This window comes from Hypanus sabinus, chromosome 4 (genome assembly GCF_030144855.1).
Source record: "Hypanus sabinus isolate sHypSab1 chromosome 4, sHypSab1.hap1, whole genome shotgun sequence".
NCBI lineage: Eukaryota > Metazoa > Chordata > Chondrichthyes > Myliobatiformes > Dasyatidae > Hypanus > Hypanus sabinus.
The window spans coordinates 165,891,562-166,468,277 of NC_082709.1; the positions used below are offsets into that span (position 1 = coordinate 165,891,562).

General features: G+C 41.0%; 7 protein-coding genes and 1 long non-coding RNA gene across 22 annotated transcripts; 4 read left to right on the forward strand and 4 right to left on the reverse strand.

Moving 5' to 3' along the window:
* Nucleotides 1–20,492: 20,492 nt before the first annotated feature.
* LOC132392187 (interferon alpha/beta receptor 1-like) lies at nucleotides 20,493–74,780 on the forward strand. The gene is made up of 15 exons (XM_059966031.1): nucleotides 20,493–20,623; nucleotides 29,652–29,775; nucleotides 33,527–33,711; nucleotides 33,801–33,964; nucleotides 37,571–37,715; nucleotides 38,857–39,014; nucleotides 43,316–43,572; nucleotides 45,987–46,153; nucleotides 47,545–47,565; nucleotides 55,763–55,886; nucleotides 61,434–61,609; nucleotides 66,103–66,266; nucleotides 68,774–68,909; nucleotides 69,563–69,720; nucleotides 71,053–74,780. Exons 1-15 carry the CDS (start codon nucleotides 20,566–20,568, stop codon nucleotides 71,317–71,319), a joined length of 2,304 nt encoding a protein of 767 aa, XP_059822014.1. The 5' UTR covers nucleotides 20,493–20,565; the 3' UTR covers nucleotides 71,320–74,780.
* Nucleotides 74,781–97,987: 23,207 nt separating this feature from the next.
* Nucleotides 97,988–116,389, reverse strand: LOC132393456 (uncharacterized). The gene is made up of 3 exons (XR_009511870.1): nucleotides 116,281–116,389; nucleotides 110,906–111,005; nucleotides 97,988–101,367 (listed from the first exon to the last, which is right to left on the reverse strand). It is a non-coding gene; the product is annotated as an uncharacterized LOC132393456 (long non-coding RNA).
* A 713-nt stretch (nucleotides 116,390–117,102) lies between these two features.
* Nucleotides 117,103–197,241, forward strand: LOC132393454 (interleukin-10 receptor subunit beta-like). Of its 2 annotated transcripts, XM_059968704.1 has the most exons (10): nucleotides 117,103–118,098; nucleotides 152,518–152,635; nucleotides 159,871–160,031; nucleotides 161,869–161,980; nucleotides 165,768–165,955; nucleotides 172,415–172,578; nucleotides 177,845–177,992; nucleotides 181,314–181,471; nucleotides 185,136–185,421; nucleotides 195,915–197,241. In XM_059968704.1, the coding sequence occupies exons 1-10, from the start codon at nucleotides 118,044–118,046 to the stop codon at nucleotides 195,968–195,970; spliced, it is 1,446 nt and encodes a 481-aa protein (XP_059824687.1). In that variant the 5' UTR covers nucleotides 117,103–118,043; the 3' UTR covers nucleotides 195,971–197,241. The 2 variants fall into 2 exon arrangements, with proteins under 2 accessions (XP_059824687.1, XP_059824689.1); XM_059968706.1 differs by lacking the exon at nucleotides 195,915–197,241 and having other exon boundaries at nucleotides 117,109–118,098; nucleotides 185,136–185,547.
* LOC132393455 (transmembrane protein 50B) lies at nucleotides 196,494–276,263 on the reverse strand. The gene is made up of 7 exons (XM_059968707.1): nucleotides 276,160–276,263; nucleotides 255,352–255,524; nucleotides 213,030–213,142; nucleotides 212,307–212,374; nucleotides 203,103–203,195; nucleotides 199,366–199,423; nucleotides 196,494–197,242 (listed from the first exon to the last, which is right to left on the reverse strand). Exons 2-7 carry the CDS (start codon nucleotides 255,448–255,450, stop codon nucleotides 197,197–197,199), a joined length of 477 nt encoding a protein of 158 aa, XP_059824690.1. The 5' UTR covers nucleotides 255,451–255,524; nucleotides 276,160–276,263; the 3' UTR covers nucleotides 196,494–197,196.
* A 3,014-nt stretch (nucleotides 276,264–279,277) lies between these two features.
* dnajc28 (DnaJ (Hsp40) homolog, subfamily C, member 28) lies at nucleotides 279,278–281,387 on the reverse strand. The gene has a single exon (XM_059968714.1). It carries the CDS (start codon nucleotides 281,105–281,107, stop codon nucleotides 280,022–280,024), a length of 1,086 nt encoding a protein of 361 aa, XP_059824697.1. The 5' UTR covers nucleotides 281,108–281,387; the 3' UTR covers nucleotides 279,278–280,021.
* A 168-nt stretch (nucleotides 281,388–281,555) lies between these two features.
* On the forward strand, nucleotides 281,556–344,836 carry gart (phosphoribosylglycinamide formyltransferase). Of its 6 annotated transcripts, XM_059968713.1 has the most exons (23): nucleotides 286,081–286,115; nucleotides 289,444–289,491; nucleotides 291,431–291,579; nucleotides 293,493–293,588; nucleotides 301,431–301,605; nucleotides 302,417–302,528; nucleotides 304,786–304,854; nucleotides 307,391–307,516; nucleotides 311,583–311,670; nucleotides 315,007–315,092; nucleotides 315,198–315,366; nucleotides 317,281–317,512; nucleotides 320,208–320,302; nucleotides 322,327–322,436; nucleotides 322,551–322,749; nucleotides 323,379–323,630; nucleotides 325,149–325,301; nucleotides 326,081–326,284; nucleotides 328,820–328,963; nucleotides 331,502–331,632; nucleotides 333,139–333,280; nucleotides 337,087–337,202; nucleotides 344,240–344,836. In XM_059968713.1, the coding sequence occupies exons 3-23, from the start codon at nucleotides 291,435–291,437 to the stop codon at nucleotides 344,435–344,437; spliced, it is 3,042 nt and encodes a 1,013-aa protein (XP_059824696.1). In that variant the 5' UTR covers nucleotides 286,081–286,115; nucleotides 289,444–289,491; nucleotides 291,431–291,434; the 3' UTR covers nucleotides 344,438–344,836. The 6 variants fall into 6 exon arrangements, with proteins under 6 accessions (XP_059824695.1, XP_059824692.1, XP_059824694.1 ...); XM_059968712.1 differs by lacking the exons at nucleotides 286,081–286,115; nucleotides 289,444–289,491 and adding an exon at nucleotides 281,556–282,044; XM_059968709.1 differs by lacking the exons at nucleotides 286,081–286,115; nucleotides 289,444–289,491 and adding an exon at nucleotides 281,556–282,040.
* Nucleotides 344,837–359,197: 14,361 nt separating this feature from the next.
* Nucleotides 359,198–409,717, forward strand: LOC132393460 (protein SON-like). Of its 7 annotated transcripts, none has more exons than XM_059968715.1 (12): nucleotides 359,198–359,323; nucleotides 366,204–366,358; nucleotides 367,661–368,971; nucleotides 376,578–376,735; nucleotides 379,084–379,218; nucleotides 393,111–393,290; nucleotides 399,741–399,851; nucleotides 401,720–401,836; nucleotides 407,102–407,249; nucleotides 408,334–408,402; nucleotides 408,689–408,804; nucleotides 409,475–409,717. In XM_059968715.1, exons 1-12 carry the CDS (start codon nucleotides 359,244–359,246, stop codon nucleotides 409,637–409,639), a joined length of 2,745 nt encoding a protein of 914 aa, XP_059824698.1. In that variant the 5' UTR covers nucleotides 359,198–359,243; the 3' UTR covers nucleotides 409,640–409,717. The 7 variants fall into 7 exon arrangements, 6 of the variants coding, with proteins under 6 accessions (XP_059824698.1, XP_059824699.1, XP_059824700.1 ...); XM_059968716.1 differs by having other exon boundaries at nucleotides 393,114–393,290; XR_009511871.1 differs by lacking the exons at nucleotides 408,334–408,402; nucleotides 408,689–408,804; nucleotides 409,475–409,717 and adding exons at nucleotides 403,986–404,104; nucleotides 404,926–405,039 and having other exon boundaries at nucleotides 407,102–407,217.
* LOC132393461 (protein downstream neighbor of son homolog) lies at nucleotides 409,716–430,408 on the reverse strand. Of its 3 annotated transcripts, XM_059968723.1 has the most exons (11): nucleotides 429,996–430,408; nucleotides 425,302–425,382; nucleotides 423,856–424,044; nucleotides 423,219–423,397; nucleotides 422,415–422,593; nucleotides 421,936–422,062; nucleotides 421,188–421,301; nucleotides 419,454–419,652; nucleotides 415,657–415,869; nucleotides 413,067–413,185; nucleotides 409,716–411,595 (listed from the first exon to the last, which is right to left on the reverse strand). In XM_059968723.1, the coding sequence occupies exons 1-11, from the start codon at nucleotides 430,293–430,295 to the stop codon at nucleotides 411,586–411,588; spliced, it is 1,710 nt and encodes a 569-aa protein (XP_059824706.1). In that variant the 5' UTR covers nucleotides 430,296–430,408; the 3' UTR covers nucleotides 409,716–411,585. The 3 variants fall into 3 exon arrangements, with proteins under 3 accessions (XP_059824706.1, XP_059824705.1, XP_059824707.1); XM_059968722.1 differs by having other exon boundaries at nucleotides 409,718–413,185; XM_059968724.1 differs by lacking the exon at nucleotides 415,657–415,869 and having other exon boundaries at nucleotides 409,816–413,185.
* Between the last annotated feature and the right edge of the window lie 146,308 nt (nucleotides 430,409–576,716).

A 576,716-nucleotide genomic window follows, 5' to 3' on the forward strand; every position in this document is an offset into this window, starting at 1 on the left:
CCAGTATTGGGGAAGGAGGGAGCTGTACCATTGGGAGGGGCTCCACCTGAACCGCGATGGGATCTGGATCCTAGCGAATCACATTACTAGGGCTGTGGATAGGGCTTTAAATGAAATATTGCGGGGGGGGGGTGTTCAACAGATTGAAGAAATATGGATAAAGTAAAAAAGAAATGTGTACATCAAGATAAAGAAAAAACAAAAGAGAAAAGAGTGGAGTGAAGAAAAGTCAAGTGCAAATGATAACAAGATTTTAAAAGCACAGTGAGTGTAAGGGCACTTTCTTTCAATGTTTGTAGTATTCAAAACAAGGTCAGTGAATTTGTGGTGTTACGTATCCCGTAACTGGATAACTTACCAGCAAAGATAGAGACGTCTGTTGAAGTCTGTTGTCACTATTTTCAAACATTTTTATTTATAAAGGGACACAAAAGTAGGGTTAACACATACGTTCAGATAGTGCACATCGTCAACATTCAATCTAAAGCGCGGGTATAGTAATAACCATCATTAAGAAGTGAGCTCTGCTGGTGTCTAGGGGTTAATAGATTGTCCGTTGGAAATATAAAAGTTACTCTGAAAGTCTGCAGGCCTCAGCCCTTTGAAAATCGCTGGGTTTTGCGTGGGGGCGACCAAGAGAGAGACTGGGAGAGAAGAGAAAGAACTTGCCGAGTCTCGATGAATCTTCAGTGAAATCGGGGGAGTGTTGGTTTCCTCTCCCCGATGTTAGTTAAAAGCGGTTTTCTGTGATTCCAGCCACAAATTCCAATCCCGGAATCTAATGCACGTGGCTTCCTTCAGAATGGCTTCCCGCTGCTGCGGGACCACTCTCTCGTGTCTTCTGGGTGCATCTGAAGGGCTGTCCCCCTGAGACTCTCCTTTATACTTCCTCACGGGGTCGCAGGTGTCAATCAGGTTGGGATGATGCAATCTCTCTCTCAACCAGCCCACCTCGCCCGAGGGCTTTTCACGTGGTCTCCATGAGACAATAGTCGCTGTTGTCTTTATTCTGTATCCCTGGCTTAGGACCTGCAATTTGGCACGATTTTCTCTCTCTCTCTCTCCTACTGTGTCTACTGACCCCCCCCCCCCCTTTCGACGGGTGGTCTTGCGATTCTCACAAAGGAGGGGGCTGGGATCATAACAGTGGAATAAATCTGTACAAAGAGGTATGATTTAGTGGAACACACAAAATACTGGTGGAATGCAGCAGGCCAGGCAGCATCTATAGGAAGAAGCACAGTCGATGTTTCGGGCCGAGACCCTTCATCAGGACCCTTTGCCTGTCCTGACGAAGGGTCTCAGCCCAAAACATCGACTGTGCTTCTCCCTATAGATGCTGCCTGGCCTGCTGCGTTCCACCAGCGTTTTGTGGGTGTTGCTTGAATTTCCAGCATCTGCAGATTTCCTCTTGTTTGATTTAGTGGAACAGCAGTTATCATGGGGGACTTTCACTTACACATAGATTGAGTGAATCAGGTTGGTCTATGCATTCTTAAGGAGGACTTCATAGAATGCATCTGTGATGGCTTCCTTGAACACCATGTTACTGAACCTAAAAGGGAACGTGCTATCTTAGATCTGGTCCTGTGCAATGAGACAGGTAAGATTAGTGATCTTGTAGTTCAGGATCCTCTTGGAAAGAGTGATCACAGTATGATTGAATTTCTCTTACAAATGTTATGAGAAATGTTATGCAATAGTTCAATCTAAAAGCAGTGTTTTATGCCTAAACAATGGGGACTACAATAGGATGAGGGAGGGTTTGGCTAGTGTAGACTGGGAGCACAGGCTCTATGGTGGGACAGCTGAGGAACAGTGGAAGACTTTCAAAGAGATTTTTCATGGTGCTCAATAAAAGTATATTCCAGTTAAAAGCAAGGACAAAGGGTGGGGAGAGCCTGCCTTGAATAACTAAGGAAATAAAAGAAGACATCAAACTAAAAGCTCATGCATTCAAAGAGTAGTGGGAAACAGGAAGATTGGGAAAACTTTAAAAAGCAACAAAGAACCACTAAGCAAGCAATAAAGAAAGGGAAGCTAGATTATGAAAATAAAGTAGCACAAAATATAAAAACGGATAGTAAAAGTTTTTATAATTATATCAAGCAGAAAAGGGTGGCTAAAGTCGATGTTGGTCTCTCGGAGGACAAGAAGGAAGAAATGATATTGGGTCATGAGGAAATGGCCAAGGCTTTAAATGACTATTTTGTGTTGGTATTCATGGTGGATGTGGTGAACTATGTGCCTGTCGGGACACGCCCCTGCTGACTGCTCCTGTGGCTCCTCCCACAGGCCCCTGTATAAAGGAGATCTGCGGCCTGACGCTCGGCCTCAGTCTCCAAGACATTGTATGATAGACACTCACTCCTGGTTCCTTCTTCCAGTCAATAAAAGCCGATATCTCGCCTTACGTCTCAGTGTGAGTTATTGATGGTGCATCAGTGGAAGACACATCTAACATGCCAAAGAGAGATGTTATGGATGCAATTGGAAGTGAGGACCTCAGTACAATAGCTATCACTGAAGAGGAGGTGCTCAGCAAACTTGTGGGCCTGAAGATAGATAAGTCTCCTGGTCCTGGTTGAATGCATCCCAAGATACCAAAAGAAATGGCAGAAGTTATAGTAGAGGATTTGGTGATAATTTACCAAAATTCTCTGGAGACTGGGCAGGTCCCGGCAGATTGGAAGACAGCAAATGTCAAGCTACTGTTCAAAAAAGAATGTAGGCAAAAGGCAGGTAACTATAGGCCAGTTAGTTTAATATTTGTAGTTGGGAAAATGCTTGAAGCTTTCATTAAAGAAGAAATAGCAAGGCATCTGGAAAGAAATGGATCCATCAGGGAGACACAGCAAGGATTCAGCAAAGGCAGGTCCTGTTTGACAAACTTACTGGAGTTAAGTTATAAGGAGTTATAAGTTATAAGGATATAAGGAGCACAGTGGATAGAGGGAAACAGGTGGGAATTATTTACTGGGATTTCCAGAAGGTATTCGATAAGCTGCCACATAAAAGTCTTATCCATGAGATAAGGATGCATGGATTTGGCGGTGATGTATTAGCATGGAAAGAGGATTGATTAACTAATAGAAAGCAGAGAGTTGGGATATATGGGTGTTACTCTGGTTGGCAATCAGTGGTGAGCGGTGTGCCATGGGAGTCAGTGCTGGGCCACAACTGTCCACAATATACATTATTGATCTGGAAGAGGGGACCAAATGTAGTGTATCTAAATTTGCTGACTAAATTAAGTGGAAAGCCAAATTGTGCAGAAGATATGGAGAGTCTGCAGAGAGGTATAGTGAGTGAGTGAGATATAGTTAAGTGAGTGGGCACCGGTCTGGTGGATGGGGTACAACGTTGGCAAATGTGAGGTCGTCCACTTTGGAAGGAAAATGAAAGAGCAGATTATCATTTAAATGGTAAAAAATCGCAGCATGCTGTTGTGCAGAGGGACTTGGGAGTGCTTGTGCATGAATCACAAAAGGTTGGTTTGCAGGTGCAGCAGGCTATCGAGAAGGCAAATGAAACGCTGGCCTTCATTGCTAGGGGGATTGAGTTTAAGAGCAGGGAGGTTATGCTGCAACTATACAGGGTACTGGTGAGGCCTCACCTGGAGTACTGCATACAATTCTGGTTTTCTTACTTGAAGAAAGATATCCTCACTTTGGAAGTGGTGCAGAGGAGGTTCACCAAGTTGATTCCAGAGATGAGGGGTTAGACAATGAGGAGAGACTGAGTAGCCTGGGACTCTACTCGCTGGAATTCGGAAGAGTGAGAGGAAATCTTATAGAAACATATAAAATTATGAAAGGGATAGATAGGATAGAGGCAAGAATGTTGTTTCTGCTGGTAGGTGAGACTAGAACTAGGGGACATAGCCTCAAGATTTGGAGGAGTAGATTTACATCAGAGATAAAGAGGAACTGATTTTCCCACAGAGTGGTGAATCTCTGATGCTCTCTGCCCAATGAAGCAGTGGAGGCTACATCAGTAACTATATCCAAGACAAGGCTGGCTAGATTTTTGCATAGTAGGAGAATTAAGGGTTATGGGGAAAAGGCAGATAGGTGGAGAAGAGTCCATGGCCAGATCAGCCATGATCTTAATGAATTATGGAGCGGGCTCAACCGGCCAGATGGCCTACTCCTGCGCCTATTTCTTATGTTCTTATGTAACAATCCACATGGTGGCACCTGCCATAAAACCATAGAACATTACAGTACAGAAACAGGCCTTTTGGCCCTTCTTGGCTGTACCGAACCATTTTTCTGCCTAGTCCCACTGACCTGCACCTGGGCCATATCCCTCCAAACCCCTCTCATCCATATACCTGTCCAAGTTTCTCTTAAATGTTAAAAGTGAGCCCGTATTCACCACTTCATCTGGCAGCTCATTCCACACTCTCACCACTCTCTGCGTGAAGAAGCCCCCCCTTAATGTTCCCTTTAAACTTTTCCCCCTTCACCTTTAACCCATGACCTCTGTTTTTTTTCTCCCCTAGCCTCAGTGGAAAAAGCCTGTTTGCATTCACTCTATCTATACCCATCATAGTTTTATACACCTCTGTCAAATCACCCCTCATTCTCCTACGCTCCAGGGAATAAAGTCCTAACCTATTCAACCTTTCTCTGTAACTCAGTTTCTCAAGTCCGGGCAACATCCTTGTAAACCTTCTCTGCACTCTTTCAACCTTTTTAATATCCTTCCTGTAATTAGGTGACCAAAACTGTACACAATACTCCAAATTCGGTCTCACCAATGTCTTATACAACCTCACCATTACATTCCAACTCTTATACTCAATACTTTGATTTATAAAGGCCAATGTACCAAAAGCTCTCTTTACGACCCTATCTACTTGTGACACCACTTTTAGGGAATTATGTATCTGTACTCCCAGATCCCTGTGTTCTACTGCACTCCTCAGTGTCCTACCATTTATCTTGTATGTTCTACCTTGGTTTGACCTTCCGAAGTGCAATACCTCACACTTGTCGGCATTAAACTCCATCTGCCATTTTTCAGCCCATTCCTCCAACTGGTCCAAATCCGTCTGCAGGCTTTGAAAACCTTCCTCACTGTCCACTACACCTCCAATCTTTGAATCACCAGCAAATTTGCTGATCCAACCTGCCACGTCGAGCGCGCACTTTAAAAGGCAGGACTTTTCAGAGCGGGCAGCGGAGTCCGTGGAAGCAGAGTCCTGGGCTTTGGCAAGCCTGTGTGATTGCTCGCTGAGGGGAGGAAGGTAAGGTCGCTCGGTGCTTTTTAGACTTATTCTATCAATCCAGTTCAGGTATGGGGGAGACAGTCAGAGCAGTGGTGTGCTCCGTATGCGGTATGTGGGAAGTCAGGGTCGACACAGTTGTCCCTGGTGACCACACCTGCAAAAGGTGCGTCCAGCTGCAGCTCCTATCAGACCGAGTTAGGGAGTTGGAGCAGGAGCTGGATGAACTACGGATCATTTGGGAGGTGGAGGCAGAGATAGATAGGAGTTATCAGGAGGTAGTCACACCAAAAAACCAAGAAGTAGGCAGATGGGTGACGGTCCAGAGAGGCAGGGGGAGCAGGCAGAGAGAGCAGAGCACCCCTGCGGCCATTCCCATTAACAATAAGTATACCGTACTGGATACTGTTGATGGGGATGACCTACCAGGAATGAGTTGTAGTGGTCCTGCCTCTGGCACAGAGGTTGAACCCTTAACTAGAAAGGGGAGGAGGGAAGAGAAGAGAGCGATAGTTTTAGGGGACTCTATAGTTAGGGGGGCAGATAGGAGATTTTGTGGGGCAGATAGGCGATTTTGTGGGGCAGATCGGGAGTCTCAGATGGTATGTTGCCTCCCTGGTGCCAGGGTCCGGGACATCTCAGATCGGGTGCAGGCTATTCTTGAGAGTGAGGGCATGAACCCAGATGTAGTGGTCCATGTAGGGACCAATGATGTAGGTAAGGTGAGTGAGGGGGTCCTGCTTAGAGAGTTCAGGGAGTTAGGAGTGAAGCTGAAAGGCAGGACCTCCAGGGTGACAATCTCGGGATTGCTACCTGTGCCACGTGCGAGTGAGGCGAAGAATAGAATGATTATGCACATTAATACGAGGCTGAGAGCATGGTGCAGGAAGGAAGGGTTCAGGTTTTTGGATAATTGGTCTTTGTTCCAGGGACATTGGGATCTGTTTCGAAGGGATGGTCTACATCTGAACCGGAGGGGTACTAACATTCTTGCAGGAGTATTTGCCAGTGCTGCTCGGGGGGGTTTAAACTAGATGTGCAGGGGGCAGGGATCCAGATCCAGAGGGTTGGTCAGAAGGTGCATGGGGTTAAATGTGTACAAGGTTTGGGTGATCTTGAGAAGGTCATCAAAATTCAGGGTGCAGTTTGCCCGATGGAAGTTCAAGGAGCTGGGTTAGGTACAGTAGACAGTGTTTTAAGCAAAGAGAGGAGGAATGGGCTAAGAATTCTATACTTGAATGCGCGTAGTGTCAGAAATAAGACAGATGAGCTTGAAGCTCAGATGAAAATGGGGAACTACGATATTGTTGGGATAACGGAGACATGGCTGCAAGGGGATCAGGCCTGGGAATTGAGTGTACCAGGGTATACGTGCTATCGTAGAGACAGAAATATGGGAAGAGGGGGTGGGGTGGCCCTGTTGGTGAGGAATGAGATTCAATCCTTAGCAAGAGGTGACTTGGGAACAGGGGAAGTAGAGTCTGTGTGGATTGAGCTGAGGAACAGTAAGGGTAAAAAGACCCTAATGGGTGTTGTGTACAGGCCCCCAAACAGTAGCGTGGATATTGGGTACAAGTTGATTAGGGAGTTAACATTGGCATGTGCTAAAGGTAATGCAGTCGTTATGGGAGATTTCAACATGCAGGTGGACTGGGAGAATCAGGTAGGTGCTGGACCCCAGGATAGGGAGTTTGTGGAGTGTCTAAGGGATGTATTTTTGGAACAGCTTGTGCTTGAGCCAACCAGGAACGAGGCTATTTTGGACCTGGTGATGTGTAATGAACAGGAATTGATAAGTGATCTTGAAGTAAAGGAGCCATTAGGAAGTAGTGATCATAACATGATAAGTTTTTATCTACAATTTGAGAGGGATAAGGGCAGATCAGAGGTGTCAGTGTTGCAATTAAATAAAGGAGACTATGGAGCCATGAGGGATGAGCTGGCCAAAGTTAAATGGGCAGATGCCCTGGCAGGAAAGACAGTGGATCAGCAGTGGCAGATATTCTTGGGCATAATACAAAAGATGCAAATGCAGTTCATTCCAATGAGAAGGAAGGATTCAAAGAGGGGGAAGGGGCCACAGTGGTTGACAAAGGAAGTCAGAGATTGTATAGCATTAAAGAAAAAGAAGTATGACAGGGCTAAGATGAGTGGGAATACAGATGATTGGGAAAGTTTTAAGGAACAGCAGATCTTAACTAAAAAAGCAATACGGAGAGAAAAAATCAGGTATGAGCCAAGTCTAGCCAGGAATATAAAAGGGGATAGCAAAAGCTTTTTTAGCTATGTGAAGAGAAAGAAGATAGTTAAGAACAATGTTGGCCCCTTGAAGAATGAATTGGGAGAAATTGTTATGGGAAACAAGGAAATGGCAACAGAATTTAATGCGTACTTTGGATCTGTCTTCACCAGGGAGGACACAAGCAATCTCCCAGATGTATGGATGGGCCAGGGTCATAAGATATCAGAGGAATTGAGACAGATTGACATTAGGAAAGAAACTGTGATGAGTAGACTGGTAGGACTGAAGGCTAATAAATCCCCGGGTCCAGATGGTCTGCATCCGAGGGTTCTAAAAGAGGTGGCTCAGGAAATTGCGGATGCATTGGTAATCATTTTCCAATGTTCCTTAGATTCAGGATCAGTTCCTGAAGATTGGAGAGTGGCTAATGTTGTCCCACTTTTCAAGAAGGGAGGGAAGGAGAAAACGGAGAACTATCGCCCTGTTAGCCTAACGTCAGTCGTGGGGAAGATGCTTGAGTCCATTATTAAGGACGAAATAGTGGCACATCTAGATGGCAGAAATAGGATTAGGCCGAGCCAGCATGGATTTACCAAGGGCAAATCATGCTTGACTAATCTGTTGGAGTTTTTTGAGGGTGTAACAAGGATGTTAGACGAGGGTAAGCCAGTAGATGTTGTGTACCTAGATTTTCAGAAGGCATTCGATAAGGTGCCACATAGGAGATTGGTGAGTAAAATCAGAGCTCATGGCATTGGGGGCAGGGTTTCAACATGGATAGAAAACTGGTTGGCTGATAGAAAGCAAAGGGCATCAGTGAATGGGTGTTTCTCAGACTGGCTGGAGGTGACTAGTGGGGTACCACAGGGCTCTGTATTGGGACCACAGCTCTTTATGATTTATGTCAATGATTTAGATGAGGGCATTGAAAACTATATCAGCAAGTTTGCTGACGATACTAAACTGGGTGGCAGTGTGACATGCGAAGAGGACGTTAGGAGAATACAGGGAGACTTGGATAGGCTGAGTGAGTGGGCAGATACTTGGCAGATGTCATTCAATGTGAATAAATGTGAAGTTATCCACTTTGGAAGCTGGAACAAGAGGGCAGAGTATTGTCTGAACGGTGTCGAGTTAGGTAAGGGAGAAATGCAAAGAGACCTAGGAGTCCTAGTTCACCAGTCAATGAAGGTGAATGAGCAAGTGCAACAGGCAGTGAAGAGGGCAAATGGAATGTTGGCCTTTGTTACAAGGGGAATTGAATACAAGAGCAAGGATGTTATTTTGCATTTGTACAGGGCCCTGGTGAGACCACACCTGGAATATTGTGTACAGTTTTGGTCTCCAGGTTTAAGGAAGGACATTCTGGCAATTGAGGAAGTGCAGCGTAGATTCACTAGGTTGATTCCTGGGATGGCAGGGCTGTCTTAGGCAGAGAGATTGGGCTTGTACACGCTGGAATTGAGGAGATTGAGAGGGGATCTGATTGAAACGTTTAAGATAATTAAAGGATTTGATAGGATTGAGGCAGGAAATATGTTCCAGATGTTGGGAGAGTCCAGTACCAGAGGGCATGGATTGAGAATAAGAGGTCAGTTATTGAAAACAGAGTTGAGGAAGAGCTTCTTCTCCCAGAGAGTTGTGGAGGTGTGGAATGCACTGCCTCGGAAGACGGTGGAGGCCAATTCTCTGGATGCTTTCATGAAGGAGCTGGATAGATATCTGATGGATAGGGGAATTAAGGGATATGGGAACAAGGCAGGGACTGGGTATTGATAGTGAATGATCAGCCATGATCTCAGAATGGCGGTGCAGACTCGAGTGGCCGAATGGTCTACTTCTGCACCTATTGTCTATTGTCTATTATCATCCAGATCATTGATATAGATGACAAATAACAATGGACCCAACACTGATACCTGTGGCACACCACTAGTCACAGGCCTCCACTCAGAGAAGCTATCCTCCACTACCACTCTTTGGCTTCTTCAATTGAGCCAATGTCTAATCCAATTTACTACCTCACCATGTATACCTAGTGACTGAATCTTCCTAACTAACCTCCCATGTGGGACCTTGTCAAAGGCCTTTCTGAAGTCCATGTATACAACATCCACTGCCTTCCCTTCATCCACTTTCCTGGTAACCTCCTCGAAAAACTCTAATAGATTGGTTACACATGACCTACCACACACAAAGCCATGCTGACTTTTTCTATTAAGTCTCTGTCTATCCAAATACTTGTAGATCCTATCTCTTAGTATTCCTTCCAATAATTTACCTACTACCGATGTCTAACTTACTGGCCTATAATTTCCCGGCTTACTTCTTGAGCCTTTTTTAAACAACAGAACTACATGAGCTATCCTCCAATCCTCCAGCAACTGACCCGTGGATATCGACATTTTAAATATTTCTGCCAGGGCCCCTACAATTTCAACACTAGTCTCCTTCAAGGTCTGAGGGAATACCCTGTCAGGTCCTGGGGATTTATCTACTCTGATTTGCCTCAAGACAGCAAGCACCTCCTCCTCTTTAATCTGTATAAGTTCCATGACCTCACTACTTGTTTGCCTTGTTTCCATAGACTCCATTCCAGTTTCCTTAGTAAATACAGATGCAAAAAACCCATTTAAGATCTCCCCCATTTCTTTTGGTTCCATACATAGCCGACCACTCTGATCTTCAAGAGGACCAATTTTATCCCTTACTAACCTTTTGCTCTTAATATACCTGTAGAAGCTCTTCAGATTATCCTTCACCCTGACTACCAAAGCAACCTCATGTCTTCTTTTAGCCCTCCTGATTTCTTTCTTAAGTATTTTCTTACTCTTTTTATACTCCTCAAGCATCTTATTTCCTCCCTGTTGCCTATTTATGTTATACATCTCTCTCTTCTTCTTTCTCTGAGTTCTAATATCCCTTGAGAGCCAAGGTTCCTTATTCTTATTCATGTTGCCTTTAACCCTGACGGAACATACAAACTCTGCACTCTCAAAACTTCTCCTTTGAAGGCCTCCCACTTACCAATCACATCCTTGCCAGAGACAACCTGTCCCAATATACGCTTTTTAGATCCTTTCTCATTTCTTCAAATTTGGCCTTTTTCCAGTTTAGAACTTCAACCCGAGAACCAGATCTATCTTTATCCATGATCAAGTTGAAACTAATGGTGTTGTGATCACTGGAAACAAAGTGTGCCCCTACACACACTTCCGTCACCTGCCCTAACTCATTTCCTAAAAGGAGATCTAATATTGCATCCTCCCTAGTTGGTACATATATACATTGATTTAGAAAACTTTCCTGAACACATTTCACAAATTCTAACCCATCTAGACCTTTAACAGTATGGGAGTCCCAATCAATGTGTGGAAAATTAAAATCCCCTACAATCACAACTTTCTGTCTCCTGCAGTTGTCTGTTATCTCTCTGCAGATTTGCTCCTCCAATTCTCGCTGACTATTAGATGGTCTATAATACAACCCTATTAATGTGGTCATACCTTTCCTGTTTCTCAGCTCCACCCATATGGCCTCGGTAGACAGGCCCTCCAATCTGTCCTGCTGAAGCACTGCTGTAATATTTTCCCTGACTAGCAAAACCACCGCCCCCCAACCTTCATCCCTCTGCCTCGATCACATCTGAAACATCGGAACCCTGGAACATTGAGCTGCCAGTCCTGCCCCTCCTGTAGCCAAGTTTCAGTAATGGCTATGATGTCATAATTTCATGTGTCAATCCAGGCCCTCAGCTCATCTGCCTTTCCCACAATACTCCTCACATTGAAATATACACACCTCAGAAGATTATTACCACCACACACAACCTTACTATTTGTGACTTTGCATGAACTACTAACATCATTTATTTTTACCCCCATTCCACTATCTACTCTGGCATTCTGGTTCCCATCCCCCTGCATATCTAGTTTAAACCCTCCCAAATAACACTAGCAAACCTCCCTGCAAGTATATTGGTCCCCCTGTAGTTCAGGTGTAACCTGTCTCTCTTGTACAGGTCCCACCTACCCTAGAAGAGGTTCCAATGATCCTGAAATCGGAAACCCTGCCCCCTACACCAGTTTCTCAGCCACGTCTTCATCTGCCAGAGCATCCTACTCTTACCCTCACTGGCACGTGGCACAGGCAGCAATCCGGAGATTACTACCCGCGAGGTCCTGTTTTTCAACTTCCTACCAAGCTCTCTGTACTCACTCTTCAGGACCTCCTGACTCTTTCTACCTATGTCATTGGTACTGATGTGTACCACGACATTTGGCTGATCATCCTGATCATTCAGGATCTGATGTGCACACAATCAGAGACATCCCTGATACTGGCATCTGGGAGGCAACAAACCATCCAGGAGTCTCTGTCACGACCTCAGAATCTTCTGTCTGTGCCCCTGACCATGGAGTCTCCTATCACTGCCACTCTCCTCTTCTTCCTCCTTCCCTCCTGCACTGCAGAACCAGACTCAGTGCCAGAGATATGGCTGCCACAGCTTGTCCCAAGTAAGCCATCCCCCCCCAACAGTATCCAAATCGATATACCTGTTTTGGAGGGGAATGGCCACAGGGGAACCCTGCACTACCTGCCATTTCCTCTTCCCTCACCTGACGGTAACCCAATTACCTTTGCCCCGTTCCTTAGGTGTAACTACCTCCCGGAAGCTAACGGTCTGTTAGGAGCTGCAGCTGGATGCACGTCTTGCAGATATCGTTGTCAGGGAGACCGGACTTCCCACATCCTGCAAGAGGAGCATTCCAACATTCCAACATGGACAAATATTGCCCATGAAAAACAGTTTGTTATTACTTTAACCAATAGGATCAAGAATCAACTTTTTCCACCTTGAATGTTTAAATGTATAAGATGAGGCCACCCTCAGGGTGGAGGAGCATCACCTTGTATTCTGTCTGTGTACCCTATAACCTGATGGAATGAACATCAATTTCTCCTTCTGGTAAACATAATTTTCCACTCCCCCCACCCCCCCCATTCCTCACACTGACCTTTTACTTCTCATATGCCTATTACTGGCTCCTGAAATCCCTCCTCCTTCCCTTTCTCCTATGGCACACTCTCCTCTACTTTCAGATTTCTTTTTCTCCAGATCTTGACCTTTCGCACCTACCTGGCTTCACCTATCACCTTCCAGCTAGCCGTTTTCCCCCTCCCGCCAACCTTTTTATTCTGGAATCTTCCCCCTTCCTTCCCAGTCCTGAAGAAGGGTTTCAGTCCAAAACATCAACTATCTATTCATATTCACGTTCATAGATGCTGCCCAACGTGCTGAGTTCCTCCATAATTTTATGTGTGGTGCTTTGGAATTACTGTGGTGTGTTGGTCAGGATGGAACAAGCAAAAATAAAGCCAATAGTTATAAATAAAGAATTATATAAAAATAATGTTAGATGTTAAAGTAAAAATGTGTAATAGAAAGTGCATAAATACTACATAAATACCATGAAGTATTTACAATTTAAACAGCATTATGGAAAGTGATTACAGTCTGCGCAGAGACTGAGATAATAGATAGAGGGGGATGGGGGTATTACTAGAATAATTGATCAGATCACACTAGATGCATTACAAAAACCATTTTGACACCAAATATGATCTAGTTATTTAAAAACATTGAGTGAAATGAGAATAGTGATTTATTAAATACACACAAAATGCTGATGGAATGCAGCAGGCCAGGCAGTATCTATAGGAAGAAGTACAGTCGACGTTTCGGGCCAAGACCCTTCGTCAGTGATTTAATATGCTGAGGAGTAGGTACAGAGGAGAGGTCAGGGTTAGTATGAACATGGTGAAGGATTACAGATACCTGGGGATACGAATTGACAATAAACTGGACTGGTCAAAGAACACTGAGACTGTCTACAAGAAGGGTCAGAGCCGTCTCTACTTCCTGAGGGGACTGAGGTCCTTTAACATCTGCCGGACGACGCTAAGGATGTTCTATGAGTCTATGGTGGCCAGTGCTATCACGTTTGCTGTTGTGTGCTGGGGCAGCAGGCTGAGGGTAGCAGACACCAACAGAATCAACAAACTCATTCGTAAGGCCAGTGATGTTGTGGGGGTGGAACTGGACTCTCTGGCGGTGGTGTCTGAAAAGAGGATGCTGTCCAAGTTGCATGCCATCTTGGACAATGACTCCCATCTACTCCATAATGTACTGGTTAGGCACAGGAGTACATTCAGCCAGAGACTCATTCCACCGAGATGCAACACTGAGCATCATAGGAAGTCATTCCTGCCTGTGGCCATCAAACTTTACAATTCCTCCCTCAGAGTGTCAGACACCCTGAGCCAATAGGCTGGTCCTGGACTTATTTCCACTTGGAATAATTCACTTATTATCATTTAATTATTTCTGGTTTTATTTTGCTATATTTCTACTAAACTAAATTTGCAGGAGGCGGGGATCCAGAATGTGAGAGAGGATAACGAGATGAAGAATAAAGGACAGGTGGGGACTACACGGTTCCGGAATATTAAGTGTGTAGTAGAGAAAGGTGAGGCGGAACAAGTGATAAGGAGGACACATGTACAGAGGGATGGTCTGACGGAACATGGAGTTAAATGTGCAGAAAGGATAAGTAAATTTAGGAAGGACAACAAAATTCTAGGGCTGTATAGCCCGATGGGAGTTCGGGGAGCTGGGTTAAGCACAATAGGCAGAGATTCAAACAGAGAGAGGAGAAATGGGCTAAAAATTCTATATCTGAATGCATGAAGTGTCAGAAAAAGCCAGATGAGGTTGAAGCTCAGGTGCAAATGGGCAACTATGATGTTGTGGGATAACGGAGACATGGCTGCAGGGAGATCAGACCTGGGAAATGAATGTACAAGGGTATACGTGCTATTGTAGGGACAGAAATGTGGGCAGAGGGGGTGGGGTGGCCCTGTTGGTGAGGAATGAGATTCAGTCCTTTGCAAGGGGGGGACATAGGATCAGGAGAAGTGGAGTCTGTGTGGATAGAATTGAGGAACAGTAAGGGCAAAAAGACCCTAATGCGTGTTGTCTATAGGCCACCAAATAGTAGTATGGATATTGGGTGCAAGTTGAATAGGGAGTTAACATTGGCAAAGGCAATGTCGCAGTAGTTATGGGGGATTTCAACATGCAGGTGAACTGGGAGAATCAGGTTGGTACTGGACCCCAGGATAGGGAGTTTGTAGAGTGCCTATGGGATGCATTCTTGGAACAGCTTGTATGAGAGCCGACCAGGGACAAGGCTATTCTGGATTTAGTGTTATGTAGTGAACAAGATTTGATAAGCGATCTTGAAGTAAAGGAGCCATTAGGAGGTAGTGACCATAATATGATAAGTTTTTATTTGCAATTTGAGAAGGATAAGGGCAGCTCGGAGGTGTCAGTGTTGCAGTTGAACAAAGGAGACTATGGAGCCATGAGGGAGGAGCTGGCCAAAGTTAACTGGACAGATATCCTAGCAGAAAAGACAATGGAACAGCAATGGCAGGTATTCTTGGGAATAATGCACAAGGTGCAAAATCAGTTCATCCCCCGGAGAAGGAAGGATTCAAATGGGGGAAAGGGGCCACAGTGGTTGACAAAGGAAGTCAGAGATTACATAGCATTAAAAAAAAGGAAGTATGACAGAGCTAAGGTGAGTGGGAGGACAGATGATTGGGAAATTTTTAAGGAACAACAGAACTTAACTAAAAAGGCAATACAGGGAGAAAAAATGAAGTACGAACACAAGCTAGCCAGGAATATAAAGGAGGATAGCAAAATCTTTTTTAGGTATGTGAAGAGAAAGAAGATAGTTAAGAACAACGTTGGGCCCTTGAAGAATGAATTGGGTGAAATTGTTATGGGAAACAGAGAACTGGCAGAAAAATTTAATAAGTACTTTAGATCTGTCTTCACTAAGGAAGACACAGGCAATCTCCCAGATGTATGGATGGGCCAAGGACATAGGGTAACAGAGGAAATGAAACAGATTGACATTAGGAAGGAAACAGTGATGAGTAGACTGATGGGACTGAAGGCTGACAAATCCCCAGGTCCAGATGGTCTTTATCCTAGGGTACTAAAGGAGGTGGCCCTGGAAATTGCAGATGCATTGGTAATCATCTTCCAATGTTCCTTAGATTCAGGATCAGTTCCTGAGGATTGGAGAATGGCTAATGTTATCCCACTTTTTAAGAAAGGAGGGAGGGAGAAAACAATCGTCCTGTCAGCCTAACATCAGTAGTGGGGAAGATGCTAGAGTCCATTATTAAAGATGAAATAGTGGCATATCTAGATAGCAGTGATAGGATTGGGCTGAGCCAGCATGGATTTACCAAGGGTAAATCATGCTTGACTAATCTATTGGAGTTTTTCGAGGATGTAACCAGAAAGTTAGACAAGGGAGATCCAGTGGATGTAGTGTAACTCGATTTTCAGAAGGCATTTGATAAGGTCCCACAGAGGAGATTGGTGGGTAAAATCAAAGCTCATGGCATTGATGGGAAGACATTGACATGGATAGAAAACTGGTTGGCAGATAGAAAGCAAAGGGTAGCGGTGAATGGGTGTTTCTTGGAATGGCAGGTGGTGACCAGTGGGGTGCCACAGGGCTCGGTATTGGGACCACAGCTGTTTATGATTTACATCAACGATTTAGATGAAGGCATTGAGAATAACATCAGCAAGTTTGCTGATGATACTAAGCTGGGTGGAAGTGTGACATGTGATGAGGATGTTAGGAGAATTCAGGGTGACTTGGATAGGCTGGGTGAGTGGGCAGATACTTGGCAGATGACGTTTAATGTGAATAAGTGTGAGGTTATCCACTTTGGGAGTAAGAACAGGAAAGCAGATTATTATCTGAATGGTGTAAAGTTAGGTAAGGGAGAAATACAAAGAGATCTAGGAGTCCTTGTTCATCAGTCACTGAAGGTGAATGAGCAAGTGTAGCAGGCAGTGAAGAAGGCTAATGGAATGTTAGCCTTTATTACAAAGGGAATTGAGTACAAGAGCAAGGAAATCCTCTTGCATTTGCACAGGGCCCTGGTGAGACCACACCTGGAGTATTGTGTACAGTTTTGTTCTCCAGGGTTAAGGAAGGATATCCTGGCTGTAGAGGAAGTGCAGCGTAGATTCACAAGGTTAATTCCTGGACTGTCTTACGCAGAGAGGTTAGAGAGACTGGGCTTGTACACGCTGGAATTAAGGAGATTGACAGGGGATCTGATTGCAACATATAAGATTATTAAGGGATTGGACAAGATAGAGGCAGGAAATATGTTCCAGATGCTAGGAGAGTCCAGTACCAGAGGGCATGGTTTGAGAATAAGGGGTAGGTCATTTAGGACAGAGTTAAGGAAAAACTTCTTCTCCCAGAGAGTTGTGGGGGTCTGGAATGCACTGCCTCAGAAGGCAGTAGAGGCCAATTCTCTGGATGCTTTCAAGAAGGAGCTAGATAGGTATCTTATGGATAGGGGAATCAAGGGATATGGGGACAAGGCAGGAACCGGGTATTGAAAGTAGATGATCAGCCATGATCTCAGAATGGCAGTGCAGGCTCGAAGGGCCGAATGGTCTACTTCTGCACCTATTGTCTATTGTCTACTCTATTCTTGATTGGCGCAACTGTAATGAAAGCCAATTTCCCTCCGGATCAATAAAGTATGTCTGTCTGTCTGTCTGTCTGTTAAGTTTTTTACTCAGAGAGTGGTGAGTGCGTGGAATGGGCTGCCAGCAACAGTAGTGGAGGCGGATCTTTTAAGAGACTTAGATAGGTACATGGAGCTTAGTAAAATAGAGGGCTATAGGTAACCCTAGTTATTTCCAAAGTAGGGACTTGTTCGGCACAGCTTTGTGGGCCGAAGGGCCTGTATTGTGCTGTAGGTTTTCTATGTTTCTATGTTCTAATATTATCATTCACAGAGGAAAATGGCCTCTCTCTGTAGGTGCACCTGACTGTCAATAATTCCACCTTTAAAAATTCAAGTCCCACCAATGGCACATCCCAAAGTTCATAACAGCTAATGAAGTAATATGTCGTAGCACAAACACAAGAAAAATCGGCGGATGCTGGAAATCCAAGCAACACACACACAAAATGCTGGAGGAACTCAGCAGGCCAGGCAGCATCAATGGGAAAGGGTAAACAGTTGATGTTTTGGACGAAGACCTTTCATCAGGATTGGAAAAAAAGGTGAGAAGTCAGAGGAAGAGAGGGAAGGAGGAAGCACAAGGTGCAAGGCGATAGCTGAAACCGGGAGAAGGGGGAGAGGTGAAGTAAAGAGCTGGGAAGCTGACTGGTGAAAGAGATAAAAGGGCTGGAGAAGGGGGAAATGTGATAAGAGAGGTTAGAAAACCATGGAAGAAAGGAAAGGGTGAAGAGCACCTTTGGGAGGTGATGAGCAAGTAACAAGATAACGTGAGAGAGGGAAACAGAAATGGGGGAATGGTGAAGGAAGGGAGGAGCTATCATCAGAAGTTCAGGAAATCAATATTCATGCCATCAGGTTGGAGGCTACTCAGACCAAAAATAAGGTGTTGTTCCTTCAGCCTGAGTGTGACCTCATCATGACAGTAGAGGAGGCCATGAACTGACATGTTGGAATGGGAATGGGAAGTGGAATTGAAACGGGTAGCCACTGGGAGATCCTATTTTTTTTCTGGCAGATGGAGTGTTGGAGCTCAGCAAACTGGTCTCCCAATCTACGACATGATATACAGGAGGCCACACCGGGAGCACCGGACACAGTAGCTGACCCCAATAGACTCACAGGTAAAGTGTCGCCTCACCTGGAAGGACTGGTTGGGGCCCTGAAGGGTAGTGAGTGAGGAGGTGTAGGGGCAAGTATGGCACTTGTTCTGCATATAAGAAAAAGTATCAGGAGGGAGATCAGTGGAGAGGGACAAATGGACAAAGGATCCCTGTAGAAAGTGGGGTTGAGGGAAAGATGTGCTTGGTGGTGGGATGACAGAAGTTACAGAGAATTATGTGCTGGATACAGAGGCTAGTGGGGTGTAGGTGAGAACAAGAGGAACCTTAAGATAGGTGAGAACAAGAGAATGGGATGAAGGCAGTCATGTGTGAAATAGAAGAGATGCAGGTGAGGGCAGCGTTGATGATGGAGGAAGGAAAGCCCCTTTCTTTGAAGAAGGATGACATCTCATTAGTTCTGGAATGAAAAGCCTCATCTTGAGAGCAGATGCGACGGAGAAGTGAGAATTGAGAAAAGGGAATGGCATTTTCACAATTGACAGGGTGGGAAGAGGCATAGTCCACATAGCTGTGACAGTCAGTGGGTTTATAAAATATATCAGTAGATAAGCTGTCTCCAGAGACAAAGAGATCAAGAAAAGGGAGGGAAGTGAAGGTAATATGTAGGTTGAATCAGTGATAATGAATAAAAATGCTATGTTAACATTCATTCCGAGGGGTCTAGAATATAAAATTAAGGATATAATGCTGAATCTGTATAAGGCATTGGTCAGATTGCAGTCAAAGCATTGTGAACAGTTTTGGGCCCTTTATCTAAGAAAAGATATGCTGGCATTTGGAGCAGGTCCAGAGGTGGTTCGTAAGAACACTACCAGGAATGAAAGGGCTAATATATGAGGAGAGTTTGATGGTGCTGGGCTGGTACTTTCTGCAGTTTAGAAGAATGCACTTTCTGGAATTTAGAAGAGTGAGGAAGGATCTCATTGAAACCTGGCAAATACTGAAAGGCCCAGACAGAGTGGATTGGAGAGGATGTTTGTTATAGAGGGGGAGCTTAGGACTTGTGGGCCCAGCCTCAGAATTGAGAGATGTCTGTTTAGAACAGACATGTATGGCCTCTAAGGATACAAAGGAACATGGTAGGAACATTAATTTGGAAAATTAGGAAACTTTCAATCACCAGCAAAGTGGTATTAAGGAAATTGTTGGAGCTGCAGGCCAAGAGAGTCTAGATGTTAAAATGAGTGAAATAGTTGATGCACTAGTTTTGGTTTTCCAACTTCCCTCAGCTTGGGGAAGGTTCCACTAAAGATATTAGGTAGGATAACCTTCTCCTTATTAATGTGAAGAAATTAATGCATTGAAAACAATTCAGAGAAAATATGACATAGTAACAACTGGAATGGGCAAGTGGCCTTAGGCAGGAAGATTGACAGGCTAGGCCAGAAAAGTGAGAAAGGATTCTTATTAAACATCCTGACAAGTCTTGACAGGTTTGATGTGAGCATGATGTCATCTTGCTCACATCTTGGAGAAATGTCAACAATTTACTTCCATCCAAAGATGCTGCCTGACCTTTTGAGTTCCTCCAGTATTTTAGAAACATAGAAGAAATATAGAAAACCTACAGCACAATACAGGCCCTTTGGCCCACAATGCTGTGCCGAACATGTACTTACATTAGAAATTACCTAGGGTTACAAATAGCCCTCTATTTTTCTATGCTCCATGTACCTATCCTGGAGTCTCTTAAAAGACCCTATGGTATCCGCCTCCACCATCGTTGCCGGCAGCCCATTCCACACACTCACCACTCTCTGCGTAAAAAAATTTACCCCTGACATCCCCTCTGTACCTGCTTCCAAGCACCTTAAAACTGTGCCCTCTCAGGATAGCCATTTCAGCCCTGGGGAAAAGCCTATGACTATCCAGACAATCAATGAATGCCTTTCATCATCGTACACACCTCTATCAGGTCACCTCTCATCCTCCGTGGCTCCAAGGAGAAAAGGCCAAGTTCACTTAACCTGTTCTGGTAAGGCATGCTCCCCAATCCAGGCAACATCCCTGTAAATCTATCTTGTTGCTCTTTTACGTGCTACCTGACGATCCTCATTGTAGCATCTCCTCCATTCACCATTGTAATGATCAGCATTTCAGTGGGTTTTTAAGAAACTTCTTGTTTTGCCAGCTGTACTGATTAACTAACAGAGACATTTGCCAGGCGGCGAACTCGCGCTTCTATTTCCTGATGAATACAATTGGAGGCTTTTCCAGGTAATCCCCGCCCAGTTGTAACCTTTATCACATAGTTTGAAGCCGATAGGGGAGAATGAGGAAATTTAGAGGCTACTGGTGATCGAGGCAGTCGAGCAGAGGGAGATATGACTGTGACCGAAATCTTGCTGTATTCCACGTTGGCAGCAGTCTTAACGCTCCCAGGTCAGTGTTATCAATTGTATCTCTATAAACCGATCGGAGTGCTGAGCAGCCTGGCACGTTGTCAACCGCCAGATTGGAACGACACCGAATCGCAAAACCTGGGAAATCCGGAACATTAGTATTACTTTCTACCATTTCTAGTTTTAAATTAGTTATATCATTTTACATATAGGCGTTAGCTAATGTATATAGCAATCTCTGCACACTTGACAACTGCTAAAGAATAGGAATGTTGAAACACTTCCTCTTTCCGAGTGCACTTTCTGTTCGGCGATTGACAGATTTTCACCAATTTATTTTAAAGCCACCTTGAAAGACTCTATTGATTCCGAAGGGTGGGGAAGCAATAATAAAAAAAGACTAGGAACATTGCCGAGAGTTACCGCTGACATTAATGATACAATGCAACCGGTCAGCGAAATCAACCTCCAGCCTTCGGCTTACTGTGTCTAAAATGCGAGGCTTCTTTACCGACAGGAGGATCAACACCTGCACATTTATTACTTCAAAAAACTTTCTATTCCACGATAATATTTGCAGGAATTTTAACAATCCCCATTCAAAGGATATTATTAAATTTACACTCTTTCGCGAGGGACGAGGACCCCTTACTCCAATTCTATAACATTCAGTATACGCCGCTTTGGGAAGCAGGGATCAGCAATTTGAAGAACCACACATCTTTAATGACACAAGTACAAAGAAATAAATGGGATCTTGTTTTCAATAATCTGTCTCTTTCGGGATCCTAGTTCTGCCAACTCCACATCTAGCAATAAATTCGAAGTGTTTCACATCTTTGGAAGTTATCATCCTTTGCGTAGAAAGCTGTTCCTAATCTAAATTGCACATCTTCCGGAAGCTGTGCCTAAAACAGTGTCATGACTTTTCAAAACTTTCACTAAAACCTTAATATATGAAAATGCAAACACGAGGAAATCTGCAGATGCTGGAAATTCAAACAACAACATAGACAAAATGCTGGTGGAACACAGCAGGCCAGGCAGCATCTATAAATAAAGTTTGATATGTCTATCCATGGCCTCCTCTACTGTCAAAATGAATCCACACTCAGGTTGGAGGAACAACACCTTATATACCGGCTGGGTAGCCTCCAACCTGATGGCATGAACATTGACTTCTCTAACTTCCGTTAATGTCCCTCCTCCCCTTCTTACCCCATCCCTGACATATTTAGTTGTTTGCCTGTTCTCCATCTCCCTCTGGTGCTCCCCCCTCTTTCTTTCTCCCAAGGCCTCCCGTCCCATGATCCTTTCCCTTCTCCAGCTCTGTATAACTTTCACCAATCACCTTTCCAGCTCTTAGCTTCATCCCACCCCCTCTGGTCTTCTCCTATCATTTTGCATTTCCCCCTCCCCCCACTACTTTCAAATCTTTTAGTATCTTTCCTTTCGGTTAGTCCTGACGAAGGGTCTCGGCCCGAAACGTCGACAGCGCTTCTCCCTATAGATGCTGCCCGGCCTGCTGTGTTCCACCAGCATTTTGTGTGTATTGTTATATGAAAATGCAGATTGAAATTAGCGCTTGCAATACATTAGTTCTCTAATGAATATGTTACAAAGGGTGCACAGGGAAAATATAGTTATGAGTGCAACAACTCCTCTTGGTGTGAGCAGTGTCATAGGAATTGATTAGCAAGAGGATTGGTTCAAGGATGTGCAGAAAAGGTTTCTTGAAGAATAAGTTTTCACTTTCCCACTTTCTCTTGACTCTCTGACCACTACAGCTCAGAGTAGAGAAGGGGCATTTGGGTAGAATATTCTGAGCAGTTTTGGGCCCCTTATCGAAGAAAGATGTACTGGCATTGGAGAGAGGGTCCAGAGGAGATTATTAGCACTTGTCTGTAGCCTTTCATATCCAGGCAATTCAAATACTCATCTACATATTTTTAAAATGTTATGGCAGCGCCTGTCTCCACTATCTTCACAGAGTGTGCACTCCAACTCAAAGCACACACAACCAGGGGAGAAGTGGGTCAGGCAGCATCCGTGGAACAAACAAAACCCGTCAACCTTTCGGGTCAGAACTGAAACATCCCAAAACATTGATTGTTTCTCTTTCCACGAATGCTGCCTGACCTGCTGAGTCTGAATAGGTTTTCTTTGCTTTTGTTCCAGATTTCCAGCATCTGCAGTAGTTTTGAGTTTAATTAGAAGTAAAGCATAAAGCTGGCCGGAGAACTTTATGTTCAGTATATGTATATAAACTAGCTGAGAATATTCAACTTTAACATGAAATTTAACTCTGAAATGTTGATCTTTTAAACTCACCTGGATTTGTATTAATATTAATGTTTTCTAGCATGTCAAGTATTCATTGTTTCCTCTTTATAAGAGTAGTTCTCTTTTTTTTTACAATTTTCTCAAAAAAAAGCACATCCTTAAACAGAACTTTGAAGTCTGGTTGTCAAATGATTGAATTTGAGCTTTATTTCAATTATTTTTTTCACTCTTTCAATTCAGCCCTTCTCCCAGTGTTTTTAATAAATTCACAATGATAAGGTAGTTTCCAAAGAGCACCCCTTCATCAAATAAGTACTCCATTATGCAAAAGAAACAACACATTGTAAATAATAATTGGTCCATTACTTAGAGAAACAATTCAATGCTTGCTATCACTGCCCACTCCAGTACACACATATTGCCTGTTACGTTGCTGTTCACCTGTATCACTGTTGAAATACATGCAAAGGATAATGAAACTCATTTTCTCAGTGATAAAGGCAAAAAAAATTGAACTTGATTGGAGTTTCTGTTCTATTGTCTTGACATAACAATGCTGTCCACCTTGCCTCCCAACTTCTACCTCCATATAAATAAATGTGTCCATTCCAAATGCTGCTCTCTGTCTCCTGAATTACCTAACACTAGCCTGCTGTGCTTGCTCACTTCACTGGCTTCCTCTCCAACTGAGCCATTGTCTGTAAGTTATCACTTTGCTTTTAAGTCTGTTCTGTCACTGTCTTTTTTACCCCTAGAATTGGTCAATCCAGTGGGTTTTCTCTATTTAGCTATTTAATTATTGAGATACAGCATGGAGTGGGCCAATTTACAATGACCTACTAACCAATAGGTCTTTGGACTGTGAGAAGAAACTGGTGCATCGGAGGGAACCCACGTGGTCACAGGGAGAACATAAAAACTCCTTCCAGGCAGCAGCAGGAAATGAACCCATGTCGCTGGTACTGTAAAGTGTTAGGCTAACCAGTACACTACCGTGCAAACCACAAGGTTCTGATAGGGTTACAATAAAAGAAAATGTCAAACTAGAAAACTATATATTAGGCTGCAATTGAGTAAACGTTAACAATGAACAAATCATTGTGAGGCATTCAAAGTGAAACTTTGTTTCTTTATAGATAGTGAAGATCCTGAAAGTTCCTTTCTCTTTATCTCTTTTCTGGGAATGATCACTTTTGCAAGAGTAAAGTTACTTGAGGTCATGTAATAACCAGAAAGCAAGGACAGCCCAAAGAGAGTGGTTCTCACTAATCATAGTTTCTTCTGAGACATTTAACTCAGTAACCCATCACAAGTCCCTCAAAAGTCCACATTCTCAAAAGGCATCTAACAGCAACTTGAAAACCATCTTGTTTATTAAATCGTGAACTATTTTTGTTAGAATTGAATTCTAATTGCTCGTATATGCAAGACATAACACTTTTATCTGTAACTCATCACAAGGGACATCATCCAGCAATTCAGGCCAATCATTTTTGTAATTCAAAAAGTGGATAGATCACTGTTTTTATTTTGAAAGACAACTAACCCAGTATTTCATAAATGCTACCATTTTGCCTTGCATTTATTGTTGAACTGTTTCCCTTATACTATATTCCTTTCCTTGTAATATTCTACCGATGTTCTCTATGCCGTATGGTTCTTGTTGCTGGCTGTCATTACTGATGCCATGCGTTTGACCTTGACTTCAAGAACCATATACATAAATTGAGTGTAATGTAGTCAAACGTTTTGATAGGATGATAAACTAATGCATGGTCTCTTTGGGTGGATATTAAAGTTACCAGTACTCTACACAAAGAAGGCAGATCCTTGACCATCCCAGCTATCTCAATGAGGTCCTCCAAAACAAATCATTTTCTATTTGAGGTGTGAAAACCTTCAGCTGTGCTTTCCCATATTACGTAAGGATTATTCTTTCATGTAATTTATCAGGAGCAATGTGTGTCACATACTTGATAAATAGAAATTATTTTTTCTTATCTGGTAACTACATTAATGATTATTGTTGCTAACTTATGAAAACTAATGACCTGTGTTACGTTTTGTTACTGAACTATTAAGTATACAACATGGTTGTTGTGACGCGTCTAGTGTGGTAGAGTAGTGGGTAGTCCTTGTCACTCTCACATTCAGTTTCTTGCTAAAAGGAGAGCCAAATGTGAACGCCTCTCCCTGCCAGTGCGTAGCCTCTTACAACAGCAAGCCTCATGCAGTGCCTCCTCACTGACGATACACAGAAACTCAACTCCTTTTGGACTCAGGCTGAACTACTGAGAACCGGTAGGAGATATGGCCCCTGGTGCTCGTGAACCAAATCCCCAGCTACGGGGAAATAGCCCCACTGTCTCGTGGGCAGCATTGGGAGAGACTAAGAAATAAATCCAGACAGCAAATCTTGAGTGAAGCCCCCAAGGCAGCTGGATGTCATTGAACAACTTTATGGCAGCTCCTGGAGCCAGGCTGGTGCCAACTCTAATAACCATATAGCCATATAACAATTACAGCATGGAAATAGGCCATCTCGGCCCTTCTAGTCCGTGCTGAATGCTTACACTCACCTAGTCCCACTGGCCTGCACTCAGCCCATAACCCTCCATTCCTTTCCTGTCCATATACCTATCCAATTTTACTTTAAATGACAATACCGAACCTGCCTCTACCACTTCTACTGGAAGCTCGTTCCACACAGCTACCTCTCTCTGAGTAAAGAAATTCCCCCTCATGTTACTCTTAAACTTTTGCCCCCTAACTCTCAACTCATGTCCTCTTGTTTGAATCTCCCCTACTCTCAATGGAAAAAGCCTATCCACATCAGCTCTATCCCCCCTCATAATTTTAATTACCTCTATCAAGTCCCTCCTCAAACTTCTACGCTCCGAAGAATAAAGGTCTAACTTGTTCAACCTTTCCCTGTAACTTGGGTGCTGAAACCCAGGTAACATTCTAGTAAATCTTCTCTGTACTCTCTCTATTTTGTTGACATCTTTCCTGTAATTTGGTGACCAGAACTGCACACAAAACTCCAAATTCGGCCTTACCAATGCCTTGTACAATTTTAACAATACATCCCAACTCCTACACTCAATGCTTTGATTTATAAAGGCCAGCATACCAAAAGCTTTCTTCACCATCCTATCCATATGAGATTCCACCTTCAGGGAACTATGTACCATTATTCCTGGATCACTCTGTTCTACTGCATTCTTCAATGCCCTAACATTTAGCATGTATGTACTATTTGGATTATTCCTACCAAAATGTAGCAATTCACACTTATCAGCATTAAACTCCATCTGCCATCTTTCATCCCACTCTTCTAACTGGCCTAAATCGCTCTGCAAGCTTTGAAAACCTACTTCATTATCCAGAACGCCATCTACCTTAGTATCATCTGCATACTTACTAATCCAATTTACCACCTCGTCAACAAGATCATTAATGTATATGACAAACAACATTGGACCCAGTACAGATCCCTGAGGCGCATCACTAATCACTGGCCTCCAACCTGACAAACAGTTATCCACCACTACTCTCTGGCATCTCCCATCCAGCCACTGTTGAATCCATTTTATTACTTCAATATTAATACCTAACGATTGAACCTTCCTAACTAACCTTCCATGCAGAACCTTGACAAAGCCCTTACTGAAGTCCATATAGACAACATCCGCTGCTTTACCCTCATCAACTTTCCTTGTAACCTCTTCAAAAAATTCAATAAAATTTGTCAAACATGACCTTCCACGCACAAATCCATGCTGACTATTCCTAATCAGACCCTGTCACTCCAGATAATTATATATACCATCTCTAAGAATACTTTCCATTAATTTAACACCACTGACGTTAAACTGAAGGGCCTTTAATTGCTAGGTTTACTCTTAGAACCCTTCTTAAACAATGGAACCACATGAACAATACGCCAATCCTCCGGCACCATCCCTGTTTCTAATGACATTTGAAATATTTCTGTCAGAGCCCCTACTATTTCTCCACTAACTTCCCTCAAGGTCCTAGGGAATATCCTGTCAGGACCCAGAGATTTATCTACTTTTATATTCCTTAAAAGTGCCGGTACTTCCTCCTTTTTAATCGTCATGGTTACCATAACTTCCCTACTTGTTTCCCTTAACTTACACAATTCAGTATCCTTCTCCTTAGTGAATACCGAAGAAAAGAAATTGTTCAAACTCTCCCCCATCTCTCTCGGCTCCACACATAGCTGTCCACTCTGATTCTCTAAGGGACCAATTTTATCCCTCACTATCCTTTTGCTATTGATATAACTGTAGAAACCCTTTGGATTTATTTTCACCTTACTTGCCAAAGCAAACTCGTATCTCCTTTTAGCTTTTCTAATTTCTTTCGTAAGATTCTTCTTACATTCTTTATATTCCTCGAGCACCTCATTTACTCCATGCTGCCTATATTTATTGTAGATATCTCTCTTTTTCCTAACCAAGTTTCCAATATCCCTTGAAAACCATGGTTCTCTCAAACTTTTAACCTTTCCTTTCAACTTAACAGGAACATAGATTCTGTACCCTCAAAATTTCACCTTTAAATGACCTCCATTTCTCTATTACATCCTTCCCATAAAACAAATTGTCCCAATCCACTCCTTCTAAATCCTTTCGCATCTCCTCAAAGTTAGCCTTTCTCCAATCAAAAATCTCAACCCTGGGTCCAGTCCTATCCTTCTCCATAATTATATTGAAACTAATGGCACTGTGATCACTGGACCCGAAATGCTCCCCAACACATACCTGCATCACCCTTCATTCCCTAACAGGAGATCCAACACTGCCCCTTCTCTATTCGGTACCTCTATGTATTGCTGCGAAAATCTATCCTGCCCACATTTCACAAACTCCAAACCATCCATCCCTTTTACAGTATGGGCTTTCCAGTCCATGTGTGGAAAATTAAAATCTCCAACAATCACAACCCTGTGCTTACTACAAATATCTGCTAACCCCTTGCAAATTTGATCCTCCAATTCTCACTCCCCATTAGGTGGTCTATAATAAACCCCTATAAGTGTTACTACACCTTTCCCATTCCTCAATTCCACCCAAACAGCCTTCCTGGACGAGCCCTCTAATCCATCCTGCTGGACCACCGCTGTAATACTTTCTCTGACAAGCAATGCAACACCTCCTCCTCTTGTCCCTCCAATTCTATCACACTTGAAGCAACGAAATCCAGGAATATTTAGTTGCCAATCACACCCCTCCTGCAACCATGTTTCACTAATAGCTACAACATCATATTTCCAAGTATCAATTCATGCTCTAAGCTCATCCACCTTTCTTACAATGCTCCTAGCATTTAAGAAATTCTCCCATCTCTTCCTCTGTTTAATGCTTCATAGGTTTTCCATTGGATTACACTGGTGAGGCCGAGAGGGGGATCTTCATGACTGAGCTTCTCAGGATCTCCATACTTTCTGCCCAGGCTTGTCATCATCACCCATGTCCTTTGAGACAGATGGAGGCCAGCTACAAATATACAACAACCTGTTGTATATAACAACCAGTTATTTATTATTCATTTATGAGACGTGGGATCACTGGAAAGTTATTTATTGCTAGTCCCTGCTGCTCTTGAAAAAATGGTGAAAAGCCACCTTCTTGAACCACAGCATTCCTTCTGGTGATGCTGGAACCACAGAGCGATTGGGTAGGGAGTTCAGAATGATTAAGCCAACAAAGAAAAATGAACAGCTAATTGTTTATGTCAGACTGGCATGTGACTTGGAAAGAAGTCTTCCATTCTTCCAGAAATCCCTAGAGAAACTGAATATGTTTAAACATGTTATTATGTGTTCAGTGATAGCTCTGCACACAATTTAAAAGCACGCAACGATTTATATCGAATTGTCATTTAAAAGTTTTAGGGATTAGCTGGGAAAATAGCTTTTCCCGTCATCAAAATCATTCCAAGTTAAATTCAAAGACATGCCAAATAAAATATCACTCTATATCTTGAACAACTAAACTGTAACAAAGCCAAAGCTCATTCTATTTCCTTACACCACCTCCCTAAATTCAATAATGAAACCAACTACATAAATAGCCTCAGGAAATACTTGAAACCACTCCACATTGTCATGAATAGTGTTTTGCAATAACATTAAGGAGGTGCTTAATGGGTGAACATTCATCATTGATATTGATTTGTCCGATTATATCTGGGGCATTTCCTGATTATTTTAACACTGAATGGAGCTCTTGTGCTCATATGCTTAATGATGGTAGACCAAAAAAAAGAAAGAATACAGTTTGGATATATAATTTCGCACATCCATAACAAAGCTCACCTAATCTTCCATGCATTAAACTAAGGATGAAAACTTTCATAGGGTTCGGCTAGGCATCCTAAACTAAAGTGCATTGAAGTATGAGGTTTAGAAGGCGTGTAAGAAGCAACCTTTGCACCCATGCTGTGCTTGAAATCTGAAACTGAATGAGTGATGGAGGTAAGTATTCTCACAACATTTAAGAAGAATCCAGAATACTTTAATTACCCAGGCATAGAAAGGTGTGATACAGGTCATCCTTATTTCCCCTCAGCAGAAGACCACACAAACCTTGGGGGGAAAAGATAAGTTCGTAAAAGACATTTCCTGTAGCAAAGTTGAAGTAAAAGTATGGCTGACTGCCAGGGTTTGATTGAATTTATAATTAGTGAAATAACAATATGAAAGATAATATTCCTCTTGGAAACATACAAATTAAACTATTATTTTTATTATACAGTTTTTGGAAAGCTATCTTCACCTCAGAATGTGAAAATGCATTCCATCAATTTTAAGAATGTACTCAAATGGAGCCCAGTTACTTATCGCAAAGGAAACGTTCATTATTCAGTGGAATATCAAACGTGAGTTCAATGGTTCAATTTAATGTCAGAGAACGTATACAGTATACAACTTGAAATTCTTACTCTTCACAGACATCCACAAAACTGAGTGGGAAAAAAACAAAGAATGAATGAATGTCAAAAAAATGTTGGAACCCAAGAGCCTCCCTCCCCCCATGCAAAGGAAGCAACAAGCATGAGAGAGACAGAGAGAGAGAGAGAGAGAGAGGAGGGGAAAGAGAGATGGGGGGATGAGAGAGGGGGGGAGAGAGAGAGGGTGAGAGAGAGGGGGAAAGAGAGAGGGGGGAGAGAGAGAAGGAGAGAGAGGGGGAGAGAGAGGGGTAGAGAGAGAGGGGAGAGAGAGAGGGGGAAAGAGAGAGGGGGAGAGAGAGGGGGAAAGAGAGGGGAGAGAGAGAGGGGAAAGAGGGGGGAAAGAGAGAGGGGGAGAGAGAGGGGGAAAGAGAGAGAGGGGAGAGAGAGGGGAAAGAGGGGGGAAAGAGAGGGGAGAGAGAGGGGGAAAGAGAGAGAGGGGAGAGAGAGGGAGAGAGGGGGAGAGAGACAGACAGACAGATGGAGACAGAGAGACAGAAAGATCACTTCTGCCACAGAATAAGGGAGGGCCATCAGCTTGCTGTTTTGATACAGGATTTCTATATCTTAATCACAGTAGTAATTGGTTACTCTTTTGAATATAATGTCATGGTTTTGAGAGACAAAGAGAGATCAAAAAGTGAAAAATAAGTAAGTAGAATGAAAAAGGTTCTTCAAATGCTTATTCATTTTTTTCTTAGAGAAACACGTAAGTCATTATTGAAGGAAAGCAGAGTCTTTGTCGATGATTTCTATTCAGTGTTAGAACTTCTACCTCAGAAGGCTGTGGGTTTAGAAACCGGAGTGCTGAGAAGGCACTGTATTGTTAATGGTGCCTGTTCTTCAAGGTGCTGTATTAAGCCAACACCCATTTATGCTCTTAGCTGAATATAAAAGGGATAAAAAAAGAATTCTTCCAAGAATTCTGCCAACATTTGCTCCTGAACTATGCTAGTGTTTGTAAGGTTTAATTTCAAACTGAGTTTGAGCAATGAGGGATACTGATCCAAAGCTGTACATCATTCAACACCAATGACCACTAACTCGAGAACTTATTTAGAGAAGCATGGTGAAGGAAGTACTTCCCATTTAGACCTGTCTCATTGTCTGTTCATCACCACTGGCCCAAACTTCTGGAGTAACCTAAAAATAGCACAGCTGGGGCATTATCTCATCAGCTGTTCAAAGGGAAAGCTCTCTTCCACCTTCTCAAACCAGCCAATGAAAAAAAATGATGCACCTGCTAAAGAGATATTTGCCTTATAATTATTTTATTAAAGCAAGGACTTTATTTATATTCAATATTTCATTTGGCTAGTTTATAAGAGCATTGGGCAGAGAAATTACCCTCAACTTGATATGATTAACAGCAAATTGTCACATATATCATGATATAGAAACATAGAAAGCCTACAGCACAATGCAGGCCCTTCGGCCCACAAAGTTGTGCCGAACATGTCCCTACCTTTAGACATTACTAGGCTTACCCATAGTCCTCTATTATACTAAGCTCCATGTACCTATCTAAAAGTTTCGTAAAAGACCCTATCGTATCCACCTCCACCACCATTGCTAGCAGTCCATTCCACGCACTCATCACTTTCTGAGTAAAAAACTTACCCCTGCCATCTCCTCTGTATCTACTCCCCAGCACCTTAAACCATTTGTCCTCTTGTAGCAACCATCTCAGCACTGGGAAAAAGCCTCTGACTATCCACATGATCAATGCCTCTCATCATTTTATGCACCTCTATCAGGTCACCTCTCATCCTCCGTTGCTCCAAAGAGAAAAGGCTGAGTTCACTCAACCTATTCTCATAAGGCATGTTCCCCAATCCGGGTAACATCCTTGTAAATCTCCTCTGCACCCTTTCTATGGCTTCCACATCCTTCCTGTCGTGAGGCGACCAGAACTGAGCACAGTATTCCAAGTGAGGTCTGACCAGGGTCTTATGTAGCTACAACTTTACTTCTTGGCTCCTAAATGCAATTCCACGATTGATGAAGGCCAATACACCATATACCTTCTTAACCACTTAACCACAGAGTTAACCTGCGCAGCTGCTTTGAGCATCCTATGGACTCAGACCCCAAGATCCCTTTGATCCTCCACACTGCCAAGAGTCTTACTATTAATACTATATTCTGCCATCACCTTTGACCTACCAAAATGAACCACTTCACACTTAAATGGTTGAACTCCATCTGCCACTTCTCAGCCCAGTTTTGCATCCTATCAATGTCCCGCTGTAACCTCTGACAGATGTCCACACTATCAACAACACTTCCAACCCTTGTGTCACCAGCAAACTTACTAACCCATCCCTCTACTTCCTCATCCAGGTCATTTATAAAAATCAAGAAGAGTAAGAGTCCCAGAACAGATCCCTGAGGCACTCTACTGGTGACCGACTTCCATGCAGAATATGACCCATCTACAAACACTCCTTGTCTTCTGTGGGCAAGCCAGTTCTGGATCCACAAAGCAATGTCCCCATGGATCCCATGCCTCTTTTCTTTCTCAATAAGCCTTGCATGGGGTACCTTAACACATGCCTTGCTGAAATCCATATACACTACATGTACTGCTCTTCCTTCATCAATGTGTTTAGTCACATCCTCAAATTCAATCAGGCTCGTAAGGCACGACCTGCCCTTGACAAAGCCATGCTGACCATTCCTAATCATGTTATACCTCTCCAAATGTTCATAAATCCTGCCTCTCAGGATCTTCTCCATCAACCTACCAACCACTGAGGTAAGATTTCCTGGGCTATCTCTACTCCCTTTCTTGAATAAGGGAACAACATTCACAACCCTCCAATCCTCCGGAACCTCTCACGCCCCCATTGATGATGCAAAGATCATTGCCAGAGGCTCAGCAATCTCCTCCCTCACCTCCCACAGTAGCCTGGGGTACATCTCATCTGGTCCTGGTGACTTATCCATCTTGATGCTTTCTGAAAGCTCCAGCACATCCTCTTTATTAATATCTACATGCTCAAGCTTTTCAGTCTGCTGAAAGTCATCACTACAATCACCAACATCCTTTTCCATGGTGAATACTGAAGTAAAGTATTGATTAAGTTCCTCTGCTATTTCCTCCGGTTCCATACACATTTTCCCACTGTCACACTTGATAGGTCCCATTCTTTCATGTCATATCCTCTTGCTCTTCATGTACTTGTAGAAATCCTTGGGGTTTTACTTAATCCTGCCCGTCAAAGCCATCTCATGGCTCCTTCTGGCTCTCCTAATTTCCTTCTTAAGTGTCCTCCTGTTGGCCTTATAATCTTCTAGATCTCTAACATTACCTAGCTCTCTGAACCTTTTGTAAGCTTTTCTTTTCTTCTTGACTAGATTTATTACAGCCTTTGTACACCACGGTCCCTGTACCCTACCATAACTTCCCTGTCTCATTGGAGCGTACCTATACAGAACTCCACACAAATATCCCCTAAATATTTGCCACATTTCTTCCGCACTTTTCCCTGAGAACATCTGTTTCCAATGTAATCCTCCAAATTCCTGCCTGATAGCCTCATAATTCCCCTTACTCCAATTAAACACTTTTCTATCTTGTCTGTTCCTATCTCTCTCCAATGCTGTTGTATCAATGTACATATCTATCAATGTACTGTATATTGTGGTGATGTAATTGTCTGAATCATTTTCTTTTTAGCTACTATGACAATAATTATAATCAAAAGCATTTTGAAAAAGGCTGTACAAACATCAGCGTCACAGAATGTGACTTGTCTAATGAACTGGCTTTCGGAGCTGGCTATTACCTGCGTGTAAGAGCTGAATACAAAGATGAGACATCTGACTGGACCAGTGCCATAGAGTTTGAACCTTCTCATGACAGTAAGATTAATTAGTTTTTGTTCCAGTTAATTCATCTTGAAATTTATATTTGTCCCCAAGTATTCCACTTCTGTTCCTTTGTAATACAGCTGTAATTGGAGCTCCTTTGGCAGTGATTGTGAAGCCAAGATTGGATATGCTCGACGTCCACATCTCTGAACCTGTCAATGAAAATAACAATAAATCTATGCATGAATATTTTCTGGACTTGGGTTATAATGTTTCTTACTGGGAAGATACAGAAGAAAGAAAGGTAAATTTCATTGACTAACAAACAAGTTAAATATTTTGTTTAAAGGGAGGGTTGTAAATTCTATTCAGTTAAAATGGTATAGTACCTGTCATTTTACCTCTTCCCTTTCCATCAACCAGAAACCCAAACAGTCCTTCCACATGATGTAGAAATTCGCTCGTACTTCTTCCATTATACTGTATTCAAGGTTGCTTAATATCATTTCCAGCACACACGTGTAAAGGAGAATGAAATAGCTGTTACTCCAGATCCAGTGCAGCACCAGAAGAAGCTCAATAAATAAAGAACACAGTAATAAAAAAACACCATAAATATAACTACACAAGGAGGCTTATTTACATAGATTGTTCTTATGTCTGCAAAGTGATGCCAGGTACAGAAGAGTCTGTACATAAGATGACTGACCGAAATGATAAAATAGTGGTGGTGGAGCGGGTTAGTTGGCTGAAGTGTTGATCAGCCTTACTGCTTGAGGAAAGTAACTGTTTTGAGTCTGGTGATCCTGGCATGGATGCTACGTAGCCTGCTCCCTGGTAGGAGTGGGACAAACAGTCTATGAGCGAAGTGGGTGGGTTAATTCGTAATGTTATTGGCCTTTTCCAACACCTCTCTGTATACACGTCCATGATGGTAGGTAGGCTGGTATCAGTGATGTGTTGGGTAGTTTTGACAATCTGCTACAGTGCATCGTGTAGGCTGCAGTGCGGTTTCTATACCATGCAATGATGCAGCATGTTAGGATACTCTCTACTACACATCTGTACAAGGATGCAAATGCACTCAGTGTTCATAATGTGGTCAGCTATACATTAGAAACACCACATACATGTAAGGTGACTGCCTTGTAGAATACCTCAGAATCAGATTTATTATCACTGACATATGTCGGGAAATTTGTTGTTTTGCAGTAACAGCACAGTGCTATATATATAAAAATCACTGTAAATTACTCCATTTAGTCTGCAAGTCAAATGTCACGTTTTTAGTTCATCCTTTTCCGACTCTGATCCCTCTGGAACATTTATGCTCCCTCACTTGTTTGCTAATATTTGTCTATTTTTCTAAAATTATCATTGATCTTTTTTCTTCCCTGATCATGCTTTATTTCAGAGTGTGCTGTTCTGTCCCTCAAGATGGCGGTTGTAGAGACAAGCCTCACACCAGAGACATTACCTGATCTGTACAGGCTGTTCTCGCTGTGATCTTGAGACAGTGATGCAGTCTTAGGCATGATGTCATTCAAATGACTCATGTTTTCTCATTTTTCCTTATGACATTGAAAAAAGCCTTAGGCCCACATTTTCCGTGAGGGTTCCCAGAGAAATATTAATTTTATTTCTTTGCAACACATTCTCTTTAACTTTCACATTAACACCCCCTGATTCTTCTAACACTTGCCTACATTCGGGGCAATTTACACTCCAGCAGGTCTTTGGAATGTGGAGGAAACCAAAAGATCCAAGAGCGAATGTGCAAACTCCACACACACAGTGCCAGAGGTCAGGACTGAACGAAGATCATTAGAAATATGTAGCTATCTAGCCTGGCCATAAACCCTCTCTGTGGATTTTCTTGTGTCCTGAATGATAATTTTCCCAGAAGATCCAGTCAGCAACGTTCCCCTTAATTTTATTTTTACAGCTGTATGGACCAATTATTGCTCAGAGCAGGAATTTTTTATTAGACTCAGCACTTTAACTGTTTTTTTTTGTAACACGTATACTATGAATATATAGAATGAAAATTGAAAAATCACATACTTTTGATTTTATTTATTAATTGAATGGTGTAATAAAATACAGTACAACAATGAAAATGTTTCACAAATAAACTCGCCTCGGGCTTCCAGCCGGGTACAGGCATTGATTATAACTGACATTTTGATGACAAACGCTGATGCCCTTTTTCAGGAATGATGCCTGGGCATATCTAGTCCAGTGGCATTTATACCCCAGTAGTTTGTCTCTCCTGATTGGTTAGTCTGCAAACAATCAGGTTTCTGCTCTGTTTGTGTTACCCAGAGAAATTGACAGTAGCAGAACACCGCATTCACAATGGCCGAAGGATTGACTTCCATAATACAAAATTACTGTGCCACACCAACGGCTTTTGGGACTGCCTGTTAAAGGAAGCCATTGAAATAAAACTAGGAAAAGAATCTTATCAATACATGTACCTGGCTGAAAGCCTGAGAAGAGTTTATTTGTCAAATACACCAGGAAAACACTAGATCCTTTTTCACAATCTTACATACTCGGTCAATTTTTCCTCATCCGTCTTTATTACAAACCCATTGCCTATTAACACTGTCCAGATTAATTTCACATCCAGATGAAAGACACATCTTAATCCTCATTACATCATCCAAGTATTCCACTTCTAGTCTATTTCAGGATTTACACTTGATTGAATTCATAAGACAGAATCCATGGGCACAGTCAGCACCAGCAGCTTGCAATGTTCCAAAGATATCAACAAGAATTTACAGTTCTTCAAATTCTTCATTTCTAAGCAATTTATCAGTGAACATCTTAATTGAACCAATCTTTACTTTCTCAGAACTTCCATTCTGCGTTTATTGTTACAATTTGTAACAGTGTTATAACTTGAAACACTGACAATATAGCTCTAAAGCATTTCAAAGGTTACCTTTATTATTTAGAAAATATATGGAATATATTCATTAACAGTTAATTAATAACAGAGTATTTCAAAATTATTTTTACATTATATAAAAGAAAATTCCAGCTACATGGCAACAAAGGAATGTGCGCGGGAGCATTTCAGTTACTGTATGACCACACAACTATGCAGCTTAGAGGGAACAATGCCAGTTAATTATTAGGTTATTGCAGCTTATGGGAACTCGTTTAATGCTGCCTTTTCCTTGCTACAGACATCATAGTGTAGAGTAAGTTGATGGGACTATGCGTAACAACTGGTTCATGGGTGGTTATTCTAGCTTTAGGGAGCTCCGATGCCAGTCTTTCTCTGCATGGAACTGATACTTCACACGTGTCAATTCGTGCTTAGTGAACAGACCAATAGCAGTGTTTTAGAACCTCTTAATGTACGCTTGTTCATGTGTTAGAGCAGTAATAGGGACATGGGAATAAGATAAGATTAACAAACATAATGCAAGGCAGTTCTTGCCAATATTTTCTTCCACTTGCTGAGAAAGGTAAAAATTCACAGGTACAGTGCATTTCAGATATTCCTAACCACTCTTTTCCTTGTCCTATTATTAAATTATGTTCCTATTAATATGAATTTTAAAATCAATGATTAAATGCAAACTTATGCATTGGGCTAATGTTTTGTAAAATTATTTCACATTAACACCAGCATGAAAGAAATTATAAGTTAAAGGAATTATATTGTGTTTTTTTCGCTAAATTGTTGAACCCATTGGAACACAATTTTCCGGGTACATCGGTCATTTTAGGAAGTTAATTGAGAACAATTACATATTTCTATTGTCAGTGTTTAAAAAGCTTCAGTGCTATTACTTCCCATCGAAACGGTCCATTTAACATGGTTGATTTAATCCTTCATGTGATTGTTATCTGACTAATGTAACTATCAGACTTATTGGATTCTACACAGATTGAAAGTACTTACATCCAGCAGAAGACGATAACCCTCACCAACCTGAAACCTTGGACCACCTACTGTTTGGAAGTTAAACCCTTTATGAATAACAGAAGCACTCAATCAAGTTCAGTTACCTGTGAAACTACAAAGGATGACGGTATGATTACATTTAGTCAATCTGTTCCTTCTAAAGAAGTATTATGAGATAAACAATACTTTATTGGTCACAAGTTTATTTTCTGCTTACAGGAGTTATAGTCCGCTCTGCTATTGCTAAGTCAGCTACTCACAAACCTTCCCATAACAATGTGTTATTGCAGTTCAGGTGAACCAAAAGAACTATACTGAAGTAAAAGGTCATATTTATGCCAACCAGATTTCATATTTAAACCAACCCTATCAGAATCAAATGAATGAAAAATCTTTACATTTGTTGCCTCTTGGACTTGCTGTGTGAAAAATAGACACAAATGAAAGAATAGGAGCAGTATTATGCCTTGTACTTTTTTTTAATTTAGAGATACAGCACAGTGACAGGCTCTTTTGGCCCAACAGGCCCGCACTGCTCAGGTACATTGTTGTGATCAAGTAGCTTACTAACCCATGTGTCTTTGTAGGTGTGGGAGGAACTAGAGCACTTGGAGGAAAGCCATGTGACCACAGGGAGAATGTACAAACTCATTATTGACAATAGCAGAATTGAATCCGGGTCGCTGTCTGTAGGGTAGACGTGGTACCGTAGCAGTTAACATAACACCTGACTTATAAGAACTGGATGTGCTCTGCTGAATGTAAGACAGGGTCATGGCATAAGTCCAAAAATCTGATGTTTTTTTAAATAAATTTTAACCTCTCCTACTGGGACTTCTCATGATTAGAATTACTTATTAATTTTTCTGTGAAATATTAGAAACTATAAGTAGAAGAATTAAGGAAGCTTTAATGGATACCTTTGGAGCCTAATCTTGTTAATTGTACAATACTTGTAACATTTCAGGAGCAATGCCAAATCAGCTAAAATTCTTTTCAAATGATGTCATCATGTGAAGTCATCCTCTTCCCCTTCCCTGGCTGTATTTTGAAACCTAGACCAGAAGCAGCATTGTGGTTACACAACTTTGCAATTCATGCACTGCAAAGCTACACCTGATGCCAACTGATATAATACATATCTGCAAGTCATTTTGTAAAATGAGGCTATGACCTCATAACATTTATATCCATCATTCTTTCTAAAGTTTTGTGCCCATCTGTCATTTTAGACTGACTGATTTTATTGCTGTTCTTTGCTCTGGCAGGTAGAGTTGCAGATTGGAAGATCGTTGTGGTTTTTCTTGCATCGTTGTGTGTTGTCTTTCTTGTGATCGTCGGTATTTTCTATGCATCACTTCATGGATACAGGATAATCAGATATATTTTCTTTCCTTCGTACAAACTTCCTGAACACATAAAACAGGTACGTGTTCCACCAAACATCAAATCTTATTTCTGCTTCGCAGTCCATCAAATGCAGTGTAAGTCATCTTTGTAAACATAAGCCAAATGCTGTTATCTTTTTCGAGGAGGTGACAACAATATTTGATGTGGGTAGGGCGGCAGATTTTCTATGCATGGACTTTAGTAAAGCTTTCAACAAGAACCCTCATCATAGGCTAATCCAAACGATAAAGGGTCAATGCATCCACAAATACTGAATTCAATATTGACTCGGTCATAGGAGACAGGGCAGTGGTGGATTCAAGTGATTTTCTGACTGGAGGTCATTCCTAAGGGATCTCTGTTGTTGATATCTATAAATGATCTGAATGAAAACGCAGGTGGGCTGATTACTAACTTTTCAAGTGACACAATAAATTGTCGGAGGATTCAGCACGGCGTAGACAAGTTGGAAATGTGGACAGAGAAGTGGCAAATGGGGCTTAATCCAGATAAGGGTGAGGTGTTACACTTTGGGAGGTCAAATTTTAAGGGGAAAGTATACAGTAAATGACAGGCTCTTGATCCTGGGCCAGGATATAGGGATTTTGAGGTGCAAGTCCATAGCTCCCTTAAAATGACAACACAAGTAGATAAGAAAAGATATCACAAACAAGAGAAAATCTGCAGATGCTGGAAATCCAAGTAACACACACAAAGTGCTGGAGGAACTCAGCAAGCCAGGCAGTATCTATCAAAAAAAGTACGGTCGACGTTTCGGCTGAGACCCTTCCTCCAAAACATCAACTTTTTTTCATAGATATGCTGCCTGGCTTGCTGAGTTCCCTCAGCATTTTGTATAAGAAAACATATAATCAGTTATGGTGTTGACTATGAAAGTCAGGAAGTCATGTTGCAGCTATAAAAAGTTTTGGTTAGGCCATATTTGGAGTATTGTGTGCATTAATGATTGCTGCCTTACAAGAAGGATATAGAGGCTTTGGAGAGCACGCAGGAGAGGTTCATCAGGATGTTGCCTAGATTAGAGAGTATTAGCGATAAGGACAAACTTGGATTGTTTTTTCTGGATTGTCAGAGGCTGATACAAGTATATAAAATTATGAGAGTCAGGTGGATAATAAGGACTTCCCCCCCCCAGGGTAAAAATGACCAACACTAAAAGGTGTAAATTTAAAGTGAGAGGGGGAAAGGTTAATGAGGCAGATTTTATTGACACACAGAGAGATAAATGTCTGAAATGCACTGAGAGGGGAAGCAGTGGATGCAGCGATGATAGCAAGGTTTAAGAGTAATTTAGACAGATCTACAAACCGGCGGGGAATGGAAAGATGTAGACAATATGCAGGCAGATTTGTAGTTTAAGCTGGCACTGTGGTTGGCACAAACAGTGTGGACTAAAGAGGCTGTTCCAGCACTGTGCTATTCAATGCTCTGCTTTTGAAGATGTGCTGCACTGAGGTTTATGGGTGAAGGTAACAGTACAGGGATATAAGCTGGTAGCACTGTGATATGGTCTGAGAGTTTATTCTGAGATTACCCTTACTCTACCCCAGCTATGACAGAAGCCCCATGTGTAACCTGCACATGCAAAAAAAAATCCAAAACTTCCATAAATTTATGGAAATTTCTACCCATAATTTATTTGATAGTTGCTGGAAAATTTTAAAAGCAGTGTGGCTGGAGAATGAAACTTGGCATTGTCGTTTCTTCAGACTGCCTTGACGCTTGCTGCTTCAGTACATAACTGCCAGAAGTAGGGTGTGGTGTAAAAAGTAGGACTTTATCTTATCAGCAGCACCAAACTCTGGAAAAGACTTTGCTCAGTTTGAGCCTAATGGTGGAAACTACTTGAGCTGAGTATGTAGGTTGGGTGCACTTGAAGCTCATACTCTCCCACAAGTTATGTGCTAACAATAAAGACAGTTTTCTTTTCCAGAGCAAGCAATGCATTGAGGCCACGTGAATCCGTCATGGAAAGCACTAAAAATGTGAATGTATCCGCTCTTGTGTGTCCATAAGACAGAGGAGCACAATTAGGCCATGCAGATCATCGAGTCTGCTCCGCCATTCCATCATGGCTGATTTATTATCCCTCTCAACCTTATTTTTTTCTGTCCTCTCCCCGTAATCTTTGACTCCCTCACTAATCAAGAACCTATCTGCCTTCATTTTAAATAGACTCAATACAGCCATCTATGGCAATGAATTCCAAAGGTTCATGTGTCAGTGGTTTCCCGTGAGTTCCATTTGTTTTTTTATTTTGTTCCTTAATTTCAAACAGAGCTTTCTAAACAGGAATAAATAAGTGACAGAAAATTTATAACTCAGAGTGTTAATTCGGCCCATATTGTCTGCGCTGGCTGTGAAAAGAGCTACTGGCTACTGATCCTGGCTCCTCATAAGTTTCTCAAGTTGCCTCAAGTTTCTCTTAGCATTTCTGTTCCAAAGAAAATATAACCCTAGGCTATCCCAGCTTTCTCATCCCTACAGTATTTTAGTCCTGGCATCATGTTCATACACACAGTGCCCACTTTATTAGGTACACCTGGCCACCTGCACGTTAATGCAAATACCTAGTCAGCCAATCATGTGGCAGCAATTCAATGCATAAAAGCATGCAGACATGGTCAAGTGGTTCAGTTCAAACATCAGAATGGGGAAGAAATGTGATCCAAGTGGAATGATTATTAGCGGCAGATGAGGTGGTTTGAGTATCTCAGAAACCATTGGTCTCCTGGGATTTTCACGCACAACAGTCCCGAGAGGTTTACAGAGAAAAACAAAAAAAAACACCCAGTGAGTGACAATTCTGTGGGTGAAAATGCCTTGTTAATGAGAGAGGTCATGTTAGGCCTACACATACAGGCTCCTCCCAGTCACCATCCAGCAAACAGGAGTCACTTGCCACTCATTTCTAACTCATCATCTACAGCCTATTTAATCCCAACTCTCATCCACAGTCCTTGTTCACTCATCAAACCTGCCAGACTCAACCAGTTACTTCTAGCCTTGTTACCTTGTTGTGTTTAGTATCCATTCTCCCTTATTTTGTGCCTCTCCCCCCCCCCCCCCCCCCCCCCCCCCGTAGCTTGTTATTTTGCAATTTATTATGAAGTTATTGCTCACTGCTGAATTGTCTCTGCTGCTCTGTTTTTCTCCTCTACATTTCTTGGCAGGTCAGAGGAGAATAGCCAGACCAGTTCAGGCTGACAGGAAGGTGACGGTAACTCAAATAACCACATATTCCAACAGTGGTGTGCATAATAGCATCTCTGAACACACATGTTGAGCATTGAAATGGATAGGCTACAGCAGCAGAAGACCACAAACAGACACTCAGCGGCCACTTTATTTGGTACAGGAGGTAGCCAATAAAGTGGTCACTGAGTGTAAATTTCCTTTGCATCTTTGCACCAATCACATCTTTCTTGTTATGTGAGAACAAATAAATAATTGTAAATTTCTCCAAAATGCAATGAAATCTCCAAAGACTTCACTTGAAATATGGTACTTTCATTGCCTTCTAGATTTCTGAATTTCAAAGTTCGAAGCAAACTTATTATATGTCACCATATAAACCCTGAGATTCATTTCTGTGACGGCATACTCAATAAATCTATAGAACAATTTCCATAAGAGAATCAGTGAAAGACTGCACCAACTTGGACGTTCAACCAGTGTGAAAAAGACAACTGCGCAAGTACAAAAAGAAAGAAATAATATTTAATGAATACGTAATAAATATTGAGAACAATGAGATGAAGAGTCCATAGGCTGTAGTACACAGAAAGTGCTGGAGGACCTCAGCAGGCCAGGCACCTTCCTGATGGAGTCTTGATGAAGGCTCTTGGCCCGAAATGTCGACTGTTTACTCTTTTCCATAAAAGCTGCCTGGCCCGCTGAGTTTCTCCAGCATTTTCTGTGCATTGCTTTGGATTTCCAGCATCTGCAGACTTTCTTGTGATTGCCATAGGTTCTAGGAATATTTCAATGATGGGACAAGTGAAGTTATCCCCTTTGGATCAGGAGCCTGATGGCTGAGGGATAATCACTGTTCCTGAACCTGTGGTGTGAGTGCTGACGCTCCCGTATCTGCTTCCTGATAGCAGCAGCAAAAAGAGACCATGCTGCTTCCCCAGGACAACATCTCATGTAGGGGTGCTTAATTTCACCTTAATAACATGAGTACTCATTTTTATCCCAGCAAAAAAAAAGTAAAGCATCTCTTAGGATAGATGAGAATGTTTTATGTAAGCTTTTTTGTTTACAGCTTAATTGGGAAAGACCTCTCTTAACGATTTTTTTCTTTTTAATGCACAGTTCCTGAAAGAACCTTGGCTGAATTCTCCATTTCTGCCACCTCAGACTAACAATCTGCCTGAAGAACCTTTTGACAAATTAATTTTTCTTTCTAATGTACAAGAATGCCTTGACAATACAGATATTGACATTCCTGCAGAACTGGATATGCTTCAGGTGCACACCTTAAAGAAAGAAAATGAAGATGAAGAAAAACAGGCACAATATAGTAACACCAATTTTTATGCAAGAACGCAAACACTACCAAAGAGTTCTGTGTGAGTAAGACAATGCCAGAGAGTTATCTGGAGGAGAGGGCACCAATATGTTGGTGTCTATTGCCAGCAATATCAGAAGTAGATAATATGATACTCCAATTCAAACAAAACCAGGGAGTGGTATTATTTTTAACAAGATTCTGAGAGGGTTTTTGGTGATTTTTTTTACAGCTGTTAAACTTCCCTCATTTATTAAGGGATATTTACTGTTATGAATATTAACTGGATTTAAATTTATTTTAATAAAGTAAGAAACTTTCTAAAGTCAAAAAGAAAAAAATATGAGCAAAGTTAATATATTGCAATTCTTTTAACTGTACAATGTTTCTATCAATTATTCCATTACAAGTTAAGTCTATTTAACATGATTCATGATGTAAACTTGACCTACTATAAGTATAAATACAAGAGATTCTGCAGATGCTGGACATCCAGAGCAACACACACAAAATGCTGGAGGAACTTAGCAAGTCCGGCAATATCTATGGAGAGAAGTAGAGTCGGCATTTCGGGTCAAGACCCTTCATCAGGACCTATAAATATCTTTTCAAACACTACAAGCCATAAAATGCATTGGCAGTGCAATAAGCTGATACAGGAAGTTTTACTTTATCAGATGTATGAGGCATAAATTTATAATGGAAAATTAGATTAAGAATAGATTAGGGATTTTAAATTCATAAAATAAGCACCCATGGGTTAAAATGCAGAAGGATTTCAGTCAAATTTGCCGTTTACCCCATTTGCTACTGTAAGTGAAGATTCTGGAGAACATTTATTTTCCTGGTTTTGCTATCCTTTTATTCAATTTTCTACAAACGTTTGTACATCCAATAATGCAAGCTGGCATATTAACTGTCTACCCCAGTAGATGAGTTCCATGTCTTTTCGCACAGGACAGTTTTTCCTGCTCTCTGAACTACTTTTGCCACTTTTTATCTTGTATCTACTTCACTTCCCTCACCTACTGGAAATTGTTTTTGCTCTTGCAAAGTAAAAATTGTCAGTTAAGTGTGCACCCTTGCCTAATTCCTTACAGCTGTAGGCTCACTAAAGGCTACATTTGCTGTTGAATTCCAGCGAACAACAGAACCTAGTGATATTATGTTGTAGTCATATGCAATTATTTGGAATGCAAAATAATATTATATTTGGAAAAAAATACGATTCACAATAAATTAGATACTTGGGTTTTATACATGAAACATAGAACATAGAAAATCTACAGCACATTACAGGCCCTTCAGCCCACATTGTTGTGCTGACCATGTAACCTACTCCAGAAGCTGCCTAGACTTTCCCTACCGCATAACACCCTATTTTTCTAAGCTCCATATACCTATCTAAGAGTCTCATAAAAGTCCCCTTTTAAATAATTTATCTAATTCTCAGTGACATTTGAACACAATTAACTGAAAGCGTGATTGAATACTGCAAGTTCTTGCAATTTTTTGAAGAGGTACATGGGAAGATGAGATTTTATTTTTTTTCCATTGCAGATTACTAAAATTCAGAATACACTGTGTGAAAGGTAATTGAAGCTCAGTAACTTAGGATCAAGATTTGGATAAACATATCAAGGGACAAAATTAAATAAGGATATGGGTAAAGAGCAGAACTTACACAAAAAATGGTAATTGGGCTGGTTTGCATCTGCTATTCAACATGCTGGAAATGACACTGAACACTTCATTACTAGCATACAACTCTGTGGCAAATTAAGGGGAATAACAATAAAACAAGTATCTTATCCTTACTGTGTTATTCTGCTCTGACGTTCCTGACTAACATGGAGCATAGACTCAGTGGCCATTTTATTTGGTACCGGAGTGGAACCCAGTGTGGCCCTCTGCTGCTGCAGCCCATTCACCACCAAGTTTGATGCTTTGTCCATTCAAAGATGCTCTTCAGCACACCACTGTTGTAACGTGGTTACATGAGTTACGGTTGTCTTCCCGTCAGCTTGAACCAATGTGGCTATTCGCCTCTGACCTCTCTCATGACACAGCGTTCTTGTCCACAGAAACGCTGTGTGTAAACTCCAGAGACTGTTGACAAACAACCAATGTGCAGAAGACAGACTATGCAAATATAAAAAGCAAATAATAAATAAAAACTGAGAACATGAGTTGTAGAGTCTTTGAAAGAGTATCCATAGATTGTGGAATCAATTCAGTGTTGAGGTTATGTGGCACAGGAGCCTGATGGTTGAAGAGTAATAATATAGTTGTCCTCCTGTGAATATACTTGGTGCATAGTTTTGTCACAATGAATCCACCATTTTGTCAAAGGTGCAAGTAATGGACCAGTCCTGGATAAGGCAATTGCACTTGTTGGATTATGTCAACACCTGTGCAAGAAATCATTAGGATGTCTGCATTACAGGTGCTAATATTACCGTTAATGTGCATTAGTATCAATAGAAACATGGAAGCTAAAGGACCAATGTTAAAGCACTCAAGAGCTCCCGAAGCCAGTTCATCTTGTACATTAGGGGGAACGAGCGCAGGAGGTGGCAGCCTTGACGTGCTTGTGATTTCCAGCACTAACAACGGCCCAATACTTGAAGCCCCACCACACTGTCAGCCAAGAATGAAATGAATTTACCAAAAATAAACAAACAGTGCTTGCTGAGAACACTTTGAAGGCCTACTGAACTTGATTGCACGGCACTCCCCGCAAGTTAAAATTCCAACAATAACACGTCGCTAGGGGAATGTGTCTTGCTGAAAGGGGCGGGACGACTCAGCTTGCGGGAGATGTAGATCCGCCCTCCTTTAAGCAGGGACGGTGTGGCTCAGTATGGTGGGGTGCTGTTCATGATCATCCTCCGGCTGACGGAGGGATTATCACTCTGTAATCCACCCTCCTATAGACAGGGGCGGGGCGCAGGACGCAGGACCGTCCTCTCCCCCTCCCCCACGTCGGGGCAGGACCGTCCTCTTCTCCCCCCCCCCCCCCACGTCGGGGCAGGACCGTCCTCTCTCCCCCCCCCCCCACGTCGGGGCAGGACCGTCCTCTCCCCCTCCCCCACGTCGGGGCAGGACCGCCCCCCCACGTCGGGGCAGGACCGCCCCCCCCCCACGTCGGGGGGCAGGACCGTCCTCTCCCCCTCCCCCACGTCGGGGCAGGACCGCCCCCCCCCACGTCGGGGCAGGACCGTCCTCTTCTCCCCCCCCCCCCCCCACGTCGGGGCAGGACCGTCCTCTCCCCCCCCCCCCCACGTCGGGGCAGGACCGTCCTCTTCTCCCCCCCCCCCCCCCACGTCGGGGCAGGACCGTCCTCTCTCCCCCCCCCCCCCACGTCGGGGCAGGACCGTCCTCTCCCCCTCCCCCACGTCGGGGCAGGACCGCCCCCCCACGTCGGGGCAGGACCGCCCCCCCCCCACGTCGGGGGGCAGGACCGTCCTCTCCCCCTCCCCCACGTCGGGGCAGGACCGCCCCCCCCCCCACGTCGGGGGGCAGGACCGTCCTCTTCCCTCCCCCACGTCGGGGCAGGACCGTCCTCTCCCCCCCCCCCCCCCACGTCGGGGCAGGACCGTCCTCTTCCCCCCCCCCCCCCCACGTCGGGGGGCAGGACCGTCCTCTCTCCCCCCCCCCCCACGTCGGGGCGCAGGACCGTCCTCTTCCCCCCCCCACGTCGGAGAGCAGGACCGTCCTCTCCCCACCCCACGTCGGGGCAGGACCGTCCTCTCCCCCCCCCCCCCCCACGTCGGGGCAGGACCGGCCTCCCCCCACGTCGGGGCGCAGGATCGCCCTCCCGCCGACGGGGGGCGGTGTCGGGCGGTGCCGGTCTGGTAGTTGCTATTATGCAGGGTGTTCTGTATTAGCGACTGCAATGCACTTGGTCCGCTGTCTGTTTCCTGTAAATCACATGGAAGTCGTGCTGAAGCTGTTTCTCGTGGTCGGGGAAGTGGAGAAGGGCAATAAGACGAGGGCAACATGGCGTTGCTGATGCTCTGGCTTTCTGTAGTGACTGCGGTGATCTCTGAAGGTAAGGCTGGGACTTGCAGTAGGAGCATTTTAATACTTGAGGTCAGGCATTGGGTGTGATCTCCCCAGCCTCTCCCAGTGAACTTAAACTTCACCTGAGTACGTAGTAATTTACCTGTGATTAAATATAGAAAATACGTGGTCTTTGCATCACGTGTCAGTTAAATGCAGTTATTTAAACTTACATTCGATTATAGCATGTCAGAAAGGCGCCATACTAAACAATTACATCCTTTTAAGCCCGTGCCGTTCCGATATAAGAACAGCCCAGCTGGTCCATCCCATCCTACGTGCTATTGTATTTGGCGATACATTCCAGATTTAAACCACTTACAGCGAGTAAAAACAAAATATTTATGTTACTACCTTATTTGGTAATCGCTGTCTTTCTACATATACACTGATTCTTAACTCTTCTGCCAATGGGGATAGTTCCGACCGCTCCTGAATTTTTAACTTTTACCAGAGCTACTTACACTTCTAGAGAACACTCCCTCATTCTTGAAACGATTTTTTCCCAGTAATTTTCCTCTTCACCTTTACATCTTTCAGGAGTAGTGCCCAGAACTGTATATGCCATTCCACTTGCAGCCAAGCAGTTACAAAATTTACCATGATATCCTGATCTTGTACTCTCTGACCACTTTGAAAGCGCAATATTCAGTAGACTTTCTCTTTAAATCCACTATATATGTCTTGCCATTTTCAACAAACTACCCATATAGAACACCCACCAGTTTTTATACACTGTTTAAAATTGTGCCTTCTAGTTTGTATTGTTTGTGAGCCTCCCTAACAAATTATAGCATTTCATGTTTTTCAACATTAAAATTTGTGCGTCACCTGTCCTCTATATCTCTGTGAACTATATTACTATCCTCCAGCTGGATGGCTTGTTAGAAATTCTACAAAGTATTGATGTATATTAAGAAAAGCACTGGTCCAACACTAACCCATGTAAACTTTCTGAAGTGGGTTTATCTTCACACATACTGTACATGGTTATACTCGTGAAGCTTTCCTCTGTACTTACAAAAATTTTCTTTTTTTTTAAGGTTATTTCTGATTCAGTGTTTCCAGTTAGTGTATTCTTGAAAGATTTGTGTCAAATGTAGGCGTTGAACTGTTAGGAAATATCTTGCCTGGCAGCTTTTGCTTTTTTTCCATTTCCATTTCTGCATCTGCCTGTGAAGGGTTGCCTCTTGCATAATGAACATGCTCTATGTTAGCCTTGCCTAGCTCCCTTTAATGAGGCTTGCAGATGAGGGCCCATATCAAAGTAAGTTTTTTAACAAAGTACATTTATGACACCATATTTTTGTAGGCCTCCGTTAGTCTCGATAGACCATGGACTTGTGCCTTGGAAAGTTTCCAGGGCGCAAGCCTGGGCAGGGTTGTATGGAAGACCGGCAGGTGCCCAGGTTGCAAGTCTCCCCTCTCCACGCCACCGATGTTGTCCAAGGGAAGGGCATTAGGCCGATACAGCTTGGCACCGGCGTCATCGCAGAGCAATGTGTGGTTAAGTGCCTTGCTCAATGACACACGTGCAGCCTCAGCCAAGGCTCGAACTAGCAACCTTCAGATCACTAGATGAACGCCTTAGCTACTTGGCCACGCACCAACATGAAATGAATCTCAAGATAGTTATGGTGATATTTACATAGATTGATCATAACTTTGTCTTGACTTTGATATGGACCCACAACTGCAAGTCACATTGTTGGGAGCTAGGCAGGGCTAACCTTTCCCCTTTCTAAAGGTTGCATTAGTTAGCTTTTGGTTATCATCTCAAACTAAAAGATTTAGCCTTGTGAGTTAATGAGTATGCAAGTCCAGTAGAGCAGCCAGGATCTTGATAAAAAGATGTAATCAAAGTCCTTCAGGAATAAGAAATAAATAGGAATAATAAGAGGAAAGCACACTTTAAAAAAATAGGAAAAGAAAGTGAAATAAAATGGGAAGTAAAATTGAATTTATGGAGGAAAACAATTACAATGGATTCCAGTTAATTTGACCATTGTTTAATTGGGGCAGCGGCTTATTTGCAACAACTCTTAAAGAACAAAAACTAATCAGGATAATAGCTGGGATTCCCTTCATTTATTTGGGGCACTATGCCATGTAATTGGGACAGGAAACTCGCCCAATAGTTTCTAACTAGCGTCAGTCACGTGCTCTGATGTGGCTGTTAGACGTTACACTGTGCTTAGAATGACCAGTTTCTAAATGGCATCAGTTATGTGTGTTTATGTCACTGTTAGTTGCTGAGAAATAAGCAGTAGGACAATTCGGAACTGGTTTGGTTACTGCACTTTCAAGTAATTGGGCTTGGAGGTGCCAGAAATGGACGGGAGTGAAAATGAAACTCTTTTACTCCAAGTTAGGAACTACAAAGAATTTGAAGGTATCAACCATCATCTTGAATGTTGCAATGAAAACGAAGCTTTAGGGGATGCAGTCATTAGAAGCATTGTAAGAAGGCAGTCCACTATCTGCATCTGTGTTTGTTTTGTTCACTTACAGTCGATCAAAAGAACATGGCAGTGAGCACTGAATTCCTTTGTTCATAACTTTTAGGAACTAATACACAGCTTTATAGTACTGTAATAGTATTGGCAGTGTTCTAATTTGTTCTATATTTCATTTAACTTGTTACTCGGCTAAATGTATTCTGTCTTTTTTTTTATACTTTTTAAAATATTTCTTGGCTAATTGGGGCAGTCGCTTAATTGGGCCAAATTTTACTTGTCCAGATATGTCGCAATTAACCAGAATCCAATGTATATTCTTTTAATATATCTAATTTACAATATGCAGGAATTCAACTCTAGCTTACAGCATTTCCGCTTACAATGGAGCAATTACTATGGGATTAATAATTATATTGTGAAAGTATATTGTTACGAACCCCGTAACTGGTTATCTTACCAGCAAAGATAGAGACATCCGTTGGAGTCTGGTGATACTATTTTTAACAGTATTTATTAGCAAAAATACACAAAAATAATATTAATGCAAATATACAGATAATATACGTCGTCAATACTAAACCTAAAAGTGCGGGTATAATAATAATCAATAAGAAACAAGCTCTATCGTTGTCTAGGGGATAATGAATTGTCCGATGGAAATCTAAAGTTCATTTCAGTTCATACAGGCTGCAGCCGTTGTTTGTTTGACACTGTGTTGCAATTGTTGGGGAGAGAGAGAGAGAAATAGAAAAATAACTTGCCGACTTTCCTTGGTACGATCTTGATCCGTATCCGTCCTTTAGCTACACCGTTCCATGGAGGACTCGCCACCCAAGCAAGGATGGACACACACACAAGCCCCCCACTGGTCTCGTACGTTTCTCCTGGTGTGTCTGAGGATGTGTTCCCCAGACCCCTCTTTTATTCTCACTCACGGGGTGTCAGATGTCAATCAGGTTGGGATGATGCAATCCCTCAACCAGACCACTCTGGTTGTCCCTGAGGGGTTTCAATGAACAGTACAGTACTCAATACACAATTCCTTCTCCAAGAGACAATAGTAATTCCGTTCCATTTCTGTTAGGAGACATTCCAGCTTGTGTATTCTGCGTTGTCTATAACAACTGCCTTTGCTGTGATCCTGCGTCTCTCTCTCTCTCTCGCATTTCCTGACATGCTGTGTCTCTCTCTCATTTCCTGGATCTCAGACCCGAAATAATAGCGATCTTGCGATTCTCAAAAAGGGTGGGGGGGCAGGCATTGGCGATTCTGGACCCTTCTGTACATCAGATTTGCTCCTCATTCGTAACAATATTTTAATGTCAAATCTCCGTCTGACTTTCTGTTTCAAATTTAACCTACAGATGCAGCGCAAGTTGTAAAATTATTAGAGCAGGTTGCACTATGTGTGTAGGAAATAATGGATCAGCATAAATTAAGGTGACTCATAACTCGTGGGGTGCCTCTCTTACACCCAAGTTTTCTGATCATTTAACAGCATTTTGCATTGTAAACCTACTTCTGCAGGCACTATCTACGAGCATGCACCTTCCACTCTTGGACTGTGATTACATGAGGACCCCGATACAAATTATATGTGTACTAATGTTGTTGGCGGTGACCTAGAATGGGGTGACTTGTAGAAAATAATCAAGTGATTTCCATAAAACATTTGACAGATACCTATGGGCAACTTGTAGTGTCAGTTCTTGCAGTTGATATGCAGGGATGTAGTCACCTTTGTAAACCCAAGTGATTCTACAGAAGCTGGAAATCCGGGAGTAGCAAATGCAAAATGCTGGAGGAACTCAACAGGTCGGGCAGCATCTAGAGCAGGGCTTCCCAACCTGGGGTCTGTGGACCCTTGTTTAATGGTTTATGGCAACAAAAGGTTGAGAACTCTGATTAGAGAATAAACAGCCCTGATGAATTGTTGACACTTTATGTCTCTCCATAGATGCTGCTTGACGTGCTTGCAGAGTTCCTCCATCATTTTGTGTGTGTGTGTGTGTGTGTAACATTCTTCAGTGAACATGTAGAAAGGTGAAATACAGTGTACAGCTTTCTATGAAACCCATTGGATTCAGGGATGCAAAAAGAAAGTTTACCTATTCCATTCCTCTTGGTATTTGAACTTTTGCATTGAAATTGCTATTAAATAGTGAAATAAAAGAATAGAATAACTTGTACACATTCCTGTATGTTAAATGCTCGAGTCCCATTTTGCTTTCGAGCAACTCGTAGGAAGTGTGGAAGGTAATGTTGTCGGACAGTTATAAAGCTAGGTGGGGGAGTTGTACCTGGGATGGCATTTGGATACTATTAAATACATTTACTAAAATATTTTAATTAGAGAATAGACTTAACAATTGTAAAGCACATGGCAGTTAAAGTTCTGGATGAATGGAAGAGTAGTTGGAGTTAACAATTGCAATTGCCATAACTTACCCCATCACAGTTGAGCATCAGTTAATAAAATTAATGTAATTCTGAGCCGTATAGTTAGCTAGGAGTAGGAGGTCATTGAGTGAGGCACAAAGGGATCATTAAAGCTGTTGTGTTTCAGTTGGCAGCAAGCACTTTAATTATCGGTGAAGTGAGCAGAAAATTTCAGCTTCCAAAGTAGGTAAATTGGAGGTTACTCTATAGGGTCTCTGCTCAAAATGTTGATTGTTTACTCTTTTTACATAGATACTGCCTGGTCTGCTGAATTTTTCCAGCATTTTGTGTGTGTGTTGCTTTGGATTTCCAGCATCTGCAGATTTTTTCAAGTTTGTGTCACAATAGGAATTGCAGGTTCAGGACATTGGTTAAAACGGCTGAAATGCTGATTGAGTTTGGTGTCGCAATTCAAAGAAACTTTCCACTTAGGAGGTTTAAGATTATATAAGATTGTGTTAAGGTGCAAATTACTTCTATCTGTCTTCTGATCAGTGTATCAGTAGCCATTTATTGAATGTCATTTGGTTGGTTTTTGAGCAGCTGCTAGATCAAACGTTGGAGCTTAAATGCCAGGAAGATACAAGAAGTTAATTTGATAAAAGGGCCTTTTAGGATGATATCCCTCATCAGAGTTTTGCTGGTAGGGTAGACTTAATGTTCCTTTGGTAATTGAGGGGATTGATTTGACACAGGCCAGTGCTGGTAGTGCTTGGTTATTGAAATACTAGATCTGTGATTTTTTTTTCTCCCTCTATTAAATATGGAAGGCTCTGACTTCCTGACTTGCCAACAGAGTTGGAATGTCAAATTGCTGAGTCCATCCTGCTATTGGACATGGAGAATTCCTTGTGCCAATTAATAAAACAAGTATCCCATGTCTTAACCAAGCCCAAGCACAGTAGGTTTTGCCTGTCATCTTGTGCTTCTCCCTCCACCTTTTAAATCTACTCCTCATCTTTTTTATTCTCTCCAGTCCGGCTGAAGTGTCTCGGCCTGAAATGTCAGCTGTACTCTCTTTCCTTACACACTGCCTGGCCTGCTGAGTTCCTCCAGCATTTTGTGTGTGTTACAGCAGGATTGAACTCGCCTACCTTACTTTTCATTTTAGAAGGGCTCCCTTAAACTGTAGTCAGATCTCTGTTCCTGCAGCATTTGAATTATAAATACTTACCAACTACTAAGCTATCTGGCACCAATGTTTACCCAAAGGTCAGGATCAGAATCAGGTTTAATATCATCGGCATATGCCATAAAATTTGTTAACGGCAGCAGTGCAGTGCAATACATGATAAATATAGAAAAAAATAAATTGTCCATACTCTAAGTATATATGTATGTTAAATAGTTAAATTTTTAGAAGGGCAAAAACAAAAAAAGTAGGGTAATGTTCATGGGTTCAATGTCCATTTAGAAATCGGTTGACAGAGGGTAAGAATCTCTTCCTAAATCACTGATTGTGTGCCTTAAGGCTTCTGTATCTACTCCCGTTTCCCTTATGGTCCACTCTCTTCTCCTAGCAGATTCCTTCCTCTCCAGCCCTTTACCTTTCCTTCCTACCTGGTTTCACCTATCACCTTCTAGCTATCCTCCTTCCTCTCCCCTCATGTTTTTACTCTGGCGTCTTCCCCTTTCCTTTCCAGTCCTGAAGAAAGTTCTCAGCCCGAAGCCGTTGCCTGTTTTATTCGTTTCCATAGAGTCTGCCTGACCTGTTGAGTTCCTTCAGCATTTTGTGTATTACTGTAAAAAGTCACTAGTTTAGGTCACTAAACTTGAAATGAAATAAAGTGCAGCCTATGATAAGAAGAAACTGTACATTAAGAATGGCTGTCAAAAAAGAACATTGACAACCCAAGGAGTAACATTGACATTGATGTACCTTGTCAAAAGTTTCAATAAAAGCAAGCTCTAATCTATAATATAGAGAGAGATTGAGAAGCTAGTAATAAAGTTTAGAGACATACAGTTTTGAGTTTCGCTGGATATGTTCACTAATACCTTGACTTGTAACCGTTTGTTCTATCAGAAAACTCTATTTGCTGTCTGAATGTCCTAGTGAATCTGGTAAAAATAATTAAGATTCAAGATTTATTTATTATCAAAGAATATATAAATTATGCAGCCTTGAGATTTGCTTGCTCACAAGTAGCCACAAAGCAAGAAACCCACTTAAAATTTAGAAAAAGAATAAAAGACCAACTCTAGATGCACAAGAGAAAGAAAAAAATACAAACCATGCAAACAATTGAAGCAAATGACAGCATTCTGAACAAAAATCAAGGTCTCAGATCTGAACCCCAGCGTAGCCCTGAGTAGGCCCAAAGCCTTGTTATCAGTTCATCGTATTGGCAAGCGCAGAGCACAGCAGCTGGGATAGTCTTCATAGCTTCAGCATCATAGAGGTGTCCATCGCAGGTATTATGTTCAGTAAGGGAACTGACTAGAACTTGTAATGAGAGTTGGGGGTTTTGCCCAGCTTCCTGACTTTGTCAAGAGTAGATGGTGAGAATCTTTTCAAAGAATCAATTAGTAAAATTGCAAACATATTTTCCTTGGTAATGACATTGCAAGTGTCTCCACTGCCTGCACGTCACCGCTTTCTTTCTCAATCTACTAGCATGTTTCTGAGACAGTTTTTGTACCTAGCATGTCATTTCCTACGCCCACTAATGTTGTTTGATGTGAATCAGCCTGTTATTTGTACTGCACCTATCTTCATTCCTGTCCACTTGTAAAGGTTATACAGATAGCGATTGTACCCATCTGCATTTTACTAGTAAGCATATTCTGACAAGGCAAATCGTGTTGATGCCACTGCAAACTGCAGCAAGCAGGATGTCATTTATTTCCCTTGTTTTCTCACTTATTCACCACTTACAATTCCCCCAACCCACCGAGTTATAGAAAGATAAATATTTGACCTTCAGTGTAAACTGCAGGTACTTTGTGCAATTAAATTTACTTTTATTCAACAAGTGTGTAAGGAGAAATAACTGAGATTATTAGTACCTAACATTATTTCTGCTAAAAACAGGCTTAATTGCCCTTTCTTTCAAAATCGCATGTTATGAAAATCTTGTTAACAAAATACCTTCTAAAAACAAAATATGCTGGAAATCTAAAATAAAAACGGAATATAATGGAAGTATTTACCAGGTAGATCAGCATCTGTGAAGTGAGAAACCAAAATAAAATTTTGGATCAGTAAAATTTTTATTAAAGGTGGTTAAAAAAATTGTTGAGGTATTTTTATATTGCTTCTGAGATTCATGAGGATTTCTTTTACAGTGCTTGGAGAAATAAAGCCTCCAACAAACATACGGATTCAGGCTTTTAATATGAAGTATGTTCTTAAGTGGGATGATGCCGAGAACAGTAATTACACTGTGAATTATACTGTAAATTATAAAAGGTAAGCCAATTTAACTGTTGGTTCTTTTATAGTTTATCATTGTTTTTAATGAGTGGGGTATCCCCTTTTTTAAATTTTAGAGTTGCTTGTTTTTAATTCAGTTCTAACTTGGATGTCATTTGAAAGAACTCAAAAAGTTATTTTAAATTTAGAAATACACTCAATGCTGGAGGAACTCAGCAGCATCTATGGAAAGGAGTAAACAGTCGATGTTTCAGGATGAGACCCTTCATCAGGGCTGGAAAAAAGAGATGAGTTAGAGTAGAAAGTGGGGCAGGGTTAGGAGAAGTACAAGGTAACAGATTGGTGAAAGAGATAAAGGGCTGGAGAAGGGGGAAATGATAGGAGAGGACAGAAGGCCATGGAAGGCAATTTTAGAAAGAAGTGCTTAAGTCAGATGTGTCAGTATTACAGTGGAGTAAAGCAAATTACAGTGGAATGAGAGAAGAGTTGGCTAGAATTGATTGGAAAACAATACTGGCAAGGATAACGGCAGAACGGCAATGGCTGGAATCTCTGGAAGCAATTTGGAAAAGCCAGGATATATACATCCCGAAGAGGAAGAAGTACTCTAAAGGCAAAGGCTAACAAGGGCAATCAAAGCCATCATAAAAAACTGAAGAGAGGGCATATAATAGAGGAAAAATTAGTGGGAAGTTTGAGGATTGGGAAGCTTTTTAAAAAGCAACTAAAAAATCATTAAGAAGGAAAAGATGGAATACAAAAGTATGCTAGCCAATAATATTAAAGAGGATACCAAAATATTCTTCAGATACATGAAGTCTAAAAGAGAGGCAAGAGTGGATATTGGACAGCTGGAAACCAGTGCTGGAGAGGTAGTAATGGGAGGTAAGGAAATGGATGAACTGAATAAGTAATTTGCATCGCTGTTCACTATGGAAGAGACTAGCAGTATGGTGGAAGTTCCAGGTGTCGGGGGACGTGAAGTGTGTGAAGTTACTCTTAATAGGGAGAAGATTCCTGGGAAACTGAAAGGTCTGAAGATAGATAAGTCATTGGGCAGTCTAGTGTACACCCCAGAGTTCTGAAAGAGGTGGCTGAAGAGATTGTGGAGGCACCAGTAATGATCTTTCAAGAATCACTAAATTCTGGAAGACTGGAAAATTGTAAATGTCACTCTGTTCTTCAAGAAGGGTGTCTTTTTAGAACGGAGATGAAGAGGAATTTCTTTAGCCAGAGGGGGTTAATCTGGAGTTCTTTGCCATGGGTGGCTGTGGAAGCCAAGCCTTTATTTATATTTAATGCAGAGGTAGATAGATTCTTGATTGATCTGGGCATGAAGGGATATGGGGGGGGGGGGGGTTGCTGTGTGGGGAAGGCAGGAGTGTGGAGTTGAGAGCAAAAATGGATGAAATGGTGGAGCAGACTTGATGGGCCAAATGGCCTAACTCTGCTCCTATAGCTTATGGACTTGTGGAAGAAAGGGAATGGGGAGGAGCACCAGAGCGAGCTGATGGGGCAGGTAAGGAGAGAAGCCGAGGGAGGGAAAGGGGAATGAGGAATGAAGGAATTACTGGAAGAAAGCAATGTTTGTGACATCAGGTTGGAGGCTACCCACATGGAATACAAGGTGTTGCTCCTCCAGTCTGTGTGTGGTTTTATTGCGGCATTAGTAGAAGCCATGGACTAACATGGCAGAATGGAAAGTAGAATTGAAATTGGTGGCCACCAGGAGAACCCACTTTTTCTGGCGCATGACTACTTTGATTTCTGCCATCGGCAGGTTTTCTCTCCTTTTTAATTATACTCATTGAGTTCTTAGTAATTGAATTGCCAGTATGCTGTTTTCCACTGAATGGAATAGCACTGCAATCTTGTCCTTAGTAATGACAATAAATCTCTAACTAATCCTTTACAGAAAGAGATCTTATAGTACTTTAAAGAAGAGATAAAATTGAGAGGGATGAGAAGGAGGAAGTGCAGAAAGGAGACACAAAAGGACATCAAGGAGAAGTGTTTCCAAAATGATCGTTGGGCAAAGGAAGCGTGTTTCATAAGTCACGAATGCAGTTGATGTCAGTAGCAAACTGCACAATGTATGAAATGGAGAGCAAGATGAGGACATCACTGGGATACTGTGAAGCAAGTCAAAGCAGAGATTAGAAAACAATTGAGAAAATCTTCCAATAAAGTTGTTAATTTACCAGAAAGAAGTTGGTGATAGTGGAGTTAAATGAAGGAAGTTTTCATTTGTATTGAGTGGAGATCAACGAGAGGAGATCAGAGCAGTCGGCTTGAGACGATGAAATCTGGTTTAAGTTTCAATGGCTGGGAGAAGGATAGTGATACTGTTGAATGTGTGTATTCCAAGATAAGAGATTTTCATTCTAAACTGTAAAGGATCTGTTTATTATATAGCACTGCAATTTGTCAGTAACACCCATACAGTCAGATTGCCAATGAGTCAAAGTTCAAAGTACTTACAGGCAGCCACAAAACAAAGAAACCCAACAGAACCAATAAAAAATCGTGTGCAGAGAGAAAAAGAATAAAAAAGTTGTGCAAACAATAAAGTAAGCAAATAGCATTCAGAACTGCAAGTTACAAAGTGAGTCCACACAGAGTCAGGCATCACAGCCTCAGTTCAGCAAGAAGCCAAGTAAACGTGAGCAGAACTGGCCTTTGTCTTCCCCCCCAGCCCCGACAACCTGGCCCAATGCTGACGATGTCCACACCTCAGGTTATTCCGTGCTCCCGGATCAGGGCCCTGATGCTTTGAGGAGCTCCCGAGCCAGTGTTCTGCTGCTTCAGTTCAGCTTGTACGTGACCCTTCGAACTCGGCGGGATGCTTAAATCAATCAAACCTTGGGTCCTTCCTCATTTTTGGACCTGGGCCCAGACCTTCCTTTGACTCTGCTTCATCTCTGCTCGCCTCACCTCAGTTCTGCCACATCGAATTGCCTCCCAAGTCTGCTCCAGCAGTGACCAAATATCAGTTCATTCCTCACTTCAGGGGCTGGGCCCACTGCCTCCATTTGGCCTGCCATGCCACAACCATACTGCCCCTTCAGGACTTCAGTTCACACCCTGGTCATTCAGGTGGTTCAAAAGCTGAACTCCAAAAAGCAAGTTACAGGCTATTGTTTGCAGGCTATCATTGACCAAACAAGTGTTATTAGTAAAGTATTTAGTTGCTGTCTTTGATTTGTTTGCCACTGATAATAAGTAGTTGCTGAGCTTCACCAGTGCCAATGAACTGAATGATTAGATAATTATTCAGAGTAGTTTAGAAAAGCCTAAAGTACACTTTTTAAAAAAAAACAATCATTACCAAATTACACAAACTCACAACTGAAATTGACAACTAAATCAAAGTTCAAAGTAAATTTATTATCGAAGTATATACACGTCACCACATAGAACCCTGAGATTCATTTTCATGCTGGCATTCACAGTAGATACAAAGAAACACGATAGAATCAATAAACAACCAATATGCAAATGGAAAATACAAAAGAGAAACAAAACAATTATAAATAAATAAGTAATGATAATACTTGAATTGTGGAGTCCTTGAAAGTGAGTCCATAGGCTGTAGAATCAGTTAGCATGAGTGAAGTTATCCACTCTGATTGAGGAGTAATAACAGTTCCTAAATCTGGTGCTGTGGGACCGTAAGGCTCCTTTAGTTCTCTCCCAGTGGCAGCAATGAGAAGAGAGCATCGCCTGGATGGTGAGGTTCCTTAATGGTGGATGCTGCTTTCCTGCAGCAACGCGCCTTGTAGATGTGCTCAGTGGTGCGGATGGCTTTACCTGTGACGGACTGAGCTGCGTTCACTACTTTTCCATTCAAAGGCATTGTTGTCTCCATGCCAGGCAGTGTTGCTGCCATTCGGTAAACTCTCACCACTGTGCATCGATGGAAGTCTGTCAAAGTTTTAAATGATGTACCAAACCTTTGCAAGTTCCTAAGGAAGTAGAGGTGCTGCTGTGCCTTCTTTGTGATGGCACTTGCATGCTGGGTCCAGGGCAGGTCCTCTGAAATGATAACCCCGAGGTATTTAGAGTGACCGGCCCTCTCCACCTCTGATCTTCTGATGAGGACTGGCTCGTGGAGCTCCAATTTCTTCATCCTGAAGTCAATGTTCAGATCATTTGGTTTTGCTAACGTCGATGAGAGGTGGTTGTGGCACCATTCAGCCAGATTTTCAGTCTCCTCCCTATTTGCTGATTTGTCACTCAGACATTGAGTTAGTGCCTGACCTCCAGTAGAATCTGTTTAACAAGTAAACATTGAGGGCAAGCTCCCTTGTCTGGTATTGGGAATCAACATACTGTCACAGAATCTGGTCAACTGTCAAATGGAAACAGATGAGAGTGTGGGGCACTGCAGTGATACAATAGAACATGCTGGTTTCACATTGCTAAACCTTTCCTTTAGTGTACTGATTGAAGAAGTCATTTGCTGCCATTTCCCTTCCCCGCTGATATCTATTCAAGAGAACATGGTTAAAACGTCTTTCTCTTAGAAACAACAACAATATGGGACTGGATAACTGTTATTTTAATTTGCATCCCTTTTTAACTCATTTTTATCTCTGCATTTGTATTTCTGCTCCCTAAATCAGATACAGTCCTCAAGCTTGTAGGTAAAGCTGCTGGTCTCAGTGATAATTCATTGGAGTGAGTGTTCAGTGCAGTCCTCTGGACATTCAACAACAAGTAAAAACAAAAATCAGTTGGTTCATACTGAAGTTAAAGCCTTTTACCAAATTGTCAATGAGCTGTGATTGTCATGCCCTGGTGTATTTCTATGTTAATTGCATGCCAATATTTAGTTTTGTAAAAGATTTTTGCTAATGTTCAGTAAATATTTCAGTCAATTTAAAATCTGACACTACCTTTCAAGCCTCAGCTGACACACAGGGTGGAGGTAGGGAACAAAAAAGCACATCAGAAACTGCTGGTGGGAGGGGAAGCATCATTATCTCAGTAAAATCTTTCTTTAATTTGTAGTGTATCAATGTTTGACACACACAGTTCATACTAAGTTTTGCAAGTCACTAATAATCGGTTATGGTATGGAGTTTGCAATGTTTCCTTTGTGACCACCTTTTCCTGACTGACTTAGAACATTGAACTCTGCAGCACAGTACAGTCCCTTTAAGTCCACCACGTTGTGCCAACCTCTTGGCCTTCTCCAAGATCATTCAACCTTTCCCTCCTATTTAGCCCCCTATATTTCTTTCAATCTTGTTTTACTTTAACTCTTCTGTTGAAAATCCACTTGCACTCGCTAGCTATTCATGTACTGGTCCAGAGCTGGATGTTTTTTTTTCTAACCTCAGTCACCACATTCACAGTTCCACCTATTGTGATTGGCTAATGCCGGTCATACTCCTGATTGTGCTTGACTGCAAGATCAGCATGGCAAGGCCATTAAATCATGTTGGAATTTTACTGATGTGGACATGGTTGTGTTGCATGCTTTTGATTGAAACTGCACCTGTTCAACAGTAAAGCCAGGCTTGGTCTACTCACTTCAGTGGATTGTCCTTTACATAGTGTTTGCTTGTTTCCTTTTAGTAGCGTCAGTGGCTGGAGGAAGGTGAAAGGATGTGAAAATATCATCCGTAGAGAGTGTGATTTCAGTTCACTAGACATTATATTTTCTGGAGAATACTTCCTACGGCTGCAAGCCCGTCATGGGAATCAGACGACAGCCTGGTTGTCCACAGATTCATTTATTCCTGACAAGAACAGTAAGTAACCATAACAAGTGAAATGTGCGGTGTCTTATTGGATCTGAATTTAAGTTTTGCAATGATTCAATATATTTACTTTTTTAACATGAATTTTCTGCTCACCTGATTTATCTCACTTCATTTAGATCATTTTAACTTGCTGTGTGCATTTGGAACATTAAATCTTGCTCTGTACTTTCTCGTTCTCAACATTATTCAATATTTCTCCTTTTATCCCACTATCAATTCTGTGACTTATCCAAGTTTGTTTGTTCAGTTAAGAATAATATAGGCCTATTTATATGTTCAGTCTCTTTTCATGTTAAACTCAAAGTATTGAACTGAGAGGAGGACTCTGTCTTTGCAAAATATGAGAATTAGCTTTATGGTGAAGGATCAGCTTGAACTGCAGCATTCCACTGGCTGTCTAGAGGAATGTCCAAGCACAATATTCCAAATAAGCTCTGCTTTTTAGTAAGATATATTCCCAGATACATCTTACCTGATTAACTAGGTAATTCGATTCAATTAGATATCTGTAATTGGATTCAGATTTTATTTTATTTCATATTTTCTGAAATGAACCTACTTTAGTTTTATTTATACTTTATCATACTTTGTAGTAAGATGTTGGCAGGGGGAAGGGAACTGGAGTGATAATGCTGAGGATTAAGTAGTTGGTTTACAAGCAAGGGCAATGTGTAGTGAAACTCCTAGCAAGGAGAGGTTGATGACAGGGCAAAATTGCAGTCAACAGGATGTGTTGCAATGAAAAACAGGTCCAAAAATGAAAAATGTGAATAAAGGGTTACATTTGAATGTGCGTAGATTACAGAATAGGGTAGATGAGCTTGTAGCACAGTTACAGGTTGGCATTACGATGTTGAGGGCGTTCACTGAATCATAGAGCTTAATGTCCAAAGGTACATTGTATCTAAAGGACAGGCAGAGGGGGTGGCATGGTTCTGTTGGTTTAAAAAAAAAAATCAAATCATTAGAAAGCAATGACATAGGGTCGGAAAGTGTTGAATTATTGTCGCTAGAGCTAAGGAACGGCAAGTATGGCCCTGATGGGAGTTATATACAGACCCCCAAACAGTAGTAAGGAAATGGTCTGCAAATTACAACAGGAGGTAGAAAATGCATGCCATAAAGACAATGTTACAATAGTCATGGGGGATTTCAATATGCAGGTAGAATGGGGAAAATCAGATTGGCACAAGATCATAAGAGGGGGATTTTCTAGAATGTTTACCAGATGACTTTTAAGAACAGTTTGTGTTGAGCCCACTAGGGGATAAGCTATTTTGGATTGGGTGTTATACAATGAGCCGAGTTCATTAGAGACCTAAAGGTAAAAGGACCTGGGGGTGGGGGGAGCAATTGATCATAATATGACTGAATTCACCCTTGAAATTTGAGGTTAAAGTCAGATGCATCAATATTGCAGTGGAGTAAAGGAAATTACAGACACATGAGTGAGGTTGGCTAGAATTGATTGGAGAAGAACACTAACAGGGATGTCGGCAGAGCAGCAATGGCTGGTACTTCTGGAATCAGTTTGGAATGCTCAGGATATATACATCCCAAAGAGGAAGAAGTACTCTAGGGCTAACAAGGGCAATCAAAGCCATCATAAAAAGCTGAAGAGAGGGCATATAATAGAGGAAAAATTCGTAGGAAGTTTGAGGATTAGGAAGCTTTTTAAAAAGCAACTAAAAATCATTAAGAAAGAAAAGATGGAATACAAAAGTATGCTAGCCAATAATATTAAAGAGGATACCAAAATATTCTTCAGATACATGAAGTCTAAAAGAGAGGCAAGAGTGGATATTGGACCACTGGAAACCAGTGCTGGAGAGGTAGTAATGGGAGGTAAGGAAATGGATGAACTGAATAAGTAATTTGCATCGCTGTTCACTATGGAAGAGACTAGCAGTATGGTGGAAGTTCCAGGTGTCGGGGGACGTGAAGTGTGTGAAGTTACTCTTCATAGGGAGAAGATTCCTGGGAAACTGAAAGGTCTGAAGATAGATAAGTCATTGGGCAGTCTAGTGTACACCCCAGAGTTCTGAAAGAGGTGGCTGAAGAGATTGTGGAGGCACCAGTAATGATCTTTCAAGAATCACTAAATTCTGGAAGACTGGAAAATTGCAAATGTCACTCTGTTCTTCAAGAAGTGAGAGAGGCTGAAGAAGGGTGTCTTTTTAGAATGGAGATGAGGAATTTTTTTGGCCGGAGAGGGTTACTCTGTGAAGTTCTTTGCCACTGGTGGCTGTGGAGGCCAAGCCTTTATTTATATATAAGGCAGAGGTTGATAGATTCTTGATTGGTCTGGGCACGAAGGGACGTGGAGAGATGACAGGAGATTGGAACTGAAAGCAAAAATGGACCAGCCATGATGAAATGTCAGAGCACACCCAGTGGGCCAAATGGCCTAATTCTGCTCCTGTATCTTATGGACTTGTGGAAGAAAGAGAATGGGGAGGAGCACCAGAGGGAGCTGATGGGCAGTAAGGTACTCTTCAAGAAGGGAGAGAGGCAGAAGAAAGGAAATTATAGGCTAATTAATATTCCCTGAGTGGTTGGGAAGATGTTGGAGTCGATTGTTAAGGATGTGGTTTTTGGGGTACTTGGAGCTGCATGATTAAAATAGGCTGCAGTCAACATGGCTTCCTTGAGGAAAAATCTTGCCTGACAAATCTGATGGAATTCTTTGAAGAAATAACAAGCAGGATAGACAAAGGAGGATCAGTTTATGTTGTATACTTAGATTTTAAGAAGACCTTTGATAAGGAGCCACACATGAGGCTGCTTAACAAGCTATGAGCCCATGGCATTACAGAAAAGATACTGGCATGGATAAAGCATTGGTTGATTGTCAGAGACGAAGAGTGAGAATGAAAGGAACCTTTTCTGGTTGGTTGGTGGTGACTAGTGGTGTTCCACAGGGGTCTGTGTTGGGGCCACTTTTTATATGTCAAGGATTGGATGATGGAATTGATGGCTGTGGTGCAAAGTTTGCAGACGAATGAAGATAGGTGGAGGGGCAGGTAATTTTGAGAAAGTAGGTTACAGAAGGGCTTAGATTAGGAGAATGGGCAAAGAAGTGTCATGTAGGGCGTGGTTATGCACTTTGGTAGAAGAAATAAAAGGGTAGACTATTTTCTAAATGGAGAGAAAATTCAAAAATCTAAGATGCAAATTGACTTGGGAGTCCTTGTGGAGAATTCCCAAAAGGTTAATTTACAGGCTGAGTCTGTGGTGAGGAAGGCAAATATGGTGTTAGCATTCATTTCAAGAGGACTAGAGTATAAAAGTAAGGATGTAATGTTGTTTCATTGTAAAGCATGGTGAGGTCTCACTTGGAGTACTGAGAGCAGTTTTGGCCCCCCTTAGAAAGGATGTGCAGACTCTGGAGAGAGTTCAAAGGTTCACAAAAATGATTGCCAAATTGAACGACTTGTCAAAGGAAGCGTGTTTAATGGCTGTGGGCCTGTATTCACTGGAATTCTAAAGAGTAAGGAGTGAACTAATTGAAACCTATCAAATGTCTAAAGTCCTCAGTCGAGTGGATATGTAAAGGTTATTTACTATGGTGGGAGATTCTAGGACCACAGGGGACAGCCTCAGAATAGAGAGGCATCCTTTTAGAATGGAGATGAGGTAGAATTTCTTTAGCCAGAGAGTGGTGAATCTGTGGAATTTGTTGTCACAGGCAGCTGTGGAGGCCAAGCCTTTATATTTAAGACAGAGGTTGATAGATTCTTGATTGGTCAGGGCATGAAGGGTAACAGGGAGAAGGCAGGAGGTTGGAGCTTAGAGGATATGGATCAGCCATGATTAAATGGCAGAGCACACTCGATAGGCCAAGTGGACTAATTCTTCTATATTTTAATGTCTTGTGTATTCCCAAATAGCTAGTAATGAGAAATAAATACTAAAAGGATGCAAGATTGTGAACCTGTTAGTGTGAAGTCTGTTGCAATAATAAAAATGTATTAAATGTTTGGGTGATCTTTAAAAAAGCACCCAGGCAGGCAGAATTTCACAGTGTATGGTGTAGGAAGAAAACTGGACCCATTTGTTTTTTCTGCCCTGGATGCCCAGCTGTTAAATCTTGTGTTTTCACCAAAGTTGCTTTATCTGATAAATTGTTAAATGTGAAACCATATGACCTCATTGAAAACTTGTGGGAGTATCTTAACGTAAACAGAAAATGTTGAAAATGTGTGCCATGTCAGAGAGTAGCTGTGGAAACAGTAAGTATTTCAGCTTAGTCCCTGTTATAAAAGCAATTCTGATTGTTGATATAATTTAAAAACTGCTATCTGAAATTATTTATCGGCCAAGATCAAGCATTAAATGGTAGGCTTATCTGATTAATTAGATAATTAGATTCAAATTTTAATTTTACTTCAAATTTTCTGAGACAAACCTACTTCATTTTTATATATACTGTTTCATATTCTGCATTTTGTCATTGAATTATAATTCATTTTAAATTACAGATGTAATTGGTCCTCCTTCAGTACATGTGGAATCAGGCAAGCAATCACTTACTATTGAAATTTCCGAGATGCTGATGTCAAATAACGCATCTATACGAACATTCTATAAAGATATACAGTACAGGGTGACCTACTGGAAAGAAAACTCTTATGAAAATGCACATGTAAGTAATATGAAACAAAGTTGCTCTCAAAGGAATAACCAACATCTGTTCTCTGCAATATAACATAAAACAATGCTTCTTATGTGTTATGTAAATGTCTTTTTAAATATATGGTAAAACCAAAACTGCAGTTATCATTCCCACGACGTAGGGAGGCTTCTGTTGGGAGAGTTTGATTTTGTGTGGCAGTGGAGGAGAACCAACGTAACAGGTCAGTGTGTGGAGGGGTCAGGTGAAGGTTAATGTTGGGTCGAGCAAGTCTGAAAGGAAGGACGGATGAGTCCAGCACGACATTTCCAGGATTTGGATATTTCAGATGTGATAGCGAGAGATGTAAATGAGGAGGGGTGTTGCACTACTGATGAGCAAGAAATCACAGCAACACCGAGAGAGGGGATCCTGGAGGGCTAATCCAGCAAAGCAATCTGAGTCAAACTCGGGAATAGGTAAGGTGCAGTCACCATAACGGGGTAATACTGTAGTGGGGAGATGGAGGAGCAGATATGTAAATAGGCAGATTTTGGGTTTGTTGTGGTGGGAGACTTCAGTTTGCAAATATTGCAAATAGGTTTATTGTCACAAGTACCAAGGTACAGTGAAAGATTTTATTTTTGTCTGCTATCCATATTGGTCACTTCATTACACCTATACAATGACGTGTCACAAGGGTAAACAATAACAGAATGCAGTATATTTGGGTGCAATGGTAGCGTAGTGGTTAGCACAGTGCACTTTTCAGCCCGGGGCATCGGAGTTCAAATCTGACATCATCGTGAGGAGTTTCTACGTCCTCCTGGATGGTGGGTTTTCACTGGGTGCTCCAGTTTTCTCCCACAGTCCAAAGACATACTGGTTGGTAGGCTAATTGGTCATCGTAAATTGTCCCATAGTAAGGCAAGTTGAATCAGGGATGTGGTTCAAAGGGCCTACTCCATGCTGCATCTCTAAATAAAATAAATAGTTTTACAGTTACAGAGAAAGTACAGGCAGACAGTAAGGTGCAAGGCCATAGCACAATAGATTGTGAGGTCAAGAGTCCGTCTATTGTACTAGGGGATTATTCAATAATCTAATAGCAGCAAGATAGAAGCTGTCCTTGAGCCTGGCGGTACCTGCTTCCAGGTATTTGCATCCCCTGGTTGAGGCTAGAGTGAATATAGAGAATGTCTATGACATTAGGGGCCATGATCCTGACAGCTGCTTTACCAAGGCAGTAAGAAGTGTAGTCAGGGTCCATGCAGGTATGGCTGATTTTCGCTTTTCTAAAATAAAAACACTTCACAACTATACATCAGTGATAATAAACCTGATTCTGATATTCTTTGTCTTTATAGTATTAGCATAGTTTCTGTTGACTAACCTTAGGTGCCTGTTGCTGTTTATTGAATGAATAATGGTAAAAAAAAAAATTCTGTTTCTGCTGTTAAAAGGTATGGGAATTAAGTGGATGAGTCTTGGTTTTATTGAATCATGATGAAAATGTTACCGTGCTCTGTTAAATTCCTATCATTTCTTGTTTTGGTGTCAGGTTTTCATATTCAATGGCTACATTAAGTCAAGTCAACTTTTATTGTCATTTCGACCACAACTGCTGGTACAGTACATAGTAAAAATGAGACAGAGTTTTTCTGGACCATGATGTTACATGACACAGTACAAAAATAGACTGAACTACGTTAAAAAAAAAACAACACAGAGAAAGCTGCACTAGACTACAGACCTACCCAGGACTGCATAAAGTGTACAGAACAGTGCAGGCATTACATTAAATAATAAACAAGACAATAGGCACAGCAGAGGGCAGTAGGTTGGTGTTGCATTCTGTCAGAATGCTCTCCACGGCACATCAGTAGAAGTTTTGGATATTTTAGTTGACAAACCAAGTCTTCTCAGTCTGTCAATGAAATATGGCCATGGTCTTGTGTTCTTTATCGTTGCATTGTTACATTGGGACCAGGTTAGATCCTCAAGAGGTCCTGACACGCAGGCACCTGGAATTGCTCACTCTTTCCACATCTGATCCTGCTATGAGGATTGGTTCTTTCCGACTCACCTGGCTTCACTTGTCACTTTCTAGTTATCCTCCTTTCCCTCCCCCAGACTTTTTATTCTGCCATCTTCCCCCTTCCTTTTCAGGCCTAAAGAAGGGTCTTAGCCCATGAAGTTGATTGTTTCTCTTTTCCGTAGATGCTGCCTGACCTGAGTTCCTCCAGAATTTTCTGTGTTGTTGCTTTGGATTCCCAACATCTGTATAATTTTTGTGTTTATACTTCCATGAAATGGACTTGTTAGAACCTTTCCATACTTTAAATCAATTTGTTATTATCTCTTACCACGTACCATGAAACGTAGACTGGAATGCCACAGTCAGCCTCTTTGAAATGGACTAAAATGCAGTATTCCTGGAAGTGAACTTAATTATACCTAACCAAATTAAATGTAGGTACCTGAATTTTGCATACTGCTGAACTGAATGCTTTATTCTGTTTTAATTTTTGAACTTGCAGGATAAAAATAGCACAGAGAGAGTTATAGTCTTGACGCTTGAACCTTGGACCACGTACTGTCTGCACGTTTTGGCTTTCAGCTCTGTTTTCAGCAGCGTAGGACTGAATAGTTCAGTTGTGTGCAAGAGGACTGGCGGTATGATTTTAATCTTTTTTTTTAATGTGGCATTGCTGTGTAATATTCTTTAACCTTTGGTATTCGGTGTCTTTCATTCTGTTGCTGCTTGTGCACCTGCACCATATGTCGTTTCCAGCCTGTAGGAGAGAACAGGCCACTGTCACATTTCCAGCACAATTTAATGACAAAACTTGGTTTTGCTTCCATTGGAGCTGTTTTTTTAATGGAAAAAAACATGGTATTTCTTATGGCAGCACAATTTTCTTTGATTGGAAATTTAGTCCGTGATTATCTGTAGCAGATATTGCTGGACTGGCAAAAGAAAAGAGATCCAGGAGCTCCAGCTATTCTATTTCAAAAGAAACATGATTCTGTTTAATATTTATTAGCTAAATTGTTAGTTGTAATATTAAAAAAGAATCTAAAAGAAAGTGTGAGGAATGCAGTTTTATCTGTCTTTAAATCATTCTTCATGCTAGCAGACTCTTTTGCTATCTCCATTCTGTTGCCTTCCAGTTCCTCTCTGGAGGAAGGTCTGTGGTGAAGAACAAACAATCTAAGTGGGATGTGACATTACTTATTGCTGTAAAATTGTTTTCATTAGCTAGTAGCCATAAACAGGAGAAAAGACACCACTAATCAATGTATCTGATTTTCTTTTTTCTCTCCAGGTGATACTCCCAAGTGGCTGATTGGTATATGCTTCCTCGTTTCGCTAGTGGTGTTTTTCATTGGAGCAGTAGGATGTATCTTGTGTGTATATTACATGTACAGATGTACAAAGTACGCCTTGTTTCCCCCACACACCCTGCCAGAACATTTACAAGAGGTAAGTAATCTCTTTCATATTTGGCTGGCCTTTACCCTGGTGATCTAAAAAGGAAAATAAAACTCAAAGGTCATATAGAGATTATGGAGGCTGTATGAACTGTACCCTTATGCCTCTCATCTATTATGAGTTATTTCCGTGCTTCTGCGTTTTTGAGGTGGACTCTATTGTGAGATAACTCTGGGCTTATCTGCTCTGAGTTCTATCATGATCAAAATCTAACTTTCTAGTGTGCCCATTAAATTACTAAAACTTATAGAAATTATTGTTCAGTACATTGGTTGCAAATGCATGGCAATGTTTTCACATAAAAATATTGTAAACTAAAGATATAAAGATATTTTCAGGCACCTTAGAGAAAATATATTCTAGTCAAATTTCAACTTATTTTGGATAATTTTTATCTATTTGGTGGTCATCTCCCAGCTAATGTCCAAAGGTACACAGCAAAACACTGAGTATATTGCCTGTAACATGTATTTCAAATAGCCAGAAAATGGTGAAAGGAGCAAGACCAAAGTTATTTGTAGAATCCCAGCTACCTTATGTCAAAACTTGATTTAGCTCAACTCTGAAATAGAAGCATGTAGGGTTTTAACTGTGCCAGAGACTTATCACTCTGGGCTAGACTAGCACCGATGTTTGTCACTGAGGAAATACTACTGTTGAACAAAATATTAACCTGAATTGCTGGCTACCTTCTCCAATGGGCATACAAGATCCTATAGTTCCATTCACAAGAAAGCAGGACAACTGCCTGTTGATCTGATAAAAGAGCAATGTATACTCCCTATCCAACATTGTTAAATATGATCATTAGTTGTGCAGTTATTGATATTTCAGAAAACTAAAATCAAAGCATTGCAAATGCTTGATTATGAAATAAACTGTGCATTGTCGGAAGTTTAAGCTTATTGTTGTCATGGCATAGATGCAAATGCCATGTAAATCAGCTTTTTACAGCAGCACGGTACTTTGCAAACATGACAAACAAGTTGACATGGTGGAAATAACATAAATTCTATAAACCTTCCATGTGCACAAAAACAAATTACAGATGAAACATTTACCAACACTAATGCAAAATTGAGAGAGAAAAATAAATATATTCTGAGTTAGTGTTTCATTCCTTTTCATTTGCTTTTAATTATAATTAGCTATATATGAGTTTAAGACTGGTTTCATAATTTGGTACAAATTTAAGACTAAACCTTAAGACTTCAAGACATATGTTGTAGATTCCGAACCATTTTGGGATGGTCTGGGATCAAGAAAGTCACAATTATGTCTCTGTGTGAAATAATGCATTCTGGTCTTGTGTTATTTTTGCAGTGTTTCAGTGAATCGTCTCAAAGAGCTCCATTCCACGTGCTGACATCAGTGGAAGATTCTGAGGAATGTTGTGATCCGCTCATTGTCATTACTGAAAACAACAACTTGAGCTCCTGGTCGAGTTCCTTTATTTCAAAAACTGAAAATGAACAGCAAAATCAAAGTAGTCAAACCAGTGCAGATTCTGGACGATTTTCAAATGCAGAAAGTTCCAGGAATGAAGATTTTAATGAAAGGACATTCACAGAACTTGATTTACAAACATAGACTTTGTTGTATTAAACTGAAACTTTTCCATTTGAGTGTCCCATCTTTGATTTTTAAGTATTTCCTCAAACTGCTATGTACCACTGGGTGGGTTTGCATGTATGTATGAGGTAAGTGCTACTATTAAGTTTATTTAATTTCAGTTGCGTCTAAATTTTAATGCAAATTTGTTTTAGACCTTGTCTCTCCTGCTCAGTTCTGTGAACTGAGATACCAATGTAGATTGAAATCACTTAGAATTTCTAAGACCATATGACATAAGAGCAGATTTGGGCCATTTTGCTCATTGAGTCTACTCCAGCATTTGATCATCTCTGATTTATTATCCTTCTCAACCCCATTCTCCCATCTTTTCCATAAAACCTTTGACACCCTTATTAATCAAGAGCCTATCAACCTTTGCTTTAAACATACCCAGTGACCCTGTCTCCGCAACCACTTGTGACAATGAATTTCACAGATTCACCACCATCTGGCTGAAGCAATTCCTCCTCCGTTCTAAAGGGACATCCTCCTATTCTGAGGTTGTACCCTGTGGTCCTAGATTCTTCCGCTGTTGGAAACATCCTCTCCATGTCCATTCTATCTAAGCCTTTCAGTATTCAGTAGCTTTCAATGAGATTCCTCCCTGCCCAATTCTTTACTCCAGCAAATACTGGCCCAGACCATCAAAAGCTCTTCCTCCCCCCTCCCCCATACATCAATCTTTTAACTCCCAAGGTCATTCCCATAAACCTCCTGGAGCCTCTCCAAAGCCAGCAATCCTTCCTTCGTTCTGGGGCTCGAAACTGCTCATAATACCCCAAATGCGGTCAACCCAGTGCTTTATAAAGCTTCTAGTTGAATAACAGACCTTTTTCATGGTTCAAGTAGACATGTAGGTAAAAATGTTTTTGCTCTAAGTAAAATCTGTGTTTTTATACCTTTTTTACACAGCTACTACAGTGCTACCTGCAATCCTGTTGACAAGCTGGTAGCATAAATAGGGTTGTAGGGTATGCCATTGCAATGCAATAATGCCATGTATTCAGTGTTAATGTAATTAAGATACTAAACATAGATCATAGAAATTTACAGTGCATTACAGGCCATTTGGCCCACAATGTTCTGCTAGCCATGTAACTTTAGAGATTGCCTAGAATTTCACTAGCGCATAGCCCTCTATCTTTCTAAGCTCCATGTACCTAACTAAGAGGCTCTTAAAAGACCCTATTGTATCTGCTGCTACCTTCGCCGCTGGCAGTGCATTCCATGCTCTCTGTGCGGAAAAGCTTGCCCCTGGCAACCCCTCCGTACCTAATTCCAAGCACCTTAAAGACTATGCCCCCTCATGTTAGCCATTTCAGCCCTGGGGAGAAAGCCTCTGACTATCCATACGATAAATGCCCCTCATCATCTTATACGCCTCTATCAGGTCACCTCTCATCCTCCGCTGCTCCAAGGAGAAATGGCCAAGATATTTTACATCTGCATTTCAATTAATTAAAGTATTTGTCTTTATGATCAGAAACGCACTGCCAGTAGGGTGATGGAAGTAGAATTATTTGTAGCATTTAGCCAGGTTTGAGCAGATCTTTTGGTGGTAGGAATAATTCACAGAATCTTTTACAGAAAGGTGAAGTGGGTTATCAGGATTTACTAGATAGCTCTGTTAAAGGATTGGTAGAGTGGTTGTTAGTTGAGTGGCCTCCTGTTCTGGGTTTTTCTGTGAATTCCGTTGCTGATTTCCTTCTGCGCGCTGTGATACTGATTTGCAGATACAGACAGGGTTGGACAATTTAATGACTAAAGAATTTTAAGTCCTTGATCTAAGGAATAAATATATTCCTGTTTATATTTTCAATTTTGGAGAACTTTTGAAGATAGCATCTGCTATGTTTTGAAGTTACAAAACATTATAACTAATTGAAAGCAAAACCAGGAGCCAGGAGTTAAATGTGTGTATTTCGTTTTTACGTTGTGTATGATGTGGTGTTATGACATGCCATTTACATAATTTTACATATAACTTGTAATGAACAAGAATGTGTAATCAAATAATATATTTACAATATTACTCAAGTATTACTGAAATGTTAAATACACACCTCTCTACTCAACGCCAATGCCAACTCTATATGGAATGCATCTCAACTTATATAATAAAGAATATACTATATACATAATACAACCACAATATACAGTAAGCACCCACAGCATAATAAATTTTAAGTGCTCCCTTTCTTGGAGGGATGTCCATATAGAACAAAGATGAGGAATTTCTTTAGCCGGAGAGAGGTGGTGAATCTGTGGAATTCTTTGTCACAGGCAGCTATGGAGGTCAGGTCACAGAGTGTATTTAAAGTGGAAGTTGGTAGATTTTTCATGTCCGGCATAAAAGGTTACAGAGGTAAGGCAGGAAAATGGAGTGGAAAGGAAAATGGATCGGCCATGCTTAAATGGTGGCACAGACTTGATGGGCCAAGTGTCCTAATTCTGCTCCAGTGTCTAATAGAATTGATATTGATACAGTCATTAGTGCATCAGTCAAGTAATGGGCCGAGATGTTCTTTTCATAGGACTCTGTAGTTGGTAGAATTTCTTCAAGCTGCATTTGCAGCTGCAAATCATGGAATTTATGATCATGTAATTTAAGTATGAGATTCATCTCTCCATTTAATGAGTTCTCCACACTCAATTTTTTTCTCATGAAGGAACAATAATTTTATTTTCTATTCTACTGAAAATAGTCTGGATCTAGTAGTAATAGTTCCATGAAAAAGGCTTTATCTTCAAAATTCTTGCTTATTGCTGTTCCTGATGCAGATGGATGCAATAATGAAGAATATTGTTGTTAATGTCATATATTTTTGTTACATTTGTTTGTTTTGCACTATATTTGTAACGTTATAATGCAGAGAGCAAAAAAATACTTGAAATTGGTATTTTTTTTAAAAAATGTTGTAATGAACAAACCTGAAACAGTCTCATTGAAAATTAAATATTGTGTTTTTATTAATACTAACTTCATTGAAACCTAGTTTTTTTTGGACTGAGCCTTCTGCATAGATCACTACTCTTGGATTCTATTAAATGATTAATTGCAGAGTTTAACTTATTAATACTACAGTTTCATGTGATTGGAAGTCTGTCCTCTTTAATATGAAATTTCCCACTTCTTATTGAGGTGTACTTTCACAAGTACCTATTTTTCCCATAAAATGACCAGAGGTTATGGATTTCCTGAGATCCCAAGACTGCTACAATTTTTTTCAAAGGGATAGTCAATCGCAACATCAGTGTTAACTCTAAAGCCCTTGTGCTACATAGTAGCTGTGGTATCCTCATCCCGTGGTATCTGCCTATGCTTTTGGGATTTCCTAATGTCGGGCTATAGTCCTTGAGGTCCACATGATGCATTAAGGACCAGTGTAGACCCAGACAGGTCTCTTTATGGCACAGGCACTAACTGCACTTTCACACTAGTCTATAAGATATATAATCTTTGCATTTCCTTTGAAATGCCCCCCCCCCCCCCACCACCACCTTAAATTCATGTCCTCTGGTATTAGACATTTCAACCCAGGGAATAGATACTGTCTGTCCAATCTATCGATATCTCCTATAATGTTATACACCTCTATCAGATCTCCCCCAGCATCTGCCACTCCCTAGAAAACAACCCAAGCTCTTGTTATAACACAAGCACTTTAATCCAGACAGCATCCTGGTAAACCTCTTCTGCAACTTCTCCAATGTCTTCATATCCTTCCTATAATGTGTTTGTGCCCTAACTCAGGTACATAAGATGATTCCCATTTAAAACCCACTGTACTTCTAAACAGAGGGGAGTGTCTGCTGCTGCGCCTGAAGAGTGTGCCCAGGTTTTTTCTGCAGTTTGGACAATAGACTATATATTTCAATCTTACAGTTTTTATATAATGTTTGTCTGATCTCGGTATTTTTTGAGCAGGGAGGGGGATTTGGAGGTTGATGTATCTGATTGGTTTTGTCAATTTTTTTTTCCTCTGCAGGAGGAGGGATTTGGAGGAGGTCAATGTGCCTGATCCATTTTATTTTGTTGTACGGGAGCAGGGCTTTGGGGGTGGGGTGATGGTCCTGATCTGTTTTGCTCAGTTTTTGTGCTTGAGGGAGGATTTGGGGGTTGATGTGCCTGTTCCGTTTTTATTCTTTTTTTTTTGCGAGGAGATGGGAATTGGGGGTTGATGATCGTGCTGCCTTTCTTTTCTTTCACAGCTACCCAGAGAATTGAAGAATTTCAGAGTTGTATACTTTAATAATAAGTGAATCTTTTGAACTTTTGGAAGCTTCTGTTACATGACAAGCCTTGTGTGCTTCATAAAGGAAGCTACACCTGCAGCTAAAACCCATGTGCAATGTCTCATTGTTGGAATAGAATGTTGGTAAACCACTATGATCTTCTGAATCATGCCAAATAGTAATTCCTTATTCCTGAGTTAAGGAAATTCAAAGTATGTATATGTCACCATATTCCATCTTGAAATTCATTTTCTTACAGGTGTTTACAGGAAAATTAAGAAATAGAACTTATGAAAAAAACGACTTAAGACTGAAAAACATCCTCTATGCAAAAGAGGGAAAAACTGTGCAAATAATAAACAAAAAAATACTAATACTGAGAACCTGAGTTGTTAAGTCCTTGAAAGTGAGTCTGTAAGTTGTGGAATCATAAGATATAGGAGTAGAAGTAAGCTATTCGGCCCATCAAGTCTGCTCCTCCAATCAGAGCTGATCCAATTCTTCCAGTCATCCCCACTCCTCTGCCTTCTCCCCATACCTGTTCATGCCCTGGCTAATCAAGAACCTATCTATCTCTGCCTTAAATGCACCCAATGACTTGGCCTCCAACACATATAAACAAGCTGGAGGAACTCAGCAGGTCAGGCAGCATCTGTTGAAACGAGCAGTCAATGTTTCGGGCCGAGACCCTTCGTCAAGACTGAAGAGGGAGGGGGCAGGGGCCCTATAAAGAAGGTGGGGGGAGGGTGAAAGGTGCCAGTTGAAAAACCAATCAGAGGAAAGATCGGGGTGGGGGAGGGGAAGCGGGGGGGGGGGAGATAGGCAGGAAAGGTGAAGAAGGAATGGAAGGGGAAAGCACTATGGGTAGTAGAAGAAGGCAGAATCATGAGACAGGTGATAGGCAGCTGGAAGAGGAGGTGGAGTGAAAGTGGGATGGGGGAAGTCTTGTCCTCCACAGCTGCTCATGGCAACAAATTCCACAGACTTACCACCCTCTGACTAAAGTAATTTCTCCACATCTGTTTGAAATGGACATCCTTCAACCCTGAAGTCGTACCCTCTTGTCCTGGATTCCCCTACATGGGAAATAACTTTGCCATATTAATATGTTAAAGCCTTTTAACATTTTGAATGATTTTATGACACCCCCCACCCATTCTCCTGAATTCCAGGGAATACAGCCCGAGAGCTGCCAAATGTTCCTCGTACAGTAACCCTTTCATTCCTGGAATCATTCTCATGAATCTTCTGAGCCCTCTCCAATGTCAGTATATCCTTTCTAAAATAAGGAGCCCAAAACTGTACACAATACTCCAAGTGTGGTCTCACAAGGGCCTTAGAGCACCTCAAGATCACACCCCTGCTCTTATATTCTATACTTGTAGAAATGAGTGCCAACATTGCACTTGCATTCTGCACCATCGACTCTACCTGGAGATTAACCTTCAGGGTATCCTGCATAAGGACTCCCAAGTCCCTTTGCATCTATGCATTTTAAATTCTCTCTCCATCTCAATAATAGTCTGCCTGTTTATTTAGTCCACCAAAGTGCATGACCATATACTTTCCTACATTGTATTTCATTTGCCACTTTTTTGCCCATTCCCCTAAACTATCTAAGTCTCTCTGCAGGCTCTCGGTTTCCTCAACACTACCCGCTCCTCCACATATTTTTGTTTCATCGAAGAATTTAGCCACAGATCTATTAATCCTATAGTCCAAATCATTAACATACATTGATTTAAAAAGCAGCGGTCCCAACACCGACCCCTGTGGAACTCCACTGGTATCTGGCAGCCAGCCGGAATAGGATCCCCTTATTCCCACTCTGTTTTCTGCCGATCAGCCAATGCTCCACCCTTTCTAGTTCCTCAGATATGGTAACACCAAGGAATTTCAAATTAATGATCCTCTCCATCTCTGATTCCCTGATGAGCACTGGCTCATGGGCCTCTGGCCTTTTCCTCCTGTAGTCAACAAGTAGCTCTTTGCTGATGTAGAGTGAGAGGTTGGTGTGGCATCGTTCAACTGGATTTTCTATCTCCTCCTATGCAACTAATCACAACTGAACTTCATATGTTACAGATGGTGGGAATTTTGATGCTTTTTCTTTCCTATTGGCAGAAACCTTGAAGCCTGAGGACCAATTATCACGGCAGGCTTGGGATCAAATCATCATATGTCCTGATATTTATGACCTAGTTCAGGCCTTCACTGGCTGAGTAATATGAGTGTTTTGTATCTGATCCCAGTACATGTATCTAGAGTGACATGTGTTACTGGGTCACTTACCAGCAAAGATAGAGAGGTCCGTTGAAGTCTGGTGGTACTATTTTTAACAGTATTTATTAGTAAAAATACACAAAAATAATATCAATACAAACATACAGATAAAATACATTGTCAATACTAAATCTAAAAGTGCGGGTATAATAATAATCAATAAGAAATAACACTATCGTTGTCTAGGGGATAACGTATTGTCCGATGGAAATATAAAAGTCATTCAGTTCATACAGGCTTCAGCCTTTGGGGACCACTGGGGTTTCAATTGTTGGAGAGAGAGAGAGATTTTAGAAACTTGCCAGCTTTTCCTTTATATGATGTCGATCCTTCGAGAGTTCCATTGGTGTAGCTGGTCCCGTATGGCCACTCCTTTTTGCTAAGCCGTTCTTCCGTGGTATGGCCCCAATTCCCAGGCAAGGGAAAAGGACGCACGCGAGCCCTCCACTGGCTGTCGCTATTAAACGCTGTCATGGGATTTCTAGTGTTTCTCCTGGTGCGTCTAAAGGGGTTGTTCCCCAGACCCTCTTTTATCCTTACTCACGGGGTCTCAGATGTCAATCAGGTTGGGATGATGCAATCCCTCAACCAGCCCACTCTGGTCATTCCCTGAGGGCTTCAATGAATAGTACAGTACTCAATACACAATTCTGTCTCCAAGAGACAATAGCCATTATCAATGGTTCCACCTTGCTGAGGCCGGGACACACATTCCAAACCCTTGTGGATTCTGCGTGTCTCTCTCTCATTTCCTGGGTCCCAGACCCGAATTAATAGCGATCTTGCGATTCTCAAAAAGGAGGGGGCTACTTTGTACCCTTCGGCCCCTCAGAGTTGTGGCACATTCGTAACACATGTCAATAGCTTTAGTTTTAAGATAAGATATAGGATAAGATTTAATAATACTGGATGAGGTTTCACAAATTTAAAACATAATACAATTAAGATTTGAGATATTTTTCCTCTAGCTATATTGTTTTTAATCTATTCCCTTTCACAAGTGCTTACTTTTAGTGAGCTGCTGTCACTATGAAACGTCTTTCATTCTGAGCGGAACAGGGCTAAAGTTACCCCAGCTGATGAAACTAGATTTACATAGTTTTATTAGACCGTCAAGATTACCCTTCTACATTTCAAATTTTCAACAATTGGAGCATTAAAAAGTGAATACATTAAAAGATGTATTCTATATTCATGAAACAGGATTTTGATTTGCATTCAACTATTAAGATTAGAACATAGAAACCTACAGCACATTACAGGCCCTTCAGCCCACAATGTTGTGCCGACTATGTAACCCACTCTAGAAACTGCCTAGAATTTCCCTAGCGCATGGCCCTCTAATTTTTCTAAACTCTATGTACCTATCTAAGAGGCTCTTAAAAGACCCTATTGTATCCGCTTCCACCGGCAGTGCATTCCACTCACCCACCACTCTCTGTGTGGAAAAGCTGACTCCTGACATCCCCTCAGTACCTATTTCCAAGCACCTTAAAATCTATGCCCCATCGTGTTAGCCATTTCAGCCCTGGGAAAAAGCCCCTGGCTATCCACGTTGACCCTCATCATCTTATATACCTCTATCAGGTCACCTCTCATCCTTTGTTGCTCCAAGGGGAAAAAGCCAAGTACACTCAAACTATTCTCATAAGGTAAGCCCTCCAATCCAGTCAACATCCTTCTAAATTTCCTCTGCATTCTTTCTATAGTATCCACATCCTTCCTGTAGTGAGGTAACCAGAAGTCAATGCAGTACTCCAAGTGGGGTTTGACCAAGGTCTTGTATAGCCGTAATAGATAATAGGTGCAGAAGTAGACCATTCAGCCCTTCGAGACCGCACCACCATTCTGAGATCATGGCTGATCATCTACTATCAATACCCGGTTCCTGCCTTGTCCCCATATCCCTTGATTCCCCTATCCATAAGATACCTAACTAGCTCCTTCTTGAAAGCATCCAGAGAATTGGCCTCCACTGCCTTCCGAGGCAGTGCATTCCAGACCCCCACAACTCTCTGGGAGAAGAAGTTTTTCCTTAACTCTATCCTAAATGACCTATCCCTTATTCTCAAACCATGCCCTCTGGTACTGGACTCTCCCAGCATCTGGAATATATTTCCTGCCTCTATCTCTATCAACATAATCTTATATGTTGCAATCAGATCCCCTCTCAATCTCCTTAATTCCAAGGTGTACGAGCCCAGTCTCTCTAACCTCTCTGTGTAAGACAGTCCAGACATCCCAAGAATTAATCTCGTGAATCTACGCTGCACTTCCTCTATAGCCAGGATGTCCTTCCTTAACCCTGGAGACCAAAACTGTACACAATACTCCAGGTGTGGTCTCACCAGGGCCCTGTACAAATGCAAAAGGATTTCCTTGTTCTTGTACTCTTATAATGTTACTCAGTTCCATGATTGATGAATGCCAACACACCATATGCCTGCGCAGCAGCTTTGAGAGACTTATTGACATGGAACCCAAGATATCTCAGATCCTCCACACTGCCAAGAGTCTTACCACTAATACTATATTCTGCCATCATGTTCGACCTAACAAAATGAACCACTTTACACTTATCTGGGTTGAACTCCATCTGCCACTTCTCAGCCCAGTCTTGCATCCTATCAATGTTCCGAATTAACCTCTGACAATGCTTCAGACTATCCACAACACCTCCAACCTTTGTGTCATTAGCAAACTTACTAACCCACCCTTCTACTGCTTCATCTGGGTGACTTACAAAAATTACAAAAGAGGTGGGGTCCCAGAATAGATCCGTGTGGAACACCACTGGTCACCAACCTACATGCAGAACATGACCCGTCTACAACCTTGCCTTTTGTGGGCAAGCCAGTTCTGGATCCACAAAGCAATGTCCCCTTGGATCCCATGCCTCCTTACTTGCTGAAGGAACCTTGCATGGGGAACTGTATCAAAAGCTTTACCAAAATCCATATATAACCCTCAGGCTCAGCCAGCATGTTTGTCTAGGGGAAGACCGCCTCTGGCCCAGCCAAACTGAGAAATCTCGTTTGTGTGGACGCTGTGTGATGTGTTGCCCAGTTACAAATCTGAACCGGAAAATATCGGACAGTACATCATATGCAATTAAACGATTGAACTTTATAAATCTTAATCTGACTATAGGGTTGGTAAAGAAAATAAAAAGAAAAAGGGCCCTAAAATGGGCCCTGAAAAAGTCAAATGTGCATGTTGGAGCTGACGGTTCTGTCCATTCGTTCTCCATCAACCTCCTCCGAGCGTCACAGACCCTTGGACCCTTGCTCCAATTTCACTCCATCTGGCGGTCTACCAACTCTTTCCACTCGCATCTTCTCACTTCATCTCTCGCCAACAAAAGACCACAAAATCCCTTCTCGCAGACCCACAAGAAAGAAACAATACGCCTCTCTTTGGATGGCACACATTCCAAAGCTCCCGTTATCTCTAGTCATAACCCAAACATTGCTGCTACAGAGAAACCATTACCTCAGCAGTGGAACATTACAGAGAAACCATTACATTAGCAGTGAAACATCACAGAGAGGCCATTACATTAGCAATGAAACATTACAGCACATTACACATATACACGAAGTGCTCTACCTTCATCAATGTGTTTCGTTACATCCTCAAATAATTCAATCAGGTTCATAAGGCACGACCTGCCCTTGTCAAAGCCACGCTGACTATTCCTAATCAGATAATGTCTCTCAAAATGCTCATAAATCCTGCCTCTCAAGATCTTCTCCAACAACTTGACCACCATTGAAATCAGACTCTCTGGTCTATAATTTCCTGGGTTTTCTTGACTCCCTTTCTTGAACAGGGGAACAACATTTGCAACCTTCCAATCCTGTGGTACTTCTCCCGTCCCTATTGATGATGCAAAGATCATTGCAAAAGGTTCAGCAATCTCCTCACTCACTTCCCACAGTATCCTGGGGTATATCTCATTGGGTCCCGTTGACTTATCTAACTTCATGCTTTTCAAAAGCTCCAACACATCCTCTTTCTTAATGTCCACATGCCCAAGCATTTCAGTCATCCCCACAATTGCCAAGGTATTTTTTCCTGGTGAATACTTAAGCAAAGTATTCATTAAGTACCTCTGCTACCTCCTCCGACTCCATGCACGCTATTCCACTATCGCACCTGATTGGTCCTATTCTCACATGGTTCATCCTCTTGCTCTTCACATACTTGTGGAATGCCTTGGGGTTTTCCTTAATCCTGCTCACCAAGGCCTTCTCATGGCCCCTTCTGGCTCTCCTGATTCTATTCTTAAGCTCCTTCCTAGCAACTTTGTAATTTTCTAGTGCTCTAACAATACCTAGTTTCTTGAAACTTCCATAAACTTTTCTTTTTTTCTTAAGTAGATTTTTTTACATAGTATGCACACCATGGTTCTTTAACTCTATCATCCTTTCCCTGCCTCAATGGAACCTTCCTATGCAGAACTCCATGCAAAAGGTCCCTGAACATTTACTACAATTCTGCTGTGCATTTCCCTGAGAACATCTGCTCCCAATTTATGCTCCCAAGTTCCTGCCTAACAGCATCATATTTCCCCCTACCTCAATTAAATGTCAGCACAATGGTGAAGGAGATAGAGTTGTGGTTACTTCCTCCAAAACGCTCTCCCACAGAGAGATCTGACACCTGACCAGGTTCATTTCCGAATTCCAGATCAAGTACAGCCTCTCCTCTGAGAGACTTATTTGCATCAGGAAACCTTCCTGAATGCACCTAACAAACTCCACCCCATCTAAACCTTTTGTGCTAAGGAGGTGCCAATCAATATTAGGAAAGTTAAAATCTCCCATCGCAACAACCCTACCATTATTACACCATTCCAGAATCTGCCTCCCTCTCTGATCCTTGATATCCCTGTTACTATTTGGAGAGGGGTGTCTATCAAAAACATTCAGTAGAGTTATTGCCCCTTTCCTGTCTCTGACTTCCACCCACACCGACTCAGTAGACCATCCCTCCATGACTTTCGCCTTTTCTACAGCCGTGACACTATCTCTAATTAACAATGCCATGCCCCCACCTCTTTTGCCTCCCTATCTGTTAGGATCAGCACACTGTCTCCCAAGTCCTACATTCTTTGCAATTAGAGGTTTGCTTTTTGCTTCCGGTATTTTGATATGACAGTACGTTTCTATGCCTCGTGCATTACTCCAGTCTTCCAGTAGATGGAACTGATTAACAGAGAAACGAGGTGCATATTAACTCAACAAGTTGATTATTTTTAAAAATATGCCTCACTGAATCAGAATGAGGTTTAGTATCACTGGCAAATGTTGTGATATTTCTTGTTACAATACATAAACTTTAAATTACAATATGTACTATATACATAAGTATTGCAAAAACCAGGGCAAAATAATGAGCTAATGTTCATTAGTTGGTTCATTATCCATTCAGAAATCTAAGTTTTATTTTGTAGGCTTTAAATTATGTAGCATTTTTCCGTGCTACAGAAGTAAGAAGGCACACCAAGGTATTAACAACTGGAATAGTCACTTTTACTTTGATTTCTCTTTCACAGTTATGTCTAATGGAATCTGTGACTATTTCAGAACAACCTCTAATAAACTTAGGCTAAGAATTATTCAGCAAAATCGCTTCAATACAAGTTTTACACCAGAAATCATTAGAGCATTAACATTTCCAAATGGTTGAAGATGGACCAAGATGTAGTGTAACCAAGGTCGCTATTTTTCTGTGGAAGTGTAACTCTGCTGGGCAGCCAGGTTACAGTGGCTCAGAGAAGAAAATGGACAAATACTATCCTTCAACTCACAGCCTGATTGAAAGCTTAAAGTTCCTTACACCAGGCTACAAGTTGAAGATTGTTCAATTGTCAGTCCCTATTGATATAGATGGCCACAAATGAAAGCAAGTGTTTTGATTGACCTTGCCTGCACTGGAGAATGACAGAGCAAAAAGAACAACAGCAGCAAGAGATGAAAAGCAGAAGGGAAGGGAGGAAAGTGCTAAAGTGAAGGGTGGATATCTGATAGAGGTGTGTAAGATGATGAGAGGCATTGATCGTGTGGATAGTCAGATGCTTTTTCCCAGGACTGAAATGGCTAGCACGAGAGGTCACAGTTTTAAGGTGCTTGGAAATAGGTACAGAGCAGATGTCAGGGGTGTTTTTTATGAGAGAGCAGTGACTGTGTGGAATGGGCTGCTGGCAACGGTGGTGGAGGTGGATACAATAGGGTCTTTTAAGAGATTTCTGGATAGGTATATGGAGTTTAGAAAATTAGAGGGCTATGGGTAACTCTAGGTAATTTCTAATGTAAGGACATGTTCAGCACAGCTTTGTGGGCTGAAGGGCCCGTATAGTGCTGTAGGTTTTCTGTGTTCCTATGACTATAGCTCAGCGTTTAATGCCATCACTCCTACAGTCCTGACTGATAAGGTACAGAACCTGGGCCTCTGTAACTGGATCTTCAGCTTCTTAACCAGAAGACCAGAATCTGTGCAGATTGGTAATATCTCCTCCTTGCTATCTGTGCATTTCACACATGTGTGCTTAGCCCACTGCTCTACTCTCTCTTTATCCATGACTGTGTGGCTAGGCATAATGCCATCTATAAATCTGTTGATGATACAACCATTGTTGACAGAATCTCAGGTGGAGATGAAAGGGCATACAGGAGCATGATATACCAGCTGGTTGATTGGTGTCACAACCCCAACCTTGGACTCAAAGTCAGTAAGATGAAAGAGCTGCTTGTGGACTTCAGGAAGGGTACGACGAGGGAACATAAACCAATCCTCAGGGATCAGATATGGAGAGAGAGGGCAATTTCAAGTTCCGGGGTGTCAGGGTCTCGAAGGATATAACCTGGTCCCAACATATCGATGCAGCTATAACGGAGGCAAGAGAGCAGCTATATTTCATTAGGAGTTTGAGGAAATCTGGGTTGTCACCTAAAATCCTCAAACTTCTACAGGTGTACTGTGGAGTGCATTCTGACAGGCTGCATCACTATCTAGTATGAGGAGGGTGCGGGGGGGGGGGGGAGGTGAAAACTGCACAGGACCAATTGAAACTGCAGAGAGTTGTAAAATTAGTCAGCTCTTTCTTGGGTACCAGCCTCTGTAGTATCCAAGACATCTTCAAGGAGTGGTGGCTCAGAAAAGCGGTGTCCTTTATTTAGGACCCCTATCACCCAGGAAATGCTCTCTTGTCATTGTTATTGTCGAGAAGTCTGAAGACACACACTCAGCAATTTAGGGACAGCTTCTTTCCCTCTGCCATCCGATTCCTAAATGGGCTTCGAACCCATGAACACTCCTCACTTTTTAAAAATTATTTCTGTTTTTGCACTATTTTTAATTCAACTATTTAAAATACATACATATATATGCTTACTGTAATTGATTTATCTTTCCAATACTATTCTATAATGCATCGTACTGCTGCTACTAAGTTAACAAATTTCACAGCATATGCTAGTCATGTTAAACCTGATTTTGATTCCAAGTCAGATTCTAATAGAAGTAGAGAAACAAAAAAAAGAGTCAAGTGCAAATGATATCAGCAGAATTATCACAACCACCTGCTGTCAAAGTGCAGACTGAGTGCTAGCTTTCAAGTTACAAGTCAAATATATTGTCCTTGTAATATATATCCCAATAACAATAATGTAAATGCCATGAAAGTCATAGTACAGCACATTACAAGCTTGAGAAACAAACAACTTAACATAAACTTAAATTAACGTTAACAAAAATTTGTGGAATACCTGTTTAATTCACCTCTGTTAGTCAATGTGTTTGTCCTCTGTTAGTCAATGCGTTCTACTTTCCATCTACTCATCTTTTATTCTTTCCTTTCCTCGCCTTTCTGCCAGCTTTGTTGTATATTGATAAGAAATGAAATCAGCGTCTTCACACAGAAAGCATACTTAGGTAAAGAAGTCATTGAAATTGATATTCGTCATTGAAGGTTGTAACATAAGTGTTACTGATGTCGTTCCAGTTTTCATTCAACTTTTTTGTAAGGAATTACATGAAATAGATGAAAGAGGGAAAAGAAAATACTGGACATCAATTACCTGTTCTAGAAATGTAACCATACCATTCTAATTTCCAAAAAAATCCTGCAGAAGTTATACATACTTTAATGTACATTAAAAATGACAAAAACTACTGTCCTTTACTCAAATCAGTTTAATCTGGGAATTCCTCAAGTTTACATACTTTTGCCTTTTATATCTGGGAGATTTGATAGGGATGAGACAATAATTCAAAGTATCTATCATACCTGGAAGAGCACTTCAAGAGAATTCTTGTTCATGTCAGCAGGAAACATGAAAGAAGGGAACTGCAATTATCAGGTGTAATATTTAAGTGTATATTGATCTGACTAATCAAATTAGCAAGGCTAATGTGGAAGGGGGATTTATAGCATGTGATTGGTATGATTGTGCCGTGACCAATATGTTACAGAACCTGCAGTACTGGGAACACTGGTGAGAAAGACGTCATGCTGGTCTTTATTGGAAGAGGACTGGAATTTAGAAAACAAGGAAGTGTTGTTACAGTTGTACAGAGTATTGCTGAGGCCACACCTGGAGTAATGAATAGTTTGGGTTACCATGTTTAAGAATTTGGAAACAGACCAAACAAGATTATCTGAGCTAATTCCTGGAACGACAGGGTTTGTGAATTGCCGGTAACTGAAGGAATTTATATCTAAATTTTCTGGAATTTTGAAGAATGAGAGTGAGCTTAAATATACAGTACTGTATAAAGGTCTTAGGCACATGTATATATCTGGGGTGCCTAAGACGTTTGCACAGTACATGAGTGATTTTATGTATTGCTCTGTACTGCTGCTGCAAAACAAACAAATATAAACTTGATTCTGATGTGGGTCTCTGTTGTGGACTGAGGCAAAGGGAGGGGAATCATGGTTGGGGAAAAGGGAAGGGAGAGGTGAGGGAATAGGAAACATCAGAGAGACTTTCTGTCATGATCAATAAACCAGTTTAGTTTATTTTGAATCAAATGACTTGTCTGGTGTCTTAGGACTGAGTCTATGAGCACTCGTGCCCCATCAACCCACCGTCCCTGGCAATCCTTCCCTACCATCTGTCCTCCGCCCTTCCTGTGGCACTCCACCCTCGCCAGTCCTAACATCCTTTTGCTCCCAACAGATTTACAAACTCACTCTCCGCTCCAAACTGACAAATGCAGTACTGTGCGAAAGTCCTAGGTACCCTAGCTATAAATATGTGCCTAAGGCTTTTGCACAGTGCTGTGTAAGAGGGTTTGACAGGTTAGATTTTGAGATGTTCCCAGTTGTAGAAGAGACGTGAATGTTACAAGATTAGGGGGTTGTAATTTAAAACTAACATGTATGGGTGCTTGCCCTTGCAGAGGATGGTGAAACTTTATAATTCAATACCCCAGAGGGTTGGATATATGTAGAGGAAGGAGGTGAGACTGCAGCCATATTCTTATTAGAATTACAGAGGTACAGCAGGCCCATGACCACCAACCACCTATTAACACTAATCATACATTAATCCCAATTTTTATAGCTTGAGGAGATGAAAGGCCTACTCCTAGTCTTGTTTTGTTCAGATTTTGAAGCATGCTCTTCTGGAGATGGGGATCTAAGCACACAAGTATTGGATGGCCCTCGATGAGTCAGGCACAATATTGACTTTGTCGGGAGCAAAGGATGTTGAGCATCATACAAACAGGAGTCAAGTCCTCTTGTGCTCAATGCCCCACTGTTGTCCTACTGGTCATCAGGGTAAATTAAATAATAGGGTATCCTGTCAAGAATTTGTGACTTATCTGGGATTTCCAAACTCAGGCCTACAGCTTTTGTTGAGTTTATAGAAAAAGAAACCAGCACAGTGCATTGCATCATAGAGGGCAACAAGTTTGCTTTCAGATACATGACTTGACTATTCCATGCCCAGTATCTCAAGCCAATGCCTTATCGCCTTTGGAAAGTATAACTCACTCAGTTCTTTGCAACAAGTTTCACTGTAGAGCCCAGAAACAGCAGGAAGTGGGGTCTAGGTCTACAGTGATTATCCAGCAGAGCTAGCATATGACACAGTACACTTCTTAAAATAGATTGCAAGCACCCCTCACTGAGTCTGCGCCAACCTCCAAGCACCCATTCACACTAATCCCATGTTATTTGCTCCACATTCCCATCATCTGTACCAGATTCTGCCACTTATCTCCAAAGGATAACTTAACCCACTAACCCACGTGTTGTTGGGATGCAGGAGAAAAATCAAGGGAGCTGGGAAAACCCAAGTGGTCAGGTTGGAAAGTGTGTGAACCCCATACTCAAAGCACTGGAGGTCAGGATTGGACCCAGGTCAATGGAGAAGAAGCAGCAATTCATTATGCTACCCTGGTCTCATTCTATTTTTTTTCCATTGGAATTGCTCGTAAATGTAGCATGAAGAAATTTCCCTTGGCACACCTTGTTTTAAAAGAAGAGCTTGCAGGAAGATGGTGAATGAAATAGTGTGGCCCAACACATCCCCATACCCCCTGCTGTAGAGTTCCAGTGCAGAGTGGAGAAGTATTGTAACCATGGTAATCTTCTTTACAGCTTACCAAAAGGTACTGCCTCATCAGACTCACAGACACTCTCATTCAACAGCTGATTCAAGCAAATTTCACATGTGAACTGTCACGCCATGAAAACAGAGTTCATGGAGTCCTGACGAAGGGTCTTGGCCCGAAACGTTGACAGTGCTTCTTCCTATAGATGCTGCCTGGCCTGCTGCGTTCCACCAGCATTTTGTGTGTGTTTCATGGAGCCAAGAGTAGGAGCATCTTAATAGTCACAGAATTCAAGAATATCAAAATTTGTAAGGAATGATGAGCAAATGGGAGAAACATTCAAGAACAAATCAAGCCCACAGTTTAAGGATAAGGCTGCTCTGTTTTACTTAGTACCATGCTGGGTTGGAGGGGACTGAGAGTTTCTGGGTCAGGAGATGCCAAAGACTGCAGATGCTAGAATCTGGAGCATAAAGCAAACTGCTGGAACAACTCAGCATGTCAAGCAGCATCTGTGAAGGCAAGGGGATGGTCAACAGTTCAGGTCTGACCAACTGCATTTGCTTTTGACCCGCTGACTTCTTCCAGTACTTTTTTTTTGTTTCTTAAAGTCACTGGGTGTTGTACATCATCTCAGCAAATAGTCTTAATATTTTAAAGAATAAAAGCACAGTGAAACCACCGTCAACATTCACTGCACTTGTCAGAGAAGCTACAACCATTATTCAAAATGCATGTACATTTGGGTATGTCAACAATGGTCTCTTCTCACAAATAAGTTCTGTAGAACTGTGTAAAAGTTAAAAGAAATATGGTATAATCGGAAAATTACTTTGGTAAAATCAACCTTGGAACATAAGCGCCATGATATTATTCTTGTTTTTGATGCCACACTAAGAAAGTTGTAGGTCAGTGTATGAGTACAAATGCATGTGGAGTGGGGAAGCACTTTTTTTTTAATTGGAGTGATTTTATGCTCTTAACTGCTGAATGTTCTCAAAATCTTAAAAATAGAAGGCTGGAAACTGGATATTGAATTAAAATTTAATTACTTTTGGAAGTTTATTACTATCATCTAATCAAAATATCATGAATGTGAAGATTCATAATACAGTATTTTAACTAGATGGCAGCAATAAGCATGCAGAAATAATTGCATTTTAATTCATTACATTACCCAGTATTTGGCCTTCATTTTTTCTGATAATAGCTGAAAGTAATTGTGGTTTTTATATTGTATTTTATTAATAATACAGAAATTTAAGAGGTCATTAGAGATTGAAAAACCCTCTTAGTTCTCAAATACTTGAATTCAACATAAGGCGTAGAATTAAATTACATAATTAATGTGTAATTTTCATCATGTCATTTATTGTTTATTTTAGGTTCATTGCCTGAGCCTATTTGGATTAATACATCTGTCAGAAAAAAAAACAATAACAATCCTAACAGCGTAGGAGCAATTTAAAACAGGTCCCTACTGACCAAATGGACTTAAAGATTGATGCCACTCCTTTCGGTATGGCACTTGGTGGCAGGCAAAGCACAAACAAATCTTTGTTATTTGGAAATATGTGCCGGGAGTAAGCTAACGAGTATGCCTGTTAATTCATCAACAGTGGTTCCCAAATAGTGCAATTTACATTTCTTTTAAGTTTCTTTTTTTTTCAATTGAAGTCTCTTTTAAAATTAAGTTTCATTTAACAGATTGAGATGTTCATTATGGTCAGTTAAAGAAAGGTGTTGTTTATCAACTCTATGATGGTTCCAATGAAAAAAAAATTCCTTTGCTGATAGTTTATTGACGGGATGCTATTTATCTTTGAAAATCATAATCTGCATTGTGGGGCTTATTTAAAGAGCAACCACAGAGTTGTAAAGCATAGAAAAAGGCTCTTTGGTCCATCTGTTTATTCTCATCATCATGTCAATGTAATACTAATCCCACATGTCTGCATTCATGCCATATCCCTCTGTTTTTTTTGCTCATTCGAGTACCTGTGCAGTTGCCTCATAGATTTTGTTACTGGTCCTGCCTCTGTCACCTCTTTTGGTATCTACAGTATTTCTAGGTACCAACTATTATTTGTGTGAAACTTTGACCCCTCACATCCCTTATAAACCTCTTCCCTTACACCTTAAACCTGTACCCTTGAGTCTTAAACACATCTACCATGGGAAACAGACCCGGGCTATTTATCCTGTAGTTTCCTTTCATAATGTTATATACTTCTATCATGTCACCAGTCTACCTGTTTCACTCCAGGTTAAAGCAAAAAGACCTTGCCAATCCAATCCCTCCTGATAACTCAAGTCCTTCACTTCAGGCAACATCTCTGAAAATCCATCTCAATCATTCCCTTCATAATGGATTAAATATAATACTGAAGTTGGAGGACATCTAATCTGGATTAATTTCCTCTCCCATATTTGTTAATCTGGTAATTTCATTACTGATCTAATAGAAAAGTGTTATCTCTCACTAAGTTTTTCCAATCACCTGCCAGTTTGTACTCCTTCCGCTACCCCCATCCTTTCCAGACCAGCTGAAAGTCTTGCCCTGAAGTGTCAACTGTTTATTCCCCTCCATAGATGCTGCCTGCCTTGCTGAGTTCTTCTAGCACCTAGTGTTGCTAACAGAGAGCTGACTGTTTATCTTTAAAATTTTCAGTACCCAAACGTTCATCCTAAATAAGCAGGGTCCTTTCTTCTCTTTGGTTTGACCTCTGCAATTTTAATTTGACATTAAAAATATAAGAGCTTTCAACTGAAATGTGATGTTTAGTAAAGATATTCTGAATTTAGCCTGAATTTCTATTTCCTTCCTATATCTTGCAGCCGCTTCTTCATGTTCCCAGTCCATTACATTGGTGGTACCGAACTGTATATACCCAGTGCATATTAAACAAAACCTCCCAAACTATAATTTCATGACATTTTATGTGTCACTAGCCTGGAAGTTACTTTTTGCAGTACTTAGACAAATGCATCTCCTTTCAGAATGAAATTAAATTCACCTACTTAAATATCACATCCACCGTTCTTATAAACACTCTTCAAACCTCTGGTTCACTTCTACTTTGAGGATTCAGCGAAGACACTTCAAAATCACTTCTTCTTACCATGGTTCTAGATCATACAGTAAACCTCTGGGAAGGTAAGAACTTCTATTGAATATGAGGTGAAGGGACCATTGTAAAAAGAGAAACAGAGATAACATTTCTGGTCATTGGTGAAGGGGCTTTGACCTGAACTATTGACTGTGTTTCACTATCTGTGGATGCTGACTTTCTTGTTGAGTGTTTCTGGTATTTCCTTGTTTCATTTCAATTTACAGCATCAGCTGACTTGTCAACAGATTGTTGAAGTAATGAAGGATTTTACAGAGGCCCTAGCACTTTTCCAAAAGCCTGCAGATTTAGACGTGGTGCCTGACGGCTAGAAAATCTTAACCATTGCAACTTTGCTTAAAAGAGTTGGGGATATTCCCAGTAAATATAGAGCAATTTGTTCAAATTCAGTGGTGGGAAATGTTTTGCTAACATAATCAAGAATCAAGTTAGCAATCATTTAAACCAAAGAAACCCTACAGGGGATTTGCTAAAGGTAAATTGTGTCTTAAGTTGATAAGATTTTTTGGATAAAGTAAGATCAATGAAAGCGATGTGGCTGATAAAGTGCCACATAACAGACGTCATTCAGGCTGAAGTGTTCAGATTAAAACGAGGTAGAGTAGTAGATAGAGTATTGGTTAAGCCATAGGAAAGTGAAGATGTTTATGGGGTTGGAGATGAGAGTGAATGGTAAAAAGAATGACACCTTGAGGAGTTAGAGACAGGATGGTGGAATGGGAGGACTGGTGCCAGATAAAACTTAGAAAACATAGGAAAACATAGCAAGCACAGGAAAACCTACAGCGCAATACAGGGCCTTTGGTCCAAAAAGCTGTGCCAAACACGTCCCTACCTTAGAACTACCTAGGCTTTACACATAGCCCTCTATGTTTCTAAGCTCCACGTAGCCATCCAGTGGGCTCTTAAAAGGCCCTTTTGTTCCTACCTCCACTGCTGACAGCCCATTCTACAGACTTACCAATCTCTGCCTAAAAAACTTACGCCTGACATCTCCCCAACATTTAATGCTGAGTAAATTGTGACATAAGAACATAAAAAAATAGGAGCAGGAGTAGGATGTCTGGCCTGCCAGGCCTGTTCTGCCCTTCATTAAGGTCATGGCTGATCTGGCCATTGATTCAACTCCATCCACCTGCCTTCCCCAAACACAACTTTTCATTCCCCTGCTATGCAAAAATCTGTCTAACTGCGCCTTAAATATATTTAGTGAGGTAATCTCCACTGCTTCCCTGGCAGAGAATTCCACAGATTGACTACTCTCTGGGGGGGAAAAACTGTTTCTCCTCATCTCTGCAGGCCAAGCAGCATCTATGGATGGAATAAGCAGTCAACATTTTGAGCTGAGAAACGTGGACTATTTATTCCCATCCATAGCAGCTGTCAAACCTGCTGAACTCCTACAGCACATTACGTGTATTGCTCTAGATTTGCAGCATCTGCAGTACCGCTTGAGTCTATGTTCTCCTCATCTCTGTCCTAAATCTATTCCCTTGAATCCTCAGATTCTTTTCCCCAGGCAATTTTCCTGCCTCTATCTTACAGATCACTTCCATAATTTTATGTTTCTATAAGATCTCTCATTCTCCTGAATTCCAGGGAGTATAGTTCAATCACAGGCTTTCCTCATAGGCTATAGTTTAGGAATCAACCTGGTGAACTGCCTCCAAAGCTAATACGAGGGGTGATTGATAAGTTCATGGCCTAAGGTAGAAGGAGTTAATTTTAGAAAACCTAGCACATTTATTTTTCCTATATTTACATACTTAGTCCAGTGGTCATGGAGCATACGGATCCCTTCTTTGTAGAAGTCGGCATCTTGGACCTCCAGAGGTGGTCCACAGCATGGGGTGATTGATAAGTTCATGGCCTAAGGTAAGAGATGAGTTATTAATTTAATACCTTCTGCATTTTCACTCACAAAGTTGAACTGCACGTGCATGTAATGAGAGCTGTATAACTCATCTCCTTCTACCTTAAACCATGAACTTATCAATCACCCCTGCTGTAGACCACCTGGAGGCCCAAGACACTCTCGTTCCATGCCCGTGCAGTTCAACTCTTTGAGTGATAATGCAGAAAGTTTGAAGTTAATAACTCATCTCCTTCTACCTTAGGCCATGAACTTATCTATCATCCATGCTGTGGACACTTTCTGGAGGTCCGTACGCTCCACGACCGCTGGACTAAGTGTGTAAATGTAGGAGGGGACTATGTTGAAAAATAAATGTGCTGGGTTTTCTAAAATTGACTCCTTCCACCCTAGGCCATGAACTCATCCCCTCGTATATCTTTCCTCAAGGAAGGAGACCAGAACAGCACCCAGTATTCCAAGTATGACCTCACCAGTACCCTGTACAGTTACAGTATTAGCTCCCTGCTCTTTAATTCAATCTCTTCAGCAATGAAGGCAAACATTCCATTTGCCTTCTTGATAACCTGTTGCACCTGCAAACCATTATTGTGCAATTCATGCACAAGCTTTCCCAAGTCACTCTGCATGATAGCATGCTGCAGCTTTCACCATTTGGACAGTAATATGATCTTCCACTTTTCCATCCAAAGTGGAAGACCTTGCATTAGGTAGCATTGTACTCCATCTGCCAGATCTCCATATCTGCAGACATGCCACATCCTCTGCACAATTTGCTTTTCCACTCAGTATAATACATCCTGATAGAACAAGAAGAGAGAAATTAAACTAGAAGGTATGATTGAAAAGGGAGTATCTGAGCAGACAGATCTAGGTATAATCACTATACACCTGTGTGCCAGACATGGATACAAGCAGCACTTGGGCCCATAAGGGACTGTATTGGCTCCCTTCTTGTTTACCCTGTATACCTTGGACTTTTGATACAACACTGAGTCATGTCATCTGCAGAAATTCTCTGATGACTCAGCAATACAATAGTTGGGTGTATAACGGGAGGGCGGGAGGATGAATACAGGGTCTTGAAGGAGGACTTGGTTAAATGATGCAAGCTGAATCATCGACAGCTCAACATCAGAAAGACAAAGGAGATAGTGATGGACTTCAGAAAGACTAAGCCTGTTGGTGAGGACCTACAAGTACCTGGGGTGCACTTGGATGACAGACTTGAGTGGAGCACCAAGACAGAGGCTGTGTACACGAAGGGCCAGAGTCTCCTCTACTTCCTGAGGAGACCTAAGTCCTTTGGGGTATGCAGGACTTTCCTTCACATGTTCTACCAGTCTGTTGTTGCCAGTACAATCTTTTATACAGTGGTGAGCTGGGGCAATGACGTCAACACAGGTGATGCCAACAAGTTCAATAAACTGATTAGAAAGGCTGGCTCTGTTATAGGAGTCAAACTGGACACACTGGAGGCTGTGGTAGAACAAAGGACCTTACAGAAAATCCTGACAATTCTGGACAATGTTTCTCACCCTCTGCATGCCACCTTGGCTGAACAGAGGAGCACTTTTGGTAATAGATAAAGACAAATGCACTGCTCCACTTACTCTCGGCCATTTAGCTCTATAACGAGTCAACCTATAACCCGGGGAAGTGATGATCCCCTCCTGTCAGACTGTTTGAGGTAACTTATTTTTAGTTTTTTCTTATTTTTAGTATTTGTATATTTGTACACTTGTAATGCTACTGTGACACTGTAATTTCCTTTAGGATCAATAAAGTATCCACCTATCTATCAATCTATCTATAAGTTACCAGAAAAATAGAGATTAGATAGATAGATGAGCAAAACAGTGCAATAGTGTTCTTGGATTTGCTTCCCTATTCTGTCATGTTTTATCTATCTACTCTGCCACAGCCATTCTTCCCCAACCCTGCCTTCTCTTTATTTCTTTTCTGGATTTGACACTGAATACCCAAATTCTTGCTCGTACATCCCCTCTTTCCAAATATTTTGATTTCCCAATCCATAAATCTTATTTGTCAGGGTCTCGGCCTGAAACATCGACTCTTTACATACAGCAAGTTTTCAGAGAAGGGCCAGTAACGTCAAAAAGGTTTCCACACATCATGCTCATTGACGACCTGTCCCACTCCCATCAGGGAAGAGGTGATGTAGTATCCATGCCAGGACTACCAGACTCAAAACCAGTTATTTTCCCCAAGTACTAAGGCTGATCAACACCTCCACCCACTAGCCCCATCACTACTTTATTATTTCCCATCAGTCTAGTATCACTTTATGGACATATGCTCAATCTATGTATATTAGCTACCTTGTGTATTTATATTTATTGTGTGTGTGTTTTAGTATTATTACTGAGTTCTTTGTTTATTTTGTGCTGCATCAGATAAAAAGTAACAATTACTTTGCTCTCCTTTCACTTGTGTACAGGAAATGACATTAAACAATCTTGAATCTTATTCCTATCCATAGATGCTGCCTGACCTGCTGAGTTCCTCCAGTATTGTGTGTATGTGTTACTCTGGATTTTCAGCATCTGACGAATCTCGTGTTTATCACGTACTAATTTACTTTTTAGAGTTTCCTGATATCAAAGTTGACTCACTCTGACACTATTAGTTTTCATTTCCTGTAACATTACTTACAAAAAATGGTACTACATGTGCATGGGAAAAACAGTGCACAGAGCTTGATTGCAGCTGATTTATGTTTATTATACTTTTGTTGAAGTGGTGGGACTGAAGACAGATAAAATGCTTTTTGGTCACTCTAAGGAAGATAATTGTTTTTGGCTACTCTGGCTAGTTAATTTGATGGTGCCTGATCTATATCTTAATTCTACTAATTATGTTTATTCTTCAGTTATTTAGTTCATTCTACAGCTATTAAATATATTCCAGTTTAATTAAATGGTGCCAGATCTATATTTTAATACAGTTTATTACTTTTCATGCTTTTTTACTGGACTTCCTAAAATAAACATCTTGTTGGGATAAGTAATTCTCCATTCTTGGCAATTTACTTGTAAAAGTTTCGTCATCACGCGAGGAGAGACCGTCGATGGGCTGTTGATTGTGGTGTCCTTTGAGTGCTTTGTCTTTGTATACTTTTCAGTTAGCTAATTGGATGTAATTTCGGAAACTCAATGTTTCCATTAACATCTTGTTTCCTGAAAAACAGTTAAGAAGTGAAAAAATATATATATTTTTTTAAATCCTTCACCTTGCAATTTTCCTTTAAACAAAAGAATAACGAACTTGCATAGATTGGATCAGTGCCTAGGCCTAAGTACTCCTCAATCTGGCCTATTTAATGTGGTTCTAAGGAAACTCAAGATCAAACTAAGATCATTTGTGTTCCAGGGAGTGTGATTCTGACTGAGGGATATGGTTTGGGGACCAGGCCAGTAAGTAACATTAGAATTAGGAGAAAGCCATTCAGCCCTTCATGTTTGTTCTGTCATTCAATTACATAACATTAGATTTTTTTTCCTCAGTCAGCTATCCTTCACTAAGCCCAAATCTAAAAATCTGTGTATTTTCTACTTGACTATGTTCAGTGACTGGTCAGTTGTGCTTCTGGAGCAAAGGGTTGGGGGATGGGGTGGTTTAAATGCATTTCAGAGTTCCACTATTCAGTAATCTCTAGGCTAAAAAAAAATCTTTTCCATATGTATTCTGAATGCCTAACCCTGTTCTTGAAGGCTGTGACCCTGAGTTCTGGAAAACCCAGGCATCGGAACAGGCTCATCAGGCAATTGAGGTTATGCTCAACTACCCATAAACACACATCACACTTCAGTCTCTCTACATTTCCATCATATCCCCCCGCGTCTGATTCCGGGACTTCACAGTGGCCAAAGGAAGAAAATGCCACAGGAAATTTAAATGGATAAAAGGTGATCTACTCAAGTTGTGTTCCCAGTGTCAGATGGGAAATCCCTTAAAGTTGCACAGAAACAGACTTAAGATATGACTAGAAAAACTCCTCCTACAGGAGAAGCCTCTGTAGTCCACATGCACTGCCATGAATTGTAGAAGTATTGTGGCTGGAGCCCTCCCTACATTAGCATATTATTAATATTCAAAGTTTTAAAAAACAATCGACATAGTCTCAAAAATCCAATTTCTTGACAAATCTACTTTGTTCTGATATTTAAGAACTGCAATAAAGTGACATTGGGTGGGCAATGGTTAAAAGATCTATAGTGTTACTCATTATAAAATCAAGTTAAAAATAACTTTCAGTATGAAACCATTGCTAGCTTAAGTCACAGTTCCTCAAAAGGTTACCATAAATCCCTTGAATTGTTATTTATTTTGAATCTAGCAAAAACCATTTACCTTCACAGCAGATGTCTCAGAGGCATTAATGTTGTTCATTTTGTGGCCGAAAGAGCAATTTGTGAAAATGAGAAGGATAAAATTAGAACAGAATAATGAGAGTCAATACAGAATTGAAACTATATATTTCCATTTCAAAGTTAAAAGCAGATTTATTATCAAAGTATGCATACATTATACAACATTGAGATTCAGCTCCTTACAGGCAAACGCAAAAGAACCCACAAGGACACCATCAAACCAAAAAAAAACAAATCGTGCAAATAATAAAAGTAAGCAAATAGCATTCAGAACAAAATGAGTCCATAGACACAAAGCCTGGTGCAGCTGGAGCAGGCCCCAGCCTCAGCTCAGATCTATGCAGAGCTGAGTAAAATTAATGCTATGCTCTATTTGGGGATACTCCTAAAGGCTCTTGTCTTTGACCTTCTGAGTGTAAACTCAACCAATGATTTTCCATCGATGTCTTAATCCATTCACCCACCTCCCCTTTGCTTGTTGACATGCACAGGCTCCAGTCATCTGGTCACTGTCTTTGCTGACCTCTTCAATCTCTCACTTCACCAGTCAACCATCGCCATCTGGTTCAACCGAACATTTAATTTCATTCCCCATGAAAGGTGTCTTGTCTCAATGACCAGTAGCTCTAACATAGAGCAACAATGAAGTGCTTTGAAAGACTAGTAAAGGCCCTCACCAGCACTTGTCTTCCAGATAAAGTTCCTGACTGGTGGACCCCAGTCAGTTAGAATTGACCATAATACTTCATCCTCCCTGTCCTTCAACACTAGAACACCTCAGGGTTGTGAGCCCAGTTCTCAGCTCTACTCCCTCTATATCTGTGACTGTGAACGTCAGGTATAACACAGCTCAACCTTTAAGTTCACAGATGATGCCACTGTTATCAGATGCATCAACAATAATGATGAGATGGAGTCCAGAAAAGAAATTGAAAACGTTGTGCCTATGTGTCAGAACATTGTTCAAGATCAGTGATCAAGAAGGGTGATTATCACATCTCAGGCATCTGAGAAGACTGAGCGTGTCTGCAAGGGCTCTCTCAAATTTCTACACTCGTGCAACAGAAATAATTCTGAGGGGTTGCATTACAACCTGCTAAGGTAACTGCTCTGCTCTGTTTGCCATCTGAACCTGCAGAGAGTGGTAAGCACACATTTCAGTCCATCACAGGCTCGTCATTCAGATTCAGATTCAGTTTGTTGTCATTTAGAAACCACAAATGCAATGCAGTTAAAAAATGAGACAATGTTCCCCCAGAATGATATCACAAAAGCACACGACAAAACAGACTAGGCCAGAAAATCCGCATAATGTTTGGCAATCCCCAAAACAGAGTCTGGAGAGGCTGCTGCATATTAATATCACGCTACCGTCTCAGTGCGTTCCCCGGAAAGGAGCTCCAATCCCACCAGACAAAACAAGACCAAAAACTAAAGCTACAAGACCTGCACAAAACCATAGTTACAACATATAATTACAACAGTGCTAACAATTGCATAATTGATTAAAAAAAACAGACCATGGGCACAGTAAAAATAGTCCAAAGATGTTAAAAGATCATAAGTTCAAAAGAAATCACCAGACAGTTTCCACAAGTCCTCAGGGTCCCAATAGACTCGTCATCCCACGCCGGCGGCAGAAGGGAATACCCCCGCTATGAACTTCCACAGCGCGGCCTGACTCCGCCTCGCAGACACAGCACACAATGAAAGCTCCATCAAACCCAGCCTCACAGACACAGCACTCAGTGAAAGCGCTCCGACCACAGCGGACTCCGAGTCCTTTGAACCTCCAAGCCTCCGACCATCCCCTCCGGCACAGCTTCTCCAAGCACCATCCTCTGCTGAGCGTATTAAGACGCCCCCGCCAACAGCCAATGGCAATGCAACCCCAAGGACTAGGGGCCTGTTCTTCCCAGCAGAGACCCGGACCTCATAGCAGCAGCAGCAACGAAGAAGATCTTCCTGGAGATTTCCAGATGTCCCAGATGTTCCTCCATGCTCCCATGTCCGTTTTTCATCCGATTATGATTGCACACGGCACCCTGTTTCACAAGTAACAGATAATCAGCTCCGGAGTGGCCGTTGCAAGCTGCATCACGCCACCATCTTGGATATGAGGATATCATTTCCTTTCATTCAGTCCATCCGGTAGGCTGGTGTATTGATAAGGGATGCTTGCCATCTTGGCCATTCCCTTTTATTTTGTCTGCCTTCTGGAAAAACATGAAGGATCTTCAACTCCTGGAAGTCCAAACCTAAGGAAGCTTCTTACTTAAACATTCTGTTTTTACACAAATTCAGACTGCACCACATTCTGCTATTTTGTTCTCTTTGTAATTATTTTTGTATTTATCATTACCATGCATACAGGGCCTGAGCTCACTGGAGTTTAGAAGAATGGTGGGGGGGGGGGGTGTCTCATTGAAACCAATCAAATATTGAAAGGCCTTGACAGCAGGAAAGGATGTCTCCTATAGTGCACGACCAGAAGAGCCTTAGAATAAAAGGACATCAATTTAAAACAGAGATTAAGAGGATTTTTTTTTAGACAGGGGGTGGTGAATCTGTAGAATTCATTGCCACAGATACCTGTGGAGGCTAGGTCATTGAGTATATTTAAAGTGGTTAATAGGTTCTTGATTAGTCAGGGTGTTAAAATGGGGTTGAGAGGGATAATAGATCAGTCATTATTGATGGGACAGTGGTGCAGGCTCAATGGGCCAAATGGCTTAATTCTGCTATGTCTTATGGTCTAAAGGTCTTACTATTTAAGCTGTAAGCTTCATGCGAACAAGAAGTTCACTTATATGCATAACAATAAACTTATTAATTCCTACTAATGGGAGAAAGATGCAGGCCATCTCCCCTATTCATGCCACCCATAATTTTATATTCCTCAATTACATCACCTCTCAGCTTCTTTCACTTCAGGGGAAAAAAAGATACAGCCTACCCAAACTCTCCTTATAACTCAAGTCCGCCATTCCCGGCAAATTCCCTGTGAATCCTTTTTATGCCCTCTCTAGCTTAATCACATCCTTCCTATAGTGTAGCAATTAGAACTGCACACAACATTCCAAGTAGAGCCTAACCACCGTTCTGTATGACTATAACTTGATATTAAACCTTGTACTTAATGCCTTTGCAATTAAGGCACACATGCTACGTGCCTTCCTCACCACTGGAAATCTGTTATGAAATGATATAAAGAAAAGGTTACAGTTTTTAAGGGATCATTCACTGGTATAATTCCAAAGCCAAAATTCTGAGTTTTCATTTTCCTTGTCAGATGCTTGAAGACCTCTCTCATGAGCTACTGTTCATTTGCTCTTGTACTGGAATATTCATGATTCATTTGGGTCTTGGCTGACACCCTGCCTCCATCAGTTTTGTGGGAACAAACCAGAATCCACTGCTGTTCTGTTCACTAATAGCCAAACAAGATGACTTCAGAGGCAAAATACTGTGTGAACACGGTGGATCTGAAACATGAACAGAAAATGCTGGAAATTCTCAGCAGTTCAAGCACTTTCTGTGGATAAAGAGAGAGAGAGAGAATTATAATTTCAGATTCATGAAGGAAGTTTATCAGCCTGAATCTGATTTTCAGACTCCATAGAGCAGAAAGTGCTGACAAAATTAATGATGATGCCTTAACCTAAAGATGAGCCCTGAAGTGCAAAATTCTTACTTTCCTTTATTATGGCCATTGAGAAATCATTTTGACTGGTTGGATTCAGGTTATTGCATTCCAAGGGATTCCTTATCTGAGAAATCTGCATATTTTTATTATTTGGATACGTATAATTTCTTATGAAAACCTCCAATGAGCTGAATGCAAATGATAATATCACAACACAATATTGCGACTTACAGTATCTTCATTTTAAGAAAATTTTAAACAAATTAAATATTGACATTAGTTGTGAAAACTGCTTAAAGTGAGCATCAACAGCAAACAGAGCTACGATTTTTAAAATTTTTCATTCAGCCAAAATTAAACAATTATAGATATAAAAATAATAAAGATTGAAACAGGAAAGAAAATGTTTACTTTGAGGATGTAATTTATCTCTGTTACCTTAATCACTATTATGTCAATTCTTTGCCCTCCTAAAATGCCATTCCCAGTTGAAAACACCCTTTTGTGTGGAATAAATAAATACAAGATTGTTGAATACTTTAATTAAAAAAGGGAAATGCAAGAGAGTTGACATTTCTGTTTGCGTGCAAATTAAGTCAGGCACCAAGAACTGCAACTTCCTATGTCCCTTCTCGGTACTTATTCACAAGCTGCACATGCCAATAGTCAGTTCCCCAATTACAAGGCCAGTGATTTCTTGTTAACAACTGTTTTTGCTTGACTTTGTGTTTGTATTCCGCTCCCGCTTCATCAGTGATATTAAATCATATTACAGTATCAAAGGTCCTCAGTATTTTTAACTCGATCAAGCTCGTCTCCGCTTGTTGATATTTGCTGTGGGTGCTTACAATGATGGGAATACCAAAACTACTGGAAAACAAAGTTAGTTTATATCTTGAGAAGCAAAAATAACTACAGATGCTGGAAATTCCCCACTCACCCTAATCTAATCCTCTTCAGAACTTGCAGCAAACCCACTAAGAACCAACCCTGATGTTATCAAACCTGGCAACAAGGGTGATGCCTCTTTCATCTGATTAGTTGACCTCTTTTCTTGGAAACTCTGGGTCAGCTCACCGATGTACCATCATACCTTTTTTGGATCATGATCTCACCAGCAAGCTTCTGTCCATTTTCTCCGACATGATAACAACCTCAGTTCCTCAGGAGATCTTGTCTCTACAGCTTCTAAACGTGTGCTCCAGCAATGCACTACTCTCCTCTCTCCTTTGCCTAAAGTTCACTTGACAAGCTCTCCATGTAGGCCTATTGACTCAGCCTGCTCTTGACCAACTGACCTCACTATAATCTTTCTCCCTTTGTCCATTCTTTTCTCCCTTACTTTCTCCCTTACATCACTGAAACTTCAGATGTCCTCTGCCACTTTGACCAATTTCCAATTTTCAGATCTTAACCAGTTCATCTTCACCATGAACGTCCAATCACTCTGCACCTCCATCTGACATCAAGATGGACCCATGTCCTTTTCCTTCTTCCTTTAACAATGGCTCAACCATCTTCACCAACACACCCATTCACCTACCATAAAGAGTCCTCACATTAAACAACTTCTACCACTCCACTCACTTTCTCCACATCACAGGTAGAGGTATGGCCACTTGCATAGGGTCTAGCTACACCTATTTTCTTGTGGAACAGCCTTTGTTTCAGTCCTGCTCAAGCCCACTCCCTCAGTGCTTTTTCTGGTACACCAACAAATGTACTGGTGCTGCTTCTTGCACTCATGCATAACTCAAAAATTACAGCCAATTTCTACCTTGCTCTCACCTCCACATTGTTTCTGTCTGACTCCTTCTGCACTTTCTAACCACCAATATCCACTACAAGCCCACACCTCCCATGGCGACCTTGATTTTCCTTCTTTCTTAATTGTGGCTTCCTCTCTACCCTAGTGGACAGAGCCTTGACTGCATATCAATCATTTTCTATGACTCCGCTCTCCCCCCTTCTCCTTCTAGACAAAATGAGAAGAGATCTTACTTTCCACCCCACCAGCCTCTACTTATATATCACCATCATATCAACAGATCATCCTTCATTATTTCTGACTCATAGTCCCCCCCCCCCTTTCATTAATTCAAATGGATCAACTCCATCATGTCTCCTTTGCCTTTTCTTCCATCCCCACTTATTACTAAGGGCGACATGGTAGAGTAGCATGGTGACACTTGCGGGCTGCCTCCAGCACAATCCCTGGACTGTGCTGGTCATTGACGAAAACAATGCATTTCATGGTGTGTTTCAGCGTACGTGTGGCAAATTAAGTTGACCTTTCTTTCTGTCTCCCCTGCGGGCACCACTTTTGTGTGCCATTACAAAAGGTGCAACACCTGTCCTTTAATCGCTTCCTTTGAGGTCTCTTCTACTTTGGAGAAACCAAATGCTAACTGAGTGATCACTCCATGATTGGGTGACCTGCAGTCAGTAACAATGACCCTAGGCTTCCAGTTGTCTCCCATTTTAATTCACCTGCATTCTGATCTCCTGCTCTTTTACGGTGAAACTCAATGTAAATTTAAGGAACAATACCTCATCTTCTGGCTGTGACCTTCTGCACTTAAAAATACATTTTCTACCTTTAGATTACATGTTTTCTCATCCTGTCTAGGATCAAAACCATTTTTGCTTGTCATCCCGTTTTTCCTCTCTTGTACAGTCTGTTCTGCTAAACCTGTAGCAGAATGCCAAACTCACTTCCACCACAAACCACAGAAACATACCTTCTTCCATCCGCTACATTAAATCACTCAGCAGAAAAATCCCCTTGATCTCACCCACATCTTGCTGTCAGTTGATTATTTCTCTTTTTCTCAGGTCCCTCATCTGTAATATTCTTTTCTTTTCCCATAAACACAAGAAATTCTGCAGCTGCTGGAAATCCAGAGCAGCACACACAAAATGCTAGAAGAACTCAGCAGGTCAGGTAGCATCTATGGAGAGGAATAAACAGTCAAAATTAAGGCCAGGACCCTTAATATTTTTCGACAGATGCTGCTTGCCTCCCTTGATTTTTCCAGCATTTTTCATTATCATTTTTTAAAATCCTACTTGTACCAGTCTAAACAGCTTAATGTGTTGATAACATTAACCCATTTCAACTGTTCTGTCCCATTCTGAGATATCAGACCATGGCCTCCACTGATGTGTTGAGGCTAAGCTCAGGCTGGAAGAGCAGCACCTCGTATTCCAAATGAGTAGCCTCCAACCTGATGGCTTAAACATCACTAAGTAAAGACAGTGTGCATTCAGGTTGTCAGGAAGGGCAAAGCAGGTGATGGGACTTAGTTGCAGCCAACCGGCTGAGTATCAAATTGTTAGGGATGCAGAATCAAAAAGGATAGCAAATACTGCACTCAACGTGTTGTATCTAAATGTGTGTAATATAAGAAATAAGGTGGATGATCTTGTTGCACTATTATAGGTTGCCAGGTATGCTGTTGTGGACATCACTGAATCGTGGCTGAAGGATGGTTGTAGTTGAGAACTGAATGTCCAAGGTTACACGTTATATCAGAGGGATAGGAAGATAGGCAGAGTGGGTGGGTTGGCTCTACTGGTAAAGAATGGCATCAAATCGGTAGAAAGATGTGACATAAGATCGGAAGACGTTGAATCCTTGTGGGTTGAGTTAAGAAAATGCAAGGGTAAAAGGATGCTGATGGCAATTATATAGAGGCCTCCCAACAGTGGCTGGGAGGTGGACCACAGATTACGCCAGGAAATAGAAAAGGCGTGTCAAAAGGGCAATGTTATGGTAGTCATGGGAGATTTTAACGTGTAAGCTAATTGGGAAAATCAGGTTGGTGATGGATCTCATGAGAGTGTCTTTGTTGAAAGCCCATGAGATAGCTTTGAGAGCAGTTTGTTGTTGAGCTTACTAGGGGATCAGCTACCTACTGGATTGGGTGTTACGTAATGAACTGGAGGTGATTAGGGAGCTTAAGGTAAAAGAACCCTTAGGAACTAGTGATCACATCATAATTGAGTTCAACCTGAAATTTGATAGGAAGAAAGTAAAGTCTGACGTAGCAATATTTCAGTGGAGTAAGGGAAATTACAGTGGTATGAGAGAGGAGTTGGCCAAAATAAATTGGAAGGAACTGCTGGCAGGGATGTCAGCAGAGCAGCAATGGTGTGTGTTTCTGGGAAAAATGAGGAAGGTGCAGGACATATGTATTCCAAAACTGAAGATATACTCAAATGGTAAAATGGTACAACCATTGCTGACAAGGGAAGTCAAAGCAATTGTAAAAGCAAAAGAAAGGGCATACAACAAAGCAAAAATTAGTGGGAAGGTAGAGGATTGGGAAATTTTTTAAAACCTACAGAGAGCAACTAAAAAAATCATTAGAAGGGAAAAGATGAAATATGAAAGTAAGCTAGCAAATAATAAAAGTGGATAGTAAAGTTTTTTCAAGTATGTTAAAAATAAAAGAGAAATGAGAGTGGATATAGGATTGCTAGAAAATGAGGCAGGAGAAAAAATAATGGGGGACAAGGAGACGGCTGATGAACCAAATGGGTATTTTGATTCAGTCTTCACTGTGGAAGACACTAGCAGTGTGCCTGATGTTGTAGTGTGTGAAGGAAGGGAAGTGGGTGTAGTTACTATTACAAGAGAGAAGGTGCTCAAAAAGCTGAAAGACCTAAAGGTACATAAGTCACCTGAACCAGATGAACTGCACCCTAAGGTTCTGAAAGGGGTAGCATTAGAGACTGTGGTGGCATTAGAAATAATCTTTCAAAAATCATGGTGCTAGAGGACTGGAAATTGCAAATGTCATTCCGCTCTTTAAGAAAGAACACTCCCTGCTTGTACATAGTTTTTTTTTTCCTTTTGTTTGTTTTTTTCTCTCCATTCTTTTCTATAATTGTATACCTCAGATAAATACTATGTGGAGATTTGTGACATATATGATTATATGATATATATGTACAATGTCTGAAATACATCTTATGGAAATGTTTGTTTGATGATGAACTTCAATAAAAAAATAAATTACAAAAAAAAAGGAGGAAGGCAGCAGAAAGGAAATTATAGACCAGTTAGCCTGACCTCAGTGTTTGAAAAGATGTTGGAGTCAATTGTTAAGGATGAGGTGATGGAGTACTTGGTAGCACAAGATAGTACAAAGTCAGTATAGTTTCCTTAAGGGAAAATCCTGCCTGACGAACCTGTTGGAATTCTTTGGAGACATTACAAGTAATATAGTTAAAGGGGATGCAGTGGATGTTGTATATTTGGACTTTCAGAAGGCCTTTGACAAGGTTGCACACATGAGGCTACTTAACAAGTTAAGAGCTCATGGTATTACAAGAAAGTTACTAACATGGTTAGAGCATTAGCTGATTGGTAGGAGGCAGTGAGTGGGAATAAAAAGACCCTTTTCTGGTTGGCTGCAAGTGACTAGTAGTGTTCCACGGGGGTCAGTGTTGGGACCACTTCTTTTTATGCTGTATATAAATTATTTAGATGATGGAATAGATGGCTTTGTTGTCAGGTTTGCAGACAATATGAAGATTTGCGAAGGGGCAGGTAGTGTTGAGGAAATAGGGTGGATGCAGAAGGATTTAGACAGATTAGGAGAAAGGGCAAGAAAGTTGCAAATGAAATACAATGTTGGAAAATGCATGGTCATGGACTTTGGTAGTAGAAATAGATGTGCGGACTATTTCCTAAATGGGGAGAAAATCCAGGAATCTGAGATGAAAAAGGACTTGGAAGTCCTTGTGCAGAATACTTCAAAGGTTAACTTGCAGGTTGGGTTGGTGGTGAGGAAGGCATATGTCATGTCAGCATTCATTTCAAGAGGTCTAGAATATAAGAGCAAGGATGTGATGCTGAGGCTTTAAAAGGCACTGGTGAGGCCTCATCTTGAGTATTGTGAACAGTTTTGGGCCCCTCATCTAAGAAAAGATGTGCTGGCTTTGCAGAGAGTCCAGAGGAGGTTCACAAGGATGATCCCAGGAATGAAAGGGTTATCACATGAGGAATGTTTGATGGCTCTGAGTCTGTACTCGCTGGAACTCAGAAGGATGAGGGGGGAACTTATTGAAACCTTTGGAATGTTGAAAGGCCTAGGTAGAGTAGATGTGGAATGGATGGTTCCCATGGTGGGAGAGTCTAGGACAAGAGGGCACAGCCTTGGGATAGAGGGGCACCCTTTCTAAACAGAGATGTGGAGAAATTTCTTTAGCTAAAGGGTGGTAAATTTGTGGAATTTGTTGCCACGTGCAGCTATGGAGGCCAGGTCACTGGGTGTATTTAAGGCAGAGATTGATAGGTTCTTGATTGGTCATGGTGTCAAAGATTATGGGTAAAAGGCTGGAAACTGGGGTTGAGGAGGGGGGGAAAGGATCGGCCATGATTGAATGTCAGAGCAGACTCGATAGGCCAGATGGCCTAATTCTGCTCCAATGTCTTATAGTCTTATGATCTTCCCCAACTTCCAGTAATTTCTTCCCCCACCCCAACTTCTTTCTTTTAATATTTCCCATTCTATTTACCCTCTCACTTCTTCTCTTCTCACCTGTCTACCACCTCCCCCTAGTTCCTTTCCTCCTTTCCTCTCTTCCGTGGTCCACTGTGCTCTCCTATTGGATTCTATCCTTTTCAGCCCATTATCTCTTCCACTATCCCCTCCCAGCTTCTTACTTCATCTTCCTACCCGAGGAAGCACCTTCCCCCTCACTTACCACTTGCCGGTTTGTACTCCTTCCCCTCCACACTTTCCTATTCTGGCTTCTGTTCTATCCGTTCCAGTCCTGCTGAAGGGTCTCAACCCAAAAATTTGACTGTTTATTCCCCTCCAGCGATGCTGAATTGTTCCAACTTTTTACGTGTGTGTTGTTCAAGACTTCTAGCATCTGCAGAAACTCTTGTGTTTATCTCAACTATCCATTTTGTTCCTCACCATTCTTACTGAAAACCTACCTGCATTTCTTTCTTACTCCATTCTGATGAGGAATCATAAGCCTAAAACATTAACCATTTCCCTGTCTAAATTTGCTGCCTCATTTGCTGACTTCGTCCTCCATTTTCTACAATTTGTATTTTTGGTTTTATTTGTTCTGATGATTAAGAATAACAAAGTTTGAGAACCAAGTGTTCCTCTTTTTTAACCTTTCATGACCTGTCACAAATGGAGTAGGGTAAAAGCAAAGTCCTTCCTAATACAAATATGTAAAGCTGTTGGGCATCAAGCAGAAAGAAGAAAATCGAGCATGAGGAGATGGCTTCCACTTGAAACTGGAACTCCCCGCCACCTCCCCCACAATGATTGTGCATGGTCATGTAATTAGGGCTTCCAAGAGTGATGCAATGCATTTTGTTAGCTAAGGGTATTTTTCCATGCATAGCTAAATGGAATCGAGTTATAAATCAATCTGAATGAGTAAATTAGAGACAGAATAGTTAAAAAAATATTGTTAAAAATGAAAATGACATCAATAGTAACATCCTAACTGGTTGGCTGGTAAATGTACTCCCAAGATAGGTATCAGCTTTAATTACCACTTTCTGCATTCACCTGTAACATTGTCAACCCTATTGATAGATTGATTAATTGCTCTATCCAGTATTTGGCACAATCCATTTTGAAGAGATTGATGATATAGGATAGGGAAGAGGATGAATTTCTTTATACAGAGAGGTGTTCTCCAGGAGCTGTGGATAATGAGACTTTTAGTATATGTAAGGGTGAGGTAGATAGATCCATAAATACAAAACAATCAAGGCTTCTGGGAATCAGAGTGGGAAACGGTGATCGTAATGAGTGAGAGAGTAGGTTCCAAAGATTTTGTGACTTGTTGCCACTCTTATCAAAATACTTTTCATGTCATATCACAGGTATTTACAACTGGTTTTGATATTAAAAGGTCTTGAGCTGAGTTGTGTGATAGCCAGGCAAGGAGTCTACAAGCAATTTCCTTTATACCCTCTGTCCAGGTACATTCCTGGAGAATAGTCACCCAGCTGGATATTTATTGCCTCTCAAAGCAGGGAACCAGACCTCCAGAAAAGGGGAGATTAACATCCAGAAGGAAAACAAGGAGGCACAGTCAGGCACCAGGAAATCTGCAGATGCTGGAAGTTCAAACAACACACACAAAATGCTGGTGGGACACAGCAGGCCGCGCAGCATCTATAGGGAGAAGTGCTGTCAACGTTTCGGGCCAAGACCCTTCATCAGGACTAACTGAAAGGAAAGATACTAAGAGATTTGAAAGTAGGAGGGGGAGGGGGAAATGCAAAATGATAGGAGAAGACCAGAGGGGGTGGGATGAAGCTAAGAGCTGGAAAGGTGATTGGCAAAAGTGATACAGAGCTGGAGAAGGGAAAGGATCATGGGACACAGTCACAGTCAGATATATTTCTGATGTTAAATGTCGTAATTAAACAGTGAGGCATGTAACTAAATCAATTAGAGCATATGCTTCTCTTCAGACTTTTCTCATACTGAATGGCACTGTGTCACAGAGAACCCTCTCCCTCATCCACTCACCTTCGCCTCCACCTGGTCTCACCAATCACCTGCCAGTTGGAACTTCTCCCTCTACCCCCCCCCCCCCCCCACACACCATGCGCATCATCATCAACTTCTTCTGGCTTCAGCCCCTTTCCATTCCTGTCCTGATGAAGGGTCTTGGCCCAAATCATCGATTGTTTATTCCTCTCCATGGACACTGCCTGTCTTGCTGAGTTCCTCCAGCATTTATGTATGTGTCTGCTCACTGCATGCTATCTATATGAGTGAACGAGTTGCAGTGATCTCCAGAGGTAAGTTTAAAAGAACCCACAATACATTACGTGCACATGCATGATAGCTGTGCGTTCACATCCCTTCATGGCCTCAGGTTCTTCTTTCCCTGGTATCTTTGTGGCTTTGACTTTACAAAAAGACTGCATCCTCCTCTTCCTTTGTAACACCAATGGTAGCTGTGCCTTTAGCTTACTGGGCCCCAAATTCTGAGAATCCTTCCCTGTTCAGGAAATTTAACCCCATCTCCAAAATACCTTCCTGTTTGTCTGATTATATTTCAGTAAATTTTGGCAGGTTTGACTACACTAAGGTTTCTATGCAAAGAGCTCACAGTTCTTGTGGATGCAAGTTCAGTTCCATTTTAGCTGTCATTCAGGAAATTCAGGTGCCAAACTTTGGTAAAAATTCTTCATAGAAATCTACAAAAATTACAGAGAGTAAAAATAACTGTTGAGTTACAAACACTTCCCTTACTGGTTTCCTTAGCATATGTTCCTAATCATTGATACATCACAAGTACAGTAATCAACAGATGCTACCACTCTATTCAAACAGAGGCACTAACACCAGTGTAATGGAGGAGGCTAACATGTACAGCATCTCAACCATCTTCGACAGATAGGTCATGACATCCAGGTGCCTACCTCATGTCTCTCCCAACAGTTTCTTTACTCCCAGTTGAAGAAAGTTCAACGAGCGTCTGGTCGGCAAAGGAAATGCTTCAAAGGTAACATCAACATCAGCCTGAAAAAATTGAACAATACTTCTGAAAATTGGGAAGACCTTGCACTCAATGGATGCACTTGGAAGAAACGTGTTCGGGTTGGTGGGGGGGGGGGGGGCGGTGGTGGTAGAAGCTGTGCAACATGAGATTGGAGAAGTATAGATAAATGAAAAAGTGTGAATAATGATAAAGAAAAAACAAAAGATAAAAAAGAGAAAGTAAGAGTGAAGAAAATTGAAGTGCAATAGAGTAAAAGACTACAAGATTTTAAAAGCACGATGAGTGTAAGGGCACTTTATTTGAATGCCCGTAGTATTCAAAACAAGGTCAGTGAACTTGTGGATCAAATCAGTACAAAGTGGTATGATTTAGTGGCCATCACAGAGATGTGGTTGCAGGGTGGAGAGGATTGGGAATTAAATATCCAAGGATATCAGGTAATATGGAAAGATAGGCAGGAAGGTAGGAAATATGCCACATCTTAGCACTTATTGGCCTATCTAAATTCTATTTGCTGTAAAGTGCACCATGCAAGTATGCAAGCTTATTTATTTATTGAGATACAGCGCAGAATAGGCTGTGAGCTGCACCGCCCGGCATTCCCCCGATTTAATCCTAGCCCAATCACGGGACAATTTGCAATACCCAATTAACCTACCAACTGGTACATCATTAGACTGCAGGAGGAAACCGAACACGTACAAACAAGTTGGATGAACTCAGCAGGTTGGGCAGCATCCGTCAAAAGGAGCAGTCAACGGATGCTGCCCAACCTGCTGAGTTCATCCAGCTTGTTTGTATGTGTTGATTTGACCACAGCATCTGCAGTGTACTTTGTGTTTAGGAGGAAACTGGAGCACCTGGAGGTAACCCACATGGTCACAGGGGGATCGTAAAGACTCCTTACAGGCAGCAGTGGGTATCGAACCCGGGTCACTGGTACTGTAAAGCGTTGTGCTAACCACTATGGTACCATGACACCCCAAATGCCCTTGGAAGGGCAAAGTTAAGATAAAATTAAATATCCAAGGATATCAGGTAATACGAAAGGATAGGCAGGAAGGTAAGGTGGGATAGCACTCTTAATTAAAGATGAGATCAGGGCGATAGTGAGAGATGATATTAGATCTAAGGAGCAGAATGTTGAATCCATCTGGGTGGAGATTAGGAAGAGTAAAGGGAAAAAAATCACTGGCGGGACTTGCCTATCAGCCACTGAATAATAACATTACAGGGGCACAGGCAATAAACAGAGAAATATCTGAGGCATTTAAGAATGGAACAACAGTTACCATGGGGGATTTTCACTTGCACATAGATTGGGTGAATCAAGTTGGTTGAGGCAGTCTTGAGGAGGACTTCATAGAATGCATTTGTGATGGCTTTGTTGAACAGCATGTTACTGAACCTACAAGGGAACGTGTTTCCACTGGTAGGGTGAGACTAAACTAGGCGACATAAGCTCAAGATTTGGGGGAGTAAATTTGGGATGGGGATGGGGAGGAACTGCTTTTCCCAAAGAGTGGTGAATCTGTGGAATTCTCTGCCCAATGAAACAATGGAGGCTACCTCAGTAAATATATTTAAGACAAGGTTGGATAGATTTTTGCACAGTAGGGGAATTAAGGGTTATGGGGAAAGGGTGGAGATGAGTCCATGACCAGATCAGCCATGACCTTATTGAATGGCAGAGCAAGCTCAATGGGACAAATGGCCGACTCCTACTCCTATTTTGTTATCTTTTTATATTCATATGAATGGTCTCCACTGTGCTGCATAGAACAAGTGGCCGCTATGAATGAAGAGACTGAACAACCAAAAGACCTAACTACTAATCACAGCTACAACTTACCCTTGCCCACATTGCACCAGAGTATGTAGATCTCTGATTGACCTCTACAGCCACCTGAGGACCCACCAATAGACAACCCTTGAGGAGAACATTATACTCAACTTGAGTGACAACACTAACCATACAAGCAGAATCTGAAATAAAATTTAGAATATTAGTCTATTGGTATTCGAGTGATGTTGCTGTAAAGGCACAATTTGCCATAAAATATGGTTGTTAAAAACATTTGTTTCCTCATCCTATTGCACTGTGGAGATATGATGAAACACAGCCTCAACATTAACAGGCAAGACGATAGGAGAGGTGTGGAGTTAAATGCATAAAATCTAGGAAATATGTCTCATCTTAGCACTTATTGGCCTAAATTCTACTTTGCTGTAAAGTGCACCATGCAAGTATGCAAGCTTATTTATTTATTGAGATACAGCGCAGAATAGGCTGTGAGCTGCACCGCCCAGCATTCCCCCGATTTAATCCTAGCCCAATCACGGGACAATTTGCAATACCCAATTAACCTACCAACTGGTACATCGTTAGACTGTAGGAGGAAACTGAACACGTACAAACAAGCTGGATGAACTCAGCAGGTCGGGCAGCATCCGTCAAAAGGAGCAGTCAACGGATGCTGCCCAACCTGCTGAGTTCATCCAGCTTGTTTGTATGTGTTGATTTGACCACAGCATCTGCAGTGTACTTTGTGTTTAGGAGGAAACTGAAGCACCTGGAGGAAACTCACACAGCCGCAGGGGGATCGTAAAGACTCCTTACAGGCAGCAGTGGGTATTGAACCTGGGTCACTGGTACTGTAAAGAGTTGTGCTAACCACTATGGTACCATGACACCCCAAATGCCCTTGGAAGGGCAAAGTTAAGCTCCCGCAGTGCAACCAGAAGGCATTCTTCCTGCAATCTTTGATTAAAGTGTTCATTCACCCTTCTGTCAATATTGGCTTCTCCTGTGATTACAGCCCAGTCCCTACTTGGCACCCTTCTAGGCTACGTCTGTAAGAATGTTTAACTGAACTGCCAGGAAACACTTCAAAGTCCACATAAATGATTTTTCTATTCCCCCATCACCCTATCAACTTAACTGTTCTGATGACCAGTGCCCAGACCTGAAATGTTAACTGTTTTTCTATGCACAGATACTGCCGAGTGTTTCCAGCATTTTGGTTTTTTTTAACTGACAAATGATTAATTTGATAGTCTGTTCATCTTGAATTATAGAGTACTAAAAATAATAATGAGGCCCTCCCGGAATTTACATGTGTTCATCTAGGGTTACCCTTCTCTGTTTTCTAAGAATTTAACTCCCTCCTCCAGCTACTTCTCATTGCTTATAGAGAAGTTACAGCTTAATGTCAATGTACTTCCTCACCTGCCCATGTTACTTGGCTACGAACAGGAAGGAACCTTCTCCACAAATATCATGACAAACAAATTCAACTCTATATTTCACCCCTTCTCACCACCCTTTTTATGTTGGCTCTTAGCTGAGTTGCAATTCATTGAGCAGAGAGCAGAGCCTCCAGTACATTGTACTCAGTATCCAATCTTTTTCACATTGACTGCTGACAAGCTGTTCAACTGAAGGCAAAATTTATCCCAACTCAACACTTCCAAGACCTAGATGGTACATAGAATTATTTTTACCACGGAATTACAGGACAGCCAGCATATCCTGATAGAGGTAAAACCCCTTTAAACTCTTGAAGTTGGGTCTTTGATCTCAGTCATAGCTTTATTTGTCATAAGTACATTGAAACATATAGTGAAATGCATCACTTTACATCAGATTAAATCAGTGAGGTTTGTGCTGGGCATTCCGCAAGTGTCTCCATGCTTTCTGTGCCAACAAAGCATGGCAACCACTCACTAACTCTAACCTTACATCTTTACAATGTTGGAGGAAACTGGAGCACCCAAAGGAAATCCACATGGTCACAGAAAGAATGTACAAGTTCCTTACGCACAGCAGCAGGAATCAAACCCTTACAGTTGGCTGGTGCTGTACAGCTTTGCACTAACTGCTACACTAATGTGTCACTCCAACGTTAGCAACAAGGTGCAGCTTAGTCGTTCAGAGTCAGATTCCTTGCCTGCCAAGAAGAAAGGTTTGGTGGATAACAGCAGCAGCTATTTGATATGGATCCTGGGATGCAGTGAAAATTGAACAGGGCAAGACCATAAATGCAGGAGGCACACTCCTTTATGAAGTAGCAAGTTCCAGAAAAAAAATATTGCTTGCCTTCAGGTCAAATTTAGAATAACGGGCTGATAGGAACAAGTGTGATGTTGTATTGCACAGTGCCAGCCAATTTCAGCAAACTATCTTCAGGCAGGCATTATAAACACAAGAGATTCTGCAGATGCTAGAAATCCAGATGCCAAAACTCATGAAGTGCTGATGAAGGGTCTTGGCATGAAAAGCCGACTCTTTATTCCTCTCCATAAATTCTGCCTGAGCTGCTGTATCCCTCCAATACTTTTTTTTTGTGTGTTATATCAGACCGGTATTAACTTCAAAAGCATGTTCAAGGGGCCTCCAATTGCACAAACAGGCCCAAATCCGAAGAATAACATGGCAGCAGATCTACTCTATTTTGGATGGCACAGGGTTACCCTTCAGATCACCTGATCAAAATAGCATCAAGTAAGTACTTATATCAGAAATACTGAGCAGTTTAAGCAAATGACTCTAATTCAGTGAAAATAATGCTGATCGTATCATATTCTCAGAATTTAAAAATTTGAGTTTATATTTAGTTTCTTACAGACTACTTTCCTTCTTATTCTTCCAATGGCTACTATCCAAACCAAGCAACACCCACAAAATGCTGGAGGAACTCAGAAGGCCAGGCGGCATCTATGGAAAAGAGTAAACAGTTGGCGTTTTGGGCTGAGACCCGTCATGAGTCCTGAAGGAGGGTCTTGGCCCGAAACGTTGACTGTTTACTCTTTTCCATAGATGCTACCAAGCCTTCAGAGTTCCTCCAGCATTTTGTGTGTGTTGCTTTGGATTTCCAGCATCTGTAGATTTTCTCATATTTGTGATACAACCCACACTATCTCTGCAAAATCCTCCAAGTTCATTGGAAGTTTAAATGAACTAACCTCAGTGTCCAGTCCAAGGCTAATATTCCTGGCCTTGAAGCACTATGACGTTGAGAAGGCTATATTGCTTATATTTCTGACCCCAAACTCCACAAATTCATATTCTGTCCAAATCTCTGCCACAGGCAACGAATACCACACAGAAAGACCAAAACATTCTAGGTTGTGCTTGAAGCTTCAGTGAAGGACTGTAACGTCCCCACTTTCTCATTCGTGTCTTTGGCCCAAGGTGGAGATAGTATTGAAAACTCGACTCCATGCATTGGGAGGACACGGCAGCCCTCTGTAAGTGTCATAAGGAGCACATCACCTCACAAACTATCCACTCACCTGTCTTTGTCAAGCACCTACTGTCTCATCAGCAGAAGAGATGGCATTTCCAAGAGCAGCATCATCAACTAGCTCATAACATGCAAAATCATGGTGGAAGCAAGTCATTCTCATTATCAAGGAGCTGCTTCAGGAGAGAAGAAGAATCAATCAGATCTCTGTACTATTAACTAATTGTATGAAATGTAGAACAATATCTATTCTAATAGAAGAAAATGTCCAAAGTATCTTCAGAATATTTTGATGAATCCATCTTACAGAGTACTAAGTGAAAACTGGTCTTTCTACACCACTAATAACCCTCATTTAAAAGGCAGGAAAGTGCAATTGAAAATCAGGGCACAGGGCAATAAATTATCTGTGCTTCTTTCTTTATACCTCAGTGTAGCACCCTGACTCAGAAAATCGGGAGTCCAGGTCCCATCCCAGAGAGTGGAGCACAAAACTGAGACTAATGCACCAGCAGAGTAATATTGAAGATGATACTTTAAATTGAAAGTGAAATGAAAATATCATATTGCACTATTTTTTAATACTCATTCAACTTCACAAAAATAAATTAACTGTTTATGCTATCTACTTGGCACAAATTTGCTGAGGGATTGAATGAATGCAGATTCTTTCAATATCCACCTGAAAAATTCAAAAGTTTCCTGATCCAGCAGTAATTTTACTTTTACATTTTTAGAGATACTGTACAGTTGCAGGCCCTTCTGGCCCAATGAATCTGTGTTGCCCAATTATACCTATGTGACCAAATAACCTACTAAAGTTCAAAGTAAAGTCAAAATTTATTTTCAGGGTACTTGTACATACATGTCACCACATATAACCCTGAGATTTTTTTTCCTGCGGACAGACTTAGCAAATCTGTAGAACAGCAACTGAAGACAGGGTCTGTAAACTGTGAGCATCAGGAACTGTAAACTGTAAACCAACAGTGCAATTGCAGGCATGTTGTTGGGTTACCGTCAGCTCATGGTGAATGAATAGTGTAGTTGTCCGTAGGGTTTTCATGGCAAGATACTGAAGCAGATTGCCAGGCCTTTCTTCAGTGCTGATACTGCCGCTGCCCAGGTTTGAACCTTATGCGTTGAAGTCCAGTGCTGATGCCACTACACCACCAGCAGGCCCATAAATAAATAAACAGCAAGTAGATTATAAATAAGACAATGAATAATAAGCATGAAGTAATAAGAGTCCTTAATTGTGTAGTTATCGGCTTTTGTTCAAGAGCCTGATGGTTGAACTTGGTGCTGAATCTCCGCAGAAGGAGGTATACATTATATTTACATGACAAAACAATGACAATACCGTTTTGAGATATTATCTGGACTGAAAGACGCAACGGTGCGCAAGGTTGCAAAAACCTAGTGCTTGTTACTTGCTTTAGTGAATAGAAACACTAAAGTCTATGGATGGAATATATTTCTGTCCTTAGTTTTTTTCGCCCTCTTCCATGTGTGTATATATATATAATGATAATATTGCACTTTTTAAACAGCGATCGAACGGTGTACTTTCTCACAGAAGGGGGTTGGGTAGCGGTGTGGGGGCGTTCCCACTGTGAAACAAACTGAAGCTGTTCTTTCTGTGCTGTAAAAAAAAACAGGGGAACTTGGGCCGATCTGCGTGATTTGGCTTCGTTCCTGCTTTTGAGCTGCGTTACTTTCGTAGAGGCGGAGGAAACATAGCTCGGTGTCGGCCCAGCCCGGTCGCTGGGACACTGAGGAAGTCAGGTTCAAGGAGCAGCAGCCGCAGACATGAGCGCAGTCAGGCACCGAGTTACTTTCTTGTTCGGCGTGTTGTGGGCCATCGGTGAGCATAGTTTTGCCTGACGGGCGGGCGACTGTTCGGCGGGGGAAGCGGCAGTGGTCGGGTTGACGTTAATATCGAGCCGGGTGGAAGTCATTAGCGAGACATTCCGGCTCGGCACCGGCTGGGGACGCTGCCCTTTGTATTAGGCCGACAGCGGGCAGACGCAGCCTGAGTCTTCTCCGTTGCGTGGGTGGAGAGTGTCTGCGCCAGATAAATTGAGCGCGGGGGTCCCCTCTATAGACCCGCAGAGCTCCGCCACCATTCTGATCGTGGCTCCCCTTTCTCCCGTTTGCCTTCTCAGTTTATCCCTGTCCGCCGCTGAAGGAATCGTTCCGATGTGCGTCTTAAACGATCCCCGATTCCCTATTTCCTTGGTTCTCACCCTAACCCATTCTCCTCGTGTCCCCTTTTCCGTTCCTTTCGCTCCACTTCGCATCGCCCTACACACAAGTGCTCCCTTCCCAGACCAACTGGACAACAAATGACATCTCTCAATTGTCATCCTCTGACTCAGCAGGGCTCCTGAATGACAATTTTCTGTGTTTGACAATTTTACAGTATGTGACGTGCTAGACACTGATTAATGTTTTTGTTTGTATCACTAAGTAGAAAGTTATAGATGACATTCACAACTATAATTCTGCAGTATGTTTAAGGCAGAATTATTCTTCAAGAAGACGAGGCCTTGCCCAGCGTCTGCAGAATTACTTGTGTTGTATTAATTGTGTTAATGACATTCTGGTAGCTTTTGGGCATCGCTTCCAATCTCTGTAAATGTGGCAAAAGTGGAATTATTGCTTTAATATGTATTTATGCCTATCTAAAGTATATGTGATGAGAAAACCTTGTGATTTTGCTAAGTGATGAATAATGTGTTAAATTGGAATGGTTTCAATTTATGGCAAAGTGGTTGAATCTCAGCCACTTTGGATTTAAGTTCCACATCTAATGTTTGATCAGGTGACAGGCATATCACTGCTGTTTTGAAGAATTGAAGTTTATCATATGTGGTTTTTCAGGTGGACAATGATTTCATGGCACAATTTTAAGGCAAAAACAGGGATTTTACTCTATATTTACCCAAATGTTATGTACCTTGTCTATAATGTAGGCAATCATGGTCTTTCCATGACCACAGTTGTACTTGGCAAATTTTTCTACAGAAGTAGTTTGTCATTGCCTTCTTCTGGGCAGTGTCTTTACAAGATGGGTGACTCCAGCCAATATCAATACTCTTCAGTGGTCACATAATCAGTACTTGTGATATGCACCAGCTGCTCATGTGACCAGGGAGCTAAGCAGGTGCTACGTCTTGCCCACAGGCTAGCGGAGAGAAGGAGCACCTTACACCTCCTTTGGTAGAGACTTAGCTCCACCCCACAACCCAAACCCTAATGACAGATTATCTGAAAATTATCATATCTGGAACTTGAAAGAATTTACTGTACATAAATTGACTCTCATCTGACCTGTGTCACCTGCTACACTTCCAAAAACACTCTTGGGCTAAAAGCCTCCTTCAAGCAGTCTGTGCTGTACTTTTCTGACTGTATGACTCATAAATGGTCTTGATTTATAAAACAAAGCTCAAGAATATGTAAATTATGATTATGGTATGTATTGGGAACTATGTTTGTGGGGATGTTTATCTAAAATCCATTCTTTTTCTTTTGTGTCCCTCACTTTAAGATATATCAAAGATCAGAAAAGCTGAGGAAGCTCCTTCCAAATCTATCCATAAAGAACCTTATTCTTTCCCAAATAATTACGGGTTTACACCATCATAGAGCCAGTTTCATAACTATAATTGTTTTCAAACATCATTTCTCATGACAATACATTACTCAACTTCTTGGCCTCCACCCGTATATTATGGACTGCTGGATTCTTGCTTTGTATGTATGTAAAGCTGATTAACTTGTTGAAAGTAGTTTTGAAGTAAGTACGCGTAAACAAAATCAGTTTGACTACTACATATCCGAGTGAACCAGCTCTTTGGTATGACGGACTGTAATTAGATTTAACTTTTAAGAGCCAGAAAAAGAGCTAAAAATAAATAGGTATCTCTTTCCAATTGGCATAGTTGAGAAGGTCAATCAAAGGTGCATTATGGTAGATTTTATTGGAGAGCCATAATTAGCTCAGCCATTAACTCCCACAAAAGATTTATTCTACAAACAATCATTGCTGTTTGTTATGTTGATGTGTAACAGGGCTGATGAGACCTAGAGTGCTGGAGAGCTGGAGTACAGCCAGAGTCTGAAAAATATATGGGTGTACTGGAGATTATGCCACTAGGTCTGTAGTCTAGTGTAGCTTTCTCTGTGTTGTTTTTTTTTATTATGTAGTTCAGTGTAGTTTTAGTACTGTGTCATGTAACACCATGGTCCTGAAAAATGTCGTCTCATTTTTACTATGCACTGTACCAGCAGTTATGGTCGAAATGACAATAAAAGTGACTTGACTTGACTATTAGTTTTAAGGTACAGCTACAGGGCAATATTTCTATCCTTTCCCACCCCAGGCTCCAAACTATGACTTTAATAATAATGGGTAGGAACATTTTGTCACTCTTGAGAAAGGAAAAGAAAATCAGAATCTGGTGGATTTAAGTTTTTAAAAAATACTTGTTTTCAATATTTGATTTAGGCAACACATGGTCAGCCGTCTACCCATGATCACTTGAGGGAGTGTTGGGTGGATGGTTCCTCGGCTGCTATCGCCCTGGCGATGATGGGTCAAAATACTGGATGTTAAATCCAATAGAGTTATGTGTGCCTTGCTGAATTTTGTGTTTCTGTAGCTATCCTGCTCTTGGTGGTAAAAGTCTCGGGACTGAGAGACGTAACCTCCTGATTTGCTGCTGCAGTGTTTATGGGAAGAATTCCATCTTGGCTAGTTCCACAACACTGATTTGAAGAGGCTTATAGGAAATTAATTACTCTTCACACAGTATCCTATCTTATTACACATTGAAACAGATAGTCAAGATTCAAATCAGTGGTGACCCTATGAAAGTTCATGATCTGGTTAGAGTAAATGGTAGTGTCTTGTTGAGCATGGTCCTTACATGATATAGTGTCATGATATGTAAGAATGGTCTTTTATGTGTACATCTAGAATTCTTCACTTATGCTTTTTTTACATTTTAATGTTCTTTAAAAATCAATATATATAGTTTTCTATGGAGTAGGATGCAACTTGGCATCAAAATATTGTTGCTATATTATTTTTAATACATTTTTTATTTGACATTAGGATTATACATGTATGTGCCAAATAATGAGCAAAAGGCAAAATCGTCATAAGGCACATTGATTAGGAAGGGGAAAATGGCGTTTTTCTTTTGGTGGAACAAGATCTTATGAATTGGTACTTTTAATATTGAGGATCTTAATTTGTGTTCAGTGAGATATTAAAACCTTATTAACAGGCTTTACTTTTAGTAATCAAGAAAGAGACTTTAGAAACCATAAATGGATATAAAGTGTATCATTTGTGAATCTTATTCAACTTTGCATGTTTTCTCTATCTTTGGTGGATTTAATTTGATTTTGCATGTGAGACTTCCACTTTAAATATAAACAGCGGAAACCTAAATTTTTTTCAACATCTGTCAAAAAGGCCAAGTATACAAATCTCCACAGTCTCTAGGGATTATATGGTTCAGATTTTTAAAAGTCTGAACACTCAACTCTTGAGACTCTAGTTTAAGTCTAGCTTGGCTTGATAGCACAAAAATGTTATTTTCTATTAGCGTTGGTTGATGTGAATTTGAGCAGTTCAAATCTCATTTCTTGAAAAAAGATGTGCATCCATATAATAGTTTTCATGATCTCAATCTGTAACCTGCAAAAATGCCAATCCCATTTCTCAGTTCCTTTGTCTCTGCCACATCTGTTCCCAGAATGAGGTTTTTCCTTTCCAGATCTTCAGAGATATCCTCCTTCTTCAAAGAACAGGGTTTCCATTACTCAGCCATTGATGTTGCCATCACCTGCATCTCATCCATTTCCCTTACCCCATCTTCAACACGGTCTTAACAAGAATGGAGTTCCTCTTGTCCTCACATAGTGTCTCATGAGCCTCCACATCCAACATATCATTCTCTGCATCTTCCACTGTCTTCAACGGGATCCCGTCTCCAAGCATATATTTATCTCACCATTAATCTCTGCTTGCCACAGGGATTGCGTTCTCAGTAATTCCCTTCTCCATTCATCCCTCCTCACTAACGTCCCTCCAAGCACTTATCCATGCAGGTGGAAGAAGTGCTACACTTTACCATTCAGCTCCTCCCTTACCTCCATACAGGACTCTAAACAGTCTTTCCTGGTGAGGCAACACATCTCCTGATGACCATATGGGGTCGTCTATTTTATCCAGTGCTCCTAATGTGGCTTCCCAACATTGATGAGACCCAGTGTGGATCGGGGGACAATTTGTCGAGCACCTTTGCTCCATCCGCATTTCAATTCCAAACCTGATTCCGATTCTGCCATGTTGGTCCATAGCCTCCTCTACCTGCCACAATGAGGCCTCTCTCAGGCTGGATGAGCAACACTGCACATTCGTTTGGGCAGCCTCCAACCTAATGGAATGAACATTGATTTTATTTACTTCCAATAATTTTATTCCTTCACTTCCATCTTTGTCAGTTCCCCACTCTGGGTCCCCTCTTACCTCTTCTTTTATAGACAATAGGTGCAGGGATAGGCCATTCAGCCCTTCGAGCCAGCACTGCTATTCAGTGTGATCATCCCCATATACCTTGACTCCGCTATCTTTAAGAGCTCTATCTAACTCTTTCTTGAAAGCATCCAGAGAATTGGCTTCCACTGCCTTCTGAGGCAGAGCATTCCATAGATCCACAACTCCCTGGGTGGAAAAGTTTTTCCTCAACTCTGTTCTAAATGGCCTACCACTTATTCTTAAACTGTGGCCTCTGGTTCTGGACTCCCCCAACATCAGGAACATGTTTCCTGCCTCTAGCGTGTCCAATCACTTAACAATCTTATATGTTTCATCAGATCCCCTCTCATCCTTCTAAATTCCAGTGTATACAAGCCCAGTCACTCCAATCTTTCAACATAGTCTTTCTTTCATGGTTCACTCATTCTATTAGAATTGATTAGAGAGCTTAAGGTAAAAAAACACTTAGGAGCAAGTGATCATAATATGCGTGAATTCACCCTGAACTTTGAGAGGGAGAAGCTAAAGTTAGATGTATCAGTGTTAGAGTGGAGTAAAAGGAATTACAGGGGCATGAGGGAGGGGCTGGCCAGAATAGATTGGAAAAGAACATTGACAGGGATGACGGCAGAGCAGCAATGGTTGGAATTTCTGGAAGCAATTCGGAAGGCTCAGGATATATACATAACAAAGAGGAAGAAATATTCTTAAGGAAAGATTACACAACCATTGCTAACAAGAGAAGTCAAAGGCAACATGTAAACCAAAGAGAGGGCATATAATAGAGCAAAGATTAATGGGAAGTCAGAGGGTTGGGAAGCTTTTAAAAGCTAACAGAAGGTAACTAAAAAGGTCATTAAGAAGGTAAAGATGGAATACAAAATTAAGCTAGCCAATAATATTACAGAGAATACCAAAAGTTTCTTCAGATACATAAAGTATCAAAGAAAGGCAAGAGTGGATATTGGACAGCTGGAAAACAACACTGGGAGAGGTAGTAATGGGAGACAAGGAAATAACGGATGAACTGAACAAGTATTTTGCATCGCTGTTCACTGTAGAAGATACTAGCAGTATGGTGGAAGTTCCAGGTGTCAGGGGACATGAAGTGTGTGAAGTTACCATAACCAGACAAAAGGTTCTTAGGAAACCGAAAGGTCTGAAGGTAGTTAAATCACCTGGACCAGATGGCATACACCTCAAAGTTCTGAAAGTGATGGCTGAAGAGATCGTGGAGGCATTAGAATGGTCTTTCAAGAATCACTAGATTCTGGAATGGAAGATTGGAAAGTTGCATATGTCACTCCACTTTCCAAGAAGGGAGAGAGGCAGAAGAAAGGAAACTATAGGCCAGTTAGTCTGACTTCTGCGGTTGGGAAGATGTTGGAGTCGGTTATTAAGGATGAGGACTTGGAATACTTGGAGGCACATGATAAAACAGGCTGTAGTCAGTATGGTTTCCTCAAGGGACAAATCTATTGGAATTCTTTGAAGAGGTAATAAGCAGAATGGACAAAATTGTGATTTTGGATTTTCAGAAGGCCTTTGACAAGGGGCCACCTACGAGGCTGCTTAACAAGCTACAATCCCTCAGGCTCCTATTACAGGAAATATTCTAACGCCACTGCCCCCAACACCCACACACCCACCACTCTGTGTGTATCATCTTGAAGCATGAAGTGAATATTTTTTTTGGAACAGTTGGATTCTTTGTATATTGAGGTCAACAAATCTGTTTGTAACATGGAGGAAGATGCTCATGCTTTTAACCTTTTAAGTGTCGATTTCCAGTTGATGACAAACTTTAAAAATTTAACAAATTATACAATTATATTTTACAGATATCTGTTAACAAAAGTATTTTCTTTAACAAAATGATTAAAACAGAATTTTTAACCAATATCTCATTCCCTAAGTGCTTGTCCAGCGTGATCCAATGTGTTTTCTAAAAGATAATAGAAAACAAATCCTAGGTAATTAGTTTGTTTTTTTTTTAAAAAAAGGAGAATATCTGGTCAGACTTTGAAATTTAGGGGCAGGAGAGTAGAAACCATTAAAATAAAGTCATCTGCCAATGTTGAACCATGTTAATTGGTTTATGATATGATCACTGGAGTCAAATGTGATGTTCTCCTAAGGGGTTGTCTATTGATGGGTCTTCAGGTGGCTGTTGAGGCCGATCCAGGATCCATGTATTCCGGTGCAGTATGGTAAGTGGTGGCTGTGGTTGGTATTTGGGTGTTCAGGTTTTTCAGTCTCCCCTTTTGTAGCTGCTGTCTGTTCTCTGTGGCACAGCGGACATTATTCTCATGTAACACGGCTCCCTCTGAAACAGATTTCCGTCAGGTATACCTATTAAGTTCACTGCCTTTCCAGTTTTTAAAAGCAATGTTGAATTTCGTCAGGCTGCTTTTGATGTTATCTTTCAAGCGCTTCCTTTGCCCACCAGGGGCACCCTCAACTTGGAGTAAAGTATGCTGGGGGAGATAGAATTTAGGCATCCGAATGACATGATAAGACCATAAAACTAAATGACGTAAGAGCAGAATTAGGCCATCTGGCCTATCGAGTCTGCCCCCCCCCCCCCATTCAATCATGGCTGATCCTTTTTTTCCCTCCTCAACCCCAGTTCCCAGCCTTCTTTGATGCCATGTCCAATCAAGGACCAATCAAATCTCTGCCTTAAATACACCCAACAACCTGGCCTCCACAGCTGCATGTGGCAACAACTTCCACAAATTCACCACCCATCCGTCGGAGTTGATAATGCTTTATCATGGTGGAGAAGCTGTACATGTCGGCCTCCTCCAGACTCTGGTGCATAACTATATGAAAGCAACTACTGATTGAGTTGATTCCATCGAGGTATGACTCTCATATTCTATGTTAATTTTCAGGAAATAAAAAAAGTACTGCTATTCACACAGGCTGTTATTTGTTCTGTTTTAATGACAGTCAGAGAAGCAGACGTTGTAACCCATTCAGACCGGAACGGAGTCTTATTGTCCCACCTTTAAAATGCTGTCATTATTATTAGGCAAGGATTATGCCCAGAGGCTCCATGCACCTGAGAGGAGTTTTGTGGCTTAAGGTTAAAAATGAGCAGGGAATCATCTTCTCATGATATTCCCTAAACACAAAAATCAGTATTACATTAATTAATAGGAAAGGGAGTAGGCACTGAGATGCTTGCGTAACACACAAAATGCTGGAGGAGCTCACCATGTAGGGTCTTAGTCCAAAACATTGGCTCTTTACTCCCCTCCATAAATGCTGCCTGACCTGCCAAGTTCCTCCAGCATTGTGTGTGTGTTACTCTGGATTTCCCCACATCTGCAGAATCTCTTGTGTTTATTCAGATACTTGAGCCTGCTCAGTCATGCAATAAGATCTTGGTGATCCAACTTTCCATAAATCCACTTTCCTTTCCTCTTCCTCATACCCTATTCTTACTGAGTAAAAATCTATCTATCTCTGCTTTAATATATTCAGGGATTCGGTTTCCAAACCTTCCTGTAACAAGGTGTTCCTAAGCCTCATAACCCTCTGAGAGAAGAAATATTTTCTCATCTCAGTCTTAAAGTAGTGCTCCCTTATTCTGAGAATCTACCTTTTAATTAAAGACATTCTCATGAGAGTAAAAACACTCCTAGCCTTTATGTTGCCAAGTTTCCAGAAAGATGTTATATTTCAATAAGATTGCCTGTCATTCCTCTGAGGAATACATTGTGTATAAAGCCAACCTGTTTGACCGTTCCTCTTAATCCCTATAATCCTGATCATAATTTTCTGAACTGTCTTCAGTGGTAATGTATCTTTTCTTAAGGGGATCAAAACTGTTCTACATGTGGTCTTACATGCATCATCACATTTGTAGAATGTGACCCTTCACACTGAACACCAGTTGTAATGAGGGAGGAAACTGGAGCACCCAAAGGAAACCAGAAGGCTCTTTGTGAGTTCTGATGTAAGCAGCTGAAAGACAGCAGCTGCAACTGTTCTAAATTAGGATTCAAGATTGTTCATTGTCAGTAGTCAGAACACAAGTGTAAAGGGGAACAAAATTATTATTACAGCATATAAAAAATCATAAAGAACATAAAAACCCCTAAAAACACAATAAATGGAAATAGAAAAGCAATCTTAAAATCTTAAAACCTCATCAACTTGTTTCAGCCTTGTCAATTCCATAATCCATGTACAAAATTCAATGTAAGTTTATTATCAAAGTATGTATATGTCACCATGTAGGTGTGCCACAGGGATCAGTGCTGAGTCCATGTTATTTGTCATCTATATCCATGATCTGGATGATAATATGGTAAATTGGATCAACAAATTTGCTGATGATACAAAGATTGGAGGTGTAGTGGACAGTGAGGAAGGTTTTCAAAACTTGCAGAGGGATTTGGATCAGCTGGAAAAATGGGCTCACAAATGGCAGATGGAGTTTAATGCAGACAAGTGTGAGGTATTGCACTTTGGAAGGTCAAACCAAGGTAGAACATACAAGGTAAATGGTAGGACACTGAGGAGTGTAGTAGAACAGAGGGATCTGGGAATACAGATACGTAATTCCCTAAAAGTGGCATCACAAGTAGATAGGGTCATAAAGAGAGCTTTTGGCACCTTGGCCTTTATAAATCAAAGTATAGAGTGTAAGAGTTGGAATGTTATGGTGAGGTTGTATAAGATATTGGTGAGGCCAAATTTGGAGTATTGTGGGCAGTTTTGTCACCTAATTACAGGAAGGATATTAATAAGGTTGAAAAAGTGCAGAGAAGGTTTACAAGGATGTTGCCGGGACTTGAGTTACCAAGAAAGGTTGAATAGGTTAGGACTTTATTCCCTGGAGCATAGAAGAATAAGAGGAGGTTTGATAGAAGTGTGTAAAATTATGATGGCTATAGATAGAGTGAATGCAAGCAGGCTTTTTCCACTGAGGCCAGGGGAGAAAAAAAACAGAGGACATTGGTTAAGGGTTAAAAGGGAAAAGTTTAAAGGGAACATTAGGGGAAGCTTCTTCACACAGAGCGTAGTGGGAATGTGGAATGAGCAGCCAGATGAAGTGCTGAATGCAGGCTCACTTTTAACATTTAAGAAAAACTTGGACAAGTACATGGATGAGACGGGTACGGAGGGATATGGTCCAGGTGCAGGTCAGTGGGACTAGGCAGAAAAATGATTCAGCACAGCTAAGGGCCAAAAGGCCTGTTTCTGTGCTGTAATGTTCTATGGTTCTATAACCTTGAGATTAATTTTCTGACAGGCATTCATGGTAGAACAATGAAATACAATAGAATCAATGATGAACTGATGAACAACCAATGTACAAAAGAAGACAAACTATACATATAAAAATAATAAATAAGTAAATAAATAATATTGAGAACATGAGTTGTTGACTCTCTGAAAGTGAGCTCACAGATTGTAGAATAAGTTCAGAGTTGAACTGAGTAAGTTATCCACATTGATTCAGGAGCCTGAAGGTTGAAGAGTAACAACTGTTCCTGAACCTGGTGGTGTGGGACCTAAGGCTTCTGTTCCTCCTTCCCAATGGCAGCAGCAAGAAGAGATAAGTACTTATTGCTCACAAATGTACCTGCTTATTAAGATTTGTGGTCTGTCTATTGGTCAGGATCTCACCTGTGCATGTTGACTCTCTAACCAGTTTTTTTAAAATGGTAAATTGATTATCAAAGTAAATTTATTATCGAAGTACATTTATGCCACCATATACAACCCTGAGATTCATTTTCTTATGGCAGACTTGATAAATCCATAATAAAATAATAATACATTTGACAAGAGGGTTATGTAGTATGCTTGCTGTGAATATTCAGTTTGCAGCAAGAAGGTGTGGTCTCACTGTATGAACAGGTGAAGTGTTTGCATTGCAAATAAATATATTTTGTCTTGGTGCCTTTGTGCAGACTCTAAAATTGACAGTGAGGATTGTATTTTCAAGGTTGTTCATGATACTGAATTTTACTTAGTGATCAGTAGTTTGTTGAAATAAGCTGATTGTATTTTTCTAATTCTCATTCCTATGGTTTCTATGTGTAATGACAGGAATGTATAGTGTGGTAGGCAACAGTGGCATTGATTGCATTGGATTGTTACATGAATGTCACCGTTGTTTTGCTGTTGAAGAATGCTTTAAAGAAGTGCAAGATCAGATCTGAGGAACTGGAGGATGTCGCTGCTGACCGTAACATTTGGAGACAGCTGTGTAGGGATGGGGCTCGTATTCTGGAGATGGAAAGAACAATCAGAAGACAGCAGAAGATAGCCAGGAGAATGCAGCCATGGTTACCATCACTACTACCATGTCCCACCTGCAATAGAGCTTGTGGTCCAGGATAGGACTGTGTAGTCATCAAAGATCTCACCGTTAAAGGAGTGGACATCATCATCGGACTCTGATGGACAACCGAAGAAGAAGAGAAGCTGTTGAATAAGAAAGCAACAATATAGGGGGAGGGGTGAATTAAAGAGTTGGGAAGTAGATTGGTGAAAGAGATAATGGGTTGGAGAATCTGATAGGAGAGGGTAGAAAACCATGGAAGAAAGGGAAGGGAGGAGCACCAGAGGGAGGTAATGGGCAGGTAAGGAGATATGGTGAGAGAAGGAAATGGGGATGGGGAATAGTGAAGGTGGGGGGGGGGACCAATTATCAGAAGTTGGAGATTAGTGTTATTTGTCACATGTACATCGAAACATACAGCTAAATGTGTCATTTGCGTCAATTAACAGAGCAGACCAAGGATTATGCTGGGGAAGCCCGCAAGTGTTGCCATGACTGTGGCACCAACATAGCATGCCCACAGCTTATTAACCCTCACTCGAACATCTTTTGGAAGGTGAAGGAAACCGGAACACCTGTGATCATGCAGTTACAGGGAGAACATATAAGCTCCTCAGAGACTGCGGCAGAATTGAACCCCAGATGACTTTAGAGCTGGCACGGAAAGCGTAATGCTAGCCACAGTACCTCCCTACTGCCTTTTGATTTTGTAAGAAGCTATTTCAGAGATGCATGAGGATAGTGAGGAGTTAAAGAAAAACAAGTGTATGGGGTTGTTCTGAGAAGTTTTTTTCCCTGGGTGTTCAAGTTGATGTCCTTGACCTGCAGCTAGTGAAGAAAGATGTGGCAAAGCCAAAATATAACAGAGCTGAGGCCATTCCAGGGACAGGTGCAGTAATACATGCAGTTGCTACCAGATATTGTGATACAGTTACAATGCTTATTGATAGAAAAAACATGGATTGAATGTGGGGCAGGAGGAAGTGATAACAAATGCTGGGAAAACTGCAGAAGAAGCTCTCATTGTTCATTATCATATTACAATAGAGGTTAAAGTTAACCAATGATATATGGTATTACCGTGTAGAGGAGCATCCAGAGGGTGGTGAATCTTTGCTATGAATGGCCTTAGAGGCCAAGCTGTTTCGCAGATTTAAAGTAGAGATTGATTGGTTCTTGATTAGTAAGGATATAAAAGGTTACATAGACAAGTCAGGAGAATGGGATTAAGAGAGAATATGTTCGAATGGTGAAGCAGATTTAATGGCTCTGAATAACTTTATCTTGCTCTTGTGTCTTGTGGCCTTATGAGCAATAAGTCTCATGATAGATATTGGCGGTTAGAAATACTTTCACTTTCTTTTGTGTCTTCATAAGGAGTGGGCACATTTAGGCACCAATCAAGAGGAAAACATTTAAAAATAGTTAATTGGAAAGGAATATTACTTTCAATTCTCACCAGACAAATCCTTTCCTCTGGTAAACAATTATGGGCCACAGCTAGTGAAATCTGTGATTGTTACCGTGGTGATTTTGAAGATACAAAGCTGGGAAGTCAGTGCTTAAGTCAAAGTATGAAAATGCAATGAAGGTCAGGAATTCCAAGCAGAACATCATACCAATACGTGAGAATTCTGATGCCATAGATGCAATGTTATCAATAACGACTTTTCCAGTGACTCTGTCTGAAATTGCAAGCAAGGTCTGGTGTTAGAACATAGAAATCTACAGCACATTACATGCCCTTCGGCCTACATTGTTGCGATATATCTACTCTAGAAACTGTCTAGAATTACCCAACTGCACAGCCCTCCATTTTTCTAAGCTCCGTGTACCTACCTAAAAGTCTCTTAAAAGACCCTATTGTATCTGCCTCCACTACCATTCTCTCTGTGAAAAACTTGCCTCTGGCATCCTCCTTGTGCCTACTTCCAAGCACCTTAAAACGACACCCTCTTGTGTTACCCATTTCAGTGGTGGGAAAAAGCCTCTAGCTATCTACACAATCAATGCTTCTCATCTTATACTCCTCCATCTGGTCACCTCACATCCTCTGTCGTTCCATGGAGAAAAGGCTAGATTCACACAACCTATTCTCATAAGGTATGCTCTCCATTCCTGGCAACATCCTTGTAATTCTCCTCTCACTCTCTCTATAGTATCCACATCCTTCCTGTAGTGAGATGACCAGAACTGAACACGGTACTCTAGGTGGAGTTCGACCAAGGTCTTACAAAGCTGTAACATTACCTCACAGCTCTTGAACTGAGTCCCATGGTTGATGCATGCCAACACACCATGCGCCTTTTTAACAACACTGTCAACCTGCACAGCAGCTTTGAGTGTTTCACTTTCGCTGGGCATTTACCACATTTCTGCTGTGCATTTCCCTGAGAACATTTGTTCCCAAGTTCTTGCCTAATAGCATCATATTTCCCCCTACCTCAATTAAATGTTTTTCCAAATTGTCTGCTCCTATCCCTCTCCAGCGCTGTGGTAAAGGAGATAGGTTGTGATAACTACCTCAAAAATGATCTCCCGCAGAGAGATCTGACACCTGACCAGGTTCATTTCCCAATACCAGATCAAGTACAGCATCTCCTCTTGTAGCCTTATCCATAAACTGTGTCAGGAAGTCTTTCTGAACACACCTAACAAGCTCCACCCCATCCAAACTCCTTGCTGTATAGAGATGCCAGTCAATACCAGGAAAGTTAAAATCTCCCATCATGACAACCCTGTTATTATTGCCCCATTCCAGATTCTGCCTTCCTACCTGTTCCTTGATGTCCCTGATACTATTGTGGGGATCTGTTAAAAACACCCAGTAAAATTATTTACCCCTTCCTGTTTCTGACGTCCACCCAGACCGAATCAGTAGACAATCCCTCCATGACTTCCTCCTTTTCTGCAGCTGTGACACTATCCCTGATTAGCAGTGCCACATCCCCACCTCTTTTGCCTCCCTCCCTAAACATCTAAAGCCTGGCACATTCAGCAGCCGTTCCTGCTCCTGAGACATCCAAGTCTTTGTAATGGCCTCTGTAATGCTTTAAATAGTTCCATGTACTGATCCCACGCTCATCTGCCTTATTTATGATAGTCCTTATATTAAAATAGCCACATCTTAAATCATCAGGTCGAGTGCATCTTTGCTCACCTGCCTATCCTTCCTCACAAATTCCCTACAAGCTGTCTCTACTTGTGTGCCAACCGCCCCATCCTCTGCCTCTTCACTTCATTTCCCAGCTCCCTGCAAGTCTATTTTAAACCCTCCCCAACAGCATCAGCAAACCTTCCCACCAGGATATTGTTGAAAAGGTTTATTATAAAGCCAAATAGAATCTGACCTGTGTGCAAGTGAGGACCTGAGAACTCCATATGGATTGCAAAAATTTGCCTTGTGAATAGGGTTACATTAAGCACAGCCATCGAATGAATGGTAAAGCCCACTGCCTTGAGATAAATTAATGTATTTGAATTTCATTCCAAACACACAAGAATAGTCAGTGTGAAAGCAGTTGTAAAAGGTTTAGTTTCTTGAATTAGTAATATGCTATTGCTATTGCATTATTTGCTAACATAGTTATAATAATATATATTATAATACTTTTGCCATCATAGTTATGACCAGCTGAACATTTTCACAGAATACAGTAAATATTGGAAAAAAGTTAGTTTAATGGTATTGATGAATATTCATTCAAGCTGAATTGAAGCCAAGCATATGGATTCATTTGCTACAGCTGAATGTATAGTGGATGAATTGAATTCTGTATGTGCATGTCATTCTTAAGGCCATCACTCTGACTGGGGTAAAGGCTGCCGACAGTAGCTCGCCACAGTCCTCTATCCTGGATTGATAGAAGGTTGTTTGGCTCTGTGCCTCCTGCTTTCAACACATGACTTCATATGTCTTCTAGGTGAAGACCCTCCCTCTCCCAAGGATGAGGTTTTTGGAGTTTCTATTGACATTTCTGTAGTTTTTAAATGGATGGATTTGCTAGCCCCATTCCCTACCTTCCTCCTTTCACAGCTGTGCTTGGGTCTGTCCATGGTGCATGTTATGGTATACGTGAGCATGTTTTTATAGACACTCCGAGTTTTGATATATACCATGTTTCTGATGTAATGGTGTCAAACATCTTTTATTAAAGCATCTGCTTCAAATCTGCTTAATAAAGAAAGTCTTAGGTAGCAAATATCATGTAGGGTATTCAAAACATGCCAATTTGTTATTTTCTTGCTGAAGTACAGAAAAACTAAGAATATACCTTCAGGCCCTTGATGGAGATGATTGAGAACATACAAAAGTCTTGAAAAAGGATCTAGTGCTTTCCTGGCGTATTTGACGAATAAACTCCTCTTGGGTTTTCAGGATTATGACCGACATTTCATGACAAACTGCCTTCTTCAGGGATGAAGAAGAATTCACCCCTGAAGAAGATGGCAGAGTTTATCATTGAAATGTTGGTTATAATCGATACCTATACCCAGCTGGAAGCTCAAGAAAAGTTTATACAAAAGCCTTATTTTACCAAAGTGAGCGGTGAGAGTTGAGCAAAAGCAATTGAGTCAAAAATGTCACCATTCACTAATCAAAATCAATGCAGTTTCCCAAGAACCAAACACATTAACACAAGAGAGTCTGTGGATGCTGGAGATCCAAATTAACACATTCAAAATTTTGGAGGAACTCAGCAGGCCAGACAGCATCAATGATTTCAGGTAGAGGTGTCGCCCTGCAGCCACTGGGCTTTTGGATGGACTTTACTCACATCAAGCTCAGTAGGTATGGATTCACTTCTGCAGTCTCACCATTTCATGTTCCCTGAGATTTGATTGGGGTGCTTCAGCACTGAACTGAAGTGACCATGTGGTTAATGGTATTTGTTTACTTTTTAATTGCTTGGGCGATCTGTCCTTCATTTCATACATTTGATGGTTTATCTTGTTGAGTGGGTTTTTCTTTTAACAGATTCTATTGTGTCTCCAAGATGACAAATTTCAAAGTTGTATACTGTACACATACTTTAATAATAAATGTTCTTTGAAATTTGAATAGAAGGAGTTCCTCCACACCTGACAGTGGCCTCATCATGACAGTATAGGAGGCCATGTCAGAATGGGAATGGTGATTAGGATTAAAATGGTTGGCCACTGGAAAATCTTGGTTGTTCTGGATGGAGGGAAGGTGCTTGACAAGGTGCTTCCCCAATTTATCTTGGGTTTCACTAATGTAGAGGAGGCTGCAACTGAAGCACCGGATACACCAACAGACTTCTGGGGGAGGTAAAGGTGTGTTTGGTGGTAGGGTTCCTTTGGAGATGGTGGAAGATGTTGAGAATGATATGCTGGATGTGGAGGCTCATGGGAAGGTACGTAATGCTATCCCTTTTAAAGCAGTGGAAGGATGGGGTGAGAGCAGATGTCTGGGAAATGGAGATGTGGCTGAAGGCAGCATCAATGGTGGAGGAAGAGAAACCCATTCTTTGAAGAAGAAGGACATCTCTGATGTTCTGGAAAGGAAAGGAAAGTTTCATCCTGGGAACAGCTGAGGTGGAGATGATGGAATGGAGAAAAGGGAATGGCATTTTTACAGGGTAGGAAGAAGTATAATCGAGATAGTTGTGAGAGTCGGTAAGTTTATAAAAGATGTCAGTAGACAGTTTGTCTCCAGAGATGGAGACAGAGAGATTCAGCAAGTAGAGAGAGGTGTCAGAAATAGATCAAGTGAATTTAAGGGAAGGGTGGAAGATAGGGACAAGGTTGATAAATTTGACGAGCTCAGCGTTGTGCATGAAGTAGCGCCAATGCAGTCATTAATGTGTGATGATGCTTGGTTTGCTGACAACGAAGTTCTAAACTCAAATGAACACTTTAAGCCCTATCAGATATAAATAGCCACAAGTACTTTCTCTAAAGGGAGATTATACTGTAACTACCCAATCTGCAAAGACTAATTCACTTCACTGTTCATTTTCCATGGTGTTTAACTGCAAATACCACTATTCGAGTGGTGGCTCCCTTTTCCTATCAAGAAGATACTTCCAGCAAACAAAGTTTATAAAACAGCTAATTTATTTTTAGTGATACCCATTTAAATCCACATGATATTAAAAACTCACAGAGGAAGAGGAGAGGTTTAAGGCCTTCTTGATGGGGGATAGAAGTGAAACAAGCACACTTGTGTTTTTGGTGCATCACTTCCCACACCACCACATGTCTCTGCCAACCATGGTGCTAATTTAACTAATTCCATCTGCCCACACATGGTCTACATCTCTCCATTGTGCTGCTGTTTAGGAGTCTAAATGACTCTTATATGTTGCTTCCACCATCTTTCATGACTTCTATTTGTAATCTTTGTATAAAAAAACTTTACTCATAAATCTCATAGAATATAGAAAATAGTACAACACAGGAACAGGCCATAATATTGTGCCAAGCTGATTAAATTAGTAACCAAGTGGTCAATTAAACTAATTCCCTTTACCCACACAATGTCTATATCCTTCCATTTTCCTCATGTTCATGTGCCTATCTAAAGGACCTGCCTCCACCACCACCCCAGGCAGAGCATTCCAGGCATCCACCATTCTCTGTGTTTAAAAAAAAGACTTGCCCCACACCTCCTTTGAAATTACCCCCTCTCACCTTTAATGTAAGCCCTCTGGTATTCAACATTTCAATCTTGGGGACGTAATGTTAAAATTGTAGAAGGCATTGGTGAGGCCAAATTTGGAGTATTGTGTACAGTTCTGGTCACCAAATTATAGGAAAGATGTCAACAAAATAGAGAGAGTACAGAGGAGATTTACTGGAATGTTACCTGGGTTTCAGCACCTAAGTTACAGAGAAAGGTTGAACAAAGGTCTTTATTCTTTGGAGCGTAGAAGGTTGAGGGGGGACTTGATAGAGGTATCTAAAATTATAAGGGGGATAGATAGAGTTGGCATGGATAGGCTTTTTCCATTGAGAGTAGGGGAGATTCAAACAAGAGGACATGAGTTGAGAGTTAAGGGGCAAAAGTTTAGGGGTAACACAAGGGGGAACTTCTTTACCCGGAGAGTGGTAGCTGTGTGAAACGAGCTTCCAGTAGAAGTGATAGAGGCAGGTTCGATTTTGTCATTTAAAAAAAAATTGGATAGGTATATGGACAGGAAAGGAATGGAGGGTTGTGGGCTGAGTGCAGGTAGGTGGGACTAGGTGAGAATAAGCGTTTGGCATGGACTAGAAGGGCCAAGATGGCCTGTTTCCGTGCTGTAATTATTATATGGTTATACGGAAAAATATACTGTCTGTCTTCTCTCTCTGTGCCTCTCATAATCTTATAAACCTCTATCAGGTCTCCCCTCAGCCCTGCCGCTTCAGAGAAAACAGCCCAAGTTTATTTAAGCTCTCGTGATAGCACATGCCCTCTAATCTCGGTAACATCCTGGTGAACCTCTTCTGCGCCCTCTGTAAAGCCCCGACATCCTTCCTATAATGGAGTGACCAAAACTGTATGCAAAACTCCAGATAACTAGCAATATGCCTTTTAATTTGTTCCCTTCTTATCTAAAATATGTCTATTAATATTTTAATCTATGCCTCTCATAATTTGATATACTTATATCAGGTTGCCCCTCAGTCCCTGACACCCCAGAGAAAGCAATCCAAGTTTGTCCTCTCCTCACAGGATTGGAGCGACTGGGCTTGTATACACTGGAATTTAGAAGGATGAGAGGGGATCTGATTGAAACAGATAAGATTATTAAGGGATTGGACACACTGGAGGCAGGAAGCATGTTCCCACTGATGGGTGAGTCCAGAACTAGAGGCCACAGTTTAAGGATAAGAGGTAGGCCATTTAGAACAGAGATGCAGAAAATCTTTTTCACCCAGAGAGTGGTGGATATGTGGAATGCTCTGCCCCAGAAGGCAGTGGAGGCCAAGTCTCTGGATGCATTCAAGAGAGAGTTAGATAGAGCTCTTATAGATAGCGGGGTCAAGGGATATGGGGAGAGAGCAGGAACAGGGTACTGATTGTGTATGATCAGCCATGATCACAGTGAATGGTGGTGCTGTCTAGAAGGGCCGAATGGCCTACTCCTGCACCTACTGTTTATTGTCTATAGCTAATACTATCAAATCCAATCATATCCTGGTGAGCCTCTTCTGCACTATAGAAACATAGAAAACCTGCAGCACAATACAGGCCCTTCGACCCACAAAGCTGTGCCGAACATGTCCTTATCTTAGAAATTACCTAGGGTTACCCATACATAGCCCCTCTATTATTCCGAGCTCCATGTACCTGTCCGGGACTCTCTTAAAAGACCCTATCGTATCCGACTCCACCACTGTGGCCAGCTGCCCATTCCACACACTCACCACTCTCTGCGTAAAAAAACTTACCCCTAACATCTCCTCTGTACCTACTTCCAAGCACCTTAAAACTGTACCCTCTCATGTTAGCCATTTCAGCCCTGGGAAAAAGCCTCGGACTATCCACACGATCAATGCCTCTCATCATCTTACACACCTCTATCAGGTCACCTCTCATCCTCTGTCACTCCAAGGACAAGGAGAAAAGACCGAGTTCACTCAACCTATTCTCATAAGGCATGCTCCCCAATCCAGGCAACATCCTTGTAAATCTCCTCTGCACCCTCTCCAAACTTGTGAACTTAAAACCATTTTGTGCTTTTACATGAGATTATGGAGAACTTTGCCTTCTATTAGCTAGTCATTTAAAAAAAATTATAGGGAAATTTTACAGAGTAACTTTGTTGGTGTTTGGGGAATACCATGGTCTTTTTGTGTAGGAAACTTGTGCAGAACAAATGTCAGAGCCCAGATATTTTGGGGAGGTTGCTGTGAATCTTCGTGGAAATTATTGGAAGTGGGTGGTGGGGGGGGGGGGGGGGGAGGGGGGAGGAGTCAGGGAAAGCATTTTTCATTTTATTTAGTGATACAGCCAAAGTAGGGCCTTTGAGCCTTTCAAGTTACGTCATCCAGTAACCCCCGACAAACCTGATTAACCCTAACCTGATCATGGACAATTTTGCATTGATCATTTAACCTAATTGGTACTCCTGTGGGAGAAAAGCGGAGGACCCGGAGAAAACCCATGGGTTTCAAGGAGAGAACGTGCAGAGATTCCTTACGGAATGGCACCAGAATTGAACTCTGAACTCTGGAACTGTAACACCCCGAGCTGTAATAGCATCATGTTTACTGCTACGTTACTGTGGCATTTGGTGGGGTGGGCATGCTAACACTTGGAAATGAAATGAATCTAAACCAAAAGGACTTCTAAATATGAGCTAAAATTCATGTGGCTTTGCCAATTGATTCCTCAATAGAGCAGATTAAACTACAATAAGAACTAAGAAGTTTACAGAAATTTATGATCAATACCTTAAGCTTTTAACATTGACGTTAATTAGGTTCAACACTTACCAAAATTGTCAGCAGAGAAAAGAGATTTGAAAATAATATGTGGATGTGGAGAAAGTGCTGATTAAGTAATATTCTACAGAGAGGGACCTCTGATTGCAAACCCTAATTAGGAAGAAGATGATATAATAATGGAAAAATAGCCATTAAGCTTGTTAGATCCTCCTCTACTAAGTGTCTACTACATTACTTTCATGTGCTACATAATTGCTGGTATTGGTATTCAATAGAAACAAGCACTTCTGTCCACCTCACCTAATACTAACCCTAACTACCACACACTTTTATCAATACTAGTCCCATTTAATTGAAATGATCTGTGGACTTCAAAGCCTTGGAATTAAAGTGCCTGTCTAGATATTTCTCAAATGTGTTGAGAATCACTGTGCCCACATCCTTCTCAGGGAGCATGATCCAGATTGTTATCACTCTGTGTGAGGAAAAAGTTTTTCCCCTTCACATCCCCTCTACACCACCTAGCCTCACATTGTATCTATGCCTCTTGTTTTGGATACCCCCTCCAAGGGAAAAAAGGATTCTCACCTTATGTACTTTATTTCACTGTGAAAGAAGTAGAATCTTTGTGTTGTAAACTTATTTAACCATATAACCATATAACAATATAACAGTACGGAAACAGGCCATCTCGGCCCTCCTAGTCCGTGCCGATGCTTATACTCACCTAGTCCCACCGACCTGCACTCAGCCCATAACCCTCCATTCCTTTCCTGTCCATATACCTATCCAATTTTACTTTAAATGACAATACTGAACCTGCCTCTACCACTTCTACTGGAAGCTCGTTCCACACAGCTACCACTCACTGAGTAAAGAAATTCGCCCTCATGTTACCCTTAAACTTTTGCTCCTTAACTTTCAGATCATGTCCTCTTGTTTTAATCTCCCCTACTCTCAATGGAAAAAGCCTATCCACGTCAACTCGATCTATCCCCCTCATTATTTTAAATACCTCTATCAAGTCCCCACTCAACCTTCTACGCTCCAAAGAATAAAGACCTAACTTGTTCAGTCTTTCCCTGTAACTTAGGTGCTGAAACCCAGGTAACATTCTAGTAAATCTTCTCTGTGATTTATTTAGAAAAATTTTGGGCATTTATTTTTTTCCCCTAATTTTCTGTGATTAGACATCTGAGAATCTGGTTATGCAGAACTTGTCTTACAGACACAATGAGATCTGTAGCTGCTGGATATTCAAGCAACACACACAAAATACTGGAGGGACTGAATAGGCCACGCAGCGTCTATGGAAAATCTGTGGAATTCTCTGACCAATGAAGCAGTGGAGGCTATCTCAGTAAATATATTTAAGACAAGGTTGGGTAGATTTCTGCATAGCTGGGGAATTAAGGGCTAAGGGGAAAAGGCTAAGGGGATGAGTCCATGGCCAGATCAACCATGATCCTATTGAATGGCAGAGCAGGCTCGACAGCCTAGATGGCTTAGTCCTGCTCCTATTTCTTGTGTTCTTACGAAAAGCGTAAACAGATGACATTTTGGGCCAAGACCCTGTGTGTGTTACTTTGTTTTAGAGAGATGTTTTGTGAATTAAGGATGGAAATGCACTTTGGGATGACAAACTAGGGCAGGTCTTACACAGTGAATGCTAGGCCACTGTGGAGTGCAATAGAACAGAGGGATCTGGGAATACAGATCCATAATTTGTTGAAAGTGGTGTCACAGATAGATAGGGTCGTAAAGAGAGATTTTGGTACATTGGCCTTCATAAATCACAGTACTGAGTACAGGAATTGGGATGTTATGTTGAAGTTGTTAGGATGTTGGTGAGGCCTAATTTGGAGCAGTTGTTATGTGCAGTTCAAGTCACACACATACGGGAAAGATATAAATAAGATTGAAAGAGTACAGAGGAAATTAAGAGGACTTGAGGACCTGAATTATAGGGAAATATTGATTAGATCAGGACATTATTGCCTGGCATTTAGGAGAATAAGGTAAAAATTGATAGAGGAGTACAGAATTGAGGGACGTAGATAGAGTAAATGCAAGCTGGCTTTTCCTGTTGAGATTGGGTGAGACTTAAACGAGAAATCATTAGTTAAGGGTGAAAGGTGAGAAGGCGAACCTCCCAAAAATATCTGGGCTCTGAGATTTGTTCTCAGAGTGGTGGCAGTGTGGAATGAGCTGCCATCGGAAGTGGTGGATGCAGATTTCATTTCATCCTGAGAGAGAAATTTGGATAGTTACATTGATGGGAGGGTATGGTCCACGTGCAGGTTGATGGGACTAGGCAGAATAGTGGTTCGGTATGGACCAAAGCACCTGTTTCTGTGCTGTAGTGTTCTATGACTCTATAAATTGTCAAGTTTTGTTGCTGTTTATCTGGAGCTATGCTAAGGGTGAACGAGGATTGGTGCTGACTTGTCTGAAGCTGGAAGCTGAGAATGAAAATGGGAAAGATCAGCAAGTGAAATGGAGGCAATCTGCAGAATGAGGGTGAGTTTTAGCCAGAGAGTATGTTATACTTTATAACTTCAAAACATTCAACTAATGCAAAGGAAGATACAGCAGTCTGAAATGTGAGTTTAACTTTAAGCGAGACACGCACGTATCAAATGGTAGTGTGATCCTGTATACTATTCATGTTTTTATCCAAATAACCTGTAATGAATTATTTAAATGAACACGAATGCTTCAATGACTTATATATACATATCCAAAATAACTCAAATATTACTTAAATATTATATACATAACAGAGTATGGTGAAATTCTGGTTTGGTGAGCCAAAGTTGCTTTAGGGGACAATAAGCCTTTCTGATATGTTCAGCCTCCACATAAAATGCAGCTCCATATTCTTCACAAACAAGAGAAAATCTGCAGATGCTGGAAATCTGAGCAGTACACAAAATGCTGGAGGAACTCAGCAGGACAGGCAGCATCTATGGAAAAGAGTACAGTCGACGTTTTGGGCCGAGACCCTTCAGCAGAACTGGAGAAGAAAAGCTGAGGAGTAGATTTAAAAGGTGGGGGGAGGGGAGAGGAGAGAGATGATAGATGAAACCTGAAGGGGGAAGGATGAAGTTAAGAGCTTGGAAGTTGACTAGTGAACAAGACGGAAGGCTATAAGCAAGAATGGGATTTCCCAGTGGCCACCCATTTTAATTCCACTTCCCATTCCCATTCCGATATGCCTATTCATGGCTTCCTCCACTGTTGTGATGAGGCCACACTTAGGTTGGAGGAACAAATATTCCATTTGAGTTGCCTCCAACCTGATGGCATGAACATCGATTTCTCTAACTTCTGGTAATGCCTCCATCACTGTTTCCCATCCCCTTTTCCCTTTCTTGCCTTAGTTCCTTGCCCACCCATTCCATCCGTATGGTGCTCCTCCCCACTTTTCTTTCTTCCGTCGCCTTTTGTCTCTTTTACCAATCCACTTCTTGGCTCTTTACTTCAGTCCTCCCCTTCCAAGTTTCATCTATCACCTGATGTTTCTCTCTCCCCTACTCCCACCTTTTAAACCTACTCCTTAGCTTTTCTTTTCTGGTTCCATGAAGAGTTTCAGCCTGAAATATCGACTGTACTCTTTTCCATAGATGCTGCCTGGCCTGCAAAGTTCCTGCAGCATTTTGTGTTTGTTGTCTGCATTCTTCATATAAGTCATATGTGCATACTCTTTGTCATACCTGCAATTACACTTTGTTCCCATTTCAAATCTGCAAATTCAAAGGATCTTTCTAATTCCACTTGAAAATTAGTTAAAATATTGTATTTGCTCAGCTTTTTAGATTTAGTATCCTGGAACCTGACAGAGTGAGTACTCTCATTTCCCATATAGATAATGGAAAGGCCTTAGAAAGGAAATGGAAATAATTTGCATGTACGAGGCTTAGCAAGAAACAATCTCTTTTCTTATTGAGCAACTCAGTGAAGGATCTTATTTTGCTCCATCAAAACCTCTCATCATTTTGAAATCCTTTTATATCAGTTTGTTTCTTGACCAGTTCTATCAAGAATTATGGTCCTAACTTTTCCAGTCTCCACACAATAGAAATCTCTCATCTATGGTCAATCCTGCTGAAGTGCTTTTGTATCCTTTCTAAGGTCTTGAAATTTTTCTGGAAGGACTGTGGCTAGAATTCTTACAATACTCCTGCTCAGGTAGTGCATAAACTCTTTAGATTTATATTCTAACCCCCTACTTTTAAACCGCAAGTAATCAATATCTCTGAAAGAGCCACCTGTCCTAAACCAGAACTGCTCTCCTTTGCTAACGTTGGTTGAAATCTGAAAATGTGTGTGTGTGTGTGTGTGTGTGTGTGTGTGACTATGACATGTTTTTCACATCTGTCCATATTCCCTTGTGTCCATGTTAACGTTTACTTTGTTACAAATTGTACACAGATGAAAAAGTGTCTTCAAACTAAAAAAAACTAGCATACTAGTTTGATGAAGCTGCTCAATGGATCAAATTAACGCTATTGCCTTTACAATAGTTTTCTTAATTCAATTCAAGTTTAATTGACATTCAACCATACACAAATGCCCATGAATACAGCCAACGAGATAGCGTTACTCTGGGGCCAGGGTGCAAAACACTTTACTAACAGCTACATAAACACACATAGCATGTACAAAATAGCCGGAACATAAAGGTATCTGTAAGGTACAGCCATGCAATAAAAGAGTCCAGACTCGAGCCATGAATGACACAGATGACCATGAAAGAGCTTGTTTTCTGCTGAGCAAACACTGGGGAACACTGACTCCAATGTGGACACCATGCACCATGCCACATCACCTCCAGTGGAACACACCGGCTCCCACTCTTCCCTTCCGCAGCCCAGGTACTACGGCACGCCACCCCTCTTGAGAAAACCAGCTCTGCCTCTTCTCCCTCCTGGTGGATGTACACAGGTGACACTGCGACTTGATGCTCTGAGTGCATTGAGTGTTGCATAACTCTGCAGTTGACCTCCGCAGAGCTTGACGTCCGCCAAGCGAACACTGGGGGTTGGGGCAGCACCGATTTCAACCTGGGCGCTGCACCACACTGACCTTGGTGGAGTGTAGTAGCTTTGACGCCTCAATCCTGGTGCCTGTAGACAGGCGTCAACGCAGCCTCAGGCCTAGTCCTCGCTGCGACCGAGGCCACACATCAATACTGAGCATATTGATATCACCAACTTTTCCAGTAAGATGGTTTGAGGCAGCAGCCACTCCGAATGCAAGGAAAGGTGTAATTGTTCATGCTTTATGTCTCTTTTATGATCACAAGACACTACTGGATGTTAACAACATTGGGTATTCCAGGACTCTCCCATTAGTGAATTGCTCGACAGCAAAGGAGCTGAACTTGTGACTATTGCCGTGTTGTTGCCTGGGCTTGCTGTGCCGAGGGGCTGCACGGTGATTGTTCTGCATCTTTTTATTGTGACTGCAAGGTCCTGTTGGACATTACCGATGTAAAATACTGTAAGTTCAGTCACTGGTTCGTTTGTTGAGACTGACAGCAGGAAAGCTGCGCTGCTTTAGTTGTGGCAAGGACCAGGCCCGCATGCCCCGCTGCCACCTGCTGTAGCCGTCCGGGAGAGGAGACATTGGTGTAGTGTGGTGTGGGAGAGAGCAGAGGCGTGCCAGGTATACTGGAGTTCATCCGGCTTGGGGGTTAGCCCTCCAGTGTTCACTCTATGGAAGATCAAGCTGGACCAGGACAACATCCCATGGACCATCATTCCACAGGCCATGCCATTCACGGACTTACTGTTTTTGTGACTGTATATTTTTGGTGTCCTATGTCCTGTTTGTAATGTGTCTTGCACCTTGGCCCCAGAGGAAAGCTGTTTTGTTTGGCTATATTTGTGTATGGTTGAATGATAATTAAACTTGAACTTGAACCCCACCCTGTCCTTAAGGAGTTTGTATCTTCTCCCCGTGACTGCCTGGGTTTCCTCCGGGTGCCCCGGTTTCCTCCCAGGGTCCAAAGATGTACCAGTTTGGAGGTTAATGGGTCATTGTAAATTGACTGGTGATAAATCGGGTTTGTTGGACGTCGTGGCTCAAAGGGCCGGATAGGCCTATTCGCTCGACGTTGTAAATAATTCGGTAAATTTAACATCTCATTTCTGAATCAGCAGTTCTCTGGCACTGGGAATGATTTGCTTCCAGTCCAGTTCTGCCAGTACCGGAGCCAAAGATTTTGCCTCAGTGATGAGTGGGTGGATGATTTCCACTCTGTCTGCAATTTATTCTGACCTCCCCTGTGCTTCCGATGGATGGACACAAGGTTCTCAATGCTACTGGTCCAGCCCTGCTCCACTTTGAACAATCTTGGCCCAGTAATTCCCATGAGTCAATGGGACGGCTAAACTTACTCAAGAAGGCTCTGAAAACTATTTTCTTCCATCTGCCTGTTAATTTCTTTCTCTGTTTGAACTTAAATAGAATGCTTTTCTTCACTCAAAAATTGTGTTCATGCACTGACGATTATCAGAACTTTGCCTTGACATTTGCCTTCACTGGTAGGTGGCTCCTGAAAAGCAGTTCATGTTTTCCAGTGTCTTGAAGTGGAGAGGTTTCTTGTTAGAGGATACTGATGTTCAGTGGGGCAGTTGGCTGGGAATCTTCCTTCTGCGTGTATTAAACCTAAAGCCTGTTATGTGCTTCATGGAATGAGTGGACAATCACTTGGAGGTTGGTCTCCAGTCATCATGTTTTCCCTCTGGCCAATAACAGAGGCTAGAGTGGCTTTGGTTTTGGAATAGTGATGATGTAGGTTCTGATTTTATCTTCCAGATTGACTCTACTCCAGCAGGAAGCTTATTAGATGTGAGGTGCAGAGCTGAGGTGAGAAGGATAGAGGGAAGTATCAGAGTGATGACACACCCTTACTTGACGTCAGCCTGCGCTGAGACTGGGTTAGTTACAGACTTGGTCACAATCACCGTCGAGAAGCAGACAAAAGAATAGAGCGAACCTCCGTGCCAGTGAAGTTTGGAAAGGGTGCTCCACAGTCCTCCTTGATTGGAAGAGTCAAAGGCTTTAGGGAAGTCATTAAGCGGACACAATAATGGTGTTCCCTGCATTTCTCTGTGAATTGATAGGCAGTGAATATCATTCCCGCTGGGCCTCTAGATGGAAGAAATCCCCACTGTGATTTGGTGGGGGCGGGGATTGTTTTAGAAACATAGAAAATAGGTGCAGGAGTAGGCCATTCGGCCCTTCGAGCCTGCACCGCCATTCAGTATGATCATGGCTGATCATCCAACTCAAAACCCTGTACCTGCTTTTTCTCCATACCCCCTGATCCCTTTAGCCACAAGGGCCATATCTAACTTCCTCTTAAATATGGCCAATGAACTGGCCTCAACTGTTTCCTGTGGCAGAGAATTCCACAGATTCACCACTCTCTGTGTGAAGAAGTTTTTCTTCATCTCGGTTCTAAAAGGCTTCCCCTTTATCCTTAAACTGTGACCCCTCGTTCTGGACTTCCCCAACATCAGAAACAATCTTCCTGCATCTAGCCTGTCCAATCCCTTTAGAATTTTATATGTTTCAATAAGATCCCCCCTCAATCTTCTAAATTCCAGTGAGTATAAGCCTAGTCGATCCAGTCTTCCTTCATATGAAAGTCCTGCCATCCCAGGAATCAATCTGGTGAACCTTCTCTGTACTCCCTCTATGGCAAGAATGTCTTTCCTCAGATTACGGGACCAAAACTGCACACAATACTCTAGGTGCAGTCTCACCAAGGCCTTGTATAACTGCAGTAGAACCTCCCAGCTCCTGTACTCAAATCCTTTTGCTATGAATGCCAACATACCATTTGCCTTTTTCACCGCCTGCTGTACCTGCATGCCCGCCTTCAATGACTGGTGTACAATGACAACCAGGTCTCGTTTGACCTGTAGGAGGAAACAGTTGAGAACGACTCAATCAGTGACACAGAACAGGGTCTCCTTTGTGCTTACTGCATTACTTTTTGTTAAAGGTGGTCAGGATTATGATATCTCTGAGGTTCCTCTTTGCAATAATGGCATTTGAGGATGTGAATTTATAACTGAAGATTCTGTCTGCCAGGGTTTCAGAACTTCAGCATGGATACAGCCTATGTTGAGGGCTTCTTGTTCCTCTGGAAATATCTCTCCCTCTCCCTCTCCATCCTTGATAAGTTCAGCTGTTCTTGTTTTCACTGTATTTGATCCTTCTGTTTTTGAGCCACGATCTGCCACAGTAATACTGAAAAGTCAGTGCTGATCATGGTTATCATTAAGATAACCAAAGTTCAAAAAGCGGTTAGGTGGTTGAGAAATGTATTAGGAAATGTCAGAGACATTAAAAACAAACCACTAAAATCAAATTTATTTTCTCTTCTGTTTTCTCCTTCCTATATATTTATTGTTCTTTATTATTCACTTTGTTTCAGCTCATCTCCACCGACTGTGTTCTCAAAATGTTTGCTTTTGCTGAATGGTTCATGATTTCCATGTTCAGGCAGTTACATTTTTTTGCAGAGTCGTATAAACGTGGAACACAGAGCACAGAACTACACAATACAAGACTTTCCCTTTAGTCCCTGATATTGTGCCAAACTAATAAAACCATTAAATCTTGATTAATCTAACCCCTCTTCCACTCAGATTCACCACATATCTCCCTTCTCTGAAGATCCATGTGCCTATCTAAGAGTTTCTGAAAAGCTCTGCCACTACCTGCATTCCAGGTCTCCACCACTCTGTGTGGAAAAAAAGACTTGCATATCTGCTTTGTACTTTTATCCCCTCATCTTAAATCAGGGCTTTCAAACCTGGGGTCCATGCTCCCCTCGGTTCATGGTAGGGAGCCCGTGCCTTAAATACATGCCTTCCAATATTAGACATTTCATTTCTATGAAAAAGATACAAACTTTTTATCAATCTATGCCTTGTATAATTTTATAGACTTCTATCAAATCTACCCTCAGCCTCCACAGTCTAGAGAAACAGGGCCTATTACCATACTGTACATCTAAGTAAATAGAAGTCGCCCCAGCTTGTCAGACTCTCCTCATACCACACGTCTTTCAAGCCAGGCAGCTTGTGGAAAGCCTCCTCTGCACCCGCTCCAGTCTACACATTCTTCTTGCACCAGAACTGAATACAACGCTCCAAGTGAAGAAGTTCCCTTTCATGCTTCTCTTAAACATTTCATCTTTCATCCTTTACCCATGACCTCTAGTTCTAGTCTCACTCAAACTCAGTGGAAGATAGCCTGCTTGCATTTACCCTATCTGTACCCTTCATAATTTTGTATAACCTTTATCAAATCTCCCTTCATTCTCCTATACTCCAGGGTATAAAGTCCTAATTTGTCCAACCTTTTCTCTCAGGTAAAAACCAAACAGGAAAAGCAAAAGATCATGAAAAAAATTACTATTATCAGAGCCCAATGTAACCGTCATTCAGTAACCAGATTGTGAAAATCTTCTATATTTACTAATACACTTATTGTAAAATATTCACTATCCACCCCTTTATTCTATCTTAATTAATTCACTATTGAAAAGTTACGTAACTTTTCAACACAACGCTTATTATTTGGTTTGAGCTTTCAAAGTATAAGCATGAGGAAAATTCTTTGGCTGAAATTATGGGTGTGCTCTCAGCTACAGTTTGCCATCTAGCATAATTTGAAAGGTGGTTACCATGGCAGAAAGGTGTTTAACTAAAGCGGAGCCTTCCTGATCTGTCGTTAAGAAGCAGCATCGACATCCTGTCAGAGCGCGCTGTGGCAGCCAGCCTTTTCTCCTCAGACAATCATTAACTGTCCAGAATGGGGCTTGTGATTAACTGATTATTGATCATGCAGTAAAATGCTTGTTAAAGAACTATGCCTAGAAAAAGAGGGTCATGAGAAGAGCTCTGTCTAGGATTCTGCCTGTACATCAGATGGTGCTTATCCTTAGGCTTGTACTATTGAGGTGCCCTGATAAGAAATGGAAGATTGAGGTCAATGTGCAAAATATGCTGTAGTTTCTGATGTATGCATGGGTCCGTGCTTCAGGTTTCACTATTTAGGGGATAGGTGTTTACTTAATTCTGGCAATGAACTAAATAAAAAGGTAAGGAAAACGCCGATCTGCTAAAGAGTGAAATCTGAAGCATGGGGTCTTTATGCAGCCTGATAATTTTAGCACTTAAATAAATAAAGTATCAGGCTGTATATACAAAATAATAAAGACTCCATACTTCAGATTTCACTGGTTAGGAGACAAAAATTTAAGATCTGAAGAGAAACACAGATGGGTAATCAACTGACACAAGAGATTCTTCAGATGCTGGAAATCTAGAATAACACAGAAAATGCTGGAGGAATGTGCCACGGCAGTGTGGAGTTGACGCAAATTTATTACAACTTGGGACGTCGGAGTTCGGAATTCAGTTCCACCACCAACTGTAGAGAGTTTGTACGGTATGTCCTCCCCAGTAATGAGTAGGTTTCCTCCGGGCATTCCAGTTTTCTCCCAAGGTCCAAAGACGTACTGGTTAGTAGGTTAATTGGTCATTGTACATTGTCTTGTGTTTAGGCCAGGGTTAAACCTGGGGTAGCTGGGCGGCACAGCTCGAAGAGCCAGAAAGACTTGTTCTGCACTGTATCACTATAAATAAACAAACAAATAAATAAATAAATAAATAAATTGATTGATTTATGGAGAGAAATAAATAGTCAACATTTCAGACAAAGGACTTCATCAGGATAGTTAAGTTCTGATAAAGAGTCTTGGTCCGAAATGTTGACTATTTATTCCTCTGCATGGAACTTCACCTGAATTTTGTTTTTAAAAGTTAGAATGCAAGAAGATTACCTGTTCTTAGGGAATGATTGTGCGGGGAGGTATTCTTGTGTGAATAAGGAACATATTAGCCAGTAATTGGTCTCTGCTTTTGTGCACCAAAATGTATGCAGGAACTTTGGACGAGCATGGAGGATAATTGCCTCCAAAGTACACTCAGATGTGAGAAATGTATCTACTCTTCAAAGCCTTCAGAGCTTGGGGTATTTATTTACTTAGCGATACAGTGGGGAATAGGCCCTCCCAGCCCATCAAGCAGACCTGCCCCAATGACCCCCGACAACACTGAATAATGTAACCTAATTCACAGGGCAATTTACAGTGACCAATTTACCCAGTGTGCCTTTGGACTGTGGGAGGAAACTGGAGCACCTGGCAAACACCCGCACATTCCACAAAGACGTCATACAGACTCTTTACAGAGGATGCCAGGACTGAACTCTGAACTCCAACGCCCCGAACTGTAATAATGTCATGCTAACTGCTACACTATTGTACAAAGACTTTCATTCATATAGGGTATTGCACAACCTTGGGATAGTCCAAAAGATTTTACTGCATTTAAGACTTTTAGAAGAAAGGTACCATTGCCACACGAGAAAACTTGGTAGAAAATGCCAGTAGACAAAAATCCCTCAAAGAACTGCATGACAGATGATCAGATCAACTACTGTAGTGAAACTGGTTCGAAAAATTCCCTTACTCTCCAAATAATGTTAGAGGTTCTGTTACATCTACTGAAGCAAAGGGAGGCTTTGTTATGTGTTCTAGCAAGAAAATCTGCTCTTAAGACAAAAGCACAAGAGATTTCCTCAAATGCTGGAAATAACACACACAAAATGCTGAAGGGACTCAGCAGGTCACGCAGCATTTCCGGGAAGGAATAGAGTTGACGTTTCAGGCTGAGACCGTTCATCAGTCCTGATGGAGTGTCTTGGCCCAAAACACCTTCTCTTTATTTCTCTTAAGACAAAGCAGTGTTCCCCTCATGCAGTATTGGAGTGACCATGTTGATCATATGTTCATTTCCTGGAAGTGGTGCTAAATCTTCTAGTTCAGTGGTGAGTACACAGACTGCTCTGTCACTGAGAAGGGAATTTTTAAATATTACACTACCTTACACTGGAAACTTACTGATTGTAACGCCAGAAAAAAAGGCAAGCATGGTACCATTACATCATCACTAATTGGGATAGTTTCACTTTAAAACAAGAGGTCAGATCCCACTCTCCATCCCTCTAAGCAGAAACCCTGGAATGCAGTGACCATTTGAAAATCAGTGGTCTCCATAAACAGTCAGGTTATTCATGGGCAGTGGTTTGGAGAGTGTCCCCATCTGTTTTTCATTGCTAAGGAATCAAGAGCAGACCTTCTATTGTCTTTTTAGCAACAGCATGAATTGAAAATCAGTTAAGATGTGATTTTTTGCTCTCCAGTGTCATTCATAGTAAGGCATTTCAATGTGAGGAGTAGTTTTTAGTACAAAGCTCAAAATAAAGTTCAAAGTAAATTTTCTTACCAGAGTACATATATGCCACCACATACAACCCTGACAGTCTTTTCATGCAAACAGACTTAACAAATTTATAGAGTAGAAACAGAATCAAGGAAAAATCAACCAGAAGACAATAACCTATGCAAGTGCAAATACAAATGAAAGGGCTTGATGGTAGTGAGTCGGTGAGGCCTCTGTCTGTCAGGGTTGACTGTGGATATTGCATCCTAGCTGTCCAGATACACAAGCTATCACCCAACTCCTCAGCACAAGACTTGTTAATACTGAGGCCAGTCGTAATTATCTGAGATAAGACACAAAAGATATTTTGATAAGAGTCACTAAACCCAAGGATCCTAGTCTCTTACTCATTAAGGTCATGGTTTCCCATCCTGATTCCCATAAGTCTTAATTGTTTGGCATTTATAGATCTGTCTGTTTGAGGCCTTCATCAGTCAGGGTCGAAATTGCATGTTGTGTCCTAAGATACGCAAGCCTAAGCAGGCTGTTACCCAGGTAGCAAGCTCCCTTCTTCACGCATCTGTTGAACCCAAAGGGATGGCAGAGACCAATACTGTTTGATACCAACAGTGTCATAGGAGTTGCCAGTCAACGTTGAACTCAATGTACGGCTGTCTTAGCAACTCCAGCTCCGGATTTTTCTTCAGGGTTTACTCCTGAAGCCTTCCCCGTGAGTGGGTATAACCGCAAGGTAGCGGAGGTTTGCGATTAGAGATTTTCTTTTCCTAGATGAGCTGCCAACCGTGGTTGATGAGTCCCATCTACCTGAAGCAACTACTTTTAAGGTGTCAGTAATCCGCTTTTGGCCCTTCTCCTGTCAGTAGAAACGGTTCTGCGGGGCTTAGTTGCTAAGCCACATGTGAAAGCCAGGAGCTGGACTTAGTTGTCAGAGGCTATCTGAGGTGCATGCCATTTGGAGCATTTAATAGGTAGTGGGAGCTACCTACTGAGGACTAGTAACTGTTCTTGAACCTGGTGGTGCCAATCCTGAGACCCTTCTACCTTCTCCCGGTGGCAGCGGCAAAAAGAGAGCATGGCCTTGGTGGTGAGGATCTTTGATGATGGATGCTGCTTTCCCACAACAGCGTATCGTGTAGATTCTAAGCCTAACTGTAAAAAAATAAAACGTGCAGTACACATCTCCACCCAATTCTAACTCCATCTAGTTGTCAACCTAAGAAGGCTTTTAGTTCTAACAACAGGTAAAGCTTTTCAGCTGTATACAACCATCTGACTTTTTCCACTGGAGATTTTGATCCTCAAGGTAGCACAAATAATGCAAATAGAAATGTGAGCGTGCTGTTGATATGGGATGATTAATAGACATCTTGTGACTTGCTCACATGTTCTGGAATCTAGGTATTTAGAAGCCTAAGTGAGTTTGTGATTAATCCCATGCCTCCAAGGCACATTCTTTGATCATGAATAATGTCATGTTTGCATTCCTAACGAGAACTGGGTGGATATGTAAAGTTAGCACTGGATCAAAATATGCACAATTAGGAATTTCTGTCTCTGAGTCTGATGGACCCATTGTTCAATAAATAGCTTTCTGTCTTAACCCTTTACTTTGTTCTGAATTTTAAAAAAGTTTTATTTTCTTTGAAATTAAGAATTCAATGTTGTTACTTTCTGTTTATACAGTGCTGGGAAAGGTCCCGGAACCAGAAAATGTAACTATTAGCCTGATCCAATCAAAGAGGTTACTCAGATGGAATCCTGTTCCTTTCCAAGATGGTCCACTGACATACTCTGTTCAAAAGTAAGAGATTAATTTTTAATGCCAAATAGCTTTCTTAAATTAGTTTAATGCAGGATTTACTACAGCTCTGAATCAGTCACATGTGATTATCATCTTGAAGGTTCCGATCAGGTAAGTGAGTCCATAACTGCAAAACTGTACAGCTGTAAATTGTTTAAAACAGATTAATGTTGAAGAAATTTGATTTTTAGAACTCGTATCTATTCAGTATATTTTTAAAATTATATCTTCATGAGTACACTGTACCATCTGCTATAGCATATAGTATATCACATTTAAAAGTTCAAAGTAAATTTTATTATCAAGATACATACATATCACTACATACAACACTGAGATTTTTCTTCCTGTGGGCAAACACAGCAAATTTATAGAGCAGTAACTGTAAACAGGATCAATGAATAACAAACAGTGCAAATGCAAATATAAATAAATAGCAATAAATAATGAGACCATGAATAACAAGATAGAGTCCTTAAAGTGAGAACGTTGGTTGTGGGAACATCTTAGTAGATGAGTGTAATTGTCCTCTTTTGTTCAAGAGCCTGATGGTTGAGAGGTAGTAATTGTACTTGAACCCGGTGGTGCGAGTCCTGAGGCACTTGTACCTTCTATATATTGGCAGCAGAGAGAAAAGAGCATGGCCTGAGTGGTGAGGATCTTTGATGATGGATGCTCCTTTCCTATGACAGTGTTTCATTTAGATGTGCTCAGTGGTTGGGAGGGCTTTACCCGTGAGGTACTGGGCCAGTTCTACTACCTTTTGTAGGTCTTTCCATCCAAATGCAATGGTGTTCCCATATCAGGCCATAATTCAGCCAGTCAATATACTTTCCACTACACATCTATAGAAGTTTTTCAAGGATTTTGATGCCTTGTTGAATTTCCACAGACTGCAAAGGAAGTAGAGGCACTGTCGTGCTTTCTTTTCAGTTGCACTTATGTGATAGGTCCAGGACAGGTCCTCTGAGATAGTAACACCCAGGAATTTAAAGTTACTGATCCTCTCCTCCTTTGATCCTCCGATAGTGTCTTTTTAGATTTAATTTGCGAAGTAATCTCTTTAGATAAAATCCTCTTCTACTTTTTGTTGATGTCTAGTTACAAGTACACGTAGAACTGCTTCCTCACCTACACCATCAGATTTCTGAATGGTCCATGAACCCAGGAATACCACCTCATCATTTGTCTTTTGCACTATTTATTTATTTTGTAACTTGGAATAATTTTATGTCTTGCACAGCAGAACAACAGATTTCACACTATATGATAATAAACCTGATTCTGATTCTGCATTGGGGTGATGCTTAATAAGTTGTTGTGGATGGCTTTACCTCTACAACAGCACATCAATGTGGAATGTGTTCCAGTAACATTTTGTGTAAGGAATTCAATTGATACAATCAAAGACAAGCTCAGGTAGTTGTATTGTGCCACTCAACATCAACAAAGTATATCCTAAATTAAGATTGTTTTAAGATTATCTTTATTTGTCGCATGTACTTTGAAACATACAACTGAAATGAGCCATTTGCGTCAATGACCAACACCACCCAAGGTTATGCTGTTGGCAGGCTGCAGTGTCGTCATGCTTCTGGCACCAGTGTAGCATGCCCACAGCTTACTAATCCTAACCTGTATGTATTTAGAATGTGGGAGGAAACTAGTGCAAGTGCAGGAAATCCATGTGGTCACAAAGTGAATGTACAAACTCTTTACAGACAGTGGCAATAATTGAACCTTCGTCACTGACATTGTAAAGTGTTTCGCTAACGTTATGCTACCGTGCAAGAGATCTGGTAATCTCTGTTTAACTGTTTTCCTAAATCATTGCCTATGAATACTATATACATATTCAGTACTGTGCAAAAGTCTTAGGCACATATATGTATACTTTTGCACAGTATTGTATTTGTCAACGTAGAACAGACAGCAAGTTTGTAAATCTGGCTGGAGAAAAGGATGTTGTGATGGCAAGGGTGGAAGGCTGTGGGACAGGTGACAGAGGAGTGTCAGGGGTGATGCAGGTACAGACACATCCAACACTGAGACACCAGGCAAGGTGATTTGAATACAAAAATCAGTTTATTGAAAATTGCAGAATGTCTCTCTGGTGTTTCCTGCTCCCCCACCTTTCCCTTCCTCTTTTTCCAGCCATGATTCCCCTCTCCCTGCCCCCTTCCCACTCTCAGACCACAATAGATATCTGTATCAGGCAAGCTTATCTTATGACCATATAACCATATAACAATTTCAGTACAGAAACAGGCCATCTTGGCCCTTCTAGTCTGTGCCGACACTTACTCTCACCTAGTACTACCTACCTGCACTCAGCCCATAACCCTCCATTCCTTTCCTGTCCATATACCTATCCAATTTTTTTAAAAATCACTCGCTTGTGCTGTGAAGTTTGTTTTTTTGTGGCAGCAGTACAGTGCAATAGATAAAATTACTACAGTACTATGCAAAAGTACTTTAGCTATATATACTGTATTATTTCTGTTCCTGCACTGTTTTTAATTTTACTGTTTAATATACATGCATACTTACTGTAATTGATTTCTTTATTATTAGGGGTTCTCTTGGGGTTTCCTTGTTTTGTGGCTGTCTGTAAGGAAATAAATCTCAAGGTTGTATAATGTATACATACTTTGATAATAAATGTGCCTTGAAGTTTGAACCTGGAGCTTATGTTTTTGGAGTAAGACGTCTTTATTTCTTGTGCACATGTCATCTTATAAAATGAGCCAGAATTCTGTTTTTCTTCCTAATTGCTTGCTGAACCTTCATGTTAATATTCTGAGACTGGTATACAGAGACATCTAGCTCCCTCTGAAACACATCAGTCTCTCACCATTTTAAGAACTACTCCTCCTTTCTACTCTTTTTTTTTGCATTGAAATGAATGACTTCTCATTTTTAGTTAGTTGGAACTATGGCCATGATTAGCAAGTCGAAGTATTTGTGGGAATCTTGCATGTTATTTTTTTCTGATCTCATGCCAAGGCTTACACAACCTTGTCTGTATGTGGTCTACAATTGTATTTCCCAGAACTTCATTTGCCTGGTTTGTTTGAGAAGCAAGCGTCAGTCAAGTGTAGGACTTTCTTGTTGGCAGTCCTCCAAGGTTCCTGTTGGGTAATCTATGCCAACTGCCAAAAGCTATAGCAGTAACAAATTGCTAGCTCCTCTAATATAACAAAAGTCTCAGACTCCTTCATAACAGCTTGATACTGAGAAAGACAGGGATGTCCAAAGCTTGTTAAGAGTGGTTTTAAGTGGAATCTTAAGGGAGTAAAGAGACCCAGAGCAGTTTAGGAAGGGAATTTTTGAGCGTAGGATCTTGGTCACTAAAGCTATATTCACTAATTTATTTTTGCTGTTTCTCACCAGGAGTGGTGTGCAGAGGTTATAGACATTGTTAGGGCCTGAGGACCTTGCGCAGATAAGGAAGAGAAAGGCTAAAGAGGAAGTTTGAAAACAAAAGTGTCTTAAAATCAGGACATTGCTTAACCACTTATCAAGTGCAAGTGAGGCCGGTGAATGGGAGTTGGTGCAAGTTAAGATTTTGGCAGCATAGTGCTGAATTAGCGTAAGTTTAAAGTGGAGAGAACGAGGGAAGTGTGTTCGGAGTGCATTGGACTTGTAAAAGTTCAAAGTAAAATTATTATCGAAGTACATACATGTCTCCATACACAACCTTTTATCAGTGTCCTTCTTCACCAGTGTGTGGAGAAAGATGTTGTTAAGCTGACATATAAAGTCAGGACTCAAATGGTCAAGCATAGTGGGACTAATGTTCTGAGCTGCAGAAGTAATGAAGGAAAGGTGGATGAGCTTAGGTAATGAATCAGCATGGAATTATGACATTGTAGCCATTAGTGGGACTTGGTTACAGGAGGAACAGGACTGGCTGTTCGATGTTTTGGGGTTCCGTTGGTCTAGACATGATAGAGTGGGAGGAATTAAAGGGGGATTGGCATTACTGGTCAGGAAAATGTCACAGCAGTGCCCAGACAGGACAGACTGGAGAGCTTGTCAAATGAGGCTTTATGGGTAGAACTGAGGAATAAAGAAGGTGAGACCACGTGAATGGGATTATATTATAGACCACTTGACAATCTGCGGGATTTAGAGGAGCAAATTTCTAGAGGGAACGCAGACTTTTGCAAGAAATATGAGGTTGTGGTAGTAGGTGATTTTAACTTTCCACATATTGACTGGGATTCCCCAACCTAGAAGGGATAGAGTTTGTCAAGTGATTTCAGGGAAGCTTACTTAATCAGTACATAGAAGTCCAGTGAGAGAGTATGCAATACTAGATCTCCTATAAGGGAATGAGACAGAGCAGGTGTCAGAAGTTTGAGTAGGGGAACACTTTGTATATCGTGACCATGATGCCATTTGTTTGAAGGTAATTATGGAAAAGGACAGGTCTGGTCCTTGGGTTGAGATTCTTAATTGGAGAAGGGCTAACTTTGACGGTATCAGAAAGGATCTGGCAAGTGTGGATTGGGACAGGCTGTTTTCCGACAAAGGTGTCATTGATAGCTGGGAGCCATTCAAAAGAGAATTTTTGAGAGGGCTGTGTTTGTATCTTCCTGTCGGAATAAAAGGCAAGGACAACAGGTTCAGGAAACCTTGCTTTTGAGAGATATTGAGGACCTGGAAAAAGAAGGAGAAGCATAGCAGGTATATGCAGGCAGGAACAAATGGAGTACTTGAGGAGTATAAGAAATGTAAGAGAACAAGAAAGAAATCGGGAGGGTTAAAAGAAGACATGAGGTTGCTCTAACAGACAAGGTGAAGGAGAATCCTAAGGGCTTCTACAGATATATTAAGAGCAAAAGGATTGCAAGGAACAAAATTGATCCTCTAGAAGATCAGAATGGTCATCTATGCATGGAGCTCAGCTGAAGGAGATGGGAGAGATCTTAAATGGATTTTTTTGCATTTGTATTTACTTGGGAGATGGATACAGAGTCTGCAGATGTGAGGAAATGCAGTAGTGAGTTCTTGGGCCCTGTACAGATTACAGAGGTGGAGGTGTTTGTATCCTATGGCAAATTGGGGTGGATAAATCCCCAGGGCGTGACAATGTGTTCCCTCTGACTTTGTGGGAGGTAAGTGCAAAAATTGCAGGGGCCCTAACAGAGATATTTAAAACATCCTTAGACATGGGTGAAGTGCAGAGGATTGGAGGATAGCTACTGTTGTTCCAATGTTTAACAAAGTCTTTAAGAATAGGCTGGTGAGGCTGACATCAGTAGTGGGAAAGTTATTAGAAGGTATTCTGAGACTGGATGTATAAGTATTTGGATAGACAGAGACTGATTAGGAAAAGCCAACATGGCTTCTTATGTGGTAAGTCGTGTTCAGCCAATCGTGGAGTTTTTCCAGGAAGTTATCAGGAATGTAGATGAAGTCAGTGCAAGTGGTGGATGCGGGGTCCATTTCAACACTTGAGCAAGTTGGATAGGGAGAGGGATGGGGGGTGCATGTATGAAGGCTATGGTCTGGATGCAAGTGGATGGGACTGGATTACTGGTCCAGCACAGACTAGATGACCCAAAGGGCCTATTTCTGTGCTGTAGTGTTCTACGACTCTGTCTCCATCCTTCAACTTTCCCTCAGTGTCCTTTGCTTCAAGAAGCATAGATCTAGCTTATTCAATGACTGGCATGTCTAATACCAGAGGGCATGCATTTAAGGTGAGAGGGAGAAGTTCAAAGGAGAAATGAGGGCCAAGTATTCTACACAGAGAGTGATGAATGGCTGGAATGTGGTGCCTAGATAGTGGTAGAGACAGATGTGTAGGGACTGTTAGGTGATATTTAAGTAGGCTCGTTAATGTGATGAAAATGGAAAGATATGGACATTGTGTCAGCAGAAGGGATTCATTTAGTTGGTCATTTGAATACTAATTTAATTGGTTTGGCACAAAATTGTCAGCTGAAGAGCCTGTTCCTATGCTGTACTGTTCTACATTTTGTGTAACCTCACATAACTGAAATGTTTTATCCCAATGTTCCCTCAGCAATCTTGCCAGTGTGATCATAATTTTTCCTTTAGTATGCCAACCAGAACCGTACAATACTTCAGGTGTGGCTTATACAGCATTTTATAAAGTTGTACCATATCCTCTCTTGTCCTTACATTTTGTGCCACAGCTCATGAAGACAAATACCTTGTGGGACTCCTACTGTAGGTGGGCTGCTGGTTGGCCCACTCATTGGACCTGTTCAATGTTGTATCTCTACAATAAATAGATTAGGTGGTCCTCACAGCTGTGACCAGCAAAGAGTTAAAGATCTTTGTTAGTATCTCAACTAGCGCAATCGCTTTTACAGCACCGGAGATCACCATTCAGGGTTTGATTCCTGATGCTCTCTGTACAGAGATTTTATGTTCGCCCTATGACCATATGGGTTTTTTCTGGGTGTTCCAGTTTCCTCCCACATTCTAAAAGACGTACAGTATAGTTAGGGTCAGTAAGCTGTGGGCGTGCTGGAAGCATTGTGACATTTGCAGGCTGCCCCCCAGCACAATCCCTGCTTAAGTCATTTGGTGCAAACAACACATTTCACTGTATGTTTGATGTACATATGACAAATAAAGCTTATCTCTATCTTTACCTTTGTATTGTATATATAAGAACAAAAAACATTTGAAACTTAAAGAAAAGAACGCTTGACACACAACGTGCTTCTATTTCTTTTCCACCCACTGACTATCAAGCACCAATTTACTCCAGTCCCACTTGCATCCACATTGTCCCGCACTCTACCAATACCACTATACATTAAGGTCAATTTACAGTGGCCATTTAACCTGGCAATCCACTTGATCTGGAATATTGGAGGAATCCAGAGCTGCCAATGTGACAATGAGGAAACCCCACGTAACCAACTACCCAAGGTCGGAATTGAACCTGGATCAGCAGAGCCATGAAGCTGCAGTTCTACTTGCTGTTCCCCTCAGGCCCAAGTTTCAGTGATTTTTTTTCTCTCTCTCTAGGTCCACTCTATGATCCTGATATCCTGCCTAAAGTAGAGCACATAGAACTATACTTTTGCCCTAACTAAATGGGATCTTATGCAGAATGATGTTGTAAACACTGCCTCTGAATAATTGTTTGGTCCAGCTGATAACTTCCTGTTTTGCACAAGTTTTGTCCTAATTTCAGAGTATCATTTATTTTAATTGCTGTTTTTTTGTTGCGATCTGTGCTTCAGGTCTTTAGAAAGAGGAGAGAACCGAATGTGGAGAGCTGCACAGAACTGCATGCAGATCATGGAGACAGAATGCAAGTTGGAGAGCCTCGCTCTCGATGCACCCTATGACCTAAGAGTGAGAGCAGAACATGGAAGTGAAACTTCAAACTGGGTTGAAGCAGGTAGGACAGATAAGCACATGACAAATTTTGTTTGCTAAGCTGTTTCCCAAGTGGTTTTGCTTTTTATACTCAACATGTAGAGAGGAATGTATCTTTTATTTAGTCAGGCCAGTATTCAAATGTTAAAATGTCATTGTGTTGCACGAGCACTCATTTCTATTCCTATCCCAGACACGACTGTTTAGTATTTTGTTACTGAATCTAATTACCACAGACTCAGACTTATAGAGCTTAATTCACAGCCTGACTACTGTAACTGAGACACTGGAACTAAATTGAGAAAGAAAACCTAGTACCTGAAATAGTGGATGGAAAAAAAAAGGAACATCTGGTTGACTTTGGGAAGGAAAGTTACATACGTAGCTGAATCTAAATCATGGATTATTGGCTGACCAAACGCAGCAGAAGGCAATAGATTAAAATTGGGTGGCAGCTTGGCACTGGATACAACAAAGGCAAAACTACAAAGTGGAACTGCAGCCTGATCACATTCCTCTGTAAGCAGGGTCCTCCTTGGCAAAAGAGATTCTGCAAATACTGGAAGGGCCTTGGCTTGAAACACTGACTCTGCATTCCCCTCCATAGGTGCTGCCTGATCTACAGAATTCCTCAAGCACTTTTTGCTAAAGTCCTCCTTAAGAGGTCTGGGAGTAGTTCAGAAAATGCAGCCACTTACTATAGTGTCTGTTGACAGGGGAAAAAGAAACCTCCAAATTTCCTAATCAGACTATCCTTCATTATTTTGAGGTCTTGTCCAAAATATCCTTAAGCTGTGGCAGAGCATCTGTTCATACAAAACCATTGAATGGATCTGTAATTCTATTGTAAATTACCATGTGCAAGAAATAAAAAGTAATTAAGCAGCAGCCATGTCACTTCCAGAGAATAGAAGGAATGCAGTTATTTTCCTTATAGAAATTCCATTTACACAGTTGCCTGAAGATGCTGCTGTGTTACTATTAGCTTAGCTTCACAATACAATAAAGTATCATCCAAATTGATTATAACACTTTCAGCTTAAGAATTTAGAACTTGGCAGCAGAGTACAGGCCCTTCAGTCCACAATGTTGTGCTGACCTTTCAACCTACTATAAGGTCAATCTAACTTTTTCCTCCTACATATCCTTCCATTTTTCTATCTAGCGCTCCTGATGTATCTGCCCCTACTACCACCCCTGGTTTCTGCTGGTGCAGATCTCAAGTATTTGCTGAGCGATGTCTTACATTGCTCCCATTGTACCCCTCTCCCACAGTGGACGTACAAACTGAAATTGTAGAAATAGAATCTACTGCTTGTCACTAGCACATAAGTTTGTTCCTCAAGTAACTGTTGTTTGCTTTTGTCTTATCCTTTAATCCCAAGCTTGTGTCTTGCAGGAGAATCAGTTTTTTTCTTATCAGTGGGAATGTGCATGACTAGACTAGGCCACAACCCTACATCCTTTACTGTGGATGCATGTGTGACTTGCGCCAGCCGTGTTAAATAATAAGTGGTTGCATGGATTCGTGAGGAGGCCCCAGTGCTGTAGACCTTCTACTTTCCAATTTACATTTCTAACCTAAATTATTTTGCATTGCAAATTGACTTTTTATTAAAATATATGGCTATATATTAAAATAAGATCGTCTTTGGTCTTATGCTCAATGCATGAAAGTGTTAGTTATTGATTGTATTCACAGTTCCATTGTCTTTTACTGAGATGAAGCATCTAACAATGGATGTGCTTATGTGAGTTCAAGGTTAACAACTAAAGAGAAATCACTTGCCATATTGGAAAAATAAAATATTTTTATTTTCTCTTCCTAATAACTTCTAATATTTGCTTTCTCTGTTTAGTATCGGCTCCAAGAAACATAAAGGTTGTTTCTTATAACTTAAAACATGTTATGACATGGGAGGCAGATGCTCTTCAACTCAGTCCGGTGACCTATTCTGTACAATTTCAAGGGTAAGGAAAGTAAAATGGTCTCTAGCTGGGGTATTGCTATTGAAACTATTTTTATTAGTGATAATAAACATACAGTAATGGTTAACAATACAGTGGGATGGTAAAGCAAACATCAGCACCCGTTTTCAAACCCTAAATCCATATTATTTACAGTTAATTAATGCGAGGTGCTTTCATCTGCCTCCTCTTTGCAGTTTATTACCAGGCACTGTTGAAAGACTGGATGTTCCCACTATCATGTTACCTAGCAGAGCATATAGGCTTTTCTGGTCGCTTCCTGCAGGCAGTTTTTCAGGATCAGAGTGAAGTGCTTTCACTCTGTTTTAACAGTGGTACCACCAATGGGGAACTGAGCTGCCTGGTGGCATCAGGAGATGATTTGGTAGATGATGCATTATATCTGATGTTTAAGCTAGTCTTCTGCACGTAGCCCAGACTAGAAGCCTCCAGGTTCTGAGTGCCGACATATAAGCTTCTTCTTTGCTGTGAGAACATACTTGGCTCTTTCTCTCTGTCCACCTTGTAACACTCAGAATAGAAGGTTAGGAAACTGATGCCAGGAATGTAGATGACATGGCTTGTCCAATGGAGCTGAATTCAATGCTGGCAATGTCGGCCTGGGAAAATACATTGATGTTGGTTAACTTAACTTCCTGTCACTTTGGAGGGTTTTGCAGTGGCAATAGATAGATTACCCTAGTGCCTTGCATCAGAAGCATATGGAAGGGTAGGAATCAATGCTGACCAATAGGACGTGAGGTTAAAATACAGGGAGTGCTCCTGTGAGTGTTCGGGCTGATGGCCCAAAAGAGCTATAATTATTCAGTGTCCTGCTGAACATGTGCTAAACCTGATGCTGGTGTGTCGTCTTTGCCTATTATAGAAACATATAGAAAACCTACAGCACCAATACAGGCCCTTCGGCCCACAGAGCTGTGCTGAACATGTCCCTAACTTAGAACTACCTAGGCTTTACCCATAGCCCTCTATTTTTCTAAACTCCATGTACATATCCAGGAGTCTCTTAAAAGACCCTGTCGTTTCCGCCACTGCCGGCAGCCCATTCCACACACTCACCACTCTGTGTAAAAAAAAAAATTACCCCTGACATCTCCTCTGTACCTACTTCCAAGTACTTTAAAACTATGCGCTCTCATGCTAGCCATTTTAGCCCTGGGGAAAAACCTCTGACTATCCACATGATCAATGTCTTTTGTTAACTTGAACACCTCTATCAGGTCACCTCTCATCCTCCGTCGCTCCAAGGAGAAAAGGCTGAGTTCACTCAACCTGTTTTCATAAGGCATGCTCCCCAATCCAGGCAACATCCTTGTAAATCTCCTCTGCACCCTTTCTATGGCTTCCAGTTTTGATCCCCATATCTTGGAAAGACTGTGATGTCATTAGAGAAAGTCAAGAGGAGGTTGACAAGGATGATTTCAGGAATTGTTTAACCAAAATTTATCATCTCTGATTGAATAAACAGATGTTATGATGTGCAAACATTCCATATTAAACATGTCAGTCCTGCTATGGAACCTGCTTGGAGTTCCAGGGATTTGATATTCAAACTCCTACAGAGTATCTGCAGGCATACATTGACTGTTGTTCCACTCCTGTTCCTTCACTCATTAACATGGGACTAAACTGAGAGATCACGGTCCTTGCACATACACACTGGGGGATTTCCACAGAGTTTTTCTCAAGGGAACTCAGTAGTTCAGTTCTAAGAAACCTGACAGCTGGCTCTCTACCAGTCTTCTGTGTGGTCAGTTTGGCCATTCAGTCAAGCTTCTGAGGAAAAGTCTACTTACCTTTTGACTACACCTGATGAGTCTTCTTGGCTGTGATGAAACACATGATCCCTTTCTTAAATGAATAATGACCTGTTATTCTTCCATTGAAAAAGGCAGACACTTATATTGTTCTTGATAAATTGCACACATACTAAATCTTTTAGATCAGGGTGTATAGTACAATTGTTTACAGTACACAACCACAATAAGTGAATGGTGAAACTAAAAAGTTCATAACATTTGAGGAACTTGTGATTTATATTTTGTGCTTGGCTCCATAGTAAACTAGTCCATTGGGGATTTTCTTGTGTATTTAATATTTTAATACATAGAGCAGTACAGCACAGGAACAGGCCATTCAGCCCACAAACCAGCTAGAAAGCAAATCAAAAATGCCCAAACATTAATCCCACCTATCTACAGCATGTCCATATCCCTCCATCTTCCGTACATCCATGTGCCTATCCAATGTATTTGCCAGTAATATATGGGAAATATTAGATATTGATTAAGTATTCTTTGTTTAAATAATTTATTACAGGTTGAATGTAAAAGTACATGAATGGCTTACGTCATCATGCCACCTCATTATAAGTACACGGCTCACTAAAGTAAAAACGAAACATATACATTTATTCCCAGCAACACGTACAACAAGCTGCAGGAACTCAGCAGGTCGGACAGCATCCGTGGAAACGAGCAGTCAATGTTTCAGGCCAACACCCTTCGTCAGGACTGAGGAGGGAGGGGGCAGGGGCCCTATAAAGAAGGTGGGGGGAGGGTGGGAAGGGGAAGGCAGGTGGGTGTCAGGTTAAAAACCAATCAGAGGAAAGATCAAGGGGTGGGGGAGGGGATGCAGGGAGGGGTTAGGCAGGAAAGGTGAAGAAGGAATGTAAGGTGAAAGCACTGTGTAGTAGAAGAAGGCAGAATCATGAGAGAGGGGATAGGCAGCCGGAGGAGGAGGCAGAGTGAAACTGGGATGGATGAAGTGAGAGGGAGGGAATTACTGGAAGTTGGAGAACTCGATGTTCAGACCAAGGGGCTGGAGACTACCCAGACGGTATATGAGGTGTTGCTCTTCCAACCTGAGTTTGGACATATCCGAATGGGAATGTGAAGCAGAGTTGAAGTGGGTGGCAACCGGGAGATCCTGTCTGTTGTGGCGGACGGAGTGGAGGTGCTCGACAAAGCGGTCCCCCAATCTGCTTTGGGTCTCGCTGATGTAGAGGAGGCCGCACCGGGAGCAATAGATTACCCCAACAGACTCACAAATGAAGTGTTGCCTCACCTGGAAGGACTGTTTGGGGCCCTGTTATTCCCGGCTCCATGTTTTTCCTTCAATTAGTTTTACGTTGTGGAGTTACAAAACATAACAGATTTTGCGAGGTGTTTCTCCCTTGAGTTTAGATCCTTGGCTCTGACAGAAAAGATGAGGAGTTGATTTTCAGGGGATGTCTGGAACCAGAGGTAACAGTCTGAAAGGAAAGGGTTAGCCATTCATGACTGAAATGAGAAACAAACTGCTTCATTTGGGAAGTACTTAAGAAAGTGTCTTCACTCTAGTCACCTGAATCAATACAGATCACTGTGTTTTCAGATGTTAAGGGATGTGAGGTTTTGCACAGGAAAGTGGTACTGACATAAAAGGTCAGCCATGATGGTATTAAATGATGAATTGTTTATCACATGTACATCAAAACATACAAAGAAAAACTTTCTTTCCATTAACAACCAGCAGCCCACAGATTTTGGTGCCAACATAGCATGCCCACAATGTTCAGCAGACCAACACCAGCAGCAAAACAAAACAAGCCCCCTTTCCTCCCTAACTCACAAACACACCCCTCTAGTCTCCAGTGAACTTGTGAGCTCACAGCCGCCTGGCCTCATTGGAAACACAATTCCTGATTTAGCTGTTTTTTATAAAATATTAAATTAAGGGAATATTGAGTTTGGACGTGATCTTATTGCAATGTTTTTACTTTTCTCAGGAGCTTTGAAAGAGCAACCAAGGACAATTGGACTGATGCATTGAACTGCACCCACACTCCCGTGACTGAATGCGATCTGCTGGATAATCTTGCTTTCTTTGCAAAGTATCATCTAAGAGTAAGAACGGAGCTAGAAGGTGCAACATCAGAATGGGTTGAAATAGAGCCCTTTTATCCATATAAAGACAGTAAGAGATTTATAAATATTAGTCATGCTCTCCTGACTCCATTACCCTGAAATTATTTTAAATCTTGTAGAATCTGGTGGTGTCTAAATGATATGGTGTAGCGGTGTGCTACACACAGCGCTAAATTTACGACACGGAGTCGGTAACTGCAGTCGAAGGAAAAAAACTTTATTCGAAAACTTCAGCCTCACTTTTAAGCCTCTGTCAACCGGCCCCCCATGGCGAAGAGGCTCCAAAGCTCTGTGCTCGCAAACCCCCATAGGCTATCTAATTGTGAGTCGGTTCGGATACGCTAGGAAATGAGTCGCCACATAACCCCCCCCCCCCCAGAACCGGCGATACACCCCCCAATGTCCACAGTCTGGGCCATAACCTGCTTGGGAGGTCGGCCTCTGCGCCGAGGCGCCGGAAACTCGGCCGGTTGCGCCAGGTCCACATGGGCCGGCTTGAGGCGGTCCACCGTGAAAACCTCCTCCTTCCCCCCAACGTCCAGCACGAACGTGGACCCGTTGTTCCGGAGCACCATAAACGGCCCCTCGTATGGCCGCTGCAGCGGTGGCCGATGCCCGCCCCTTCGTACAAACACAAACTTACAGTTCTGTAGGTCTTTGGGTACGCAGTTCGGGTGCCGCCCATGCTGTGAAGTGGGTATGGGGGCCAGGTTACCGAGCTTCTCGCGAAGTCTGCCCAGGACTGCTGCGGGTTCTTCCTCTTGCCCCCTTGGGGCTGGTAGGAACTCCCCGGGGACGACCAGGGGCGCGCCGTATACCAACTCGCCGACGAGGCGTGCAGGTCGTCCTTGGGCGCTATGCGGATGCCGAGTAGGATCCAGGGAAGCTCGTCCGCCCAGTTGGCTCCTCGCAGGCGGGCCATGAGGGCCGACTTCAGGTGACGCTCCACTAGCCCGTTCGACTGTGGGTGGTAGGCAGTTGTGTGGTGCAGCTGAGTCCCCAAAAGGCTGGCCATAGCTGACCACAGGCTGGAGGTGAACTGGGCGCCTCTGTCGGAGGTAATGTGGGCTGGTACACCAAAGCGAGATATCCAGGTGGCGATCAGGGCTCGGGCGCAAGATTCGGAGGTGGTGTCGGTGAGCGGGACCGCCTCTGGCCATCTTGTGAACCGGTCCACAAAAGTCAGGAGGTAACGCGCTCCGCGCGACACTGGCAGGGGGCCCACGATATCCACATGAATGTGGTCGAAACGCCGGTGGGCGGGATGGAACTGCTGCAGTGGGGCTTTGGTGTGCCGCTGCACCTTGGCCGTCTGGCAGTGCATTCACGTTTTGGCCCATTCACTGACCTGTTTGCGGAGTCCGTGCCAAACGAACCTGCTGGAAACCATCCGGACAATTGTCCGGATGGAGGGATGCGCCAAGTTATGAATGGAGTCGAAAACACGTCGCCGCCATGCTGTCGGGACGACGGGACGGGGCTGGCCGGTGGCGATGTCACAGAGTAGGGTCCTCTCACCTGGGCCCACGGGGAGGTCCTGGAGCTGCAGACCGGAGACTGCGGTCCTGTAACTTGGAATCTCCTCATCCGCCTGCTGTGCCTCTGCCAGTGCCTCAAAGTCTACCCCTTGGGAAAGGGCATGAACGGTAGGGCGAGAGAGCGCATCCGCCACGACATTGTCCTTACCCGAGACGTGCCGGACATCCGTTGTGTATTCAGAGATGTAGGACAGGTGGCGTTGCTGGCGGGACGACCAGGGGTCGGACGCTTTCGTAAACGGTAAGCGGTTTGTGGTCCGTGAACGCGGTGAAGGGCCGACCTTCTAGGAAGTACCTGAAATGCCGGATTGCCAGGTAGAGCGCCAACAGTTCCCGGTCGAAAGCACTGTACTTAAGCTCGGGTGGTCGCAGGTGTTTGCTGAAAAACGCCAGGGGTTGCCAGCAACCTGCGATGAGTTGCTCCAGCACCCCACCGTCTGCCGTGTTGGATGCGTCCACTGTGAGGGCGGTAGGGGCGTCCATTCTGGGATGTACTAGCATTGCGGCGTCCGCCAAAGCTTCCTTTGTTTGAACGAAAGCGGCGGCGGACTCCTCGTCCCACGTAATGTCCTTGCTCGGACCCGACATCAGGGCGAACAGGGGGCGCATGATCCGGGCAGCTGAAGGGAGGAAGCGGCGGTAGAAATTGACCATACCTACGAATTCCTGAAGGCCTTTGATCGTGGTGGGTCGGGGGAAGTGGCGGACCGCATCTACCTTAGCGGGCAGAGGGGTTGCCCTGTCTTTAGTAATTCTGTGGCCCAGGAAGTCAATGGTATCGAGTCCGAACTGGCATTTGGCAGGGTTGATTGTAAGACCGTACTCACTCAGTCGGGCGCAGAGTTGACGGAGGTGGGACAGATGCTCCTGACGACTGCCGCTGGCTATGAGGATGTCATCCAAATAGATGAACGCCAAGTCCAGGTCCCGTCCCACCGCGTCCATTTACCGCTGGAACGTCTGTGCGGCATTCTTCAGGCCGAACGGCATGCGGAGGAACTCAAAAAGGCCGAATGGGGTGATGAGAGCAGTTTTGGGGACGTCGTCAGGATGCATCGGGATTTGATGGTATCCCCGGACGAGATCTACCTTGGAGAAGATCCGTGCGCCGTGCAGGTTTGCCGCAAAGTCGTGAATGTGCGGCACAGGGTAGCGGTCCGGTGTGGTAGCCTCGTTCAGCCTGTGGTAGTCGCCGCATGGTCTCCAGCCTCCCGTCGCTTTGGGCACCGTGTGCAGGGGGGAGGCCCATGGGCTGTCGGACCGCCGGATGATCCCCAATTCCTCCATCCTCTGGAACTCCTCCTTCGCCAGTCGGAGCTTGTCCGGGGGAAGCCGCCGAGCACGGGCGTGGAGGGGTGGTCCCTGGGTCGGGATGTGGTGCTGTACGCCGTGCCTGGGCATGGCTGCTGTGAACTGCGGTGCCAGAACCGATGGGAACTCCGCCAGGACCCTGGTGAAGACGTTGTCGGACAGCGTGATGGAGCCGAGGTGAGGGGCCGGCAACTGGGCTGCACCCAGGGAGAACGTCTGAAAGGTCTCGGCGTGTACCAGTCTCTTCCTGGGCAGGTCGACCAGCAGGCTGTGAGCTCGCAAGAAATCCGCACCCAGAAGCAGTTGGGCTACGGCGGCCAGTGTGAAGTCCCACGTGAACTGGCTGAAGCCGAACTGTAGCTGCACCTGACGGGTGCCATAGGTCCTTACTGTGCTGCCGTTCACGGCCCTCGGGGGGGGGGGGGCCCCGGTGCCCTGCTGCGGGTGTCGTAACTCGTCGGAGGTAAAACGCTGATCTCGGCACCAGTATCGACCAAAAACCGGCGTCCCGACCTTCTATCCCACACATACAGGAGGCTATCCCGATGGCCAGCCGCTGTAGCCATCAGCGGCAGCTGGCCCTGGCGTTTCCCGGGAACTTGCAGGGCGGGCGACAAAGGCGGGCTTCTGCACCCCACCGCTGGTGGTAGAAGCACCAGTGTTCCTTGGGCCGGGGGTTGGCGGGCTCTGCGGCCGGGCCTGGACTGATTTGCTGCCGGGAGCGTGGCTGGGAGATCCGTGCGATGGACACCCCGCTCACCTTTTTGGCGTTCCACAGCAAGTCCGCCCGGGCTGCCACCTTCCGGGGGTCACTGAAATCCGCGTCGGACAGCAGCAGGCGTATGTCCTCGGGCAGCTGCTCCAAGAAAGCCTGCTCAAACATGAGGCAGGGTGTGTGTCCGTCGGCCAGAGACAACATCTCATTCATTAAAGCCGATGGAGGTCTGTCGCCCAAGCCATCCAGGTGCAGTAAATGGGCAGCCCGCTCGCGCCGTGAGAGTCCGAAAGTCCTGAGGAGCAGGGCTTTGAATTCCGTGTACTTGCCGTCTGCCGGGGGCGACTGTATGAACTCCGCGACCTGGGCCGCTGTGTCCTGGTCGAGGGAGCTCACCACGTAGTAGTAGCGGGTGTCTCCTGAGGTGATCCGGCGAACGTGGAATTGGGCTTCGGCTTGCTGGAACCATAGGTTCGGTCGCTGTGTCCAGAAACCTGGCAGTTTCAACGAAACCGCATGAACAGAGGCGGCGTCGGTCATTTCTGGTCCAAAAATCGTTTGGACCGTCGGGGTCACCAATTGTAGCTGTGTGCTACACGCAGCGCTAAAATTACGACACGGAGTCGGTAACTGCAGTCGAAGGAAAAAACTTTATTCGAAAACTTCAGCCTCACTTTTAAGCCTCTGTCAACCGGCCCCCCATGGCGAAGAGGCTCCAAAGCTCTGTGCTCGCAAACCCCCGTAGGCTATCTAATTGTGAGTCGGTTCGGATACGCTAGGAAATGAGTCGCCACAATGGCATCCTGAATGGAGCATTGTTTGGATCCGTAAATGAATTGTAGCTGCCATTGTTTAAAGATAGCTCTTATCGAAGGCCCTTCATGATTGCGTTTATAGTTGTATAGTGGCATCAGCACCGGACTTCGAGGTGAGAGGTCCCGGGTTCAAATCCGGCCAGCTCCTTGCATGCTTTCCATCTGTGCTGGTCTGAACATCAAGCTAACATCTCAGCCTTGTAAAAAAATGCTAAAGAAATGGCAAGGTTGTCGCCCGATGTGCCACAAGGTGCAGAGAGGAATATCCTAAGACCATAGGAGCAGAATTAGGCCATTCAACCCATCGAGTCTGTTCTGCCATTTCATCATGGCTGAACCATTTCCCTCTCAAACCCACAGTATTTTGATGTGTGGGTTCAGTTTAAGTGTGGAAAACAAGGCAACCAACTTGCAAGGAGCAAAGCACATGGAGCTATTCCCACTACTGTTGGGGAGAGAATTCCTGGATGTAGGCCCTGTGACAAGGGATGACCGGCAGTGTATTTTCAAATGAGAATGATGTGTGACTTGAAGGAGACCCTACCAGGGTGTGAGTTGCGATTAAAAGGTAGGGCAGACTTGTTGGGCTGAAATGCCTGTTTTGCTCCTCTGCCTTATGGCCTTATATGAAGCTTCCTAGAAAATCTGATTCCCTTTAAGAAAAGCACTTGGCAGGCTTCCTTTGCTGATTTTCAAGAAGAAACTAGGGGAACATTTGGTGTCATCTGAGGGAATGGATGATCCTTTTGTTTAACATCTCAAAACAAAATTATATCTGCATGAGTGTAAAATCCCCACAGTCCTGTCAGGGTGTCAGTTTCTGTCTCTGTGCTCAAGCCTCTAGAGAGGAACTTGAATCTACACTTTATTAATTAGATTAGATGAGACTAGTTTTATTTTTCACATGTATGTCAAATCAGCAAGGATTGTGCCAGGCAGACGTGTCTTCACACTTCCGTGCCAGCATCGCAAGGCCACAGCTTACTAGCCCCAACTGTACACTTTTGGAATGAGGGTGGAAGCTGGAACACCCGGAGGAAACCCACGCGGTCGCAGGGAGAATGTACAGACTCCTTACAGAGTGCGGCGGGAATCGAATCAAGCTGTAAAGCGATTCACTGATCACTGTGCTGCCGTGCCACCTCCCCAGCGCAGTGACTGAACATCTTTGAAATTGCCTAAGAAAAAAAAAACCAAAATGAGCTGTGACGCCTTTGAATTGCCGATTTTTTTTCACACTATAGAGGCAATGGTCATATCAATCTTCTTATTTCCCTAGTGTGCTCGGTTTTGCCATTGTCAGGATGAATGGTGTGCATACTCTGTAAACCTAGCAGCTCACGGCAGATATCACTGTGTTGCTGCCTGTTCTGTGTTGATCATTTGCAGTGCAATGTGAGATATGGCAAATTGGTAAATTGCTTTATCATTGTAACATGTGCTGAGGTCCAGTGAAAAACTTTTACTTTGCATGCCATCCATAAAGATCATTTCATAAAAGTGATTGGGAAAACAATAACTGAATGAAGAATCAGGTGTTACTGATAAGAGAAAGTGCAATGCAGGCAGACAATAAGGTGCAAGATAGATTGTGAGGTCAAGGGGACCATTTAATAGTATTATAGCAATGGGTTAGAAGCCTGGTGGTGTGTACTTTTCAGACTTTTTTATCTTCTGTCCAATGGGGTGGGGTGGGGGGGGGGAGAAAGAGTGTCTGAGTGAGGTCCACAGAAGGGAGGGAGGGGAAGCTGGCTTTTGTGGAAATCTGGCAGCGTTCGCAGTGCTCTGCAGTAACTTGCCGAGCTGCATAGTGTTGTAGCCTAAGATTCAGGCTCCAGATTGTTTTGCAATAGCTTCACCTGGATGATACACAGACAAAAAGCTCTGCCAAAATTGTTTTATGAACCTCACATGTGTAGAAAGTTGGCTTGGACACTTGGGACTGTAACCTCAGCATGAATTGCTATCTTCAGGGATGAATGGCAAAGTAAAGAGAAAATAGGAAGAAAAGTAGTTAAAACTAATAGCTGAGAGTTGAACATTTTTTTTTAGTACTATACAGTGAATGTTATTGAAGTCTACACTAAAATGTTCAAATTGTAAAAAAAATCTTCCTCTTCTTTTTCAAGCTGTGATTGGTCCTCCATCAGTTACAGTGCAGTCAGAGGCAGGCGTGTTACACGTCAGCATTAAAGATCCAGTCCGTGAGGATGAAAGATCCATTCGATTAAATTATCGGGATCTTATTTACAATGTATTTTATTGGGAGAAGACTGACGATGGAAATATAAATGTAAGTAATCATTAAAGAATTGATGCTTTGCTGCACGTTTGAGCACTCAGTGGAGGGTGCTGATGCTTCTTTTGCTGGTGGGGGTGAGGAGGGGGTCATTGCTTTGCTGCTGCTTGTGCTTGGGAGGGGGTCTTGGGGGGCTTTGGGGTTCTAACGCTTTAACTCATTCATTCTTTGCGGCACTCTTGTTTTCGTGGATGTCTGCGCAGAAAAAGAATTTCAGGATGTATATTGTATACATTTCTCTGGCATTGTGTATCTATTGAAACCTATTGAAGAATACTTAAGAAGGAGAGATGATGGTTCATAGAGTTAGTAGCAGTTTACAAAGAAAGAAGCCATTTGGCTTGAGATGCTTAAAAGTTTCTATTTTAGACAAGAGTCTTCTCATTTATTTCATGTCACCCTTTCAACATGACCTTCAACAATAACCTTAGGTTTATTTTCCATGGAACACAGGAAACTGAAGAGGTCAGGGGGAGTGGAGAACCTGATAGGAGTAAACAGGGCGTGGATAGAGTATTCGAAGGATCACTAAATATTGATATTGTCTATATCCATTGTTCAGAATCAGGTTTAATATCATCAGCATACTTGTATGTTGTGAAATTTGTTCACTTAGCGGCAGCAGTACAATGCATTAGATGATGAATATTGAAAAATACTGTTGATAGATTCTTGATTGGTCAGGGCATGAAGGGATTTGGGGAGAAGGCGGGAGGTTGGAGCTGAGAGTAAAATTGGATCAGTCATGATGAAATGGTGGAGCAGCCTCGATGGACCAAATGGCCTAATTCTGCTCATGTATCCTATGGTCTTATGGAATTACAGTAAGTATATATATATGTACACTATATTAATATTAAATAGTTAAATTAAATAGGTAGTGCAAAAACAGAAAAAAAAGTAGTGAGCCAATCACGAACAAGAGAAAATCTGCAAATGCTGGAAATCCAAGCATTACATTCAAAATGCTGGAGAAACTCAGCAGGCCAGGCAGCATCTATGGAAAAGAGTATAGTTGATATTTTGGGCTGAGACCCTTCAGCTGTAGTGAGGTAGTGCTCATGGATTAAATGTCCATTTGGAAATTGGATGGCAGAAGGGAAGAAGCTGTTTCTGAATTGCTGAGTGAAGAAGCCTTCAGGCTTCTGTACATCCTTCTGATGGTAACAATGTGAAGAGGGCATGTCCTGGGTGGTGGGGATCCTTAATGATGAGCGCTGCCTTCTTGAGGTACCGCTCCTTGAAGATGTCTTGGATGCTAGTACTGATGACAGAGCTGACTGATTTTACAACTCTCTGCAGTTTATTTCAATTTTGATGGGTAATTGTCCTTGTTTAAAACACAGTGTTTTCGAAACAGCTTCTTCTCCCTTTGCCATCAATTTCTGAACCGTTCATGGACCCAAGAACACCACCTCACTATTTATTTATTTTTGTAGTTTATAGATTTTTTAAATGTCTTTGTATTGCTGCTGTAAAATAACAAATTTCATGTCATAAGTTAGTTATAATAAATCTGATTCTAGATTCTGTAAGGCCTTTGATGATGTCATTTACATTCCATACAGAATTTTTTAGATGTAGGCACAGGTTTAATGTGGGAAGTATGGCACCAATTTAGAAAGAGCTCCCTAGATGATAAAATGGTTCCTATGGATTGAAAAATGAATAAAGTTATCCAACTAATGTGGATAAAGTGATGCAGAACTGTTTATAGAACGAATGAATGATCTTTATTGTCATTATACATAGATACAATGAAATTCTGTTTGGCTTCCTCTCAGGTAATTAAATAAAGTGGTAGATAAATTCAAGACAGTAATAGAAAAGCAGTATTAAATAGATAAGTAGCAGAAAATAAGTTGCAGCAGCACCAGAATATCACAATAATGCACAAAGTGCTGTTATTGTGAGTATTTGAGTCCTTGTGTGTGCATGTGTGTGCTCACAGTTTCAGTCATTGTTCTGTGGGAGTGGTGTGATGGAGGCCACAGCTCTGGGGTAGAAGCTGTTCCTCAGTCTATTTGTTCCGGCTTTTAGTGCTCTGAACCTTTTGCTGGATGGCAGCGGGTCAAAGAGGGAGTGGCCGGGGTGTGTGGTGTCTCTGGTTATGCTGATTGCTTTCCTCCTGAGTCTGCTGGAATAGATGGTGTCCAGTCCTGGGAGCTCCATCCTGACAATTAACTGGGTGAATATGTTGATACAGGAGACACAAACAATCATTGATCTTTTGAAGCAAAAATTTTGAGAGTGTAGATAGGAGTTACAACTGGACACATTTTGAAAATGCGTTTAATGGAAAAGCAGGTGCGAGATATTCACAGCATTAGGAACAGCAAATTCAAAGCATTGGTTAAAGGACAGAACTGGGAGAGCAGAAATAAATGGATTGAAAGTGTGAGTTGCCAAGAGAGTCCATGTTTGAGCCTCAGTCATTTACCATGTTTTCTGATTATTTACTTGGGGGGCTCAGTGATAAGGAGTCCACATTTGTTGGTGATCCAAAGCTAGGAGTGAAAATGAGTCATGTGGGAGATGTATAAAGTGATTAGGAAGATGATGGGTGGAATATAATTTGGGGAAATTAGAAAAAAATCCATTTTGAGTACTAAAAAAAAACAAATCTTCTAAAACTCAAGAGGCCAATAAATGTTGGTGTACAAATGTCTGTGATTGTCCTGGTACAAGAATCACAAAGCTACCAGCTGAGCAGGACAAACAGTTGAAATGGCAGATAGAAGCCAGGACGAATACAACGTACTTCGGCCCAAGTATACCACAGCCCAAATGACCATGGCAGTAATATTAAGGTGTAATATTTTGGCCCTGCTCATCTATGCAATAAAGCCAAGCAGCAATAATACGAGTTAGGCACAACTTGTCCATGGTGCCCACCAAGCTATTCCAATTTGCCTGCATTTGGCCAGATCCCTCTAAGCCAGGGGTTCCCAACGTGGAATCCACAGGGCCCTTGCTTAATGGAATTGGTCCATGGCATTAAAAAGGTCTCACCCATGTACTTACCCAAATGTCTTTTTAATACTGTTGTTGTATCAGCCTCAATCACTTCCTCTGTCAGCTCTTTCCAGATATGTGCCACCATCTGCATGAAGAAGTTGCTCTATAGTCCCTTTTCAAACTTTCATCTCTAAAGAATGTTGATCCTTATTATAAGGAGCTGGAGTAAGACTCGTCAAATCGTGGTCCCTGGTGTGTCCAGACCTCATACAAAGTCCAATTTTGACCTTCTCATCAGAGGATTGTTATGTCTGGATGTGAAGGGTGTTTATACAATTCTTTCTTTAGATGTGTTAAGAAGAACAATTGGAACAAGTAAGGCTACATTTTCTGAAGATAAGAAGAATGTGAGTGATCCCACCAGGCCATCACAGGGTGGATAATTTGTTTCCTTTGGCTTGAGCTGACAGCCATGGATTAAGGCTAGTCATTGACATGAGGACAATAAATCTGTGGATTTCTTGGCAACAAAGAACTGTGGAAGCCAGATATACAGTTTAATGAAGCTTGTTATTTGTTTTATTTGGGGAAAAGCGAGAAAGTGATATTGAAGTATGTCAGCTGGGATCTTTTTGAATGGTCAGAGCAGACTTGAAAGGCTCTGTTATTTTCCCAGTACGTGCTCCTATCTTCTCTATGAATGTATATGTATTTTGCTAATATTTTATTGTCACTTTGTGACAAAGGAGCTTTTTAAATGCTGGATCTTCCCAAATCTCCAGATTTTTGTCAGCTTTACTGTGACTAACTTTGACAACATTTTTGGATTTCTTAAGCTTTATTTTGAATTCTAAATTTTCAATATTTTAGTTATGTCAGATGAAACTGTCGGTGATGATTTTGGCTTAAGGACTCACTGATACAATTTGCTTGGAACATTATGGATTATAGAACAGTACAACAGTGTACAGACCATTCAGCCAGTGATGTTGTGCCAACCTTTTAACCTGCACTAAGATCAATCTAACGCTTCCTTCCCACATAGCCCTCCATTTTTCTTTCATTTATGTTCCTACTCAAGTGTCTTTTAAATGCCCCCAAAGTAGCTCCCTCTACCACCACCCCTGGCAACGTATTTCATGAATGTGCCCCTCCCTCTGTAAAAAAAACAATCTCTGACATCCCCCTTATTCTTTCCACCAATCACTCTAATGTTATGACCCCTCTTGTTATGGTTAGTAGTAATTCTCTGATTTAAAGACCTGCTTTCCTACAACCATCAGGTACTTGAATTGACCTGCATAATCATAACCCTACCTAAGCAATGGAAGACTATGGACCGCCTCTTGATCTACTATGAAGCTTTCACTGATTGTGTTATTTTTTTGTATTAATGTCTGTTATAATATAGTTATTTATGTTCTGTGTTGTCCTAACCTACATCCAGCGCTGCTGCTGCAAGCCCATTTTTCATTTGCACCTATACCTCACTGTACTTGTGCATGTGACAATAAACCTGATTTGACTTGTGCTTGATGCCTCAAAGATAGATAATCATTTCACTTAGATTCAAAATGATGAGTAAATAAATGAGCTCTAATGATAAAATACTCTCACACAAGTTGTGATCTCAAACCCTCGGTATGAAAGGATGGTTTCAGATTCAATACTAATTTCTACAAGGAAATGCATGGTGGGAAAAAGTTTACAATGCTGAGAATGGGCAAGAGCAACAGTTCTACAAAAGAGCCAGGCTAGGAGCAGTAAGAAAAGCATTTTTAAGAGCTTTATCAATCTTGCATTCTGTCTCAGAAAATAATGTGTGCAAGTTTTGATTTTGTTCTTTGTACCAGTCTAGACATTATTTTTCCATTACTTGCAGGAAGAGAACATGGGTTGTGAATAGTTTGGCGTGTGTATGGCTCGGGCTAACCATGGGGGGGCACACTGACCAAGGACTCTGTCTGTGCACAGCCTGCTATGTAGGTGACCTTGTACTGCGCCCATTCGCCAGCGGTTACAAATCCCCCTCAGCAAGGAGTGGAGGGGGGAGCTTGTTCGGGCTTCATCACTGCTGGGCTGCAATGGGATGGATGTGATGATCTAATGAGAGGCCCTAGCTGCACACACCTAGATAAATATAAAACTTACCCTTTGTCAATTAGTAAACTTTGAACTGATTTTACACCGATAGTATTACGTGTCTTTCTTTTATACGTATTGTATCCTTGAGCCTTGAGTCTAATGTTACTGAGAAACTTAAGGAAAGCCAGCCAATAATCATGCTCATATTTTATTTCAGGTACGTAATGTGACAACTGTTTCATCAACTTTGCTGCAAGATCTTCAGGCATGGACTACGTACTGCCTGAAAGTGCATGCCTTTGTACCTGATCTTTCAAAGGAAGGCTTGTCCAGCCCTGTGACTTGTTCTTCTGTCACTGCTAATGGTGAGACTTTTGCAGTCACTTAAATCATAAAATGTGAATTTATAATAATTAGTTATTATGTTATAATAGAGAGATGAAGGCACAATTGTATTCCTGCTGCTAGTGTCATTTCACTCCGTGAAAAGGAATGTCAGATTCTATTAAGTGATATGAATGGGCTAATCACAATTTTGTGGTATTTTTCTATGCTCTGGCAGTGCTTCTGTGGACTTTTAATCTTCCAGTTGGTCTCACTTGAAGCTGTGTTACAAATGTAACTTTCTACAAACATTTGCTCTGTGAATAAGAATTGACATTCCTCTAAAGCAGTGGTTCCCAACCTGGGATCCATGTACCCCTTGTTTAATGGTATTGGTCCATGACATAACAGAGGCTGAGAACCCTTGCTCGAAGGTTTTTTACAAGAGTGAAAAACCCAGATTGTGTCTTGTGTTCCCTCGTAAAACAGACGCCTTGCTCAGGGGAGACGCCACGACTGAATTATCACATTGTTAGAGATGAATGAAGCCTTTCAGATGAAGTTAAAGGGTCCGATGGTGCTATTTTAAAGGGGAGCTGCAGAGTTTTTCTTGTGTCCTTATCTTAAAACAATCCATTCTCACATATCTCTTAGAAAGTTTCAAGTAGCAGCAACATGACGTCCCAACATTTATTCTCAATATTTATTCTCTTTGTTGCGTGTAGTATTTAATTGATTCTATTGTGTTTCATTGTACTTACTGTGAATGCCCATAAGAAAATGAATCTCAGGATAGTATGTACTTTGATAATAAATTTACTTAGAATTTTGAACTTCGTTCCCAGGAGGCCTAGTTTTGAGAGTGTGGGACTAGAGACCCCGAGGCGGCCTGCCCTGGGTTTGGAAATCTGTGTGTATGAGGGGTTAGGTGGGTGAAAAATAGGCTGCTTTTGCTCAGCTCTTATTTTGTTCTGTTGTAACTGTTGCTGCTTATGTTGTGTGTTATTGCATTGAACATTATGGACATGCTATATTGGTACCAGAGTGCACAGTGACACTTGCAGGCTGCCCCTAATACATTCTTGGGTGTGCTGGTTATTAATGCAGATGACATATTTGACCATATGTTTCAGAGTACATGATAAGTCTGAAACTGAATATTCAGCACCCTGACTGATGAAAGCAAGCAATGCCAATTGCCTCGTTTATCACTTTATCTGCTTGTGTTGCCAATTTCAGGGAGCTGTAGACTTGTATAAGAACTATGTGCATTACTGCTCCTAAGGGCCACACCATTTACTGTACACTTTCCTCTTTTATTTGACTTCTCAATGTCCCTGTGAGCGAACCAAATTGGCAAATTCTATCTGCCATTTCTCTGTTCAAACATCCAACTGGTCTATAGCTGATCTGAATTCTGTAGGTTAACTACATATTTGATCAAGTTCAAAATTCAAAGTAAGTTTATTATCAAAGTACATATATGTCACCACATACAACCCTGAGATTAATTTTCTTGTGGGCATACTCAATAAATTGATAATAGAATAATAACCATAATATAATCAGTGAAAGAATATGCAAAAAAAGAATGATCCTAGAAATGTAAGAAAGTTACAATAGTTGGGTACCACGACGGTCGTTTACTGTTCTACTTCTACAATAATATTAGATGAATATCATTATAGATTTGAAGATTGTGTGTGAAAGTGATTGATTAAATTGTGTCTCCAATTGGTTTGATGACTCCATTGAACACTGGGCTACTTAATACCATATTCATGATCAAAATAGTTTTCCTTGCCCTGCTTTAATGCCATCCCAAACTCTTCAAATCTGTATAGCAGTAAATCATGCATTTAAAGATTTAAACCTCTCTTTTGGATTTCTCATGCCTTGGCCATTCCTCAGCCAAGTGGATTTACCTTAGATTCCTCTGATGGAAATGCACTCTGGCACATAGACTGAACTCTTGTTTTCATTCCTTACTTGTGAAGTTATGCTGTACATGGGATCAAATTACTACTGAAATGGACCCCTGGTGAAGGGTTCCGTTGAAAATCCTCAGTGCAATTATTTTGCTAATGCAGCAAAGTAATGAGAAGCTTTTGTGATTTACTACTCACCCTTAATATTTTTCCTGACACATTTCTGATCCTGATATTTCCATTGTGTTACTTGGCTAAATATTCAGCAAACAAGTGACATGTTCAACGTTCCGTTTGTTATCATAGAATGAAAGCAGTAAACAACCCGAATTACTTAGTCCTTGCAGACATCCACAAAAAATGCAAAAGAATGAACAACAGAACCCCAAAGCTCCCCGTCTCCCCCCTCCCCACCCATTTCAGCAAAAGCAGCCACACCCACCACCCACCAAGCCACAGCAAAAGCCCCCATAGAGAGATGAAGAGACCACAATCTGCAGTCATCAGAATCTACTGTTTAAAAGACAGTTCAATGTGCCACAGATCCTCTCTCTCCCTCTCCCCCCTCCCCACTCTCTCTCCCCATCTCCCTCTCTCTCTGCCCCTTTTTCTCTCCCCCCTCTCTCCCCCTCTCTCCCCCTCTCTCCCCCTCTCTCCCCCTCTCTCCCCCTCTCTCCCCCTCTCTCCCCCTCTCTCCCCCTCTCTCTCCCCTCTCTCTCCCCCTCTCTCTCCCCTCTCTCTCCCCCTCTGTCTCACCCCTCTCTCTCACCCCCTCTCTCTCTCCCCTCCCCTCTCTCTCACCCCTTCTCTCTCTCCCCCTCTGTCTCACCCCTCTCTCTCACCCCCTCTCTCTCTCCCCCTCTCCCCTCTCTCTCACCCCTCTGTCTCACCCGTCTCTCACCCCCTCTCTCTCTCCCCCTCTCCCCTCTCTCTCCCTCTGTCTCCCCCCTCTGTCTCACCCCTCTCTCTCACCCCCCTCTCTCTCCTCTCCCCCTCTCCCCTCTCTCTCACCCCTTCTCTCTCTCTCTCACTAACAAGGGACAAGGAGATGTCACCCATTTCACAGTGAATTGGGAGACTAACAATTGCTGTTCAATGTAACAGTCTGCCGCATCGCTTTTTATTCCATATTGCGTATGTAACTAAGGTGAATGCTTGATGAGCTGCCTTTCAGCCCTGCATGTGCTTGTTCTGCTCTCATGCCGGGTAATTGTGAATTAGTCATGTGCTCAGTTAGAGGTGAACTTGGGATAACATCAGATTGATACCAATGATGGAACAACTCTGAGCAAATACTAACTCTGATTTATCCCTGTGCTTAGGACTCTACCAGTTCTAAGTTCTGTTGCCAATCCTGGTGCGGTGTTGTAAAGAATGATGTCTTGGGTTGCATCTCAGCACCCCTATTAACGATGGTGCTTTTTTCACATATAGCTAAGAGAAGAGCAATCGAAGCAGCCCAGGTCCTATTCATCGCATTGTTTTCTGTTTTGCTGATAACACTGGGATGTTTTCTCTTTGTGATCTATGTACGCAGAACGGTCAAGCACCTAATGTACCCATCCTACAGCCTCCCGGTGCATATAAGAGAGGTATGACTCATCTTTTATTTCTGTTTAGCCAGAAAGCCTTCAGTTTGGCTGATTGATGGTAAATATCAACCAAACGTACAGTTTTATATTTAAAGATGCAGGATTACTCACAAGAAAATGTATGTCCTTAAATCTTACTCCAAGTCAAGTTACAGTGCTGTTGTCAAGCATGTTCAATGAGAAAACATTAAATTCTGGTTCAACCATGAAGAAATCCTGCACATTTAAATGTCTGCCAGCCTGACTAGAAATGCTGTTATACCTCAGGAATATCTATCTAGAGTAGAAAAATAAAATAAATCATAGTCAACACACACAAAATGCTGGTGGAACGCAGCAGGCCAGGCAGCATCTATAGGGAGAATCACTGTCGACGTTTCGGGCTGAGACCCTTCGTCAGGACTGAGTCAATTCTATTACTGCCTTGATTTTTAATTATTTTTAATTTAAATATTCAGTATACATATATATTGACATGTAATTGATTTACTTATTTATCTTTTTCTGTTATCATGTATAGCATTGTACTGCTGCCACTAAATTAACAAATTTCACCACATATGCCTGATTCTGATCAATTGGAATCATATATTTATTAGTATTTGCTACATTTGCTACAAATATTTATTAGTACTTAGCTGTTTGCTAAAAGCGAAGCTCTATTAAAAAGTTGCAGAAGTTTTAAAGTTCTGTCCATCTACCTACAGGAAAGATATCAATAAGATTGAAAGAGCGCAGAGAAAATTTACAAGGATGTTGCCAAATTTGAGGACCTGAATTATAGGGAAATGTTGAATAGATTAGGACTTTAGTCCCTGGAGTGCAGGAAATAAGGAGATATATAAAATTATGAGTGGCATGGATAGGGTAAATGCAAGCAGGCTTATTCTACTGAGGTTAGGTGAGACTAAAACAAAAACTCATGGGTTAAGGTGAAGGGTGAAATGTTTAAGGAGAACATGGTGGGAGCTTCTTCACTCAGAGAGGGTGGTGAGAGTGTAGAACTAGCTGCCAGTGGAAGTGATGGATGTGGGTTCCATTTCAACATGTAAGAGAAGTTTGAGTAAGTACCTGGATGGAAGGGTATGGAGGGCAGTGGTCCAGATGCAGGTCGATGGGAATAGGAAGAAAAATAAGTCAACACAGACTAGATGGGCTGAAGGGCCTGATAGTGAAGGCCGTTTTAGGAGGATTTGCATAAATAGTAGCTGGGTTTATATGTGAGAAGAAAATGAAGGACTAATTGGTTTGGTGCCAATAGTATCTCTGCTGGTGCTTAAAAACAAGATTGTGCTCCATTGAGGTACAGAAACACCAGAACTCAGAGTCATAGAGATATACAGGACAGAAACAGGCCCCTGGGCCCATTTCGTCACTGTTGACCAAGTTGCCTTCTGAGGCAGTCCTACTTGCCTCTGTTTGGTCCACATCACTAAACCACAGGAGGTGTAGTAATGTAGTGCTTAGCACATCACTTTACAGCAATCACCATTTGGGATTCATTTCCCACACTGCCTGTAAGGAGTTTGTGTGTTCTCTCCAAGACCATGCGGGTTTCCTCCAGGTGCTCGCATTTCCTTCCACATTCTGAAGACATGCCATTAGGGTTAGTGGGTTAGTAAGTTCTGGCTATGCTATGTTGGCACTGCAAGCGTTGCGACACTTACAGACTACCCAGCTCAATCCTCGGTGATTTGATTTGATGCAAATGCGGCATTTCGCTGTAGGTTTTGATATTTCAATGTACGTGTGACAAATAAGGCTAATCTTTAATCGTTTAACCCTTTCTGTTCACATGCCCATCCAAAGGCCTTTTAAATGTCAAATTGTACCTCCCTCTACTGTTTCCTCTGCATTACATTCCAGATACAGATTAAAAAGGTTGCCTCTCTGGTCACCTTTTAAATCTTTTCCCTCTCATTTTAAACCTATTTCCTGTATAGTTTTGGACTCTACCTGGGGAAAGATTTTGGCCATTCTTCTTATATCCGTCTTAAGGACTTTTTGCAGTCTCTTAGGTCCAGGGGAAAAATAAACTCCTAGCCTATACATTGTCACCTTATAACCCATGTCTTCCGATTTCAGTAATATCCTTAAATCTTTTTCGTGAGATCCTGGTTAGTTTCTGGTTAGTTAGCCAACCTGAAGTGAATGCCTTACTCCAAATATGGCCTTACCAATGTTTTGTAGAGCTGTAATGTGATATTTTATGATCTTACCCCAACTCCTGTACTCAAAATTCTTGTTGATGAAAGGCAAACATGCCAAAATCCTTCTTCACTATGCTGCCCACTTGTATCGCTCCATCCCGAGCTCTTCATGTTCTACCACTCACCATTCCTCAGTTCCTTGGCCCAATTGATCAAGATTTGATTATAATCTTAAATAACCTTCTACAACGTCCATCATACCACCAAATTTAGTATTATGCACCAAGATACTAACTATGGCACTCACCTTCCCATCCAAATTGTCAACATAAATGATGAACAACTGTGGATCAAGCAGCAATCCCTGTGGTACACCACTGGCCTAAAAGATAACCCTTCAGCAAATCCCCTACTTTGAAGCCAATTTTGTATCCAGTTGGCTCACTTGCCCTGGATCCTATGTGATCTAAGTTTCTGGTCTAGGCTGCCATGAGGTATCTTGTCAAAGGCTTTGCTAAGATCCATGTTGTTGTCTACCACACTCCTTTCACCTACCTTCTTGGTCAGCTCTTCAAAAATTTAATCAAAGTCATGAGACAACTCCCCATACACAAAGCTACATTGACTATCCCTAATCAGTCTTTGCCTTCCCAAAAGCATGTAGATTGGCTCTCTGTAAATCCCCTTCAATAACTTACCTAACACTAATGTCAGGCTTTTAGCTTTGTAGTTCTCAGGCTTTTTGTAGGTAAAGGCACACACTATTCATCCTCCAGTCTTATGGCACCTTACCTGTGGCTATCAATAATACAAATATCTCTGCAAGGAACCCTGCAATTTCTGCCCTAGCTTCCCACAAGAACTAGGCTACACTTGATCAAGGCTCCATCTGTTTTATCTGTGCTACGGACTTATCTACCTCAATGTGTATTAATTTATGTAAAAATAAGTTCTGAGGTATTTGATATGGATAAAACTATATTTTAGGAGCTAGAAAATTATAGAGAACAGAGAAAATACAAGATTTTTATTAGTTATATGCCATTCCTTGGAGGCAGGAAGTGGGTGGAATAAATGGGAAATTATAAACAGAAAAGGGAGTAAGCATTAGATCCTAATGCTCTCTCAATTATTGAATAAAATCATGGCTAGTATTTTACCTCAGTATTTATTTCCTGTATTTATTTATTTAGAGATGCATCATGTTAAAAGGCCCTTCAGGACCTTTGAGCCTGTGCAACCAACCAATTAACCCCTTATCCCCTGATTTCCTTAATATCCAAACATTTCTTTTGCTTGCCAGCAATGGAATATAACTTGGGAATCTACCCTGAGCCTTTTACTTGATGAAATGTTGTAGGGGTATGTTAAAACTCAAAAGTATAGGTGTATTGTTTAGGTTGGCAGCCAGTACCTGCAAATAAAATTTTTAGGCAGAAAATTAATTTGAAAACTCAACCAAACATAAAATTAATATTTATACTATACAATAACTAAATAATTTTTTTTTTCAGTATTTGACCGAATCATCCCAACAGCCTGTATTTCCGGCGGTGATTAAAGATAACCTCCAGGAGGATCACTGGGATAAACTCTCTATTGTGTCACGATCAGAGACTTCACCAGTGTCACTAAATCCAGATAAAGCCAATGAGAAGAAAATGAACCAAGAGACAAAGAAGTCTGACTTGAAAATTACTAATGAAGATGAAGACCTGGAAAGCAGTCAATCAAGTGTAGATTCTGGACATTATTCAAATAGTACACAAGATTCTTCCTCTAAAAATCCACAGAACATAGGTGATGCATCTAAAACATAGGATTAACAAATGTTTCATGAATTACCATGAGCATTACTTTTGCTTCCAGGTGTTGACTTTGTGGTGTACATATTGCATAAAGTTGCATTAAAGGAAATGGAACTGTTGAATTCTACAATACTTTTACTGCACAACAAATGTCATTTATGACTTAACATAAATACTTTAAGACTGCTAACATTTTGATTAGTTGGACTACTGAAGGAGATAGATAGCCAAGCCACCTGATACATTTTCCATCTAAGCATAATTGGAATATAAGACCATAAGATGTATAGTAATTGGAATATGAAAATATTTGGCTTTAAGACATTTTTTGCTACTGAGAAAAAACTTGACAGTTTTGTCAAGAGGTTGTTTTCAAATAGGAAATATTGCAAAAGACTGCCTCTGCTTAGGTGGTAATCTATCCTTTTTCAATGGATTTTTGAATGTAACAATGGAAACATGAACAGTGAAAGCCTATGATTCTGTATAACAATAAGAAAATTATTCAAGTTTTGATACCTTTTAATTGACTTTAAGGAGGTGGTGCTCAACCACAAGAGCCTGTTTGGTCTTTCTGTTCTGATATAGGCTTAAGGAGCATATTCATGAACCTTGACACTGTCAGCTACGAGTTCCTGACAATAAATGGATTCATGATTAGTCTTCTGATATAGATCGTGACAATGAGACTTTATCAATACTGCTAGTGTTCAAAGAACTTTAATTGAAATGGCTATTGCATTTCATAGTTATGTAATGGAGACAATAATGGATATAGTCAAGAATTTTGTCATGGCCACAGGAACGAGTGTATTTTGTTGTGCACTTGGCCTCGTTGTACATATCTCATTGTGAGCTACTAAATTTTCATTGGTACGAATTTTTGAAGTAATATTAATTCAGAGTAACCCCAGTCCAACAAAACGTCAAGCAGGAAATGGGCTACAAGTGGTTTTACTACTTAGTGCATATATGTCAAACTCAAGGCCCGTGGGCCAAATCCGGCCCATGGTGGAATTATCTTTGGCCCGCGAGATAATATCTAATTACTATTAAAGCTGGCCCCTGTAATCGAAGCGCCTATGGCGTATGATATGGCTAATGCTGAGTTTATTCAGGTACCAGGTTTTCAGGGTTTTTAGTGTTTATTCGGTTTCACTGGTTTATTTCCTGAATATCATTAATGAGTAAGTTTTTTCTCTATTAGAACTGGCCCGCCGGTATATTGCATGCACCACTAATTCTACAAATCCCACAATGCACTGCCAGTGCATTGCTCGCACTTGCCTTAAGTCTACACTTGTGTTTGCTAATGCTTGATTTCAAACGGTTTATTAATGGAAAAGGTATGGCTCCCAAAACAAAGCCGAAATAGCATATTTTCTTTCTCATTGCCTACTTTCTTGTAATCTATGTCTGTAAGTTAATACCAATCATAAAAAGAATGCTTGCTAGGCAATCTGCTTCATAAAAAACGAAATTCGTAAAGTGAAACAATTTTAGATATAGCAGAGACTGAGACACATGAGAGCAGGTTGAAAAAATGAAGGCAACGAAAGCTGTGGGAGCACGCACGCATGCATTCGCGCGTGCACAACTGATCCGGCCCGCTGAAGTCGCATTTTTCTCAATCCGGCCCGTGACCTAAAATGAGTTTGACACCCCTGACTTAGTGGAACATAATAGGTAATGTAGTGGTTAGCACAACACTTTACAGTATGAGTGACCCGGGTTCAATTCCCACCACTGTTTGTAAAGAGTTTGTACATTCTCCCTGTGAGTTTCCTCAGGGTATGCTCTGGTTTCCTCCTACAGTCCAAAGACCTACCAGCTGGAAGGTTAATTGGTCATTGTAAATAGTCCCGTCATTAGGCAAGGATTAAATGAGGTGTTTGCCGGGCAGCGTGGCTCAAAGTTTTGGAAGAGCCTCTTCCACGCTGTATGTCAATAAATAAAATATAGGGGTTGTACAAATTTTCCTATTGTTTACCATGAAAAGACTTGCACATTATAGATAAGCCAGGTAAAGATTAGCAGTTTGTTGTTGTGCAAACTAGCTTAACAATTTTTTGACGTATCAGTTAACATAGAAAATTTTTATGCAATTTTAAATGTTTTGTTTACAAGTTAATAAACAAACAAACATAAAAATATTAAATAACCTTTGACAAAGTTATCAGCCACTTACTAAGTGTCATTATTGCAGGAGGTCAAAATAGTTAACAGTCAGTGCTTCTGATGATTATCTGATGTATAGATTGATTTTAAGCTGATACTTACAAACAAGTGAAGCTTTAAGAATTTTGGTTTGATGCGTGAGCTGTGCAAAATGTAATCTCTTACCAGACCTGCCTTTCATCTTTTTATATAAATGTGAAATTAGCATTGAAATTGAAAATAAAATCTTTGTTATAGAAAACTTGGATCTTGTGTATTGGGCATGTTGGGTGGGATCCTACCTTAGTGACATATGTACAAAAGACCATAAGACATAAGAACAGAATTAGGCAATTCATCCCATTGAGTCTGCTCTGCCGCTCCATCATGGCTGATCCCGGATCCCACTCAGCCCCATACACCTGCCTTCTCGCCATATCCTTTGATATCCTGACCGATCAGGAAACTATTAACTTCCGTATTAAGTATACCCATGGGCTTGGCCTTCATCGCAGTCTGTGTTGGAGCATTCCACAGATTCACTACTCTCTGCTAAAAAAAATTCCTCCTTACCTCTGTTCTAAAAGATTGCCCCTCAATTTTAAGGCTGTGCCCTCTCGTTCTGGATACCTCCACCAGAGGAAGCATTCTCTCCACATCCTCCCTATCTAGTCCTTTAAACATTCAGTAGGTTCCAATGAGATCCCCATGCATTCTTCTAAATCCCAGTGAGTACAGGCATAAAGTTACAATATGCTCTTCATATTGGTATCATCCTCGTGAACCTGCTCTGGACTCTCTCCAGCTGGAACAGCATAATGGATAATGGCACTATTTCTATAACACTTTCTTGGTTTCCATTGTTTAAATGGTAGTTTAATACAGAATTATGAATCTTATGATTTATGTATATCATTCAAAATTGGCCCATTTATTTCTATTTTTTTCTACTTACCATCTCTTTCTCCATGTGGAAAAATACAAAATAGGATTTGTAACCATTGCGTTGAGATCTTAAGCAAAGTTGGTCAAACCTGTCCTTCATGTGATGAACTATGCTCAAAGCCAGTGGAAGGCAGTGAATTAAAGGCATGGGTGTCTCTGTTGTGTGTTGCAGTCTTTCGGAAGGATCACCAAGTTGCTGTTGGAATATTTGTCTGGATTATGAAGCTTACCAATGTTTACAGGGTTCTATCAGGGAAAAGGTTTATCTTGAGTTTTATATAGCAGCCATTCTCTATCTTCATCAGCTGTATAATAAATACAAGCCTAAGGAATCATAATTTTATAGGACAAATTAAAACCTATCAACATGACCTTAATGTTTACAAGAGTTGGTTCCCAAGTTTGTTCCCATTTCTGAAATATTGACCTGCATCGTATTTCCAGTACTTTGCTTTTAACCACTTTCCAATTTTCTCCCCAAAAACTTAATGATCCTAAAACATCATGGACAAAAGCAAAAAGTAAATAAATAAACAGATTGAGATTAGGCTGATCTGGCTGCAGACTGTCAGTTTTGTGGAGCGAGATGCAAAATGCACTGGAGACCTGAGAGGACAGATCGTGATATGGAGTGTTAATGGAACTTTCTAAAGGTTACAGACGTTATGAGACACATAGATAGGGTAGATAGCCAGAAATCCTTTTACCAGGGTAGAAATGTCAAATAAAAAAAGGGGGAGAAGTTTAAAGTGGATGTGCGGGACAAGTTTTTACACAGAGAATGGTAAATGCTTGGGACATGCTGCCAGAAGTAATAGTGGAAGCAAGGGGACATAGGATTGTTGAGAATTGTTTCTCAGGTCAGAGGCCTGTGTGTTCAATCAGTGCTGGAACCTTCTGTTTTTAATTTGTATAAATGAGTTGGATGTGAGTGTACAAGGCATGGTTAGAAAGTTTGCAGATGATACTAAAATAGGTTGTGTTGTAGATATTCTAGAAGTTTATGAAAAATTACAGGGGGATCTTGATAAGGTATGTGGGCTGAGGATTTGTAAATAGCTTTCCAATCCTGAGAAGTATGAGGTATTGCATTTTAGGAGAGCAAGCCAGGGTGGTGTACATAGGCACATGAATATTCAGTGAATGGAGAGAGATGGACCAGAAGGGATTAGAGTTATACAGCACGGAATCAGGACTCTCCATCCAACTTGTCCACCATGACTTTATTTCCCATGTGCCCACATTTGACCCAAAGCCTTCTTAACCTCTCCTAACCTTGTACTTAGCTAGATAGCTAATGTGCCCACCTCAACCACTATTCCTGGCAGCTCATTCCAAATATACATCACCGGTTGCATGAAGAAGCTGCCCTTGTGTCCCTTTTACCCCCTTCACCTCTTAAATCAAATCGATGACCCTTGTTTTTAGCATCCTCCCCCTTGTGTATAAGATACATACTTTCAGCCTGTCTATGATCTGATACCCCTCTATCAGGTCACCCCTCAAATCTTCTATGTTCTAGGAAATAAAGCTTTGGTCTATGCAACCTCTTTTTGTAACTCAGACCGCAAAGAGAGGCAACATCTTGGTAAATCTTTTCTGAACTATTTCTACTTTAATAACATTGTCCCTATAACAGGGTGATCAAAACTTACACAATACTCCAAGTGCGACATCACCAACATCTTATTTAACTGCATCAAAATATCCCAATTCCTATATTCAGTACACTTATTAATGAATGCCAGTGCATCAAGTACCTTCTCCACCATCCTATCTCCTTCAGAGAACTATACACTTACACTCCTAGGTCGCTCTTCCATAACGCTCTCCAGGGCCCTACCCTCCACTGTGTGTCTCACCCTGGCTTAATCTCGTAAAATGCAATTCCTCACAATTCTCTGGATTGGAAAGCCATTTGCAAAACCTCAGCTCACATACCTTATCAAGATCCCCCTGTAATTTTTCATAATCTTTTAGAATATCTACAACACAATCTATTTTAACACCATCTGCAAATTTTCTAACCATGCCTTGTACACTCACGTCCAAATCCTTTATACAAATTAAAAAGGTCCCAGCACCAATCAAATAAACATGCCTCCGGCCTGAGAAACAACCCTCAACCTCTGCTTCCTACCAAGCTAATTATGAATCCAATTCCCTCTGGAACACATGCAATCCTACCTTCCATGAGAGACCCTGTCAAAGGCCTTGCTAAAGTTCACATAGACAACCTCCACTACCCTAACCTCATGGAAGAACTCCAAGAGATTTTTCAAACATAAATTCCCAAGGACAACGCCGAGCTGACTGCCCTGAATCAGCCCCAGTCTCTGACACCAGGGCACAATTTATACCCCACTGATATCAGACTCACTGGCTTGTAGCTTCCTGGCTTGGTTTTGCTACCCTTTTTAAATAATGACCATTCTCCAGTCCTCATCTCACCTGTGACCAAAGATGAATAAAGGGCCTCTGCGATTTCTTCTCTAGCTTTCCCACAAGTCCTGAAAATGCACCAGGGGATTTATCCACTTTAATGATCTTAAAGCTTCCAATACCTTCTCTCTACTAATTTGTATGTGGTTCAAAACAACACTGATTTCTCACATTTTCTTAACTTTCCTATTTTTTCCAGTAAAAGCTGAAGAGAACTATTCATTGTAAAACTCATCCATTTCCTTTGGTTCTGCACTCATCTATATTGATCTTTAAGGGAACCTATTCTTTGACTATTTATATACCTGTTAAATCTTTTTGGGATTTTGCCTCGCCAGAAAGTCAGATTCTTCTCATATTGTCTGCTTGTCCTCCTAATTTCTCTCTTAGTAACTACAAGTATAGGCCTGCATTTAAGAGAGTCACTCGTTCCTAAGTGCTTATGCATAAATGCATGCCTCCCACCTTTTAACTAGAGCCTCAATATCTTTCATTAAACAGTGTTCCCTAAACCTGCTAGCCCTACCTTTCACCTGGACAGTAACGTGTGGGCTCGGAACTCTTGACATCATACTTTTAAAGCCTCCCACTTGCCAGACATTTTGTTCTCTGTAAACAACCTCATCCAATCGAAGATGGTTGCTCACCTCTTTGCAGACTGTAGATTTGCCAGGTGGGTGTGGACAAAGGTGCAAAGGTTCTGTGTCATGGCTCATCCAGTTCAGACATCAAGTGTTAGCGGCAGATCATTAGATCAGTGAAAGACGTCCTTTGGTCTGGCCGAAACGTGTTGGTTTCTCCTCACATTAAGATGTTTGTAGAGGAATGTTGCCAAATGGCACATTCCAGGCTACAGGAGTATGTGCTGAGAAATTGCACTGAAGCTTGGTGCTGCCACCACAGGAGCTCAGTGAGGAAGAACCACAGTATGCGGTTGTTCCACTACTGGAGAGTGAGGAAGTCCCTTAGTTGTTGTTGTAGTGTATTACCCCAGGGGCACTTGAAGTGGCAACAGTCCTATTGGTTTTAAGGAATTCAATATAATACTACTTTAAAAATTGTCTAAGAATGTAAGAATGAAAAGGCATTGCACGGTTTATTCTTGTAAATAACTTTTATTATGAATAAAGTTTATTTTGATATAAAAAATCAGCCATTGCAAGATCCTGCCAAAAGTAAGCTTAAACATAGCAATTTTGTACAAAGCCACTTGCACCTCCTTTCCTCATCAGTTCTATTGAGAAGATGTTTGACCCAAAACACTGACCATTTCTTTCACAGATGCTGCCTGACCTGCCAAGTTTTTCTGGTATTTTCTGATTTTGTCAGGATTATAGCATCTGCAGTCTTTTTCACTTATGGGAACATTCTCAGATTTGCCTTAACAACAGCACAATTATTTCACTGCATGCATTGATGTACATGCAATTAATAAATAAATCTCATCTAATTCTAATTTAAACTATTTTGTGTGGGACAGCCACTTGGAGTATGACTTAAAGGGTTGACCTCCAGACGGGCTATTTCCTGCCAATTAGCATGTCACCCCTTCCTGCCCTTTGAAAGAATGTGGAGTCAAGGTGCTAGTTTTGTACTTAAATAGCAAGGAGATGATACTCTTCTAAAAGATGAACAAAAACTCTTTTCACAAATCATATTTGTTACATGTGTGGAATTAGTGGAGATTCCAGAACTGTTCCTACACTTAAGGACATTTCAGATTGTTTCAGGACCTTATCAGCAGGCAGAATCAACATGATATACAGGGGTGCTGGAAAGTTTGTGAACCCTGTAGAATTTTCTCTGTTTCTGCATAAATATGACCTAAAATGTGATCAGATCTTCATGTGTCCCAAGAATATATAATGAGAGCTCAATTAAATAAATAACACAAAAATATTATACTTGTTAATGTACTTATTGAGAAAAATTCTCCAATATTACATATATTTGTTGGAAAAGTATGCGAGCCTTTGCTTTCAGTAACATGTGTGACCCCCTTGTACAGCAATAACTTAAACCAAACATTTCCGCTAATTATTGATCAATCCTGAATATTGGCTTGAAGGAATTTTAAGCCATTTCTCCTGACAAAACTGCTTCAACTCCGGGATGTTGGTGGGCTTCCCTGAATGACCTGCTTGCTTCAGGTCCTTGCACAACATTTCTATAGAACTAAGGTCAGGATTCTGACTCAGCCATTCCAAAACACAAATTTTCTTCTTTTTAAGCCACTCTATTGTTGATGTACTCTTGTCTGTCAGATCAATGTCTTATTGCATTATCCAACTTCTATTAAGCTTCAGATGATGAACTGCTACCCTGACATTCTCCTGTAGTATATTTTGACACAATTTTGAATTCATTGTTCCAACAACTGCAAACTGTCCAGGTCCTGAGGCAGCAAAGCAGCCCCAAACCATGATATTCCTTCCACCATACTTCACAGTTGGGATGATGTTGGCGTGTAGTGTCCTTTGTTCTGCAAAAAAAAGGCAATGTGCATTTCTGCCAAAAAGTTCAACTTCTGTTTCATCTGTATACACATTGTGCTACAGTCTTTATAGAACATCCAGGTGGTCTTTTGCAAACTTGAGACATGCAACAATGCTGTGTGTTTTTTTGGAGAGTAGTGAGTCCCTCTGTGGTGTCCTTCCATGAACACCATTCTTGTTCAGTGATTTTTCTTATAGTGGACACATCCAAAGTCTTCAGAAAGTTCTAGAGATTTCTACAGGTCTCTTGCTGTTACCCTTGGGTTCTTTTTCACCTCCTTCAGCATTACATGCTGTGCTCTTGATGTGATTTTTGCAGGATGCCCACTCCCAGGGAGAGCAGCAACAGTATTGAATTTCCTCCATTTGTAGACCAGTTCTCTTACTATGGACTGATGAACACTCAGGTCTTTAAAAATGCTTTTGTATACTTTTCCAGCTTCGTGCATCTCTACAATTCTTCTTCTGAGGTCTTCTGAAAGTTGTTTCCATTCATGGATGGTGCACATAAACAGACCTTTCTTGAGGAGAGCAGGCTCTGTCAGTAACCTGACTTCATGCAGGACATCTCTGCAACCCATTCTCACCCGACTCCAAATAGCTTTTGTAGAAGACATTACCCCAGAGGTTCACATACTTTTTCCAACAAATACATATAATATTGGATCATTTTTCTAAAATAAATGAACAAGTATAATATTTTCGTGTTACTTATTTAATTGGGCTCTCATTATATAGTCTGAGGACTTGTGTGAAGATCTGATCACATTTTAGGTCATACTTATGCAAAAATAGAGAATAGTCTCCAGGGTTCACAGACTTTCTAGCATCACTGTAGCAATCTACCTTAGGCAACTGCATTTCTCCAGTTTTGAAAATGGAAATCTGAAATAAAAGGGTCTTGTAAGTCTGCTATAATATACAACCACATTAGGACAGAGCTTCATAGAGAGAAAATTAAGTAGAAGGGGCCAGCCATCTGGTCTTTCGAGCCTGTTTCACTAATCTGCAAGATCATGCTGGCTCTCAATGTCTGCTACCAATATCTGTATTGATTTCAGTTCAGAATTCAGTAACAGTCTGCACCAAAGACCCAATCATAAACGAAAATTAATTGAAAGTGCAATGTGTTTATTGGTCCGAAACATTCCCTCAATGGTAAGTAGACCCTTTTATAGGTAATACTGTGAGCAATATTCCAAAGGCACTCTAAACAAGGCTCTATATAATTGCAGCAAGTGGCCTTTATTCTTTTTAGTCAAATTCTCTCATAATGGCAATCAATCCTATTTGCCTTCCTAATTGCTTGCTGCATCTTCCAGGTAAGTTTGTGACTTGTGCAAATAGAAAGTCCCTTTTAGCATACCATTTCCCAGCTGGTCCACCATTTTAAAAAACTACACCCCTTCTCTCTCCTGCACTAAAGTTGATGACTTTGCATTTGCCCTCCATATTATTATTCCGTCTGCAATGCTCTTGCCCTCACTTGGTCTGTATTCTCCAGCTCTCCAATCACAATAAGGCTTGTGACAAGTATATCACAGGCAAAGACTTTGAATTGAAGATAAAAATCCAAGAGTTAAGAAGGTAGTTACCTAAGCAGAAAGTATTCAAAGACAATTGCAAATGCAGGACAAATCTCTCCTTGTTGCTCATGAAAAGTCATATAAACGCTGGGAAAAAATAGATTCCCAGGAGAGCTACAAAACAAAGATGCCACAAGGAAGCATGCATGTGGAAACTCACAGGGATTAAAGGTTTCTGAAATCCAGAGCACGAGCTCAGATTTTCACCATGTAAACAAATAACATGTAGAAAACACAAGCTGAGCATTCACGTTGAGATGCTGACACTAATTTAGTAGCTTGGGTAGGAACAGGATGGTAAAAGGGTAGAAGACCATTTAAGTGTGTGAGTAAAGTTGAAGTGGGTGAATTTCAAAGTGGCAAATAGCAAGCACATCCATTTTTGATTTAAAAACCCATCTACAAATAATTGGATTTCTAAAGTGACCGAACAGTTGCAGCAACTTGATCAAACCTAATTTGGATTTTGTGATCATAATTGGGCACTGCACTGGAGAAGACATGCACGAAGCTAGGAGGGACGCCATGCAGAGTCAACAATTTAGTAATCATTTTAGGGATTATTGTGAAACAAAGTTGTATTTTCTCAAATGTTTAAGATAGATTTAACTATGAGACTTCAAATATAGAGAATGAGAACCATTCCTATGGCTGACATTCGAGCTAACGATTTAGCAATTTTAATCAAGAAACATTTTTTCATATAAAGTAATGAAAATCTAAGATTTGTGTACAATCAGCTCTGAATGCTGGATCAATAGAAATTTAATACGCCAACAAAAATAGATTGAGTTGAAGTGCAGATGATAGTGAATATTAACATCATTTTGTCCTGTTACTAAGTCGGTTCTTTTCTACAGATCATTACTACAGTTACAACCCTTCAGCCATCAAGCTCCTGCATCAGCATGGATAATTTCATTCACCTCAACACTGAACTGATTCTACAGCCTATGGACTCATTTTCAAGGATTCTATAACTTGCGTTCACAATACTGCTGACGACTTTTGGTATTTCCACAGTTAGTCTTCTTTTGCACTTTTTTGTCAATCTTTGAATACAGTTTTTCATTGATTTTCATTGCATTTTTATTCTATTGTGAATACCCGCAAGAAAATGAATCTCAGGATAGTATATGGTAACATATATGTATTTTGATAATAAATTTATTTTGAATTGTTTCGCTGTGGTTCAACAATTATTAATTTAGGACAACTTGCAGACTTTTTTTTTGCTATGGTGGAAATAAGAAATTTAAAATATTCATAGCAAAAGAACAACTGACCCAATTGAAAGGCAAATCCAAACAACGAGGGGAAAACAAAATCACACTAATAAAATCTGCCATTTGAAGACTTCAAAGAATCATTTTCTCCAGCATCACAAAGGAAACCTTCTTTCACAAGTTTTGTTAATAGAGAACTCAACAACAAGAAAATATAACACAAGGTTTATTTCATAAATATTCTCATGAGCAAATAAAAGTAAAGCTGATACTTAATAGTGGCATTCTCTCTTCAGACAGTAATAAAATTTGGAGCAAACATTCTGGATCAGTATTGCCTTTATGGCTGTTAAAATTTAAAACAATACAATAGGCATTCTTTTCTACAAATATTTAGTCTAAATCCAAAGTTTACAATGCTTAGGGGTGCAGATTTCTTTTTAAGACTGAAAAGCAGCAATAATAATAAAACATCCACGTTTTCTTCAATGGACTCAAGTAGCAGTCATATTACAGTTATCAGCTCAAACAGTGCATCATTCACTGTTAACATGACTCATTAAAAGTTTCAAACATGGTTATCAAACTACAAAATTAAGCACTAGAAATTTACACCCAACAAATATGTTGCATTGTAGCATCTCAGTATTGTATGATTTATTCCAATGGAGTGAACTTTGCCACATTACAATGCATTGGCTGTATGACTTTAGTGTTTAGCCCAGCAACAAGGGTGTGAATTTCTAAGCTTACATGTTGGTAAAATGCAATGAGTTTTTCCAAGAATTATTTTGTAGATATTACTAAGATTACTTAAATTACTGTTTGGCCAAAAAGTACAAAGCAATGTGTATTTGTAGGTTCTGTTTAAGTGCAGAACATCCTGAGTCATCTCAGTGCTGAAATGGAACAGCTTTTATGCCCAAAGTTCCTCTGTTCTCCCAAATTTATAGATCAGGCTGCTGCAAAAGTAGATAAGGCAAGATGCTTAATAACTTTCAATATTCATGATTTTGGTGTAAAAGGTTTACTCACATTTAACAAAAAAAGTTAAAATATCATTATCAGAGCATCAAACAATTCAAAGCAACACAAACTACTGGAGGAAGTCAGCAGCATCTATGGAGGGGAATGGACAGTTGATGTTTTGGATCCAGACCCTTCATCTAGACTGAAAGATAGAAGAGACCGCCAGTATAAAAGAAGTGAAGGAAAGGTATGGGGTTAGCAAGCAATTCGTGGATCCAGGTCAGAAGAGGTGATAGGTAAATGAGGATGGAAAAGTGGAAAGATGGAGGAGAAATTCTTTTTACAGAAATGAGGGGGGGAATTTCACTAGAGGATGGTGAATCTGTGGAATTCATTGCCATTGAGAGCCGTGGAGGCCAAGTCATTGGGTATATTTAAAGCAGAGATTGATAGGTCCTTGATTAGTACTGGTGTCAAAGATTACAGAGAGAAGACAGAAGGATCAAGTCATGATTAAATTGTGAAGCAGATTCAACAGACCTAATGGCCTAATTCTGTTCTTATGTCTTATGGAAATGACAACAAAAGCTGGAATATGACAGGTGGAGGTGACAGAGGGCTGAAGGTAATAGAATCCTATTGAGGAAGGTGGAGCATAGAATCAAGGGATGGAGGTGGGCAGAGTAGATGGTGTGGCTGGAGGGGGAAATAAACAAGAAGATGGGATCTGGGGCAAGTGCGGGTAGTTCTGGAGGAAAGCGAAGAGGGGGAGCAGTTTACCAGAAGTGACAGAATTCGAATTTTCATGTTCTCAATTATTAGCCATTTTAATTCTCCTCCCCATTCTCAAACTGGCATGTTTGGCCTCAGCCTTCCCTACTGTCATTGTGAGGCTAAATGCAACCTAGAGTAACAACGCCTTATATTCTGCCCGGGTAGTCTATAATCTGACACCAAATGACCCAATTATCAGTTTGAGCTTGTCCCATTCGCCTACCTTTAGCTCATATCCCTCTAGGCCTTTCCTTTCCATGTATTTGTTCAAACATTCAGATTCATCATCCCTCTACTACTGCACCTGCCAGCTTGCTCCATGTACCCACCAACCTCTGTGTGGAAAAACTTGTCCACTTCAACTGAAGCCCATGCCCTCTGGCTTTAGATTCCTCTTTCCTGGGAAAAAAGACTGTGACCATTCACCTTATCTATGTCCCTCATGATCTTCTAAAGATCCAAGGAGACCCCTCATTGCCTTCACTTATTTTGATCTTGGAAAAACAATACAGTCGGCGGGTTCCGCATGCCTGGATTCAACCATCTGCGGATCGGGAAAACCCAGAAGTTCTCTCTCCAGCACTCGTTGTTTGAGCATTGTTCACCTCGCATCTCGTTTGTTCGCTACTTTGTTTCTGTGAAAAAATGGCTCCTAAAAGGCAATTAAGTGGTCAAAGCAATTCCTCAAAGGCTAAGAGGGAATGTAAAGTGCTATCTCCTGCCCAGAAAGTAGAAATCTTAGATCTTTTGCAAAGTGGCATGTCGCTTGCCAAAGTGGTCCTCCTCCCTTAACCTCCACAGATCCTGACTTTAGTATTATTGAGCCTCCTCCAAAGCATCCTTATTCCCTAAACAAGACAGTGTAACAACTATTCACATAGCATTTCCATTGTATTAGGTATTATAAGTACTGTAATCTAGAGACGATTAAAAGTATTACTCATTGTTTGAGCATTGCTCACCTCACGTCTTGTTCGTTCGCCACTTGTGTTGTGAGCGAGAGGAAGGAGTTTAAAGCTAGTAAGGGATGGCTGGCTAGCTATGTAAAGTGCTACAGCCTCAAGAACTTAAAGATCACGGGAGAATCGGGATCGGCTGATGCCGAGGCGGCATCAGCGTTCCCAGAAGAGCTACGATGGTTGCGCCTGTACTGAACATGTACAGACTTTTTTTCTTGTCATTATTCCCTAAACAATACAGTACAACAACTATTTACATTGTATTAGGCATTATAAGTAATCTAGAGATGAGTTAAAGTATATGGGAGGATGTGTATAGAATTCTTAAACTTTCCAAGAATCTGCACAGTAGCTGCATTTGCCAAATGAAATGATTTGCTTACCTAAAAAATATTAGTGCATTCTGAAAGAAAACAGCCAGGCCTGGATAAACGTTAGCCTCTGTAACAAATGAACATGAAAATTAGCACAAAAATATATCAATTTAAATGGAAAAGTTAGATGGCACAGATTCTGATTAAACAATTCTAATAAATTACAGCAGGAATTGTTGCTTGTCTTGATGTCTGGTAAAGCAATTAACCACAAAAGCAAGTGATGCTGAAAATGCTCACTTGCATTTGAAGATTTCACTCAACCACTTGTAAGCACTTCCTGTTTATGTATAATTGAACAAAATCTTATCAAGTCATGCTGTGTACTTCCTCGGAAATGAAGATTTTACCTCAAGTGGGACAATTCACTTCAGATTTTCACCCAAGAATAAATGCTTCTTGGATAACACTTTCAAACTCACCACCTAGAAAAGTGACTGGTACAAATGAACCTCACATGCAAGTTCCCACCAGTTAACTAATATTATAAAGTGGAAATATTCACTTATTCTCACTGGATCCAAATCCTGAAACTCACTTTTAACCTTATATTACTCCATCTACCAAGTATTTTCCCCACCCATTCAACCTGTTCAAATTTTACATTCTTCCCTCAGTTCACACCTACTCCCATCTTTGAACTCTTAGCACATTTGGGAGATTCACATACAACACCCCCATTAAATCACTGACAGACATTGTGAATAGCACAGTTCTAGTATCGAACCCTGCAGCAATGCATCATTAGTCATTGCTTGCCATTCAGAAAGTGACCTCTTTCCTGTCCACAAACTAGTTCTCTGTCCTCATCCCACTACAAGTTTTAATTTTTCACTCCATTCCCTTAGGTTCAAACTTGTTAAAGCCCTCTGAAAGGCCAAATGTCTACAGATTTACCCTCATCCATTACAGTTTACTACACCCACAATTTTTTTAATAACAGACTTTGGCATTTCTCCACTACCAATGTTAGGCTAACCGACCAATACTAAGCTTCTCCATTTTTAAAAATGGAGAGTACATTTGCTAACTTCTGATTCATTGGAACTCATGTGATGTCCAAAAAAATGTTGGAAATGACCTATTAACACATCCTCAATTTTCTGGGGCTGTTTACATGTTCTAGGATGCACTCTATTGACTGGGGAGATTTACTGGTTTTCAATCCCATCAACTTTCCTAACATAACTTCACTGCTAAGACAGATTCACTTCAATTACTCCATTTCACGAGATTATAGATTCCCCAATAATTCTGGGTTAATTGTATACTCCTTTGTGGAGACTGAACCAAGGAATTTGTTCAACTGTGCTGCCACTCCTCTGTACCCCATAATTTCCCATTTCTGTGTGTAAGAAGTTTACATTTGTCTTTATATATGTACTCCGCTTACATATTAATAGGAACTTTTACAGTAAGTTATTAATGTTCCTTGCAAGTTTACCTTCAACTCACTTCCTCCCCCCCACTTTAAAATTAATCTCTTGGTTCTTCTTTTCCCAGTCCTTTGGTTTGCTGCTTTCTAGGCCACTTCATATAGCTCTTCCTTAGACCTAATAATTCTCCTTGTTAGCCACAGTTAAGCTAACCTTCCTGCTTTGTTTCGACACTAAACGAAAAAGAACAATTGTTATCCTTTATCCATCCGTTGAAGGCCACAAGAAGTTTGGAGATAAACTGCCAGTCCTATTATCTGAGGGAATTGGGCTCATACAAAATACTAAATGAGCGACATTGTTCTTCTCAATGTTTTTCACATGCAGTAAATCTGTTGAGATGCAATTTAAAGCACAATTATTAATGTAAATAAAACTGCAATGTTCAGCTAAACAATAGCAAAAGCAATACAGATTTAGCAACCCTTATCCAAAATCTTAAAAACTCCAAAACCCAAATTTTTTTTTTGAGCACTGGCAGGATGTCACAAATGGAAAATCCCACAGTGTGTGGGGAAAGTTCCTAGGCAATGCACAGATCTCTGTGCACCACAGTTTGGTGAAGTGACCTCATATATATTAGTTAACAGATAGTAGTTAATGAAGTATATAGAAACATTACATAAAATGAAAAATGAACATCTCAATCAGAACTGAAAGAGTGGATTCATCACTGGGGTGAACATACGCCGTTTAGTCATGAAACCAAGATCTATCACGGTTAACTGAAAATTGAAGGTAATTGTGAATATTCAGCAGGCTGATTGCAGAAATTTAAAAGACACAGCATTAAATTTCTAAATCTTTGTAGTAATAAAGTGTCTGCAGACCACAAAGCAGCAGACAAATTCATTGATGAGTTGGCCAAGATCATCACTAATGGAAATCTGACATGCTGCATCAGTACATATATGTGATGAACAAGTGTAAGATAATGACTGCTTACTGGTAACACATAAATTCAGAGTAGGGAAGGATGGCATTGCCAAACAGCCACTGGCTGTCCACCTGGGCGGCCAAAGTAGTGATAGCTTACCTTTCTGATGGTTTAATGCAGGCTTGGCTAACCTGTGGCACATGCGCCAGAAGTGGCGCATTGCACCCCAGTGATAATAATAAAAAAGTAAGCCTACTCATGCAAAAAGTATTAACCAAAAACCGATTTCTAGAAAAAAACCTGTAATAGGAATTCAAGTAGCTTAGAGCTACAAATGGGTTTTATTGAGAATAAATCTAAAACTTAACAATTATTTTTAGCGATTTTTTTATTTTGTGCACATCTTTTGGCGAAAGTTATCTTCTTCCACATTAATTTGTTTCCAATTTTAAAAAAACATTCAATGAGTCAAACTGGGAAAGAAGGACTTATATTCTGAAGTCGTTTCATAACTGTTCATACACATTTGATGCTTGTTTGCAGGTTTTTGCCAGTCAGTTTACAACTGACACTCATGCGCTACGGAGTTGTGCTTTGTTCGTCCTTTGTGAACATTTGCAGTTTTGTACTTTTTCGAAAATTAAGCCTTGTTTTTACATTCAGTTACCCATCACAGTACAAAAGAAAAGCAGGAAGTGATAGTAAGCGTGAATTCAATGAACTGTGGGGAAAATGAGTTCTTATTTATAGTGGGTCCGCCAGGAAAACCATTGTGCGTTGTTTATGAAAACACTTTCTCACATAATAGAAGACATGATCTTAATAGACACTATAAAACACAACATCAGACTGAAATAGGAGGAAAACTGAAGCTAGTGCTTGGGTCTGAGTTACGGAAAGAATATGTGATTAAGAAAAAGGAAGAAATCAAAATAAGACAAAATATATTTGTTAAAAGTATCATTAAGGTAAGTAATGTTTATCTTGTTTTTATATTAAATTAACATATGTAAAAATGCTAAATATGTCTATATTAACATATTTTTACAAGAATTGAGTGGGGGTACAAGAATTGAATGGGGTACAAGAGTTGTATGGCACATCTGAACTCGTGCATGAAAAAATTGACGCATGGAATGTAAAAGGTTGGCCACCCCTGGTTTAATGTATACATTATTGCTTCATGCAAAAAGTTATTGAAAATATTATACAAAACTACTTTCAGGGTATATGTACAAGCTGTACATGTAGTGTAAATGGATTTCATGTTTAGACTTGGGTCCCATCTCCAAGGTAGCTCATTATATAGATGCAAATAATTCAAATTTCAAAAAGATCTGGAACACTTGCGGCACCAAGCATCTTGGATAAGGGTTGCACAACCTCAACCTAAAAAGTTAATTATCAATTTATAGGACCAAAAAAAAACTTACTTGGTACAACGTATGCCCCAAATAGGATCCACATAGAAGCTATGAGAGATCCAAACATCAACATGAAGCCAATGAAAAGCCAGATTCTTGCACCTGTAGAAAAAAAATGTAAAAAATCAGTACAAAAATCATTTACAGGGCTGCATTTACTCTCACTGTTTGAACAAATTAGATTAGATTAAACTTTATTGTCATTGTGGCGAGTAAAGGCCACAAAGCCAATGAAATGAAGTTAGCATCTGACCAGAAATGCAAAGAATAGTGTTCTTTACAAAATAACTGTGAATATAAAGTGCTGCAGCACACAAATATAAAAGTATTGAGACAGTACAATATGGGTGTTATACTGCTTTGTGCTGTGATGTGAGGGTCAGCAGAGTCACAGCCTCAGGGAAGAAGCTCTTCCTGTGCCTGCTGGTGCGGGAGTGGAAGCTCCTGTAGCGCCTACCGGATGGGAGGAGAGTAAAAAGTCCATGGTTAGGGTGAAATTACCTATATAAACTTTCCCAAAGGCTGGAGAACATTTGGACAAAACTGGAATGGCTGAACAATGAAAAGACAGAATTTATTCAATCAATATATAGCTGTAGAGTTCTGGAGGTAGATTTGGGAGGGCAGCAGATAGTTGTGAATGCAGGAAGATAATGAAAAGGACAGATTCTAACAAAGGAATGTGAATGAAGTGAAAGAATCATCCACGGAACAGGTTTTGAAGGAAGGAGAGATACTGGTGACTTCCTAACTTAAGCCACAAACGTTTTGTCTCTATCTCAACAGGGAACATGTCACAGTGTATTTTAGCTGTGTCAATGGTGAATGGAAAGGTAGAATTCTTAGGGGGCTTTGGTGAAGAGAACACAAACGTTTGAAACTGACAGACAGTAACTAGAACAGAGTAAAAGGATCAGGCTAATTTAGTAACACAGCCCTCAAGAGCAATTTAACAGAGATCTTGTAGGATCAAGGCCAAGGGTAGAAAGGAAGCTCATTTCAGAAATGAATGGGCAGAGGAGGGAGCAAAATAGAATTGTGGAAAATTTAAAAAGTTAACAGTTACGGATGAAGAAGATACAGCTGGAAGTTAGAAGAGTGTTACAGCCTCGCAAGAAACTCAGATCAACACCAGAATAAACATCTTTATTTACTTCTCAAAGTTGTCTTCATTTAAACCAATGCACTGTTTAAAATGTAAATACACTTTCTAAAATGAAAGGCATTAAAAAATTGCCATCTGAACAAATTAATCAAAGTGATGTATATTTATTTAGATCACTTGCTTCATGCATCTTTCCAAATAGTTACTCTTCCATGAATGGGTACATCTGTACTCTGGGAAAGCACTTATCTGTTATCATTAAAACTGGTCTGTAAGCAGTGACAAATCTGTTGCTGCCATAAGCACATGCCATAAGTTTTTGAAAACCACATCCTTTTTGCCCCAGACAGCCACAGATTCATCTGCTCTCAAATCACATTAACGGTCAAATTCACAGTTCCATTCTTCTTTTAAAGATGCTCTAGCAGAAACCACAATAATTTATAATATGGATAATTTCACTGGCATGCTTGTCTGGTGAAGCAGTGAATGTTTCAAATGAATTAGAGGGGCTATTTTAATTTTAAAAAAGTCATTCTGGGATCTGGCCATTGTTTGCAAAGCCAGAATTTACTGCCCACCTTCAAATGCCCTCAGCCCATTCATAGGCACCACCACTGACAGCATCTAGAGGAAGTGTGGCCTCAAGGCACAATTTATCATTAAGGACCCCCATCATCCAGGCTGTGTTCTTTTTTGCTTTTGTCGTCAGGCAAAAGGTACACAAACATCTGAAGTTCTACCTACACACACAAAATGCTGGTGGAACACAGCAGGCCAGGCAGCATCTATAGGGAGAAGCACTGTCGATGTTTTCGGCCAAGACCCTTAGTTTCAGGAGCTACTACTTTCCTACAAGCATCAAGTTCTTGAATCGATCTGCACAACCCATATCCTACCTCAGCAACAAAGCACTATAAACTGCCTCTTGCACTACCATGGATTGTGTGTCTTTTCTTTTGCACTAATATCTTGTTATGCAGTCTTTTTTCCCCATTTTGTACAGCATCATTCAAACAGATAAATAGTATCAACTTTCTTGAAAGGCGTTGGGAACTGAAGAATATTCCCACACTTCTAATTGCAGACTTGCAGATGGAGGAAAAGGTCTTGGGATAGCAGAAGTTAGGATACCCAGACTCTGACTTAATCTTACAGCTATAGTGTTTTTGTGGCCAGTTCAGATTAATTTATCCAAATAGTTGGCTAGGTGCCAGTCTCTGTATATACTTTTTTAAAAATTATATTTCACTGACTATAATTTATGTATTTCTAGCATGATTTTTATGAATTTTTAATAATTATACACCATAACTTTTACAATTGAAAACAATTACAATAACAATTGAAAGGAGACAAGTGGCTTTTGTTTTGTTTGGGCTAGTTGTGGATAATCTACTTGGAAATTTGAGTCATATCCTGTTGCAAATTCCTAGAAATCAAATCCACCATCTACACCTAATGTAATCATTTCAATTCAAACACGAATATATACTGTGATGTGATATATCTGAGCTGCTTATAGTCCAGCATTCTTTAAATTTGCTCAGGAACAGAATAAAGATCAGGCCAAGTTAAAGAACATGAAGTCTGTGCAAATAGGACTTAAAAATTGATAGAACAATCAATGGAAGGCAAAAAGCTTTAAAACAGCAAAATGTAAGAAAACTGGAGGCCATTATCTACAGTGTGGAACTAGTAATTCTTGAAACAGATGAAACCAATGCCAAATTAAGAACAGCTACATATAACAACACCAGAAAGGCAGCACCAAATAAACACAATCAGCAGTTCCAATCCGGTTCAATATAATTTTTAGGGAAGGGAATCTGCAGTTATTAACCAATCTGTCTTAAGTGAAATACTGAACCCACATTAGATTTGACTCTCAGCTGTCCTCAGGAGTGGTCATTGTGAGAAGCACAGTTGCAAAGTGGAAGGGGCTGTGCTTGAGGTGTAAATACAAGACTTCAAGAGGCTTTAGTGCACTTCAGCATGCTTGTAATTCACTTCTGTAAAAGACATTACACAGTAACACTTCAGTGAACCAGTAAGTTTTTGAAAAGAACAATGTGGGAACTGGGAACGGGGAACTGGTATAGGAAATGTAGGATCAGCAATAGGATGATTAGGAAGGAGTGAAGGAGCAGGGGCCCAGGTGAGTGAAAATTACAATCATCACCATATAAGCCAGATGCTGAACCATCCAAACAATTGAACAGCAGATTGTCAAGAGTTGTACTGTAAATGCACAAGTATTTTTCCTCACCTCATTAGCAAAGTAGGAATTCTTCTATCTATTGAATGATGATAACATGTATATTTTGTGGTAACATTAAGGAAAACACTCAAATGCTTTCACTTCATATAATCAATGTCCATGTCACTAGCATTCATGGTGTACAGCTGAAACAAAGCAATCTTCAAATCAATGTAATACTAGTTGCAACATGAATTGCAAGAATTGGGTGTTAAAGGTGAAATTGAATGGACGTTGTGAACGTCTAACTCTTGATGAAAGTGGCAAATTCCTGGTGACTGCCTTCGTATTTGATGGTAGTTGCTATAGATTTCAAGAAAACAGGCCTGTGTAATGTTCAAAGTCTGAAGTTCATAGTAAATTTATTATCAAAGCACTGTATGTGTAAGTCACCATATACTACCTTGAGGTTCATTTTCTTGCAGACATTAGAACAAACAAATAAACATAGAATCAATGAAAAATGAAACAAAGACTGACAAGCAACCAATGTTGAAAAGAAGATAATCTGTGCAAATACAAAAATATAAAGAACATACGTATGGAGTCTTAAAAATTAAGTCCATAGGTTCAGTAATCTGACGGTTGAACAGTAATAATTAAATCTGGCAATTTAGGGGAGAAAAGTTAAATGCACATATTGTTACTGTCCCATACAAACATCAGTGATAGTTTATTTTAGGAGAAACATTATGTACATGGGTCATTCATACCACAGTAAAATACAGAGAAGCAGCTGGGGTACACAACCCAGTTGAAAAGAAGTTGCTTTAGGGTGTGATAAAAATATACATATTGGTCAACCTTTAAGAACAGAATGGCCCAAATCTCAAATGTAAACCAGTCATCACATTAAAACATTCCTCTTTCCAGATACTGACAGATTTGTATTTTAAAACATCTAACAAATAATGAGAACTTTTAGCCAAATAGTGGTGAATCTGTGGAATTCATTACAGATGGCAGCGGAGGTGATGAAGTTTTAAGGGAATCGAGGGACATAAGAAATGATACTTGGATTCTTGTAAATAACGGGTTAAAATTAAGTGCCAGCTTGTGTGTGGTCTGTTCTGGACAGTGTGAAGAGGTTGTCCTTTGCTAAGGAATCTGCCTTCAAATTGTTTCGATTAACAGCTCACAGCTGTCCCTTTGGGAACGACAATGAGGGCTGAGTCCACACACCATGTCTCACAGTTTCGCACCACTGAACTAAGCTCCCTCCTTGTTTCTAACGAAAGGGAGTAACTGACTCCCTTAGATAAGTGACTCTCTTATCTAAGTAAGTTTTGCTCCAACACACCTGGTGAAGAATCCCAGTTTCTCTAAGTGCTCTTTGCTTCCTAGTTCGATAAATTGTAACGTTTCTGCATGTTAGACAGAAGCTCATCACGAGCCGCCAGAGAGAGAGAGAGAGGGGTATTCTGTCTCCCTGATGCCTGGCTCCGAGCTTCTCGCTGGCTGAGTTCGAACAAATAAACTGGTGAGAGGATAAAGTAAAGAACTGTTTGTGGTGTGGTTATTTGGTCTGGCAAATTTAAGTTTACAGAGGCCAAGTCACTGGATATATTTAAATCAGAGGTTGATAGGTTCTTGATTTATAAGGATATCAAAGGTTACAAGGATAAGACAGAAGAATGTGGTTGAGAGGGGTAATAAATCAGCCATGATGGAACAGCTGAACATACTTGATGGACTGAATAACCTGAGTCTTATGGCCTAAAATCAATATTCTCCGAATCATCACTTGATGGTACTCTGGCTTTGATTTCAAAGTGGAATCAACTAAGTGCCGATCTGTACATTTTCTACTCACATTAATATTTGTTTGAATTCCTATTGCAAGTAAATACCTCTACAATAGGTGTGCCATCACTCTTCAATCGTGGAGCAGGGAAAATTATTTCAAGAGAGATGAATGACTAACAGGTAAAGCTATTATAATTCCCATCAGTGAAAATATTACACAATATAAGAGCAAAATTACCAGGAAGATTAAATTTTTGACCTGCTGTTTCACTTGTTGATTTTTAACCACAGGAACAGATGAAGTCACGTGTGATTGTTCTTACAGTAAATCTTGTTCAAAATTTACTTACATGTTTGTTATGCAAGAACAGGATCAAGCTAGTCTGTAAACTCTACCCTTTGCAAGGAAACACTCGGGAGTAAAAAAAGAAAAAGTAGTTTCTGGTTCCAGAAAACCAGCAGGGCACAGGGGTACAGAAAGTGATTTGTTCCTATGAGCTCCATCCAAACTAGTTACCTTCCCCGCACTTCAAACTCTAATCCCCTTTACACTTCTTTCTTTGATCAAGTCAAGTCAAGTCACTTTTTATTGTCATTTCGACCATAATTGCTGGTACAGTACATAGTAAAAATGAGACAACATTTTTCAGGACCATGGTGCTACATGAAACAGTACAAAAACTACACTGAACTACGTTAAAAAAAACACAGAAAAAAAACACTAGACTATAGACCTACCCAGAGCTGCATAAAGTGCACAAAACAGTGCAGGCATTACAATAAATAATAAACAATAGGCATGGTAGAGGGCAGTAAGTTGGTGTCAGCCCAGGCTCTGGGTATTGAGGAATCTGATGGCTTGGGGGAAGAAACTGTTACATAATCTGGTCATGAGAGCCTGAATGTTTCGCTGCCTTTTCCCAGATGGCAGGAGGGAGAAGAGTTTGTATGAGGAGTGCGTGGGGTCCTTCATCATGCTGTTTGCTTTGTGGATGCAGCATGTAGAGTAAATATCTGTAATGGTGGGAAGAGAGACCCTGATGATCTTCTCAGCTGATCTCACTATCCGCTGCAGGGTCTTGCGATCCGAGATGGTGCAATTTCCAAACCAGGCAGTGATGCAGCTACTCAGGATGCTCTCAATACAACCCCTGTAGAATGTGATGAGAATGGGGGGTGGGAGATGGACTTTCCTCAGTCTTTGCAGAAAGTAGAAACGCTGCTGGGCTTTTTTTGGTATGGAGCTGTTGAGGGACCAGGTGAGATTCTCCGTCAGGTGAACTCCAAGAAATTTGGTGCTCTTAACGATCTCTACCGAGGAGCCGACAATGTTCAGTGGGGAGTGGTCGCTCCGTGCCCTCCTGAAGTCAACAACCATCTCTTTTGTTTTGTTCACATTCAGAGACAGGTTGTTGGCTTTGCACCAGTCCATTAGCCGCTGCACCTCCTCTCTGTAAGCTGACTCGTCATTCTTGATGATGAGACCCACCACGGTCGTGTCATCGGCGAACTTGATGATGTGGTTCGAGCTGTGTGTTGCAGCACAGTCATGGGTCAGCAGAGTGAACAGCAGTGGACTGAGCATACAGCCCTGAGGGGCCCCCGTGCTCAATGTGATGGTGTTGGAGATGCTGCCTCTGATCCGGACTGACTGAGGTCTCCCATTCAGGAAGTCTAGGACCCAGTTGCAGAGGGAGGTGTTCAGGCCCAGTAGGCTCAGCTTTCCAATCAGTTTCTAAGGAATGATTGTGTTGAATGCTGAACTGAAGTCTATGAACAGCATTCGAACGTACGTGTCCTTTTTGTCTAGGTGGGTTAGGGACAGATGGAGGGTGATGGCAATGGCGTCATCTGTTGAGCGGTTGGGATGGTACGCAAACTGCAGGGGGCAGCAGGATCTTGATGTGCCTCATGACGAGCCTCTCGAAACACTTCATGATGATGGATGTGAGTGCAACGGGATGGTAGTCACTGAGGCAGGACACTGAAGACCTCTTCGGCACGAGGACGATGGTGGCGGCCTTGAAGCACGTTGGAAAGGTGGCGCTGCTCAGGGAGATGTTGAAGATGTCAGTAAGAACATCTGCTAACTGGTCTGCACATCCTCTGAGCACTCTACCAGGAATATTGGCTGTATTGATCTCCTACTTACCACAGTTTTTCAGTGCAACACATTGTGCTTAATGCATTGAAATGCAGGTTAGAGTTACTGAATTAGAAATCATTCAACATTGGTATCAGCTCCTACACATGGTTTGGAGGATTTGATGGGAAATTAACTTGCAAAATAACTTAGCAAAAGAAAACAAAAGCTGTGATTTTCTCAGAGGTTAACAAAAATAACTTACTTTCAATGTATCTTAAAATTGAGTACAGGAAAAATCTTAATTTTTAACCACTCACAAGTGATGTTATCATATGTTATAAGAGATAAATGTTCTACTTATCTGCCCAGAGGTGCAAGATCAATGCATCAAACTGCACTGTCTAGTTTCAGAATTGATGAGATGAACACTCTTTTTTCCCCTAAATATAGATGCACTGTTTTTAAGCTTCAGTCTCATTTCATGAGAACTGCTCACAAAAAAAAATTGAACCAGGTGCTGAAGTTATTTAAAAAAAATATTTTCAATCATTCTGCACCTATGCAAAATGCAAATAGTTTTCACTTTTTGATATATTTTTCTCTTTTTAGGATCTCGGTACTCTTTCCTCACAAACCATAAGAGCAGAATTAGGCTATTCAGCCCATCGAGTGTGCCCTATCATTCCATCATGGTTGATTTATTTTCTCTCTCAACACCATTCACCTGACTTCTCACCGTAACCTTTGATACCGTTACTAATTAAGTGAATACCAATCTCCACTTTAAATATACCCAACGAGTTGGCCTTCACAATCATCCGTGGCAGTGAATTCCAGAGATTCACCACCATCTGGCAAAAGGAATTCCTCCTCATCTCTGTTCTAAATACATTACTTTTTCCAGTTCACAAGTAATTTCTTTGGACATAATATTTTTAAACAGTTTTGAAAAATGTTAATCATTCATCACTCCCTTTCTCACCAATCCACTGGGAGAAACAAAAACATCACCTCAGTTTAGTATCTTCAGTGAACTGTAGAGCAAAACGGGCCATCTATGGAAGCAGATATATAATTCTTGATCTCTTGACTTTTCTTTTTATTCCCAAGTGAGATCAGGCTTTCAAATATACTTGTAAGGGGGTTTCTTCTCTTTCTTTGTTACTGCACATGTTAATCAAAATGGCTTCTTTGTTTTGTTAAAAGTAGGAATACTTCTTTGTTATGATAAGTGCTTTCTCTTGCAGTTTGTCTGGGTTTAGAATTTACTGATAACGAGAATTGTATTCATTTGTTAACCAATCGGGATTAATGTTATTTTCTCTCTTCTGAGTATGTAAGTTAGTGTTGGCGGGCTTTTAGGGAGTCGGCGTGAGGGGGTGAGAGAGAGAGGGCGCGATGCTGTAAGCTGGGCAACAGAATGGACCCGAGCGGGGTTCCGTGGCCTGGAGGTTCGGCGAGGATAGATGCGCTTGGTTGATCACTTCAGGTGGTCCTGAGCTGCGAGTTGAGGAGGTCTGAGGGAATTGAATGGTGGCCAGAAGACTTTGTTAATTGAGCTCCAATGGCTGTGCATGAAGTGGTTTGGACTTTGATAAGTTTGGCGCTTCTTCTTTATTTTCTTTTCCTTCATATATACTGTATCGTTATTAATCACTTAGTTTTAGTAATCTCTATAAAGTGCAACCATTTAATCGCATATTGTGTACTGTCGGTTACTTGGCAGGGTGGGGACATCACACAGCATCCACACAAGCTGTTTATCCAGTTTGGCGGGGCCGAAGTCTGCTCCCCTCAGACGGAAGCGAGCTGAGTGAGCCTGAGGCGACCCAGGGGCTACATACTATTGCCTTAACAGTTTCTTTGCAATAAAATTAGCTACGCAGCTTGTGTAATGAACCTGGTTACCCATTTGCAATGTAACAGGGATTCTGTTGCCATGTCACTGTGGGGTAATTTTATTTTTTAATGTTCAAGATACAGTAACCACTAAAATAAAGCGTTGAACAGCCATACCTGTCCTTCCCAAGCAGCCTTCACTGTATCCATCACCTCGGACCTGCCCATTAGACACAGCATTGATCCTAAATTGGGAACAAGTTTTATTATAAATGTGGAATGCAATGATAAATTGGAACATAGACATTTGCAATCTATATTGTCACAACTTAGGCAACCTGCATTACTAGATTGAGAGTTAAGACAGCAAAGTGATTAATCCAGGAGTATGAACCAATGGTCCAGAAATAAGCTCAGAATTTAAAGGTTACACTTGTAACACCAACATGGTAATGTGAACTTTTTGCACATTTCCTGGCGTGTGTTTTATACACATAAACTTCTGACTCTGAAGTGCCAGCATTGCTACAAGTCGCAACTGACACTAGTACAGTACTGTGGTCATAATATAATCTATATTTTCATTTATATTTATCATCTGTTATGAGCAGAGAGACAACATCTGCCAGAAGTAAATTCCTTGTATGTGTACAGGTACTTGGCGATTAAAGTCTGATTCTGATTCTGATAAACTTGAGATTCTGCAGACACTGGAAATCCACAGCAGTATGTTGTAGGAACCCAGCAGATCATGCAGCATCTATTGAGGGCAATAAACAGTAGATGTTTTGGGCCAAGACTCTTTATGATGACCTTAACCTATTAATAAACTTCATATAGCACATGTTGAAAGCTAAATCAACAATCAATCAAAAACAGAGTATTTCAACAGGAACTTACATGAAGAAAGCTATAGTTGACATAACGCCACATGTGTGAAAAGCATGGTTCATGTCTTTATTTGTTGGGTAAACAACTGCAGCATCTATGATTATCCACCAACCTGTGAAGAACTACAACAAAAAAGTGCATTAAGAGATCTGCACACATAAATTATACTCATTGTCCCAAGCCAGGTAGATGGCACCAATTGTAATCTTATCCCAGAACCTTTAACATTGTGTAAAATGGCAAGGGCAGTTTAAAGTTATTAGCCTAAATCTCAGTGGTAAATATAGTGTTCATATATATGTTCTGTTGTTGGGTTTGAAATATTTCCTCATGAACCATTTTGCCCATTAAATCTATGCTGGTTTACTGAATAAGGATCAACTTTATCAAAAACACGAGAAAATCTGCAGATGCTGGAAATTCAAGCAAAACACACAAAATGCTGGTGGAACACAGCAGGTCAGGCAGCATCTATAGGAAGAAGTACAGTCAACGTTTCGGGCCGAGACCCTTCATCAGGCCTGCTGTGTTCCAACAGCATTTTGTGTGTCAACTTTATCATAATCAGGTTTATTATCACTGAAATTTGTTAACTTAGCAGCAGCAGTTCAACATAATACATAATCTAGCAGAGAGAAAAAAAATCAAATAAAATAAATAATAAATAAACAAGTAAGTCAATTACTTATAATGAATAGATTTTTAAAAATGTGCAAAAACAGAAATACAGTATATTCAAAAATAAGTGAGGTAGTGTCCAAAGATTCAATGGCCATTCAGGAATCAGATGGTGGAGAGGAAGAAGCTGTTCCTGAATCGCTGAGTGTGTGCCTTCAGGCTTCTGTACCTCCTACCTGATGGCAACAGTGAGAAAAGGGCACACCCTGGGTGCTGGAGATCATTAATAACGGATGCTGCCTTTCTGAGGCACCGCTCCTTGAAGATGTCCTGGGTACTTTGTAGGCTAGTACCCAAGATGGTGCTGACTAGATTTACAACCTTCTGCTGCTTCTTTCAGTCCTGTGCAGTAGCCCCTCTGTACCAGATAGTGATGCATCCTATCAGAATGCTCTCCATGGTACAACTATAGAAGTTTTTGAGTGTATTTGTTGACATGCCAAATCTCTTCAAACTCCCAATAAGTATAGCTTCTGTCTTGCCTTCTTTATAACTACATCAATATGTTGAGACCAGGTTAGATCCTCAGAGATCCTGACACCCAGGAAGTTGAAGCTGCTCACTCTCCCCACTTCTGATCCCTCTATGAGGATTGGTATGTGTTCCTTCATCTTACCCTTCCTGAAGTCCACAATCAGCTCTTTCGTCTTACTGACATTGAGTGCCAGGTTGTTGCTGTGGCACCACTCCACTAGTTGGCATATCTGGTCAGCAAATTTATAGATGGTATTTGAGCTATGCCTAGCCACACAGTCATGTGTATATAGACAGTAGAGCAGTGGGCTGAGCACACACCCCTGAGGTGCACCAGTGTTGATTGTCAGAGAGGAGGATATATTATCAGCAATCTGTACAGATTGTGGTTTTCCAGTTAGGAAGCCGAGGATCCAATTGCAGATTGAGGTACAGAGGTCCAGGTTCTGCAACTTCTCACTCAGGGTTGTGGGACTGATGGTATTAAATGCTGAGCTATAGTCAATGAACAGCATCCTGACATAGGTGTTTGTGTTGTCCAGGTGGTCTAAAGCTGTGTGGAGCACATTGAGAATGCGTCTGCTGTTGACCTATTGTGGCGATAGGCAAATTGCAATGGGTCCAGGTCCTTGCTGAGGCAGGTGTTCAGTGTACTCATGACCAACCTCTCAAAGCATTTCATCACTGTTGATGTGAGGGCTACCAGGCAATAGTCATTAAGGCAGCCCATATTATTCTTCTTAGGCACTGGTATAAATATTGTCTTTTTGAAGCAAGTGGGCACTTCTGCCCATAGCAGTGAGAGGTTGAAAATGTCCTTGAATACTCCCACCAGTTGGTTGGAACAGGTTTTCAGAGCCTTACCAGATACTCCATCAGGACCTTCCACCTTGCGAGGGTTCCTTCTCTTTAAAGACAGCCTAACATTGGCCTCTGAGACGGAGATCACAGGGTCATCAGGTGCTGCAGGGATCTTCACAGCTGTAGTTGTATTCTCGCTTTCAAAGTGGGCATAGACATATACCCCATATATATGTATTAGGAATTTGCTGTGGTGTGTTAGCACCATATGTGGTGGTTCTGACATCTCCTGACACCTACCTTCTCCTTTGCTCAGCTTTTCTCTCTGGATCTATCTCGATCCTTGCTTCTGTCCCAGTCCTAGCTTCTCTCTCTCATTCCCACTCTTATTCTTCGTTCTAGTTTGTGCACCTTGATCTTGGGAAGGTGCATTTAGTTCACTGCTCCCTTTTCTATCTGATCTTTGCTTTTGGTTTCAGCATCTACAAAATCATCTGATGAACCCTGTTTTCATATCTCTATTGATTCCTTTCTTTTTTGGCCTTCCATTCATCCAGCTGGGTTTTGGTCTTTGCATCTACTTTTACAAGCAGCTTTTTGTCTCCCACTTGAAGTTCATGCAGCAACCTTAATGCACGCAGAGTAGATTCCACTTCTTTATGCTCACAAAAATTGGATGCTTGCAACTTTCCTGAGGCTTCTTGAACTCTTTGCCAGCTTAGAACCAAGCCACATTTCCTACAAAAGCTATTGTAGTCGGACAACTGCTTTTGTCACTTCCATGATTTCTCTGAGAAGCAAGATCCTTCCTTGGTCCAATATGCTTTCCAACCAGAGGTGTAGAAGTTGGCATCAACAGCTGTTTGCCCTCTGCTGGGCAACAGTTCATGGAGCCTGGCATGGAGACAGTTGTAACATCATCCAACATCCTTCTTGATTACCTTTAGAATGACTTTATTGTAAGGGATGTGGCATGCAAATGGTGGATGGATCTCCAATCAAGTTGTACTTGTCTCAGCCAATCATGCCCCACAATGCTGGCCATCCTGTTTTTAACCTGCTCAATGTGGCTTGTTGGTTGTTGGATTTCACTGACACGAAAATCATTCCCACGGGAGTTACGTTTTCTCCAACACAAGTTCTTAGTAAGGATATTTGCAGGCTTCAGTTTAGCACCTTTGCAATGTCGTTCAAACTCATTTTGTGGAATGACTGAAACAGCTGAACCAGTATCTAATTTCATTTTAATTAATTTGCCATTCAATTCTGATGCAAGACATATTGCTTTTCACACTGGAAATTTCAAGACTACATAGCTTTTCATCAGCAGCATGCAGATCAGTGCTCCTTTCGAAACTGTAACTTGACTTTTTAAAGCTTTCTTTTCCCTGTGCTGTCCATTTATTTTTTTGTCAGCCCAACATGCTCTTTGTATGTGCCCTACTTTGTTGCATTTACTGCAAGTTTCATCTTTAAATCTGCACAAACCAGCCACAACAGTAACACGATTTGTTCAGCATGTCTGGTTTCTATTCAGACATTGCAATTTTGTTCACATTCACTTTCAGTCCTGACTGCAACTCAGTTGTCTGCAGTTTCCATTGAAACAGTGATTTCAACTGGTGCTTCAACTGTGAGCTCTGCTTCAGTTGGGAACTGTTTGAATGCTTTCTTGAAAGATTCCACAAACTAAATGATCTCCTAGTGTATCAATAAGCCCATTATCAAAATGACAATGTTTAGACAATCGCTTCAATTCAGCGACATACACTGAAATGGACTCCTCATCCTTTTACTTCTACTTACAAAATCTAAAGCATTCTGCAATCAACAATGCCTTTGGTTCTGCACATTCCTACACTACTTTGACAATTTCAGCAAAGTTCATTTCTGCTGGTTTGGTGGGAGTAGTTAAACTTTGAAGCAAACTATATGCCTTTAAGCCCAATGACTTAGCAAAATTTGTACTCATTTTACTTCAGTTATTTCACTTGCTTCAAAGTATTGTTGAATTAGTTCATTATGATATATAAACAAATTTCTGTTATCTTCAGTGTAATCAAACATGTCAATTTTTCCAACACAGCCAGCCATTTTTGCATTACGATTATTATCATCCAGTACTCACTCTTTATGAACCTGTGAATTCCTCCATTTACTGCCTTTTTTAAAAAAAAACTTGACAGTCTGCACATGCTGGGGCTGTGTGTTTCTACTCAGCGGCTTTTTTGGTTCAAATGTCTCGCTGCGCTTCAAAAGGTCAATAGCTGTTCTGGGTTTGTTTTAAAAATACCTTGTTGCCAGTGTTATGTTTTGTAACTTCAAAACATTAAACAAACTCAGAGGAGGACACACGCAAAAGGATATCACATGGTCACAGAGAAAATAAACTTCTCATGTACAGCACTATTGAGATTGAAGTCAGAGTGCTGGTGCTGTGAGATAAATGGAGCAAAACAGCTGGAGGGATTTGGGCTCAGTCAATATTTTAAACTCTGACAATAACTGGGATCAACCCCTTAGTTCTCAGGTTGTGAGAAGAAATGAGAGAACTCATGGAATTATTGCTCACACTATTATCCAACAACCCCTAGCTTAAAAAAAATAATTCAGAAGAATGCATTTAGCTATTGTTATGAATGCACCACAGCTCTGAGAGGCCGAAGGGACGGGGGAGCCCCCTCCTTTGTGAGAATCGCAAGAGCATTATTGGGTTGGGTCAGAGGACCCAGGAAATGAGAGAGACATGGCCATTGTCTCCTGGAGACAATGTTTGTGGATTGGGGGACTATGCTACGTGCAAGCCCTCGGGCAAAGTGGGCTGGTTGAGAGAGGGATTGCATCATCCCAACCTGATTGACATCTGAGACCCTGTGAGGAAGTATAAAAGAGGGTCTGGGGGAACACCCCCTTTCAGACGCACCAGAAGAAACGCTCGCGATCCCGCAATACCGGGAAGCCATTTGAAGGAAGCCACGTCCGTTCAGTTCCCTGGCCTGGGGGCTGGTGGCTGGTACCGCGGAAAACGACTTGGAACTAACAACGGGGAACCAACTCCCCCCGACTCAAAGGATTGGCCTCATAAAAGTCCCGGGCAAGTTTAAAACCATCTCTCTTAAACCCAAAAGCTGCAACTTGAAAGGACAGTGACTTTTATCTTTCCATCAGACAATACAATATCCCCTAGACCGGGGGTCGGCAACCCGCGGCTCCGGAGCCACATGCGGCTCTTTTACCTCTGTGCTGCGGCTCCCTGTTGCTTTGGGAAATAATTGGTCTTTTGCAGCATCCGCGCCCATGGGGGCCAGGTTGAGGGAGGCTTAAAAGCAAGGCTGTTTAGTTCGAATAAAGTTATTCGACTGCAGTTTACTGACTGCGTGAGCACACCGCTACAACGTGTTTTTATCGCTATTAATATACGTCACCACTGCCAATACCTGACACCCGTCAGTGCGCGATTTCTTTAATTTTTCGATCCAAGGTAGGCCAACTATGGAGAATTCTAAAAAAAAGAAAAGTGACTGAAGAAAACAGAACGTTTAATGATACGTGGACAGATTCATTTGCTTTCACTGCTGACGAGACTGGTTTACCGGTATGCTTAATATGCAATGAGAAACTAGCAAACAACAAAAAGTCAAATGTTGCAAAGCATTTCTAGAATAAACACGCAGCCTTTGCTCAAAAATATCCGGATGGAGATGAGAGAAAAAAAGCCGTATCGGAACTGATGCGGAAGGTTGATCTGAGCAAAAATCATTTCAAGCAATGGATGAAGTCCGGAAAACCAACGACATACGCTAGTTATATTGCCGCTTAGGAAATAGTCAGGCACGGGAAGCAGTTTACAGATGGTGAATATATAAAAGAATCTTTCATTAAGATTTCAGAACATCTATTCACGGACTTTAAAAACAAGAGTGAAATTGTGCAGAAAATCAGGGATATGCCCCTCTCTGTAAAGACTGTCAAAGACAGAACCATAAAAATGGCAGAAGACATCACAAGACAGCAAATTAAAGACATCAATTCAGCTGTGGCCTACTCGATTGCCTGTGACGAGTCTAAAGACAAAGGTGATATTGAACAAATAGCGTTGTTCTGCCGGTATGTAAACTCTGCCGGGCCACGGGAAGAACTGATTGAGTTGATACCTCTAAAAGACCAAACACGGGGGGCGGACATCTGTGAGGCTGTCTTGAATTGTTTAAGAGCCAAAGGAATAAACCCACCTGGTGTCAGTAGCTACTGATGGGGGCACCGAATATGACGGGAACGCACAAGGGAATTATGGCTTTTCTGCAGAAGTCGCTGGACAGAAAGCTGCTGATTTTTCACTGCATCTTGCACCAAGAGGCACTGTGCACTCAAACATTTCCTCCGGAATGCACAGAAGTAATGGATGTTGTCATTCAGATTGTCAATAAAATAATGGCAAAAAGTTTAAATCACCGTCAATTCCGTTTGTTACTGGACGAGCTGGAAAGCGCATATTCTGATCTCCTGCTGCACAACAAAGTCCGGTGGCTGTCCAGAGGGGAGGTGCTGAAACGCTTTGTCGCGTGTCTGGAAGAAGTGAAAACTTTCCTGGGCAGCAAAGGGCTGGAAAAGCTACACTTCATGGTAGACACGACAGCGCACCTGAACACGCTGAACACAGCTCTTCAGGGGAAAGGACGTACAGCCCTACACATGTTGGAGGATGTTTTGGCATTCGAGCGCAAGTTGACAGTGCTTGCCAGAGATTGACAGAAAGGCACTTTGTCTCACTTCCCCAATTTGAGAGAGTTCAAACAAGGTCACGACATGATAAATTCGGAGTATTTACATTCTGCAATCATCGCAATGCAAACATCGTTTGGGAAACGCTTCTGTGAGTTCAGAGAGGAAAAAAAACACATTATCCTTCCCGGTCACTCCCCCAAGCATCGATTCATCTCTACTGAATACGACTGCATTGGCAGGTGTGAGTAAACCTGATCTTGAGATGGAACTGGCCGAAATAGCCGACAAAGACATATGGGTGTCCAAGTTTAGACGCTTGACAGCAGACCTTGAAGATGTTGCCCGTCAGAAGGCCGTTCTTGCTCAGAATCACAAATGGAGTGATAATGAAAACCTCCCTAAACCGGACAAACTTGTGTTCGAAACATGGAATGCTATCCCCGACATTTATGTAAACATTAAAAAGTATGCGCTTGGAGTCCTGTCGATCTTTGGATCCACATATGTATGTGAGCAGGTGTTCTCCAACATGAACTTTATTAAAAACAAACATCGTGCACACCTCACAGATGACAGCTTGCGATTCTGTGTAAAGATGAAGGTGATGTCATACAGCCCTGATGTGCAGATGCTGTGCGCTGAGGTCCAGGAGCAGAAATCCCATTAACCAAGTATGATACATATTTTAATTGCCTATTATTTTAGGAATATTCATATTTTTTCATTGTTTAGTGAAATAGTCCTTTTATTTTTCAGGTTGACAGCTGGCTGATGTTATTTTTGGTTTGCTGCTGGCGGAAAATTTAAGTTCAGCGTTTTTCATAAATACAAGAAGAACTCAAATAGACATTGAGTATTTTAGTTAAAAGTAACCTTCAACCCAATGTCTTTTTTTCGGAGTTCAAAATGTTTTTGTTGCATGCAGAAATGTAATTTCGTTTTCTCTGCAGGAGTTCATCAATTTCATAAATGCAACACATTATAGTTTGTTTATACATAGCATAAAGGCAAAAAAAACGTTGTATGCAGTGTTATTTCATTTTAAATGTCAAACGGGTTTTGCGGCTCCCAGTGTTTTCTTTTCTGTGGGAAACGGGTCCAAGTGGCTCTTTCAGTGGTAAAGGTTGCTGACCCCTGCCCTAGACAATCAATAGAGCTATTGCTTAATTGATGATTATTATTATACCCACGTTTTTTAGATTGAGTATTGACGACGTATTTTATCTGAATGCCTGTATTAATCTTATTTTTGTGCCCCTTTATAAATAAAGACTTTTAAAAATAGTACCATCAGACTTCAACGGGCCTCTCTATCTTTGCTGGTAAGTGACCCAGTTACGGGGTTCGTAACAACAATGGTAAAATTTCCACATGTTCAAATAATCTGCCAATATTCAACAGTAACCTCACATGGCTATTGTGAAGCTACTCCATGGATAATAAAACAATTTTAATCCATGTCTCAACGTGTGCACTTGTCACCATCTTCTGCCCAAACCAATTTTTCTCTGAAGAATTTCTTTTCTAGTTTTGTTTGAGCAGTATTTTGATACCCATGCCATGTACTAGTGAGGGCAGAAATAGGAAGGTTATACAGTTCAGCATGTGGTTAAGGAGGTGGTCCAAGAGGGAGCGCAGCAGATTTTTGGATTATTGGGCCCTCTTCCAGGGAAGGTGGGACCTGTACAGAAGGGCAACTTGCATCCTCAACACTGTGGAATGGTTGTGGAGTTGTGGGGACCAATGTTGTTAAAACCTCAAAGTCAGGAATCAAAAGGTTGAGCATAGTGTGACTAAGATCCTGAGCTGCAAGGGTGCAATGCAAGAAATACCGTAGGAAAAGCAGATGAGCTCAGAACATGGCTCAACACCTGGAATTATGATATTGAAGTCATTAGTGAGACATGGCTGCAGGAGGGGCATGGCTGTCAGCTCAATATTCTGGGGTTCCGTTGATTTGTACGCGGCAGAGCGGGAGGGATTATCGGCGTAGGAGTGGCGATACTAGTTAGAGAAAATATCACGACAGTGTTCAGTCAGGCAGACTGGAGGACCCATCTAGTGAGGCGTTATGAGTGGAACTAACGAATAAGAAAGGCATGACCACATTAATGGGGCAATATCACAGATCACCCAACACTCTGTGGGATTTAGAGGAGCAAATTTGCAGAGATCGCAGAGTGCTGCAAGAAACATTAGGTTGTGAAAGTAGGTGATTTTAACTTTCCACATATTGACTGGAACTCCCATATTGTAAAAAGACTAGATGGGGTAGATTTTGTCAAATGTCATCAGGAAAGCTTCCTTAATCAGAATGTAGAAGTATCAATGAGCGATACTTCATCTGCCATTAGGGAATGAGGCAGGGCAAGAAACACAAATTTGTGCTGGTGAACACTTTGCTTCTGGTAACCACAATGCCATTAGTTTCAAAGTAAATATGCAAAAAGGTATGCTTGATCTGTGAGCTGCGAGATTGTAAATTGGAGAAAGGCCAATTTTGATGGTATCAGGCAAGTGCGGATTGGGAAAAATTTGCCTGTTTTCAGGCAAAGGTGTACTTGGTAAGTGGGAGGTCTTTAAAAGTGAAATTTTTAGAGCGCAATGCTCGCGTGTGCCTGTCAGAATAAATGATGAAGATAAAAGGTTTAGAGAACCTTGGTTTTCAAGAGATATTGAGGCCCTGGTTACAAAAAAAAGAGGTGCCTAGCAGGAAAAGGCAGGTAGGAACAAATGAGCTGCTTATGGAGTACAAGAAATGCAAGAGAACACTTAAGAAAGCAATCAGGAGGGCTAAAAGAAGGCATGAGGTTGGCATAGCAGACAAGGGGAGGGAGAATCCCAAGGGATTCTACAGATACATTAAAAGCAAAAGGATGGCAAGGGACAAAATTGGTCCTCTGGAAAATCGGAATGTGGAACTGAAAGAGATGGGGGAGATCTTAAATGAATTTTTTGCATCTGTATTTGTTCAGGAGACAGATACGGTGAGGCAAAATGGCAGTAACTTCATGGACTCTACAGATTACAGAGGAGGGTGTGCTTGCTGTCCTGAGGCAAAATAGAGTGGATAAGTCCCCAGGGCACGTCAAGGTGTTACCTTAGACCTTGTGGGAGGCAAATACGGAAATAGCTAGGGCCCTTGCAGAGATATTTAAATCATCCTTAGTGACAGGAGAGGTAGAGGAGGATTGGAAGATAGACAATGTTGTTCCACTGTTTAAGAAAGGCTCTAAAAGTAAAGCAGGAAATTATAGTCCGGTGAGCCTGAAATCAGGAGTGGGAAAGTTATTGAACGGTATTTTAAGGGACCAGATTATGAGTATTTGGATAGACATGGACTGATTAGGAATAGTCAGCGTGGCTTTGTGCACGGTCGGCCATGTATACAAACCATATTGAATTTTGAGGAAATTATCAGGAAAGTGGATATTGTCTACACAGACTCTAGCAAGGCACGTGACAAGGTCCCACATGGGAAGTTGGTCAAGATGGTTCAGTTACAAGGAATCCAAGATGAGGTAGTAAATTGTGTTAGATATTGGCTTTGTGTGGGAGAAGCCAGAGAGTATAATAGATTGTTGCCTCTCTGACTGGAGGGCTAGTGGGCTGACTAGTGGAGTTCTGCAGGGATTGGTGCTGAGTCCTTTGTTGTTAGTCATCTATACCAATAATCTCAATGATAATGTGGTCAACTGGATCAATGAGTTTGCAGATGACATCAAGTTTGAGGGTATAGTGGACAGCAAGGAAGATCATCATGATTTGCTGTGGGATCTGGGACCAGCTGGAAAAAAATGGTCTAAAACAACAAACAAATAAATAATTTTTTTCTTAAATGGCAGATGGAATTTAATGCAGTCAAGTGTGAAGTGTTGCAATTTGGTGGAACCAACCATGATAGGTCTTACACAGTGAACGGTAGGGCACTGAAGAGTGCTGCAGAACAAAGGGATCTGGGAATACAGATCCATAATTCATTGAAAGTGGTGTCACAAGTAAATAGGGTCACAAAGAGAGATTTTGGTACACTGCATACATAAATCAAAGTATTGAGTACAGGAGATGGAAAGTTATGTAGAAGTTGTATATGATGTTGGTGAGCACTAAATTGGAGTATTATGTGCAGTTTTGATCATCCATCTACAGGAAAGATGTAAATAAGATTGAAACTATACAGAGAAAATTTACAACGATATTTCCAGGTCTCCAGGACCTGAGTTAAAAGGAGAGTTTGAATAAGTTAGAACTTTATTCCTTGGATCGTAGAAGATTGAGGGGAGATTTGACAGTGGTATACAAAATTATCAGGGGTATAGATGGGGTAAATGCAAGCAGGCTTTTTGCACTGAAGCTGGGTGGGACTACTACCAGAGGTAATGGGTTAAGTGTGAAAGGTGAAAAGTTTATGAGGAACATAGGGGAAAATTCTTCACTCAGAGGGTCGTGAGGGTGTGAAATGAGCCGCCAGTACAAATGGTGCACATAAGCTTGAGTTCAACGTTTAAGAGAAGTTTGGGTAGATACATGGAATGCAGGGGTATGGTGGACTATGGTGCTGGTGCAGGTCGATGGGTGTAGGCTGCTTAAATAGTTTGGCACAAACAGATGAGCCAAATGGCCTGTTTCTGTTTTGTCCTTCTTTATGACTATGTACTGGTGAACATAAAATGGGTGTTTGTAATCCAGGGAGGCCCTGAAATTCAAAATAATAAAGCACATTTATGATGAACTAAAACAAGTCCCCAGGCTAATTTGTAATACCCATTTAATTGTTTCAAAACTACTACCAGTGATTCCTGCATTACGGCCATTCAGCTTGTGGAAAATCTGCTCCTAACTGAGTTCAGAAATCACTAGCCAAAATCTGAGATATGGAATAAAATTCACTCTCATGGAACTTGTGTGGAATACCTGTAATAGTTTTTTTAAAATGAACTTGCATTTCTTGGTGCATGCACAGATAATACAGCTTCACATTACAGGAAACAGTAACACAAATTGTTTCCTAGGAATGCAGACCCTCACCCCCTTCCCCATTGCAGGGGTCACCTGAATTTAATGTTCATATCATACACATGAAACATGCCAAAACCCACCATGTTACCATCAATCTGAAAAAGTATATCATATTTTATAACAATAGAAACTCCCTTCATCAAACTCCCATCATGAATCCCCCAACTGACACTTTTCCCCTTAGCACATACATATTCCTCTTTTTCCATTATATCTAGTTCACTGCTCATATACCATCTTTCCTGGCCACAATTCAAACAGCAAGAAAAAACTGTAAAAAATACAAAACACCAAATCACAAAGACATTGAAAGAGTCCAAACACATTCAGTTCAGCTCAGTTCAATCCAACGCCACATCTCTCTCTACCTGCAGACCACAGCGCTAGTCTGCTCTGATCATTTTGCACAAAACAGCAGCAAAGAAAAAAATATGGAGTGCCCAGAAACCAGAAACACATATAGCAAATGAACAGATTAGCAAGATATGAAAACAGTGGGCAGTCACTGGGTGCAAAGAACTAGATCACTACCTCCCACATCACCTACACATTTACATGCAGACACCTCCTCTTGGGCATGCACCAACCTATATACAGTGCCTATAACACCCACCCCCCCCCACCCCCTTGGAAGTTTTCATGTTCCACTGTTTCACAATATTGAATCAGAGGACTTAATTTGGCTTTTTTGACACTGATCAAAGGAAGAAGACTCTTTTGTGTCAAAGTGAACACAGATCTCTACAATATTTACAGCTGATGTGGAACACTTAAAGTATGCATTTTTAAAGTATGGACTCTTGCCACTCAACCTCAGAGATTCACCATACAGTCGGCCCTCCTTATCCACGAGGGTTTGGTTCTGGGACCCCTCGCAGATACCAAAATTCGCGGATGCTCAAGTCCCTTATTCAACCTGTCTCAATGCAGTGGATCTTAGGACCCAGCGGAACCCTAGACCTTATTTAACCTGTATCTGTGCGGTGGACATTAGGACCCAGCAGCAGAAATCTGAATCCACTGTGTTTCTGTTCACAAAAATAATCACGATCACGATTGAAAATAAAGCAGAAATAATAAAGTGATCGAAAAGAGGTGAAATGCCATCGGTCGGTCATTGGAAAAGCGTTAGGCTACAGTCGGTCAACGATCTGAACAATTTTAATGCAGCATGTGAAAGGCCCTGCCCCAATGAAAGCGACAATTATTACTAAGAAATGCAGTGGTTTAATTATTGGGTTTTGGGTTTTTGAACCTCCACGTCAACCCGGCTGGTTGGAGAGCGCACTTGATAGCGGTCTGTCACTGGTTAGAACTCGGGAAGAAGTTCCCGAGCCCGGCGCTGAAACATACGTTCTTAAGTGTTTTATATGCAAAGAAAGGTAAAATATATACTATATACTAAGACAAACGTTTGACTAACTGACGCTAAATAATACCAGATGTACCTGTTCCGATTTACTGAGTAAGAGATCTTCCGATTTTTTTCGATCCCAATCCACTATAACCTACACACATCCTCCTGTATACTTCAAATCATCTCTAGATTACTTATAATACCTAATACAATGTAAATGCTATGTAAAATAGTTGTTATACTGCATTGTTTAGGGAATAATGACAAGAAAAAAAAGTCTGTACATGCTCAAACAAACAAGTGCTGGAAGAGCACTTCCGTGTTTTCGTGATTCGTGGTTGGTTGAATTCACGCATGTGGAATCTGCAGATAAGGAGGGCTGACTGTATGTACAATTCGCCTCTGGGCTAACTTTAATTTATAACATCTGAACTGGTGACAAGAACTGCAGATCAAGTAATGATACTTGAGTACTCTGGGGGCTTGGATTGACACATGGATTTGACATTGTAGCCATTAGAAAAACTTGGCTACAGGAAGGGCAGGACTGGCAGCTTAATGTTCCAGGGTTCCGATCTTCAGATATGATAGAGGCAGAGGGATGAAGGGTTGGGGGCGTGGCTTTGCTAGTCAGGGAAAATGTTACAGCAGTGCTCAGGCAGGACAGATTAGAGGGCTTGTCTACCGAGGCCATACAGGTGGAGCTGAGAAACAGGGAAGGTATGACCACATTAATAGGGTTGTATTATAGACCACCCAATAGTCAGCGAGAATTGGAGGAGCAAATCTGCGGAGAGATAACAGACAACTGCAGGAGACAGAAAGTTGTGATAGTAGGGGATTTTAGTTTTCCACATATTGATTGGGACTTCCATACCTTTAAAGGTCTTCTAGATGGGTTAAAGTTTGTAAAATGTGTCCAGGAAAGTTTTCTAAATCAATATATAGAGGTACCAACTAGAGAGGATGCAATATTAGATCTCTTATTAGGAAAAGAGTTAGGACAGGTGATGGAAGTGTGCGTAGGGGAACACTTTGGTTCCAGTGATCACAAAACCATGAGTTCCTCGGGTTGAGGTTCTAAACTGGTAAAAGGCCAAATTTGAAGAAATGATAAAGGATCTAAAAAGAAAACACAAAATGCTGGCAGGACTCAGCAGGCCAGACAGCATCTATGGGAGGAGGTAGTGATGACGTTTCGGGCCGAAACCCTTCATCAGGAGTGGATCTAAAAAGCGTGGATTGGGACAGGTTGTCTCTGGCAAGGATGTCGTTGGTAAGTGGGAGGCCTTCAAAGGAAAAATCTTGAGAGTGCAGAGTTTGTATGTTCCTGTCAGGATTAAAGGCAAAGTGAATAAAGATAAGGAACCTTGGTTCTCTGAACCACCTCACACTTATCTGGGTGGAACTCCATCTGCCACTTCTCAGCCCTATTTTGCATCCTATCAATGTCCTGCTGTAATCTCTGACGGCCCTCCAGACTATACACAACAGCCCCATCTTGTGTATAAGATGATGAGAGGCATTGATTGGATGGATAGTCAAAGGCTTTTCCCAAGGCTGAATTGGCTAATACGAAAGAACACAGTTCTAAGGTGCTTGGAAGTAGGTGTCAGGGGTAAGTTGTTTTTTTTTCTTTGTTTTTAAAAACGCAGACAGTGGTGAGTGCATGGAATGGGCTGCTGGCAATGGTGGCAGTGGAGGTGGATACAAAAGGGTCTTTTAGAGACTTTTGGATAGGAACATGCAGCTTAGAAAAATAGAGAGCTATGGGTAACCCAATGTAATTTCAAAAGTAAGTACATGTTCCACACAGCTCTGTGGGCCGAAGGGCCTGTATTGTGCTGTAGGTTTTCTATGCTTCATATTTGTTTGATTTGCAAAAATCAGAATGAAGAACAGGAAAAGGATGGTCACTGCCTTTCTGACAATGCCCAGAATTCTCATTGTGCTTCAGAGTACATTTATTATCAAAATACAGTGCCTATAAAAAGTATTCACCCCCACCCCCCCCCCAGAATTTACATGTTTTATTGTATTACAACATTGAATCACAGTGGATTTAATTTGGCTTTTTTGACACTGATCAACAGAAAAGAGAAAAGTCAAAGGGAAAACAGATCTCTACAAAGCAATCTAAATTAATTAGAAATATTAATTATTATTAATTAGAAAACACAAAATAATTGATTGCATATGTATTCTCCCCCTTCAAGTCAGTACTTATAGATGCACCTTTAGCAGCAATTACAGCCTTGAGCCTGTGTGGAATGCCTCTATCAACTTTGCACATCTGGATACTGCAATTTTTCCCCATTCTTCTTTACAAAACTGCTCAAGCTCTGTCAGATTGCATGGGGATCGTGAGTGAACAGCCCTTTTCAAGTACAACAACAAATTCTCAATTGGATTGAGGTCTGGACTCTGACTTGGCTACTTCAGGACATTAACTTTCTTGTTTTTAAATAATTCCTGTGCAGCTTTGGCTTTATACTTGGAGTCATTTTCTTGATGGAAAACAAATCTTCTCCCAAATCGCAGTTCTCGGTCAGACTGCATCAGGTTTTCCTCCAGGAATTCCCTGTACTTTGTTGCACTAATTTTACCATCTACCTTCACGAGCCTTCAGGGCCTAATGCAGTGAAGCATCCCCACAGCATAATGCAGCCACCACCATGCTCCATAGTAGGATGGTGTGTTTTTGATGACGTGCGGTGTTTGGCTTACACCAAACATAGCATTTAGTCTGATGGTCAAAAATGGTCAATTTTGGTTTCACAGACCATTGAACTTTCACCCAGCTGACTTCAGAGTCTCCCACATGTCTTCTGGCAAACTCCAGCTGAGATTTCATGCAAGTTTTTTCCCAGCAGTGGCTTTCTCTTTGCCACTCTCCCATAAAGCTGCGACTGGTGAAGCGCCTGGGCACCAGGTTGTACATGCAGTCTCTCCCACCTCAGCCACTGAAGCTTGCAACTCCTCCAGAGTCGTCATAGATCTCTTGGTGGCCTCCCTCACTAATTCCCTTCTTGTATAGTCACTCAGTTTTTGAGGGCAGCTTGTTCTAAGCAAATTTACAGCTGTGCCATATTCTTTCCATTTCTTGATGATTGACTTAACTGGACTCCAAGGGATATTCGGTGACTTGGAAATTTTCTTGTATCCATCTCCTGACTTGCAGTTTTCAACATCTTTTTTGTGGATTTGCTTGGAGTGTTCTTTTGTCTTCAGGAATTGAATTCAAGAGCAAGGAGGTCATGCTGCAACTATACATGGTACTGGTGAGGCCGCACCTGGAGTTCTGTGTGCAGTTCTGGTCTCCATACTTGAGGAAGGATATACTGGCTTTGGAGGCAGTGCAGAGGAGTTTTACCAGGTTCATTCCAGAGATGAGCGGGTTAACCTATGAGGAGAAATTGAGTCACCTGGGACTATACTCTCTGGAATTCAGAGGAATGAGAGGGGACCTTATAGAAACATACAAAATTTTGAAAGGGATAGTTAAGATAGAAGTAGGAAAGTTGTTTCCATTGGTAGGTGAGACTAGAACTTGAGGTGTTGCCTCAAGATTCAGTGTTTTTCCCAGAGAGTGGTAAATCTGTGGAATTCTCTCTCCAGGGAAGCAGTTGAGGCTTCTTCATGAAATATACTTAAGATACAGTTGGATAGATTTTTACATAATAGGGGAATTAAAGGTTATGGGTGTAACATGCTGTAATGGCTTCTCTGTAATGTTTCACTGCTGAGGTAACTGTTTCTCTGTAGCAACAATGTTTGGGTTAATGCTGGAGATAACTGGACTGTGGTATGCATGTTAGCCAGTCAGGATTCTGTTGCCCTGTCTTGTGAATCTGGAAGGAGTTTTTTTGCAGGCTTTTGCCGGGGACAGATGAGGAGAGAAGACAGGAATGGAGAGCTGTGGTAGACCGCTGGATGGGGTGGACTCAGAGCAAGGGTCCGAAGGGGAGCGACAATTGGAGGAGGTTGATGGTGAACGATTGGCGTATCCGTGAGCTCCAACTTTGCGCAACAGACTGTTTAATAAGATTGGGCCCTTTTTTTCTCTTTTATTTCATTTCTCTACTAACCATATAGTCAAGTAAGAAATATAAAGCTTAATCGTTTAATCATATATTGCGTACTGTTTGTTATTTCAGGGCATTGATTTATAACGGGGGAAAACATCACGCAGCATCCACCCAAACAAGAATTCTTAAGTTTGGCTGGGGCAGGGGTTATCACCCCCTATATTAAGTCGCTAGCTGAAGCACAAGTTACAATTGTGGGGGCTCATTCAGGATTAATTCCATTAGATGCTGTGTGATTACTCTGAGCAATGAACCAGTGGGGGCAAGACATTTGTACTCCGGCTGAATTGTTAATTCTACTGTTTAGTACTATTAAGTTGCGATTGTAGGCAGAGGGTTGATAAAATGGTGGGCACTGCTCTCGTTTTATTGCAGACCAGTGCTGAGGTAGCAGTAGCTGGGGGCGGAGATTTCAAAGACAGGGTTCTCTCGTTTCTGAGGAGTGAGGGGAAAGAATGGTCGGATTTGGAATGTCTAATTAGTCCACATTCCCTGGTGAAGAGTGAGAATTCTGAGTTAGTTCCCCCCTTACTTCTCTGGCAAATAAATGGAAAAATTGGATTCAAAGTCCCAGCTATGGCAGACTCCGCCTATTGTCTGGAATAATGCCCACCCCTAAAGAGGAGGAGGAATATGAGACTTGGGTGGAGTGGACCGCTCAATTGTTAGATGAGTGGCAATGCTCTGATGATGAAAAGTGATAGGGATTGGTTGAAAGTTTGAAAGGGCGGGCCATTGACATTGTGACAGGCGTCAGGGTAAAGTACCATGTAGTGACAGCTGTCAATTATCTGCAAGCACTGGACAATGCTTTTGGTCTGACTGGAAGCCCAATGGAGCTCGTGGTGGGGTTTCAGAACATGTGTCAGGAGAAGGGAGAGAAGCTTTCTGCTTTTATTTTTCAGCTAGAAAGGCAGCTAAATTGCTTGCAGCACAGAGGGATCATTCAGGCGGCTGAGGTGAATCAGTTAAGTGTGGACCAGATAGCCAGGGGTATCCAATCCCATGACCTGATTGCATGGGGTCTCCAACAGTTTTGTAAGACACACCCCATCTTTTGTTGAGCTGATCAGAGAGGTACAGGAAGAGGTGAACTCAGCAGAGGCATGGGAAGGCTCAGTCAGCAGGGTGCAGTCCTCAGTAGTATCCCCTGTGGTGGTGACCACAGATAGCCTACCTCGGGGAGCGGTAGAAGAGATTGTGGCAGTGTTGAGAACGGAGATATGTCGGCTGTTATCAGTGGGTGTGACCCCCCCCCCATATGATGCAGCTGATGGTGGGGGGTGGCAGATTCCCTAAGAGTGTGAACAATGCGGAGGGCTGCTGGCAGTAGTTTTCATGCCAGAAGGAGAGTGAGCCCCTGGGTACATCAGCAGGGAGAGTCGTTGGGAAAACTTAAGAGGAGACCCAATGATAGAACGGCCTGGTGTCTCTGGGGGAACACGTTCCCAGCAATGAACCAAGGAACCCCTGAAAGTGAAAGGCCCAGTTCCTGAAGGCTTAGTGGATCCGTGCTTTAGTGTGTCGCTATGAATAGAGGGTATTTATGCTAAAACCATACTTAACACCGTCCCGTTTGACTCCAGAGTAAAGGTTCCCGAGTTCGAATCCAAGTCAGGCTGAGTGTCGAGCTAGCAACTCGGCCTCGTAAGAACAAGAATAGCATGCTATGGAAACTAAGCCTGGGGGCTTAGTGCTGGTGATTATCCATACGACGGTTATTTGTCAGTGAAGTTGGAGTTCTCAGAGGCCGATGTGGGGGTGCCTGAGGTCCTTGATAAATTAGTGCTGGTTTGTCTGGACCCTGTTGAGAAGGGTGACGTTTCAATTCTGGTGGGGACCAACACCCTTCTTGTGAAGAGGCTCATGGGGGCCTGCAAGAAGGCTGGTGAGAGCTTTCTGGTAATACTGTCTGAGCACCCGGTGTTTAAAACTGCTTTTGAGGAAGTGCATGGCAACATTGGGGCAGATACCGAATTTAAACGAGGGATAGTGTGGTTCACCCAGTCGAAGCCAATGGTGGTACTGCCCGGGGAAGTAGTAAGAGTGATGGGGGCCCCCAAATTTCTCGGAGTGCCTGAGGGCGAAGCCCTCTTAGTGGACGCTCTGGAAGACCACGAGGGGGAGCCAGGATTTCCTGCTGGGGTACTGGTGAGGCCCGAATTGCAGAAGCCCTCTGTTGTACAGGAACGCAGGATGGCAGTGATTGTGAGGGACACTACGAAGAGGGAGGTCACCTTCAAGTGGAGGATGCCCCTGGCGCATTTGTACCTGGTGACGGTAAGATCTAGTGCCCCTGTGAGGCATGCCAGGGAGAAACTATTGGAAAGAGGGGGAAAGTTGACTGCTGAGTCATTCAACTTTGGGTCTTCCCAGTTCCTGTGGGTTGAAAGAGGAGGATGGTAGAGAAGATGTTGACGCAAAAAGGTGTCTTTTCCATTGACTAATTTGATGTGGGTTGTTCCAAGAACATGCGTCACATTATCCGGGTGACTGAGGGTACCCCGTTCAGAGAAAGGTCACGGCAACTGGCCCCTGCAGAGGTGGAGGACGCTCGGCAACATGTGTGTAAGTTGAAGGAAGCTGGGACCATCACCAAGTCCCGAATCCCCTATGCGTCCCCAATTGTAGTGGGCCAAAAGGAGAATGGGAAGGTACGGATGTGTGTGCACTAAAGGACTCTGACCAGGTGCACCATTCCTGACCAGTATACTGTCCCGAGGACTGAAGACACGCTGGCCTGCCTGAGTGTTGTGAAGTGGTTCAGTGTGCTGGATTTGAGGGTGGATATTACCAGATCCCCATGAGTGAGGCCGATAAAGAGAAAATGGCATTTATATGTCCTCTGGGATTTTTTCAGTTTGAAAGGATGCCCCAGGGCATCTCCAGAACTCCTGCAAACTTCCAATGGGTCATGGAGAAGACGGTGGGGGATATGAACTTGCTTGAGGCATCGGTATATGTGGATGACCTCAAAGCATTTTGATCCACCTTGGAAAAGTATGAAGCGAGGCTGCTGAAGGTGCTGGGCCGCCTGAAAGCTGAAGGGTTAAAACTTTCCCTGGACAAGTGCCAGTTCTGCCAAACGCCTGTTAGGTATGTTGGGTATATAGTCTCATGGGACGGGGTAGCTACAGATCCAACTAAAATAGAAGCAGTTATCACTTGGCCAAGACCACAGACCATGAGCGCTCTGTGCTCATTCCTCGGGTTCTGTGGTTGCTATCGGAGATTTGTGAAAGGCTATGCTAAAGGGAGTCACCCTTTGATTGAACTTCTGTGCAGTTACCCTCCCTTGGGTAAGAAAGTGAGGGGGAAACAAAGAACAGGAGGGTGGAGAGTACCTTAGTCCGTCAGAGCCCTTTGGACAGAGGTGGGATGCAAAATGTGAGGAGGCCTTTTAGTCGCTGAACTTGCTGCTGACCCAGGTGTCAGTGCTGGCCTTTGCAGACTGCCAATTACCGTATGTACTGCATATGGATGCCAGCCAAGAGGGTTTAGGGGGTGTCCTGTATCAGGATCAGGGCTCCGGGTTGAGGCCCGTTGCATTTGTCAGCCAGAGTCTGTCGCTCTCCGAGGAAAACTAAAACTAACCCATGCTCAAGTTGGAATTTCTGGCGTTAAAATGGGCGATGGTGGATAAGCTGAGCGACTACCTCTATGGGGCCAAGTTTGAGGTGAGGACGGACAATAACCCCCTAACTTATACCCTGACCTCGGTGAAACTGGATGCCACAGGCCATCGGTGGATGGCGGCGTTGTCTGCCTATGATTTCAGCCTGAAGTACGGCTGAGAAGCAGGAACATTGATGCTGATGCTTTGTCCAGATGGGCGCATGAGGAACTGGTCAGGGACGAGGAGTGGGAGAGCGTTCCTGCCTTGGAGGTGAAGGCCCTGTGTAAGTTTGCCATCACCGTGAAGGCTGAGGAAAAGGAGGGGCAGGACCAAGCGGTGGATCCACTGGAGGCTTCTGATGATGCCACCCCCCAAATTTACTGTAACCTGACTGCTCTGAAGACAGATCAGCTGCCAGAATTGAGTTCTGGAGAAGCGGCAGCTGCTCTGTGAGATGATCTGGACATTGGTACCATTTGGGCAGCGATCGAAAAGGGAGACGTGGCTCAGGTAGAGAAGATGACACATGCGTTGCTGCCTCCATTACTCCGAGAATGGCCTCGGTTGGAGTTGAAGAACCAGATCTTACACCGGGTCACGTCACCCCCAGACCGAACCCAGCATTACCAGCTAGTCCTGCCTGAGAAGTATCAGAGGATGGCATTGAAATCACTTCATGATGGTTCTGGACATTTGGGGGTGGAAAAGACCTATTGATTGCTCAGAGACCGGTTTTACTGGCCCCGAATGAAGTCGGAGGTCGAAGAATACTGCAAGTCGTGCATTCAACGCATACAGCAGAAGACACTGCCTACGCGGGCAGCTCCTTTGTCCCACTTTCAGAGTGCAGTGCCCCTGGACCTGGTGTGTATGGATTTCCTGTCAATAGAACCTGATGCCAGCAATACAGTGAAAGTCTTGGTCATCACGGACCACTACATCAGATATGCTCTTGCTTTTCCTACCAAGGACCAGAGGCCGTCTACATGGCAAAGGTGTGTCATAGGAGAGTACTTCATTTATTATGGCCTTCCCAGGTGGGTACATAGTGATCAGGAACTGGACTTCGAGAGCAGCGTCACCTGTGAGTTACTGGGCATGCTTGGAGTTGAGAAGTCAAGGTCCACACCCTATCACCCACAGGGTGATCCCCCATCAGGGAGGTTTAACTGGACCTTGCTAGATGTGCTCAGGACCCTGAAGATCAGCAAGAAGAGCAGGTGGAGTCAACATATTGGGCATCTGGTTCACAGTTATAATTGTACGCAAAATGAAGCTACCTGGTACTCGCCATATTATCTGATGTTTGGGCGCACTGCAAGGTTGGCCAATGGCATTTGTTTTGGGACTGACGAGGGTGATTTGCCACCGAAGACTTATCTGAAGTGTGTGTCTGACATGAGAAGAGTTGAAAAGGGCTTATGAATTAACTGGGGTCGCGGCTGCCCAGCAAAATCAAGAAAATAAGAGAAGGTATGATCAAAAGGGGAGGTTCTCCCAACTCCTGCCGGGAGACAGAGTCCTCCTAAGGAATCTGGGGCTACCTGGAAAGCATAAGTTGGCTGACCGCTGGGCGGCTACGCCCTACGTGATGGGGACTCAGATGCCAAAACTACCAGGTTTCCAGGTGAAACCAGAGGATGGGAATGGGACTGTCAACATTCTCCATTGGAACAACCAGTTGCCGCTGGGTCAAGAGGTACAGGTAGACCCAGAGCACGAATTGGAGCCTATACCTTGTAAGAGGACTCTTCAGAAATGCGGGGGGGGGGGGGGGGCTACAAGGCCCCCAACAGGCAAGGTTAGGCCAGTCCCCACCCCTGAGAAGGATACTGATTCGAAGGTTGAGGACCTGGATGCGTGGTACATGCCACCTTTCGCTAACTCCCCAGAGATTGAGGAAGAGCCTCCCAACCCTCCTCCTGCTGAGTCAGGTGAAGTGGGGGGGGGGGGGGGGCTATCTGTGGGCAGCTTGGGTTACAGCGAAAGAGAGGGAGCGGGGCCTGGCCACTGGACAGAGGGCTCAGAGTTGCGGGGGGCACGAGTGACAGGTCAGGGGAGGACTCGCCAGGTAGACCAGAAGCATCCCCAGTAGCGTCTGAGCCTGTAAAGTTAGGTGAGGAGGTACGAAGGTCTCAGAGAATTAGGAGACCACAATCATTGACTGCATACAGGTCTCCCTAAACAAGATCTCCATTTAACTAACCACAGGTTTCCCCCACAATCCGAAGGTAGAGCGTTCCTATGGGACCATTTGTTATTCGAAATGGTGTAAAGCGAAGAAGCAATTACCATTCATTTATAAGGGAAAATTTTTTGAGCATTCCCAGACCCAAAAAAATAACCTACCAAATCAAAGCAAATAACACATAAAACCTAAAATAACACTAACATATAGTAAAAGCAGAAATGATATAATAAATTTACACCCTATATAAAGTAGAAATATTGTAGGTACGGTGTAGTTTCACTTATCAAACTCGGGAAGGCAGCAAACCAAAATCGATTTGGAGAAAAAAAATCGGCACATATAGACATACATATGCACGTACACTCATGTGCAAACAACTGCCCACATGAGGCTTCACGGTCATTTAGTCTTTCTCGGAGTAAACACACATATAAAGTGAGTGTCTTTTTTTAGTAAAAGCAAAAATCTTCTTTGGTGATATTAAAGTGGGGGAGGGTGAATATTTATGCAATCAATTGTTTTGTGTTTTATTTTTAGATCACTTTGAAGAGATCTACTATCACTTTGATGAAGTCTGTTTTCACTGTGACATGGAGGAGTCTTTTTCTGTTGATCAGTGTCAAAAAAGCCAAATTAAATCCTCTGTGTGTTAATATTGTAAAACAATAAAACATGAGTGATAAAGTATGTAAAGGGTTAACACGGTCAGTTAAACAATAGCGGCTTGTTTTCTGCAAGAAACCTTAATGATCAACAGATGTGCTAATGTGCAGTCATGCACATAGATAAGACGGCTCCAGCCTGTTCTGTGTATGTGGCCATTATACCTATTCCGTAATTTGTCTCTCAATACTGTCATAGTCTGGCTCCAGCTTGGCATATGTTGGTGTATCTGAACAACAACATCTCTTCTGTAAGGGGAACTGTTTGTTAGTGGGTGGACTGAGCAGGAACAGTCATAGACTGTTCCTGTTTGAGCAACTAACTGAAGTGCCCCAGAGGCTTTGAAAAAAGAGTTTGCACTTATACAGTCTCTGAGTGGCTTCATCGGGATTTGACTTCCACATGAAAACTTCCGGGAGTGGGAGGGGGTGAATACTTATTATAGGCACTGTACCTCATAGGCCACCTCAGAACCCACAGAACCTGAGAGAAAGGAAATTATGCTCTAATTCAAGGCAACTCACACCTACAGTGATGAAATGCTCTGAGAGGTTGGTCATGATTCCTGAACAGAACTCCTGCCACAGCAAGGACATGGACCCATTACAATTTGCCACAATAGGTCAATGGCACTTGCAGTCTCAAAGGCTCTCCACAAGGCTTTATACCACTTGGACAACACAAACGCCTATGTTAGGGTGCTGTTCATCGACTATAGCTCAACATTTAATACCATCATTCCCACAATACTGACTGAGAAGTTACAGAACCTGGGCCTCTGTACCTCTCTCTGCAATTGGATCCTTGACTTCCTAACTGGAAGACCACAATCTGTGCAAATTGGTGATAACATCTCCTCCTTGCTGACAATCAAAACTGGTGCACATCAATGGTGTGTGCTTAGTCCACTGCTCTACTCTCTATATACACATGACTGTGTGGTTAGGCATAGCTCAAGTGCCATCTACAAATTTGCTGATGATACAACCATTGTTGGTAGAATCTCAGATGGAGATGAGGTGTGCCAACTAGTGGAGTGGTGTCACAGCAACAACCTTGCACTCAGCATAAAACAAAAGAGCTGATTGTGGACTTCTGGAAGGGTAAGACAACGGAACACATACCAATCCTCATAGAGGGATCAGAAGTGGAGAGAGGGAGCAATTTCAAGTTCCTGGGTGTCAAGAGCTCTGAGGATCTAACCTGGTTACTAGCCTACAAAATACCCAGGACATCTTCATGGAGTGATGTCTCAGAAAGGCAGCATCCATTATTAAGGACCCCCAAGGCCCTTTTCTCACTGTTACCATCAGGTAGGAGGTACAGAGCCTGACGGCACACATTGAGTAATTCAGGAACAGCTTCTTTCCCCTCTGCCATCCGATTCCTAAATGGACATTGAAGCCTTGGACACTACTTCACTTAAATTCTGCTTAAATCTGACACGATTTAGCAGCCAAAAACGAGCACTGTTTTGATAGGAGTAAATTGATTTTACTTCTATTGTTTCTGCAAGGAGGTTTCTCCTGGGATTAAAGCAAACACCTTAAGTGGGAGACAGTTCCAGTTTTTCCAGAAGCCCTTCATTTTCCCCATCTTTCATAGAAAACAAACCTTTCGCACAGTGTCCATCTGACCAGAAGCCTGCTCCAACTCTTTATAACAAGCACAATCACGAGATCAATAAATATTGTTTTCTGTATTGTTGGGATGAGTCAAATCATTTTATTTTATTGCACTTGTAAAGTGGAGAAAATGAAGTCCACCAGAATGGTAGACACAGTCCTCCCCACAATCCCCAGAATGAAACTAAATAAAACAGATGATCTGCTATTCATGGTCAGGATACTGGAATTTTTCGACATGTTTGTGTCAATGCAGAGAAACAGTCATAGCCTCTTATCACTTCCTCTGTGATGCACACAGCTATTAACCTACAGCTTCCTGCCTTGGGAGATTTGCAATACTACTGAGCTAATAATAATATCTTGACTAAGCAGTGGCATTCACACTTCAGGTCAGATATTTATGGGCATTTGTGTAAACCCCTCTATTCATAAGAATGCGCACAATTACAGTCAAATACAGTGGAAGTTTCAAAGTCTGATTGCAGGATACAACTCTGAGATTCGTCTTCCACAGACAGCTATGAAACAAATAAAACCATGGAACCAGTTTTTCTTTAAAAAGCATCAAACCCCCAATACACAGGGAAAAAAAGAACAAATCATGCAAACATCAAGAAGAAAAAATAACAAGCGAAAAACACAGAAATACAAAACACCAAATCACAAAGGCATCGAAAGACTCCAAGCTAGTCAGTTCAGTTTAATCCAGCACTGCATCTCTCGCTATCTGCAGGCCACAGCGCTAGTCTTCCATGATAAAAATTGTACAAAACAGCAACCTAATAAAAAGCTGGAAGCTAATTTTACCCAGTTCTGCCAAATTGCTGGAGATCACAGTGGGCAAGGTTATCATCACTTGATCGCTGAGAAACACTTTGGTGTATAGAAAATCTCATACATAGAATCTTTTTCATCCCTGATAACATTAGCACTTTCAGAAATGGAATAAACAAATAATTTTGTTCTTTGAATAAATATGCTAGTCTTCTAAGTAACAAATATGTGTGATCAGATAAATTCAGGATTTCCCCTAACTTTATTTATTTTGCATAACTTTAAGATACAGTACCTAGCCATGACTGTTTTGAGAAACGTTAGTCATTCTTCAAATGTAAAGACCCACTTACAGCTTTTTAAGGATTCTTTAGTCATTTCTAGTTATTTGTACATTAATGTTATTTCTTTCTACTTCCTTACAGTGATAGAAACATAGAAAACCTGCAGCACAATACAGGCCCTTCAGCCCACAAAACTGTGCCGAACATGTCCATACCTTAGAAATCACCTAAGGTTACCTATAGCCCTCTATTTTTCTGAGCTCCATGTATCTGTCTAGAGTCTCTTAAAAGACCCTATTGTATCTACCTCCATCACCGTTGCTGGCAGTCCATTCCATGTAAAACAAAATCAATGAATCAGGAGACAACACCATATAAGGGTTTCTCCGCTGCAACCCATTGAAGACTTTACATTTCCTAAACCTGCATTCTTCCTTTGAATCAACCTTGGAGAGAGATTACGAGTGGAGTACTGAAAAAAAATTAGGTGCTCTTGTGCATCAATTATTAAAGCTTAGCAAGCTGATGCAGCAAGTACAAAAAGGTTTAAGGTTCATTTTATTATCACAGTATGTCCGTAGAATTCGTCTTCTCCAGATAGTCATAAAATACAGAAAAATAAACAAGGAAGTTGTTGAGGGCCCCCTTCCACAACGAAAAAAAAAAAATAAATCCGGCAGACCCCAACTCCTCCAACCTCTCCCTCACACAAAAAAACAAACAGATCGCTCACCTGGACACGGCAGCTAAAACATCAAACCCCTAAACCCCCAAGCTCCTCCAACACAAAAAAAACCTGCCACAATAACATCATACACCCAACCCCTCTCTCACTCAGAAAAGTAACATATCGCCCACCTGCCAATAGGCAAAGAGGTTGCATCTGGAGCCTCCTGTACAATTTTGATCCCCTTATTTAATAAAAAAGATCTATTAACACCGGAAGTAGTCCAGGAGAAATTCACTGGGAGAATTCCTAGGATGAGTGGGTTGCCCCATCAAGCATGGCTAATATAGTTGAATCTGTAGTATTTGAAGTTTGGAACAGTGAAGGGTGATGTTGCTGTAACACAAGATCCCAAGGGGGCATAAAGGGTTGATGTTAAGATGTTTTCATGTGTGGGAGAGATGAGACAGTTACAAGGGGCAGTGTTAAAACTGAAGTAGTGAATCTCTGAGATTCTCTACCCCAGAAGGAGGTTAGATCGCTAGAGAATTTAAAGAGAAAGAGATACATTTTTGAAAGGTTGAGGGTTATGGAGAATTGGCACAGCAAAGGAGATGAGTCCGAGGCAGACAAGCCATAATTTTATTGGTTGGTAGGGTAGGTGCCCTTGTCCTGCTCCTATTTTTCATGTTCTATTCCTTTTACTGAAAACTCATATTCTCCACAATGGTACATTATATTTTAAGCTTCGATGCATAGGATTAATCTTGGATTTTTTGTGCCATCTTGTTTCACAGTAATAAGAATTATAAATTATATCAAAGTCAATTAAAAATATCAACAAAGCAGTCTTCAGCAGAATGTACATCCATATTTTTATTCACACTAACAGATCTTCCATAGTATTCTCCAGCAAGAACAAAAACGTTGCTTTTAAGGTCAGAGGATCAACTTTCTAGACATAAAGAAACAAAACAGCAATTAATTCAAATGCATACCTTATTTCTTTGCTGTGATTCTTCTCAATTCAAATAAATATAGAATCTGTTTTTGGTAATTCGTCAGGCCAGATCTAACTTTGCACAGACTTTTAAGTTGATTCCCTTACAAAAGCTCCAAGGTATTGTTGCAACTCCATGCTTTGTCACAGCCAGCAACTGAGTAAAATTTGGAAGTGCGACCAGCATAGATCAAGCATAATGCACACCCTTTAGCCATTATAATACACGTCTACTTACCACCCCATGAGCCTCCACATCCAATACATCATATTCTGCAACTTCTGCCATCTCCAAAGAGATCCTTCCTCCCCCCACCCGCTGCTTTCCACAGGAATCACTCCTTGACCATTCATCCCTCCCAGCACTTACTCCTGCAAGTGGACAAAGTGCTACACTTTCTCATTCACCTCCTTCCTCACCTCTGTTCAGGGCCCCAAACAGTCTTTCCAAGTGAGGCAACAGTTCACCTGTAAATCTGCTGGTATTGTCTATTGTGTCCAGTGCTCCTCCTTTACAATGGCAAGACTTGTCGTAAATTGGGGGACTGCATTGTCAAGCACTTCTGCTCCATCTGCCGAAAGTAGAACTCCCCAGTGGCCAAGCATTTTAATTCCCATTCCCAATATGACATGTCAGTCCATGGCCTCCTCTTGTGCCAGGATGAGGCCACCCTCAGGATGGAGGAGCAACACCTTATATTCCATCTGGGTAGCCTCCAACATGGTGACTTGAGTATCGATTCCCTCCCCTCTTCTACTATTCCCCACTCTGGACTCGTACCTCCTCATCTGCCTATCACCTCCCCCCGCCCCCAGGTCCTCTCCTCCTTCCCTTTCTCACAGTTAAAAGCAGACAGAGCACCCGAAAAGAACAAAGGCAACAGATCTGTTGCTACAGGCCCAGCCCATTTTACAATTGATCTTCACAAACATCTACACACTGAGTAAACAATTCCTACAGTCTGGTCCAGCAGCTTTCCTACATTATCATTTCACAGCTTGTGTGAATTCCTGACTACACCTTCTCCCACCAGCCCAACAGACCTGCCAGAGATAGCAGCCCTGTACCATATAGTCCCCAGTAACATCTCCAAATACAGCAGGACAAAGATTGACAATGAATCAAAAAGGAGGAAGCAGCTAGCAATTAAGAAAAAGCAGGAAGTGTAACCAGCATGGAGAGTACTTGCTTAGAAAAGTCCGACTTCAACACTCAAGAAGACGTAAAGAAAAAAATAACTACCACTCTAAGCATTCACACATATCCACTAATGTACCCATGGCTGCAATGTGCACTGCAGGTCCTAACCAAAATGCACTGAGCATTCTCAATAAAGCTACATCAATAGGACTTCAAGCCGTGACTCTGCTGTCTCTCACCTGCCCTCAAAACAACAGCACGGGCACAAGGACATTGCCATCAGCAGGTCCCTCTACAAGTTACACAACATGCTCACTGCTCCTTCACTGTCCGAGTTCTAGAAGTGGGGAGTGCCTTCAATCAGAAAGACTGTGGCAGTTCAAGGTGGCAACTCAACTGCACATCAAGGATGGTCAGGTAAATATTGGTCTTACCACCAATGCCACACACCCCACAAGCATTTTTTTTAAAAAGGTTAACTTATTGGTTATGGAATTTGTGTTTTCTAAATATGCTGTTAAGTTTAAAAAATCTTTTAGTTCTTCTGTTTTAATGGCCAGTTTTAAGAATCTTATTACTTTTAGTTAAACAAGGACTGGAGTGAGAATCATTTCCAAATGGTGAAATATATCTTTATAAAACAAATAAAATGGGAGGGGGGGTGCGAGTGGAAGTGGGGGGGGGGAGAGACTCTTGGTTATCCTGATGAGCAAATCATTAAATTCATCAAGAATTTAATGACTATTAAACAAGCTGTTCTTTAATACTCCTTGGTAATTAATAACATGAGGGAAATGCAAGTGAAGATTGGATGTCAGTGATGATACTGTACAATTTGAAAGCCAAGTCATATACAAAACAAACTAGGATAGGATTGTAAAAACTTAACTTGAAAGCAGGAATGCTCATAAAATATGAAATATAGTCCACCCAAAGTGACCATCGCATATTTTTGGTTTCTTAAAAAAAAACAAGGACTTGATTTTGGCACCTCACTTCTCTGCTGCACCCAAATACTTAGCCAAATCATGTTTATGAAGAATTTCTTAACTGAAATTGAGTAGAAGAGGGTATTAGTAAAATAAAAACGCAAACACGAGGAAATCTGCAGATGCTGGAAATTCAAGTTAAAATTATTAGTAAAGTTATTAGTAAAATAAAACTCGGTTTCACTTGCATAATCTCATGTTCTAGCAGAATGGAAATGCTGAATCAATTTGGACTCTGGAAATAAAGAAAAAGTGTGCTTTGTATTTATGGCTAAAACTATATTCTGATTGTACCTTTAATATTTTAAAATACTTCCAAATATATTCAAAGAGAAATTTAGGGAAAACCTGAACCTATAGCCATGACTTAGTAGGACTAAAATAAGGCAGAGCAAAACCTCAAACAGTTGTTTAACCAGAAACTAAAACAAAACACAATTTCATGGTAGCGTAGCAGTTAGAATGACACTATTACAGCTTGGGTGGAGCTCAGAGTTCAAATCTGTAAGGAGTCTACACTTCATTCCCTTGGAATGCACTGGTTTTTACTGGGTTCTCCGGTTTCCTTTCACGGTCCAAAGATGTACCAATTGGTAGGTTAATTGGTTATCATAAATTGTCCTGTGATTAGGCTAGGATTAAATCGGGGGCTGCTGGGTGGCACAGCTCGAAAGGCCGGAAGGGCCTATTCCGTGCTGTATCTCTAGATCAGGGGTCGGCAACCCGCGGCTCCGGAGCCGCATGCTGCTCTTTCATCTCTGTGCTGCGGCTCCCCGTGGTTTGTTAGTTTTTGAAATGTAATTCGAAATTTGAAGATTATGGTGATCTTGTACAATCTAAAAATGTTGTGGAGACCCCATTTCCTGGCACATCCGAACCGGCTCACAATTAGCCACCGTTCCGGCTAAGGGAGATAGCCTACAGGGGTTTGTGAGTACGTGTCTTTTGGAGCATCCGCGCCCATGGGGACGGGTTGAGGGAGGCTTTAAAGCAAGGCTGTTTAGTCCGAATAAAGTTACCTTTGACTGCAGTGTCTTTATTTTAGCGCTGTGTGTAGCACACCGCTACAACGTGTTTTTTATCGCTAGTAATATACATCACCACTGCCAATGCCTGACACCCGCCAGTGCGCGCTTTCTTTTAATTCTTCGATCCAAGGTAGGCTAACTATGGAGTAACCTTCAACCCAACGTCTTTTTTTCGGAGTTCAAAATGTTTTTGTTGCATGCAGAAATGTAATTTTGTTTTCTCTGCAGGAGTTCATCAATTTCATAAATGCAACACATTATAGTTTGTTTATACATAGCATAAAGGCAAAAAAAACCGTTGTATGCAGTGTTATTTCATTTTAAATGTCAAACGGGTTTTATGGCTCCCAGTGTTTTCTTTTCTGTGGGAAATGGGTCCATATTGGCTCTTTCAGTGGTAAACGTTGCCGACCCCTGCTCTAGATAATTAAACAAACAATTCATTCAAAGCACTGTCATAGATTGAAATTACTTGAGAGTCTATTAGCTCCATCTATTGGCCATTTGTAGCTAGAGATGTTGGTTATCTACTTCAAACTCAAATCACCTGTAAACAAATAAATTAGACAAACTAAAGCCATTTCTTTCAAAACTGTTTATAACATGGAAGACAGGTTCTCATTCAGCTATGCAAGACCACCTTTGGGTTGACAATGAACTGTTGATTCCTCAGAGTGAGTATTTGGGAAGCAAAGCCCTAATTGAAAATCATTTAAACTAATGTGAAACGTCACTTGGAGACAATTGTATATTTTTGCAATTTTCTGCCTCGGTAAATTGTGGATGCTCAGTCATTCAAAAAAAAAATCCTTAACAACTTCAACATCTTCACCGGCAGGTAAAGTGACCATTAGCATCCCCCACCTGCTTTAAAAAAAAGCAGGTTTTAATGAGGTCAGTGAACGCTGACAGGATGGCCATGTGGCTGCCAAGCCAAACACCAGATGTAAAAGAGGACCCTCTCTTCTAAGCTCTCCCACAGCAAGAAATTACCCATTGAGTAAAGGAAAAGATTAAAGTTTGTTCTGAACAAGTTGGAGAAAACCTTGTGCAACACCCCCACTGATTCAAACTTCAAGTTCAAAGTGCATTTATTATCAAAGAATGTATAAATTATACAACCTTAAGATTTGTTTGTTTACAGGAAACCACAAAGCAAGAAACCCAAAACAACCCAATTAAGAAAAATAAAGACAAATACACAATGCACGGGGGGGGGGGGGGGGGGGGGGTAGAAGCACGTCAATCGTGCAAACAGTAAAAGTGAGTAACAACATTCAGAACCAAAATGAGTCCTTTGATCCGAATCCCAGAGCAGGCCCAAAGCCGCAGTATCAGCCCCTCCAATTCGCTTTGCCTTTGCTCGCCTCTTCATTGCTTGCAGTGATAATTTAGGAACATAGAAAACCTACAACACAACACAGGCCCTTTGGCCCACAATGCTGTGCCAAACATGCACTTACTTTAGAAATTAACGAGTTACCCATAGTACTCTATTTTTCTAAGCTCCGTGTATCTATCCAGAAATCCTTTAAAAGACCCTATTATATCTGTCTCCATCACTGTCGCCGGCAGTCCATTCCACGTTCTCACCTCTGCGTTAAAAAAAACTTACCCCTGACATCTCCTCTGTACCTACTACAAAGCACCTTAAAACTGTGCCCTCTTGTGTTAGCCATTTCAACTCTGCGATAAAGCCTCTGACTATCCACACGTTCAGTGCCTCTCATCATACTATACACTAGGAAAGAGTGTATTATACACCTTAACTTAGTACAATTTACCTCAGAAAAGGCATTATTAGTAATATCTTTAGACTATGGCCTTCTTTCAGACACAACTCAGTCATGACCGCAACATCATTCTGACCAATCTCTAACTGCACCACAAAACTTATTTCAAATGTTACATGTATTTAAATACAGCACTTTCAGTCCTGAATTCTTTGCCCTTTTTGAACTTTGCTTCCGTGGTACAATTTAACTTTTTGCTGTCTGCATTTGTACCCAGTCATTGGCTTGCCCTTCCTTACATTCATATTACACCCATCATCTTGTAAACCTGCTGGCTCATCCTTAGCTCTATCATCTTTATTCCCATCCCCCTCCCATATTAGTTTAAACCATTCCCATCAGCTCCAGTAAATCTGCCTGCAAGAATATTGGACCCCTTGGATTCAAGTGCAACATGTCCCTTTTGTACAGGTCCCACTTGCCCCAGAAGAGGTCCCAGTTATCGATGAATCCAAATCCTTGTCCCCACTCCAATTCTTCATCTATGCATTTATTGTCCACCTCATTCTTTTCCCCATCTTAAACTGGAAGTTCCTGGAAATTCTTAGCCCATGGCAGCCCAAAATTGGAGGCACATTCAGGTAACAGACAGAACAGAATCCATTCACCAGGAGCACACAGAAAAGGTCAATGTAATTGTGAAAGGACTGATCAACCTCCCAAACTGTTCACCCGTCAGGTATGTTCTGTCTCACTGCTGGCACAGTCTGTGGGTCTTTCATCATCTTCGTCAGTTACCTTAAAACTCAAAGTGGAGTACAAATAAGACGTCCTCATCCCCGAGGGAGGGAGGGAAGGAAGAAAAAGAGAGAAAGGAAAACAATAACATTCAAGACTGAGGTGGTTTGATTTTTGAGTATAAAGGGATCAATGAATATAGCGATCGGGTGGTAAATTGCATAGTGACCAAGTACTCTACAGATGTACTGTGGAGACTATTATGACTGGTATGTGTACTTCAATGTGCAGGCTGCAAGTAGACCACAGAAGTTTGTAGAGTTTGCCAGCTCCATACTACGGGCACAACTCTCTCCAATATCGAAGATAACATGAAGAGCTGGTGTTTTGCGAAGACAGCAACCATCGGAGCATGCCCTCTTCTGGTTACTATCATTGGGGCTGGTACTGAAGACCTGCACTCATCATTTTAGGAAAAACTTCTTCCCCTGTCATCAGATTTTGGAAGGGTCCATGAACCAATAAACACTACCACATATTCCCGTTTTGCACCGTTTATGTATTTTTTAAGGTGTTGTTCCACCAACCTGAGTGTGTCTTCATCTTGACTGTACAGGAGGCCATGGAACAACTTATATTTCGTCTGGGTAGCCTCCAACCTGATTGCATGAACACTGATTTCTCTAACTTCTGTTAATGCCCCTCTCCCCTTCTTACCCCATCCCTTATTTATTTATTTATTCCCCCCCCCAATCTCTCTGCCCCTTTCACAATCACTCCTTGCCTGTTCTCCATCTCCCTCTAGTGCTCCCCTCCCCCTTTCTTTCTCCCTAGGCCTCCCGTCCCATGATCCTTTCCCTTCTCCAGCTCTGTATCCCTTTTGCCAATCACCTTTCCAGCTCTCAACTTCACCCCACCCCCTCCTGTCTTCTCCTATCATTTCAGATTTCCCCCTCCCCCTCCTATGTTCAAATCCCTTACTATCTTTTCTTTCAGTTAGTCCTGACAAAAGGTCTCGGCCCGAAACATTGACTGTACATCTTCCTATAGATGCTGCCTGGCCTGCTGCGCTCCATGAAAATTTTGTGTGTTGTTTGAATTTCCAGCACCTGCAGATCTCCTCGTGTTTGTGTTTTTAAAACTTTAACATCATTGCTATAAGCAGCACAATTTTCTAGTTGCTGTATTCAGACAAGTGCTTAACCTTCCAAAAAACAAAAAAAAGCTATATAGAGTAAAAGAGATATAGGGCAAGTTCATAACAATACCAGTAGTTTTAGTTTGGAATAAGTTACCCATGTACCTCACAATCGATCAACAGATGATGCAATAGCCACAGCTCTATACACCGTCCTTACACATCTGGAGAGGGATGCTTATGTGAGAATGCAGTTCTTCGGCTACGGTTCAGCATTCAACACCATAATTCCCTCCAGGCTAGACAAGAAGCTCAGAGACATCAGCCTTCACCCTGCCTTGTGTAGCTGGATCCTGGACTTCCTGTCAGATCACCAGCAGGTGGTAAGAGTGGGCTCCCTTAGTTCTGCCCTCTGACCCTCAACACAGGTGCCCTCCTTTACTCTCTGTATATCCTTGACTGTGTCGCCACCCACAGCTCCAATCTGCTAATTAAATTTGCTGGTGACATTACACTGATTGACCTAATCTCAAGTAATAATGAGGCAACTTACAGAGAAGCAGTCATCACCCTGACACAGTGGTGTCAAGAAAACAACCTCTCCCTCAATGTAGCAAAAACAAAGGAGCTGGTTGTGGACTACAGCAGGAATGGAGACAGGCTAAACCCTATTGACATCAATGGATCTGGATTGGAGAGGATGAACCGCTTTAAGTTCCTTTGCATAAACATCACCGAGGATCTCACGTGGTCTGTAAATACTGGCTGTGTGGTGAAAAAGGTACAACAGCATCTTTCACCTTAGACGGTTGAAGTTTGGTACGGGCCCCCAAATTCTAAGACCTTTCTACAGAGGCACAATTGAGAGCATCCAGACTGGCTGCATCACTGCCTGGTATGGGAACTGTACCTCCCTTAATCGCAGGACTCTGCAGAGATTGGTGCGGACAGCCCAGCGCATCTGTGGATGTGAACTTCACAGTATTCAGGACATTTACAAAGACAAGTGTGTAAAAAGGGCCGAAAGGATCTCTGGGGACCCATGTCACCCCAACCACAAACTGTTCCAGCTGCTACCATCCAAGAAACAGTACCACAGCATAAAAGCCAGGACCAAAAGGCTCCGGGACAGCTTCTTTCACCAGGCCATCAGGCTAATTAATTCATGCTGACACAACTGTATTTCAATGTTATATTGATTATCCTATTGCACATACTATTTATTATAAAATTGCACACTGCATTTAGACAGAGATGCAATATAAAGATTTTTACTCATCTGTATGAAGGATGTAAGTAATAAAGTCAACTCAATTTTTTTTGACTTCACATATTTTTATTATGGTAATTATATCCAATTGTTTTCTTCATTTTTTAATAAAGTACTATTTTACTTTAATTTCTTTCTCCATTGTTACATTTAGACTCCGTACCTTACAGTTAATGAAGAAAATCTGTCTTTGGCACTAAGTACAGGCTGGTATAATGTCAACCATAAATATTAGTGTAAAGCCATACAAGCCATTTGTTGATTCTGTTGTCCAAGTTTATTGGAAGGAAAATAGCAACAGTCTGTCCTAACTATAAATGGAAAGAATCCCCCAAGATATCATTTGCTATTTTGATAGATCTATATTTGATCTGCAAGGAAAGTAAGAATTTCAATAATGACCGAACAATTAACTGAGTCACATTTGATGCCCAGGAAATTACACCTGAAATTTATTGCTTAACCTTTTGTAATACTTTAAAGGTGGTTCAGAATGTTCAATCTTTTTCACCATTTCATATGTGTACACACAGCTATTTGGATTCTTCATTTTACAGTGGACCTGAAGAAACCCTTGAGATAGCAATTCAATTCCCACGTGCTTTCCAAGTCCAACTTTTCAACATTGAAAGACAAACCTCTATGCAGATATGGGTGAATGCTGTCTCTAACATGAACACCCCATCAAAAAACAAGTCAGAATACCAGACCAGTATCAGTGTAAGAACTGAGATACCACCTCAATTTGGCAGGGACAAGCAGTGTCAGCTGATGACTTTGAAAAGCAGAGGATAAAGTAATATAGTACAGAACCAGGCCTTTCAGCCCAACTTATCCATCTCACCAGGATACATATTTTGACAAATAGGTCGAGAACGATAAAAAAAAAGCCAATTATACAAAATACTGCATTGTGTTTGAATTTTATTGGCAACCATTAAATTTAAAATGCATTTCCTTGGCTTTCATAGACCAAAATGGCCACAAAACAATACAGAAGTCAAAGTTATCAAATGTGCTTTAATGAAAAACCAGGTCACATTACAAACCCCATATAAACCATGGTTTGGCAAAACATCTTAAAGCCATGAACCAACTTTAGTACTTATAACTGCTGGCATGAATATTTTGCATGTAGGTCTACCTGTTTTGACAATTTAAAATTTTGGTGTTTGACCAAGTTGAGATTCTATTTCCACAGGTCTACAGGATCGGAAAAAGCAGCAGAAAGTTGTAAGCTCAGCCAGCTCCATCAGGGACATCCTGCATCCAGAACACTTTCAAAAGGTGATGTGTCAAAAAGTAGCATCCATCATTAAGGACCCCTATCACCCAGAACATGTCCTCTTCTCATTGATACCAATGAGGGAAGGGAGCCTGAAAACACACACTCAACGTTTCAGGAACAGTTTCATCTCCTCTGGCTATATATTTATTATATTTTAGTTTATTATGTATTGCAGTGCACTGCTCCCGCAAAACAAATGTCACGATGTACGCCAGTGATATTAAACACGATTTTGATGTACATTTCCGTCAACTCACCGTCTTTCAGCTTCATTTCACCCTAGAATCTTTAAATTAAACTATCCTGTAACATTTAGAGTCATAGTCATAGAACACTACAGCAAAGAAACAAGCCCTTCAGCCCATCAAGTCTGTGCCAAACCATCAACCAGCCTGGTCCGATAGACCTGCAAACCTGTACCTGTCCAAATTTCTCTTAAATTTGAAAGACTATGCATCCACCACTTGTGTTGGCAGCTCATTTCACACTCTCACCAGCAAGTGAAGTTCCCTCTCATGCTTCCCTTAAACATTTCAGCTTTCATCCTTAACCCATAACCTCTTGTTGTAGTCTTACCCAACCTCAGTGGAAAAAGCCTACATGCATTTACCCCATCTATACCCCTCATAATTTTGTATGCTTCTATCAAATCCTGCCTGAATTTTCCACATTCTAGGGAATAAGATCCTAACCTATTCAACCTTCCCCTACTTTTCCCAAAAACTCAGGTCCTCAGGTCCTGGCAACATCCAGCAAAATTTTCTCTGTATTCTTTCAATCTTATTTATATCCTTCCTGTAGGTAGATGACCAAAAATGCACACAATTATCCAAATTAGGCCTGACCAACACCTTAAACAATTTTAACATAACATCCAACTCCTGTAACACTAACACATACAAAAATGCTGGAGAAACTCAGCAGGTTAGGCAGCATCTAGGAAAAAAGTACAGTCGACGTTTTGGACTGAAACTCTTCAGCAGGGCTGGAGAAAAAAAAACAGGAGTAGATTTGAAAGGTGGGGGAGAGGAGAGAGAAACACAAGGTGATAAATGAAAGCTGGAGGGGGGGAAGGATGAGGTAAAGAGCTGGGAAGTTGATTGGTGAAAGAGACAGAAGGCCATGGAAGAAAGGGGGGGGGGGGGAGAGAAGAGAAAAGAGGACCACCAGAGCAATTCAATACATCGATTTATGAAGGCAATGTGCCAAAAGCTTTCTTTATGACCCTATTGACTTCTGATGCTGCTTCCAAGGAACTATGGATCTGTATTCACAGATTCCTCTTTTCTACTGCACTCTTCAGTACCCTACAGCTCACTGTGCAACAACTATCCCTAATGGTCCTCCCAAATTGCAATACCTCACACTGGTCTGCATTAAATTCCATCTGCCACCTTTCAGCCCACTTATCCAGGTGGTCCAGGTCCCACTGTAAGCTTTGCTAATCTTTCTCACAAAGCCCCCATTCTTGGTGTCATCCACAAATCTACTGATCTAGTTTACTGCATTATCGTCCAAATCATTGACACAGATGACAAACAACGGACCCAGCACCGATCCCTGTGGCACACCACTGGTGACAGGCCTCCAGTCAGAGGCAAACGTCGGGCCTCTCCTGCAAAGCAATGTTTAACTCAATTTGCTACATCACCTTGAATGTCATGTGACTGAACCTCCTTAACCAACCCCCATGTGGGACTTGGTCAAATGCCTTGCTAAAGTCCATGTAGACATCACCCATTGCCTTGCCTTCATCAACTTTCCTGGTATCTTGGCATGAAGCCATGATGATGATTCCTAATTAATCCCTATTTATCCAAATACTTATATATCCGGTCCCTGAGAATATCTTCCAATAACTTTCCACTACTGATGTCAGGCTCACCAGCTTACAATTTCCTGGCTTATTCTTAGAGTCTTTCTTAAACAATAGAACAACATCCTATAATCTTCCTGCACCTGACTCATGGTTAAGGATGTTTTAAGTATCTCTGCTAGGGCCCCTGCAATTTCTGCACTTGCCTCCCATAGGGTCCGAGGGAATACCTTGCCAGGGGCTGGGGTTTTATTCAACCTAATTTGCCTCAAGACAGCAAACATCTCCTCCTCTGTAATCTGTGTAGGGTCTGTTACCTCGCTGCTGCATTGCCTCACATCTATAGATTCTGTGTCCATCTTCCCCCAGTAAAAACAAATACAAAAACTCCAATTAAAATCTCCTCCATCTCTTTCTGTTCCACACATAGATTACCACTCTGATCTTCCCATGGACCAATTGGGTCCCGTGCTCTTAATCTATCTGTCGAAGTCCTTAGAATTCTCCTTCACACTGTCTGCTAGACCAATCTCATGCCTTCCTTTAGCCCTCCTGATTTCCTTCTTAAGTGTTCTCTTGTATTTCTTATACTCAAGTACCCCATTTGTTCCTGCCTGCCTATACCTGCCAAGCACCTCCTTTTTCTTAACCAGGGCCTGAACATCTGTTAAAAATAAAGGTTCCCTGAATCTGTTACCCTTGCCTTTTATTCTGACAGGAACATAAAAACTACTCACAAATTCACTTTTAAAAACTTCTCATTTACAAAGTACACATTTGCCAGAAAACAAGCAATCCCAATCCACACCTGCCAGAACCAACAAAATTGCCCTTTCTCCAAGTAAGAATCTCAACCAGGGGACCAGACCTATCCTTTTCCATAATTACCTTGAAACTAATGGCATTGTGATCACTAGTTGCAAAGTGTTCCCCTACACAAACTTGTCATCTGCCCTGTCTCATTCCCTTATCTAGTATCACTGTCTCTGTAGCTGGGACTTCCATGTACTGATGAAGGAAACTTTCCTGAACACATTTGACAGACTCTTTTCCATTCAGCCCTTTTACAGCATGGGAATCCCAGTCAACATGTGGAAAGTTAAAATCACCTACTACCACAACCTTGTGTTTCTTGCATCAGTCTGCAATTTTTCTACAAATTTGCTCCTCTAAATTGCATGGACTGTTGGGTGGTCTATAACATAAACCCATTAATGTGGTCATACCTTTCTCTTTCCTCAGTTCTACCCATAAAGCCTCACTAGACGAATTCTCCAGTCTGTCCTAACTGATCACCACCATGACATTTTGCCTGACTAGTAATGCCACCCATAACCCTTTCATCCCTCCCGCTCTATCCCTTCCAAAACAATGGAATCCCAGAATATTGAGCTGCCAGTCCTGCCCCTCCTGCAATCATGTCTCACTAATGGCTATCTATAATGTTATAATTCCACATGCTGATCCATCCCCAAGCTCATCTGCCTTTCCTTCAATACTTGCTCTGCAGTATATGCAGCTCAGAACATCAGTCACACCATGCTCAGCCTTTAATTCCTGAACTAATGGGTAGGCTTAACAACATCTCCATAACCACTCAACTATCTGTTCTGCTTGCTCTGGCTCCCATCTCCCTGCAACCAGTTTAAAGAACCAACCCCTGTGCAGCAATAGAAAACCTTCCCACTAAGATATTATCCTCCCACCTCCAGTTCTGGTGCTATTGAGGCCACCACCCTTCCAGTTCCCAAAAACTAATACTTTACAAAAAGTCAGTTCACCTTTATACCTGTAATCCTATACTCTCCCAACTACACTGACATTGAGTACAGTAACACTAGTTTTAAAATCAACATCAACTTCCTCCAATATATGCAGAGACATTTTCTATCCACAGCACTAAATTTTCTTTGCTGAGTGGTTTGCAACCTTGCTTTGTCCTAAACTATCCACCCATCCACAATCTCCATTCTCAGACTTTAACCTATTTCACCATTTATTTCTTCTCACCTTTAAAAGGGGCTGTTAGTAGTATTAAGTGGCACTTACTCACTAAGCCTATTTAGTGTTTCACTAGGAACACCAGATGCAAGGTGATAAAGATTTTTCTTGCCATTACCAAAACAGCTCTTTGCCTTAAAGTCAATGGGTATCAGGAGGAATATAAACACCAGTGGTAGGTCACAAATTGAACAGAAAATGACTGGAATTTTTGGATGCCAATTATCCAGGCACCAGGGCATCATTATAGAAGTTGCTCAGGGCAAAGCCCTTGGCCCAACAATCTTCAGCTGCTTCATCATAACCTTCCTTCTCTAACTAGGTCAGAAGTGGGGATGACTATACAGAAGTTGTGACATTTGCAGTTTCGCAATAAATGACTGCATAAAGCAAGACCCAGACAACATATGGGCAAGAGGTGAAAAGAGAGCAGAGTAACTGGAAAGATCTAGACAATGATCAAATATCCAATGTGAAAACGTATCCACCTACCCTTGCAATCAAAAGGCATTATCATTGTTGTGTCTGTCACCTTCATCATACTGGGACTTGCCATTTAGCAGAAATTCAATTGAAAAATTAGCGAGCTGTATAACACCGTCTGTCCCTGGGAATAACACTGCATTTCATGGAGGTGGCTCACCACCACCAACTTCTCAATTGCTATTAAGGATAGTTGACAAATTTGGTCTTCCAGCAATGCCTGTGTACAAAATAAAATGTTTTTGCACGCTGGGGCTCAGATACAGGACTGTTTCAATAAACTTCCCTGCTTCTCTAGTTTTCTCATCCTTTTTAAAAACAGTCAAAACTGATCTCTGTTCTAATATTCCCAACCAGCCTAATGTTAAGTTTTAACACTCCTGTTCACATCTCACCAATTGAAAGGGCTACGTAAAATCAAATAGTTTACATGGTCCTGTTTATAACTCATGAAGCTGTCATTACAAAATGTGCTTCATGATAAATTCATCTCACTGGTAAAAATAACAGGCAACCGTGAACTGCATTTGACAAATACATACTGTAACAGGACAAGTGAAAAGGATTGTGGTTTCTTGCTTATATGCTGAAATTGCTGACATCTTGATTTCACTTTCATGAATAACGCCAACAAAATTTTCATTTTGTTCTTCCTGTATGATAAATTGCTGGCATCTAACTATACATAGCAAGCACTAAAGAATTCATAAGTTTACAATTTAGTTTATTAATGAAGCTTACCAACACTCCAGCAACTATAGATGCAATGGTATTTCTGCTTTCTCCCCAATCAATACATTCAAATTCCGGCCAGCGAAAATTGTCCAGGAACCCTGCCATTTTAAAGAGATGTTGAGACCTTCCACCAAATATTCAACCAAAGGTGTCTTCAGCAGTCAAAATCACTTCAGAATCTAAGTGGACGAAAAAAAACACAATTATTTATTTTCCAATAGTCTCTCTCTCACTCCATTCTCTAGGAATTGCTCCATTCTAGCAAATAATGTATACAACATTCCCTCTTTTAAAAGTGCACAATATATGAATGCTAAAACAAAAGGTGCTTCATTTTATTTTTAGGGACTGCATTTGACATTAATAAGTGATGTTTACAGTCAAATCAAAAAAAACGCAGAAGCTGGAAAACCTGAAATAGAAACAGAAAATGCAGAAAACGTTAACAAGGTGAAGCTTTATCTGTGCAAAGTGAAACAGAATTAATGTTTGACTTGAAATATTAACTGATCCCCTTTCCAAAAGCATTTTCAGTATTTTCTGCAACTAAATGCATGCTTCAAAGATGTAATGTTGAGGCTTCATTAAGGACTGGTGAGGCCTCACTTGGGGTATTGTTAGCAGTTTGGGGCCCTTTATCTAAGAAAGGATAACAAGACTATGAGACATAGGAGCAGAATTAGGCCATTTGGCCCATCGAGTCTGCTCAAAATGTAGACCAATCAGGTTCACATTTTTGTGGGCAAACCATTGCTCAGGGACCTCAAAAGGTGCCGATAATGCCTGAAAAGTGATGGTTAATTTTCGACCGCTGACATTCAACTCAAGCTGCACTCCAGTTTTGCATGCCCTTCCTAAGAGCGTGCCACACAAACTTTAAAGCAACCAGATTCTGTGAAGCCGTCCTGCCCAGATGAAAGAGGCAATGAATGGAGTTCAAACAGTACGCCTCTAGTTTGCAGGCACTACGGAGCAAGGGTGACTGGATGAGACATCACAGAGGAGTTAAACTCCTGCACCCTCAGTCTTGGTGCCAGCCAACTGCAGGCTCACGACTGCTGGGTTGGTAGCTCGGTCAGCTGTCATGCCGGCATAGTCAGCCCCGATGTGTACGTGGGCCAGAGGTAATCAGCCACAGCATCATTTTTCCCTTTGACATGCTGAATATCAGTCATAGATTCCGAAATGTAGGCCAGATGGCAGGGTTTGACGCTTTGACCATGAGGAGTCTATGGTGAATGAATGCTGTGAAATGCCGACCCTCCAGTAGGAAACAAAAATGGCAGACAGCCAGCTAGTAGAGACAGAGAAGAGCGCGGTCAAACATGCTGTACTTCCTTTTGGGGGGTGGGAGGGAGAGAGGTGTGAAACTGTCAGCTGAAGGCGGGTGGCTGCAACAGGCCTCTGTTTGTGCTCTGCACCCACAGCATAGTCTGAGTTATCAGTAGGGTCGCATTCTCAAGAACTCACTTCTATCGTCAAATGCTCTGATCATTTCCGCTGACAACTCAAATGCACAATAAGGGGAACGGCCTTTAACGGCACTATACCAGGCAGTCATAAGTTCAGCAGCAAATGGAATGAAACAGTGGTAGAAATTCACCATATCTAAAAACTCCTGCAGTGCTTTGAAGTGCGAGGCAATGGTAAGTCCATAATAGTGGTGACTTTGATGACAGGGATGTTATACCTTCTGCAAAGATGTGGTGGCAGACAAAGTCAACGGTAGACAACCCGAACTGCCCACGTTGGCTTAAGCACTTGAAGAGTCAATGGAAATGTGACAAACGTTCGGTTTTGAATGCGCTGGTGACAAGTCTGTCATTCGGGTAAACAAAAACAAAATCTAAGTCTTTTAACAGTATCCATTAGTCGCTAAAAAGTCTGAACTTTTTTTTTAGCCCAAATGGCATTCACAGAAATTCAAAAAGGCCAAACAGGGTTATAACAGCAGTTTTGGGAACGTCCTCAATGTACACAAGTAGCCCAACACCAAGTCCACTTCAGCAAAAAAATATTTTTCCAGCTAAACGTGCCAAGAAATATGTGGGACCGGGAGTGGTGACCACATTAAGCTGCTAGTAATCATTGCATGGATGGCAATCACTATTGGACTTAGGCACTATGTGCAGGGGTGATGAGCTAGTCAACCTGTATACAATGCTAAACATTTCCATGTTTACAAAGTCTGGCTTCACACAGGGCAGCATTTCTGAGTCCAGTCTACGTGTACAGGCATGGACTGGCGGTCCAGTTATGGGAATGTGACGCTCGACCCCATGTTTTGTGGCTGTAGTGGAGAATGCGGACGTGGTGTGGACTGGGAATACGCCCAGCAGGCGGGTGAATTCCCACATGGTGATGCACGAGCTTGACAGAGTCATCGTGGGGAACTTACTGGGGGGAGCAGAGAAATGACTCAAAGTCCTTTGCATCCACAGATGAGATCTAACTTTGGCAAACAGTACTTTGGTGCAAAGGAAACCTGCACTGAGCAGGGGTCTAGCAACATTAGCCAATACAAAATCCCATATATAACATTGTCCACTGAAGCAAAGCCTCACGAGTCATGTCCTGTAAGTCTGGATCCTGCTACCGCTGGTGGTTTCCTGTGAGGGTCCATCGCTCTTTGCCATATAATCAATGGGCGATGCTGGCAGCACGCTCACAAGAGCACCCGTGACATAGGGGAAGCAGTGCCCTGAAAAGGGTGTACACAACAAACAACAGGTGACAGCTGGAACCCACCATCAAGGCTGCATGGTGGTCCACACTTCTTGGCTTTTTAACCAAAGCATGCATGGTAAAAACATAGCCCAGCATTGTCTAGTGTCTGCAGCTCTGAACAAGTCTGTTGGAGGCTCTGGTGACAGGACTTGTTGAGACAGGTAAAGGAGGAGCAAGGCATCTCTGACTGAGTGTAGACTACTGGCCACTTCAGCAAGCTCCCCATAGCCCTTCACGGTTGTATTAGCAAGGGCCCTGTGAACTTGATCAGGCAGTCTTTAAAAATAAAAGAAGGATGGTGATTGCCCAAGAGAGATGGCATGTGGTCCATTAGTTCTGAAGTCCCAGTGTCACCCTGGCCAGGCAAGGAGGGCAACTGTTTGGTGTACTCAGACCCACAGTCCAGAAGTCTGTATTAGGTGAGTTTTCAGAGTGACATATTTTTCAGATCTTTCAGTAGACTTGCCACTCTGGCTGCAGAGGAACTCCTCAGTGGTGCTACAATGTAGTAAAATTCAGTTTTGTCCATGGTGATGATTTCTTGCTGCATGAACCTGTGCAAACCATGAGGCAGTGCGTTGCTCCAAGACAAATGCAACTTCATACTCACTGTGTTGGTCTACGTCATTAAGGAACACTGAAATCGTCCAAGTGCTTTAGGGTCACCAATGTAGGATTTTGAGAATAAAACATGCAAGAGTCGTTTTATGTGCTTAACAAAAGCCGCAGCCCTCTACTTCCATTACGAACAAACTAAAAGACTGTTTGCCTTACGCTGATGTCATCACATCAGACACAAACTCTTAAAGTGAACACAACAACTCAATGACAGTCTATGTGAATTATGTAGAACTGTTTCTATTATGAACAATGTGTCATTGTTCACCCATTATGTTATCCTTACGTAATTCAGATAATGTTGCCCATGTTGTACGAACGGTTCCAAACTGGGAAATAGTTCAAAATACAGGTTTGGTGACTGTACAAGGTGGAGCAGACACAAGGTGCCAAATGGCCTACCACCATTTTTATTTCTTATTTTTAATGATATGCTGAAGAATTGGTGTATGGGCAGAGTGTCCTATTTGTCCATCTTTGGGATCTCTTCTGGGGAAGGCAGAGGCTGTAGAGTACAGATAGAGTACAACAGAACTCGAGGGACCAGCGTTCTTGAGGGCAGGTTTGCTAGAGCTGCTAGGGAGGGTATAGATTAGGTTGTCAGGGGGATGGGAACCAGAGTGAAAGGTCAGATGATAGGAGCAATTGATGTAAAGGTAAATGCACTGTGCAGAGACACGGTGAAGAAGGGCAGGCAGTAAGGCAAAAATGCAATTAGTTGGGAGGTTTGAAATGTGTCTAATTTAACGCAAGAATCAGGAACATGGGCGATGAACTTAAAAGCATGGATCAGTACTTGGAACTACTATGTTGTGGTCATTGATGCTCTAATGCAAGAACTTGGGAGCACAAATTGGGAACAGATGTGCTTAGGGAAATGTAGAATGGAAATGTGGACATTGTATAGGGAACACTTAAACTGGGTTCTGCATAGGTTTGTCCCACTGAAGTATGGGAAGGATAGCAAGGTGAAGGAACCATGGGTGACAAGAGAGGTAGAACATTTAGCCAAGAGGAAGAAAGAGTTTAAGAGGAATTTAGGACAGCTAGAAGGGGACATGAGAAGACATTGGCAAGCAGGATTAGAGAATAGCCTGAGGCAACTGAAGAACAGCAGGATGAGTACAGAGAAGGTAGAACTATTCAGGGATTTAAAAAAAGGAAACATGCCTAGAGTCAGATAAGGGGGATCCTTAATGAATACTTTGCTTCAGTATTAACCAGTGAGAGGGACCTTGATGAACATGAAGTCAGTGTAGAGCAGGCTAATGTGCTGGAACATGTACAGTTTAAGAAAGAGGCTATGCTGGAACTTTTGAAAAACATTGAGATAGATAAATCCCTGGGGCCGAATGAGATGAACCTTAAATTACTATGGGAAATGAGGGTACAAATTGCTGCACTGTTGGTATTGACTGTTGTGACCTCACTGGCCACAGGAACAGTACCAGACAATTAGAGGATGGCAAATTTATTCCTTTGTTCAAGGAAGGAAATAGGGATAATCCTGGGAATCATAGACCAGTGAGTCTCTATCAGCAGTGGGCAAAGTCCTGGAGAGGATCTTAAGAGTCAGGATTTACAAGCATTTAGAGAAGCATAGTTGGATTTGAGTTAGGGACAAATTGTGCCTCACGAGCCTAAGTGACATTTTGAGAAAGTGACAAAACAAATTGATGAAGGTAGAGCGGTGGATATAATGCATATGAATTTTAGTGAGATGTATGACAAATTGCAGGCTCATTCAGAAAGTCTGGAGGCATGGGATCCAGGGAAACTTGGCTGTGTGGACTTGGAATTGGCTTGCTCACAGAAGGCAGATGGTGATAATAGACAATAGGTGCAGGAGTAGGCCATTTGGCCCTTCTAGCCAGCACCACCATTCACTGTGATTATGGCTGATCATACACAATCAGTACCCCGTTCCTGCCCTCTCCCCATATCCCTTGACCCCACTATCTATAAGAGCTCTATCTAACTCTCTCTTGAATGCATCCAGAGACTTGGCCTCCACTGCCTTCTGGGGCAGAGCATTCCACATATCCACCACTCTCTGGGTGAAAAATTTTTTCTGCATCTCTGTTCTAAATGGCCTACCCCTTATCCTTAAACTGTGGCCTCTAGTTCTGGACTCACCCATCAGTGGGAACAAGCTTCCTGCCTTCAGTGTGTCCAATCCCTTAATAATCTTATATGTTTCAATCAGATCCCCTCTCATCCTTCTAAATTCCAGTGTATACAAGCCTAGTCGCTCCAATCTTTCAACATATGACAGTCCCGCCATTCTGGGAATTAACCTTGTGAACCTATGCTGCACTCCCATAATAGCAAGAATGTCCTTCCTCAAATTTGGAGACCAAAACTGCACACAATACACCAGGTGGGGTCTCACCAGGGCCCTGTACAGCTGCAGAAGGACCTCTTTACTCCTATACTCAATTCCCCTTGTTATAAAAGCCAGCATGCCATTAGCTTTCTTCACTGCCTGCTGTACCTGCATGCTTGCTTTCATTGACTGATGTACAAGAACACCTAGATCTCGTTGTACTTCCCCTTTTCCTAACTTGACTCCATTTAGATAGTAATCTGCCTTCCTGTTCTTGCCACCAAAGTGGATAACCTCACATTTATCCACATTAAACTGCATCTGCCATACATTTGCCCACTCACCCTGCATTCTCATAACATCCTCCTGACATTTCACACTGCCACTCAGCTTTGTGTCATCAGCAAATTTGCTAATGTTACTTTTAATCCCTTCATCTAAATCATTAATGTATATTGTAAACAGCTGCGGTCCCAGCACCGAACCTTGCAGTACCCCACTGGTCACAGCCTGCCATTCCGAAAGGGACCCGTTAATCACTACTCTTTGTTTCCTGTCAGCCAGTCAATTTTCAATCCATGTCAGTACTCTGCCCCCAATACCATGTGCCCTAATTTTGCCCACTAATCTCCTACGTGGGACTTTATCAAAAGTCCACTGGCTCTCCCTTGTCCATTTTCATAGTTACATCCTCAAAAAACTCCAGAAGATTAGTCAAGCATGATTTTCCCTTCATAAATCCATGCTGACTCGGACTGATCCTTCTACTGCCATCCAAATGCGTCGTAATTTCCTCTTTTATAATTGACTCCAGCATCTTTCCCACCACTGACGTCAGGCTAATCGGTCTATAATTCCCTGTTTTCTCTCTCCCTCCTTTCTTGAAAAGTGGGACAACATTAGCCACCCGCCAATCAGCAGGAACTGTTCCTGAATCTATAGAACATTGGAAAATGATTACCAATGCGTCCACGATTTCTAGAGCCACCTCTTTAAGTACCCTGGGATGCAGACCATCAGGTCCCGGGGACTTATCAGCCTTCAGACTCAATAGTTTATCCAACACCATTTCTTGCCTAATATAAATTTCCTTCAGTTCATCCTTTACCCTCGTTCCTTTGGCCACTATTACATCTTGGAGATTGTTTGTGTCTTCCCTAGCAAAGACAGATCCAAAGTACCTGTTCAACTCATCTGCCATTTCCTTGTTCCCTATAATAAATTCACCCGTTTCTGTCTTCAATGGCCCAATTTTGGTCTAACTATTTTTTTGCTATTCACATACCTAAAGAAACTTTTACCATCCTCCTTTATATTCTTGGCTAGTTTACCTTTGTACCTCATTTTTTCTTGGCGTATTGCCTTTTTAGTTATCTTCTGTCGCTCTTTAAAAGCTTCCCAGTCCTCCGGTTTCCTGCTCATCTTTGCTATGTTATACTACTTCTCTTTTATTTTTATACTGCCCTTTACTTCCCTTGTCAGCCACGGCCACCCCTTACTCCCCTTAGGATCTTTCTTCCTCTTTGGAATGAACCGATCCTGCACCTTCTGCATTATTCCCAGAAATACCTGCCATTTTTGTTCCAGTGTCTTCCCTGCTAGGGTATTGTTCCATTGAACTTTAGCCAGCTGCTCCCTCATAGCTCCATAGTTCCCTTTGTTCAAATGTAATACTGACACATCCGATTTTCCCTTCTCCTTCTCAAATTGTAGGTTAAAACATATCATATTATGGTCACTACCTCCTATTGGTTCCTTTACCTCGAGGTCCCTGATCAAATCCAGTTCATTGCACAACACTAAATCTAGAATTGCCTTCTCCCTGGTAGGCTCCAGTACAAGCTGTTCTAAGAATCCATCTCGGAGGCACTCCACAAACTCCCTTTCTTGGGGTCCAGTACCATTCTGATTCTCCCGGTCTACCTGCATGTTGAAATCCCCCTTGACAACTGTATCATTACCTTTGCGACTTGCCAATTTTAACTCTTCATTCAACTTACACCCTACATCCAGACTGCTGTTTGGGGGCCTGAAGATAACTCCCATTAGGGTCTTTCTACCCTTAGAATTTCTCAGTTCTATCCATACTGACTCTACATCCCCTGATTCTATGTCCCCCCTCGCAAGGGACTGAATATCATTCTTCACCAACAGAGCCAACCCACCCCCTCTGCCAGTCAGCCTGTCCTTTTGATAAGATGTATATCCTTGAATATTCATTTCCCAGGTCCTGTCCACTTGAAGCCATGTCTCAGTTATTCCCCATACATTGTACTTGCCAATTTCCAACTGAGCCTCCTGCTCATCTACTTTCCTTATACTTCGTGCATTCATATATAATACTTTTAATTCGGTACTCCCCTCTCCTTTCATATCAATTCCTATTTCACTTGGCCATACTGTATGATCTCTTCTTGAGCTTTCTACTCCATTGATTCTGTTGTCCTTTTTAACTTTTCTTATTTTCACTTTCCCTTTAACTCCATCCTTATATTTCCAGTTCATCCCCTCCCTCCCACTACTTAGTTTAAACACATCCATGTTGCAGTGGCAAACCTGTCTGCCAGAATGCTGGTCCCCCGCCTATTAAGGTGCAACCCGTCCCTTTTGTAAAATTCATCCCTACCCCAAAACAGATCCCAGTGGTCCAAGAATGTAAATCCTTGCTTCCTGCACCAGTTCCTCAGCCACACATTCAGATCCATTATCTCCCTGTTCCTGCCTTCTCCAGCACAAGGAACTGGAAGCAAACCAGAGATAACCACCCTGGAAGTCCTGCTTTTTAGCCTTCTTCCGAGTTCTCTGAAGTCCCGCTGCAGAATGTCCTTCCTCTTCTTCCCGATGTCATTTGTGCCGACATGCACTACCACTTCCGGCTGTTCACCTTCACCCTTTAGGATTCCCTGCAATCGGTCCTGGATCCTAGCACCAAGGAGGCAACACATCATCCTTAAATCTCACCTGTTGCCGCAGAAACCCCTTTCCGTACCTCTTACTATGGAGTCCCCTACTACCATGGCTCTTCCAGATGTCTGACTCCTCGGCTCTGCTTCTGCACCAATTTTTGGCTCGCAGACCTGTCTGCCTCTCAGACTGGCAGTATCTTCTGTCCTGACAGCTTCCAAGAAGGTGAACCTGCTTCCAAGAGGTACATCCCCTGGGGTCTCCTGTACTTCAAGCATCCTTTCCTTCCTCATCGTCGCCCCCCTTCTCTCTTCTGGTATCCTCAAGTGGAAAATTTCAGGCATCACCAAAACATTTTCTCAAAATACAAACAGTGTTCCAAAATGTACTGCAAAACATTTTAGTATATATTGTGTTTTGAACCAAAATGCCAAATGAAAAAGGAATCAACTATTACATTATATATTCTAGAGCTAGCATGCAACTTACTATACCTTTATAATATAATCTTCCCAATGGCCTAACAGATAAACAAATGCAAACAGTGTGCATGACCTAAAGCTGAAGCTCTAACATTTCAAAATCAAACACAACTGAGCTGACTATAACAACACACGCAAAATGCTAGAATTCAGCAGGTCGGGTAGCATCTATGGAAAAAAGTACAGTTGACGTTTCGGGCCTGTGGTAAACTATGTGTATACCTGTCTGAACATGCCCCTCTGCTGACTGCTCCTGTGGCTCCTCCCACAAACCCCTTATAAAGGCGATTGGAGGCACTGCTCCTCCCTCAGTCTCCAGGATGTTGTGGTCACGTTTGCAGCTAATAAAAGCCTATCTTTTGCCTCCCGTCTCCAAGAGTTATTGATGGTGCATCAGGGCCAAGACCCTTTGGCAAGATTGGAGAAAAATAGATGAGTAGATTTAAAAGGTGGGAGAAGGGGAGAGAGAAACACAAGGTGATAGGTGAACCCAGGAGGGGGAAGGGGGAAGTAAAGAGCTGGGAAGTTGATTGATGAAAGAGATATAGGGCTGGAGAAGGGGGAAATCTAGTAGAAGACAGAAAGTCATGGAAGAAAAACAAGGGAGGGGGGAGGAGCACCAAGAGGCAAAGGGCAGGCAAAGAGATAAGGTGAGAGGGAAGAAGGGATGGGGAATGGTGGTGGGAGGGGGGGGGGGGGGGTTGGTATTACCACAAGTTCCAGAAATCAATGTTCATACAAACAGGTTGGTGGCTGCCCAGAGAGAATACAAGGAGTTTTTCTCCAACCTGAGTATGGCTTTATCTCAACGGTAGAGAAGGCCATGGATGGGCATATCGGAATAGAAAGTGGAATTAAAATGGGTGGCCACTGGGAGATTCTGTTCCTTCTGGTAGACGGAGATTAGGTGCTTGATGAAGTGGTCTCCCAATCTATGTTTGGTCCCCATAATATACAGGAAGCCACACTGGATGACCCCAACTGACTCACAGGTGAAGTATAGCCTATCCTGGAAGGACTGTTTGGGGCCCTGAATGGTAGTACGGGAGGAGGTGTAGGGGCAGGTGCAGCACTTGTTCTGCTTGCAAGGATAAGTGCCCAGGAGCAAGATAGTGGGGAAGGAAAAACGAACAAGGGAGATGCGTAGGGAGTGATGCCTGCAGAAAGCAGGGGGGAGGAGAAGATGTGCTTGGTGATGGGATCCTGTTGGAGATGGTGAAAGCTCCAGAGAATTATGTTCTGGACATAGAGGCTGGTGGGGTGGTAGGTGAGGACAAGAGAGACCCTATCCCTGGCAGGGTGGCGGGAGGATGGGATAAGGGCAAATGTGCATGAAATGAAAGCATAGTGATTGAGGGCAGCATTGATGGTGGAGGAAGAGAAACTCCCATCTTTGAAAAAGGAGGACATCTCCTTCGTTCTAGAACGGGGTGGCCAAACCGCAGCTCGCGAGCCACAAGCGGCTCTTTGGCATTCAATGTGCGGCTCATGGAAATAGGTTGGTTGACCTCCTTTTTACCAAGTGCTGCCATTGCGTAGAAATGAATGGAAAAGCATTTTGGCGATAAATAGAACCGTGGGAAATCCCTTGAGACTTCATTCCATCGCTCAAGAGTTGGTGAGAATCACTACGTGGTGCTGAAGACAGCTTGAAGACAGAGGTGTGAGTTTCAAAATACACAACATATTTCTACGTCGCTGGGCGCTGAAAGCAAAAGTAGCGCAGACGTAGATCTACCTTGTTTGGCACTCAGTGTTAGTGAGTCTAGGCCTGACCTCACTCACATCACATACATTAACACAGTGTAACACAGGACACTGAATTGTGCAGACCTAGTTGGTACACTGCAGATACAAGTTTTGTTTACAAGTGTCTGTGAAAATTTTGTGAAGGAAGATGGCGTCAAATTGTAAGAAACGAAAATATGAAGATGAAAACAGACATTTTAAGCTACAGTGGAAGATTTTGCATTCACCATTAAAGGAGGTAAACCTTTGTGTCTTATCTGCAATGTGTCACTCAGTTATTTCAAAGCCAGTAATTTGAAACGCCACTATGAAACAAATCACAAAAACCCACGGAAATCCGAATTACGGAAAAACAAATTAACTGTGTTAAAATCATCTCTAAATAGCCAAATATTATCTAAATATTATAAGACTGTAATTTTGTAAGGTTGTATCTGATTAAAATATCCATTTTTATTGGTTTGCGTTTTTTTTACATATTTTCCTCCACGTTTTGACCAGATATTTACTTAGACAAATAAATATCATTAGAAATATCTCAGTTTTTTTCCCCTTTTATTTTTATTTTTGGCAGTCTAATCTTATGTTACTGAAATCAAATACACATATTTTTTTTAGATGCTCCGGTAGTTCATTACCATATTAAACACACTCAATATAGTTAAAACAATCATCAGTCAAGATTTTGAAAACATTTGGTATATGTACATTATGATTACTGAAACTAATACAAATTAACAGTTTAAAAAACTACATGCATTAATAAATATTATTGCGTACATGTATTTCTTAACATTTTTTGTAATAAAATGTGTGTGTAACAATAAAAACGTGTGTATAAATTTTGTTCATGTCTTGCGGCTCTCAAACATCTGAAGTTAATCATATGTGGCTCTTACACTAAGTAAGTTTGGCCACCCCTGGTCTAGAATGAAAAGCCTCATCCTGAGAGCAAATGCGGTGGAGACAGAGGAATTGAGATGGCCTTTTTACAAGTAACAGGGTGGGACGAGGTCTTGTCCAGGCAGTTTTGATAGTATGTGGGTTTATAATAGACATCAGTAGATAAGCTGTCTCCAGAGATGGAGGCAGTGAGATCAAGAAAGGGGAGGGAGGTGTTGGAAAAAGGCAGGGTGGAAATTGGAGGCAGTTGATGAGCTCCGCATGGGTGCAGGAGGCTGCACCAATGTAGACACCGATGTAGTGTAGGAAAAGTGGGGGATGCAGGCTTGGAACATACACTACTCTGTGTAGCATGCAAAAAGACAGGCGTAGCTGGGACCCATGTGATTGCCCATGGCTACCCCTTCTGTTTGAAGGAAGTGGGAGGAGCCAAAGGAGAAATTATTCTGAGTGAGGACAAGTTTTGTTAGAGGGAGGAGAGTAATGTTGGAGGGCTACTGGTGCCATCTGGTGTCCAGAAAGAAACAGAGAGCTTTGAGGCCTTCTGGGTGGAAGGATAGAAGTGTATAGGGACTGGACATCCGTAGTTAAAATAAGATGGGGGCCAGGGAAACTTGAAATCATTGAAAAGATCCAGAACAGCAGTTGTGTTATTTAGTAATGTCCTAAATGTTCAGATGGAAGACAAATGTTTTCCTTCCTTTTTAATATAAATTGATTTAAAATACTGAATTAGATGTATTTAATTAAATGATTGCTTTCAGAGGAAATCAAATTAAATTTTAAAATCATTTGCATAGCTCCTACATACTGTAAATATTCTGTTCTTGATACAGTACTGTGCAACAGTCTTAGGCACATGTAAAAAAATCTGTAAAGCTAAGGTGCTTTCAAAAATAATGAGGTTTCTAAGTAACAGAAAATGTACTATAAAGAGCAGTAAAAAAAAACCCTAAATATCAATATTCAGTATGACCATTTACCTTTAAAACTGCATTAATTCTCTTAGGAAGGCATTAGTAATGATCTTTCAAGCATCACTAGATTCTAGAATGATTCCGCAGGACTGGAAAACTTCAAATGTCACTCCACTCTTCAAGAAGGGAAGGACGCAGAAGAAAGGAAATTATAAGCCAGTAGTCTGACCTCAGTAGTTGGGAAGATATTGGAGTCAATTATTAAGGATGAAGTCTCCAGATACTTGGGAGGCATATGATAAAATGGACCTTAGACAGTATGGTTTCCTCAACGGAAAATCCTGCCTGACAAATCAGTTGGAATTATTTGAAGAAATAACAAGCAAAGTAGACAATGGAGAATTGGTGGAAATTTTGTACTTGGATTTTCAGAAGGCCTTTGACAAGGTGCCACACATGAGGGGGCTTAACAAGACAAGTGCCCATGGAAAGATACTAGCATGGATGGAGCATTGGTTGATGGGCATAAGACAAAGAGCGGGAATAAAAGGAGCTTTTCTGATTGGCTGCCAGTAACTAGCGGTGTTCTGCAGGAGTTGGTGTTGGAACTGCTTCTTTTTACATTGCATATTAATGATTTCAATGACAGCACTGATGGCTTTGTGGGCAAGTTTGTGGACGATACAAAGATAGGTGGAGGGACAGCTGGTGTTGAGGAAGCAAGGAAGCTGCAGAAGGAATTGGACAGACTAGGAAAATGGACAAAGAAGTGACAAATGGAATACAGTTTTGGGAAGTGTATGGTCATGCACTTTGACAGAAGAAATAAAAGCACAGACTATTTTCTAAATGGGGGAAAAAAATTCAAAGCTCCAAGGTGCAAAGTTACTTGGGAGTTCTTGTGCAGGATTCCCTAAAAGTTAATTTGCAGGTTAAGTTAGTGGTGAGAAAGGCAAATGTAATGTTAGCACTAATTTGGAAAAGACTAGAATATAAAAGCAAGGAAATAATGCTGAGGCTTTATAAGTACTGGTGAAGCCTCATTTGGAATATTGTTAGCAATTCTGGGCCTCATTTAAGAAAGGATGTGCTGAAATTGGAGAGGGTTCAGAGGTTCACAAGATTGATTCTACAAATGAAAGGCTTATCGTATGAGGAGAAACTGGCGGCTCTCAGCCTTTACTTGCCAGAATTTAATAGAATGATGGGGTGGGTGGGGGGGTATTTCATTGAAACCTATCAAATGCTGAAAGGCCTAGATAGAGTGGATGTGGAGAGGATGTGTCCTATGGTGGAGAGTCTAGGACCAGAGGGCACAGCCTCAGAATAGAGGAACATTCATTTAGAACGAAGATGAGGAGGAATTTCTTGAAACAGGAGGGAGGTGAATCTGTGGAACTCACTGCTACAGGTGGCTGTGGAGGCTGTGTCATTGGGTGTATTTAAGGCAGAGGTTAATAAGCTCTTGATTAGTCAGGGCATGAAAGGTTACATGGGGAAGGCAGGAGAATGGGTTGAGGGGGAAATGGATCCACCATGATGAAATGGCGGAGCAAATTTGAAGGTTTGAATGCCCTAATTCTGCTCCTATGTCTTCAGGTCTTAGGTACACTTTCATGCAATTTTATAAGAAAATTGGCTGGTTGGTTGTTCTAAGCATCTTGGAGAATTTGCCACAGTTCTTCAGAAGACTTTTGGCTAACTCACTTAATTCTGTCTCTCCAGGTAATCCCAAACCTCGATGTTGAGATCAGGGCTTTGTAGAGGACATACCATTTCAAATCATATTTAAAAATCTGGCGTGCCTAAGAGTTTTGCACCATAGCATTTGAAAAAGTGTGGAAAAAGATTGTTTTGAAAAAAAATGTACAGGACAATTTTTTTTAAATATTGAGAATAATTCAGTGGGGGCAGAAGGAAGAGATAGAGCAGAATACCAACACTTAGGTAATAATTCCAGTCACATTTTAAAAACACGATTGCATCTTTCCTCATGTATCTTGTCATGAATGCCCAATGACCATCTATAATGCAGTCTATTGAACCAGTTCTGGAAGATGTTCAAGTTACTATTCAGCACGAGGAAAGTATGAATAATCACAACAAGTAGTAACAAAGGGCAGGGTGTGTGCAGAAATCTCTACTTCCTGTTCAGACCTGCGACTTTTAGAGTTATATTGTTTCTTATTCAACAGCATTTTAGATCATTCATTCAGATCAGAAAGAGGCAGAACTGTAAACTTTGTACTGATAAGGAGATTCATGTACATTATCAAGGTTTGTAAATAGTTCCAGGGAAGCAACAACATATACATTAATGTTAAGTGCAGACAATCTGGCATGTTTTTCCTGCCGCAACATTTCATAAAAATCAAAGTATTTGAATAATCCCTTATCTCGATGGTCCCCTAAGGCTAAATTCTATCTCAGCCTTGAACACAACAGAAGTCTGGATATCTGCATTCTGACTCCTGCGTAAAAGAAATTTCTTTGTTCAGCTCACAATGGCCAATGCTTTTTCTCCAGCCATAACTACTTTTAACATTCTCAACACAGGTTGGGGAAGATGAAGAATCAACATTATGTGCAAGACAAATAAAACAATTTTTAAAAATGTGCCTTTAACGTAGATATATTTATGAGTACGTAAATCCTGACTCCAAGCATTGGAAACTTAAGTTTTCTGAACAGAAACTGTGAGTCAACAGTCCTACAGTCACCTGGCTCCATTATCTATCTGGCAGTAGTGACAGAAATATCTGCAATTAACCTCTTCCAATGTTTACATCCAATTGCCCTTCAAGAAAACCACTTGACTCCCTTCCCATTTCTCAGCTGCATACCACCCCATAGCAACATGGGAACAGTTGCATTTTCTAACTGCTTGCTGATGATGCCCAGCTCTTTTTAACCATCACCTTTCCACTCTCCCACCGTCAATGTACGTCAGACAAGCAACTTAACAGCAGCAAACTGATCTTCAACTTAAAAGCCAAAAAAAAGAGCAAATGAACCCGCGAGTTTCCTGCGCTATTTGATGGAGATCGTGGGTGATTAATTGCAAGTTGAATACCACAATTTCATTTTATGCGAATAGCCATATATCCCCTTGCTTACCAAGACGATATCAACCTTTCTGTTAAAATATGGAAAGATTCTCTTCCTAAAATAAAGGAATGAAAGTAAAATTCCAAAGACTCACTACCTCAATGAAACAACATGGACAACTCATTAGGATCACAAACAAGAGAAAATTTGCAGATGCTGGAATTCCAGGCAACACACACAAAATGCTGGAGGAACTCAACAGGCCAGGCAGCACCTATGGGAAAAAGTACAGTTGTTTTGGGCCGAGACCCTTCAGTAGGACAGATCACAGATCCCTCGTTCTGATCACAGGATCTTGGTTTCAATCAATTCCCACCTCTCCCCAAAATCTAGTAGATGGAATATGGAGTCTACTTTCCTCACAAGACAGTCCATCCAATTCCAAGTATTAGCCTAGAAAAGGGAAAAATATGTCTTTTTCCATAAGCCCGGTCTCTATCTGACAGTGTGAAGCGATTTGGTGTATTTACTCATACAATAAAACTTCAGCCCATATACTTGGTGCCAATGAAAGACCACTTACTTCCACAGTTGTTACATCATATTTGTACCTGGTCAGCTCATCTGCTGTTAAAATGCTTGTCTGTATTTGCTACCTCTACCTTTTACTACTGTATTCCAATGCATTCCCAATCCCTCGTCATTCTACCCTCTGTAAACTTGTTCTAAAGTCTGCTGCAAATGTCAAACTCCATTCACCTATTACCTTCAATACAGATTAATTCTGACGCTCAATTTTGAAAATCACTCGCCTATCTTTAAATCCTTTTGGACAGTTATTAAAATCTCTAATCTCCTCTAGTTGCATTACAGTTAACCTCAAGGGGCCAAATGACATCTTCATTCCCCCATCTAACTAATTACTCTACCTCCTCTTTCCTGAAGAGGGCTCAGAACTAGGATGCTAGAGATTCTACAGATGTTGGGAAATGCCAAGCAACACACACAAAATGCTAGAGGAACTCAGTAGGTCTGACAGCACCTATGGAGAGGTTTTCAGGATGAGGCCCTACATCAGGTCTCAAGACTAACCAGTTTGAAATATCCGCCTTTTTTATTGATATTTTTTGACAATGCTCCTTCCCTTCAGGTTTGAGTGAAGAGTACATGCCAAGTTAATCTTACTAACGGACAATACTTTCTTCTGTTACTCCTAAAGTCACCAGAAGACCATGAACCAATACTCATTGGAGGATCAGAGGAGGAAAGGGTCAGTAACTTTAAATTCCTGGGTGACTATATCACAGAGGACCTGTCCTGGACCCGTCAAATTAACGTAATTGCAAAGAAACCACAACAGCACCTCCACTTCTTTAGGCATCTGCAGAGTTTCGGCATGTAATCAAAATCCTTAACAAACATCTATAGATGTGTCTTGGAAAGTACATTGCCTGGCTGCATTATGGCCTGGTATGGGAACACCAATGCCTTTGCGTGGAAAGTCCTACAAAAGGTAATGGATTTGGCCCAGAACATCACGGTAAAGCCCTCCCAACCATTGAGCACATCTACATGAAACACTGCCAATAGGACAGCAGTATCCATCAAAGATGGATCAAAGATCTTCACTACCCAAGCCATACTCTTTTCTCGCTGCTGGTACAAATGCCCCAGGACTTATACCACCAGGTTCAAAAACAGTTACTACCCCTCAACCATCAAGCTCTTGAATAAAAGAAAATTACACTCATCTATTGACATATTCCCACAACCAATGATCTCACTTGAGCACTCTATCTTGTTATTCCATGTTCTTTTTATTTATTGCTATTTATTTATATTAACATTTGCAGTTTGTCACCTTCTTGCTCTTTCATTGATCCTGTTTACAGTTACTGTTCTATAGATTTGCTGAGTATTCCTGCAAGAAAAAGAATCTCAGGGTTGTATGTGGTGACGTGTATGTAGTCTGATAATAAAATTTACTTTGAACTTGAACTTTTAAAAAAAACTTATTCTTCAAAATATGTAGACATGCAAAAATGAACATCAAATTTAAAATTAATTTTTGTCCATTTGTTTCTTCATAGATGATTATAATTAAGATAAAATATGAATACCTTTTCAGAATTCATTTTCATAATGCTGCCTGACCTGCTGAGTTTCTCCAGCATTTTGTGTGAGAATACCTCTTGCATGAACACTAAGTTCCATACGGTTACACAGTACACACAAGGAGAGTAAATTTTTCACTGATTCTTGCCAGCAGATATTTGGATGCTGTTAAATAGCATTTCACCAATTCACTAATGTGTGATTAAATATGCCTTCAAGTGCCAATTAAAATCCCAAGATTTATCAAAGGGGTATCTTGGCTCTTTGACAGATGGAAACACAAGTCTCTGAGCATTCTTAATGAAAACAGAACGCTATCCCTTGACATTTGGTTCTGGGTGTTAAGCCTCTTCTCACTAATCCATTCCAAAAATACACATAAAAATTGAAAACATTTTTTTTGGTATCAAAAATTGCTTCCTTATCCACGCTCTGTTTAGAAATCCATATTGCCCAGTGTAGGAATTCTCCAAAAATCCTAAGATAGATTCAACACAAACTGGCTTCTTCTAACCTTCCAGATCAACACAAGTATTTTCTCCACTGTATCCAATTTAGCATTAGACAGAGCTATGTCACACCTCATTTGAATGATCATGGATTCAATTGTTCAACTGTTATTCAGTATTGCAGAACATCAACAAAGTTTATGTATTTTAGCCACAGTTTGGAATACATAATTTTTACCTTCTAATGTAGAAACATAGGTGTTACCAACTTAGCCAAACACATGGTTACAGCTTTTGCACATGCCAATTTTTCTCCACCTTCCACAATATAAAAGGGCAGGTGGAAGTCTTTTAAAGGACACCATTGTCATGAAATAGAGAAGACAGCACAAATGAGGCATTAAAACAAAGTTGAATGCATTTTTGAAGCTTTCCCCAAACAATAAGGCTAATCAAAACCTCCACCCACTAACCCACCCCTCCACATCCACAACCACTACTATTTTATCATTTCCTGGTAGTCTCCTTACGTACAGAGATTCCTGTGCCTAGCGTCACTTTACGGATATACAATCTATGCATATAAGCCATCTTATGTATTTACATTTATTTTGTCATTTTATATTATTGTGTTCCTTATCATACTGGCTTCTATTTGTGTTGCATTGGAGCCAGACTAACAATTATTTTGCTCTTCTTTACAATTGTGTACTGGGAATTACAGTAAATAATCTTAAATCTAGAACCTTGGAGGGAAACATTTGAGGGATGAGTAGTAAAGCACGGGATTTTCTTACAAACGAGATTGCCCAGCTGTCTGCCCAAAATTTTCCTTCGGCTTTAACTGAACTCGAGATGCTGTAATATTTGGTTTTATACTTAACTGCAAAGTGAGCTCATAACAGGCCACAGAGAAGCAGCAGCAAGCTTCAGAAAATATTGGATAGGAGTTATTTTTTCTTAAATAAACTGCAACTGATTCTACAGTATTTTTCTAATGAAGGAAACATCTCAAAACTCAATTTTAAAACTTCGGACTGAAGGCTGAAGACGAATCTCAGGGTTGTACGCTACGTACATACTTTGATAATAAATACACTTTTAACCTTTGCAACTACAAAAGGCACTTCTCCATGTTAGTTTCACATTACTGATGGAGCAAAACTTTCATATTGTTCATTCATAGTGAGAAGGCATGCCATAAAATTGAGGAACTGCAGTATACTTGTTCTATCCCCTTCCACACTCTTCAAGATGTCACATTCTAAATTCTGGATCAAACTTGTTTGAAGAACAAAGTTAAGGAACAATACCACACTAAGGCCAAGAAGTTTGAAACTATCTTCTATATTCTTTGCGTTAGCCACACTCTTCAGCGGTACTGCTTTCATACCATTTCTTCTGAAGCAGCCCTTAGTATTGAGAGTGACTTGAATAGATTCCACTCATATGAAAGAGCTATAATTTGTTCCATACATAGTACAGAAGACATCTTTAGTATCACTGGAAGTTCTACATTAGGATAGTTAGCTTGTACACCTTTGCTTTGCAAAGGCTGAATACAAGATTCAAAATCGTTTAATGTAATTTCCAGAACACAAGTGTAAAAGAGAACAAGATAATTGTTACTCCAGATCCAATACAGCATCCTAAAAATATGAAGAACACAATTAAAAAAACACAATAAATACAAATACGCAAGATAGTTTATATGCATAAACTGTGTGTGTCCATAAAATGACACTACACACAGGAGTGTCTGTCAACAAAGCCTCATGCTTTATTGAACAAGCCAATAAGTTGAAGCTTCACCTCCAGAAACTGTGTCTGTGTCCTTCTGCATACCTCAATGCCAGATGAAAAACAGGCAGGTAAACAGACTAATTTTTCATCCCAAAGATATTCTCTTAACTGAAACACACTCCCTCAGCAAAGCAATACAGTACTTATGCTGCAAGGATAGCAGCAAGTCAAACATTGGCTATTTATTACTGCACTTCTCTTATTACAGTTACAGGCATTCCCGTTGATGCAGAAGATAAACCAACCACAATCTGCAGACCAGAGTAAGGAAAGAAGCCGCAAAATAAAAACATCTCCAGAAATTGTGCTAAGTACAGTATCGTGCTAATTGATTAGTTTAAAAGCAACAATACTTTTTTTTTTGTTTTTATACAATTTACTGATGGGCATTAAAAAGGAACTTGCCAATCAGATCTTTTTCTACAACATCACCCCACCTCCATAATCTTAAAAAATGATAATGAGCGATGAGGCATTATTGCCATTGGGCCAGTTACATGGAACTGCGGTGTCCAACATCAGTCATTCACCTTTCCATCCAATGACGAAGACAAATGAAATAAAGACACATTTGCATCTATGGTTGTAACACCGATGGATGCATCCATCGGGTTATGGAATGGACACAGGGTTACTGCAGCTTCCCAGACAAACCACCAACCACACATACAGCTCACACTCGGCATCCTTCTCCTCAGACTTCGGAAAGCGACCATAAGAAATCCATTACAAGCATTTAAAGACAGATTATTGCTTAAGATAACCATACGAACCTGATCTCGGCCTCCTCGAGGCAAAGCCTATATCTCAGAAACCTCTTCAGCACCTCCCTGTCCACCTTACGTTCAGCCTCCGCATGCCACTGCCAAGCCCAACCCACCGGAGTGACAGGCGTCCGCTTCGACCAATAGAAATAGAATAGCTCTGGACCCACCAATCCACTTCCAGCTGTTTCATTTATTTGCATGAACGGGAACAGAAGCGGGACTCGCCTTCCGATATGTCAATCATCGGGAAGTCGGAGAATGGTTGGGCTATGTCCGCAATTTGATGCGCACACCGTGGGTTCAGGCAAATGGCAAAATGAGATGAATACACGCTATGATGTGCGGAAATTTGAGCGCTACAGAACTAAAACAACATTTTCACCCATTTCTATACCAAATGCACCATTTCGTCCTTAGCATTCTATGTCTCGGCGATCAAGGTTCTCGTCCGGATACTTTTTAAATGTGAGAGTTTCTGTCTCTACCACATACTCTCGAAGTGTTTTCCATATTCGACTATTCGAAAAAAAGTTCTTCCTCGGATCCTCAGCGAAGATCTTCAGGGTTTCGTCATCTCTGTTATGGGGATAAGTGTCTTACCTTTGAATCTGTGGGATTCATTGCCTCAAACGGTTGTGGAGGCAAAATCATTAGATCTACAGTATTTAAAGTAGAGATTGATAGGTTCTTGATCAATTAAGGAGGTCAAAGATTCCGGGGAGAAGGCAGAAGAAAGTATAATAAATCAGCCATGATCAAATGGTGGAGCAGATTCAATGGACTGAATGAACCAATCCTGCTTCCATGAGTTATGGTATACTTTATACCATGCCCCATTCCAAAGCCTCCTCCACTCCACGGAAAACAAACTAATCCTTGTATTGCAACAAACAATCTGTGGAGGAAGGTAGCTGGTAGAGCAGTAGGTGAAAGCCATAGAGAAGTACAGCACAGAAACAACCCTTCAGCCCATCTAGTCCATGCTGAAAACGTTTAATCTGCCTACTCCCATCGACCTGCACCGGGACCATTGCCTTCCATATCCCTACTATCCATGTAACTATCCAAAATTCTCTTAAACATTGAAATTGAGCCAGCAAGCGCTACTTTGTGCTGGCAGCTCATTCTACATTCAATCCTTTGAGTGAACTTAAACTTCTCACCTTTCACCCATGACCTCTGGTTTTAGTCCCACCAACCACAGCGGAAAATGCCTGGTTGCAGTCATACCCCTCAATTTTCAAAGGCACATTTAATGTCAGAGAAATGTATACAATATACATCCTGAAATTGTTTGAATACCTCTATCAAATCTCCTCTCAAACTCTACGCTCTACAGAAAACAGTCCTAACCTATTCAATCTATGAGAATGATTAGTGCATCAAAAGGAATGGATGGCGGCAATTGACATTTTGAGTCAAAGCCATGAAAACACCCCATTATAGCAAGTTGCTGGTGAAGTTCCTCTGCACCTTCACAATTGCAATTACATCCAATATCCCAACTGTGGCTTAACCAATATTTTATAATGTTATACCATAATGCGGCCGTTTTTAAGTTCTGTCACCCAGTTAGGTCAGGCAAGTAAATCTCATGTCTTCTTCTCAATGCTGCCTATGATCCTTGGTCTTATACACCATTTCCTCTGTTCCTCAGTACTTCCTAGGCATTGTGTATGTCCTACTCATACTGGTCTCCCCAAAGTGCATTACTTCACACTTCAGGATTAAAATTCCATCTGCCACTGCCCAGGTCATCTTGCTAAGAGAACCATTGTCAATATTATCTTCTATCCTGCAACTATCCTGTCGTCAGCACAACAAAGTTTTGTGCCCTCTGGAAACTTACTAATATATCCTATATCATTAACGTATGTAAAATAAAGAACTGATCCCAGCTTTCATGGCTGTGAGAAAACCACTGGTCACAAACTATCTTGAATCCCACCATAGCTATCTGCCTGCTCTAATTCCCATGTGGGATCTTGTCAAAGACCACGGTGAAGTCCAGTAGATAATATAATATGCACTGCCCTCATCAATAAATTATCTCTTCAATAATACAATCAAATTGGTCGGATTGAATCTCCCCCTATCACAGCCATGTTGGCTATCTTAGACTAATCCTCACCTTTCCAAGCATACATTATTCCTCCCCTTCTGGTTTTGACTTTTTCATCTCAACAGCGTACTAGATCTGAAACGTACAGTATGTGCCCTGCTCACAGATTATGACTTTGGAAGTATAACTAATTAGAACCAGTGAAATTGCCATCTAATTATCAAAATAATCAGTGTAAAGCAAAATAAGTCAATAAAATAGTAATTACTGTGACTTCCCAGCACAACTTCATTGCCGATCAAAGTCAAGAAGTTGGTAATGATGTAGAACTCAATTTCAATTATGTGACGAGGATGTGCATGGAACTAGAAAAATGTCCACAAAGTTTAAAGGTAAGTTGGGATAAGAGAAGAATCCAAAAGAGTTGAGGCCACATTCGAAGCTAATTTCAGGGTAACAATCACAGATGACATCATGGAAACCAGCCTTCCTTCTATGGACTCTGTATACTTCTCACTGCCTGGGTAAAGTAGTCAGTGTAATCAAAGACCACATTTGCCAGGAATATTCTCTCTTCTCTCCTCTTCTATTGGGGAGAAGATACAAAAGCCTGAAGGCACATACCTCCAAGCTCAAGGACAGCTTCCAAACTATCTAGTACAATAAGATGGAATCTTGACCTCACAACTTAACTTGCAATGAACTTGCATCTTATCGTTTACCTGCACTGCATTTTATCTGTAGCCGTTACACATTATTCTGCATTGTTATTGTTTATCTTGTACTACTTTAATGGATAGTGTAATGATTTGATCTGTATGGACAGAATGCAAAATACTGTACCAGTACATGTGACGATAGTATTATTTATTTTTATTCTTTCTTACTTCTATTCTAACATTTGTATATCTGCGCACTTGTAATGCTTTGTGACACCGGAATTTTCTTTGGGATCAATGAAGTATCTATCTATCTAATAAACCGATTCAAATGAGAAATGCAGAGGCACTCTGCCAATCAAGAAAACTACATTAATAATTTTGATTAAATACATCAGCAAAAAAACATACACAGACTTTAATTGTTGAGAATTACAAAAAACAATTTCAGAAGTGAACAAGTTCCAGAAAGAAGTGTTTATACATAGTACTATTCGTACAGCATAATGAATTCTAACTATTTCAGTATTTTGTGGTATAATGTACTTTATGCCACAAAAATTAAGGTTTTGTTAAGCCTTTACTTAACAAAACAGTAGAGGCTTCGATTTAATGATCATTACAATAAGCAAACAGCTCTTATTAAATTGACCAACATATTTTTTCGTTACATGCAGTATACTTCAGGATGGAATTATTGCACTTTAAACAACACAACAAAGAGAATTTATTGATGTGAACTTACTTGCTGAATACAGTAAACATTCCTTGGTTTGGCAGATGGAAGAAGGATTTGAGTATGAGATAAATATGATAAAGGAAGGAAATGCTGAAACACATTTCCAGGTAAAATTTCAGATTTAGCATAGAGCAGTACAGCACAGTACAGGCCCTTTGGCCCACAGTACTGTGCTGACCTTTCTGTGATCCTCTTTCTGCTCAAAAGGATAATTTGAAGTACCAAGATTAAAAGTGATAGATTTTAGACAGGGTAAAGGCATAATGTGACATGGATAAAGTGGAATTAAACTAAAAATATGCCATAATCTGTGTGAATGGCCTTCTCCAAGTAATGTGCTTCTATGCTGCTAATTTAAAAAAAATAATTAAATGAATAAATTAACATTCCAATCACTACCGGCTTTCACTACTTCCTCTGATTATATTTCAGCAAATGTTTGATCCAATTCAATAAGGTGTTTTTTGTACTATTTTCCTCAGTTGATTTTCCAATAATCTCTGCAGTGGCTTTGTTTGCTTCCGTTAACATATCGTAGTTTTTCAATATGACAGCAATCTCTTTATCTGGATTAAAGTGCAGCATCTGCCTGTTCAGTAGAGGTACAATTAAATTGAATTTATCTATCGTTTTATTAAGCTGCTTAATATCATTTCTGAATTGCTCACAGATTAGGTTCCAATGCTTTTGAGTGTGGACAGTCAGGGGCTCACCAAGCTTTTTCCTGTAACTCATCATGTCACTTCTGAGTTTCTCTATAGTTTGCTTGATTTCTTTATGCAAAGCAATCCACTCTGGTTGATACCCATTTTCTATGAGAATCCTGTTCAGATTGTGTGTCATGGGATCGATGTATGGATATTGTGCAAACTTCTGCAGTGGCTTCCCTTTACCGCTAAGGTTATCAAAGTCACCTTTGGCCATTGACTCCTGGATGAGATCTTCCACCAACCGTTCCACTGCTTGGGTTATTTTTGTTTTTTTGCCATGTCGAATATCCATCACCATCATAGTATTTTCCAAATCCTGAGCTTGTAGTTTCTGTTTTCTGTAATCCAACACCTGGTCACTTGCACGGCCGACTCTGAACTTCCTGTACTGTTTCTCCCTCTGACTAGGTGTACCAGTACCAATGCCTTCAAAGCTCAGATACTGTCTGTGCTGAGGTGCCAGGCACTTGAATCGTTCTTCTTCTTCATCCATTCTTTGATCAGACTCTGCCTTCCTTTTCTCTGCTAAATGCTTGACAATAGCCTTGTAGGCTTCTTCGACTTGCATGAACTTTTGAGGATCAGCGCCGTCAGAGCCACTATCTGGATGATATAATTTGGCAAGTTTGACATAGGCTTCCTTCGCTTCATCGTGGTTGCAGTTTTCCTGTATATTAAGCAAACTGTAACAGTCTTGGAGGTGTTTGCTCAATGTTCGGTGACCCGAGAGCATCCTAGCACCGCGAAGGCAAGTCATAACCCAGTTTTTCTTTGCTGTTAACATGCTCTCCCTGGAGTGACGCCTTCGATGGGAAATACAATCACTGACAGATGTACAATCACATGCACGTTTTAATAAAACCTTTGGTAGTTAAAAAAAATCTCATTTTCTGAGGAACAGCGCGGAGTAGTGTAACATCTGGCAAAGGAGGTGAATCGACTTGTCTTTACGTGCATTGTCTTGAGGCTGTTGGATTCTTTCTGCCGTCAGCACCAAAATTAAAGTACCGTGCTCGGGACATGATATTAACAGAGCGGAACTGCAACCGGAAACCACAGGTCGAGAGGTCATCAGGACGGAAGCAAGGTTTGCCTCCTGGGAGCTGTAGTCCCGACAAACTTCTCTCCACCCTTCGCGGCCCAGCGCGCTCAATGTGGCTGACGACGCAATGCCCCCGTGACAGAAGGGAATTACAACATTTAATTTTCAAATCCTTTCGTCAAACGTTAGGCCGCAAATTCTCCTTTAGTATTGGACTAAAAGAATTAATATTATATATGTACACACTAAGGGAGTAACAATCATTTCGTTCTCCTTTACACTTGTGCATTGACGAGTAACAATACAGAATCTTGAATCTTGAAAAAAATTTGCCGCAGAATAAACACAGAGATTTGTAATTTGGACCATAAAACACTTCAAATAGTACCAAAATATTTTTCTCCTGGAAGAGGCAAGACTCAATAGCAAAACGATTATTTCCAATGCACTGCAGTGCAATCTGGTTTAAAAAGAAGATTTGGCACCGATGCCCCATCAATAACTCTCAGAAACGTGAGGCAAGATATAGGGTTTTATTGGCTGGAAGAAAGAACAAGCAGCAAGTGACCACCACACAACATCCTGGAGAGTGAGGCCAGGGCTGTGCTCCACTCGCCGTTATACCGGGGTCTTTGGGAGGAGCCACAGGAGCAGTCAGCGGACGAGCATGTCCAGGCAGGTATATGTAGTTCACCACAGGCACTTAGCAGGAGAGATCAGACTTGAAGTGCAAGAGAACATGTAACAAATGCCCTTTACATCAAATATGACAATCATGTAGCACGGGGCAGTGGATACCCATTTGATTCACCATGCTTATGCTAACTTCTAGAAAGAGCTGTCTAATTTGTATCATGCTGCCTCCAAGAAGTTTATTTCTGGAGAGAGGATATTGGGCATCAACGCAAAGCAGATGCTTATTACTTTTGGTCATGGTACTCCCACAATGGTTTTGGGTTCGGGAGTTCCAGCACTTAGTCCTCATGACAAGATAGGGTGGATGTGGAAAGGATATTTCCTATCCAGAGCTAGAGGGCACAGCCTCCAAACTGAGGGGTGACCCTTTAGAACAGAGGTAAGGAGGTTTTTTTTTGGGTGGAGAGTAGTAAATCTGCAGAATTCTCTGCCACGGACTGCAGTGGAGGCCTAGTCCGTGCATATATTTGAAGCGGAGGGTGGTAATTTCCTGATCGTCAGGGCATCCAAGGATATGGCGAGAGGGCAGGTGTATGGTGTTGAGTGGGATCCAGGATCCGACATGGTGGAATTGCAGAGCAGACACAATGGGCTGAATGGCCTAATTCTGTTCCTATGTCTTATGGACAGTGAAAAAATAATGAGTGGCTCCAGCATCTTGAGTGTTACTCCACAATGATACATTTCCATGGCAGGATGGTGTGTAACTTAGAGAGCAAAGACAGGACACAAAGAAAACATGCAAAATGCTGGAGGAACTCAGTAGGCCAGGCAGCATTTATGAAGGGCAGTCCTAATGAAGGGTCTCGGTCCGAAACATTAACTGTACTCTTTTCCATAGATGCTACCTGCTGAGTTCCTCCAGCATTGTGTGTGTGTTGCTTGGACTTCCAGCATCTGCAGATTTTCTCTTGTTTGTGAGAAACAACAGGAGATTTGTTTTCCCTTTGTTAAAGCTCTTGACCTTCTCACTTGCAGAGATGATGGGTTAGAAGATGCTGCTAGAATAGCCTGGGCAAGTAGCTGTGGTGATCTACACCTTTTCACCCAGTGGCTGGCCATGAAGTTTAGGACAGTGACTGGGGTGCAAATTAAGTAGATTGCTTTGTGCTGGTTGGCATCAAATTTGAGTGAAGATGGAACAATATTCAAAGAAGCAATTGGAGATTATTCCATTGTATTTCTGGCCTGTGTTCTGTTGATGACTGGATAACCGACAGGCATTGTGAAGGGGAGAGGCAGTCACCACATGATAACCAGAACCCGACTTGCACTTCTAACTGGTATTTATGCAGCTGGTCCAACTGAATTTATGGCATTGCCATCATAGAGTACCAGCCAGCAATCTTTACCTGGTTGAAGGCAGAGGATTTGGGAATAGTAACATTTCACCTTCCAGCTAGCCCCATTTCCCCTTCCCCACCTGTTTTTATTCTGGCATCTTCTCCCTTCGTTCACAGTCCTGAATAAGCATATCGGCCTGTAATGTCGACTGTTTATTCATTTCCGTAGATGCAGTCTGACCCGCTGAGTTCACAGCAACAGGTCCACTGCAGATGCCGACTCATTGGCTCTTCACACAACCCTGGAACATCTGGACAGCAAACAACAGGATGCTCTTTATTGATTACAGCTCAGCATTTAATACCATCACCCCCCCCCCAAAACTAATCAGCAAACTCCAAGACCTGGGGTTCAATTGGATCCTCGAGTTCCTCACTGGCAGACTCCAGTCTGTTCTGATTGGCAAAACATCTCCTCCACAGGATGTGTGCTTAGCCCCCTGCTTTATTTGCTTTACGCCAATGACTGCGTGGCTAAATACAGCTCCAACACTATATACAGGTTTGCTGATGACACCACAGTTGTGGGCCACAACAAAGGTGGTGATGAATCAGCATACTGGAGGGAAATTGAAAATCTGGCTGAGTGGTGTAATAACAACAACCTCACACTCAATGTCACTAAGACCAAGGAACTGATTGTAGACTTCAGGAGAGGGAAACCAGAGGTTCAGGAGCCAGTAGTCATCAGAGAATCAGAGGTGGAGATGGTCGGTAACTTCAAATTCCTGGGTGTCACTATCTCAGAGGACCTATCCTGGACCCATCATATAAATGTACTTGCAAAGAAAGCATGACAGTGCCTCTATTTCTTCAGAAGCCTGCGGAGATTCGGCATGTCATCAAAAACCGTGGCAAACTTCTACAGACGTGGTGGAAGATGTACTGACAGGCTGTATTACTGTCTGGTATGGTTACACCAACACTACTGAGAGGAAAATCCTACAAAAGGTGGTAGTTTCAGCTCAGTACATTGGTAAAGCCTTCCCTACCACTGAGCACATCTACATGAACTCACCACCCAGCCCATGCTCTCTTCTTGCTGCTGCCATCAGGTAGAAGGTACAAGTGCCTCAGGACTCGCACTAGCAGGTCCTGGAACAGTTACTACCCTTCAACCACCACGCTCTTGAACAAAAGGGGATAACTACACTCATTCTATCTCTGGTGTTCCCACAACCAACGGGATCACTTCAAGGACTCTTTACCTTGTTTCATGGTCTCGTTATTTATTTATATTTGCATTTACACAGATTGTTGTTTATTGATCCTGCTTAGTTATTGTTCTATATACTTGCTAAGTATGTCCACAGAAAAAAAATCTCAGCCTTGTACACAGTGACATACGTTCAATCTGATAGTACATTTTACTTTGAACTTTTGAGTTCTTCCAGCATTTTGTGTGTGTTGATAGTGGTTAGACATTCTTTTGTTGGTGATGGTCAGTGGCATTGGGTTATTATCATCAGATACCAAGATACAGTGAAAAACTTGTCTCGCATACTCCTTATACAAATCAAATAATCACAAGGTGTGTTGAAGTAGAATAAGATACAACAGTAACAATGCAGAATAAAGTGTAAAAGCTCCAGTGGAGGTTAACAATAAGTGGAAGATATTAAGATAGATTGTAAGGTCAAGAGTCCATTTTATCATAGAAGAGGTCCTTTCAAGAGGGATAGAGTGGGTCAGAATATCCTTAAAGCTTATGCTACTAGCCTTCAGTCTTTTGTATCTTCTACCTGATGGGAGAAGAATAGGAGAGAAAGCCTGCGGTCAATGGGGTCTTTAATTATGTTGGCTGCTTTGCTGAGGTGGTCTGGCTTACCTGTAGTTTAAATCCCATTTATCTAACAATAATATTTCAACAATTTCAAACATATTTATACATTCATAGCAGAATTAACACCAATAATGGGGAGATGACCAAAGAGATAGATTTTAAACAACGTTACGAGAGTAGAGGAAGAGAGACACACAGTTCTGTGGGAACTCAGATATAAACAGTCGATGTTTCGGCCCCTGGCCCTTCATCCCGCTCTGATGAAGTGTTTGGCCGACTTAAGTTCCTGAAGCGTTTCATGTGTGTTAATAAAGACTTCTAGGATAGAGAGTAAAGAGAGAGACGGTGGGGGGGGGGGGGGAAGAGATATTTAGGGAGGTAAAGCTAAAACCTTGGCAATTTAAGTCACCAATAGTGAAATCAGTTAAATTTGGCGATGAACAAGATGTTATAATGTGGTGAGAACTTCACGCCATGGAGACCCGAAACTCAAGACCCTCATTTTAGGATCAACACGTCCCTTTAACGTTTGCAGGACAAAATCTGTAATTTTAGCTGGGCCTGAGCCCCGTCCTTTGTTGCAAAACAAATAAAAATAGGAACTACACACACCACGATTTCTTCCATTCACAACTTGTTGATAAAAAAAATCAAATTTATATTTTAAATATGAATGGCAGAAAATCATGCCCCTTTAGTTATTTCATTTAACAGATGTTCGACGGCAAGATCTCCTATTGCTCAGTCGAGTTACTGGCGCTTACACAGTACAGACTTGTAGATTGAAGTATTTGTGATTGGCTGCGGTTTGAGTAACTTCGCCAGGGCGGAGTTTTGGCTTTGCAGCGCCATTTGAGCGTAAAGAGCCTTTATTCGTCCTGGTTCCTGTTGCAGCACGTGTTTGTGTCTGGGTTTCAAAGATCCGTAGGTGAGGTTGCAGACTTCTGCTATTACTTTAAATCGTTTTAAGGCATTTTTTTCCCCTCGTCTTTCATCGATTTGAATTGTAAGCGATAGTGTAGTCTGTAAGAGAACGCATGTGCTGCAGTTAGAGCTCAGATAATAGTTATCACTTGACTTTTTTCCAAATAGTAATATAACTGTGGCCTCGTCTGGATTATCTTCTAGTAGTGAAAGCAATTGGAGTGTTGCAACGTGGATTCGGTGATTGTTACCAGAAATGAGAAGTATCAAGGAGATATTGATAACTTAAACGTTTTCAACTTCAGTGATGTGATTGTGACATCTGATTCTGCTTATTTTTTTTGTTTGGATCAAGGCGTTTCTGCTCATTAATGATGTGAGTAAAAATGTTCAAAGTGCTCTTAAAACAAATTCGGCAATTAAGATATGAAATTCACCTCAGGCGGAAAAAAAAAGAGCCCCCAGGTTGTCTTTGCAAAAGCAATCGATACTTTCTTTCACTTGGGTGACTGGTGATTGAAAATGGGGAAAAATGCGGATGCTGACCTTCTGAACCAAAACAAGAAAATGCTGGGAGAAACTGGGCAGGTCAGCAGTGTTTGTAAACGGAGTTCTCAATGCTTCTCAGAGGAGGAAGAATCAGGTACTTTAAGTGTTAACTCTTTCCACAATTACTACCTGGCCTGTTGTGTGTTTCCAGTCATTTCTGTTTTTATTTAAACCAAGGCTACCTATTGTCTCGCTGTGAGCAAGACCAGGGTTTAGAGTTTAACTCATAACTCTTTTTTTTAAATGGTATTTATAAAAATCTATTGTTTTTTGAAATAAAACTCAGTATGCAAAAATCTCTGACTTTGATTTCCTGATCTTTGTTTGCAACAACTACAGTTACCCTAAAAAAATAAGTTTATTTATGCTGATAATCTTTACAGAAAAATTCCACAGTGGTTCTCATTCTTATTAGGGTAGGCAAAGCAACTTTACCTGGAGTGAAATCAAATATTCTGGCATCTTTATGATAAATGCATAAATTCAGATTTTACATCTGCTCCCAACATATATTAAATATAAATTTCATATGTGTGTCCTTCTATGACCTCCCATTTCTAGCTCTCTAAATACATCTAGCCATTCCACTCCTCCAGTTTTCAGTTCCAATGCTTCCCTGATTTCCCTCATTCTTACACTGGTGGCTGAGTCTAACTACCTAGGCCCTAAACTGTGAAAGTCACTATGTAAACTGTTTTTGCCCATTAAAATGATCTTCCTAATTAAACATTTGTCCAGTATCACATTGTATTTTTAGTGATGTTCCAGTAATGTGATTTTGAATGTTTTGCTTCATAAGTTGTTATGTAAATGCAAATAATTAATATTTTAACTTTAAAATTTACAAATAATGTATTTTATTGGTAATCTTTGCATGACAGGTTGCAAGAATTAAAATGAGTAATTCTGAAGATAAATGTAGGAATTAAAGCTCATCCATAGATGAGAGTTTTGGAGTGGGATTGGAGGGATCGTTATTTAGGGAGTATCGTAATGGGACATACGGTTGGCTAAAAATTCTGAAAAATCTGGTCAATTTTCAGATCTTGACCTGTTTTGAAGGTGAAGCTTCATTGTTAGTTGAAGACTAGTCAAGTATAGACTGCAAATTTAGTACTGGCTTCATCAGTGATGGCAATCGTAATGTTACAAGCCCATTGGGTGTAGAGGGCCTGCAGTGTGGAGCAAGAATTGGCTTCAGGTACTCTTTTGACAGTAACTTTACACTTATAACCAGTAGGAATGAAGTGAGAAACAGAGAAATTGAGCTGATACCCCATCTACACCCTTACCTGCCTACAGACAAACACTGTGTTATCTGCCCAGTGTTATCAGACTAAATAGCCAAACATTCAAACTTGGAAAGTATTCAGTAAAGATTTGCTGAAAATATACTATAAATGCTTAAGCTGGTCTTGCCTTTAAACCTCCTTTTATTTATGCATTCATGGAAAGCAGGTTGCTGGCTTTTAAACTCCATCTCTGAGCTAAGCAGGAGTTTTTAAAGTTGACTACATTTGGACAATCTTCCACCACACTTCGGCTGGATGAATGAGGATGACAGGCTTCATTTTCTGAAGGATGTTAGTGAATCACATGGGACTTTTTTATTATGACAATCCTGCTTGCTATTACTGGATGAGCTTTAGTTCCAGATTCATTTCATGACTTGAATTTAAATACCCCACGTTCCATAGTGAGACTCAAAACAACTATCCAGGTATCAATCACTAAAATCTCTTGGCTACTAGTTTAGCAACTTAACCAGCACACCATTGTACCTGCTGATTTGTACAGATTGGTAATGATATTCTGACTTGCGATTTTAGTAAATTATTATCATGGGTTCAAGGAGGTGGCTACAATGTGGTCACAAAACAGAAAATCGCCCATTGTTTGGAATATCTCTTTCCTTCACAGGTTGTGCTTAACAGGGATTTGAGATTATGACTTAATCAATGTGAGACTGCTGTAGGCATGTATAGGATAGCGGGTATACCAGAGGTATTCACTGCACGATTTGAGACCATCTTGTATCTCAGCCATTCCGTTGACATTTACTCCTAGTGGAGGCCTTTCCTTGTAAAGGTAATTGGTTATCAAAAGGCTTTGACTTTCTAGTACACTTGAGGCCTAATTGCAAATAAGGGATAAACGATGGGCTGCTCTGACACAGTAGGTAGTCTCATGCAGTAGATAGGAAATACATGTTGATCTTCTTCCATGAGATTGTGCAGTGTTAGACAGTCCAGTGTTTTGATGTGAATTTTCCTTCTGGTGGGAGCAGAATTTTGTAGCTGAGGTGTGGAGGTGGCCACTGAATTCTTTCTCGTGGAGACTGGTGCAAAGCTTCATTCTGTGCCCTTGACTATTGTCAAGGTCTGTGTTGCATTGCAAACGTGCTCCTACATAATAGATGAGGAATGGGAAGTTTAGAGAGTGGATTGGGAATTTGCCCCTTCTGAAAATAGAATAGTTGACTCGAGCTCCACTGATCTCTGCCAGCTATGACTTGGACAACCTTGACTTCTGGTGGCTTTGCTCCCATAGGGCTGGAGATAGCAGCATTGGCCCTTGGGATTTGGTCTCTAGAGATTACATTTCGTCTCCTCCACGTCCATTTTTCTCTGATGTCTTGGTTGCCGTAAGTCATTGTCCTCTAGCTACCACCTGTAAGGCACGTGTAGTAGACCTGCTACCAAGACATTCATGGTAAAGAGGTGGTAATTCTTCACTCTGCAGCTGTCACAATTTCACTTTCCATTCCATGCTTGTTCCTATAGATCTCCATGATGTCGAGCAACTGATTTTTCCCTCTCCTCACTAAAAAGGTAAAAGTAATTACCATATCAAACAGTAAAGATGTGATACAAAGTTCAAAGTAAATTTATTATTAAAGTCCATTTATTACTGCACACAACCTTGCGATTCATTTTCTTGTGGGCATACTCAATAAATCCAATAATCATAATAGAATCATTGAAAGACTGCACCAACAGGGGAGACAACCAAATAAAAAAGAAAGAAAAAAGTAATAACAATAATAAATAAATAGGCAATAAATATTGAGAAGAAGAGATGAAGAGTCTTTGAAAATGAGACCTTTGGTATGGAACAGTTCAATGATTGGGCAAGTGAAGTTGAGTGATGTTCAAAAGTTGCATGAGGTAAAAGGCCATTCCCTCTGTCCCATGCTGTTTTTTAATCAGATGTGTGTGAAACCGTTTTACAGATAGGTTTAAAAAGCATGTTTCACGGTGAGAGAGTCATGGTACACTCTTTCTACTGAAGTGTCAGGATTCCCAACAAATGCTCGAAACTAGGGAAATGGTCTGGAAATATCAAGATACAGTCACAGAGGATCATCAAGGTGCGAGAATTAAGGCAGCCTAAATAGTTGTCTTGTCCAAACTTGTCTTATGATCAGTATATCTGTAATTTCTGTATTAAATTCTAGTTCCATATATAGAGGCTGAGCCTGTTTTGTTAATAGCCTATTATCTGAGTGGTTGGAAAGCACGAGTAGATCATGAGGTCAGTCTGCAGTTCTCCACTCGTGAAGCATATTACATATCTGAGTCTATTGTCTGTGACTTTTCATATCACAGTCAGCGACTATCTTTCCAATCTGTACAGAGTGAATTTTGAAGTATATTTTTTGAAGTATGTTGGATTGAAGTGGTTTACTTTCAAAGTATCAACAGATATTAAGTACATCGCTCCTTCCTTTTAAACTTTGATTTTACAATGTGTTCTTTATCTCATGAGCTACTGTAAAAGGTCAGTTTTGACAGTGAGTTTTAGCAAGTAAGATCCATTTATAATTAATGCTGCTCTTTTGCTATTACATTGAGATCCAATATTTTGATTTCATGGGCTGCTACGTTGAAATGTGGGTACATTTAATCATGTTTGTTTTTGCAGAGGTGGGACAAGACTAAAATCTTAATGAGGCACAGGAGCAGAATGAGGCCATTTGGCCCATTGAGTCTGCTGCACCATTCCACTGTGAATGATTTATTTTCCCTCTCAACCCATTTTCCTGCCTTCTCCCTGTAACCTTTGACACCCATTACTAATCAAGAACCTATCAACCTCCTCCTTAAGTGTACTCGATGACTTGACCTTCACAGCAGCCTGTGACAATGAATTCTATACATTTTCCACTGGAAAAATATTCCCAGTCATCTCTGTTCTAAAGTGAGGTCCTCCTTTTTTGCGGCAATGCCCTGTAGTCCTAGACTCACCCGCTATAGGAAAGGGTCTCTCCATCTTCACTCTAACCATAACCATTATTTTTGCTGTTATAAAGATCTTTTTCACACCTGCTGATTCTTTTATCTGTCAACGAAATTGATTATAATAGAATTTAAAAGGCCCAATTGTGTAGAAAACATGATGCTTATTTCTGTGATTACATATTTCTGTATTGGGGTGCTAACCTCTCAAGCAGCAGATTTCCTGGGAGCACGACGAAAGCTGTGTTGCTTTACTGTTGTGAGCTAAAGAGGTGCAGACCTACTGTAATAAACAGGATTGTGTTGACTTTTAGGGTGATGGCAGAACAGGAGCTATGGATCAGTGACTGGGAGTGTGCTGTGCTAATTCTTGTGAGCTCAGGGAGGGTTACGCTACAGTAACAGAACCATGTTAACCTTTAGGGTGATGGCAGAACAGGAGCTATGGATCAGTGACTGGGAGTGTGCTGTGCTAATTCTTGTGAGCTCAGGGAGAGTTACACTACAGTAACAGAACCATGTTAACCTTTAGGGTGATGGCAGAAAGGGTGCTTGTGATTGGCAGTGGAGGACGCGAGCACGCATTGGCATGGAAACTGGCCCAGTCACCGCACGTCCTGCAGGTTTCGGTTGCTCCAGGGAATGCAGGGACAGCCGGCAATGGCAAAATCTCAAATTCAGGTGAGAGCTTCCTTTATTCTGTTTGTTTGAAATTGCTGCATGTTACTCTTTACCTCCCTATTCCAATCTGTTCATCACATGGACATCAAAACATGCTGAACTGTGTCACTTGCATTAAAACTCAGCACATCCACGGATGTGCTCAGGGTAGGCCCCAAGTGTCGCCTCACATAGCGTGCCCACAGTTTTCCATGGAATGATAGAAGCAGCAGCAACAACAACGAATGGAGCCCCTTCCCCATTCATACACCTAGACCTGCTGCCAACCCCAGGCCAGGCCCACCTCCAGTCCTTGTCCCTGGATTTTCAGATTTGCAGACTTTGGGCCTCTATCTTCAGACTTCACCCCAGGACTCGCTAATCGCAGGTTTGTCGTTCAGGCCTTGACTTCTGGACACGCACGGATCTCTGACTTGAGGGACCTCAGTGACTGTGACACGGCTTCCAGGATCTCTGATATTTGTCCATGGAGTGCTTTGACCTGGACTCTGAAATCCTTCCGGGATCCTTCATTTACTACTCCTGACTTCTAGATCCTCTTCATCCCTGTCCCTAAGCTCTAACCTGATCCCTAACTTCCCACGCTGTTCCCAAAACCATCACTACAAACCGAAAAAGAAAGTACAACTGTCCTCATGTTAATAGATATGTAAGCAGGTAATTTAATAATATTATACTGTGCAGTTTGGGGATATGTATTTAGTTCCAATTAATATAATAAAAGTATTAAAGATGAGCAATGTATAATTAATTCCTAACAGTCTGGACTGGCAAAGAGGAACTCTTGACGGAGTGAAGATTGGAAATCGTGTTATTCTTTAGAATTTTCTGAAATTATGCTGCAAAATCTGTTGTGTGTTTTTGTAAGTCTGATGTCTGATGAAACTACTTGATCTTCAAACCTGTTTGGTACCCCATTCATTTTGTACGGGGGTACAGATGGTGACAGTTTTGAGTGATCCTGTATTTGATGTTGCCTCCACAGTCCAGAACTCTTCACCGCGTGGGTGTATTTAATGTGACTATCTTCTACCCAATGGCCTGCTGAAATCTTGGTCTTACTTCAGAAACAGTTTAAATACTCCGAGCTATGAAGGTCTATCCTTGATCCCCTTGGGATAACATCAGATAATTTTATTTGTCCAAAGTACAAGTGTAAACAATTGAAAATTTAAACAGAACAAATTAAAATCCACAATGATTGAAAGGGGAGGATGCTGACTATTTTGTGTATTTCCTTTTTTGATTTCTAGTATTTTTAATGTATCTAATCTGTTCATAGTTAGGGAGTACCATCTAATCTATGGATTTATGTGGCCATTGCAAAACACTTATCATTCCATTGCCTTTGTTTAGCAGACCTCTTCTCATCTGTGCATTAGTTGTAAAAGTCCTCGGTTATCTCTGTTGTCTGTAGATAACCTTTCTGATATTGATAATCAAAGTTCACAGAGGAAAGCAAGTGACCTACTTAAATATGTCTGCCTCTTGCTTTGAGGCAAAGGCCATTTCATAAATCTGTGGTAACAATGCAAATTATTCTGAATTTTTATGGCTAGACAGAACTAGTGATATAATACTTTTCTCAGTGTTAAAATTTAACAAATTTGCATCAATGTTAAAGTTGCCAAATGGTTGGATTGGCACAATGAGTTTTGAATTTTAGTCAACACCATAAGAAACAAACATATGAAGTTTGCAGCTACCCATGATACATTTGGTATAAAGATTTTAATTTTGAGATCAATTTCTTTGAAGTTGAAGCTAGAGGTTTGTCAATGAAGTTAATATGATGATGTATAGTTTTACTTTGGTAACCTGTAAATTCAAAGAATCATCTTGCAAAAGATTTCCCTTAAAAGTTATCTTTCCATATGCATTGTGCAAACAGTCTTGTTTTTTTTTCGTTGCAGCTGTTTCTGTCAGCAATCATGCAATTCTTGCCCAATACTGCAAAGACCACAACATTGGCCTGGTGGTGGTTGGTCCAGAGGCTCCCCTTGCTGCAGGTAAACACAGTGTCTCTGACACTGGGCTACAGGAGAGTGGCACTGCTCTGAACTGGCTCTATGTTAGTGCATCATTGGTTTTGACCAGTAATGAATAAGATTAATGCAACTTAATAACCTAATAAACACAAAAGTCTAGTTGGAATCTCCTTAATGGTTTAGGTCGGGGGTCGGCAACCTGCGGCTCCCGAGCCATTTGTGGCTCTTTCACCTCTGTGCTGCGGCTCCCTGTGGCTTTGGGAAATAATTGGTCAGTATTTAATTAAAATGTATTTTATGTTAGTTTGTTAGCTTTTGAAATGTAATTCTAAATTTGAAGATTATGGTGATCTTGTACAATGTAAGTGTGGCGACACATTTTCTGACACATCCGAAACGGCTCTCAATTAGCCAGCATTCCGGCTAAGGGAGATTGCCTACGGGGGTTTGTGAGTACGTGTCTTTTGCAGCATCTGCGTCCATGGGGGCTGGGTTGAGGGAGGCTTAGAAGCAAGGCTGTTTAGTTCGAATAAAGTTATTCGACTGCAGTTTACTGACTGCCTGAACACACCGCTGCAACGTGTTTTTATCGCTATTAATATACGTCACCACTGCCAATACCTGACACCCGCCAGTGCGCGATTTCTTTAATTTTTTGATCCAAGGTAAGCCAACTATGGAGAATTCTAAAAAAAGAAAAGTGACTGAAGAAAACAGAACGTTTAATGATACGTGGACAGATTCATTTGCTTTCACTGTTGACGAGACTGGTTTACCGGTATGCTTAATATGCAATGAGAAACTAGCAAACAACAAAAAGTCAAATGTCGCAAGGCATTTCCAGAGTAAACACGCAGCCTTTGCTCAAAAATATCCGGATGGAGATGAGAGAAAAAAAGCCGTTTCGGAACTGATGCGGAAGGTTGATCTGAGCAAAAATCATTTCCAGAAATGGATGAAGTCAGGAAAATCAACGACATACGCCAGTTATATTGCCGCTCAGGAAATAGTCAGGCACGGGAAGCAGTTTACAGATGGTGAATATATAAAAGAATCTTTCATTAAGATTTCAGAACATCTATTCACAGACTTTAAAAACAAGAGTGAAATTGTGCAGAAAATCAGGGATATGCCCCTCTCTGCAAAGACTGTCAAAGACAGAACCATAAAAATGGCAGAAGACATCACAAGACAGCAAATTAAAGACATCAATTCAGCTGTGGCCTACTCGATTGCCTGTGACGAGTCTAAAGACAAAGGCGATATTGAACAAATAGCGTTGTTCTGCCGGTATGTAAACTCTGCCGGGCCACAGGAAGAACTGATTGAGTTGATACCTCTAAAAGACCAAACACGGGGGGAGGACATCTGTGAGGCTGTCTTGAATTGTTTAAGAGCCAAAGGAATAAAGACCACCCATCTGGTGTCAGTAGCTACTGATGGGGCTCCGAATATGACGGGAACGCACAAGGGATTTGTGGCTTTACTGCAGAAGTCGCTGGACAGAAAGCTGCTGACTTTTCACTGCATCTTGCACCAAGAGGCACTGTGCGCTCAAACATTTCCTCCGGAATGCACAGAAGTAATGGATGTTGTCATTCAGATTGTCAATAAAATAATGGCAAAAAGTTTAAATCACCGTCAATTCCGTTTGTTACTGGACGAGATGGAAAGCTCATATTCTGATCTCCTGCTGCACAACAAAGTCCGGTGGCTGTCCAAAGGGGAGGTGCTGAAACGCTTTGTCGCGTGTCTGGAAGAAGTGAAAACTTTCCTGGGCAGCAAAGGGCTCAACTTTCCTGAGCTGGAACAGCCAGAGTGGCTGGAAAAGCTACACTTCATGGTAGACATGACAGCGCACCTGAACACGCTGAACACAGCTCTTCAGGGGAAAGGACGCACAGCCCTGCACATGTTGGAGGATGTCTTGGCATTCGAGCGCAAGTTGACAGTGCTTGCCAGAGATTTACAGAAAGGCACTTTGTCTCACTTCCCCAATTTGAGAGAGTTCAAACAAGGTCACGACATGATAATTTCGGAGTATTTACATTCTGCAATCATCGCAATGCAAACATCGTTTGGGAAACGCTTCTGTGAGTTCAGAGAGGAAAAAAACACATTATCCTTCCCGGTCACTCCCTTAAGCATCGATCCTTCCCTACTGAATACGACTGCATTGGCAGGTGTGAGTCAACCTGATCTTGAGATGGAACTGGCCGACATAGCCGACAAAGACATATGGGTGTCCAAGTTTAGACGCTTGACAGCAGACCTTGAAGATGTTGCCCGTCAGAAGGCCGTTCTTGCTCAGAATCACAAATGGAGTGATATTGAAAACCTTCCAAATCCGGACCAACTTGTGTTTGAAACATGGAATGCTGTGCCCGACATTTATGTAAACATGAAAAAGTATGCGCTTGGAGTCCTGTCGATCTTTGGATCCACATATGTATGTGAGCAGGTGTTCTCCAACATGAACTTCATTAAAAACAAACATCGCGCATGCTTCACAGATGACAGCTTGCGATCCTGTGTAAAGATGAAGGTGACGTCATACAGCCCTGATGTGCAGACGCTGTGCGCTGAGGTCCAGGAGCAGAAATCCCATTAACCAAGTATGATAAATATTTTAATTGCCTATTATTTTATGTATATTCATATTTTTTCATTGTTCAGTGAAATAGTCCTTTTATTTTTCAGGCTGACAGCTGGCTGATGATATTTTTGGTTTGCTGCTGGCGGAAAATTTAAGTTCGGCGTTTTTCATAAATACAAGAAGGACTCAAATAGACATTGAGTATTTTACTTAAAAGTAACTTTCAACCCAACGTCTTTTTTTCGGAGTTCAAAATGTTTTTGTTGCATGCAGAAATGTAATTTCGTTTTCTCTGCAGGAGTTCATCAATTTCATAAATGCAACACATTATAGTTTGTTTATACATAGCATAAAGGCAAAAAAAACGTTGTATGCAGTGTTATTTCATTTTAAATGTCAAACGGGTTTTGCGGCTCCCAGTGTTTTCTTTTCTGTGGGAAATGGGTCCAAGTGGCTCTTTCAGTGGTAAAGGTTGCTGACCCCTGGTTTAGGTTAATAGGATGTTTTCTGTTTGCACGTTTATAAATATCTTTCAATCTTTTCATTATTTTCCAGGTAAATGCCGAATATTATTTTTCTCTTAACCCTCAAAATGATTTCTAGTTTTTATTGTTGTAAGATGTTATTTGTGTCATTTGTAGATTCCTTATTTCTCTTCTAGGGAAGCGCATCATTCAGCAGCTTCATGTTTTCTAAAAGCGTCAGTGGGATTTTGAGGGCTGAAGTTGTGTTTGACTGCCCAACTGTATTACAATGTGTGTCTTTGTGCCCACAGACTGTGAAGTACACCATGGATTGTTAAGCTGGTCAGTTGTGCAGTTTGAACAATGTCATTATGCTACGGTTTTGTTACCTGCATAGATGTGACACTGTTCAGTTGGTGTTCAATGCTTTTCCTGATTAGTTTGCTAGACTTGCAGCTCTATTCTGATTTTAACTTAGACCATAGTAACTACAGACCTATTTCTAAACTTCCATTCCTGTCAAAGGTTATTCTTAGTCAAATGCTGCCCTACCTACACCAAAACAACATCTTGGAAAGATTTCAGTCAGGTTTTCAGGCCTATCATAGCACAGAGTCTGCCCTGCTGAAAGTGCGCGATGACCTGCTCCTCTCTACTGACTCAGGTGACTCTGCCATCCTAATTCTTCTTGACCTCAGTGCAACATTCGATACTGTGGATCACATTTTTTTAAGAGACCATCTCCAGTACGGGGTTGGTGTTGATGGCGCTGCCTTGAACTGGCTCACATCCTATCTCAAAAATAGAAGCTTCTCTGTCAACATAGGCAAATTTTCCTCTTCCCCAGCTAGTTTCTCCTGCAGCGTCCCACAAGGTTCCTTCCAAGGTCCCATTCTTTTCTCTATATACATGCTTCCCCTCGGCCAAATCATTCAAAAACATGACAGTTCCTTCCATTGTTATACTGACACCCAGCTTTATCTCCCCTTGAAACCAAACGACCTGTCAAATCTAGCCAACGTCACGAACTGCCTTGAGGACATAAAGTGTTGGTTGGCGCACAACTTCCTACAGCTGAATGAAGGCAAGTCCCCCCGACTCCATCAAAGTGATTACCAACAGTCTTGGTAACCTGTCCACCCTTGTCAAACTCCATGTCAAAAACCTTGGTGTGATATTTGATTCCACCTTTAAGTTTGACAAGCAAGTTAATGCAGTAGTAAAGCCAGTTTTTTCCAGCTTCGTACTGTTGCCAAAATCAAGCCGTTTCTCTCTTTCAAAGATCTCGGGAAAGTCATCCACGCCCTTATATCCTCCCACTTGGACTACTCCAACTCCCTGTATACTGGGATTAGTCAGTCGTCCCTGTCCCGCCTGCAACTGGTCCAGAATGCTGCAGCCAGGCTCCTGACAGGTGCCTGGAAAAGAACCATATTACTGATATTCTGGCCTCCCTCCACTGGCTACCAGTACGGTTTAGAATTGATTCTAAGATTCTCCTGTTTGTTTATAAAGCCCTAAATGGCCTGGCCCCCTCCTATATCGCAGACTGAAGTTCAGGGGTGACCGCGCCTTTGCTGTTGCTGCCCCTAGACTGTGGAACAGCATTCCCCTCACTATCAGATCTGCCCCCTCCATCGACTCTTTTAAGTCCAGGCTCAAAACTTACCTTTGTTCACTAGCGTTTGAATCTTCCTGATGCGGCTGATTTTTGTCTTGTACCTAGGCTCGTGTGTTCTTTATTTTGTGCCTGTAAGATGAGTGTCTTGTTGTTTATATCTGTGTTTCTTGTATTTGTGATTTTAGCTACCTGTTATGGTTTGTGCAGCACTTTGGTCAGTGTGGGTTGTTTTTAAATGTGCTTTATAAATAAATTTTTAAAAAATTTAAAAAAGTTGAAATTATGGTAACTACTGTACTACAGGTACCATAGAAGGGTAGAATATAAATAATACTTGCATAGGGCACCATGGTGGTGTAGCAGTTAGTGTAGTGCTTTAAGCACCAGTGCTCTGAGTTCAATTCCCACTGCTGTCTGCAAGCAGTTCATATGTCCTCCCCATGGCGATGTGCATTTCCTCCAGATGCTCCTTCCACACTTCAAAGACATGGTCACATGGGTATAATTGGACTGTAAGGGTCTGTTACCATAGTGTATCCCTGAAGAATTACTGCTTGTTTCTTATGGAAATGCCCATTTTTGGTTTTGCTTGGCATTGATTTTCTTCAGCCCTATTCGTAATGCAATCTGTTTATTAGGATAAAAAATACTTTCTTAAAGCTTTTTTTAGCGGCTTACTTGTATTTACATTATTCCATAACCTACGGTGCTTCTGTCAAATTAAAATAAACTCTAAAAGTAATATCCATTTGAACCATTTTCAAGGGCATTCACAGTAACACCATTTGAAGGGGCCTTGAGTTATTTAAAAACTTAGAAGGCACTGGACTGGACAAAACTAGTAGAGGTTGATCTTGGAACCAACTGTATAAATTTGTTTTGTGTGATTTATTTTTCTTTATAATCCCCTGTTTATTCTCTCTCTCCTGGAACTTGTTTGTTGAAGTAAAACATAAGCATTAGCGCTTTTGAGTGTCTGTGATCTTGGGTTATTCTCCAGAACTCATCCCCAAAGTTGCCTTGTATATGTTGGGGTGGTGGGGTCTGCTGGGGCAATTGGAAACCACCCATCTTCTAGGACAGTCAGACCCGGGGGAGAGAGTTTGGGGGGGTGTTATGAATATAGTGTCATTGGTGGGGGAAATGCTTCAGCTCCTCTTGGCCCAATATACTTGCTACGTTGACACAGCATCTTTTTGAGGAAGTTGTCCTCATTACCCATAGGACTGGAAAGCTCACTTAGGGTTAAACCTGGAAGCCATTTTAACTCTGATGCACAAACATGAGAAAATCTGCAGATGCTGGAAATCCAAAGCAGCACACAAAAAGCTGAAGGAACTCAGCAGGTCAGGCTGCATCTATGGAAAAAGTATAAACAGTTGATGTTTTGGGCCGAAACCCTTATCAACTCCTGATGAAGGGTTGAAATGTCGACTGTTTACTCTTTTTCATGGGTCCTGCCTGGCCTGCTGAGTTCCTCCAGCATTTTGTTTGTGTGTGTTAATTCTGATGCACATAAGTTCACTGGTTCAATACCAGACTCATTTACACTTCCACTAAAACCAGAGCTGCGTGGATAGGAGACATGTTGGGATGAAGTTGTGAGGTATAAATTTTTCTCTGTGTCATTAAATAATCCTTTGAGGAAAGTTTAATTTTGATCTTTTTTTAGCTCTATGCAAACTAAATCTCAGGATAGTGAATGTGTTTTCAAACCATCCCTGAGACATTTCACAAAATGCTGGTGGAACACAGCAGTCCAGGCAGCATCTATAGGGAGAAGCACTGTTGACGTTTTGGGCCGAGACCCTTCGTCAGGACCCGTCAGGTCTCAGCCTGAAACGTCGACAATTCTTCTTCCTATAGATGCTGCCTGGCCTGCTGTGTTCCACCAGCATTTTCTGTGTGTTGCTTGAATTTCCAACATCTGCAGATTTCCTCGTGTTTCCTGAGACATTTCACCCAGCCTGCAATGTTTACAATCATTTCTTGCTGTGTTTTGTGCTCAGTTTCTGTATTCCATAGCCAGCACCCGGAATTACAAATTTAAAGACTGCATGTAACATTATTGGCCACCAGGTGGCAGGATTTGCCCTTCTGTTTTAGCAACAACAAACCACTTGTGTGGGTTTATCCAGTGCTCAACCAGCTGAAATGTTGGACCTCAGCTGGGTTGGCCAGATAGGCTTGCTTGAACTGGTTTAGCAGGCAAACATCCATAAGCCCTTTTGTCCAGCAATCTGAGAATGGAGAATAATTAAAAACTCAGCATTGCCAACCAATCAATCTTCAACAATTACCAGCTCAGAAAGAGCTCTTGTATAGGTGGGGCACAGTTGCATAAAGTTTCTGGATTAATATCAAGAGGACTGGATTGTTGCTTTAAAGACGGGACTTCAAATCCACAGTGGTAGCTAGGGGATTTAGATTTAAGTTATTAAATAAGATTGGAATTTGTGAAGATGATCTGGCTCAGAAATGTCCTTTCTATAGGGATCAAAATGTAACAAGCTTGTTTAGTCTACATATAATGTGACAGAATAACAGGAAGATTGGGGAAGGACATTTAAAACTGTCTGAGCCACAAAGGTTCATTTGAAAAGAATGTAAAGAGGAAAAGCATGTGGCATAAGTTCCTTCCAGCACTCTGCCCCTATCCCGTCAGCCTCTAGTATACTTAGAACATAGACCAGTACAACACGGTACAGGCTGTTCAGCCCACAGAGTTGTGCCGACCTTTTAGCCTAGAATAGGATCAATCTGACCCACCCTTCCTTCCCACATAGCCCTCCACTTTTCTTTCATCCATGTGCCTATCTACGAGTCTCTTAAATGTCCTGAATGTATCTGCCTCTACCTCCACCCTAGTAGCACATTCTATAAACCCAGCATTCTCTGTTTCCCCATTCTGACATTTCCCCCCACCATACTTTCCTCCAATCACCTTAAAAATATACACCCTTGTATTAGCCATTCTCACTCTTGGGGTGGGGGAGGGTGAGGAACGAGCACTGTCTGTCCACTCTATCTATGCCCTTTATTTTACACACCTCTATAAGGTCACCTCTCATCCTCCCTCGCTCCAAAGAGCAAGACCTTAGCTTGCTCAGCCTGTCCTCATGTACCACTTCAGAACCTGTTGCTCAAGAGATGTTTCTTCTTTCCCGTCATGTGCTCTTCAGGGATTGTTGATGACTTGATGGCTGCTGGAGTGAGGTGTTTTGGCCCTTCAGCAAAGGCGACGCAACTGGAAGCCAGCAAGCATTTCGCAAAAGACTTTATGGATCGGCATGATATCCCCACGGCTCGATGGAAGGCATTTACAGACGCTGGGGAGGCATGTAGCTTTATCCAGTGGTAAGAGGAGCCATTAACCAAGTGGTAGGCACATTAATAAGGTTTTGCTGCAGTGCGCATTTTAATATGACTTGTGGCTGAGTCTGCCAGTCAGACATCCAGGCGATCAATTTAATTCAAGTTTAATTGTCACTCAGCCAGACATGAATACAGCCAAACGAGACAGTGTTACGCCGGGGCCAAGGTGCAAAACCCAGATCAAGCAGTCACACAGCACAAAGCACACAAGCATGTACAAGATAGCAAGCACAGAAAGATATCACTAAGACAGGGCCACGCAAAGGAAAACAGTCCAGACCTGAGCCATGAACGCTGCAGAAATCTGCGGTTGATCACAGTACAGCTTGTCTTCTGCCAAGCAAATGCCGGTGGGAAGCACTGATTCCAGCCCGGACGGTGCAGCACTCCGCCCTCGGCGGAGTGTACCGGCTCCGACGCCTCTCTCCTGGTGGCTGTGAACGGGCGACACTGCAGCTTGAGGCCTGATCCTGGCACGTACAAGGTAGCAACCACACATAGGGTACCAACCGGATCAAATACACAGTATTTCAATTAACAGGGTGCATCTACAATGTTTGAAAACAAGCGGCGATTGTTTAACATTGAATTTCCATTCCTCTGCTATGAAACCAATCTTTACAAAAGTCATGGTGGATGATGTGTTTAGCTCACAATTTTTCCATATTGCTTGTAATGAGTAATGCTATCAATTTCGTATATACTAGTTAAACAGTCAATATCGTAAATGGACCAGAAAAAAAGAAACGTCACCCCATGTCTTTCAGTGGAATGACTATTGCTTTTCTTTCAGTGCTGAATTCCCCGCCCTGGTAGTAAAAGCCAGTGGGTTGGCAGCTGGGAAGGGTGTTATTGTCGCAGCTAACAAGGAAGAGGCTTGCAAAGCAGTCCAGGATATTATGCAGGTATGGTAGGCTTCACCTTTCTGAATTTGTGTCTTTCAGTGAAAGGAAGAAACAGTGTTGAATACATTCCGCTTGTAACCTTCTCCTTGCATACTTCATGCTCAACACGTGGTCAGTCCTAAATGTCTGCTCCAGTTCTAATTATTAAAAGTGAGGTGGGAACATAATCTGCAAGTGCAGTATTTAGTTTTGTTTGTTATATTTTGATTACACTTTGAAAAGTTCTTTTGGAAGACCATAAGACATACTGGCTGGCCTATCAAGTCTGCTCCACCATTCCATCATGGCTGATTTATTATCTCTTAACCCATTCCCCTGCCTTCTCCCCGTGACTTCTGACTCCCTTACTAATCAAGAATCTATCAAGTGTAACTCTCAGGTTTGGTTGGTGGCGTTAGTCTAGGGAAAAACACTCTCCGGCCCACCAAACTTGTGAAACCTTGTTGGTGTGGATGCTGTGTGATGCTTTCGCCTGTTAAAAATCAGTAGCATGAAATAACAAACAATATATCATATGCAATTAAACGATTTGGCTTTATAATTCTTAGATTGACTAGAGGGTTAGTAAAGAAATCAAAATGAAAAGGGACCATTTTAATGAAGCAGTCTAATGCGCACGTTGGAGCTCACGATATTTCCGTCTGTTCGTTCTCTGTTGATCTCCCCGGGCGTCGTCGACTCCCGACCTCATTCCAGGTCCACTCAGCCCTGCAGTCTACAACTTCTCCGTTCTGGCATCTTCTCTTTCCATCTTCTGCTGAACAAAAGCCTGCGAATACCTCGCTCTCGGGCACACAAGAAGAAAAACACTCCCCTCATTGGATGCCGCACATTCCAAAGCCCCTTTTAGCTCTAGTCATAACCCAAACACTGCTGCTACACAGAAACCATTACATCAGCAGTGAAACCTTTCCCAGGGCGTTACACAAACTCCACTTTAAATATACAGGTATCCCTCCCCCTTTTACAAAGGTAGAGCATTCCTATGAAACCTTTTTTAAGCCGAAATGGCACAAAGTGAAGAACCATTAATTAAATGGGAAAAAATTTTGTAAAAGCGAAAATCCTCTTTGTAATGTGAAAAAAAGTTACTAATGTAGGTCTTTTGTAAAAGCGAAGCGGTGTAAAGTGAATATTCGTAAAGCGGGGGAACGCCTGTACTCAAGTGACTTTCCTTCACATATGCTTGTGGCAATGAATTCCACAGATTTATCACCCTCTGGCTGAAGAAATTTTTCATCTCTGTTCGAAAGGGGCATCCTTCTATCCTGAGGCTGTGCCCTCTGGTCCTAGACTTGCCCACTGTAGGAAACATCCTCTCCACATTCACTCCATCTAGTCCTTACAGTATTTGACAGGTTACAATTAGATCCCCCACCCCCCCACTCTCCTAAACTTTAGTGAGTACAGCCCCAGAGCCATCAAACACCCTTTGTACGTTAATTTAGTTTTTTTTTGCAAAGTTGTTGTCAATGAAGTTGTGTAGCTTTAAGGCAAATGCTTTCTGTATTTGAGAGGAGTTGAAGAAAAATACCTTTAACCAAAGAATTGTGAAACTGGATACTAGAGACAGGTTGTGGAGTGAGAAGAATTCAAGGCATTACCTGGATGAACTTTTGATATTCGCTATTTGCTCCCAGGCTATTTTTCTGAGGGCTGAAAAACAGGAAAAAACCTCATTGACTTTTAAAAGAATGGATACAATGTGCTAAGCAGTCCCCATAGCTGTCATAAGTTTTGATTTCTTATGAATTATAGTAAATTAATGAGATGATGCGGTTCAGTTGTGTGAATGTAGTTTCTCCTGTATCGTGTGCTAGATATTATGTTTTATGATTTGATCCTTCAATGTTACTTAATACAGAATCAGTGTATTTCACTGCAGTAAAGCTGAGCTGTAAAATATGGGAGATTGACATATTGTAATTCTGTGATAATGCAGATGAACCATAAAACCTATTCACATAGTTGGGGAATGGCCTCCTCCTGCACCTATTGTCTATTGGAATACCTGTTGCACCCAAAGTGAAGACTATACGCTGTGCTTTCAACTGATTTAGTTGGCGATGTGCCTAGGAAGTGAAGATGAGAGATTGGGTCCATGAAAATCTTTTCCTTCACCTCTTTTTGACAAATATTCTGGTTACAGTTCTAAACGTGGAAAGTGTAGCATATCTGTATTATTGTATTAGCATTTGTCCACCAATGGGCTGCTTCAGTCTTGCTCGATTTAACTGAAGTTCATCATCTTCGAAAGGAAAAGGCGTTTGGTTCTGCTGGTGAAACTGTGGTCGTGGAAGAGCTGCTTGAGGGTGAAGAAGTGTCGGTGAGTAAAAGTGTGCCTCTTTCCTGATCTGTCAAGATTTTGAAATCGTTTTTATCTTTTCGCTGCTAAATTTAATCCAGTTGTCCGCCCAAAATGGAGCTTAAATGGCAGCACCTGCCTCACTGCTGGCTGCAGTTGGTTCATGTATTTTGGAACTGGATTGATGATCATCTACTTGAGAATGTGAAAAGACTCTTAGTTGATTAGTGATCGGTGTGAAATTACTTAAATTTGCCAGCAACAAATGAGATCTGTGGCACTAATAACCTGGATCTGTTTTGCTTCCTGTGTTCAACATGTAGCTTCCACGTCTGAATCTATCCTTGCAATGAGTATAAAAGTTCAAAGTAAATTTATTATAGTAGTACATTATGCCACCATATGCTTCACTAAGTTACATCTTCTTTCAAACTTTCACTGTAGAACAAGGAAATACAATAGAATCAATGAAAAACTGCACACAAGCAAAGACTGACAAACAACCAAAGTGCAAAAAAAGACAAATAAAATACATAATGTAATACAGAATTACATAATATAAACCCCTTGATGGTTTTACTTTAAATTCTGTGTAGTTGCCCATTAGATTTACCTGAGTCTTCATAAGCAAACTACTTTCAGCATTTTTGATGAATCTCATTATTTTATTGCCTTCCCATCATTAATTAACATTGGATTAGAAATCACTCTGCGAAAGTTCTTGTATCATTGGCCAGTGCACATTTTGAAAACTCAGCCCGAACATATGTTAGAATGAGAAGGAGTCCAACAAATCTGTGGTGCTAGACAGAACAAAATTATGCCAGGGACCGTGTAGACAATAAATTGCTTATCTACAGGAGATCAGTATGGAGAGACCCAGAGCAGAGGTGCTTTGCTTTACTTTGAGGCCACTTGGCATGAGGTGGTTAATGCCACTTGAACTTCTATGTCCTAAAGGCAACTTCCAATATTTTTATAGAATGAGCAGAAAAAAAGAAACTTCAAGAAAATCCTTCCAGGTGCTCTTAATAAGATGTAGGAGCAGAATTAGGCCAACTAATTTGCTCTGTGATTCAATCATAGCTGATTTATTTCCCATCTTAACCACATTCTCCTATCTCCTCCCAAAAATCTTTGTGCCCTTACTAATTGAACCTATCAACCTCCGCTTTAAATGACTTGGCCTCCTTTGCCATCAGTGGCAATGAATTCCACAGATTCACCACCCCTCTGGCTGAAGGGCTTTTAGCTGATTAGCAATTACTGTGAAGTTATTTAAATCTCTCAGCAACACATGAGATCTGTGGAGCTGATAATCTGGATCTGTTTTGCTTCCTCATCTCTGTTCTAAAGGAACTATTCTAAGGCTGTGGCCTCTGGTTCTAGACTTGCCCACTACTGGAAATATCCTCTCCACACCCTTTCAAGATGAATCTTTCAGTAGTTTCCTTTTAGCTCTGTATTCTACTTAGAAAATATTTTCTGCTATTTCATCCTCGTGATCACAACTTAAGAAGACAAAAGCAAGTGCAGTTGCTGGAATCTAGAACAAAGAATGCTGGAAGAACTCAGGGTCAAGCAGCACGTGTGGGGGCAAAAGGTGTAGGTGGACATTTTGGGTGAGGACTAAGGGAAGATGGAGGACTCAAACAGCAGTAAGCGGGGTGGGGGTTGGGTGGTTTGGCCCCTCTATAGCGGTATATATGGAATACCTGGTCCACTCCATGGGGCCACAGCACTGGTGAAACCAAGTGTAGACTAGGTGATCATTTTGTGGAGTGTCTGCACTCTGTCAGCAGTGGCCATCTTGAGCTTTTGGCTTTGTCTTTTTAAGCTCCCTTTCTACTCCCACCCTGACCTACTGGTCCTCAGCCTTCTCCAATACAATGGAAAAGCCCAACACAAATTGGGGAAAAGAAGCATTTCATATTTAAATATAGAAAACCTACAGCACAATACAGGCCCCTTGGCCCACAAGGTTGTGCTGAACAAGGCCCTATCCTAGAAATCACTAGGCTTACCTATAGCCTATTTTTCTAAGCTCCATGTACCTATCCAAAAGTCTCCTAAAAGTGAGTTCTCCCGTGTACACTCAATTACACAAATAGTTTTCCTTTCCCTTTGTTCATCCGCTCCCCACTTGGCTTCACCTATCACCCACCATCCTCTCTCCACTCTCTTGCATCCTGCTATTTACTGGAAATCTTTCCTGTTCCCTTTCGGGCCTGGTACAGGGATTTGTACCTTTTGCCTTCACTGCTGCTTCTTGACCCACTAAGTTCTTCCAGGGTTCTGTTTTTGATTTCAATTTAACCTGTGTACCTACGTGTTTAGGTATGATAATAGATAAAACAGGTTTCACAGTTAATCCTGACTCCTATGCTCCATAGTGCTGAGAAACATACTTAAGTGCCACCGAATTTTTTTCAAAGTTTCTCTATGCATTCCTGTTGCCTGTTTTCTTTCATAATTCTGTCAATTGACTTGGATTTTGTGAAGCAGTTGTTTTTGAAAATAGCTTCATTCTTAAGGTAATTCTGATGATGTTGTGCAGTGTCTTTGTTTCAGTGACGGTATTACAATTGCCTGCATGCCACCAAGTCAAGATCACAAGCGTTTATTAAATGGAGACCAGGGACCCAACACTGGAGGGATGGGAGCCTATTGTCCTGTTCCACAGGTAGTTGCATTAGTTTTTTTAAAATTGCTCTTTATTCATTTACCACAGTTTTGACAATTTGATTGCCCTTCTGAAATTGTGTTTTCTGTCATGTGCTACCAGAGCTCATACCAGAACCAGAATCAGGTTTAATATATCGTGAAATTTGTTAACTTTATGACAGTAGTACAATGTGATACATGAAAAATAAGAACAGGTAGTCCCCGAGTTACGAACATCCAATTTACGAACAACTCATACTTATGAACTGAGGAAGGAGAACACCATTTTAAGTCAGATCACGATGCCGTCTGCATTTTTAGTCGGATCGTGACGCTGTCTGACTTTTTAAGTTGTAGCCGTTGACACTGTGTTGAGTGTGTAACTTTGTATTTGGCTTAAATTTTTCTTAGCAAGATTCACCCTGACACCACCACCCCCCCCCCCCCCCCCCCCATTTTCCAGTCGGCTGGTGGCGCAGTGAGATCAGCGCCGGGGTCAAGAACGAAGGTCCCCAAGTTTAATCCAGTGACGGGCCGGGTTAATGTCGAGCTCACAACTTCACAACTTGACCTTGTGGGAAAAAAAGCACTGCCACCTCCAGTTTAAATTCCCACGCAGAATATTGAGGAGGATCAAATACCCAAACCCAGCACAGGTCCCACTTGTCCCATTTAACCTGTCTCAGTGCGGTGGACTTTAGGACCCGGGGAATTCAATGCAGTGGTCCTTAGGACCCAGTGGAGCTCGAGAGCCGGCGGAGGTCGGGACCTGCTGTCCGCAATGTTTCTGTTCCATTGACGGAAAATGATCACGGTTGAAAATAAAGTGGAAATAACAAACCAAGTCTCCTCAAACTCCTAATGAAATATAGCTGTTGTTTTGCCTTCTTTATAGCTGCATCAATATGTTGCATCCAGGTTCGGTCCTCAGGGTATTGACAGTCAGGAACTTGAAATTGTTCACTCTCTCCACTTCTGTTCCCTCTGTGTTCCCAATGACCATAACAAATCCCTATGGTCGATGGTGATTATTGCCTGGATCAGGTGAAAGATTGAGAGGCCTTGGGAACCTCCATTTGGAGGTTCAGAAGGTTTGCAATCTGTAAGGGGTTCATTCCAGCCCTTAAACATTAGTAATCCCTGACTTCTGTGCTCCAATATTAAACTTCAGTGTTAAATCAAGGCTCATTACAATGATTTCAGTTCCAACTTGTTCTTTGCTGGGACTTTAAAATGAGAATGTGTTTCTCTCAGTTTTCAGTGCTTTACATCTGAGGATTGTTTTCATCAGATTCTCATACCCTGATTGCATCTTCAATGTTTAGGCCCTGTTATCAGATGACCAACCTCTCTTGCTCATTGGAACCCCTAGGGCAGTTATAGTTCCATGGTCAGTCAGTAGCATTCAATCTCCTGGACCCTGATCATCCCTGAATTTACCAGTGGAAAGCTTCCAAACAAAATGTTCTGTGGTACCATTTACAAACACATTAGTGCACTTTTCACAGCAAAAATCAATTGCAGGTCTTTGTTTATTTTCCTTCTAAACTATTGCATAAATGGGTTGGTATTTCTTCTCAATTGCTTACACAAAATATTTACTATTGTACTTTGTTTTCAAAATTTACTCCTGTTCAAATGCAAGTGTCGAAGGATCTATCCTGTGGTGTATTAAAATCCAATACTGGAATTAACATGATTTCCTTACAGTAACTTGTAGTAATTCTTTATATCTTGCTCTGAACTGCTTCCACAAACATTAAATTTCATAACATATCCTCCTGATTTCCTCCTTAAGTGTTCTCTTGCGTTTCTTATACTCCATAAGCATCTCATTTGTTCCTATCTGCCTATACCTGCTATGCACCTGCTTTTTCTTAACCATAACTTCAATAGCGCTCAAAAACCTAGGTTACTGAAATCTGTTATCCTTGCCTTTTATTCTGACAGCAACATACAAATTCTATACTCGCAAAATTTCACTTCTGAAGGCTTCCCATTTACCAAGTACATATTTGCTAGAAAACAAACTATCCTGTTCCTTATATGCAGTTCCCTTCTGATACCATCAAAACTGGCCTTTCTCCAATTTAGACTCTCTGCCTGAAATTCAGACCTATCCTTTTTCATAATTATTTTGAAACAAATGGCATTATGGTGATTAGGTGCAAAGTATTCCTCTACACAAACCTCAGTCACCTAACCCATCTCATTTCCTTATAGAAGATGTAGTATTTCACTCTCTAGTTGGAACACATTTGACAGACTCTTTTCCATTCAACCCTTTTACAGCTTGGGAATCACAGTCAATATGTGGAAAGTTAAAATCATCTACTACCACAACCTTGTGTTTCTTGCATCAGTCTGTAAATTCTGCAGGCTGTTGGGTGGCCTATAATATAATCTCAACAACGTTATCATATATTTCTTATTCCTCATTTACCCATAAAGCCTCACTAGACAAGCTGTCCTGTCTGAGTACTGCTGTGACATTTTCCCTGATTAGTAATGCCATCCTTCCTCCTTTAAGCCCTCCCACTCTTATCATGACTGATGCAACAAACCCCGGAACATTGAGCTGCCAGTCCTGCCCCTCCTGCAACCAAGTCTCACTAATGGCTACAATGTCGTAATTCCATGTGCTGATCCATGCCCTAAGCTCATCAGCCTTTCCTTGACTACCTCTTGCATTGAAATATACACAGCTCAGAACATTTGTCCCACCATGCTCAACCTTTTGATTCCTGTCTTTGTCTGAGGTCTTAGCAACATCTACCTCCACAGCCTCCACTAACTGTTCTGGCGCTCAAGTTCTCATCCCCCTGCAACTCTAGTTTAAACCCCTCCCTGGAGCAGTAGCAAACCTTTGTGATAGGATATTAGTTACCCTCCAGTTCAGGTGCAAAATGTCCCTTCTTTACAGGTCCCACCTTCCCGAAAGGTGAGCCCAATGATCCAAGAATTTGTAGCCCTTCCTCTTATACTATTTCCTTAGTCATGTGTTACACAGTATGATCTTCATATTTCTGGCCTCACTGGCACATGGCACGGGTAGCAGTCCTGAGATTACAACCCTGGAGGTCCTGTCCTTTAAGCTAGCACCTAACTCTCTGAACTGAATTTCCAGGACCCCTCCTACCCATGTCATTGGTACCAATGTGGGCCACAGCCTCTCACCTTCCCTCTTAAGAATGCTGTGGACTCGATCCGAGATGTCTTCGACCCTGATAGCCGGGAGGCAACATACCATCCGGGAATCTCATTCTCATCCACAGACCCTGCTTTTTGCTCCCATAACCAATGACTCCCCTATCACAATAACACACAATCCGATGTCTCCTCGAGAGCAGTGGCACACAACATGAGTCAGCTGCCTGTGTGGCTTTTTCTAAACTCTCTCTACCTCTATGCAAGTCATAGTCTCCTTAGGAACTATGTGTGCAAAATAAAATCTTCAATACTTTGAATCTGACATAATTTCAATGAATTATGTATTTACAGTGAGAACAGAAGACAATTTTGAGTACACCAATATCCCAATTAGTAACAGAGCACATTTGCCTGTGATCATGTTGGATTAAGAGACAAAATTAGTCTGTAAGTTTTCCTGAACTCAGTCACAGTTACGCAAAGTAACTTAGCTGGTGTCTAAAGCTCGGTTTCATGTAAGTCAGTGAACAGCTTCATTGTCTTATGTTTGACAGATGTATTCAGATGCAGATCACATTCTCTAGAGTAGCCTTTGCTCTGTTGACAGCAGTGTTTGTTAACAGAACTGTCCTGTTAATTTAAAACTGATTACAGCTTGCAATTTACATTAGAATACATTTTTCCCTGAAGATGGGTTCTTATTTGAAGCATTGTCTGCTATACCCACGTAATTCCATAACTTCTGAATCTGTAACACTGCACACCATTGATTATATTGAGACTTCTTTGACATAATAGTTTAAAGGGACATCTTGGACTAACAGTTTTGGGGTTATTATTTATATGTGGATTATTAAGCCAGGAGTTGACCTGCTTCATATCATTTCTCACATTTACATTGCTTATTTGTTTTGTTTTTGATTGTGGCTTCCTAGGTTTCAAAAAACAAGCTTCAGAATATCAGGGAAAATATTCTCCAGAAAACAATTGATGGCATGAGACGAGAAGGAATCCCTTACACTGGTGAGTGGTGCTGTTCGTGGTTGGCAGGGATCGCCCAAGTTCAAGTATATTGACTGGCTACATCATGGCTTGGTATGATATACCATAAGATATAAGAGCAGAATTATGCCATTTGGCCCATCAAGTATGTTCTACCTTTTCACCTTGGCTGATGCAATTTTCCTCAGGGGCCCAATCTTCTGCCTTCTCCCTGTATCCCTTTATTCCCTGACCAATCAAGAACCTATCATCCTCTGCCTTAAATATACATAAGGACTTGGCCTCCACAGCTGCCTGTGGTAAAGAATTCCACAGGTTCACTACTCTGGCTAAAGAAATTCCTCCTTATCTCTGTTCTGAAATAATACCCCTCTATTCTGAAGCTTTATCCTTTGGTCTTTGACTCTCCCAGCACAGGAAACATTCTTTTCACAGCCACTCTATCAAGGCCTTTCACATTCGATAGGTTTCAATGAAGTCGCCCCTAAAACTTCTGAATTCTAGTGTATACAGGCCCCGAACCATCACTCTTCATATAACAAGCCGTTCAATCCTGGAATAATTTCTGTGAAACTCCTTTGAACCCTGCACATCGTTTCTGCACATCGTTTCTAAGATAAGGGGCCCAAAACTGCTCTCAATACTCCCAAGAGAGGCCTCACCAATGCTTTATAAAGTCTCAACATTACAATTTTACTTTTGTATTCTAGTCCACCTGAATTGAATGCTAGCATTGCATTTGCCTTCCTCACCACAGACTCAACCTGCAAATTACTAGTCTCTTTGCACCTGTTTTTTGTGTTTTCTCTCCATTTAGAAAAAAAACAACCCTTTCATTTCTTTAACAGAGTGCATGACCATACACTTCCAGACACTATATTCCATTTGCCATATCTTTGCCCATCCTTTGAATCTATGTCCTTCTGTAGCCTCTCTACTTCCTCAAAGCTACATGCCCCTCCCCATCTTCATATCATCTGCAAACTGTAACAAAGCCATCAATTCCATCCAAATCATTGACGTATAATGTAAACAGAGGTGGTCCCACACAGACTCCTGTGGAACACCACTGGTTACTGCCAGCCAGCCAGCCAGAAAAGGCTCCTTTATTCCCACTCTTTGCGTCCTGCCAATCAGCCACTGCTTTATCCATGTTAGAAACCTTCCTGTGTTACCATGGGCTTGTAACTTGTTAAGCAGCCTCACATGTGGCACCTTGTCAAAGGCTTTCAGAAAATCCAAGTGCACATCAACTGATTCTCCTTTGTCTATCCTACTTGTTATGTCTTCAAAGAATTCCAACAGATTTCTCAGGCAAGATATTCCCTTGAGGAAACCATGCCTATTTTATTATGCACCTCCAAGTACTCTGAGATCTCATCCTTACTAATTGACTCCAACATCTTCCCAGTCACTGAGGTCAGACTAGCTGGCCTATATAGTTTCCTTTCTTCTGCCTCTCTCCACCCAAGTTTTTGCAGTTTTCCAGTTTTCCAAAACCATTCCAGAATCTAGTGATTCTTGAAAGATAATGTCTCCACAATCTCTTTAGTCATCTCTTTCACAACTCTGGGATGTACACCATCTGGTCCAGTTGACTTATCTACCTTCAGACCTTTCAGTTTCGCAAGAACCTTCTCTCTAGAAATGGTAACTTCACACACTTCATGACCACTGACACCTGGAGCTTCCACCATACTGTTAGCATCTTCCACAGTGAAGACTGATGCAATATACTTATTCAGTTTGTGCCCCATTACTATCTCTCCAGCATTGTTTTAGAGCAGTCCAATATCCACTCGCGGTTACCCTTTCCACTTTATGTATCTGAAACATAATGAAACACCAATGCCTTGAATGGAAAATCCTACAAAAGTTAGTGGATATGCCCAATCCATCATGGGTAAAGGTCTCCCCACCTTTGAGCACATCTTTATGAAACTCTATTGCAGGAAAGTAGCATCCATTATCAGGAACCCCCACCATTTCAGATCATGCTCTCTTCTTGCTGTTGCCATCAGGAAGGAGGTACAAGAGCCTCAGGAGTCACACCACCAGGTTCAGGAAGAGTTATTATCTCTCAATCTTAAGGTTCTTGAACCAGAAGGGATAAATTCACTCAATTTCACTCAACCCAACACTGAACTGTTCCAACAACTTATGGGCTCACTTTCCAGGACTTTTCATCTCGTATTCTCCATATTTGTTGCTTATTTATTATTATTACTATTTTGTTTATTTTTTTTCTTTGTATTTGTTGTGAATGCCCATAGGAAAATGAATCTCTGCGTTGGATATGGTGATATGTACTTTGATAGTAGATTTACTTTGCACTAATTGGAACAGCAAGTGATAACACTTCTCTTTGTATCATGAGTTAATCGGATCTTAATTTATTTTGCTTCTGTGCTGAGTTACTGATCTCGTATCACCAGGTACTACTCTTGGCTGCAGTGTTCTCTGAGCTAGATCAAGGAAAATCAGCCAGTACTCCCATTACTGCTGCACATGGTGGGTGCCCCTGAAACCATTCAGACATTAAACATAACTTGCAGTAATCACATAGAGCATTACAGCACAGCACAGTACAGGCCCTTCGGGTGCTCCGTATCACAGCACTTTCTATCAAATTGAGTGTTAACTTCAAGGGATTTATTCATGTGGATCAAATAATCCCTTGGTCCCTTCACACAGCTACGAATCCTACCGTTAATAATGTATTCTTCCTTCAAATTCCATCTTCCAAAGTGAATCCTACTCTCTATCAACTTGACTGGCAGCTTTGAGGGATCTGTTTGCATGGACCACAAGATCCCTGTTCCTCCACACAGCTAAGAATCCTGCATTAATCCTGTATTCTGCCTTCAAATGTAACCTTCCAAAGTGAATCATTTCACTCTTTTCTAGATTGAGCTCTGTCTGTCCCTTCTCCGTTCTGTTTTGCATCTTATCTATCTCCACTGGTAACCCTTGACAACCTTCTACACAATTCACAACATCACCAACATTCGTATTATCTTAATTGAAAACTAAAACAGAACTGTGTGAACCAGAACCAAATCTGTCATGTGGTAGTGAACTCTTTTGAACTCACTTTGAACTATAACAATGGAGGATCGATCTGTATTGTTAATTTGGTAGCGTAATGCCTCTTGGGCTTCGTTTTATAAAGATTTCAATTTTCCAAAATGTTTCAACTGCGTAAATGTTAACAAGCATTCCTCCTTCAAGCAGTACCTGCACTTTCTTCATAGAAGACTTCAGTAATGAAGATCTGAGATGAAGACGTACCAATTTTATTTAACTAAGACAATTGCTGAACCAAATCACTTTTTAACCCCCTGCCTTACTTTTCAGGAATACTTTATGCAGGGTTGATGCTGACACAAGAAGGACCAAAAGTATTGGAGTTTAATTGTCGCTTTGGTGATCCAGAGTGTCAGGTATTGTTGCTGTTATCTGGTGTTCTCTTTGAGGTTCACGCTTTAAAATAAATTAAAATGTGGAATGTGGTCAATATATGTTTTCTCTTATGTTTTGTGTTTTAGGTCATTCTTCCTTTATTAAGTAGTGATTTATATGAGCTGATACAAGCGACATTGGATGGCAAGCTCTCTAAAGCCATGCCTTCTTGGTTGGAAGCCAACACTGCGGTGACTGTGGTTATGGCCAGTGGTGGATATCCAGGTTGCTACTCAAAAGGCCATGAGATCACAGGTAAAACCTAAACTACAAAGTAATACATGAAGTGTTGTGTCACCCTCCCTTCCCCCTTTCGCTCATTTCAGCTATGACATTACAGCTTGTTTGTGGTCTGAACTGGAGAGAATATTCTATGAATAATATGGAACAAAGTCAACTAGATGTTATGTACTTGGTACTTAAAATATACATTTGATATTGGTGCATTCAATCTACTGTTCAAAAGGTTTGGTACTAACCGCTAAATCAGCCTGTTTCTGTTTTTAGTTAATGAGATACCCAAAAGATTTTTTCAAGTTTCAATTGTCACTTCAACTAGTCCTAAACACAAGAGATTCTGTGGATGCTGGAAATCCATAGTAACACAGAAAAATTGCTGGAGGAACTCAGCAGGCCAGGCAGTGTCAATGGAAATGAATAAATAGTTGAAGTTTCATCAGTTCTGATGAAGGGTCTCAGCCCGAAACGTCGACTTCAACTTGTATTTCAGGCTTTGATTGCTATCTGGTTAAAGATCCACTGATGCCTTGATTTAGCCCTTTATTTTATGTTTATTTTAAGATCTGTCTTAATTGTGGCTGCTTTCTGGATAAATGTGACCAAAGAGAGAGATGGCAGCAGGAAATGAAAACATCACAGATCAGTTTCCTTTAAACACCTCGGTGCCTTCTGCAACATCTGTCCAATTATTGCGCTGTAGTTGGTGTGATGAATTGAAGCACACAAACCATGATCACTCAGCACAATTTACCAATCCTGGTTACTGTCTTTCTTCTCTATTCCTGAGTGAAAGAGTAGCAGAATTAACTCTTCTTGACTTGTACCCAGTCATCTGATTGGGAGAGTGCTATTTATCCCACCCAGTCATCTGACTGGGACTGTCCAGTGTGTCCTATCACCGGCTCTCCATAAAACTGTGCCAAATGTATGTGGGCTTTCTCTGCACTTCGCTCAGTCATTAAACTACAGCTTGCTGATCAACCCAGCTTCATTTCCAACAAAACCTCAGTTTGAAGGTGTTGGTTGTTATTTTTAGACCCTCCAAAGGAGTAGCACAACCTCTCTTTAAATCTACAACCTCTTCCAAAAATGCAGCCTTTCAGATTTATTTGATTTTGGCCTCTATGCTTCTTTGAATTTGTCTGCCCAGTGCTTGACTTTCACTGCAGCTGTTATACTTTATGCTGCATTCGGTTATTGTTTTACCTTGTTCTACCTCAATGCTCTGTGTAATGATTTGATCTGTATGAACAATGTGGAAGACAAGCTTTTCACTGGAGCTCTGTGCATGTGACAATAATAAACCAATACCAATTTACATTCCAATCTTTTAATTGACTTGGTCCTAACCTCTTGGAACTCTCCAAATCTCTGTTATTCTGCCTCTTAAAATACTCTTTTTAAAACTATCTTAATGTCTACGACTTTGATCATCAATCCTGTTGTTTTAGCTGAAATACTTGCATATTCCTGATAAACAATTTAGGTTATTCATTGTATTGAAGGTGCATTGCTATATGGACAATGACTCTTTAATCCAGAAGCAAAAGACCGGAAATCTAAATAATGCAAGTACTCAAACTTAACAGGCCAGGCAGTGTCTGTAGGGATAGTGTGCAAATTAACATTTCAACATTGTCCCGTCGTCATCTATGATATTTGTACATTCTCAAAGTGCTCTGGTTTCCTCTCATAATACAAAGACGTACGTGTTAGAGGAGTTAATTCGTCACATGGGTGTATTAGTTCATGGGATGGAAGGGCCTATTAACATAATCTTTAAATAATACAGTACTGTGCAAAAGTCTTAGGTCTTACAGACTTATGCACTGTACTGCTGCCGAAAAAGAACTTGGTTATGACACAAGGAGTATTTGAGGAGAGTGGCTACATTGTGGTAAATCAGTCTAAATTGTTTTTATTTCTAAGGTTTATCACTTGCAAAGGATCTGGGCCTACAAGTGTTCCATGCAGGTACTGCACTAAAGGATGGCAAGGTGGTGACAAATGGTGGTCGAGTTCTTACGGTAACTGCAATCAATAAGGACCTGATCACTGCGGTAAAGGAAGCCAATAAAGGGGTAGAAACTATTCAGTTCCAAGACGCTGTTTACAGAAATGATATTGCACATCAAGCCATTGCATTCATAAAACAATCCAGGTTTGTGATTATATGCAAATAAATATTTACTTAGTTCATAGCGTGTACTTCACGTTGGATGAGGGAAATATTTGCTCTGTTAAATGTACCGAAGTTATTTTCAGTTTGGCACAGCTTATTGTGGTGCACAGAAATTTAAATCTATTTGAATTCCTAAGCAGCATGGTCTCAGAGAAATGGAATGAAAATATAGCAAAAATTACAAGAAGGTTCAGGATGGGAAACAGTTTCTTCCCTCAGGCCATTAGGCTACTGAATTCCCAGCTGCATCATATTTGAAGTGTCACTGGTTAGTCTGTTCCATACCTGACAATATTTAATTTATGCACTTTAGTTTGTTATTTTGTACACCCTATCCTCGTTATATGCGGGGGATACGTTCCTTGCAGTCGGCGCATAATGTGAATAATTATTTAAATGGAGAAAACAGGGATGTGTTCCAGAGGGCTTCCTAAATATGTTTTATTTGTAATTTATTCACATTTTCATACTAATACGACACAAAAGCAGTACCAAAAGGCACATTCATATTATATTTCATCAACTTGTAACATTCAATGTAATAAATCATAGAAAGTTAACATACTAGGGTGTACAGTACTCACTAACAGTGGCAGGTGTGTTCGCTCCGGGAGATGAGTGGTTGTTGTGGTGTCGGGATCATATCAAGCACAGCAAGAGGTGAAGGAAGACTCACAGAACTCTTAGAACTCCGGGCAGCAGGAGATGACACCGGTTTTGAAGAAAGTGGTGAGGGTCGTTTGCTTGGCAGCATTTTGTTTTTCAGCATAAATTTGCTAGTTAGGGAAGAAGGGTTTGATGGCAGGGAACAACTGAAATGCTGACTCCGTTCTAAACTTGGGTCCATGTCCATCGCCATTTGTGCCAAGTGATCCGACTTCCATCATTCTCTTGCCGTTGGTAACCTCCCGGGATTTTCAAAATCACCTGATGCTTGCTGCATCTGAGAGATAGTTTGCAATAAAAAAATACGCCTTGAATGTGGATCACACCTTGGTCGAGTGGCTGAATCAGCAATGTTGTGTTAGGCGGCAGGAAACACACTGTTATGTTAGGATGAATGCTGTCCAAATGTTTAGGATGGGCTGGCGCATTGTCAAGCAACAAAAGAACGTTAAAGGCAAGATTCTTTTCCCAGCAGTAGTGCCCCAGAGCTGTGTTACCTTCACCTGATGCCACGCTGTTTATAACCATATAACAATTACAGCACGGAAACAGGCCATCTCAGTCCTTCTAGTCCGTGCCGACGCTTACACTCACATAGTGACACTGGCCCGCACTCAGCCCATGATCCTCCATTCCTTTCCTGTTCATATACCTATCCAGTTTTACTTTAAATGACAATACTGAACCTGTCTCTACCACTTCTACTGGAAGCTCATTCCACACAGCTACCACTCTCTGAGTAAAGAAATTCCCCCTCATGTTACCCTTAAACTTTTGCCCCCTAACTCTCAAATCATGTCCTCTTGTTTGAATCTCCCCTACTCTCAATGGAAAAAGCCCATCCATGTCAACTCAATCTATCCCCCTCATTATTTTAAATACCTCTGTCAAGTCCCCCCTTAACCTTCTACGCTGCAAAGAATAAAGACCTAACTTGTTCAGCCTTTCCCTGTAACTTAGGTGCTGAAACCCAGTTAACATTCTAGTAAATCTTCTCTGTACTCTCTCTATTTTGTTGATATCTTTCCTATAATTCGGTGACCAGAACTGTACACAATACTCCAAATTCGGTCTTACCAATGCCTTGTACAATTTAAACATTACATAGATAATTTCCAACTTTTTTTTTCAAGAGTTAAAGCAGTTCTCTGCCGCTCGGCTGATGGCCAGAACATGACATTGGACGCTTAGAAGGCACAGTTAAGTATTTCAAGCACAAAATCACTGCACCGTAGGTAAAACCAGCAAAAGTTTAAGAGCGCAAGATCGAGCATCCATACGTTACCAAAACTGATGTGAGGCTGTGAGGCACGCGCACGTGGCTTGTATTCGTGGGAAAGCAGAGCTCCTCGCATAACTGTGAGTTTTCCATGCATATAAGGAGACATTGGTAGAAATAGGTTCCTAGCATAACCGTGAATCCGCATAGTCTGAAGACGCATATAACGAGGATAGGGTGTACATGATTCATCGGTAGATTTTGTTCTTGCCTTCATAAGTTATTATGTGTTATTTGTACTACTGTGCTTTACACCCTGGTTTGAAGAAGCATTGTCTCGTTCCTATATACTTTATATGGATATTAATGTTATATACAGGTATATAGTTAAATGGCAATAATCTTGACTTGAAATAAGAGGTAATTTATTAAAATATTAGGTTTTTAATAATGTACTTTATTTAGCTAATCCATTGTGCATTTGGGTTCTGCCGATATTTCAACCTCGATTTAGCTGATCTTGTGGCTAGACTGTGTGTGGTACTGCCATAACAGAACAAACAGGTTCTATATTATGTTCATTGCCTTCTCTGAAAGCAGCTGGCATGCGTGGGATGACAGGCAGCAAACAGCTTTGTGGGTACAATACACTTCAAAACTCTGGTAGAAAAAGAACAAGATGCAGGATTTCAGAGGACTTCATGTTAACGTGGGCCAATTTTGGTAAGGTTTATACTTACTTTCCCTGTGCTAAACTTGCATGTTATTTATCCCAACTTCTCTCTATAGAGGACTGACCTACAAAGACAGTGGAGTTGATATTGTGGCTGGAAGCACATTGGTCCATTCAATTAAGCCATTTGCAGCAGCCACCTCTAGGCCAGGTAAGCCGATGTCTGCATTTGAACCATGCTTCACCATGATCTTCTATGTTTGTGCAAAATGCATTTGAGTAATATTTTAGATTTAAATGATTAACTACATAACATTACAACATGGAACATTTCAATATATATATATAACTGGTTAGAGAAAATGCTGAGAACACAATAATCTTAATGAGGGAATCAATACTTTTGTATTATTCCATTTTTAATATAACACAATTAACGTAAAAAGTTTCAGGGCACCACTTCACCTGCGAGTCAACTGGAGTGATATACTGTATCCGGTGCTCCCGATGTGGCCATTTATACATTGGGGAGATCCGCTGCAGACTGGGAGACTGTTTCACTGAACACCGGCACTCAGTCCTCCAGCAGTGACGGGATCTCCCTGTGGCCACACACTTCAATTCCACAGACCACTCCCACTCCGATATGTCTGTCCATGGCCTCCTCTATCGTCAAGATGAGGCCACACGCCGGTTGATGGAGGAATATTTTATCTCCCGCCTAGGTAGCCTCCTTCCTGCCATCATGAACATTCAACTCACAGACCTCTGTTGATACCCCTGCCCCCCCCCCCCCTTACCCCATCCCTATCTATAATAGTCTGGTTCTCTTTCTCTGTCTCACTATCATCCCCCTCACTATCATCTCCCCCTCCCCCAGCCCTACCTTTCTTTTTTATTTCCCATAATTCTCCACCCTCCCCCAGCCCATTTCCCTTCAGCCTATCACTTCCCAGCTCGCTACTTCATCCCTCCTCCCACTTCTTATTTCTCCCCTCGACCATCCCATGTTACTTCACTCCTGATGAAGGTTTTCGGCCCGAAACGTCGTCACTACCTCCTCCCATAGGTGCTGTCTGGCCTGCTGAGTTCTGCCGGCATTTTGTGTTTTAACATAAAAAGTCACTTTTTAAGGAAGGGAAAATTAATTTATACGAAGTTCTAAGGCCAGAATTGGAAAACTGTAGTTTTTTAAAAAGTGTTTTGCAGAAAGATTGGAGGAAAATTTGAAGCAGATTTGTTACTATCATTAAAATAGAGGAATGAGGAACAAGAGTTGATTTGAAAAATGGGGTACATGTTTATTTGAATACTAAAGGCTGAAGGTGGAATCCGGTAAAGAGTTCTGGGATATTAAATAGTTAAGCTGTTTAATGTAGGTCCACATGACCCTCTGAGATCACTGATTGCCTACCCTGCCTGACATAACTTCTGCTGGAAGGTGGAGTTATGACTAAGCACAGGGCATTCGGCTGTGCAAACACCTCTCACCCTGCTGAGAACTGCATTGACAGCTTGTGAGGCCCTCTTCACAACCAGTCAGATCTGCCACTGAAGTTTGTCAGTTCATTTACCACTGGAAAATTCTTTGTGGCGTATTTAATAATTGGTTTGAAAAGTTTTAAACTCTGGAAGACATGCTTTTTAAATACACATAAACTAACTTACCACACTCAGGAATAAGATCTACGTGCTGGCAGCTGTTTCTTCACCCTGATTACAGTGGGAGGAGGGATCATGGTATTTCTGGCCTAGACTCGATGACCAGAATTCACAGCCCAAGAGATGGAAAGTTCATGGAAGTTCTAGCTTCCCTGTGTTGGATTTCTTGGGGACTGCTCGAGCAGGGCAGGAACACCTGACGGCAGAGGTGGCGTAGCAGAAAACACTGTTAGTGCAAGGCAGGGCAAGTGCTAGACTTTACAGTGAACAGCAGACAAGTCCAGCTAAAGGAGTCATGCCTGGCTGCAAGATTGGCCCTTCTATTTCCACGGGTAGGTGATCAGCATTAGCTTGAATCTGGTCACCACAAAGAATGGAAGAAGTTAGAAGAAATAGTGTTGCAACAATATATTCTATAGCCAGTCAGCTTTACAAGTGCCTATTGGAATAAAGAACAAATGAATTAAGACGCTGTTTAATGCTCTGTTTAAACACTAACGTGGAGTGGGCCAAAGGATTTTATTCAGAGATGAACTTTCCAGTTCTGAGAAGTTGTTTCTTTCTACTTTCAAGGCTGTAATGCTGAGCTTGGAGGATTTGCAGGCATCTTTGACCTGAAGGCAGCTGGATACAATGATGCAATCCTAGTCTCTGGAACTGATGGTGTTGGAACCAAACTAAAGGTGTCACTTGCTCATGTTCTAGTTATACTTGAAGTAAAATTTGAATTTCTCTATCACAATGTCGTCCGAGTTCATTTTCTCATCGTATCCTAATTCCATTTTGACCGTGGACAGATTGCGCAGATGTGCAACAAACACGACACTTTGGGCCAGGACTTGGTAGCGATGTGTGTAAATGATGTGCTGGCACAAGGAGCAGAGCCACTTTTCTTCCTCGATTACTTTTCCTGTGGTAAACTGGATGTGGGCACAGCACAGACTGTGATTGCTGGTATCGCAGAGGCCTGTAAAATGGCAGGATGTGCACTATTAGGTAAGGCACCACTATCAAACAAATAAGGGTCAAAGCAATTGTAATTTTGGGGCTTTTCTATGTCAGTGCTATATAAGCCCATCTAAAGAAACTTGTATTAGATCAATTTCTGCTTAATGAACTTTGGTCAAGTAAATAGTCTGATATGATTAGTGCATAAAATTCTACGTTCCAATTTCTCTGATCAAGGAAATTTCCCTTTTCTTCCCCATTGTATTTTTTAGTAGCTATCCTGTTCTTATGGCCCTGAGTTTTTGACTGGATATGCCCAATATCCAGTCTGACCAATTGAGTTAGGGGGCTCCCTTTATGGGGAGGTAAATGTCATGTTAAAGGTGCTATTTAAAGGTTAAACATTAGCTTTATCTGTCACACGTTCATCAAAACGTTGAAACGTACAATGAAGTGCCCGTTTGCGCCAAATCAGATCAGCGGGGATTGTGCTGGACAGCCACACTCTGGCACCATCATAGCGTACGCAACAACTCACTAATCCTAACTGTCCGTCTAAGTAATGCAAGTTAATTTGACAAGTTTTAAAAATATTTTGTTTCCCCTGCGTTTTGCTGCCAGTTCTTCTATAAGTTGACATCGGCATGGTTTAATTTTGTCATCTGCCTGCTTTGTAGGGGGCGAGACTGCTGAAATGCCAGGAATGTACTCCCTGGGAGAGTACGATCTGGCAGGCTTTGCAGTGGGAGCAGTGGAACGTGGGCAGATGCTACCCAAGGTGGAGCACATCTGTGCTGGTGATGTCCTCATTGGCGTTGCTTCATCTGGACTTCATAGTAACGGCTTTAGCCTAGTTCGAGCAATTCTGGAAAAGTCGTCTTTGCAGTGCTGCTCCCCAGCACCATCCAGCTATGGTTCTCAGACACTCGGTAAGATTTGGTTTGAAATACGGTGGCATGAGATTTTCTTGGTAGTTTACCTACATCTTTTTACATCAGGAAGCTGCTGTTATCCTTCTGATATGCCCTTCTAGTCTGCTCCTCCAGATGCAGCTGTACAAAGAGTAAACCAATGGTGCTTGTGCTACTTCAGATGAATTTCTGAATGGGCTTTGCGTCCATGTGTCAAAGTGGCCCTTAAGCATGATACGACTGCGGATGTGACTTTCAGTTAAAAAGTTGGAATGCATGAGGCAGATTAGAATGGTTTGAGAGCTGGCAAAGACTTGATAGGCCAAATGGTCTCATTCCATGTTGTAAATAATGGAAATGTTTTGGAAAACCCACTAGGAACAGTCTCCTAAAATACTAACTTATTTTGTTGTATCTTCCAGTGCACAGTAGACATCATAACAGAAAGCTTAAAAACAATTACACATCTGCAAAACTTGGCATTTCAGAGTTCTGGAATTTAAAATACTTTTGAATGACATGACTTGAAATTTGGTGATTTTTTACGAAGTGTACTATGGATCTATTTGTTTATTTCTAATGTACTCGGTGAACATTTTAATAGGTATAAGTCTACACCCACTTGTTAGTATCTAAACAGCCAAACAGATACACCAGCAAAAGACCTCAAACATGCTGTACATTCAGTGGCCACTTTATTAAGTGTAGGAGTTACTTAGTAAAGTGGCCAATTGAGTGTACGTTCTAAGATGTCCATTTTGAAAGTTTAATTTAAGTTTTCATTTATCTGCTCTGTGCCTTTATACTTACTGAGCCAATTTCCAAGGCCCATTAGAAAATGGTCTACTGTAATTCATCTCTTAATTTACAGCAGCAAGTGGTGAAATCTCATGGCAGGCAGCATTTACAGAGGGAGAAGTTAATATTTTCATCTTAAAGGAAAGATACCATTAAGATGAAAAATAGACAAAATTTACAAGGACGTTGCTGGGCCTGGGTTATGCCTACGTTCCCTGAAGCTGAGGAGAATCAGGGGCAGTTTCATAGAGGCATACAAAATTGAGGTAGATAGAGTAAATGCTAGCAGGCTTGAGGATGGGTTAGACTCGTACTAGAGGTTATGGGTTACCGACTAAAGGTGTTAATGTTTAAGGGGAACGTGAGGGGGAGCTTGTTCACTCCGAGGGTGGTGAGCGGAACCAGCTGCCAGTGGAAGTGGTGGATGCGGGTTGGATTGTAACAGTTAAGAGAGGTTTGAATAAGTACACGGATGGCAGGTGGGGACTATGGTCAATATATGGGTCAGTGGGATTCGGCAGAAAGACTATTTGGCATGAACTAGATGGGGTGATGAGCCTGCTTCTATGCTGTTACTTCGCGATTCTGTTCTGAGATAACGACCTTTGAACTAAGATTATTTTCAGATATCCAATATTTGCTGCATTTTCATTAGCTGCTTGTTTTAGATGCATTGCTATTTATAGCACTCAACAGTAGAATTTCATTTGTAAAGACTTTCCTGCAACTTCTCCGTAGGAGATGTGCTGCTAACGCCGACTAGAATTTATGCCAAGGCATTGCTGCCTATTCTGCGTCAGGGGAACGTGAAAGCTTATGCTCACATTACTGGAGGTGGACTAATAGAAAACATTCCCAGAGTTCTTCCAGAAAACCTTGGTGTTACATTAGGTAAGGAGCACTGTGCTTATGTACTGCGGAGTGTTCTATAGTATAAGCTGTCCATTCAGCCCCATCGATTGCTGTGATATTTCAGTACCTTTGCTAGACATTTAGCTGGCAAGAGGAATTGTCAGTTTTAAATTGATGTCAAACCTGTAGGAGAGGAGATTAAGTTATTTTTATTAATAGTAAGCTGCTGTGGCAGAATATTGAACTCTCTGATTATGATTCAAATGATAATTTTGCTGGATTTTCAAACTTGACCATCTCTTTGGTTACCTTAAATGTTGGATGATAAAATTCCCTGTAGGCAGTTGTAGTCTGACATTTTAGTAGTTCAATGTACTTGTGTGGCAATCTACAGTAGATTTTTATTTCAAGATTCAAGGTTGCTTATTGTTATTCTTCAGTTCACAAGTGTAGTGAGCTGATGGTTCTCCCCGATCCTCTGCAGCACAATAAGCATAAAGAACGCAATAAAAACTAAAATAAAACACAATATAACTATAAAGCAATCTTATAAAACACAATGAATAAGTAATAGTTGTGTACATAGACTGACTATGGTTTCAATACAGTCAGTTTCAGAGATCGTATTATTATATGGACAATCCCTGACATTATATAACCAAAGCTCCAAAATGTTGAATAATCTTTTATATGAAATGACTCAAATCTCTTTTGTCTAAATACTCCAGAAGAAGCATTGTAAGGGAAGTGAGACAGTGTCAAGTTAACTCCAAACTCTCATTCTGAACTTACTGTTTTATTTCTGTGACACTTAAAAGATGCATCATCTTGGAAGATTCCGGAAATCTTTTCATGTCTACAACAATTGGGCAGTCTTTCTGAAGAAGAAATGGCTCGCACGTTTAATTGTGGAATTGGAGCTGTGCTGGTAGTGGGCAAGGACTGTGCTGACGACGTCCTGAGGAAGGTGCAAAGCTGCTACGAGGCGTGGATTGTTGGAAGTGTTGTGCCGCACAATACAGGTCTCTTACCCTCTTAAGTTTGTGAAGACTGGGGAGGAACAGAATGGTGGTTATGGGCTGATTTCCAATTATTAAGTTAAGTTTGTGAAAATCAGCTGTCAATATAATGGCAGCTATTTGCCAGCTTTACGTGGAAATCATTATTATTCAATTCAAAATGAATAGGTGATGTTTAGCTATTAAGAGTTAACAGTGGTTCAAATTGACTAACTTCACCATATTGTGGTACTGATGGGAAAAGAACAGGAAAGAGTCTCATTTTTCCTTTGCATGTAAACAGTTATCCAATCTCAGGAGAAAAGTGGAAAGGTTAACAGTGTTAAACTTAATGTTTGGGGATAAGGAGGCGGACAAAATTCTTGATCCATTCCTGTTCACTTCTGTTGGATGGTTGTTGGGCGTGTCATTGAGATATGCAAAGGGTTAAACAGCTCCGTGTTGGTTAGGAACATAGAAAATAGGGGCAGAAGTATGCTCGTAGTGCCCTTTGAGCATGCTCTGCCATTTATTAAGATGCTGATATTTTATGTCGATGCCCTTTTGTAAAGAGATTAGCTTTATTTGTTATGTGTATATCAAAACGGACGTTGTTTGCATCAATGACCAACACAGTTTGTGCTGTGCTGGGAGCAGCCCCGCAAGTATTGCCACACTTTTAGCGCCAGTGTAGCATGCCCAGGTCTAACTCATTTCTTTGGAATGTGGGAGGTGACTGGAGCAGCCGGCATTTTCCCAGCATCTTTTGATATGCCTTGATTCACTTTATGCCCAGGTATTCACCGATCTCTGTAATGAATGAACACACTGAAGGAGTTTCCACAGCTGTCCAGAGCTGCTTCTTGCCCCTACTCCACCCTCCACCCTCCCCTCTTTCCCTGGAGTTGGGTTCAGGCCACTGCCACAGCCATCTTCCGACATCCATTGCAGACATGAGTGCAGCCTCTCTGCAGAGGGGCATTATGAACCAATCAATGAGGGGTTTGTAGGGATTGAACAATGTCTCATTGGGGACCCCGTAATTCAAGCATGGTTCCTGACTTTCTGCACATTAGACTTGTTTTACTACGAGTGAGTGATAAAGGCAATAGATCTCAACCTTTTGATCCAATCTAGTGCATCTGGAACATCATGTACACATTAAGGGTATCATCACATGCATAAAATATGACAGGGAAATAATGTGGCCTGAACTGCAATGGGAAATCTCCAATTTAGTTACTCATTGGCTAGAATACCTAGTAAAATTTGATCCAAGTAGTTACCTGATCTATGATTTTACCATAAATAAATGGATTTTGATATAGTCCAGATTTTGATTGGTTTAAAGATTAGGTTATTCCTTGGAACGTAAAAGATTGAGAGGAGATTTGATAGAGGTATTAAATCTATGAGGGATATAGATAGGGTAAATGCAGGCAGTCTATTTTCACTGAGGTTAGGTGGGAGGTCATGGGTTGAGAGTGAAAAGCTTAAGGGGAACATGAGGGGAAACTTCACTCAGAAGGTTGTGAGAGTGTGGAACGAGAAGCCAGCACGGTGGTGCATGCGAACTTGATTTCAACGTTTAGGAAAAGTTTGGATAGGTGTATGGTACAGAAGGTGCTGGTCGAGGGGAGTAGGCAGCTTAAGTGTTTTGGCATGGACTGGATGGGCCAAAGGGCCTGGTTCTGTCCTGTACTTTTCTGTGACTATTTGTCTCAGGTGCATCAAAACATACAGTGAAATGCTTTGTTTTGCACCTAAGGATTGGGTTGGCAGCAGCCTGCAAATGTCAGCATGCTTCCAGCACCAACGTAGGATCCCCACAGCTTGCTAACCAGTGTGTCTCTGAATGTGGAGAAACCCTGCACAGGCATGTGCTGAATGTATGAGCTCCTTACAAACTGCAGCGGGAATCAAACCCCGATTCTATACTGTATTCCATGGTTATTCCATACTTTAAGGTTATCCTAGTAAGGATGATTATGAACACAGGCTTCTGCAGATGCTGGAATACAGAGTTCTGGAGGAACTCAACAGGTCTGGCAGCATCACTGGAGAGGAATGAACAGCCAACGTTTTGGGTCGAGTCCTGATAAAGCATCCAAGGATGATTGCAGCTGCCTTATGAGATTAGTTTAAGTTAACCTGCAGCATCCCTGTAATAAGAACATGCAAGTTTGTTGGAGTTCAGACATTCTCAACATACCCCTGCAGCAAGATCTCGTTGCCTTCGAGAGAGATGGGAAAACCTTTAGCGCAAAGAAGAGTTTGTGTGTGGTTAGCTGTTGATGCTTCACCATTTTCCACTGTGCAGAATTGTCAGTTTATGAGGAGAATTTTAAAGCAGTGATCCTTGCTTCTCACATTCTTCCAGAAATATTCAAATTCTTTTCCCAGTTGTACTGAAAAATGTAACAGTCAGCTGATTTCAACCTTTTATTTTGACGTTCAGTGGAAAATATTCTGCTCGTGCCGAGCTGTTCAAGTACCCAATTTTTGCTGGAGCATTTTTTTAACAAATGTTTTTAAAAATGACTTCACTCTTTTTTACAGGTTGTGAAAGGGTATCAATTAAAAACCTCATGAAAACACTACAGTTAGGTCACCAGTTGAATAGAAGTGCAGCAGGTGGTGACTTATCACATTGTGAAGGTCAGACTCGAAAAATGAAAGTGGGTGTTCTTATCTCTGGAACAGGTGAGTTGCTCAAATGACAAACAAATGAAACTAATTATATAGAAAAATGAACATTTTATTTACTTGCAACCAGAATAGGCTGAAGCTGATGCTGAATTGTTTGATGTATTTTTTTGTTTAGTTCAAGATGTGTACCATAGTTGTTTGTTACTGAAGTTTGTGTGTAAGCTGCTGCTCATTGCTGATAAAAATTTCTGCTGACCTGATTGCAATCAGAGTTCTCGTCGTGCAACTGTGGGAATTGCATTCTGAGCTTCATACAGTGGGACTATGTTCCAGATTCTGCGGCAGTGCACTTTCTGTGTCAATGGCTTCTTTGCCCCTTCCTGATCTTGGCATTTAGTTTGCTAGCACAGTACTGAGTCGGCTCTTTCCTGCTGGAATCGACTTTCAGCTCCATTGGACCAAATTGCGTTGTCCCATGACCAGCAGTTCTAAAGGGAGCTACAAGTTGCTGGCCGTTCATCATAGACTTAATAGGTGTTCGGGCAAAAAAAGAGCGAGGAATGACTGTTGTGTCTATTTCCTGTTGAGCGCAGTAGTAGAATATTGGTGCACTAGAGAATGCGGTGAGATGTACTTCACATCAACTCCTGGTTTATGTCAGGCTGATCTTATGTCTATATTCCTTATGATATAGAGGGAGGCCATTTGGTCCATTGAGCCTGTTCTGGCTTTCAATGCCATTCCACCAATCCCATACTCCCACTTAATTCCTGGTATTTAGCTCTTTCATGTGTCCATTAACTCCTGTCCCCTGATTCTCCCACTGCCCACCAACACCAGGAGCATTATACAGTGATTAATTAGACAGCTTCACAAAGACAGCTTCAGAGGTGAGGATTGAAGTTAGGCCGTGGAGCAGTAGTTGTACCTGCTGTACCACTCTGCTGGCCTGTGTGTCAGAATTATTTTACTTGGAGCATTTGCTATCAAATAATCAAAAACTTCTAATGTAAATTTTTGTTTATTTAGTTTCAGCTTTCTAAAAATAACCTCAGTTAAATTGAATAGTTTGTAAATATCAGCCACATTTCAGAAGCCTTTGACAGCAGCGGGCACTTGAAGGTTGTCTGGATGTTCAGAAGTGGGCTTTGGTGGTACACTGCCTGCAGTAACCTCATCTCTTGGTTATTCAAATCAAGTCAAATCACTTTTATTGTCATTTCAACCATAACTGCTGGTACAGTACACAGTAAAAATGAAACAACGTTCTTTCAGGACCATGGGGCTACATGAAACAACACAAAACTACATTAGACTTGAGACCTACACAGGACTACATAAAGTGCACAAAACAGTGCAAGACAGACACAGTAAAGGGCAAATTACAGTATAATAATAAATTATGTAAATGTAAACAATGTTTTAGCAGGAATTGAGAAAGAAATGAGCAAAAATTGTGGATTGGTGTTCAGTTGAGAGAGAGAGAATGTGTGTGTGTGTAGGTTCTGTCAGACTAGACTCTGGGGATTCATTGGATCTTGGGGGAAAGCCTGGGGGGTATTGACTGTTGGCGCAGAACCCTCAAAATTGGCGGGCGGCGGGCAGCAGACTGCAGACCCAGTTTGTCAGTGCGGTTTCCCTACAAGAGAAAAGAGTTGTGGAAAGCGTGCTGGGCTTTGAGTGAGATTGAAATACAGAGCCTGAAGTTAGAGACGGAATCAGATGCACATCAGCTCTGGCAGGGTTTGCAGGCCATTGCTTCCTACAAGGTGAATCCTAATATGAATGGCTGTGAGGATTCCCTCCCAGATGACCTCGACTCATTTTATGCACGTTTCGATTTGGAGGCCATCCAGAAGTGATCACAGGGCTAATTGATGACAATGGGTTTGTCTGTCCTATAACAAATAGTTTAAAAAGTTACACTTGTGTTCAGTGGAGTGTGGAAAATTGAGGGGGGTGATATTATTGAAACAGAAGATCATAAAGGACATGTTGAGATGTTTCCAGAAGTGGGAGATCCTTGAGCAAAGAAACATACTTACAAGATAAGAGTTTTGTTATCAAAAGCTGAGGTGCTTGGGAACTTACTTAGCATAAGAGTGATTAATCTGGAGCTTTTCCTGCTGGGGTGTGGAGGCTAAATCACGAGGGCATTTAAAAGGGAGGTGGATAATGCTGGGGGATATTATACTGGTGTAGAAAAGGAGGTGAGGCCTGGCGTAGAGCAGCAATGACCATACTGAATGGCAGGGCATCTTTATTTCCTCCTATCATGGAGGAAATACACAAACCAGCTGTCTGTCTGCTTTGGAGTTGAACTGTGTGGTGGACCAGGAAGACGAACCATTAAACCCTTTGTATGATCTTCAAGTTGTTCTCTGTCTTCTGCCAGGGGAGAGCCTTGCTTTGTATAACCATTGTTCTATCATATGTGGAGCTCAGTTTCTTGATTTTGGGTGAGTGTTGCATTTACCAGAAGCTGCAAGTTGTATTTATCTGAGAAGATGACTGACAATTCCTGTTTTCTCTGAAACTTGCATGACCTTTCCTGTTGAGTTTTTTAATATATTTTTCTCTTTTTCTTTTAAGGAACAAACCTTCAGGCCATTATAGAACACACAAAGGACCCTACTAGTCGTGCTGAGGTAGTCATTGTTATCTCCAACAAAAGTGGCGTAGAGGGACTGAAGAAAGCGATCCGAGCTGGCATTCCTACGAGGGTGAGAACACCTCTGCATTTGGTAGCATGGTCTTAGGCAAAAGATGTAGTCCAGTAATTATTATATGTGAGTAAAAGCTAGGGTAAGAGCAAGTGACCTGACAGCTAATGCAAGGGGGTTGATGCTTTCCTGATCTTCGGCGCCTATACTTTCAATCTTGCATCTGAGATTTAGATAGTAAAAGTGCAACCGAAAACCCACTAATCACAAGTTGCAGGTCTAAACGGTTATTAGCACTTGAAGAACAAGGCTGTCCTTTTACATTAGCCCTGACTGACTTCATGCTCACATGCAAAATTTCAGATATAATGCTCATTAGCAGTTCAAGAAAGAAAACTGAGACCCAGGTGTTCTTAGCCATTGCTTATTTACCTGTGGTTACTGCCTCCACCCTAGAAAAAAAGGAAATTCGGGGCGTAATGCTTTACGCCATAATCCACAGATTTAAGTGCAACCAAGTTCATGATCCCTGATTTGAATCCAGTCAGCTCCTCGCACGCTTTCCATCCGTGCTGGGTTGAGCATCAAACCATCAGCTGGACCTCATAAAAAAACAGACAAATGCTAAAGAAACAGCATGGTTTCTGCCTGATGTGCCACAAGGCACTGGGAGGATGTATATGACTTAAAAGTCATACATGCTGGTGTTTTTTAGATTAAATTTTTAGTTTATGAAGAACAGAGTGATATACTGGATACATTTGTAGGTAAAATAGTATTACTGATACCTGGACATGATTTATGTCATATATTGCTGTCTCTATTTAAGATACAATACATACTGAAATAAATGGTAACAATGTGTTTTTGTAGTTCTTGGTTTTTAATGGAAATCCATGCTGGATCTACCTGTACATAAGACCAAACCATCTTAAGACATAGGAGCATAATTAGGCCCAAAGAGTCTGCTCCACTATTCCATTACGGCTGATTTATTATCCCTCTGAAACCCATTCTTCTGCCTTCTCTGCTTTAAGTATACCCAGTGAATTGGACTCCACTGCTGTTTGTGGCAAAGAATTCACAGACTCACTACTCACCAGCTAAATAATTTCATCCTCATTTCTGTTGTAAAGGGACCTCCTTGTACTCTGTAGTTTTGCCCACTGGTCCTAGTCTCCCTACTATAGGGACCATCCTCTCCACATCTACTCTCGCTCGGCATATCCATATTTGATAGGTTTCAATGAGCTTGCTTCTTTCTCCTGAACTACAGTGAGTACAGGCCCAGAGCCATCAAACCCTCCTCATTTGTTAACCCTTTCAATCCCAGGATCATTCTTGTGAACCTCCTCTGGACTCTCTCCAATACAGTGAATATGTTCAATTGAAGTACTATGAGGTGTTAAAATTAACTGCTTTCTACAAGCATGCAAGAGCAAAAGCACTGTGGCTTGTGGAAAGAGAAACAATACAGAAGATGAACAAAATCATGGAAATTTGATTTATTTCAACTATTCCTAATATGTACCTCATTTGAATTCTTTTATATTGGAAAACCGGCAGGTAATCGACCACAAATTATTTGGAAGTCGTTCTGAATTTGACAGCACTGTCGATCAGGTGCTTCAGGAATTCTCTGTTGAACTGGTTTGCCTCGCTGGATTTATGAGAATCCTCTCTGGTCCCTTTGTCAAAAAGTGGAATGGTAAATATTTGATTTTTCTTTTTTGTCCCTTTATCGATCCGAGCAGTCTGAGGGAAATTTTACATGGGAAGTAAATGTTTTTTTGGCATTTTTTTTTGAATCTTCATTCTGCACACACAGAAATTTAAATTTTGCAACAGTATTTTCATTGATAGCTACATTAATGTGGCAAGTCTTGAGAAGAGGTATAGTAGTTAAAATTATCCTTTACCTTCAGTTGCGACCAGTTTTGAATTACATTTTAACTGGATTTACTGAAACTATTGTTAACTGAAAGTAATGATCAGGAAAAAAAATATTCTTATAGAAGCACTACTAGTACAGTGAGGAAAAATTCTGAAATGCAAAGTGACATACAAATATTGGTCCCTGTTTAAGACTCTTAACTAGTCAATAACAGGCATTTGTAGCTAACTTGGGCAGACTTGCAAGGTGGCAGATTTTTAACAAGTTTGTAACTTTTAACTTGTTTGATTTTATATTTTTATGGACATTAGAACTAGAGGCAGGATGTATGCTTCCAGCCACTTTAGCTATTCAATAAGATCTTAACAGAATCGGTTGTTCTCTCCTTTTCCATCCAATCATTGCAATTTGATTCCCCTGTTGTTCAAATACCATTGACCTTGGCATTAGATATATTCGGTTAGTAATCTCTCCGGAGCGGAGAATTCATCCCTTGTGGCTGGATTTCTGTTTTAAATTCTTAATACAAAAGAGGATGTACTTCTTGTGGCAGTTGGTAAAATTCTATCTTTCCCAGAACATACTGGTACAATTCTACCTTGCCATCATCCTCACATCAGCCAATACTGTCTGGTTTGGTGCAGCATCCTCTCACAATCTAGGAAAGCTACAGCAAACTGATATGCCAGCAGAGAAGTATGGCCATCAGCACAAGACTAGAGTGTGTCCAGGACAAAAAAAGTGAGCAGGGAAAATCATTGCTGGATCTAGGCCTTTGCATACTGCCTTTTCCAAAAGCTCCTTTCTAATAAAGACAAACAAAACTTCACGCTGCTTTAAATGTTTTTTCCCCAGGCAGTTAATCTGCTCAACCATTTTGCTCCCAATCTAAAGGATAATTTACGCAACGAATGCAATGGGTTTGTTAAATAAATCAGAACATCATCAGCAAATAGATTAATCTTATATTCCTCCTGGTTAACTCTGAAGCCCATAATATCTGAATTGGTTCTAGTTAATTCAGCTAATGGTTCTATCGCCAATACAAATAGAGCAGGTGATAATGGACAACCTTGTCTAGTTGACCTTGTTAACTGAAATAGTGTTGAAATTTGGCCATTTGTCACTACTTTAGCTTTGGGACTAATATTTAAGGTTTTAATCCAGTTTATAAAAGATTCTCCTAACCCATATTTTTCTGATACTTTAAATAAAAAATCCCATTCCGATCTGTCAAATGCTTTTTCTGCATCCAGAGCAACTGCCACACTCATTTCATCCCTCTTTTGTGCCAAATGAATTATGCTAAGTAACCGAGTTGCATTATCTGCCGATTGTCTATTTTTAATAAATCTCGTTTAATCCATATGTATTAATTTTGGTAAATATTTAGGTAATCTATTAGATAAAATTTTTGCTATTATTTTATAGTCCGTGTTCAACAAAGAAATAGGCCTATATGCTGTTGGTTTTAAAGGATCTCTACCTTTTTTTGGTAATACTGTTAAAATCGCTGTCAAAAAAGATTCTGGAAGTTTATGTGTTCTTTCTGCTTGACATATTAACTCCATAAAAGGAGGGATAGGTAAATCTTTAATCTTTTGATAAAATACAGGCAGAAAACCATCTTCTCCTGGAGATTTATTATTCTGGAGTGATCCTAGGGCTTCTTCAACCTCTTTTAATGTAAAAGGCATATCTAATCCCTTCTGTTCTTCTGAATTCAATTTTGGAAAAGTTATTTGTGATAGAAATCTTTCTATCTCAACAACATCATTTTGTGATTCAGATTGATATAATTTGGAATAAAAATTTTTAAAGGTTTCATTAATTTCTAAAGGTTTATAAGTAATTTTATTTGCACTTGTTCTAATTACGTTTATCGTTTTGGAAGCCTGCTCTGTTTTCAACTGCCAAGCAAGAATCTTGTGTGATCTTTCACCTAATTCATAATATCTCTGTTTAGTTCTCATAATTGCTTTTTCTGTTCAGTATGTCTGGAGCGTATTATATTGTAGCTTCTTATTGACAAGTTGTCTTCGTTTTTCTTCTGTCGTATATCTTTGAGATTCTTTTTCTAATTTTGCAATCTCTTTTTCCAACTGATCTGTTTCTACCATATATTCTTTCTTAATTTTAGAAGTATAACTTCTTATCTGGCCCCTCAAATATGCTTTCTTCGCTTCCCATAGTACAAATTTATCACAACTGAATATGAGTTTGTATTAAAAAAAATTGTATCTGTTTTTCCATAAAATCACAAAAATCTTGTCATTTTAATAATACTGAATTAAATCTCCATCTGTAAATCAATTTCTCCTATCCATCATTATCATTGTCATTATCAAAGGGGAATGATCTGACAATATTCTCGCTTTATATTCCATACTTTTCACTCTATGTTGAATATTCTTTGATTATAAAAAAAAAATCTATTCTTGAATAAGTTTTATGTCTATTTGAATAAAATGAGTAATCTCTTTCTCTTGGATTAATTCTTCTCCATATATCAATCAAATTTAAATCTTTCATCAATGATAAAGTTAGTTTTACTACTTTTGATTTTGTAATAGCCTTAGTCGATCTATCTAGAACTGGATCTAGACAAAAGTTAAAGTCTCCACCTATTAATATTTTATCATATGCTTCGGCCAAATTCAAAAAAGCTTCTTGTATAAATTTTGCATTATTTTCATTTGGTGCATAAATATTCATAAGAGTCCATAATTCCAAAAAGATTTGACAATGTATAATCACATATCTCCCCGTAGAATCAATTAATACATTTTGTATTTTAATTGGTAAGGTTTTATTAACCAAAATTGCAACTCCTCTCGCCTTTGAATTAAGTGAAGCTGCAATAACATTCCCGACCCAATCTCTCTTTAATTTCTGGTGTTCTATCTCTGTTAAATGTGTTTCCTGCAAAAAGGCTATATCTACTTTCATTTTCTTAATGTATGTTAAAACTCTTTTTCTTTTCACCGGTTCATTAAGCCCATTAACATTGAAACTTTAAAAATTCAGTAAATTAATTGTCGTTTTTAACAAGGTTACTCCAATCTATAACAGTACATAAAATCTCAACTCTCATAGTACCTTGGGGAATCTCTTTAAAATTCTCCATGTTGCTATGTGTCTCTCTCCCCCCCCCCCCCCCCCCAACCCCACCGGCATCTTTTAGTCCCATTGCATCACTACACTCGAGACCAGGGGTTCCCAACCTGGGGTTTGCAGACCCCTTGGTTAATGGTAAAGATCCATGGCATAAAAAAGCTTGGGAACCTCTACTCTAGACACTTTTAACCCACTTTTTATAATGTTTGCATTGTAAATACATGCTGGTATTTGCTTACTTATGCACATTTTATTCCCTATCTGTCTTTTAACCTCTAACTTCATTAGCTTTTGTATAATTTTCAAATATAATTCTTCATAATTATTGAATTTTATTTCTTGTTGTATTAAACGCTGTGACCAAGACTGCACAGCAAATTCCCAATGCATGTAAATGTATGCGGTGAATAAAGTTGATCTAATTCACTCCATCCATGAGTTAGTAAGTAACTCTTTTCTCCCGAGAGCAATCAGGCAGTGTGTAATTCTGAACTGTCTTTTAGGGAAACTGTTGAATATCCATCCGTCACTACTCCCATCCTTCAAAGGAGTTAATGCTCACAAGCAGGTGTTACAGGCTGGAGTTCAGGTGACTGGCTGTACTGTGCATTTTGTGGCTGTAAGTATTCCAATTTCAAGTTCCAGTTTATTAGAACATAGAACATTACAGGACTGTAAGGGCCCATTGGCCCATATTTTATGTTGAGCATTTAACCATCTCTTAAGATCAATCTCATACATAACCCTCTATTTTTCTATCAGCCTACATAAGAGTTTCTTAAGCACCCCTAATGTATCTGCCTCCATCACCAGCCCTGGCAGGGCATTCCATGTACCCTCTGCTCTCTGGTACAAAGTTCTTGCCTCTGAACGTCAGTCTGGGATGTTGCGGAAGGTATGATGTTAGTGCATGGCTTTCTTGCTTTGTACCATCACACTTCGTTGGTTTATAAACACAAGAGATTCTGCAGATGCTGGAAATACAGAGTAACACATCCAAAATGCTGGAGAGAATCCATTCTGGTTTCTTCACCCTTCCTTTCCAATTCTGATGAAGGGTCTCGGCCTGAAGAGTTAACTATTTATTCCTCTCCATAGATCAGGTGTCAGCAACCTTTACCACTGAAAGAGCCACTTGGACCCGTTTCCCACAGAAAAGAAAACACTGGGAGCCGCAAAACCCGTTTGACATTTAAAATGAAATAACACTGCATACAACTTTTTTTTTTGCCTTTATGCTATGTATAAACAAACTATAATGTGTTGCATTTATGAAATTGATGAACTCCTGCAGAGAAAACGAAATTACATTTCTGCATGCAACAAAAACATTTTGAACTCCGAAAAAAAGACGTTGGGTTGAAGGTTACTTTTAAGTAAAATACTCAATGTCTATTTGAGTCCTTCTTGTATTTATGAAAAACGCCGAACTTAAATTTGCGCCAGCAGCAAACCAAAAATAACGTCAGCCAGCTGTCAACCTGAAAAATAAAAGGACTATTTCACTGAACAATGAAAAAATATGAATATACGTAAAATAATAGGCAATTAAAATATTTATCATACTTGGTCAGGTTGACTCACACCTGACAATGCAGTCGTATTCAGTAGGGATGGATCGATGCTTAGGGGAGTGACCAGGACGGATAATGTGTTTTTTTTCCTCTCTGAACTCACAGAAGCGTTTCCCAAACGATGTTTGCATTGCGATGATTGCAGAATGTAAATACTCCGAATTTATCATGTCGTGACCTTGTTTGAACTCTCTCAAATTGGGGAAGTGAGACAATGTGCCTTTCTGTAAATCTCTGGCAAGCACTGTCAACTTGCGCTCGAATGCCAAAACATCCTCCAACATGTGTAGGGCTGTACGTCCTTTCCCCTGAAGAGCTGTGTTCAGCGTGTTCAGGTGCGCTGTCATGTCTACCATGAAGTGTAGCTTTTCCAGCCACTCTGGCTGTTCCAGCTCAGGAAAGGTGAGCCCTTTGCTGCCCAGGAAAGTTTTCACTTCTTCCAGACACGCGACAAAGCGTTTCAGCACCTCCCCTCTGGACAGCCAGCGATAAAAACACGTTGTAGCGGTGTGCTACACGCAGTCAGTAAACTGCAGTCAAAGATAGCTTTATTCGAACTAAACAGCCTTGCTTTTAAGCCTCCCTCAACCCGCCCCCCCCATGGGCGCGGATGCTGCAAAAGACACGTACTCACAAACCCCCGTAGGCTATCTCCCTTAGCCTGAACGCTGGCTAATTGTGAGCCGGTTCCAATGTGCCAGGAAATGGGTCGCCACAACGTCTTATTTAGATTGTACAAGATCACCATAATCTTCAAATTTAGAATTACATTTCAAAAACTAACAAACTAACATAAAATACATTTTAATTAAATACTGACCAATTATTTTCCAAAGCCACAGGGAGCCGCAGCACAGAGGTAAAAGAGCCGCATGTGGCTCCGGAGCCGCGGGTTGCCGACCCCCGCCATAGATGCTGCCTGATCTACTGAGATCCTCCAGCATTTTGTATGCGTTGCGCTGCTTTAGTTGGGGTTTGAACCCTGTTCTCAGTAATTGGTTCCTTTTGGTAATCTGGTACAGGATCAACAGCCATGGGGAAAATGTAATATGTTGGGTTGATTATTACCATCAGTATACTGTCCTGATGTGGGAGCAGATAATACAGAAACCGTCCAGAATCATGGCAAAAGAACAATGACAGATGCACAATTACTTGTGCGTTGTTTGACCTTGATGTAGAAATGGTGTAATTTTTATTACATTACTGTGAATTCAGGATTGTTTGATGTCATCTTCATTGCACAAGTATAAAAGAGAATTAAATAATTGTTACTCTGGACCTGATGCAGCGCCAAAAACGCACAATAAAATAAAGAGCACGATTAAATAAACCACACACGATAAAATATAAATGCATAAGATAGCTTGTATAATACACACACAGAATACTGGAGGAACTCAACAGGCCAGGCAGCATCTATGGAAAAGAGTACAGTCAACGTTTTGGGCTGAGGTGTTGCTTGGATTTCTAGCATCTGCAGAATCTCTCTTGTCTGTGATTAGATAGCTTATATACATAGATTTGTGTATGTAATGTGACAGTAGGTACAGGAGTGTCTGTATGTAAATGATAAATGATCCTGACAAGAAATGATAAAGCAGTGGTGGTGAAGGGGGGTTGGTGAGGTGTGAACAGCTTTACTGCTCAGTTCTTGGCAGATCTCAGATGTTACCTAGCCCTCCTCCCTCCTGATGCGAGTGGAACAAACAGTCCATGAGCAGGGTTCCTTATGAAATTGCGGGCCTTTCTCCGGCAGCTTTCTGTATATACGTTGTTCCTCCTCTTCGTGCCTTGTGGTGCAGTGGTTCGCAACCTTGCCGTTTCCTTAGCGTTTTGTCCTTTTTTAACGGGACCGAATTGCTAGCTCCACACTCAACCCAGCGCGAATGGAAAGCGTGCCAGGGGCCAGTCGGATTCAAACCACCCACCTCGAAGTCCGGTGCAGAATCCACTGCACCACCAGCTGGTTCTGTATACACTGTGCAAAAATCTTAGGCACGTGTATACAGCTAGGGTGCCTAAGACTGTGCACAGTGCTGTATATTGGTTAAAGTAGAAGGGTGGTTGGGGAAACAGAAATAAGAGTACTTTGGATTAGCCCGGCAGCATTAAGTGCTACTTGGTAACTGGAGAGACATAATGTACAGTACTGTGCTGAACCCTAGCTATTTTGCCTAGTACTGTATGTTGAACAATACACATAAAATGCTGGCAGAACTCTGTAGGTCAGGCAACATCCATCGACGTTTCAGGCTGAGGCCCTGCTTCAGGACTGCCTGGAAGGGGAGAGGCGCCAGAGGAAAAGGCTGGGGGCTAGGGAAGGAGAATAAGATAGATGGTTATATGTGCAGCCAGGTGGGTGGGAAGGGTAAAGGGCTGGAGATGAGGAAATCTGTTAGGAGAGGTGAGTGGACTATAGGAGAAAGGTAAGGAGGGACAGTTGGGGTGGGGGGGGTGGTGATAGACAGGTGAGAACCAACCAGTTACCTTCTGCCACTGCCTGGCTGAACTGTTTCTCACCCTTAACCGTTTCTCCTTCAGCTCCTCCCACTTTCTCCAGACTCAGGGGGTAGTCATGGACTTGTGCGTGGGCCCCAGCTATATCTGCTTTTTTATTGACTACATAGAACATTCCAGGCCTTCCTTGTAATGCCCCCATCTCTTCCTGCATTAAGTTGACAATTTCATTGTTGCGGCTTTAGTCACCCATGCTGAGCTTGTCAATTTCATCAACTTTGCCTCCAATTTCCACCTCGGCCTTGGTCAGTTTATGACACCTCCCTGCTCTTTCTCAATTTTTCTGTCTCCATCTGTTGAACGACATCTTTTATAAACCTACCGGTTCCCATGGCTATCTTGTCTATACCTGTTCCCACTCTGTCTCTTGTAAAAGCTATTTATTAATGCTTTTTGGGAGGGTGATTTTAGATGCATATCATATTTATACTGAGTTAAATACTGTATGTAATTAGTTTTGCTATAATAAGTGTATGGGACACTGGAAAAAATGTTGAATTTCCCCTTGGGGATGAATAAAGTATCCATCTATCACTCTGTCTCTTGTAAAATTGCCATTCCCTTTTCAGTTCCTTCATCTCCACCACATCTGTACTCGAGGCAGGACATCAGAGATGTCTTCCTCCTTCAAAGAACGGGGTTTCCTTTCATCCACCATTGCTATGTCTCCTCTGTTTTCTGGACATGTGCGCTCACCCTATTTCCCTTCGCCTTAACAGTGATAAGAGTTCTTGTCCTGACCTACCACCCCATGAGCCTTTGCATCCAACACATCATACTCCACAACTTCCGCCATCTTCAAATGGATCCGAGCACTCAACATATCTTTGCTTCCCCCCACTCCCTTTTTCTTCTCTTTCCAAAGGGATTGTGCCTCTGTGATTTCCTTGTTTCCACACCAGTCTTCCTCCCAGCACTTATCCCTGCAAGTGGCCAAAGTGCTACACCTACCCTTTCACCTTCCTCACCTTCATTCAGGGCCCCAAGCAGTCCTTCCAGGTGAGGCAACAGTCCAACTGCGAAGCTGCTGGAGTTGGCCATTGTATTTGGCCTGATGCGCCTCCTCCACTTTGGCGAGACCGGTCATAAGTTACTTGACTGCTTCATCCAGCAGCACCTCTCCTTCCGTCAGAAGTGGAACTTGCTGGTGGCCTGACCCAAAAGTTTAATACTGATTCCCATTCGCATTCCAACATATTGTCTGTGGGCCTTCTCGTGTGTCATGATGAGGCCACCCTCAGGGTGGACTAGCAGCAACTTGTATTCCATGTGGTTAGCCTCCAACCTGATGGCATGAATATCGATTTCTCCTTCCGGTTTTAAATAAAATGATCCCCTCTACCCTCTTTTTCTATTCCCAATTCTGGTCTCTTATCTCTTCTCACCTGCCTATTGCCTCCATTTTCCCTTTCTCCAATGGTCCACTCTACTGTCTTATCAGATTCCTTTGTATCCAGCCCTCTACCTTTCCCACCACCTGGTTTTACCAATTACCTTCTAGCTATCCTCCTTCCTTTCCTCCTCCACCTTTTTATTCCTTTCCAGACCTGAAGAAGGGTCTTGGCTCGAAACGTCAACTCCTCGTTCATTTCCGTAGATGCTACCTGACTTGTTGAGCTCCCCCCCCGCCAGAATTTACTGTGTGTTGCTTCAGATTTCTGTCATTTGCAGAATTTCCTGTGTTTATGTCGTTGATGGGAGGTAGGCTGGTGTCGGTGGTGCGTTGGACAGTTTTGACCTGTCCACTGTGGTGGATTTTCTGTACCATGCAGTGAGGCTGCATGTTAGGATACACTCTACTGTGCAACTACAGAAAGTTGCAGTATGGGTGTACATAGTCCAGCTCTCTTCAGCCTCCTCAAAGTAGAGGCATTGTTGAGCTTTCTTGATTGTGGATGACATGTTCCGGGACCATGAGAGGTGGTGTGAGATTTGCACTGCCAGGAGTTTGGAACTGCTTGCAGTTTCCACTCATGTGAAGGAGGGCGTGAAGGGTGTGAGTTCCCTTGAAGTTAATAACCATCTCTTTGTCTTGTTGACTTTGAGCAGGAGGTTATCCGCCTGGCACCAGGCCTCGAGCTCTTCCACCTCCCCTCTCGAGGCCGTCTCATCGTTGCTGCTAATAAGCCTGCGTCATTGACAAATTTGACATTGTGGTTTTTCCCCTGGCTTGTCAAGCTGAAAATGCAATCAGACTGTGGAGGTTTTGCCTTTTGGAACTTGTTCTTATTGGTGATGTATGGTTCTTTAACATGTACCAGTCATTCCAGAAACATTTGCACCTGATTAGTGATGTAATGCTAATTTGGGATCCCTGATATCCTTCCCTGTTTCTGTGCATTTTCTGATTTGCTTATTTGGTTTGGCATCTTCACGGTCTTGGCCACATTTCCCAGCTTTATGACACCTCCTTGCAGCTTGGCTTCTTCATGAAATAGTGAGCCATGAATTAAGAGGACGACCTTAGAAATGGAGATGGTGGGTTCTAAATTTTCCTCTGAGACATTTGGAGGACAAATAATGAACAGTTTCTTCATTTGTTACTGAAGAGTGGAATTTAGTGCAAGGTTTGTGATTTCCTCCCTTTTTCAAGTACGTAATGGTTATGGGTGCTGCAGTTTCGTTTCCTAGCCCCTTGAACTATGTAGTTGGTAGTTGTTTCTAGTTTTCCGCAGCATATTGAAGAGTAAAACTGGACAGTATCTGAAGGAGCATCCACCATGGAAAACTTTGCTCGTTTACTAGCAAATCACATTTTCCTTTTTCTCCTCAGGGTTCATCAGGCTTCCCTTTAATCTGTTCTGTCCATTCCCGTGTGTTTCTGCACACCAGCTTTGAGCAACCTGGGGTCTACTGACAAGTTTGGGAAGTCCACCGGATTTGGAAAACTTTTGATGATCCACAAGGGAGATTACAGGCACAATATCATAGAAGCAGGATTCGGCCATTTGGCCTGTCAAATTTGCTCTCCCATTCAATCATGGCTAATTTTTAAGGAAGTTATCAACACCACTTGTCTTACCTTCTCCCCTTTACTTTTTTACCTTTCAAGAACCTATCAGTCTCTGCCTTAGAGTACATCATGTACAGGCCGAGATCCATCAGATTCTCATATATTGAGCCTTTCATTCCCAGTATCGTTCCTGTGGACATCCTCTGGACCTTCTACAGGACCAGCACGTCTTTCCTGAAATTTGCCCAATACTGTTGTCAGTATTCCAAATGTGGTGTGACAAATACCTTCTAAAACCTCAGCAATACATCCTTGCTTTTATATTCTAGGCCTTTCAAAATATATGCATTTGCCTCCATTACTACTAACTCAGCCTGCAAGTTAACCTGAACTAGGCCCTCTACCCTTCTGAATTTTCTCCCCATTTAAAAAATAATCCACACTTCTGTTCTTAAGGGTGAGAACCATACTGAATGTTTATGTAAAAGTGACACCACATTCAACACTAATCCACAAACATCTTTGAAGCTTTGGGCTTAATTCCTGCTTTAAGGTGAGCTGGCTGATGTCAGCCAATTTTTGTGTCTAATGGTGTGGTTGCTATTTCAGGAAGAAGTAGATGCTGGAGCGATCATTGTCCAACAAGTTGTGCCGGTGAAGGTGGGAGATACTGAAGAGACGCTGTCAGAAAGAGTGAAAGAAGCTGAGCATGTGGCATATCCAGCTGCAGTCCATCTGGTAGCCAGCGAAGAAGTATGTTTGGGAGAAGATGGGAAGATTTGCTGGAAAGCGCAGAGCTGTAGTTGAAGCCAAACAGCAGGGGCTCATTGGAATTGTTACGAAAAGCATTAACGATTTACAAACTGTACCAAATGCAGGTCCATATTTAGATTGTTTTTAGTATCTCTTTGGCACATTTCACACCAGCTGTGAATCCCAGAGAATCCCCCCGGCAGTAAGTTGTGCCCATTTTGATATTGTTATCTCAAATAGATTATCAGCGATAGAACGACTTGCCACTTCAATGGAGAAGAACTTTTACGGACTAAAATAGAAAACTGGAGAAACACATTTTAAAAAGTACATATTCTGTGGTACCAAAACTTTCAAAGATGAGTAATATGAGTGAATCTCCAGATGCTGGAAATAAATAAAAAACACAAAATGCTGGCAGAACTCAGCAGGCCAGACAGCATCTATGGGAGGAGGTCATGACGACGTTTTGGGACGAAACCCTTCATCAAGAGTGGTGAAGGGTTTCGGCCCGAAACGTCATTGCTACCTCCTCCCACAGATGCTGTCTGGCCTGCTGAGTTCTGCCAGCATTTTGTGTTTTTAAAGATGAGTAATACTTTGTTTTAAAAAGATTTAAAAGTTCAGGACGGGGTGGGGGGGGGGTAGTTTTCTTTTGACAGTGGCTTTCACGGTGACATTTTAAGGAAAGGAAAGCAGAAATGTGTGAAGTATTCCTAGACTGATGCAGACCAGGCATTAATTACAGCAGAAACAAACCAGTCCTGATGCAGGAGAGTTCCTTTCCTGCCACAGATGCTGCTCGATCTGCTGAGTTGCTCCAGATTACAGCATCGGCCGTGTCCTGTGTCACAGCAGGTACCTTTGGCTTTGATAGTCCCATGGCAGCAGGTTAGACAAAAGTAACATGTAACAAATAAAAGAAACGGTAGGATACAGAGGCAAAAGTAGTTTACTGATTGCTCTAGGTACCCTTCAGCTGTTGTCTAAACTACCTGGTCAATACACACAGTAAGGGCTGGTTTAAGCTCTGCAAACAACTTATTAATACAAGAGATTCTGCAGATGCTGCAAATCCAGAGTAACACACACAAAATGCTGGAGAAACTCAGCAGCGGGTCAGGCGGCATCTATCAGGAGGAATGAACAATTGAGGGTCTTGCCCTGAAATGTTGACTGTTTATTCCTCTCCATAGATGCTGACTGACCCACTGAGTTCCTCCAGCATTTTCTGCAAACAACTCGGCTAAATGACCAGAATTAAATGTAATGCTGCTCTGTATACAAAGGTTCCTTGCTGTCCCAAATGTCCTGTCATAAATAAACCAGATACCAATTAACTTGGCTTTGAACTACTGTGATGAATAAACAGTGAAACTCCAGTAATCCAGTATTCGGCTCTGTGAAAATAGTTTGGCCTCTGTCTCACCCGGGATGTCCCACTACACTCAGTAGGACCACTCTCCTGTGCTCCCTTTGAATTCAGCAGGTCTCTGCTTCCCGTACTCTGTTTAAAGGCTTGATTCACTGGAATGTTTATTAGTGTAACATCTAAACACAAAGTGACTTAAAAGTATGTTGGAGTATTAGAACGTAACATTATACAGCACAGTAGGGGCTTTTCAGCCCACAATGTTGTGCGAGCCTACATGAACTTACTCTATGATCAATGTAATCCTTCCCTCCTACTCAGCCCATAACCCTCTGTTTTCCTCACATCTGTGTGTCTATTGAAGTGTCCCTATGCAGCACACACTGTGCTCCAGACATAAACCACTGTATAAAAAGAATCTACCTCTGACATCTCCTAGAAACTTACCTCCACTCACCTTAATAGACATTATATCCAAGAATCCGGAAGATCTGCCAGTCCAGTCCGCCACCACCAAAGTCCTGGAAATGCTGAATTAATTGGAGTGTTTTATTTTGATTCATGGTAACTTTTAAAAAATGAACAATTTAGATTTTCATGCTGAATCTTCTTGATGTCACAGTTTGTAAGCGTGCAGATTAAAGGTTGTGAGCAAATTCTTCAGTGAAATCTGCAAGCAAGGTGTTGGCAGAAAAAATACTTGGAACCTTGCTATTTCCTCTAACAGATTTGTTGTGGTCTAAAGTAGCCTGAATGTTGCTCATCATTCCTGAATGTACACGCTGCTAGACCCGCTCCTGTTTTGCTGTAAGCTTGGAGCCATTCCCTGGGTCTTGGAACAATCGGTTTCATGACTGCAGACTTGCCCCTACCTAGAGCTGGTTTTACAGACGGAAATCCAACTCTGCACATGGAAAGAAGATCTGCATATTAAAATTGTGGGACTTGTGTGAGTGCCATCGTAAGTATTTCTATTTTCCCGTTTGAGCTGGAAAATCAGATGTTGACACCTCATTGTTGAAACTAGTGGCATTTGCTTTGCCTTGATTTTGTTCCATAAGACCTTCCATGAATGATGATAATTTTGCCTTTCTAGGAATATGAAATAAAATGAAAATGAATGCCTTTTTTTTTGAAGAAGTGTACTTTTGCTGCATTCTTCCTCGTTAGAATAAAACAGTACAGCTGGCAGAAATCTGAAATAAAGACTTAAGTGCTAGAAATACTCAACATGTATAGCAGCATCCACGAAGAAGGAAGCCAAGATAACATTTTGGCTCAATGGGCAATTCCAACATTTTCTAGTCCAACTCTTCAAAAACCTGATTTAAACTTTATTAGCATGACTCTACTCCCTCAAGAAAGAAGGTGTGGAACAGGTCAAAATTTATAGAACAATCCTATGTCCATTCCTCCAGGGGGTTTCTTTCACCATTCATCTTACAGTAGGATGTTTTCTCGCCACATAGCATATTCCCAATTGACAGAAGCGCAATGCCCACCTCCACTGTGATTGCCAAGTTAACTTGGTCTGAAACTTACACATGTGTACTTTATACCAGGGCTGCCATGGTTGCTTAGTGACTAAAGGCTGATTTATACTTGTGCGTCGCATCTACGCCATAGGTACTGCGTACCGTACACCATATGGTGACGTGCACCTCCCCAAAAAAGTAACTCGCGCGTCACGGCAACGCAGACCGCAACAACTGTGATTGGTCCACTTGGTAGCATCGCATTTCCAGTTGCTTCTTCTCCGCCATGTCTGTACACCGATGCAAAATAAATGAACCAAATCGACCTGTCGACATGCGAAAATGTTTGAAGTGCATATCCTCATCCATGTCTCTCACGAAGAAACTCAACACAGTGGCATAGAAACCCCACCTCCAACTAGCGTTTTGGCGCACACCAACGCATGCTCGCTACGGCATAGAGCGGCGCAGAAGTGAAAATCAGGGCTATGGCGCAGCCGGTACGCACAAGTATAAATCAGCCTCAACTCGATGCTAATGCTGTTCAGGGATATCGGATTTCAGTTCCAGCTCTATCTGTAAGAAGTTTGTACATTGTTCCTGTAAGCGGGTGAATTTCTTCCGGGTGCTCCAGTTTCCTCCCACAGTCCACAAATATACTGGTTAAATGGTCCTGTGACTAGGCTGGGGTTAAATAGGAGTGGTGCCCCTTGTTGGGAGCTCTACCTCGAAGTAAAAATACAAACCAAGATTTTGTGTTTTCCTTGGGGGGGGGGGGACAAATTTAAAGGGCTGACACTCAAACAGTGATACACGGTTATCTGCAACGAAACAACTTTGCGTATACATGAACTACCTTGCCTGTGCAGGTTAGATTGTGGTTGGTTTTCTTGCTGCAGTACCATTTCAGTTTCAGTTTATTGTCATTTAGAAACCACAAATGCAATGCAGTTAAAAAATGAGACAAAGTTCCTCCAGAGTGATATCACAAAAGTACATGACAAAACAGACTACACCAGAAAGTCCACATAACGTTTGGCAATTCTCAATCCAGAGTCCAGAGAGGCTGCTGCGTATTAATATCGCGCTACCATCTTAGTGCGTTCCCCGGAAAGGAGCTCCAAATCCACCAGACAAAAGAAGACCCAAAATTAAAGCTGCAAGATCTGCACAAAACAACATAGAGTTACAACAGTGCAAACAATTGCATAATTGATTAAAAAAAAACACCATGGGCTCAGTAAAAATATTCCAAAGATGTTAAAAGACCATAAGTTCAAAAGAAACCACCACACAGTTTCCACAAGTCCTCAAAGTCCCGATTGACTCGTCATCCCACGCCAGCGTTAGAAGGGAATACCGTTGCCATGGACTTCCACGGTGCCGCCCGACTCAGCCTCACAGATGCAGCACACAATGAAAGTGGACTCCGAGTCCTTTGAGCCTCCAACCATCCCCTCCGGCACAGTTTCTCCGAGCACCATCCTCTGCCGAGCGTATTAAGATGCCCCCACCAACGGCCATTGGCAAAGCGACCCTGAGGACTGGGGGCCTGTTCTTCCCAGCAGAGACCCGAACCTCACAGCAGCAGCAACGAAGAAGGTCTTCCTGGAGATTTCCCGATGTTCCTCTGTGCTCCCACATCCATTTTTCATCTGATTATGATTGTGCACAGCACCCCGCTTCACAAATAACAGATAATCAGCTCTGGAGTGGCTGCGTCGCGCCACCATCTTGGCAAGGACTTGCAGCTGCTCCTGAAGACCTACTCGTCTTGGTCCGAGTGTCACTGGTGAATTCAGGCTGTTCCTATTCCATGCAGGAAGATTGCACAGCCCACTGAAGCTGGCCGACTGGGCATGGGGGTTTGCGTGCATTGATGGCTTCTGTGGGTTGCAGGCAGTCTTGTGCAGTGTATTGGTAAGACTTCCCCGGAAATCTTATGTCAAGAGCACCAAGCTGTGGCTGGGAAGGAGAGCCACCTACAGTCCTCTTGCACAATAAAAATGCCTTTTGAAGGTCTCTTTACTAGTATGCCCACCTCCCTCTGTTATCCTGGGAATACACTCAAATTCACCAACTATCATGATAGTATCAGTTCATTAAATAATACCTTCTTGGTATTGGTTTATCATTGTCACGTGTCAATATAAAGTGAAATGTCTGTCTTGCACACCACATACAGATAAAATCATTACTGTACACAGTACATTGAGATAGAACAATAACAATGCAGAATAAAGTCTGTTCAAAGTGCAATGCAGGTAAATGATAGAAGTGTGATATCATAACGAGGTAGACTGTGAGGCCAGGAGTCCATTTATTGTATGAGAGGTCCAATCAAGAGTCTAATAACTGAGGTAGAAGCTGCCCTTGAGCCTGGCATTTCCAGGCTTTTGAATCTTCTGCCCAATGGGTGAGGGGAGGAGAGAGAGTGCCTGGGGGTAGTTGGCATTCCCCTGAAGTGCTGGCTGCTAAGCCTAATGCCAGCAGCTGTAAGATTGTGTGATGGAACAGTGGAGAACCAGTAGTGCTACACCAGGAAATTTGATGCCGCTGGCCTGTGAACCTCAAAATTAAAGACCTCAATTGAGCACAATGGTGGTAATGAAAGTTGGTGAATGGTAGGTAAAGGGCTAACAGTCCAGCAATCTGCGTTCAAAACCCCAACTTAAAATCAGACTAATAAAGCAAACGTGTCATTAGTATTAATGACAGTGAAATAGCTAGATTATTATAAAACTTCATTTGGGTTCGTGTTTTGTTCAATGAATCAAGTCTGATCTATATGTGACTCCTGACCCACACATGTGGTTGACAATTAATGCTTTGTTGCTGTTGCCTGACATGCACTCAGTTACACTGCCTATAAAAAGTATTCACCCCCCCCCCAGAAGTTTTCATGTTTTATTGTTCTACAACACTGAATCAGAGTGGATTTAATTTGGCTTTTATTTTGACACTCATCGACAGAAAAAGACGTGTCAAAGTGAAAACAGATTAATTACAAATATAAAACAAAATAATTGCATAAGTATTCACCCCCTTTAATATGACAAAACAAATCATCACTGGTGCAGCCAATTGGTTTTAGAAGTCACATAATTAGTTAAATGGAGGTCTGTTTTTGGAGACCTGTGTGCAGGCAAGTTGTTTCAATTGATTGTTGTAAAAATACACCTGTATCTGGAAGTTCAACTGCTGGTGAGTCAGTATCCTGGCAAAAAATACACCATGAAGACAAAAGAACACTCCAAGCAACTCTGCAAAAAGGTAATTGAAAGGCATGTCAGGAGATGGATAGAAGAAAATTTCTGTCAGTGACTATCCCTTGGAGTACATTAAAGTCAACCAACAAATGGAAGGAATATGACGTAGGTGTAAATCTGCTTAGACCAGGCTGTGCTCAAAAAATGAGTGACTCTGGGAGAAAGGGACTAGTGAGGGAGGCCACCAAGAGACCCATGACAACTCTGGAGGAGTTACAAGCTACAGTGGCTGAGATGGGGGAGACTGTACATACAACAACTATAGTCTGGGTGCTTCACCAGTTGCAGCTTTGTGGGAGAGTGACAGAGAAAGAGAAGTTGGAGAAAACTCACAAAATCTTGACTAGAGTTTGCCAGAAGGCATGTGGGAGACTCTGAAGTCAGTTGGAAGAAGGTTCTATGGTCTGATGAAACCAAAATTGAGCTTTTTGGCCATCAGACTAAGTGCTATATTTTGCATAAGCCAAACACTGCTATCATCAGAAGCAACAAAGTTAATTTCCTGGAATGGCCAAGTCAGAGTCCAGACCTCAATCCAATTGAGAATTTGTGGCTGGTCTTGAAAAGGCCTGTTTTTGTTCAATCATGATCCCCATGCAATCTGACAGAGCTTGAGCAGTTTTGTAAAGAAGAATGGGGAAAAAATTGCAGTATCCAGATGTGCAAAGCTGATAGAGACCTATCCACACAGACCTGAGGCTGTAATTGATGCCAGAGTTGCATCTACTAAATAGGTGGTGATTATGTAATTATATTGTGTTTAGTAATTGTAATAAATTTAGTACAATTTGTAGAAATTTGTTTTCACATTGACGTGAAAGAGTCCTTTCTGTTGATCAGTGTCAAAAAGACCAAATTAAGACCATTGTGATTCAATGTTGTAAAACAATAAAACATGAAAACTTCCAGGGGTTGTTGATACTTTTTATAGGCACACTATATTCCGACAGCAGCTGCTTAGGAAGGTAACTCTCTGTCTATTTCTCAGAGTTTGGATCCTAGTAAAGCAAATGAATACAAGTCCTTATGGGGCTTCTAAACAGAATCAGCTGACCTTCAATGCTCTCTTCAAAAAGCAAAAGAATTCTGTTATAAATTTGATTTTTATCAAATTCATACTATCCATTCTGTGATTAACAATGACAAATAATTTTAAATCCTATATTGAATCTTGGAATTTAAAGTTGCATTATGTACGAACTTGCCAAGGGTATGATACCAACTTTCCATCCTTTTGGTATAATATAACTTCAATTTGCCATGCTCTCTTCTTGCTGCTACCATTGGAAAAGAGGTACAGGAGCCTTAGCTTCAGAAACAGGTATTACCCTACAACCATCAGGCTTCTGAATCAGCGTGGACAACTTAGCTCACTGCAACACTGAACTGACTCCACACCTATGTGACTCACTTTCAAGGACTCTGCAACTCATGTTCTCAACATTATTTATTGAGTTGTTGTTTTTTAATTTACGCAACTTGTCTTCTTTCGCATATTGGTTATTAATCAGTCTTTGCTTATATATTGTTCCCTTTTCATGCCTTGTGGCACATCGGGCTGAATCTTTTCCCCCACTTCTTTAACATTTACCTGTTCCATATGAGGCCGAGTTGCTGGCTTGGCGCTTAACCCAGCACGGATGGAAAGCGTGCAAGGGAACAGCCAGATTCGAATCCAGGACCATTCACCTCAAAGTTTGGTGCTGATGCCACTACACCTCTGTTTATGCATTTTTTTTCATAAATTCTACTGTATTTCTTTATTGTTCCTGTAAATGACTGCAAGAAAATAAATTTCAAGATCGTATATGGTAACATACAGAATATGATTTTGATTTTTTTTTAAATTACTTTGACTTTTTGACTTTGACTTTGAAATAGAAAATGTCCCTGATATTTATTAGCGTGGAGGAGGAGGGGGGGGTGATTAAATAAAAGCAGTTGCTGCGATAAGCTTTAAGAGGTAACTGAGAGCAAATATTTTATTCCCTGTGTTTTTTTTTTCCCTTGTAACTATTCCTACGATTGTTTTCCAGATATTCCATCCAGTATAAGAGTTTCTTCTCAGTGTCTCTCCTTTTGAAATTGAGGAATGGGTTTTCAATTTACCCATTTGTTAAATGCTCTACTACCATAAACGTCTTTTTATTAGCCTTGAATGTACACTAGCTGTTTCACATTTGGTTTAATTAAATCATTTCCAAGCAGTTAATTAAAAATGACATGTTATTCAGCCACAAGAAATACTTTGCAGTACAAGGCTGACATTTTATTTTGTGCCTGTTAATTGCACATTTTATGTAAGAGACTAGCATATACAACTTGAAATGAAAATGCCTTTCCATTAATGGCAAACTAGAAGATAGCGCAGTGTGGCTTGGAAATTCTATTATTTAGCCTAATGTTTACATGTGAAAAGCGGCTGAATTTGTCAGATAAAAAACTCCTTTAACTGATTCAGGGGAGAAGGCACTAGATGTTTTTGGCTTCAATGTGTTGAGAGCTGAAGATGGTGGATGTTGGACAGTAAGGGTCCAGGGATATGTAACTGTGCACAAGTTACAGGAGTGCCTCACTGAACAGCACAAGAAGTGATATTTGCTTTACTCCTGCCTCCATAAGACTATAATATGGGAGAGGATCAGACCATTCAGCCCATCAAGTCTGCTCCACTATTCAATTATGGCTGATTTATATTTTTCTTTTCTCAACTGGATTCTCTTGCCATCTCCCTGTCACTCGACCTGCTAATCAATCACTAACCTATCAATCCCTGCCTTAAATATATCCAAAAACTTGGCCTCCACATCTCCCTGGCTGAAGAAATTCCTCTCAATTCTGACAAGACATCCTTTTATTCTGAAGGTGTGCCCTCAGATCCTAAACTCTCTTGCTACTGGAAACATCCTCTCCAAATCCACTTTTTCCAGACTTTTCAGTATTCAATAGGTTTCAGTGAGATCCACCTCCACCACCCATCTGAAGCACCACTGAGTACTTGCCTAGAGTCATCAAATACCCCTCATATGTTAAGCCTTTCATTCCCAGTATCGTCGTCGTGAACCTCCACTAGACCCTCTCGAAGGGCAGCACATCCTTCTTTAGATATGGGGCCCAAAGTTGTCGCAGTATTCCAAGAGTGGCCTGACCAGCACCTTTTAAAGCCCCAGCTGTATGTCTTTGTTTTTATATTTCGAGTCCTCTTGAAATGAAAACCAATATTGGATTGCCTTCCTTACTATCAACTCAACCTGTAAGTTAATGTTGAGGGAATCCTCAACTAGGATGCCCAAGGCCCTTCTCACCTCTGATTTATGGATGCTTCCCCATTTGGAACACTGTAATTCTTCCTACCTAAGTGCGTAACCTTACACTTCCCTAAGCTTTATTCTACCTCTCACTGCTTTGACCATCTCCTAACCCGTCCATGTAGTTCCACGTAGTCCCTGCCTCTGCAACGCTGCCTGTCTCAGTGCCTATCTTTGTACTGTTTACAGTAATAAAGCAGGGAAATAGGTCATTCAGCCCAACTGTCTATACTGACCACAGCTGCTAGTCCCAGTTGCTGGTTCAGCCCATTACTCTCTGAGCCCCTCCTCTCCAGGTAACTATGAAATGTTGCAATTGAACCCACCGTGATAACTTCCTTTGCCAGCTCATTCCAGATGCTCACTACCTCACCAACGGCTTTTTAAATCTCTTCTCCCCTAATGTTGTACCTGTACCCTCTAGTTTTGGACTCTCCAACCCTGGGGAAAATATAATGGCTGCCCACCTTATCCAAATGGCTGCTGATTTTATAAACTTCTGTAGGCTCACCTTTTATTCTCCTGATTCCCAGGAAGTAACGATCCAGTGGGGGGCCAACTCTCCCAATAATTCATGCCCTTTAATCCAAGCAACATCCTCATAAATGTCTTCTATGCCTTCTCCAGCTTGACAATGTCTCTCCTAGAACAGGGTTAGCATTCAGGCGTGGTTTCACCAATGACTTACATAATTGCAACATAATGCTCCCACTCCTAAACTGGTTATCCTGACTGATGAAGGCCAGCATATTGAACACCATCACCACCAAGACGTCCGCCTTGTGTGGCCACTTTCAGTGAACTGCATTTGTACTTCCAGCTATCTCTTTCTGAATATTTGACAGTGCCCTGCTATTCACTGTATATATCTACCCTGGCCTGAAAGCCCACCATCACCACACACTTAGCTGTTGAAAATCATCCTCGGCCCATCTCTCAAACAGATCTGGAGGTCTTCATGATTTTTTGTATCCTACTTTCACTATCAACAAGACCTACTAATTTAACAATATTAGCAAAATTCCGAATTATACCACATACTTTCACATCCAAATCATTTATATACTTAGTGAATAAAAGAAGTCCCGAGACCAAACTCTGGATTACCTCACTAGTCACAGGTTACACCTTCAACCATCGCTCTCTACTTCCCATTATCGATCCAATTTTGAACCCACCTCACTCGTTCCCCACGTATCCCATGCAACCTAAGCTTTCTGATCAGCCTGCCATGCAGGACCCTGTCAAAGGCCTGACTAAAGTCCATAACACTGCATCCATGCCCAATCTTCATCTATCCCCTTGAGTTACCACTTTGAAAAATTCCAGAAGATTAGTCTGATAACAGCTGTGTACAAAACCATGTTCACTATTGCTGATCAGGCTTTGACTATCCGATTGATGGTAGATCTTGTCCCTCTTAAATCCTTCCAGTAACTTCCTTACAAATAAAGATGAGTTCACTGGCCTATAATTTCTTGGCCTGACCTTGCTACCCATCTTAAACAATGAAACAACATTAGCTCTCCCTCTAGTCACCTGAACTTTGTCAATGGTTAACAACAAAGGAAATAACAAGGAAAAAGGAGCTAGTGCCTTTCCGGCTAAAGTCTTGGGCTTCTAGCCCGGGTACAGGTATCGATGTTTCAATGACAAACTCTGTCATCTTTATCAGGGATGACTTCACAAGGGTATCCCATAAGAGGTCCGCTTGGTCATTTCCTGGTTTTGGCCACCTTAATGTGTGCAGGGTAGTTTTTTAAATCAATACATAGAGGTACCAACTAGAGAAGGGGCAGTGTTAGATCTCCTGTTAGGGAATGAGATAGGTCAGGTGACGTAGGTATGTGTTGGGGAGCATTTCGGGTCCAGTGATCACAATGCCGTTTGTTTCAATATAATTATGGAGAAGGATAGGACTGGACCCAGGGTTGAGATTTTTGATTGGAGAAAGGCTAAGTTTGAGGAGATGTGAAAGGATTTATAAGGAGTGGATTGGGACAATTTGTTTTATGGGAAGGATGTAATAGAGAAATGGAGGTCATTTAAAGGTGAAATTTTGAGGGTACAGAATCTATGTTCCTGTTAGGTTGAAAGGAAAGGTTAAAAGTTTTCAAGGGATATTGGAAACTTAGTTCGGTAAAATAGAGAGATCTACAATAAATATAGGCAGCATGGAGTAAATGAGGTGCTCGAGGAATATAAAGAATGTAAAAAGAATCTTAAGAAAGAAATTAGAAAAGCTAAAAGAAGATACAAGGTTGCTTTAGCAAGTAAGGTGAAAATAAATCCAAAGGATTTCTACAGTTATATTAATAGCAAAAGGATAGTGAGGGATAAAATTGGTCCCTTAGAGAATCAGAGTGGACAGCTATGTGTGGAGCCAAAAGAGATGGGGTAGATTTTGAACAATTTCTTTTCTTTGGTATTCATTAAGGAGAAGTATATTGAATTGTGTAAGGTAAGGGAAACAACTAAGGAAGTTATGGAAACTATGACGATTAAAGAGGAGGAAGTGCTGGCTCTTTTAAGGAATATAAAAGAGGATAAATCTCAGGGTCCTGACAAGATATTCCCTAGGACCTTGAGGGAAGTTAGTGTAGAAATAGCAGGGGCTCTGACAGAAATATTTCAAATATCATTAGAAATGGGGATGGTGCCAGAGGACTGGTGTATTGCTCATGTTGTTCCATTGTTTAAAAAGGGTTCTAAGAGTGAACCTAACAACTATAGGCCTGTAAGTTTGACATCAGTGGTGGGTAAATTAATGGAAAGTATTCTTAGAGATGGCATATATAATACTCTGGAGTGACAGGGTCATTAGGAACAGTCAACATGGATTTGTGCGTGGAAGGTCATGTTTGACAAGTCTTATTGAATTTTTTGAAGAGGTTACTAGGAAAGTTGACGAGGGCAAAACAGTGGATGTTGTCTGTATGGACTTCAGTAAGGCTTTTGACAAGGTTCCACATGTAAGGTTGGTTAGGAAGGTTCAATCGTTAGGTATTAATATTGAAGTAGTAAAATGGATTCAACAGTGGCTGGATGGGAGATGCCAGAGAGTAGTGGTGGATAATTGTTTGTCAGGTTGGAGGCCGGTGACTAGTGGTGTACCTCAGGGATCTGTACTGGGTCCAAAGTTGCTTGTCTAATACATTAATGATCTGGATGATGGGGTGGTAAATTGGATTAGTAAGTATGCAGATGATACTAAGGTAGATGGCATTGTGGATAATGAAGTAGGTTTTCAAGGCTTGCAGAGAGATTTAGGCCAGTTAGAAGAGTGGGCTGAGCGATGGCAGATGGAGTTTAATGCTGATAAGTGTGAGGTACTACATTTTGGTAGGAATCATCAAAATAGGACATGGATGTTAAATGGTAGGGCATTGAAGAATGCAGTAGAACAGAGTGGTCTAGGAATAATGGTGCATAGTTCGCTGAAGGTGGAATCTCATGTGGATAGGGTAGTGAAGAAAGCTTTTGGTATGCTGGCCTTTATTGATTATTGAGTGTAGGAGTTGGGATGTAATGTTAAAATTATACAAGGCATTGGTGAGGCCAAATTTGGAGTATTATGTACAGTTCTGGTCACCGAATTATAGGAAAGATGTCAACAAAATAGAGAGAGTACAGAGGAGATTTACTAGAATGTTACCTGGGTTTCAGCACCTAAGTTACAGAGAAAGGTTGAACAAGTTAGGTCTTTATTCTTTGGAGCATAGAAGGTTGAGGGGGGACTTGAAAGAGGTACTTAAAATTATGAGGGAGATAGATAGAGTTGACGTGGATGGGCTTTTTCCATTGAGAGTAGGGGAGATTCAAACAAGAGGACATGATTTGAGAGTTAGGGGGCAAAAGTTTAGGGGTAACATGAGGGGGAATTTCTTTACTCAGAGAGTGGTAGCTGTGTGGAACGAGCCTCTAGTAGAAGTGATAGAGGCAGGTTCAGTATTGTCATTTAAAATAAAATTGGATAGGTATATGGACAGGAAAGGAATGGAGGGTTATGGGCTGAGTGCGAGCCAGTGGGACTAGGTGAGTATAAGCGTCGGCACGGACTAGAAGGGCCGAGATGGCCTGTTTCCGTGCTGTAATTGTTATGTGGTTAAAATGTGCTTTAAGGCTGAAAATACCTCCTTCCTTGTAATATGTATATGTTCCAATACCTCACTACTTATTTCCTTCATTTCTTTGGCATCCATAATATTCTCCTTAGTAAACATTGAGGAGAAATTGACATTAGAAATCAGTCATCTCCTGCGCCTTCACCCATGGACAGCCCTGATAGTATTTAGGTGTCTCTCCTCCCAAGACATCCTTTTACTGTAAATATAACTGAAAACCCCACTGGGATTGTCTCGAACTCTGCCTGCCAATGTCAAAACCACTCAGAACATCCACAGAGAGTGCTGCCACAAGAAAGCTGCAGCCGCCATCGAAGACCCTCGCCATCCGTGCCATGCTCACTTCTCTCTACTACTATCGGGTAGGAGGTACAGAACACCACTGGGTTCAGAATCAGATATTACCCTGCTGGTTATCAGGCTCCTGAACTGGTAGGGATAACTTCACTCACCACAGCTCTGAACCGATTCTACGACTTACAGACTCGCTTTCAAGGACTTTACAAATTTTCTCAGAATTACTTTCGTATATTTGCACAATTTGCCTTCGTTTGGACATTGGTCATTTAATAGTCTTTGTTTATGTGTAGTTTTGTTTTGTAAATTCTGTTGTATTTCTTTATTTTCCCATAAATATTTGCAAGAAAATGAATCTTGAGGTAGTATATGGTAACATGCACTTTGATAATAATTTTTACTTTGATATTGACATCTCACTTGCTTCTAATATTTTGAAGTTATAACTTCCTTAACAGAATCAGGTTTATTAATCACTGATGTATGTCGTGAAATTTGTGGCAGCAGGCCAGTCCAGAGCAATTTTTAAAAATTACTTAAGTTACAATAAGAAATGAATTAAAAAATAAGCCATGCAAAAAGAGAGTGATGTGGCGAAGTAGTGTTCATGGACAACTCATAGATCTGACGGCTTATTTCACACCCTGCAGAAAATTCCCTCAAATGGTACGACTTCATATCAGTCTCTAAAATATGACATTAAATTGAACAGGGGTACACACATTGGTACTTCTTGGATTTAATGTGATGAAAGTGATTATGTTGCTAAATGTTGTTAAACTGCAGTGATTAGGGTTGTTCCGGTTGATTCGAGGGGCTTCTATTTCCAGTGTTCTTATTGCTTTGCTTTTGCATTGTCTATTTTTATTTTTATCTGTTACATGATCCGACCGTATCTCATTCCTGCATAAAGCCCAGATACAATACTTGCTCCCCCTGGCGGCGGCGGCGGAGGCAGCAGCAGTTACTACGGTTGCATTGTGGGAAGCCCTAGGCCGCAGGCTGGACAACTACCATGGCGACCAACATCGAGGAGATTTTCCGCTCGTTTGTGGTGAAGAAGATCAAAGAGATCGAAGATGAGAAGCACCAGAGGTAACGGCGCGTCTGCTCGACAAATGGCGTGGAGGTCAAGAAAGGAAGCGGCAGAGTTTTCGGTGCCCCGGTTAGAGGAAGGTCCGTGCGGCCTCCGGTGGAGCGAGCAGACGGCGGCTGCTGCCCGCTGTTCGGCCCCGGGCTGGGAGGAAGAGTGTGAGGGGGTAGGGGAGAGTTCAGCCGGTGCTGTTGTTACTGGCGTTCGGGCCGAACAATCCTCTAGCGGCCCCTGAAGCCTGGTGTTGGGTTGGGGAGCGGGCACGGTGTTGGAGGGTGGGGGAAGAGTCCAGCGTTGAGGGTGATAAGGGAGGGGGGGGGTAGCTGGTAGGGGAAAGCATCGGAATCTAGGGATGGATGATTTGAACACAAAATGCTCTGCAGTTGCTGGAAATCTTGATGCTGCAGGAACTCAGCAAGTCGGGCAGTTTCTGTGGAGGGGAATAAACATGATACAGGTCTTGGCTCGAAACATCAATTGTTTATTTCCCTCCAAAGGCACTGCCTGACGTGAGAGTAATTTGGCTGTCTAGGAGCTCAGGAGAAGGAGTTGGTTCAGGAGTGTAATTTAAGAGCTCGGGTGAAAGCGGGGTTATTAGTGGACAGCCTGCGATGATCCAGCAGCATCGTGGCGGTTGTTGGGCTCCCAGGGTTAGAAAGTTGCACACAGCAAATGAGCTCGGAGGATTGGGGCTTGTTGGCTAGTCTGGCAGCCTTAGGGCACACCAGGGCAGGTGCAATGGGGAAAAAGTACAGTTCATTTGAAAACCCCAGTACTGATCAGTGGGACCCAGGCTATTGGCCTAGTGAGCATTGCCTATATACTAGTTCAGTAAGCCCAGCCATTAAACTTAGAAGGTTAGAAAGTTGAGAGCAGCAAGCTGGAGGACTCAACATGGAGCTCTTGCTGTTGAGATCCTAGTTGCTCAAGAGCCTGGTGTACGGTACTGAAAAATGCTGCATGCATTTTGAACAGAACATCATTATAAAATGGGACTGACCAAGATATGTTTAAGTGCTGCTTGCTGTGAGTCACTCAAGATTTCCAGCAATTGCAGAATCTCGTGTGTTTTTGATTATCTGATCTCCCGAGCCCAGAGATTATCAAAAACACGAGATTCTGCATTTGCTGGAAATCTTGAGTGACACACACACCCAGACTGCTGGTGGAACTCGGCAATTCAGGTAGCATTTATGGAGGGAAATAAACAGTTGACGTTTTGTGTCAAGATGCTTCATTCAGACCCTGAAGAAGGGTCTCGGTCCGGAAAATTGACTATTTATTCATTTCCATAGATGCTGCCTGACCTGCTGAATTACTCCAGCATTTTGTGTGTCTTGCAGCTGATGCAAGTTCAGTGTTACCAGACGTTTACTTTGGGAAGATCCTCAGTTCTCCCGAAAAACGTATGATGCTAGCGATCTCTGAGGATCTAACCTGGTCCCAACATACTGATGCAACTATAAAGAAGGCAAGAAGCAACTGTATTTCATTAGGAGTTTGAAGAAATTTGGCTTGTCAACTAAAACACTCAAAACTTCTACAGGTGTATCGTGGAGAGTATTCTGATAAGTTGCATCGCCGTCTGGTATGGGGGTGGGGCTACTGAACAGGATCGAAAGAAGCTGCAGAAAGTTGTAAAATTAAGTTAGCATCCATCTTGGGAACTAGCCTCTGTAGTATCCAAGACATCCTCAAGGAACAGTGCCTCAGAAGAAAGATGACGTCCATGATTAAGGACCCTCATCACCCAGGATATGTCCTCTTCTCACTGTTACCATCAGGTAGGAGATATAGAAGCCTAAAGGCACACTCTCAACAATTCAGGAACAGCTTCTTCCCCTCTGTCATCCGATTCCTAAAAGGACATTGAACCCAAGAATACTACCTCACTTTAAAAAAAAATACATATTATTTCTGTTTTTGCACTATTTTTAATCTATTCAATTTGCATATATTAATTTATTTTTTTTTCTCTATTATCCTGCATTGCTTTGTCCTGCTGCTGCTAAGTTAACAAATTTCACGGCTCATGTTGATGATAATAAACCTGATTCTGCAATCTTTCAACATCTGGTTTTATGCGTATTAACATAGTTGATATAGTTATTGATACAGTTATTCATGTTTCTTTTTAACCAGAATGGAATCGGCACTATAGCAGTCAGTATATTCACTCACATGGTAATGAAGAACAATTGAGATTCTGTAGTATTAGTTGGAGGGGGTACGGTATAACTGCAACTGATGAGCTGTTAAAAGTGTTTTGCAGATATGTCTAACACAATGTATGGACTGAAGCTGTATTTAATTGATCAATGTATGTAAATATAAACTGATGACTGATATGGGAGAAGTAACAGTCTGTACCAGTTTGCTTTTTGTATGCTTTAGTTGGGGAAACAACTACAAGGAAAATAAATTTCTATGTTAATATTTTTCACCCTGTAACCAACGTTTCAGGCCGAGACCTTTCCTGATGAAGGGTCTTGGCCCGAAACGTTGGCTACTCTTTTCTCACGGATGCTGCCTGACCTGCTGAGTTCTTCCAGTGTTGTGTACGTATTCTCTGCAAGAAAACTACTGTCTCTTCAGTGAGTCAAATTGATCATTCTACTGAGGCATGTGGAATCTAAAGCATGTTATTCAATATGAAGGAGAAATCTATAGAACAAATAAGAAGGGAATGATGAGATTTAGAAATGGAAGAAGCAGACAAATGATTAACAATAATTAAAACTGAAGAAATAAGCTAGTCACCTTTTAAAATTAACTTTTAGTACAGATGCTCCATGGGTTGCAAAGACCTAACTTAAAGGAATCAAACTTTATGTAAATTCTCCACTAAAGTTTTATAGAACATTTCAAGGTAATATTTAAGAGTTTTGAGGTATTCATTAACAACTGGATTCAATATATATTTTATCAGATTATGTAGAGTGCCAGGGTGAATATTGAAAGAATTTTAGGAAGTGTATGTAGAGTGATGTGAAATGGTTATCTTTAGGAAGTGGACCATTCTGACTTGTGGAAGAATTGGAAAAGAAGCCTTACATAACCCAGGACTGCTTGCAGTTGCAATGAACACATAACATTGCATTAGTGAGGTTATCAAGTTATCACATAACTCATGGGCAAGTTCACACCTGTGTTTCATAAGCAAATTGAGTAATGAAGTACTGATGCAACAGACATTGTTGAACTTCAAGTGTTTTCATTTCTCTCCTATGTAAAACGATAACTATGGATACTGGAAATTGCTGCTTGATGTTTTTCCCCCACAACATCCATATGTTCATCAACAGTTTTAGCATAAGATCCATGCTGACCTACTTCATTAATATTACACTTTAAATGGGTTATTACAAGTTTGCCACGGTTGGTAATGAGACTGCCAGATGTTTGAGGTTGCATAAACCGTAGTTAAAGTTGTTTAATTATTGTATGCAGTCAACCTTCACTAATCCAACTATCTGTAATCGAGTTCCTTTGATAAGCCGGCACTGATGTCAAATTTTCCGCGTAACTGTAATTTCAAATTTCGTTGGTCACCATACCAATCTACTGCGCATTGTTTTGTTTGCGCTAGATCTGTTCACGTGATGGCACACTCTTGTAAGCACAGATAGGCAATTCCTGCTTGTTTTCCTACATTTATTAATATCATTTGCATGAGGTGCAGCTGCCTGGCACCCGCTGTGTCGGTCCGCCTTCTCGCCTGCCTGCTGGCAGTCACACACTGCTTTCCAGCGTCGCCCGGCCGGCGCTCCGTTCTCTTCCGCCTACGACCTCAGATCAGATGTGGCAACCCGCTGAATTTAAGCATATTACTAAGCGGAGGAAAATAAACTAATGAGGATTCCCTCAATAACTGCGAGTGAAGAGGGAAGAGCCCAGCACCAAATCCCCAAAATGTGGCGTACAGAAGACCTCCTTTCTCCGACTTCTGCTTCTGCTCACCCAGATGTGCTGCCACCAACATCAACAGTTTTTGTAGAAACTGTTGTGCCAGTTTCAGCACCAATTCCTGATGCTTCACTCATTTTTCAAGATGTAGATGTTGACGATCCTGACAACCCCACACATGCAAGCACGTAACTTTGTCTGAAGGTATATTAAATGTCTCACTTTAGAAGTGGAAGTGCTCAACTGTTCTATATAAGTTAATTCCTGTACATTTACCTGTACCCTTTATTTTATCTGTGCCTGTACAGTATATTACTTCATTAAAATTTCACATGCTACTCATTTAATATTTGTTTCATTATTATCTAACTTGTACTGATTTACATGATATTTTAAAGATATGATGAGGCGGTTAGCTATTGCTTAATGTGATCCTTCTGTAATTCAGCATTTTCACTGATCTAGCACTCCACAGGTCCCAACAGTGCTGGATTAGTGAAGTAAACTGGAAATAATTCTTTAATGTATTGGATACAGTGTTACATTGAGGAGAGAATAAAAGTTGAAATGATTTGAGAAAATGTGTCCAATTATAAAGTTTCTGTCACTTTGGAAAATGGTTCAAAATGAACTTAGGTAGAGTTTGCAGATCTTAGTAGATCGGGTAACACGATAATTTTGTGGTATTGTCAGTAGTTCAGTGATGTACAGTAGAGGATGTGAAGTAATAGGACAACACATTGGGATCATTATTACGTCATTAAAGTGGAATGGACATTTGACGTTTTCTTGCTAAGCTTATTTAAATTGTTAATTTAGCAGTGTAAATATCATCCCACATATTTGAGTTGTCTTTGAGGAGGTTTAATAAAGCAGTCTGTTCATTTCTCGTGATGACTTGCAGTAAAGCTGTGGTTCACTGTACATGATATGAGTAAGCATGCCGGTGGAATTGTATTTATCTAGCATTGCTGTTGTGTGTCTTCCCCTTAAGAGAAAATTCAACTTTTTGCTGTTACGCTCCATCTTGTTGTTAGGATCTATAGTTTGCATTCATACTGTACCTTCATCCCAAACATTCCAAGGCTCTTTGCTGGAACATAATCAGAGAAATGTTGGCAGTGAGCAAAAGGAGTTATTAGGAGGAGTGACTAAGAACTTGGGCAAACAAGTAGAAAGTCTTAAAGAAAAGGAAGGATGCTAAAATAACATTTTGAAATGTAAAAAGATAGCTTAATAGGAGAAGTAGCATATAGTTTTAAAATAACTTTGAAGTGCATTCAATTCCATTGATGCAACACTATAATCTTTTTTTCAGTAAATTACAGTTGACTGGCTGTCAAGCTGTGCCATATTGAATAAAATCAGGGGCAGTAGAGAAATTTTTGTAGATGGGGTGGCAGGTAGGCTGGTGACATTTCCTGAAAGTTGATGTATGCTGTAAAGTTCCTATCACTGCATAAAATCATTGCAATCCTGTTGTGCTCTTTCTGATTCTTGGCAAGAGTTGGGTTTATACAACCTGAAGGTAACCTTATGTGTGAATTGTGCATGTGCATAAATGTACATGAGTATTCCTTATTTACAAAGGGTTGAATTCCTGAAATATATAGTTGAATTGAATAGTTGGCATTTGTATTGGTGGGATGCAATGCATTATTCTTTAGAACAGAAAATAAGTTCATTAATGGAAGTCTGCCCTAAAGAGCCTCTGGTGTTACAGCAGTAACTTGTGAATTGAATACTTCTAAGTGGAAGAGTTCCTGAGCTAGTATATTTCTATTGAAGTTGCTGTTTTCCCATCACTTAGTGTTACTCACAGAAAAACACGTTAAAACGGCACATGCCATGGTTACTGAATTCTAAGAGTTCCTGAATTAAGAGAAAGGATAGTAAGTTAGTTGTTAGTTGACAACTTGAGACCGTAAGATATAGGAGCAGAATTGAGCCATTTGACCCATAGAGAATTTATTTTATGGCAATAAACCAGGGCCATTTTGAAAAATAAAACTATAAAAATGAAGTTATAAATCATGGAAAATGTTGTCTCCATTTCTGTCTGCAGAATCATACCTGTGCTGCTGAGTGTTTCACCTTCATTTTTGTTCTAGTTTTGCATGAAACTGTAGTACCCAGTACATTAGCATTGATGAGTGGAGGCTTGGACAACATGCATTAAGGTAGCTACTGTATATAATCGTTCTTTTATATTTCATTTGCTAACTGTATGTTGGGGGAACTATCACAATTTTTTGAGCAAGACTTTTTCATTGACATTTGAAGTCTCTATCTCTATTATTTAAATTTGAGTAATGTTTAAACCACTTATCCATCTACGATAATGTGACAACATCCGCAAAGTGTGACATGACAAATTCTTTCCAAAATTAAAAGTGCACCATCTTTTACACATGCACAAGCTTTAGTTGTCTTTGCTGGAAAACAATCATCTGCAGCAAACAATTTTGTCCTCACTTGAGATCCATAGAAAATCACAGACAATGCAACAAAGTTAAATCAATCAGTATTCGGAAGATGTCAAATGATACAAATTCAATGGAAACTTCAGATCTTTCCAGGATATTAAAATTAAAGTGCTTTTATTTATGAAAAGGTTGATCTGAGCATCATTTTATGATCTTTTTACTGTAATAAGCCACCTTGGATGTAAAGAGTGAATATTATGTAATTTTGATAACAAGGAAACATCTCAGCAATACAGCAAGATCAAGAAATGGACAGTTGATTTTTGGGTCAGGACCCTTCATCTGGAGTCTGAATGTATGGTATTAACCCAGAGTGTCGAGTGTTCATTTCCCTCCACAGATGCTGACTGACCTGAATTCCTCCACCAGTTTGGTATTTTTTTTTGCTTTAAGTAATTTTGTCATAATAGTGATGTGAGATTTTGCCCATGGAAGTATTTGTAGATTTAAGTTGTATGTTATAGGTTTTTCTTTTTCCTTACTTTTCTAGTGGAAAGGTGACCAATGAAGCAAATGGTGAAATTAAGTTGGAGGTGGAGCCAAAGGAGACCGAAGTTGTGGCTGAAACCATTTTGGAGGCACAGATTGTAAACAGTAGTGATCATGTGTTATCCAGCTTAAATGAAAAGCAAAGTGATAAGCCTGGTGGGTATCGATGTTCTTTCTCTTCCATTACTAAAAAGCATTATTAAGATTTAAGCAAGTGCGTGCACCATACAATATTGAAATTCTGCCATGTTTTTTAAAGATCTAATATTTCTTATGATTGAGGGATGCCATTTGGCTCCTCAGTCTCATGTATTTACCATATAGTCAGTTATCAAGGCTGAAATAAGTTATATGCAAGCATTATCCTATATTTACATATGACTACACTTTTTCAGCCCTATAGATGGATTCCATTCACGTGCTTATTTGGTTCTTTTAAGGGCTCAGCAGAATCTTGCCCACTATCCCCTTTAGTAGTGCATTAACCACTCACTGCCTAAGAAGTTTCAGAAAGGAAAACTGTTCTTTTGCTGATTACTGTCATTCAATGCTTCCACTGTTTCATGACCCAATTAAAATTTTGCTGTCCTCCTGACTTGCTCTTCCAAGGAGAACACTCCAGCTTCCACAGTCAGTATTCGTAAACTAAAGTTTTTCATTTCCTCACATCTTCCTAATATATTTCTTCTACACCTGCAGTAAGGTATGCAATAATGTGTAGTCTGGAACAGGCCACAGTCCTCAAATGTGGCAATAATATGCCAAAGATTTCCTGTGGACATAACAGCAGTTTCAATTTATGTGGTGTTTTAATGTAGCAAGACAGTCCTGAATTTCCTATTAGATTTGACAGCAAGTATCTTATGTATGAACACAAGTTTTGGATTTTTTTTTGTTTGGGTCTCTATATTTATCCCTTTATTCAGACTGAATTGTTAATTCAGGCAGCATTGAATCTCTCTTGAAACCTGAACAGAAGAATTATCTTGTATTTCCAGTTGCACAGAATGAATGTAGGTGCTAATGACATGACCTACTTAATATTCTGGCAGATCTCCCATTCCCTCAATGCATCACATAAACTTGCATCTTTCTGCATTTGAGAAAGTTGAAGGGTTTGCTGTCATATCTGACACTTCTACACTTTTTTTCCTGTTCTGATCCCAAATTGCTGATGAGAATAAAGAAAAGTACTTGCATCAGAAGAATTTTTACTAGTCATAAATAAAACCAATAATGAATTTATTAATCCAACTGGTACAAGGACAATTCAGTATGTTGAAAACATTTGGTTTCAATTATCATGGAATTTCTGTGGAATTCTGTCCATGAAAAATGCATAAACAAGTTCCAATACATTCAAAATATGTGCATTATTTTCTGACTCAAAAGAGATTTGATTTGTTAAGGTTTCAATTTGTACCTTGGCAGTTGTCTGTTTTTATTCTTTTTATTCAGATAATAAAGAGAATGTGACTGTGGACAGCATAACAACAGAACAAGTTAATTGCCCAGCTGTGGATAACAAAGAAGATGGTTCAGCTGCAGCTAAAAAGAGCAAAAAGCATAAACACAAGCATCACCACAAACACAAAAGTAAGAAAAAAAAGAAAAAGAAGAGGAAAAAAGATAAGAAAAGAGACCACTCTAGGTCACGGTCAAAATCTCAAATAAGTTTGAAGTCAGGCTCTGACTTAAAATTACGGCCACAATCACAATCAAAGTCCCCCTCCAAATCTCCTTTACACACTGAATGTAGCAGCAGAGTAAGTGAAAATTGCTCCCTTTTGATGAAATCGGCTGATTTTGGGTCAAATAAAAATGCTGTTGCTGAAACAATTGATGTGAATACAGTTGTACCAGTAAAAGTTGAGAAAGAATGCTTGCTGGCTGAAATTAAGCCATTCCCTCAAGACAATTGTAAGACAGATCAACATGCAAAAGAGAACTGTACTGTTGACACAAATAATGGTAATAAATCTGCTACTACTGGAAATGTTTCTGAATTGTTGGCTGCACAATCAACTTGTGGACAGGACCAATCATCTAAATTGACTCTTGATAGAAGTTCGGACAAAGAACAGTCTAAATCTAGTCAGACTGTTGAGGAAAATAATAAACATGATCAACCTGAAGAAAGGAGAACAAAAAGAAGTCGGTCAAGATCTCTTTCAAAGTCATCGAAACATCACAAGTCCCAGCTGCATTCCCATTCTCCTGTAAGAAAATCCCATGCCAGCTCAAGTAGTAGACGACATGAATCAAGGAGTTTGTGTTCCAGAAAAAGGCCATCACCAGCACGACATAGATCAAGGTCAACTTCGAGGGAACTAAAAAAGCACACAGAATCATCCCCAAAGTCTAAAAGGAAAGCATCTAGATCTCGTTCTATAACAAAAAAAGAACAACGGTCAAAATCAAAATCTCGTTCTCCTTTACGGATACGCCATAAATCAAGATCAGACTCTTTAGCAAGGTCCCAATGTCAGTCTAAATCAATATCGCGGCACCGTTCTAGGTCCAGTTCACGTTCAAAACGCAGGAGTAGAACTCGTTCAGGATCTTCCCGGCGATCAAAATCCAGGGTAAAACGATCACACTCACCAAGACCCAAGTCAAGGTCCAAAGACCGGGTATGTCATCGATCAGCTTCCAGAGGATACCTCAGTCAGCTTGTGAGGACACGGAGATCACCTGATTGGAGAAGACGATCCAGATCTCCGTTAAGGAGAAGCACCAGCAGAACAGCTGAACGTCTCACAGATTTGGGTAAGAGGCAACTTTTTTTTGGAATACGTAGGAGGTTTCATTCAGGCTGCATTTTTTTTAAGATAAGATAAATCTTGACTTATCCTGAAGGAAATCATTTTTGCAAGCTCGCTCAGTCAGAAATACATACTTAAAAGTGCAAAATGGAGGCATTGAGGGACGAAAAAAATACAAAAAGTGCATTAAAGGGTAATAGTGCAAAATACAGATGTGCAATGAAATCATGTACTTGAGGAGGAGTTGTAGTCTTATAGCCACAGAGAGAAAGTGGTGTTCAATGGTGCACCTTGGTGAAAACAGTCTGTTACTAAAGGTTCTTCTCTGTTTGTCCAGTATTTCCACAGAGTGGGTGAGAGGGATTGTCCATAATACTCTGTAGCTTCTACTGCGTCATCTTCTCAGACACAACCACCAGGGAATCCAGTTACACCCCCAGAACAGAACTAGCCTTCCTAACGAGCTTATCGATCTTTATGGTGTCAGCTGCTCTCGTCCTGCTTCTCCAGCAGAGCACAACATAGAATAGAATGCTGGCCACCACTGAATCGTAGAACATCTACAGCATGGTACTGCAGGAGTTGAATGACTGGAGCCTCCTTTGGAAGTGCAGTGGGCTCTGTCCCTTCTTGTATAAAGCCCCAGTATTTTTAGTCCAGTCCAGTCGTCCAGGTGAGTTCCCAGGTATTTGTAGTCCTGGATGACTTCTGCATCCTTTCCATTGAACATAGGTTCCATCCCTTCGGCACACAATGCTGTGCCGACCCTTAAACCCTTTCTCCCATATAACCCTCCACCTTAAGTTCCTCCATATACCTGTCTGGTAGTCTCTTAAATATCACTAGTGTATCTGCCTCCATCACTGACTCAGACAGTGCATTCCATGCACCAACTACTCTCTGAGTAAAAAACCTTCCTCTAATATCCCCCTTGAACTTTCCACCCCTTACCTTAAAGCCATGTTCTCTTATATTGAGCAGTGGTGCCCTGGGGAAGAGGCGCTGGCTGTCCACTCTTATCTATTCTTCTTAATATCTTGTATACTTCTATCATCTCCTCTCATCATCCTCCTCTCCAGAGAGTAAAGCCCTAGTTCCCTTAATCTCTGATGCTTCCACATCCTTCCTATAGTGAGGTGACCAGAACTGGACACAGTACTCCAAGTGTGGCCTAACCAGAGTTTTAGAGAGCTGCATCATTACCCCGCGACTCTTAAACTTTATCCCTTGACTTATGAAAGCTAACACTCCATAAGTTTTCTTAACTACCTTATCTACCTGTGAGGCAACTTTTAGAGATCTGTAGACATGTATTCCCAGATCCCTCAGCTCCTCCACTCTACCAAGTATCCTGCCATTTACTTTGTACTGTACTCTGCCTTGGAGTTTGACCTTCCAAAGTGTACCACCTCACACTTCTCTGGGTTGAACTGCATCTACCATTTCACAGCTCACTTCTGCATCCTGTCAATGTCTCTCCACAATCTTAGACAATCCTCTACACTATCCACAACACCACCAACCTTTGTGTCATCTGCAAACTTGCCAACCCACCCATCCATCCCCACATCCAGCTCGTTAATAAAAATCACGAAAAGTAGAGGTCTCTGAACCAATCCTTGTGGGACACCACTAGTCACAACCCTCCAATCCAAATGTACTCCCTCCACCACGACCCTCTGCTTTCTGCAGGCAAGCTAATTCTGAATCCACCTGGCCAAACCTCCCTGGATCCCATGCCTTCTGACTTTCTGAATAAGCCTACTGTGTGGAACCTTGTCAAATGCCTTGCTAAAATCCATGTAGATCACATCCACTGCACTACCCTCATCTATATGCCTGGTCACCTCCTCAAAGAACTCTTATCAGGCTTGTTAGACACGATCTGCCCTTCACAAAGCCATGTTGACTGTCCCTGATCAGTCCATGATTCTCTAAATGCCCATAGATTCTGTCTCTAAAAATCTCTTCCAACAGCTTTCCCAGCACAGACGTAAGGCTCACTGGTCTATAATTACCCAGACTATCCCTACTACTTTTTTGAACAAGGGGACAACATTTGCCTCCCTCCAATCTTCCGGTACCATTCCCATGGACAACGAGGATATTCCATCAGGCCCCAGGGACTTAGCCGTCCTAATGTATTTTAACAACTCCAACACCTCTTCTGCCTTAATATCAACATGTTCCAGAACATCAATGTCACTCATATTGTCCTCACCGTCATCAAGTTCCCTCTCATTGGTGAATATCGAAGAGAAGTATTCATTGAGGACCTCGCTCACTTCCACAGCCTCCAGGAACATCTTCCCACCTTTATCTCTAATTGGTCCAATCTTCACTCCTGTCAACCTTTTGTTCTTCACATAATTGAAGAATGCCTTAGGGCTTTCCTTTGCCCTACTCGCCAAGGCCTTCTCGTGCCCCCTTCTTGCTCTCCTCAGCCCCTCCTTAAGCTCCTTTCTTGCTACTGTATATTCCTCAATAGACTCAGCTGATCTTTGCTTCCTAAACCTCACGTATGTTACCTTCTTCCATCTGACCAGATTCTCCACCTCACTTGTCACCCATGGTTCCTTCAACCTACCATTCTTTATCTTCCTCACCAGGACCAATTTATCACTAACATCCTGCAAGAGATCCTTAAACATCAACCACATGTCCATAGTACATTTCCCTGCAAAAACATCATCCCAAATCACACCCACAAGTTCTAGCCTTATAGCCTCATAATTTTCCCTTCCCCAATTAAAAATTTTCCTTTCCTCTCTGATTCTATCCTTTTCCATGATAATGTTAAAGGCCAGGGAGCAGTGGTCACTGTCCCCCAGATGCTCACTGACTGACAGATCTGTGACCTGACCCGGTTTATTACCTAATACTAGATTAAGTATAGCATTCCCCCAGTCGGCCTGTCAACATACCGTGACAGGAATCCATCCTGGACGTCCTTAACAAACTCTGCCCTGTCTAAACCATTGGAACTAATCAGGTGCCAGTCAATATTAGAGAAGAAAGAGATGGAATGCAGGGAGTTTGCACCCCCTGAAGTCCACTTCCAACTCCTTTGTCTTACTGATGTTGAGCTGCAGGTTATTCAGCCCATGCCACTCAATAAGGTTGCCCACCACTCTTCTGTACTCAGCCTCTTGACCCTGGCTGATAAGCCCACAATTGCCGAATTGTCTGACCACTTATTCAGTGGCAGGATTCCAAGTTGTACCTGAAGTTTGAGGTGTGGATGGTGAACAGGAAGGGGGCAGGACAGTTCCCTGATATGCCCCTGTGCTGCTAATCACAATACCTGATACACAGCTCTGCAATCTCACATACTGTGGCATCTAGACAGGTAGTCTGTAATCCAGGACACTAGTGGAGCATCCACCTGCATCTCCATGAGTTTACTCCCTAGTAAAGCAGGTCGTATGGTATTAAAAGCACTGGAGAAATCAAAGAACATGATTCTCACAGTGCTGCCTAGCTCATCCAGATGGGTGTAAGCTCCTGAAGCAGGAAAGTAATGGCGTCCAACGATTATTGGAAGCAGAATCAGAGTCAGGTTTAATATCACTGGTGCATGCTGTGAAATTTGTTAACTTAGTGGCTATACATTATTGTTTTAAAAAAACCTATAAATTACAATAAGAAATATATACTGTATATAAAAGTTAAATTGATCAGAAAAAGGAAAAAAAATACTGAGGTTGTGTTCATGGGTTCATTGTTCATTCAGAAATCTAATAGTGGATGGGAAGAAGCTGTTACTGAAACATTGAGCGTGTGTCTTCAGGTTTCAGTACTTCCTCTTTGAAGCAGCAATCAGAATGAGCATGTTCTGGATGATGGATGTGGCCTTCTTGAGGCACTGCCTTTTGAAGGTGGCCTCTATGCTGGAGAGGCTGGTGCCCATGATGGACCTGGTTGAGTTTTCTACTTCCTGCAGCTTTTCCTGATCCTATGCAGTGCCCCTCCATATCAGATGGTGATGCAACCAATTACAATGCTCTGCGCCGTACATCTGTAGAAATTTGTGAGTATCTTTGGTGACATACAAGTCCCCTCAAGCTCCTAATAAAATATATAGCCACTGTTCCTGTAGCTAAAAAGATCAAGGTAACATGTCTGAACAACTGGTGCCTTGTCGCACTCACCTCAATTATAAGCAAATGCTTTGAAGGCTGGTAAAGGACTACAGCTGCAGCATGCTGCCACCCACACTGGACCCCCTCCAATTCGCATACTGACACAACCAATCAACAGATGATGCAAGAGCCACAGCTCTACACACCATTCTTATCCATCTGGAGAAAAAGGATGGGTAATTGAGAATGCTGTTCTTGGACTACAGTTCAGCACTCAACACCATAATTCCCTCCAGGCTTGACTAGAAGCTCAGAGACTTTGGCCTTCACCCTGCCTTGTGTAGCTCGATCCTGGACTTCCCTGTCAGATTGCAGGCAGGTGGTAAGAATAGGTTCTCTTACCTCTGCCCCTCTGACCCTCAACACAGGTACCCCTCAGGGCTGTGTCCTAAGCCCTCTCCTAAGCTCTCTGTATACCCATGACTGTGTTGCCATTCACAGCCCCACTCTGCTAATTAAATTTGCTGATGACACTACACTTATTGGCCTAATCTTAAATAATAATGAGGCAACCTACAGAGAAGAAGTCATCACCTGACACAGTGGTGTCAAGAAAACAACCTCTCCTTCAATGTCGCAAAAACAAAGGAGCTGGTTGTGGCCTACAGGAAGAATGGAGACAGGCTAGCCTCTATTGACATCAGTGGATCTGGGGTTGAGAAGGTAAACAGCTTCAAGTTATGGTCTGTACACACCAGCAGTCTGGTGAAAAAGGAACAACAGCACCTCTTTCACCTCAGACAGTTGAAGAAGTTTGGTATGCGCCCCTAGATTCTAAGAATTTTCTAAAGGAGCACAATTGAGAGCATCCTGACTGACTGCATCACTGCCTGGTATGGGAACATTACTTCCCTTAATCGCAGGACTCTGCAGAGAGTGGTGTGGACAACCTAGCACATCTGTGGATGTGAACTTCCCACTATTCAAGACATTTACAAAGACAGATGTGTAAAAAGGGCCCGGAGGATCATTGGGGACATGAGTCACCCCAGCTACAAACTGTTCCAACTGCTACCATCAGGGAAACGGGACCGCAGCATAAAAGTCAAGACCAAAAGGCTCTGGGACATCTTCTCCACCAGACCATCAGACTGATAAATTCATGCTGATACAGTTGTATTTCTATGTTATATTGATTGTCCTGTTGTACATACTATTTATTATAAAATACTATAATTTGCACATTGCTCATTTAGACGGAGACATAGTGTAGAGATTTTTACACCTCATGTATATGAAGGATGTAAGTAATAAAGTCAATTCACTGTCGTAGCTTTTTCATAATTGCATCAATATGTTGGATCCAGGCTAGATCTTCAAAGATGTTGACACCTCGGAACTTGAAATTGCTCACCCTTTCCACCCTTTTGGCTTAAGATTAGTTAGTTTAGCTTCTACATAGCTCCAGGGCCCTGAACTACTGAACAGTCTGTGGAGTTTGGGGGAATGCAAATGTTCCAAGGGCTGGGATAGATTTATTTACTATCACTTAAGTTGTACAGAAATACAGTGAATTCTGGTTAATTGGGGCACATTGGGACTAGTACATTTTAGCCCAATTAAGTGTCGGCACTAATTAGCCAAAGTTTCATAGAAATAGTTAAAGGCTACAAAAAATGATGAACTACCATTTAACTGAATAATATGTATTTAAATGAAATACAGAAAAAATTAGACCACTAACAATACTACTACAGTACTACAAAACTGTATAGTTCTTAAAATGTATCAACGGAGGAACTTGTCCAATGTATGTTCCTTTGTTGATTGATTGTAAATGAACAAAGTCAATGCAGACACCTAGTGCAGATAATTGATTCATTGCTTTCTTCGAACCTGATAGTGTTTTGAGTTTGTAGCTATGAGAACCATTTGGCGTAGCCCAATTTAAAAAAAAATGCTTTGTTTCATCAGCATTGCAGATACCATCTGCACAAAATCTTTGAAGCGTCAGGAAGTTTTATAGATTTCCATGTTTCTGCACTTACAGCATCATCATGTGCTTTCTTGAATTTAATGTGCCAAATTTTCCATCAAGCCTGTGAGCTAAGTTATTTTAAAATCTTTGAGACCAGCTTCTTATCTAGTTCCACTGACTTGTTTTTTTTTAACATTGACCCACTGACACACACACACACTTTATCCAGTAACAGTGGAAAACTATTAATTGGGATCCTCTTCAACATCTGGATCTGTAGCTTTTCCATAGATGCTGTCTAACCTGCTGAGTTCCTCCAGCATTTTGTGTGTTTTGCTTGTTTTTCCAGCATTTGCAGATTTTGTTTGTGATTGGATTACTACACTTCGAAGTCTCTTCCAGGGATGCCTATCCTGAGGAAGTTTAAATCTTCCTTTTGATGGGACTTTAGTAAAACCCCCTCTTTCTTCTCCCCCTCTATGATCTCTGCGGCATCCCGACTCTTCGCCCACATGCTCACCCAAATCTACCACCACAGCCATGTATCCTTCCTGGGAACATGTCTTTGCTGCTGGCTTGTACCAGTCATCTTTTTTTTCCTCCAGTCCTGATGAAGGGTCTCAGCCCAAACCATCGACTGTACTCTCTTCCATAGATGCTGCCTGGCCTGCTGAGTTCCTCCATCATTTTGCGTATGTTGTTTGGCTCTGTAGCTTTTTGCTTCTGTTTTTGGGGAGTTCCCTGTTATCCCTTGTGTAATGCCCTTACTTCTTGCAACTCATCTTGCGGATGTATCAGGTGTGCAATTGTAGATCTCACCAGCCCATACCAAAAACACATGCAACTGTTTATTCTAAGTGCAGTGCAGTGTCTAACAGCCACACAAGTGCACGTGGCTGATGCTAGTTAGAAACAATTTGGTAAGTTTCTTGTCTCAATTAGTGGCATGGGGCCTCAAATAAACATAGGGAATCTAGTCTATTTTCTTGTTTTTGTTCTTTGAGTTGTCCCAAATAAGTGACTGTCCTGATTAACCAATGGCCCAATTAACCAGAATCCAATGTATTAAGTGAGAATCCAGATAGATGTTTTGGCCAATTTACACTTTCAATTGCATATGCAGCTCTATAGTAGACAGGTACATAAGCAACTTCCCTCCCCTGCAGATCTGTGAATTTTGATTTTCTTTTCCTTATGCAAGTTTATAGGACATTTGTTTCGATTGACTAGTTTAGAAGAAATTGACTTGATGTTGCTTAGATTGTCATTAATAACAAGAGTTATTGTTATTCCAACATGTCTGGATTCAGTTGAATAACCCAGAGGTAATAGGGGATGGTATGGTTGACCCATAATACCACTCATAATTTTTAATAAATCTACTAATAATATTGAACATCGATACCTAAAAATGGGATTAATATGGTTTGTGGTGTTAACTTTTTTGAAATCTCAACATGATGAATTTTTCCACAGAAGCCTGATTTGGAGAAAAACAGAATAATTTTTAAAAAATAAACCAGTGGGTATTTTTTCCCCCTTATACACAGATAAAGCACAGTTGTTAGAGATAGCAAAAGCCAATGCTGCAGCCATGTGTGCCAAAGCTGGAATGCCTCTGCCAGCAAATCTGAAACCTGTTGTGCCTCTTGTTAAAGAAGTGATCACCAAAAAAAGGGGTTGTTCATCAATAGAAGAATTCACAGAGGTAAATATTTTATTCTCCTTTTACTGTTTTCTGACCACATAAAGCCTTAGTTATTTGCACCTTCCTAACGCCTGATACAGGCAGCTTGAGGTTTTAGAGATTTAGAAAATCACAAAGTACAAGATACTGGGAAGAATTTTATATTCATGACTTCTAAAGAGCATTTTAAGTCTGATCTTTGTTCTGTGTAACTATTTGAGATTGGGAACTCTGTGCTCATTGCCTAGATTTGTGTGTGTGGTATGACTAGAGTATAGGAAGGCTTTTGGGGAGAGGAGAAGGTTTAGCAATATAATTCTGGGAGTAATAGTAAGCCCAGAAAACTGATATTACCTGGAAAGGATAATCTCATGTATTTCAGCTGGGAGCTTTGCCTAAATCTGCTTGGTTAAAAATGAATTTTATTCCTTGGTCCCTGTCTCTTATAGGAAGAGAGAAGGAAGGCAAAAATAATCTCCAGATGACATTTGAACATCTAAAAACAACATTGGTTTTATTTTAGCATTTTAACATTGGCATTCTTAACTTCAGTAGCTTGTGAAACAAATTATGAAACTTAAAATCCAAGTCGGAAAATTTGCTACCGATGCATAGTATTTCCCCATCCTTCTCAGAAAAGTCGTTTAACAATAAATCTCTATCAAATGGTACCTGAGCTTGAGCACTGGTAACAACCAGACAATTGGGGGTGTAAAAGAAGTTCACAATCGTATCACAAGGTGCACAAGCTTTGCATAAGTGTGCTTTTGGAATTCAAAGTATTTACTAATATCTGTCAAAAAACCTCATTGAACTCTCTGATTAAATTTGTACATATACCCTTTGAGATCAAATAGTAATTTTTTTCTGTATGCTTGAATTAATGGTCAAGATCTTGCTGGATTTTGCAGCAATTCCATGGTGATCTGGCATTATAATGATAGGAAGTTTGCTACATTGTATGCAGATCTGATCACAAGTGCCAAACTTGATGATTCTGGTGGTGGATCTGCCACTACTCTTAGCTCTGAACTTGCAGGAATTTCTCCTGCATTTAAGTTGGGGAATCTTTTTACAGATGGAGTTGTAAGTGCACCCATATGAAAATAGATTTTATTGTTTCATGAAGAAAGGTAAGAATAAAGTAAGTTACACTTTTTAATTGTGTGTTCAGGTAATCTTTATAAATAAAGAACCATAGAAATGTACAGCTTAAACTGGTCCATGATACATCTTGTCTGTGACTATCTTGCCTATACCATTCGCTGCATTAGGTCCATTCCCCTTTTCCTATCCAATGTAATGCCAGTGTCTCATGCATTGCTTGGATTAAACTCATATTAGTCATTACTTCTCAACTGTCCTATTGTATTATTTAAACAACTTTCGTCACCGTCTATGATGCCGATTTTCATGTTGTCTGCAAACTTTCTAATCATTTACCCTATATTGTTATTAGGTTATTTGTTTTTGCTTTTAAAGGAAGTGCAAAGGTCCCAGCACAGATCTCTGCATTAGACCACTTATTACAGATTTCCAATCAGGAAAACATTCTTTCACCTCTACCTTCTGTCATCCAGCCAATTTTGCTTCCAGTTCACTATCATGCCTTGGATCCCTTGTGCCTTAACCTTCAGAGCCAGCCTACTATGCAGGATCTTACCAAAGTCCATATGGACAATATCTACCATACTGCTTTCCTCCATCAATTAGATTATCACACAAAAAAGATCAGATTTATAGGACTAACTTTTAAGTATTTTGGGGGAATTTTATTTTTAAAATGTACTTGTTTAATTGCTAACTGTTAAGAATGTCAAGGAAATTCAAAGGCATTGGGGAAAATTTGCAGCTTGATGAATGGTGAAAGAAGTGGTGTGGCATTGGCGCTGCTGTTTATTGGAGACCTTCTGAGCAGTTTGATGAGCAGAGCTCATCTTAGACTTTCAGTATGACCCTGATAGCTTTGCTAGTTGGGAAGAGGGGGCTTTTGTCCACATGTACTCTTTGTATGAAAGTTGGACATCAAAATCTGGGTTTATGTTTCTCTTTCACTGATTCACACTTAATATAGCCATGAACATACTAGACAGCTATTAGAAGGAACAGTAGCTGTTTCCTTTTCTTCAAACTTTATTCTCCTCACCAATCTGGGGATAGAAGACTGTTCCTGGCAAGTGCTGAGGTATTATTTTTGTGCTGAGTTCTCTGCAAACAATAGATGCAGCAATTGCTGGATTTGTTTGCAGAATAAACTTTAAACGCTTTTGCTCATGTTGAAGATTGATTTAGTTGTAGCATCTATATTGTGTGTTCATTCAATGTGTGTATTTGGATTTTTATAAATTATTTGGATACTTCCTTCTCAGAAATGCAAGAAAATAGTTGAAAGCAGCGATGATAATGAATTGGGTAACAAACCACATCTCTCTGAAGAGGATGAACCATTCAGTAGTCAACCAATTAAAGTTAATGAACTGAAACCCATTTCTTTCAGCTTGAATGTAAGTAATTTATGCATTAATGGAACCGAGTCATAGTGGTTTAATTTGTGTTTCCTTATTATCTAAGGGGTGTAATCAGCTTAGATGGATGCTCGACAGCTAAAAATAACATCAGTTTAACACACAGCCATGCTCAATTAGATCATGGGCTCAATTCTCAAATCAGTGCTCAAGGAGGGTGTTCCAAGACAAAAAAACTATTGGCTTTCTAATGGTTGGTTTCTAAAGATCTGTGTTAAGTAATCAAAAATCAGTTTCCATTCTAATCATGGTTTTGTGATTCCACTGGAAAGGGGACATAAAATAATAAGTAAAATCACAGCTTTTGATCTATCTACTGCCATCAATGGTTAATTGGCCAGCTCCTCCTTTAATGGACTCAAATGTCATGAAGAATTTCATTAATGTACTTTAAGGCAGCAAGTGCCTTAGGAATTAATTCTCTGCAAAATGTATAAGCTTAGAAAATTTAAGGTTATCATTTGACTGAAAATTAATTTACTTTTTAAAAAGAGTTCCAGATTTCTGCTACCACTCTAGATAGAAACGATTCCTAACTTCTGAAAGGTCTGGGCCTACTTGTCCAGTGCATGAAGTTTTTCCTCTGTCCATTATATCAGACCCCATCTTTGCAATGTGAAAATAATAAATCAAATTTCCCCTTAACCATCTAAATTTGTTGCTTAGCTTTTTGATTTACCTAGCCTGTTACCTTTCATACTTTGGTGATTCTTATTTGTCAACTTTTGCTATTCGGTATATCTTGTCCAGTCTTATGGGCCTGTGCTAGTTATTGCTTTCTTAAATTTTTGGGTTTTTTTCTTCCTTCTCAAATTATCCAGTGTTTTTCTGAAATTGAACCATTTGCTCTTTTTAAGATTATAGACTCTATCATGTTAAATTCTTTCATATACCCTCTCAAATGTTCTAGTTTGGTTTTAGAGATTAACAAATTCTTCTGGAGTTCCATAGATAGTTTTGTTTCATGGAAGTCAGCCTCAACCAATTCCAAACTGTCTCCTGTTGTTTGTTTCCATTCAGACTCCACATTGACATTGATTTGTATTAAAATTGGAATAGGGAAGTTTACAATATATTTTGGATTGCGAACTAATTTTGGTTCACAATATGATAAATATGATGCTATGTCCTGTTTCCTTGTTAGTTTTGTGAATAATGGGCTAGATTAAGCTGATGATTAGCTGAAGGCTCTGTAGGGACACATCACCTGGTTACTATACGCTATCGGCTAATTCTGGGCTTGTACTGTTGCACACAGCAGCATGGAGATATAGAATGTGCTTTAAGTAAGATGTGCTTGCATCTAATCTTTTCAATTGTTACCTGGACTCTACGGAGTCTAGGAATGGTTTCTCATCAAGAGACTGGGAGCACTTTGTATCTGGTCCCTAACTTTTACCAAGCTGGCATTTGTTTAAATATGATAGTAGATTTTCTTTAAATGGTAAGTGAAGCTAAGTGGTTTTGTTCCATTATTTTAGCTAATAATGATTGTAATTAAACACTTTTTTAAAAATTTTAAATATATTTTGATTGTTTTCTGAATAGCCCTGATAGCAGATATTTATAGATGGAAAATATAACAACAGCATAAGCTGTCATAGGTTATCAGTATGGTCCACAACCTGAGATCGTGTTGATGCAAATGACCCATTTCATTTTGCTGTGGCAAATTAGAAGCTACAAGGCCAACAAAAATGGTGGGAAGCTGGAGTAGTATGAGGATATACGTTATATCTGGATGCCCTGTCTCAATACTGTTGGAGCTTTTGTTTCAGAAAAGACGCAGTAAACAAATACCAGAAATACCCTTTCAGTTATAAGGTAGTGTTTTTGTTATAGTCTTTAGGAAATGTGGCCTCTTTTACTTAACCCTGCCCCCTCTTCACTTGCTGCTAAAAACAACCATACCTTTTCTACATGCATATTTTCTGCAATTGTGTATTCTTTCCACAATTACTGTTGGGACCTGTGAACATTGTGTATTGGCCATTTTATAAGGGTTGTGGCAGGTGCAACATGGATAGAATTCAACATGTGAAATTCATTGAACTATGCAAGAAAATTTCAAAATTTACAGATTGATAACCTATTGGTGTTGAATTCTACAAGGAAGATCAACTCTGAGATTGGCTATTTGTTAAGTTTGAACTGATTTCTTTGATCATTTTAAAATTTGTTGTTATGTGTTTGTCACACTTGTCACTTCCATTATAAAATTCTCTGCTATTCATATTTCAAATTAGATCCGCTAGCTTAAAGTTGCCACTTTGTGGGGCATTTCTTAGCTTTCTTTAGTTCAAATGCTTCTTTGTACCTAAAATATTTTGGCATATGGTGATACTTTAAATTAAACTATCAATAATATATTTAAAATCTGAAGTTTTTTGATAGGATGATTCATTAACGCCACCTTCTTCTCTATTTCTCACTTTCAACCCACTTTCTTCGGTACTCCATTCCACAACCATGCAGGCTTAAGGCTTCAATTTGAGTCCACCTAGCACAATCTCATGAGTAAAGGCTTATGAGTTGGATGAGTTCTAATCTTAGTGGTTGGCAGTTATCAGTACTCTGCCTGTGTGCTTTTTTTAATGTTGCTCCCCATCCACACATGACAGAGCTAGTCAAAGTCCTGGATTAACACTTCTTGAATACATCAGAATTATGTGAAGCAGCAATGCGAAAATACTTGCACTGCATTAGTTTTTTTTAATTTGACTGAGTTCTAGTGGGTCTTTAAAAACAGTAACTGAAGATTTTATTGACAATTGTCTTGGGGTTTAAAGCAGTTATTTGAGAGATCTGTGAAAGTTCTTTGTTGTCCAGGAAGGTCTTGGCTGACTTCCAGTCCCTAGTAAATTAGCTCATTTTGTTTGGAATGCCAGTGAGGTGTATATATAACAGATAAAAATTCCAGTAATAAGAAGGGAAACGTGTTCAGCATACACGTCACTGACTTGATCACTATCCTGTGACTCCTGTTGTTGTTTATGCCAAATTATTGATGAATCTCCTTGTCCTGGGTACCTGTGCAGATTTAGTTACTGAAAATTATTTTAGCACTGTGAGAATATTGGTGGGAGGAATAAAACTTGTAACCTTGACTCAAAATTGTTTCTTAATATGTTTTTCTGCCATCCCCCAGACTTCTCTATTTAAACCATTGTCCAGCCACCCACAGTAGAAACCTTTTGCAGGTGCTATGTCTGCAGCAATGAAGATTGTGGTTCAAGCTTGGTTCCAGTGAGCACATTGAAATTCATTTTGATACTGAGTTGTGTAGTTTCAGAGAAGTTCACCTGAAGCACCTGATACTCGTTGTTTACTTTTCTGAAAGTACTCCTTCTAATATGACGGAGCAATGGATCGACTACTTCAGGCTTGTTTTCCTCAAGGTTGGAAAAAACATCCAAAACTGAACTCTTCTTCAGATGTTTTATTATACTTCCCATTTAAACCGGAATAAGTAGAAGTAGCTTATTCCAAAGACAAGAGTTGAAGTTATCCCATGTTTCCCAGGAAGGATCAATGCAGATTCCTCCCTGTTTTGTAAGACACTGATGCAAAAAATGTGGCATTGCACTTCAGCTAACCTCAGAAGAATTAAATTCATGTTCTTGGTAAAAGACATACTGCTTCAGCCAGAAACATTACATGATGTGTTCTATAGTTTCCAGGTGTGTTTGTGCTTTATTCCTGCTGCTGGAGGAAAAAAAATATTTTTTCATATTCTTCAATATGTAATACATCTTGGCAATTGTTTGATACTGCTAGCTTTTTTAGTTTTGTGTCTTTCATTCCAGAACATCATTTGCTGTCATCTCTGTAATAAAATTATTACACTAATATCTTGTGAATATAGTTTTAATTTTCTCACTCCTACCCCACCTTTTCAAAAGTGCTATTCCAGGTTGGTATATAAACCACAAGTCAGCCATTATGGGTATGTAAGAGTTTGAGACCAGAAAAGGTCATTTTTCTTGAACAGCCCAATCCCAAGTCTGGAAGTTACGCACCAGTCTACCTTGATGTATAGGGATGTTGGGCCCTGTTTTGTTCCATCTAAGAATTTCAGTTTAGTGTAGAGCACACATGAAGTTCAAATCTACAGTGTAGCTTGTTTGACCAATTATCAATAATTATGTTTACCCATTTCCTTTTAATTTTATCTGGATTAAAACTTACTTTTGATTCTCTCTTTGAACTAGCCATCTCTGAAGTTTTCACAATTAATCTGCCTTCAGTAAAATGTATCATATCTTTTATTCTCTCAACTAACTGGGTGCAGTTGTATCCAACTGATATGTTTTTCTTCATTCTGTTAAAGTTAAATACCCACTCAAGTTATTTAGCAGTAGGCAGAATTTTAAATTGCTTATTTCTTTTTTAACTGCTAATGCTTCATTCGTTTATTTTTGAAAAGTGGCTTTAATATCATGCTTTCATTATACACCTTCTGGGAGTATGTTTGAGTTCCTATGAAGTATGTTCTCCACAGTAGAAATCTCTAATAAAGCTGCTTATTTTCTTCTCTCTAAAATCAATTTCTTCATTTTTCCCCAACTGTTTCCTCTCAACTCTTCCGCCTGAAAAACAAGACTCAGTTTGTATCATAGCTGCACATTCTTTTTGTAGATGTGACTTTTACCATTTCTTCAAATTATTAGCCTAACTCCTAAGTCCAGTGCTTTGCAAGGAGCACTTGCATGGACAACAGGTTGTGGACTGCAGCTGTGCTGAGGTAGTTACCAGTTACTATTACCAGCTCTGCCATTATCAATGAGAAAAAACAAACTAAAATCTAGGGAGTACTTATGAGACATCCTGCTGTACATAGCTGAATGCCACATTGGGTAACGTTCTTAGAATCATCAGAGACTGGGCTATTTCATTTCACAATTGGAAGAATGTAGTCTCATTTCGTATTAGCCTTCCACTAGAGTTTAAAAAAATCTTATCACAGTTTCAAACTGATGTAGAATTTTTATTCTGGTCTTTAATAACCGAATACTGGAAAATTCTCATCTGGAGAGTCAGTATTATTACATGGTTGAAATTAGAACCTTGTTTCTACCCAATCTTTTTTTTTCCAATTAGTTTCAGCCCTAAGAAGTTCTTTACACTTTTTCTTACTGTGTAAGTAATAAGGATTTTCTTGGGCTTCCAATTTAGATCATAAGACAAAGCAGCAGAAGTCGGCCATTTGGCCCATCGAGTCTGCTCCGTCATTTCATCATGAGCTGATCCAAACTCCCCTTTAGTCCCATTCCTCTGCCTTCTCACCATAACCTTTGATGCCCTGACTACTTAGATACCTATCAATCTCTGCCTTAAATACACCCAATGACTTGGCCTCCACTGCCGCCTGTGGCAACAAATTCAATAGATTCACCACCCTCTGGCTAAAAAAAAATTTAAAACTGCATAAATCAGTAAAGGTCTTCAAATTTAAATTTTAGGGTAGATAACCCTGGGATCTTACTTAACATACTGACAGATGGTAAACTGGAAGGTGCTTAGAATTTGTGGGACACCAGCGGGTATTACTCTCTTTGGAATGCAAGGCAGATAAAAACAACCAAAGGTTATCAAAGTATTAATTGAGTTTTATGGAATTGCAATTTTTAAGTTATTTTTTTTTTAATTTGTAAAGTCAATGTCCTCATGGCAGATATTTAAATATACTAAATGTATCAATGCACTCAAACATATTTGGGAAGTAGAAAAACTATGAATGCTGGTAATCTGGAATAAAAGCACACAATGCTGGAAAATCTCAATAGGGTAGATAGCATCCGTGGAGAATAAAGAAAATTAACTTTTTAGGTCAATGAACTGACTTCATCCTGAGACATGACTTCGTTTCCCTTACCACAGGTACAGCTTGACCAGTGGAGTAGTTCCAGCACTTTCTGTTCTGAGACCGTCGTGTTTGGCTGAATTTTGCGCTATTTCATATCTGAACGCAGAAAGGGGTAGTTTGTTTGACAGTGGAAAACAGCTACAGCAAGCTTGATTTCAGTCTTGCAGTATTTTTGCATGCCTTTTTCAACAAGTTTCCTAATGTAGGGAACAAATTCAAAATTTTAATGTCCAGCACATAGTTTTTAATTCTCAGCTTGTTCCTTCAGCATCCATAAGGAGTGAAACTAAAGTTTCAGTTTGATAAATTTCCAGAGAATCAAAGAAAATTTTGAACAAATTTTATTGGCTTGAGTCATTAACTCAGTTTTATTTTCCACAGATGCTGACTGAATTGCTGAGTGTATCCAGCACTTTGATTTTATCTCAGATTTCTGACATCTGTATTTTTTTTATTTTCAGATTAAGAGCCCTCTTAATTTTATAAAATAAATTCTAATTTGGAAAGCTAATATGTGGTTCTTCAATTTCTGCATATCTGAGGTGATTCCAGTGCAAACAACGAATTGAGCAAGTACTGAGTTATGTGGATTTAAAATGCTACTCATGTATTTAATCCTCTAAACTATCAAGTAAACTTTTTAACAATATATTGAGAAAATCACAATTGTAATATTTTTGACAATATATTTATGTACATAATCCTTGCACAAATGATCAGTTCTTGTTAATAAATCAGCAATTTATTCCACATTTGTTTATTTCTACTGAATTTCTTGTTGCCTGATGATTTTTAGTATAGATCAATATTGATGATCTGCAAAAGTCATGATAGCATAACAGCACAACGCTATTACAGCTCAGGGCTGGTTCAGAGTTCAATTCTGGCGCTGTCTATTAGGAGTTTGTACTTCCTTCCTGTAAACTCTGTGTTTCCTCTAGGTGCTCCGGTTTCCTCCCACATTCCAAAGATGTGCTGGCTAGTAGGCTAATTGGTCATTGTAAATTGTTCTATGATTAGGTTAGAGTTAAATAAGTGGGTTGCCGGGTGGTTTGTTGGGCCAGAAGGGCCTGTTCTGAGCTGTATCTCTATCCAAAATAAGAGAGATGCACTTCAAATAATGGATTTTTCAATAAAAGTATCATTAACAAATTGGTTACACTCACAATGAAAAAGAAGAAATTGTGGAAATCAAGTGTAAACAAACTTAAAATACTCAACAGTTGAAATAACATTTGTGAGAAACAAACAATGTTAAATCTGAAATGGTTACTCTGCTTTTCTTGGCACCTGTGTCAGGCAGGACAAAGATCACTTTGTAACACTTTCTGTTTCAATTGATAAACATGAGATTCAGCAGGTACTGGAAATCTGAAGCAAAATATTTAAATGCCAGAGGAAGTCAGCAAGTTAGGCAGCATCTGTGGGAGGTAATAAACAGTTGCCATTTCAGACAAGAGTTGATGAAAGGTCTTAGCCCAAAATGTCAACTGTCTATTCCCCTCCATAGGTGCTGCCTGACTTGCTGACTTCCTCTGGCATTTAGGTGTTAGTCTCTTAGTCGTTGACTGAAGTACACTATCTCGGCTTTAGTTGAGGTGATGTTGTGGCTTAACCACTAAGCAATGTCAGTTGTTTATTGGGAGTAAATTTCTAAGCTATCTGTGAAAATAAGCTAAGAACTAGCCAGCATAGCCTCAGACGGGATGGATCTTGCGAAGTCTACGTGAATGGTGGAAAATCAGGTGGCCCACATAGAAATTGTAGCTAATTCAATGAATTATGAAGAAATTGGTGTTCATATTAAATGGTTGTGTTTTTCTTTGGGGCGGGGTGTGTTAGGAGAAGGATCTGCAGGGTACTTTAGTAATATTGTCCTTTTTCTAATGTATGACAGTGAATTTGATTCTAAACTGATGAAGCACTTTTGCAAATGATACCTGTAGTGAAATGGAAGGAAGCCATTCTAATACTATAGACTGACATGGATAAAGACATAGGTAATTAATTTTTTATTGGAAATGGACATTAGGTTTTTCATGAATGGTTTTGAGTTTCAAATTGTTGGAATGGCTTAGGACTGATGTGAAAAATTAAAAAGACATTTGTTGATTCCTAGCAGTCAGCATTCAATAATGTTTGCTAGCATTGGTACAACATTAGAATAGAATAGAAATGAATGGAGTGGGTATTTTAAGTTGTGCAATTAACTAGACAGCTGCAAGCTGAAACCCAGCAAAATGGCTTCAAAACATGATGCTGTCAACTTAACAGGATGCGATTAAATTCACTGCATCATCAACACCTGGTCATCATCTGAAATGGAGCTTTAATTTTCACTTTTAATTCTATTCTCCCACATCTGCATTGATCCCACGATCTTGCATGTAACAATGCATTATACAGAACTAATGTATAGTAATCTGTGGTAAAGTGAGCCTCAGTTGTCGGTTCAAGCCTTGCTCCTGGACATCCCATGATTTCTAGGCTGATATTACAGCACAGCTAACTTTGCTGTGTTACTGGAGGCGAGTCTTTTGAATGAAACATTAAGTGTTGAGTCAATGTGTTCTGATGGAGAAAACGGATTCTGTGGCACCATGAAGAAAAGCAGGGAATATTCCCTGGCTCCTGGTCAAAATTCATCCTTCATGATCAAGGAGATTAACTGGAATTTGTTGTTCGTTCAATGTTGTTAAACACAAGTACAGATTAGCTGTTTTAAGGCATTAGGCTTTTCTTATCACATTATGAACAATTAATGAGATGTAAAATGGTCATTAAAGGTGCAGTTTAAATGCAAGTTCTCTTTATTAATCATAATCCACTCCACCTCAGTCTTTATTTTTGCATTGTTTAACTGCTTTCTTGACTCTACTCATCCATCCATGACATCCATATCTATTGACTTTTCAAACTTCATTTTCAGATTCCTCTATAGCCTCGCCCAAAGCTTCCTCCAGATCTATAAACTTTCTGTTTTAAACTGACCTTTGGCATATAGTTAGGACTTGAAATATTTTTGGTTACTGTTTTACTTTGACAAAATAGGATATTCTGAGCCTTAAAAAATAGTATTATAGTATTAATCAGATCTCCAAAATACATTGCAAACAAAAAAAGGGATCTAAAAAGGGATTTTAAATCTTGAACACTTTTAAGTTTATTTATGGTTGCATGTGTTTGCTGTAACATTTAGTCTTACTGTCTCACAGACACTACTGTGGTCTCATCGCTGATTAGTAACCACAATCCCATTAATCTCTGCGCCATAGTCATGTTTTGAAATGGCCTTAAAATGTGTAAAATAATTAAAACATTGCCATCCCAATTTTATTGTTAGGAAAAATATAAAAACAAATTCCCAGCAGGTCTTTGGAAATCAGTGACAACTGGAAAAATCAAGCCTAAGCTAATACCATTTGTAATGGCTCCACCAGTGGCTTTTCTCTGACTGGACTCTGTGCATAGAGATTATTTTCCCCTTGTGAATTTGAAATTCATTTAATAACATTATGAGGAAAATATCCTATGTAAAATTAATAAATAGATTCAAGCTGGATGCAGGATAAAAAAACTTACTTTTTGTGGAAACCTGTAATATATCAATTACATATCCTACTTTCCTCAAGATGTACAGCTGCCATTCAGAGTTGTGTGATGGAATTTGCACTATTCTTCACCATAAAGCAAATCTCATTTTGCTACTGTAATAGAGATGAGGAATTTCTTTAGCCAAAGGATGATAAATTTGTGGAATGCATTGCCACAGATGACTGTGGAAACCAAGTGTTTGGGTATATTTAAAGCAGAGGTTGATAGGTTTGTGATAGAATGTAAAAGGTTGTGGGGACAAGGCAGAAGAGTGGAGATGAGGAGAGAAAATTTATCGGCCATGATTGAATGATAGTCGGAATGATCCAATTCTGCCCTCGTGGTCTTTAGTCAATGAAGTAGCATTAAAAGGGGAGTACGTGTTGCACATGTATTGTTTTTAAAGACTAATTACTTAATTTGATAAAACAGATTCCATAGTAGGGGTATCAAAAAGGTAAGGATGATATGAAGCATTAAAAGAGTTTTGAGAGTTTTTTAACAGAGTTGCTGATTTCTGGAGCTTGCTGTCAGGAGCTGGTGAAGTTAGAGATAATCACTAGGTTAAAGTGACCTAAAAAGGCAAGGCATAGAATGATACCAAATATAAGCAAATGGGACTATGGTAGATGGGCAAAAATGTTGGCATGGACATGCTGAGTTAAAGTCTGTATTGTAAATCCCTATAACTCTGAGATGATTTGGAGTTGCATGTGTTTGTAAGAACAATAGGATGTACAGAAAATAGACCTTAATTTCAGCTACAAGGACAAATCCAGTTTTGTCGCTCTATAGGCATGATTGCTATATATTATTCAACACCCATATTTCAACATGCTAATCCTCTCTCTTAATCATCTGGTCAGACTGCATGACCTTGCTGGCTCACACTGGCACTTAGTTAAGTTGCATTTTTATTTCAAATCTATTATCTGTTCTTCCACATCCCCCCCCCCCCCCCACCCAATACATTATAAACCTATCCTATCGAACCGGTTCCAGTTCGACAACTACCCTGAACATCATCTCTCCTCTAAACATAGTTCTGAACTTGGTCATCTTCTGGCAATTAGCTGGAAAGGTTCCCAAGTTCTGGAATTTCCTTCTTAAACCTCAGTCATGCTATCTTCCTATCTGTTCAAAATGCCCTGCCTTAATCGTCTCCTTCAGTGACTTGATCACATTTTCTTTGATAGCATTCATGAACTGCCCTGAGACATTTTACCACATTAAATGTGTTATATAAGGGTAAGTCACTCTTACAAAAGATACTATTAGGTGACGGCATCTAGGATAGTGGGAATTGGGAAGTAAGAGTTTTAGTCTGTAGCATTGGTTTATTTGAAAGGAAAGAATGAACTCCATAATCATAACACTCCTTGGTTTGGAATATTATTCCCTTCAAGACTTGTTAAACTTAGTTTAAAGGATATTGAGAGAGGAATAACACTCCATAATGCCATTGTAAGTCTCTGCCATATTGACAACTCTTCAAAAGAATCTACAGGGCGGGAAGGGGATGATAGACGATAGGAAGGTACATTATGCCAGAAACGAATCAGCAATCTCATTTATCTGTATGAATTAGAAAACTACATAAAAGACCTAGCATAAATTGAAAACCTTTAATCAGGGATGACAAAGTAAATGATCAGTCAAAATACACAAAATGCTGGATGAACTCAGCAGGTCAGGCAGCATCTAAAGAGGGGAATAAACAGTTGGCTTTTTAGGCTGAGGCCCTTCCCCTTCATAGTGGCTGCCTGACCTGTTGAGTTCCTCCAGCATTTTGTGTGTGTTTCTCAAGATTTCCCGCAACTGCAGATTCTCTTTTGCTTGTAAAAGATCAGTCATAACCTTAATGGAGCAACCTTGAGAGGCCACATCACTTACTTCCCCTATTTCTGACTTCCATATAATTTTCATGAAAAATCTTTTTCCTAACATGTTCATGCTCCTTCAAGCAATAGACCAGCATTAATTGCAGAGGCTTGCTGTTAGATGGGCCTGTCTTTGGCCGTTGGATTTCGTGCATGGAGGGTTTTGCTTAGTGAAAGATGGAGGCTGTGCTGCTCCCTCTACAGGACGATCAGGAACTGCAGGAGGTCAGGCCCAATGGCCTAGAAATACGATTTTCAATGCTGTGGAAGTGAAAATGACCTTTCTCAAGAATGGATTCTCTTGTATTCTCCCCTAATTTCACTGAGCAGTAAGTGATATTTGTAAGCAAGATGCAACTTCAGGATTAATGCAATCAAATATTACAATTTTCTACAGAATACAATACTACCTTTGGACTAGTAGGAAAATTTGTCCGCATTTTCCTAGAATTGACCAGTATTGAGCTGTGTTTTCTTTGTGCATCTCCAGTTGTGCTTCATATGGACTTTTTATCTCTGAACTCCCTACTCTTTTTCCCATATCCTGCTCTGCCAGTCCACTAGTTTTAGTCCACCTCCGTCAATAAACCCAGACCTAAATACCTGATCACTGACCTACCTAAAAATGTCAACCTTCACTCCCAATATCCACCCATCCTGATCCTCGCACCCACCAATACCTGGCCCCAGTCCTGGGAAATAAGCAAATCCAAAATTATGTTCTTTTACTGATGCACTAATATTTCTGAGTTGAAGGATCTTCTTAAGCAAGAAAACAGAATAAAGGAAAAAGCAAGATAGATTCATTGATTCAATGACAAAATATATAAATTTCACTTACTTGGAGCCCTTAGCTCCCAGTGGAGCATAGGCCATTGCTGACCTCCCATTTCCATCGTCCTCTGGTCAATGGTATGGTTTGAGTTCATCAATGCTTCTGTAATCTATTGTATCCACTGTAAAAGGGATTGGTCTACACAACTTCACTGGAGCCCTATTTGCTGGCCTTACCCATTTCTACCTCTTATGACGGGGGCATAGGGTTGGATTTAGAGAAGCAAAGCATATAAAGAAAACAATATAAAGGAGCAAAGACTGGATTGAGAAAGGAAAAAGTCAAATATAAAAAAAATTTAACACTACAGAAATGAAAATCTAAAGGTCTGAGGCTCCTAATCTGTAATAGTTTGTCGTCCCAGTAGGATTGACAGATGGAAATCAGAACATCATGTCATTAAAATGGCTTCAAATGACTTGACAACTTCTAGAGTGAGTTTAGCCTGTGCTTATAATGTAAGAACAGGATTTTCAAGTCACTCTGCATTGGAAAAGGATGCTGATAACAGTGAAACAACAAATACAGCTTCTTAATAGTTCGGCTTGGACTAAGAATGAAAGCTTTGTATCTTGGTGACAAAACAAATCACAGTTAGATTGGCTAAAAGCAGTTTGTCTGTAGTCCTTAATAATTTCTAATATTTGCATTACAATGACCAGAAATTTATATGTTCTTTTTCAATGCAAATTGGACACAAGTTCTGAATTGTAAAGTATTCTCCAATTCTAACAAAGAAGATCAGTCACCTCAGGAATTATTTTCTAATTCTAAGTTCATTCATTGACATTCTTTCTCACTGAACTGTCGATTATGAATGGAAAATAGATAGCTAGTGTCTGTTTCCCATGTAGGGGTGTCTAAAGCTAGAGAGTGTAGGTTTCAGTTGAGAGGGAGGAGATTTACAGGGATTCTGTGGGGCAAAAAATTTCACACAAATGGGTTGAGTGGCCAGAGGAGGGGGTGGAGGCAGGAACAGTAACAATATTTAAGGTGTATTTCGACAGATACTTAAATGAGTAAGTCATAGGGGGGATTTTGAATTAATTAGTCAAGTGGAATTAGTATGGGTAGGTATGACGCTTGGCACAGATGCTAAAGGGATTTTTCTATGTACAACTCTATGACTCCATGACCCTAACATCAAACATTTTTAGTCAAAGAGTGAACCCTTTTTGTGATTATATTTTGCTGAGTAAAATTTTAATCCGTTATTGAAAATTCACCTTGTTGTGTTGGTTCTTCACTTGGAAGAAAACCCCTTGAGCATTTTAAGCTCATATTGTCTGTCATGTTGAAAAATGAAATAAAAACAGAAGGTGCAGCATGCAGTAAGATAGGGTGAAACTGGATTAACATTTTCCAGCGTAAATTGTTATAGCAAAATTTTAACCCTCTTTTCCTCCCTCTAACTGAGCAGATGGTGCCTGACCTGCTAAGTAGGCCAATACTTTCTGCTTTTATATTAAACAATCAATAATTATAATAAACTTCTACACGAACATCATCGGCCCACAGTAATCTGAGAATGTCTCAGTTTGGAGTCAAAATCTAATTCTGATGGTCCTACAAGGTGGGGTTACTCCTAATTCTTCAACCCTGCTGAGATGGAGTTGACATTAGTATCCACATTAGAGTGCCTCTGTTTAGAAGAAGGTTGCTCAATGTGCTGTTTAAATTAGTGTCCCTTTATTAGCAGAATGCCACAGTGAAGCCAACAGCAAAAACCCAGGTGGCTCTAACTAAGGAGTTTCCAGTTTCCTCTGGTTCACAACACAGGAAGAAAGAGGTGCTGAATGGTTATGGAAAATGGGTTCCTGTGGAAAAAAACAGTAAAGAAACAACTGATGATGTCTTTCCAGAAGTCAGTTCTCAGGTGAGAATTCTGCCAGTGGATTTATGCTGTGTGTGATTGGGAGATGCATGCTTCATTTCTTTTTAATGGTTCTCAACAAATCCCAAAGAATAGGTGCAAATTTGATTTTTTTAAATTATTGCAGGATAACTTTGAATTTGTTAACTATTTTGTTCTTAGCTTCCAATCACACCTATTGAAAATCTATTGTTTCATTGGTAGAATAATGATGTAATTATATTTTGCATCATTAACCATTAATTAAATTAATCATTAAATGATAGATGCTGACGGTCAAAGGTTAGAAAGTTGGTTAGAGTTCTTACTTTGTCTCTAATTGGCACTGTATTAAGCACTTTAAATATCTGGTTGATGCTCACTTCAAGGCTTCTAAGCTAGTAACTAGCCAGCTGGACATTTAAAAAATATTTGTTTATTTTCAGTATTTGGGCATTGCCTGGAAGGCCAACTTCCTAATTTCTCTTCGCAAAGTGGTAGTGAGCCACGTGATTTACTTGGTATTAGTTTATTATTGTAATATGTACCAATATACAGTGAAAAGTTTGTCTTGCATACAGATTAAATCATTGCAGAGTTCATTCAGTTAGAATAAGGTAGTTCTTCTGATGAAAGTAATCCCATCCCTATACCACAGACCAGAAACTCAGCTGTACCAGCCAGTAAATACCATGACGATAATAAATACCAAGCAGGTCAGAGGCAGGATATCCTATAGTGAGTCACTTATGTTCAGTCATTCCAGAGCCTTTCCACTATCCAAAAGGCACAAATCAGCAATCTGACTCACCACTTGCATAACTGTAGGGCCAACAATTCCCAAGAAGATCAACACCATCCAAGGCAAGCAGCTATTTGATTGGCATGCCATTAACTGTCCGAACATTCTTTCTGTCCTTCACTGGTGCACAGTGGCTTTAATATTTACAGCTGAAAAACTTGGACTACAATAACCCCTCCCTCCTATAGCACCTCTCAGACCTACAACCCCTATTACCAGGAAGGACAAAGGCAGCAGATGCATGGAGACAGCACCACATGAAAGTTCCCTTCCAAGCTGCACAGTATCCTGACTTAGAAATATATTGCTGGTCTATCTAAATCCTGGAATGCTCTATCGAACATCGCCATGGGTTTACCTTCACCAGAAGAACTACCTTACCCTAGCACAATGCACTGTGTAATTAATGACTGTGTAAACAGATGGTATCTTAAAGAGGCATTTGGGTAGTTACATGGAGGGGAAGGGCTTGGAGGATAATGGGCTGAAAGTTGCAACTGGGACTAGCATGGAGGATGCTGTGGTCAGTATGGACCAATTGGGCTGAAGGGCTTGTTTCCATGTTGTATTCTATGGCAGTGGAGGAACATTGATTCATGAAATGCAAGGGGACATCAGGTGGTATTCAAGAGGTAGTTCCTTACCCACATTTAATCTGAGGCTGTGAAATTTCATAGGGTCAAAAGGTTCAAAAAGTTCAGTTTCATTTATTATCAAAGTTTGTATCCATGTACAACTTTGAGATTCGTCTTCTTCAGATAGCCACAAAACAAAGTACATGAAGGTCGTTCAGAGAGCATCAAACCCACCCCCCCACACAAAAAAGAATGGCATTCCAATAATCAACACCCAGGTCCCCTTCTGCCGCACAAAATGAAACAAGAACATCGAGCCCAAACCTTCCTCCCCTCACACAAACCAGAACAAGGGCATCAACCCCCAAAACCCCTCCCCTTCTAGAGCAAAATGGAACTTAATGGGTGAAAAACACAGAATATAAAAACTGTAAGTCTGAGAAAGTCCACAGTTCATAAACACAATAGTCCAATAATAACCCAGAGCCATGATAACATCTCCTCTGTCAATGAAGAGGGAGACACCACATGAGCTCAGGGGCCTCCCTGCCCACCACAGCGAGCCACACAGTGATAGGCTGCTCACAGACTCCTTCTTGGCAGTGATCAAAAGGAAGGCAGTTGGCACTGATCTCTTGCTCGTCTTCTGCAATTGCCTCGATGTCTTAATCTTCCTTGGTGCTTTATTGGCGATAAAGAATGTTTTAATTCTTTAACAGAGTTAACGGAGTTGAACATAAGCTCATGCCCCATTTCGAAGTTTCTTTGCCTCAAGGCCGTCCAAGCATGTGCTCACTTACCAGAATCCTCTTGAAGATAGCCAAGCGCTGGATCACTCAAACTATCTCCAGACTGTAAATTGCAGGCTCTAACAGTCCCAGAAACATATTTAAGATGAGAAACCTATGTAAAAGAAGTAAAATAGACTATCTGGAAGATGTCAACCGAGGGAGCATTGTATGCTGGTGCCATCTTGACCAGAAGAACTTGAGTTAATATTGAGGACTCCTGGGCTGCTCCCTCCTGCCTGTATAGCAGTGAACCACTAACTTTGAAGAATGGACAGGAAATATCCACTGATTGTGATGAAGAGTCTGCAGCATTGTCTACTATCTGTCCTGGTATCCTGTTATAAGCACCTATCACTCTCTGTGTAACAAAAAATCTCACCCCAGACATCTTCTCTAAGATTTCTTCACCTTAAATGTATATCATAAAATATTTGACATTTCTACCCTGGGAAAATGATTCTGACTGTCTGCTCCATATAAGCCTCCCATAACACTGGACAACAAAGATTTTGCTTTCTGAATACCTTTAGGTGTATCTTATGAACATTGGGCTACTGATCATGAAAATCATCATGAAATTTCCCTATCATGCACCATTTTTTAATAAACTTATGTTTATTATTTCAATTCATAATTCAAATCAATTAAAATGTTGCCTACAGTGTAAGCTGGTAAGTTTCCTATCTTGTCCAGGCATGCTTGGTTAGCTTAGGCGGCGTGGCTGCAGCATGGCAGGATGGGTTTTAGTAATAATTATTGGGTTCAGGACTGTAGGGATGGGATTTGCTATTACCAGGCACAAAAATTTCAATGAAGGATTTTGATATTTGAGACAGATAATTCCCAGAATAACTGATGCCAAGATTAAGGAAAGCATTTTTGTTGGTCCACAAATCAAATGGGTTATCAATGACAGGCAATTTGAAGAGTTTCTAGTGGGACTGGAGAAAATTACATGGAAGGGATTCAAGGAAGTTGTTGCAATTTTTCTCGGCATCTACAGAGCACCAAACTACATGCAGCTGGTTGAAAGCATGCTTCAAGCATATAAAACCATGAAATGCAACATGTCACTAATGATTCATTTTCTGCATTCCCATTTAGACTTCTTCCCTGTAAATCTTGGTGCTGTTAGTGACGAGCATGGTGAAAGGTTTCACCAGGACATAGCGGTCATGGAGAAAAGATACCAGGGCAACTGGAATCCATCAATGTTGACGAATAGTTGTTGGACACTTAAGCGAGAAGCCTCAGATACTGAGTACAAATGAAAATCATTAACAAAATATTTTTAACTTAGTTGAACTATTGCAAAGCATCAGCACCATTATGCAACTAAACACATTATATTCAATAAAAGTTAATTTGTTTCTCCAAATTCCTATGTGATACAAGTAGTCTGAAATTATATTTGTGTTCATCTTCAAGAAGTCCATCATAAACAAAAAAAATTCTGAGGAAGCAACACTTCTGAAAAAATTTGTTGCCCTGTGTGTTCATAAACTTTATCAGTTCCGTCCTCAGCCTTTGATTCTCCGAAGAAAACAATCCAAGTTTGTTCAACTACTACTTCTAGCTTATCCAGTTGGAACCAGGCAGCATCTTAGTAAACCTCTCATGCACCCTTTGTGAAGCTTCCACATCCTTCCTGGAATGGGCTGACCCGAACAGCAAACTTTATTCTTAAGTGTGACCTAACCAAAGTTTTACATAGCTGCAACATTACTTCCTTATTCTTATACTCAATACACTGACCAATGAAGGCAAGCATGCCTTTATCTACTTGCGTGGCCACTTCTGGGGTGCTATGGAGATGGACCCCAAGATCCCTCTTACACATGATTCCTTGAGTGAAGCTATATCAGATGATTGCTTGACTAGGTGATGCCTAGATGTTGGTGTGGAGGACCTTGCAAGGTCAAATGAGCCATATGGTTGTGTCAGAATACAGACCCTACATTGATGCCAGATGGTCCATTCTTTGTTTGTACAACAAAGTAATGCTGGTACAAGTGAACTGCTGGCTATTCTATTTCAGATGGCATTGGATATTCAACTACATGAGGTGGACGTGGAGTCATATATTGGCCATACTGGGTAAAGCTGGGAGATTTCCTGAAGGAAATTCGTGAACGAGATGGGGTTTTACAACAACTAGTCTCTTTTCATGAGTATCTTTGTACCTCTGTGCCTCCCTCTGCAGCTGGACCTTCAGCTTCCTATCTGGAAAATCACAATCTGTACGAATTAGGAATAACATTTCCACCTTGCTGACAGTCAACATTGGCATTTTACAGGGATGTGTACTCAACCCACTGCTCTACCCTCTCTATGCCCGTGACTGTGGTCAACTATAAATTTCCTGATGATACATGCACTGTAAAATTGACAGAATTTTCGGTGGTGACAAAAGGGAGTACTGGAGCAAGATGTACAGTTACTTGAGTGGTGTCGCAGCAACAATGTTGCACTCACCATCAGCAAGACCAAAGAGCTGATTGTGGACTTCAGGAAGAGTAAGACGAAGGAACACAAACCAATCCTCATAGAGGGATCAGAAGTGGAGAGAGTGAGCTGCTTCAAGTTCCTTGGTGTCAATATCTCTGAGACCTGACTTGGATGCAATATATCAATGCAGCTATAAAGAAGGCTAGACAGGGACTATATTTCATTAGGAGTTTGAGGAGATTTGGTTTGTCAACTAAAACACTTGAAAGCTTCTACAAATATACCTGGAGAGCATTCTGACTGGCTGCATCATCGTCTGGTATTGGGGTGGGGGGCTACTGCACAAGATTGAAATCAGTTGCAAAAACTTGTAAAATTAGTCAGATTGATCAGAAGTACAGCTTCTGTAGTATCCAAGACATCTTGAAGGAGCAGTGTCAACCATCACGGATCCCCACCACCCAGGACATGCCTTCTTCATGATGTTACCATCAGGAAAGAGGTACAGAAGCCTGAAGGCACACACTCAGGTATTTAGAAGCAGCTTCTTTCCCTCTGCCATCCAATTTCTTAATGGACATTGAACCCATGAACACTACCTCACTACTTTTTTATTTTTTGCACAACTTACTTTAACTTAACTATAACTGACATATACATTCTTAATGTTAGTCAGTTTTTATCTGTATTTATTCATCATGTATTTCATTGTAATGCTGCCATAAAGTTAACACATTTCATGACAATGCAGATGATATTAAATCTGATTCTGATCATTGATATGATAGGTTGGTGGCTTTTTCCCTAACAGCAATTATTAATTGAATTTAAATTTCAGAGGCTTCTGGGGAATAACTCTGGTACATTTCTGTAGAATACCAGTCATAGAGTCATTCAGTAATATATGAAAACAATCCCTTCAGTCCAACGTGTCCATGCTGAACAAGATGTCTATTTAAGTTAGTCCCATTTGTCCACATTTGGCACATATCCCTCAAATCTTTCCTATCCATGCACCTGACTGAATAACTTTTAAATGTTGTTATGTGTTGTTTGTGGTAAATACCTTTACCACACCCTCTGGCAGCTTGTTTCATATACCCATCCCCTTCTGTGTGAAGAGGTTGATCCTCAGATGTCTTCTCAGTCTTATCCTTCTCACTTAACCTATGCTCTATATTTTTGATTCTCTTTTTCCTGGGAAAAATAATGTATATATTCATTCTATGTATCTATGCCTCTTGTGATTTTCTATGTTTCTTACGTTCCAAAAAAGAACCTAGCCTGCCCAAATTATCTCTATAACTCAGGTCATCAGGTCCCGGCAATAGCTTAGTAGTAGTGTGACACTGCTCGGGAGATCGGAATCCAGAGTTAAATTCTGGTGTCCTCTGTAAGGAAATTTGTATGTTCTTTTCTGTGTCCACATGGGTTTCCTCCAGGTGCTCCACTTCCCTCCCACAGTCCAAAGATGCACCAGTTAGTAGGTTGTAAATTGTCATAGGTCATTGTAAATTGTCCTATGATAAGGCTAGGGTTAAATCAGTGAGTTGCTGGGTGGTGCAGCTATAAGGGTCTGAGGGGCCTGTTCTACGCTGTATCTATGAATAAAAAATTATCTTTTAAATATTTTGTGCACTCTTTTGTTTAATGGCATCTTTCCTATCTCCACAGTAGAGTCATACAACATGGAAACCATTCTGGTAACATAAACTGCTGTGCCATTGTCAAATAATCGAATGTGGGCTGTTCAGATTTCAATAAGGAGCCAAGAAACAAAGACTAAAATTGTTTGAAGAAGAAAATGCTCTGCAGTTTATATCTCTCCAAATAGAAATGTTAGCATTTTGTGTTCTAGGTTGTGGATATCTCTGCAACAATGAGTGAGAGAGCAGAGGCACAGAAACGTCTTGTTAAGAATCCGTATGATGTGGAAGCAATGTCAATGATACTCAGAGCACAGGAACAGGTAAGTGGGAAATGGTCTGGGGAATGATGCTCTCTTTCTTTCTGAAATGAGTGTTTGGAACTGTCCAGGAGTTTGTGTGGTTGTCTGAAATCTTGACTGATATTCCACTGCAGGGTGTATACTACATTGTAAATCACCAGAAAAGCTCTCCGTGCCACTGTTGGAAGAAGAGTAGAATTCCTCTCATAGCCTGATCCTCATCCCTCACTCATTTAGCACCATTAGGTCATTCATCTAATTGAGTATCTTACCATGAATCCCTGGTCACTACTTTCCCATTTGTTTACTGTGAAATGTTTGATAGTATTTTTGAAAGACATGACATCTAAATGTTAACCTTTTTGTTTTCTACTGAGTTTTTGCATTGTCATTGTCATTACTTGCAGCTTCAATTTCAAAGCAATTTTATCCTTCCACTATTCACTCACTTTTAATTATGTTTTAACAGTTTATTTTCTGTCTCCTAAATTTCCCTTTCTCGATTCTATTTTCTTCTGAGGAATGCTCTATGCTTGCAGGTCGTCCTTGGGACCTTGCCTAAGAAGTAATAACACATATTCAATTCTTTACAGCAAGTGTTGCCAAATAGTTGACTAAGATTACAAAGTTATTATCCACCCACCACATTAATGTTCAATGAACAACCATCTGAACTGACAGTTCTTACAGTAGTTTTTGTTTGAATCTGAAATTAGAAGCCTTTCTTAATGTAAATGCAAATATAATTTTAATTGATGACTGGCTTAAACAATTTTTTTTCTAAGTTGTAATAAGATAATATAAAACATAAATTTAGAAGAGTTCTCTCCAGCTGCTGCTTCATGTTGTAAAAGGTGTGTAATGGATGGCAATTCTATTGTAAGTTGCATTGGGAGTAGGTGCATAGAGCGGGTATGCAGCTTCTCAGGTTCAGAATAACCATTAAACTGGGCAGCATTTGTATTTTTATTTTTTGCTGAACGTAAGATACTCTTAGCTCCTGCTGTCTGGGATCATCGTACAACACACAGTCATTGTAAGGTGATGTACACATATCAATAAGCATATATGTACTATACATCAATAAGTATTGATAAGGTCACAATACATCTTTCTAACCTCTGCAGAAAATCATCTGTTATAATGGATGAAGGTATAACCATTTAGCATTAAAATTTAGCTAATGCAAATTGATTCTCTCCAAGGGATGTTTTTATGTGGAGCATAATCATTTTTAGTTTTTAGTTTGGATAGCCCGTGTCCCACCTCCCAGATGATTCTTGCATACTCACATACTCAAAATGCTTTATTTGTTTATAGGAGCTTCATTCTGTTTAAAACTGAATTAATTGTATTAATACTGCCAGTTTTGTTATTAAAATATTTGATTCAAATAATTGAATATCTTTGTTAAGGGTGAATTCCAATTCAAAATATTCATATTTGAAGATGGTTTAGAAAAAATGACTATAGATAGATTTTAGGACAATGAACAAGGAAACTGCTTCAATCAGACACCAAGGCTGTGTATTTCACTTTCATGGTGATTTGTTGAAACAGGAACCATACTAATATTCAATATTGGTATGATAGCTGAATGGAGTAAAAGCAATTGAAAGATTGTAGGCCAGGTGGGAGATAAACGCAGCACAGTTAGGTTGAGTCAAATTGATTGCCTCTGTGTTGGAACATCTGTGCTTATCTTCTGTAGACTGGTGGGTCCGAGCAGCCTATCTTAGTTGGAGTAAATGTAATATTGTTAGCCCTCTAGACTGACAACATATTGATAGATTTTGAATGTTTATGTCTTCAAGTTATTTTGATGTAATTGGATTTAAACCAAGTATTCAATGGTTTAATGTGGTTTCAATATATTTTATTTTTGTCAGATTGATGTGTGGGCTCAGGCAAACTCTCTGCCTGGTCAGTTCACAGGTAGTACTGGAGCACAAGTCTTGACCTATGAGGAATTAACACATAGTGGTCCTCAAGCCTGGATCAGGAAGGTAATGGACATAGTTGTGGATATCTTATTATTACCAGCTTTGAAGTATTTGAAGTAGAAAATTCTACAACAGTTTAAGAGTGTGATATGGGTCAGTAAGGGCGAGGTCCAGAAGAATCTCGTATTGACATTGCACACTTCATTTTTCTCTTTAAAAAGAGTTGATTTCTCTTCTCTAAGTGGCTGCTGATCTCAATCAAATCTTAAGTACTTGAAAAAGAAGTTCTTCCTGCTCATTTTATATTGATTGACATTCTGCATTAAATGGTGCTGTTTTTTATGTGCATCCTACATAGAATATGACCTACAGATAGAGCTCTCTGTAGACATCATTTGCTTTGCATGAGGTTATTCTGGCAAAAGTGAAAGAGGAAATAGCTGACTAATAGAGAAAATATGTTGTTATGAGTGGAAAGCTGCTCTCCTAGTTTGCCTCAATTTTGAGACCTCTTGGACTGGGCTGAAGCACTTGGTTCCACTGCATTTGATTCTTGCAAGTATTCTAAGACTCCTTGCAATATTTAAGACAGGCTGTGCAGAAATGGGTAATAAAATGAAAGACAGTGTTAAATGGTAAATGCATTTGAGTCCTGGATTAAATGTCTTATTTGAATAGCCAGGACTTCTGAGGATTTTGGTAAGAATCCTTAGAAGGGAAAAGATGAAACTTGGCATATTACTTGCAATGTTATTATTTACTGCTTCAAAATTGATATTAATCAGAACCATTAGGTAAAACTTAAAGGATTTTTAAAATCATAGTTAATGTTATGATATCCTGGGCCATTCATAAAATTACAGGGTTTTAAAGCTCTCTTTAGCCTAACCAAATGTTTTTTAACTTAAGTATCAGTAGGATACAATACTGGGAGCACAAGTTGCTTTCAGTCTAAACAAGACAGAAATAGTAAAAGGAAGTAATGCTTTGCATTTCTGTATTTCTTTTACAAAATGTTGAATGATTTATGGTTCATGTTTCACTTCTGTCGTCAGTTCATTTGAGGAAAAAAAAACTAATGTCTGTTTCAGTTTATGTTCAGTGGTGTATCCAGTTCACAAACAAGAGATGCAGTTATGCAAAGAGAATTTAACTGAATTAGTCTGAATCCAAATTGGTATGAAACAGTGTTTCATATATCTTTGAAGTATACCATGAATGTGTAAAAAAAAACTTTTGCCTTTTAAATTTATACCATTTGGCAGAAATCATTAGTGCATTTGATGGTCATGGGAAATTGTCAAGGATTTTATTTCCCTCCCATTCTTAACAAATTCTATTTTGAATTTCATGGTTCAAATCCCAGAAATATGTGAGGCTTGGTAATTTGTGCCTTGCCTGCTGCTCTCTTACCTCATTTGCATCACTTACCTCTACTTTTGAATTCTGCATTTTTAATTCTTTCTCCACTTTCAGGATCCTACCTTGAGCAGTGTTAAGGGTTGGGTAAAATGGCAAGGATATTCCAAGCTGCTTTGTTCAATGTTTGTAAGGCTATCAAACATCCAGACAATCTCCGTGAAGTTTAAGGTTCTTCATTAAGGGCACTTTTCACCTTCCCATCCATCTCAGTAACCAGAACTGAAATGCTTTTTTGCCTGAAGTAGCTCCATGAACTAAAATCTAGTTAACAAGGATATCTGCTATCCTTATGCTTTGATAGTTAAATCTCATAAAGTATTAAGTTGTGGAGATTTAAGCTGACATGAACTCTTAATCACCCCTTGCTCTGAAAGTGCTTTGACTTTTTAAATACAAGCAGAAATCTCCCTCAATGTATTATGACAAATCCTATTTGCATATTTAGAAGGTTTCTGAACACTAAGTTTGTCTCTCTCAGGAACATTATATTCTAGGTGTTGCAAATAATTTTGAATAAAACTTCTTGTTTTCAATACACAAGTTTGATTGTGAAACATCTATGAGTGAGATTTTATGCCATTAGTAATTATATACTGGGTTAATGAATTCCAGACCTTGATAGTTGAAAATATGGAAAGAAAATACTTTGTAATAAATTCTTTGCTTTAGATCTCTTTTCTGTGTAAGTTGTGTACAGTCCATAACGTAGTGAAATTGGATTTGTGAACTGAATACATATTGAAAATACTGAAACAGATATTGATGATAAAAAAATTCTATCATTGCAAAGCAGGTACAAAAGCAGGACGGAACCCTGGGCGACATTGGCTGGGGTTTGTATCATTCTCTGCATGGTTGCCTCTTTCTTTTGTGAGGTTCCTGGAAAATCAGGGCAAGAAGGAAACGGAAGTAAGTAAACCCATCCAGGTTTTTGGGAGGAGTCTCCTGGTATTCAACATCCTTGGTTTATTTGAAGAGCTGCTCTAAGCTGTTTAGACAGTTTTTGCATGTGTTCCAATATGTTATTAAAGAAACAGTTTTAAAGTTTCAAATCTCCTTCTTACTCATTGTAATGAAAATTTATTTAAATTTTATGGTTTGCTTTAATAAAAAGTCACATATGTATGAAAACAGTTAAAAGGTTAATTAAATCATTTACTAAATAAATTGATACTTAATTTCAGTCCTTTAATGAGTTTTATCTTTTTACATATGGAGCTCTTGCAAAAGTTCTTTTAAATTTAAAAGCAATGACCTTACTGAAGTAAATTATATTTGCATGGTTTAACATTTTAATTAGATTTTGCTGTTTTACCTTTCCCTGCACTGGAAATGATGGAAATGCCTATTTGTAAATGTGTTTACTGTGGTTTAACACATGTGTCAGGAGGTGGGCCTCAAAACCATTGTGTGTGTGGGAGGGGGGCTTCTTTATGTTTGAAAACTCAAAAGTTAATAATAATAACTTTCACTGTAGCTGAAGTAAAAGCAACAGTACAGTACAGATATTAGATGGGTAACTAATATCTTCTTGGGCAAGATAATTTTTAATTATAGAATCCAGGGTATCATCTTGATATTCAAGGCGATGGGACATTATATCACCCCCCCTAAATCTTTAAGAACAATGAAACTTGTTCAAACTTGAATTCTTTATAGAGTTACAAGGTTTGCCTTTTACTGCAATTTAGCTCTTATACTAACCATTAAAATTGTACATCTGACTGCAGGATTACATTCCCTTTGAGGTATTAATTGTCCTTTACCTCTACAAACTAGTAGGCAGAGAGGAAGGGCAAAGAAAGGTGATGGTTCATGATTGAACTCTGAACACCGGCCTCACGGTATGCAGATCATTTGCCAATTAAATCCTTTCAGCTGTCTTGTTGTCATGGGCAACCTAACATAATGTCACATGTAGGAAATACTTCACACTTGTTCCATTGTATCAGCCTCTGCAGAATCCTTGCTCTCCATCTCAAATGTCTTCCCCGTTATACAATATGTTACAGGATAAACTAGCCCTGTTATGATTATGCATCTCTGTATGAGATGTAAATAAATTCTTGGATCAACAAGTCTATGGATAACACTAAGATTTAGGGCATAGTGGACAATGAGGAAGGCTGTCAAAGCTTGCAGCGTGATTGGACCAGCTGGAAAAACGGGCTGAAAAGAATGACTGATGGAATTTGATGCGGACAAGTGTGAGGTGTTGCGCTTTGGAAAGACAAACCAGGGTACGTCTTGCACAATGAATGGCAAGGCACAGAGGAGTGTGGTAGAGTAAAGGGATCTGGGAGTACATATCCTAACTCCTTGAAAGTAGCATCACAGGTAAATAGGATTGTAAAGGAAACTTCTGGCACAATGACCTTTATAAATCTGAGTACTGAGTGCAGGAGTTGGGATGTTATGCTGAATTTGAATAAGATGTTGATGAGGCCAGATTTGGTGTCTTGTGTGTAGTTCTAGTCACCTACCTATAGGAAAGACATCAGTAAGGTTGAAAGAATACAGAGAAAATTTACAAGGCTGTTGCTGGGATTTAAAGACCTGAGTTACATGGAAAGGTTGAATAGGTTATCACTTTATCCCCTGGAGCATGGGAGAATGAGGGGAGATTTTATGGTAATATACAAAATTATGAGGTGTTGAGATACAGTAAATGAAAACAAGCTTATTTTAGTGAGGTCAAGTGTGACTAGAACTAGAGGTCTGTCATTTAAGGGTAAAATGTGAAATGTTTAAGAGAAGCCTGAGAGGGGAGCTTCTTCACTTAAGAGGGTGGTGAGAGGTGCCAGTGGAAGTAGTGGATGCTGGTGTCATTGCAACATTATAGGGAAGTTTGGAAAAATACATGATGGTAGGGATTAATGGGACTAGGCTGAATAATAGTTCAGCATGGATTATTTGGCCCAAAGGGCCTGTTTCTGTGCTGTTCTGCTTTATTACTCTATGGCTCTAAAAAAAAAAGTCCAAATATTCCTTTTCAATATTTCTCAGGAGTGGGTCTGGAGCATTTCAACTCACATCTGAGGAAGTTGCGTCTGAATCAGGAAGATTTGAGACAAGTACCTGTTCCAAGCAATTCCAGACTGCACATTTTCCACCAACTGCAACCTACACAGTGACTTTGCATATTTTAGACAATCTTATTTTCATATTTTATTTGGCCAATGAAAGGCTTTTTTATTGTTACAAAGCATGGATTAGGCACTGCACAAAATTCAAAATACTGACCACCAAGGACTGATTGGCTGACTGATACAGGAACAGGCAGAGAATTGTGGGATATAGACTATGTACAGGCAGATGTGCAGTTTAATTTAGCATTTTGTGGTGAAGGGCATATTCTTTTCTATATAAGCTTAAATGAATCATTCCAACATCATTTAATGCAATGAATTCACACTATTACCAAATGTTCAGCTTTGCAGCTTTTATGATGGTCCACTCAAGAACACTAATATCCAAAACTGTTCATATTATACAAGCGCTGACCATGTTTCTTGCTCACATTAATTTGTCCCTTTTTGAGCTATCCTCTTATTGCTTGTTGACCTTTAGTTGTAAGCAATTCTGATCATTTGTTACCAAGTTTGCAGTCTCTTTTACTTTCATAATATTCCAAGGTAAATATTAAATTAATTTCATTCTGAGATCCACTCTGAGTAATCTCTCACCCACATTCCTTTCCAATTATGACTATGCTGTGCAGTCTTTTTGAAGCATGTTTCTTGAAAGTTCTTGTGACTTAAACAATGACTTATTTACAATTGTAATTTGGATTTAAATTTTAGAATGTATTATGTAATAATGCATTCCAGAAATTGCAAATTGTGTTGATCAGTGTAGCTGTAAAAGGCTACTTTGACCTCTGTCTACATGTCTACTTACGAACAGGATCAGTTCCTGAAAGCTGCACCTTTAACTGGAGGAATGGGAGCACAATTGATGCAGAAAATGGGATGGAGAGAAGGCGAAGGACTGGGGAAAAATAAAAATGGACCAGTAGAACCTATTGTTGTTGACTTCAAGACTGACCGTAAAGGTGAAGATGCTTTGTGGCTTTAGCTCATCAATATAGCATGGAGTAGCATTACAGCAACAACCCCTCAACTAATGTTAATGTCAGTTTTCTATGTTAATCATTAAGATTGATGTCACTAGTGTGATAAATCAGGTGTGTGGTTTCCACAATGTTTATATATTCAGAAAATAGATTGAAATACTTACGGTCAGTTTCGACTTAACGTGTGCTCCTAGTAGAGAGAGCATTGGTTTTGGGTCAAGTGAGGAGTGGGGTCAAAATTTGGCATGTTGGTGGAGAGGGAGTGGATCAGCTGAAAAAGATTTGAGAAGCTATGCAATATGAACATAGCCCATCTCTGTTGGCATCAACTTTTCTGTGCCGGTTCCCTATAACCCTTAGTTCCTTAATCTTTCAAATATTTATTTCCATCTAATGATCTGTTCTCCCCCACCATCCCAAGGAAAGAACTCAAGAGAATTCTGTTGTGCTGTAAAATTTAGTTTACATTATCTGCCACAGCCTGTCACTGTACTTTGTCAATTTCCTGTGCCACCTCTTTCTAATCTTCTCAAGTTATTAACTATCCTGTTAGCTTCCTCCAGTTTAAAGCATAGACTACAATCCTGTTTATGCAATTTGACTGGTCCCAATATTCTGCGATAAACCTCTTGGCGATTCCATGCTTAACTGGAGAACATTTCAGAATCTGGAATACAGTACTAGGGAAGCAGTGAGAGCAAAAGGGGGCTGGATATCTTCTTGAAAGGGAAACAAGATGCCAGGCTGTGAGGAAGATAGGGGAATGGGTCTGGCTGGTTTGCTCTAGCATAATGATGGCACAGACTCAGTAAACAAAATGTCCTATATGCTGTAGCCTTTCTGCAATTTTATTCCCAAGACAGATCTTCATCTCCAACAAATCATTGTGAGCATGGTTGGGGATTTGCTTCTTTTAATAAGCTCTCCATCATTTAGTAGGTGAAGATTTTTTTGAAACACAGCTTGATGTTTCAAATGCTTGGCCATGATCTGATAAAATAATGGCATTTTTAACTTTATGTCACAATGTTATTTACTAGTATCCAACATTTATACCATTTAGGTCTGGTTGCAGAAGGAGAGAAAACACAGAAGAAATTTGGAAATTTCCCCATAATGAAGGACTTGTCAGGTACAAGTACACAGCCACAGTGTCATTCATCAAATCTTTATATTTTGCTGCTGACTTTAGGTGGTAGCTCCTCAACCAGAATATTACAAACTATCAATAATTTTCTGAGTAACACTTTTACAAAAATTACATAATGCAGAATACTGAGCTATATTCCTTGTTTTTTTTTGTTTCCTTGGATGTTTATAAAAACCTTTTGGATTTAGTCATTGCTTTAATTACAAATTGTTAAATTCTGGTTGCCTGCATTTTATGACAAATTGCTATTACTTTGTTTGATCCTTAGGAAAACACCCTGTTTCTGCTTTGATAGAAATTTGTAACAAGAGAAAATGGCCACCACCTAAATTTTTGATGGTTTGTGACAGTGGCCCAGATCACTGTAAACATTTTCTGTTCAAGGTGAGGAAAGCCATTATTTAATTCATTATTAGCCATATTTTCTGAAGCACATTAATTTGTTATTTACAGAAAAAATATAATAGTTGTAAGATTCAATCAAACATATGCTTTTGGATTGGGTAGTAGATTCCAAGTAATGACAAAACATTTCTTCCAGACAGGATTACCAATCTGGAGAATCTTGGAATTAGTATGTGTTTCAACTGTTTTGACCCTTATACACTTTTAGGGACAAGGTTCGGTCAGAATTGAATACAAATTCTAAAGTACAAAACTTATTCAGGAAAGGCTAACTAAGATTAAACGTGGTAATATCAGTACAAAAATTGGAATGGTGAAAGTCAGAGCTGGCAAAGGAAATTAAACGTCTTATTATTTGTGATTTTTTCTCGTGTGTTTTCCTATAGTATATAAAAATAAGTGCCATCGTATTAAAATGTGCTTGTAATCATCTTCACATTTTCATGACATGAACAGAATAGAATTAACATATTTGAAATGAGCTAGGTGGTGAGCAAAGATGAAGCAACATTATACTAGACACCAAGATTTGGACTGTATATAAATCTTTAAATTTTGCCATGTGTAAACAACTGCTGAAATAAATTGAAAAATATGGTGAGCCTATGACTATTGCATTTACAGAAGATGATATGCATTTTTGTGACAGGTGATGATCAATGGCACAGAGTACAAACCCAGCCTTGCTAGTCCCAATAAGAAGCATGCAAAAGCCTCAGCAGCCACCATTGCTCTGCAGGCCATAGGACTTGTTCCAAAAGAAGGTGCTACTTCAGCCACAAGTTCTAAGAATGCCCCAGATGACCCTCCATAAATTACTTTGCACTACTTTGAAAATTGTTCAGCAATTCTGTAAATAAAGTTTTATTATACTATCAATTACTTGATTATTTTGAAAGCAACTTTTTCATGCTCTGTTAAGTGGTTTTAATGATGGTATCTGGTTCCTACTCAGGCAGTCATTCTGGGCTTAGCCCCCTGCCCATATTCCTTATCCATCTGAACTTTTTCTTGGAGAGTTGGATGAGCATATGTAGCTCAGTGCAGGCTACGGGCACTTACCCGGAGGCTCCATCCCTTGAATGATTCGAGAGCTTGCCAGTTTTCAAAAGCTTAAGTATTTTTAAATGCCTAATAGCAAAACATTTAAATGAGTAAAATTTTAAAACACTATTAGAAAAAAATACTAGGCATTAATTTGACTTTCTCAGATGTTACCAGTTGCCTCGTATACAAGCACTAACTGTCACTGCCATGAAGCAGGGCACTATAATCAAAGTACACCTCTTTAACCTGCTACAGTTCAGCTTCTGGGTTTAACATAGAATATCAGACAACTAGCAATCCAGTAATCTGAGATACTGAGTTGCAAATAAATGATAGCTAGAGGTCCCCCTTTCAACCTGCTTATACCTGTAAATATAATGTTGGCCAAAATTAAGAGTACACAGTCAGTAGGTTTGCAAACATTTTCTGTAAAATGGAATCAGAATCGGGTTTATTATCACCAGCATGTGACATGAAATTGGTTAACTTAGCAGCAGTACATAATCTAGCAGAGAAAACAAACTCAAGAAAATCAATTATGTACATTGAATTAGATTTTTTTTAAATGTGCAAAAACAGATACTGTATATTAAAAAATGTGGTGTCCAAAGATTCAATGTCCATTTAAGAATCAGATGGCGGAGGGGAAGCTGTTCATAAATCGTTGAGTGTGCCTTCAGGCTTCTGTATCTCCTACCTGATGGTAACAGTGAGAGAAGGGCATGCCCTGGGTGCTGGAGCTCCTTAATAATGAATGCCGCCTTTCTGAGACACCACTCCCTGAAGATGTCCTGGATAGTTTGTAGGCTAGTACCCAAGATGGAACTGACTAGATTTACAACCTTCTGCAGCTTCTTTCGGTCCTGTGCAGTAGACCCTCCATATCAGACAGTGATGCAGCCTGTCAGAATGCTCTCCACGGTGCAACTATAGAAGTTTTTGAGCGTATTTGTTGACTGCAAATCTCTTCCAACTCCTAATAAAGTATAGCTGCTATCTTACCTTCTTTATAACTACATCAATATGTTAGGACCAGGTTAGATCCTCAGATCTTGACACCCAGGAACTTGAAGCTGCTCACTTTCTACACTTCTGATCCCTCTATGAGTATTGGTATGTGTTCCTTCATCTTACCCTTCCTGAAGGGTCTTTGCTTGTTCTACCAAGATTACGAAACTAATCTAGACTGATATAGGTGAAATTTTGTCAACTTCATCTTTCTTTGAATGCTTCTAAAGTTACACCAGTTTTGATCAACCTCCATAAAGAGGTTGAGCACAGTTGACTGGCCAATCATAGGCACCGTAATCCAAGATCGAAGTCTTAAGCTTTGAGATAGAGTATACACAATGGGAAACCATCTTTCCAAAAGAACTACACACACAAAATGCTGGATGAACTCAGCAGGCCAGGTCTTAGCTCATGAAAAATATTGCACCTAATTATATAGTGGCAGTGAAAAAATGTTAGAATTATTTGTTGCATGAGACCAGGATTCATAAAATTATCATTCAATGAAAATAAATGATAAATCAGACCCTGAATTGTCTGAAGCTTGACTGGCATTTTAACTTCACATAATGAACACACAGCTGGTTACTGTTTATGATGTGGATTGTGTATAAACTGGACTGACCTACTGCTGACAAGTGTCATCTCTCCGCTTTTACTAGCTTTTTCAAAGTTATCAATGTACAACTGAGATTTGTCTTCTTACAGGCAGCTACAAAACAAAGAAACCCAAAAGAATCAATTAAATTGACTGTCAAACACCCAATGTGCGAAAAAAGAACAAGTCATGCAAGCAATACAAGGAAAACAAATAGCACTCAATGTTTTAAAATCTAATAAAGTCCAAACTCAGCCTCTAATGTCAACTAAAAACTGGAAATTGAAATAATGGTTTGATTTCTACTTTTCAATTAGATAGTATTGCATACATTTAGATGACAAGTATAAGTTGAGGAAGTGCCTAATGCTTGTCTGATTAAAGAAAAAACTCAAACTAAGCTTAATTTGAATATTTAATACAATAAATAGTCAATTAGGCACTTTAAATGCAGCTGAAAAGGCACTGGATCCAGCAAGTGGAAAATCTGCCCAATGTTGAATATAGATTGTTCAAGTTAAAAACTGACTATATATACAGTATATATTTCTTTTCTATTTTGAGATTTATAATTACTTTACACTTTTATAAATTGATTTATGATTAAATCAACATGCAGTTTGCTACAAACTAAAATGTGCCGGAATCTTAAGTTGTATCAGTTGAGATCTAGTTAATTCTCATCCTATTTCAGTGTGTTAACTGTACGCTATATTTATCACAGGCTAAAACAAATTTCTAGATAAAATACACTAAAATAAGCAAAACTTCACATTCTAAAGATTAATACAACCCTAAATTTTGTTTGCTTATTTGCTTTCTCACTGTGGCAGTGTAAATAAAAAAAAATGACTGCAGTTCTTATACAGCAATACCAATATATAAACACTGATATAAACGTTGTTACTGATACAGTTAACTGGAGAGAACATACATGCCAGTAAATTGTGGGGCTGATGATCTGGAAATCGTATTTGTCACAATATTTGACAAGGCTGATTTCTAACACATCCAATAGCAGGGAATTATTTAATGAGAAAAGGCTACTAGCTGTTAACAATCTCCTAGATAAAGCTAAAAATAATTTAGACGCCTTGTCTAATACTCATAACTTTACCTTAATGAAAAAGTCAAATAGTATTCTATTCACCTACAGCTCCTTTAAATCTAGGATTCATTATCCTACACATTAATAGCCCCTCATTTCCAGATAAACTATTTACAATAGAATCTCACTGATCCAATGGTTCAAAAAAAAAATTCCTTATTTCAAACAGACATTTCAAATAGCCTCCAATGACCCAGCATCACAAAATATGAAATGCATTTATTGTATGCATTAAAAAGAATTTTAAATAACATGGTTAATACTAATGTATAATATAATAAATAGGTTTGGTATGTGTCATTTAATATCTATTTTTTGGTCATCTGCTTCAATCAACATTCATTTATAAAATCCATCTGCCGTTTTCTCCAGCATTTAGTTGTATTTTGTCTCAACACCTATGAAGGTGACTTCTGAAACTTTTGAGTGAGTCACAAGTTCTACTGGAATTTTAGCAATTACAATTTCCACAAATACCGATAGTCCTTCATTTCTAGATGCTTCATGGAGGATTTTCCAAAGGTTGGCTGTTGCATTAGTTGATTCAGAGTTTCTGGGTGTAGACCATAATTAGACATTTCACTCAAAGAGTGGTCCTGCCAAAACAAAAGGGGATTTGAATGCTTAGCATGCAAATAGTAAATGAAAATACAAGAGTGTAATTGGTTTATATTAAGCAAAGTACATGATCTCAATGAAATTCAACTTCCTAGATGGCATTGAGATAACCACACTATTCGTCACCCAATATCCCAAAGGATCTACATTTAAATTTTGTCTGAAAATCAAGCTAGTCACAGGAGTATGTGTTCCCAAAGTTCAGACATCTTACCGAGCAAGTAAAGCCATCTAGAGAAACAGCTCATCTATTTGAATTAAAACAGCTCCAATGGAGAAGTCAATATAACTACACTGTATTTGAGTGTTTTCTAATATTTAAATATACATTCTTAACATCTCTTTTTATTGACTTTTGAATGATTTTAAAGTATCACACACACATCAAGTCCCTGACAGGTTGCAAACAAAGGGCCTGTCTTAACGTTGTCCAAGTATTATAAGGGTTGAGTCAAAATATTTTATTTGGAGAAAGAGCACAGTAACATCGTTTCTGGCCCAACAAGCCTGCGCCTACTGAGGCGATATTAAAAAAGCAATTCTATCTGATCCATTTCCACCATTCTTTATTTTGTTTTTAATCATGTTATCAAACCCAAGATGCAAGAAGCAGCTAGGAGAATCTGGCACCCAGGGGAACATTACCTTGTCATGAGTATATTTAAAATATGCACAGGGTCAGGATCAAACACAGATTTCTGGAACCCTGAGACAGCAGCATTATCTGGTGCAACATCACACCACCCAAACTTGAATCATCCAGCTAAAGGTTAATAGGCAAGCTGGTTTACAGAAAATTAGCCCAATATATTTTCATATTTTTCCCAATTAGTTATGCGTTCCTTTTCATTTACAGCAGTATTTATCAAATAATTTAAGCAACAAACATTCTGCCATCACTATTGTTTCCTTAACTCTTGCCTCTGCCTGCTTCTAGCTGGGTAGTAGTTCCCTTAGTCACACAGTACCTAATCCAATCTACCTTTCTGTTGATGGAACATTTCACAGCTGAAGTGCAGCAAGTGATCCTGTGAATTATAATACTAAGCCCCAATCTTTTCTGTGAAATGCTCGTAACAGACACGCTGAGAGTGTTTTACAAGGCTGTTGATGCTCTTACTCCCTATAGCCTTGGATCTAGGCTGATGATTAAACTATGTTCAATTTCATGCACACTCTCTGAACAGAGAAGCCCAGATCTGCATGCAAGATTAGATTAAATTCAGGTAAGGAATGATAAATGAAGGAACATTTGCTGTGAAATGACCATCTTCAAAAAGATGGAAGCTAAACCAGGAATTTCCTATCCAACAGCTCTGTGGGAATAACTTTACTAAAGAGATAGTAACAGCTCAAGTCAGTGCTTCATCAGCCTCAAGGGAAATGAAGGATATGCAACAAAGCTGGCTTTGCTAGTGGTACCTACATCATAAAAAGTCTTCATCTTAAGCTTACACAACTGAAGCAGATTTTTTTTGTTTTTAATTTTGTCAAATGAAGTCTGGAAATAATTATTCCTGTTCTAAAGAGGTTGTTCCAATACGCTAATATAGGATGTTTAATTTATTGGTCCTCACCACAACCAACTCTGCAAGATTATTCTATGTCCATGATCACCTTTTGTTATCAAATAAGTTTCTCAGTCCACTCTTATTTTCATACCCAACCATATAAATGCCCATCTCTCACCTTCTCAGCTTTATTTCCCCTTTGTTGTTCCCCATGCCCCATTCCTCTTTGCTAACTGCACTTTTCCCTCAAAATATTGGCTTTAATTATGCAGTAGTTTCCTTCAGCTCTCCATTCCTACTCTGATATTCTTTTTCTTTCACCCACTCCTGGATACGTCCAGTGTTCTTGCTTTTCTCAAAATTGTCTTCACCCTTCCTCAACTGTACAGCTTGTCCCTACAAAATCTGACTACAATGCAATGCTGCTCTTTGTACTCTTGACTTGAGGAGAGTATGCTTTCCAATATAATTGATACTTCTAACCACTGTAGCAGTGAAGAGGGCACCAGTTTAAAACCCTGTACACAACATGTGATAATAACCAGGTAATCTGTTTCAATGATATTGGTTGAGAAACAAATATTGAGCAAAATACAGGCGAAAACTATTCTGTGCTACAAAATATTGTAATTAGATCTTCTATTTGCAGCAAAATATTGACTTAGTATCTCATTTGTAAGATGGTACTCCCAATAATCCGTTAAGTGTTTTAATACATTTTGCTCAAGTCATTCGTTGGGTTTTGAACCTGGAATTTATTGACGAACCAGAATGACAACTTTGCTCATATTAATTGACAGCACATCTTGTGCATTATAGCAGTTTTACATATTTCCCCAAATATCAATTGCACCAGGGCTTCAGAAAATAATCTATTCAGAAAACAACTTACATTTTGTGAGCTAAAACTTTGAAGATAAAAATCTGATGCCCTTTACCTTGCCTTCATGATGTTCCAGTTTGAGAGCTACATTAAATACAGAAGTTGGTTCATGTGAGTGAAAGCTGGCTGTGAAGTTTCCTTTCTGTGCTGACTTCAGCATCAGTGTCAGACTGTGTAGGGCGTGAGGCATGATGGGCCCAGTGATCTCAAGGCAGTGAGAGTCCTTCATTCCAGATAAATGCTGTGTCCTAACATTAATACTTCTAGCCTGAATAAATTATGAAAAAATATTACTGAAAATTCTAAGAAAACAGAATAATGTCTTGGTAATTTGATAAAAGGTGAAATATTAAAAATACACAGCAGTAGGTCCCAAAGCAATTAGAGAAAATATTTCAGGCTACTGATCCTTCAGAAAGGTCAACAACTAGAAACATTAACAGTTCCCATCTCCACAGTTTCTGCTTGACTTTTAATTTTCACTATTTTGCTTTGAATCTATTTTTTCCTCTCCACTCAAGTTTTGCAAGTTACTTAGCAAACGTCTCCAAAATAAAAACAACAGACTGGACTTCATTGACTAATACCGTCAATTCTGAATGGAACCACCAGGGTTTAACCAATTAAACAGAAGTTCAGGGACAGTCTGTCAAATGTTCATGTCCCAGACTCACTGAAAGATTCAGAATTCCGTATGTCAGTTCATCCTGCTACTGGACTCCAAGGGCCAATGAAAAGAGATTTAAACAGTGGCCATTGTGGGAATAGCCATTGTTAGAGTGAACAGAGTTAGAATGTGGAACTGAGGCCTCAGCTCGAAAGGTTTTGGCGAAAAAAGGCAGAGACCAAGGTTCCTGAGGCTATGGCAAGGAGGCACAGGGGAGTAGCAGGCAAGAACATGCAAGACTTTTTTTTAAAGCAGTTAACTAAAAAGAGACCAAATTACAACTAAATAAAGTAGCAATGCAGAACCAAGTAATGTGTCATGACCGCATGATATGGGAGCTGTTGGACCCCCACTGTAATACTTGATGACAACATCTGCAGAAAGTGCTTGCTTTAGGAACTCAGGCACAAAATTGATTACCTAGAAGCTGAACTTCAAAACACAGGGAAGGGATGAGTTACTTGAATACTAGAATAACTATTACAAATTTGGTCTGTGGTCAGGGACAAGAAGGTATAACTACGAGTGAGGCAGGTAGCAAAGTCCATGAGGTAGTGCTGGAGGACCCTTGGCCTTTGAGGTTGCCCCACAGGTCTGAGGTTGTTGCTCCGATTATGAGAATGGGGGTTGATAGAAGTTTGAGAAACATTCATGGCAACATGGTTCTGGAGCCAGTCAAAAGGTGAAAGAAAAGGGAACTATAATTGTAGTCAGGATATTATAGTCAGGGGAATAGACAATTCTTTGTCACAAAGATCAGGAGTCTTTAAGGCTATATTGTCTGCTTGATGTCTGAGTTCCTGACTTCATATGACCTGCAGAGCAATTTGGAATGATCCAGTTGTCATGGCCCATGTAGGTACATACAATGAAGGAGAAGCAAGGAAAGAGGTTCTACTGACAGAATTTGAGCAACCAAGGACTAAGTTAAAATGCAGACCCAAAAAGGTAATAATCACTGGATTGCCACTGGAGCCATGTGCCAATTGGCACAGGGTTAATAAGATCAGAGAGCTAAACACATGGCTCAAAGATTGGTGTGGGAGAAATGTTTGAATTTGTGGGACATTGGCAACAGTATTGGGGAAGGATCAAGATATTTCCATGGGTCTGGGCAAATCACATAACTAGGGTTGTTGATCAGGCTTTAAATAGTGGTGGTGGGGGGGGGGGGGTATGCAAGTTCAACAGCTTGGAAAAGTATGGATGAAGTAAATTACTGCAGAAATGACTGAAGTTTCCAGAATAAAAAGACAAAGTTTAGAATCGGATAGAATTTAACTTCAGGCAACTTGAGTCAAAATTGAAAAGTGTGGTGAATACAGGACTGAAGGTGTTATATTTGAATGCACGCGCTATACAAAATAATGCAGATGATCTTGTAGCGCAGTTGGAAATTGGCAAGTATGATGTAATGGGCATTAGAATTGTGGTTAAAAGATCACAGCTTGGAGTTTAACATCCAAGGGTGCATATCTTATCGAAAGGACAGGCAAGTGGGTAGAGGGGATGGAGTGTCTTTGCTGGTAAAATATATAATCAAATTTTTAGAGTCATAGGATCAGAAGATGTAGAATCCTTGTGCATACAGTTGAGAAGCTTCAAGGGTAAAAAGACTGATGAGAATTATATGCAGGTCACCAAGCAGTAGCCAGAATGAGGGCTGATTACAATGTGAGATAGAAAAGGCATGTAAAAGGGGCAATGTTATGAAGGTCATGGGGGATTTCACTATACAGATAGATTGGGAAAATCAGGTTGATGCTAAATCCCAAGAGAAGGAACTTATTGAATGTTTACAAGATAGCTTTTTAGAGCAGCTTGTGGTTGTGCCCACTAGGGAAAAGGCAGTCCTGGATTGGGGTGTTGTGTAATGAAACCAGATTTGATTAGGTAGCTTAAGGTAAAGGAACCTTTAAGAGAAAATGATTATATTATGAATGAATTCACCCTGCAGTTTGCGAAGGGAGAAACTAAAATCAGATGCATCTGTATTCAGTCAAGAATAGAAAGCTTGAGTGTGGAGCTGGCTAAAGTTTATTAAGAAAGCACTAAAAGGGCTGACAGTAAGCGACAATGGATGGAGTTTCTGGTGGTAATTTGGAAGATGCAGGATTGATTCATCCTAAAGAAAATAATAAGGGCTCTTAGGCATATGGATGTAAAAAAAAAATGGTGATAAGGGCTATGTAGGAGGGAAGGGTTAGATTGATTGTAGAGTAGGTTTATAAAGCACAACATTGTGGGCTGAAGGGCCCACATTTTGCTGTACTGTTCTATGTTTTAAAAATGGAATATTCAGGATTGTTCTACAATCACCTCTTTCAGAATCCTATGATGCAGGGTATATCATGAGGATTTGCCCACATTTTATCCTCTCAATTTCCTTATTTTCTCCAATTTTATTTTATTTTTTTAAAGTTCACTGTCATAAGAACTTCATTTTCCATTTCTGCTACATTTGTAATCTCTGCGATATAGTTTAATGTATCAGCCATACTTTGAGCTACCCACAATTTCCTATTAACGTCAATATACATTGTGTTTGTATTTACTACCCTCCTTTTTTAAAAAACATAGCTGTAGGAACTGGGCTAATCATTACCATCATTTAATTTTCTCATACTATCTCATCTACCCACTACTTCACAATGTTTTAGTGCTCTGCTATGGAAAAGATGTAATTAAGCTGGAAAAAGTGCAATAAATATTTATAAAGGTATTTGTTTAGACAAACTAACCTGTAAGCTAAATATTATCAGTCAATATGGCAGGTCATGCAAGGCCAATTTAATTGAAATAAAGGAATCATGAGAGAGAACATACTTCATAGTAATTTTTGACTTTTTTTGAAAATACCTTCACAAGATGGGTACAGAGGGAAAAAGAAACAAGGACCAATCAATGGATCAATTTATTGCAAATTAGGCAGCTAAGGTAGGTAAGCAAGAATTATCATTGGAACTTGCTTTAATTAGTAACTTGGTCAGCGATAAAGAGGTTCCAAAATAAGCAAAATTATTTTCTTGGGCAACTGGACACAATACTTAAGAGGCTTATTGTGAAATAAATACACAAGTTACAGAGTAAAATCTCAAATTATGAATTAGAGTAGTAACGTTATTACATGATATTCTACTATAAACACAACTTGCAGTAAAACAGTTTAGTACTTTAAAGCTCACCTTTAATGTCTGCATTGAGGCTCCTCTGAATGCAACAGGGGCCAAGAGTGTAGGTGGGAGTCCTGCTTGGGGCCCAGCTCCAGCTACTATGCTTTTGTTGTTCATAAGAAAGTTTAACAAAGTGAACGTCTGAGGGCCTTTCACCATTACAGCTGATTCAGGCTTATGGTCCATGCGCACAAGGGTGTGTTCCTTACGACTGGATTTTAACATGAAGGAAAAGCCAGAAATCCAGAGTTGATGATACAAAAAAATTGTGAAAATTCAGAGTGGTGACAATCTGAAACCTATAGTTAGAATTACTCATTGTTGCTGAATTCAGTTATTTGAATTTGAATTCTCAGTTTCCTTAGTGGGACACAAGCTTCTCACGATCAACAGCTGCCCTGTAACAACCACTTTAATAATATTCCCTTAAAAATTATGAGATATCAATACACAAAAGGCAGAAATCATTGACAGTTTATTATACAAGGCTGCCTTATCCCTACATTCTTTCCTCTACCTCTCACCACTCTTCCCTTTTAATGCTTTTCATTCTGGTCATCTTTTATTTTTCAGATCGACCTACTTTGAAAGCAACATGTGGTGTAAACACAGGCAGTTGGAGAGGTTTGGTTAAGAGCACTAGAGCTAAAAAAAAGTGCAGGAAAAAGCTAGGTCTACAAGCCTACTCTCTGACTGCTGGGTTAAAAAGGCATTCCTTCAAATCACAAAGTTCAATATATTTTTGCAATGAATATCAACATGATCATAAAGTAACTCATGCTGAATCAAGTCAACTGGTGGATTAAACTTTGCTTGAAAGGTCAGCAAGAATCATTGAGTTAATAAACAATACATTAAAATTAGCCTGTTTAAAAGGAGTGAAAAAGAGTTGGAAAACAGTGATGCATTCTGTTTTGGGATTGGGCTGAGGATATACACAATATAACAGTCAAGTTTATACCATAATAGTACTTTGCAAACCTTGACAACAATTCCCTTCTCTTCCTTGGCATTATTTACACAAGATGGAGCAAGATGGCCTATACTACTCTCCTGGACCCATCTGATACTTCTCCAAAACAGAGTGCAAATTGACTGTCTTTCATATGCAAATTTCATAACAATGCTGCAATAAACAACAATCTAATTTTAACTTATGCATTCAACAATTAAAACTCTTGGATACCTCATAAATTAACCACTATTCAATTTATTATTGCAATCATCAGGAACCCAACACATTTATGGAATGAATACCCTAACACTAGTGAACAGTTTCAACAAAACTGCACCAAGATATATTGAAATAAGAGACTGCAAGTTTGAATTAAATTTACTGCAAGCTTCTTCATTGAGTCTTTGGTGCATCTGCTAAGCTGACAACGTTAACGTTTTCTGTTTTAAAAGAGTTTCATTTATATGCAGAAGATCACTTGCAAAAAATTCCTCAAAAAATCGCTGATGTATAAGTAGCAATGTAATTGAAGTGACTACATGCGCTTCTACCCTGTAATTTTCATAACTGCAAAATGAATATGCAAGGCACAAACTATTCCCTGCTACTTATAAAGAAACCAAGGAACATATTATAGTAGACAATAAAACGTTTACATTATGAACATCTTAGCTAACAGATCAGGAGAAGCTAAATGAAAATGAAAATTTAACATCATTCCGTCTTCTGATCATTCAAGCTGAAATCCTGTCAGCGCTTCATTCTCCAGGAAACTTGGTTTAAAAGGATACAGTTTAATGGACATAGAACTAGGCTTTCTAACTTTGTCTTGTACACCCATCTCTTTCAGCCAGGATATTCCACCATCATCATTGTCATCATCTTCACTACTACCAGCATGTTCCCTACATCGAAAAAAATATATTAAATGCTTGTTAAACATTCATGATAGTAGAAATTAATGTAATTATGTGAGCTATTTTCATAGTATCACTAATACCCACAGCTTTTATATTTTTGTGCCAGATTCATTTAAATATTAAACACAAATATTGGTGTGAATAATCTAAAAAAAAAATCTGCATTTATATGGCCAGATTCCCCATCTATAATTGTTCAGGTTTTTTAAAATCTCTAAATATCAATTTATCAGTTCTAGTCATTTCATTAGATTTATAACTTGACTGGCTGAAGCAATTGTATAAATGTTTTAATTTCTTAAAAATTGCAAGCCAAGGTGAAAATATAGGGATTGAAAAATTATAGTTCAGAATTTTTGCCTCAGAAATAACCGCTTTGGTTTAAAATACTGTTTTGTGACAGTCAAAACAAAAATGTTCTACATATCTTATGTGCATAATTTGTAAAACTAATGCAGATTTGCTCCCATGTCAAGTCAGTAGCACCCATCCCTGTGCCTTAGCTGCCTCTAAAAAAAAAAATCACAAGACTTTTAATTAAAGCATTAAGATATCCTAATATCATGAAACCCTCTTTTCCAAAATATCCACATTATCTTTTCCCATAAAGTAGACTTACTCCTGAACATCCAAGATTTTTTCCTGTGTTTCAGCATCTGGAATGTGTAACCCCAAATCTGTAGTTTCACTTTTTTTAATTTTATTATTTCTTCTGTCATCCAGTAATGGCAAGGAAAATGTAATCCCTGTGCAAAGAAAAAAAACTGACATAAATATATACCTTATCAATATCAAAATGGGGAATTTAATGAAAAGTGTCACTATTTTTATGGGAATCATGTTCTGAACTATGATTATAGCTACAGCGTTATTATACAAATGGATTTATGATCCAGTTGCATGAAGAGGGCTGAATAAACACTATAAATAATAGAACTGTTATAATTCACCTTCTATTTCAAAATGCAAGGTAGTTCTTTTTTTAAAAAAAGGTCTATGTCACTAGAATTCAACTGGACAGGAATTGACTTCAGAGGGCTAATCATCCCTGCCCCCACCAACTGCCATCATAGAACATCAAGGTTGAACTTATCTTACCTTCATCTTTCATAGCTTCTCTGAGACCTCTTGTTGTAGGGGAAATAACAGCAGTAAGAACACCACTCCCTGCTATTCCAGCTGCTCGGAACAGCACAGTGAATTGGTATGTGCAGAAGTAGAAATATGGGCAAAGTTTGGCTCGCAGCAGATTATACAATGAACTAAAGCTGAGTGACCTGGAAAAAGTGAATAAAGAAGCAGTCACTTGGAGTGAAGGTGTTGTTATATTTCATGATAGTCTTCTCTACTGAAGGCACTAATGTTGAATTTAGAATTCCTAGGAGTTGGACTCAATAGCATAATTTGGAAAGACAATCAAATGCAAACTCACAATAGCATTCCATCAACAATGCTGTTATGTAGTTAGTGCAGCAGTCAATTTGGACAAATTTTGCAAGATCGAGGTAACTGTTGGGAAAAAAAATAATGCTGGCCAGGACAGAACTTTTATCTTGAGTCATGGGTCTGGACAAGCAGGTATGTACAATTATTTTTTAAGCTTACTGACTTAAAAATAATAACAAAAATACTGCAAAACTTCAGTTCCAAAAATCCTGCCTATCCGGTACAGAAATCTACATTTTCTAAGTGTAAGACACACAAGAGACTGCAGATTCTGAAATCTGATGGGTCATGAGAGTATTAAGCTCTCATTGAGCTCTTTTATGGAAAACTGAGCAAAATTGCTTTCACTCCAAATTATGAATACAAATCCCAGAAAACAAGCTTTAACCCAAATCCATAGTAAAATCCTTAGTTAATTGAATTTTTAAAGTGAAAAACAGTAAGGCACCAATATACCATTCACTCATTAGCACTTGCTGGAGTTCTTCATCTTGTGCCCATGGATTACTTTTGCCAGCCATTTTCCGCTCTGCACCTATACGAGGGAAAAGTGATAGCCATGGCAGCGAGGGGTGAAGCCAGTATACAAGATTTTGTTGGAAGGCACAGCGTAAATCCGTGCATGATTTTGGGTCCTGTATAAAGGAAAATGTTTTATACTGTCAATAAGAAATTAGTTTTGTCACAACTTAACTTCAGGAATCTGTGCAACACTTATTTGAACTTTTCTTCTTTAAATTAACCCAATATATTAATGTTATTTCATGCATTGCTCACAACTCCAAACTTTTAATCCCACCTTTTCAAAGGCAAAGATTAGTTCAGAATCTGACCCACTGCACTTCCATCTTAAGTGATTAGTTGCCTACACACACACAATGTTGGCAAACTGTCTTAAATTTGTACGAATTATCACAAAGGAATTTGACCTCCCACTATTAAAAATCTGCCCTTGCTCCGTACAGAGGAAAATAGACCTGATAAGATTCAAACCAAATGCCAAATTTTTAATCAATTAATTTGTTTAATATTTCCAATTTTATTGTAGCAAAAAGTACATGAGAATATGAGTTAAAGATGATTAATTTAGTACCTCTATATGTAAAGGAAAATCAACTATTGAGGAACGACAGTGTTGAATTAATCCTTTGGCTTCTTCTGAAGCTTTGAGTTGATCAGTCCAAGTAAAAGGATGAGGGGATGTGAATAAAGCCCATGTTTTAACGCTCCAGTCAACAGGGAAGTTTTCAGGTAAAGTGCATTCAGGTAGTATTCTAGAATCCTGAAAATTATTAAAAACAAAATCATGAGAAATTACTGAAGTTTGTCAAAAAGTCTGTTAAAAATGCAAGTTCTCCCTAATGCAATATGTAGTTTTTGACTCTGAAGATGATCTTTTGAGCTAAATTACAAAGGAGGGGAAAAAAATATTCCATGCTACTCAACAATGCAATTACCATCAAATAATCCCATTAAAAGAACTCATGAGATTATAGCACTGAATTTTGAATTTTATTTTAGCAATACAGTGTGGAGTAGGTCTTTCCAGCCATGCTGCCCCAGCAACCAATTATCCTACCTGGTATGTCTTTGGACTGTGGGAGGAAACTGGAGAAAAACCACACACTTCGGTGGTCATACAGAGACTCCTTACAGAACTGCACCGGAATGCCCTGAGCTGTAATAGTGTTGTGCTAACCATTACGCTATCAGTTTATTCAGAAAAAATTGTCCGTTAATTGTTCCCAACATGAAGAGCACTGATTCATTAGCTGAAGGAAGCAGGTAATGGTAAGGATGTCTACCACATGACATGAAATTTGAGAGTTTCTGAAGTCAATGCTGAGAACACCAAGAGATCTTGCTTCCCTCCAGTATTACTGTTGTTCCACTACCATTGTTAGGCCTATTTTCCACCCAAGAACTCTCAAGGAGTCTGGCACAATTGCCTTTAGCTACCACTCTGTATGCAGGCTGTTGTTTGACTAAACTGTGGAATAGATCTCCCAATTTAGACACTAATCACAGAGTAATAGTGAAGCCATCGGTCATCAAGGCGAAAACATAAAAAGTGGGACCAATAATCCAGCATGCTTGGGGCTCAAATGGTGCCAAATACGCAAATTTCCCAGATGACCGGGTGTCATTTCTACTAGTTTTCTTTCACGTCACACAATATTTTAATTGTGGTAACTGGTTACAAAGCAGCAAAGGGCAAGTCCAGTGCTAGACAAATTTCACCAGCTATCTATTTTCTGTAAGACTGGTTAATCTTTACACTACTAAATACTGAATGATTAATTCAGGTCAGCTTCACAGTAGACTGCATCTTGTCTCTGCCCAACACTTACAAATACATTTCCCAGGTCCTTCAATGTGTTCCATTTCTGAATTGCAACCACTGGATTCTAATGTGGCATGTTAACCTTTGTATCCCAACAGCAAAATGAGCTGGCATCCCATTTATTGTTATTTGCTATTCTAGTGCATGCTGAAATATACATTAATCAACAAAATATAATGATGTACAAAACCTTACTTTATTTTGTATGGGAAATGGTATTTCTTGGGAAAAAAATTTTGCTTCCAAAATGGAATCTTCATCTCCTGCAGGCAGCACCTATTGTACAGAATGAAGATAGGTATTAGTAGATAAAATCTAAGTAACATTAAAGATATACAATTGTATGCTAAACTCCATTGGTTATCCATAGAAATTACCCAAGATTATCCAGTGGGGAATAGGAGCTTTGAGCTGCACCGCCCAGCAATCCTGTTTCCGAGCCTGATCACAGGAAAATTTACAATGACCAACTAACCTGCCCACTGGTACATCTTTAGACTGAGAAGGGAAACCAGAACAATCCAGCGGAAACCCATGTAGTCACGGGAAGAATGTCCTCGTCCTTGCAGGGAGCAGTGAGAACTGAAAACAGGTTGCCTATACTGTACAGCGTTGTGCTAACCACTATACTCGATAAACAAAAAGTGGCATCATAGTGTTAACCTATAACTGAAACGTGAAAAACTTCTCAGGTTTTTAAATCGTCTCATGGGTGCTACAGTAGCTTTGCAGTTAGTGTGGCGCTATTACATCTGGGTGTGTTCCAGAGTTCAGTAAGGACTTTCTATATCCTTCCTGTGGAATACACAGATTTTCCCTGGGTGCTCTGGTTTCATCCCACAGTACAAAGACATACGTGGCAGATCATTGTAAATTGTCCTATGAATAGGTTAAGGGTAACTTGGGTTGTGGGATTGCAGGGGCAGAGTGGCTTGAAGGGCCTACTCCGAGTTGTATCACTAAATCAAGATTGTTCAAATAGAAGAATGAATGTATATTGGCAAATCAAAGCGATGAATTCATTGATCCTTGGGCACACAATTCAGGCTGTTATTCCAAATTAAGTTAATTTTAAACCACAGAAATACCCTTCATTCAAGATGTTAAAATGTCTTCATTTACAGGTGGACACAACAAAATCTTATGGCAAAATTTCTAAGGGAAGGGTAACATCAGAATCAGGTTTATTATCACTGGCATGTGTCATGAATTTTTTTAAACCTAACAGTAGTATAATGCATTATATGATAATATAGAAAGAAAATAAATAGATCAATTACAGTAAGATATATATATATATATTAAATGGATAGATTAATATAGTACAGAACAGGAATAATATTATTTGAAAATGTGAGGTGGTGTTAATGGCTTCAATGTCCATTCAGGAATCAGATGGCAGAGGGGAAGAAGCTGTTACAGAATCATTCAGTGTGTGCCTTCAGGATCCTGTACTTCCTTCCTGACGGTAATAATAAGAAGAGGACATGCCCTGGTTGACAGGTGTCCTTAATAATGGACGCCGCCTTTCTGAGGCACTGCTCCTTGGAGATGTCTTGGATACAACAAAGGCTAGTTCCCAAGATGGAATTGACTAATTTTACAACCTTCTGTAGGTTTTTTTGGTCCTGTGCAGTAGCTCCACCACCCCCCCATACCAGACAGTGATGCAGTCTGTCAGAATGCTCTCTACAGTGCATCTCCTGAAGTTTGAGTGTTTTAGTAGACAAACCAAATCTTTTCAAACTCGTAATGAAATATAGCCGCTGTCTTGCCTTAAAAGCTGCATCAATATGTTGGGACCAGGTTAGATCCTGACATCCAAGAACTTGAAGTTGCTCACTCCACTTCTGATCCCTCTGAGTATTGGTTTGTGTTCCCTTGTCTTACCTTTCTTGAAGTCCACAGTCTTACTGACATTGGGTGCAAGGTTGTTGCTGCAACACCACTTAACTATCTGGTATATTGCACTCATCTCTATTTGAGATTCTACCAACAATGGTTGTACCATCAGCAAATTTATAGATGGTGTTTGAGCTATACCTTGCTGCACTGTCATGGGTATGGAGGGAGTAGAGCAGTGAGCTAAGCACACACCCCAAAGTGCGTCAGTGTTGATCTTCAGCGAGGAGGAGATATTATCACCAATCTGCACAGATTGTGGTCTTCCGGTTAGGAAGTTAAGGATTCAATTGCCGAGGGAGGTACAGAGGCCCAGATTCTGTAGCCTATCGATCAGGACTGTGGGAATGATGGTGGTAAACTCTGAGCTATAGTCAACAAACAGCTCCTGACATAGGTGTTTGTATTGTCCAGGTAATCTACAGCTGTGTGAAGAGCCATTTGAGATTGCATCTGCCGTAGACGTACTTTAGCGATAGGCAAACTGACCAATATTTATCCCTTAACTAATACCACTAAAAGCATTAACTGGTCACAATTTCTTTACTTACTTGTACACTGATACCTTTACCTGCAAGGATGACTTGTTACATTTCATAAGCCTTTAACCTAAAATATTAACCACTTCTTTCACAAGGGTTGCTACTGGAACTGCTGAGTATTTCTCATTTAAATAATTTCCATTTATTTAAAAGATGTTTCTTCCCAGGGCTGAAATGGCTAGCAGGAGAGAGCACAGTTTTAAGGTGCTTGGAAGTACAGAGATTTTTTTTCCCCAAACACAGAGAGAATGGAGTGCATGGAATGGGCTGCCGGCGACAGTGGTAGAGGTGGATACGACAGAGTCTTTTAAGAGACTCTTGGACTGTACATGTAGCTCAGAAAAATAGAGGGCTATGGGTAACCCTAGGTAACTTCTAAGGTAAGGATAAGTTCAGCACATCTTTGTGGGTGGAAGGGCCTTCATTGTACTGTAGGTTTTCTATGCTTCTATGTTCTAATAAAGTATTTTTGAAGTAGAAGATCACATACAGGAAATTCAATTGGACTGTTAATTCTATGCTTACGCACCTACAATGATTTCAGTTTATAAATAAGCAATGTTAGCACCACTGTCCTCTGCTATTAGATGCCTTCCTCTTCAGTCCTTTATTCTACCCATCTCTTCTCAGATTCTTACCTCATCCCCCTCATCTGTCAGGTTGCATTCCTTCCCCTTCTACCACCTCCTTATTCTGGCTTCGCTCCTCTTCCTTTCCAGTCCTGATCAAGGGTCTTGGCCTGAAACATCCACTGTTCATTCCCTTCCATCAATGCTGCCTATTTTGCCGAGTCTCCCCCGCATTTTGTGTACATTGTTCAAGATTTTCAGTAGCAATGCTTTCATAAAGTTCTTTAAGCCCTACAATGTTCCAAAATATCCGTACTGTTTCAACTGTGCTCTTTTGATTATTCCCCCATCTTAAAAATCTCTCGTATTAATCACCATCTCAACTGGAAAATCCAAAAGTTCAGGAGTTTCCACCCTTAATCTTCTGTGTTTTCCTTCAACCATCTACTGTATTAAAATCTACAACCAGAGGACACAGCATCAGAATAGAGCAATGTCCATTCAGAATAGATGAGGAGAAATTTTTTTAGTCAGTGGTAAATCAATGGAATTCATTGCCACAGGTGGCGGTGGAGGCCAATTCATTCGGTATATTAAAGGCAGAGGTTGATAGATTCTTGATTAGTCAGGGCATGAAAGGTTATGGGGTGAAAGCAGGAGACTTGGTCTGAGGGGGAAAACGGGTTAGCCATGATGAAATGGCAGAGCAGGCTTGATGGGCCAAATGGTCTAATTATGCTCCTATATCTTATGGTCTTTTGAATAGGCTATGATCATCCAAGGCTATTGTCTTAATTTTTTTTTATTGGTCTATTTCAGACTTGGTCTGATAAACAGTCTTGGTTATAGCAGGTAAGTATGATTCCGAACTTCAATGTATCACTCTGATTCAAACCATTTACCATTCAAGTTAATTCTTAATTTGATGTGCTTTATTAGCTGCTTTGCACCTTTGACAACTCCAGTTTTCCAGCAACTTTCAAGTATTATTGTAAACATTCCATTTGACAAGCTTTTACCAGATAGGCAAACACATTTTATAATCTGAAAATGCCCAGTAAAATTATAATTTTAAAATGAGATTAATGTTAAATGGTTGGTTAGTGTAAATAGAGTCAAGGTACTGAAAGACCCATTTCAGTTCTGCAACTCTCTATTGCTTTAATTATTTTATTAGCTGCAAAATACTTTGGAGGTTACTAAAGGAGGTGGGCAAGATGTTATAGCTCTTTGAAATTGAAAAATAGATGCATTACACTTAAATATCTATTTCTTCCATTGATTCTACCTGAATTTTGGTGTAAAATTTAGGTTTCCAACATGTACGGGCCTTTATTTATAGGGAACCTCTCCGGTCTCTTCCAGTCCATCTCAAAGCCCCCTCCTGCCAAACTATATTTCGAAATGCAGTCACTGCAATAATGTAGAAAGGGTGAGGGAAGTACACGCTAAACTCCCACAAATACAATCACTCTACAGTTTACTTTAAGTGATTGGGGTTTCATGGATAACACCACCGTGCTTAATTTCCCCCTTGAACATGAAATATATCCGAAAAATGGCACATCCCCTAGAGAAGTACTCGAGTATATTTCTGACTTATATTATTTTAATCAATGAAGATAATAGAAAGTTGCTGGAAGACTGAAATAAAACAAAAATGCTGAAAACACTCGGCGGTGGAAAGAGAAGCGGGGTTAATGCTTAAAATGGAAAAGTTCGTCTTTCCAGAGATGCTTCATGACATTTCAGATTTCCAGCACTTTGACTTTAGTTTAACTCTTCCTATGTGTTGCGCTGGTATTATCTGTCTGGAAGTGTAGACGTAAAGAGGGAAATCGTTGACATCGCCAACGTGGGAGTTTGGATGGTGTACCTGAGGAACCCCTTTGCTCAGCGCCGTCTCCTCGGCAGGCCGTCCGCTCTCAGGGCCCGGACTCTCGGCAGGCAGCCCACAGGTATTGGCGATGTTGGCGAACGGGTTCCTCCGGCACTTCTTGCTCTGCGGCTGGTGGCCGGGGCCGCCGTTCTCAGCCTTCTGAGCAGAGGAGGTTGGCGGCAGCTCCTCCGAGGGAAGCCTACCGGCCGCGCCGCGAGTCCGCTTTCTCCGCAGCCTCAGGATTTCCGCGGGCTTCTTGAAGCTGGGCGAGTAGCCGGCTACCTGCTCGACCGACATCCTACAGCCACCGGTTTAAGCTCCAAGACCCCAGGAAATGAAACGAGCGGCCAGGAGTTATTTAATAATTATTAATTAACTCGTTTCGTGGGACTTCTAAGGAGAGCTAACTTAAAACTATTCTTGTTACGAATTCAAAACTAAGTTGCTCTGTCTCTGAGTTAAACCCCACACATCCGAGCTGGAAGAAAAACTACAGATTTCGCGGGAGATCCGATTTGAACGCTTCGCGCCGAGTTAGTGCGCATGCGCTGTAAAGGAGGCGCGGCTGACTGTGGGCGGGCTGGGAGGGGTCCGCACATGCGCACTGTCGTCCGTAACCAGGCTCAGCAGACGGCCGAACCAGCCCGGCCCAGCCCATTAAGTGAGGTGGGAGGAGGGTGGGCTGCCGTCCCTGTAGCATCCTGTGAGGGGAGATTCTACCGTACACATGCACGCTGCAGAGCCGAAGTAGAGAGGTGCGTGCAGACTCTACGGACTATGAATTCCAAGCTGCAGTGTTAACACTCTTCGATTAAAACCATGGGAATACTAAAGAAACAGGAGGAGGCCACTGAAAGTAAGGCCTTCTATTTACATAACTCCCCATAGTTTTCAAATTAACAAACTCTCCCCTCACCACACCACCTCTTCTCAGCTTGTACATCGCTATTTGTGTCACAGTCTTTCAGAGCTGTATAGCCTGAAATTAGGCCCTTTGGCCCTACTGGCTATGTTCCCTCTACTGGTTCTTTCTACTGGTGTGTGCAAAAATCCTGTGCTGTGCAATTTTCCACCTGGTAACAACAGCATGTACGCACTGAATAATTTCTGCAATAAAGATTATAAATAAGCCAGTTCTACAATCTGCAGACAATCATCATGAACTCTACATTGTCAACACCATCTGCATCAGAAACTGGAAAAGAAAATGTGATTGTGTTCTATTTAATATACCAGCAAGCTGGAGGGTGACAACCTTCAGTGCGCAGTTTAAATTCCTTTGTGTGCTAGTAGAAAAAAATGTGTGCTCACATGTACATGCACACCCTGGAGGGAACATTGCCTACTTACTGGTCCTTGTAGATCAAGATTCCCATCTAAACTAGCACCATGTGATGGGAATACTAATCTGCCATCTCTAATTCCAGATATTCTCTGTTCTCTCCAATCACCTCTACTTAGGCCTCTTATCTAAGAAAGGTTGTGCTGGTATTGAATAGGGTCCAGAGGAGCGTCACAACAATGATTCAGTGAATTAAAGGGTTAAAGTATAAGGAATGTTCAATGGCTCTAGGCCAGTGCTCCCTGCAGTTTAGAAGAATCAAGTGGGATTTCGTTGAAATTTACTGAGTACTGAAAGGCCTAGATGGACTGGATGTGGAGAGGTCGTTTCCTATAAGATATATAAGTTATATAAGATGTTCTATCGGTCAGTTGTGGAGAGCGCCCTCTTCTTTGTGGTGGTGTGCTGGGGAGGCAGCATTAAGAAGAGGGATGCCTCACGTCTTAATAAGCTGGTAAGGAAGGCGGGCTCTGTCGTGGGCACAGAACTGGAGAGTATGACATCGGTGGCAGAGCGGAGGGCGCTGAGTAGGCTATGGTCAATCATGGGAAACCCTGAACATCCTCTGCACAGCACCATCCAGAGACAAAGAAGCAGCTTCAGCGGCAGGTTGCTGTCAATGCAATGCTCCTCAGACAGGATGAAGAGATCATTACTCCCCAACGCCATTCGGCTCTACAATTCAACCACCAGGGGCAAGACATGTTAAAGTGCCGGGGTTAGGACTGAGCTTAAGTTACCACTCAATGCACTTTAGTAAACTATTTAAGAACTTTTTAAAAGCTATTTATTAATGCTTTTTGGGAGGGTGATTTTAGATGCATATCATATTTATACTGAGTTAAATACTGTATGTAATTAGTTTTGCTACAATAAGTGTATGGGACACTGGAAAAATGTTGAATTTCCCCTTGGGAATGAATAAAGTATCTATCTATAGTGGGAACCAGAGGGCATAGCCTCAGAATACAAGGACATCCCTTTAGAACAGAAATTAGGAGGAACTTATATAGCCAGAGGATTGTGAATCTATGGAATTCATTGCCACAGACTGTTGTGGAGGTCCAGTCATTAGGTATATTTAAAAGGGAGGTTGACAGGTTCTTGATAATTCTAGGTGTAAAAGGTCATGGGGAAAAGGCAGAAGAATGGGGTTGAGAGGGATAATAAATTAGCCATGATGGACTGGCAGAGCAGAGTTGATGAGCTGGATGTCTTATGTCACTACCCTTGCAATTTAAAACATACTTGTGTCTCATCTTTCCCTGGTACTGATGAAACTGTAACCCTGTTTCTCGCTCAACTGATGTCTGGCTCTTGAGTATTGTCTATTTTAGAATTCAAGCACCTACTGTTTTAACTTTCAAAGCACATATTCAATTGATTAACTTGAAAGATGTTAGCATTGCAAAACAGAGGCAGTTCCAGATCCCTGAAGATCCTCCAAATTATATTAAAGAAGACATTGAGTTATTAATCATAGCATGTTGTGGTGTATCTAGACTATGACAGAACAGTCTCTCAGAGCAGAGGCTGGTAACAGTTTGGAAAATGATGGTCAGAAAATTGCAGCAGTTCAGGTCATAATGCATCATTACTATAACATAATTGTAACTGTTGTAGCTGTTGTTAAGACTTTAACGGACTTTATGTGGATGACGTGCGATAAGTTACTGAGACCAAGAGGACGGTGACGTCAAATACATAATGCAATGTATTCAAAGTTATGGAGATATTTATGATGATGCTACAAAGAACATTAGAAATAAGAGGAGTTAGACAATTTGATACTGTGTGCCTGTACAGCCTTTAAGATTACGGCTGACCTTCTACCTTGGCATTACATTCACCTTCTAACTCTGTATCCATTGATTTCATTAAAAGTTATCTATTACTATTCAAATGAACCCAGCAACTAAGTCTCCACACTTATTCTCAATAGACAATTCCAAAATTTCACTAGTTGTTGACTTGTTTCAATCCTGAATGGTTTCCTTATTTTGAGATTCTGCCATCTTGTCACTCAATAGCCAGGGGAAACATCAGGTCTGAATCTGCCCTGTTTTGTCCCATTAGAATTCTGTTTTATTGTTCTCACCTCTAATTCTTCCAAAGTCTAAAGAATATAGACGCAATCTACTTAATTTCTCCACTAAAGATAATCTTTTCATCCTAAAAATAAGAAATAATTTTTATTTCATTTGTCACAAGTGTAGGGTTCTCAGTAATATTAAATATAATGTTAACTGCTCATAATAAAATGGCTTCTCTGTAATGTTAACTGAGGTAATGTTCTCTGTAGCTGAAATGTTTGGGTTATAACTACTGATAATGGGGAGACTAACCAATGGGAGTCTTATTATTCTATCTGTGTGTGGGAACCCGGGTTGATGCGCGGGAAGTTCGGTGAGGAGAAGTGAAGAGGGAGGACGTGCAGGAAGTGCTTTGGTAGACCACTGTGGTTGGTCCCAGTCCGGAGGTTGTGCAGTTCGGAAGAAATTGAATGGTGGACTTTGGATCTTTTTGTGAGCTCCAACATGTGAACTGTATAATCTCTATTCTTGGCGGCTTTTTATTTTTATAATTTTGTTTCTCTACTAACCCCATAGTCACATTAAAATTTATAAAGTGTAATCATTTAAATATACATTGTGTACGGACTGATATCTTACATTGTGGGTTTGTGCCGGGGTGCATACACAGCATCTACGCAAATGTGAGACACAGTTTGGCAGGCAGATGCGGTTTCCCCGACGAACGTGGGTTGATAGAGCTGAATGTTACAATTGCGTCCCGCCGTCCCTGGGATGGCAATCTGCTCTGGCAAATCTGCCCCTCTTATGTCCTGACTTGTCTGCACTAACACTGTGTCTGTACCTGTCTCAAAATCAAAGTTCCATGATACAATCTCCACTTTGCGAACAGCTTTAACCCCACTCAAACCGTGAAGTAACACTTCTTACGACACACTAGTCTCCACCCCCCTCAACACGCACGCATTGCTCTCCGCCATCTTCACAGCCGCACACCAACCCCAAAATGCAGCTGTCGCCATCACAGCTGTACTTTAAGCCGAGCTGCCATGCAACACGTACAGAATTCAATCACCGGACGAGCACCCCACAGGGGAGGGACAGTGCAGCGGGCTGCGAGTGGAGGGGGGTCCGTGAGAAGAGGGGCGGCTGGTAGTGTGTGCTATAACTGTGGGGAAGAGTGCCACTTCCTGCGGGAATGTGAGCGGCAGGGAGACCCTCGGAGGGCAGGCCCCGGGCATCCAAACAGGGAGAGGTGTCAGGAAACTTAGAGGAGACCCAGTGAGGAAATGGCCTGGTGTCTCTCGGGGAACACGTTCCTAGCAATGTACCAAGGAACCCCCGAAAGCAAAAGACCCGATTCCGGAAGGATTAGTGGAACCTAAATCCAGCGTATTGCTACAGATAGAGGGACTCTATGCTGAAGCCATACTCGACACCGGGTCGCAAGTCACGTTACTATACCGTTCGTTTTACAACCAGAATATAAAGCATTTGCCCTTGATCCCATTTAGTGCGTTGGAGATTTGGGGCGTCAGTGCTGGGGATTATCCGCATGACGGGTATTGTCAGTAAAACTGGAGTTTTCAGAAGCCGCTGTGGGTGTGTCTGAAGTTCTGGAGATGTTAGTGCTGGTTTGTCCGGACCTGGTTGAGACGGGGGCGGGGGGGGGGGGGTGCGGTGGGGACCAACACCCCTGTGGAGTGGAGGCTCATGGGAGCCTGCCAGGAGAGGGCAGGTGAGAACTTTTAGGAGACCTGGGCTGTGTACCCAGTGTTTCGAGCTGCTTTTGAGAAAGCGCGGAGCCGCCCTGGGCCGGATACTGAATTTAAATGAGGGTCTGTGTGGTGCACCCAGTTGAAGTCTAAGGTAATAAGGCCCGGGGAAGTAGCAAGAGTGATGGGAACCCCCAGATTTCCCAGAGTGCCTTTTAGTGGATGCCCCGGAAGACTTCGAGGGGGAGTCACGATTTCCGGCTGGGGTGCTGGTGAGGTCCGAAGTGCAGAGGCCCTCAGTGGTACATGCGAGGCGGATAGCCGTAAGTGACAGGAACACTACGAAGAGAGAAATCACCTTTAAGAGAGGGATGCCACTGGTGCATTTGTTCCAGGTGACTGTAATGTCTAGCGTCCCCGTGAGTCCCACTTGGGGTGGGGGGGAGGAATGATTGGAAAACAAAGCTGAGTGCTGAGGCCTTTAACTTTGGGGACTCTCCTGTACTGCTGGCTTGGAAGCAAAGGTTGGTGGAGAAGATATTGAAGCTGGAAGATGTTTTTTTCCTTGGCGAGTTTGATGTGGGTTGTTCCAAGAGCCACTTGCCACACCATCTGGGTGACTGAGTACACCCTGTTTAGAGAGAGGTTGCACCGACTGGCCCCTGCAGATGTGGAAGATGTGTGCTAGCACCTGCGTGTTGAAGGAAGCTGGGATCAGCTCTGAATCCCGAAGCTCTTATGCGACCCCAATAGTAGTGGCCCGGAAGAAGAACGGAAAGGTATGCATGTGTTTGGACTATAGGACCCTGAACTGGTGCACTGTCCCTGACCAGTATACAATCCCAAGGGTTAAAGACCTGCTGGCCTGTATGAGTGGGGCAAAGTGGTTTAGTGTGCTGGACTAGGGAGTGGATATTACCAGATCCCAATGAGTGAGGCCGACATAGAGAAGACGGCATTTATATGCCCTCTGGGATTTTTCCAGTTCGAAAGGATGCCTCGGGGCATATCAGGAGCACCTGCCACCTTCCCAAGGGTCCTGAAGAAGATGGTGGGGGATATGAATTCGCTTGAAGTGTTGGTGTATTTGGATGACTTGTCAGTGTTTGGATCCACCTTGGAAGAACACGAAGCAAGGCTACTGAAGGTGCTAAGTCAACTGAAGGAGGAAGGTTAAAACTCTCCCTGGACAAGTGCCACTTCAGCAAGACATCTTTTAGCTATGTTGGGCACATAATCTCGTGAGATGGAGTAGTTACAGACCCGGCTAAGATAGAAGCAGTGACCACGTGGCTGAGGCCCCAGACGGTTCGTGAAGGGCTACGCCAAAGTGAGTCACCCGTTGAACCAGCTTCTGTGTGGTTACTCTCCCTTGGAGAAGAAAGGGAAAAGGGGACGAGAGGTTGGAGACTGTCTCATCTCGTCAGAGCCCTTCGGACAGAGGTGGAATGCAAAATGTGAGGAGGCTTTTAAATCGCTGAAAGAGTTGCTGACCCAGGCACCAGTGCTGGCTTTTGTAGACCCCCGATTGCCTATGTACTACACACCAATGCCAGCCGAGAGGGAGTCTTGTATCAAGATCAGGACACCGGGTTGAGACCTGTGGCATTTGTCAGCTGGAGTTTGTCCGAGAGAAACTATCCCACCCATAAGTTGGAGTTTTTCTCATTTAGATCAACGACTTGCCAAGTATAGTCATGCCGAAGGTCAGACTCTTTGCAGATGACTGCATAATCTACCGAGAGATAAAAAATGACCAAGATGCTCAGCTGCTGCAAAACGATATTGATTCATTATGTCAATGGGAGTCTCAATGGCAAATGTCCTTCAACTCATCTAAATGTTATGCTATGCACGACAGTCACAAAGTTAAACCAATCAACACGACGTATAACATGAAAGGAAAGATTCTTGAACCAGTCACCCCCCACCCATATCTTGGTGTTGAAATTAGCAAGGATCTTAACTAGGCGTGCCACATCAATCAGATTGCAGCCAAAGCAAACAAAATGCTGGGTATCCTGCAAAGAAACCTCCATTCATGTAGTAAATCTGTCAAGGTCACGGCATACAAGACACTCGTCCATCCAAAGTTTGAGTATTGCGTGGCCATATGGGATCCCCATCAACCTAACAATAAGTCCATTGAAAAAATCCAACGCCATGCTGCTGGCTTTGTGCTAAATGATTACAGCAGGAAATCCAGTGTCACTAACGTGCTCTCTAAGCTTCAATGGGAACCACTTGAAAAACAGCGTACTCAACTATGGTTATTCTCCATTTTCAAAGAAGTTCACAACATCGCTCCATCAAACATCCAAATTCGTCATAGGTTCAGTTCAACTTGACAGCAAGGTGGACCTTACGTATTGGAAACCCCTTCATTCAACAAGATTTGCTACCAGTACTCCTCTATCCAAGATCAACAAGAGAGTGGAATCTTCTGCCACCAGACTTGCGCAGCATTTCTGACATTAATATTTTTAAAGATAGACTCAATCAAATTAATTTAGGGGATCTAGTCAAAAAAGCTCACTTTACAATCTAACTCTCCTGCTGTTCACACCGACTGCGCATTATAATGGCCGTCCGGCAGTGCTTGTGCAGTACCAAGCAGGAGCAGAAGTTCCTGGCGTTGAAATGGGCGGTGGTGGATAAGCTGAGTGACTATCTCTACGGGGCCAAGTTTGAGGTGAGGATGGTCAACAACCCGCTTATTTATATCCTGACTTCAGCGAAACTCGATGCTACAGGCCATTGGTGGTTGGCAAAGCCTTGTCGATATTTGATTTCAGACTGAGGTACCAGCCGTGGAGCAGGAACGTAGATGCGGACACTTTGTCCCGATGGGTGCATGAGGAACCGGAGGGGGATGAGGAGTGGGACAGCGTTCCTGCCCCTGGGGTGAGGGCCATGTGTTAGTTTGCCATCACCGTGAAGGCTGAGGAAAAGGAGAGGCTGGTCAGTGAAGTTGGCTCATTGGGAGCTTCTGATGATGCCCTACCCCTGGTTTACTGTGACCTGACTGCTCTGAAGACCAAGCAGCTGCCAGAATTGGCAGGGGAAGTGACAGCTGCTCAGCGAGATGACCTGGGCATTGGCACTGTTTGGTATGCGGTGGAAAAGGGGGATATGGCGTGGGCGGAGAAGACAAAACATGCTTCAGTGCCACCATTACTGAAGGAATGGCCTCGGTTGAAGTTGAGGAAACAAATTTTATACCGGGTAACATCACCTCCGGACTGACCTTGGTGTTGGCAGTTAGTCCTGCCTGAGAAGTAACGGAAGATTGTGTTGATGTCACTGCACAATGATTTGGGACATTTGGGGGTGGAGAAGACTTATGGATTGCTCAAAGACAGGTTTTACTGGTCCCGAATGAAATTGGAGGTGGAAGAGTACTGCAAGTTGTGCATTCGCTGCATACACGGGAAGACACTGCCTATACAGGCCACTCCTCTGTCATTCTTGCAGATTGCAGGGCCTCTGGACCTGGTGTGTATGAATTTTCTGTCCATAGAACTCGATGCTAGCAACACGGTGAATGTCTTAGTCATCACAGAGCACTACACTAGATATGCTCAGACTTTTCCTACCAAGGACCAGAGGGTGACTACAGTGGCAAAAGCGTTATGGGAGAAGTATTTTGTGCATCATGGCCTTCCCCGGTGGATCCATAATGACCAGGGACGGAATTTTGAGAGTAAGCTCATCCATGAGTTACTGGGCATGTTGGGAGTTGAGAAATCGAGGACCATGCCCTATCATCTGCAGGGCGACCCCCAACCTGAGAGGTTTAATCGGACATTCCTAGACATGCTCGAGACTCTTGAGATCAGCAAAAAGAGCAGATGGGGTCAACATATTGGACATCTGGTTCACTGTTACAACTGTACATGCAATGAAGCTACTGGGTATTCATCCTATTATCTGATGTTTGGATGCGAGGTGAGGTTGCCCATTGACCTCTGTCGGGACTGACGCAGGTGACGTACTGCCGAAGCATAATCTGAAGTATGTGTCTGATATGAGGAGAGAGCTGAAAAAGGCATACGAATTGGTGGGGGTGGCGGTCGCCAAGCAGAATCGGGGAAATAAGAGGTATGACCAGAAAGTGAAGTTCTCCCAGCACCTGCCAGGAGACCGAGTCCTCATAAGGAATTTGGGTTTACCTGGAAAGCACAAGTTGGATGACCGCTCGGTGGCCACACCCTATGTAGTGGAAAGTCAAATACCAAACCTACCGGTTTTCCGGGTGAGGCCTGAGGATGGGAAGGGGCCTGTCAAGATTCTCCATCGGAACTTCCTGTTGCCCCTGGGACAAGAGGTGCAGGTGGACCTAGATGCCGACTTGGAGTCTACACCTAGTACGAGAACGTTGCGGAAGCGAGGGGCGATGGAAGAGCCCACCAGAAAAGAGCCTGGGCTGGGCCTGCCCCCCGAAAGGGATATGGATTTGGAGAATGATGATTCCGATGGGTGGTTCATGCTGCCGTTCGTTAACTCCCCCGTGATGGAGGAAGAGATTCCAGGCCCTTCTCCCACTGTGTCAGATGAGGTGAGGGGAGCTATTGGTGGACCACAGGGAGTGCAGCCAGACTCTGGAAGAGATGGAGGGAGGCTTGAACTCGAGGCGGGGGCTCCGAGTTGCAGAGAGGTTTGAGTGACAGATCGTGGGAGGTTTCACCAAGTGTCTCCAGCAGTGGTTGAGCCGGAGGAGCTAGAAGAGGAGGAACAGAGGTCACAGAGGATTAGGAATCCCCCAGAAAGGTTGGCCTATGTAGCTCCTGGGGAGCAGGGTGTGACCTGTACTGTTTTGGTGAGTTATGTCACTGTCTTCTGCACAGATTGGGCTCTGTGTTTTGCAGGAAGGGTTGGCAAATTATCTGAAGATCATGAGGACATGACTAAATTTGGTGGGGGGGGGTAATGTAGGGTTCTTAGTAATATTAACTGTAATGTTAACTGTTAACTGCTAATAATAAAATGGCTTCTCTGAAGTGTTATAATGAAATGGCTTCTCTGTAATGTTAACTATGAGGTAATGTTCTCTGTAGCTGAAATGTTTGGGTTATAATGGGGGGACTAACCAATGGGAGTCTTGTTATTCTATCTGTATGTGTAGGAACTGGGGTTGATGCGTGGGAGGTTCGGCGAGAAGAAGCAAAGAGGGAGGATGTGCGGGAAGCACTCTGGTAGACCACCGTGGATGGTCCCAGTCCAAGGGTTGTGGAGTTCGGAGGAAATTGAATGCTGGACCGAGGATATTGCGTGAGCTCCAACATGTGCACGAACTTTATTATCTCTATTCTTGGTAGATCCTCAGAGATACTGACACCTAGGATCTTGAAGTTACTCAACCTTTCTGGCAGACCTCAAGGATGTGTTCTTAGCTCACTGCTCTACTCTCTTATCAGCAAGGTGGATAAGAGAGGGTATTTCCATTCTGCACTATAAAAGATATTTTAAAAATAGCAGTGCAAAAGAGAAATAACAAGGCAGTGTTCATGGGTTCATGGAACATTCAGAAATCTGATGGCAGAGGGAAAGAAGTTGTTCTTAAAATGTTGTGCGTGGGTCTTCAGGTTCCTCTACCTCCTCTCTGATAGTAGTTATAAAAATGAGGACGTGTCCCTGGTGGTGATGGTCCTTAATGATGGAAGCCTCCTTCTTGAGACACTTCCTTTTGATGATGTCCTCAGTGGTGGGGAGGCTTGAGCCCGTGATGGAGCTAGTGGAATCTACAACCCTTTGAAGCCTCAATAGTTCCACTTAATATCAGAGAAATGTATGCAATGTACATCCTGAAATGTTTGTTCTTTGCAGACATCCCATTAAAACAGAAGAGTGCCCCAAAGAATGAGTGATAGTTAAAAATGTTAGAATCCCAAAGCCCTCCCCACTCTCCCCTCCCATACACAGGCTGCAGCAAAGCAATAACTCTCCCACACCCCCACCCACTTCCGCAAAAAAACACCAGCACTTCCCACCCACCAAGCATACAATAGCAAGCCCCCGGTAAAGACCATGATTTGTAGTACAACTAAAACTAATCGTTCACCTGTTAGTTTGATATGCCACAGGCTCTCCCTCTCTCCCCAATAAAGGGGAAAAGAGGTGTCCTCTTTCACAGTGAGAAGGGAGAAACAACAAAACAACTTGCTGATTTTAGGTGCTAAAATTCAGTTGCACTACATTTTTTCTCCAAATACACCCAGAGAACCAGCAACACTTTCTCCCACCAACAAGAAAAAGAGAAAGTGTGACTCACAGAACACAGACCCTCCGACAGCTGATCCACCATTCCCGATGTTCTGTTTTTCTCCCTTGATGCTTCATTCGGTGACAGTGGCATAGAATCAGCCCGTCCAGAGGGCCGCTAAACATCAGAACGCTGCAGACGTGCCTGTCTTCTAGGCCTTATCCTTGGGATATCAAAAGCGGCCAGTTGTGAGCCACTGGGAACACATCCCACCATAGCAAAGAATCCAAGTTAGTGGGGTGGGCCTAGGATAGATCTTCTGAGTTTTTGACTTGAAACTGCTCACCCTTTCCACTACTGACACCCTCAATGTGGATTAATGTTTGTCCTCCTGACTTTTTCCTGAAGTCCACAATCAGTTGCTTGGTCTTGCTGAAAGTGAGTGCAAAGTTGTAATACCACTGGAACAGCCTATGTATGTCACCTTGTTGCCATCTGAGATTCTGCCAATAACAGTTGTCTCATTGGCAAATGTATAAATGGCATATACTGTATAAGTCTGTGCTTAGCCGCACAGTCGTGAATTCAGAGGTAGTAGAGCAGTGGACTACACACATATCCTTGAGGTGTGATTGTGTTGATTGCCAGTGAGGAGGAGATGTTATCACCCTTTTGTACAGACTATGGCCTCCCAATGAGGAAGTCAGAAATACAACTGCAAAAAGAGGTGCAGAAGCCCAGGTTTTGAAGCTTGTTGATTAGTACTTAGGGGATAATGGTTTTGAACATTGAGCTGTAATCAATAAACCGATTCCAAAAAGATATAAAAAGGCAAAGCTTTTTGTAGATGCGTACTGTATGTCCCTGAATGTGTATTCAGGCTTGTGAACTTCTGTTGGGAGGTGGCTACCACCAACTGGGCAGCAGCACAAGAAGCAAGAGGAGCAAGGGTATTGACTATCACTGTCAATTAACATAGAACCCATTGGAGAGCTCCAAGCAGTTTAAGCCATTCTGGAGCTTTATAAAATAAAACAATACTCCCAAGTTCCTACCTGCTAAAAAAAATGGGTTATATATATTATGAAAAATAATTATAATAGAGTTTAGCAACGTCATGAACACGTTGATCACTTTGTACTAAAATAGACTACGTTTTTGTTCTGAGTTTGCTTTCTTGTTAAACTTTGTGTTTAATTTGTGTTCTATGTGTGAATGCTTCTGCAAGTAAGCTTTTCATTACACCGTTGCATACATATACTTGTGCATAGGACAGTAAAATCAGCTTTATTTATATAAATAAAATGGATCATGGCTTCCAGTATTGTACAATTCTGTGATTTTAAAATTAAGTGAAATAAATAACCAGAGGAACTTATATTTGTATATTATGTTAAGATGCACTGAAGGTTTTAAGTAGCCTGATTAATTAATTAGTTATGACAGCACTTTTAAAATAAACAGATTGATTTCCATTTTAGTAACCTTTGAATCAGCACAATGCATTGGAAGACAAATGTTCTGCTCTATTGAATATACATTTAATCCATGGATTTCCCTGAATTGCATTTGTCATTGGATGACATTGCTTGGAAGTCTTCTCCATTTTCTTTAAGATACTAGAGGTGAGTTAATTCCAGGGTTTTCTCATGCTTCAATAATTTCCTACCTTTGGCTCAAAATATTAATATCATTGCCTTGGAAGATTAGGTGATGGAATGCAATCTGAAACTAATTTAAAAAAGATTATTGTTTTTAATGCAATGTCCTGGTAAATCGACTTCTTGGATCCCTATGCATGAAAAAGCATTGAATAATATAGGGGCAGAATGAGGCCATTCAGTCCATCGAGTCTGCTTCGCCATTCCATCATGGCTGATCCTGGATCCTTCACAACCCCATACACCTGCTCTCTCGCCATACCCTTTCATGCACTGACCTGTCAAGAATTTATCAACTTCCGCCTTAAATATACCCACGAACTTGGCCTCCACCACAGTCTGTGGCAGAGCATTCCACAGATTCACCACTCTCTGGCTAAAAAAATTCCTCCTTACCTCTGTTTTAAAAGCTCACCCCTCAACAATGAAGCTGTGCACTCTATTTCTGGATACCCCCACCAGAGGAAACATCATCACCACATCCACCCTGTCTACTCCTTTCAACATTCTGTAGCTTTCAATGAGATTCCCTTGCATTCTTCTAAATTCCAGTGAGTACAGGCAGAAAGCTGCCAAACACTCCTCATGTATTAACCCTTTCATTCCCGTCAACATCCTTGTGAACGTCCTCTGGACTTTCTCCAATGACAACACATCCTTTCTGAGATATGGGGCCCAAACTGTTGTCAGCATTCCAAATGCGGCCTGACTCATGTCTTATAAAGCCTCAGCGTTATTTCCTTGCCTTTATATTCTATTCCTCTTGAAACAAATGCCAACATTTCCCCTTTGCCATCCCCTGACCCGATACTACTGCCACGTCCATCATAAAAGCCCTGTGCCAGCTCTTCACTCTGTTCAGATATCCCTGCTACATCCACAGTGATAGAGGGTCCTCGTTTATGAGTGACAAGCTGCACCAGTACCTGCTAGCTAGGGGTATTGCTACTAGTAGGACCACGAGCTATAATCCCCGGGGGAATGGACAGGTGGAGAGGGAGAATGCCACTGTGTGGAAGGCCACACTCTTAGCCCTTAGGTCAAAGAGATTGCCGGTCTCTCGCTGGCAGGAGGTCCTCCCCAAGGCACTCCACTCCATCCGCTCCCTGTTATGCACGTCCACCAATGCCACCCCTCATGAGCAATTCTTTTCCCAGGAAGTCTGCCACTGGGATCACCCTACCGGCTTGGCTGATGTCCCCAGGGCCAGTGCTGCTCTGGAAACATGCGAGGAGCAATAAATACTCCCCGATGGTTGAGAGGGTTCACTTACTTCATGCGAACCCCCAGTATGCCTACGTGGTCTTACCTGATGGGTGGGAGGACACAGTCTCCGTCCACGAGCTGGCATCCACAGGAGCACCAGACCCCTACCCTGAACACTCCACGGTGACTATGAACCCCGTACCCACTGAGGTCTATACCCACGAGACACCGCGCACACCAAGCCCTACACAGACTCCTCACGACACTCCCATACCGGGTGCCACACACACGCATGAGGGATTACTGACGCCTAACAGGCTGGCACCTCAAGTCAGGCCGGAGCCAGCACAACCACCATCATCAGTGCAATCACCACCAGTGCTACGTAGATCGCAGTGACAGACTCGACCGCCTGATAGACTTAACCTGTAAATATACTTGTAAGAAACTTCGCCCCATGGGGACTCTCTTTTAAAACAAAGGCGGGGGGTGAATGTGGTAAACTATGTATACCTGTCTGGACATGCCCCTCTGCTGACTGCTCCTGTGGCTCCTCCCACAGACCCCTGTATAAAGGCGATTTGAGGCACTGCATCCACCTCATCTCCAAGATGCCGTGCTCTGTTTTGCTGCTAATAAAAGCCTATCGTTAACCTCCCGTCTCCGAGAGTTATTGATGGTGCATCAGGGACTGAGTCTAGTGGGGGGTTGTCCTGTTCCTTTGTCTGTCTTGTACTTGCTGTTCTGTCCTTTTTGCCTTGTTTGTGCTGTTGTGCTGTTTGCCTGGCTCGACCCCGACTTGGAGTACCCACTGTTAATCATCTAGTTCTGTAAGTCTGTTCTTGTAGTCACCCTGGACCGAGCTCCCTTCTGATCCCTTGCCTCTGTTGGGTAAGCAGGCTGGACTGCTGTTGCCTGGTGGGGGTACTCTGAACCTTTCCTACCCCTCTTCTGATGGGTTGTGCCTCACAACCTGCCCAGGTGCTCCGCGTCTTGCCCAGGCCCCTGTGTTCCTGCCTGGGAGGCAGCCCTGCCCAGGAGCTATGCGGCCTGCCCTGAGGATTCCGACCCTTTCTTACCCCTTGCTTCTGACGGGTTGTGCCCTGCATCCTGCCCAGGTGTCCCGTGACCTGCCCAGGCCCCTGTGTTCCTGCCTGGGAGGCTGGGTCCAGCCCAGAAGTAATGCGGCCTGCCTGGGGGCTATCCTCCCAGCATTCCTTGTCCCATACACCCATCCTTTAGCCTAGCCAGGGTCCTGCCTTTGCCATGAACTCTCTGAACCCAGGATCACCGTTGCATCCCACAGTCTCCCCATCTTGTTCTGTCCTTTAGTTGTTTCTGTCCTGCCCCAGTACTTCAGTGTCTGCATCTAGCATTTGTGTCCAGTCTCCACGCCCCTTTGTGACAGCATTCCCTCTGCTACTTTTTTGTCCATTCTTCCAATTTGTTTAGGTCCTGCTGTAATCTCATTGCTTCCTCAGCACACACTACCTTTCCAGTTATCATAGTATCATCCACAAACTTTGCTACAAAGCCGTTAATTCCATTATCCCAATCATTGACAATGTGAAAAGTAGCGGTCCCAATACTGATCCATGAGAAACACCACTAGTCACTGGCAGCCAACCAGAAAAGGCCCCCTTTATTCCCATTCGATGCCTCCTGCCTGTCATTCCTCTATCCATGCCAATATATTTCCTGTAATGCCATAGAATTTTATCTTCTTAAGCAGCCTCATGTGTGGCACCTCATCATATGACTGTTGAATATCCAAGTAAATGACATCCACTGCCTCTCCTCTGTCCATCCTGCTTGTTATTTCCTCAAAGAACTCTTAACAATTTCATCAGGTAAGATTTCCCTTTACAGAAACCATGCTGACTTGACATATTTTATCATCAGTCTCCAAACAGCCTGAAAAATCATACCTAATAAGAGACTCTAACACTTCCCCAGCCACTGAGGTTAGGCTGACTGGCCTATAATTTCCTTTCTTTTGTCTTACTCCCTTATTAAACAGTGGGGTGACATTTGCAATCTTCCAGTCCTCTGGGACTAAGCCAGAATCAAGTGATCCTTGAAAGATCATGACCAATGCACCTGTAATCTCTTCAGCAACCTCTCTCAGGACTCTGGGATGTAGTCCATCTGGTCCAGGTGACTGATCTACCTTAAGACCTTTGAGTTTGCCTGGCATGTTTTTCTTTGTAATAGCAATGGCACTCCTGCTCCCTGACTCTCTCAGACTTCTGGCACACAGCTAGTGCTTTCCACGGTGAAGACAGATGCAAAGTACCCATTAAGTTCATCTGGCATTTCATTGTTCCCCATTACTATCTCACCAGCATCATTTTCCAGTGGTCCAATATCAACTCTCACCTCCCTTTTACTCTTTATATAACTGAAAAATCTTTTATTATCCTGCTTTATATTATTGGAAGTTTGCCCTCATATTTCATCTTTTTCCTTCTTATAGCTTTTTTATAGTTGCATTTTGTTGGAAAAGATTGCCAATCATCCAACTTCCCACTCAATTTTGCTACCTTATATCCCCTTTCCTAGGCTTTTATGCAGTCCTTAACTTCCCTTGTCTGACACAGTTACCTACCCCCGCCATATGAGAACAACTTCTTCTGTAGAACATATCTACCTGCGTCTTGTGAACTATTCCCAGAAACTTCAGCCACCACTGCTCTGCCATCATCCCCACCCAATATCCCCCTCCAATCCACATGGGCAAGATCCTCTCTCATGCCTCTGTAATTCCCTTTATTCCATTGTGATACTGATACATGTGACTTGTGCTTTTCCCTCTCAAATTGCAGTATGAATTCAATCACATTATGCTCACTTCCTCCTAAGGGTTCCTTTATGTGAGCTCTCTAATAAGATCTGGGTTTTGCACAACATCCAATCTAAGATAGCCTTTCTCCTAGCTGACTCAAGCACAAGCTGCTCTAAAAAGCCATCTAGTAGGCATTTAATAAATTCCCTCTTTGGCAATCCGACACCAACCTGATTTTCCCAATCTCCTTGCATTTTGAAGCCCCCCATTACAATGGTGACATTTCCCTTATTGCATGCTTTTTCCAGCTCCCTTTGCAATCTCAACCCCACATCTTGGCTGCTATATATGATCCCCATAATGTTTTTTTTAACCCTTGCATTTTCTCAATTCCACCCACAAAGATTCAACATTCTTTGACCCTGAGTTACCTCTTTCTAAAGATGTAATTCCATCTCTTACCAACAGAGTCACACCATTGCCTATGCCTTTCTGCCTGTCCTTTCGATATAAAGTATAATGTATGATGTTAAACTCCCAACTATGGCCTTCATTATCCCTGTCCCCAAGTCTGGAGCCCTCACGAAGACAGATAACTACCACGGTATCAGCTTGACCTGCATCTTAGCAAAGCTATACAATCGGGTGATCTTGAACAGGATTCACACCGCCTTTGACCCTAAGCTAAGATTCAGTCAGAATGGTTTTTGGCAGAAGCACACAACTGTAATGCTAATACTTGCTCTCCGTAGAATCATCGAGGAAGTCAAGAAAAAACCTACCAGCCATGCTTACTTCCATTGATTTTCACAAAGCTTTTGACTCCATTCACTAAGGTAAAATGCTGAAGATCCTGAAAGCTTACGGAGTGCCAGACCAACTACTGAGAGCAATTGAGTCCAGCTATACCGAGACCATGGCGAAAGCTGTATCACCAGATGGAGAAACAGCATCGTTCGAGCTCCTAGCTGGTGTGCTGCAAGGAGACACTCTGCACCCTACATCTTTATAATCGTCCTTGATTACGCTCTATGTCAAGCTAACAAAGTTCATGACAAGCTTGGTTTTACCATAAAACCAGGACGAGCCAAAAGGGTCAGACCAGTTACGCTCACAGATCTCAATTTTGCAGATGACATAGTCCTGCTCTCTGACCAGATGGAGGAAGCACAGCAGCTATTGACAAAAGTGGAAATTGAGTGCAATAAAGTTGGACTTCACCTAAATGCTAAAATGACAGAGTACACAGCGTTCAACTGTGACAAAGGTACTCTCAAGAAAGTCTTAGACTTCAAGTACCTCGGGTCAACAATGATGAGTTCGGTGAAGGACATAAAGATATGGAAGGCACTGGCATAGAGGGCTATGAATGACATGAAGGAAATTTGGAGGTCAAACTTGACCAGACGGCTCAAAAAGAGGATCTTCATAGCAGTCATAGAGTTCATTCTCATGTGCAGATGCGAGGCATGGACCCTCACCAAGGCCATGCGAAAGTCACTAGATGGTTGCTATACATGAGTGCTCTGGATGGCTCTTGATGTGAGTTGGCAATAGAACATGACGAACTTTGAGCTTCATGACGACCTACCGATGCTCAGTAGTAAAATCAAAGTGAGAAGACTGCAACTAGCGGGACACTGTCTACACCACCCTGAGCTACCTGCCAGCCTAGTCATCATATGGGAGCCCAAGCATGGGAGGATATACCCTGGGCGCCCTCCCAAAACTATGGTCAACGTGCTCATAGAAGATAGCGGCATGGCTAATGTAGATGCACTGAACTCACTGATGAAGGAGAGCGAGGAGTCGAGAGTCCATCATCGTGCCCGACGCTGGCCCCCTAGGCCTGAATTGACATAGTAGTAGTCATATGGCCTTCTTACAACCATGACCTAGTGATGCCCACAACGTCATACCAACCAATCTCTAATTGCACCATGAGCTCGTCCACCATATTCAGAAGGCTACATGCATTTAAATACAGCACCTTCAGTCCTGCATTCTTCGCCCTTTTGAATTTTACCCCTGTGGTACAGTTTAACTCTTTGCTCTGTCTGCATTTGTACATAATCATCAGTTTGTCCTTCCTTACATTCATGTTGCACCCATCATCTACATGTAAACCTGCTGGCCCATCCTCAGCTCTATCAAACTGGTTCCCATCCCCCTGCCATATTAGTTTAAACCTCTCCCAACAGTAAACCTGCTCGCTAGAATATTGATCCCCGTTGGATTCAAGCGCAGCTGGTCCCTTTTGTACAGGTCATACCTGTCCCAGAAGAGATCCCAATTATCCAGAAATCTGAATTCCTCCCTCCTGCTCCAATTCTTCAGCCACACATTTATCTGCCACCTTATTCTATTCCTATCCTCACTGCCATGTGGCACAGGCAACAATCCCAAGATTACTACTCTTGAGGTTCTGCTTCTCATTTTCCTCCCTGTATTCTGTTTTCAGGCCAAACTATCATCTGTGATTCGTTTTCATAGCGACAGAATCACCTATCTGTTCCGCTGACGATACAGTCCCTTACTAATGCTGCCATCCTCTTCAGTTCCCTACCCTTCTGAGCCACAGGGCACCAGACTCAGTGCCAGAGGCATGGCTGATGTTGCTTCCCCCAGGTAGATCATTGCCCCCAACAGTACTCAAAATGGAATATGTATTGTTGAAGGGGACGGCCACAGGGATGCTCTCCACTATCAGACATTCCCCCTTCCCTCTCCTGATGGTCATCAATTTATCTGTCTCTTGTAGCCTTGGGGTGACTACCTCCCTGTAGCTTGTGTCTAACACCTCTTCACTTTCCCTAACAAGCTGAAGGTCATTGAGCTGCAGCTCCAGTTCCCTAACACGGTCTCTAAGAAGCTGCACCTTGATGCACCTAGTGCAGTTGTGGCCATTGGAGAGGCTGGAAGTCTCCCTGAAATTCCACATCTGACACCCAGAACAGAACACTGGCCTGTAGACATACCCCGTATTCTCTCAAGAGTTAAGTAAGAAAAAATAAATAAGGAATGAATGAATTTACCTACTTACCTTGCCTTTGCCTGTTCTTGCTGAAGCCTTGTTGAGCCAGAGCCTTATCTCTCTGACTCAGACCACTCTGATGATTGCTCCCAAGATGACCACTCTACTAGATGGTACTCCTCTTTTATGGACACAGGGTTCTTCAGTGGACTTGTGTGGGAATGCTTCTACTGTGTCTGTACTGTACTCCAATCAAAAATGAGGGCATTCCAGGTGAATTTGCTTCCCTATTTAGAAATTATTTTCAGAGTTCTCTTTACGTTAGCGTTAAATTATATGTTTTAGCATAAATCCAATAAATATTAACTTGAGCCTTTGTATTTCACCAAGATTTGTCAGACGTTTAATGCTCGATTTATTCTTTGCTGCAACTCTAAGAGACTTAGTGCTCATTTCAGGCTTTGTTTCAAGAGGAAAAATCAAGAGCAAAGGCTCTTTTTGTCTATAAATGGCTGAGTACGTCTCACTTCAAATGGTAACATTTAGTAAAAATAGAATAATGTGAATGAGCATAGTGCATCTTAGATTAATGATTACTGTTTCATGGGATTTCTTTAGACTGAATGCCGGTCATAAAACATAGCTCTGCTGGATTCCATTAACTGAAATATTTCCTACACATATCACATCTATAGACCTGGAAAGTTTCTCTGTTTAATTCTGTCTGCCTTCTGAGAACAAAAATGATTCTACTGCAAATAGCTCCTGGTAAGTATTTCTGGGAATAATGCAGAAGGTGCAGGATTGGTTCATTCCAAAGAGGAAGAAAGATCCTAAAGGGAGTAAGGGGCAGCCATGGCTGACGAGGGAAGAAAAGGGCAGTATAAAAATAAAAGAGAAGAAATATAACATAGCAAAGATGAGCGGGAAACCGGAGGATTGGGAAGCTTTTAAAGAGCAACAGAAGATAACAAAAAAGGCAATACGCCAAGAAAAAATGAGGTACGAATGTAAACTAGCCAAGAATATAAAGGAGGATAGTAAGAGCTTCTTCAGGTATGTGAATAGCAAAAAAATAATTAAGACCAAAATTGGGCCATTGAAGACAGAAACGGGTGAATTTATTATGGGGAACAAGGAAATGACAGATGAGTTGAACAGGTACTTTGGATCTGTCTTCACTAGGGAAGACACAAACAATCTCCCAAATGTAATAGTGGCCAAAGGAACTAGGGTAAAGGATGAACTGAAGGAAATTTATATTAGGCCAGAAACAGTGTTGGATAGACTGTTGAGTCTGAAGGCTGTTAAGTCGCCGGGACCTGATTGTTTGCATCCCAGGGTACTTAAAGAGGTGGCTCTAGAAATTGTGGACGCATTGGTAATCATTTTCCAATGTTCTATAGATTCAGGAATAGTTCCTGCTGATTGGTGGGTGGCTAATGTTGTCCCACTTTTCAAGAAAGGAGGGAGAGAGAAAATAGGGAATTATAGGCCAGTTAGCCTGACGTCAGTGGTGGGAAAGATGCTGGAGTCAATTATAAAAGAGAAAATTACGACACATTTGGATAGCAGTAGAAGGATCAGTCCGAGTCAGCATGGATTTATGAAGGGAAAATCATGCTTGACTAATCTTCTGGAGTTTTTTGAGGATGTAACTATGAAAATGGACAAGGGAGAGCCAGTGGATGTAGTGTACCTGGACTTCCAGAAAGCTTTTGATAAAGTCCCACACAGGAGATTATTGGGCAAAATTAGGGCACATGTTATTGGGGGCAGAGTACTGACATGGATTGAAAATTGGCTGGCTAGCAGGAAACAAAGAGTAGCGATTAACGGGTCCCTTTCGGAATGGCAGGCTGTGACCAGTGGGGTACTGCAAGGTTCAGTGCTGGGACTGCAGCTGTTTACAATATGCATTAATGATATAGATGAAGGGATTAAAAGTAACATTAGCAAATTTGCCGATGACACAAAGCTGGGTGGAAGTGTGAAATGTCAGGAGGATGTTATGAGAATGTAGGGTGACTTGGACAGGTTGGGTGAATGGGCAAATGTATGGCAGATGCAGTTTAATGTGGATAAATGTGAGGTTATCCACTTTGGTGGCAAGAACAGGAAGGCAGATTACTATCTAAATGGAGTCAAGTTAGGAAAAGGGAAATACAACGAGATCTAGGTGTTCCTGTACATCAGTCAATGAAAGCAAGCATGCAGGTACAGCAGGCAGTGAAGAAAGCTAATGGCATGCTGGCCTTTATAACAAGAGGAATTGAGTATAGGAGTAAAGAGGTCCTTCTGCAGCTGTACAGGGCCCTGGTGAGACCCCACTGGAGTATTGTGTGCAATTTTGGTCTCCAAATTTGAGGAAGGACATTCTTGCTATTGAGGGAGTGCAGCGTAGGTTCAAAAGGTTAATTCCTGGAATGGCGGGACTGTCATATGTTGAAAGATTGGAGCGACTGGGCTTGTATACACTGGAATTTGGAAGGATGAGAGGGGATTTGATTGAGACATATAAGATTATTAAGGGATTGGACATGCTGGAGGCAGGAAGCATGTTCCCGCTGATGGGTGAGTCCAGAACTAGAGGCCACAGTTTAAGAATAAGGGGTAGGCCATTTAGAACAGAGATGCAGAAAAACTTTTTCACGCAGAGAGTGGTGGATATGTGGAATGCTCTGCCCCAGAAGGCAGTGGAGGCCAAGTCTCTGGATGCATTCAAGAGAGAGTTAGATAGAGCTCTTATAGATAGCGGGGTCAAGGGATATGGGCAGGAACGGGGTACTGATTGTGTATGATCAGCCATGATCACAGTGAATGGTGGTGCTGGCTAGAAGGGCCAAATGGCCTACTCCTGCACCTACTGTCTATTGTCTATTGTCTATATTGTTACTGAGAATACTGTGTTTATTTTAACAATTCTGGGGAGCAAAAGGAAAATATCAGTCTGAATTAGATTTTCAATTAATCATGAGCAGTTACAGGAAAAGATTTCATGTCCTTTTTAGAGTGGTAAATTTGGAATAATTTTTATTGGAATCTTTCAGATGCCTTCCAGAAGAGGAATATTACCTCCAACTCAATGAAGTAGGTAGTATTAAAGGCATGGCCAAAAGCATTAGTAGCTTTTAAGCATGGATTTAAAAATAGTGGTGATAAGGTAGATCTAGGTGTCTTTGAGATGTTCTTAAGCCCGAACAATTTTTAGATAAGTATATAATCCATTGGACGAACTCAGTTGGTCGAGCAGCTTTCATGGAGTGAAAGGAATTGTTGGACAATTTCTTATTCCTGCAGATACTGCTTGACCCATTAATCTCCTCTCGTACAGGGGTCCCCAACTTGGGGTTCACAGCCCCCTCCATTAATGGTAAGGGTCCATGGCATAAAAAAGGTTGGGAATGTTTGCTCTAGCAGATTGTTTATTTCTCTGGATTCCAGCACCTGCAGTCTCTTTTGTTCCCCTCCACACTTTTTTTTAGATAATCTTGGTAAAGGAAGCATGCAGTTGAGATCCTTATGCTTTTATGTTATTCATTCACAATCCCTTTAGGACGAGTAATCCCAGGCAAATTAAAGGGCCGGAAAAAATCATCCAGAAATTCTGACAAATAGGAGAAATTATGTTGATAGATGATGTTAATGGAACTTAAACTGAAAGCGACTAATTATTTTGATAGATTTTGTTATGGGGTCTAAATGAAAGGTACTGATTGAGATGAATTTTATTCCAATTATTGGAAAAAGTAAATTAAATTAAAATAAATAGTGTAAGCAAGTTGCCTGCTTGGACTGCAAAGCATGGCGCTGGAAAAGTCACGTACATCTGTGGCAGTATCTGTGAAGAAAAATATCCAGATCTAAGGCAATTATAAATTGAATAGATTCCTTATCTATTAATGCTAAATCATTTATACGATGTTCCCTTCTGACTGAGGGCATCAACGATATAAATAATCCAACATAAATAATTATGCAAACTAAAAATATATTAAATTTAGTTTCTTTCTTTAATGATTATGTCAATGTACTCTGATGCCCACGGATTGGAGAAGAACTCAAGCACTCCAATTGATACTGGTTGACACCTCTCTTCAATATACTGCACTGATCTGTAAATCCTTTCTTTCTTAGAGTCATAGGAAATACAGCACAGAAACAGACTCTTTGTCTTGTGTTCTTATGTCCCATCTAGGCTGTGTCGAACCACTTAATCTACCTACTCCCATTGACTTGCACCGGGACCATTGTTCCCCCATCCATGTACTTATTTTAAACATTGAAATTGAGCTCACAGTCACCAGTTGTGTTGGCAGCTTGTTCCACACTTACGACCCTCTTTGTGAAGAAGTCTCCCCTTGTGTCCCCCTTAAACATTTTATCTTTCACCCTCAACCCATGACATCTGGTTGCAGTCCCACCCAACCTCAGTGGAAAAAGTCTGCTTGCATTTACCCTATCAATGCTGCTCATAATTTTGTATCTCAAATCTTCCTTCAATCTTCTATGTTTCAAGGAATGAAGTCCTAACTTATTCAATCTTTCCATATAATTCAGGTCCTCCAGTCCTGGCAATACCCTTGTAAATTTTCTCTGTACTCTTTCAACCTTATTTACATCTTTCCTCTAGGTAGGTGACCTAAAGTGCACACAGTTCTCCAAATTAGGCCTCACCAACGACTTATGGAACTTCAATATAACATCCCATCTCCTGTGCTCAATACTTGGATTTATGAAGGCCAATGTGCCAAAAGTTTCCTTTATGACCCTATCTACCTGTATCTTTACTAACTGGTCATTTATAAAAGCTCAACATTGTTCTCAAATCTAGATAATTCAATCTCAGGTCCAGTAATATATGAACTTCTTCCCCATCATAGTCATTGCTGGGGTCAAAGTGAAAGCGCCAATGGTTTTGTACAGTAATGAAGTCTAGATCACAGGTTGATAGGCTGGTAAAGAACACATATGGCATGTTTGCCTTTATTAGTTGAGATATTGAGTTCAAAAGTTAGGAAGTTATGTTGCAGCTTTATAGAACTCTAGTTCAGCCACATCTGATGAATTGTGTACATTTCTAATCACCCCACTATAGGAAGGATGTCGAGGCACTGGAGAAGGTGCAGAAGTGGTTTACCATGATGTTACCTAGATTAGAGGACATGTGCTATAGCAGGATGTTGGACAAATAGGTTGTTTTCTCTGGAGTGGCAGAAGCTGAGGGGAGATCTGATAGAGGCTTATTAGATTTTGAGAGGCTTAGGGTTAACAGACAATATATTTTTCTAAGAGTTAAATGTCTAATAGAAGAAGGCATGCATTTAAGGTGGTGGTGGTGGGGGGGAAATTTCAAAGGAGATGTAAAGGGCATGTTTTTATACAGAGAATGGTGGGTATCTGGAATGCACTGCCTGGGGTGACAGTAAAAGCAGAAACATTAGAAACTTTTAAGAGACATTTAGGAATGCACTTGAATGTGAGAAAAATGGAAGAATATGGACATTGTGTAGGTAGAAGAGATTAGTTATTTGAATTCCAATTAAATTGGTTGGCACATCATAGTGAGCATGTTCCTGTGCTGTGAGCATGTTCTATGACCAGTGGTGTGCCTCAGGGATCTGTTCTGGGACCCCTTTTCTTCATGATTTTTTTAAATGACCTGGATGAGGAAGTGGAGGGATGAGTTAGTGAATTTGCTGATGACACGATGGTTGGAGATGTTGTGGATAGTGTGGAGGGCTGTCAGAGCTTACAGCAGGACATTGATAGGATGCAAAACTGGGCTGAGAGCGATGGAGTTCAACCCAGATAAGTGTGAGGTGGTTCATTTTGGTAGGTCAAATATGATGGCAGAATGTAGTATTAATGGTAAGACTCTTGGCAATGTGGAGGATCAGAGGGATCTTGGGATGTGAGTCCATAGTTCACTCAAAGCTGCTGCGTAGGTTGACTGTGTGGTTAAGAAGGCATATGCTGCATTGGCCTTCATCAACCATGGGATTGAGTTTAAGAGCCAAGAGGTAATGTTACAGCTATATAGGACCCTGGTCAGACCCCACTTGGAGTACTACGCTCAGTTCTGGTCACCTCATTACAGGAAGGAGGTGGAAACTCTAGAGAAAATGCAGAAGAGATTTACAAGGTTGTTGCCTAGATTGGGGAGAATGCCTTCTAAGAATAAGTTGAGCAAGCTCGGCCTTTTCTCCTTGGAGCGGCATAGGATGAGAGGTGACCTGATAGAGTTGTGTAAGCTGATGAGAGGCATTGATCATATGGGTAGTCAGAGGCATTTTTTACCAGGACTGGAATGGCTATCACAAGAGGGCACAGTTTTAAGGTGCTTGGAAGTAGTTACAGAGGAGATGTCAGGGGTAAGTTTTTATGCACAGAGTGGTGAGTGTGTGGAATGAGCTGAAAGCAATGGTGGTGGAGGCGGATACAATAGGGTCTTTTAAGAGACTCTGGATAGGTACATTGAGCTTAGAAAAATAGAGGACTATAGATAACCCTAGGTAATTTCTGAAGTATGTACATGTTCGGCACAGCATTGTGGGCCAAAGGGCCTGTATTGTGCTGTAGGTTTTCTATGTTTCTATGTTCTATATTCTAATGTTTCAAATGTAATATTAAGTGCCAAAAAGTCTGAAGCACTAATAAATATAAGCACCTTGTTACATTTTAAACTGCCTTTACAATTGGAAACTACCATTTCTTGTCTATTAAAGTGTGGTGGAAATAAAAACCTATCTAAAGGAGCAGCTGAGGTGGAGGTGCTAGGGAGGTTGAATACAGAGTAGCTTTATTTATCACATGTATGCATCGAAACATACAGTGAAACCTATCAGTCTGTGGCAACAACCAACACAGACTACTTATGTGATGGTTGGAGGCCATAAGTGTCGTCCTGCTTCCGGCACCAGTGTAGCATGCCCACAACTTACTAACCCTGACTACTACATCTTTGAAATGTGGGATGCAACTGGAGCACTTGGAGGAAGCCCATGCAGTCACAGGGAGAACATACAAACTCTTAACAGACAGCAGCTGGAATTGTTGGCGCTATAAAGCATTGAGGTAACTGATACAACACCATTCCACCTGTATAGAAGGGCCTTACATTGGAATTATGCCAGTTATTATGCAGCAAATATGTATACATTTTATTATTTTTATTTTCTTGGTGTTTGTACATTATAGGATGATAAAACTAGGAGACAATCAGTCTCTTGACTCTGTTTTGTTACTCAGGTCACAGCAGTCTGACGTATTATATCCAACTAAGAGCCCATACGTAGAGAAAGAAGAAGGGTGCAGAGAAGATACGATTCCAGGTATGAAGGATTACGGTTACATGGAAAGACTAGAGAAATTGGGACCAATCTCCTTAGAACAGAGAAGATTAAGACTTAATCTGAAAGGCTTAAAATGTAAGGAGCTTATATATTATACAGGCCAATTATTTCCAATGCCTGAAAGATAAATAGAGGACATAGATTTAAGTTAATTGGCAGAAGAACTGGGGAGCTTGAGGAAAATTCTTTGCAATGCATTATGCAATGAGGATATTAAATGCACCTGTTTAATGAAACAAAAAAAAATCAGAAAATGCTTTAAGTACCCTGCAATCAGGCAACTAGTGTGGCAACTGAGGGAGTTGATGATGTTTTAGATGATGTGGCAGTCATATATTTAATAATAATTTGCAAATGAAATTGGCTGAATATGCTGGAGGTTAAACTAATTAGCAGTGATACTGGAAATGGACAGGGTTTAAGACCAACTGCAGAAACCAGAAGAAAGTGATGGATTGAGTGCCCCACCTATTGTTCCATGTGATGGATCAGACAGATTTGAAGGAAGTTTCTGTTGAAGAACCGGTTAGAAAATTAGATATAAAGTGTGGAGTAACAGTACAGGCTGTAACATCAGAAAGTGTTTTACAGAGAATGAATTACTTTTCAAATTCAGTGATTGTTATATTATTTAGATCACAGAATGAATTACTTTTCAAATTCAGTGAAAGTTATATTATTCAGATCAGGAGTTCCCAACCCGGAGTCCATGGTTATCAGTAGGGATCCATGGCAAAAAAAAGGTTGGGAACCCGTGATTTAGATGTTTTGCACATGGCAAGATGTCACAAGCACTGACAAGATGCTGTCTATGATATGTTAACTTGGTTTTGGTCAAAAGATGAATTGTCTAATTCTGCTATTTCAATGGCAACAAAGAATTTTTAATAAAAAAAGCTGGGTACTTCAGTGCTCTCTTTTATTTCAAACTTTAAGTAGCTGCTGTTTTCTACATCTTGTTTCTCTAGATTTCTTCTTTCCCCTCACATTTGTGTTTGTTCATGTCCTTTAATTCACATTTCTTTCAGCCAGATGATATGCCATTAACAAATCTTCACCATCCTCTTTCAGCAGGCAGTAGCACTATATGCATCAGTCTTTAAACCTCCACCCTATCGCAGGCCAACTTATCTAATAGTAGAAAGAACCTGTGCAGGAGGAGAGGGAGCTAACAAATGCAGGAAAGAAACCCTGAACTTTCACTTTTTTTTACCACTAGGGGTAGTAAGTGAACTGTGATTCTTCCACAAGATTAGAAACACAGATTACATCAGGGTACAGTTGTAAACATTGATCACTGAATCTGGGAAATTCTTCTGTTATGCAATTAAATTGATTTCTCAATGATTTATTTTGATCAAACACACGAAGTTCTATTCAACATTGGGAAGTGGTTGCTGCAGGTCACAGTGTTGACCACATTAGTGATCCAAATTAAATTCTGCCGCCTGAGTCTTATACTTTCAGATTGACAACATGGTTAAATGGTTTGTGAAATCACTATAGCTAATTCTGATAAAGGAAAGAAGACTTGATTGAATGAAAAACAATGAAGATCTATTTAGCAGTTTACATTTGGAGAACAGCTTTTTTATTTTCTGCAGGTGTATATTGATTCATTTGTGTTGGAGTAAAATATTCAGTTTAAAGAACTTTGTTTTCAATCAATCTACAAATATCAGGGAAGAAATTAAATTAGCAAAGTAGGAATTAAGTAGGAAAGCTAGGTGTACCTTTTTCAGGCAGAGGTTATCAATATAAACTAATAAAATCATTGATATTTGGAAATGGGATCAGGCGATCACATATATTCATTCCATTCAACTTTTTGGATCAGGGACCTTTCCGTAGAACTGGGGGAAGGGTTGAAGGGGGTGTCAGTTTTCAAAGTAGTGAAAGATATTAATAAATACCTTTGAATAGGTTAGGATTTTATTCCCTTGAGCGTAGAAGAATGAGTGGGGATTTGATAGAAGTGTATAAAATTATGATGGGTATAAATAGAGTGAATGCAAGCAGGGTTTTTCCACTGAGGCTAGGGGAAAAAAAAACAGAGGACATGGGTTAAGGGTAAAGGGGGAAAAGTTTAAAGGGAACATGGGGGGGGGGGCTTCTTCACACAGGGAGTGGTAGGAGTTTGGAATGAGCTGCCAGATGAAGTGGTAAATGTGGGCTCACTTTTAACATTTTAACATTTAACTTTTAACATTTAAGAAAAACTTGGACAGGTACATGGATGAGAGGGGTATGGAGGGATATGGTTCAGGTGGAAAAATGGTTTGGCACAGCCAAGAAGGGCCAAAAGGCCTGTTTCTGTGCTGTAATGTTCTATGTATCTATCTATGATGTTGGGAAGGGTGAGGTGTAAGGCAAAAGACAATATGGAAGCAGAACCAATTAAGGGTGAACAGTGTGAAAGTTTGAAGTTTAAAAAGGTTGGCACAAATTCTAGCACACATATTAAACTAGAAAACAGACAATTACTAAAGCACAAGAAGTCACAACCAGCTAATGAGTCAAAGTTCAGACACTCTGCACTGGCAATCCTTTGTGTGTAATGCTATAAAACAAATGGATCCACATTTCCACAAAGAAATCCTACAAAAAATTATAAAGAGGTTATGCTGAAAGGAGTTGACTGGAGGATTCTTTGAAATTGGCCTCTGGACACAAACATATTGATCTTGATTTGCTCTGATAATACATATTACATGACCAATCATTGGCCATCTTGCAAAAAATTAAATCATGGAAAGGGTGGTGATAGTGAGGGGTGCAGTTAGTGGGGGGGAAGGGATAGAGTTGATTGTAGGCTGTCAGGAGACTACAGCTTGATGTGGAGTTAAGAGTACCCATATGTTATGTTTTGTAACTCCATAACATAAAACTAATTGAAAGAAAAACATGGAGCCAGGATTAACTTGTTGTACTGTTACGAACCCCATAACTGGGTCACTTACCAGCAAAGATAGAGAGGTCTGTTGAAGTCTGATGATACTATTTTTAACAGTATTTATTAGTAAAAATACACAAAAATAATATCAATGCAAATATACAGATAGTATGTCATCAATACTAAATCTAAAAGTGTGGGTATAATAATAATCAATAAGAAATAAGCTCTATCGTTGTCTAGGGGATAATGTATTGTCCGATGGAAATATAAAGTTCACTCAGTTCATGCAGGCTGCAGCCTTTGGGGACCGCTGGGTTTGCAATGGTTGGAGAGAGAGAGAGAGTTTTGGGAGAAAAACTTCCCGGCTTTCCTTTTATGATTTCGATCTGTCCGAGTCTCGTTGGTGTGGCCGTTCACTTGTGGCCTCTTCTTTAGCTAAGCCATTCTTCCGTGGTGAGCCCGCCAACCCAGGCAAGGGAGGACGCACACGGGCCCCACCGGCTTTTGCTATAAAACGCTGTCACTGGATTTCCAGCGTTTCTCCTGGTGTGTCTAAAGGGGTTGTTCCCCAGACCCTCTTTTATCCTTACTCATGGGGTCTCAGATGTCAATCAGTTTGGGATGATGCAATCCCTCAACCATCCTCTGAGGGGCTTCAATGAATAGTACAGTACTCAATACACAATTCCGTCTCCAAGAGACAATAGCCGTTATCAATGGTTCCGTTTTCGCTGAGGCCAGGACACATTCCAAACCTTGTGGATTCTGCGTGTCTCTGTCTTATTTCCTGGGTCCCAGACCCGAATTAATAGCGATCTTGCGATTCTCAAAAAGGAGGGGGCGACTTTGTACCCTTCGGCCCCTCAGAGTTGTGGCACATTCGTAACAGTACATACTATTTACATAGTATTTATTGCTGTTATTTATTGTTGCACATATTATTTATTACAAATTACTATGGATTTCACATTACACATTTAGATGGAGACATAATGTAAAGATTTTTACTCCATGTATATGTAAGTAAAAATGTCAATTCAATCCAACTCAATTCTTAGTTCATTTTACCTTTAGTGAGAAACGCACGTACCACATGGTAGTATAATGACGTATGTACTTTTACATATAACCAACAATGAATTATTTAAACAAAGAATGCTTAATCAAACAATATATTTGCAATATTACTCAAATATTACTGAAATATTAAATACACAACAGCATGCTCTTTCAATCTCTGGAGGTCTGCTATAAAAAGTTTGCTGAACTATTTCTTCTGAGAACTCCAGAGTTTCTGTAAGGTCTGGTTAAAGTAGTCTATAGCATTCAAATAATTTTTTACATGGATATACAAAAGTTCCTGCTTTAAACATTGAAGCTATCTTTCACTCTTCCAGTCATTCCCCATTTTCCTGCAAACTGATACATTTAGTTCTAAATCTGGACTCATTGGACACAGCTCACACTCCTCTACGTTGCCAGTCTGTTTTATACGCTGTCACCAAAAGAAAAGGCAAATTCCCATGAGGAAGTAATAAGCAATGACACATGATGACTGCCATGTCATAATCTCCAAGATGCATTTGCAATGAACTCAATCTGTTCCTTATCTCCAGTGTATTTGTATGAAATTTCACAGCCAAAACAAACTTTATTTATAGATGCTGCCCGGCCTGCTGTGTTCCACCAGCATTTTGTGTGTGTTGTTGTTTGAATTTCCAGCATCTGCAGATTTCCTTGTGTTTAAACTTTATTTTAAACTGAGTTCAAAACATGGGGTTCCCCTTCAAGTGGTTGGAATATTTAAGAGGTGTAAATGCAGCACTGTGGTAATGTAGCAGTTAATCCGATGCTATTACAGCTCGGGGGATTGGAGTTCAGAGTTTAATTCCGATGCCATCTGTAAGGAGTTTGCACTTTCTCCCCATGACTGCGTGGGTTTTCTCTGTGTGCTCCAATTTCCTCTGACAGTCCAAAGATGTACCAGTTAGTACGTTAATTGATCATTGTAAATTGTTCTGTCAATAGACTAGGCTTAAACAGGTGGCTAACTGGGCAGCATGCCTCATTGGGCCTGAACAGCCTGTTCTGTGCTGTATCTCTAACTAAAATAAAGAAAATAAATGATTTTTAAAAAATGTTGGTGAACCAAATTTCTTTAATGTCATACATTATCTACATACATCTTTATTATCTATTCATGCTTCATGTCTGCAAACAGTGACATTAAAGCTGATGCTGTAAGTTCTGAGGCTCCTGTAGCTTCTTCCTGAAGGCAGCAGCGAGGAGAGAGCATAACGTGGGTGGTGGGGGTTTCTGATGATGGATTCTGCTTTCATCTGACAGCGCTCTGTGTAGATGTGCTCAATGGTGGGGAGGGCTTTGCACATGAAGGACTGCGTCAAATGTTTTGTAGGATCTTCCTTCCAAGGGTATTGATGTTTCTGAACCAGGCAGCGATGCAGTATACTCCCCACCACAGATCTATACAAGCTTGTCAAAGTTTTAGATGCCATTTCAAATCTTCTCAAGCTCCTAAGGAAGTAAAGGTGCTGCTGTGCTTTCTTTGTAATTCCACTTGGGCCCAGGACAGGTCCACTGAAATGATAATACCGAGGAGTTTAAAGTTGCTGACCCTCTCCACCTCTGATCCTCTGATGAGGGCTGGCTCATGGATCACTGGATTCCTCATCCGAAAGACAATAATCTGCCCCTTTGTCTTGCTGACAGTGAGCTTATGCTTTGGCTTCGTGTGTGAAAAGTCATCCATTTGAAATAATTTTATTGCTCTAGCACTGTATTATTTTGCCATTATCATGAAAAATAGGCTTTAGGAGACAAAGCAGTTCCTTGTTCATTGCATTTCTTTAGCATAAACTTATGAGGTAGCTTCAGTTAATATAATGCCATCAGTACAGGTGGTTCTGCATTAAGTCTACAGTAGTGTGCCTGAGAAATCTTGCAGCAATGTGTTATAAAAACAGTTATATCAATAAGAAAAAGGCAATCAAGGGCTAGAAAGTTTCTGACTTACAATTAGAAAGCTATTTCTCCCAGCGGAATTTTCAAAATTAAATGTGTCTGAATAGCAATAAGTTAATTTTGTTTCTGCAAGCTAAAAATGCTAAAGCCTATATATTCTATTATTTAATAAAGTTTCCTTGCACAAGAATCAATAGAAATGATTGCTTGTCAATTTGCAAGTATCTCACATAAATGACTTCCCGTGGTAAACCTGGAAGCCTGAGATTTTAAGAGACAACGGTGCCTGATTCCTGCAGGGCTAGTTCCCAATTGAAATCATGTTATAACCAAGTCATCTCACATCATACAAGTAGTATTATATGGGCTGAATTGGTTATAATGCAATTGTTCTCTAATTCATTAATCAAGTTATATCTAATTTGTGTTATGGAAATATGTATTACAGCTGACCCACCTGTAACTGTATTAAAAATGTACTATATTATTATCAGGCTCATCTCTTGGATTAGAAGAGCACTTGTAAAGTTGAGGTTACAAATGAGCTATAATGTATTTAAATGGCCCAAAAATCAGTCATCATTGCACTCATTGCTGCTATCAAAGAAAGGCGTGGAAAGAATTTGGGATCTCTTTGCAAAATCTTTTGTCAGACGACAGTCCTAGGGGACCTTTGTGTCCAGAAATAATTTTGGGCCAAGATCCTGATGAAAGGTCTCGGCCTGAAACGTCAACTGTTTACTCTTTTCCATGTAAACTTTTTTATTGTCTACTTATTGAGTAATGAGGGTTGTTTATTGTTCTTCTCAAGTTGATGGACAGTTGCCTACAGAAATCTCTGCGGTGTCACAGCTGAAGATACTCCCAATGTTGGTTACAGAGTTCCAAGATTTAGATCGAGTGATGATAAGGGAACAGTGACTAATGTCTAAGTCTGGATGGCGTGAAAGGGTGATGGTGTTTCCATCGATTTGCTAACCTTGTCATTCTTCATGGTGGATGTCATAGATTGATATGTGCCTACAGAACAAGAACAACCTGAACAAGAAACTGCAGTGAACGCTGTATGTGCTGGTGGAGGGAAAGAACTTCTAGGGTGGTGGATAAGATGCCAGTCAAGCAGTTTGTTTCGTCTTGGATGGTGCTGAGTTTCTGAATTGTTATTGAAGTTGTGCCAATTCAGGCAAGTGGAGGGGATTTAGTCATACTGCTGCCTTTGTAATTCATGTACTCTTGAATCTGCTATCAATTTTATGGTGGAATAATAGTGACTGCTAACAGAATGGTACTTAATCAGTATGATCTAAGGTATAATACTTACCACATCATTCAGTATGCTAACATTTATAAGAAAAATGGAGGCAATCTGAAATAGAAATTCTGGATTTAGTATGTCAAGCATGTTCTGATTTATGTCTGGTGTTATTTATTTTCCACTGAAAGTTTGAAGTGTTTTCAGCACATGGTTGTTTTTATATCCTTTTGTATTTTTTCTGAAACATAATTGAAGTCACAAGTCTAAGGTTAGAGTTAATACAGCATTTTTTGTATTGATTTTCCAATATTTTTGCCACATAGTTGACCTGGAGTTTGTTCCTCTTTACTCTGTTGCTATATGCTGAAAGCTGTGGGTATAATTTTAAACCATTTTTATACAGTGTGCTTGCTAGCTGACAATATTTACACAGGAGGTATTTGTCCTATGATTATTATAGTTTCAAATTATAAGAAGTTCCTTGATCATTGATGCTGTAAAATGAATTGTCTGTGGACCATGTCTTATAAGAAGAGTAAAAGTCTCTTCCCTGCAGTGGGGTTTAATATTTAGCCAGAGTAGGTATTTACTGAAGTGAAGTGGAAGACATTGCTGCCACCAGACCAAGGTTTAAAATATTTATCTCAATAATTAGATTAATTCTGGTATCTTATTAAAACCTGGATCCAAATCTAGACACTCCTGTCTGACTGCATCGTGCATAGTCTCAAGTAAGACTTGCTTCCAGGATTGTTTCTTCATTTATTTGTTCTTGGGATGTTGATGTCATTGGCAATGTGTTTCTCTTATTTGAGTAGACATTTAAGAACCATTTTGATCCATCTGGATTCACATATGGAGAGGATTCCCTCCCTGAAGGATATTAGTTAACCAGATGAGTTTTTACAAACATCTGGTTATTTTGGAGCTATGGTTATTGATATAAGTATTTATTTTAACTCTAGATTTATTTGAATACTTGAATTTAAACACCAGCCCCTGTGTGTGGGGGGGGGGGGGGTTAAAACTTTAAACATTTCTGATTAGCTTACAAACTTTGTAGTAGACTAACCTCTTTGTAATCATAGTACCTCATTACATTATCTTACTACCTTCCCAAAGGATGTATTTTCAAGATTCATGATTCAAGGTTATTTATAAGATCATAAGACATAGGAATAGAATGAGGCCATTCTGTCCATTGAATCTGCTCTGTCATTCCATCATGGTTGATTTATTATCCCTCTTGATCCCATTCTCTTATTTTTGATGCCCTTACTAATCAAGAACCTATCAACCTCTGTTTTAAATATACCCAATGACTTACTCTGCACAGCCATCTGTGGCAATGAATTACACAGATTCAGCACCCTCTGACTAAAGAAATTGCTCCTTTTCTCTGTTCTAAAGGGACATCCATCTTTTGAGGCTGTGCCCTCTGGTCGTAGACTCCCCCACTATAGGAAACAACCTTTCCATATCAACTCTATCTGAGTCTTTCAATGTTTGAAAGGTTTCAATGGGATCTCCCCTCATTCTTCTAATCTCTAGAGGGTACAGGCCCAGAGCCATCAAAAGCTCATACAATAACCCTTTCATTCCAGGCATCATTCTAGTGAACCTCCTTTGGACCTTCTCCAATACCAGCATATATAAAGATAAAGTGAAATGCATGCTGTGGTCAACTCACAAATGTCATGCTTTCCAGCACCAACATAGCATGCCCACAATGCTCGTCAGTAGGACACAGGACAAAACAAGCAACAAGATAACAACAGCAAAACAAGCTTCATTCATCCCTCCCACTCACTCACGTACACAGTTCTCTAACCCCAGGACATTTTCGTCAGCCTCCAATCTCCAGCGGGTCTTGATTTGGACTGAGGCATGCAAGCACTGGGCCTTCAACTACCCCAGCAGACATGCAGAGGATTATACTCCTGGGACTCAGGCCAGCAGGCCTCGACATCCAAACTTTCAATTTGACTCCTGGGTCTCAACCCTCGGCATCGACCTAGGCCTCAAACTGCAGACAGGCCATTGACAGGACCTCAAACACTAGGCCTGCAACTCTGGTTTTGGTGATTCCTGAACACAGGGGCTCATCGGAACTCACTAGTCCTGCCCTCAGGGAAATGTGACTCTAGGACCCACTAAGAACTCCCTGACATTTTAAAACTATTCTTTTGAATAAGTGAGAAGATGGCAACTTGGCTCACCTTTAAACCTACAGGTATGGCTGGGAAGGAATAATGAACAGTAACTTTAGCTACAGTGCCTATAAAAAGTATTCATCCTGCTTGGAGGTTTTCAAATTTATTGTTTTACAACATTGAATCACAGTGGATTTAATTGCACTTACACATGAAGGAGTCTTTTTTCTGTTGATCAGTGTCAAAAAAATCCACTGTATTCAAAGTTGTAAAACAATAAAGCATGAAAACTTCCAGGTGGGAGTGGGGGGGGGGGGTGTGGTGAATACATTTTATAGGCACTTGTATGTCAAAGCAGGTTGTTATGTGACACAGCTAAAACTGATGAACATTAGACAACAAGGATATTCCTTTGAAAATATTCTTGTCAGCTTCTACTGGGGAAGTCAGAGCCAGAGCCCCATTGTCTGTGAGTGTGCTGGAGGCCCAGTGGTCTATCCTAGTGTCGGAGACTCTGTGTGTGTGTGTGGAAATGGACTTGTTTTGCTATTATTGTTTTGTTGTTTGTTGTGTTCTATCGAGTGTTGTAGGCAGGCCATGTTATTAATGCAAAACTGTATGTTTGGAAGCACGTGATCAAACATAGAAATCTATAATACATTACAGGCCCTTCAGCCCACAAGGTTGTGCCGACCACGTAACCTACCCTAGAAACTGCCTAGAATTTCCCTGGCGCATAGCTCTCTATTTTCCTAAGCTCCATGTGCTTATTTAAGAATCTCTTAAAAATCCCTATTGTATCCACCTCTACCACAAAATGTATTCCACACACCCACCACTCTCTGTGTCAAAAACTTACCTCTGACATCCCCCTTGTACCTACTTCCAAGCACCTTAAAACTATGCCTCCTTGTGCTAGCCATTTTAGCCCTGGGGAAAAGCCTCTGGCTATCCACACGATCAACGCCTCTCGTCATCTTATACACCTCTATCAGGTCACCTCTCATCCTCCGTTGCTCCAAGGAGAAAAGGCCAAGTTCACTCAATCTATTTTCATTAGGCACGCTCTCCAATCCAGGCAACATCCTTGTAAATCTCCTCTGCACTCATTCTATAGTATCCACATCCTTCCTGTAATTAGTTGCTAGAACTGAACAGAGTCCTCCAAGTAGGGTCTAACTGAGGTCTTATATAGCTGTACCCTTACCTCATAGCTCTTGAACTCAATCCCACGGTTGATGAAGGCCAACACTCCACACGTCTTCTGAACAACATTGTCAACCTGCGCAGCAGCTTTTAGTGTCCTATGGACACGAACCCCAGGACGTTGCTAATCTTCCAAATAAATAAATGAACTTGACTCTGAAGCTGGCTTTTGCTGCCAGAATTCCCATCCCTTCCTGCTGGGTTTAGATGGGAAGCTGCTGACATGCTCAAGGACAAGAGTAAGAAGTTAAAACTGTGAGGGCTTCGTCATCTGGACGGTGGACTGTCCTAGTGTTGGGTTGGAAGTAGCATTAATTTAGGAACTGTGATTGGAAACATGAACGACTAGAAAGTACATGGTGAACGCAGGATAGGTAAAAATATAATGTTAGCCTGAAATATTTCGACCCCCTTTCTCTATTCTCCCACTCATTCCACATGCTATTAAGTTCACAGTCCAATATACTTATTTCATCTTTTTCCCATTAATATGTTCTCTGGAACCAGTCACTCAGATTGTAGTACACTTAACCACAGCGAATCAGCACAAATGTTCAACAAGAACAAGATTTTATAAACGAGCTGTGAACTGATGTGTTCTGGCAAGGATTTGGTAAAGTATGAAACTCCCTCTAAAAGTTGATTATTGCATAGAAGTGTTTGCGTACCACCACTGTTTTCAAGGCAGAACAGGAAGTTCTGAATAATGCTGCAGAATGGTATACCTTTCCTTCTTCTTAGTCTTCTCCTGGGCTTGAGAATGATTTACGTCTACTCTGTGCATGTGACCAATGTGCAAATTGCTTGTGGGGCAGGTAATAGCTCATATTGCTAATATGCGTAGTTAAGGATGTGGTCTGCTCTTTCCACTGCTTGCTCAGAGTCTCAAATCCTCAGAGTTCTCATTGCTCCCCTTTTAGCTGTCATGCACCAGTGGTTTCTAAGAGTCAGTGCATGACGCAGTTCTATTGAGCACAGCCTTGAACCTTTTGCTTTGTTTTCCTCTTCTGATGACAGAATCCAGAATAGGTGTCTTCTTTGGGAATCTGCTATCAGAAATAAAGATAAAGATTAGCTTTATTTGTCACATGATCATCGAAACATACCATGAAATGTGTTGTTTATGTCAACGACCAACACAGTGAGGATTTGCTGGGGGCAGTCTGTAAATGTTGCCGCGCTTCCAGCATATGAAACGTGATGAGCCTGAAGCAACCAAATGTGTGTAACTAAGGCCTCAGCACTGGCTTGGGAGAGGATACTCATTATATTTTTTTTATCCGTACAGTGGAGGGTTTTGCAGAGATATTATCGGTGGAATTTTGAGGGATCTGCTCTGGGTCATCCAAATCTCAGATGTACATCATAGTCAAAGGAGACGAGTGGGGCAAGTTTTTTACATAGATAGAAGTAGCTGTCTGGAATGTGCTGCTTGGGGTGGGAGTGGAGGCAAATACAATGGAGGTGTTTATGATGCCCTTAGATACTGTAGGTACGTGAATGAACAGAGAATGGAGGATGTACAGACAGGAAAGATTAGTTAGTGATTTGATTACTGGTTTAATTAGTTTGGCATTGTGATCTGAAGGGTCTGTTCCTGTGATGCACTGTTCTAGGTCCTATAACAGAGAATTAGAGAGTGCAGTGTGAGTGAGCATCAGGGCACTGATTCAGTTCTTTCCCTCAGCTCATAGAGGAAAAAACCATACTTATGAACTGTTCACACTGAGAAAGAAGAGTGTCAGACCAATCTTCATCAAACAAGTTTATTTGCCTCCTTTACAGTCACTCTCTGAGGAAAAAAAACACGGTGGCATCTAAAGTTATAGAGCACTTGCGGATATGTGTTAAACATAAGCTGCAACGTAATCTGATGTGAGAGCTTTTGCTATTCAACGGGTGTAATTGATGAATTTAGCCAAAAATACCCCAGGGCACAATTTTAAAGGAGTTGTTAGCTGTTTTTAAATAAACTGGACAATAACAATCCCCTAAGTACACAAAACAATTTGCCTCAACCTTGTTAAGCAGTGTGCTATTGGTAGAAATTAAACCCAAAAGGAAGAGCAAGATATGCATTCCAAAGCTGTGCTAAAGCCCAATTCATATAATTGTCTTCTTACCAGTAAAAACAATGACTTCCACTGAGTAAAATAAACCTCAGGAAAACATTCCTACATCAGGATGTCTAAATATTTCTACAGTGGTATGATTTTATTGCGATAGTTGGGTAGTTGAGTGGACCCTTCTTTTTACTCACTTCCTCTGTACAATTTGAACCCAGATGTGTAAACCATTTTATTGAGGCTTCTGTGTAAAGGTGCTTCTGTACTACTGAAGTTCAGTAAAAGTGCCGTTAGCATGACTAAAGTTGAAGGTTTCAAAACTAGCTGAGCAGATAATTGAGTGTTACACATGTGGACTAGTTTTGATGCACAAAGCCTCTACATAGGAAGGATCAATCATTACTAATGATATTATCATAGAGCAGGAACTCAGTATAGATTGTCACAATGCCTCACACATCATTCCATCTGGTGCAGGAACATACTGCTTATGTCTCACTTGGTTTCTGGGGGATTACAACACCTTCTTCTCATGTGCCCCCTGATGGTGCATGAAGCCCTATAACACATACTGTTTATGTCTCTCTCACCACTACAGGGAAAAAAAATGTTTTATACAATACCCTCACATTACCACATGCTTTTGGATACCTTCCAAAATCAGCATTACCGAGGAAGCTAAAATGTACAATTAAGCTTTGCAGTGGCCTTCCAGAGAGGTTGATGGATGCAAGCAAACCTGAAGCAGTTTAAAAGACAGTTGTGCAGAGCATAGGTTAATTGGGGTTCAAAAACTAATGCTTACTCGTCGATTTCTAGGAAATTAGAATCCATGACTGGCTTTCTATTATTTAAGGCACTAAGCCTGCCTGACTAATCCCGCTTGCAGAATTATAGACTCTACCCGGAGTTGACAATTTTGTGTCTGAAATAGCAGATTTTGAAGTATTTGAGCCGTTTTCGAGTCTCCCATCTGTTATGCAAGTCCCAATGACCATTCTGCCTTTGAGGAGCCGTAACTTGCAGTCAGTGCAATGACACAGACTCTCAGAGCAACTTTTCAGTGGAATGTTACCACTCTGATATTCCAACATGCACTTTAAGAAAGACACAGCTCATGAGGCCTTACATGGGCAATCAGTACATTCAATAAAGCAAATGCCTCCCTCCTTGGGATGTGACTTAGATCTAAAGTATGTGGTGCTAAGACCCTTGCCCATTAGAATTGCACTCCAAGAGTTTCAGAGCCATAATCTATTCAATTTTAAATGAGGAGCTTTTAAATGCTACATCAGTGCCAATCAAAAAGAAATAAGATGATAACTCTGGATTTTTTCCCCATATTTATTAATTATTTACCTTCCCTTTTGCTACAGTTAGTATGCAGATTGCCAGTGACGCTGGTTCAAATCTGGAGCAAGGCAAAATAAGAGGGTGGAGTTGGATCTTCCGCTCATCTGGTCTCACCTTTCACCTGCCAGCTTGACCTCCCCCCCCCCCCCCCCCCCCCCCTTCGTATTCAGTATTCTGCCTCCTTTCTTTCCAAGTCCGGATGAAGGGTTTGGCTCCACTTTCCTCTCATGTTTCAAAGTCACGCATATAAGTGAAATGGCTACTGTTGATTACTCGCTGTAGGTGGGTAGAAAGAGGATTGTGAGGAGTTAATAGGCACATAAGAGAGAATGGATTATGGGCAAGTTAGTGGGAGGATGGAACTGCGTGGGCTTCTCTGAGAGTTGGCAGTCTAATAGGCCAAATGCCCTCTATACTGTATATGAGAAATATGACACAGTGCATGGAAATAGTTGTCCGTTTGATCTTCCCCTACAGTTATTTTCCTGACTTAAATCCATCTGTTGGATCTGAGGAGGATGAAATTAGTTTGGAAATTGAATGCATGCATGTTTTTGCAGTTGTGGTTTGAAGCACGTTTCAGCAACTGGATTTGAACTCTGAAGCAGGGAATGATTGTTCTTTTTATTAGGAACTCTTTATTAAGAGGATTATATTGCAGAGGTTTACCTAAATTTAAGGCACCTATGAGTAATTCAGCTATAAAGACCTTTATACTCAGTTTGGGCGCCAGGACCAGATGAGATGTACCCCAGGCTACTGTGGAAGGCGAGAGAGGAGAATGCTGAGCCTCTGACGATGATCTTTGCATCATCAATGGGGACAGGAGAGGTTCCGGAGGATTGGAGGGTCGCAGATGTTGTTCCTTTATTCAAGAAAGGGAGTAGAGATAGCCCAGGAAATTATAGACCAGCGAGTCTTGCTTCAGTGGTTGGTAAGTTGATGGAGAAGATCCTGAGAGGCAGGATTTATGAACATTTGGAGAGGTATAATATGACTAGGAATAGTCAGCATGGCTTTGTCAAGGGCAAGCTGTGCCTTAGGAGCCTGATTGAATTTTTTGAGAATGTGACTAAATACATTGATGAAGGAAGAGCAGTAGATGTAGTGTATATGGATTTCAGCAAGGCACTTGATAAGATACCCCATGCAAGGCTTATTGAGAAAGTAAGGAGGCATGGGATCCAAGGGTCATTGCTTTGTGGATCCAGAACTGGCTTGCCCACAGAAGGCAAAGAGTGGTTGTAGTTGGGTCATATTCTGCATGGAGGTCGGTGACCAGTGGAGTGCCTCAGGGATCTGTTCTGGGACTCCTACTCTTCGTGATTTTTATAAATGATCTGGATGAGAAAGTGGAGGGATGGGTTAGTAAGTTTCCTGATGACACAAAGGTTGGAGGTGTTGTGGATAGTGTGGAGGGCTGTCAGAGGTTGCAAAACTGAGCTGAGAAGTGGCAGATGGACTTCAACCCAGATAAGTGTGAAGTGGTTCATTTTGGTAGGTCAAATATGATGGTAAGACTCTTGGCAGTGTGGAGGATCAGAGGGATCTTGGAGTCTGAGTCCATAGGACACTCAAAGCAACTGCGCAGGTTGACTCTGTGGTTAAGAAGGCATGCAGTATATTGGCCTTCATCAATCGTGGAATTGAATTTAGGAGCTGAGAGGTAATGTTGCAACTATATAGGACCCTGGTCAGACCCCACTTGGAGTACTGTGCTGAGTTCTGGTTGCGTCACTACAGGAAGGATGTGGAAGCCATAGAAAGGGTGCAGAGGAGATTTACAAGGATGTTGCCAGGATTGGGGAGCATGCCTTATGAGAATAGGTTGAGTGAACTTGGCCTTTTCTCCTTGGAGCGACAGAGGATGAGAGTTGACCTGATTGAGGTGTATAATATGATGAGAGGCATTGATTATGTGGATAGTCAGAGGCTTTTTCCCAGGGCCGAAATGATTGCCACAAGAGGACACAGGTTTATGGTGCTGGGGAGTAGGTACAGAGGAACCAATGATCATGATTGGGGTTTAACTCCTGCCACTGTCTGTAAGAGAGTTTGTATGTTTGCCCTGTGACTTAATGCATGGATTTCCACCAGGTGTTCTGCTTTCCTCCCACATTCCAAAGACATATGGGTAGAGTTCGGATTAACGAATTGTAGATATGCTACGTTGGTGCTGGAAGCATGGTGACACTTGCAGGCTGCCCCCAACACAGTCCTTGTTGATTTGATTGATATAAAACAATGCATTTCACTGTATGTTTCAATGTTTTGATGTACATGTGACAAATAAATCTAACTTTAAGGTGTGTGAGAAGCTGAAAGGACTGAAGGTAGATAAGTCACTTGGACCAGATGGACTACGCACCTGAAATAGGGTTCTGAAAGAGGTAGCATAAGAGATTGTGGAGGTATTAGTAGTGATCTTTCAAGAATAGTTTTGGAAGATGATGCACCATCAATAACTCTGAGACGTGGGTTAAGGTAGGCTTTTATTGGCTGAAAGAAAGCACAAGCAGCAAGTGACCATCACACGACATCCTGGAGACTGAGGAAGGGTCTGTGGCTCCAATCGCCTTTATACCGGGATCTGTGGGAGGAGCCACAGGAGCAGTCAGTGGGGGGGGGGGGGGGGGGTCCATGTCCAGACAGGTATATGTAGTTCACCACAGAAGAGTAGAAAATCACAAATGTCATTCCATTCCTTAATGGAGTTAGAGTCCATTATTAAGGATATGGTTTCAGGGTGCTTGGAAACGTGATAAAATAGACAGAAGTCTGCATGGTTTTTTGAAGGAGAAAACTTAATTAACAAATCTGTGGAATTCTTTGACTAAACAATAGGCAGGATAGATACAGGAAAGTCAGTGAATGATGTTTACTTGGATTTTCAGAAGGCCTTTGACAAGGTGCCACACTCAAGGCTGCTAAACAATATAAGAGCCTAAGATATGTCTTCTCTGGTTGGTTGCCAGTGACTAATGGCATTCTGCAGTGGTCAGTGTTGGGTCTGCTACTTTTTCCATTGTGTGTTAATGATTGGGATGACAGAATTGATGGCCTTGTGGCCAGGTTTGCAGATAATACAAAGACAGATGGAGGGGCAAGGAGTGTTGAGGAAGCAGGAAGCCTGCAGAAGATCTTGGACAGATTAGAAGAATAGGCAAGGAAGTGACAGACGGAATACAGTGCAAGGAGATGTATGGCCATGTATGTTGGTGGAAAGAATAAAGACAGACTATTTTCAAAATAGGGAGTGAATTCAGAAATCAGAGGCGCAAAGGGACTTGGTAGTCCAAGGGCAGGATTCCCTAAAGATTAATTTACAGGTTGATTCAGTAGTAAGGAAGGCAAATGCAAATGGGTGGCATTCACTTTGAGAGGACTAGAATATAAAAGTAAGGATGTAATGGTGAATCTTAATAAGACCTCAGGACTTACAGTGTGAGCAGTTTTGGGCCTATTTTTAAGAAAGGATGTGCTGGTATTGGTGAGGGTTCCAGAAGAGATAGATGATCCTGGGTATAAAATAGTTAATGTATGAAAAGTGTTAGCTGGCTCTAAACATGTATTCCTGGAGTTTAGAAGAATTGGGGGGGGGGGGGGAGGAGATCTCATTGAAACCTTTTAAATATGGTAAGTCCTAAATTGAGTGGATGTGGTGAGGATGTTTCCTTTAGTGTTATAGTCTAGGGCACAGCCTAAGAACAGAAGACTATCCCTTTAGTACAGAGATGAGGAACAATTTCTTATGTGAGAAGGTGGTAAATCTGTTGAATTCATTGCCAAGAAATGCCGTGGATGCCAAATCTTTTGGCATATTTAAAGGGGAGGTTGATTAGTAAGGGTGTCAAAGGTTAAGGGAGAGGACAAGAGAATGGGGTTGCGAGGGAAAATAAATCATTCATGATTGAATGGCAGAGCAGACCTGATGGACTGAATTACCTAATTCCACTCCTATGTCTTATGGGCACATGGTCTTGCACGAGTCACATGAAAATACCACCTTCAGTGGAAGGAAGGCACCAGTTCAAACCTGGTGGCAACTAGGGATGGGATATAAATCCTGGCCTTGTCTCTGACACTCACATTCCATAAATGAATAAAGACACATATTGATGTGATGATTTATATTGAATTGGATTCAGCAGTATGATTGCTTCTGCTCTAATACATTAGCTGAAGGATACTGGGATCTGCTATAGTGTACTTACCATAAGACCATAAGACATTGGAGCAGAATTAGGCCATTTGGTCCATTGAATCTGCTGCGCTATTCCATCATAACTGACTCACTATCCCATTCTCCTGCATTCTCCCTATAACATTTGATAGCCTGACTAATCAAGAACCTGCCATCCTCCACTTTAATTATACTCAATTACTTGGCCTCCACAGCCATCTGTGGTAACAGGTTCTACAGATTCACTACCCTCTGGTTAAAGGAATTCCCCTTCATCTCTGTTTTAAATTGGTCATCCATCTATTCTGTGTCTGTACCCTCTGATCCAAGACTCACCCACTATATGAAACATCCACTCTATTTCGGCCTTTCTATGTTCAATAGGTTTGAATAAGATAACCCCTCATTCTTCTAAACCCAAGTGAGTACAGGCCCTGAACCGTCAAATGCTCCTCATATGTTAACCCCTTAATTTCCAGAATCATTCTTGTGTACCTCCATTGGACCTTCTCCAATGCCAGCACAGCTTATCTTAAATAAGGGGCACAAAACCGCTCACAATACACCAAGCGTGGTCTGACCAATTCTTGATAAAGCCTCTGCATTACATCCTTGCTGTTGTATTCTAGTCCTCTTGAAATGAATGCTAACACTGCATTTGCTTTCCTTACAACTGACATGTTAACCTTTAAGAATCCTGCATGAAGACTCCCAAGTTCACTTGTAGCTCTGATTTTTGAATTTTTCACCATTTAGAAAATAGTCCACGACTTTATTCCCTCTACCTAAGTGCATGGCCATACACTTCCCTACAGTATATATACTTACATTGGTCTCATGAAGGTAAATTAATCTAGTACAGACCTTCAGTCACAAAGCTAGGAAGTATTGTTTATATTTAAAATTCTTTATGGACCAACTCAATTATTTAGACCATGCTCAATTATGTTTCCATATGGATAGTATCAAATAAATCTAACTGGCTGTTACCGTCCTTCACTTCTGTCTGCGCTGTTAATGCTCCTAGCAGCGGCTTCATCTCTTGTGGTTTGCAAATGTGCAAACTCAGATCATTTGAACTCCTTAAAACATTAGCCTACTTGGATGAAGGCCTTTAAACGGTCCAAATATAGACAAGTAAGTAAGCAAGCATACAAGGAAACAATTCATTAGAATCTGCTTTTGATTTCCGAAGCATTGTCTTTACCTAGTCTTCATTTAATCAAATATTTCTCCTGTATTAATCAAAGAAACTGCTGGAGATAATCAGCAGATCAGGCAACATCTGCAGAGAAAGGAACTGAGTTAACATTTTAGGTCAATTACTTTTCATCAGCTTTGGTGAATGGTGAATGGTGAATACTGAGGCTCTACCTGTCTATTTGCATTATAGAAAAGCAATATAATACAAGAGGAGTTACTATGGGAAGTAGGGGAGGAGATGGCTGGGTCTCTGACAGAGATTTTTGGATTTGCATGAGTAACAGGAGTATAGCTAATATTGTTTTTTCTTTACTTAAGAAGAGCAGCCTGGTAACTACAGGCTAGCAATCCTTACATCAAAGTGTAGAGAAATTTCTAAGGAATAGGATTCATATACATTTGGAAAGGGAGGTGTTGATCAGGTATAGGTGACCTGACCTTGTAGGTCGCAGGGTGGTGTGCTGGATAGAAATTCTGCCTTACTAATTAACATAGAACATTGTACAGCGCAGTATGTGTCCTTTGGCTCAGTGCATTGTCCCGACCTTTCAACCTAATCCAAGATCAATCAAACTCTTCCCTTCTACACAACCCATAATCCTCCAGTTTTCTTTGATCTATGTGCCAATCTGAGAGCCTCTTAAGTGTTGCTAATGTATCAACCTCTACCACGACTTTGGCATGTGTACCACACTCTTGCCACTATCTGTGTAAAAAAACTATTTCTGACATCTCCCTTGAACTTTTACCAATCATCATGAAATCTGATTGAGTTTTTTGAGGAGGTAATTCAGAAAATTGATAAAGGCAGGATGGTAGATTTTGTCCATCTGGACTTTAGTCATTTGACTGGGTTTGTATGATAGGCAGGACTAAAAGATTAAGGCACATAGGATGCAAGATGCACTGGCTAATTAGATTCAAAACTGCATGATGATAGGAGGCAGAAGGTCGTGACCAGTGGTATACTGAAATGGTAAGTTTGCTGAAGACACCAACTTATCTAAGACACTTAGATTGCTGTAAGATTGTCTTAGGCTTACAATGAGATACAGATCAAAAAGCTGGGTAGAGCATTGGGAGATAGAATTTAAGTCTGACAATTGCAAAGTAAAGCAATATGGGAAGACAGATGGGGAAAGAACATAAACTGCACACGGTAGGATGCTAAAGAATATGAAGAAACAGAGAAACTTCAGAGTTCAAGTCCAAAGTTTCCTGAAGGTTAAACATTTATAGATAGGGTGGTGAACAAGATATACAGCACAGTTGTTTCATTGATCAGGGCATAGAATACAAAAACTGGAATGTTAATTGTAAGTAAATGGAGTACTCGTTGGACTGCACTGGAGTATTATGTGAAGTTCTTTTTGCCACACTATAGAAAAGACATGATTGTGCTAGAGAGAATGTAGAAGAGATGCCCAACTTATTGTCTGTTTCTTCGTGAGTGGGAGATATTAAATATGCCAGGCTTATTATTTCCTGGAGTGAAGGATGCTGAGGAGGGATCTGATGGAAGTATTTAAGATTATAATAGGGACAGATATACTACATGGTCAGAGGCTTTTTCCCATAAGAAGCATATCAAAACTAATAAGTCATAGTGAAGAATTTGTCATATGGTTTAAACAGATCAATTCATCATAACAGTGCATTGAGTTGCTACAAGGTAAAACAATAACTGAGCACAGAATAAGGAGTTACAGTTACAGAACTGGAATTGGAATTGGTTTATTATTGTCACATGTACTGAGGTACAGTGAGCAGCTTGTCTTGCATTAGGGCTCATTCAGGTCAAATCATTATACAGTGCAGTGAGGTATAGCATGGTAAAATAATAGCAGAATAAAGTGCAATGCAGGTAGACAATAAAGTGCAAGGTAATAACGAGATACTTCATGAGGTTTAGTGTCCACCTTTTCAAACAAGGGAACCATTTGATAGTCTTAAAACAGTGGGACAGAAGATGTCCTTCAGCATGATGGTATGTGCTTTCAGGCTTTTGTATCTTCTCTCTGATAAGAGTGTGGAGGAGGGAGAATGTCTGGGGTGGGTGAAGTCAGCTGGATGTGGTGGGTCAATGAGGCTATTTCTGTGCTGTATAGCTATATGACTGTAAGGAAATTTTGTCCCTTAAAATATAAAGGTAATGTTGAATCCACACTGATCCAGCTATGGATGGACTCTATATGGTCAGTTTTAAATCCAGTTTGGGCTACTGAGATGACACAACCTTTATTTTTGAATCCAAATGGAAACTTGTTTTTTAAGATTTCCAAATACACAACTTGAACCAAATCCAGTCTTGGAATAGAGAAATGGCAATTTTCAAACTTTTGATGTTGTAGGAACAGATTGTGCTCTTCGTAATTTCTTTCCCTGAGAGCTTCCAGAACCTTTGCCACTGAGAATAGCTGTTGTCAACAAATGTTGTTAATATTTTAAGTAGGAAGTGTAGCAGATTGTTGACAATAGAATATGTAAAGACAGAAGTTGATTTTCAATTTGCTAAATATATGAAATACCATAGTGCTTGCTCCATTCTTGAAAATTGGTTTTGTTAGTATTGGTAATTGCAACTGTGGCTATTGTCTGATCTATTGTCATTTGCCTGGGGTTACTGCTGTATCCTTGCGCTCCAAGAAAGATGTTGTTATGAGAGCATGCTATGAAAGTCTGAGACTTTATAAGGTACTGGTAGAGCTGTACTTGGAATATTGTGAGCAGTTTTATTCTCCTTATCTAAGAAATGATGTGCTGGTATTGGAGAGGATCCAGAGGAAGTTAACAAGGATGATCCTGTGAATGGAAAGATTAATATATGAAGAGCTTTTGATTGTTCTGAACCTATACTTGGGTTTAGAAGAATGAGGGGATGAATCTTATTGAAAAATATCAAATATTCAAAGGCCTGGATAGCGTGGGCATGGAGAGGATATTTCTTATAGTGGGAGAGTCTAGGACCAGAGGATAGAGCCTCAGAATGAAAAGATTTCATTCAGAAAAGAGATGAGGAAGAATTTCTTTAGCTAGAGGGTGGTGAATCTGTGGTATTCATTGCCACAGACCACTGTGGAGACCAAGTCATTTGGTGTATTTAATACTCAGGATAATAGGTTCTTGATTAGTAAGGATGTCAAAGTTTATGGAGAGAATTCAGGAGAATGAGGTAGTAAGGGATAATAAATCAGCCATGATTTATGGCAGAGAAGACTCAATGGGCCCAATGGTCTAATTCTAATCCTGTACTTTACAGTCTATAGACTTGTGATAACAGGAGAAAAGTTAAACAAGCAGGCTCTCCTTTCATTAGAAAAGGGAGCCTGAGAGTGTGAAACACAAAGGATATTTAAAAATGTGCAAGGCTTCAATAAGGTAAATAGAGTTTTGTGGCAAAGGTCATAGTTGGAGATAATCAAAAGATAAGATAATTTATAAGAAATTAAGTTAAAAACGCTTTACCCAGAGAATGGTGAGAATGTGGAACTCATTATCATAGGTAATAAAAACAAAATATTGAAAACACTCAATAGGTCAGTCTGAACTTGTGGAAAGCTAAACAATCTTGATGTTTCAGATTGAGACTTTGTGCAGTGTATTTAATATTTCAGTAATACTTGAGTAATATTAGAAATATATTGTTTAATTATGCATTCTTTGTTGTTCACGTAATTCATTACAGGTTGTATATATAAGTACGTGAATGGTATACTTTTATAGTGGTATACATGTTTTCCTTTTATTAGTTTTTGGAGTTACAAACTGTACCAGTTGTGATGAGGAAGTTGTAAAACAAACTTAAGACAGCTACCTATCTGTTGAAGTGCAGTGAGCTGTTTGAGTAAAAAAAAAGTGCAGCACTTTTTAATTTTTTCAGAACAGAGAGATGGTTGAGTTAAAAAAAAGCAGAAAATGAAACAAAATTCACAGGTTCATATATAGTAAACATTAGGTAATAATAATAATAATAATAATAATAATAATAATAATAATAATAATAATAATAATAATAAGGGAAAAATAGAACTGGCTGGCTACTTCAGAAAGATAGATGCATTCAACTGCACAACAGATAACTGGATGATGTATACTGTACAAATTGAGCAGTATTTTGAAGCAAATAAAATAGCCAATGAGAAATGAATGCCGGTGTTGCTGAGTGTATTAGGCAGAAAGCCATATAGTTTGCTTTGATGTTTAACTGCTGCAACCAAACCAGCTGAAATGAGCTTTGCTGATATTGTGAAAGTAACGCAGGAACATTTAGAACCCAAACCAATGTTAATTGCAGAATACTTCAGGTTTCAGAAGTGGAATCAAAAGGAGTGGGGAGTCCATTTCAGCATACATGGCTGAATTGAAAAAAAAGTCCAAGCATTGTGAGTTCAGTGAGGGCTTAATGAAGCTCAGAGCCTCATACACTGTTGATATGCTTAGAAATCACTTCTCAAAGACTGGTGTTCCAGAACGTTTAGTTAGTGACAATAGATCACAGTTGGTTGCAGAACAGTTTCAGTCGTTCCTGAAAATGAATGGGCTGAGACATATTACATCTGCACCATACCACCCAGCTACAAATTGTTCTGTGGAGATGTCTGTCCAGAGTCTGTAAGCAATGCCAGCAGAAAGCACTTGATTGACACTGAATCAGAAGCTTGCCGATTTTCCCCTTTCATAACACAAAGCAGCACGCGCAGAACCAACCACTCACCAGCAATGGATCGTCCTTCGTGGTCATGCTTGGATCTTCTAGAACCCTGTCTCAGAAGGAGCATGCAGGACAAACAGCTGAGGTACATTGAGGGCTCCTCAAACAAGAAGGTTTGATGTTTCACTCCTGCATAAGCAGTCCTGGTGAAGGACTACAGGGGTGATCAATGGCGGGTACATGGAAAGATTAGGGATAGAACTCCACCACTCTCCTACACAGTGGAGATTGTGTCTGATGGCATTTGGAAATGACACATCGATCAGTTGAAGAGAGCAGAGTCGATTGTTAGAGAAGAAAGGTGACCAGAGCTGTCAGAACCACTCCTCGGAGATGCAGAATCAACTTCTATAACCAGTATAGAGACGGCCCACAAGCTGAGATTGCTCACAGCCACAAGTCTCACCTGCCAAGCAGAGTGACTCCACCTCGTCAGGAAAGGTGTTATCCCAAGAGAAAAAGATAACCTCCATAGTGATTAAATCTTTAAGGCTGAATGGGTCAACTTAAAATTTGCTATGCTGTAGATGTCATTATATATTATATACATTGCATTGTATACTGTGTGTACATATGTATTATATATATGACAAGAGAATAATACATTGCATATTTCAGTTGAGGTGCATTCTATATTGAGTTGGAGTTTATAACTAAGCAAGGAGGAATATTGTGTATTTAATATTTCAGTAACATTAGAGTAATATCAGAAATGTATTGTTTGTTTAAGCAATTTTTGTTGATTACATAATTCGTTACTGGTTATATGTAAAAGTTTGTGAATGGTATGCGGCATTATGGCACCACATCATATGTGCATGCCCCACTAAAGAAAAGAAGCTAAGTACACGTGTCCTGGCTTCTATGTTTTTCTTTCAATTAGTTTTTGGAGTTACAAGACATAACAGATTTTCTCTTCACAGATGCTGGCTGATTTGCTAAACAATTTCAGTTTATATTTCAGATTAACAGTATTTGCATACTAGGAAGTAGTTGGGTTGAATAGAAATGGATGCATTTAAAGAGATATTTGATAAAAGGTATGGAAAGGGAATGTGCTTTCAGAGTTAGAGGAAAAAGATGATAAGAAACCTATAAAAATTTAAAAAAACAATGTCTCTAAAATAAAAACAAAAAATGCTGGAAATATTCAGGAAGTCAGGCCTCATCTGTGTGAAGAGAAACAGAATTAATACTTTAGTCAAAGGCTCTTCATGAGAAGTAGAAATGGAGATAAAATGCTTGTTAAGTGGTGGGGAGAAGGGGGAGGGGCATGTCTCTGATAGGGTAAAACTGGCCTGGCCATGAGGATAAACTGAATAGATAAAATTAAAACAAACAAGCTGAGACGAAATTGCAGATCTTTACTGATATAGAGAAGTAAATTATCTGATTTATTTTTTGGGAGTGGAAAAAATAAAAGCAGCCTGACTTGTCAGGTATGTCTTCCTTGTCTGCATTTTACAATGCCTACCTTCTTTTGTTCTCTCTCCTTAACTGCTCCCAATCTCTCATTGATGAGATAACCTTGTTTTGCAGCTTATCGCTATGGTTACCTGGGTTTTATCTTTTCGGAGATGGTTCTACTCTCCAACTTTTCCTGCTGGTTGATGAATTTCTTTGCTTTCCTTCCCAGTTCCACCAAAAGGTCTTCGACCTGAAACATTAACCCTGTTTCTCTTCCCTAGTTGTGGCCCGACCTACAGAATAGGGTAGCATGGTAGTATAGTGGTTAGCATAATATTTACAATACCAGGAACCAGGGTTCAATTCCCACCGCTGCCTGATTGTACTTTCTCTCTGTGACCAAGTGAGTTTCATCTGGGTGCTCCAGTTGGTACGTTAATTGGTCACTGTAAATTGTTCCATGATTGGGCTCGGGTTAAATTGGGGTTTGCTGTGCGCTGTGGCCTGAAAGGAGAAAAGAGCCTACTTCTCCCTATATCTCAATAAAATAAAATAAATATTTTCAGCATTTAAAAACACAAAATCCTGGCAGAACTTAGCAGGCCAGACAGCATCTATGGGAGGAGGTAGTGACAACGTTTCGGGCCGAAACCTTTCATCAGGAGGGTTTTGGCCCAAAAATTTTCAGCATTTTCTGTTTTTATTTTGAAAAGAAGCTTAAGTGGAGCCAAAGCATCAGGAAAACCTGTTGGACTGAATGTCTTGTTTACATACTCTATATTCTATGTTATTCCTTACGTAAAACATTGAGTAGACGGCAATGCTCTTTTTTCCTTCTGAACTAGAAGACATTTGTATTGATAACTTTTCTAACACTGAGATCCTTTCATTATGCATTTTTGAACTGTAGGAAGTCAAGAGAAATTCCCAACCACTATCATTGTTGCCCAGTGCAGCAGCAGATTGACTATTTGATCAGCCCAGCAGCATTGGAGGTAAATATTAAGCCTGCACCTTGGGGTGAGCAACTGTGGAAAGTGTGAGGCCTGAAAGAGGCAAAGCAGAAAATAAAAGGTTAAATATTGTATGTGTTCCTCCAGATTATTTTGTTTGTTACATTTCACTCTCTTCTGATTTCCCATTCTGCAGGATGCATTAATGACGCGGTTTCCTGGTATCTGTTAACTTTTATCTTCATTGTCAAAAGTGAGTGCTGGAGATCCTTGCCATCTGTAAATTATGGAACTATATTACACCCTTTCCCTTTTGCTTGCTCCAGCCAGGCCGTATCCCTGTAATGAAACACAGCTCACATTTCCCTGTTGTGGCAAAAACATAAAGGAGGAAGTCATAACAATCTTGAAGCACCATTGTCTTTGACTCTGGGAACTTAGCATTTAACATGTTGTATGCTTTATATAACTCACAAAAATTACACAGCCCTGCCTTTGCAGTATGTACAGCAGTTTCCTTCAGACTAAGCACTTCTTCTATCATCTTTTTTTTTCCAAAGTCTGTTTTACTTCAGTCTGAGTGTCACTCAAAGCCAAATGTTATTTGTCATTTGTAACTAGCTAGTGCCAGAGGCAGTATTCAAGGCCAGCTGAATGAAAAGAACTCTCTTGACAGTTGCCTGGGTTGCTGCACCATGAAATGATTATATTTGATCTTTTCCTTTCCTTTTTGGCAATAGATAGAACGGATGCTGTCTGAGTATCATTTTAATGCTGTAGGATGACCCACGAGGACCACAACACTCATAGGAAAGAATAGACGCAGCAGGTTTTATAATATGTCTAGGTAAACTGTAATTACATCTCAAGGAGAAATGGATACCATATTTAAAGAAAGTTGAATATTCTAGTTTTGAAGGATTAAGGGCTGTGGTTTCCTCTTTTATGGAAAATGACAAGTGAATGATTTGGTTTTCTATTGTCTGAATTACAGTTTGCAGAATAATGCCAACTGCCATTAACTTGAATATCTGAGATGGTGACAATGCAATAAGATTATTATTGCTTTCTAGGTTGTAAGTATTTAGAGCTTATTGTTAACCATTCACTTGGCTTTACATTACTTAAAAGACCTGCTACAGTTAACACATGGCTTCAGAGCCTGTGTGTTCAGTTTATGACCGGAGTTTAGACAATTTATACAAAGGAAAATTGAGGCTAATTCATTGCAGAACCTGGAGAACTTGTCAACACATCAGCAGGCAATGAAAGCACCATTATGCTCTTTAACCTGCAGAGTTAATTGATTGTAAATAAGGAAAAATTTGTAGTGAAACCATGACTTTCAGGAAATTCTGACAACATACTTTCCTAAGCATAGAACTGGTTGCATGTAATTAACACAGTCAGTTTGCACACAGCAGGTCCCAAATGCAGCAATGTGTTTATCACCAACTGATCTGAAAAATCATCACCAAAAATCACCATCCAACTGAAAGAGCATACCAGACAAAAGAGTTTAACTTCTTCACTCTATGTTTTCTGTAAGAGTGCAATGCACCCTTTACAATGTCAGTTTAAAATCCTTGTTTTTTGTAAACCTTGATAGAGGTTAGAATTAATTCTACATTATGTTAGAGCTTTTCTCTCTGAGCAGAGAAGTATGAGAGGTAACTTGATAGAGGTGTAGAAGATGATAAGAGGCACTGTTGGAGTGGACAGCTAGTGCTGTTTCTCATGGCAGAAACGGCTTGTACAATAGGGCATAATTTTAAGGTGATTGGAGGAACATATTGGGGTGGGGGGGTGATGTCACAAGTAGATTTTTTATACAGTGAGTTGTTGGTGTCTGGAATGCTCTGCCAGAGATAGAGGTGGAGGCAGATACATTAACAACATTTAAGAAACACTTATATAGGCACATGGATGTAAAAAAAAATAGAGGGCTTTGTGGGAGGGAAGTGTTAAGATTTATCATGGAGTAAGCTAAATGGTTTGCACAACATTGTGGGACAAAGAGGCAGTATTGTGCAGTACTGTTCTGTGTTCCATTTAAGTGAAGTAAAAATTTAAAAACCCAAGAAAAAGTTAGTAATTTTGAATATCCAGTAGAGTGATAGTTAATCAGCAATCCATTTTATTTCTATTTTTTGTCCCTGAATGCAAATGTTGTACCCTCCCTAACATTCATGGTACTCTGTTAAATAGCTCAAGAACACATCTGATCTTTGTGGAAGGATTAAAACCAGGTAATAAACAGTCACTAGTTGCTCTCCCATTGATAGAGAGGAGAAATCAGCTGATATCTTACATATTAACTGCCACTCTAATGCACGGTCAAATTTACACCCTCCTTGAATGTGGCAAAAAATAATATTGAATATAGGTTGGTGATTTTTGATGGAAGACATCATTAGGAGATCTGCAGAAATCAAAGATCATTGTATCATTGATATACCATTGTCCTATTGATAGAGAGAAGAAATCAGCTGATATCTTACATATTAAATGCCACTGAAATGCACACCCTCCTTCTAGAGCAGGGGGTTCCCAGCCTGTTGTCCACAGACCCCTTGCTGGCATAAGATAGAGTGAGAACCCCTGTTCTAGAGCATGTGGCAAAAGATAGTTTGGAATATTAGTTGGTGATTCTTGAATAATGGACAGAATTGAGAGATCTGCAGAAATCAAAATCCAATGTAACAACTCAATAAAATCGAATTTCAAAAACTTATACATTGAGCCAAGCAAATTGAACATAAAAAATTATATTATATGCAATTTGCAATATTCTTCTGATCCTTGAATCTTCTGCCAATACTGTAACTGCTAAGGGTCAGGATGAATTTCATAGATGATGAGAAATGTTATAGAAAATTGGGAAACTGCTGTTAGGATTCTCCCTTTAAATACTTACAATGCATACAAAGGATATTTAGTGTATCACTTTTGTTGGGGATTCCAAAGCTGATCGCAACAGTTCTGTTCTTCTGCTGCCCTTCATAATAATTTCACTGCCCGCTAATATGATGAATTGATAAGCAAGGCTTTGGGTTTGGATCTGAAGACTTATTTTTGGTTCAGAATATTGTTGTTTGTTTTATTGTTTGCATGATTTGTGTTTTTTTTTCTTTCTCTTGCACATCAAGTATTGGTCTTTTTATTTTTTTAAAATTTGCTTTTTTTCTTTTAATTGGGTTCTTTCCAGTTTCTTGCTTCGTGGCTACCTTTGAGCAAGCAAATCTCAAGGTTGTATAATTTATACATTCTTAGATAATAAATGAAACTTAAATCTTGAATCTTTAGATGCCCAATCTTTGGAAGATACAGTAATCTGTGTCTCAGCTCTACATTTCAATGTATCTGACATTCTGGCAACTCTTTGTTCCAAGAAGTACTAATGCAAACATTTTTATTATGTCAAGTCATTGATTTTCACCATCACCTGGATGAAAGGGACAAGATCAAATATACACAAAGTATCATTTTTTAGGTTGATAATGGAAACAACTATCCAAAAGGATTCAGCAGGATATAGTTCAATTGAAAATATGGAGTTTAAGTGTGAGGTGTTTTCGATTTGGGAGGTCAAATGTAAGTGGAAAGTATATAATAAGTGGCGACCCTTAGATGTACAAATTGATCTTGAGGATGCACATGTCCCCGAAAGTGTCAAAATGGAAGTAAATAGAGTACTAAAGAGTGGAAATGGCATATGTGCCTTTATCAGTGTGCTGAGCACAAAAGTTGGCAAATCATCTTACATAAAACTCTGGTTAGGCCACATTTAGAGTATTTTGTGCAGTTCTGGTCAGTAAGGTTGTGGAGGCTTTAAGAGGGTGTAGAAGAAGTTCACCAGATATTACCTGGATTAGAGAGAATTAACTATAAGGAGAGGTTGGATAAACTTGAATTGTTTTCTTCAAATTCAGGTTTGAAGAATTTCATTGAAGGCTGAGGAGTAGTCTGACAGAAATATATTAAATTGTGAATGCAGATAGGATATAGTCAGAGTCTTTTTTTACTAAAATTTAAGATGAGCAGGGGAAGCTTAAAGGAGAGTTGTGAGACAAGATTTTTATACCGAGTTGTAGGTATCTGCAACACACTGCCAGTGGAAGCAGATAAAATAGCAATATTTAAGAGTCTTTTTGATAGGCACATGTACATGAGGAAATGTAGGGATATAGACCATGTGCAGGCAGATAGGATTAGTTTAACTGAACAGTCACTAGATGCTCTCCCATTGATAGGGAGGAGAAATCAGCTGTACTTATGCTGTACTATGCTCTATGAAATGCAATCTTTATATCCCATTTTTACACACCTTTCACTTGAGTGTTCAGTAGGTACTGAAATAGTTTGCTAATGTTTACACATTAAAGAAAAAAAAGTTATTAAGGGAGGCATAGATAAGTTAACCCCAATTTTCATGAGATGCATTAGGTTATTAGGTGCTCATTGATAATCAGCACTAATTAAATTTTGTTTTAGAAGAATAATCTTCATCAGACTTATGAAAATTGGCAGAGTCATCTTAGCATTTTATCATTCCATGCAAATAAATTATTTAAAATGAAGCCTCAGAAATCTAAACATCAGCTCAATAATGCAGACTTGAAGAAGGCAGGTTTGACTAGTCCACGAACTGAGCTTGAGCATATTATTAGCAGATGATGACAACTCATCTTCTAAGATTAATTGACAAGAGTACTGGTCCTACTGTGGCTTTGATTGATGAAACATGGATATATAATTAGGCTGTAAAGATCTTCCACTGCTGCCTTATTAGTAAAATGACTTTGGCTGCTATTCTAATGAATTAGCTCATGGGTTTGAATGAGGTTTCTATTTTAATTAAGTAAATAACTTCTATAAAATGAATGGGTAACCCAATTGTAATGACATGAATTTCAATCAAACTTATTCACCAAATTTCTGGAAAATGATTCTGCAATTAGACAGGATATTGTGAGCTCACACCTGGAGTGTTCTGTGCAACTTCATACTCCTCACATCAGAAAGGATATCATTGGCAGAGAGAATGTTGAACCTTTTCTGGGATGGTAGCACTTTGTCTAAGGAAAGATTGGATCATCTAGGCATGTGTTTGCTTGAGTTCAAAGGCAAACTCATTAAAACATGCAAATTTTTGAGAGGGCAGATCTTTCCCTTGATTGAGTGGGCCTCTGTAACAGTCTTAGGATATGGGGTAAGGTGTTTAGGAATTAAGATGAAGAGAAATTTCTGGGATTATGATGGCATGGACTGCAAGACGCACAAGACCTCCAAAAGCTCCGCCTCTAGTTTTGACAACTGAAACATAAGAGCACTTTTAATAGCTTTTTATGGACTCTAACATTTATGGATGCTAAAAAAAGTATCAAATGATTAAAGGAGATAAAAACCTTGGGAATTAAAGAAAAGTAATTGTAGCTAAAAGGATTTAAAACATCCAGATAATTAAAATATTCAAATTTAAGCAAACTAGTTTTACCAAAGTAATACATTTTCTCCTTTCCCATCCAGTATGAAGCCAGCAATCCTTGCTGAATTCAGTAGGGTCTTGGATGCTGCACTAAGCCTATATTGACTCAGGATGTGGAAAAGTGTGGGGAATATAAGCAAGGTTTTTTCTTCACCACTACAGACAGAGCCACGGAGGCCGATGTAGAAAGTTAGACTGGTAGACTGAACTAAACTTTAACCTGCAGCAATGTGTAGATTTGGATACATTTGACACTGCACGGTAAACTGCCTCCTAATCACCAGTATCCATACCTCAAATGGGCTGTCTGAATTACTCATGAATTACTATAGGAAGCCCTCGTGAATTACTATAAGAGTTGCAAAGTTAGAGCAATATTTCCATGTGCCACTATATTTAATCTCAAGTCTTTGACTTTCAGGTTCAGATTCATTTATTTGTCACATGTATCTCAAACATATAGTGAAATATATAATTTGCATTAACAACCAACACTACCCAACAATGTGATGGGGGTGGCCACTTCTTGAAATTTGTGGAAAAAAGAAGTATGAAGATACCTTGCCAACTGACATCAGCCTCAGGACCAGCTATTAATCTTTGGTTAAACCATGCTTAGAATGGTGTTTGCAATTCTAGTTGCCATATTGGAAGGTGCACTTCTGTTTGCATTTGCAGCCATTGTACAATAGGGTGTGCATAATTATTCCGAGGGAGAAAATGAAGCAATGAAGCATGCAGAGGAGAAGTGGTGCCAAGAAACCAGCCTCTCCCTCAATGTCAAAAAAACAAAGGAGCTGATTGTGGATTATAGGAGGAACCAAGACAGACTAGCCCCCTATTGACATCAATGGGACTGCGGTTGAGAGGGTGATTAATTTCAAGTTCCTTGGTATACACATTATCAAGGATCTCACCTGGACGGTACTTACCAGCTTTGTGGTGAAAAAAGCACAACAGTGCCTCGTTCACCTCAGGCAGCTGAAGGAGTTTGGCATGAGTCCCTACATCCTCAGTGTTTGGACAATATCCTCCTACATTTTCCCTCTTTATTGCTTGTACATTGTGATGGAGATACAACATAGAGATTTTTACTCTCTTGGATGTAAGGAATAAAAATAAAGACAAGTGCTTTGAAGGTTTGTCAATCTATTGGCTATTTTCTGTTTTTGGTAATAGTTCTCCTCTTCATCAAAGATTTGCAGTGTACAGGATCTGCATGCAGTTGAGGAGAATTAGAGATGGCCATGATCCTTATCTGCTCTTGTTCACTTGTGAAGTTTGAGTCACTGGGAGAAAACACTGGTCTGACCAAAGAGTGTGTCTGCATTAATCATGTGATGATGAATTTTTAGATGAATTCTGTCCTATGAGGACACATTACCTGCCGTTATATTAAAAAAATTAATCCCTCATGGTAATATAAAATATTGCAAGTTATCATAGTGGAGAGAGACTTTTTCCAACCACTATTGAATCCAAGTCCACATGATTTTTAAAAAATTCACTTATGGGATGTCAGCATTATTGATGAGCCAATATTTATTACCCACCTTGTGAAGGTGCTAGTGAGCTAACTTAATGAACTGCTGCAGAAAGAACTCAACAGAGTTGTTCAACAGAGACATCTTTTTACCTAGCTGGTGGAATGGCTTGCTCAGCTATTTCAGAGGACAGCTTAGAGTCAGCTGTATTGCTGACCAGATCAAGTAGGGATTCAAATATCCTTCTCTGAATAATATTAATGAATCAGGTGCATTACTAATGACCATCTTGCAGTTTTGGATTTAAGGAGCTGTGGTTAAACAGAGTATCAAGGGGAGGACTAGACTGAGGGAAGAGGCTCAGCTTGAAGATAAACGCTTGTACAGTGGATTCTAGTTAATTGGGACATTGGTTAATTGGAGCAGCTGCTTATTTAAAACAACTCTTAAAGAACAAAAACTAATTGAGAAAATAAGTGGGAGCCTCTTTGTTCAGTTGGGACAATATTCCACTCAATTAGGTCAGGAGACTGTTGCCAAGGTTTCTAACTAACAAGTCACATGCACTTGTGTAGTCATTAAACACCACACCGTTATTGAGTGAACAGTTTTTAAATAGCGTCAGCTGTGTGTGTTTGTATTTAAAAAGCTGTGACTTTGGTCACTAGTAGTTGACAAGAAATATGAAGTAAGACAATTTGGAACTGTATTCCTCACTGTGGTTTCAAGCATTCAGTCTTGGAGATACCAGATATGGCCAGGAATGAAAATGAAGCTATTTCATTACTTCAACAAATTAGGAACTACAGAAAATTTGAAGGTATTGACAGTCATCTTGATTTGGAGGATGCAATCATTGAGAGCATTGTATGATTTTTAAATTATTATTTCTGTTTTTGCATTATTTTTAATTTAACTATTTAATATACATATACATACTTACTATAATCAATTTACTCATTTTTTCTATATTAGCATGTATTTCATTGTACTGCTGCCATGAAGTTAACAAATTTCATGAAATATTCCAGTGATACTAAACGCGATTCTGATTCTAAAGGCAGTTCATAATCTGCATTTGGTGTCTGCACTGATTTTGTTCATTTACGTTCAGTCAATAGAACATGGCTGTGCACACTGGATGAATTCTTCTATAACTATTAGGACCTACAATTTTATAGTACTGTAGTAGCATTGTTGGTGTTCTAATTTGTTCTCTATTTCATTTAAATACTTAATTTGTTACTAAGTTAAATAGTTGTTTGTCTTTTTTGTATGTTTTTAACTACTTCCAAGAAACTTTGGCTAACTGTGGCAGCTGCTTACTTGGGCCAAAATGTACTGTTCCTGATGTGTCCCAATCAGCTGGAATCCACTGTATGTGCAAATTGGACTGAATGTTGTGTTTAATCCTCTCTCTCACTGAAATACCTTCTGTATTGAATCACACTTAATTTGGAGATCACTTTATAATTTCCAAATACCTTTTCCTACTGTTAGCAGGAGGTTTATTCTTTACTGAGGAAGCGTATCTGTGCAGCTCCTCAAACCTCTTTGTGGATATTCAAGGGAATAACCCTTTGCCTCTCTGAACTGCATTCTGACCCTATCAGTTCCTTTACAGGGCTAATGACATGAGACATAATAGGCAGAGAGTTGAACTAGGAGACAAAGTCATAAGGTCAGAATTCTTGGAATTCCCAGTTGTTGAGTATATTCAAAGTTAGAGATTTTTGGATACTGACTGTGAAGGGAATGTAGGATAATGATGGGAAAATGACGGTAAGGTATAAATTCAGCAATAATCCATAATTTTCATTGAATGGCAGGGGAGGATAGCTTCTGTTTTTATCTCTTCTGTTTCCAGCTTTCTATTGGCATAAGCCACTGTTACGGTTTGATGGAATTATAGCTGTTTTTCTCATTCTGCTAACTCGCCCTGAGCTCACCCTACTGACTAATTCTTGACCTATGCTTTTCTCGTCCATAGCCTTACTAACATTATACATAGAGTGGCCTCTTTATTCAGTACATCTGTACACCTGCTTGTTAATGCAAATGTCTAATCAGCCAATCATGTGGCAGCAACTCAATGCATAAAAACATGAACAGAGGTTTAATCATTGTTCAGCCCAGCTATCAGAATGGGGAAGAAATGTGACCTAAGTGATTTTGACAGTGGACTGACTGTTGGTTTGAGTATCTCAGAAACGGCTAATTCCCTGGCATTTTCACGCAGCTTACTGAGAATGGTGTGAAAATCTAAAAACTGAGTGGCAGTTCTGTGGGTGAAAATGCCTGGTTAAGGAGAGGGATCAGAGGAGAATGGCTAGACTGGGTTCAAGCCGACAGGAAAATGACAGTAACTCAAATAACCACTTGTTACAACAGAATGCATAACACATCGAACCTTGAAGTGGAGGGGCTGCAGCAACAGAAGACCATGAATGTACACTCAGTGGCCGCTTTATTAGGAACAAAAGGTACTTAATAAAATGGTCACTAAATGTAGATTCATGAATAAAGTCTATTGTCAAATGTTCTGAATCTTACAATGTTCTAGAGCAGACCTTTGTCTCCTGTTTTGGCTGCCATCAATCACCTGTTTCTTGCTTTCCCTAATACTAATGACAGATTAATACTGTAGACAGATTAATGCTCATTGGTACTGAACATTATTATAACTGTCTTCAGCCAAAAATGATACATATTAATGTCATGTAATAGTACATATTTAGTTTTGACAGTTAAATGCAAGTTTAAACCAGAAGATAATTTAAGGTTTGAGGATTAAGAAAGTGTATATAAAGAATAACTTCAGTTATAGCCCATAATTTTAATTGACTGACAGGGAGGACAGCTTCTACTCTTATCTCTTCTGTTCCCAGGCTTCTATTGGCACAGTCTCTGTTACATTATTGCTCAAAGTTAGTTTGCAGGTCAAACTAACTGGCTGATAATGTTAAAACTAAAAGTTTAACAGTATATGAGAATATTATCTATTATAGAAGAATTATACAAAACTTGTTATGATTCCCAAGCTTTTTTTCTTACTGGTAAGGGGATTCAACAAGAATGTAAGAACTTTGTAGCATATTTCTAAATTTAATCATTATTGAAAAGCCACTGATGCTGCCTGAAAGAAATGACCAACATGGAGTTATCAACATTTTCTATTTTATTCTAGACCATCTGGCTGTTTCTTTTTCTTTTTCAATGGAATGTACCTATGCAATTGTACATCCAGATTACTCCCTGCAACTTTTGCTCAATTCCTTCCACCATCCGGGCCATGCTCTCTTCTTACTGTTGCCACTTTTAGCACATTGCTTGTTTGTCCATCTTTGTCATCTACTGCTTTTCATTGATTCTATTGTGTTTCTTTATATTTACTGTGAAAGCCTGCAAAAAAGTGAATCTCAGGGGTGGTATATGGTAACTCCTATGTAGTTTGATGAAAATTTACTTAGAACTTTGCAACAGCTGGAAAATGAACATCTGGTCTTTCATTCCTATCTTTCCAGTGTCTTGGGCCCAAGTACCCTTACCGGATGAAGTAACAGCTTACCGATGCTTTCCTAAAGTAGAAATGTCAAATACTAGAGGACATAGCTTTAAAGGGGAATGGGAGAATTTTTAAAGGAGATTTACAAAGTTTTTTTTTTAACAGAAGTTTTGGTGGCAGTGAGATGCTGGAAGGAGATTTGATAGCAATATCTGAAAGGCATTTAAACTGATACATGAAAGGGCAGGGAATGGAGGGATATGGACCATGATCAGGCATAATGGATTAGTTTAACTTGGGTTAAAGTGCCTGTTTATGTACTGAATAATTCCAGAAGACCCTAGAGAGGCTGGTTGTAGCTCACCTCCGACCCCCTGGTCAGATCAGCCCTTGATCACCTGCAGTTTGCCTATCAGGAGCACATTGGAGTAGATGATGCTGTTATCTACCTGTTGAACAGAGACTACTCCCACTTGGATTAGCAGGGCAACACTGTGAGGGTCATGTTTTTTTCTGATTTCTCAAGTGCCTTCAATACCACACAGCTCTCATTGCTGGGGGGAAGCTCCGTTCAATGCAGGTTGGCATTTACATTGGCAGACCGCAGTTTGTGCAGCTTCAGAGCTGTGTGTCAGACATGGCTATAAGCAGCATTTTGGTCCCACAGGAGACTGTATTGACTACCTTCTTGTTTACCCTGTATACCTTGGACCTTAGATAAAACACAGAGTCCTGTGATATGCACAAATTCTCTGATAACTCGGTAATGGTTCGGTGTGTAAAGGGAAGACAGGAAGATGAATATAGGGCCTTGGTGGAGGACTTCGTCGAATGGCACAAGCTGAATCATCTGCAACTCAACATCAGTAAGACAAAGGAGACGGTGATAGGCTTTAGGAAGACTGAACCTGCACAGTTCCCTGTTACTATTGATGGTGAGGACGAGGATAAGGACCTACAAGTACCTGGGGGTGCAAATGGATGACAGACTTGAGTGAAGCACCAACCCAGAGGCTGTGTACAAAAAGGGCCAGAGTCGCCTTTACTTTCAGAGCAGAACTGAGGTCCTATGGAGTATGCAGGCCTCTCCTTCAAGTGTTCTACCAGTCTGTTATTGCCAGTATAATCTTCTATGCAGTTGTGTGCTGGGGCATTGGCATCAACACAGGTGATGCCAACAAGATCAGTAAACTGATTAAAAAGATTGGCTCTGTTATAGGCAAACCAGAGGCTTGTGGTAGATCAAAGGACCTTCCAGAAAATCCAGCCTAGTTTGGATAATGCTTCTCACCCACTGCTTGCCACCTTGGCTGAACAGAGGAGCACTTTCAATAATAGACTAAGACAACTGCACTGCTCCATAGAGTGCTGTATGAGGTCTCTTACCTTTGGCTATTAGGCTCTAAAATGAGTCAACCCATAGCCAGGGAAGTGATGACACCCTCCTGTTAGACTGTTATGAACCTCTGTTTACCACACCCTGCTATTGCGGGCACCCTGTGCTATACTGCCATCACTTCTTATCTGGATGGTGTGATTGTGCACCCATTACTGTATAATATTGCTGTAATTCTTGCACTACCATCTTATCAGTGTGAACCTGGAAATCTTGTAAATCTTGTAATCTTTGACTGGTAAATCTTGTACATCTTACCTTTAAGGTAATTTATTTTTAATTTTTTCTTATTTCTCTTCTAATATTTGTACTTGCCTGCACTTGAAATGCTACTGAGTTACTGTAATTTCCTTTGGGATCAATAAAGTATCTATCTATTTTATCTTGACCTTCCTTTTTTTCAATTTAATGTTGTCATGGTGCGCTCTAGAAGGACTGTACCCCGGTGTGGAGGAAAGGCAGGGATCCCCAGAAGAGACATAAACAAGAGGTCAGATATCGGAATGCCAAAAGAACGACTGAGCAACACCATGCGACAAATCATTCTCTCCGGTACAATGACCCCACTACAGCATTGAGCGTGAGCCCTCTTTATAGTCGTAGAATGTGGGAATCACGTGCCAGCTACAATTAACTAGACAAGATTAAACGGAAAACACAAGGGCTTAACAACTCTAGTTAAGATATTGATTAGCAAATACAGGAGCTCAAAAACCTGAGAAGTTCAATGCTTTAGAGCAAGCTGCAGAACTCATGACGAATGTGATATATTCACTGCATAGGACATGGTTTTCTCTACATTGAGGAAACCGTATGCAAATGAGGTGACTGTTTTGCCGAACATCTCTATTCAGTCTAAAAGACACAGTCACCCACTTCTAACTCTCCATCCCACCCATACTTTATCTTTGGTGTCATATACTATTGTTAAAAATCTCCAAGTGAATGTGTGCAACAACTCTGCATCTGTAGCAGCGTGCATTTAAGCTTCTGGATTCAACAATGAGCTATTCTGATGGGTACATAGAAGAAACGGGCTTGGAGGGTTACGCGACTATCATGGACAACTGAGACCAGCAGCAAGGATGCCATGGTCAGTATAGACAAGTAGGGCTGAAGGTCCTGTTTCCATCCTGTGTTAATCTACGACTCTAATGAGTTCAACAGGTACAGAAAAGACTGCTAACATTTCAAGACCAATCTTTGTTTTCTAGTCTCATTATCTATTGTTTTTGCCCTGCATGTTCATATCTTTCATAATTTAATCTCTCCTGCATTTCTCTCTATCATGGATTTTACATTTTAATCTCCTTCCTTTTCTCAGCCTCTTAGAATTATGCTACATCATACCTTTTGCAGTTCATCGATCTGTCTTTAATGCCACCTCACCTGCTGAATGTCTTCAATCTTTTCAGGTGTTATTGCAGATTAAATTATGTATTTTTGAATTGTGCATTTCACAGTTTGCAGACATCTTTCCCATTTTATAATCATGTAGTATTACCATAAGACCATAATTATAGGAGCATAATTATAAGCCATTCAGCTCATACTTTATAAACAAGTCTGGTACACAATCTATGACATCATACCCATGAATGCCATTATTCTTATATAAAGTGAGACATTGCAAATGAAATGATCAAAAGTAATTGAAAGTATTGACTCTCAATTAAAGATTCGCCACAGGGATGGGAATAAGTTGTTGCAATTTTCTCATTGTGCAGCAACCATTTGGGGGCGCCATTGTCACATGGAAAGTCCTCAGCAAGTTTCATACTGATAATGAGTAGACAAACTCCTATTCTTATTGTGTAATCTTGCTGTTATGAATCATTACATATTGGATTGGGCTTTGGCATTTTATTAAGGAGCTTCACTAGCACTGTTAGTTTCAGTAACTCCCAACCAATGTTCCCTCAAATTTGTAATGACCAATGTGAGTAAAAATCTTGTGCTGTGCAATTTTTTGCCCAGTGACAAAAACATGTGCACACTGAATAACTTCTTCAATGAAAATGGTATTAATAAGCCAGTTCTAATCTAAAATCTGCAGACAAATCATTGCAGACTCCACATTGTCAAAACTGCCAGCATCAGAAACTGGAAAAAAAATGTGATTGTGAATGATCGTGAAATATACTAAATGTGCCAATGAGATAGGTGGTGACAACCTTTTGTGCACAGTTTAAATTCCTTTCTGTGTTAGTAGCAAAATGATTTGTACACATGCACATACACACACCTTAGAGGGGACATTGCTCCCAACCCGATCTGAAAACCAGATGAAAATAAGATCCTGGATATACTTTACAAAACTGTATTTTAACCTGCTGGCATTTCATAAATAAATAAAAGATGCAATGTAAATTCCGTGTTACTGTTGTGACCTAGAATTGGCAGGAATCCCAAGATACACATTCTTTGGGACGGTTAAGCATGACCAAATGTGGATGTGGTCCTATGCATCCCAAGACCCAGCTTGAAGCATATTAAGCACAAATTTAGGAATAAAATGTCAGTATTATAATAGCTAAAATGTATCTTTAGGATTTAACATTGTCATCAGTGTAGATTTTAACTTTTCCATGTTTTTAGTCTCTCTGGTAGCATAGTGCTTTACAGTACCAACATCCCAGGTTCACTTCCTGCCGTTGTCTGTAAAGAGTTTATATGTTCTCCCCATTACCATGTGGGTTTCCTCCAGGTGGCCAAGTTTCCTCCACAGTCTAAAGACGTACCGGTTGGTAGGTCATTGTAAATTACCCTGTGATTAAGCTATGGTTAAATTGGGGGTAGCTGGGCCATGCAGCTCAAAGGTCTGGAAGGGCCTTCTCTGTGCTGTATCTCAAACGAAAAGAGATGTGACAAGATTAGTCATCCGGTGTTGCTTGGAAGTTGGGTGGGTGAGGAACCTGGTGCTCAAGTGAGAAAGATTTCCATTGTGATTATGGGCTGATTTGTCAGGTGGACATTATCAATAGGAAAAGGTAAAAGAAAAAAAATTCTGATCAAGAATTAGGGGATAATTTAAATGAAAAGGCAGAGTCAAAGGCACAACTAAATAGGTTGATATTGTCCCTCCTTTTGAAAGTAAGGGAAGGAGTCAGCAGTCACTGGCAAGATATTCCGTGAAACCAATGGATTATAATCTAGCTATACTCCATTTCCATCTTTACTGAGAATTTATAACTTTTCTATATTATATCCGTTCCAGGACGATGTTGAAGAGAGTGAGGGAGAGGAGGCAGCCCTGACGGACTCCTACAGAGGTATGGAACCACTCCCCGGTGGTGCCCTGAGCGAATACTGCACTGGCTGCCTTGGCATAAAGCTGATGGATTGTATGAATCAGCTTCTGCCCCATGTTGAATTTCTTCATGGTGGCCCATAAGCCATCACGCCAGACTCTGTCAAACACCTTCCTGAAGTCTTTGAAGACGTGGTTGAACTCTCTCTGGTGCTAAAGGTGTTTCTCACAGAGGGTGCAGAGGGTGAAAATCTGCTCAGTGGTGCTTCTGCCCTTACAGAAGCCAGCTTGTTCCTTGGCAATGATGTCTTCTGCCTGAGGTCTCAGTCTGTTCAAGATGATTCTGAGCATTACCTTGCTTACATGGCTGATCAAACTGATGGTACGGTAATTCAGGCAAAGTTGGAGGTTGCCTTTCTTGGGAAGCACAATGATCAGTGACTGAGTCCAAGGTGTCGGCTATTCACCTCTGTCAGATCTTATTGCAGGTGGTGGTAAGCATGTCTATCATCTTCCTGGAACAGATCATGATGCCCTTGAAGATCATGTGGGCACAGTCAGTGTCGGAGGGAGGAACATCACAAACCTAAGATTTGCTGACAACATTGATGGACTTGCAGGAAAAGAGGATGAATTTGCCAACTTGGTCAGCCATCTTGACAGAGCCTCCACAAAGGTTGAAATGGAAATAAGTGCTGAGAAAACCAAGCTCATGGCAAATGCCAATGGTGCCATCACAACAGACATCTCCGTCCATGCTCAGAAACTTGAGACAGTGCAGCAGTTCAAATATCTGGGGGCAATCATCAGTGATGAAGGATCAAGACCAGTAGTCCTGGCAAGAACCACACAGACAATGACTACACTATCCAAACTCAAGACAATATGGAGGGACAGCAACATCACCATGAAGTACAAGATCAGACTCCTGCATGCATTGGTATTGTCCACCTTCCTGTACGCATGTGAGGCATGGACTCTCACAGCAGAGCTACAGAGGAAGATACAGGCATTGGAAGTGAGATGCTATCGTAACATCTTGGGCATCTCATACTTGGACCACATCACAAACAAGCAGGTCCGCAAGACCAGTCAGCACCATATTGGCTCCCATGAAGACCTTCTCATAACGGTGAAGAAAGCTGAGATGGTATGGCCACATAACAAGATCCAGTGACCTTGCAAAGACCGTTCTACAAGGAACTGTGGAGGGGAAAAGAAGGAGAGGCAGACAGAGGAAAAGATGGACGGACAACATTAAAGAATGGACAGGGAAAGCATTTGCGGTGACCCTGGCCCTGGAACACAACCACGACACATGGAACAGACTGATGCAAAGCTAGTCATGATGGTGCCCCGACAACTCCACCAGCAGTTAAGGGTGCAAGGACAAGGGTATTATATCATAATTTAATGCAGAGTTTGAAAGTATTGAGGGAGGAAGTAAGTTGTGAGATTTTAGAAGGTGCTCCGGATTGAAGACTGAAAGGTGCCTTGTGATGAATTCTTTGAGATCACCTTTTCTTGCTTGTTGACCTGTATGTCTCTTGTGTTTTGGGGTTTCCTTTTGCTTTTAACTTGGACCTCAGAATGACTTAAGAAGAAATTATTTAACAAAACACCTTTTTCCTATGCAGCAATACCATCTTTGGCTTCAAGTTATTAAAATTTATTGACAGAAAATAGCCTAAGGCCAGTTGTGGTGTGTTGGAAGTGTGAAAGTAGGCCTAGTTCCTGGGAGACCTTGAGCTGTCTTGCTCACATGTCTGAGGAAGAAATCATGGTAATGTCCACCCAAGAGAATAATGTTTGGCTTTTGTTTAATTTCTTTGCACCTTTGTACTCCAAGTAGTCAGTACATAGAAGCAATGGCCACCTTATTAGGTGCCTCCTGTACCTCATAAAATAGCCACTGAGTGTATGTTTATGTTTTTCTGCTGCTGTGGTGCATCCACTTTAAGGTTCGTTGCCTTGTGCACTCAGTGATGCTTTTCTGCCCACCACTGCTGTAATGTGTGGTTATTTGAGTTACTGTCACCTTCCTATCAGCTTGAAGCAGTCTGACCATTCCTCTCTGACCCCTCATTAACAAGGTGTTTTCACCCACAGAACTGCTGTTCACTGGATTTATCACACCATTCTTTGTAAACTCTGGAGACTATCGTGCGTTAAAATCCCAGATCTGCAGTTTCTGAGATACGCGAACCACTCCTTCTGGCACCAACAATCATTCCACGTTCAAAGTCACTTAGATCATATTTCCTCCCCATTCTGATGTTTGGTCTGAACAACAACTGAACCCCTTGACAGTCTGCAAGCTTTTATGCATTGAGTTGCTGCCACATGATTGGCTGATTAGATATTTGCATTAATGAGCAGGTGTACAGGTGTCCCTAATAGAGTGGCCACTGAGTGTAGACTGCTTTGAGATGTGATATGATGCTGGGTAAATGCTTGTAATTATATGCCTTCTATTCTATAATACAATTTAGAATCCTGTGTGACTCTCCACATCAAATCAAACTTCTGGAGCAATCAGATTCAATAGCTTGGCATCAGCTTGTGCCACAGAGACATTCGCAGCAACGATAGGGATCACCCAGGCAAGTGGACAAAAACAAAGGGACAGTAGCAATTGCTTGAATGAGCTGCAGTGGCTTCACAGAGAGCAATAACAAAGGCATACTTAAATTTCTTTACACAATCAATTCCAGCTTCCCTGTAATAATGGCAGTGACCTTAGCATTCCACTGGGAGCTGGACCCACATCTGTTTAGCAAGCTGTAGTCTCTGGGGTCAAAGTACAGGTTTGCTTCTGACTGTCCTTATGAACTCTCCCTTTAAACCAGCCAAATATAAAAGAATTGGTTTAATCGTCAGCCACTATATATAGCAAAATTTCCTTTGTGTTTCATGTTTACTCCTTTTCTGCATCTCTTTGCAATGGTGGGTCAGCCAATGATAACTACCCATCAAATCCATTTAAAATCAAGCTACAGCGTTGTGATGATCCAAATCACAGGGTAGTTTTAACCTGGAAGATCATGAGAGTTTCAGCGTTATTGATATATTGAAGCTTCTTTACCGAGTCAAGAAGCAGGTTGTGATCTGCTGTTTTACTGGGTACATTAGGCTTCTTAGGAGAAGCAGGTTGCCTATGAACATGGGTGAGGAAGCCCTTCAATTATTGTAGTAGTGTACCACCCGGGAAGACACATGTTGTAACAGTGGTATTGGTTTTAAGAAAAGTAATAGAACAATACAGAAACGAGGATGGTGCTGGACGACTGACATATTGTTCATGTAGTTCCATTGTTTAAAAAGGGTTCTAAGAGTAAACCTAGCAATTATCGGCCTATAAGTTTGACGTGATAGACAGGGTCTGATTAGGAACAGTCAACATGGATTTGTACGTGGAAGGTCATGTTTGCCAAATCTTATTGAATTTTTTGAAGAGGTTACTAGGAAAGTTGACGAGGGTAAAGCAGTGGATATGGACCAGTAAGGCCTTTGACAAGGTTCCGCATGGAAGATTAGTTAGGAAGGTTCAATTGTTAGGTATTAATATTGAAGTAGTAAAATGGATTCAACAGTGGCTGGATGGGAGATGCCAGAGAGTAGAGGTGGATAACTGTTTGTCAGATTGGAGGCCGGTGACTAGTGGTGTGCCTCAGGGATCTGTACTGTGTCCAATGTTGTTTGTCATACACATTAATGATCTGGATAATGGGGTGGTAAATTGGATTAGTAAGTATGCAGATGATACTAAGACAGGTGGCATTGTGGATAATGAAGGAAGTTTTCAAAGCTTGCAGAGAGATTTAGGCCAGTTAGAAGAGTGGGCTGAATGATGGGAGATGGAGTTTAATGCTGATAAGTGTGAGGTGCTACATTTTGGTAGGAATAATCCAAATAGGACATACATGGTAAATGGTAGGGCATTGAGGAATGATGGTGCATAGTTCCCTGAAGGTGGAATCTCATGTGGATGGGTGGTGAAGAAAGCTGGCCTTTATAAATCAGAGCATTGAGTGTAGGAGTTGGGATGTAATGTTAAAATTGTACAAGGCATTGGTGAAGCCAAATTTGGAGTATTGTGTACAGTTCTGGTCACCAAATTATAGGAAAGATGTCAACAAAATAGAGAGAGTACAGAGGAAATTTATTAGAATGTTACCTGGGTTTCAGCACCTAAGTTACAGAGAAAGGTTGAACAAGTTAGGTCTTTATTCTTTGGAGCATAGAAGGTTGAGGGGGGGACTTGATAGAGGTATTTAAAATTATGAGGGGGATAGATAGAGTTGATGAGGATAGGCTTTTTCCATTGAGAGTAGGGGAGATTCAAACAAGAGGATATGAGTTGAGAGTTAAGGGGCAAAAGTTTAGGGGTAACATGAGAGGGAACTTCTCTACTCAGAGTGGCAGCTGTGTGGAGCAAGCTTTCAGTAGAAGTGGTAGGCACAGGTTCGATATTGTCACTTTAAAAAAAAATTGGATAGGTATATGGACAGGAAAGGAATGGAGGGCTATGGGCTGAGTGCAGGTCGGTGGGACTAGGTGAGAGTAGATGTTTGGCACGGACTAGAAGGGCCGAGATGACCAGTTTCTGTGCTGTAATTGTTATATGGCTAATACTTAATACATTGTCTATGAATGCAAGAGTAAAAAGGCATTGTACAGTTTATTCTAGTAAGTTTTTAAAATTATGATTAAAGTTTATTTTGATATATGAAGAAATAATGTCGTTGACCAATCTGGAGGTGGATAGCTGGGAAGGAAGTGATGGCACAAACACGATAAAATCTGAAGATGCTAGAAATCTGATTGGAAGATCTGCAGATGCTGGACGTTTGTGTGTGTGTGTTGCTAGGGAAGTGATTTGGCAGGGCTCGTAAATAACAATATGGTCACTGGGATTATTTCAAGAGGTGGCGGCAGTTACCTGCAGCCTCATAGGAGATGATTGGTTCTCTGCTGCATCTTGTGGCCAAGGATTGCACATAGTTGTTATGTAGGTGACCAATGGACTGTTTGTTGGTACCTACAGTTATGGGAACTTTGTCTCTGAGTCTACGATCAGAATGGGAATCTGCTTTGCTTAGTACAGCACAGCTGACTTCCCACAAGTATATGGTTTCATGACTATATACTTCTGCACTGTTAATTCAGCCAGGAGGATCCATGAAGAACAAGGTGCTCCATTCCATCACTGTGAATCCAGTGTACAATCAGAAACAAGTTAAGTGTCTAGTAAAAAGAATGAGGCAAAGCATTAAAGGTGAATTTGCACAGTTTTAAAGAGAATTCTGAAAGACAGACACATACCCGATGTTCAGAAATCTTTAAAGATAAACTACTACACAAACATGGGATCGTTGCTTCTATTGAGAGAGGAATTAATTATGCTAAACTTTTGCAAAAGATTGGTTAGGCTGAAATTTTGTGATCAGCTGTAGAACCGCACAGGTAATGATGTCGAATCCTTAGGAAGGCCACAGAGAAGTTTAGGGAAGGAGCTGTGGAGAGACAAGAGAAGTCTGTGTTGTTCTCCTAAGAGATTTAATGGTAATATTCTAAACCTTAAAGGGGAGTTGTTTCCCATGGCTGAAGGATTGGTGAATAAAGGACAGGTACTTGAAGTATTGGAAAAGAGCCATGCACGGCATGAGAAAGTATAATTTGAGTTGATGTGACCAGAAATGCACTGCCTGAAATTATGTCAGAAGCAGATTCAAAAGTAATTCCACAGAGAATTGGACAAGTACATGAAGAAAAAAAAAGACAGAATTCCAGGACAATAGGAAAGAGCAGAGGACTGGAACTAGTTGAAGAGTTATCAAAGAACAAGTGTAAAAGCTTGAATTGCCTGCTCTTCTGTGTCTTTCTATAACTCCAGGATTCTTAAGGGAGTTGAGAAGGAGTTTTTGCTCTCAAATTCCCAGATGTCTTTGAACTTGGATTGTAGCTTCAGCAGAGGCTGAGGAAGGCTATTCAGATTCATGCTCTTATATTTTCAACTGCTTGACAACCCGGTTGTTATTTGCTCTATTGATACCTTTGTAGCTACAAACATGGACTGTAGGAGGATTATAAGAGTTGGGAAAGCAATAGATGAGAACTGGGGGCAGAACCCACTTCCGCATCTTCTTTGATACCATGCCTCATGACTGTTGCATTTCCTGTTGAGAATTATTTGAGGTAATGTAAAACAAAGCTTGAGATATCAATCACCATCATAAGAATCAATGAAAGACTGCACTAACTGGGTGTTCAGCCAGTTTGCGAAGGACAATACATTGCAAATATGAAAAGAAAGAAATAATAATAATAATAATAAATAAATTTTGAGAGCATGAGATGAAGAACCCTTGAAAGTGAGCCCATAGGTTGTAGGAACATTGGGAAACTAAATTTGAGTGATGTTATCTCCTTTGGTTCAAGTGCCTGATGGTTGAAGGATAATAAATGTTCCGCAACCTGTTGATGAATCCTGGGGCTTCTGTACCTTCTTCCTGGTGGCAGCAGCAAGAATAGAGCGTGACCTGGGTGGTGGGGGTCCCTGATAATGGATGCTGTTTTGGTGCAACAACCCTCCATGTAGATGTGCTCAATGGTGGGGACGACTTTACCTGTGATGGACTAGGTTATATCCACTACTTTTTGTTAGATTTTCTGATCAAGGGCATTGGTGTTTCCATACCAGGCTGTGATGCAACCAGTCAATATTCTCTCCGTCACTCATCTATAGAAGTTTGTCAAAGTTTTTGATGTTATGCTGAATATTTGCAAACTTCTAAGGAAGTAGAAGCAGTGCTATGTTTTCTTTGTAATTGCACTTATACATTATGCTGGCCCCAGCACAGGTCCTCTGAAATGATAACACCAAAGAATTTAAAGTTACTGACCCTCTCCATTCATGATCCCCTGATGAGGACTGGCTCATGGATCTTTGGTTTCCTCCTCCTGAAGTCAATAATCAGCACCTTGGTCTTGAGGACATTGACTGAGAGGTTGTGGCACCAATCTGCTAGATTTTCATTCTCCCTCCTATATGCTCATTCGTCACCACCTTTAATTCGGCCAATGACTGTGGTGTCATCAGCAAACTTAAATATGGCATTGGAGTTGTAGTTAGCCCTGTAGTCATAAGTGTAAAGCAAATAGAGCAGTGGGCTATGCACGCAGCTTTGTGGTGCACCTGTGCTGATGGAGATTGTGGAGGAGATGTTGTTGCTAATCAATCTGAACTGATTGAGGTCTGCAACTGAGGAAACAGAGGATCCAGTTGCACCAATAGGTATTGATGCCAAGGTCTTGGAAGCTTATTGATTAGTTTTGCAAGGATGATAGTATTGAATGCCAAGCTGTAGTTGATAAAAAGGACCCTGATGTATGTATCTTTATTGTCCACAAGTTCCAGGTTTGAGTGAGGAGCCAATGAAATGGTGTCTACTGTGGACCTGTTGTGCTGGTAGGCTGCTGATTGATCATGTCACTTTATTACCAGATGGATTAGGAATTAGGTAGTGTGCAATTGGTTCAGTTCATCACGCTAGTGGAAGTGTATGGGACGGAAACCTACTTTTTCTGCTGACTGTAGCAGTTCAATGTGATATGAGTCTGGTCAGCATTCAGCTAAGATATCACATTTTCTGTGAGCTGTTTCAACTCAAAGTTGTTGACCAACTAGTGTCAATTTTGTTCTGACCACTCTGTCCACATTTTTGATAAAAATAAATCTGTGGAAAAGTAATATCTTAATCTGATTTGAATCATTTGATTATATGAGGTTATCATGGAATGTTCTACAGGGAAAATTAAGCTAAAGTTCTTTCCCCTTCTTGACCTCTTAAAAAAAATTGCACTTTATGATCTGTGACTGAGTGAAAAGAATTCTAAAAATCTCACTAGGGATAAAACGTTAGTCAAAACAAGGTATCATAATATGATGTTTGGCAATTTTTTTGACAGCTTCATCAGCGGTGGACTTAATCTCTCTTGAGTTGCATACAGTTACAGCCAGGTGGCCACACTCTGGAAACCTGACCTTGCTTCATCTATGTGACACTGTGTCTGGACTGTGTGTTCCTGAAAGCTTTTCTCATGATCAGATAAAGTACAATTACAGGAATTATGTTGCTCCTTAGCTTTGTTAACATATTTTTCAGATGGTAATTTTCCCTTTTAGTGTGATGATTTTTCCTTGATATTAGGTGAAAATGAATGATATTATGCTGTTTAGCACTTTACACCTACTGCTGTGGGCTTTTAGGTAAATATTGATAAATGAGGTGTTAATGATTTCATTGTGAGGAACAATTATCAGTGATATTTCTTATAACCTGCCCAAACTGCATGCCTCATCTGACTAATTCATTCAACATTCAGCACTGTTGAATTGTTGCAGGCAACATATCACCATCCAAGAATGTTGTCATTGTGTAATCCAGAGCTGTTAAGAAATCCAGCAATATGACAATTGTCCTCTATCTTTACCATCATTATTTTACCCTTTAGCAGATATAGGAATACAAACAATTGCTCACACCATTTTGATATTCAACACTGCGAATTGTATAATTAGCTTGGAGCAGAGCTTGATATTTAAAACAAAAGCTTTAAAATAATTAAGGCTTAGAGTTCCAGTTCCCAATACTGATATTGTCCTCACTGGAAAAACTGTCTTCAGAACAATGCTTCATTTTCCGCAGTTATTATTTAGATGGGTAGTCAATTGGATCATCAAAAAATTGACAATGTTGCCTCAAATAATCAGAGAAAATGAAGAAAAACTCTGAATTCTCAAGACAGATAAGCATTCTGATGAAAGGTCTCAGCCCAAAGCATCCAGTCCTGATGAAGGGTTTTGGCCTGAAATGTTGACTGTTTACAGCCATTCTTTTTGATAGGTGCTGCCTGACCTGCTCCAGTTCCTCCAACATTTTGTGTGTATTGCTTTGGATTTCCAGCATCTGCAGATTTTCTCTTGTTTCTGAAGTCCAGTAAGTGTATAGGCTAAGTGCCAGGTTGTAGATGGATTCTTGATGGTTAGCAAGGACATTCTGGGCCAAATGCCCTGTTTCTTTACTGTGTGAGTCTATGATTCTATGAATTGCACAGACCTGTATAGTACTGACAACACAGAAATTGGCCATTCACCTCAGTCAGCCCCTGTTGGTGTTTCGACCTCCTCTTAAACATCAATCCCATATCCTATTGATGGCCTATATGCCACAGCATGAGCATTATTTCATAATGGTGATGGACTATCAACCACTCAGTTTACACTCTGTTCCATCTCTGTTTTGAGGTTCATATGAGAAAAAGAAGGTATGGTATACATCAGCAGTTGTTTCACCATCGCCCATTTCACCCATTTTACATTAACAATGAAGACAAAAAGAATGAAAGTTAATGAGAAGAACCATATCTTAAATTAGTAAGTCAAATATTCCTTATCAAATGATATTTGTGCTGATGTGAGATAATGTTTGTTGTGTCAGCCACATGCAGATATGCATAGTTGATAGGATTATCAGAAGGTGGTGCAGCAGCCCATTTATCTTTTCTATGTTTGGAAACCAAACCACAGTTTTACTGAGTTTACCCACCTGAGGTCTGGCTGTGTAAGAAAGATCCAAGCTCTTGTCGTGGCTGACCACAAAAACCTCAACTATTTGTAAAAGACACAAAAGTTAAACTCTCCGTCTTTTCCTCTCAGGATTAAATGTGGGAGCACACAGATTCCCCCAGATGTAGCTGAACAAACAATTCCAGATATCGCCAAGTGCGGAATCTGTCATCCAGGACTAACAGCACAATATTATCAACCAGTGATATAACCATGTATAATAATGGACCCAGGTGTGCACCATGCTAATAGATTCAGTCACTGAAGGCAAGATTGAAAGAGATTGCAACAGTATCTCAGGTTTCTGTTCTACCACAGTACACTATCCACGTGCAAAATTGCACATGCTCACAGTTTGCCTTACATCTGTCAAATCTATCACTTTCATTCTTTGCAGCCAAGGATTTTTGACTTTACACCAAGGGCAGGGTGACAGATGAACTTCAGAAATGAAATTGGCTGCTCTCTTCACTAAATTGGCAAATATGCATTCATTTGTTGAAATTTCAATTGATTTTTTTAAGTATTAAAAGTGATGTTGCAATAAATATTGAGCTTCAAGGAGCAACCCTTCTCTCTGGTACCAGGTGACATTCTATTCTCTCTTTCACATTGTATCTGGACAGCTTTTCTTAACCTGCCTTGGACAGTTAAAACAAATTTAATATGTAATATTTGAAAAAAAATTGGGTGGTCTATGTAGTACAGGGAAATAACTTTTAGTATCTGAATTCAAGGCAAGCTAATCAGTTGTAAAGGATAATGGTTCCTTACGTACAATGTCTTTAAACATAAGGAGCTTCATAGCTCAGTCCAGTTTAGAGAGACAGTGGTGCCCAGATATGCATAAACTTCATGTTAACTGGCGCCGTTGGCTGTATTAGTCTAAATGATATTTTCCTGATGTAGGAAGAAGAGGCTTTTGGGGCAGAGTGGAGAGAGCCGCATTTAGTAGGACTTTACTTAAGCTTTGAGCGTATGTTGCAATCTCTGCGATGGAAAGAAATAAGATTGTGAGGCTGCTTGGAAGGGGCAGGTAGCAGAACACAGTAGAGGGAGCTGGGATTGCATTCAGATGCGCAAGAGCAGAGGTACGGCTTACCAAATCTGTAACTTCATGACAGTTATCCAGTCACAGTCTTTGATCCCTGCAAAAGGTATTGTTTGGAGTGATCGTATACTACATCTGGCTTAACTCCTTACAGATCATGAGTTCAAATCTGAAGACAGACAGTTAGGATACAAATAAAAGAGGAATGGAATATGAAGAGGCAACTGAAAAGCTACAAAGAAGTTTGAACAATATGGGCATCTCAAGAGAATATCAATAAAATTTAATGCAAATGAAGGAAAACATAAACATTTAAAAAAGAAAACTAATATTAGACAATGGTTTCTATTTGTTTTAAACAAATATTTAACTGCCCCCAAATAATTGTGAATTATCATGAACTTTTATTCCAGCACCTGATTCCTTGCCATTCAAATAATTGAAGATCTCTTTCAAGATCAAAGTTCCAAGTAAATTTATCATCTAAGTACATATATGTTATCATATGATACCAGGTCTAAAGACACTGGCTGTATTGATGCCTCTCATTGTTTTTCTAGATCCATCCTTTATTTCTTGTTCAATTGTCACCTGATTATAATTTGTATTTTCATCTCTTTGATCAGAATTAGTTTTATTATCACCAGGATATATTGTGAAATTTGTTAACTTAGCAGCAGCAGTACAATGCAATAGATGATAATATAGAAAGAAAAAATAAGTAAGTAATTTACTGGAAGTATATATATATACGCACATATTAAATAGTTAGATTAAAATTATGCAAAACAGAAATAATATAAAATGTGAGGTAGTGTTCGTGGGATCAATGTCCATTTATGAATCGGATGGTAGAGGGGAAAAAGCTGTTCCTGAGTCATTGAGTGTGTGCCTTTTGGATTCTGTACCTCGTTCCTGATGGTAACAATGAGTCGAGGGCATGCCCTGGGTGAAGGGGGTCCTTAATAATGGATGCCGCATTTCTGAAGGACTGCTGCTTGAAGATGTCTTGGATACTATAGAGACTAGTACACAAGATGGAGCTGACTAATTTTACAACTTTCTGTAGCTTCTTTCAGAGCTGTGTAGTAGCTCCCCCCCACCCCACCATACTACAGAGTTATGCAGCCTATCAGAATATTCTCCACAGTACATCTGTAGAAGTTTTTGAGTGTCTTAGGCAATAAACCAAATCCTTCCAACTCCTAATGAAATATAGCACTGTCTTGCCTTCTTTATAGCTGTACCAATATACCAATATGAAGAAGGCAAGACCAGATTAGATCCTCAGAGGTCTTTACATCCAGGAACTTGAAATTGCTCACTCTCTCCACTTCTGATCCCTCTGTGAGGACTGGTTTGTTTTCCCTTGTCTTACCCTTCCTGAAGTCCACAACCAGCTCTTTTGTCTTACTGGCATTGAGTGCAAGGTTGTTGCTGCGACACCACTCCACTAGTTGGTATATCTCACTCCAGTACGCCCTATCATCTCCATCTGAGATTCTACCAACGATGGTTGAATCATCAGCAAATTTATAGATGGTGTTTGAGCTATACTGAGCTACACAGTCATGGGTAGAGAGGGAACACAGTGTTGTTGTTGTTCGTCCTTCGGAGTCGAAGAAGACCATGACTTCAGTCAGGTGGAGGGTTTGTGACTGTGGGTCCGGAGGTGACTGGTGAGGCCAATCCGGGCCCTGAGAGCTCGCCCACATGTGGGACACATGAGGGTAGGTGCTGCAGTGGAAGTGGAGGTAGCTCGAGCCTTGTGCGCGGCGCGTTTCCTCTGAGCCTTTGCGGTGCGTCTGATTTCTGCTGCATACGCTCCTTTAGTGACCCTGCTCCACCAGGTTGGGCGGTCCAGAGCAAGCCACTCCCAGCTATTGAGATTGATGTTGAGGCCTTTGAGGGACATTTTGAGGCAGTCTTTGAAACGCTTCTTCTGCTTCCAACTGAGTGCTTGCCCTGGCTCAGCTCTCCATACAGTAGCTGTTTTGGTAGTCGACTGTCAGACATCCTGACGACATGGCCAGCCCATCTGGCTTGGGCTTTCTGTGTGGGTGCTCACCTGCTCCTGGACCTCTGTGTCTGGGACTTTGTCCTGCCATCGTACGTGGAGGAGTCTGCGGAGGCAGCTCGTGGAAGTGGTTGAGCTGTTTAGCGTGTCTGCTGTAGACAGTCCAGGTCTCACTGGCATAGAGGAGGGTGGTGAGAACCACTGCTCGGTAGACCTTCAGCTTGGTGGTAAGGCTGAGTCCTCTCCACTCCATACATTCTCACGGAGCCTCCCAAAGGTGGCACTGGCTTTGGCAATTCTGTTGCTGATCTCTGCATCTATGTTCACCGCTCGTGATAGAGTACTGCCCAGATAAATAAAGCTGTCGACTGCCAGTAGCTTCTGCCCCTTTACTGTGATGTGTGGTTCCTGGTAGGGCTTTCCAGGTGCGGGCTGGTACATAACTTCGGTCTTTTTGGTGCTGATTGTAAGTCTGAAGTTGTCACAGGCTCGTGAGAGGCAGTCCATTTCTCGCTGCATCTTCTGCCCTGTGCTGGCATTGAGGGCGCAATCATCAGCGAATAAGAAGTCTCTGACAACGGTCTCCTTTACCTTTGTAACAGCCTGTAGACGCCGGAGGCTGAATAACCCACCGCCGGTCCTGTATCTGATGTGTATACCATCCTGGCAATCACGGAAGGAATCATTCAGCATAGCAGAGAAGACCATGCTAGAGTGTAGGGGAGAGAACGCATCCTTGCTTCACACCGTTCGTCACTGGGAAGGCTTCTGACTCGTCACCATCATCCAAAACTTTCACCATCATGCCACCGTGGAACTGCCGAACAATCATGATGAACCTGCTAGGGCAGCCAAACTTCTCCATTATCTTCCATGAGCCATCTCTGCTGACTGCATCAGATGCCTTGGTCAGATCGACGAAGGTCATAAAGAGGTCATTGCTGCTCTTGACATTTTTCCTGGAGTTGGGGTGCAACAAATATCATGTTGACAGTTCCACGCTCTGCATGGAAGCCACACGGGCTTTCTGGGAGGAGACCTTGCTCAAGGTGTTGGAGAAGGCGATTAAGCAGGACGTGAGCCAAGATCTTCCCAGCTATGGACAGGAGGGAGATGCCTCGGTGATTGTTACAAGGCTGGCGGTTGCCTTTCCTCTTGTAAATGTGGACTATGCTGGCATCTTTCAACTGTTGTGGGACCTTTCCTTCGTTCCACATAGACTGGACGCGCTCAGTCAGCTTCTGCATCATGAATGGGCCTCCTGCTTTGTAGACTTCAGCAGGGATTGCATCGGATCCTGGTGCTTTGCCTCAAGAAAGTTGCCTGATGGCTTTTCTGACTTCTTCTGTGGGGAGGTTATCAAGGTCCAGGTTGACCTCCACCTGAGGTAGGTGAGCAATGGCCTCATCATTGATTTCAGCAGGGCGGTTGAGGTCCTTGTTGAAGTGTTCAGACCCTCTCTCCAAAATCTGCTTTTTCTCTGCCAGCAGCCGAGTCCCATCTGCACTGAGGAGGGGGGAGCCAGAGGACTGAGGTCCATACATAGCCTTCAAAGCGTCGTAGAAACACTTGGTGTCGTGACTGTCTACGTAGCCCTGGATCTCATCGGCCTTATTGCTGAACCAGACATCCTGCATCTCACGGAGTTTCTTCTGCACTTTCCGTCTTGCGCTGGCGAAGGCATCTATCTTTGCTTGTGCTGTGGGATCGTTCTGGTGCGCTCTGAACAGCAGGTGTTTCTCTGACAACAGTGCCTGTATCTCCTTGTCGTTCTCATCGAACCAGTCTTGATGTCTACGGATTGCTGATCCGAGATGTTCAAGAGCGGTAGAGTAGACTGCATCTCTGAAAGTCATCCACTGCTCTTCAATGATGGTGTGGTCATCCTGGGGTGTGTCAAGCAGCCTGCTATCTAGGTCTTCACGAAATTCTTCTGCAACTACGCTGCTCTTCAGCGTGGAGACATTGAGCCTCTTTGCAGTCTTCTGAGGTCTTCTCACAGGCAGGATGTGAAGTTTAAACTTGGACACTATGAGTCGATGATCCATCCAGCAGTCAGCCCCACACATGGCCTTTGTCACTCTCATGTCTTGCCAGTCCCTCTTTCTGGTGATGACATAGTCGATCAGATGTCAGTGCCTAGAGTGTGGATGCATCCAAGATGTCTTGTTACGGGTAGGGAGGTGGAATAGGGTGTTGGTGATGACAAGGTCATGTGTAGCACATGTCTTGAGGAGCAGCAGGTCATTGCTGTTACACTTGCCAATACCATGTCTTCCAAGAATCCCTCCCCAGGTCTGGTAATCTGTCCCCACTCTGGCGTTAAAGTCCCCGAGGACAATAAGCTTCTCTGACTGTGGGACTGCTGCTATGAGGGCATCAAGTTTTTCATAGAACTTATCTTTGATGTCATCTGGGTTGGTCATCGTTGGGGCATATGCGCTGATCAGCGTTGCACTCCTCTTATTGCCAAGTGGGAGCCGAAGCATCATCAGGCGATCATTGATGCTCTCTGGAAGCTTGGCAAGTTTACGAGCGAGGTGGGATCAGATGGTAAATCCAACGCCAGTCTCTCGTCGTTCAGTGCTGCTGCGACCGCTCCAGAAGAAGGTGTACCCACCACCACATTCTGTAAGCTGGCCCTTGTCTGCTAGACATGTTTCGCTGAATGCTGCAACGTCCACGTTATAATGGGCTAGTTCTTTGGCGACCAATGCTGTTCTTCTTTCTGGTCTAACAGCCTTGGTGATGTCAAGCAGAGTTAGCACGTTCCATGTGCTAAGGTTGAGCACCTTCACTTTTGTCGTCTTTGTAGTTCGACCGCTGAGTGGGATCCCTGCCAACCGTGGTGTGCTGGCCAGGGTAAGATGAAGCAGGCTATATTTGAGGCACCTTTTCTAGCCCCTTCCTCCATGGAGGTGAGCAGAGCGATTCCTAATGAGGACTGCTCAGGCACCCAGGGGGCTGCCGAGCTCCACTGCTGCTTAATTCCAGTGGAGAATGACCCAATGTCCTGGGACGCCTGTGTGCAGGTTTGTGACTACAGCTTCCAGTGTATCCACACCTGCTGTGGAGCACACTAGTGGGCTAAGCACACACCGCTGAGGTGCACCAGTGTTGGTCATCAGCAAGGAGGAGACATTATCACCAATCCACACAGATTGTGCTCTTCTGGTTAGGAAGTAGAAGATCCAATTGCAGAGGGATGTAGAGAGGCCCAGGTTCCATAGGTCTGTCAGTCTAATCTACTGCTAATTTTTATCTCCACAGATTTCTACTCTTGTTCTGAACTTGCTTCCTTTTCCTGCCCAACCCTTGCCTCAGTACTTGCTTAAAACTGTTATATCAATAGACAGTAGGTGCAGGAGTAGGCCATTTGGCCCTTCTAGCCAGCACCGCCATTCACTGTGATCATGGCTGATCATACACAATCAGTACCCCGTTCCTGCCCTCTCCCCATATCCCTTGACCCTGCTATCTATAAGAGCTCTATCTAACTCTCTTGAATGCATCCAGAGACTTGGCCTCCACTGCCTTCTGGGGCAGAGCATTCCACATATCCACCACTCTCTGGGTGAAAAAGTTTTTCTGCATCTCTGTTCTAAATGGCCTACCCCTTTTTCAAAAACTATGGCCTCTAGTTCTGGACTCACCCATCAGCTGGAACATGCTTCCTGCCTCCAGCGTGTCCAATCCCTTAATAATCTTATATGTTTCAATCTGATCCCCTCTCATCCTTCTAAATTCCAATGTATACAAGCCCAGTTGCTCCAATCTTTCAACATATGACAGTCTCGCCATTCCGGGAATTAGCCTTGAGAACCTACGCTGCACTCCCTCAATAGCAAGAATGTCCTTCCTCCAATTTGGAGACCAAAACTGCACACAATACTCCAGTGGGGTCTCACCAGGGCCCTGTACAGCTGCAGAAGGACCTCTTTACTCCTATACTCAATTCCTCTTGTTATAAAGGCCAGCATGCTATTAGCTTTCTTCACTGCCTGCTGTACCTGCATGCTTGCTTTCATTGACTGATGTACAGGAACACCTAGATCTCGTTGTATTTCCCTTTTCCTAACTTGACTCCATTTAGATAGTAATCTGCCTTCCTGTTCTTGCCACCAAAGTGGATAACCTCACATTTATCGACATTAAACTGCATCTGCCATACATTTGCCCACTCACCCAACCTGTTCAAGTCACCCTGCATTCTCATAACATCCTCCTGACATTTCACACTGCCACCCAGCTTTGTGTCATCGGTAAATTTGCTAATGTTACTCTTAATCCCTTCATCCAAATCATTAATGTATATTGTAAACAGCTGCGGTTCCAGCACCAAACCTTGCGGTACCCCACTGGTCACAGCCTGCCATTCCAAAAGGGACCCGTTAATCGCTACTCTTTGTTTCCCGTCAGCCAGCCAATTTTCAATCCATGTCAGTACTCTGCCCCCAATACCATGTGCCCTAATTTTGCCCACTAATCTCCTATGTGGGACTTTATCAAAAGTCCACTGACTCTCCCTTGTCCATTTTCATAGTTACATCCTCAAAACACTCCAGAAGATTAGTCAAGCATGATTTTCCCTTCATAAATCCATGCTGACTTGGACTGATCCTTCTACTGCTATCCAAATGCGTCGTAATTTCCTCTTTTATAATTGACTCCAGCATCTTTCCCACCACTGACGTCAGGCTAACCGGTCTATAATTCCCTGTTTTCTCTCTCCCTCCTTTCTTGAAAAGTGGGACAACATTAGCCACCCTCCAATCAGCAGTAACTGTCCCTGAATCTATAGAACATTGGAAAATGATTACCAATGTGTCCACAATTTCTAAAGCCACCTCTTTAAGTACCCTGGGATGCAGACCATCAGGTCCCAGGGACTTATCAGCCTTCAGACTCAATAGTCTATCCAGCACTGTTTCTTGCCTAATATAAATTTCCTTCAGTTCATCCTTTACCCTAGCTCCTTTGGCCACTATTACATCTGGGAGATTGTTTGTGTCTTCCCTAGTGAAGATAGATCCAAAGTACCTGTTCAACTCGTCTGTCATTTCCTTGTTCCCCATAATAAATTCACTTGTTTCTGTCTTCAATGGCCCAATTTTGGTTTTAACTATTTTTTTGCTATTCACATACCTAAAGAAGCTTTTACTATCCTCTATATTCTTGGCTAGTTTACCTTCGTACCTCATTTTTTCTTGGCGTATTGCCTTTTTTTGTTATCTTCTGTTGCTCTTTAAAAGCTTCCCAGTCCTCCGGTTTCCCGCTCATCTTTGCTATGTTATACTTATTCTCTTTTATTTTTATACTGCCCTTTACTTCCCTCATCAGCCACGGCTGCCCCTTACTCCCCTTAGGATCTTTCTTCCTCTTTGGAATGAACTGAATGAACCTTCTGCATTATTCCCAGAAATACCTGCCATTGTTGTTCCACTGTCTTCCCTGCTAGGGTATTGTTCCATTGAACTTTGGCCAGCTCCTCCCTCATAGCTCCATAGTTCCCTTTGTTCAACTGTAATACTGACATATCCGATTTTCCCTTCTCCTTCTCAAATTGTAGGTTAAAACATATCATGTTATGGTCACTACCTCCTAATGCCTCCTTTACCTCGAGGTCCCTGATCAAATCTGGTTCATTGCACAACACTAAATCTAGAATTGCCTTCTCCCTGGTAGGCTCCAGTACAAGCTGTTCTAAGAATCCATCTCGGAGGCACTCCACAAACTCCCTTTCTTGGGGTCCAGTACTAACTTCTTCCTTTAAACTTACTGTATATTAATTGAATAATACAGCACCTCCCATTCTGCACCAAGTACTTTTAAGAGCAATTCAGTTACTTTTCTTTCCCTATATTTTTCCTCTAAGCGTTTAAGCATTTCCTTTATGAAGGCTATACTGAGTGAATAAATTTAAATTTTCATTTGCTGCCTGGTTTGCTGAGTAATATGCAGCATTTTATATTTTTGTTTAAGAATGCTGCAATTTGTGTGTCATCTCCAGCCATTCTTCCACGTGCTGATTGTACCGGAGCTTATTGGATCTAAGTGCCTGATGATGTGGGTGGGGTGGGTGTGGGATCGAGTGGTTAGGTCTGCTGCAGCATTATCTTCTTTTCAAGATTAGAAGTGTTGTTCCAGTTCATGACAAGTTACTTAAAAAAAAAGCCCCATATATTAAGTTAGTGTGTTTGAATATACTCAGCGGTATCTGAGCAACAGCAGCTATGAAAAGAATAAACACTCCCAACGCCCTTTTGGTAAACTCATTGCAGGTGGCATTGGTCAACATGGAAGAAAATACTCCCAGTGACATTACAAAATATATCTTTCAAATGACACCCTAACTATTGACTACCACACTAGGTTTTAATAAGCAAACATTGTTGAGGCACGAAAATAATTCAACAGCGAACTGTCACTCATATATAAAAATAATTGTTTATGAACTACTGCAAATTTGCTCACCATTTGCCACAATTGACAGAAATCTTATCAGTGGTGGCGTTTAACAGTAACTAAATGAAAAATTCATCATGCATGAAAACCCTCAGATCCAGATCCTTTTAATAATTGATAACAATTTTCTTTGTCTCAATGGTTCTGGTTTAAAGACAACTTTACCACAACAATATAATCACTGCAGAATGCATTGAGGAGTATAAATATTTAATAGTATTCCAGAGTTCCTTCATAAAGACCCTGGTATCTTTATACCTTCATCACATAAGCCTAGAAATTCTGTTGTATGACATTAATGCATGAAAGTTTAATGGCTCTGTATCAAATCTCTCTGTCCAGTATTTTAACAAAGGCGCCATGCTATTTATTTTAAGTGGTTTATTGCTTCTCCTAAAAGCTGAGGTGAAGGGAATTGATACAGATGCATTAAGAATCTGCAGCAAAAATATGCTTCCTTTTTCCCAGTACGTATAGCACCTCCTCAAGGTATTCTCAAGAATTAAATGGAAAGCACTGAAGATGCTTTGCAAGGAAAATATTTTCTGTCAAGAACCTATGGAAAATTTATACCCTTCAGAAGTCACAGTTTATTGAATAATTTTCTTATAAAAAGGACATATGGGATCTTATATGAAGGCATTTATTTTTTTTTGAGGACTCTAGGTTTATTGACCATGTTCCATTACTGGAGATATATTGTAAGCAGTGATCAAAAGTTTACACTCCTTTTCCAGTCAGTCTAGCAAAATATGATAGAGATGAAGGTAAATAAGTAAGTTGTAAATGCTCCCTCGGTGCAAAAATATGGAATTAAATAGCATTGCTTTAAAAGAGAGTACCTAATGTATCGGAGAAACTGAAATTCATTTCACTCAATGTCAGATTATTGTTTATTGACTACAGTTTCTCCTTCAATACCAAGCAATCACATCAGCAAACTTCGGACCGCAAGCCACCTCGGTCTGCAACTGTATCCATGACTTCCTGACCAAAAGGTCACGGTCAGTAAGGATAAGCAGCAGCACCTTACCTCAACACTGGTTGTGTTCTCAGCCCCTGCTCTGCTCCCTGTGTACTGTACTCATTTTTATTGTTTTACCTTGTTCTACCTCAATGCACTGTGTGATGATTCAATTTCTATGAAGTGTTCCAAGACAAGCTTTTTGCTGTATTGCGGTACATCTGACAATAATAATAAACTAATTCCAAGCAGATTAAGTTGTAGAGCAGTTGTTTCCATTGGAAAAAATCTGATTGTCTAATGTAAAAAATGAACAAAAAGCAACTATAAAAAGACAGTAAGATATTTTTATTGCCCTTTTTATTGAGGCTTAGGTATTTTAGAAATGCTTTAATATAGGTTTGGAAGTTGTTTATAATTTACATAGCATTCTTTAATCCTAGAATAGTGAATGATGCAGCAAACAACATGGGTATCGCTGATGTGAGAAATTCTAAAGCAAACATTTTCATAGCCACTGTGAAATTGTTCATAGAATAATTGAAGGGCACGGCACAGAAGGAGGTCATTTGGCCTTTCTTGACCGCTTGAGCCAAAAGTAAATGCGCTTTCTGAAGTAGCAGCACAGCTATCAAAGAGGAAAAGGGCATGTAGTTTTCACTGGTCTTTCACAAGGGAAGTACCTCATTGATGGAAGCGTCTAACCACATCGGTTCATGACCCGCAAGGGGTAACTAGGAGGTCTTCAGCTAAGCTGTTGTGCCAATAGTTGGCACCTTTATTTTGCTGCTCTTCTGCCTGTTTAAGCAGCTTTATTGGTTACGATAATTGATGAAACTGAGGGTAGGTCTTGGGATTAACATGCTGATATCTGGAAACCTGTCAGCTGGGTGCACTTCAATTGGCTGCAGTTTCCACAGATACAGCATGAATCCTCAGCTGATTTGAGCAGTTTGGTTGGCAAGCAAATGGCTCAATGAAGGGGCTGCAAGTGAAACATAATTATCTCGCACTTGATGTTGATCGCATACTTGGCTGAAAAGTTAGAGCTGCTAATCTCCACTGATTTGTTTATCCCATCAGTTATACAGTAACTGTATGGAAATATCTCTGTTCACCATTGCTGAGGTGAAGCTCTGTTTGGTAAGTGGTAGCAGGATTATTGTTGTCACATGTACTGGAATACAGTGAAAAGACATGACATCCAGACAGATTATTCCATTCACGATTACATTGAGGTAGTACAAAAGGAAAACGGTAACAGAATGCAGAATGGAGTCCAACAGCTGTACAGAAATTGCAATGTAGGTAGACCAATAAAGTGCAAGGACCAAGATGAGGTAGGGTGAGAGATCAAGAGTTTATTCTTATTATGTAAGAAGTCTGATCAAGAGTCTTAAAACAGTGGGATAGAATTTGTCCTTGAGCCTAGTGGTACATGTTCTCAAGGTTTTGTATTTTCCGCCTGACAGAAGGGGGAGAAGAGTGAATAAACAGGATGGGATAGGCCCTTGATTATGTTAGCTGCATTTCCAAGTGTAGACAGAGTGGAGGAGAGTTTTCATGATGGACTGGGCAGGTTCACTGCTCTCTACAATTTTCTGCCATCTTGGGCAGAACAGTTGCTGTACTCTGATGCATCTGGATAGGATGCGTCCCATGGTACATCTATAAAATCTGGTGAGGGTCATGCTGAATTTCCTTAGCCTTTTGAGGAAGGAGGGATGGGGACTGCTTTCTTTGCCATAGTGTCTATGTGGCTGGACCAGTTTTGAAGCTTTGTGAAGCCAATGTCTAACTGAGGGGGCTCTCTATAAAATTCCAGATGCTGTGCAAAGTAAACCTGTACAAATATTGGAAATGAAGTTCAAGTTTATTGTCATCTGACTGTACTTATATAGAACCAAATGAAACACTGTTCCTATGGACCATGGTGCACCACACAACATATATCACACACAGGACTTAAAAATCAAAAATACAATAAATAAGTTAATAACATATAATTAAAACAGCACATAGCAAAGCACAACACAGTTAAACAGTAAACCGCTCGCTGTCCTAGTGACAAGACCCCAGTGGTGGCAGGGTCACAGTCTAATGGAAGAAGCTGCTTCATAAATGTTCTACATTCTATGGGACGGGATCATCCTGAGTTCTTGCTGTATCTTTGCTGGAAGATGGGCAGAAATCTGAGAGGGACACTGGGAGGGCAAGCAGGGTGGGGTTGAATTGTTAACTCAGTTTAAAGTCATTCAAACGAGAAAATCTGCAGATGCCAGAAGTCAAAGGACACTGAGTTTCTGCTGAGTTCCTCCAGCATTTTGCAAGTATTGCTAAAGTCATTCAAAGAAAGGATCCTATAGTTTTGATAAAATTGCTAATTTGAATTTCTGATTAATTTCAATAAAGAAACAACAGCTCTGAATTCAAAGAGGTAAGATGCAGTGAATTGTACAATATCAGTACAATGAAAAACAATTTATTGACTAGGATGTCATTTCAGGCTTTTGGCAAACTATCATTTGTACTAACTTTCTTTAGGATTAATTAAACATCTGGGCCAGGTGTAAATAAGTAACTGCTTTTGTAATTTGGAACTATAATGCAATGCTGTGTTACTGGAAGTGCTGTCCTTCAGATGAACTGAAGGGACAAGGTTTCTATCTCCCTTCCCATTTGGAGACAAGCAATCTCTCGGCACTATCTGAAGAACAGCCAACATTCTTCTCTTCTCTAACAATATGAAGTCATTGACTTCACTGTATCTGTGGGTCATTTCTGCATTTGACCATGTGACCAGGCTTCAGAGGCACTTAAAGTAAAATTCAAGATTCAAATTTACTTATTGCATGTATATTAAAACCTACAGCGAAATGTGCCGTTTGTGTTAACAAACAACACATCTGAGGGTGGGCCGGGGGCAACCCACAAGGGTCAGGTGAGGGGGGGGGTCTGCAATGGAAGTCCCTTTATGAGGGAGTTCCTCCCATGCACTTTGGGGATCTGGGGTGGAAGTTGCTGCACAGAGTGATGCCCTGTAAAAGGCCCTTAGTTTGTACACGGACTTCCGAGCAGCATGTCACTTCTGTGGGCTGAAGAAGACCATGTACAACATGTACATGGAGCGTGCAAGGCTGCAGCCCCTTTTTGCAAATCTGCGAGGGCTGCTCCTCGCCTTCTGGTTACACTTTAGCCCCACCCTATTTGTATATAGTTATCCAGTAAGGAGGGGGGCATGGAATGACAAGGATGTCCTTCTCAGCTTTCTCCTGGTGCTAGCGTAAACAATTATCTGTGGGTCCTGGAAACAGGTGGCAGAGGGATTTGCCCAGGCAGACAGCCTGCCAATGTGCCCAGGTAACCATTGAGAGGGAACACAAGCAGTCCATGGTAACCGGACCGTTGGGCTCCATGGGGGTTTAGTGCCATCATTGGCAGAGATGGAAACATTTTAGTTTAATGTCGTTTGTCTACTAGTTGTGTGGTAATTGTGTTAGTCACTGGTTTGTGTATATTGTAGCAATGAATTTGCAATAAAGATATTCTATAAAAAAAACTCAGATGGGTCAGTGTGCATTCTGCTGCCAATGTAGTGTGCCCACGATATTTGGCAGAATGACACAGAACATAACAAGCAACAAAACAACAAAAGCAAAAAAAAAAACCCTGTCCCTCCCTCCCACCCACACTCATACACATTCCTCTAACCCTAAGGAGTCTTCTTCAGTCTCCGGTCTCCAGCAGACTTGGATTTGAACTCAGACATGCAGACACTGGGCTTTCAACTATCCCAGTGGACTCCCTGAAATACTACAGAAATGAAAAAGTTTTTGAGTCTCTCTCAGTGGATTATAGATGGATTTTATATGCATGCGTGTAATTTTTCAGCCTTAAATCCTTTTCTTCTGAAAATTGGATTAAAAGGTTTCACAGAGTTATTGGAGAAGCAACGTTCATAAGTTCGATTCCTGGGATGAAGAGGTTGTTTGATGTGGAATGGTTGAGCATGTTGGCCTCTGTGGGTGTTCGGCACAGTAGGGCTTCCCCTGCTGGAGGAATCTTGTACTAGGGTCATGATCTCACAATCACAAGTTGCCTTTCAAAGTGGAGCTAAATTGGTGTGAGAACTTGTGGGAGATTGAATTGATTAAAATGTATTTTTCAGTTAGTTAGTGGGAATTGAGTTGAGGATCAATTGAACAATGAAGCAAGATTGAGGGTCCATATGACCGACTCCTGTTTTACACTGAATTTTAACTGCCTTTTCAAGCTGCATACAGATCTTCTGTAGGTTATAGAAGTCAGGATGTGTAGGTGGATAGCTTCCCTCCTGGAAAAAAGATGCATTTCCTTGCCATATTGTGCCCCACTGTTTATTAATGCCAGCATAGCTTGAGGCACTGTGCATTAAGACTTTTGCAAACAATTTTAAGAGGAAACATTTGTTGAAGTTTTTTTGGATTATCACACAACACAGAATAACAAGCGAGCATCTTGATCAGTGAATTTATGGGTGTCAAATCTTCGGATAATAGTGCTCTGTAAAACTTCACCAAGAGGTACAGGTACCACCTTTTGCTATGTCTTATAACAAACAACAATTAACTCAAAGTGGATCAATCATAATTGCATTTATTTAATTGCTGCAAGAGAAGGCTAGCACCACATAAGAGCTGGTGATAGCTTTGAAAATACAGCCAGCATAATCACTCTTTTATATCCAAATGTTACCAACTGCATATCAGTTCAAGATCAGGGTGCATTCTGTTCACCTGCTTAATCTACGTACTTGGCATTCTTTTAGAACCATCTTTGAGTCTGCAGTTTGTCAAGGATTTAGGCATAATGTTGCATGAAACTTTTAGCAAAGCACTCTGGTACAATATAGGTTCCTTTTTGTTACAGGCAAAAATACCAGTTTGTAACTGCAAGTAAAGTATATTCCCCTTTTTTTTCATTTCATGACAATACTATGTTTCATGAAATACAGTACTGAAATATGCATATATATGTATCTAAAGTAAAAATACAGATTCAAAACCCTACCCAAAATTGCCTTTTCATCTGCTCACTTCAACAATTACCAATTCCTTTCCTTGGTTTCCTCTCCTTTGTCCTGTTGTTTCACACAAAAATCAGAAAAGGTTAACAGCCATTATTATACCAATAGTTATAGCATAATACAGAATAGCTGCCCACTATCCTCTCTGTGTTCTGAATGACCAGTATCCATCTGCTGGAGTGTAACAGTTGTGATGCTGATTGTCTACTTGCTTAATCTCTTCAGTAGCTTCTGAGATGTGGTTTGCCAAGTTAATTATATTTTCCGATTTGTCAGTACAGCAACACAAGTGTCCCCTTTTCCTGATAGAATAAAATCCAAAGCCAATCTGTTCTGTAACGCTATTTTATGAACAGCCATCAATTTTACTGACAACTTGGTTAATGCTAGCTGGGTTTGATCAATCCCTCTCTCATACGTGGTTTCATTCACAATTTTCTCTAAAGCTGATGCCATTTTAATCAATTTCTGGGATGGCCTTGCAGTCCCATATCCTGGAAAGGCAATCATCTGGAATCTCTCAGCCTCTTTTATGGATCTCGGGTGCTGCCAGAGCAGAGGTGGTGAGGTAGTGTCTCGTGTCTCATGTGGGGTACTACATAGGCAAGATAACAGCAGCCCTTCCAGGGTCATGGCTCTCTCCACTTGCCCTCATGCTCAGGGATCAGGCCCAGCAGCCAGGGATAGACCCAGTAACCCCATACCCAATAAGTGCTGTTCAGTGGACAGGGACTGAGGTTTGTCAGTTCCATACATGTACTGTTACTGCTCCCCAGATAGGGACCCTGGCCCTTCCAGTTGTAGTGACATGTTACCTGATGCAAGCACTTTGGTTCCAGAAACAACCATTTGAATCACTCTCTCATTCATTGACGAGCCATTAGTGCATAAAATCAAATCTTTGGCAGAGTAATAACCAACAGGGTGCTGTTGGACTTCATATTTTTGAATTAAGACTGCCATCTTATATTTCACATTAACATGCAGGGTGAATTGTCCAGCTGTATCAAGGATTCTTAAAGCAAGTGTCACCTTTACAGTTTAAAACATTTTCAATTGTTCTTCATTGAGAGTCACGGGGTCATCTCAGCACTTCTTGTCTTTCAGCGGATTGTTGAGTGGTTGAGGAATAATCTGACTGATTGATCTGTCACTGGCTTGTCAATACGTTAATTAGCAATAGTTTCATCTGACATAGCTGTCAATCTTTTTGTTACATCACTGTCATTCTCACATGAGTCATTAGGGGCTGCTGTAGAGTCCATGTCATGTCCGTCCTGTAATTCCTCGGAGTTCGGATGGTGTTTCTGTTCCTGGAGCCCTGTAATTCTCCTGAGTTTGGACAGTGGCACTCTGTAAGGAGATTGATGAGAGCTGCGATTTCTTGGGCATACCTTCAGAAAGAGGTGTTTCCCAGAGTGGAGCTCCAGCAGCAAAGCTAGCAGGATTGCCCACATGAAGTTGTGGTGGTGCTTTTCCATTTTGCTTTAGTTCACCTTTAAACTTCATGCAAATCATTTCGATTGAACTACAGTGTTCTTTTGCTCGTTTGGTTCATGCAAAGATTTGCTTTTAGACTTTTCATGCTGTTTTTGTAGTTCATTGTATGTTTGACTTTTGTTTAGCAAAGGACTTTACATTCCTTCTTAACTTTCAATTGCTCACACATTTTACTAAGCTTGCTTTTAATTGTTCCATTCATCCTTTTTACCAGGTCTACTGATTGAGGATGGAAACTACAATGGAAATGTTGGTCAGTTTGTAAGGCCTTACTTTTATAACCTTCCTAGTAAAGTGGGTACCATGGTAATTAGACAGTTTCCAAGGATCCTGAACCTTGGGATGATTTTCCTCAATAAACAATACTGTAACTGCATCACTCTTTCTACAAGACCATGTTTGAATCCATTGTGATAAAAATCATCAATAATGACTAATACATATTTACACCCTTCAGTTGAAGGCAATTCCATAGAATCCATCTGTAAATGCACATCACTAGCATCGGTGAGTAATGTATGAGGTCCTTCCACCTTCACTAATTTCCCTGGATTTTATAAAATACATATCATACATTGTTCACAGACTTGATTGACAGCCTGCAATAAACCAAGAGCATACCATGTTTGATTTATATGATCCATCAATCCCCTCCTCAGCCTTCAGGAAGAGGGTACTGTGCTTTGCAGGGCACTGCAGCTCTTGGATTGATGGTCAGTTTATGCGGCTCAGCTGTGAATATCTTACCTGTTTCACTTGGCTGGAGGCCTCAAAGTCGTGGTGGGACATTGGAGAGTAAAGGTTCCACATCTGCACTGCATAACAGCCCTCCTATAACTTCATGTTCAAAGGTTGCCTCTACTCTCAATATACTAGGGAGCGATAAAAGAAAGCCTTTTCCTCCTTAATTGCCACAGACTCCATCCAGTTATTTCCAGGACCTTCTGTCATGGCAGTCCTTGTAGACCCTTAGACCCTTAAAGCTTTGCTGCTTTACCTCCGGAAACTGGTTCCCTGTTCTCCTGATCTTGTATCCTCACTGCACCTCGTAGGGAAGTCACACTGCTGCAGCAATACCAGAATCATTCACATATATTTCAGAAATGTTCAGGACAGTTTCTTTACTGATATTAGAGTCCGATTTCTGATGCCTAAAATGGTCATTTCCAGCGGAATCATAATAAGCTATTACAGAGTCACTTACTGAATTGTAGGTCTAAACAGAATCTGGAGAACTCTCCAGAGGCTTTCAAAGCACTCTCTTAAAAATGTTCCAGACTCCTTGATTAGTGGGTCGCGAGTAACTACCACTTGTTCCGTTTTCTGTATTATGTTCTGTAAATATTCTACAGACTCACCTCTACCTTGTTGTGCCTCCAATTAGACCAATTAGCCCTCTTTTAGGAAAGGCAGCATGTAATGCATCATATATATTTTTATAAAAATCTTTATTTGTCATGGTGGCAGGTCTTGGCCTGGCACCTTACATTATTCAGGAGAGCCCAGAAATTTTACCTCACAAAACTTAAATTTGAGATATAACCATGCCCTCATTAAAGTTTCCAAATCCACAATACCAAGTGTGTCACACAAAGGAATAGTTTTAAGTTTCTAAATAGATTTTTCCAAACTGTCTCTTGGTTGGGCAGCTCTTCTGTCATGGCCCAAAATTCTTCTGTCATGTAAGGCTGGCATACACCCCTTGGATCCCCATCTGTAATTCATTGTATGATCCCTTCCCATAATTATGAAGTATTTATCACGCCGGTGTCCCCTTATTTGCGACGGGGATGAACTCACCTTGTCCCAATATTAGCAATTTCTAGTCTCTCTTCCACATGCAACTTACCGATTTTCTCTTTTTGTTGTTTACTACAGCGTTCTATAGGGATTAAACACCTAAGGTCTGGCATCAGGGATGCACTGGTGCTGATACAATGCGTAAGAGTCATAATGCTGTAGTGGACAAAAGAAAGGGGAAATCAACGTTCAAAGTGAAATTTATTTACAGAGTATATACATGTCACCACAAAGAATCTCAGGGTTGTATCTAGTGACATGGCCCGGTGAAAGAAGCTGTCCCAGAGCCTTTTGGTCCTGACTTTTATGCTGCGGTACTATTTCCCAAATGGTAGTAGCTGGAACAGTTTGTGGTTGGGGTGATTCGGTTCCCCAATGATCCTTCGGGCCCTTTTTTCACACCTGTCTTTGTAGATGTCCTGAATAGTGGGATGTTCGCATTTACAGTTGCGCTGGGCTGTCCGCACCACTCTCTACAGAGTCCTGCAATTGACAGAGGTACAGTTCCCATTCCAGGCAGTGATGCAGCTGGTCAGGATACTCTCAATCATGTCCCTGTAGAAAGTTTCTAGGATTTGGGGGCCCGTACCAAACTTCTTCAACCATCTGAGGTGAAAGAGGCACTATGGTGCCTTTTTCACCACACAGCCAGTATGTACAGACCACATGAGATCCTCGGGTGATGTGGATGCCGAGGAACTTAAAGCTGTTCACCCCCTCAACCCCAGATCCATTGATGTCAATAGGGGTTAGCCCGTCTCCATTCCTCCTGTAATCTATAACAAGTTCCTTATTATTTGCGACGTTTTCTTGACACCACTGTGTCAGGGTAATGACTTCTTCTCTGTAGGCTGCCTCATTATTATTTGAGATTAGTCCAATCACTGTACTGTCATCAGCAAATTTAATTAGCGGATTAGAGCTGTGGGTGGCAACACAGTCATGAGTATACAGAGAGTAAAGGAGGGGGCTTAGGACACAGCCTTGAGGGGCACCTGTGTTGAGGGTCAGAGGGGCAGTGGTGAGGGAGCCCACTCTTACCAACTGCCAGTGATCTGACAGGAAGTTCAGGATCCAGCTACACAAGGCAGGGTGAAGGCTGAGGTCTCTGAGCTTCTTGTTGAGCCTGGAGGGAATTATGGTGTTGAATGTTGAACTGTAGTCCAAGGACAGCATTCTCACATAAGCATCCTTCTTCTCCAGATGTGTTGGACAGTATATAGAACAGTGGCTATTGCGTCGTCTGTTGATCAGTTGTGTTGGTAGGTGAATTGTAAGGGGTCCAGTGTGTGTGGCAGCAAGCTGCAGATCTTTGACCAGCCTCTTAAAGCATTTGTTTATTATTGAGGTGAGTGCAACAGGATGCCAGTTGTTCAGACACGTTATCTTTGTCTTTTTAGGTACTGGGACAATGGTGGATCTTTTGAAGCAGGAGGGCACTCTACACTGGGAGAGGGAGAGATAAAAAATGTCTGCAAACACACCTTCCAGTTGTACTGCGCACACTCTGAGTACCTGCCCTGGGATGGCGTCTGGTCCCGCAGACTTGCGACTATCCAAACGTTGGAAACACCTGTATACTTCAGCCTCAGAGATGACCAAGCTGCCAGTCGCATCATCTGAAGGTCTCCTCAGGGGCTCAGTTTTGGCGACATTGAATCGAGCGTAAAAAGGATTTAGCTCATCTGGGAGAGGGGCATCGACGTTGGAAACTCCACTGCATTTAGCTTTGAAGTCATAAGCTGTATGTGTTGTTGGTGGAAAGTTATTGTCTCTGTATTGTTGATTCGCTGCCTTGACGACTTTGTGCAGATCGTAGCTACATTTCTTGAGCTCTTGCTGATTACCAGCAATGTCTGCTACTCACACGAAACTGTTGATCCAGGGTTTCTGGTTTGGAAAGAGCCTGACCGTTTTCTGAGGGACAACATCCTCGATGCATTTCCAGATGAAACTTGTGACCTCATCCGTGAACTTGGAGACATCCTCCTCATATCAAAGCTGTCCTGCAGCATGGAGGCCACACAGAGCAAAAAAGCAAACTTACTTTTTAGTGATCACTTCTCTGCCAGAGTTTCCCCTGGAGCAGGCAGTCACCGGAATCCCCCCTGGTCTGCTCCTGCACCACCAAATTCTGTTGAGCACCTTTTTACTATGTCTTATATCAAACAGCATTTAACTCAGAGTGGATCAATCAAATTCACTTTATTTGTTGCAAGGGAAGGCCAGCACCACACAAGAACTGGTGATAGCTTAGAAAAAACAGTCAGCATAATCACTCCTTTATACCCAGGTGCTAGCTACTGTCTGTCAGTTTGAGGCCAGGGTGCATTCCATTTGTCTGCTTAAACAGTGTACTTGGCATTCTTCATCTACAGTTTAGGTTCCATCAGCATGAAGTTGCCCGAACAAAGCACTCTGGTTCAGACCATTTAACTTTATTGAAACTCCTCAGAGAATTGTGCTGGATTAGACCAGGGAATTTTCTACCTATATCCTCTGTAGTGGTGGAAGCGAGATATGGGTTGTCCGATGGAACAGTTACGGATAGAAGATCTTCCCTGATAAGCATCCTGTTCCTCTCAAGGGTAAATGTTCCAGGTCCTTTGTCACTCACTAAGATAAAGCTTTTGCACATTTTATTTTTTTATTGATTTTATTTATTGAGATACAGCGCAGCATAGGCCCTTCTGGCCCTTTGAGCCGTGCTGCCCAGCAATCCTTTGATTTAATCCTAGCCTAATTACAGGACAATTTACAATGACCAATTAACCTAAGAACCGGTATGTCTTTTGAGGAAACTGGAACACCTGGAGGAAACTCACGCAGTCACAGGGAGAACGTATGAGTTCCTTACAGGCAGCGGCGGGAATTGAACCTTGGTCACCGGTGCTGTAAAGCGTTGTGCTAACAATGACACTACTGTGCTGCCTTATTCCTCCACAACCTCTTCTGTTCCTTTATTATACAGAGATACAATAGAGCAGAATGTTTTTCCTAGGGTGCAAATATCAAATGCTACAGAACATGCATTTAAGGTAGGTGAGGTAAGTTTAAAGGATCTTTATGAGGCGAGATTTCTACGCAGTGAGTGATGGGTTCTTGGACTGTGCTACCAGGGAAAGGTGTGGAAGCAGTTGTAATAGTAGCATTCGAAAAGCATTTAGCCAGGCATGTGAACAGGCATGGAAATGAGGGATGCAAACCTTGTGTAAGCACATGAAGTTAGTTAAATTGGCATGTTCAGCACAGACTTAAGGCCAAAGAGTCTGTTTGACGTTCCTTACTGGCAAGCAATGCATTCTTACTCCAGAGTAATCATATAAATAGTGCATCAGTTCTTCATCCAAGTAACTCAGTTTTTAGCTCTATTATGCAGTGGATTCAGGAAATTGTTGCAAATAAGTCAAAGTTTGTTATTAAACAATGAGGCATCGTAGAATCATAGAGCAGCAGTGGATGGCTACAGGTCCTCCAGCCCAATGAGTCCATGCCAACCACAGCGCCCACATAGCTAGTCCCATTTCCCTGTGTTTGGCCCATGTCCCCCTCAGCCCTGCCCCTTTATGTACCGATCCAAGTGCTTTTAAAATGATATTATTATTATTCTGCTTCAACTCCTCCTTCTGGGCAGCTTGTTCTACGTATTCACTGCCCTCTGCCCATCAGTTCCCTTTTAAATCTTTCCCCTCTCACTCTAAATCTATGCCCCCTAATTTTGGAACTCTCCTACCTTGGGGTAAAAACTGTCCTCCTTACCTATGACTTTCATAATATTAAACATTTCTAAAAGTGCTCTTCTCATTCTGCGGATTAAAGATCTAGCCTGGCCAACCCTCCCTACAGCTCAAGCCCTCTAGTACTGTCAACAACCTTGTAAATCTTTCTCTGCACTCTTACCTTTTACTCTCACATCTTTCTGTGCTTCCTAAGATACCATCAGTCTTTTTGCAGTATACTGTAAGTAGAATTCTGGCTACACATGCTAGCTATTTGATATGGTTTGTAGAATTTGCTGTGACTGATGGTCTTTTGATTTTGTGCTTCATTAGCAGTGATCTTAGATAGCCTTCAAATCTTTGAAGTGTTGGTTAAGCATAATTCTTTTTCCAAATAGACTTTTTGAAAATTTACAGGTGTGTGACTTACCTGTGGAGCTGATACATTATAAAGGCACTTCTTTTCATTGTGGGTTCTTGTTGACTGGAGCTGGCTGGATGTCATTGGGTGAAGGATTTTTGGAGGATCTTTTGAGGATTAAAGTAGAGTCAGATGATCTTGGCACTAGGCAATCCTTCTGTTTTATTATGGACTGAACTTCAAACTAGTTCAAATTATATTGCTGTTATTAAGTGTAGAAAAAAGATTGGGCAATATCAAAGTATAAAATGGTTTTTAGTTATTTCTTTCATGTTTTGGATGGTTTAACTTGCGCTTGAGAAACAAAATATACTTGACTTGAAATTATAAATCTAACAGAGAATTTGAGACAAATTTCTTTTGCAAGAGAGTGGTAAGAGTATGGTATTTGGCCCTCCAAGAGGTAGTTGCTACAGCTAAAGGGCAAAACCTGTCAGCACATGGGAATGAGGTCATATTGAATGGAGGAATGAAAGCAGGCAGGAAGGTATGCTTTGTGTCTGCTAGCAGTGGAATATTGGCCCACATGTTTTGTAGGTTTTGGGGTTAGAGTTTGTGTTCCGGCTGGATTAAAAAACCTTTGCTCAGATTCCTTCTAAATCTCTTACTCTTTTCTTTAATCAGATTTACTCTGGTTTTAGACATCTTTGCTGTGGGAAATGTTTCTTAATGTCTACTCTATTCATAATTTTGTATACCTCACTTAGATCTCTCCTCTTCTTCTCCAAGGAAAACAAACCAATCACAGTTGAAATGCTCTGGTTATAGGCAACATCCTACTGAATCTCCTCTGCACCCTCTCCCGTGCAGTCATGCTCTTCCTCTGGTGTGGCTATCAGAACTTCACACAGGTCTCCAGCTGCAGTGTAACCTATGTTTCAAATAGCTGAACCATATTGGTATTGGTTTATTATTGTAACATGCAATAAATATCTTGAAAAGTTTGTCTTGCATACTGTTCATACAGATCAACCGTTACACAGTGTTTTGAGGTAGAGCAAGTTAAAATAATAACAATGCAGAATAAAGTGTAAAAGCTACAGAGAAAGTGCAGTGCAAGTAAACAGGTGTAAAGTCATAACAAAGTAGATTGTGACATCAAGAGTCCATCCTATCATACAAAGGAACCATTTAATAATCTTATAACAGAGGGGTAGAAGCCTCTCAAAGCACTTCATGAGGGTAAATATTAGAACTATGGGTGATAGTCATTAAGGCACATTATCTTGTTTATCTTGGGTACAGTGATGATAATGGTCTTCTTAAATCAGGAGGGGGCCAACTCTTCTGAACCTACACTCATTTGAGGTACCTACTTTTCTTCAGTTCATATCTCTTGAATGTTATTAAAACACTTCATTGTTGACATTTCTGTGCAACTCTGAGATTCCATCCCCAAATCTTTGCATCTCTGTACCTCATTACTTCTTTGAAAGACATATTAAATTATTTCTTAAGCTCTCCCTTGCTGTTTGCATAAAGGGACTTGGCATATTTTACTGCATCAAAGATGGTTGTTGTAATTTGAAGCATCATCAGTTTCTATGGACTGCATTGTGTAAAGCTAGTTTATCTAATCAAAAGAAAAAAAATATCTGTCATGGCTTCATGACCCAATTTTGCTATTAAAGCATCTCAGTAGAGAAGCAAATGCAGAAGGATTGATACAAAATCCCTTGTTTTATACCATTAATTACATTAGACGAAAACCATAAAAAATATGTTCATGTGAGGACTACACTGGCAGACTGAAGAGTGAACTATTAAATGCATTATTACATTGAACCTGTGGGTGAACATCTGTGACTTCAGAGTGCATTGTGTTACTCCGATATTAATTGTTCTCTTGAATGGTACATCATTCGACCAAAAGTCAGAATGAATCTGTATATCTGAAGATAATGATATATCTACAATTTTAAAAATTCTCTTTTCCCTTTTGTATTCAAGCCTTGGTCGGTCACAGAGCAATAGCCTGAAGACTTTTAATTTGTATAATTGCTGAACCATACAGTGTAACTTGCAATACTCAGAGGTGCACAAGCATAGGTTATTTGTCCTTTACAGCACAGATTGCTTGAGCTTGCGTAACCTTACAGTTATCAGGGGCTGCTTTATGTTGATGTGGGTGTGGACGCTCTGTAATTCTTTGTTCACAGTTTACTCATTTTCTGTTTATTCAGCTGGGTTCTTCTTGCTCAGATATGCCCTGAATTCACTACTTAAACAATTCCCAAGAATCAAGCAGCAAATACATTTAAGTAGATATAAATTAAAAGTAAATAACAATCACAATCTGGTGATTCAGACAATTAATACTGCTTTTGTACATGGAATATCTCCATATCAAGGTTCTTCAACCCATCATTTAAAGTGAACGCTGCACAAGTTGAGTAATAGCAATGTTGACATTTATGATTGATGCATAAGTTATCTGTGTATTATGTAAAAGATAAACTTGTGCCTTGAATGTACTATATTTGCACACCATCTGGGAAGGGCCATTGCTGCCTTTTCATACATTTTCCAAGGCAGTTTTTTTAATTGTTCATTGCAGGAGGCATTTGTTTTTGCCCTTCTGAACTTTACTCTATGCAAGATCAAACTGATGCCAAATGCGGTGAAGAGTGGTTTATCGTTCTTCCGCTTTCAGACTCAGCCTGAGTTGTGGCTAAATTGGATCCATCAGCCACATGCAAATTTTAATGGCTCCCAGGCTTCCTGAATCAGACTAGTGAAAACAAGGTGGAATACAATGGCTTTTCAGGAGAGGTAAACAAAATTAAGGCTTTAGGTTGAGGGCCCTTTGTTAGAACTGGGAAGAAGACTTTTTAAGCTACAAGGAAGATGGTGAAGTGATATCTCCAGCGAGGTAAAACTGGGATGACCATGAGGAGAAGCTGCAAATGATGTGAATGGAAATAGTTAGAGAGGGAGAGCTTAAGACTGAAGAATGATAAAAATGTAGAAGATGAAAAGGGGCATAGATAGAATAGACAGTTTGCACCTTTTTCCCAGGGTGGTGATGGTTAATATGAAAGGATATAAATTTTAAGATGATCTGAGGAAATGTATGGGTGTCAGAGATAAGTTATTTACACAGAGAGTAGTGGGTACGTGGAAGGCACTGCCAGGGGTGGTGATATTGGTAGATTCATTAGGGACACTTAAGAAACTCTCAGATAGGGACGTGGATTAAAGTCTATGTGGGAAGGATGGGTTAGATTGATCTTAGAGCATGTTAAACAGTTACTCTTAACCAAAAGGGGATAACAACATTCGTTCTATTGCTGGTGTCCCCATTTTCGATGGTCTCACTTTAAAGACTCTTCATCTTGTAAATTCATGCTCTTGTTATTTATTGCTTTTTATTTATATTTGCAGTTGCACAGTTTGTTGTTCATTGATCCTGTTTACAGTCACTGTCCTATAGGTTTGCTAAGTATGCCCACAGGAAAAAGTATCTCAGGGTGGTATGTGGTGATATGTACGTACTCTGATAATAAATTCTACTTTGAACTTTGAAAACGCTGGCACAACATTGTGGGCTGAGTGGCTTGTACTGTGCTGTACTGCTCTGTGTTGAAGTTGTTAAATGCAGAGCTGGAAGGCATGTCTAGCCTGCACGTGTTCTCTGCTTTCAGTGGAGAGAGAAAAAAACACTAAAGAGGAAAACAAGCTGGCTTGGATTGCTTGTATTTTTCACTCTTTCCTTTCTTCCTTCCCTCCCTCCCTCCCTCCTTCCTTCTCTCCCTCTCTCCCTCCTCCCTTTCCTCACTCCTTCCTTCTGTCCTTCCTTCATTCCTTCCTTCCATCCTTCCTTCCTTTCTTTTACTCCAAAAAACAGGTAACATACCTCATCCACCAATAACTGTAGTTTTTGAAAACAGAACAACATAATATTTTTTTTTAACGCCAGAAATCTCAGTACCAAGTGTCCTATTATAAGTCCTATTATCTACTCTGTTTAGTCGAGGCATACAGGCCTATCTATCTGACTTCTCTCACACACTGCCCTGTAAAAAAGGAGAGTAGTGTGTTAATGTTTGCCATAAAATTTCTGGAGCAATGTGTGCTAAGGGTGATAAGCATGTAAGGATTTTGTGGGATGTATGATTGCTTGCTGACAGAGTATTGGTGGTTTATAACAGAGAAGAGTGAATTGAGTATTACAGCTGATCAGATGCAACATTTGAAATATCCATTGACCCTGCCCACACATACAAGATCACTAAACTTCCTGCAGGGCTGGATCCAGGTCTTTGGGGGTTAACTCTTGTATATATTATTTTTTTGTGTTAAAACCCAAGATGTGAACACTGAATAGTGTCCCATCTGGATGCATTTGTAGATGGATTTCATTTCTGATCCTTTTCGAAGAAGGGTAACATCCATATCTTAGTGAAATACCACATATCTAATCACTTATGTCAATGACCAGAGTTATAAAATGTCAGAAAGGTTTGATGCACAAAAGAGAGTGGAAAAATGAGGTATATGAAAGAGCAAAAAAAAGGCTACTTCATAACATTATTCGAAATGAAAGCATACCTGAAAGTCCACAGGAAACAAATAATAAAACATACATGTTGTAAATACTGAGAACATTATTAACCTGAAGCATTAACTGGTTCTCTCTCCTCTGATACTGCCTGGCCTGCTGAGTATTTCGAACAGCACTGTTTTATTTCAAATTTTCATCATTTGCTTTTGAAAGTGCACTCTACAGCTGCAGGTTTTACTCTGTCCAGAACTCATCTCTGCAAACAGTAACAGGTATATATAGAATATCTACAACAATGTACTTCTTGACATAAGTAAAAACTAATGTTAATAAAAACATTGGAATCACTTAAGACACCAGAGTAGTAATAATTTTGGAAATACTCAGCAAATGAGAAAGCATCTGCAGGAAGAGAAAGTAGGGTTAACACTTTTGATGAATGATATTTCATCCAATCATCCACAATGGATTTAATATAGATTCAAAGCTGGCTTAGCCATGGGAGACACAGAGCAGTGGTAGAGAGCTGTTACTCTGACTAGTTGTAACAATCTACTGGAGGAATCAAAGTTCAAAATAAGTTTATCATCAAAGTACATATATGTCACCAGATACAACCCTGATACTCATTTTCTTGTGGGCATACTCAGTAAGTCCAATAACCGTAATTGAATCAATGAAAGACCACACCCAACAAGGGCACTAAACAGTGTGCAAAAGCCAATAGGCTGTGCAAATACAAAAGGGGAAAAAAGGAAACAATAATGATAAATAAGTAAACAATAAATATCGAGAACATGACTCCTTCAACATGAGTCCAAAACTTGTGGGAATACTTTAGTGATGGGACTGGTGCGGTTGAGTAAAGTTATCCCCTCTGGTTCAAAAACCTGATGGTTAAGGGATAAGACTGTTTCTGAACGTGGAGATGTGAGTCCTGGGAGTCCTGCACCTTCTTGATGGCAGCAGTGAGAAGAGAGCATGACCTGGGTGGTGGAGATCCCTGATGATGGAAGCTGCTTTCCTGCGACAGCAGTCTGTGTGGATGTGCTCAGTGGTGGGGAGAGCTTTACCCATGATGGACTGGGCCCTATCACTATTTTTGCAGGATTTTCTGTTCAAGTGCTTTGATGTTTCCATACCAGACTGTGAGGTAGCCAGTCAACATACTTTCCCCAACACAGCTATGGAAGTTTGCCAAAATTTTAGATGGCATGCTGAATTTTCATACAACCTGATAGACCTCCATTTCCCTCCCCCTGGTGTCAATAATGTTGGTCTTGCTGACACTGAGTGAGAGTTTGTTGCTGTGGCACCACTCAGCCAGATTTTCAGCCAATGACAGTGATGGCACCAGCAAACTTGCATATGGCACTGGAGCACAGTGGCTTGAGCACCATCAGTGGGAGAAATAAAATTGTTGGTGTTTCATGTTAGAACCATGCATCCGGACCAAGCGTGAGAGGCGAGCATAAAGAAAAGTAGATAAGAAGGGATTCAGAGGTGATTAGTGGACTGAGGAGGGGTTCCTTTCCAAGAATTTTGCCCCTGGCTAGTAGCACTGACAGCGTTACGTTGTCAAGCCAGTGAGTGTGCCTCTCAAAGGTATTCCTTTTAAAATGTAAATGGAGTAATCTCAAATAATAACGAGGCAGCCCACAGAGAAGATGTCATCACCCTGACACAGTGGTGTCAAGAAAACAACCTCTCACTGAAGGTTGCAAAAACAAAGGAGATGGATGTGGACTACAGGAGGAATGGAGACATTCTGATCCTTATAGACATCAATGGATCTGGGTTTGAGGGGGTGAACAGCTTTGAGTTCCTCAGCATACTGTGTGGTGAAAAAAGTACAACGGTACACCTTTCATCTCAGACGGTTGAAGAAGTTTCAAATCCTAAAAACTTTCTACAGGGGCACAACTGAGAGCATCCTGACTGGCTGCATCACTGCCTGGTATGGGAACTGTACTTACCCCAATCACAGGACTCTGCAGAAAGTGGTGCCGACAGCCCACTATTCAGGACATTTACAAAGAAGGGTGTGTAAAAAGGCCCTGAAGGATCATTGGGGACCAGAGTCACTCCAACCACAAACTGTTCCAGCTGCTACCATCTGGGAAATGGTACCGCAGCAGTAAAGCCAGGACCAGCAGGCTCTGGGACAGCTTCTTCCACCAGGCCATCATGTGGACACAACTGTATTTCTATGTTATATTGACTGTCCTGTGGTACATACTATTTATTACAAATTACTATAAATTGCACATTACACATTTAGATGGAGACGTACTGTAAAGATTTTTACTCCTCGTGTATGTGAAGGATGTAAGTAATAAAGTCAATTCAATTCAATTCAATTTAATGTACTCATTTGACTTTGTATTATTGACTTGGGATGGATTTCTTCATTTCTCTCTTTTTGTCTCATTCATTCCAAATTATTATAGCAGAATTCCATTTCCTGTATCTGCATGCAGTATTGTGATCTCATGATGAAGTACAGTACAAAATATGAGATTTCTACATCTAATAGCAATGGGTAAATATTTACCTTGATCACATGTAGAGACCGGGAAGCATAGCTTATGCATGCTAAGCTTGGAATTCAGTTTTATTAACTTTGTCTAAATTTTGGAAGTGGTGCACACAATGTCTGTATTGCATATTTAGCATATGCCACTGAGAAAAAATTTCTCCATTTTACTATGTATTATACACCTACTGAATACTGAAAGGTCTAGATTGAGTGGACATGGATAGGATGTTTCAAATAGTGGGGGAGCCTTGGACTGAAAGACACAGCCTTAGAATGGAATTATGTCCCTTTGTAGCAGAGATGAGGACCAATTTCTTCAGCCAGAGGATAGTAAATCTGTGGAATTCTTTGCCACAAATGGCTGTGGAGGCCAAGTTATTGAGTATATTTAAAGCCGAGGTTGATAGGTTCTTGATTAGTAAGGGCATCAAAGGTTATGGGGTTGAGAGAGAAAATATATCATCCATGGTTGGATGGCAGAGCAGACTCGATAGATTGAACGGCCTAATTCTGCTCCTATATCTTAACGTCTTATATATCGAGTAGTTGCACTGGTTAGTAAGTAACAATTGTTCTGTGGCTGTTTGCCTTTCACTTTCTTGAGATGGTGCTCCACTATTGTGCAGCTTAATCAGCATCCATGATGTTATCCCAATAGAGTTCATCACACCAATTACATAAGGAAAAGACGACAGTCCTCTTAAAAAAATACAGATACCATTTGTATTCTGTAGATGCGAAGCATGTTGCAGAATGATCAAAGGTTTCTAAGTTGATTTTGGAAGCTTGTTGCGAGGTTTCAAAAGACAAAGCATCTCATTTTCCTGGATTTACAACATATTATTCTACCCTTTCGATGCATGTTTTGCAAAATCATTTTTGTAACTGTGTCATGAACACTACCTGATTTTGAATAAGAGAATATTAAGTGTGACCCCATCAGCCTCAGCTTACATAGAATTAAATAGGCTTTAGATGATGAAAACAAGCAAGTTGTTGAATGTGATTGTTTACTGACTCCACAATCCTCACCTCAGTCTCTTTCTTTAACCCCATCTCCACATCTTTCTGCTCATTTCTCCCTTCTATGATATCATATTTGAAATCATATTAAATTCAAATATTCAAAGTACAAAATACATCAAAGTATTTATGCAGCATATAACCCTGAGTTTCGTCTTCGTCACAGACAGTCAAAAAACAAAGGAAGCCATGGAACCCTTCCAGAGAAAAAAAACATCAATCCTCCCACCATGTGCAAAGAAAAACTCACACACTTAATAACAAAAAAGGAGTGAAAAACGCAGAATATAAAACACAAAAATGAAAGAGTCCAGGCATATTCATTCGACTCAGTGTTTGATATATGCTCGTGCCCCAATCAAAGTCACCCAAAATGGAAAGGAGTGACTAGAAATCAGAAACACACCATAACATGAACTACAGAGTCCAGTTCACAAACTGCATTAATGAAACCTTTCCCAAGATCCAGAACTCTGGCATCACCCTTCGACAGCATTGAGGGAGACAGAGACCATTCAAAGCAGGGACATTCCTTTGGGAGCAGTGAGCGAGAAGGAGAGAGAGAGAGCAACTGTCACATGCAGACACCTTCCTCCTGCAGCAGTGAGGGAGAGGCTGGTGGACAGCGCTGAACGCCTGCTCTCCTTCCACACACGCCTCAATGATTTTAATCTTCCTCGGCACTTTAATTGGTGAGAAGTGGAGTTAACCATGGGCTCATGCCCTTTCTCCAGGCTTCTTGACCTCGAGCCGCAAACTTAGTTCAAAGCCTCATGGAACCCCCTCAGAGAACATAGTGCCAGACCACTCAATTGGCCCAAAAACACACCACCAAAATGTAGATCACAGGCTCCAACAGTAGCAGAATCACATTTGAAAGAAAAAAGGAGATGTAAAAGAAGTGAAATAAGTAGTTTCACGGATTCCCATCATCCAGGACATGCCCTCTTCTTATTGCTACTATCATAGAGGAGGTACAGAAGCCTGAAGGAACACATTCAATGATTCAGGGGCAGGGACAGGTCCCCCTCTGCCATCTGATCATCTGATTTCTGAATGGACATTGAAACCATGAACACTACCTCACTACTTCCTTTATTAATATTTTTTGCACTACTTAATTTATTATAATTCACAGTTTGTTGGCTCTATATTATTATCTATTGCATTGTACTGCTGCCACAAAGTTAACAATTTTCACAACATATGCTGGTGATATTGTCTGTTTTGAAATCAGCAAGTTTAAGCACTTTTATGTACTGTTACCTGACCAATAACATAATTGTATTCTGAATTTTCCCCATTTCAAGGCCAGCAATGTTGACGCCTGCTCCCAGTGGGATAGTACATGCTGGGAAATAGAATTACCCAGTGGATTAAAAGGCCTTAATCAGTGATCCGGCTTTTCTTAAACTGACACAATTTTATCAAGCACTCAGTAATTGAATGCAGCAAAAAAGATTTAAGGCTATCACATGTGCAAGGGAGATACAGATATTGCGGATGCCAAAACCTAGAGCAACATATGATCTGTTGGAAGAACCCATCAGGTCAAGCAGCATCTGTGAGAGGAAAGGAATTGTCAACGTTTCAGGTTGAAATCCTGCTTCAGGATTGAACTCAAGCTCAAACCAGCCTCTTTTGAATGCAATCTCACCCGTTCCATTATTTCACACATACCAGAGTTTAATTCTGTTTTCCATGCTATACACGGTCAGGTGTTAATAATGAATCAGTGAGGCAGTAAACATTTGTAGGCTCATTGGCGTTGGACTAACGATCTGAAGGCCGTGAGTTCGAGCCCCAGCCGAGGCAGTGTGTTGTGTCCTTGAGCAAGGCACTTAACCACACGTTGCTCCAGTCCACCCAGCTGAAAATGGGTACCGGCAAAATGCTGGGGGTTAACCTCGCAATAGACTGGTGTCCTATCTGGGGGGGTGGGGGGGTGGGGGGGGGGAGTCTCATACTCTCAGTTGCTTCACACCACAGAAACTGCCATAAGCACCGGCCTGATGAGCCTATAAGGCTCGGGACCGACTTTAATTTTTAACTTTAATTGGTCCTTCAGGATAGGAATTCTGCCATCTTTTCCCAGCCTTGGCTTCATGTGAAGTCAGACAAAGCAAAGAAGTTACTATTAACTTTATGTGAAATGTTCTCCAAGTCACTCCATTTTGCTTTAGGTAAGGATGGACAATAAATACTGGTTTTGCCAATGATCTGTACAGCTGGTAAACTTTCTGCCTCACATCATGAGTGAGCTGGATAAATCCTGCCCTTTGGTGATCTCTGGGTGGTTTACCTCTTCTCTCTGTTGTTTCCCCTGGTGTTCCATTTCCTTCCACATCCCCAGCGTTGTGTGGGACAGTGGGGAAGCTGGCCACAGAAACCAGCTCCTAGAGGAATGGGAGGATAGAATGTGGAGGGAATTGATGGGAATGTGGGAGCAGAGGTTACAGAGAAAATCAATGAGAGAATTTGATTCTTATGTGAATCAGCATAGACTCTGATAGGCAGAAATTGTCTCCTTCTATGTTGAAATGATAAATGGCCATCACAATTGAGAGATTAGTTCTTTCCTAGGTGGTATCTGCAACACTTACATGGTTGCTCAGGATATATAATTAGGATTGGAAATTGTGAATGAATTTTCCTCTTTCCAGCCTGATTACCAAGGCCACTTTCCTATCTAGATAGAAAACTCCAGATAGAAGTTAATAATTCCTCCCTCATAAAAAAAAATAAACAAAATGGAACAGGCACATCAACCTCTGAATCTCTCATTGCACAAAAAAAAAGGATGATATAAAACAATAAGACTGAAAAAAAAGTCTATAGTCCAAGTCCACATCCAAAACACAGAAAACCTGGGTAACACTCTCCTGGCACAATGGTGGGCTCTTCCCTCTCCTGTAGCCGAGCGATCAAAAGGCAGATGGCCGGCAGACACTCTCCGCCCTATCCCACAGCCTGCCTGCCATGAAGTTCGCACACTTTGCCTCTGCTTCCTGGAACTCTCTTGGAGACTGCAGAAAGCGGGAACACCCAAACGATTTCCAAACAGCAAATCAAAGGCTGCAACAGTTCTAGAATCACATCTAAGACAAAAAAAAAACAAATACGGAAGACACCAAAGAAGTGAAGTATATGATTCCAGGATCTATCCAGATGATATTGACCGTAGGAGCATTGTGAGTGGGCACCATCTTGACTGATCAGTTGCAAATTCGGGTAGAGAAATGGCATACGGAGTTTCATCCACATCAGTGAGGAGCTATGCATTTTGAGAAGTCAAACACAATTGTAGATGGCAAAATCCTTTGTGGAATTGATGTACAGATGATTCTTGGGGTGGAAGGCTATAGCTCCCTGAAAGTATCAGCATAATTGAATAGGGATGGGAAAGAAGCCTTCACACATGCTTGCCTTCACCAGTTGGGGCATTCAGTATAAAGTTAGCAAAAAATGTTGCAACTGTATAAAACTTCGACTGACCTCATTTGGAGTAATATGCGCAGTTTTGGTCACCACACTAAAGGAATGATGCGGATGCTTCAGTGAGGGTGCGGAAGAGGTTTACCGAGATGTTTTCTGGATTGGAAGGTATTAGCTATAAGGAAGAGGAAATCTGCAGATGCTGGAAATCCAAGCAACACACAGAAAATGCTGGAAGAACTCAGCAGGCCAGGCAGCATCTATGGAGAAAATGCAGTTGACGTTTCAGGCTGAGACCCTTCAGAAGGACTGGGGAGAAAAATGAGGAGTAAATCCACATTTTGTGTGTGTTGATTAGTTATAAGGAAAGGTTTTACAAACCTGTACTGTTTTCTCCAGAGTGTTAGAAATCAATGGGTGACCTGACAGAAGTGTAGTAATTTACAAGAGGCATCAATGGGGTTGATGGTCAGGGTCTTTTATTCCAAGGGGTGGAATTAGCAAATACCAAGTGACATAGGTTTAAAGTAAGAGGGGTAAAGTTTAAAGAGATGTGTGAGGCGTTTATTTACACGGAGTGGTAGGTGGCTGAAATGCACAGCCAGGGAAGCTGGGAAGTGGTAGAAGTAAGAAACAGTAGCAATGTTTAAATGTCATTTAGACAGGCGCATGAACAGATGGGAAATAGAGGGATATGGACCATGTGCAGGCAAATGGGATCATTTAGATTGGCATTATGATTGATGCCGACAACGTGTGCCAAACGGCCTATTCCTTTGCTGCACTGGTCTATGTTTAAAGAAAGGGCAACAAAATTATTTTCCCACTGACTACATTTATAGATAAAATCAGAGAGCATTCCTGTGGAAAAACAGTCTATCCAATCCATGCACCCACAAGTGAAACCATGTAGATAATTGATGGTAGAGTGTCTGGATGTTTTCTGGAGTGTCGGAGTCCCCTTTGGGTCTCCTCCTCCTTCCCTTTCTCCTATTGTTCAGTCTCCTCTCCTATCAGATTCTTTCTTCTCCAGCCCTTGAGCTTTCCCACCCACCTGGCTTCATCCATCACCTTCCAGCTAGCCTCTTTCCCATCCCCCCACCTTTATGTTCCACATCTTCCCCCTTCCTTCTCAGTCTTGATGAAGGGTCTCGGTCTCAAACATCAACTGTTCACTCTTTTCCATAGATGCTGCCTGACCTGCCGAGCTCCTTTAGTGTTCCGTGTGTGTTGCTTTTGATTTCCAGCATTTTCAAACTTCCTCGAGTTTATGAATAAACTCTGCCTCCATTACCATGAAAGGCACAACCAAACAACAGACAAATGACTATACTGGGTTCTAAAATAAATGTACCAATGTACTTGTTGTTCTCACTTTGATCTATGCTCTGTATGATATCGTATAACGTGGTGCTGCTTAAAAACAGAAATATTTCTGAAGAAATTTTTGGTTAGATCATTAGTTTTGCTGCTTAGATATAGATAAATATTGATTATTTTTCTTGGCCAGAAAGTTGAAGCTTCCAACATGTTCCAACCTTTGCCACGTCTTGTTTTGTATACTGACTGCATTTGTTCAGCTGTGAAACTTACATTCCCTTATGAGCACCTGTTAAATTAGCAAAGGATCAACATTTGGAAGTCCTCCTGATAATGCTGGTAAGGGAAATTATTAAAAATCTGAAACAACTGAGTGAACCTGCGCCATTCCTAATGACTTTACTGGCATCCATTCAAACATTAACCAGACATTTGGTGGTGCTCAGCTAAGTAATATTAAACCTGACCAAATTGTACAGAAAGCTCTTCCATTATATAATCTATAATTTTCCCAACTTTCTGGTGCACTAAATGCACATTTCAATTTTCTTTACCTGTAGTAATACAGAGAATATTTTATGATTGGGTGTTGAATTGGTGGAGAGTTTGTGCTGAAAAAAATACAGCAAGAAACAGAAACTTTTGTTTTCATAGCACCTTCAACATACCAAAATGCCCCTAATGCTTCATGGGGATGTTCCCAAACAAAATGTGTCATGAGCCCCCAATTACAGTTTAGGAGTGGGATTAAACAAGATTTATAAAAATACTTATTTAAAGAAGAAAGAAAAAAAGTGCACGGGCTTATGATTTTAAATGGTAAACTGGTTTGTTAATGTTAAGGAGCAAGTCAGATAAAGGAATGGCTTTCAATGAGGTTTCAAGATGAATGTTGTTATCTGTTCTATCATTGTTTTTTAAATTTCTGGCATGCTCCTGATATATTTCCTATTGCTATCTGTTTTTCTCTCAGTTATGTCTCACTTCTATTTCACATTATGGCTCTACACCATTCTGAAAATTGTTTCTCATTTTCTTTATAGTGATCAGCTTCTTGACTTACTGCAATATTTTGTGGTATAATACTTCAAAGAAGGAAATGTTTTAAAAGGCCATTTAGAACAATCTTTAGTATATCCACAGTATGCGTCATAAATAAAATGTACACCAGATTTCTAGTAATTTATGAAGTTCATTCATAAAATTGCCAGAATAAATGAAAATCATTTTGAGTGATTGCAAATACAATTACTATTTTTGGAATTACTGAATTAGTTTCTTATGATTTGTATAAATTTTAAATCAGCAAACTTATTTCACAGTTTCCTTAAATAATTCAAATAGGCTAGATGTTACCAGAGTTATTCCTTTGTGTTCCCTTTCTCAACAAAAAATTATCTATCTTGCTATCTACTTCCCTTTGTCTGCCATGGAAGCTTTTAATGTGTCTCTGTTTGTGTCTTTGTTTGCTTTCTCTAGTAATCTCCTTATCAACTTCCTTATTTCTATTTTCCACAAATTACAGCATACAAAATACCATAGACCACATCCTCATCAGCAATTAACTTAATGTAGTCTTTAGTTTTGTCTTTGTTCCACTACTTTGGCCTACTCCAGCAATTTATAAGATTATGGCCAATCTGATTGCACCCTCAACTCCACATTCCCGCGTACCTGCACTAACCAATATCTGCGTCCTCACACCTCTGTCTACCTCTGCCTTAAACATATTCAAAGACAATGTTTCTATTGCCCTTTGAGGAAGAGTCCCAAAGACCTCTGACCTTCTGAGAGGGAGAGAGGGAGAGAGGGAGAGAGGGAGAGAGGGAGAGAGAGAGAGGGAGAGAGAGAGAGAGGGAGAGAGAGATAGAGAGAGAGAGAGAGAGAGGGAGAGGGAGAGAGAGCGAGTGCGCTCATTTCAGGTTTCAAGATTGTTTCATGTCATTTCCAGTACACAAAGGAAAATGAAATAATTGTTACACCAGATCCAATAAAGCACAAAAGAAACACAATAGTAATAAAAACAATAAATATAAATATGTAAGATAGTTTACATACATAGATTGATTGTCCAATATGTTCATAATATGAAGCTAGGATCAGGAGTGTCTGTACGTAAGGTGACTGACAGAAAATGATAAAGCAGTGATGGTTGGAGGCGTGGAGAGGTAAGGTAGTGGGGGAGGAGTTGATCAGCTTTACTGCTTGGGGAAAGTAACTGTTTCTGAGTCTGGGGGTCCTGACATGGACACTACGTAGCCCCTCCCTGATGGGAGTGTGACAAGCAGTCCATGAACAGGGTGTCTTCATATGATAACTTTTTGTTTTCCAAACACTATCCCTGAATTCTAAATTTTCTCACAAGAGAAAACATTCTTCGTTACCTACTTCTATATCCTGGGTGTACAAAATTGGTGATGCATTTCTGCAGTATGAGACAAAGCTTTTCAAAAGTATGCCGTTGGCTGTAAAATGCATGATCGTCCACAGTTATAGAAGTCATCAAATAAACTCAAATCTGCTTATCTTAGTTGATAGAATGAAGCCTGAGTTCACATGGACCAAAAGCAATGGCTTGGTGCTAAATTCTTTTTCATTCATGTGTACCTCTGTATTCTTACACTTCTCTATGCCATCAATTCCTGTATGAAGAAATATTTATATTCCTCATGTATTGCTCATTAAACAATTAGTAAACTAAAATGCATTTGTGTGTCCTTTATGCTCTCACTGCTCAGCTGGAAGGAGTTTGAGCATCAATGTCACTGTTGATTTAGCTACAAGACTGCAAAGCAGAAGAGAAATGACAGAGGGAATGATGTAAATCCAGGGAGAGTATTCGGTGAATTTAATACGGATGTTTTTCTTAATCGGTTTTGATGTGTTGATTTAAATTCAATTTTGTTGTTGGATTTATTTCCCTTGGTTGAGTGGTCAATAATTAGGAGATGGTTTAAGATCAGAGGGTTCTATTTAGCTGGAGTGGTGAAGATCCACCCAGCATATTCTCAATATATTTGAAAAGTACCTGGAACAGCAGTTTGATGGACTGTACTTTGCACCATGTTTCAGATTTAGGAAAAACCACACTGAGCCGCACTGGCCAGCAAACCAACTATTTAACCCAAACCTAATTGTAGGACAATTGACAATGACAAAGACCAATTATCCTACTAATTGGTACGTCTTCGGAATGTGGAGGAAACGAGGAGGGATACCCAAACTCCTCACAGAGGCGGCATCAGAATTAAGCTCAGAACTCTGACATGGCATCGCACTAACTGCCGTGCTACTCTGGCACCCCAATCAACTATTGACTCTTCGCCCTGTATGGACGTGAAGCGATTATTTGCTCATTCTCTTCAATAAAGTAGATGGAGCATATTCTGCTTGGATGGCATGGACCGCTGATGTTCTAGCAGTGGGCAGGTGGTAATGGCTAATACAAGGGGCATAACTTTAAGGTTATTGGAGGGCAGTATACTGGAGGATGTCAGAGGTAGGTTTTTTTTGCACAGAGAGTGGTAGGTGTGAGGAATGTGCTGCCTGAAATGGTGGGAGAAGCAGATACATTAAGGATAATTGAGAGATTGTTCGATGGACACGTGGATTAAAGAATAATGGGGAGGGAAAAGTTAGATTAATCTAACTAACAGACCCCTGTGCTACCTTCATTCTAGTCACCCTCCTGTTCTTCACATATGTGTTAGAATACCTTGTGGTATTCCCTACTGCACCAAGGTCTTCTCGTGTCCCCTTCTAGCTCTCCTAAGTCCCTTTATAAACCCCTCTCTGGCTATCTTACAACTATCAAGAGCACTGTCTGATCTTTGCTTCCTAAATATTACATTTTCTTCCTTCTTCCTCTTGACTAAATATTCCACCTCTCTTGTCAACCATGGTCCTTAATCCTCTCACCCTTTTCCTCCCTCTGTGGGACAAATCCAGTCAGAACCCCATGCATGTACTTCCGAAACAACTGCCACATTTCCATTGTACATTACCCTGAGAACATCTGTTCCCAATTTACGCTCCCAAGTTCATGCCTAATAGCATCCTAATTTGCCTTTCTGCAATTAAACATTTTTTCCATACTGTCTGCTCCTACCTCTGTACAAGGCTATGCTAAAGGTTAGGGTGTTCTCTGAAACGCTCACCCACTGAGTGATCTGATACCTGATCAGATTCATTGCCTAGTGCCAGATCCAGTATGGTCTCTCCTCTAGCCGGTCTGTCCACACACTGTCAGGAATCTCCCCTGGGCACACCTAACGAATGTGGCTATTCAGCTCTGCTACTGTTTGTACTCATTGCATTTGTACCATGAACAGAAAAGTTGGAAGTAATTTCAAAGTTCTGAAAATACTACACAATATGAATCCCTTGAATTCTGACTTGGCTGTGAATGCCTCAGTCTTTTACTTAATATTCATTACGATACTGTAACGTCTCTCATGTGTGCAGTTCACTAAATGGCCTCCATATTCGTCTATCACTTTACAACTCTATAACATAAGAAAATATATTAACAATCTTTTCTATAAAAGATCATGTTGATTTCTACAATCGCAGAGAAGTTGACAATGGCATCAAAGCAATACTGAGTGCCGGTGGAAGATTGGCTAAATGGAACAATTCTTTCACTGGTTAAGCAAGGAATAGCATGTCAGAATCTGCGCAGGCATTTAATGGTCAAACATAGATTGATAATTGGGCCTTATGATATCACACCAGAGCCAAGACATCGATATTAAGCACAGAATTCACTCAGTACATAGCTGCATATGTGTTGGAGATAACAAAACCTGGCCTTGAATGTAGTGTAAGTAGTTTCCATTTTCTAAAATAAGTAGAATCTTCCACTAATGTCATGTGCTTTGCCCACAGCTGTTATCTATCCAGCAGAAAGTTGCTTAGCCAAAACTTGCATGTCTTCTGGGAATTTATTTTAATAAGTAGTAAAGAAGAAAAATGAAGTATTGAAAAAGGCCATGTCAAAGCAGGAATTATCCAAGGTTTAATGTAATAAACAGACAATTATACAACTGAACTCAGTAAATTCAACAGCAAAAGCTTAACAGTAGCATACCAAACTATTAAGCTGCGAAGGAACACATTGTAAATGTTGAGCAATTACTTTATGTTTTATCTAAAGGTATAGAAAATAGGATTAGAAACTTACACTCTTTCATGAATTTTTTTCAAGTTGCTTTATATTTGACAATTTGTTTTGGAAATTAATTGTTTTCATATGATAATCTGACTTGTACAGAATATCACAAAGGGTGGCTAATTTATTAAAGCCTCCAGGAGTGTTAAGTGTTCTATGAGGCCTTTCTAAGACAAATAAATGCCTTTGGCTTGATCTTTCAAACAATAATATAATCTATCAGAAACAATTCACATAACTGTTAACCCCCATACAGGCAACACTAGAAAAGTTCTTCTGTAATCTCTCTCCAAAGGCTCTGAATCATTTCCAAAAGCTGACTCCCAGAACTGGATACAGTATTCCATCTGGTGCTAAGTTTGTATATTATTTAGGTTAAGCCTGATTTCCCGGATATACACACTTAGTGGCCATTTTATTAAGTACACCTGTACACCTGCTTGTTAATGCAAATATATAATCAACCAATTATGCGGCAGCAACTCAATGCATAAAGGCATACACACATGGTCAAGGGTTTCAACAAGGTTCGTTGTTCAGATCAAATATTAGAATGGGGAGGAAATATAATCTAAGTGACTTTGACTGTGGAATGGTTGCTGGTGCCAGACGGGGTGGTTTGAGTATCTCACGAAACTGTTGATCTGGGATTTTCATGCACAACATTCTCTAGAGGATACAGTGAATGGTGCAAAAAAAAACTAACAGAAAAAAAACACCATCTATGGAGCGACAGTGCTGTGAGTAGAAAGCCTTGTTAATGGCAGAAGTCAAACGTAGAATGGCTAGAGTGGTTCAAGCTGACAGGAAGGCAACAGTAACTCAAACTTCCACGTTGAAGAAACCCTCCACTGCATTGTGTGGCATTACCACTGTGCTTAATGGAATAGACATCAAACAGATCTAGTAGCCCAAGACTGGACATCTATGCGGTGCTGTGAGACATCAGCAGCAGCAGAATTGTACTCAACTACAATCTGTAACCTCATGGCCTGGCATATCCCCCACTCTAACATTGCCACCAGGCCAGGGGTTCAACCCTGGTTCAATGGGGAGTGTAGGAGGTCATGCCGAGAACAACACCAGCAATATCTCAATATGAGGTGTTACACTGGTGAAGCCACAATCCACATCTACTTGCATGCCAGACACCATAAGCAGCAAGTAATAGATCCCACAACCAACGGATCAGATCTAAGCTCTGTAGTCCTGCCACATCCAGCCTTGAATAGTGGTGGAGAATCAAACAACTCACTGGAGGAGGAGGCTCCACGAATATCCCCATTCTCAATGATAGAAGAGTCCAGCACATCTGTGCATTTGCAACAATCTTCAGTCAGAGGTGCCGAGTAGATGATCCAGCTCGGCCTCCTCCAGAATTCCCCAACGTCCCGGATGTCAGTATGCAGCCAATCCAATTCACTCCATGTGATACTAAGAAACAGCTGAAAACACTGGATACTGCAAAGACTGTGGGCCCAGACAAAACCCCGGCAGTAGTCCTAAAGACTCGTGCTCCAGAACTTGCCACGCCACTAACCAAGCTGTTCCAGTACAGCTACAACACTGGTATCTACTCAACAATGTAGAAAATCATCAGCAAAGCAATGGAAGGGGTCATCAACATTACTCAGCAATAACCTGCTTACAGTCAAGGACACTCAGCTCCTGACCTCATCACCTCCTTGGTCCAAAGATGGACCAAAGAGCTAAATAACTGAGGTGAAGTGAGAGTGAAAGCCCTTGACATCAAGGCAGCATTTGACCGAGTATGGCATCAAGGTGCCCTCGCTAAAATGGAGTTAATAGGAGTTAGGGGGAAAACCTTCCATTGGTTGGAATCAGACCTGACACAAAAGAAGATGGTTATGGTAGTTGGAGGTCAATCATCTCACCCTCAGGACATCACTGTAGGAGTTCCTAGGACCAACTATCTTCAGTTGCTTCCTTCCATCATAAGATCAAAAGTGGAGATGTTTGCATTTGAGCCACGCAAGTGCCAGGCAATGACCATCTCCAGCAAGAGAGGATCTACCCATCATCCCTTAATATTCAGCAGCATCATCATCATTGAATCCCATACTATCAACATGCTGGGGGCTTACCATTGACAGGAAACTGAACTGGTCTGGCCGTATAAACACTGTGGTTACCAGAGCAGGTCAAAGACTAGGAATCCTGTGGCATGTGACTCACTTCCTGACTCCCCAAACCTTATCTGCCATCTACAAGGCTCAGGTCAGGGCTGTAATGGAATACTCGCCACTCGCCTGGATGAGTGCAGCTCCATCAACACTCAAGAAGCTTGACACTATCCTGGACAAGGCAGCCCACTTTCACAAGCTTCCAATCCCTCCACCATCGATGAACAGTTTGTACTGTCTACAAGATGCCTTGCAACAACACACCAAAGTTCCTAAGGCAGCACCTTCCAGACTCAGAACCACTACCACCTAGAGGGACGAGAACAGCAGATACCTGGGAACACCACCACTTGGAAATCCCTCTCCAAGTCACTCACCATCCTGACTTGGAATCGTATCGCTGTTCCTTCATTGTCGCTGGGTCAAAATCATGGAATTCCCTCCTAGCATTACTGTGGGTACCTACACCTCAGGGACTGCAGTGGTTCAAGAAGGCAGCTCATCACCATCTTCGCAAGGGCAGCTAGGGATGGACAATAAATGCTGGCATAGCTGGCGATGTCCACATCCTGTAAATGAATAAATACAAAAAAAACTACACATTACAATAGTGATATGCAGAAGAGCCTCTCTTTCAAGTTCCTACCTGATAGCTTCATATTTCCCCTTACTCCAATTTAACGCTTTTCTAACTTGTCTGTTCCTATCCCTGTCCAATGCAATGGTAAAAGAAATAGAATTGTGATCACTATCTCCAAAATGCTCTCCCACTGAGAGACCCGACACCTGACATGGTTCATTTCCCATTACAGGTCCACAATCCCTTATCCGAAATCCTTGGGGTCAGTTGCATTTCGGAATTCAGACTTCTTCGGATTTCAGAACCCCTCCTTATTGGTTCTGGGACCCCCGCGGATACCAAAAAACACGTATGCTCAAGTCCCTTATTTATTTGCCTCAGTGAAGGTGGACTTTAGGACCTGGCGGAGCTCCTGACCAATGCACATCCTCCCATATACTTTAAATCATCTCTAGATTTTTTATAATACCTAATACAATGTAAATGTTATGTAAATAGTTGTTATACTGTATTGTTTGTATTTCTATTGTATTGTATTGTTTAGGGAATAATGACAAGAATTTTTTTTTATTTCCAACAAAAACATTCAATAAACATAAAAATATACAGCTTCAAACGAACCGAATCAAACACACGCTAACTGACTATTGGAATAAATGTAGAACATCACTGTCATGATAAAACTTCAGTAACTTGTCTTTCTGTTTCTTTAAAGCGTAAATAGTGGTAGTTCTGACACCATATTCTTCAGTAAGACGCTGCACAGACACACCATGATCAAGCTTCTGCAATAACTCCACTTTCTGCGTTAATGATAATGATAAATGCTTTCTTCTGTTTTTCTCGTTGTTACCCATAGGGGCATCTACAGCTCTTTTTGACATTTTCACAGTGAAATTAAACACAAAGTCAACAGTGAACACAAAAAAATATCAGCGAACAGCAAATGCACATGTAACCAGTACGAGCGCTGAGACACAACTGACGTCTTGCGGCCTCTGCTAGTGCTGCCACGTCACACCTGAGTGATGTCAGCTGTTGGTGGAAAAAACTTTGGTTTTCAGAGATTTTTATATTTCAGAATTTCAGATAGGGGATTGTGGACCTGTACCAGATCAAGTACAGTCTCTCCTCTTGTAGGCTTATCTAAATATTGTGTCAGGAAACCTTTCTGAATACACTTAACAAACTCCACCCCATCCAAACCCCTTGCTCTAAGGAGATGCCAATCAATATCTGGGAAATTAAAATCTCCCACCATGACAACTCTGTTATTATTACACCTTTCCAGAATCTGTCTCCCTATCTCCTCCTCGATGTCCCTGTTACTATTGGGTGGTCTATAAAAAACACCCCTTCCTGTTTCTAACTTCCATCCCCAGAGTCTCAGTAGACAATCCCTCCATGTCTTCCTCCTTTTCTGACACTATCTCTGATCAGCAGTGCCACATACCCCACCTCTTTTGCCTCTTTCCCTGTTCTTTCTGAAACATCTAAAGCCCGGGACTCTAAGTAACCATTCCTACCCCTGAGCCATCCAAGTCTCTGTAATGGCCATAACATCATATAGGCTCATCTGTTTTGTTCATGATGCTTCTTGCATTAAAATAGACACATCTCAAGCCATCAGTCTGAGCATATCTCTTCTCTATCACCTGCCTATCCTTCCTCTCACAGTATCTCCAAGCTTTCTCTGTATGTGAGCCAACCGCCCCTTCCTCTGTCTCTTCAGTTTGATTCCCACCCCCCAGCAATTCTAGTTTAAACTCTCCCCAATAGCCTTAGCAAACCTCCCCGCCGGGATATTGGTCCCCCTTGGATTCAAGTGCAACCCATCCTTTTTGTACATGTTGCGCCTGCCCCAAAAGAGGTCCCAATGATCCAGAAATCTGAATCCCTGTCCCCTGCTCCAGTCCCTCAGCCACGCATGTATCCACCTCACTCTATTCCTAAACTCACTGTCGCATGGCACAGGCCCTAGTAATCCCAAGATTACTACGTTTGAGGTCCTGTTTCTCAACTTCCTTTCTAACTCCCTGTAGTCTCTTTTCAGGACCTCCTCCATTTTCCTACCTATTTCGTTGGTACCAAAATATAACATGACCTCTGGCTTTTCACCTTCCCACTTCAGGATATCGTGGACATGATCAGAGACATCCCGGACCCTGACACCTGGGAGGCAAGCTATCATCTGTGTTTCTTTCTTGCATTCACAGAATTGCCTGTCTGACCCCCTAACTATAGGGTCCCTTATTATTGCAGCCTTCTTCCTGTCCCTTCCCTTCTGAGCCACAGGGCCAGACTCTGTGCCAGAGATGCGGCCACTGTTGCTGCCCCCAGGTAGGCTGTACCCCCCCCCCCCCCAACAGTACTCAAACAGGAGTACTTGTTGTTAAGGGGGACAGCCACAGGGGTACTCTCTGGTATCTGACTCTTGCCCTTCCCTCTCCTGACTGTTACCCACTTATCTGTCTCTTGAGACCCCGATGTGACTACTTGCCTATAGCTCCTCTCTATCACCTTCTCACTTACCCTGCCCAGATGAAGGTCATTGAGCTGCATCTCCAGTTCCCTAACCTGCTCCCAAAGGAACTGCAGCTCGGCACACCTGGTGCAGATGTGGCTGTCTGGGAGGCTGGGAGCCTCCTGGACTTCCCACATCTGACCCCCAGTACAGAACACCGACCTCACAGACGTACTTCCTGTTTCTGTTCCTCACAGGTAACTTACCTTGCCTCAGCCCATTATCGCCAAAGCCCGAATGAGCCAAAGCCCTACCCCGCTGCCTCAGCTGACACTGCCGATGCCTGCTCCTTCGATGACCGCTTCACTAGGCAGTGTCTCCCTTTTATTGCTGAGCCCTCCCTGCTATTTAACTCAAGATTGATGCTCCAGTTATAGCTGCTGATAGGCCACGTACAATGGACTAACACTCTCGAAGCTCCCTTTTTAAATAACCACCGCCGACCTGCGAGAAACATCTCCTTTGAACTTTACCCCTCTCACCTTAAATACATACTCTCCAATGTTAGCCGTGTATTCACTTCAGCACAAATTTTATAAACTTTGTTATTACTGTACTAAATGTCCTAATGCAGCATGATCCAACACATTATCCTCTGCAACGTCTGCCATCTCCAAAGAGATCCTATGACTGAACATATCTTTACCTACCCCACCCACCCCTCTGTGCTTTCTACAGGGATCACTCCCTCCGTGATTCCCTTGTCCATTCTCCCCAGCCCACTTATCTCCCTCCCAGCACTTATCCCTGCAAGCAGCCCTAAGTGGTACACCAGCCCATCCACTTCCCCCCTCATCTCCATTCAGGGTCCCAAACAGTCCTTGCAGGTCCCCAGTCCTTTCCCCTTCCCCCTTCTCTTTATTCCAGCATCCCTTTCGTCTCAGTCCTGAAGAAGGGTCTCGGCCCAAAACATTGGCTATCTATTCATTTCCATGGATGCTGTCTGACCTGCTGAGTTCCTCCAGCAATTTGTGTCTGTTCCTTTGGACTTCCAGCATCAGCATACCTTCTTGCGAGCATGATTTAAAGTCCATCTGATTAATGAGAGTTGAAGTGCGTGATCCAAAAAAGCATCTGTAGATGAGTGGTGAACTAATATTCAAATACTCTACACTGATAAGAGCAAGTGCATATTGTCATTAATGTTCTTTTTTGTGTCCAGCGTTGCTGACTAAACCTTAATGGTTTTGGCAAAATCCTATTGTCAAATACTAGAATAAAATGAAAATTGCTCAAAAATTTTCTAAGTGTATAAGATGGTGAGGGGCATTCTTTGTGTGGATAGCCAGAGGCTTTTCCCCAGGGCTGAAATGGCTAACACAAGGGGGCATAGTTTTAAGGTGCTTGGAAGTAGGAACAGAGGAGATGTCAGGGGGTAAGTTTGTCACACAGAGAGTGGTGGGTGCGTGGAATGCACTGCCAGTGGCAGTGGTGGAAGTGGATACAGTAGGGTCTTTTAAGAGCCTTTTGGATAGGTACATAGAGCTTTGAAAAATAGAGGTCTCCGCACTAGGGACATTCTAGGCAGTTTCCAGAGTAAGTTACATGGTCGGCACAACATTGTGGGCCGAAGGGCCTGTAATATGCTGTAGATTTCTGTGTTCTATGTAGAAATGGCATCACTTTATTATTTGCAATTCATGAATAAATGAAATCTGAAGAATCATCTTAGGAATAATTTGAGAATAAACCAGTGCTTGTCAAGAGAAATTCATGTTATTGTGTCGGGTATTTTTCTGTAATCACTCACAAAGTTTGGCTTTGTTTGTCACAATTGTATCAAAACAATGAACCATACAGTGAAATCAAATCAGCAAAGATGGAGCTGGGCAGCCTGCAAATGTCGCTACGCTTCTGCTTTCAATGGAGATCATTAACCCTAACTGTATCTTTGAAATGTGAGAGGAAAGCGGAGCACCCGGAGGAAACCCACCTAATCACGGGGAGAACGCACAGACTCCATACAGGAATCGAACACTGAATGATGATCACAGGCATTGTGAAGCGACGTGCTGACCGCTATGCAACCTTGCCACCATTGCTCATCATGTCACCGTTCATGCTGCACCATCCTCTGCCATTATCACCAGTTATTTAACATTCCGATGTATGGGCCGAAGGGTCTGTACTGAGCTGTAATATTCTGTGTTATATTAACCTACAATCTTTATCAAATAGACTAGAAGTATATCATTTTAAAAAGTGGATCTAGAGCTTTCCAGGCATATATGATGAATAAACTCTTTTCGGGCTTCCAGCTGGATACAGATATTGATTACAATCAATGTTTCAATGACAGACTCTGCCATGGTAGATTCGATATCTGTACCTGGCTGGAAGCCGGAGAAGAGTTTATTTGTTATGTCATGTTAGCTTGTTGCATTTTGCATTATTCTCAAAGGAACACTGTTGATATGTTGAATCTTGACAAGGCAGCTTCAGAACTAGCCATAGGCAGCTCAAACAAGTATGCTACAATTCACCGGGAGTCCAACCTCCAGCATCCAACTCCTGACATATTCATTCAATGGATGCCTTGGTGGCGAGGCCAGTGGTATCAATCTATTACTGAATTAAAGTGAAAATACTGCAGACACTCTGCAGTTCAGCAAACATCTGTGCACTGTTTCATCAAAACCGGAAGCTTATGGTAATCATGGTTATGGTGCTGACTAGCCATGAATGTGGCCATTATGGGGACTTTGCTGTAACAAGGCCAGGAATAACTGCTTGATGTTCCTATTCCTCCTAATATTGATTTCACTCTCTGACGGTGGTGTCTGAAAAGAGGATGCTGTCCAAGCTGCATGCCATCTTGGACAATGACTCCCATCCACTCCATAATGTACTGGTTAGACACAGGAGTACATTCAGCCGGAGACTCATTCCACCGAGATGTAACACTGAGCATCATAGGAAGTCATTCCTGCCTGTGGCCATCAAACTTTACAACTCCTCCCTCTGAGTGTCAGACACCCTGAGCCAATAGGCTGGTCCTGGACTTATTTCCACCTTGCATAATTTACTTATTATCATTTAATTATTTCTGGTTTTATTTTGCTATATTTCTACTCCATTATTGGTTGGTGCAACTGTAACGAAACCCAATTTCCCTCGGGATCAATAAAGTATGTCCGTCTGTCTGATAGGCACTATCTTAGTGCAAGGGGCTTATATGGGGCAGAATTTGGTAAGTGTGTCTAGGAAGGATATGTAGATGTGCAGACTAGAGGAGAAGCCATGCTTGATTTCAATACTAGACCATGAACCTAGTTAGGAGACAGCCCTCTCAGTGGGTGAGTATTTCTGTGATAGTGACTACAACTCCCCAGCTTTTAACACAGCCATTGACAAGAATAGGAGTAAATTATATGGAAAAGAATTTAAATGGGGGAGGGCTCATGATGATGGTACTAGGCAGAAATTTGGGAGCATGCATTGTCTTGGGGAAATGCACGGCAGAAATGTGGAGTTGGTTCGGGGAGTACGTGCATGGGGTTCTGGCTAGGTAATGTACTGTATATCCCACTGAGACAGGGAAAGGATGGGAGGATGAAGGATCCATGGTTGACAAGACAGGTGGAACATTTCGTTAAGAGGAAGAAGAAAGAATACTTAAGGCTTAGGGAACAAGGATAAGACATTTCTTCAGAGTTGCAAGGTAGCCAGGAAGGAGCTTAAGAGGGACATAGGAGAGCTAGAAGGAGACATGAGAATGCCTTGTTGATTAGGATTAAGAAAATCTCCAAGGCATTTTACATGTACAGTACATGAGAACAGGAGGATGACTGGAGTGAGGATAGGACTGCTCAGGGATAAAGAGGGAAACATGTGACTGGAAGTGGCGGAGTTAGGGAAGAATCCTAATGAATAAAAATTATAAAATTATGAAAGGGATAAATAAGATTGAGGCAGGAAAGTTGTTTCCACTGGTAGGTGAGACTAGAACTAGGGACATAACCTGAAAATTTGGGGGAGTAGATTTAGGACGGAGATGAAAAGAAACTGCTTTTCCCAGAGAGAGGTGAATCTGTGGAATTCTCTGCCCAATGAAGCAGTGGAGGCTACCTTAGTAAATATATTTAAGACAAGGTTGGATAGACTTTTGCATAGTAGGGGAATTAATGGTTATGGCGAAAATGCAGGTGGATGGAGATGAGTCAATGGTCAGATCAGCCATGATCTTATTGAATGGCGGAGCAGGCTCAATGGGCCAAATGGCCTATTCCTGCTCCTATTTCTTATATTTTTATATTCTTATGTTAATACTTTGCTTCAGTGTTCACCAGAGAGAGGGAGTTAGACAAATCTGAGGTCGATGTAGAACAGGCTCATATGTAGGAGCATATTGAGGTTAAGGAAGTGATAGTGTTGGAGCTTCTGAAAAGTATTAGGATAGGTAAGTCTCTGGAGTTGGATGGGATATAGCCCAGGCTACTACATAAAGTGTGGAAAGAGATTTTTGGAGTACTGACGGCAATCTTTGCATCTTCATTGGCTGCAAGAGCAATACCAGAGGACTGGTGATTGGCAAATGTTCCATTGTTCAGGAAAGTTAAAACAGATAATCCTGGGAATTATACACCAGTGAATCTGATGAGAGTGGTGGGCAAACAGATGGGGAGGATTCTTATGAACAATATTCATGCACATTTGGAGAAGCATAGTCTGGATAGAGATAGTCAGCATGGTTTTGTGAAGGGCAGGGCAAGCCTCTGAATCTTACTGATTTTTTTGAGGTGATGATAAAGCAAATTTATGGTGGCTGTGGTGTACATGGATTTTAATAAGTTGTCTTGCAAGGTTCCCTTTGGTAGACTCATCCAGACAGTTGTGAGGCATGGGAACCAGGGAAACCTGGCTGCATGAATTCAGAATTGACTTCCCACAGAAGACAGAGGGTAGTAGTAGATGGAACATATTTAGCTGGAGGTCAATGACCAGTTGTGTTCCAGAGGGATCTGTTCTGGGACTCCCTACTCTTTGTGATTTTTTTAAGTGACTCGGATGAGGAAGTTGAAGGGTGAGTTAAGTTGGCAGATGACACAAAGTTGGTGGTGTTGTGGTTAGTGGAGAATGCAGAACTGGACTGATGGAGTTCAATCCACAAGGGTGTGAAGTGATACACTTTGGAAGGTTGAAGCTGAAGGCAGAGTACAAGATCAATGGCAGGATTCTTACCAGTGTGGAAGGACAGAGGGATCTTGGGGTACAAATCCATAAATCCTTCCAAGATGCTGCACAAGTTGTTAGGCTGGTTAAGAAGGCATATGGTGCGTTGGCCTTCACTTGTTGGCGGATTGAGTTTAAGAATTGCTATGTAATATTGAAGCTCTATAAAACTCTGGTTAGACCATTCTTAGAGTATTGTGTTCAGTTCTGGTCACCTCATTACAGGAAGGATATGGAAACTTGAGAGAGGGAGCAAAGGAGGTTAAATACAATGCTTACTATATTTGAGAACATGTCATGTGGAAAGGTTGAGTGAGCTATGGCTTTTCTACTTGGAGTGATGGACAATGAGATGGAACTTGATAGAGTTATAATAAATGCGATAATGAAAGGTATTGATAGAGTGGACAGCCACTGCAGTGACAATGGCCAATACCAGAGGACATTAGTTTAAGTTGAGTGGAAGAAAGTTTAGGAGAGATGCCAGAAGTTGTTTTTTACAGAGAGAAGTGGATGCCTGCAAACCACTGCCTGGGGTGACGGTAGAGGCTGATACAATAGGGACATATAAGGAACTCTTTTATGTGGCACAATGCTGTAAGGAAAATGGAGGGTTATGGGCTGTGTGTAGAGGGAAGGGTTAGATTGATAGTGGTAACAGAGATTCTACAGATGTTGGAATCCAGAGTAACACACGCAAAACGCTGAAGGAACTCAGCAGGTCTGGCAGAATGTTTATGCTGATGTTCCAGCTTGAGGTTCTTCGGTGATCAAAGGTTGATCATGGAGTAGCTTTATATAGGTCGGCACAACACAACGGCCTAAGCTGTACGATTTTCACTTCTATGACCACTGGGTCCAAAACCCTGGAGCAGGAGGCAAATAAATATCCAACAGCAAATAGCTTACTCCAACAAAAGAAATTGCTGCAGAAACTCAGTGGGCCAAGCATCCTCTGTGAAAGCAAAGGGATGTTTTATGTTTAAGGTCAAGGCCCTGCATCAATGTTGACAGCGTTAGAGGGGAGGTAGCACGTACAAAGAGGTGAGAAGGAGTGGTGAAGGGGGAGCTTAGTGGGAAAAGGTGGAACCGGGGATCAGGTAAATGATGGACAGATGGAGTTAAGTCAAAGTCAAAGTATATTGATTATCAAAGTAGGTATACGTTACCATATACTCCTTTAAGATTCATTTCCATGCAGGTATTTACAGGAAAAAAATACAATAGAATTTTATTTTAATAAAGCTAAACAGACAAAGACAGACAAGCTACCAACTGCAAAAGAAGACAAACTGTGCACATAAAAATTGTACTGAGAACATGAGTTGTAAAGAATCCTTGAAAGTGAGCCTGTAGATCATAGAATCAGTTCAGAGTTGTGATGAATGAAGCCTGATGGTGGTAGGGTAATAACTGTTCCTGAATCTGCTGGTGTGGGATCTAAGCCTCTGTATCTCATGCCCAAAGGTATTCCCTCAGTTCTAGGAGAGGGAATGGCCTGGATGGTTGGGGTCCTTGATGGTGGATGCTACTTTCTTGCCAGCTGGGGAGAGTGGAGGGTGACTCAGGGTACAGTGGCTGGTGGATAAAAGGGATACTTTCACCACTCACATCTTCCCCTCCCCACTTCTTTCTGGTTTTCACAGGGACCACTACCTTTATCCACCTACCTTTCCCCATCCCCAGCCCTTTCTCCTGAAAATGTATGAGATGCAATACCTCCCCCCTTCTCATCATCCAGGGACCCAAACAGTCCTTCCAGGCCAGATTCAGCCCCTCTGAACTCAGCTATAGCATTCAGTACCTTCTCTATGTGGCTAGACCAAGTGTTTTGCTGAACACTCTATTTTCAGTGGCCATCCTAACCTCCCATTAGCATTGTTGATGTTATTCCTGACATGCACTTTCTCTTATCAGTATAGGCATTTAGAAAATAGTTAGACGTCCATTACACATTTCTGATTTTGTAAATCATAAAATTCCATAATTACACGAGGTGTGGGGTTTTCTAAGGTTAGGCCAGAAACACATAGTTGACTCCGAGTCTGAGGAAAATGTATTCCGCCTACAGCCTTTATTCCTGTACTTGGCTTGTATGTTCCTAACACTGCCTGGTGAGTGGGATGCTATGTGAAGAGATGTTGTTTAAGGTAGGAAGTGTTCTGATTCTGACCATGTGGGTTCAAGCGGCATCATTTGATGCTGCTGAATGCTGTTTTGTTTTGCTGCTGCTCTTGTTTCCTCGTACGTTGTTCTGCTGAACATTGTGGGCATGCCATGTGAGTGCCAAAATGTGTGGCACAACTTGTGGGCTGCCTGCAGCACATCCTTGGTAGTTAACGCAAACCACACAATTCGCTGTACATTACAGGGATCAGCTTTATTCACCATACACACTTACATGTTTTCAGGATTTGCTGTGGTGTGTTAGTGTGATGTGAATAATAAAAAATAATCACTAATAATAAAGATGTGAAAAATTAAGAAGTTTTTAGAAGTATGCATATGGAATTTAATGTGCATAAATACGATGTAGATTTGATAAATAAATCTGAATCTGAATGAAAATCTTCTGGTCTGTATTTAAATACATAAATATATCAGCCAATCAGAACAAATAGTCAACACACTCTGAAATTATAATTGTTTATGACCTTTCATATGAGTAATAATTATATTGTGATCTCCATTGCCTAGTTCTGATTTTATACTGCTGATGCGTGGTAAACATTGACACAAAGCAAAATAGAAAGAAAACATCATTGTGTTCACTTTCGAGCAAGATCAATTTAATAAAGAATAGCACCAAGCCAGTTGGGTTATGGGAATTTTACAAGGTGCAGAAGCTTCATGCTTGAAGTCCTAATATTATGTCTGGTGACATCTGCCTTCCATAACGTTTGTGTGCAAACCAGATGCAGAATAACCCTGCATAACCAAAATGCAAAATGCCTCTCTGCCCTTCAGTATTTACATAGGAATGCACATGACTTTACCCAGTGCCAAAGCTTAACGTGAGTCTCAGAGAGTGAGCAATGCTGTTAGCACAGGACATGAAGTGAAGGCACAGTGCCTATGTTTCATGTCCAAGGCTAACAACATTACCCTTGCTTCATGTCCAAGGCTAAAAGCATTGCTCACTGTCTGAGACTCAGGTTGAGCTTTGGCACTGGGTAAAGTCATGTGCATTTCTGACAGGCATAGAGGTCTGGATCCCTTTAGATGAGTTGCTGATAAATAGAACAATATTGCCAGCATTTAAGCAGATTCTCTTCATACCAGACATCATGGGCGATAAAATTCCCTATAAAAAGACTTCTAAAAAAGGAATAAATTCTCTAACTAGCAGCAGCTTTATTGCCACATCAATGAATGTACCAATGATTTGCTACTGTTTTGCTTGCACTGGAGCCAGGGAGTCTGATGAGTAAATCCCAAATAATGATATTACTATTTTGCATGTTTCTTTCACATTTACTTTGAATAGCACAAACAAGAGTCCACAACGAGTTTCTTGAGTTCCTTCATGGAGCTGGATGGATACACTTGCTGGTATTGGCCCAAGAAGTCAGAAAATTAGTACCCTGTTACTAACCCAATAAAATGAATGGGAAAACAGAAAATGTCTCTGCTGAACTGAGTCATGTGCATCTGTGAGAGAACTCCTGCTCGAGTGGAATTTTATGATGTTATTTAATTAAACTGGAAAATTCAGCAAATGGAGGCTTAAACTGTAAAGAGGGGAATTCATTAGCAGGGCCACTAGCTTCTCTTTTGCTTCACCATTCTGTTTTAATGATTCTTGTGACTTCCACCCAACTTTTCAAATGATTAAAAACTTAAGACTTGCTTTAAAAACAAGAGTCAAGAAACTCAATTATTGTCTTTTTATTTAGCATTAATTGCACAAAATATGCTTTTATCTGGAGTGCATTGTATTAATGATAATTTCAGGATGAACTGTCATTCGTTGTGAAATTAGACAAGGCACTTTAGTTTGTGATGTATGCTCATGTGGTTGATGATTTCCTGGTGCCACACACAGATATATTAGTGTTCATGTGACACTTAATTCTGGTTTTCTTGACATATACTAGAGCTCAGGTGGTATTCTGTAACTGTCATAGAACTGAGTTTGTAAAACTAGGAACATTCTATGTTACTGTGTTACTTTCCTTGTTATGGGAAGTGTCGCTCCACTAACACTGGAAGAACTGGATGGGCTTCCTTTAAAATTGCTGTCTGGTCAAACAAATCACAAGGTCAAAAGAATATGCATAAACTACCTGGCAATGTTTTCTCCAGTACCTAGCAGCTAATGTACTAATACAGCGAATGCCTCAATAGTTTCACTACTGGGAACATGCCGTAACCAGAAATACTGGTTTTGTCATAACTTGCTAACCAGGATTGGTCAGAACCTGCAGAGCAATGCTTGTCAGTGAAAGCCCCTACTGCCAGAGTTGACAGAGTTGACATTGTTCCAGGATCTCCCTAACGAACAATGTACTTGTAGGCTCAGGTTTTCCGAGGTTCTGAATGTGGAGACAGGTGAGATGCTGTAAGAAGGTATTTAGCCGCATACTTTTGCCTGGGAGGCTATCTCTATGGAGATGACACTCAGGTGCACTCTCAGCTTCCCTGGCACAGTGTCTTTCCAAGAGGACGTGGATAAGCTCTGTTACATCTCACCAAGCTTCTTTCTCCTGCAGAAATCAGTTAACGCATTATAATTTCAGTGAGGAAGATTTGGCATCTTGAGCACTGGAATTTGCCAGCATTCGCATGAATGCAGGCAGCCATTGATAGTACATTTGCCCAACAGGGCTCCCATTTAGAACCAAGAACATTCCATCAACAGGAAAGATTCCCATTCTTCCGTCTGAGAAATTCCTCATGCTCAATACCACGTTTCCAGAGAACACATATGATACCTTCATCCTCAGAGAGACTGGCTGGCAACTATTTTCATTGGCCAGCTTTGAACCGAAGGCTTGATCCTGAATTATATGGACAACTCTTTTCTTCCTCAGATCCTTACTTCATCTCTCCATCCAAGGTGGTTGAATGCAGCGCTTTGAGTGCCCACAAGTCCAAGAATGAGCATGGTGACTGCCATTCATGTTTCCCAAATTTCCTAAATATTGTAATTCTCTTCCTAAACCTCCCTATCATCCTTTGATTCACTACTAATAGTTTACCTCCTGGTCTAAGCTTTTGACCATTTCCAATAATATGATTTTGTTTATCTATATATGGTAATTATACACTCACTGACCACCTTATTAGGTACCTCCTACACTTAATAGAGTAACCATAGAGTGTATGTTTATGGTCTTCTGCTGGTGTAGCACAGGCACTTCAGGTTCAATGTGTTATGTGTTCAGGGTTACTTCTGCAATCCAATGTTTGTAACGTATGGTTATTTGAGATCCTGTTGCCTTCCGTAAAACAATAAGTTGTGCATTCTGGTCCTGGACTCTTCCACCACAGGAAACATCCTCTCACCTCTTAAGTGGGCCTTTTGATGTTGAATAGATTTCAATGAGATTCCCCCCCACCCCCATTCTTCTAAACTCCGGCGTGGTAAAGGGCAAGAGCTATCAATTGCTCCTTATACAATAATCCTATCATTCCTGGAATCACTCTCATTAAACTCTTTTGAATCCTCTCCATGAACCTTCTCCAATGTCAGCACATCTCTTCTTAAATAAGGGACCCAAAACTGCTCACAATATACCAGTCAGCTTGAGCCAGTCTGGCCATTCTCTTCTGACCTCTCTCATTAACATAGTATTTTCACCTATAGAACTGCTGCTCACTGTATGTTTTTTGGTTTTTGTACCATTCTCTGTAAAGAGAATGTTGTGCGTGAAAATCCCAAGAGATCATTAACTTCTGAGATACTCAAACCACTCTGTGAGGCACCAACAATAATTCCATGGTCAAAGTCACTTAGTTCACATTTCTTCCCCATTCCGATGTTTGGTCTGAACAACAACTGAACCTCTTGACCATATCTGCATGCTTTTATGCATTGAGTTGCTGCCCCATGATTGGTTGCTTAGATATTTGCATTAACGAGATGTACGAGGTGTACAGGTGTACCTAATAAAGTGACCACTAAGTGCATGGGTATACAAAATTATGATGGGTATAGTTAGGATGCAATCATGCAGGCTTTTCCCCCTCAGGTTAAACTAGAGGTTTAGGGTGAAAGATGAAATATTTAAGAGGAATCCAAAGGTACACTTCTTTACTCAGAGGGTGGTGTGAGGGTGGAACTAGCTTCCAGCAGAAATCATAAATGCAGGTAGAAATTTGGGTAGATACATGACGGGAGGTATTTGGAGGAATATGGTCAACATAAACAGGATGGGCTGAAGGACCTTGTTCTCTGCTATAATATTCTTATGACTCTGTGACTCTCTATTCTTTTGTGCCTTAGTGTCAAATTTTGCCTGATTGTGCTCTGGGCGAGCTCTTGTTTAAATACCTATGTAAAAGCGGGCATTTAGAAATCTATCTACCACTACCAGTGGGTCTACAGCAGATGCAATCTCACTGGCTCTGCACTTGGCCTTCAATCACCTGGACAATAGCAATACCTACCATAGGCTGCTGTTTTATTTTGTAATTTATTTTTTTATTGAAGTTTATCAAACAAACATTTCCATAAGATGTATTTCAGACATTGTACATATACATCATATAATCATATATATCACAAATCTCCATGAAGTATTATAGTATTATAGAAAAGAGTGGAAAGAAAAAACAAGCAAATGGAAAGAACTATGTACAAGTAGGGAGTGATCTTTTTTTTTACAGCAGATTCATTGATTTGTGAGAATAAAATCAGGCCTATGAGGCATTATGTAGTGAAACCATTTTTCCCAGTATGAATCAAATTGTTCCACCTTATGATTAACAGATGCTGTTATCTTCTTCATTTTGTAAATGTCCATTGTAATTTCCATCCATGTATTTAAAGTTGGGCTTTCCTGTGATAACCATTTCCTGGTAAGAGTCTTTTTACCAGTCACCAACAGTATATTCATTAAATATTTATCTCTTTTCAACCATTCTTGAGGTATATATCCAAAATATATGATCTTACTCTCCAAGGGTATTTCACATTTAAAGATGTCTTGTAGGGCATTGTTTATCCCCCTCCAATATTTTTTGATAACGGCAGTCCCAAAAAATATGATGATGATTTGCATTTTGATTTCCACAATTTCTCCAGCAAACAGGGAGGTTACTATCATAATGGGATTTCTGAGAGGGTGTAATAAAATATCTTATCAAGTTTTTCCATCCAAACTCCCTTCATTTCTGTGAATTGGTACACTTTGATTGATATCTCCATATTGTTGTCCATTCTTCCTCAGAGATAATTATCCCTCCTTCCTTCTCCCATTTTGTTTTAATGTATGAAGTTGAATGTGTTTTAAGATTTGACAACCCCTTATACATGCTTGAAATGATTCTACTACCATTATCTGAATTATATGCTTTTCTAAAGAGCTCTATCAAGCATGTATTTGCCTTGGTTACATTTTTAAGCGTCTTATTAACATATTGTCGCATCTGTAAATACTGATAAAAATCTTGTTTTTCTAATAAGTATTTCTCTTTAAGCATTTCAAAACTGAACAGCGTTCCTTCTTTCATTATGTTGCAAAGAACTGTTATTCCTTTAGCTGTCCAGTCCTTAAATCTAGTATGCAGTTTATTGATTTATGTAAAATCAGAGTCATATTCACACCATTTAAGAATTGAAATATCTCCCTTTAGATTCTATTCTTTTATAGTGGTTTTCCATATTTTAAGAGTCAATTTCACCCATGGGTTATCAATAGTATTTATGTACCTTTGCAGGTTGTTATCAGCCAAAATTGCTTGTATGGGGATGGGAAGTACCCGCTCCTCAATGTTTTTCCATATGATGAGTTGCACCAGCATATCACAGCTCTCAACTGTGCTGCAAAATAATAATCTCTAAGAGAAGGCAAGCCTCATCCCCCTTTTCCTTTGCTAATTACAAAGTTTTTAGACGAATTCTAGGCCTTTTACCCTGCCAAATATACCTTGATAGCATCTTGTTTCATTCATTGAATTGATTTTGATTAATCTCTATTGGTAGAGTCTGAAAGAGATATAACAGCCTGGGTAGTATATTCACTTTAATAGACTCAAATCTTGAACTGAGACTGAGAAAAGGAATCAGGCACCATCTTGCCACATCTTCCTTTTTTTTAATATAAAGGCTGATAATTAAATTCTGATAATTTTGCCAAATCTTTTGGCATAATGATGCCCAAATATTTGAAAGACTCTGTGTGCCATGCCCAGGGGTATCGACTTTCAATTTCTCTTGGTGGGCTATAGTAATATGAAAGTAATTGGGTTTTATCTATCTTGATCTTGTATCCTGATAATTGACCATATTGTTCAAAGGATTGCATCAAATTAGGTAAAGAGTATGTTGGTTGCCCTAGATAGATCAAAATGGCATCCGCATAACAAGCCAATTTATGCTCTGTCCCTTTAATAGTAATTCCTCTGATATCTTCATTTTGTTTGATGCATTGAGCTAATTGTTCCAGATATACCGCGAAGAGTAGTGGTGACCATGCACAACACTGTCTCGTGCCCCTTTCTAGAGTAAGAATATTTGATAAATATCCATTGATTTTAATCCTAGCAGTAGGATTGTCAAATAGTGTCTGTATAGTTTTAATAATTGTGTCTTGGAAACCAAATCCATGTAAAATTCTGTAAAGAAAATCCCAATTAACCAAATCAAATGCTTTTTCAGTGTCTACGCTTATCACTATTGCTTCAATTTTTTTTATATGATCCATAATGTGAAGTGTCCTTCATATATTGTCTTGTGTCTGGTGTTGTCGTATCAAACCTGTCTGATCGTTATGTATCAGTATGGGTAGAAACTCCTCTAATCGTTTGGCCATGATGGAGGTAAATAAGCTATAATCTACATTAAGAACGGATATTGGTCTAAATGACCTGCATTCCATTTTATCCTTCTTTCGGTATAGCTGAGATTATCGCTTCCTTCCAACTGGGTGGCCTTTGTGCCTTTTTTAGAGCCCAGTTCAGTGTGGGGAGTAAAACAGGAATTAACTCATTTTTAAATTCTTTGTACCACTCTGCCGTATACCCATCTGATCCTGGTGACTTGCTTAACTTAAGCCTACTAATTGTAGCTTTTAATTCAATTTCGGTTATGTCAGCAATCATCTTTCTATTTTGTTCTTTGCTTAAAGTTGGTAACTCTAGAGAATTCAAGAAGGTGTCAATTTGGGTTATGCTTCCCCCTGGAACTTTGGAATATAGCATTTTGTAAAACACTTCAAAAGCTTCTTGAATTTCACTTAGCTTACTTTTTATCATTTTCGTTCTTGGGTCCCTAATTCTATGAATTGTATTTTTTGCTATCTTCTTTTTCAGTTTCCATGCCAGTATTTTCATAGATTTCGATCCACTTTCATAATGTCTCTGTTTCAGAAACATTAAGTTTTTCCTGATTTCTTGTGTAGCCAAATTATTTATTTTATTTCTAATTCTTTTAATTTCCCCTAATGTATCCTGTGCCAAATTCAATTTGTGTTTTTTCTCTAGTTCCTTCAGTCTATTTTGTAATTCCTCTGATGTTTTATTCCTTATTTTTTTCTTATATGAAGATATCTCTATAATTTTCCCTCGTAAGACCGCCTTCAGAGTATCCCATAAAATGGGAGGTGAAACCTCTCCATTATCATTAAATTCTAAGTAGAGACCAATTTCTTTTTTAATTTGTTCCTTAAAGTACGGATCATTGACTTGAATTTAGTTTCTGAATAGTATTCTTTGGTTGTAGGTCAAAATCAACAGATAAATATATAGGTGCATGGTCACTTACATCTATTGTCCCAATTCTACAGGTGTTTATCTTGTCTTTGTCTTTTCCAAATGTTATGAAATAGTCTATTCTTGTATATACAGAATGTGGAGCAGAATAATCAGTGTAATCCCTTCTGTCAGGGAAAAGGTCCCACCATATATCAATTAAACCAACATCCTCAAAAAGTGTATTAACTTTCTTATGTAAAGATTTTGTTTCATAGGTTTTTCTATTGGAAGAGTCTAAGTTTGGTTGTAATTGTAAATTTAAGTCTCCCCCACATATCAGGAGACCTTCTGTTTCCATTACCATAATATCAGTAATTTTCTGAAAGAAACCAATATCACTTCCCGGGGGTGCCTGAATAACTGAATAGAGTAACTGAATTGCTGTCTATATTCCCTCTTACCAGAATATATCTGCCTTCTTTATCTCCCATTTTGAATATTTTTTCAAAATTTAGCTTACTTGAGATAGGAATAGCAACTCCTCTCCTATGTCCTGATTTATATGAGGAGAAAAACAGATTAGTGAAGCCCATTCTCTTTAGTTTTTTATGCTCATTATCACTTAAATGAGTTTCCTGTAAATATACTACATGGGCTTGTTCTTTTTTCATTTTGGATAAAATTCTCTTACGTTTGATTCGATTTAATAGCCCATTTGCATTAAAAGACATGAATTTTATCTTGTCCTTAGCCATCTGTATTTATCTGTCAATGTATCATTGAAATTAGAATAAAACTTAATTGACCTACTTCCTGAACAAATAAGAACCAAGAAACTCAAATAATAACAAAAATGGCAACGAACGTGTGATCCCAATGCTGAGGTCTCTAGTAAACGACCCTCCGTTGAGCTAGAGGAAATGACTAGCTGTGGGGGATAACCCCTCCTATTTGTGAGTTGTGGGCCCCCATTGCAGTATTCATAAAAATCAGTGAACAAATCCATTACACAGAAAAGATTTCCCTGTGTACTCCTCCTAAATATACACACACACAAATATATATACATGCATACACATACACACACACATATACACATATATACATATACATACATACATACACATTACACACATACACATATATGCACACATATACATATATATATTCTCATTTTGGTGGGGAAAAAAGAGTAAGTGAGCGAATAAAGAATAACAACTGAGTAATATAAAATCCACGTTATAATAAGTATTTCTCGAGATAGGTATATCACCGTGTACTTTTGCTTCTGTTTAGCTTCTCAGCATTTTTAAAGTTAGCCAAACCTTATGGCTCTTCTGAAAGGGGTGAGGACTGTCTTTGGGAAACTCCTGGTCTCTTCCTGATATGTTTCTCTCGGCTTCCTCCTGTCTCCTGCTTTCTTGATTCTCGCTCTATTTCCCAAGCCGAGTGAGACAATTCCTCAGCCAGGCTTGCTTTCATTTTGGTCATGCTGACGGACAACCCTCTTGCCTCTTCCACTGTCTGGTACAACTGCGTCCCGTTGTCATAAAACCCTCGACATTTAGCAGGGTACGGAGTTTGAAATCTAATCTTATTTTGCTTTAGTACTCGCTTTACATCTGAGTATTCTTTGCATTTCTGGAGGACCACGGGGAGGGGTAATCTTGGTTGAAATATATTAATTTATCCTCTAAAAACACTTTCTTCTTACCCCAGGCCCTTCGTAGAATCTCCGCCTTGGTGCTGTACCGAAGGAATTTAATTATTATTGAGCGTGGCTTTCTATCCTGGGTAGGTTTTGGGACTAACGCGCAGTGCGCTTTTTCGACTTCCAGCTTCATAGCTGGGGGAAGATCCAGTGCGTCCTGCAGTAACTTTCCGACAAACTCAGTCATAGACGGGTCCTCCGCTCCTTTGGGAACGTTGTAGATTTTGATATTTTTCCTCCGTGATCTTCCCTCCAGATCAAGCAATTTACCTTCTTGGTGATGTATGATTTTTATTGTCTTGCTTAGTATCCGTTCCACGTTTTGAACGCAATCTTCCACCTTCTCAATGCGAGTCTCTGTCACTGCTATTTTTTGATTAACACTGGCGTGCTCTGCCTTAATATAATGGAGCAGCTGCTTTATATCTTTCTAGACCTCCATTATTTCTTTCAGGATTTCGAACATATTCATTGCTTCATCTGAACGAGGCCTGGCGCCTGCCTTGCTCGCACGCGGTCGGGTCGGAGATCTGCTCGCTGCACCCCTCTCGGCCGCAGGCTCCGCAGTGTCGCTTTTTTTATTTCCGTTCTTTTCCCCATTATTGCCCCTCTTTTCAGTTCAAATATTTTTTGAAAAATACTGTATTTGACGGGTTAATGGGGCTTAATACGCGTTTTTCCGGAGGAGCTAGTGACTTAAGCTGCCACTCTCGACGATGACGTCACTGGAAAACCCCATAGGCTGCTGGTTATTGATTACAGCTCAGCATACAACGCATTCAATACCCTCATCTCCTCCTCACTTGCAGTCAACACTGGCGCTCCTCAAGGATGCGTGCTCAGCCTGCTGGCTGTATTCTCTCTACACCCACGATTGTGTGGGCAGGCACAGTTCAAACACCATCTATAAATTTGCGGTTGACACAACAATTGTTGGCAGAATTTCAGATGGTGACGAGGAGGCATTTGGAGCAAGATCAATCAGTTAGTTGAGTGGTGTCGCAACAACAACCTTGCACTCAATGCCAGTAAGATTGTGGACTGTAGGAAGAGGAAGTCAAGGGAACATACCAATCCTTATCGAGGAATCGGCAGTGGAAAAGGTGAGCAGTTTCACGTTCCTGGGTCAACATCTCTGAAGATATATCCTGGGTCTAACATATTGATAAAATAACGAGAAGGCTCAACAGCGGCTATATTTCATCAGGAGTTGTGGTGACTTGGTATGTCACTGAAAACTCTTAGAAATGTCTTCAGATGTCCCATGGAGAGCATTCTGACTGGTTGAATCACCACCTGGTATGGAGGGGCCACTGCACAGGATCGAAAAAAGTTGCAGGAAGTTGTAAACTCAGCAAGCTCCATCATCGAGGACACCTTGAAAAGGTGACATCCATCATTAAAAAGACAACTATCACACAGGACATGCCTTTTTCTCATTGTTACTATCAAGGATGAGGTCCAGAAGCTTGAAGACATGCTCTCAAGGTTTCAGGAACAGCTTTTTCCCCTCCACCATCAGATTTCCGAATGGACAATCAACCCATGAATACTACCTCAGTATTTTTCCCTTTGTTTTTACATTACTTACTTAATTTAATTTTTAATATATATTTCTTATTTTAATTTATAATTTAAAAAATATTATATATTGCGCAGTGTTGCTGCTTCAAAATAATAAATTCACAATATATACCAGTGATATTAAACCTGATTCTGATTATGAAAATGAAGTTACATCTCTGTAAGGCCATTCACTGTCTCAGATGATCACAAGGCTGTTTCTAGCCATGGCTATTTTACAAACATAGCCATTATTGAAATAAGGAAAATTGAAAAATACAATATCTATCCTGTAGGTAGGTGACCAGGATTGCAAACAATACTCTAATTATGGCCTCACTTATGTCTCCTACAACTTCAAAATAATATCCCAACTCCAGTACTTAGTCAGTGCCCTGATTTGTGAAGGCCAATGTGTCAAATGCTCTCTTGACGACTATTCACAGGGAGAACAACTGTAGCTCTTTCTGTGACTTGCAGCTGAAATCCCAAATTCCTGGAACCATTCCAGCAGATCCTTTCTGAACCCTCTCCAGGCATTTACTTTAAAGGCTTTGAAATACCCTGCTGCAGGTTTATCTGATGCTGTAAGCAATGTGGTGAATCCATGGAGATCATTGCCGTAGACGGCTGTGGAGACCACGTCACTGGGTATATTTAAAGTGGAGGTCGATAGGTTCTTGTTTAGTAAGGGTGTCAAAGATTATGGGGAGATGGAAGGGTGATGCAAGTAAGGAAGGCAAATGACATGTTAGCATTTGTTTTCTGGAAGGATATAAAAGCAAGGATGTAATGTTGAGGCTTTACAGGGCACTGGTCAGACCGCATTTGGAGTATTGTGAGTAGTTTTGGGACACTTATCCAAGAAAGGATGCACTGGCGTTGCAGAGGGTTCAGAGAATGTTCACAAAAATGAGCCCAGGAAGGAAATGGTTGTCGGGTGAGGAACATTTGATGGTTCTCTGTATTTGCTAGAGTTTAGAAAAATGAAGGGGAATCTCATTTAAACCTGTCGAATATTGAAAGTCCAAGACAGAGTGGATGTGGCGAGAATGTTTCCTACAGTGGGTGAGACTAGAGCCAGAGTGCACAGCCTCAGAATAGATGGACACCCATTTGGAACAGAGATGAGGAGGAATTTCTTTAGCCAGAGTGAAGAAAATCTATGGAATTCATTGCCACAGAAGCTGTAGAGGCCAAGTTATTGAGTATATTCAAAGCGGAGGTTGATAGGTTCTTGATTAGTAACGGTGTCAAAGGTTATAAGGAGAAGTTTGGAGAATGGGGTTAAGAGGGATAATAAATCAGCCATGATGGAATGGGAAAGGAGACTCAATGGGCTGTATGTCTTTGGTCTTATGGATTATGAATGGATTAGACCTAAGACCATAGGACACAGGAGCATAATTAGGCCATTTGGCCCATTGAGTCTGCTCTGTCATTCAATCATGGCTGATCCTTTTTTCCCCTCCTCAGCCCCACTCCCCAGCTTTCTCCCCATAACCTTTGATGCCATGTCCAATCAGAAACCTATCAATCTCTGCCTTAAATACACCCAATGGCCTGACCTCCACAGCTGCCTGTGGTAACAAATTCCACAAACACACCACCCCCGGCTAAAGAAATTTCTCTGCATTTGTTTTAAATAGATGTCCCTCTGTCCTGAAGCTGTGTCCCCTTGTCCTAAACTTCCCCACCATGGGAAACATCTTTTCCACATCTACTCTGTTTAGGCCTTTCAACACTTGAAAGGTTTCAATGAGATCACCCCTCATCTTTCTAAATTCCAGTGAGTACAGACCCTGACCCATCAAACAGTCCTGGTATGATAACCCTTTCATTCATGGAATCATCCTTGTGAACCTCCTCTGAACCCGCTCTAATGCCAGCACATCTTTTCTTAGATGAGGGGCCCAAAACAGTTCACAATACTCAAGGTGAGGCCTCAGCAGTGCCTTATAAAGTCTTAGCATTACATCCCTGCTCTTGTATTCTAGACCTCTTGAAATGAATGCTAACATTGCATTTACCTTACTCACCACTGACTCAACCTGCAAGTTAACCTTCAGGGTTTTCTAAACAAGGACTCCCAGGTCCCTTTGCATCTCAGACTTTTAGATTTTCTCCCCATTCAGTAGATAGTTTGCACATTTATTTCTACTACCAAAGTGGATGACCATGCATTTTCCAACATTGTATTTCATTTGCCTCTCTCTTGCCCATTTCTCAACACTACCTTCCCCTCCACCAATTTTTGTATCATTTGCAAATTTGGCAACAAAGTCACCTATTCTATCATCTAAGTCATTGATATACAGCATCAAAAGAAGCAGTCCCAATACCAATCACTGTGGAACACAACTAGTCACTGGCAGCTGACCAGAAAAGGATCCTTTTATTCCCACTTGCTGCCTCCTACCAATCAGCCTATGTTCTAACCATGCCAGTACCTTTTCTTTAATGCCATGAGTTCTTAACTCAGTAAGCAGCCTTATGTCTGGCACCTTGTCAAATGCCTTCTGAAAGTCCAAATATACATCATCCACTGCATCCTCTTTATCTATCCTACTTGTAATCTCCTCAAAGAATTCTAACAGATCTATCAGGCAAGATTTTACCTCAAAGGAAACCATGCTGACTTTGATCTGTCTTGTCCTGTGTAACCTCAGCCTTAACAATTGAATCCAATATCTTCCCAACCAGTGAGGTCAGGCTAACTGGTTTATAATTTCCTTTCTGCTGCCTTTCTCCTTTCTTAAAAAGTGGAGAGACATTTGCAAATTTCCAGTCCAGTGACACCATGCCAGAGTCCAATGATTTTTGAAAGATCATTACTAATGCCTACTCAATCTCTACTGCTACCTTTTCTGAATCCTAGGGTGCAGTTCATCTGGTCTGGGTGACTTATGTACCCTTAGGTCTTTCAGCCTTTTGAGCACCTTCTCCCTTGTAATAGTAACTGCACTCATTTCTCTTCCTTCACACTCTTCAACATCCGGCACATTGCTAGGGTCCTCAAAAGTGAAGACTGATGCAAAATATTTATTTAGTTCATCTACCATCTCTTTGTCTCCCATTATTATTTCTCTGGCCTCATTTTCCAGTGGTCCTATATCCACTCTCAGCTCTCTTTTATTTTTTGCATACTTGAAAAAGGTTTTACTATCGACTTTGATATTGGTTGCTAGCTTGCTTTCATATTTCATCTTTTCCCTCCTAATGATTCTTTTAGTTGCTGTCTGTAGGTTTTTAAAAGCTTCGCAATCCTCTATCTTCCTGTTAGTTTTTGCTTTGTTTTTACATTTGCTTTGATTTGCCTTGTTGGCCATGGTTGTGCTATTTTGCCATTTGAGCATTTCCTTGTTTTTGGAATACATCTATCCTGCACCTTCCTCATTTTTCCCAGAAATACACACCATTGCTGCTCTGCTGTTATTCCTGCCAGCATCTCCTTCCAATTTACTTTGGCAAACTCTCTCATACCACTGTAATTTCCCTTACTCCACTGAAATACTGCAATGTTAGGCTTTACTTTCTCCCTATCAAATTTCAAGTTGAACTCAATCATATTGTGATCTCTGCCTCCTAAGGGTTCTTTTACCTAAAGCTCCCTAACCACCTCCAGTTTATTACATAACACCCAAACCAGTATACCTGGTCCCCTAGTAGGCTCAATGGCAAAATGCTCTATAAAGCCACCTCATCAGAATTCAATAAACTCATTTTTTTGAGATCCATTACCAAAGTGACTTTCCCAATCAACCTGCATGTTGAAATC

Coding starts and splice junctions, on each gene's coding strand:
- dnajc28 (XM_059968714.1), bottom strand. CDS start 281,107: ATGTTAACAGCAAAGAAAAACTGGGTTATGACTTGCCTTCGCGGTGCT.
- LOC132393455 (XM_059968707.1), bottom strand. CDS start 255,450: ATGGCAGGGTTCCTGGACAATTTTCGCTGGCCGGAATTTGAATGTATT. Junction 199,424..203,102: donor TGGGGCATACGTTGTACCAA/GTAAGTTTTTTT, acceptor CATTTGTTACAG/AGGCTAACGTTTATCCAGGC. Junction 197,243..199,365: donor AATGCACTAATATTTTTTAG/GTAAGCAAATCA, acceptor CTACTTTTGCAG/CAGCCTGATCTATAAATTTG.
- LOC132393460 (XM_059968715.1), top strand. CDS start 359,244: ATGGCGACCAACATCGAGGAGATTTTCCGCTCGTTTGTGGTGAAGAAG. Junction 376,736..379,083: donor CAATAGAAGAATTCACAGAG/GTAAATATTTTA, acceptor CTTCCTTCTCAG/AAATGCAAGAAAATAGTTGA. Junction 379,219..393,110: donor CCATTTCTTTCAGCTTGAAT/GTAAGTAATTTA, acceptor TCCCTTTATTAG/CAGAATGCCACAGTGAAGCC.
- LOC132393454 (XM_059968704.1), top strand. CDS start 118,044: ATGAGCGCAGTCAGGCACCGAGTTACTTTCTTGTTCGGCGTGTTGTGG. Junction 160,032..161,868: donor TTCAAACTGGGTTGAAGCAG/GTAGGACAGATA, acceptor TTCTCTGTTTAG/TATCGGCTCCAAGAAACATA. Junction 172,579..177,844: donor CTGACGATGGAAATATAAAT/GTAAGTAATCAT, acceptor ATTTTATTTCAG/GTACGTAATGTGACAACTGT.
- LOC132393461 (XM_059968722.1), bottom strand. CDS start 430,295: ATGTCGGTCGAGCAGGTAGCCGGCTACTCGCCCAGCTTCAAGAAGCCC. Junction 425,383..429,995: donor TGAGCAAAGGGGTTCCTCAG/GTACACCATCCA, acceptor TCTGTACAATAG/GTGCTGCCTGCAGGAGATGA. Junction 419,653..421,187: donor AGTTCTATGTCCATTAAACT/GTATCCTTTTAA, acceptor GTTAAAATCCAG/TCGTAAGGAACACACCCTTG.
- LOC132392187 (XM_059966031.1), top strand. CDS start 20,566: ATGACTGTGACCGAAATCTTGCTGTATTCCACGTTGGCAGCAGTCTTA. Junction 46,154..47,544: donor ACTTGAAGCCCCACCACACT/GTCAGCCAAGAA, acceptor GGCTTTCTGTAG/TGACTGCGGTGATCTCTGAA. Junction 61,610..66,102: donor ATTTATTCCTGACAAGAACA/GTAAGTAACCAT, acceptor TTTAAATTACAG/ATGTAATTGGTCCTCCTTCA.
- gart (XM_059968708.1), top strand. CDS start 286,729: ATGCTTCTCAGAGGAGGAAGAATCAG. Junction 323,631..325,148: donor CTATGGTTCTCAGACACTCG/GTAAGATTTGGT, acceptor ACTTCTCCGTAG/GAGATGTGCTGCTAACGCCG. Junction 331,633..333,138: donor GAGCTGGCATTCCTACGAGG/GTGAGAACACCT, acceptor GAAAACCGGCAG/GTAATCGACCACAAATTATT.